Source organism: Bubalus kerabau, chromosome 13 (assembly GCF_029407905.1).
Source record: "Bubalus kerabau isolate K-KA32 ecotype Philippines breed swamp buffalo chromosome 13, PCC_UOA_SB_1v2, whole genome shotgun sequence".
NCBI classification, from domain to species: Eukaryota; Metazoa; Chordata; class Mammalia; order Artiodactyla; family Bovidae; genus Bubalus; species Bubalus kerabau.
Window position 1 is genome coordinate 70,166,701 of NC_073636.1, and position 416,513 is coordinate 70,583,213.

The 416,513-nt window shown below is 47.4% G+C and overlaps 6 protein-coding genes, 2 long non-coding RNA genes, 5 other non-coding genes and 2 pseudogenes across 19 annotated transcripts; 10 read left to right on the plus strand and 5 right to left on the minus strand.

Moving 5' to 3' along the window:
* The first annotated feature begins 4,470 nt into the window (after nucleotides 1–4,470).
* On the plus strand, nucleotides 4,471–4,542 carry TRNAC-ACA (transfer RNA cysteine (anticodon ACA)). Its single transcript has one exon. It is a non-coding gene; the product is annotated as a tRNA-Cys (tRNA).
* A 1,806-nt stretch (nucleotides 4,543–6,348) lies between these two features.
* TRNAW-CCA (transfer RNA tryptophan (anticodon CCA)) lies at nucleotides 6,349–6,420 on the plus strand. Its single transcript has one exon. It is a non-coding gene; the product is annotated as a tRNA-Trp (tRNA).
* A 24,687-nt stretch (nucleotides 6,421–31,107) lies between these two features.
* LOC129625228 (40S ribosomal protein S15a-like) lies at nucleotides 31,108–34,266 on the plus strand (annotated as a pseudogene).
* Nucleotides 34,267–59,833: 25,567 nt separating this feature from the next.
* LOC129625094 (uncharacterized) lies at nucleotides 59,834–64,527 on the minus strand. Its single transcript, XR_008701258.1, has 3 exons — nucleotides 64,417–64,527; nucleotides 61,718–61,845; nucleotides 59,834–60,510 (listed from the first exon to the last, which is right to left on the minus strand). It is a non-coding gene; the product is annotated as an uncharacterized LOC129625094 (long non-coding RNA).
* A 17,923-nt stretch (nucleotides 64,528–82,450) lies between these two features.
* TOP1 (DNA topoisomerase I) lies at nucleotides 82,451–176,452 on the plus strand. Of its 2 annotated transcripts, XM_055545049.1 has the most exons (21): nucleotides 82,451–82,834; nucleotides 83,169–83,193; nucleotides 117,913–118,015; nucleotides 132,973–133,096; nucleotides 134,158–134,213; nucleotides 136,618–136,713; nucleotides 137,659–137,734; nucleotides 141,013–141,125; nucleotides 149,018–149,133; nucleotides 152,423–152,544; nucleotides 153,589–153,711; nucleotides 155,308–155,495; nucleotides 155,758–155,902; nucleotides 166,464–166,607; nucleotides 167,639–167,824; nucleotides 168,834–168,902; nucleotides 169,415–169,529; nucleotides 170,479–170,606; nucleotides 173,716–173,810; nucleotides 174,031–174,180; nucleotides 175,174–176,452. In XM_055545049.1, exons 1-21 carry the CDS (start codon nucleotides 82,802–82,804, stop codon nucleotides 175,274–175,276), a joined length of 2,310 nt encoding a protein of 769 aa, XP_055401024.1. In that variant the 5' UTR covers nucleotides 82,451–82,801; the 3' UTR covers nucleotides 175,277–176,452. The 2 variants fall into 2 exon arrangements, with proteins under 2 accessions (XP_055401024.1, XP_055401025.1); XM_055545050.1 differs by lacking the exons at nucleotides 82,451–82,834; nucleotides 83,169–83,193; nucleotides 117,913–118,015; ... (4 more) ...; nucleotides 141,013–141,125; nucleotides 149,018–149,133 and adding an exon at nucleotides 152,041–152,205.
* On the plus strand, nucleotides 119,008–119,114 carry LOC129626315 (U6 spliceosomal RNA). The gene has a single exon (XR_008701921.1). It is a non-coding gene; the product is annotated as a U6 spliceosomal RNA (small nuclear RNA).
* On the plus strand, nucleotides 167,073–167,176 carry LOC129626328 (U6 spliceosomal RNA). Its single transcript, XR_008701931.1, has one exon. It is a non-coding gene; the product is annotated as a U6 spliceosomal RNA (small nuclear RNA).
* LOC129625229 (translation initiation factor IF-2) lies at nucleotides 172,394–186,941 on the minus strand. The gene is made up of 5 exons (XM_055543342.1): nucleotides 186,832–186,941; nucleotides 186,098–186,689; nucleotides 184,872–185,011; nucleotides 177,545–177,640; nucleotides 172,394–173,399 (listed from the first exon to the last, which is right to left on the minus strand). The coding sequence occupies exons 1-3, from the start codon at nucleotides 186,939–186,941 to the stop codon at nucleotides 184,874–184,876; spliced, it is 840 nt and encodes a 279-aa protein (XP_055399317.1). The 3' UTR covers nucleotides 172,394–173,399; nucleotides 177,545–177,640; nucleotides 184,872–184,873.
* Nucleotides 179,885–179,988, minus strand: LOC129626326 (U6 spliceosomal RNA). Its single transcript, XR_008701929.1, has one exon. It is a non-coding gene; the product is annotated as a U6 spliceosomal RNA (small nuclear RNA).
* On the plus strand, nucleotides 186,279–220,337 carry PLCG1 (phospholipase C gamma 1). Of its 3 annotated transcripts, none has more exons than XM_055545043.1 (33): nucleotides 186,279–186,378; nucleotides 186,838–187,156; nucleotides 205,239–205,391; nucleotides 205,474–205,567; nucleotides 205,711–205,758; nucleotides 208,263–208,347; nucleotides 208,440–208,523; nucleotides 208,678–208,712; nucleotides 208,918–208,990; nucleotides 209,078–209,179; nucleotides 209,291–209,409; nucleotides 209,490–209,575; nucleotides 209,672–209,792; nucleotides 210,424–210,592; nucleotides 210,691–210,813; nucleotides 210,893–210,994; nucleotides 211,075–211,262; nucleotides 211,483–211,683; nucleotides 211,857–211,976; nucleotides 212,068–212,248; nucleotides 213,024–213,101; nucleotides 213,804–213,907; nucleotides 214,080–214,176; nucleotides 214,422–214,491; nucleotides 214,895–215,052; nucleotides 216,288–216,384; nucleotides 216,471–216,695; nucleotides 216,767–216,915; nucleotides 217,583–217,697; nucleotides 217,800–217,961; nucleotides 218,059–218,147; nucleotides 218,220–218,407; nucleotides 218,544–220,337. In XM_055545043.1, exons 2-33 carry the CDS (start codon nucleotides 186,940–186,942, stop codon nucleotides 218,584–218,586), a joined length of 3,876 nt encoding a protein of 1,291 aa, XP_055401018.1. In that variant the 5' UTR covers nucleotides 186,279–186,378; nucleotides 186,838–186,939; the 3' UTR covers nucleotides 218,587–220,337. The 3 variants fall into 3 exon arrangements, with proteins under 3 accessions (XP_055401018.1, XP_055401019.1, XP_055401020.1); XM_055545044.1 differs by having other exon boundaries at nucleotides 218,223–218,407; XM_055545045.1 differs by lacking the exons at nucleotides 186,279–186,378; nucleotides 186,838–187,156 and adding an exon at nucleotides 187,537–195,382.
* A 1,017-nt stretch (nucleotides 220,338–221,354) lies between these two features.
* LOC129625947 (uncharacterized) lies at nucleotides 221,355–227,130 on the plus strand. The gene is made up of 5 exons (XR_008701662.1): nucleotides 221,355–223,314; nucleotides 224,498–224,669; nucleotides 225,440–225,537; nucleotides 225,665–225,953; nucleotides 226,995–227,130. It is a non-coding gene; the product is annotated as an uncharacterized LOC129625947 (long non-coding RNA).
* Nucleotides 223,237–338,053, minus strand: ZHX3 (zinc fingers and homeoboxes 3). Of its 2 annotated transcripts, none has more exons than XM_055545046.1 (4): nucleotides 337,833–338,053; nucleotides 294,608–294,714; nucleotides 232,817–235,789; nucleotides 223,237–229,037 (listed from the first exon to the last, which is right to left on the minus strand). In XM_055545046.1, the coding sequence occupies exons 3-4, from the start codon at nucleotides 235,638–235,640 to the stop codon at nucleotides 229,027–229,029; spliced, it is 2,835 nt and encodes a 944-aa protein (XP_055401021.1). In that variant the 5' UTR covers nucleotides 235,641–235,789; nucleotides 294,608–294,714; nucleotides 337,833–338,053; the 3' UTR covers nucleotides 223,237–229,026. The 2 variants fall into 2 exon arrangements, with proteins under 2 accessions (XP_055401021.1, XP_055401023.1); XM_055545048.1 differs by lacking the exon at nucleotides 337,833–338,053 and adding an exon at nucleotides 337,413–337,547.
* Nucleotides 338,054–343,859: 5,806 nt separating this feature from the next.
* LOC129625230 (receptor-binding cancer antigen expressed on SiSo cells-like) lies at nucleotides 343,860–347,403 on the plus strand (annotated as a pseudogene).
* A 13,867-nt stretch (nucleotides 347,404–361,270) lies between these two features.
* On the plus strand, nucleotides 361,271–378,757 carry LPIN3 (lipin 3). 3 transcript variants are annotated; one of them, XM_055545052.1, is made up of 21 exons: nucleotides 361,271–361,376; nucleotides 365,369–365,514; nucleotides 365,597–365,790; nucleotides 367,005–367,100; nucleotides 367,273–367,538; nucleotides 367,740–367,823; nucleotides 369,156–369,276; nucleotides 369,444–369,786; nucleotides 370,756–370,855; nucleotides 370,987–371,147; nucleotides 371,509–371,602; nucleotides 371,673–371,742; nucleotides 373,608–373,700; nucleotides 373,778–373,821; nucleotides 374,539–374,677; nucleotides 376,012–376,160; nucleotides 376,364–376,450; nucleotides 376,886–377,038; nucleotides 377,245–377,359; nucleotides 377,455–377,558; nucleotides 377,733–378,757. In XM_055545052.1, exons 3-21 carry the CDS (start codon nucleotides 365,599–365,601, stop codon nucleotides 377,875–377,877), a joined length of 2,556 nt encoding a protein of 851 aa, XP_055401027.1. In that variant the 5' UTR covers nucleotides 361,271–361,376; nucleotides 365,369–365,514; nucleotides 365,597–365,598; the 3' UTR covers nucleotides 377,878–378,757. The 3 variants fall into 3 exon arrangements, with proteins under 3 accessions (XP_055401027.1, XP_055401026.1, XP_055401028.1); XM_055545051.1 differs by having other exon boundaries at nucleotides 361,288–361,376; nucleotides 365,366–365,514; XM_055545053.1 differs by having other exon boundaries at nucleotides 361,288–361,376; nucleotides 365,366–365,514; nucleotides 367,743–367,823.
* Nucleotides 378,758–379,493: 736 nt separating this feature from the next.
* On the minus strand, nucleotides 379,494–385,133 carry EMILIN3 (elastin microfibril interfacer 3). Its single transcript, XM_055545054.1, has 4 exons — nucleotides 384,780–385,133; nucleotides 383,280–383,402; nucleotides 381,979–382,202; nucleotides 379,494–381,709 (listed from the first exon to the last, which is right to left on the minus strand). Exons 1-4 carry the CDS (start codon nucleotides 384,944–384,946, stop codon nucleotides 379,923–379,925), a joined length of 2,301 nt encoding a protein of 766 aa, XP_055401029.1. The 5' UTR covers nucleotides 384,947–385,133; the 3' UTR covers nucleotides 379,494–379,922.
* Between the last annotated feature and the right edge of the window lie 31,380 nt (nucleotides 385,134–416,513).

The following is a 416,513-nucleotide window of genomic DNA, read 5'->3' on the forward strand; positions in this document are numbered from 1 at the left end:
AAATTTTCAAAATGAAACACTTTAAAAAATTGTTAATAAAAAACGCCCCATTGCCCTTAAAGAAATTTATCTTTTAAAATTAACCAGAAACAGGTGCTAAAATTTATGTTCCAAAATATTTATTATAATATAGTTTATAATAATGAAAAATCAGAAACAACTTCAATGTCCAGTAATGAAAGACTGGTTTAATGGGGTGAGAGGTAGGAGGAAGGTTCAGGAGGGAGGGGACATATGTATACCTTTGTCTGATTCATGCTGATATATAGCAGAAACCAATAAAATATAGTAAAGCAGTTATCCTTCAATTAAAAATAAATAAATTTTTTTAAAAATTAGTTTTTACTGTTTGAAAGAAAAGTGGATTTAAATGAATTGCAGTATATCCATACAGCAGACTATTTTATAGCCATTAAAAATCACATTAATAAAGTATGACTTAGGACATGAGAAAATGGTCATATGATAGTAAGTGAAAAAAGATACAAAATAATATGTACAGTGTGATCCTGATTTTTCCAAACACATACACACACGCAGAGAAATGCTTATGAGAGAGAAAGAATATTTCCCAAATGTTTTCTGGATTGTGGATTTTCAGTTAATTTCTATATATTCCAGATTTCCTGTCAAGATGTACTAATTTTATAATAAAAAGCATTAAATTTTGTATGAAGAAAGAGAAAATTCCTATTGGTCAACTAATGTTAAATAACAAAGAAATAAACTCCCACTAAGATGAATACTGAGTTCCCTAGACCAGGTGTTCCCAGCCTATGGGATCTGATGTCTGTTGATCTGAGCTGGAACTGATGCAGTAATAATAGAAATAAAGTACACAATAAATGTAATGCACTTGAATCATCCCAAAACCACAACCCCCCGCCTGGTCTGTGGGAAAATAGTCTTCCACGAAACTGGTCCCTGGTGCCAAAAAGGTTGGGGACCACTGCCCTAGACTCTCTGTGGAGCTTGGGGTCTGGCTTTATTAAATGCAAAGTCTGGGCTCTACTGAGGGACTGTTGTTTCTCAGTTATCAGGAATCAAAGACCAGTTGGATCAGGTCTGCCAAAAAATGGTTCCCTGCCATTTCTGTCCTTGCATCACATGTCGGAGGCTCAGCGTCCTAGGATGGTTGACTTGGCTGGGGTCACGTGATGTCCTGAATGGCAGCCTGAGATGCTGCACATAGTGAGGGCTGAGTGTTTGTCAAGGCCATGTTGACTTGCTGTGGTCAGAAGTAAACACTTGGCAGGGACAGCCCAGGGGAAAAAGTCTCTCATTCTGAGAAACACACCATGAAAGAGTTCAGCATTTCATAACGGTGGAGATGATGGTCTTTGAAATCACTGAACTAAGTTTAAGTCCTGGAGCCTGTATTATAGTCTGTAAGATTCTGAATGAGTGATCGGGTCTTTCTGTGCACCAGTTTGCTCAACCATACAGTGTATTGAGGCTTCATCATTGGGAAATTAAACAGGAAAAAGAAATGAAAGGCAAACAAAAATAGAAGGAAGGTTTTCCAGGTTGGAAAACAAGAAGTAAAATTATCTGTATTCATAAATATTATCTTCTGTATAGACAATCCTAAGATGTCTACTAAAACTTATTATGGCAAAATAGAGTTCAGCAATCTTGCAGGATACAAGATCAATACACAAAAATAAACTGTATTTCTATACACTTGCAATGAACAATCCAAAAATAAAATTAAGAAAACAATTCCATTTACAGTAACACCAAAAAGAGTAAAATACTTGGGAATAAATTTAACAAAAGAGATACAAGACTCATATGCTGAAAACTGAAAGATATCATTGAAAAAGAGTTAAAGACCTAAACAAATGGAAAGATATCTGTTGTTCATATATTTTAAGACTTTTACTATTATTAATATGGCTGCTGCTGCTGCTAAGTTGCTTCAGTCGTGTCCAACTCTGTGCGACCCCATAGACGGCAGCCCACCAGGCTCCCCCGTCCCTGGGATTCTCCAGGCAAGAATGCTGGAGTGGGTTGCCATTTCCTTCTCCAATGCATGAAAGTGAAAAGAGAAAGTGAAATCGCTTAGTCACGTCCAACCCTCAGCGACCCCATGGACTGCAGCCTACCAGGCTCCTCTGCCCATGGAATTTTCCAGGCAAGAGTACTGGAGTGGGGTGCCATTGCCTTCTCCAATTAATATGGCAGTATTCCTCAAATTGATCTATAGTATCCCTACTTCTTCCCAGGTGGCACTAGTGATAAAGAACCTGCCTGCCAATGTAGCAGACATAAGAGACATGGGTTTGATCCCTGGGTTGGGAAAATCCCCTGGAGAAGGAAATGGCAACCCACTCCAGTATTCTTGCCTGGAGAATCCCATGGACAGAGGAGCCTGGCGGGCTACTGTCCATAGCATCATATGGAGTCAGACACAACTGAAGCGACTTAGCACAGACCTACCAAAAATCTCAGTTGCCTTTCTTGCAGACATGGACAAAATTATTCTACATTATCAGATAATTTTATAAATATATATGGAAATGCAAAAATAGACAAAAACAATAGACAGAATAGACTAAATTATCTTGGAAAAGAAGAACATACACTTCCCAGTTTCAAAATTTATACAGCTATAGTAATCAAGTCATTGTGGTACTGGCATAAAAATAAAAATATAGATCAAGCAGAATTCAAAAATCTGAAAATAAACCTTTCCATATACAGTCAATTTATTTTCAAGAAGAGTGCTGAGACAATTCAATAAAGAAAAAAAAAGTATTTTCAAAAAGTTGCACTTAGACAGCTAGATAGCCACATGCAAAAGAATGAAATTGGGCCCCTACCTCACACTATATGGAAAATAACTCAAAATTGATTAAAGACCAAAAGTTAGGGCTGAATCCATAAAAGTTTTAGAAGAAAACATAGGAGTAAATCTTCATGTCTTTGGATTAAGCAATCATTTCTTAGACACAACACCAAAAGCACATACTACAAAATAAAAAATAAACTGAACTGCATTAAAATTAAAAACTTTTATGCAATCAAGGGCATTGTCAAGAAAGTAAAAAGACAACCCATAGAAGGGGAGAAATATTTGCAAATCATATATCTGATGAGGAGCTTATATCTAAGCTACATAAAGAACTCTTACAAGGCAATAACAACAAAAAAGACAAACAACCCAATTTTTAAATGGGCAAAGATTTTGGACAGACATTTCTCCAAGTAATATATACAAATGACCAAGAAGCACATGAAAAAATGCTCAACATCATTAGTTATTAGGGAAACAGAGATCAAAGTTACAAAGAGATACCACTTCATGCCCACTAGGATGGCTATGACCAAAAAAATGGAGTTACACATGTTAGTGCGGATGTGGAGAAACTGGAGATCTCATACTGTTAGTGGGAATAAAAAATGATGCAGCCAGTCTGGAAAGCAGTTTAGCATATCCTCAAACCAGAGTGACCATAAGACCCAGAAATCCCATCCCTACATAAATACACAAGAGAGGTAAAAACATATTCACACAAACATTTAGGATATTGTCACAATGGGATATCACCTCCAAGAAGGACTAAAATAAAAAGTAGTAACAACACCAAGTGCTGGCAGAAAAACTGCCCATGGGAATGTAAAATAGTACATTCAGCAGTTGTACTGGAAAACAATTCAGCAATTGGTTACAAACACTAAACATACAATTACTAAGTGGTGGTGGTGATGGTGATCAGTTGCTCAGTCATGTCCAACTCTTTGTGACCCTATGAGCCTGCCCGGATCCTTTGTCCATGAAAATTTTCAGGCAAGAATACTGAAGTGAGTTGCCATTTCCTCCTCCAGGGGATCTTCCCGACCCAGGAATTGAACCCATGTATCCTGCATTGTCAGGCAGATTCTTTACCACTGAGCCACCTGCTGCTGCTGCTGCTAAGTTACTTCAGTCGTGTCCAGGCCCACAGTTACTATATGACTAACAATTGTACTCTTGGCTATTTGTCCCAGAGAAATGAAAATTTTTGTTCAAATATAAGTGCAACTGTATGTAAACTTGTACCTGAATGTTCACAGCAGTTTTCTTAGTAATAGCCAAAAACTAGGAACAACCCAGACATCCTTCAGTGGATGAATTGTTAAACTCTGATACATTCATATCATGGAATACTACTTAGCAATAAAAAGGAATGAATTATACACACAGAAGCTCTGTGAATCTCCAAGGAATTATGCTGAGTATTAAAAAAAAAAAAGCCAATCCCAGAAAATTATATGCTATATGATTCTATTTATATAAAACTTTTGAAAAGACAAAGCTTAGAAATAAACAGATTGTTGGTTGCCAGAAGTTGGAGACTGGGGCTGAGGGATGGAAAGAAGTGGGTGTGGTTATTCAAGGGCAACAGGAAGGGTCTTTATGGTAATAACCATGTTACCTATCTTGATTTCATGACGAATTCACAAACCTATACATGTGATGGGACTTCCCTGGTGGCTCAGATGGTAAAGCGTCTGCCTACAATGCAGGAGACCCGGGTTCAATCCCTGGTTCGGGAAGATCTCCTGGAGAAGGAAATGGCAACCCACTCCAGTATTCTTGCCTGGAAAATCCCATGGATGGAAGAGCCTGGCAGGCTACAGTCCATGGGGCTGCAAAGAGTTGGACATGACTGAGTGACTTTCTTTCACTTTCACTTTCACATGCTATGCTATGCTAACTCACTTCAGTCGTGTCCTACTCTGTGTGACCCCATAGACGGCAGCCACCAGGCTCCCCCGTCCCTGGGATTCTCCAGGCAAGAACACTGGGGTGGGTTGCCATTTCCTTCTCCAATGCATGAAAGCGAAGTCGCTCTTAGCGACCCCATGGACTGCAGCCTACCAGGCTCCTCCATCTATGGGATTTTCCAGGCAAGAGTACTGGAGTGGGGTGCCATTGCCTTCTCCGTCACTTTCACATACATGTGATAAATTGCACAGAACTGATTACACACACACAAGTACAAATGGGGAAACAGTAGTAAGATCTGTGATTTGTATCAGTGTGGATATCCTGGTTGTGACAGTGCCCTATTGTTTTACAAGATGTCATCACTCTAGGCTTACGGGTGGAGGGTGTGCAGAATCGACTACTTCTTACAACTGCATATGAATCAACAATTATTTCAAAATTTAAAGTTTCATTTTAAAGTGAAAGTGAAGTCGCTCAGTCATGTCCGACTCTTTGTGACCCCGTGGACTGTAGCCTGCCAGGCTCCTCCGTCCATGGGATTCTCCAGGCAAGAATACTGGAATGGGTTGCCATTTCCTTCTCCAGGGGATCTTCCCCACCCAGGGATCGAACCCAGGTCTCCCGCATTGGAGGCAGACGCTTTAACCTCTGAGCCACCAGGGAAGCCTTCATTTTAAAGCCCCCTACTTAATATGATGGAAGGAAGAGAGGAAGGGAGGGAATAAAATTAATACTAACTATGGATTTACCATAGGGTCGCACAGAGTCGGACACGACTGAAGCAACTTAGCATGCATGCATGCGTTGGAGAAGGAAAGGCAGCCCACTCCAGTGTTCTTGCCTGGAGAATCCCAGGGACAGGGGAGCCTGGTGGGCTGCCGTCTAGGGGGTTGCACAGAGTCAGACACGACTGAAGCGACTTAGCAGCAGCAGCAGCAGCAGCATGGATTTACCATGTTCTGAAATCCAGGCTCTTTAACACCTGATTGGAAATCACTATTATCATTATGATTGTCCCCATTTTATAGATGAGGAGACTGAGGCTTAGAGAATAACTGTCCCACTCTCAAAGACACACTTTGAGGCATCAGGAGTCAAGCCCTGCTCCCTGACTCTCCCTCTGCCTGTCTCCATCTTTTAGGCAAACACAGCCATCCATCACATGTCGGCAATGACTGCATTACTCAAAAGGAAATTGAAGCCCGACTGTAAGATGCAGTCCACAAAATTCATGATTTCTTCCCCCACCCCTGCTCCTTCTACTTGGTCCCTTTTTCATATGGATCGGGTTTTTATTTCTGCATTTATTGCACACGCAAATTACAGATGAGAGCATCGACTACACAAGTCATTACTCAGAGTAGCATCTCCCCAACTGCCACCGGACGAGGACCGAACAGCTTGTGGTTAATTTGCTATATAATCACTGCCTGTGACAGGGGGGCCGGGCTGTGCCTGTGCTAATATTAGGAAAGGGGAAGCTGAGCAAGGAGAACTCCTGGGGCGTGGGGGGCGGGGGAAGCACAGTATTGAACCAGGGAGAAAAGAAGAGAGAACTGCAGAGGAGCAGAGAAAGGGTCTCTGCCATAGTCAGAGGCATTTGCTCCTCTGCTATAGAGGAGTAGAGGGCTTCCCTGGTGGCTCAGAGGTTAAAGCGTCTGCCTCCAATGCAGGAGACCCGGGTTCAATCCCTGGGTCGGGAAGATCCCCTGGAGAAGGAAATGGTAACCCACTCCAGTATTCTTGCCTGGAGAATCCCATGGACGGAGGAGCCTGGCAGGCTACAGTCCATGGGGTCGCAAAGAGTCAGACATGACTGAGTGACTTCACCTTCATAGAAGAGTAGAATTGCTCCATTCCATCAGTCATGTCCTCACAAAAGAAGAATCTCCGTTCTCCAAGCCTCCACCACCTCCAGTCAGCCAAGGAGTACATCTGTATGCACACACTGCAACCATTGTGATGGGTCAGAGGCTGGAGGAAATTGACCAACAGGCAAAAGTTACACCATTATACTAATATCCTAACAATTCAATAAGAAAGAAGGCCAATGATCCAATAAAAAATGGGCAAAGGATATGAACAAGCAGTTCTCCAATTAGGAAACTCGGCCTCAAAACATACAAAAAGAGGGACTTCTCTAGCAGTCCAGTGAATAAGAGTTCAAGCTTCCATTGTAGGCGGCATGAGTTCGATCCCCATGTTGAGCATACAAAAAGATGTTCAACATTAGTCTTAATAAAAAAGGTATGTACCCTGGATATGTTCCAGTCTCTCCTGGTTTACAGTCTATGGGCACTTGAATAGAATTTGTATCCTGCTGTTGTGTGAAAATTGTATAAATCTTAACTATGTCGAACTGGTTCACAGTGCTTTTCAGGTTCTATTTTTCTGTCTATTCATTCAATTAATGTTTGAGAGTTTGATATTGAAACTCCAACTAAGAATCTTAATTTATCCACTTAAAAAATAAGTGCAACCTACACTGGAACTATATGTCACTTTATTCTGCATTTTCCAAGCCCCCTGTAAATGTGTTATCATACTTTCATGATTTAAATTTTTTTAAAGGAAATTCAAATGAAAATCACAAAGAGATACCATAGTTTTACCTAGCAGATGGACAAAGATCAAAATGTCTGATCACACACTGAACTGGCCAGAGTGTGGAGAAGCCGTCGCTCTCAAAGGCTGGTGAGAGTATAAACTGGCACAGTCTCCGTGGGTGGCAATTCAACATTGTATCAAGCTGTTTGAGGCACGTACCCATTGACCCATAAATCCTACTGCTCTAGAATATATTCCACAGACATACTTGCATATATGTATGCAAAGTTGGATGTACAAGGCTATTCACTGCAGCACGGTTTATAATAACAGAAGATTGGAGACAGCCTGAATGTCCATCAACAAGGGACTGCTTAAACAAATTGCCGTACATCCATACAATGGAAATCTTTATGGCTGTTAAAAAAGAATGAGGCAGCTCTTTATGGATGGATATGAAACAATCTCCAAGATATATTGTTAAGTGAAAAAAAAAAACAAAGTGCTGAACAGTGTGATTAGAATGCTGCTCTCCATGAGGGTTTTTTAAGAATATAGACACATACACATCCTCGCTGATATACACAGAGGATCCTTCCAAAAGGATGACAATTTTTGCAATATTTGGTTCCATAGAGAAAAAAGGGGCTCTGGAGCTGGGAACACATTGGAAAGGAGGCTTATTATTCTCTTTTACCTTGTTTACAGTTTGGTTTGTGAGGACTTCCCTGGTGGTCCAGTGGTTAAGACTCTGCACTTCCACTGCAGAGGGAGCAGGTTCAATCCTTTGTGGGGAAACAAGGATCCCACGTGGCAGGCGGCACAGCCAAGAGAAAAAAAAGTTTGTACAACCCCCCACAATTTCACTTCAGTACATAATTATGCTAGGGACTTCCCTGGTGGTCCAGTGGCTAAGACTCTGCACTCCCAGTGCAGGGGGACCGGGTTCGATTCCTGGTAGAAGATTTGTTCCATTACAGGCCCTGAGCATGGCATACATTGCTGGTAAAGCATCTTCGAAAAACAGTTTGGGAGTTCCTCAAAAAGTTAAACAAGAGTTAATATGTGACCCAGCGATAAGTTCTCATAACAACTTGTTTGCAAATGTTTATACTGGTACCATCCTTAATGGCTAAAACTTGGAAGCAACACAAATGTCTACCAACTGATAAGTGGATAAACAAAATATTTACATGGACTATTATACATCACGTATACAATCCTTTTCAATATATGCAATGGAATATAACTCAGCAGTAAAAAAGAATGACGTATTGATACATGCTACAACATGAATATCCTTGCAAACATTACGCTAAGTGAAAGAAGCCAGTCCATTGCTATGAAATAGCAATGGGGCAAATCCATGGAGACAGAAAGGAGATGATAGAAACGGTTTCCAGGCTTAGGGGATGAGAGGAATAGGAAGTGGCCGTTAATGTATGTGAGGTACCTTTAGGGGATGATGAGAATGTTCTGGAATTACAGAGTGGTGATGACTGTACAACACTAAAAACTAAACACTAAAAACCACCAAACCATACACTTGAAATGGGTGACTTGTAGGGCGCATGAATTTTATTTCCATCATGCTGTTAACCAAATAAAAGTTCAGAGAACTAAATATAAAACCTAAAACTATAAAACTTCAGAAAACCATAGCAAAAGGAAATCTGTGTAACTTCAGGTAAGTCAAAGATTCCTTATACACACCACAAAAAGCATGAAAGATGGTCTTTGAAAGATAGTGTTAAGAGGAAGAAAAGACAAACCACAGACTCAGGAAATTATTTGCAAATAACATTTCTGCTTAAAGGATTTGCATTTCCAGTATATAAAACTACCAAAATTCAATAATAAGAAAATCAATGACCTTTTTTTTAAGTTTTTTGTATTTATTTAAAATGTTTGAGGGGCTGCGTTGGGTCTTGGTTGCTGCCTTCAGGCTTTCTCTAATTGCAGAAAGTGGGGGCGACTCTCTAGTTGCAGTGAGCAGGCTTCTCATTGCAGTGGCTTCTCTTGTTGCAGAGCACAGGCTCTAGGGTGCTTGGGCTTCAGTAGTTACATCTCACAGGCTCTAGAGAGCAGGCTCAATAGCCATGGCTCATGGGCTTAGTTGCTCCAAGGCTCGTAGAATCTTCCTGGACCAGGGATCCAATCCGTGTCTCCTGCATTGGCAGGCAGATTCTTAACCTCGGGACCACCAGGGAAGTCCAACCTAACTTTTCTAAATGGTAAACACTATGACCAAACACTTGACCAAAGAAGATTTATGGATGGCAAATAAAAACATGAAAAAAAAATGCCCAAAATCATTATTCACGAGGGGAATGCAAATTAAAACCAAGATATGATTTCACTCTACTTCTGTCAGCATGGCTAAAATTTAAAAGACTGACCATATCAGATAAGGGTGAGAATTTGGAGCAACTGGAACTCTCACAGGATGCTGGTGTGAAATGGCACTGCTATGCTGGAAACATTTTAGCAGTTTCTTAAAAAGTTAAACTATACCAACATGTGATCCAGATATTTCACTCCTAGGTGTTTACCCAAGAGAAACAAAAGCATATGCCCATGCAAACACGTGCACAGGAATGTACATAACAGCATTAGCACTAATAGCCAAAAACTGGAAATCAACCCAGTGTCCATCAACAGGTAGAAACTTAAATTCGTGGCACATTCATGGTATGCAATGGAATACTAGTCCACTGATAAATGATAAAAAGAAATGAACTATTAACACATACAACCACAGGGGTGAATTTCAAAAAAGCTATGCCAAGTGAAAGTCAGGAAAAAAAATGCATACTGTATGATTTCATTTGTATAAAATTCTAGAAAAGCAAAGGAATCTGCAGGGACAGAAAGCAGATCAGTGATTGCTTTCTGGGGATGGCAGGGAGGAGAGATTTAGAAAGCCAAGAAGGAGGATTGCCAAGGGACATGAGGAAACTTTGGGGAGTCACAGATATGTTCATTATCTTGAGTGTAATGTTAGTTCTCCAGATGTACACGTATGTGAAATCTTTTCAAATTATATACTTTAAACATGAGCAGTTAATTGCATATCAAGTAAACCTCAACAAAACGGAAAAAAAACATTAACAGGACTTGTGAATGGATTGGTGGAGGGGGTGGAGCAGGGGAGGGAGAAAGAAACATCAGGTGTGACCCCCGCCCCAAGTTCCCAGCTTGATCCCCTGAGGGATGGAGGTGCCATACCCTGATGTGGGAATACTCGAGAGAGATAGAGATAGAGAGAGTGACAGGGAGCTGGAGAGAGAAACAGAAGGTTTCCCTGGGGATGTGTGCCTTAGCCCAGAGGGAGAGAGAAGCAGAAAACCTGAGAGGCAGCCCCCAGGGTGAGTGAGGATGGAGACAGGGTCGGAAAGGGGGAAAGTGGGCTGAGAACCAGACTCACAGACTCCTCAGAGACCTTACAGGAGCATCTTAAGCTTAGGATCCAGAGCAGAGCTATGCCCAGGGCTGGCCTCCAGGCCTGAAAAAGGGGGGTGTCTTTGGAAGGATGCAGGAAGGAAGAGAGCATTCCACTCTCCCCCGGACCTGGCACATACATTTCCACGTTGACATCAGTGTAATTATCCCCATTAGACAGACAAGAGAACTGAGGGCCACAGAAGAGAGGAGACCCATCTCCCAAGGTCACCGAGCTTGTGTCTAACCCACATCTGGGGGCTCAAGTGCTCCTTTCAGACACTGAGGTGCCCAGGAGAAAGCCCACAGGGGCCAGGTTTAAACCCAGCACCCACTAATGCCCCCCAGGGCACAAGCACACGTCTAAGGCAGTTAGCGTGAAGGAGGGAGCACAGCTAATTGCCTGTACAAATTAACTCTAATGTGGTCGGTATCGACGTACTTATCTTTCTTTAATTACATTAATCAATTAATGAAGAAGATGGCTTCCTCTGATGATGATTTCCAAGGCCCATATGTTCTTGGGCGTCTGGGTGGAGCACAGGAATTTCCTCTGGGGCTCTGGCTTCCATGGACTACAGGGCAGGCATCAGTAGGAGAATCTGCCCCTGAGACTTCTCCACCCTGAAGCTGAGCACTGTGAGAGGAGAGGCAGGAACCAAGTACTGATTCCAGGAGAGGTAACCAGCAGATGAAGTGCAGACTCATCACCCAGCATTCAAGGCCCCTCTCCAGCACTGTGCCCTCGACCCATGTTTATGGCCTGGGCTGACTGATTTTCTCCCAGCTAACCATGCATGCTCCTCCACCAGGGAGGCCAGCTCGCATCAGTCAGGGTCTAAGGCAGGCCAGGTAGTTGTTCCTTCCCAGTGCCTCCGAGAAGGCTTGCCTACAACAGCCTCCTTCATTCATCCATTTCCGATTCAACAAATATTTACAGTCCCTGCTGTGGGGAAGCCTCCAGCCCTTTGGGACAGACAGACATTAAACAGATCTATGACTACACAGGGCAGTGGTTCTCAGCCCATTAGAATCAGCAGGGGAGCTTTTAGGTAGAATGCCCAGGCCCCACTCCAGACACATTAAAACAGAATCTCTATGTGCAGGGCCCAAACATCAGTAATTTCTTTTTAATTCCTTCAGGTGATATGACTGTGTAGGCAGCACTGAGACCTTATCTGAAATGCTGCTACCCAGGGTTTCTAGCCCCAGAGGTTTTTCAGAGTATGACCAGCTAACTGTGCTGATACAATTCTTTGTTTCAACGAGATGAATTTATATTAGCTACTCTGTTTTCCATGTGTAAATGTGGCACATCTTGGGGAACAAAGGATTCCTCGGGTTCCTGCTCATTCTGTCTTTTTTTTTTCCCTAAAAATAAAAATAATTAGCTTCTAACTCATCAGACCTTACTATGTGCCAAGAACTACAGTTCACATTAATGATCTTGTTTAAACTTCAGGACAACCTTCGTGTGTGTGCTGAGTCACTTCAGTCATGTCTGACTCTGCGGCCCCATGGGCTGCAGCCTGCCATGCTCCTCTGTCCAGAGGATTCTCCAGGCAAGAATACTGAAATGGGTTGTCATGCCCTCCTCCAGAGGATGTTCCCTACCCAGGAGGCAAATCCACATCTCTTATGTCTCCTAAATTGGCAGACAGGTTTTTTACCACTGGTGCAACCTGGGAAGCCCTTCAAAGAATCATGTGTGTGTGTGTGTGTGTGTGTACGTGTGTATTAGTCATTCAGTCGTGTCCAACTCTTTGCATCCCCGTGGATTAGAGCCCGCCAGGCTCCTCAGTCCATGGAATTCTCCAGGCAAGAATACTGGACTAGGTAGCCATTCTCTCTCCCAAGATTCCAGGGGGTCTTAGGGAGCAGTAAATGAAACAGCCCATAAAATGCTTTGGACATAGAATGTGCTCAGTAAATGTTCATCATTGTCATCACTTTCATCCTCCAGGGTACCGAGGTTGTGGGGCTGGGGAGTGCAGCGAGCTGGAGGAGTTAGAGGAGGGGAAGGGTCCCATAGTTTCCCTTAACCACAGAGCAGGAGACCCAAGTTCCCAATTCTATCTGCTCTCCCTCAAAACCAGTACTGACCTCGCCATCATGCTCAGAAGCACATGCCTGAAGCCAACGATATTTTACACTCAACAATATTTTAATATCTTTTCATCTTCTCTTGCTGTAGTAAGAACACCCAACACCATCAGTTGATTTAGCCTCTGCACGTTTTTGGGTGTACAATACATTACTGTCCACTATCGGTATAATGTCATACAACAGATCTCTAGACCTTATTCATCTTCCTTAACTGAAACATTTTTTATTGAATTACATTGGACACACAACATTGTGTAAATTTACAATGTGCTCACCTGAAACCTTATGCCTATTGATGAGTAACTCCTCATTTCCCCCTTGCCCCCAGTCCCTGGCAACCACTGATTCCATGAATTCGATCATTTTAGTTACCTCCTATAAGAGGAATCATTTACTACTTGTCTTCCTGTGACTGGTTTATTTCACTGGGCAAAATGACCCCAAAGTTTTTCCACCTTGTTGCATATTGCAGAATTTCCTTCTCTCTAGTATCCATTGTATGTATATACAATAGTTTACATTTCTTTTAAAATCAGAAAAGAAAATTAACTTTAAGAGACTAGGGACTTCCCTGAAGGTCCAGTGGTTGAGACTCTGCACTTCCAGGGTGGAGGGCATGGGTTCGATCCCTGGTGGGGGAACTAAGATCCTGCAGGCCACACAGCACAAAAACAAAAGAGTAGATCAAAATTCAGCCTGAATGGGAGCGGGGCCTGGAGGAGAATGGATACATGTGTGTATATGTATGACTAAGTCCCTTTGTTGTTCACATTGTTGATCAGCTATACCCCAGTGCAAAATACAAAGTTAAAAAAAAGAGAGAGTAGACCAAAATGTTTTACTTTTTTCTCTCATCAGAAACAAATGAAATTTTTAGGAAAGTGAAAAGTGAAAGTGAAGTCGCTCAGTCGTGTCCAACTCTCTGCGACCCCATGGTCTGTAGCCTATCAGGCTTCTCCATCCATGGGATTTTCCAGGCAAGAGTGCTGGAGTGGATTGCCATTTCCTTCTCCAGGGGATCTTCCCGACCCAGGAATCGAACCTGGGTCTTCCGCATTGCAGGCATACGCTTTACCGTCTGAGCCAGCTTTTTCTCTCATCAGAAACAAATGAAATTTTTAGGAACCCACCCAAAAATCTATTCTGTTAGGAGGAGACCAAAAAGGCAGAAATGTACAGGGTCCATGGAAGTTATGAGGCAGCCTTGCTCAAAGCCCCACCTGTGCCGGCCTTTTTGACCATCTGACCCTGTCTTTATTCAGGCCATATTTGCCTCTCCCCTGGACGGTGGAGTGAGGCTCCCAGAAGGTTTCCCAGCTTATTGTCTTGAATCCTCCACAGAGCAGCGCACACAACCTGTCAAAAATCACAAATCTGACTAGGTCTCTCCTCTCTACTAAGAACCTTCCATGGCTCCCCATTGTCCTCGGGACAAAGTCCACACGCTCAGGCATGGCACACAAGGCCTAGGTGGGCAGCTGCATGTAGACCTCCTGCCGTTCCCCTCACCTTCCTGCTCTCACCCCTCCACGCCAGCGCCCTCTACCCAAAAGGCCTTTCCTCTGCAAACTCCTAGCTATCCTTCAAAGCCCAGCTCCTCTAACAGAAATTCCACACTTTCATCATGCTGTGATTTAGGCTGGGCTGGGTCTTTATTGCTGTGTGCAGGTTTTCCCTAGCTGCGGCGAGCGGGGACTACTCTTCACTGCGGTGCACGGGGTTCTCATCACTGTGGCTTCTCTTATTGTAGAGCACAGGCTCTAGGGTGCATGAGCTTGGTTGCCCCAAGGCATGCAGAATCTTCCCAGACCGGGGATCCAACCTGTGTCCCCTGCATTGGCAGGAGGATTCTTTACCACTGGACCACCGGGGGAAGTCCCGTGATGTGATTTTGAGTAAATGTTTCCAAGAGGTTAGGGCCATGTTTCCTTGGTCACATCCCTCCAACGTCTGGTTTAGAGCCGCTGGCCCAACAGGGTTTGTAGAGGCGGCGATGACCCTCCTGAGGTCACTGCCCCTCTCCTGGAGCCCTGCAGTTTCCAATGCGGAGGAATGTCCCCAGGTCCTGCCCACCCCTTCCCCATCCGGTGCTCTTGGAATCCAGCATCTCTGGTGCATGGTGGCAAAGCAGCCCTCGTTAAGTAGAACTATGAACTTCACCTACAAAACCCCTCGAGGAGAAGCCATCAGCCAGCCGTATTGGAGGGGTGGCTTTCCAAGCCAAGAAGATCCCAGGGGCCCTGTTCAAAGACCTGGGCGAGCTCAAGTGATCAGGTTCAGCCTCTGTCTGTGGCTGGGCAGCATTCTGTGCCTCAGTGTCCCCATCTGCTAAGAGTGGATGGGACTGAAGCCTCTAAAGAAAGGCTACTTCGGAGTCTGGCTGCGGAAGCTCTTCCAGGGCCTCCCTTTAGTCCAGGCAGAAATGACCAACACAGAGGCAAGAGCGCCACCTACTGACGCCCAGTTCACCGAACCACCAAAGAAATTGCCAAAATTGGCAACCTTCAACTCGAGTCAATTGCCTGCATTCTCCCTTTGCAAAGCTGCAGCCCCCCACCTCTTGCCCAGAGCTTAAGGGCCTACCCTCCAGCCTGGCCAAGGCGTTTGGCTGCACAATTCCCAGCCCCACAAGCCCATGACAGCCAGAAGTCCCTGTGCCAACCTCCCCCCTGTGTCAGACCCAGCACCAGGGCAGCCCCCAGCTGCCAACCACCTCCCAGCTGCCAACCGTCCCCCACCCCCTCAAAGCCTGGGCCTGCGGCTGGAGGTGGAGAACAATGATCCCTATTGTGACTAAATTTCCCCCTGAAGATCTCATTCAAGATGTTAGAGGGAGCGATCATAAAAGGAATTAATAGTTGATTCGCTGTATAATTTCCTAGTTCAATATACTTTAGTGCAGCAGCTAAATGAGCCATCCCGGCCGTTCGGTGGGGCCAGATAGCGACTTTATCACTGGGATCTCAGGCTGAGGAATAAAAGCAATTCTTCTGAAGTAATTGCGTCTAATTAAAAGAAACATTTAAAAAGTGTAACCAAAAGGAATTCATTTCAAATGGAAAATTAATGCTGAAAAATAGCCCTGAGCTCTCTTGTCGCAGCTAATAGCCAGGCAGCCGCAGAATAATTAAACTGTTTTGAAATGTCGATACCATCCTCCTCAGGAGAAGATGGGCACGGCTGAGCACGTCGAGGGCATCGGTCAAGGGGGCAGCCTCCAGAGAAGTGGCCAGCACTGGAACTCGGGGTCAGCCACAGGCTTCCAGGCGGGGTGAGGACCCGGTCACTGTGGGCAAGGCTGGAAGAGGTTGGAGACATTGTTGCTCCTTCTTGGGCATCATAAGTGTCAGAGTGTCCCATTAAATCCTCAGAATGGGGACTTCTGCATCCGGTCCCATCACTTCATGGCAAATAGATGGGGGGAAAAAAAGAAACAGTGGCAGACTTTATTCTCTTGGTCTCCAAAATCACTGAGGATGGTGACTGCAGCCATGAGATTAAAAGGTGCTTGCTCCTTGGAAGAAAAGCTACGACAAACCTAGACAGAGACATTACAAAGCAGAGATAGCACTTTGCCGACAAAAGCCCATATAGTCAAAGCTTTGGTTTTTCCAGTAGTCGTGTACAGATGTGAGAGTTGGACCATACAGAAGGCTGAGTGCCGAAGAATTGTGGTGCTGAAGAAGACTCCTGAGAGTCCCTTGGACAGCAAGGAGATCAAATCAGTCAATCCTAAAGGAAATCAGTCCTGAATATTCATTGGAAGGACTGATGCTGAAGCTGAAGCTGAAGCTCCAATACTTTGGCCACCTGATGCCAAACAGGTGACAGACATTGGAAAAGACCCTGGTGCTGGGAAAGATTGAGGGCAATAGGGGAAGGGGGCGACACGGGATGAGATGGTCAGATGGCATCACTGACTCAGTGGACAGGAGTTTGAGCAAACTCTGGGAGATAGTGAAGAACAGAGAAGCCTGGCATGCTGCAGTTCACGGGGTCACAAAGGGTGGGACACAACTGAGCAACAGAACAACAGTTGTTGGCCCAGTGGCTTAGACTCCACTCCCAATGCAGGGGGCCCAGCTGAATCCCCAGCTGGGGAACTACATCCCACATGCCCCAGCGAAAGATCCTGCATGCCACGACTAAGACCCAATGCAATCAAATAAATAAACATTTTTTAAATCCTCAGAATAACCCTACAAGTCTTTTAAATTATTGTGATGAATATTATCATCATCAGTTCAAAACAGGGATTCCCAGTGATATCTTGTCCAAAATCACAGCTCATATGGAGCAGAACCAAGCTTCAAACTGAGGTCCACATGCTCTGGTGTTCATGTCACTCCCAGTACACAGGATGTCAGGACTCAGCTTTGGGAGAGTGGCCTTGTGCTTGCTCATGCCGTGGTTGTCAGCTGAGTCTCCACCTGGGGAGCTTTGGAAAGCCAGGATCCACTCCCAGACATGCCAACTTCATTGGTCTGGGTGCAGCCTGGACATCAGTATTTCTCAAAACCTGCCCAGGTGACTCAGTGTTGAGAATCACTGGTCTAACTCCCAGCTACCAGGCACACTTCACCCAGTGGACATTCCCTGAAATCTTTTTTTTTTTTTAACCTAAATAATTTATTTTAATTTTTATTGGAGTACGGTTGATTTACAATGTTGTGTCAGTTTCAGATGTACAGCAAGGTGAATCAGTTATACATATATAAACACCCACACTTTTTTGGATTCTTTTCCCATAGAGGCCATTACAAAGTATGGAGCAGAGCTCCCTGTGCTACACAGTAGGTTCTTCCTTCCTCATTAGTCACTTAGTTGTGTTCAACTCTTTGCGACCCCACAGACTGTAGCCTGCCAGGCTCCTCCATCCATGGAATCTCCAGGCAAGAATACTGGAGTCGGTAGCCATTCCCTCCAGAGGATCTACCCGACCCAGGGATCAAAACCAAGTCTCCCGCATTGCAGGCAGATTCTTCACCGTCTGAGCCACCAGAGAAGCCCACAGTAGCTTCTTATTAGTTATCTATTTTATATATAGTAGTGTGTATATGTTGGAGAAGGCGATGGCACCCCACTCCAGTACTCTTGCCTGGACTTAGCAGCTTAGACTCTTGCTGACTTAGCAGCAGCAGCAGCAGTGTGTATATGTCAACCCCAATCTCCCAATTCATCCCTCCTCCACCCCTTATCCCCTGCTAACTGTAAGTTTGTTTTCTACACGTGTAACTATTTCTGTTTTGTAGGTAAGTTTATCAGTACCCTTTTTTAGATTCCACATATAAGCAATATCACATGATACTTGTCATTCTGTGTCTCACTTCCCACCCATTTCCCTAGAAAGGAAAGGAGTTTGACCTCAAGGCAAAATGGCAGTGTGAATACTCCCTTGCAGGGTTGAAGCAAGGATGAAATGGGCTAATCCAGAGTCAAGCACTTAACAGAGGCTAAATAAATGTTCACTTCCAAATAGAGAACAGCAAGAAGTAAGACGATGAAACGTCTAGTGAGCCTTCAATATAGCTTCTGACTCCGTTATAACCTAAGAAGAAAACTAAATATCAGTGATTTAACAGTGAAGGTGATCTGCCAAAAGGAGTTAAAGTCCAACTTGAATTCAGAACGAGGAGGTCATGCTGGCTTTAGAATCAAACCTATATTACTGAATATACACAAAACCCACACTTTTTTCAAGGGCTTGCTGCTGCTGCTGCTGCTAAGTCGCTTCAGTCGTGTCCGACTCTTAGCGACCCCATAGATGGCAGCCCACCAGGCTCCCCCGTCCCTGGGATTCTCCAGGCAAGAACACTGGAGTGGGTTGCCATTTCCTTCTCCAATGCATGAAAGTGAAAAGTGAAAGTGAAGTCACTCAGTCGTGTCTGACTCTTAGCGACCCCATGGACTACAGCCTACCAGGCTCCTCCATCCATGGGATTTTCCAGGCAAGAGTACTGGAGTGGGGTGCCATCGCCTTCTCCGTTCAAGGGCTTATAGTTATTTAAACTAAGCCAAGGGTTGCCTGTGATCAGTGGTTAGGAGGCATGCTTTAATGAAACAGAACAATAATTTGTAATCCATGAGTTGTTTGTATGCTGACAAGCATTTCTAAAGGGCTTCCTGGGTAGCTCAAATGGTAAAGAATCTGCCTGCAGTGCAGGAGACCTGGGTTCGATCCCTGGGTTGGGAAGATCCCCTGGAGAAGAGCATGGCAAACCACTTCAGTATTCTTGCCTGGAGAATTTCATGGCAGAGGATCCTGGTGGGCTCCTGTCCATAGCGTTGAAAAGAGTTGGACAACTGAGCAACTAACAACATAAGCATTTCTAAAGACCTTGGGAAAGCTTGCAAAGTAGGTTTAAACATGCTCCTAAACCTTATTCACACCATTAGGATTCTTAGAAAACACCTTCTTTATACATATGCAAAGATTCCCAGCTTTCCTTTCTGAACTGCAAATAGATTCCAATTTTCAAAGATGATCAGCAAAGCACCCATCTGCTCTGTTAATGGTTAAACCCTTTAAGAGGCAACCCCAGAATCTCAAAGGGTGACACAGAACCTTGGAACCAAGAGAAGAAAAGCTCAGCCTCTATCTTCTGATGAAACAGGGCTTACGATGGACCCAGGATCTTTGCAAGGGTGGGCAACCTTCTACAACATTCTGGCTTTGCTGCCAACTGCCGCTTCTTTTGGAGAAGGCAATGGCATCCCACTCCAGTACTCTTGCCTGGAAAATCCCATGGATGGAGGAGCCTGGTAGGCTGCAGTCCATGGGGTCACTAAGAGTCGGACACGACTGAGTGACTTCACTTTCACTTTTCACTTTCATGCATTGGAGAAGGAAATGGCAATCCACTCCAGTGTTCTTGCCTGGAGAATCCCAGGGACGGTGGAGCCTGATGGGCTGCCGTCTATGGGGTCGCACAGAGTCGGACACGACTGAAGCGACTTAGCAGCAGTAGCAGCAGCAGCCGCTTCTTTGCCTGATGACCTTCTCTGGGCACAGAGTCTACTATTTCCACCATCATGGCAGGGCAGAAGTGCCACCCACACCCCCATGGCTCTCAACCAAAGACCCATGAGAGTTTGTGGATAAATACCCCAGCTCCCTCGCCTCTGGGGTGGAATAATCCCGTGGTGTTCCATGCATGGTCTCACAGTCTCCCAGGAGAATTAAGCCTGTCACGCTGTGGGAACTAGATATGATCAGCAGAATCACACACCTTTTATTGGCTGCCTGTATTGTTTCCAAGTCCCAAATAAACAAGTTAGCATTTGAATCCATGTCTACTAAGACAGAGGGTAAGAAAAACACCTTTGGAGTCATCAGGTCAGCAGTTGTCATGGAGATCCATCCTAAACTGGCCTCTGAGCACACTGCAGAAGAGAGTATGGACGTTTGGAGCAGAGATACCTGGGTTCCATACCTGACCCAAATGCATACCAGCTGTGTGACTTAAAAGTTGGTCAGCCTTGTTGAGTCTCTATTTCCTTCATGATGAAGGGGGACTATTAATGCGATCCACTACACAGCACTGTCAAGAAGACTCATTTATATCCTGCAGGTGAAGCACTTGGGACCAGCAGGTACCTAGTCAACAAGTGTTGGTAAAGGACTTGTTGAGTGACAGCAGGGTAAGCAAAGGAGCTTCCTTGTGTTCCTTATGCTTCCTTGTCTTCCAGGGAGGCAAGATGTTAAGACGTCAGCTCAGTCGTGATGTTGCCACTCACAGTGCTGGGGAAATGATGGTCTGGGGGCAGCCGGGGTCCCGTCTAGATCTCCTAGGGTCTGGAGCTGTGCTGTCCATTATGGAAGCCTCTGATGGTATGTGGCTTTTTAAATTTAAATTAAACTAGATACAATTAAAGTTCAGTTCCTCGGTTGCACTAGCCAAACTTCAAAAGCTCAATAGCCTACATGGCTTCTGGTTACCTGCTCTAGACTACGTGTTGGTGTCCCCCACAATCTCCAAATTCACATGTTGAATCTAATCCCTAATGCGATAGTGTTAGAAAAGAGATCTTTGGGAGGTTATTAAGTCATAACAGGATTGCTGCTGCTAAGTCACTTCAGTTGTATTCGACTCTGTGTGACCCCATAGATGGCAGCCCACCAGGCTCCCCCGTCCCTGGGATTCTCCAGGCAAGAACACTGGAGTGGGTTGTCATTTCCTTCTCCAATGCATGAAAGTGAAAAGTGAAAGTGAAGTCGCTCAGTTGTGTCCAACTATTCAAGACCCCATGGACAGCAGCCTACCAGGCTCCTCCATCCATGGGATTTTCCAGGCAAGAGTACTGGAGTGGGGTGCCATTGCCTTCTCCACATAATAGGATTACAGCCCTTATAAAAGAGACCTCAGGGAACTCCTTTGGCCCTTCTGCCCTGTGAGGACACAGCAAAAATACATCCATCCATGACCCAAGAAACAGATTCTCAGTAGACACCAAATCTGACAGCACCTTAATCTTGGACTTCCAGCCCAAGGACTGTGAGAATTACATTCCTATGTTTACAAACCATGCAGCCTGAACAGACTAAGAGACGACTGTACTGGACATCACAGATACAGACGACTCCCATCATCACATAAGTTTGGCTCTGGCCCAGTGTCAGACTCACCTGGGTTCAGACCTGGCTTTGCTCCTGCTCACTGAGATTTGGGCAGGGCACCTAAACTTCCCAAGCCTCAGTTTCTTCTCCTGTAAAATGGGCTGTACTAACCATCTCACCTCAGGCAGCAGCATCAGTCCAAGGGCCAATTTAAAAGTTCTATGTGAGGCCGAGTCCCTTGGCTGTTCACCTGAAACTATTAATCACTGTTAATCAGCTATCAGATCAGATCAGTCGCTCAGTCGTGTCAATCAGCTATACCCCCACACAAAACTAGAAGTTCGAAATAAAAAAAGTTCTACGTGAAACCACCCAGACCAGCACCTTGTCTGGCAGACACTAAAAGCACAAATAATGTTGACCAAATTTACTTCAGCCACTATTTCTGCTTTTCTTCCTCTTAGATCTTTGGGCCCTCCTTAGGTCGCCCTCTCTCCCCAGTTCATCCTCCATGGCCTCTGTCTCTCTCACGCCTTCCTCTCTGCCCCTTCAAGCAATCCCTGGAAAGTGCACACTCAGAACCAAAGGCTCAGACGTGTGGCAGGGTGAGTAGTATTAGGGAGAATGGCTTTCCTGGGCTCTGAGGGGTGATTCTGAAAAAAAAATGCCCTTAAAAGATGGCTTCAGGGTGAACATATTGATGTATGGCAGAAACCTACACAATATTATAATTATCCTTCAATTAAACATAAATTTTTTTAAAAAAAAGATGGCTTCAGGGACTTCCCTGGTGGTGCAGTGGCTAAGACCTGGTGCTCCCAGTGCAGGGGCCTGGGTTCGATACCTGGTCAAAGAACTAGATCCCACATGCTGCAACTAAAGATCCAGCAGGGCCAAATAAATAAATAAAAATAAATTTAACAAGGGTCCAGCCAGGACACAAAGGGACTAGCACTTAGATCCATGGGCCCAGCTGCCCTGGGCTCCTGTCCTTAGCCTTCACCAGCCCTGGTTCAGCAAAGTCAAACCTCTTAGGAGGGAATGTCCTTAATCCTCTAGCCCTCCCCGTCTCGTCCTGACATTTCATTTCCCTTTCTTTGCTCTTTCTTTTCCCTCCACCACAATATGCTCGTCATCCAAAACTTTCCCTTTATCACCGAGCGTCCCTAATTAAGCTAACATTATTAGGAAAAAAAAAAACTCTCCCAAATTCTCTCTGCGTTTCAGTAGCTCTTTAATATGCGAAGCAACGAGAGATGAGCTTCTCCTAATTGCCGGTCCCTGGAGTCGCCGGTCAGAAAATGAATTGATGCATTTTTTCCTTATGAACAATGCATGTAGCGCAAATTGCGGTGGCCGTCACCAGAGATTTAATTACAAAATATCATTACTTTCACACATCATTTCAGATTTGGCCTGATCAAATCAAAGGAGGGCGAGAGAGAGAGAAGACTGCACTCCTAGGAGGGTCACTCACTCAGGGGTGGCTGGAATACGGGCAGGCATGGGCATCGTCAAAATGTCCTCAGGGCCCTGCCAAGGAAGCAGCTGCCAGAGACACAAACGGAAAAGGAGATTCCTGGGGCTCGGGGCTTCAGTGAAGTGAAGGCTGTGGGCTGTGGGAGGGTCCCCAGGGCATGGAAATGTCCCCTCAAGGGAGGAATCAGGATGCAGAGAACATCACAATTCTGCAACTCAATGGTGCTACAGATTTTTCTATCATCCCTGGCTTTAAGCAACTCCCGCCTGCCAATGCAAGAGACTTAAGATACACAGGTTCAATTCCTGGGTCAGGAAAATCACCTGGAGGAGGGCATGGCAACCCACTTCAGTATTCTTGCCTGGAGAATCCCATGGACAGAGGAGCCTGGTGGGCCACAGTCCATGGGGTCACAACTAAAGTGATCAGCATGCATGCATGTCTCCAGATCATTCATTCCACAAATGTGTCTTGAGCCCTGAGCCAGAGACAGTGCTAGACCCCAAGGCTGCAAGACAGTGAGTGAATGAATGCGGTCCCTGGCTTCCCAGGGTTCACACGCTGATTGGAGGAGCAGATATGTTTGGGGGGAGTTTTTTTATTTGGTTGGTTTTGGTTTTGGGGTTTTTTTGGCTGCACCAGGTCTGAATTGCAGCTTGTGGGAACTTCCATCTTCATTGTGCCATGCGGGATCCTTAGTTGCAGGATCTTTTCTTTAAAAAAGGGTCTTTTTTTTTTAAAAAAAAAAAAAAAAGAAAGAAAGATCCTTGTACCACCTGGGCGCAACTCACTCTGGGGACAGTGCCGGGTGGGTAGTCTGACTGGGACAGTACACCTGTCAAACGGTAACGCAGGTATTCTAAGGTGAGCTCGGGAGAGACAGAAACCTCCCGTGGAGCAGAAGGGCAAGAGCTCGCTTGATCTTGACTTTCAGTACAAATACAGACCTTGAAAGCGGACCCTTTTTTAAATAAATAAAGAGCTGGGTTAAACAGCGATCAAACAACAGCAAAGGGGCCCTAAGATGGAGAAGTTTGGTACCCACTGCTCTGTGGGATGCGCGGAACAACTCTATTCTAACCACACTGACTGTAAGCAACGCTGTCCACCTCTAGGCAGGGCAGAGGACTCTGAGGCTTGGAGACAGGACAGGATGACTGCTCCCCAGGCTCACACAGCAGGCTGATGGCACAGCCAGGATTCGAATCCAGGCTGTCTGGCACCACAGCTCACAGAATTTACCCCTGGCCCCCACGCCCAAGCAGCAAGATGCCAGGGGTGCAGTGGATGATGGACCAGCACCTGTTCTGCCACCTCCTCCAAGGAGGGAAAATGACAGGGTTTGATTGATCTCAGTGATCAGCTACAAATAGTCCCTCCATGTGGCCATGTTAATCAGCTTCTACCAGCCAGGATCTGACCAGTTTGAAAGGTTTATAGCAACAATGTGGTGCTGATTTATTTCACCTTAATAAAAAAGTGATCAAGTGAAACCTGCATCTATCATTCTATTTATCACTGGGAGTGATTTATGGACTAATTACAGTTGCAGCGGACGTGGGCTCTGAGGATGGATCATGGAGGCGAGGTGGGGTCTGTGTGGCCGTCAGTACTGCCCAGAACACGCCCACCTGACCGCCCTTCTCTTCCAGCCCCTCACACCCAAGCAAGAATGAATTCTCCAAGATGGGTATCGAGGCTCTGAGAAGACAGGGGAGAGGGGAGAAATGGAGGGGCTGTCCTGTCCCAGCTGTTCCTTCCTTCCTTGCATCCTTGGCCCTGGAGCCAGCAACTTGGCTCCCCCAGCTTCCTCCCGGGTCTCTGGAGGGAAAGGGGGTCTTCAGACAAGATCTGGAGGGTATAGATAGTTGGGGAAGGGAAAAGATGAAAAGCCAACAGCCCCAGAAGGAAATTCTAGGCTACTAGAAACCTGCCAGAGGGCCCCCTTCCTGCTTCCTTGCTGCCCCAGGTAAAACACAAGACCCCCAGTTAAGTCTGAATCACAGATAAACAATGAACCACTTTTAGGGCAAGAATGTCCCAAATATTGCGTGGATGTCCTGTAAAATCTAGAAAGGTCGTGAGGGACCTGGGAGAGTATTCAGCAGAACTGGATCTGTCAGAACTCCCAGGGTCCAAAGCCATGGCCAGCCCCACTCTGCCCACCTGCTATCCACCTTCTGGTGCCCTCTGGATCCAACAGGTGGGTGTGACTTGTAGGAGCTGGTGGGCAAAGACCCTAAAACTCCCTGAGCCTCATCAGTAAAATGAGGGTCCCCACCCTGTCCCTGTCCTTCCCACCCAGGGTCACGCAGGATGGTGGGAGTGGATAAGTCTGTTCTTCACCAGCTGCAGGGATGGGGGGCAGAGGGCTGTCTTGGGGTCATCATGAGTGGGTTCCCACCCCTCTGTGAAGGTCAGGTTCCCTTTAGTCCTCTTGGAGAAATAACAGCTATCACTCCAAACTTTCTTTTAAAATCATCATTCCTGAAAGCTGGGATTTGTAGGAGGAAAAGTCAGAAGGTAAGCTGGCACAACCTTTGTGGGAGAGCACAGCACAGTATCCAAATCCGCCTGCAACCCAGGAGCCGCAGGTTCGATCCTTGGGGAGGATCCCCTGGAGGAGGGCACAGCAACCCACTCCAGTATTCTTGCCTGGAGAATCCCATGGACAGAGGAGCCTGGCGGGCTACAGTCCACAGGGGTCACAAAGATTCGGACATGACTGAAGTGACTTAGCGTGCACACGGTGAGGCATCTATGGAGACAAAGTAAGTGGGTGAGCCATCGACCTCCCGGGTGTCCAAAGGAGGGAAACACTAGACTCCAGCACATGCTATAGGAACAAGGGCTTCCACCAAAGAGCCATTCCCGTTAACCCCCAAAAAGATTAGAAGATGCCTGCAATCTATAAAAAGATAAGTGGATGGCGAGGCAGGCAAATTATGCTGAAGTAAAAGGAAGGAGGAAAAGATCTTCACTAACCCGTCAAGAGGCTTCCCTGGTGGTTTAGTGGTAAAGAATCCTCCTGCCAATGCAGGAGACGTGGCTTCAATCCCTGGTCCAAGAAGAGCCCCTGGAGAAGGGAAGGGAAACCCACTCCAGTATTCTTGCCTGGAGAATTCCATGGATAGAGGATCCTGGAGGGCTACAGTCCATGGGGTCACAAAGAGTTGGACACGACTGAGCAATTAAACAACAACAACCTGTCAAGACTTCCAAGAAATGCTGCTTTTAGACAAGAGCGAGTCGAAGAACATTCTAGACCAGGGTTTCTCTATCTCAGCACTACAGACATCTTGGGCCCAATAATTCTTCGTTATGGGGGCTGCCTTGTGCACTGAAGGGTGTTTAGCAGCTTCTTGACCTCTACCCACTGGATGCCAGCAACACTGACCCCGTGATGATCAAATACATCTCCAGAGATTTCCAAATGTCTCCAGGAAGTAAAGTCACACACATCCCCGGGAGAACCAGTGGTCTATGCGTCATCAGGAATGTTTACGGGGGCAAAAGCAAACACCAGAATCAACCTTCCCTCTGGGACTTGGGTAGGTTTGTGAGCGCACAGAGAAAGTCCGGAAGGCAAGTTTCTGGATGAGAGCTGGGGTCACCTCTGGGATGGGGGTGAGGGTGTGAATGGGAGAAAAGAGGAGGGTCACGGGAGGCTGGCACCTCACCATGTCATCCACACGCCTGTCAATGAGAATGTCCATGTTTGAGAAAGAGGCTCACAGTCCTAGAGAACAACTTACGGCTTCCAGGTGCAGAGTGGGGGGCGGCAGGATTGGATGGAGGGAAGGGGCAGTTAGGGAGTTTGGGGTGGACAGGTACACACTGCTATATTTAAAATGGATAACCAACAAGGACCTACCGGATAACACTTGGAACTCCCCTCAGTGCTATGGTGCAGCCTGGATGGGAGGGGAGTTTAGGGGAGAATGGATACATGTATATGTATGACTGAGTCCCCTTGCTGTTTACCTGAAACTATCACAGCATTGTTAATCGGCTATTGTTCAGTCGCCAAGTCGCATCTGACTCCCCATGACCCCATGGATTGCAGCACGCCAGGCTTCCCTGTCCCTCACCACCTCCCAGAGTCTGCCCAAGCTCATGCTCATTGCTTCCCTGGTGGCTCAGATGGTAAAGCATCAGCCTGCAGTGCGGGAGACCTGGTTTGATCCCTAGGTCGGTAAGATCCCCTGGAAAAGGAAATGGCAACACACTCCAGTATTCTTGCCTGGAAAATTCCATGGATGGAGGAGCCTGGCGGGCTACAGTCCATGGGGTCGCAAAGAGTCGCACACGACTGAGCGACTTCACTCACTATGTTCATTGCACAGGTGGCATCCAACCATCTCATCCTCCTATGAGATGGGGCTATACCCCAATACAAAATAAAAAGCTTTAAAAAAGAATGTGTACATTTGTCTATTACTTGTATAATAGAGAGGGAAAAGAGGGCAGAGGAGGAAAAGGAAGGAGGGAAAGAAGGGAAGAAGGGAAAGGGGAGGGAAGGGGGAGGGGAGAGGAAGGGGGAGGGACCCCAGAAGCCAGGTCTGGGCAGAGGTGCCGTGGGACCTCCGTGCTGCCCTGACCTCAAAGCAAAAGAAGAGGGCTGCACCCACCAGTCCCTCCAGCACTGCGCTCAGCCCAGGCAAGCCCCAAGGTGACCCAGCCCTGCCTCCGGCCAGCGCAGCACAGCTGTGCCACACAGAGAGAAGGGGGGCTTGGGGCCACACTCTCCCCCTCCCAGCAGCTCGAACTGATTAGCCTCCTGGGGGAGAGTGGGGGACAGGGTCTGGTCAGCCACCCAGCTCCACGCTGAGCACTTGGTGGAGGGAGGCTTGATTAAATAATTACACAGAACCCACTGAGTAATCACGCCGGCTCCAGAAATAAGAGTCCCTTCCGAGGAGGCCCCATTAGCGATTTGGGGGCGTGTGAGGGTGTCTGTCTCCTGCCAGTGAGAAAATTACCCGCATAAGGCCTCATTTGCAAAATGCCTCCCAACTCACTCCATCCCCTTCCAGCTCCCGGCTGCACAGTGTAAGCTCTGTTCCATGGCTGAGGACCCCGAGGCTCAGAGCCGCTGCTGGGGCTAGTTCAAGATCCTGGGATAAGGGGAGACTCCAGCTCTGACTACCCAAGGGGCCAATGCCAGGGTTCAGGACTGAAAGATCCTCAGAGAGGTCTTGGGTTTCGTTTGTTGTTTTTGCTTCCCCATGAGGATTATTTGTCATCTTTCCATTTTGGAAAACAAATCTAAAACCAGCCCCATGAGCCTTCCCAAGACCAGCTGCTGCCAAGAGAATAGGCCAGTGTGTGCTGTGAGAGGTGGGTCCCTCACCCCACACACAGGGGACCCTCAAATCCCCCCACTGCAGCTGTCCTCATCCCATCCACTCAGGCTGAGCAGTGGCTGGGGAGTCCAGCTGTTCTATGGGCTCAGGATAAGGGCCACAGGGGGCTGGATGGACAGGAAGATTCCAGCAGCCCTTCCAGACAAGCATCTGGTTTAACGGGACTCTCCGTGGCCCAAAGCGAGATGCGCAAAGCCGGCTGTCTGCTGGTCCAGCTTCCCACCAGCCAGCCCCATTGGCTCATTTATGCTGGAGCAGCCCAAATTCATTAATAATGATTAGTCTCTTCCTCAAGAAGAGGCTAGCAATCAAAGGGCCATTAAAATTAAGTGCTGGAGGAACGAGGGTGGGGAGGGGAGGGGAGAGGAGGGCGGGGGATGGGCAGCAGAGCTGGGCATCAGTAGCCCCCAGGACTCTGACACCCCCCTGCCGCAAGACCTTGGGTCGGTCACTCCTCGGCCTCAGTTTCAAGGACACGAGGCTCAGTTTCACCATCTTTGAAATGGAGGGGCCGCTGTGACTACCAGGTCAATGATAACATGCATGGAACTCCCAGCTGAGGGGAATACGTCTTGGGGGACCCTAAGATGAGGCCCCTGGCACCGGGACCCTGGGGAAGTTAGTGGAAGGGGAGAGGGATGCTCCCTGCCAGGCCAGACCTCTGAGAGTGCCTCTCACTGCCCAGCTGGGCTCATTCTGGTTCCTGGGTCACACACAACCCGACCCCCCGGCCCCTACCACCGCGAAGTCCCAGCACCCCCGGGGCAGAGCATCAAGAGCAGCGTGGGAGGGGAGAGTGGGCAGCCACAGCCCCGAGACCTTGGAGGAGGCTGGACCTCAGCCCCCCGACCTGCTCTCTGGTTTCTCAGGAGTCTCAGGTACAGAGAGGAGGCCCAAGGCTGCCACGCTCCACACCCCACTGACCCTCCACTGCGCAGGTGACAAGAGTCCAAGACGCGGCCACCCTCTGCTGGGGACAACCTGGAGTCCCACACACACCCAGGCTGGGGGAGGAGTGGCAGGGGGAGGCTGCAAAACACACCCACTTGCCTCTCAAGGAACAGAATTCAAACAGGAACAAAGAAAAGAAGTGAAAGAAGGGACTTCCCTGGAGGTCCATTGGCTAAGACTCCATGCTCCCCATGCAGGGGGCATGGGTTCAATCCCTGGTCAGGGATCCCCCCCCACAAAAGAAGAAGAAAACAGAATCCTGCAGTCTATCACATCCCGCCCTTCCTTGGGAGAAGGGGAGATGCCAAAACTCCAAAAGTGCTGAGCCCAGGGTTGAGGTGGCCGCCTGATGCCTCTTGAGGACAGGAAATGCAATGTTTCAAAGGCCCCTGTTATGTGCCAAGTGCTCAACCTTGTGACTTCATCTGACGACCACCACAAGGTCGGAATTAGTCATTCCTATTTTACAGAGGGAAAAACTCAGCCTGTACAAGATACCATGTCTGGGACGGTCACGGTGCCAAAGCCAAGATGCAAACCCAGAGGAACGGGGTGGGGTGGGAGGGGGGAGGGGGGTTCAGGATGGGGGGAGGGGGACACTGTGGCCAATTCGTGTGGCTGTATGGCAAAAGCCATCACAATATTGTAATTATCCTCCAATTAAAATAAACTAATTTTTGTTTAGAAGTGGGGGGGCCAGGAGCACTTCTGACTCTCCCCTCCCCTTTTCCACTTTGCGGCCAGGAGGTGGGTAATGACACGAGTGATAATTACAGCTGATACTTCCCAAGCCCCATCCGGACCAGGCCACAGCTCTTGCAGATCTGAGTCACTCCCTCCTCCCCAGGACTCTCCTCCCATTTCAGAATGAAGACACGGAGGCAGAGTGACGTTCAATGACTCGCCCAAGGTCACGGGATAAGGACATGGCAGGGTCGGGACTCCGCTGGACGGGCAGGGTCCAGCCTTGCCTCCCACTGGGCCCGCTGGCACAGGGCTTGGAACGGACCGGCTGGTCCATAATAAACATCGGACAGGAGGGATTAGTCGCAAGAGAGGACAATAGATTAGCACAGGGTGATGGTCAGGAGGGCCCGTCCAGAGCCAAAACAGCCTGGGTTCAGATCCCAGCTCTGCCACTTTATAACTGCAAGCTTCTTAAGTTGTCTCCGCGTCCATTTTCTTATCTGAAAGACGACTATAATGATAGCTCTTGGGGCTTCCCTGGTGGTCTAATGGTTAAGAATCCGCCTTGCGATACAGGGGATGCCGGTTCGATCTCTGGTCCGGGAAAATCCCACATGCCTTGGAGCAACTAAGCCCATGCACCGCAACTACTAAGCCTGCGCTCTGGAGCCCGGGAGCCGCGACTACAGAAGCCTGAGTGTCCTCAAGCCCGTGCTCTGCAACAGGAGAAAGCCCTGCAATGAGAAGGCTGCTCACCACAACTAGAGAAATCTCCACTTGGAGCCACGGAGACCCAGCACAGCCATAAATAAATAAATGCATGTTTAAAATAATAATAGTTCTTACCAACGAGAGTTCTTTAGAGCAACAAGGGGGTTCCTCCACAGCCTGGCACCTGCTGAGAGCTCTGTCCTACTGTGGATGAGTAGACGGCAGGCAGCACTGAAGCTTTGGACCAGCTCTCAGCCCAGCCCCAGGGTATTCTTAAGAGGCCACCCAGGGCGGTCAGACTCCACGCATGCGCAAGTCCGAGAAAGACCGCGTCCTTCATTTGGGCACCCTGGGCGCCTGACTGCCTCACCCTAGTCCCAGCTCTCTTCTGTCTGCCCACTAGTTTCGGTCTGGTCTCCCCGGTTCTCCTGGAGTCCTCTGTTTCCTCCACCCAGAGGACAGGGGCTCTCAGACCAGTCCTGCAAGGGTCTCCAGCCTGGTGACAGTAACCTCCCCGTCACAGAGAGATTAGAGCAAAGGCCAAATGGCCACTTGGAGCCTACGGGACAGGATAACTGGAAGCGATACAAGGATACAAGGAAGCTGGAAGCGATTTCGAAGGTTGCAGCGAGTTCATGGGGTGAGCATCGCCGGTGTGAATGATCACAGCGCCACCTGGTGGTAATGTGGGAGATGATGCGCCCCCGGCCCCCCGGCCCCTCCCCCCCTCCATCCTTCACAATGAGGGCATTTAGACGTTTCAGTTCAGGTCAGTTCAGTTCAGCCGCTCAGTCGTGTCCGGCTCTTTGCGACCCCATGGACTGCAGCACGCCAGGCCTTCCTGTCCATCACCAACTCCCGCAGTTTACTCAAACTCATGTCCATCGAGTCGGTGGTGCCATCCAACCATCTCATCCTCTGTCGTCCCCTTCTGATACCAAGCCTTGTTGATGAATTGTTTTCGTACAATACATCATTGAATTCTAACAACACTCTAAGGAAGGTACTGTTACCCTTTTTACAGGTGAGGACACTGAGCCTCAGAGACTCAAACTGAATTGCCCAAGAAAACACAGCCAGCAAGTGGCAGAGCCTGGACTGTAGCTCAGACTTTCTGACACCAAAACCTTCCCTAAGCCTCAGGGGAATCAGTGAAAAAGAAAACAGATACTTCCCCTGGCCTCACAGAGCTTACAGCCTAGTTGGGGTACAGAAATAACAAATTCATTTATTAAGTGTCCCCTCTGCATTAGGTGGGACTTCCCTAATGTCTCAGATGGTAAAGAATCTGCCTACAGGGCAGGAGACCCAGGTTTGATCCCTGAGTCGGGAGGATCCCCTGGAGAAGGAAATAGCTACCCACTCCAGTATTCTTGCTTGCAAAATCCCATGGGCAGAGGAGCCTCATGGGCTACAGTCTATACAGGGCATTAAGTGCTGAGGATGAAGAAAGTGGCCAGGGTCCCTGCCCAAATCAAGCTTGTGGGGAAGATGGACATTAATTAAACAATCACACAAATAAATGTTATTGTCATTCAGTCACTCAGTCATGTCTGTCTCTTTGCGACCCCATGAACTGCAGGAAGCCAGGCTTCCCTGTCCTTCACTATCTCCCAGAGCTTGCTCACACTCATGTCCATTGAGTCAGTGATGCCATCCAACCATCTCATCCTCCGTCATCCCCTTCTCCTCCTGCCCTCAGTCTTTCCCAGCATCAGGGTCTTTTCTAATGAGTCAGCTCTTTGCATCAGGTGCCCAAAGTATTGGAGCTTCAACTTCCCATCAGTCCTTCCAATGAATAGTCAGCATTGATTTCCTTTAGGATTGACTGGTTTGATCTCCTTGCTGTCCAAGGGCCTTCTCCAGCACCACAGTTCGAAGGCATCAATTCTTCAGCACTCAGCCTTTTTTATTATCCAGCTCTCAGATCCATAAATGACTACTGGAAAAACCATAGCTTTGACTATACGAACCTTTGTAGGCTAAGTAATGTCTCTGTTTTTTAATACACTGTCTAGGTTTGTCATAGTTTTTCTTCCAAGGAGCAAGCATCTTTTAATTTCATTGCTGCAGTCACCATCTGCAGTGATCTTGGAGCCCAAGAAAATAAAGTCTGTCACTGTTTCCATTGTTTCCCCATCTATTTGCCATGAAGTGATGGGACTGGATGCCATGATCTTCATTTTTTGAATGTTGAGTTTTAAGCCAGCTTTTTCACTCTTCTCTTTCACCTTCATCAAAAGGCTCTTTAATTCCTCTTTGCTTTCTGCCATAAATATACAAGAGCAAAAACAGACCTGAAGGAAAGGTATAGGTCCTGAGACTGGATTTCAGAGTGCCTACTTGCCCTGGGGTGGTGGCAGACCAGGGCCAGGTGGGAGGGGGGTGGTGGCTGGGGGGCGGGAAGCAGGGAAATCTTTGCTGAAAAAGTGATGCCTTGAGCTGAGATCTGGAAGATGAGTGGGACTTAACCAGGCAAAGAGGCATTCATTTATTTATTAGCACATGAAGGCAATGTGGCAGTCAGCCTTGTTTTCATTTTTTGTTGCACGCATAAAAATCCAGAAATAGAGGGATTTCCTGGTGGTCAGTGGTTGGGACTCAGTGCTCTCACTGCCATGGCCCACGTTTGATCCCTGGTCAGGAAACAAAGGTCTCACAAGCTGCATGGTGTGAACAACAACAACAAAAAAAAGTCCAGAAATAATACACAGAATATTTGCTTTTGCAACTTGCTTTTTTACTCCACATTGTTCTTCAGATCTTCACATGTCAACACACAGAACCATTCGCTTCAACCAAGGAGACCCTCATGCCATTGACACCCGCCACATGCCTGAGATTTGTCCATCCACGACCCTGCTGATTTCACTTGGGTTGTTTCCAAATTTTCTTGCCTACAGACAGTGCTACGGCCAATAACCTCCCAATGGGTGCATCTCAAAGTGAATCTCAAAATGAGGCTTTCCGGGTGGCTCAGTGGTAAAGAATCCGACTGCCAATGCAAAAGACACAAGAGACTCAGATTCAATCCCTGGGTCGGGAAGACTCCTTGGAGTAGGAAACGGCACCCATTCCATGATTCTTGCTTGGAAAATTCCATAGGCAGAGGAGCCTGGTGGGCTACAGTCCATGGGGTTGCACAGAGTCAGACATGACTGAGCAACTGAGCAGAAAGTGCACGTATGTTAGAGGTCCCCTGAGGTAGGGACCTGTATGCTTTTAAATACTTTTCAATACCATTTTGGCTGAAATGGGGAGAAAATACATTTCCAGTGTATTAATAAAGAATGTATCTTTCTGCCATCCTTCTGTGCTGCCACAAGAGTACATGTGAATGACCTGGCTGATGCTTTTAAGAAGATTAACAATGATGAAAAGAGAGGCAAACACCAGGTTTTTATCAGGCCGTGCTCCAAAGTCGTCATCAGGTTTCTAACTATGATAATGAAGCACAGTTACATTGGAGGATTTGAAATCATCGATGACCACAGGGCTGGGCAATTGTTGTGAACCTCACAGGCAAGCTAAATAAGCATAGAGTGATCAGCCCCAGATTCAAGATCTAGAAAAATGGCAGAAAAACCTGCTCCCATCCCGTTAGTTTGGTTTCATTGTATTGCCAACCTCAGCAGGCATTATGAACCCTGAAGAAACAAGACTAAATCACACAGGAGGGAAAACCCTTGGATTCTTCTTCTAGGGATGTAATGTTTTGTTCAGTTGCTCAGTTGTGTCCGACTAGTTGTGACCCCATGGACTGCAGCATTCCAGGCTTCCCTGTCTTTCACCATCTCCCAGAGTTTGCTAAAACTCATGTCCATCGAATTGGTGATGCCATCCAACCATCTCATCCTCTGTCGTCCCCTTCTCCTCCCGCCTTCAATCTTTCCCAGCATCAGGGTCTTTTCCAATGAGTCAGTTCTTCACATCAGGTGGCCAAAGTACTGGAGTTTCAGCTTCAGCATCAGTCCTTCCAATAAATATACAGGATTGATTTCCTTTTGATGGACTGGTTGGATCTCCTTTCAATCCAAGAGACTCTCAAGAGTCTTCTCCAACACCACAGTTCAAAAGCATCAATTCTTTGGCGCTCAGCCTTTCTTACTGTCCAGCTCTCATATCTGTACATGACTACTGGAAAAACCATAGCTTTGACTTACATGCAAATAAAATGTCTCGGAGCACTCTGAAGAAAATAAATTCAAAAATTTAAAAATGCATACAAAAACAAATGCATTTACTAGTTCCTACACCTTAGCTGAAGCCACCTTAGGGTCATATTTCTGTAGACTTTGTTCTTTCTCTCCTTCTTTTGTATAATTTTTCCAAGTTGGAAAACTTTTAGAAAACATACTCAAAGGGCTTTAAATGATGTGGGGATTTTTTAGGGGAAAGGCTTAAGACTTATTTTGTTTATTTAAGTTTGCTGCACTGGGTCTTCACTGCTGCCCATGGGCTGTCTCTAGTTGCAGTGAGTGGAGGCTACTTTCTAGTTGAGGTGCACGGTCTTCCCTCTGCAGTGGCTTCTCTTGCTGCGGAGCACAGCCTCTAGGGTGCGGGCTCAGTAGCTGTGGCTCCCAGCTTCCAGCACACGGGCTCAATAGTTACGGCGCACGGGCTTAGTTGTTCCTCGGCATGTGGGGTCTTCCCGGAGCAGGGATTGAACCCATGTCCCATGCATTGGCAGGCAGATCCTTCATCACTGGACCACCAGGGAAGCCCCTGATGTGGTTTTTTTTTTTTTTTTTAACTCACTCATTTCATAAACGGGACTACCTTTTGCAAGCCTGATTTCAAGGTTTCAGCTGAGTACTCTGTCGCCTTCAGGCTGGCAGGTCTCAGGCAAGTGGCATCCCTATAGTTACAGCGGGTCACCTGAAGATGTACATTACCTAGAGGTAGGTGGTCCCTTGGAGGAGGGGCTCATGTTTCTCTTCAAGCTTCTGCACATTGGACCAGGGTGTACCCTGCCCAGTCTGTGAGGAGCTTCTTGGGAAAATCTGAGTTAACCAGCACCCGGCTTCCCGCTGATCCCCTTCTGTGTTATGGCCCCTTCACCTGGTTCCAGGTGCACGTGTAAACTCCACGGAAGAGGTTTTAGAGCATCAGGTGTGACACAGACCTTGAGGCTCATGGTGGGGGTGGGGCACAGGGGTGCCTGCCTAGTTCTCATCAGCCCCTTTTCTAGAATTGCCTCTGATTCTCAGAACTATGGCTAGTGAAGGGTGAAAGGGACTCTAAGGCCAGGACACACCACCTTCTCTACCGGATTCACTCACCAGGCACTCCCTTCCGTCCATTCCGTCAGGAGATAAGCAGATGAATCGAGCTGAACAGAAAGTCGCATCCCTGGAAACGGATATCGGACCCAGCGGCAATTCCAAACTCCGCCACGAGGTGGCAGCACAGCCCCGGCTCTGGCCCTGGTCTCTCAATAGTTTGGGGATCCGCTGGGAACCTCAGATCTGTGTCCAGACCCTGTCTTGCGGTTCCTCTGCCTGTCTCAGCTGTGTGACTCCCTCTGAGTGCCCCGTACCCATTAGGAAACCCCCTAAGCTGGCTAAGATACTGCAATGTACTGAAGCACAAGGAATCCTATGCCCCTGAGAGTCTGCTCATCCCATCACACTGGAGACAGAGTAGGGTTACCAGACAGCCCCGGAAAACCTTGAGGGGGCAGGAGGAGGCTTGAGCCAGTGTGCAGCAGAGACAGGGCTTCCAGAACCAAATAAAGTAGCCCGAGTCCCTGTCCTAGAGGAAATCAGTCCTGAATATTCATTGGAAGGACTGATGCTGAAGCTGAAGCTCCAGTACTTTGGCCACCTGATGTAAAGAACTGAGTCATTAGAAAAGACCCTAATGCTGGTAAAGATTGAAGGCGGGAGGAAAAGGGGATGACAGAGGTTGAGATGGTTGGATGGCATCACCAACTCGATGGACATGAGTTTTAGCAAATTCCGGGAGTTGGTGATGGACAGGGAGGCTGGTGTGCTGCAGTCCATGGGGTTGCAAAGAGTCGGACACGACTAAGCAACTGAACTGAACTCAGTCCCTGTCCCAGCTTCTGCCTCTTCCTTCACCCAGTGCCCATAAGATCCCTAACCAAGGATCAGTGGTCTGTGGCCACGTGCCAAGCCCTGCCTTCTCTGCTCACCATTCTGGTAGCTCTGAGTTCACGGGCCTGAGCCACCTACACACTGCCTCAGCAAATAGGGGCCACCATGCAGGGTCCCAGATCTCTGGACCAGCATGGATCCATCTGACGGCACCCAGGACGCTGTCTCTGGTCTGGATACTGGCCCTTGGTACCCTGATCCCTGGTCAGGACAGACCAGCCTATATGGGAAGGTGAACAAGGACAAGCCATATCCTGGAGACCTGGCCCAAAGCCTGAGGTCTGAAACCTGGGGTCTGGCAAGTTCCTAGCTCCACACTCACAGCTTCCCAGATAGTTTATTCCTTGCCCACATGGTGATTGCAATTCCATGGCATGCGTGTTTGTGTGACCTTTTACTGTTCGGCTACCCTCCTAATCTATAAGCCCCATAAAAGGGGCCAAGTTCACCCTGTAACCCCTGTACTGAGCACAGCCCCTGGCACACAATAGGTGCTCAGCAAAGAACTGTAGAGGAAGCAAAAGAATAAATAGATATCTTCCCAGAAGAGAACGCAAAGCACCTGTAAATGGGTTTACAACTGTCAAGGCATGTCTTACAGTGATCTCATCTCATTCTCAGGGCTTCCCAGGTGGCATAGTGATCAAGAATCTGCCTGCCAATCCAGGAGATGCAAGAGAGGCGGGTTCGATCCCTGGGTAGGGAAGATCCCTGGAGAAGGAAATGGCAACCCACTCCAGTATTCTTGCCTGGAAAATCCCATGGACAGAGGAGCCTGGTGGGCTACCATCCATGAGGCCATAGAGAGTCGAACATGACTGAGCAACTGATCACGCACACACGTCTCATTCTCCCCACCAGCCAGAGTAGGTACTATTATTACCCCACATTGCAGTGTATTCCTTTCCTAACACTCCCGTAACAAATTACTCTGAACTTTGTGGCTGAAATGACACAGCTTTACGCTCCCACTGTTCTGCAGATCTGAAGTCATATGCAGGTCCCAAGCACTAGAATCAAGGTGTCTGCTGGGCTGCACACCTTCTGGAGGTTCTGAGGAGAATCCCATTTCCTTGCCTTTTCCAGAGTTTAGAAGCTGCCCGCATTCTTTGGTTCATGGTCCACTGCCTCCATCTTCAAAGTGGACAATGTCCCATTACTCTGACTGAAGCCAGAAAAGGTTCTCATCCTTTAAGGACTCCTGTGATTACATTGAGACCACCAGGATAATCCAGAATAATCTCCCATCTCAAGGTCTGTAATCTTAATCACAACTGCAAAGTCCTTTTTCCAATGCAAGATAACGTATTCACAGATGCCAAGGATTAGAACCTGAATATCTTGGAGGTGGAAAGGAGAGGTTTTTTCCAGCCTAGCACACACAGATTTAAAATCAGAGGTGAATTAACCTACCTACCACTCCCAGCTTTTGACAAATGAAGTGGATTCAAAACCAAGTCTTTGGGGCTGCAGAATCTGAGCTCTCTCGCCCTTTGTTGCCAATGCAAATACCCAGGGTCTCCAGATGACTTTTTAGGAGCCAGAAATGTAGGACATACCAGCCCAGTCCCCTTTAAGAGTAAATAAAGAATCTGCCTGCAATGCAGGAGACCCAGCTTCAAGTCCCTCCGTCGGGAAGATCCCCTGGAGAAGGGAATGGCTACCCACTCCAGTATTCTTGCCTGGGAAAACCCCATGGATAGAGGAACCTGGCGGGCTACAGTCCATGGAGCCGAAAAGAGTTGGACACGACTGAGCACCTAACACTTTAACACACACTTTATTTAAAAATATATATATATAGTGCTTGTCTAGACAGTAGGAGCACATGGGAAAACTGTCTCTCTGTTTCCCTTTATTGTCATTGTTTTAACATAAATACAGTTGCTCCTTTAACAAAGTAGGTCCAGTAGAGCTGAAAATCTTCACCTGACTTTCATCCTCCAGTCGCAGTTCCACATCCGGGGATTCAACCAATTAAGACACGTGTGGTGTGTATTTAGTGAAAAAAATCCACGTGTGAGTGGACTTGCGCAGTTCAAACTCGTGTTTTTCAAGGGTCAACTGGGCATCGTTTTCAACCAGAGGCAGACAGTATTAACCCATGATACTGGCGGGAACTAGGGGAGTGGGCCTGACGCTTCCATTTTAATGGAGTTTATCTTTATTGACTATGCCAAAGCCTTTGACTGTGTGGATCACAATAAACTGTGGAAAATTCTGAAAGAGATGGGAATACCAGACCACCTGATCTGCCTCTTGAGAAATTTGTATGCAGGTCAGGAAGCAACAGTTAGAACTGGACATGGAACAACAGACTGGTTCCAAATAGGAAAAGGAGTATGTCAAGGCTGTATATTGTCACCCTGTTTACTTAACTTATATGCAGAGTACATCATGAGAAACGCCGGACTGGAAGAAACACAAACTGGAATCAAGATTGCCGGGAGAAATATCAATAACCTGAGATATGCAGATGACACCACCCTTATGGCAGAAAGTGAAGAGGAACTCAAAAGCCTCTTGATGAAAGTGAAAGTGGAGAGTGAAAAAGTTGGCTTAAAGCTCAACATTCAGAAAACGAAGATCATGGCACCCGGTCCCATCACTTCATGGGAAATAGATGGGGAAACAATGGAAACAGTGTCAGACTTTATTTTTCTGGGCTCCAAAATCACTACAGATGGTGATTGCAGCCATGAAATTAAAAGACGCTTACTCCTTGGAAGGAAAGTTATGACCAACCTAGACAGCATATTCAAAAGCAGAGACATTACTTTGCCAACAAAGGTTCGTCTAGTCAAGGCTATGGTTTTTCCTGTGGTCATGTATGGATGTGAGAGTTGGACTGTGAAGAAGGCTGAGCGCCGAAGAACTGATGCTTTTGAACTGTGGTGTTGGAGAAGACTCTTGAGAGTCCCTTGGACAGCAAGGAGATCCAACCAGTCCATTCTGAAGGAGATCAGCCCTGGGATTTCTTTGGAAGGAATGATGCTGAAGCTGAAACTCCAGTACTTTGGCCACCTCATGCGAAGAGTTGACTCATTGGAAAAGACTCTGATGCTGGGAGGGATTGGGGGCAGGAGGAGAAGGGGACGACAGAGGATGAGATGGCTGGATGGCATCACTGACTCGATGGACGTGAGTCTGAGTGAACTCCAGGAGTTGGTGATGGACAGGGAGGCCTGGCGTGCTGCGATTCATGGGGTCGCAAAGAGTCGGACACGACTGAGCGACTGATCTGCTGTGATCTGATCTCTGCAATTAAACAAATGGCCAGCAGATGGCGTGCAGTCACAGCCGGCTTCTCACCCCGGGATCATCCCTTTCCTGGGGTTGCAGGGGTGGGAGGTGTGAAAGAGGTCCTTCCTTGTCTTCTCCAAAACTCGTTCTAGGAGAAGATGCCCAGAGCAGTCCCAGCAGGGCAAGGCAAGAGCACAAAGCTCAGGGACTCACTCAGCTTCAAGGCAGCCAGCCTGGGGGCCTGTGCGCCCCATTCTCTGAAGAAGTTGCAGGCTCCGATCTCAAACTTGCACGCCTTGAATGACAGGGTCAGTCCTGGCTGCAAGATAGCAGAAGGAAGGAGCAGCTGGTTTACCGGAACCTTAAGATGGTCCCTAACATACTTTTACGCACATGTGTTATTTTACCTCATCTTTCCTGCTGCCCTTGAGGGGAATAAGCATTAAATTAGTGACTTGCTGGGAATTCCCTGAGGGTCCAGTGATTAGGACTCGGTGCTTTCACTTCCTGGGGCAGGTTCAATCCCTGGTCCTGGAGGAACTAAGATCTTGCAAGCTGCACAGCATGTGTGGCCAAAACCAACAACATAGTCACTTGCTGGGGAGATAGTAGCCATGCCTGCATCATTTTTGAATCTCTCCAAATCCCAACAAAAATAAGCAAGGCAAATTAACAAAAACAAAACCCACCGACATCAGTCACTTCAGAATTAGATGCCAAAGGTATCTCCCAAAAACACTGAAAGAATTTAAGTAGGGGAGCACAACCCCCAGTAGCTACCTGCGTGTTGTCAGATGCCCTGAGGTTCCCCCCACACACACCCTAGGCTGTTCTAGCTCAGCCTCTGGCCTTTGGCATCCCACCTGTTGCCAGCGGAGGGAAGCAAGGGGGTGTCTGAGGGACCTGACAAGAGGAAGCCCCAAAGAGCCACCACGTATATTCAGTGGAGGGCATGGAGGGATATTTCGAGAAGAGCAACTGAGTCTGGGAGGGGCCTGGCCCACCCTCTAGTGAGGGTGAGAGCCCTCAGGAAGGACTGCGAACTTTCGAAACTGCTTGGTTCCCTTCCCGGACAAGGTTCCTCACTGCAGAGGAAATGCCTTGGAGCAGGATCAAAACAGGCAGATTGACTAAGACAATCAAGAGAAAGGAAGGATATTCAGATCTCAGTGATGGGAGGAGATGGAGCTAGGAGACCTCAGAAAGCAGGCCACCATACCTGTACACTACATGCAGACAGGAGGAGGGGGTGACCTCGAGGTTAGAGATGCATCCTGAACATCAGCTCCAAGTTCAGGAAAACTTGCTATGTCGTTGTCTAGTCACTAAGTCATGTCCAACTCTTTACAATCCCATGGAGTGTAGCCCACCAGGCTCCTCTGTCCCTGGGATTTCCCAGGCAAGAGTCCAGGGGATCGTCCCTGCTCAAGGAGTGAACCTGAGTCTCCTGCATTGGCAGATGGATTCTTTATCACTGAACCACCCGAGAAGCCCTCAGGAAAACGTAATTTCACATAAAAATGAGCAATAGAGAATCTGGAGGTCAGATCTCATACAAAATTAACTTAGGCAAAAGAATAATCAGGAGCCAATAGCATTCCTAAAAATAGGATAAAGCATACCAGTGACACATTTCTTCAGGACCGATCAAAACCATAACCTTCTAGTTCAAAATGACCTTAAAAGCATCTTTAAATATCCAAGATGTGAAAGAACAACATAAACTAACATTAGAGAGTTTTCATTAGAAAACAGAACTCCGGAACAAATTAGACATACAAAGGAAAGAACTTATTTTAGAAATGAAAGCTAAAATAGAAGAAACACAAGAGCAAATTAACCCAACCTTGAGATAATGCCAGAATAGAAAAAGGTGAAAAGGAAAGAATATTACAAATCAACCAGAAATGAAGACAGAGGTTTTTTAAATATTCTAGAGAAAATGACGAATATTAAAATTAGGCCAAGAAATTCCACCATACAAGTAATAAAAGTTCCTGAAGAAGAAAACCAAAGCAAGGAACAAATATAAAAAACAATTAATCAAGAACACCTACTGAAACTTTTTTAATTGAAATTACATATTGAAGGAGCATACCGAATATCTGAAAATATCAACCCAGAATAATCAGACATATTCAAGACATTCTAATAAAATGACTGGACTTCAAGGAAAGAGAAAAAAGTCCTTCAGGCTTCTCAGTTCAGTTCAGTCGCTCACTCGAGTGCAACTCTTTGTGACCCCATGGACTGCAACATGCCAGGCTTCCCTGTCCATTACCAGCTTCCAGAGCTTACTCAAACTCATGTCCATTGAGTCGGTGATGCCATGCAACCATCTCATTCTCTGTCGTCCCCTTCTCCTCCGGCCTTCAATCTTTCCCAGCATCAGGGTCTATTCCAATGAGTCAGTACTTCACATCAGGTGGCCAAAGTACTGGAGCTTCAGCTTCAGCATCAGTCCTTCCAATGAATATTCAGGACTGATTTCTTTAGGATTGACTGGTTTGATCTCCTTGCAGTCTAATGGACTCTCAAGAGTCTTCTCCAACACCACAGTTCAAAGGCATCAATTCTTCAGTGCTTGGCTTAGGTAATAATAGTAGTTGACTTATAAAGAAAAAATATTCAATTATTACCAGGTTTTTCAAGAATAATGCTGGGGACTTCCCTAATTGGTCCAGTGATTAAGAATCACTCCTTAACCTTAAGAAGTCATAACTCCTTAAGGATCCTTCCAGTGCAGAAGGTACAAGTTCCATCTCTGATTGGGGAGCTAAGATCCCGTATGCCTTATGGCCTGGAAAAAAAAAAAAAAAAAACATAAAGCAAAACAGTAACAAATTCAATGAAGACATCTTCTGGAATTTTTTTTAAATGCTTGTAAATGATTGTAACCCATCAGATATGTTAAAATCTTAGAGTTCACAATAACATTGAAAAGGAGTTAATTGATCCTCTCCTCTGGAGAATAATAAAGAACCAATTCATTTCCTTGTAAACTGGTGAACAAAGGGAAAGAAGTAAACCTATGTCCTGCCTCTCCTAGATGACCTGTATCCCTGAGCATCAGAGAGTAAATGAGGGGATGCAGCCCTTTCTAAAAGTCTCTTTCCCTCAAGCCTGGTACTCTGTGATGACCTAGAAGGGTGGGATGGGGTGGGCGGGAGGTTCCAGAGGAAGGGGATATATGTATACCTATGGCTGATTCATGCTGATGTATGGCAGAAACCAACACAATATTGTAAAGCCATTATCCTCCAATTAAAAACAAATAAAAGTCTCTTGCCAGTTGATAAATGGTAAAGAAAGACTAGGACTGGAATGTTGCCACATTCAGCCCCAATGAATTCAGGGACAATGATAAGACCACGTATGCTACGTCACTTCAGTCGTGTCCGACTCTGCAACCCCATGGATTTTAGTCCAACAGGCAAGAACACTGGAGTGGGTTGCCATGCCCTCCTCCAGGGGACCTCCTGGACCCAGGGATCAAACCCACCTCTTACATCTCCTGCATTGGCAGGCGGGTCCTCTACCGCTCGTGGCACCTGGCAAGACCACCCACTGCTACTAAAACAGAAAAAGAGCATCCAACCCTGTGTCACCAGAGGAAAGCACGCAGGCTCCCCGAGGAGCTGGCCCAGGGGATCGAACCCAGACCTGGTCAAGCCTCTGGGTCCAGCTCCCGACTTCCAGGAAGCACAGAGGACAGAGGAGCACTCTGAATGGTGTTTTGCAGATGAAGTCAGCCAAGTCCATCCTGTGGGAAGCTCTATGAGGCAAATGGTGTTCCTTCCCAAATAGCGTGTAAGGAAAAGAAAGGGTCCAGGCACACTTCTAGATTAGAGGAAACTTTAAAGATGCATCTTTTATTTTTTAACAGACAAGTCTAAACAATCATATCTAGGGATACACACTTACATGATAAAGTATTGCAAGTAGATGATTACTGGGGCTTCCCTGGTGGCTCAGTGGTAAAGCATTTGTCTGCCAATGCAGAAAACGGGGGTTCAATCCCTGATCCAGGAAGATCTCACATGGTGAAGAACAACGAAGTCTGTGTCTCACAACTACCGAGCCTGTGCTCTAGAGCCCGTGGTCCGAACCAAGAGAGGCCACCGAAATAAAGCCCACACACCGCGACTAGAGATAGGAGCCCCCACTTGCCGCAACTAGAGATAAGCCCAAGCAGTGACAAAGACCCAGCACAGCCAAAAATAAATAAAATTACCGAAAAAAAAAAAAAAGTTGGAGGAGAGAAGATCTCCCTTTCTCTTTAAAATAAAAGCAGGGAGGGTATCAATCACATCAAGAAAGAGCTCTTGGGACTTCCCTGTGAACCAGTGGCTACTACTGAGCCTGCGCTCTAGAGCCTGGGGAATGACAGCTACTGAAGCCTGTGTGCCCTAGAGCCTGTGTTCCACAAGAGAAGGAACCGCAATGGGAAGTGTGCACACCACAACTCGAGGGTAGCCCCCGCTCGCTGCGTGCATCTAGAGAAAAGCCTGAGCCTCCGTGAAGATCCAGCACAGTCAAAAATAAATAAATTTTTGAAAAAAAGAAAGAAAATGATGACTATAAAAGTCAGGCTGCATGTTCATTTCAGGGGAATGAGAGAGCTTAGATTGGAGAGGAAAGAGAGAGTTGAGGGGAGAGGAGTGCTTGCAAAGATCTCTTTATTAACTTGAGATGTAGTTACAAAGATATTTGCCATAAGATGACTCATCAAGCTACAAAGATATTTGCCATAAGATGACTCATCAAGCCATACGTTTATCGTGTGTGGTTTTCTGTACCTGGGTTCATTTCATAATAAAGGGTTTTTTTGAGACTGAAATAAATGATTGAATGAACCACCCTAGGAGATCTCACTGTTCTCTTTTGACGGATGACAGAGGGACAACTCAAGAGAGGGACGAAGTTTGCCTAAAGCCATGCAGCTGCTAAGCCGTCCAGCTGGGCTAGAAACCCATGTGAGACTCATCTGTTCTTTCAACACAGTTGCTGACACCTGCTGAGCTGGTTGTTGGGCAAAGAGCTGAGTTAAAACAGTCTGGCTTCAGATCCACCTGTCCTGCACGGGAGGGATGCGGGAGGCAAGTGTAAGGGACACACCTCAGTCTCGGTACCCAGCTGGGTGTGGCCACAGCTCCCCCCCCCCAGGGCCCCTCCCCTCTGCGGGACCCACGTGGTGCTCTCAGAAACTGCCCACACAGCTTTTCTCAGCCCAGACTCGACGTGGAAATGACCTCACCTGACCACCTGATGAAGTTTCGCTTCTGTTTCTCATCATCTTCCCAGGGTGTTCTGTCCCCTGGAGAGGAGAGAGGATGTGGGAAAGGGTCCTGGCCTGAAACTAAGAGATCAGCTCGCAACCCTCCTAGGGGAGGCACCAAGGGTTTGGGGCGAATGGGGTGATGATGAACTGGTGCCATCAGCTCTGCAGGCTAGAGCCCCTCGCTTATTTGCCTTGGGACCTATCACTCCAGCATTTTACAGTCGTTCTCATAGAGAGCAGGGCTTCCCTGGTGACTCAGGCAGCAAAGAATCTGCCAGCAATGCAGGAGACCCAGGTTCAATCTCTGCGTCAGGAAGATCCCCTGGAGAAGGGAATGGCTACCCATTCCAGTATTCTCACCTGGGGAACTCCATGGACAGAGGAGCCAGATGGACTACAATCCATGGGGTTGCAAAGAGTTGTGCAGGACTGAGCGACTAACACACACACACCCTTATGGAAAGCAGGAGCACATTATGTTTGTTGAATGACTACATAAATGGAATTGCTGTGTCATTTTTTATCTATTTCACACAGAGTCCAAGGCTCAATTAACACTTTTAAAATATACCATCCAGTTTGAAGAAATAAAGTATACTTGAAACCTTATATATATATATATATATACACACACCATCCATAGACCTGCAAACATAGAGGACAAACTCTATGGATCCTGGAGAGAGACGGAGGGATAGATCAGGCATTTGGGACTGACATATAATCACACTACTATGTATAAAATAGATAGCCAATAAGGACCTACTTTATAGCAGAGGGAACTATACTCAATGTTTTGAAATAGCCTGTAAGGGAAAAAGAATCTGAGTGTGTGTGTGTGTGTGTGTGTGTGTGTGTGTGTAATGTACAAATGACTGAATCATTTTTCTGTACACCTGAAATTATCACAACATTGTAAGTCAACTATACTTCAATTAAATATATATATGTTATTATGCTCTTTCACTCTAAAATGGGGGTTATGATAATGCCTACCCCTAGGGTCATTGAGAGATTGAACCAGTTAATAAATGTTGGATTGGCCGATATCTATTTTTGGCCGCGCAGGGTCTTGATCGATGCCCGTGGGGTTTCTCTAGTTGTGGAGCAGGTTCTTCTGTCTCGTTTCCGTGCTTGGGCTTCTCTTGCTGCACGGGTTCTAGATGCATGGGCTCAGCAGGTGCAGCTCTCAGGCTCCAGGTCACGTGGGTTTCAGTAGTTGTAGCACACAAGCTTAGTTGCCCAGAAGTATGTGGGGTCATTAGTTTCCGGACTAAGAATCGAACCCGTGTCGCCTGCCTTGCCAGGCAGATTCTTAATCACTGGACCACCAGGAAACTTCCACCTCTTTTCTTTATGTTGTTGAATACATTTGGCCAGATGAGGAAAAGTCTACAGGGCATATTTCAAATGCTGTGCGTGTGTGTGCACACCCATGTATTTTGGGGCTATATTAGTTTTCTGTTGCTACTATAATAACTTAACCACTGGGACAATAGCATCATAGTCCTGCAAGTCAGAGCTGGACTGAAACCAAGGTGTTGGCAGATCTCTGTCCCTCCTGGAGGCTCTTGGGTAGAAACTCTTCCGGTCTTGCTTCTTCCAGCCTCTGGTAGGTGCCTGCATTCCAGATGGCCCTGTCTGTCTTTAAGCCAGCAATTATGTCACAGGGTTTTGCTTCCTGTTCTCACATCGTCTCTTTGACCCTGCCCTCCTCTTATCAGAACCTCGTGATTTCACTGAGCTCACCTGGATAATCCCGGATAATCTCCCAATCTCAAGATTCTTAATCACACCAGCAAAATCTCTTTTGCATGTGAGATAACAGATTCACAGGTTCCAGAGTTTAGGACAGCACCATCTTGTTGGGGCTCAGAGGGCATTATTCTGCCTCGCCCAGGGACCTAGTGTTGTAATCCTAGGACACTGACTCCCCTGCTCTCGGCTCTACCCACTGAGTGGGGGTGGAATTTGGAACCAAGGAAACAGCCCTCTTCTCAGTCCAAAGAAATCTTGGGAAAATGTCCCATCAGAAGACAAAGAAAAGTGGACTTTCCTGGTGGTCCAGTGGTTAAGAATCCTTCCAAAGCAGTGGGTTTGAGCCCTGGTCAAGGAACTAAGTTCCCACATGCCACAGGGCAATGAAGTTGCATGCAAGACACAACTAGAAAGAAGCCTGCCCGCCACAATAAAGATCCCGTGTGCCACAACTAAGACCCGACACAGCCAAATAGATAAATAAATATTTAAAAGAAGAAGAAGACAAAAAAAGCGAAGCGTCCTTTGGGATCCTTCTAGAGTTTGGACAAGAAATTATGCTCATCTCCCAGGGGTTCCAACATACCCTTGTGATACCAGCCAAGGGGACAGCCAAGGGTAAAGGACAGTGGCCAGCATTAAGCTTCTCCTGCTGGGGAAATCCAGGCCAGGAAATACCTCCCTTCTGTGCTCACTTACGATTAAAACAATTATTTCTTTTCCAAATAAAGTGGCCCAAAGAAGCAATGGCCCAGGGATCATTTTGAAAGCTGTCTTCCAGCTCTGCAGGAAGTATGAACCAGATCCAAACAAAAAAGCCCTGAATGTCCAGGGTCCCAGCTTCATGTCTCCCCTGTCCCCCACCCCACACTTTCTTGGACTTGCTGGCTCTGGGTCTAGATTCCGAGTCGCAGAGACGGTGCAGGAAGGAGGAGGCAGCGGAGGGCAGGAGGCCTTCTAGCCCCCAGTCTGCGCAAACCGCCACAGCTGGGACCCATCAAGCATGCCTCCTGTAAAAATGATTCTTTTAGCTGGAAGTCATAAATCTCCTCTTGTTTTAGTGACAGCTTGATTGTTGCCTTTGCTTTGGGGAGACACACACATAGGAAGTGGTCAACCTTCACAGTCCCAAGGGGAAGTCAGTCAAATACCAAGATCAGAATCTGGTCTGTTAATCCCCCGGCAGGATTGTGGACAGGAGGTCATGCTGGGGACTGGAGACTCCGCTGGGATCTCACAAACCCAAAGCATCACCAAGTATTGTGCCCAGGAGCTGTCCTGTCCCCACCTGTAGCCTTTGCATGTTTCTGCTCCAAACCGACTTGGCTGGTCCCAGCAATTCTCAAAGGCAACCTGTTACTCTCATGTCCGTGTTCCTGAAATGGCCATCTCCCTCTATCCCTCAAGAACTGACAGACAATTCAGGAGTAAAAAGGTTTAAAACAAAAAAAAAAAAAAATAAGAAGGTAAAGAAATAGAGTCAGAAGAGAAGTGAGAGAAGGGAAGCTGAGAGCAACCAGGGGTGAGGTTAGTGCAGACAGCTCAGCTCAGAGTCCAGGGCACTGGAAATCGTGGCCCGCAGATATGATTCAGCTTCTTAGCAGCCATGGTGAAGAGGGAAACAAGATCCATCACGTGACTCATAAGGCCTGTGTCGGCTAAAAAGCAAAACCATTCCCTTCCCCTTCCAAGGAAAATGCTTATTTCTAGTACAATGATGTGGAAGAAACTTATTCTGGAGTTCCCATGGAGAGGCCACTGTGGACAGAATGAATTAATGCTGTCCTCAGGAAGACAGTAAATCCAGCAACCGGTTTCCTAAGGCTGTGTCTTATAACTCTTCTTTAAAAAACAAACAAAAAAAATTATTTATTAATGTATTTGGCTGTACCAGGTCTTAATTGCAACACACGGGATCTTGGATCATCATTGCAGTATGCAGGATTTTTAGTTGCAGCTTATGAACTCTCAGCTGCATCTTGTGGGATCTCGTTCCCTGAGCAGGGATGGAAACGTAGGCCGCCTGCATTGGGAGCGCAGACTCTTAGTCCCTGGACCACCATGGAGGTCTCCAACTAAAGCTTCTTGATAAAGGCCCAGAGTATAAGGCTGAAAGCCGGTTTAGTAAAAGCAGTGAATCCCTGGGGAATCCTCAAGGTTAAGTGCTACAAAATACCTGCTCAGATAGCGATTACGAAGAATTAGCAGGTACGTGGCGGAAGTGGTCCATAACGAGTGTGTGTGATTGGGAGATGGGCAAATTTTTACCTCTGTGCTTCCTGCAAGTTGACAGCTGGATCCAGAGGTTCGATCAGATTTGAATCCAATCCCTTTGCCTCGTTTCTCGATGGGTTTGTGAAACACAAAACACTGATGAGTATGCATGTATGTGCTCAGTCGTGTCCAACTCTTTGTGACCCCATGGACGGTAGCCCACCAGGCTCCTTTGTCCATGGGATTTTCCCAGGCAAGAATATTGGAGTAGGTTGCCATTTCCTTCTCCATGCTGATGAGTATGAACTATCAACAAATACACACAGAAATATGGATGATTTCATCAACATGACATTGAGCAAAAGAAACCAGACACCAAAATATACGTACTGTATGATTTCAAACTCAGGAGACCCTTGAAAAATGCAAGGATTAGTGGGTGTCAACTCCCAGACAGTCAAAAGTCCCTGTACAGCTGTGTCTGCTTTAGAGACAAAGGAATTGATAAAGAATTCACCCAAGGGCAAGAAGTTGAAAGAGTTTGGATAGAATCAGAACTCAGGTCTTAGTTTTTTGTTTGGTTTGGGGGCTTTTTTTTGCTTTTGTTTCTTTATTTGACTGCCCTGGGACTTAGTTGCAGCACTCAGGATTCTTTTTTTTTAGTTAGACCATGTGGGATCTATAGTTGCAGCATGCAGCATCTTTAGTTCTGATTGTGATCACTAATCATGTACAAATTCTTCCCCACTCTTTGTTAATTTAAAGATCTGTAAAATAGAAATACAGGTGCTATATTTATTGAAAAAAAATCCACATACGTGGACCCGAGCAGTTCAGACCTGTGTTGTTCAAGGGTCAACTGTATATAGAAGTATAAATACAGATAAAACTGATACAAGCTGCCAGGAGTCAGGATGGTGGTAAACCTTGGGAGGTTATGGCTGGTAGGGTGTGAGAGACGCTGGCAGAGTGTTGATTACCTGGATGTGTTTCATCTGTGAAAATCCTTATGCTATGGGCATTTTTTTCAATGTATGTTACACTTCAGTAAAAAGTTTTTTTAAGTGGTATCAAGTCATTATAGTACGAAATTTACATTAGGGGTACTGTTTGGGAGTTGCTGATGGACAGGGAGGCCTGGCGTGCTGCAGTTCATGGGGTTGCAAAGAGTCAAACACGACTGAGCAACTGAACTGAACTGTTTTGGAGGGCAGGGCTTTAGGTTGTGACAAGGGTTAGAGCTCATTCCAGGACTAGAAAGCAGGATAAGCATCAGTGTGGACATAGGGTCAAGACCCAAGTCTTCAGGTTGATCAAGAATCCATCTTCAGCATGACCACTGCCATTCCAGGGTCTGACCACTTGGTGTCTCCACTCGACAAATTGCTAAGTGAGTAGCAGGCAGAACAGAGACATCTAGACCCATTACATCCCTGAGCTGGAATTAGGTTGGGAATGACTAACAGGAAATGTCAGAGGATGAATCTGAGTGGAACAGAGCTGGCCCACTTGGGGCTGGGGTCCAAGCCCTGCAGAACAGTGGGTAGTAGAGGGGACCACGGAAGTGACGCCAGCTCAGAAGCCCCCAGCTTTGTCCCCGATCTCAAGTCAGAATTATTTCATTCATTCATACAGTGTTTAATGAACTCCTGAACCAGACACTGAGGATCCAAAGTGGGCAGATGGCCCACAGGCCCTGTCTTCACAGAACTCACATCAACTTCGCACTTCCTCTCTCCCTGCGTAGCATCCATGGCTCCTTCTAAGCCCAGAAGAACCACCCATATTAGAATCCACTACAAAACAGCAAGGAGAGCAAACCAATCAATCCTAAAGGAAATCAACCCTGAATATTCATTGGAAGGCCTGATGCTGAAGCTGAAGCTCCAATACTTTGGCTACGTGATGGGAAGAGCCACTCACTGGAAAAGACCCTCATGCTGGAAAAGATTGAAGGCAGGAGGAAAAAGAGATGACAGAGGATGAGATGGTTGGGTGGCATCACCGACTCAATGGACATGAATTTGAACAAACTCTAGGAGATGGTGAAGGACAGGGAAGGCTGGCGTGCTGCAGTTCATGGGAGCGCAGAGTCAGACACAACTGCGTGACTGAACAACAACAATCCAACCAGGTCCTCAGATAGGAGCCCTCGCCCTTCTTGTTTGTTTGTCTTCCCCACCAGATGGACATTCAAAAGGCAGGGGCCTCATTTGTCTTCTCGACCCTGGTGTTCTCCAGGCCTAGCCCAGAGTAGATGACCAATCGCTGTCTGTTGAATGGAAGTGGGATAGCAATGAGGTGGTCACATCATCCCCGCAGGGGGCTTCCTCTGAGTCTGGGGCTCCAGGCTCCTAGACCTTGCAATTTTGCACGAAGCCTCTGATGAGGCTTTTTGTGGGGTGGGCGTGATCACGTGAGTAGGACTGAGAGCTGAAGGTTTTAGGGCCGGGAGGGCTGCAGGGGAACAGAGAACCAGAGCGGTGCTGTCAGTCCAGTTCACAGCCCCTGGGGCGGTTCCACTTCCCCTTTTTCAAAAGCAAACACGGTGGAGGAAGGAAGGGGCAGCTTCCCCAGCACCCTTTGATAGGCCTGGGACCTGGTGACAGGAACAGGAAATATGAGCCAGCAGAGATTAAGTAGGAACCAGCTGGGGGGTTGCCCTGCCTGCCTCCACCTGCAGGCAGTCCCCCAGCCACCTCCATCCAGCCTTGGCACAGGATGAAGGGCAAACACGTCAGCTGAGTCTGGGCCTACTAGGACCCTGAGAAAGAGACTTGGGGGATGAGACAGGGCATAACTTTGGGGAGACAGGCTGGAGGGAAAGGGATGAAGAACAGGAGCTGCAAGCAGGTGCTCCCTGGAGGAGGGAGGAGGGTGGGGGAGCTTGAGACATGGATTTGGATAGCCATGTGGTTCTGGGCGGCTAGCCTGGACCTTCAGAGAGCCAGTTTTGCCCATTTCAGGGGGCATCAGAAATGGGGGTCCTAGGATGAGGCCTTCCAGAGAAGGCAATGGCACCCCACTCCAGTACTCTTACCTGGAAAATCCCATAGATGGAGGAGCCTGGTGGGCTAGAGTCCATGGGGTTGTGAAGAGTTGGACACGACCAAGTGACTTCACTTTTCCTTTTCACTTTCATGCATTGGAGGAGGAAATGGCAACCCACTCCAGTGTTCTTGCCTGGAGAATCCCAGGGATGGCGGAGCCTGGTGGGCTGTCATCTATGGGGTCGCACAGAGTCAGATACGACTGAAGCGACTTACCAGCAGCAGCAGCAGGATGAGATCTTCAGCACCAGGGTCTACTGCCCCAGGGCCATCCAAATAAAGTCTCCACATATGCTGTTCCACTGGAGTGTACAGTAGATCAGTACTGTTCAACAGAACTTTCTGCAATGAATTAGTTGTTTTATAGCTAGGTTTTCCAATATGGTGGCCACTAATCACACAGGCCAGTAGTTACCATATTGGACAGCACAGCTCCAGGCTCCTGTGTAAGGTGAACCAAGCCACTTCCCACTATTTCTTTTTACCCCTCCCCATCGTTCCCATTCTCTCGAATCCTACTTTTCTTATGCCTCAAGTTAATCAGTCAAAATTATGTTGTAACGGGTACAAATTTCACAGGCCGTAAACTCATACAAAACAAATACGCAAAATGGTTGATTTTTCTGTCGTCGAGTGGAACATCTGTCTCAAGTACCCACCCTCTGGTAGAGATTTACTGTCGATAAATTCAGGTTAAATGCAGTCAAGTGGGGACTTCCCTGGTGGTCCTGTGATTAACAAGAGTTCACTTGCCAACGCAGGAGACACGGGTTCAATCTCTGGACAGGGAAGATCCCACATGCCTGGGAGCAACTAAGCCCGAGCACCACTAGTGAAACCTGTTTGCCTAGAGGCAGCACTCCACAACAGGAGAAGCTACCGCAATGAAGGGCAGCCTCCGTGCGCGGCGAGTAGAGAAAGCCCATGTGCAGCAACAAAGACCCAGAGCAGCCAAAAATAAATGCAGTCAAGTGACGATTTTCTTTTTACTTTCCCTCGGAATACATGCAAGTCCATATCCTTTATTGAATCTCTTCTTTGAGCTCCAAACTTCATCTCTGGATTCTATTATTCTTACCTCTCCTTCAGGGGCAAGTGAAGCAGGCATAGAATCTCTTCTCAAAGACTCATTCCAGCATCTAGTGTTACATACCATCCTCCCTGCCCACATACTCCTGCACTTCCCACCCCTTATTAACATTTACTGAACACCTCCTGTGGGCCAGGCATATTCTAAGCACTTTAAAACTTTAGCCTGTTTAGTCTTCCCTAAAACTCTCTGAGGAAAATGCTGTTAATATTCTCATTTTGCAGATGAGAAGCTGGAGCACATAGAGGTCCTCTGAAAAAGCTCACACAGAAGGAATTCTTGGGCTAGAACTTCAAAAATCAGTACTACATAGGATTGCATCCCCCAGCAATCCATCCCAAAAATATGCTGCCAAAAGCCTGAGAGTAATTACGCACAAGACTTTTTGTTATTATATTCTTTGTAATAGCAGATGGCTGGAAACTACACAAACGTCCCTCAACAGGGGGTTAAGTGAATAAATCATGGTATATTTACCTGATGCAGTACTATGCAGCTGTGAAAAGGGAATGAGTTGTCTCTACACATTATAATAGGGTGAGTTTCAGAATATATTATTAAAGACATAGAGACATATTGTTAAAGACAGGCTGAGAACTTCAGAACATATTTACAGAAAGAAGTATATGTAGTATGCTACCAGTTATGCAAGAAAGAGGGGATATAAATATATATACACCTATATGCTTATATTTCTTAAAATTAAAGAAGAGGGAATCTCTTGGCAGTCAAGTGGTAAGGACTCCATGCTTACACTGCTGTGGGTCCAGTTTTAGTCCTTGGTCAGGGAACTAAGATCCCACAAGGCTCATGGTGCAGTCAAAAAATTAATTAGTTAAAAATTAAAGAAGAAAAAAACCCACTTTAACAAACAATTACCTCTCAAAAGAAATATATGTAAGAAAGAGGGGATATATGTACATGTATACACTTACACTCTTTAAAATTAAAGAAGAAAATACAAAAATAAAACTTTTTTAAAATGACTACCTATGACAGAGGGAAAGACCAGATTGGGGGGAATAGGTATAGAATCTAGACTTACCTGAGTATACTTTATTTTGAAGATTTGGCTATAGAACTATATCACTGTTCTACATAATTATTAAAGCAAAACTGAATTTCAAATAAAGTAATCCCTAAAACTTGAAATCAAAATGAAACAGATGTATCAAACTAGGAATTAAATTGATAGTGGAATCACTCACAGAAGAATCATTTCAAATAATTTTGATATGTTAATTTGGCTATACATTCTTGGATTATACATAAATTTAGTGTTATTGCCATTAGAAACCCAGACTCTCAGTATAAGGGAAAAGAAATATAAATATAAAACTGAAAAAGTTAAGCAAAGACTCTGTAATCTAAATTAAATTTGAATTTATCACTGTGAACTCAAGACCTCTTAAATTTTTTTAATCTCTATCCACTGAAAAGACCTGGAAACAATTACCAATGGCGTAGCTATGAGCACACCTAGAGGAAAGATTGTGAAAGATCTAAATATCATTTCCCAAGAATCAACGCTCTTTGGAGAAATGGCCAATTCCAGGTCTGGTGCAAAAAAAAATAAATAAAATGTACAAGATGATCCCAGAACATTTTGCTATTCCAGAAAGCAAATAAGCTAGAAGGTCATGTCAAAAGGACTCAGAAATCAGTCTGAAGAGATTCTATCTGCCTAAAGATGAGATAATTTGAGTATGAATAAGGTTTAAAATCAACACATTTAAAGTCCTTAAGTTCATAAGTGAAGTGAAGTCGCTCTGTCCGACTCTTTGCGATCCCATGGACTGTAGCCTACCAGGCTCCTCTGTCCATGGGATTTTCCAGGCAATAGTACTGGAGTGGATTGCCATTTCCTTCTCCAGGGGATCTTCCCAACCCAGGGATCGAAGCTGGGTCTCCTACATTGTAGACACATGCTTTACTGTCTGAGCCACCAGGGAAGTCACCCTTAAGTTCATAATGATACTCAAAAAAAAAAAAACAAGAAAAAGAAAATCTCATTGGATTCTCTTTGAGCATGTTAGGGAAGCAAGTCAACATTTTGAAAGTTGGTAAATAAAAAGGAAGAATCAGTATTTTTTTTTTCCTACTTTTCCTATATGAACTGAATCTCATTATAATCAACTAATTCATTAGAGGAGTTTCTATTGATAGATGTATTTCTGCTAATAGGTGAAAAAAATTAAGAATTAAAGTTTTGGACTTCCCTGGTGTTCCAGTGATTGACTCTGTGTTTCCACTTCAGGGTGCGTGGGTTCAATCCGCAGTTGAGGAACTAAGATCCTGCATGCCACATGGTATAACCAAAAAAAAGTTTTTTTAAATTAGAATTTTGCATTTGGGGTTTTGCAGCCTTCAACAAAACAATAGGTTGAGGCCATGATCATCAATGGCTCGGAATATCACTGAAGGAGAGATAAATACATATTCATGGTGTGCGTCCTGGTGGAGGTGTGCAGCATCACCTGTGAGGTATTCCTGCTAAAAAACCATCTAACGTGACTCTGTTAATATACTGCTGCTAAGTCACTTCAGTTGTGTCCAGAAGTGTCGCACTCTGTGCGACTGTCCTATGTCGCACTCTGTGTGACCCAATGGACGGCAGCCCACCAGGCTCCCCCGCCCCTGGGATTCTCCAGGCAAGAACACTGGAGTGGGTTGCCATTTCCTTCTCCAATGCATGGAAGTGAAAAGTGAAAGTGAAGTCGCTCAGTCATGTCCGACTCTTAGCAACCCCATGGACCGCAGCCTCCCAGGCTCCTCCATCCATGGGATTTTCTAGGCAAGAGTACTGGAGTGGGGTGCCATTGCCTTCTCCGTGTTCAGATACTGCTACTGCTAAGTCACTTCAGTCGTGTCCGACTCTGTGCGACCCCATAGACGGCAGCCCACCAGGCTCCCCCGCCCCTGGGATTCTCCAGGCAAGAACACTGGAGTGGGTTGCCATTTCCTTCTCCAATGCATGAAAGTGAAAAGTGAAAGTGAAAGTGAAGTCGTGTCCGACCCTCAGTGACCCCATGGACTGCAGCCTGCCAGGGTCCTCCATCCATGGGATTTTCCAGGCAAGAGTACTGGAGTGGCGTGCCATTGCCTTCTCCGGTGTTAAGATAGTAGTCACATCATATAAAGGGATACATTAAATGACACCACAGGGATGTGATCAGCAAAATCCACACTGAAGAAAACTCTACAAGACAAATACCTCGTTTCTTCAATAAATAAATTGAAGAAAAAGGGGTTATCTCTCCAAGTCCTCTCTATTTTACTTCCCACTCTTACACAAAAATAGAGAGACACTGGAAGAGCCCGTACATTGAAAGAGTCTTAAGAGACATATCATTCAATGCAATCTTATAGACCTTGTTTGGATCTTGATTCAAACAAATACATCATCTGTTTTCAAATAACACAGCAATTGGGCATATTTGAACCCTGAAGGGATATTTGACAGTGTTAAGAATGTGTTGTTGATTTTGTAGGTGCAATAATGGTATTGCAGTTACATGCTGAAAGTTCTTATCTTTAAAAGAGACACAAGGAAATGTTTACAGATGAAATGATATATACAGTGTGTGATATTTGCATAAACTCTTACAACGGAGGAGGGGCAGAGGTGGGCATATAGGAAGTTCACCCATGAGTTGATAACTGTTGAAGCTGGGTGATGGGTATGTGGAGGTTTATTACATTATTCTGTTTTTGTATACACTCAAAATTTTCTATAATAGGGACTTCCCTGGTGGTCCAGTGGTTAAGACTCCACTCTTCCAATGCCAGGGGGCCTGGGTTCGATCCCTGGTCAGGGAACTAGATCCCACAAGCCACAACTAAAGAGCTTGCATGCCACAACGGAGATCCTCCAACTAAGACCTGGCACAGCCAAATTAATAAATAAATATATATTTTTAAATTTCTATAATAAAAAATCTTAACGGAAAAAGCTAACACTAATTGTTTTGTAGCGTTTCTGCATTTCTGCTACAAAAACCACCTCTGAGGCCAAAGGTACTCGTCTGAACCTGGGAAGATAATGGGTTATAAGGCTGTGAAGAAGGAGGAGAAGGAGGAGAAAAGGAAGGAGGGGGAGGGAAGAGGAGGAGAAGAAGGAAAGAAATACATTGATTAATGCTTCAGTCTATTTTTTTAAATTGGGGTGAAGTTTACATGACATTACATGAGCTACTTTCAAGTATAAGTTCACTGGTACTCAGTACTTTCAGCATGCTGAACACCCATCATCTCTGTCAAGTTCCAAAACATTTCCACTCCCCTAAAATGATCCCCGCCCGCCCCCCCGGCCCTGCCCGGCCCTCTCCTGGCAACCACCTGTCTGCTTTCAGTCTCTATGGATTCACCTGTTCTGGATATTTCATATACATGGAATCAGAGAACAGTTTCATTCCAAACTGTGTTCAACCACATGTGTACTGACCTCTGTTGTGTACCAGGCACCAGCTCAGCTCGAGAGATAAGACGTTGAAGATGGATATACGACCCCAGCCTTCAAGGGGCATGAGACCATTGTGCAAATAAATACAATTAACTCTCTAATTACAAATGTGCAAATGCTGCAGAATTGAAGATCTGAATCTACAGGGAAGGTAAAACAAAGGAGTAGGCCGTGAGGATCTGATCTGGTGAATGAGGGAAGGCTTCTCTGAAGAGGTGACATTTTAACTGAGCCCTGGGGAATTCCCTGGCTGTCCAGTGGTTAGGACTCTGCGCTTCCACTACTGAGGGCCTGAGTTCAGTTCCTGATCAGGGAACTAAGATCCCACAAGCTGTGTGCCCTGGCCAAGAAAATATTTAAAATGTAAATAAACTAAGCCCTACAGAATGACTAGGGATGAATGAACCAGTGGAGGAAGGACAGACAGATCTTCCTAGCCAGGTCAGAGGGCAGACATTGGAAGTCTTAAACAGAGGGGTCAGGAAACTTGACTTGTTTGATTTTGTGAGTTTTTTTTTTTTTCATTAACTGATGTCCATAGTTTACACCAGGGTTCACTCTTTGTGTTGTATATTAATACTTCTGAGTTTTGAAAAATGTCTGAGGACAAGAGTTCACCATTACAGTATCATACAGAAAGTTTCACTGCTCTAAAAATACCCTGTGCTTGACCTTTCTTTTCTCTTCAGTTCCTCCCTGACCTCAATTGATCTTTTTACTGTCCCTGTAGTTTTGCCTTTTCCAGAAGGTGGGCTCATATAATATGTAGCCTATTCAGATTGGCTTATTTTGGTTAGCAATATGCATTTACAGTTTTCCATGTTTTTTCATGGCTTGATAGCTCATTCTTTTGTATGGGGGGAGGGGTAAAATATACATAACATAAAATTTACCATTTTAAACATTTCTAAGTATGCAGTTCTGCAGAAGTATTTTCACACTGTCGTGCAACCATTCAACCCAAAGCTTAGCTCATTCTTTATTACTCAATAATATTCCACTGTACAGATGAATCGGGGTTTGTTTATCCACTCACTTGAAGAAAGATGATTTGTTTTTAAATAAGACCACTGGCTTCCATGTAGAGGACTGATTGGAGATGCACCAAGAATGCAGGCAGGGAAGCCTGGGAGGAGGCTAATGCTGTGGTCCAAGCAAGAGAGAATAGTGGCTTCTACTGGGGTGGTCTCAGCGGAGGTGGCAAGAAGTGGACAAATACTAATATGAGATCACGAGAGGGTGGAATTGTCAGGATTTGAAGATAGATTGGATGTGGGGTTTCCGGAAGAGGGAAGAGTTAGGGATGAAATCCAGCCTCGTAGCTTGGGGGACTGGGGAAGTAGGTGGTGGTGCCACTGACTGAGATGAGGAAATGAAAAAGGAAGGATGGATTTAGGAGAAGATCACAAATTCAGCTTTGGATTTGATATTCTGAAGCGTCTGAGAGATGTCCAAGTGGAAATGTGAAGTGACCCATTGAATACATGCACCTCAGACCCCTTTCCCCATTCTTATCAAACAATCCATCCCACTGACCTTAATTCTGTTCCTAAACAGGCCACATTTCCTCCAGCCTCAGGACCATGGCATTGCGGTTCCCTTTGCCCAGAACATCTCCCCTGAGATGGCCATATAGCTAGGTCCTTCTGAACACTCAGATCTCAGGTCAAATACCATCTAATCAAACAATCCTGCCTTAAACCCAAGTTAGGTCAGCCAGAAGGAGTGAGTTAGAGATCCACATGGACCAGATTTTGCTACAACGATGCTGCATTAAAAAAAAAAAAAAAAAACTTCCTTGCCATGGTGATGATTTTGAAATGTATAGAAATATCCAATCAGTATGTTCTGTAACAGGAGCTGACATAGTGTTCTAGGTCAATTATACTTCAGAAACAAACTCTTAGAAAAAGATATCAGATTTGTGGTTACCAGAGGAAGGGGGTGAACGAATTGGATAGAGGTGGTCAAAAGGTACAAACTTCCAGTTATAAGATAAGTACGTACTATGGATATGATGTACAACATGTTAAATATAATTAACACAGCTGGATGTTATGTATGAAAGTTGTTAAGGGAATAAATCCTAACTGTTCTCATCATAAAGAAAATTTTTTTTCTATTTCTTTAATTTTGCATCTGTATGAGATGATGGATATTCACTAAACTTGCAGTGGTCATCATTTCATGGAAGTATGTAGGTCAAATCATTATGCCGTTTACCTTAAACCTATCCAGTGCGTGCATGCGTGCGTGCGAAATCTCTTCGGTCTTGTCTGACTCTGTGCCACACTATGGACTGTAGCCCGCCAAGCTCCTCTGTCCATGAAATTCTCCAGGCAAGAATACTGGAGTGGGTTGCCAGTATTCCTCCAGGAGCCCTTCCCAACCCAGAGACGGAACCCACAGTCTCCTGTTTCTCCTGCATTGCAGGCGAGTTCTTCACCACTAGCGCCACCTTCAAGCCCAAACTTATACAGTGCTGTCTGTTAATTATATCTCAATAAAGCTGGAAGAAGAAGAAAACTAGCAGCTTCTACAAACTGAGTGCTTACCAAAAAGGAAGCACTCATTTCTCACCCAGGGGTCTGCAAGTCAGTTTGGGGTTCATCGCAGCTTTCCCAGGCTGGGCTCCAGGCCGTGGGGTGTGTGCCCCATGTATCTTATTCTGAATCCAGGCTGAAGCAGCCCCCACTGTCTGGGACTCATGGTTCTCACGACGAGTGACAGCTGCTCAAGAAGGGGAAATGGAGACAGCATCACTTCCACACACATTCTTTTGCCCAATGCAAGTCACATGGCTAATTCCAATGTCAACACAGGGAGGAAGTGTATTCCTTCCATAGTGAGGAGGGCTGGGGGAAGTAAATATTTGCTGAACAATAATACAATCTACCACTGGACTCAACTTTTTTTTTTTTTTCTAGATAGCTGTTTATTGAGTAATCCTCCCACATGCTTATGGAATACCATCTTCTAAGGATGGATGGCTGGATGGCTGGAAGGATGGAAGTGTAAATGGATGGATGGATGGATGGATGGGGGAATGTGCCTTTCAAGGCAGGAAGATTCTCCTCATTCTTCAGATGAGAAACCTGAGGAAAGAGAAGCAACTTGCTTGAGGTCACAGAAACCACCCGTGTCCAGCCCAGCCTGGCTGCCTCCTTTAGCTCAGTTCCCTACACACAGTAAGTGAGTGATGGGGATGGGGGGCGTGGGGGGGTTGGGCGCTATTCTCTGGGCAGTGGGGCCACAGCTCCCATTCTGCCCCCTCACGAAGGCTTGGTTGACTGGCACATAATTGAGGTCAAGTACACGGGAGGATCTCCTTGCTGAAATTTAATCTGAGGACTCACTCTGAAGCCAGGTGGGAACTTGATTCGTCATTTCCGGGTCTCAGAGTCCTGAAGGCTAATTGTATGCCGGGGGTGTGAGTCATCGGTGGCTTTAACTGCTGATTAAGTGTTCCATGAAATTCTGCATCCTAGCCCAACAAGGATACCTATGCCCACCCTAAGGTATAGTCAGTCATCTAGATTTATACCACGGAGTGGGACACACAGCAGAGCTCGAATACCAGGCACAGGGAAAATCTGGAAGGACATTCCTCAGATAAACGGTGCGTGTCTTAGATAAACAGTGAACACTTCTTTCAAAGCAGGATTACTCAGGACTTTAGCCTGATATCTGTGTGTAACGTTTGAACAGTTCACAGTGAACATACGAGTGGCTTCTGCCATCAGGGAGGCAAAAGGCGTCTGGAAATATTTTCAAGTTCATACTCGCGTGCAAAAAGCAACCCCTCGCAGGATGGTTGGGAAACTCCCGAAAATCTTCCTTCAGGATCCTCCTCCCACACATTATCAGAAACTCGTTTTCAGAAACACTGAGTCAATCCCCAACCACTCCTGCAGTCAGCACGCCAGCGAGTACCTACCACATGCCAAGGGCTGAATGAGCCAGCAGGATGATGGGTGACAGGCTGGGGAGCAGGTGGGGCGGGAGTCCACGGGGTCCAAATCCAGATGCAGCTGACACGAGTGGAATCAGCCCCTGGGCCAGACACTGTGCGAAGTGTTCCACATGGATTATCACATTTAATCCGCACGACAAGTCTATGTGGTCAGAGCTATTATTATCGTGTTTTACAGCTGTGGAAACTGCAGTACAGAGAGGCGAAGGAACTTGCCCAAGGTCACAGAATGAGCAGATGGCAGAACTGACTTTCAATTCCAGAGTCTGTGCTCTTAACTGACTACACCCCACGCTGCCTCCCCATAGGAACCTGCCTGAATTCCACAGGCAGGAAATTGTAGAGTCAGAATTGAAACCAAGCAAGGTTCAGCAGCAGCCTCCAGAAAAACGTGCCTCTCATTGATAAGGTATCCCTCTCCCTTCCAGCCCTCCCCGTTTCTGGAGCCACCGCCAGCACGCTGGGTGACGTGGGTGGCTTCCCTGAACCTCATTTCCCATGGCTGAAAATGACAAGATTACGGGAGCTGGAGAGGCTTGTGGGAGAGGACAAGTCCTCCCCTGGACTGTGGGAGGCTCTCAGCTTAGATATATCTGTGTACTTGCTGCTTTCCAGGAGTTGGGCACAGTTGGCCAAGTGGGCACGGGAGCGAGTCTATTCCGTGAGCTCTGTGATGGAGAGGTGCGTTAGGTGCCCTGGGGCCAGAGGCCAGGCACCAGCTGAAATGTCAAGCATTACGATGGATCCGGAAAACTCAGCTGAGGGAAAACTGGAATAAACAACCCCCAGGAGGAGAGGGGGGGAGTCTGGTTCGTCATCTTTCCTGTTTTCCCAGCTGGCCCAGTCCCAAAACCTCTTCTTAATCTTGTCAAGATATTGGCCCTCCGCCCCAGCAAGGAGACGCCAAGAAGCCCACAGCGAGCCAAGTCTTCAAGGAAGTGATGTCTTCTGTGGGTCAAGAAAAAGGAAGAGGCTTTCTGGGAGCCAGGACAAGGCAGAAGCTTCCTCCTTGAGCCAGTGGAGAAATTGAGGCTTAGAACAGGGCAAGGTCTCTTGATTTGCTGATGGCAGGTTTGGGGCAGGTGGCCCCGGCCCCGGTTGCCCAGGACAGCATCTCCTCCACTGCAGAGCACTGACTGCCCTCTCCCTTCCTGCTTGAGGATAACCCAGGCAGGGGGAAGCTGCCTACATTCCCTCTCCCCACAGCTTTTTCCAGCAACATCTCACCATCAGTGCACTGGGGACTTTGAGAACAAAGATGTGGGTTCCATGGGTACTGGAGGAGGAAGTGGTATCTGCAAAGCACTTGGTACATTTGACCATGTAGGAAATGGAACTGATGGACCTTCTGAAACAAAGAACCAAATCTCCCTAAGCACCTACTGTGAGCCTGTGCAAGGCCTGGCACATTCAACTCGATACATCATCTAATCATCACAGTAACACTGCGAAGTAGATCACGGCCTCATAGTGCAGATGAGGCAACCGAGGCTCAGTGGGGAGATGTTTCCTGTGGACTCTACCTCCACCCCATAGCTCTCTTCTGAGAACCACACCCAGCTGTCCACTTCGTCTTGAGCATCCCCACTGTATGCACCACACTTCATTCCACCCTCCACTTGAACGACCCTAAATTCATCATCTTCCCCTCCCAAGGACTTCTGTTTTCCCATCACAGCCTCACCATTCAAAACCGGGGGACTTCCCTAGTGGTCCAGTGGTTAAGACTCCATACTTCCACTGCAGGACACACAGGTTCCGTCCCGGGTAATGAAACTAACATCCCGAATGCCTTGAGGCACAGCCAAAGAAATAAATAAATAAAATTTAAAATAATATGGGCTATCAACCCTGGCTCCACCCTCTCTGGGCTTCCCTGGTGGCTCAGTGGTAAAGAAGCCGCCTGCCAATGCAGGAAACCCGGGTTCGATTCCTGGGTCAGGAATATTCCCTGGAGGAGGAAATGGCAACCCCCTCCACTATTCTTGCCTGGAGAACCCCATAGACAGAAGATGCCTGGCAGGCTACAGTCCATGGGGTTGCGAAAGAGTCAAACGTGACTTAGCAACTAAACAGCAACAATAACAACCACTCTCTCGCCTGGTCCCACCTCCAAGTAGGAGTCCCAGCCAGCGGTCCCATCTCTGACCCTTTTGCCAGACGCTGGATTTCCTTAATTCTGGGGTTTGTAGAATAGTTTCCAGACTTCTCACTCCTCGATGACTCCAACAGTTTCTGAGTAGACATCCTCCCTGTATTTTCTCTCTACACTCATCTATGCCCCATCCAAATATCTATTCTTTCTAAAAATTCAGTTCTTCCTAATCTCACCTAGCTGAAAACCCTTCAGTGGTGTCTCACTGCCCTCAGGAGAAACTCCTTACCAGGGCTTAGATGCATGCATGCTCAGTCGCTTCAGTTGTGTCCAACTCTTTGCGACTCCATGGACTGTAGTCCACCAGGCTCCTCTGCCCATGGGATTCTCCAGGCAAGAATATTGGAGTAGGTTACCATGTCCTTCTCCTTCTCCAGGGGATCTTCCTGACCCAGGGCTTACCAGGCCCCCAAAAATCTCGACCCTGGCTGCCCTCTCTGGTCTCATGTTGGGTCAGTACCTACCCTCTGTTCCCCACCCACCACATCAGACATTCTGGAATACTCACAGTTTGTCTTTCTCTTCCAGGGCCGGGCTCATGCTATTTTCTCTGCCTTCCCCTGTCTAATTCCTTTTCATCTTTCACGTCTCAGTTTAGTCACCACTTCCTGACCAGCCTGTCTTGAAGCTTTGTGAGCTGCCCCTTCAGTGAATTCCCAGGGTCCCCCTGTACTTCCTCCACTGGGCTGCAAACCCTCTCCCTGTCCCATGCCCCTCTTCCAGCCCACAGAGCCTACACAGCATGGCAGGATGTTGAAGTAGCAGCCTCCAATGGAAACACAATGCATGCCACATGCATAACTCTGTATTTTCTAATAGTCACATTTTAAAAAGCAAAATAGAAAAAGATGAAATTAATTTTTTAAAGAATTTTTTTTCTTGATGAGGACCATTTTTTAAATCTTTATTGAATTTGTTACCATACTATTTGTTTTATGTTTTGTTTCTCTGGCCACGAGGTGTGTGGGAATCTTAGCTCCCTGATCAGGGGATCAAAGCGGCATTGCCTGCTTTGGAAGATGAAGCTTTTACCACTGGACCACCAGGGAAGTCCCTGATGAAGTTAATTTTAACAGTACGTTTTAACCCAGTATTTCAAAAATTGTCTTATTTCAACATATAAGCCAGAGAGAGACTTTTAACCTTTGATTTTCTTCTAAGATTTTGAAATCTGGTGTGTGACTTACACGCACAGCGCAGTGTCTGTGTGCTCAGTCGTGTCCGACTCTTTGCTGCCCCAGGCACTGTAGCCCGCCAGTCTCCTCTGACCATGGCCCATGGGATTTCTCAGGCAAGAATGCTGGAATGGGTTGTCATTTCCTTCACTAGGGGATCTTCCCTACTCAGGGTTTGAACCCACATCTCTTGCATCTCCTGCTTTGGCGGGCAGATTCTTTACCAACTGCGACACCTCGGAAATCCCTTTACACACAGCACATCTCAGTTTGGAGCGGCCTCATTTCAAGGGCTCAGTATCACCATGGGCTAGTGCAGTTTGGGAGGATGCTTAAAGTTACTTGATCTGTATCCTGCCCTGAGGACACTAATTCTGAGAAGTACTCACAGGCCTTGTATAGGAAAAGGAATTCTAAGTCATGTAAGTCTTCAAAACACTGACAAAGTGATTCAGTTTTTTATGCTTCCGGATCTCCCAGAGTCTTATCTGTGCTAGTATAAGATGTGATATGAGAAAGAGACCATAGAGTGTGGAGCATTTGCTCAACTCCTTTGAGCTCCAAGCCCCATTTTCACAAAGCATTTCTGGGGATTAGTGTCCAATGGAATGTTCTGTAGTAAATGTTGGTTTAGCCACATCCCTGAATCAGTCAATCCCAGGGTCTCCATGAGAAGAATTCAGAGTTCAGAAAGCCCCACCTCATGTGCCTCTGAGCCTGGCACTCAGGAAAACACCCAAAACCTGAATATTGAATTGACTAATTAATTCAGGGAGACTGCAGAGGGCAGGGCTAGAATCAGTGAGCAAAAGCTGCAGCATATCTGAGCACAAACAGGACACCTTTTGGGGTTTTGAGTGTGTGTGTGTGTGTGTGTTTAACAGTTTAAAGCTAACTTGTCACATCTTTTTGGAAAATGCAGTAGGTAGCCTTATGAGATGATTTCTCCATCTAGGAGTGATCAAAGCTAGAGTTGTGGGGAGGTGGGGGAGGCGGAATCCCCCCTAGCATCTCTAATTTCCCTCCTTCAGAACTAAACGAATAAAATAAAATCAAGAGGAAAGAAAGCAAAAAAATAAAAAACCCAGTGAAATAAGCACTTGAACTTTAGAGGAAGTGATCAGATGGGCTTGCATGTTCTGGGCACTTTATAAAGGATACACTTTGGGATTCTGCAGGCTCAGTGAAGGGTCAGTTTACAGCCAAAGACCCTTTGAGGCCACAGGTTCTTGGTTTTTGCTTTTTGGGGGGTTTCGGCCATGCCCCACAGCATGTGGGATCTTAGTTTCCTGACCAGGGATGGAACCTGCAACCTCTGCCTTGGAAGTGTGGAGTCTTAACCACAGGACCTCCAAGGAAGTCCCAGAATTTTTTGTTTTAATTCAGATTTTTGACCCATTTTATACACAGTCAACATCTGGTCAATGATGAATTGAATCAATCAATTAAATATGTGTCTAGGGGTATGGATAAGAGAATGATCTAGTTCTCTTAAAATTGTTTTTGTGGGACAAAACCAAGCAGGACCAATCTGCGCTGTTAAAGGTCATCAGGATAGTGGTTACGCTGAGGGCAAGGAGAGGAAGAAAGCACACAGGCCAGTGGTGTTTCAGGGTGCTGACCAACTCTGTTTCTTGATTGGGTGCCCGTTATACAGATGGGTTAAGATTCAACAAGTTGCCTACTTTTGATATGTGTACTTTTCTATGTCTATGTTACACTTTGGTAAGCAGTTTTATAAACTGCTTTTGTAATGACCAACTATTTTATCACTCTAGGAGCAAAAGTGTGATTGTGATTAACCTAACTAAAATGATCAGGCCTGTCTGAGATTTGAGCTGAAGAGGAAGAGGTTAACCAACAGCCAGGTGTTTCTCATGGAGGCAGCGAGCAGTAGTTTTGCTGGCTCAGGGGGCAGTTAAAGGTTAGCCAAGCCAGAGGGGCCCTTAGCCATTGGCAGACAGGTAGCAGATGGATTCAGACCAATCATCTTAGAGCCTCCAGGTGCCCATCAGTAGGATACCTGGAAGAACCTGGATGTTGGAGGCTTTAAAGGTTGGAATCTGGGCCCCCAGGCCATGCATGAGGCCTGAGCCAAAGTAGGTCCTCAACAGCGTGTCCCTTTCCTTCCTTTTACCTGGATTTCAGGTATGACAACCCTAGAAGTGCCAAAGCCTTCTGCCAGAAGGAGTTGGAGTGCCAGCAAGGATCCCAGAGGCAGGCACAGCTGGGCTGAGTGGAAGGGGAAATGAAACCAACCCTTGCATGGCTCACATGTGCTCAAGCAACTGCAAAGAAGCCACCTGTGGTCAGTTGAAGGCATGGATGGGGGAGAAGGAGGGAGCTTCAGAGAAGTGGGGGAGGTGATGTGCCTTTCAGGTGACAGGGAGAGAGGAGGTTAAAAAAAAAGGCAGCAGTTGAGAATAACAGGCAACACACCATGGGGTGTGGGTAGGGGGCAGAGGTAGGTTTCAGGTGGTGGAGATAAAAGGGTCAAAGGAAACAGCAGTTTATAATGGGCAACACAATGCGGTACAGAGGAAAGACAGCCTGGACTTAAAAGTGGTGTTGGTGAAACACATAACCATGGAGTTCTCTCAGCTGTGAAAATGGGACAATAATAGTTCCTTCCTCTTGGGGTTGTTAAGAGCACAAAATCAGTTGATGCGTGAAAAGGGGTTGTGCAAATCTTGTGGCTGTTGTTCATGACAATAAGGGTATTAGTGATAATATGGTAGGGAGACACTTCTGATTCTAAAGACACTTCTGATTGACTGGAGAGCCAACAACAATCGGAAACCTAGAGGGGAGGGGAGAAGCAGAGAGACTCTCTTACAGAGGGGCTCTTAACTGAGATGAATTTGAACTTCTATGCAAAATGCTGTATTCAAGAGCATCTGTGAATCCTTCATATGTTATTTGATGCTTATAAATGGAGCATATCCTTTAAAAATTCTGAATCACTATATCGTAAACTTGTAACTTAATATTGTATAGCAATTATACGTTTTGAAGAAATTTTAGATAAAAAATAAAACACTGTTTTTAAAAAAGAGCATATGTGAACTATTATATTTAGAATGGATAAACAACCAGGTCCTAAGGGATAGCATGGGGAATTATAGTCAATCTCCTGGGATAAACCATAATAGAAAAGAATATTTAAAAAGAATGTATACGTGTGTATAACTGAGTTATTCTCTATACAGCAGAAATTAGAACATTATAAATCAACTATACTTCAATTTAAAAAATATAAAAAGTTAAAAAAAAAAAAGAGTATATGTGGGCTTTTTGGAGGGAGAGGGCCCATAGACCACATTCTCAAAGGGGTGTAGGCCCTCTCCCTATAGTTTAAGGATTACTGACCTAGAGAACTGAAGGCTCAAGGAGAGAGAAGCATGTGAGATAAGTGGGCCACCATCATCCATGAATGGAGTGAGCCATCTCCATGACCTAAGACAGGGGTTTAGGGGATGGAGGAGAGTCTAAAAAGAAGAGACAGGATTTCCCCAGTGGTTCTTTGGTGGTTAAGACTCAAGCTTCCACTCCTGGAGGGCATGGGTTTGATCCCTGGTTGGGGAAGTTCTGCATGCCAGAAGACACAGCCAAAAAGAAGTAATGATTATACAAGCCACCTTTCCTGATCACGCCGCGTTAAAATTAAGGACTAACAATAATTTTAAAATAAATAAATGAAATAAAAAGAAGAGGCAAAAGAGAGCGAGTTTGTCGGAATGAAGACTCAGAGGAAAAAGCCAACTCACAGTGGGGATGGAAAGGCAGGGAGGGGAAACTCAGTTTTCAGTGTGGCCCAGGGAAAGCAGCAGAGACTGCTGGCTAAAGGCTGAGTGAGTGGGTGATGGGCAAGCCGCCCAACTCAGCAGCCGAAGATTGGGAAAATTAGTGGGGCAGAATGCAGATGGGGGCAAGATCCTGATCACAGATATGAACTTAGATCTTCTCAGTATGTAATTGGTGTTTAAAACCACAAGAGTAGATGAGACAGTGAGTCGGGAGAACACAGAGGAGAGGTCTGAAGATTAACCTTGACTGTGTGCCTGGGAACTGTGAAAGGACTGAGTGGAGAAATTCTTTCCGTTTGCCTGGTGTGTGATGGGAAAAAACTGTCAGCCAGTGGACACTTCTCCATCCAAAATACTTCTGGCTCTCAAGAAGAGTACTCTGCCAAGGGGACTCTTAACTATTGGCTCCATGGCTGTTTTAGGGACTCCCCCCACCCCCGTAGAGTGGGGTGAGCTATCCGACTTTGCTATCCGACAGCTGTGGGTTTGTATCCTGATTTGGCCATTTCATTCATTCATTCACACAGAAAATATCTCTTAAGCATTCTCTACATGCCCAACTTTCTACCAGGTGCTTTTAAGCAACAAGGAGTAAGAGATGACCCTTGGGCTCAAAATTCTTACATTTGGTTGGGGAAATGGACAATGACAAATCATAGGTGCTGGGGACATGTTGCTATGAGAACAGACAGGAAAGGTGCTCATACTCCTCCAAGCTTTAGTCTCCTTATCTGCAAAATGGGAATTGTCTCACCGCTCTAGGGAGTTTTCTGGCACATCCCAGGCCCCCACTTGATACACATTGGAGCTCACTGCAGCCCATGACTAATTAATTTATTCAACAAATATTAATTGAGTATCCATAGGTGCCAGGCACTGCTGTAGATGCTAGAAATTTGGCATTAAACTAAACAGATAAATAGAGTGGTCAAGAAAATTCTCACTGAAAAGGAGATATTTTAGTAAGGATCTGAAAGAAGTGAGAAAGTAGGCCATGGAGATATTTGGGGGAAGGATGTCCCAGGCAGAAAGATCTACAAGTGTAAGAGTGCTAAGGCTGGAGGGTGAGTGGTAGAGAGATCGGTGAGGCTGGGGCGGGGTGATGAAGATGAGGAGCCCCAGCAGATGAAGTCAAGGGACCAGGCAGGGGGTGGGGGCAGGCAGGGGAAAACCTTGGGGGCCATGGTAAGGACTTTGACTCTTATCCTGTGTGAGATGGGAGCCACTGGAGGGGTTTGAGCAGAGAAGTGATAGAATTTCACATTTTTCAAAGGATCACGATTTTAAAAGATCCCTTGTTCTGAAGATGTCCTATAGGAAGACAAACACAGAAGTAGGGAGATGATGGAGGCTAAGCCAGGTGGAGACAACAGAGTCTTGGGCTAAAATGGAAGCCAAGGAAATGGGGAGAGAAGTTTAGCCTCTGGATATTTAAGGCCGTGTCCATGGGATTTGCTGACAGGTTGGATATGGGTGGTGTGGGGGAGGTAGGTGAACAAGAGAAAGAGCCAAGGACATGGACTTCCCTAGTGGAACAGTGATTAATAATTTGTCTTTCAATACAAGGTACTTGGGTTTGATCCCTGATCAGGGAAATAACATCCTGCATGCTGCAGGGCAGCTAAATCCGAGGGGCCACGGCTACAAAAACCAGCAGGCTGCAATGAGGACCCAGAGCAGCCAAAAGAAAAAAAAAAAAAAGGTAGAAAGCCAAGAGCCAAGATTGACTCAGAGGTTTGACCTGAGCCATTGACTGTGATGAGGAAGACCAAGGGAGAGGCGGGTTTGAGGTTGGGGGAGAAAGAAACTTGGTTAGAGGTGTGTTTAAGAAGCCCATTGGAAGGAATTCCCTAGTAGTCCAGTGGTTAGGACTCTGCACTCTCACTGACAAGGGTATGGATTCGATCCCTGATCAGGGATAGAGGGTAGGCAGCTGGATATATAAATGTGAGGCCAGGGCGGTGGTGTGTGTTGGCCAAGGCCCTGACTACCGATATGAACTCAGGACTTGTCAGTCTGTAACTGGTATTTAGCCACAAGTTGGATGAGATAGGAAGAAAGGAGGTCTGAGGACATAGTCCAGGAATTCTCTAACACCCAGCAATGACAGCCTTGCCTGCTTTTCATCTGGGGTTTCCAAGGCTCAACTTGGATATTCTGTAAGGTTTTGTGCAAATATTTTCTGTCTCCCAGTTCTCAATACTCACACACAACAGGAAGGGGGACATTCCCCCAGAGGAACAAAAAGTCAATTTAAAATAGATTGAGTTGCCATTTTCCCCCAAATAACAGAAGAGCCAAGCTCTGGGTCTGGTGGGAAACTTGGAGTCTTTGTTGTTGCTCATTGCTAAGCCATGTCTGGCTCTTTGCAACCCCATGGACAGCAGCATGCCAGACTTTCCCATTCTTCACCATCTCCCCGAGTTTTTGCTCAAACTCATGTCCATTGAGTTGGTGATGCTATCCATCGTCATTGGAATCTTTAGCTTTCTGCCATCAAACCCTTCAGGTCGGGCTTCTGAGGAAGAGTCTGCCTGGCTTCCTAGCCCTGTGGGCTCTCTCATGAGGTTCCTAGACCGTTGTCTTGTAACTGAGGGTTTACTTGTCTAGCTCCCCTTCTGGACTGTGGGGTCCTCCAGGTGAAGGCCCTGTCTCATTCATCCCAAGACTACTACCAGAACCTGTCACTAAACATGCATCAGGAAATGTTAGTGGACCCTAGCCACGTGGCAGAAACCAAGGAGGATAATCCAGCTCCCAGGCTCTGGGTGTCTTTCACCCCAGTCAGAGTCTATTCTGTCAAACCCCTGCTCTGACACCTGCAGCTGAGTTCTGGAAAGGTAACGATAGATCCTGCAGGGCTGGACTTGACCCGGTGGGAAGAGACTATTCCCTGGGGGCCTGGATAAGCCATGCTGAAAAACAAGTTCTCTGAGTCAATCCTTCTTTGAGTTGTGGTGGGAAAGTCCCCAGAGCCCTGGAGGGGAGGTTGAAGCAGCCCATGGTATCTGAGAAGCAAAGAGGGGTCTCTGCTCCAAAGGGACCTGCTTCTTTACCTGAATCAGAATTCCTGGTAAAAGTGTTAGCCACTCAGTCATGTCTGGCTCTTTGTCACCCCACGGACTGTAACCCGTCAGGCTCTTCTGTCCATGGAATTCTCTAGGCAAGGATGCTGGAGTGGGTGGCCATTCCCTTCTCCACGGGATCTTCCCAACCCAGGGATCAAACCCAGGTCTCCTGCATTACAGGCAGATTCTTTACCATTTGAGCCACAATTCCTGGTATATCAACTCAATTGTGCCATCACTTTGTCCAAGGAATGGAATGATCCAAATCCATTCTAGAAGAATGATCCTCTTCTAGACCAGATATAAGTGTGTCTTCTCCATCATAAAACAGACAGACAAACAAACACACACACACAAACCCTCTTAACCCCAGGTTACTCTGGTTCCTGTACTGTGTTCCTCCTCTTGTGTATAACTAAACCTCTTCAACAACTTGCCTAAACTTGTTATCCTTTACTTCCTCTCTCAGGCCCATCCCTAAAATAAGACGTTCCTTCCAGACCCTCCCAAATGATCTCATCTAATTTAGTCACTTCAGGTACCACTTCCGGTTCCTCTTCTGAGCTCCAAACCCATGTATGCAACTGTCTACCCCACAGGCACTTCAAATTTGAATGTACAGGATGGGAATTCATCATCTTTCCCTCAAACTAGGTCATTCCCCAGTGTTCCCGAGCCTTTGTGAATGGCACGCCCATCCATAGCCTCGATTCCTCCCCTCTCCCTTTCTCTGACACCTGATACATCAACCCTCTGTCGTGAATATCCTGCAAATACAAATCCACTCCTTTCCACCCTCATGGCTCTTCTGCTGATCAGGGCCAGCATCGCTGTCATTTTTTTCCTAGATGATGGCATCAGCCTTCTTAACTGTGGCCTAACCAGCCTCTCCTCTTGACACTTTCAAATCCATTTTCTATATTGTAAGTAGCATTTACTAAAATAGATATGACGGGACCCCTGGTGGTCCTCTAGTTAAGATTCCATGCGTCCACTGTACGGGGCTCGGGTTGAGTCCCTGGTCAGGGAACTAAAATCCAAGAGGCTACGTGGCACAGGTACAAAAAAATTTAAAAAAAAATTTTTTAATGCATATGATTATGTTCTCCCATTGCTTACAACTCATCAGTGGCTCCCCATTGCTCTCAGATTAAATTGTAAACTTCTTAACCAACAAAAAATATCCTGCATGAGTTGGGCCTTGCTTACCCCTTCAGCCTCACCTTTCACTACCCTTTCTCTCAGTCTACCCCTCAGCCACACTAGTGTAATTCAGGGGTCTTACAAACCCCACTCTGGAATTCCCAAGTCTTTATTTCATCTGTTCTCCGGGCCTCTAGTGGTCATCTCCCTCACTTGTGTTCTCTGTCTTCCCTAACTTTCACTGGCTAGCTTCTGCTCCCACTTGTAAGGCAGGCCTCAGGTTTAAACGTCATTTACAGAAGGCTTTGTCTGACTCCTCAATTCCAGCATGACAGCATCCCTAAAGGGCTCCTGTAGCAAACATGCTGTGCATTATCCCCAAAGCATTTAACAGAGGAAGTGGCAACGACTTGTTCTCTTGTCTGTCCCACCTACCAGGCCTGAGCTCCTTGAGGGAAAGGACCTTGTCTGTCTAATTTGTGGCTGAATCCTTGACACCAGGCACCTGGTTCATAGGTGTTGTGATATTTACGTGTATGTGTGTGTTATGCAGAAAAGCCAGGGAAGGGGCAGGTGCCACGCGTACCTAGGGGGAAGAGGGGCAGATAATCACAGAAGTAGGTCTTGGCAGACCCCACAGAGATAGCCACTAATGGGATGGGGAGGAAGGGATCAATTCAAGAGGCTCCAAGGATTTGAGGTGCTTGACTAGGAAGCAGGTGGATAGACCTATTCACCAAGCAGAGACCACAGAAGGGAAGGGTAGATCCAGGGGAAAAGTTGAACCCAGGAGCAGAAGACTGAGGGGACCATCACGGGGACACAAACAGTAGTTTGTGTGTGTTAGTCACTCAGTTGTGTCTAACTCTTTGCAACCCCCATGGATTGTCGCCCGCCAGGCTCCTCTGTCCATGGGATTCTCCAGGCAAGATTACTAAAGTGGGTTGCCATACCCTTCACCAGGGGATCTTCCCAACCCAGGAGTCCAACCTGGGTCTCCTGCTTTGTGGGCAGATTCTTTACCCTCTGAGCCACCAGGGAAGGGCAGATGGGTAAATGTTTCTGGAGCTCCAAAAAGAAGTCAAGCCTCGAGATACCCATTTGAGAGGCTCTCTGTAGGAGTCGGCATAGAGTCCGTAAAGCTTCCAGAAGGAGGGTGGATACAGAGAAAAGAAGATTCAGGGCAGAAGTTTTGGGCATACTGACATTGTGCTGGGAGAAGAGGAGGAGGCAGAAATAATGGCATTTGCAGAGGCAGGAGGGAAACCAAGAGAATTCATGGTCACTGGAGCCAAATGGAAAGGACCCAAAGAATATGCCCAGCATCACTGAGTACTGCGGGAAGGTGGAGGAGAATAAGGCTAATCTATTTGCAAACTAGGAAGTCTCTGATTAGAATGGAAGTCAGATCAACACCATTTAAGGGGTTGGATTATAAGGCAGAAAAGGCAGCAAGCATGGACTATCCTTTCCGAATATTTCAAGCATGCCAAGAGAAACAGTGACCTAAGGACCTTCAGAGGCAGCACAGGAATTAAGAGACTGTGGGCTCTATAGTAACACCGCTTGGGTTCAAATCATTGCCCCATGACTTAATAACTGTGTGACTAAGTTAACTTAATCTTCCTAAGCCTCAGTTTCCTGGTTTGCAAAATGGAGATACTAGTGGTACCGACTTGATAAAGGTTATTGTGAAGATTAAGTAAGATAATGTATGGGAAGCAGTTAGTCCAGGGGAGAGCACATGGGAAGTAATTGATTAATGTGAGAGATTATTTTTAACAAGGTCAAGAGAGAAAGCTGAGAGGGGGGAATAAGTGGAGAAGTTGCCAGGCAGGAGGGAGAAAAGATGCTGGAGGTGGAAGAGACGGGATGTAGGAGTCAAAAAGCTTGTTGGGGGCATGGGCAGGTATATCTCTTCTGAACCTGATCTTGGCAAAGCTGTTCCCTGCTGGTTATTTTATTATTATTATTTTAAATATTTTGTCCACATTGTGTAGCATGTGGGATCTTACTTCTCCCACCAGGGATGAAACCCATGCCCCCTGCACTGGGAGCTCAGAGTCTTAACCACTGGACCACCAGGGAAGTCCCGTTTCTTTTTCTTTGTGTCAATAACCACTGCTGGTTATCGAGCGGGGCTGTCATCTCTGTTCCATTTTCTTGGGAGAGTCATGCTGAGTCAGCTTGGGGTTGCACTCACTCCCAGAATTATCCAGGATTTCCTGGAGCCCCAGTTCCTGCCTCTTTGCCGCCCCCAGCCTGCTGGTGCTCCATGTGGAGGTGGCTGGACCCGAGGGGCAGCAGGATGTCCCAGCAGCATATCTGGTGAGAGGGAGATTCAGGGAGAGCTGCTGTCCTAAGTTCTTCTGGGGCAGGACCCTGGTCACAGGTCAGTACCCTGCTGTTCCCTTCAAGGGCTGCCTCTTCACAGTTGTTCCAAACGACCTCCCAACCCCGCGCTTATTGATGCTTCTGAGACACTTGCAGTGGTCTCCATGGGCCTCCTGGATAACTTGCCCATCTCCAGCATCAGCTCTGCCAAACTCTCCCCTACTGTGCTGCCCATGGTTTGTCTCACACCTCCTCAAAACCCCATTACGGCTCGTCCTGCGGGAGCTCCACTGTCACCAAGGGAGGCGTCCCCGCCTGCCCGGCCTCCTTCTCTGGTTTATCTTCACAGGTACCCTCTGCTCCGTCCTGACCAAAGCTGTCCCTGCCCAGGATGCTCTGCCTTGGCCCAGGTGGCTCTTCTTCCTGCAATACCTTCCTTTTTCTTCCACAGGCCGCCTTCACATCTTTAGAGAATGGCATCCGACCAGAAGTCTCTCATATTGCCCGCTCTGCCACCACTGGTGAGTTGAGCACCTCCTTCCCAGTGTTCCCATAGCAACTGGTAGCTGGCCACCTCTGCCATGTTATTCTTCATACCTTATGGTAACAGTTGGGGAAATATGTTTATCTTGTTATTAGACTAGGAACTTCTCCAACAAAAGGATTTGGTCTTATTAATATCTGTGTCTCCAGGGCGTAGCATAGTGCCTACCTATCATACAGCCTCTGTGTGTGTGTGTGTGTGTGTGTGTCCTCAGTCAGTCAGTTGTGTCTGACTCTGTGCAACCCCATGGACTATATAGACTGTTAGGCTCCTCTATTCACGGGATTCTCCAGGTAAGAATATTGGAGTGGGTTGCCATTTCCTCCTCCAGGGGATCTTCCCAACCCAAAGACTGTATCTGCGTCTCCTATATCTCCCGTATTGGCAGGTGGATTCTTTACCACTGAGCCACCTGGGAAGCCCCCACATATAACCAATATACTCCCTCATTTCTTGGGGAATAGTGGTGGAATCAATACATGTCCTCACCACAGAAAAGATTTCTTCTGGCAGGATGACAAAGTAAGAATGTGAAAATAGACTCCCCACGTGACCAGGCTCCTACATCTTTATCATCTGTCCTCTCGTGGCTCATCTGGTAAAGAATCCGTCTGCAGTGTTGGAGACCCGGGTTCAATCCCTGGGTTGGGCAATGCGGGAGACCTGGGTTTGATCCCTGGGTTGGGAAGATCCCCTGGAGAAGGGAAAGGCTGCCCACTCCAGTATTCTGGCCTGGAGAAGTCCATGGGGTCACAAACAGCTGGACACAACGAAGTGACTTTCACTTCTCATTCCATGACTCCAGGCCTGCCAGCTTTTCTGTTGTTCCTCTCCTTTTTTATTCCACAAAATTTAACCTTTGCTGGGCCATTACCAACAGGCAAAGGGTGTGTCTAGTTTTTACTGTGATGGCCAGCCTGGATCTCTTTTCTGAGGTCTCAAGCAGGTTCTATTCTGAGCATCATCTAAGTCTTGAAAGGGCAGCAGGTCCTTAGGCAAGGCACACATAGGAAAGGAGAACTAGAAGATGCTGCTGCCCAAGAATTGCCAGTCAAGGCTGTGCCGACATCCAAGATCAAAACTCTAGGGGGCATCCAGGTGCCATAACAAGAGGGGCCCGGGTCCAGGACCAAAAGAAAACAGAGGCCGTGAGAGTGCGTAGGAGTCGAGTGTAGATTAGGACTTGGTATAACGTAGAGTTCTTGGTCTTTAGTGACCCATCAGACCTCCATGCAGCAAAAAGGAGAATTTATTTAAAGGCACAGGATCCGGGGAAATAAAGCCTCAAGAGATACTAGGAACTGAGGACCCTGAACTCCATCAGGGCCTTCTCTTCTCTTCCTTCTTTCCTCCTTGCTCCCAGCTCTCTCTGGCCCTTTTGGCAGAAAATACCAGCAGGGCAGCTTCCTGATTTACATACTACAGATCCATCTGCAGGAAGAGAGACCAAACCACTTTCTCTTTCCTGGTTCCAAAGTCTCAAGGAAGTTGATCTGAGTGGCTCAGCTTGGGCCACACAACTATAGCCAGAGGGACAACATCATATTTGTACATTTGTGTACACTGTGCAGAAGCACAGGTTCCCTGAAAAGCAAAAGTTGTTCAGACAATCCTAGACATGTTCAGTTCTGGGAGCCAAGACTTGGGTTAAGGCAACAAGAACAATCCCATGCAAGTCAGAAGCAAATGACTATGGGCTGTATCTTGGGTGGCCATCTAGAACAAGAAGCCTGAGGGCTGGTCATTCCGAAGAGCCCAGTCTTAAGACTCACTCTGGGAAGAAAAAAAAAGATTTCTGGGCTTATAAACATTTTGGAGATGCTTCCTGCCATGTATATCAGCATATGGACGACTCTGGGAAGTCTTGTGGGAAAAGACCTGTTTAACTTTAAATCATAACAATGTATGTATTTGTATATGGAGCCCTTCTTTTAGTGGAATATTGATAAATCATCCACCTTTCACATTGGAAACAGGCCTACAGCATCAGCTGTCATCTGCTAGTCATTTTTACAGGGGCTGGGATGGCCCATGAGTGAGCAGTCTTGATTTAAAAAGTAATGTTTCCCAAGCCTCATTTATTTCCCTCTAACCTTTCTGGAGTTTGTCTATATGTTTCCTCTGTGCCATTCCCTCACATTTTTATTTAAATCAATCAACTTTTTAAAAAGCCCCATTCAAAACAAAGATATTCTTAAAACCAGGATTTGATGTGATGGTTAAAATTTTTTTCTCATACACATGGAAATATATACATAATCATTAAAATTAAGATGTCTATACAGGCATTATCTATAGTCTTCTCAAGTACTAGGGGTGGTGGACCATATCGTGGGGACACCTGATTGAAGTATCAGGAATCAGAGGGGCCAGGTGGCCTTGAGTAAGACAGCCAGCCTCAAAGCACTGTGATCACGCATTCTGGCAGGGAAGTTCAGTCTATAACAAGGTGCCCAGATACCTGCATGTTTGTGCATGGGAACTGTGCTTTGTGTGCCCTTTTGGCATGTGTGTTGTGTTTGCATGGCTACTCCGATCTTCCTTGGAGGTACCTGGGAAATAAATGCAGATTCTCCCTGGCTTTGGAGGGTGGTGGTGGAGAAGTGTTAGGAGGCACTGTCTGCCTTAAAGCACTCCTCAAATTACTTTGGCAGCTAACAAGTAGGAGTCACATACCTCACCTCGTTGCCTGCGATTGATCCCAAGGTGGAAAGACTACGATGAAAGAATCCAAAAGCAAGGTGAAACTGGTTCTGGCAACTTGATTGAAAGAAAGAACATAGCTTTGGAGGTAAGAGGACCCAAGTGTCAATCCAAAACTCACCACTTACTAGTTGTGTTCTCCAACAGCTTTAAAAAAAAAAAATCTCTTAAAATTCTACACTTGAGGTTCTTCCCTAGTGGCACAGTGGATAAAAATCCACCTGCCAATGCAGGGAACATGGGTTCCATCCTTGCTCCAGGAAGATTCCACATGCCATGAAGCAACTAAGCCCATGTGATCTAGGGCCTGAAAGCCACAACCACTGAGCCCACGTACCACAACTAGGAGAGGGATGAATTAAAACATTAAGTATAGTAATTCCCCTACATTCACATGACTTCCATTCTGAGAGCACATTCCTGAGTCCAACAAAGGGCTCTCGTGAGCCCTGGAGCTTCTACTCCTTAAAAAGAGAAGCCACCACAATGAGAAGCCCTTGCACCACCATGAAGAGTAGCCCCTGCTTGCCACAACTAGAGAAAGCCTATGCGCAGTAACAAAGACCCAGCACAACCAACAGTAAATAATTTAAAAAATTCCACCCTTATTATCATGGTCCAGATGAGGAAACTGGGACTCAGAGGAGTTAAGCAACTTGCCTGATGTCAAAGAGTTAATAAACAGGGAGTATATATATATATGTGTGTGTGTGTGTGTGTGTGTGTATAAATATATATATAATGGGATCTCTGCTAAATTCTCTCAAGAGATTCCTCCTTCTGAAGCTATATATAAACATATAATAATATATAACTATATGTTTATAAACATGTCAATATTATAGGAAAGTGAAAGTGAAGTCACTCAGTCGTGTCCGACTCTTTGTGACCCCATGGACTGTATAGCCTATCCAGGCTCCTCCGTCCATGGGATTTTCCAGGCAAGAGTGCTGGAGTGGATTGCCATTTCCTTCTCCAATATTATACAGCAGAATTCAAAACTAGATTGGTTTGACTTCCGTGTGTGGTCCTAACCACTGTACTACCCTGCTTTCATTCCCTCATTGATCACATGCCTCTTCTGTAGGATCTCTGGCTGGGTGCTGGGGATCAAGTGCTAAGCAAGACAGACAAGGTCCCAGCCCTCACAGACCTGGCATTCTGTAGGGCAGAGAGACATAAAATCACCAGTTACCACCATTACTAACTTAATAAAAGTTGTGAAGAAAAAAAAAAAGTTGTGACAAGTGTCACAAAGGAAAAGGACACTCAGTGAGTGGGGCACTTGATCTTGGTCAGGAAGGAGGAATCAGAGAGTGTGGAAGGGAGAAAATAATATTAAGACTGAGCTTTGAAGCATTCACAAGCATTAATTTTTTTCAATGAATTAGAATTTAAGTGTTTGCCACTAGATATGATTTCAACGGTCCATGAATGAACACTTTTTGTAGTTTATTTGTAAATGATTTCATAAACATTATTATTTCATAGATATTATTACTTAGGATGAAACTAAAGAAAGAAGAGGGATGAATTAAAACATTAAGTACAGTAATTCCCCTACATTCGCACGACTTCCATTCTGAGAGCACATTTGTGAGTCCAACAAACTTAGCCTAGGTATCCAACTAACATCATTGGCTATATAGCACTGTCCTGCAACAGGTTTATAATACTTTTCACACAGTAACATGTAACAAACAAACACACAAAATATAACATTAAAACAAATTATTTATTTTGTTATTTTTGATTGCACTGGGTCTCTGTTGCTGCCTGCAGGCTTTCTCTAGATGCAGAGAGTGGGGGCTACTCTCCAGAAGTGGTACTCTCATTGTGGTGGCTTCTCTTATTGCGCAGCACAGGCTCCAGGCATTCAGGCTTCAGTAGTCGTGGCACAAAGGCCCCGTGGCTCCACAGTATGTGGGATCTTCCCGGACTAGGGAATGAACCTGTGTCCCCTGCACTGGCAGGCGGATTCCCATCCACTGCACCACCAGGGTACAGAAATATCTAAGAAAATGTTGTTCTTTTTTTTATCTTACATTATAGCACCTTGAAAGGTACAGTAATACTGTACAACAGCTGGCATACAGGGGCACCTTTGCCTCTTTTTAAGTTCACAACTTGAAGGCTCATATGTAGCAATAATAATAAAGGAAGCAGTAATAGATTTAGAAAAATCCACAAGGGTCACGCTTGAATTAAGCCAGTTATTCAGGATCTTGGCAGATACTTTAAGAACTTTGAACTTTGTCCTAAGATGAGAGAAGTTGTGGGAAAGGATAATGGTTAGACACGGTGTTGAAAGAGCACTTTGTCTACTGCTGCAGAGTAGCTGTGAGAGGGCCAGAAGGGAAGTAGGGATTCCTGTTAGGAATGTATTGTAAGAATTCAAGCAAGAGATAATGCACACTTCACAGGTGTGTGGGTGAGAGAGAGAGGCTTGAAGCAATGCAATCAGCTGGACTTCTGAGAAATGGAGAGGAAGGTGTTCAGGGTGGAGCTTTTCTAGCTGGGGGGCTTACCAGGTGGCTCAGAAGTAAAGAATCCACCTGCCAAATGTAGGAGATACAGGTTAGCTCCCTGGGTGGGGAAGATCCCTTGGGGGAGGAAATGACAATTCACTGGAATATTCTTGCTTGAACACCTGGCAGGCTACAGTCCATGGGGTCACAAAGAGTGGGACAGGACTTAGCGATTCAGCTAGCAGGCATGGTGGAGGAAGAAGACAAGATAAGCCTTGATGTCAGGAAGGTTAGTAGGTTACTTATCTATGACACTTGGACTTCCCTGGTGGTTCAGATGGTAATGAATCTACCTGCAATGCAGGAGACCCAAGCTAGATCCCTGGGTCAGGAAGATCCCCTGGAGAAGAGAAAGGCTATCCACTCTAGTATTCTTGCCTGGAGAATTTCATGGAGAGAGGAACCTGGCGGGCTACAGTCCATGCCGTTGCAAAGAGTCGGACAGGACGGATCGACTAACACATACTTTCTGACACAGTCTAACTTTAGCAAAATAGACGACCTCACAGAACTATTGCGAGAAATAAGAGCGGAGAGCACAGTAGATACGCCATAAGCCGCGGTTCTTTCTCCAATTTCTCCCCGCTATGCTTCGCAGCGCGCTAAGGACACAGCGGGGTACACAGTCAGGTCGTGTTTACCCCGTGATTCGGTTCCATTCGGCTCCTACCCCACTCCTTTTCTTAGCACAATTCGTGGCTCAGGGATATTTGAAGAACGCACAAACGAAATCAGGCCTCTTGTTACTCGGGACTACACGTAGGGGCAGAAAACTGGGGCTAAACCAGACCTTTGGCGGGTTGAACTATTTAAATACATTTTAAGGAGTGGGCGTGCTATCATCCGTAAGTTGGAAGGCCTGGACAAAGGCTCCCTCCAAGCAGCCTCGGGTTCTGGTTAGCGAGCGAAGAATAGCTGGTGAGAACTTGGGGACCCCGGCTGCCAAGGTATTTACAGCTCCGGGAAGATGCAAAAGCGTCTGGGATACTAGCTCGGCCGGGGTCTGACGCTGTCCCGCGGCGGCCTTTAAAGGCCCACCACGTGGCCGAGCTGCTGGCCCAGGCCAGGAGGCGGTGTCCGGGCTGCGCCTGCGCACTGCCCAGGGGAGGGATCTGGGTTCCGAGAAAAGGCGCTGGGAGAGGAAGAGAAGGTTGCTCCGGGTGGGCGGCCGTGGGAGGAGTCAGTTCCTTATGCAAATCGCAGAGGCGCGCGAGGGATAAAGGGGCGGGGCTTGCGATGCAAAGCCGGGTCCCCCCTGAGGAAGCGCGAGGGGGCGGGCCCCGCCACCGTCGTCCTCCTTCCGTGAGTCTCTGACGTCAGCGACGTCCCTTTTAAAGGCGGCCGCGCAGGCGCAGTGAGCCGAAATGCGAACTTAGGCTGTTACACAACTGCTGGGGTCTGCTCTCGCCGCCCGCCCGGCAGTCAGTCAGCCTCGCTGCCGCTGTCGCAGCCTCAGCGGTTCCGGTAGTCTTAAGCCCGCCCCACCACCTTTTCCCCGCGCCTCCCGGAGCCTCCGGGTGTCTCCTGTCCGCCCGCACACGCCGGCCGCGACCGTCTGCGTCTTCTCGGCGCCCCTCGCCGCTCCGGCCGACATGAGTGGGGACCATCTCCACAACGATTCCCAGGTACGGCCCTGCCAGGCCCGCCCGGGTCCCCTGCCGTGCCTCGGCCCTCCACGACTCCCGCCTCAGAGGCCCCGGCCTCGGCCCGGCTGCTTTGACAGGCCAGAGCCCCTGGCCAGGGGCGGCCAGCCGGCGGACCTCGGCTCCCCAGGACCTAGGCGGAAGCCGCCAACTTACAGTTTGGGGGTGCTGGCTGTCCCTTCAGGCCGTTCCCGGGGGGCCCCCCTCTTCCCGGGGGGCTCAGGGTGGGCCCGGCTCCCGGCCGCGCGCACTTGCCCGCTGCCGGCGGGGTGAATGTGCCTGTTGTTTCATGGTCCCCCTCCTTTTCTCTCCCCAGATCGAGGCGGATTTCCGACTGAATGGTGAGTGCGCCCCCCTTCCCGACCCCCGACTCCGCGGCCGTCGGCCCCGCGCCCGGCCCGAGCCGGGTAGAGGACAGACATGGCGTCCCAGAGACTAAGTCCCGGCTCCTCGCTCACCGGCCCCATTGTTCCCCTCGGGCCGCCTCTGGACCCCTTTTCCGGGGACCCCAGACCCCCCAGATCGCGGCCATCCCAAGAGGGGGCTACGGAGACCCCGCGTCGCCCGCCGCCGGGCCTCGGGCAGCCTTTCCGGGCCCGGATTCCTCCCGGGAAAGTCGCCTTGTCGACAGTCGGGACTTAGTCTCTGCGCCATTTTCTTTTTCTCTCTCCTCTCCTTTCTGTGCCTGTGTGTCTTTCTCTCCCTCCCTCGGCTCCTTCCTTGAGCTGCCCAGAAAGAGCTTTCTGCGGAGCAAAGCCGTATAAATCACAGACTTCACCAGAGGGAAGGGTGGGAGCCTGAATTGTTACTATTTTTGCCCAAAGAGAACTTTATTTGAGAGGTTGTCCTGCTTACTGCTTCTCTTGTTTGTTTCCTTTTCTGCTTCCAGAATGAAAGCTGCCCTTCGGCAACTGTTGGGTTTTTTTTTTTTTTCTTTCCCCCTTCCCGGGTAAGATGTTTATGGTAGGAAATAGGGCTCTAAAACTAAAGCCCTCCTTGTGGAGTGCTTCGTATTTTGAGGTTGCTTTCCCCAAGTTGTGTTCTTTGCAAAGGTAGTGGTACCTCCCTTCAGAAAGTTTGCAAGTCCTCTATGGGCCATCCATTGTCAATGTTGGGCTCAGGCATATTGATTTCCTTTTTTTTTTTTTAATTAAAGTATTACTGACCAGAACTTTTCAGTGGGGCTGAGGTTCCTAAGGCAGTGTTTTTTTAGAAATGTAGTTTAGTGTAGTTGTCAAGAGGAGAGGTTGTTGAACATCTCATCTGGCCTAGTGTGTTAGCCATTTCTTGTGGGCTGTGGGGCAGGAAAAAAAAAAAAGATTTTATTTATTGAAACAAAGAGTGGCCAGTACCCACCCCTGCTTCCTGTTCATTCTTTTTCAGAAGTGGCTGTTTTTCAGGAATTGAGAGCTAACTGGCTTTTGCCAGATCTTTATGTTTTAGAACCCTTTTCAGCCAAATCGAGGCATTTATTCTTTGAGTATTTCCACTTCAGTTACCCTGTGAAGATTCCCCCACTAAAAAGCTCACCCTGCGAGCTTTTCAGCAGTCCTGCTGAAGGAGAAGGTAACTTCTGTGCTGGGAATTCCCACTGATTGTAATGGTACATAATCCTGCTCAGTTGAATTTGGGTTCCGGGAACCTCTCCAATGGGAGAAGCTGATGACTAGCTTTTCTGATGTTGTAATCAGCAGTCCATGGTGTTAGCCTACTCTACAGAGAGCAGCCTTATGTTCAGATTTCCAAGTGGGGCATCCAGCAAGAGATGTAATCTGCAAGGAGAGAATCTGGGTAAAGCGTAGCATTTCTTGAGCACCTAGTATGTGCTAAAGCACTGTGTTTAGTGCTGGAGCTGAGCCCCTTGGCTCCCACAGTGCTGCTCCTGCCTTCAGTCTGTTTGGGGAGACACAATTAGTTAATTATAAGGTAGGTGCTGGGGCAAACCTGTACCCCAAATGCTGTGCGAGTGACTAGGGAATTTAACTTTGGGGGTGAGGAGATTTCTCAGAGGAGGGAGTTTCTGAGCTTGGTGTTGTGCAAGACTAGGTGCTGAGTGTCAGGGCTTGAAGTATTTCTTAACTATGTTTAGCCAACCTTATTTGAGTTTTAAAAGAGGGAGGTGAGGCCCCTGCAGTTCAGAAAGCCACAGTGTGAGATAGGTTTCTTTGGGATGTAGGAGCAGAGAAAGGATGTGGCAGGTGAGGATGGAAGAAGTCCTTTTGACCTCTCTTGGAGGAAGGTAGGATCTTAATACATAAGACATGTTCTTTTTGATTCTCAGACTGGGCTGAGTAATCTATCCAGTAGTATCCAGTAGTAAAGTGTAGTGTATAACCTCACTGAGGTTATACCAGGAAACTATTGAATGTGTGAATGATTGTAGGCTGGGTAGATTTTTGCCATTTTTGTAGAGATCAAACTTTTAGAATGTGTTTTTTCACTTGTAACAGCAATAATTGCTAAATATTTATTGAATGTTTACTGTCTGCCAGGCAGGCATGAATCTCATCAGTTCTTTCCGTTGGATTATCTAGTTTAATTTCTTCCTTGGAAGAACCCTTACGAATTAGGTACCATTATCTCTATTTCCACATAAGAAGAAACTGAGACTTAGATGTATTTATTGACTTTCCCAAGGGAAGTGAGTTGGGCACTATAGAGCTCACAAGCTTAGCTGCCATGCTGTATATGATTCTAACATGAAAAAATTAAAAGCTGCACATCTCTACTTTCTTACAGAGCTGAAAAATGCGAGAGGGAAAGAGTTGATAGTTTGCTTGCTCTTTATCTCAGCCTGCTCCTTCATGAGAAGAAGCACTGTAACTGCTCCCCACCACACAGAGTCTGACAGAGTATTATCTTTGTAAATATTATCTGGAAGATGTGGTATTAGTAGCTGTGTGCTTGTTAAGTAATACACTGGTAACTAGTGATTGATTTATGTAAATATGGAAGACAGTTTTTTAAAATCAATGTTTAATTATGCTCAGAGAAGTTGTTATTGATTTTTGTATTAAGAGTTTGCTTAAGCATGATTTTAAGTGGACCTAACCCATCTTACAGATTGACTGTGCCAATTTCATATGTTGAAACAAAAATCCCTCATTTGCCTGCCCTCATCCTCTTAAGACTTAAAGGATTTTTTTGCCTTTGGAATTCATTCTTTACAATAGTTGAAACTGTTGCTGTTGTGTAGAATTTAGAACATTATGGCCTATACTCAACTGCTGGGAATAAGTCTGTTATTGAAACATACTTAAAATTATGTTTGAAGTATTGCTGTGAGTTCAGGGAGCAGAAATCATGAAAGAAAAGACTACTTTTTGTCTAAGAGAAATGATTTCCTTTCTAAGTGTTGGTAACACTAGTTGAAGTGGAGCTGAGTCATTACTACAGTACTGAGCAGACTGCTAAAGTGTCTTTGGAGTTGATAATGGTAACATCAGGTTGGGAGTCAGTGGTCCTTTGGCCATTTCAAGGGCTTGATGTTTTTGCCCATCTACTCTGGAGTTGTAAGGTTCTTCCCTCTTTGGCATGAGTAGAGTATAATGCTCGGTTTCATCAGTCATCAGCGATTATTCTCAGAAATGTCATATGGGATCATTGTTTGACATTATCTTGTGTTGATTCTAGTTAGTTTAGTGGATTCAAACTGGACGGTGGAATTAAATATAAATTGTTTTTGATGCTAATAGTTACACTTCTGTGCTGTTGGGCACTGGTTGGGGTGGCAGGTGGAAAGGCTAATGATGGGGCTATCTGAAAATTCCCTTCACATTTTTAAAACCAAACTGATGGCACCATCAACTGAAATCTGGCACATCTTCCTACTCTATCCAGAAACACTTAAGCAAAACATTGTCTTTCCTGCCACTGCAGCCAGATTCCTTGGGGGCACCTTTTCAGAATTAGTGAGCTGCTATAGAATCTTTATAGATGAAACAAAATTGCTTGTTAACATTGTGCTTAAGATTACCAACTTGTCAGAACTCAGAAACATTTTAAATTCCAAAGTTACCGGTAAAATGACAATATCCAGGAGTTACTAAATCGGAAATAGCTCATGGTTTGAAAAGTAAAAACTAGATGATATTGCTTACTGTAATCAACCCATACTTGTTTTTGGTAAGTGTGTGTGTGTTAGTTGCTCAGTCGTGTCTAACTCTTTGTGACCCCATGGGCTGTAGCCCACCAGACTCCTCTTGTCCGTTAATTCTGCAGGCAAGAATACTGGAGTGGGTTACCATTCCCTTTCCAGGGGCTCTTCCAGACCCAGAGATCGAATCAGGTTCTCCTGCGTTGCAGGCAGATTCTTTACCAACTGAGCCACCAGTGGATAAGTAAAATGGAAAATAAGAATTCAGGATCTGTTCCAGAATCTCATTTTAACCAATGGTAGCAAAACAAGAATCAAATCTGGGTCTTTTCCTTTAACATCAGCTTAAAAATGGGAAATTGTGAGAATTTGAAGAGAAATCCATTAGTTTATTCTGGATCTCAGTGAGTTAGTAATCATTAATACAAATGCCAGAGATCCTTAACATGTCTTAAAGCTTGTGTTTTAAAATTAGGCCTTTGGGGTTTTTTGTTTTCCACATGTGTGTGGAGGAGTGGTGCAAAAAAAGTCTGACTTTTGAGTCTAAATATGTTTGTGTTGTATGTTAATGATAGTAGCAGTTATCTCTTGTTGCTGATCGTATGGGAAATGCTTCTGTTGTGCTTTCTGGATGTATTTCTTTCAGACATACTGCAGTTGCGCCTGTTAGTAGTTGGCTGTGAGTGCATATGTTCTGTTACAGATCTTTAGCAACTTTTGCCATACTCAGTGCCGAATACTGATTTTCTTCAAATCCGAAGTTATTTCTTCAGAGGTGTTTTGTGAGGGATTGCATCTTTTCCATATGAAACTATGTTGAACTCCAATAAAGTTTTTGGTTCACTTGGAGAAGTAGATTCAACTGTAATTACTTACTTTCGAATGAGGCAATGGAAATGCTTGAAAGAGTGTTTGATGTGGGTTCCTGAAGTAAAAAACTGTGTTTGAAAGAAAGGTAGAATATGGTCCATTCATTGCGTTTGGAGAGGGAAGAGAGTCAGTTCACTAACATTTTTGTATCTCATAGTTAAGATCATCTGGCTGCCCCTTAATTACTTCTGAAATCATTAACTTTGCAAAATGAGGGCATTTGGGCAAGAAGTTGAGAATTTGGCTTCTTAAGGTAAAAAGTTTGGGATGAGAGAACTTCCTAATCTGGTCCTTTAGAAGTGAATGAGATATTGTGTTTAAAAGAAGCTTTTAGATCGTGTTTAAACTTTGAGTAGTAATAGTTGAAAGAAGTCTTTAATATTTCCATGCCTTGTAAATTGAAGTTTGTGAAGCAGCTTTCCATCCCCATGGCTTCAGGCCAGTAGCTAAAGTAGGAAATCTAAAATAGAGGCCATCGGTACGGAAGAACTTTTTGCCAACCTTTGCCCTCCCCCTACAACCTGCCTATCTAGGTGAGGGCAGTGTGCGGTGTGCTCTGTGTTGATAGCGTAGGGCCTGGGTACCCTGCAGGGGGATAAAGATGAGGGAGTGGTATGGTGACAGTGGGTGTAGCCTTGGTTTTATTAGGTGGGAATAAGCGTATAGTGGAGTATCTGTTAGATATTAATGGTATTTTGGTAGTGTTGTGGGAAATGACTAATAGTTTGCTGTAATGATTTAGTAGCATGTAGATATTATTTATTATTATTTGCCTGGAGAATCCCAGGGACGGGGGAGCCTGGTGGGCTGCCGTCTATGGGGTCGCACAGAGTCGGACACGACTGAAGTGACTTAGCAGCAGCAGCAGCAGCAGATATTATTTAAAATGATAATTATTTTGTATGTTCAAGAAAAATTCCAAATATTTTTCACACTGGGAGAGAAGTGACTCAAGTGTTTATCTAGGGTACATAGATTGTAATATCATCAAGCAAGACCACCTTTTATCAACTTTTGGATTGTGTCTTTATCTGTCATCTATGTTCTAAGTTTTAGTTAAGGGATATTGGTAACGTAAGTTTTAAATTTCTTTTTGGTAGATACTCGTTTTGAATTTGTTGTCATATTTTTAGATCCACTCAGTTTCTCCCTGCCAACTCTACCTTTCTGTATGTTCTTGAGAATTTTTCTGAAATGTATAGTAAATATTTTTATTTACAACTCCCTTTTGCCCTCCCCAACAGATTTGAGTAGAGGTGCATCTCTACCAGTCTGTTAAAATTCCTCTCTGAGCCTTTGAAATTAACATTTCTGTGGATTTAAGGAACCAAAGAACTCAGTTCATTAGCATTCCTGAGACACCAGATAAGCTTCAACGAAAGGTGTTTAAGCAATCAGCATAATTGAGGATTTGTCTTTGCTGTTGAGAACAAGTTTAATAGATCCCTGGGCATGATGACATTTTCTTGTATTTTTCTCAGCATGCCTAGGAAAGATAGAGGCCAGGAACCTTCTTTGGAGGAGATATCCTTGGCTATTTGGAGTTTACCAAAACAAACAAACAAAAAAACAGTTTTTAAGTTTAAAGTTATTCCTACATTAGAATACACTGAAATATACCTTTTTGCCAGTTAGGACTGCAAGGAGATCCAGCCAGTCCATTCTGAAGGAGATCAGCCCTGGGATTTCTTTGGAAGGACTGATGCTAAAGCTGAAACTCCAGTACTTTGGCCACCTCATGCGAAGAGTTGACTCATTGGAAAAGACTCTGATGCTGGGAGGGATTGGGGGCAGGAGGAGAAGGGGACGACAGAGGATGAGATGGCTGGATGGCATCACTGACTCGATGGACGTGAGTGTGAGTGAACTCCGGGAGTTGGTGACGGACAGGGAGGCCTGGCGTGCTGTGATTCATGGGTTGCAAAGAGTTGGACACGACTGAGCGACTGAACTAAACTGAACTGAACTGAAAGTCAGATTTTAAGCTTGCTACCAGATGTGAATGCTCAGATTTATAAAGCTCTGTAGGCAGAATGCTGGTTGGGCAGAAAACTGATCTAGCAGATTTCAAAATCAGTGGATTAGGGAATCTCATTGACTAAGACCCCTTGCTTTACCCAGCTCCTGCAAGGTAGCCCTGTTATTTCTTTGCAGTCAGCTGAGGGCAGCAGAAGGTAAGTGCTAGGAAGGGAACTAATTTTGAGAGTTTGGTGCACATTGTTTTTTGTATTCATTAAATCTGAATTTAGTGAAAATAGTACTTGTTTGTGGGAGAACCAGAGACCAAAAAAGGAAATTTTCTTCTTCTTTTTACACCTTCTCATCTCCCCTTTTTGTTAGCATACTGTGTTGGCCCAGATTCCAGAAATCCCAGTCAGGTGGTAGTTGGTAAACTTCTAATGAGGTATCATAGCCTGCCCTTAATTATATGCTGATAGAGATAGCTTAGACCCCTTACATCTTCAAGAGATGCTATGGTATTAAGACTGGAATCAGATTGCTACTGAAGTAGGGGTGTAGTTGATGAAGAGGGAGCCTGTGGGGAAATACTATGCCCTTGAACAGCTGTGGTAAATAGAAAGTTGGAATAGAAATCAGAAAAGTCTAGATAAGTCCTTGTTCTTACTATGAAACTTGCCCCACTGTCCCCTGTGTTCTCATCTATAAACAAGGATGGTATTTCTATACTTCACAGACTTCTGAGATTTAAATGAGTATATGATGGTGTCTCTGTGCCCATATTTTAAACTTTGATCAAACATCATCTGCTCTGAGATGGAGATTTATTTTGAATGTTAGGTTTGAAGTAGTGAGTTGATGGCTCTTTCCTTCCTTCACTAATATTCTCTGTTAACATTTTAAATCTTCTGACATTTGCACAATGAACAGTAAGTAGCACATGACTAGAGTTGGTAGATAGAGTCTTTACCTAACCAAACTGCATGGTATATGCGACTCTCTTCTGACTATTAAGCAATCACTGTAAAATAAAAGTTGGTGTATCCATATCTAGGTTTAGGCTAAGAGATCTTATACCATGGATCAAAAAGATTGTCAGGGAATTGTCACAACAGGAGCAGATTTCAAAATTAATGTTCAGTTAAAGATAGGCTAGAGAAAATAATTTTGTAGGATCAAAATTATAGCATAGTGTCTAATTTTAAAGAGTCTCAGAGATAAATAAAGTCTTGCAAAGATAAACATCTCAGGAATGTGTGGTTCTTAAAGTACATAGGAAAAAAGAAAAAAAAAAGTGAGAAAGTGAATATAATACTGCATGGCTCTGTTGCCCTCAGTATGTCAACACGTCAAAGATAGGATTGGGTTTAAAAGTCTTCAGAGCTTTCAAACTCTTTCTTTTATATCATTTTTCTCTGATTGAGAATTTGAATAGTCTTGGATCAGGAGGGTCCCCCCAACCCCTGGCCAAATCAAGTAGCCGTAATATAGTGGAAAGGACATTTCAGTTTGAGCTGTTGCACTTCTGCTCAATAGTGTGGCCTTTGAACAAGTTAATCTCTGAGTCTTAGTCATTTTCTTGTAAACTGGGTCTATTAAATAGTATGTGAGGTTCACTTTAGGAAACGTAAAAACTTAGAACAGAATTTTGAGTTCCTTGACAGTCCTTAAAAACAAAAACAAAAAACACCGAAGCGCCTTTTCAGAGATTGCTTGAGTAGTCTTCCGAACAAAGGGAACATCTTCACTTTCTTTAAATTTGGGTATTGTGAGGTTTTACCCAAGGGAAGAGTCACTTGGGTGCCTTGAATATGATAGTGTTGCTGTGAACCTGGGATGGGTAGGACTCAGGAGGGTACTGACTTGCCTTGGCTTCATGACTGCAAACCACTTTGTTTCTCATAAGATAAATTACAGTTTAAGAATCTTCAGCAGCGAATAACTTTCACCTCTTTGCCCTTGGGATGGGGCAGTATTTAGAGATCTATCCAGGAAACTAAAAGTTTTGTATTGAATTACAAATAGAAATTTTAATTTTCCATATTCATTTATTCAAACATTTAGAAAGTATATACCTGTTGTGACTAAATACAGATGAACTAGACAAACCCATAGAGTTCTCAGAAGAAACACTTTGAAGTTAGTAAATTGTATGCCTGTATACTTACTTCCTCTGTTGGGAGTCCATATTTTTCACTGGGCCTCAGTACAAAGGCTCCTGTTGTACCAGGGTAAGTGGGCATGGAAGGTGCTTTCTGGCAACTAATGCTTCACTATCAATGAAAAAGAGTGATGTCTCCATTTATTTCCAATCCTAGGAGATTTTTTTTCCCTCTCCCTAAAAAAAAAAAAAAAAAAAGGGAAATTAGGACCTTAGATTTCCAAACATGTCCAAACTCGTAACTGTTCTAGAGAAAAGAATTTTAGGATACCTATAAACTCATTATACCTTTCTCACTTGGAATAGAAGAATAAACTAGTTTTAAGTTTTGTGAATTTTCCGTTATATTTTTGTATCAGACACGTTTTGCATAAATTTTAGAAGATTAGTTTTCAGGTTTCTCTGAACAGGTAGATTTGCCACAGTGATGGGAAACAGTCACATTCCATGCAGGAGATTCATATGACAATGGCTAATCATATATTTGCTTGAAATAGTTTAAATCCTTGAGCTGCATTGCCTGAAATAAAGGCTGTGAAATCACCATCTTCTTAAATTTGGAGAACTGAAATCTTAGAGGTTAGACTCGGTACTTAAAGTCCTGGGAAACTGGAATGAGTCCTGACCCAAGGATCAAATCCACTTCTCTTGCGTCTATCTGCATTGGCAGGTGGATTCTTTACCTCTACGACATTATTATTGTTACTCCTTGTTAGTCCATGAAGTGTCATGGGCAATACACGAAAGCTATTAAACTCCTTAGAGAAAGGTTCAGAGCACATAGTAGTGTTATGTATGGTGATTTGAACACTAGAAAAATGATTGAGACTAAAGGTTAGATTTACTTTGCCTTATTCTTACAGTCAGTGTGTTTTTGCAGGAATAGATGCAGCAACAGTAGTTCTTGCTATTTAACATCAAAATTTTCAGTTTTAGTTAACCAGGAAAGAAAACAAAAAAAGGGAAAAGCCCAAATTGGCTAGTCTTTAACTGCCAGCTTGTTACACTTGACTTTCAAACTGAAAGCTCTCTAAGACCACACACCCCAGCTCTGAAAAGAAAAGTCTCCCAGTTAACTCCCTTAGCGTACAGAAGTCCAGGACAGATGGGGTGGCCTCATCAGAGATTCAGCTGGTGATGGTTTCAGTTGAGTCACTCAGTCATGTATGACTCTTTGCGACCCCATGGACTGCAGCACGCCAGGCTTCCCTGTCCATCTCCCAGAAGCTTGCTCAAACTCATGTCCATCAGGTCGGTGATGCCATCCAACCATCTCATCCTCTGTTGTCCTCTTCTCCTCCTGCCTTCAATCTTTCCCAGCATCAGGGAGTCAGTTTTTTGCATCAGGTAGCCAAAGTATTGGAGCTTCAGCATCAGTCCTTCCAATGAATATTTAGGGCTGATTTCCTTTAGGATTGACTGGTTTGATCTCCTTGCAGGTGATGGTTTGACCGTAATTAATTACTCTTTCCACCTAAAAATCAAATCACCTTCTTCCCTTAAGTACAGTGTGATAAAAAAATCTGCGCTTCCACAGAACTATAATCTTTTACAGATGTTAGCATCCTCCTAATCTCAGAATGTCAGGGAAGTTGTCTATTAGCAGAAATGTGCTTGTTTTCCCTGTGAGGAAAGAGATTTTGGTTGGGTGAACAAGAGGCTAAAAATTTTCCTTGGATAGTCTGGAAAATGCTAAAGAGCTTATTTAGGACTGGAGCTAACTCCTAGAATTTAGATGTCAGGTAGTTTGTGTTGAGCTCAAGTTTTTAGGGGAATAGTTTAAAGTACGATATGATGGAATATTTTTATAAGTGATTGAAAACAGTGAGTGCATAAAAAAGACTAGGGGACTATCAAACAGAATGCATACTGATTGCACATGTGTAACTATGCACGCCTGTAGGTGGTGTTGTACAAAAACAAAGATAATTTTGCTCATGGACTTCCCCTGGTGGTCCAGTGGGTTAAGACTCTGCACATCTAATGCAGGGGGCTCTGGTTCGATCCCTGGTTGGGAATGCATGCTGCACACTGCCTGACCTAAGACATGAAATAAATAGTAAAGTTTAAAAAAATTTTTGCTCAGTGTATTTATTGAAAACTTGATTTCTTTTCTTAAAGGCCTTCTGCAGCAACCATATTTCCCAGAAAAAAGTTCAGTGTGTGTGTTCTTCTCCCACAAGTCTATAATCATGTTTTGTTCTGTTAAAATGTTCCTTTTTACCCAGGAATACCTCTTTAGTCTTTAGAATTTGGTGTGTGTGCATGCTCAGTCACTACCCCACGGACTGTGGCCCACCAGGCTCCTCTGTTCATGGAATTTACAGGCAGGAATATTGGAGTGGGTTGTCATTTCTTCCTCCAGGGGATCCATCTCCTGCATTGGCAGGTGGATTCTTTACTACTATGCCACCTGGGAAAGCCAGAATTTGGTATTCCATCCCCATTTTCCTACCTGTTTTTAGGAAAGCATTAAGTATTGTAAACTCCTTGGGGGTTAGAAACATCTCAGAGCCTGTTTCAGTGTTGAAGGCATAGCCTTAATACTCAGTTTCCTTTCCAGTGAAATCTGCCTGCAGTCAACACTTAAACTCAAGCCAGAAGTAACTACTTGTCTCTGGCTTTCACTGAGCCCTTTATTGTTCTCTTCCAGTTTTTCATTCTGGAGGAATAGACATAGGCTGGAGAAATTTACATGGTTTGCCCATTACTTACTAGGAAGTGGGCAAGAGCACTGTCTCATTTTATATGGTCGATACAGATGGCTTCTGACAAATGTTTAGTTGTGAAATGGGATCCTCCCTCCCTCCTAGCTCACCAACTAGTTGATGATCACCTGAGGAACACTGAGAGCTTTACACTGTTTTCATTGTTCTCAAGCTAATTTGCATAAGAATCACCTGGCGTGCCTAGTAAAACTACAGAATCCTGGTCCTTTGCCTTGAAATTGATTCTGTTGTGGTGCTACTGAGAAACCTGCATGTTTAATATACCTTTAACATTTAGAAATGATTTTAATACAGGTAACCCATAAATCACCTTTGGAGAAATTGATCTGTTTTATTTAGCTAAGGTCTCCTTTGTTTCATTTGATTAAGGTACTACTCCATTGGTCCAGCTATTAAATTTACAGAATATTTTAAAAGGGACCAGAACAGTATGTTCAAATCTGTTTATAAAAGCTTGTTACTTATCCCCACTCTAAATATCTTCTACCTTTCAACGAGCATTTAAACAAATAGCAGAGATAGTTAACTGACTTTGCAGCTGTTTAACTATGTGTCTCATCAAACTTCTGATCCTCCTGCTTCCATGTTTAACTAGCCACTATTTGATCCTGATGTCATCTTTTAAGATTGGGTGACTAAGGGGGCGCACAAAGAGGGAGAGGTGGTTTTCAGACTAACATCCCTAGGATGGTTAAGGCAGGCTTTAGAAGGTTAAGCGGAGAATAGTTCAGTGGAATGCTAGGGATGTAACCTATGGAGTTCACTATCTTCGGATTAAACTAGGGGTCTTTAGTTACTGATGGCACTGATTGAAGTAGCAAGATTTGAATAGAGCAGTGGTTCTTAAAGTGCAGTTTCTTGATCAGTAGCAGCAGCATTGTCTGAGAATTTGTTGGAAATGTAAATTCTTGGACCTCATCCAGACTTACTGCCTCAAACCCCGGGAGCTAGGGCTCAGCCATCTAGGTTTTACAAGTTAGCCAGGTGATACACACTGAGGTTTTAGAATCGATGGAATAGAGTAAGATTTGAAGTTCGCCATCTCCCATTGTGCCTCACATTTTAAGAAGAAATGAAAGACAGTTGACGAAACAGACTTTTGAGTTAGATAAACTTGGTTTCAACTGTCAATAGTTGGGTGACCTTGAGCAAATGACGACTCTGATTCATATGAAGCCTATAATTAGATTTGTAGTAATTCAGCCTCTTAAACAGTGTTCATTGTTTTTTCATAACGCCTATAGCTGAACCTTAATACTTGCTCAATTTTTGTGCTTTCATATACATAGGAATTTGGAGTAATTCATAACGAGACAAAAAAAGGAGCCAATTACATAGCACCAGGAAGGCTTCTAAAGAGCATATATATATTCAGGCTTACACTTTGACAATGCATTTCAAGCACAGTCAGTAGTGATATTCTAGACAAAAAGTCCCCTTGTTTGAATTAGTAATAGGATGCATGACCACTTGATACCTTTGTGGTCAGGCAAGGTGTGGACTTGGGGCCATTAGAGGCCCACACCCTTTGGAAACAATGGCAGCTTAGGCTGAGCCTGGTGGGTTCCAGTGTAGCATAGTCAGGAGGTTTGGAGTCACTTTCACTACTTCCCAGGCGTTCGGGGCCTACTTACTAGAAGCAAAGGAGGACAAGCTGCAGGAATGGGCCTGTCCTAATTGAGCTGGCCCGAGAAGGTACATTTTCAGGTTAGACAAGTCCTTTTTTCTTTTTAAGTTCTGCCCCCTGGGAAAGGAGAAGCATTTTCACTACAGAGATGCCCTTGTGAAAATGTTACTCACTACTGAAGAGTATGTGAAATGGGAATCACCATCCTGAGGACCTTGTACTGGTTAATTACCTTTAGCTACTGGGGCTGCTAAGTCGCTTCAGTCATGTCTGACTCTGTGCGACCCCATAGACGGCAGCCCACCAGGCTCCCCCGTCCCTGGGTTTCTCCAGGTAAGAACACTGGAGTGGGTTGCCATTTCCTTCTCCAATGCATGAAAGTGAAAAGTGAAGGTGAAGTCACTCAGTCGTGTCCGACTCTTAGTGACCCCATGGACTGCAGCCCACCAGGCTCCTCCATCCATGGGATTTTCCAGGCAAGAGTACTGGAGTGGGGTGCCATTGTCTTCTCCGAATTACCTTTAGAGGCAAAGATAAAAATTACCACTTTGTCTTGTATTTAGAGAACAAAGACAAGTTAGTAAAATGGGACTTCCTTGCCATTCTCCTGAAACTTAAAATCACTGCTTTATCTGATTTGACTGATGCCTTATTGGACGAATACCTCAATTGAAATGTCCTCTGGGTGACCCTCACTGAGATCCTGATTTTCCAGGAGCTCTACAGAAGTGGCCTGCTTTTGAGGTGGCAGTTTAGCCAGGTGAACTTCAGCTGACCTTAAGGAACTACATAGCATAGTGTCTTGCTATGTAGGGCAAAGGCCCCCCACAGGACTCCAGAAGAGGAGTCTCTGGTGGAGAGGAGAATGCTAGGTAAGGAGTCAGGACAAAGGAAGTCTCAATCCTGGTTTTGTCAGCTGTGATGAGCAAATCACACAGCGTGGTACCTCATGCTCTCTACTAGTGAAAGGAAGGTGTTGACCTGGATTCAGGATTTTCAGTTAGCACTGTCCAGTAGAATTTTCTCTCATGATGGAAATTGTTCTCAATCTGTGCTCTTCCACATGGTAGCTGCTGGCCATATGAACCTGTTGAGCCTTTGAAATGTGGCTCATGTGGCTGAAGAACTTAATTTTCAAATTGTATTTAAATGTAGCTACATGTGACTAGTGGCTTCATGCAGGACAGCACAATTCTAGGTAAAATTTAGGTAAGAGCAAAGAGATCTGAATTTAGATTTTGCTTGGAATATGGGAGGTTGGGGCTCTTGAAACTTCAAAATCCAAAACAGGTATGAATTTGTGTTACGAGTTTGAATAAAGAACTTCCTTCTGTATGTCTGCATTGCCTTATCCTGGGTGACATGCTAATGGGATTTATGACTGGTAAGTAGAGTTTACCAGAGCAGTTGCAAAGGTCAGACAGCTTTCCATTTTACTTGACCTCTTTAGTGATACACAAAGATGAACATTTAAGGTGCTTTGGACTGAATAAATTTTCATTTTATCTCAGCAACCCTGTGAGATAAGTCATGTCTGTTTTGTAGTTGACAAAACAGATTAACTTCATTGGCATGTGTGCACAGTCATCTTCGACTCTTTGCAGCCCCATGGACTGTGGCCCGCCAGGCTTTGCTGTCCACGGGATTTTTCCAGGCAAGAATACTGGAGTGGGTTGCCATTTCCTTCTGTAAGAGATCTTCTCGATCCATATCGAACGCAAGTCTCCTGCATGTCCTGAATTGCAGGTGGGTCTTTACCTGCTGAGCCATCAGGGAAGCCCAGCTTCAGTTCAGTCTCTCAGCCATGTCCAGTTCTGCGACCCCATGAACTGCAGCACGCCAGGCCTCCCTGTCCATCACCAGCTCCCGGAGTGTGCTCAAACCCATGTCCATCAAGTCAGTGATGCTGTCCAACCATCTCATCCTCTGTCGTGCCATTCTCCTCCTGCCTTCAGTCTTTCCCAGCATCAGGGTCTTTTCCAAATGAGTCAGTTCTTCACATGAGGTGGCCAAAGTGTTGCCCAAAGTATAAGCTCAACTTACGTTTACATATATCTTTGTGGATCACTGTACTTTAAAATGGTTAGTTTCAGCCTACAACGTCATTTGAAATTACAAGTTTTTAGCATGTTGCAATACCAAGATGTTGAAGCTGAAACTCCAGTACTTTGGCCACCTGATGCGAAGAGCTGACTCATTGGAAAAGACCCTGATGCTGGGAAAGATTGAGGGCAGGAGGAGAAGGGGATGACAGAGGAGGAGATGGTTGGATGGAATCATCGACGTGATGGATATAGGTTTGGGTGGAGTCCGGGAGTTGGTGATGGACAGGGAGGCCTGGCATGCTGCAGTTCATGGGGTCGCAAAGAGTCGGACACGACTGAGCAACTGAACTGAACTGAATTGAATACCAAGAAGTTAATTCATATTTGTTCAGTTGTAGTCAGTAATAAGTAAATATCTGACTATAAGTGGTAGAGAATCTAAGATTGTCCAGGCAAGCAAATAGTACCCAAGATGTTAACTCACCCCACATGTTGCTTATAGTAAAAGCAGATCAGAGCAACTTCTACACTCCACTTAGAGTCTTCCTGTTATTTGCATGCTCACAGTGAACATAGCAAGTGAGTGTTGACTTACTTATAAGTAGGCCCATCGTTAGCCAAACAGCCTTAGCCTGATGGAACAAAGTGGGATTTTGTAGCCTTGACCACTGCCATATAGTGAACATGTGAGGTCTTAGGAAATAACTTGAGTAAATTGCTTAAAGACCAGGGACAGATCCAGTTTCCTTCACCTTTAGCTTCAAATTATGATGTTATTTTTGGTGTAGGATGATGAAATGGAATTGGTATAAAATAAATAGTTGAGTTTTGAACACTTTACTTTTGAAGAAACTGAGGCTCAAGGCTGTATAGTTAGTAAGCGACGCAACTGGGAGGCTCATCAAAACCTGTCTGATGCCACTGCTTAAGTTCTTAAATGTAACACAAAACAAGGTAAGGGGGAGCTTGGGTGACTCAGTTGCCTCCTGGGAATTCTGAGTTGTAGTGGAGTGACCCATGTGGTACCAGGCCAAAGAAATGCATTTTTTAGAGCACTTACCTTCATTTACAGTGGAGCCTTACCAGGCTAGTTTTATTGACTAGAAGGCTCTGTTGCACTTTAATGTATAATCCTTTTCCTATTAAAGAAAGCTTGCCTACTTGTGCAGCAAAGACCCCTGGATAATTTATTTTTTAGGAGTTCACCTTCTGCTTGGAACCAGTTACTCCCAGAAATCAGTAAAACCTCTGTTTATTCCGAGTACTCAAGGAAAAGGATCTTTTTGTTAACCAGGGATTTACCACCCCCGTATTTTAAGAAGGCTCTCTGAAGCCTGCGTATTTACTAAGGAATTTCATTGGAAGTGGTTCAGATCAGATCAGTTGCTCAGTCGTGTCCGACTCTTTGTGACCCCATGAATCGCAGCATGCCAGGCCTCCCTGTCTATCACCAACTCCCGGAGTTCACTGAGACTCACGTCCATCGAGTCAGTGATGCCATCCAGCCATCTCATCCTCTGTCGTCCTCTTCTCCTCCTGCCCCCAATCCCTCCCAGCATCAGAGTCTTTTCCAATGAGTCAACTCTTCGCATGAGGTGGCCAAAGAACTGGAGTTTCAGATTTAGCATCATTCCTTCCAAAGAAATCCCAGGGCTGATCTCCTTCAGAATGAACTGGTTGGATCTCCTTGCAGTCCAAGGGACTCTCAAGAGTCTTCTCCAACACCACGGTTCAAAAGCATCAATTCTTTGGCGCTCAGCCTTCTTCACAGTCCAACTCTCACATCCATACATGACCACAGGAAAAACCATAGCCTTGACTAGACGAACCTTTGTTGGCAAAGTAATGTCTCTGCTTTTGAACATGCTATCTAGGTTGGTCATAACTTTCCTTCCAAGGAGTAAGCGTCTTTTAATTTCATGGCCGCAGTCACCGTCTGCAGTGATTTTGGAGCCCCAAAAAATAAAGTCTGACACTGTTTCCATTGTTTCCCCATCTATTTCCCATGAAGTGGTGGGACCGGATGCCATGATCTTCGTTTTCTGAATGTTGAGCTTTAAGTCAACTTTTTCACTCTCCACTTTCACTTTCATCAAGAGGCTTTTGAGTTCCTCTTCACTTTCTGCCATAAGGGTGGTGTCATCTGCATATCTGAGGTTATTGATATCTCTCCCAGCAATCTTGATGCCAGCTTGTGTTTCTTCCAGTCCAGCGTTTCTCATGATGTACTTTGCATATAAGTTAAATAAACAGGGTGACAATATACAGCCTTGACGAACTCCTTTTCCTATTTGGAACCAGTCTGTTGTTCCATGTCGAGTTCTAACTGTTGCTTCCTGACCTGCATACAAATTTCTCAAGAGGCAGATCAGGTAGTCTGGTATTCCCATCTCTTTCAGAATTTTCCACGGTTTATTGTGATCCACACAGTCAAAGGCTTTGGCATAGTCAATAAAGCAGAAATAGATGTTTTTCTGGAACTCTCTTGCTTTTTCGATGATCTAGCGGATGTTGGTAATTTGATCTCTGGTTCCTCTGCCTTTTCTAAAACCAGCTTGAGCATCAGGGAAGTTCACGGTTCACATATTGCTGAAGCCTGGCTTGGAGAATTTTGAGCATTACTTTACTAGCGTGTGAGATGAGTGCAATTAGGAGTGTGTAGACAAGTGTGATGTTGTTCTCACTTCAAGGGAAATAAATAAATTTAACTAGTTTGCTGCTTAAGAAGCAGAATTAGCAGTGGGCTAAGTCTTGGCCTCCTCTTCAAGAGTCTTCCTTTTTGTGACTAACTTTGTCTAGGTTTGCAAGAGCAAGTCGATTTTAACCACTTTTAAATCAAGTTGAATAATAGCCATTCATGGGCTGTTTGAAAGGAGAAAAGAAGTGGGAGCCAGGCTGAGGGTGGATATCATTTAGGAAAAAGCCTTAGGTAAAGCTTGGAGGATTCTATTCACTTACACACAGAACTTCAGAACAACAGCACTGTCTCTGCCCGGGCATTGGGGATAGTTACTAGTCCCTGTTAAGTAGCCGCAGAGTTCTGCAAACTGTGCCTTCTGTTTTATGACCCATGAACTATGAATAGCTTTTATATTTGTCTTAACTAGTTGGGGAAAATTTATTACATACACTTAAAGCTAATATAATGTTACATCAGTTATACTTCAGTTTAGAAAAAGAATATTATTTACTATTTCATGACACAGAAAAATTATATGAAATGCAAATTCCAGTGTCCATAAATAACATTTTATTGGAATGTAGTCATGCTCACTCATTTACATATGATCTGTGGCTGCTTTAAGTCATCTTTTTTGTAGTCATTCATCTTCACAACTGAGTCCCAGTGGCAGGACTTGAGTTACCTATTTGTAAGCATGACTCTGCCCTGATGTTCAAACAACAAAATTTCTATTCTAAAGAGCCTTGCTACCCTACTCCTTATCTAAGTTACAGTAGCTGTGTCATCCCTTATGTAGCTCTTCCTTCTTCCTCTCAGGTAGGGGCTAGGAAAGTAGCAGGTGAAAATCTCTCTCTTCCTCAATTGTAGAGACCCAATAGTCTCAGCTGTAAATTTAAAAAAAATCCCCAGCAACTGACTCAGCACCTTGTGCCTGCCCTTTAAAGGAACAGAGAGATCTAATTAAAATAGAAACTGAAAATAAAATCAGTAGCCTGTCCATTATTGTAGGTGGCTGGTATTTGGTATGAATCATTGTTGAAAGGACCAAGAAATGACAGCGCAGGGTTTTTCAAAATATATTTCTAGATTATAGTTACCTAGAGACCTTGTGTTAAAATAGACATATCTGAGGATGATCTTATTCCCAGGTCTCATACACAGGAAAGTTTGAGAACTACTGCTCTCAAGCATTTAGATTTTTTTTTTTTTTAATATCCTAATCTCTTTAAACCAAAACAAATTTTAAAGGTCATAAAATTATTGGGACTGGAAGTATAAGAGATCAGTAGAGGTTATTTTACAGATTAGAAACTTTGAGACCAGAGCAGAGAAATAAGTGTTACCTAGGACCCCGTCTTGACATTGCATGTTTTTTTTTTTTAATTGGAAGATAATTCCTTTACAGTAGTGTGTTGGTTTCTGCCATATATCAACATGAATCAGCCTCAGGTATACACGTGTCCCCTCCCTCCTGAACCCCCTTCCCGCTCCCTCCCTACTCCCACCCATCTAGGTAGCTCCCCGTGTCACACAGCAAATCCCCACCTGCTGTCTCTTATATGGTAGTGTATATGTTTCCACGCTGTTCTCTATTCGTCCCACCCACTCCTTCCCCACTGTGTCCACAAGTCTGTTCTCTCTGTCTGCATCCCCATTGCTGCCCTGCCACTATGGAGAGCAGTGTGGAGATTGCTTAAAAAGCTAGAACGACCGTGTGACCCAACAGTCCCAGTGCTGGGCATACACCCTGAGAAAACCATAATCGAGAGACGCACGTACCCCTGTGTTCACCTTGTAGCACTGTTTCACAATAACTAGGGCATGGAGGAACCATGTTCATCGGTAGATGAACAGATACAGAAATTCTGTATACAGTCCGTATATACAATGGAGTATTACTCAGCTATTAAAAAAACCTCATTTGAGTCAGTCTTAATGAGGTGAATGAACCTGGAGCCTGTTACACAGAGTGAAGTAAGTCAGAAAGAAAAAGACAGGTATTGTATATTAATGCATGCATATGGAACCTAGAAAGATGGTACTCATGTTTTATTTTTAATGTACTCAATTAATTGGTCCCTGGGAATGGGAGCCAGAGGAAGAGAGGAAGATGAACTTGAAGGAGCATAATAGAAGGAGTAGGGTGGGAGAGGAGGTTATAAAACAAGTTAAAATAGGGTACAGAGACAGGAAGGGGCTGAAAAGACAGATTAAGGTAATTGTAGTGTTGTAAAAGCATAAAAGGAGTCCACTTTAAATGCGGAAGTGGACTGGAAGGAAAAACATCCTGTGACCTTAACCCTTCTTTTTGTATGAGATTGAGGCCTAAAGCAAACCAGTTGGCTGCTTCATGTTGTGTCTTTTCTGTGGCAAGGACAAGAAACAACAGCTGAACACTAATCTTAAGGGTTGCTGATGTTCCAGAACCAAGTAGGTTCACTTAAGTGTTTTTAAGTTAGTTTCTGGCATTTCTTCTAGATTATGTAGACATTTGAGAAAATGATCCGTTTTAGAATTTGAAATTGTGTTGTAGAGCTGATAAAAACAAATGGGAAATGCTATAATTAAAAGACTCAGTCTTTTAATGCAGTGGACTGCTAAGTTTCTGGTGATGGACTTTTGTGAAGTATTGAATATTGAGGACAAAAACTTAAGCACTTTGCAAAATACTTGGCAACTTCATCTGATTGTCTGACCCTTTCTTTGACTTGGCGTCCATAACTTTTTTGTTTTTTATAATTTGTTGGATGGGTGGCATTACCAACTCAATGGACATAAGTTTGAGCTAACTCCGGGAGATAGTGAAGGACAGGGAAGCCTGGTATGGTGCAGTCCATGGGTTCGCAAAGAGTTGGATGACAACAGCAGTTTGTTTGCCTCAGGTTTTAGTTGTGGCGTGCAGAACCTTTTTAGTTGCAGCGTGTGGCATCTAGTTCCTAACCAGGAATCAAACTTAGGCCCCCTGAATTGGGAGCCTGGACCACGGAGGCAGTTCCCTTCATAACTTCTTATGAAGGTCTTTTCCAGTTGCAGAATTAAAGTCTGATTGTGGAACTTCATGGGGCTGCATCCAAGGAAAACTTGGGCAACTGTGGAGACCTTCCCCCTCCAACTTCCCTTTTTCAAAGTTACTTATTTAACAGCTGCTGCTGCTGTTGGGAAGGGTTGGGGTGGTTATGATGCTTATTATGGAATTTCATGAGACCAGAGACTTGGTACTATTTCCTGCTGTACTGCCACACCTAAAACAACGCCTGACACAAAGTTGGTACTCGGTAAATATTTGATTGGATGAATATTGTTAACTCCAGTTTCATAAAGGAGAGAAGAAGAAAAACTTTTTCCATCTGCTCTTCTCAGCTGTTGTTTTTTTGTGTGTTACTAGCTTAAGAGTACGAGGTCCCTAATGAGGAAACCCCATTAGTTTCAATAACAAGCAAGTCTGTTCATGACAGAAGGTCTTGTTATATACAGTATACATCTGGGGAGAACAGTTGATAATTTGGACTTTAAAAGTTGAAAATGTTACTAGTCCCTTCTCTCATTCTTGAGTTTTGAAGGATTTTCTTTAGAGCTGAATCCTCCTGACATTTTTCTCTTAAATCTGAAGCTCTTTGAACTTTTAGCCAGAACAGCCTCCGTCCTGAATACTGTGAAAGGCTATTAACTCTGCACTGGAATTTTGGAAATGTTCTCAGTGAGAGTCACTGTAAAATAGTGATAAGGTACATGTATTTGTATGGCTGAGTCCCTTTGCTGTCCACTTGAAATTATCACAGCATTGTTAATCAGCTACATCCAATATAAAATTAAAAGTTTTCAAAAAACAGTAATAAAGACTCCTCCATGGACTACAAATTGAAGTCAGCCACCCATTAAGGTGGATCACAAACTGGGTTTCCTGGACTGAAGCTGCATCAACATTGGTCAAGTCTGAATTTAGACAGCTGTGTGGGGGAGAGGGAAGGGTAGAATTCTTTTACCCCTCAACCCATCCCCTCTTCAGTGACAGACTTTCAGCCTTCCTGACTCCTTTTAGTTTTGCATTAAGTTCCTGAGGAGTTTCTCGCACACCCCTGATACTGACCATGCTCCGGATGTCAGTCTTTATCATTGAAACCAGCTTGTTATCTATCCTAGGCAAAAACAGTCTTAAAATGTTAGAATGTACTAGATATAGAGTGTGTGTAGAATAGAGATTTTGTTTGAACTCCAGCTTCTGAGGATGTGGTATCCACGGATTTGAAGGTCAAGGAGGAAGAAGGTGCAAAGATTTATCCCAATAGAAGTGGCTTAATAAATGAGCATATGATAAATATCTCCTTTAGAAAATTAATTTTTTCACCAAGTATTTTCACCCAAATCGTTCCACTGTCTATTTTCTTAATGCACTGAGTATATTTTTGTGTTAGAGTTGAGCAAAGGTTGACAGTGTTGTTTCAGGGCCTCTTTGGGGAAGGCATCTTTTGGTTGAATAAGCATTCCCCACTCCCATCCTCTCCACATTGGACTATATTTGAAGGAAGAACCCATCATATTATACAGTTACTGCTTTAAGTCTCAAACCCTTTGTCAAAAGTCCATGTAAAGAGGTCTGCCTCAAAACATGGCACAGAACCCTTCTCTGTACCAGAGAAACCTCTGCTTTTGTTTATAAGAAAGTAAAGGAGTCTCTCTCTTGCCCTGATCTGATTACCCTAATCATTTAGAAGAATGATGGAGAAGTGAAATCCTTAAAATCATGGTGTTGGTGTTAGTTGCGTCTGACTCTTTGCAACCCCATGGACTGTAGCCCGCCAGACTCCTCTGTCCGTTGAATTCCCCAGGCAAGAATATTGAAGTGGGTAGCTATTCCGTTCTCTAAGGAATCTTCCCAACCCAGGGATTGAACCCTGGTGTCCTGTATTACAGGCAGATTGTTTACTGTCTTAGCCACCAGGGAAGCCCATGATCATGGAATAGTTGTTAAAAGGGTCAGAAATTTTGCCAATTTCTTAGCGTTTTTTCTCTCTTAACAAAGTGTAAATGTTAGTGCTTGGGTTGGATTGTAGTTGCATTAGAGAACCTGGGTGGAAAAACTTGGCAACACTGTTAGCTACCTGCTGATTGCTGCTGCTGCTGCTAAGTCACTTCAGTCGTGTCCGACTCTGTGTGACCCCATAGACAGCAGCCCACTAGGCTCCTTTGTCCCTGGGATTCTCCAGGCAAGAACACTGGAGTGGGTTGCCATTTCCTTCTCCAATGCATGAAAGTGAAAAGTGAAAGGGAAGTCGATCAGTCGTGCCTGACTCTTAGCGACCCCAGGGACTGCAGCCTACCAGGCTCCTCTGTCCATGGGATTTTCCAGGCAAGAGTACTGGAGTGGGGTGCCATAGTATTGCTGCTGCTGCTGCTGCTACTGCTGCTAACTCGCTTCAGTAGTGTCTCACTCTGTGCGACCCCAGAGACGGCAGCCCACCAGGCTCCCCCGTCCCTGGGATTCTCCAGGCAAGAACACTGGAGTGGGTTGCCATTTCCTTCTCCAATGCATGAAAGTGAAAAGTGAAAGTGAAGTCACTCAGTCGTGTCTGACTCTTTGAGACCCCATGGACTGCAGCCCACCTGGCTCCTCCATCCATGGGATTTTCCAGGCAAGAGTACTGGAGTGGGTGCCATTGTAAACTCATGCAAATATTTCTGCCTGGGGGTGTTAACTGGTGTTTCTTAAGTGCTTCTCTTTCCTGGATGCAGATAGCCTTTTAGTCATCATTGGCTGGTCAGACAAAGTGAATGGGCCTGGGTTGCTGCTTTAAATGCATGTATAAAACCTGAACCTTAAGTTATTTGGACCGATTGGGTAGGCTCATTTCAGTTTTATATAAATTAATCATGCAGAAGATTCAGTAATAATTGTACCTTATTGACAGTTGTCAGTGTGCTTGGAATTTTTTGGAGATTAGCCAAGAATTCTGTTACAACCACACACAAAGAATTTTTAAAATTAATTAATTAATCTATATGCAGCATGCGGAATCTTAGTTCCCTGACCAGGGATTGAACCTGCACCCCTGCAGTGAAAGCACAGGTTCTTAACCATTGGACATCCAGGGAAGTCAAAACCATACATAAAGAATTTGATTTAATTTGAAATAAAATTATTTAAAGTCACTTAAATTTTCTACATCTCAGTTTCTTCATCTATAAAAGAGGTAAGTTTACCAAGATCACAGGTCTTAAGTCAATGAACATATTTGAAGCTCTTACTCATTGACTTATGCTGCATTCTTACAGACCCCGTAGTTAAGTGACTTTCCCTCAAGGTTACACAGTCACCAGTGGAACAAGGATTTGAATCAGATCTTCTCCACTCTATTGAACCAGTCTGCTTCCTTCAGGGATTGTTTCCAACATGCTGTGCTTGTCTGTGATGTCTCTGATTGTCGTTAGGGTTTAACCGTGATCTTTTGTTTTAACAGCATCATTCTTGAACTTTCTTTTTTTTGGCCGTGCTGAGCGACTTGTGAGATCTTAGTTTCCCGACCAGGGATCAAACCCAGGTCCTTGGCAGGGGAAGTGTGAAGTCCTAACCACTGGACTGCTGGGGAATTCCTGTTCTTGAACATATTTAACAAAGTGTTTTATAGGCTTGGCTTCCTTTTTCATGTAATTGTATATGTGTCTGGTTTCCCTGTGAGGAGTGAACTCTTCATTTTACACCTCATTTGATGCTGTTCTAGCTACTTGGGGCTGGTTCTGTACCTGGTTTCTGAACCTGCAGTTTCATTGTTATCCTAGGATTAGGCCACCTTTCAGGTACTTTATAACAGTTGTATCAAATTTTGCTGGATTTATTTGATACTGAAGTTTCTTATTCCTAGGTGTTTTGTTTCTCTTCTAAGTAGAGGATTAGGACTGTAAAGCTACAAGCAGTAGGAGTGTTTCTGTATCTTTTTTAAGAAACTGCTTTTGGGATACATGGCTTTAGGCAAATTAAATATAACTCTGGGATTTTAATTCTTATATATATGGATAAGAATCAACTCTACCATTTCCTAGCTGGCAGGAAGTATATCTCACTTAGTTTTGCTCAAACATGAGATCAGATTTTCAATAACAATAATAATGACAATAATAGGTTGTCTACTTTCATGGCTCATCTGCCAAGAATGCCCTTTGTCTGTTCTCAGCCATGCTAACTCCCTCTTAGCCTTTAGTAAGACTTAGCTCAAACACTGCCTCCTCTGTGTGTGCTTAGTTGCGTTCAACTCATTGCCACCCCATGGAGTGTACCCACCAGGCTCCTTTGTCCGTGGAATTTTCTAGGCAAGAATGCTGGAGTGGGTTGCCATTTCCTTCCCCAGGGGATCTTCCCAACCCAGGGGTTGAACCTGCACCTCCTGCTTCAGCAGGCAGGTCTTTACCACTGAGCAACCTGGGAAGCTCTTCCTCCTTCTGAAAGTCTTTGTTAAATACCTCTCTGCCCTCTTGGGTCCTAAGCTTTTTATTTCTGTTCTCTAGTGGAATCATTTCTCCTCAGTATATAACTTTTCACTTGGAAACAAAGGAGGCAGGTAACCCAGATTCATTATTTTTACTCTTAATACTATTTTTCAAAATGCCCATAATCGTACTGCCATACTACTCTTTCTGAGAAATAACAGCAGGGCAGAAAAGTTGAAAATTCTGCCATCGTGTAAGAGCCAGAGGTAATGGCACATGTCTCATGTACAGACATTTAGGAAAATGTCTATTGCCTTTTTAAATGTAGGAACATCATGATGCAGTATAAACACTGTTGCTTTAAGGTCATTTGACATTTGAGATTTGGGGATGAAGGAAAGGAATTTTAATCCATTCCAGCAAGTCTAAAATTAAAAATTTCTTCTCTACTGACCTAATTTGCTCTGCCTTCATGTATACATCAGAGATCAGATCAGTTGCTCAGTCATGTCCGACTCTTTGCGACCCCATGAATTGCAGCACACCAGGCCTCCCTGTCTATCACCAACTCCCGGAGTTCACCCAGACTCACGTCCATCGAGTCAGTGATGCCATCCAGCCATCTCATCCTCTGTCATCCTCTTCTCCTCCTGCCCCCAATCCCTCCCAGCATCAGAGTCTTTTCCAGTGAGTCAACTCTTCGCATGAGGTGGCCAAGGAACTGGAGTTTCAGCTTTAGCATCATTCCTTCCAAAGAAATCCCAGGGCTGATCTCCTTCAGAATGGACTGGTTGGATCTCCTTGCAGTCCAAGGGACTCTCAAGAGTCTTCTTCAACACCACAGTTCAAAAGCATCAATTCTTCGGCGCTCAGTCTCCTTCACAGTCCAACTCTCACATCCATACATGACCACAGGAAAAACCATAGCCTTGACTAGATGAACCTTTGTTGGCAAAGTAATGTCCCTGCTTTTGAATATGCTATCTAGGTTGGTCATAACTTTCCTTCCAAGGAGTAAGCGTCTTTTAATTTCATGGCTGCAGTCACCATCTGTAGTGATTTTGGAGCCCAGAAAAATAAAGTCTGACACTGTTTCCACTGTTTCCTCATCTATTTCCCATGAAGTGGTGGGACCGGATGCCATGATCTTCGTTTTCTGAATGTTGAGCTTTAAGTCAACTTTTTCACTCTCCACTTTCACTTTCATCAAGAGGCTTTTGAGTTCCCCTTCACTTTCTGCCATAAGGGTGGTGTCATCTGCATATCTGAGGTTATTGATATTTCTCCCGGCAATCTTGATGCCAGCTTGTGTTTCTTCCAGTCCAGCGTTTCTCATGATGTACTCTGCATAGAAGTTAAATAAACACAGTGACAATATACAGAGTTGACGAACTCCTTTTCCTATTTGGAACCAGTCTGTTGTTCCATGTCCAGTTCTAACTGTTGTTTCCTGACCTGCATACAAATTTCTCAAGAGGCAGATCAGGTGGTCTGGTATTCCCATCTCTTTCAGAATTTTCCACGGTTTATTGTGATCCACACAGTCAAAGGCTTTGGCACAGTCAATAAAGCAGAAATAGATATTTTTCTGGAACTCTATTGCTTTTTCCATGATCCAGCAGATGTTGGCAATTTGATCTCTGGTTCCTCTGCCTTTTCTAAAACCAGCTTGAACATCAGGAAGTTCACGGTTCACATATTGCTGAAGCCTGGCTTGGAGAATTTTGAGCATTACTTTACTAGTGTGTGAGATGAGTGCAATTGTGCGGTAGTTTGAGCATTCTTTGGCATTGCCTTTCTTTGGGATTGGAATGAAAACTGACCTTTTCCAGTCCTGTGGCTACTGCTGAGTTTTCCAAATGTGCTGGCATATTGAGTGCGGCACTTTCACAGCATCATCTTTCAGGATTTGGAATAGCTCAACTGGTATTCCATCACCTCCACTAGCTTTGTTTGTAGTGATGCTTTCTAAGGCCCATTTGACTTCACATTCCGGGATGTCTGGCTCTAGGTCAGTGATCACACCATCGTTCAAAGTGTATCTTCAGGCTACATTCCTAGATATGGCTTGCTGGGTCAAAAGATGTATGTGTGCATGCGAAGTCACTTCAGGCATGTCTGACTCTTTGTGATCCTATACAGGACTAGCCTGCCAGGCTCCTCTGTCCATGGGATTCTCCAGGCAAGAATACTGGAGTGGGTTGCCGTCCTCCTCCAGAGGATCTTTCCCACCCAGGGATTGAAGCCACCTCTTATGTCTCTTGCACTGGGAGGCGGCTTTTTTACCACTGGCACCACCTGGGAAGCCCAGGGTCAAAAGTTAGTGTGTATTAATAAGTTAGTTCTGCTGAATTTTACCAGATTCCCCCTCTATGGGAGTTATATGAACCATATGCACTTTTTCAGAGATGTTAAGAAGCAAAAATGTGTATTAGATTTGGTAAAATCAGTACTGCTCAGAGTTGCAAAAACTGGAGATAATACATAAACATACTACCTTGTGCACAGTGCACCCTTAGAAAGAGATAACTATTGGTCTTGTGTGAAATGGGTATTTTTCTTATTATAAGAGTAGTAAGAAAATCGAACGAGACAGTTTGAGTACTCTAGCAGGTAGTAGTGCCCCTTTTCTCTTGTTTGCTGTTGCCTGTGTTGGGTTCCTATCTGGATTATCTTCCTGGATTGTAAACCCCTTGAGGGCAGAGTGTCTTGATGAGTCTAGAGGAGGATGCTTTGGATTTAAGAATACATTTAAAATGGTTGTAAACTGAATTAACGCTCAGAGTCTAATTCTGAATCTAGTAGTAGAAGGTTGTTGGTTTTTTGCTGTTTGATTTTGCACTTATCCATCAAGTCATTTTGTAGAGATCAGTTCAGTTCAATTCAGTCGCTCAGTCGTGTCCAACTCTTTGCAACCCCATGGACTGCAGCACGCCAGGCTTCCCTGTCCATCACTAACTCCCGGAGATGACTAAAACTCATGTCCATTGAGTCGGTGATGCCATCCAACCATCTCATCCTCTGTCATCCCCTTCTCCTCCCACCTTCAGTCTTTCCCAGCATCAGGGTCTTTTCCAGTGAGTCAATTCTTCACATCAGGTGGCCAAAGTATTGGAGTTTCAGCTTCAGCATCAATCCTTCCAGTGAATATTCAGGACTGATTTCCTGTAGGATGGACTGGTTGGATCTCCTTGCTGTCCAAGGGACTCTCAAGAGTCTCCTCCAACACCACAGTTCAAAAGCATCAATTCTTTGGTGCTCAGCTTTCTTTATAGTCCAGCTCTCACATCCATACATGACTACTGGAAGAACCATAGCTTTGACTAGACGGACCTTTGTTGGCAAAGCGATGTCTCTGCTTTTTAGTTTACTTATTTTTCTTTTTTTTTATATTTTTCTTTTTTTTTTTACTTTACAATATTGTATTGGTTTTGCTTTTTAATATGCTCTCTAGGTTGGTCATAACTTTCCTTCCAAGGAGTAAGCGACTTTTAATTTCATGGCTGCAGTCACCGTCTGCAGTCATTTTGGAGCCCTCCCAAAAAAAGTCTATCACTGTTGCCATTGTTTCCCCATCTATTTCCCATGAAGTGATGGGACTGGATGCCATGATCTTCGTTTTCTGAATGTTGAGCTTTAAGCCAACTTTTTCACTCTCCACTTTTCACTTTCATCAAGAGGCTTTTGAGTTCCTCTTCACTTTCTGCCATAAAGGTGGTGTCATCTGCATATCTGAGGTTATTGATATTTCTCCCGGCAATCTTGATTCCATTTGTGCTTCATCCAGCCCAGTATTTTGCATGATGTACTCTGCATATAAGTTAAATAAGCAGGGTGACAATATACAGCCTTGACATACTCCTTTCTCGATTTGGAAGCAGTCTGTTGTTCCATGTCCAGTTCTACCTGTTGCTTCTTGACTTGCATACAGATTTCTCAGGAGGCAGGTCGGGTGGTCTGGTATTCCCATCTGTTTAAGAATTTTCCACAGTTTGTTGTGATCCACACTATCAAAGGCTTTGGCATAGTCAATAAATTGGAAGTAGGTGTTTTTCTGGAACACTCTTGCTTTTTTGATGATCCAACGGATGTTGGGAATTTGATCTCTGGTTCCTCTGGCTTTTCTGAATCCATCTTACACATCTGGAAGTTTGTAGTGATACCTAGCAACTATTCTTGCAACTGGGGAAGACACAGATACTTAACCTCTTTTGTCATTTGGAAGTCTCTTTACCTGAGAACATTGTTGACCTTAGGAACTGTAACAAAAGATGTTGATTCCTGTTCTCTCGCTCTGTTCATTTACATATCTATCCTTAAGTTAGAGTGAAAGGAATTAGTTGTTAATGTCTTCTTCTTCTCAAGGATTTTGGTGGTCTTCCTCCTGTGTCTTCATCTTAAATATTTTGAATTCTAGGATTTGAAACATTTTTTATCAGGAGGGTGTATGAGGTTTTCTGATGATTTAATATGCAATGGCTTGTGCCTTTCATTTCTAATCTGTTAGTCAAAATCAAGACAATTCTTGTTGCATTTAGCAGGTGCATAAAGTGGCAAAATCCTTTCTACAAAATATTTTCAATAATATCTATTCTTAGATGAACTCCAGTTAAGGGAAAGAGTATGTACTAAAAGGAATCTTTAAATCCATTAGTATGCTGTCTACAAATATTTTCGCCATGGGGGACATACATCATTGTGCTCTTATTGGCTTCAGTTTTTACTTACTGGCTTCTCTTCTGTCCATCATTTTTAAATATCCCACTGTTACCTTAAATACAATAGGACTTGAGTTAGTTTCATCATTTCTTCAGTCTTTCTGTTTTCCTCATTTTTGTTGTGCGCAGATTTCCTGTGTCGTCTTCTAAGGCACCTTGTTCTAGCCACCTTGACTTAGAGTCTTTGAATCTTCTTCGACCCTTCTGCATTTATTGATCACACATCCCATGAGTTCCTAGAACTGGATTCTACTTCCATTTTTTCAGCATGCTTTTACATTTTTTTCTCAGCCTCTTTGCTATCACTTTTTTCTAGATTGCTTCAAAAACACTAGCTATTTATTTTGCTCTTACTTTTACCTTCTACCCACACTGCCCTTCAATTAATCTTCCTTAAGTATGGCTTTCATTTAGTTCCTTTTCTGCTTGAAGTGGCTCCTTGTCATCCTGAGAATAGGACACCCTGACTCTTGGGTAAATTTTATCAAGCTTTCTCTCTTACTGCTCCTTAACACAAATCCTCTCTTGGACTAGGCTAGTCTTCTCCTTGTCGTACCCTTATATAATAAGAAAAAAATAGGGGATTGGAAGGGACAAAGCTTAAAAATAAGTGTTTAACTTTTTATTCTGAAGTTTCAAATCTATTTAAGTAGAGTAATAATAATGAACTCCCATGTGTCTTATCTGCCTCTTCAATAACTATTAATATCAAGCTCTTGCCAGTCTTGTTTTATCTATCCCCATATCTCCCCCTTTTGCAGGGGGCGGGGCTGACAATATTTTAAAGCTAATTGCAGACGTCATTCACCTGGAGGTATGTCTGTATGCATCTATGAAAGCTATCCATCAGTTTACCTCGTGCACATCTGCTCTGTGATGGTGTCCCTTTCTGTTGGTTATTTAGCTTGTTTACACACTTTTGTTGTTCAGGAGATCAACTCATTCCATTCTGCCCCCTGTCATTTCTCCTCAGAAGGTACAGCCTCCTCTACAGAACTATACTACAGCTATTAGGATATTTAAAGTCGTTGACATATGTTATTTTTGGTACCCGTCAGAGCACGCATAGCACAATTTGAACATATAGTAGACATGTGATAACTTCTAAATAGGGACACTTGGGGTTCAGATCTTTGACCTAGGTCTTATTTGCACTGGTGGAATTTTCAGCTACAACTTTTAAGTTTCTTACCAGACATTTTGGTTTTATGTTTTTAAATTAGCAATAGCTTTGAAAGAATTGGGGATTTGGCTTTAAAAATCAACTTTGAAGTTCTGCACACTTAAAACAATAATGTTTTTTGCAGACTGGTTATCTAAAACCTACCTGGAATTATTTTCTATTTGTCTTTTACTTAGTTTTCTTTTTCTTTAAAGCTTTTTAGTGAGTTAATAATACTACTTTTTCCTTGTGTACACCAGTATTTGTCAAAATAAAGTTTTAAAGCCTGGTAATTTTTTTAACTTCTATTTTTTATTATGAAAGTGACTCATCTTGGGGAAAAAATTGGAAAACAAAGGCAAAGCATACACACAAAAACTCAAGTTACTCATAAATTTATCACCCAGACTACTTTTAACAGTTGGTGTCTTCTAGTCTTTTTCAGACATGTTTATGTGTTTGTATACACAGAATAATTTTTTTTTAATTATGTTGCTGCCATAGCCTTGGGCCGTAATAGCAGATGCTCATGTTCTGTTTGTTAAATCTGGCCTGTAAACAAAGTCAAACAACAAAGGCTTCATTCTGGTTGTAGTGCTGGTGGCATGGCTTGTCAATTATTATGATTTTAACTGTAGTACTTGTTGGGGGCAGAAGAAATCAGGGTATTAATTATTATCAGGTAAACAGGGGCTAACAGCTTTGTATCAGATTGACAGCATTTTAAAATTTTGGACTTGAGATTTTCAGAAGTTGATGGGTTCTCTATGCTATGTGAAAGATTGGGTTCTGATACCACATGATTTTATTTTCCCATCTCAGTGAGATGAGAGTTTCTTACAGCTAGGGGAATGATCATGCAAATTCTGTTTCTCTAGGGCCTGGCACAGAATAGATACTTAATGGATTATGCCAAATGTGATTTATTTTTGCTTTGAGCAAGGAGTAGTGTGGAACACACGCATTGTCTGTACATTATTGTTAGTTGTCTGTTGTTATTAAACATGTTATCTCAAAATTTAGCACCTTAAATAACAAACATTTGTTTTCTCACACAGTTCATGTGAACCAGGAATCCAGGAAGAGCTTAGCTGGGTGGTTTTAGCTCCGAGTCTGAGTTGGCAGTCATCTGAAGGCTTAACTGAGACTAGAGGACCCACTTCCAAGGTGGTTCATTCACATAACTAGTAGCAGGAAGTTTCACTTTCTCACCAGATAGGCCTCTCCATAGGGCTGCTTGAGTGTCCTAACAGTGTGGCAACTGTCTTCGCCCAGGGCAAGGAGAAAGATCTAATGCCTTTGATGGCCTGCCCACTGACGTTTCCACTTTGTCCTGTTTTTAGGGATGAGTCACTACGTCTAGCCCATACTTAAGGAGAAGGAAATTAGGCCACAACTTGAAAGGAGGAGTATCAAAGAATCTGGACATATTTTAAAACTACCACATGCGTTGAATACATAAACTTCCAATTGATTCACAGTCAACATTAAGGTGACCTGACTCCAGTGAGCTGCATTTTTAATATGCCCTTGGGTTAATTCTGATATGCTAAAATTTGAGAGTTACTAACCTAAAAAAGTAGAAAGAGATACCATGTTCATGGATCAAAGGACACAATGTTTTGATGTCACATCTCTGCAAATTGTCCTATGGACACAAACTCCCAGATAGCTTTTATTTTTTTTCTTTAGGAAATCAAACAACTAAATCTAAAATTTATATGGAAATACAGAAGATAGAATAGCCAAAACAATTTTGAAAAGGTACAAAGTTAAAGTACTTATATTAGCTGATCTCAAAATTACTATTGAAAAAAAGCTCTACTCTGAAGCTTTAGGAGTTAATATACTCTGTGTTGGGGTCTAGTAACAGATCTACGATTTTGTGGACACTTCATTTCCAGTGAAGAGGCCCAAGGCAGTTCAATGGGGAAAAGGCAGTCTTTAAAAGAAAACAACAACAACAACAAAAATGGTGCTGTACATCTTACAGATTTTAAAAATGTTCCCTGCCCCTTACCTTTGTATAAAGCTCCTAGAAGAAAGAATATTCACAATACTCATGTCTAACCAAAAAATTGTAATGCATGATATATAAAGAACTTGTGGTGGTGGTGGTGTAGTTGATAAATTGTGTCCAACTCTTTTGCAACCCCACGGACTGTAGCCCACCAGGCTCTTCTGTCCATGGTATTTGCCAGGCAAGAATACTGGAGTAGATTGCCATTTCCTTCTCCAGGGGATTTTCCTGACCCAGGGATCAAACCCTCATCTCTTGCATTGCAGGGGGATTCTTTACTGCTGAGCCACCAGGGATTCAAATAAAGAACACAGTAATAAGGCAAACAAGTTTTTTTAAGTGGAGGAAAGACTTAAAGAGATACTTTACCAAAGAAGATAGGAGTGGCCAATCTGCATATGAAAAGATGCCCATCATTTTAATCAGTAAACTGGATTAAAACCACAGTGAGATACCACTACATACCTGCTAGAATAGCTAAAAGTAGACTGATTTTATTAGATGTTGGTGAGAATTTGTAGCAGTTGGAACTCTAATCCATTGTTGGTGGGACTGTATAATGGTATAATCACTTTGCAGTACAGTTTGGCAGTTTCCTGTAAAGTAAAACATATACTTATAGGTGACCCTGTAACTTTATCATTAAGTATATACCCAAGAGAAATTAAAACATGTCTGCACAAGGACTTGTATATGAAAGTTCATAGCAGATTTATTCATTAAAAAGCCAGTGCCTGAAAATAGCTCAAATGTCCATCAGCAGATGAATGGATAAATAAATTGCAGTGTATCCCAACAATGGATTACCATTCCAGTAAAATCTAACCAACTACTGATACATCCAACAACATGGTTGAATGACAAAAATATGTTGAGTGAAAGAAATCAGACCCAAAAGAGAATATCCTGTAGTTCCATTTATGTGAAACTAGAAATATAGACAAATCTAATCCATTGTGCTAGCGGATCAGTGGTTGCTTCGGGCTGGAGGTAAGAATGGGGATTGGGCTAGGAATGGGCACAAGGGAGACTTCCAGGGATGATGGAAATGTTCTAAATTTTGATTGTGGTAGGGATTATGTCTGTGCATATGTCTACTGGACTTACTACTCTTTGAAATGTATCTTACTGTGCAGAAAGCATACTTCATTAAAGTTGATTTAAAAACTCGTATCTCTTACGGTTTGCATTTTCCACAAGGTACATAGATAACCATCTGATCTTGAGAGGTGGTGTTCAAGATTTATCCTTTGAATTGTTTATGGCTTAGTCTTCCTGGTACCAGGTCTAGGGAGAAGAATGCCAAACTGTTACCTTCTTTTACAGCAGAATTGGCTCCCCCTTCTCTTCCTGCTTATTTGTAACATATCTTGGTTTTAGAGGTAGGGTGATGGGATGCCTTGTCTGGGCTGGTTTGTCAAGTCTTTTTTTTCTCCAGTGGAATATGCTATTACAGATAGCTACCATGCCATTTAAGTCCTGTCATTGTGCTTCTTGACTAGCTCATCAAGGTAGATGGGCAGGAGATAGCTCATGACTCCTCTTAACTGACTCATCTCTTATGGTTGCAGATTCTCATAAACACAAAGATAAGCATAAAGATCGAGAACACCGGCACAAAGAGCACAAGAAGGACAAGGAGAAAGACCGAGAAAAGTCCAAGCACAGCAACAGGTAAGGGTTGAACCGTCAGGTCCCTCATCATTTAGGTAGGCTTGGCTTACTTGGAATAGGCCTTAATTTGAACCACAGGTAAATACATGGATAGCAAATTCATCAGACTTTGATTCCAGAGTTGTTAAGAGGATGGCCTTGATAATTCAGGCTTTACTGGGGATGCCATTGTTCATTCAGATTAGAATGTCCAAAGCAAGTATAGTAAATTGTTACCACAGGATGGCATTTCATCAAGTGTCCAGAGAACTTGCCTTGATAAAAGGTGACTGGATTGGAAGCCTGATAGATATAGATTGACATTTTTCTTCTTTCTGTACTTTAAAGGGTTTAAGTTTAAAAATTCTTAACTTAGGCTTCCATGGTCTATTAGTCCCTTAAATCATATACAAAAGGTTGGGTATATGAGATATTCCTGAAGAGAACATTCCTAGCTTTCATCAGTTTACCAGAGGGGTTCAGTTCTCACAAAAGCCAGTGACCACCAGTGTAAATGAAACTCAGAGGTGTTGCCCTCTGGGATCCAAGAGGGATCAGAAAGATGTTTTCTTGTTCGTTTTGCCTCCTTTTTTTGGTGTAGGTGGCAGGTGGTTAAGCCCAAAGACAGGGTATCTTTGGGTATACGATTACTTATTGAAAATGAGGACTTAAACTTCCATTTTGAGTTAAAGGCAGTTGTTGAGGGAAAGCTGTATGATATTCCCATAAAGGCCTGAATTTTGTGGGAGGGAACTTAAAACGCAAGTGCCTTCAACCTAGAGTCTCTTAGAACTACTTCATTAGGTTGGCTTATTGTCTATAGACAAGATATTTTTAACATAAGTATATACTCAAAAGTTTTTGTCCAGTGTATACAAAAATCTACAAGTAAATAAAAATGAGACAGATAATTCAGCAGAAAAATTCATAAGAGGATGGAGCAAGCTCTTCACAAAAGAAGATATCCAAATGGCCAGTGAAAACACTAGGTGCTCAACAGTATTCATCAGGGCGTGCTCGCTTTGGCAGCACATACACTAAAATCGGAATGATACAGAGAAAATTAGCATGGCCCCCATACAAGGTTGACACACAAATTTGTGAAGCGTTCCATATTTTTATGCTGTATCAACCCAAATATTAACTGATAGCATTTCTACTAAAATTTCAAAATATAAATAGGTTCACAAGAATACGTGCTGTTGTAAAAACACAAGACCAGTTTAAGAATTTAAGATAGAATAAAATGTACCAACATATCAAAATTAAAAAAAAAATTCATCAGGAAAATACAACCTCAGTTTAATATCCTACACATTGTAATAATAACTAATTATTAAAATAATGCTAATACCAAGACCTTCAAATGATGTGGAGCAATCCCATTTCTGATGGGACGATAAACTGTTGAATCATTTTGGGAAAACTACTTAGCTGTGTCTTCTAAAATTACCTTATGTATACCCTGTAACTTAAGAATTCCATCCCCGAGTATATTCGCAACAGAAACGTGTGTATATGGGTATCAAAGGGCAGGTAAAAAGCTATTTAGAGCTGCATTGTTTTTAATAACCCCAAAGTGAAAATCTCCCAAATGCCCGAGAGTAGTAAAATGGATAAAGTGTGGTATATTAGGGTACTATATATAAATAAATATGAAAGTAGTAAACATAGGTGGATTCCACAAACCTGTGTTGCTTGAAGGAAACTAGTCAAAAAGATGCATAATGTATGCTTCAATTTGTTTGAAATTCAGAAACAAAAATTAATCAAGACCTTTAGAATCCAGGATCATGGTGATCTTTGATAAGGAACGAAAGGTAGCAGTTGTAAAATGGTGTGAGGGGAACTTCTGGTGTGGTATCAGTGGTATTTTTCTTGACTTTTCGTGGTAATCACATTGTAGCTTTATTTTGTGATAAGTCTTTGAACTCTGCATTCTGTATATATGCTACTTTTATTTTTTAAAATTATTAAAAATGGGGCTTATGGAAAAGGCACGATAAAGTGAATTCTTTCTTTTTGTAATCATTAAAAATTTTTTAATGAAAATTTTAAGGGAAGAAGTCTTTATGAATCATTAAAATAAACAGATTAATTTTCTGTAGTGAGGCTGTTTCTTCAGGAATCATCTACCACTCCTGTGGTCTTTCCCCACAATTTTCGCATTTCTTATCACTTGATTATCTAGTTTCCATTAGTCCAGTAAATTTAGTCTTAGGTACTAATAGTTGAATTCAGTTCACATGCATCTTTTCTTTAGTTTGTAGTCACCTACCTTAAATATTAATATCTATGTAGATTTGAGAGCAAAGATTATTGCCAAGAATAAAGACATTCATTTCATAATGATAAAAAAGGGGACTAACTAATCAAGAGGACATAACAGTTACAAAGCTTCCCTGGTGGCCCAGTGGTAAAGAATCTTCCTGCCAATGCAAGAGAGGCAGGTTCAGTCCTTGAGTCAGGAAGATCCTTTGGAGTAGGCAACCCACTCCAGTATTATTGTCTGGAAAATTCCATGAACAGAGGAGCCTGGTGGACTAAAGTCCATGGGTTCGCAAAGAGTTGGTCACCACTGAACAGTAGCAAAGAGTATGAACAGTTACAAATGTTAATATAATCAGTTATAACTGATAACAGAGTCTCAAAATAGATGAAGTGAAAACTGTTAGAATTGCAAAGAGAAACAATATTTATAGTTAGATTTTACTACCTCTTTCTCAATCGATGGGAAAATCATTAAGGATATGGAAGACTTTAAACATCATCAATGAACCTGATTTAATTGATATTTATAGAATATTACACTCAGCAGTAAAATACACGTGGAACATTTGCCAAGATGCTCCATATTCTGAGCTAAGGCCTTTTTGAAACCAGCTTCCGCTGGCTTTCCACTTGCTGGCTACCTTTTTCATCTTCTCATTCCAGTTTGCAGAATGCTTCTCTAAGTCTGGCTGTCTTTCTTTGCTGCATCTCTTGTGATTCACCCTTCTCTCACCTTCCATATCTACTCTCCCTTAACTGCTTTTCTGTTCTCAAACACAGAGTGTCTTCTGAATACCTCTAGGTTTTCAAATATGCTGTTACTGGTTCTGGAAGACTCTGTTGCCCTCCTAGTAACATTCTTTTAGTTGCAGCTTAGAGTTCTTCTTTCAGGTATCTTTTCTGCCTGTTCCCCCACACCCACCCCACCCCCCAACCCCCATATTAAAGTACCATTTTTATGTCTTCTCTGGCACCTTGCGTATATCCCTCTCACAGCCATTACCAAGTTCTGGTAGTGTTGTAATTGTCTCTCTGCTTTTCTGTGTGACCTATTGGACTCTTGATGGCCCCTGGGAACATCATTGGGTTCTGTTGTGTTCATGTATGTCCTCAAGGCTTAGTACAGTACCTGGTGGACAGGAGATACTTAGTAGTATATATTTATTGAATCAGTGAGTGGTTGACCTATGGTTACACCAGTTACCATCGTCTCTCTCCTTTTCACATATTCTCAATATTCTGTAGCAGAGTTCCCTTTGGCCATCCCACATTTCAAACACCGTTTTTTGTGTGTGTTTCTGTCTGAAATACGTATAACATAAAGTTTGTCATTTGGGGGAAGTGGCATTCACTATATTGTACAACCATCCCTAGTATCCATCTTTAGAACTTCATCATTCCAGATAATCTGTGTACTTCTTAAATAATACCTCCTTATTTCCCCTTCCTCCTACCCTTTAGCAGCATCTATTTTCAGTCTCTGTGAATTTTTCCATTCTAGCTACCTCAGGTAAGTGGAGTCATAAAGTATTTGTCCTTTTTATGTCTGGCTTATTTTCCTTAGCATAATGTTTTCGAGGTTCATCCATTTTATTGAATATCAGAATTCCATTCTTATTTATAGTTGAATAATATTTCATTGCATGCCTACCACATTTAAAAAAATTCTTTGATCTGTTGATGGATACTTGGATTGTTTCCACCTTTTGTCTATTGTGAATAATGCTACCATGCACCTCGGTGTACAAGTGTCTGCTTGAGTCCCTGCTTTCAATTCTTTTGGGTATATACTTAGGAGTAGAATTGCTGATCACGTCAAACAAGAATTTTTATCTTTCTTCCTATATTTATGATGTGCTAGTTGATGTGAAGGCCCAAAAATATATGAGCTAGTCTTGACTATGAAGAACTTGATCATCTAAGGAAAATGCTTACACATGGATTAGATGAAGAAAAACATGTTACCTGAAATCTGTCCAAAAAAAGACTTTAAAAAGATAGAAGTTCATATTTAAACCATAAGCTTATAAAAATGGATGTCTTATTCTCTGACACATCTTACTTCACCAACCATAATTTGCCATTTGTGATGGAAGAAGAGAATTAGGTAGAAATGGCATAAAAGGCTTTGGGACAGAAGTTTGATCCCTGTCCTGTTTTACCAAAATCTTTTTAAAATTTTTAGGATGTAATTTTTTTTAAAAGCTTTATCCATCTTATTTTTTTAAAGTTTTTATTTATGTTGGTACTGGGTCTCCTTTGCTGCGTGGGCTTTTTTCTCTGTTTGTGGTATGCAGGCTTCTCACTGCAGTGACTTCTCGTTGCGGAGCACAGGCTTTAGGGTGAGCCGGCTTCTATAGTTGAGGGACGCACAGGCTTAGTTGCTCCGTGGCATGTGGAATCTTCCCGGATCAGGGATTGAACCCGTGTTTCCTGCTTTGGCAGGCAGATTCTGTACCACTGAGACACCAGGGAAACCCAAGGGTGTAATTTTGACATCATTTTTCTTGAAGTCCACAATGGCTTTCTAATGTCTATCTAGAAGAAAGTCTCCTGGTTCTGGTCTCTCCACCTAAGTGTCTTGTGATGTTGACTAGTTTGCTTAACCTTCCTCAACTGAACTTTCTTGTCTTCCTTTAAAAGCATTCTTTTCCAAGATTATAGGATAGGCAAATTCAGGAGTTTATTCTGAATTTGTGCCTTTTAATATTTTCTTTATTTTCTAATCAGAATACTTGAAAAATAATAGCTTGTTTGCCAAAAGGCATTGAAAGAACCTGCCCCTAGGTTTTGTTTACACATGACTAAATCTAGCCCTGGGTCTCTAATTCACCTGTGAGTAAATTTCAGACACTTTAACCAGATGATGTGTTATAAGCAGACTTTTAAGTACTTCCTGTTTTGACCTCTGTTGACACACTGCCGCTTTGCAACAAAACAAGTGTATTGGTTATGGTCCAGTAAAATCCTGTACACCGTGTTCCTTTTTAAATGACTTCTGATCTTTCTGGTAGTTTTGGGTTTCTTTTTCTTCTTCAGCACATTAAGGAATCCTTGAGGATTGTTTAATCACCTCTGAAGCCCAGAATAATTAAGATTTAGCATGTTCTGTTCCAAAATGCTTTATTTTAAAACTTCGCTCATCAACCCTGCCTACTTTTGTGGCCATCTATTATGAAGAAACAAGTTCTACAGTAATGTGTTTCTATATTCCTTCCTTCTCTGCTAGATCCTAGCATCAGTGATTTTTCATTAGGTTACACTTAGGACCCAAGTCCAGGAGGCCTCTTTCTCCTGCATGGTAATATTGTACTACATTCTTGGAGTGTCAGAGAATTGGAAACAAGCCTTTCTGAGACAGATGGGATTTAGACCTACTTCTCAGGACATCCCTTCTTATTCATGTACTTTCTCCTTTTATTATTCTCAGTTCTCATCCAAGGTGCTCGCTCCATGGGGAAGTGGGGTGTTAAAGGTCATTCTGTCTCATGTCTTTTGTGTGTGGACATGAGTGTGAGGCGACAGGCCCCAGGTCGCACAGCAGTGTGGTCACAGAGTGAGGCTGAGAGACCAGGGCTTCTGAGTCCTAGTGAGACTTTAAAGGACCTGATGTAAGTAAAGCAAATCTCTCTCCCTAAGGAACATTAGTTGTGTAGCTAAACTGTCTGTGTTTAAATACAAGCACCTCTTTCTCATGCATATGGTAGGCAACTTAGGTTTTACAATGCCAGATCATTTCAGATGCTGCCTTTTTCTTTTTGGCCCCAAATCCCTAAACGTTTTGGCACTAGAAGTATTAACATCATTAAATTCTGACCCTGTGAAAACCCCATCTCTGACTATCTGGCCTATAGGAAATTTATACCAAAGTCAAATAAAAATAATTTCTTCTATTATTTGTCTCTGATACTGCTTTTTCCTGTTAGCATTGATATTTAGCACTTCCAGTCCTTTAAAGCAATATATAAATCCTCTCTAAAGAAACAAAAGGAATGCTCTGACTAGAGCTAAAGAATCACTGAGCTTGTAGGATTTCAGCCAGATACTTCTCTTGAAAGGTTGCATTCTTAGCGTAAACTATCTTTAATACTAGACCTGTCATATATACATCATTAAAAGCAGTTGGGGGGCTTATTTTAGAAAATAAAGGACTATCACATGTGAAACATAAAATTTCTCCTGCCAACCTTTGACCTTGTGCATCTCTTGTCGTTTTTAAACCTGACCCTCAGAGTGGAGTGAAAAATTTGTGGAAATCCAGGGAAGATAGAAAAGCAATGCTGTGAAATATAGTAAGGGAAGTGCTTTTTCAGCCCTGTTGGAAGTACTAATTTATACAGTCAGTGTGAGAATAAGGATGCTTTTGATTTCTGCCTTCACTTCAGTTCCAGATCCTACCTGAATTAAAATGGAAAGAACATAGATTTTTAGGAAAATGCACTGGAATTAAGCAACCTGGTTCTCAGATTAGGGAAATTTTTCTGAAAGTAATCACATTTAAAAAGATGTGTTTACTGCTTTTTTTGGCGGGGGTTGGGGGCAGCTATTGCTGAAGCCCTCCATTTATCTACACGTTCTCATAGCAGCCTGTCTCGGGGAAATGGACAGTTAACATAGGTAAGTGGAAGAGGTTGGGTAGTTAAGAAATAAGACTGAGTATCACTGCCATTCACATGGGAGTCCATGTGATGTGGTGAAAAGCACACTGAATTAGAAGTGGTGGGGCCCGGTCCTATCGCTTACTAGCTGTGTGTTGTTATCCAAGGCGCTTAACTTCTGAGACTTTTTCCACTTTGGTTGAATGTTAATAGCAACACTAGCCTGGTCAGGGACAGAGGAGCCTAGTGGGCTGCCGTCTATGGGGTCGCACAGAGTCGGACACGACTGAAGTGACTTAGCAGCAGCAGCAGCCTGGTCAAGCTTTCAAGTGTGTAGGGGAGAATTCAATGTAAGTATGCATATAAAAGCTGTTTGGAAACTAACATACTCAGTAATTGAGATTATGATGTGTACCACAAAGCCTGATAGAATTGCTATTCTAATAAATTGAAGCTGTTGATTTTGGTAGTTGAATCTAATTTAATAGTTACTTATTGGTAATAGCAGATTTGGTGCTCTAGTTTTCAATGATACCTAGCCCTATTATAATGACCTGTACTCTTTTTTTTTTTTTTTTTTTTTAGCGATTTCATGGTGAAAAGGATATTTGAGCTAGCCATGGAAAGATGGTTAAGATCTTGACAAGGGAAGGTGATGGCTAGAAAGAGTGAACTTTCCAGACAGTGAGAAAAGATAAAATATGGAAGGGCTATCATGTACTTTGCTCCAGTTAGGTGGTTGCCTGGGTTAATAGGTTGGATTAGAAAATGGGGCCTCCAAAAAGTTGCTTGATGCAGAACTATCAAATACTATTTCAAGAAACTGAGATTTGATTCTGAAGGGAGCAAGAAGCCACTGAAAATAGTTGAGAACGGGAAATATGAGACAGCCACAAGTGACATGAGGGAGGTTGTCTAAGAAAAAAGGATACCTAACTTGAGTAACTGGGCGACTATTTACCCTGTTAATAGAGATAAAAAAACTTAGAGGAGAAATGGGAGTTCTGTAAGATTCCACTCAACTCCCAAGTTTTAATAATTATTGGGATTTGGCCTAGTAACCTATAATGGTGGATGAGCATAAAGAAATCTGGGAACTTCCTTGGTGGTCCAGTGATTACAAGTCTGTGCTTCCAATGCAGGGGACCTGGGTTTGATCCCTGGTGGGGGACTAAGATCCCATATGCCCAAAAAAAGTGAATAAAGAAATCTTCACTTCTTAAAGCCTTTCAAAAACAAGTTTCTGTGGTTTTTTTTCAGAGGCAACTTTAGAATTTACCTAAAGTAAAATTTTTGATTTAACAAACATTACTTAAGCTTTAATTATCTGCCTTCCTTTGAAGGGCCATGGATTTCTTCCTTTCACAGCTTAGTATCTTTCTAGGTTCTCCCAGAGGAATCCCCTCTGACTCCATTGACTGCAGCCTGCAGGGGTCTGTTGCCTTGAGGAAATGGCCAGGTCACTGGAATGAGTTTGTTCTCAGAAGATAAAGAGGCTCCCCCTACTCTTCCTAGCAGTGTTTCCTTTTTGCCTTATTTGGGGAGTAAGGCACCAGAGTGGTCAAAGGCATAACTTCCTGATTTTAAATCCTAGTTACTGCTCATTAGATGTATTTTCTTGGGTGAGTTACGGAACCTTCCTGTGGCTCAGTTTCCATATGTGTAAAATGAAGATACTTATCTCAGAGTTTTGTTATGGGCATTAAATTGCTTAGAAGAGTGCCTTGGACTTTATACTGTTTTAAGTGTCTGCTAAATATTTTTATTAGTGATAGAGGACAGACCATTGTTTTAGTTTTCTTTAGCAGGTTTAAATGGTTTCCCATAGCCAACATCCTATCTTCCCAGAGGATCAAGCTAGGGTTTTTTCCTAAAGAGGCAGCAAATGCCTTCTCGAGGCAGAAGAATATTTTTCTGTCTTGGGCTTCCTGCTGCCACCCCCCTACGTCTACCGTCTCTCTCATCCTTCTTCGTAAGTGCCTAGGGGAACCTGGGTCAACTCTCTGTTTTGTCTGCACAGGTCCACCAAGAGTCGCACAAGAGGTGTGATGGATACAGTGAAATATCAGCTGGATCTCTTTTAGAAGCAGCCAGAAAGGCAGTATAGTGGAGTGGTTAGAGCATGGGCTTCAGATGGCCTGGGTTCAAACTCTGGCCCCACTAGTTGCCAGTTGGACAAATAATTTAACTTCTGTCTCTCTCCCTGAATTTTTTGTTTTTGCTGTGCTGAATCTTCCCATTTATTCTCTTTGGCATTGAGTTTTGCTTGTCCAGACTGTGATGTTTGGTAGATTTTATCTCCAAACAGATATGAGCCCTGAGCCAAGGAGTCGGCTTCTGTGTATACCCAATAATTGGATGCTTTCTGAGTTCCTGATGATGAAATTTATATTTTATCCGAAAGTGTGACCATTTCAGATATTCTAGGAATGCCAGCTACTGTCTATATTTTAGTGTTCACCGTACCCCAGACCAAACTCATTCTTAAAGTGTATTTGTTCTTCACATCTCTGAGTTTCCTTACTATGATCATTATTAAGCTTTTCTAGGTTATTTTTCTTATTTAGCCACACTGAAGTTTCTTCAGTATTGGAGTCACCTGCACTGCTGCCCCAAACTGGCCAGTATTCTAGCCCTCAGTTATATTTACAACCCATTTTGTGATTTTTACATATTGTGTGTATTGTGTATGGAAAAGTAGTGGGATCAGTACATAGACATGGGTAACATCTCTTAAAACAGATAGTCAACATATGAACTCCTCTTCTGCAGTGGTCAGAATTTCCATCACCTCACTATCATCAATGGAAAGGTAATGCCCTTTAAGCTGCTGTGAAAGTCAAGCCAGTTTTAAGTCTTTTGGAAAAAGAGGTACATGTTAGGAAATCCTGAATGATGATGAGTCAGCCTCACTGATCCCAGATTGGCTGCATTTCTACCACTGGGCAAATCCTGCTTCTGACTTGGATGGCACGGCCTTCAACGTGCTTCTGTGTCACAAGACTTTGATCTCCAAAAGCATCTGCTACTCACTTCCGATAGATACCTAGGAAAGACTGACCCTGGGGTTTGCTCTTTGGCAGCCTTCCTGTTGGTGTCAGGTTATGGACGAGGGGGTAGGACTCCCAGTACTCTGTTCTGTTTCTGGAGGCAGGGACAGGAACAGCACACGACAAGTAGACAAGATGTTAGCATTGTGTTCAGAGACTTAATACAGCTTCATAAACCCACATTTCTAACAGTCCCCAATGGAATGCCTTGTTACCACAAGATGTTCCTTAACTCTGAATCTTCTGAACTCAGTATAAAAATGCAAACTTGTTCTCTCCTGTCTAAACAATTGGGAATAGAGGAGAATGAGATGCCTTTGAAAAGTAAAGTTGGTAGTTCCATCTCTTTTGGGCTTTGTGATTAATTTTACCTACAAAGGGATTACTACGCTAACAGAAACTTTGAATTTCCTGAATAGATTTCCCTCTGGTTAGCAGGCGGAGGAAGTACTGACTTCTTTCACTTTCCTGGGGTTGGCCTGAGTATCAGTGCCACTGCCATGTCATTTGTTGACTTCTTTTCCCTGATCTCTTTGTGGCTTGACAATGAATAGCAAAGCTGTAAACTGGAGGCCTGTGTGTATACTCATGGTGCCCATGCTGTGATTGCCAGGAGACCAGAAAGCCAGTTTTCTAGTATAACAGAATCATGTTCTAAGAATTGCTTTCGTTGAGAAAGAGAACAAAGCAAGTAGGGGCGGTGGAGGCAAGGAGGTGGAACGTAAAGGAATAAGGACCATAGAGCATTCCTAAACTCAGATTCCTGAATCAGCCATTTAGTTTCATGGGAAGACAATCTAAGAGGTAGCTATCCCAGAGTTTTATCATTTCCGATGTCCTAAGCCTTGTCTAGAAAGTTTTCACTTGATGGTAGAGGAAAATCTTTTAACTTTATACATCAAGTCTTAGAATGCCCATGGCCTTTTGTCTCTTAACACTAGGCTTCCCTTAAGTGGTGGCTGTCCCCTTCATGGAAGCGTAATGATACTGATCTAGTGGAAAGTGCTCTGAACTTAGAGATGGAAATGCTGAGTTTGAATCCCAGCTGCCCTTCTTTCTAACACTGTAACTTGGAATAAGACTTTGAACCACTGGCTCCTCTGTTTCTGAATCAGCAAGGGAATAATAAAGACTCCTTCACAGGGGTGTTGTGAGAACTGAGTGAAATAATGTACATGAAAGCACTGAACATATTGCTGCTTAAATTTGTCCTTTTTTCTCATCTGGGGGGAAAGTATATCTAACCATTAGTATTATGGATGTCATTGTTCCAGATTTTTTGCTTTTAGGCAGGAACTTCTTTAGATGACCATAAATTCCTCTTAGAGTTAATGTTCAAAACAAACAAAAGCTGAAACTTCAGTACTTGTATATAAAATAGTAAGCTCATACATTTTGCTGGTAGTATCAAAACCATGGGCCTGTGGTTTCATATATGTAAACTCCTGAAGAATCAGTTGCAATCTTGACAGCTATTTTTTCACCATTCTAAAGCTGAATTCAGGAGAACTGAAAGTAAGAGCATTATTGTACTTGGAAGCCATTTTGTACAAAATAAAGAATAAGTTGTTTCTAAAACACTGTGCTGTGGTGAAAACAGATTATGAGAGCACATTGAGTAGAGAGTGACTTCGTAATAATGCTAAGAATAAAAAGCATGGTGGGAAAAATTGATCATCATGTGCTAGCACACTAGGATTTTTTTTTTTTTAACTGTACTTACATAGAAATCTGTTATTTTCCAGTGTGTGGCACATCTAAATAACAACCTAATGAAAACAATACAGAGGGAGGAATATATAAACCAAGAAAAGTGGACATTGCTGTATTTTTCCTCTGTTGATAGTTCTGGGTCTTCCCTAAACCTGTAGTCCTGTTTATACTCATCCCCCTGCCCTCCTGCCTGGATTTTATACTTTTTGCTGATTAATTATCCAAAACCCCATCATTAGTTGGGGCTCCTTTTGTCTCCAGAGATGTGGTTGATACCACTTGCTGTCCTGATCCAGGTTCTGGGGCTCTCACTTGACTGGTACCGTCATCTGTTTCTCCCTTTCTGGCCTTGGGTGTAGCTGAAAATGCTAGCCAGATCTCTTTAGGACAAACTTCATGGAAAGGTTGTAACCTAATGACCTCATTGCTGATAAAATCTGTTTTGTTTTTTTTTTTTTCCCCTGGGCTGAATGTGGTAGATGTGACAGATGGGAAATACAGTCTATGGTAGGAAAGGCAAGAGCCTATGCTGCCTGTGGGATTGGCTGTCTGTCAGCTGGGGTGGTTGTCAGCTGTCCTGTTTCTAGGAATGACCCTCAATTCATAGCCCTTGAATTCACATTCTCTTTTGGTAACTTGTGGAATATATTGGCTGCTGCAGTAAACAGGGACCTACGCTTCCTGCCCAGTGCACTGAAGAAAATAGTCATCCAGTGTCCTGCCACCTTAAAATACAGCTCCTGAATTTTGCTCTTTAGTTTTTGTTCACTTGCATGTTTCTATGTAACTGCAGTTATTTTATATATTCCTTTTTTTTTTTGCTTGTCTTAAATTTATCATGTATATTTACGGACTCACAAATGATAGCATAATGGCTACATAATGATAACTGTGATGTATAGCTTTGGTATATCACAGTTTCCGCCTCTGATTATTTACCAAGGATCTATCTGGTTTCTTGGTGGTTTTTTATTTGTTTGTTTGTTCTTGTTTGTTTTTTCATCATGAGAAGCATCAAAGTGAACATCTTTCTGTAATGCTTTTCCCAGAGAAATCTCCAGGAGCTAGAACCCAGGGTATGAATATTTTAATGGTTCTTGTTTTATAATGTCATATTTTGTTTTCCTGAGGAGTGGCACTTTTTTTCTTTTTTTTTAAATAGTATTACCAGTGTGTACACAGTTCAGTTCACTCTCTCAGTCATGTCCAACTCTTTGCGACCCCATGAATCGCAGCACGCCAGGCCTCCCTGTCCATCACCGTCTCCCGGAGTTCACTCAAACTCATGTCCATCAAGTCGGTGTTGCCATCCAGCCATCTCATCCTCTGTCGTCCCCTTTTCCTCCTGCCCCGAATCCCTCCCAGCATCAGAGTCTTTTCCAATGAGTCAACTCTTCGCATGAGGTGGCCAAAGTACTGGAGTTTCAGCTTTAGCATCAGTCCTTCCAAAGAAATCCCAGGGCTGATCTCCTTCAGAATGGACTGGTTGGATCTCCTTGCAGTCCAAGGGACTCTCAAGAGTCTTCTCCAACACCACAGTTCAAAAGCATCAATTCTTCGTCACTCAGCTTTCTTCACAGTCCAACTCTCGCATCCATACATGACTGCTGGAAAAACCATAGCCTTGACCAGACGGACCTTTGTTGGCAAAGTAATGTCTCTGCTTTTGAATATGCTGTCTAGGTTGGTCATAACTTTCCTTCCAAGGAGTAAGCGTCTTTTAATTTCATGGCTGCAGTCACCATCTGCAGTGATTTTGGAGCCCAAAAAAATGAAGTCTGACACTGTTTCCACTGTTTCCCCATCTATTTCCCATGAAGTGCTGGGACCGGATGCCATGATCTTCGTTTTCTGAATGTTGAGCTTTAATAAAGCCAACTTTTTCACTCTCCACTTTCACTTTCATCAAGAGGCTCTTTAGTTCCTCTCCACTTTCTGCCATAAGGGTGGTGTCATCTGCATATCTGAGGTTATTGATATTTCTCCCGGCAATCTTGATGCCAGCTTGTGCTTCTTCCAGTCCAGCGTTTCTCATGATGTACTCTGCATATAAGTTAAATAAGCAGGGTGACAATATACAGCCTTGACGTGCTCCTTTTCCTATTTGGAACCAGTCTGTTGTTCCATGTCCAGTTCTAACCGTTGCTTCCTGACTTGTCTATAGGTTTCTCAAGAGGCAGGCCAGGTGGTCTGGTATTCCCATCTCTTTCAGAATTTTCCACAGTTTATTGTGATCCATACAGTCAAAGGCTTTGGCATAGTCAATAAAGCAGAAATAGATGTTTTTCTGGAACTCTCTTGCTTTTTCCATGATCCAGTGGATGTTGGCAATTTGATCTCTGGTTCCTTTTCTGATACCAGCTTGAACATCTGGAAGTTCCCAGTTCACGTATTGCTGAAGCCTGGCTTGGAGAATTTTGAGCATTACTTTACTAGCGTGTGAGATGAGTGCAATTGTGCCGTAGTTTGAGCATTCTTTGGCATTGCCTTTCTTTGGGATTGGAATGAAAACTGACCTTTTCCAGTCCTGTGGCCACTGCTGAGTTTTCCAAATGTGCTGGCATATTGAGTGCAGCACTTTGACAGCATCATCTTTCAGGATTTGAAATAGTTCAACTGGAATTCCATCACCTTCACTAGCTTTGTTTGTAGTGATGCTTTCCAAGGCCACTTGACTTCACATTCCAGGATGTCTGGCTCTAGGTGAGTGATCATACCATCGTGATTATCTGGGTTGAACGCCTTTAAAAGCAAGGCTTTGAAAAACAGGCCCTCAAAGCATCCCCTTGCTTTGAGATAGGGCTTTTCTTATTGTGAGGAAAGGACCAAGCAGGATTTATAAGCCCCTTGTAGAAGTAACTAGCTTTTCCTCAGCTGGCAAGAAACATTGAGTGTGTTAGGCTGCCCAGGCATGGCTACATTTGTGGTATGTCTCCAATCTGGCACTGAGCCACTAAATGATTTTTGGTGAGCTGTTCTTACCTCCTTATATCAGATGTGAGTGCTCAAGTTGGAGCTTTCAATATAGTTTTTTGCTGGTAGAATGTTGTAGAAATACTATGGATTTGCTGTATCATAAACACTTTAAAAAAAACGTCCTGGTATGTTTAGAATAACTGTGTTTCTCCCTTTGATTCCTTTGCTCTTTGAAAAACTTAAGACATTAAGCAAGATTAAGTCTGATGTAGTGAAGAGCTTCTACTTGAACTTTCTGTCAGGACTGGTTATTTAAAGCATTGTGAGTTTCCATGGTTCATGTTATCTCAGGGTATCTTGTGAGTTAATCTTGTGAAATGAATTCTGTGGTCCCTACTCTGGGCTTACTGTTTGTGTCTTATTTTCACAGTGAACATAAAGATTCTGAAAAGAAACACAAAGAGAAGGAGAAGACCAAACACAAAGATGGAAGTTCAGAGAAGCATAAAGACAAACACAAAGACAGAGACAAGGAAAAACGAAAAGAAGAGAAGGTACAGAACATGCTAGTGGAGAAGGAGGAGGTGTGGGGTGTATTTTTCATTTTGTTTACCTTTGAAAGCAAGTAATGAAAGTACCTTCAGTGAGTAGTAAGATCCTTTGACCTTTTTTTTTTTAATGATGAAAACCAAACTTTACCACTGTATTTCATGTACCAAATCTACCCATGTCATTACCTTACTTTGTATGGTAGATTAAGGGATGTAGGATTTCTGGAAAAGTCAGTTTTCTTTCATGGGGAAAATTAGTTTTGTTTTTGAGAGAAGGCTTTATACCACATTGGTCCTCTGTTGAATGAAACTTCTTCCTGAGTGAAAATTTAGTGACACTGGTGCTCTTTGCGGCTTTTGGTTCCAGTATAACCAGCACAAGCCTTCTCAAAATAAGCTCATCTGGCTGTGAACGAGGAGTAGTACTGTGCCTGGCCTTTTTAAAAAAGTTTATTCGTTTCTCAGAAAGTAATGCTGGATGGACTTGGTAAATTCACACAATATAGAATAGGGAACAGTAGTGAAAAATAATCTCCCTTTAACCCTCAACTCACTGTCCTCCGTCTTTCCCTTTGTGGAGGCAGCCACTGTACTTTTTTTTTTTTTTGGTATTCTTCCATAGGTACCCTATGCGTGTGTCTATGTGTATATTTTTGTCTGAAAAGTTGAAGGAGGGCAAACATGAATATACTTTGCCTAAGTCAGTGAAGATGGGAAATAAAGTATTCCTTTTCATTTGGGTTTGTTTTTTTATTTCCTGTCTGCACTGCCAAGGGCAAATCTTTGAGAAGTGGAGCGTATTTATTGAGGGAGGGGACCTACCCTCATTTAAAGGTAAAAAGCCACCATTTTGAAGGGAAACACTTCCCAGTAAAGAACTGTAAAAAAGAAGTCTTAGGCAAGTGTCAAGACCTTTGGTTCACCTGTTCAATTTTGCTAATAAGAGTCAGTCTAGGATCAAGATTTCCTAGGAGTCGAGGCCAAATCATCTCAAGTAAGGTAGAGACTTCTTCAGCTTTAGTCCTTTTAAGGTAGTAATCAGTTACTGCTGTTTTACCTTTCAGATTAAAGCTTCTGGGGATGCAAAAATAAAAAAGGAGAAGGAAAATGGCTTTTCTAGGTAAGACTCTGCTGTCTTGGCTTCTCTTTCTCCGTGTGTGTCCAGCAGGCCAGCTGCCCATGTTGCAGTGTTTTTTGAGCTCACCTAAAATGCACTGACCTGGCCATCTCCAGGTTTTCAAGGAAGTTGGCAGTGAAAGGACTTGGTCTTAGCCAATGAGAGCATTTCTAGAGTGCCATTTAGCAAGACCGACCAGCACATTTTATAGAAGGCTATTTTGAGTGGAGAAGGTTGGCAGGAAGAAATTTTTTTTTTAATTGAGATATAATTTACACTTCCATAAAATACACCTCTTTAAAGTGTACAGTTTATTGGTTTTTAGTTTTTCACAAGGTTATATAGCCTCCCCCACTACCCTCTATCTAATTTCAAAACATGTTCATCACCCCTAAAAGAAAGTCTGTTCTTGGTCAATAGTAATTTTGGAGTTTCCTAAACAAACCCTACTGTGAATTCCTTGATAGCATTCCTTGGTAGCTCATATATAGAAACTGATTTGACCTGCATTTTAGGGACAGGTGTAGATAAGGAGCAGAAGTATTTTATCTCTTTTCCAGAAGGAGGGGTCACTTTTTCAGAGAGGTCACCACAATCCAGAGGTCACTTTTCCTTTCCTTTGTGGGGCCGTTTAGATTTTGTTTTCCTCATCAACTGCAGGGCCCTAAAAAAGTCCAAATGTTTCCTCTAGTTTCAAAAAAAATAAATAACGTATTCTAATCTGCTCCACTGAATGGCAGAATGGATTTACCAGGAGTTGTTGGGAGTGTTTGCCTTATTATCCAGGGCAAAATGTTTTGAGAGTTTTGCTTTCTTGAAATTTTGAACTTTCAGTTTCATTTGAGAACAGTTTTGAAATTTGTGCCATGTACTCTGGGTTCCTTACCCCAGGAGAAGCAAGTGCCCTCTCCAGGCATGTTCTGTAACTGTTCCAGGAATGCAGAATAATAAAATTCAAGAAGCATTAGAGCTGTAAGCTAGGCATTCTGATTCCTTAGATAACAGTGACTGAACACAGGGCAACTATTTTCTGCCAGGAGATGGCCTTGGACTTTTATTAAACTAAGATATGATTAGACTCTCTGGACTTGGTGTGGAGTCCTGGGTTTGATTTCACACTTTCTGGGTTAGATGATCAGAAGCACACCCTTTGAGGCCATGGTTGCTGTGTTCGCTTTGCTGGTCTGCTCGCCACCTTGCATCTTTGTCTTGGTAGAGAATCCACATGCCTCACTGAATTGGAACAGTTTTCTAGGGTTTTTAAATTTTTTTCTTCAGTCCTAGTAAGCCTTCCCATGTGCTTTTAACCTCACTTATGATAGTACTAGGATCTAGCATTTACTTAACTAGTTGGGTAAATGGCAGCGTTGCTTTCTTTCTGGTGCAAAGCTTTTGGAGATTTTGAACCCTTGGGTCAGTATCAGTGGTTTCTGTGGAGGGGAGAAGCAGCTATAGAGGTTGGCCTTTGGGGAGTGTGCATAAATAAGGAGGGAAAGTTAATCTCTTTAAATACTCAAGTTCATTTGCAAGCAAGGGCATCCAGTATGCTTGTGGGGAAGGGAGGAGCAGGGACAACATGGAAACCCTGTGAATATGCTGACTTTATTTGGCAACTAAATCTGGATGCTTATCCTTTGGCCCCCTTAGAGATGGGGTGACTTTCTTTGTGTCTGGAGGCCATTTCTTGTGCTGAGTGAGTTAGCCTTGTGGATGCTTCTGGCTGTGAGCAGTGAGGTTCTGATAATATGTGGTGGTGGCTGTGGTGGTGGCTGGCCCCTTTGGTTTTTTAACTTGTTCTCTCTTCTTTTTTGGTTCAACATAGTCATCTAACAGAATCATCTTTTTATATTGAGAAGGCAAAATGCTAACAAAAATAGGACAAGGTACTCTTCTGTGTATAAAGTAAACCGAAGGAGGAAGTTGAATAGTGAATAGATTTGGCTTAGAATGCCTTCAGTTTTTTTGTTCTGAGCCTTAAGTTTGAGGAATATATTTTAATTCCTTTTTTGGCGAAAGCTATTTTTTAGCTTTGGAGCACTATAATAATCAACTCAGATCGCTTGTGGGGTCAGATACACAGTAGATCTCTCAAATAAGGGGAAGAAACAGCTTAGGTTTGTTCCTACTGAGATGTGGATTGTGTTGGCAAAGACAACCAAGAGGCCATGGAAAGAATACTGAGAACGAGGGGCTCTGATTCCTGACCTTGATCTCACCTCTTCATCTGTAAAATGAGGACACTGTTTCGGTGAGAATTAAATGAGAAAAAAGTGCTCATGGAGAACCTTTTAATATGTACACATGTATGTCATTATCCTTCTGTTAAGCTGCTTCTCCCAACTTTGCATTACTTTTGTAATGTAGATTTTCCAACACTCACTGGCTAACAGTTTTTTTTTCTCTTCAGTCCACCACGGATTAAAGATGAACCTGAAGATGATGGCTATTTTGCTCCTCCTAAAGAGGATATAAAGCCATTAAAGAGACCTCGGGATGAGGATGAGTGAGTATTTCTTACTACTTTTGAGTTTTGAAAACAAAAAGGAGTTGTTAAGAGAATAGTACACAGAACCTTCTGCATTGAGTTTTACTCTTTAGGAATTTGTGATTAATAGACTGGGTGACTGATTTCTCTTTGAATGTGTATTTATACTTTTCTTACATTTACATTTTTTCTTATTAATAAGGTAATGAATGTTTATTGTTGGAATTTAAAATAATCCAGAATTCATGAAGAATATTTAAATTATTAAGTTATTTTAAGTGTGTCATCACCTCCCACAGAGAAGTTTTCATTGTTAAAGCAATTTTTCCTAGAATCTGTGCCCATTGATACCTTCTTAGCGAAGTTTCCATGTATAGAAGTAATAAAATTGTTCTTACTTAAAACACGTATTTTGAGGCTTATATGTGCCTCTTAGGTTCGGTCAGTGAGGTTAAATCCTATTCATTATTTTCAGCCTTGTGAAATTTATTATGTTTTGGGAATCTACAAAGGATTTATGGTAGAAAGTAGTTGGAAGGGGAGGAGGGAAATACTTAGCTCATTTGTATGTGTTTAGAATTCATAAAGAATTTCTTTCTTCCCCTTCCCCATCCAGTTATTGCTTTGTGGTGGCCATTGTTGCGCTGTGTATTTGCCTCCCAGATTTCCACCTTCTAGTACTGTCTGTTTCTGTACTTACACCTCTGCTCTACCTCCCTTCCAGGCCTGCATGCAGTATGAAGCTATTTGTTTTGTTCTGCCTAGAGTTATAACTATTGGTCCTTCGTCTGGCCTTCTTTACTTTCTCCATTCCTGTTCTTGACTGTAGAATGCCCAGCCAAGAATAATAGTAACCACGCCTGCCTTGGAGGCCGCCAAGAAGAGTTTGGAGGTCCTAATCCTACTGGTGAGAAGTACTGAGTCACAGTTGTGTTAACTGCATATTCATGTTCCCCTTTCTAGTGCTGATTATAAACCTAAGAAAATTAAAACAGAAGATATCAAGAAAGAGAAGAAACGAAAACTAGAGGAAGAAGAGGTGAGTAAAGAGACTTAGGCCTGTCGGGACTTGAATTTGGAATAGGAAATTTTTTGATAAAATAACTTAGGAGTTTACTGCTCTGTTGTAGAGGAAACACTGGGAAAATGTATGTGCGTTACAGTGGCTATGGCACTGTTAGTTTTAAGATATTAGCTTCCTGGGTGTCCACTCACAGCTGTGCTGCCACCTGACATGTTCTTAGAGAAACTACACCATCTTCATACATACAGAAAGAAATACTAGCAAGAAATCATATTTTGGCTTAAAACCAGGAAGAGTTTTCCCTAGGAATGTTTTTAGCATTTTTTTTTTTTTTTTTAATTTAGCAAAGCAAAAAAAAAAAAAAAAAAATCTAGCAAAGCTTGCCCGTCACTCATTTTGGGTAACTCTCTCTATTTAGTCTTTTAATGGGTATTGCTTGGACATAGCTTGAAATCCCAGGTCTTGACCACAGCTGCTCCCTGGGTCTTGTGCCTCTTTAATTTACCTTGTTCCAGCCTCACAGACCTCCTTTGTTTCTTTTTCACACTAGATTCTTGCATTTTCAGGGCTTTATGTAACACATGCTGTGTTCCTCTTTTCTTTGTTTCCTACCTTATAGCCTTCCTTAAAATCTCAGTTTCAAGTACTTTTCTAAGCATTTTATATGATGCCTGTGATAGATTTAACATATAGTAATATGGTTACTTCTTTTGACACTTTCGATAACTTGTACTGAAGAGTGTGGGCAAGTAATTCAGAAAAAGATGTCAGAAATTCACAGGGGACTTCATCTTGCACTCCTAAGGGAAGAAGTGGTTGAGTGAGTTCTTAGCTTTCATCCTTTATTTGAGGTTAGCCATTGTCTTGGGCAAAATGGATTCACAAATGTAAAGTCCACATGGAAGTATCGTCAGTAAAGATAGTGACTGTAAGGGGCAGTAAGTCTTAAGAGTGTAAGCTATATCGTAATAGTAGCAGGATTGATAATTCAGATTAGGGGACTTCCCTGGTGGCCTCGTGGTTAGGATTCTGAACTTTCACTGCCATGACCTGGGTTCAATCCCTGGTCAGCAAACTGAGATTCTGTGAGCAGTGCACACACCCCACCCCCTGCCAATCAAATTAAATGTGCCTACTGTGTGCCAGGCACTGTTCTTCATGCTTTATAGCTGTCATTTCATTTAATCCTTACAATAGCCCTTAGAGGAAGTATTGTTATTATTATCTCCATTTTACACATGCAGAAACTGAGGTATGGCGAGGCGAAATCTTTTGCCTGAGGCCACACAGGTACTAAGTGGTAAAACTGGAATTTGATCCCACGTGGGTTGATTCTAATTCCCACACGTGAGATGCCAAGTCCTCTTTCCTGTGGGACTTTGCTGACCCTTTAATTTCACAAGGAGAGAGGAGGAGTGTCTAATGAAATCATATGAAACAGGAATGAGTAGGTGAGAGATCAGGGCCTGGATTTAGGCAATTGTAGTTTTTCTGACAACTAACCTGCTCTTGGCACAAGTTCAGGTTTATGAGGGACACCTCAAGGAACTGAGCATGAAATGTTGAGTAGTGAGTATGGTAGTCATTCCACTCTCATGTAGACTGTCAGTACAGACTAGTCAATGAGAAATTCACTAAAACTTCAGCTTTCTATGTGTTCTCTATTGCCTTTATGCTTAGGTTGAGTTTATATAATAATACCTTTCTCTGCATTTTGAAGAGATTAGTAATAACTGTTAAAACCATCTGGGAAAAGAATGGTTGACTTCGTTTATTTAATTGTCTTAGCAAACATCTCCCTATAGGGGCAGGAAAAAAAGCAGGCTGAAAGACTGAATCAAGACCCAGTCTTACTGTGGTAGGGACCACAGATGGCAAGAGAAGTCATTAAACCTCTCTGCTGGCCATGGAATTTTTCATTTCTGGGAATTGTTCTGTAGTCTCTTAGTGACTGATAGTCTCATTTTGAGGCTTGAGAACATACGATGGAGCCAGTAGTTTCCTGATGGAACCACCTGAATGCCTGTTCAGAAGCTGTTCAGAGAATGTCTTAACTGAAAAGCATTACCCTTTTCCTGTGGGGTGTTTCAGCCTAAACAGCAAACATTATCTGAATTCATGCGATCCTCTAGTATTTTCTCCTCCCAGACATACTCACACATTTATATTCTCTAATTCTGTTTTAAAATATGTGTAGTACTGTAGTCTTTCCCCTTCTTTCTACACCAAAGGTCATTTTCTTTCCCTGAATTTATCTTGATTGCCATCCTACCACGTATTCCTAGAATGTTTATATATTTCAGTCATTCCCATGAGTCACATTCTGTTATTTTTCTGGTAAACTTGGGCTCTCATCGTGGTCAATAGCAGCTTTTTGACCATGACCAAGTGACAAAACCTCTGTCTCAGAGTTTCCTTGACTATAACTGGAATAGGTCAAACCAAACTGTCTACAAAGTTCTTTCAGGTTCTGCCATTCTGTAACTGATTTTAAGATGACTCAAACCACCTTTCAAAACTATATAAATCTTGCTGAATAAAAGCTTAAATTATATTAAATAGTTAGGACAAAGGAAAATATTCTTCAGCAGAGTTCAGATTCTGTAAGCAGGACCCCCTCACCTGGTAAATAGCTCATTTTGGTCTGTGTGTGTGTGTTGACATTTTTATATTGGTGCATGTTTGTTCTTTTTCTCTGCCACTGTAACAGCTCATCTCAGGTTACAGTTCAAAGAAGTACTATGGTAGGAATCGGTCATTGTTGTAGTACTTCCCAAGTACTTGCTTACTACTTCCTGATTTTGTGTTTGCAAGCGGCATTAATAAAGTATTCCCCCCCAGACTTGGTCAGAAATTTCCTTCCAAATTGTGTATTTAATACATAAAAACTCGCCGTGCCCATTATTTGATAGTATTACAAGAGGTTTAAAGATGTGTAGATTTTAAAATAAGTGAGGATAGTACACTGGGCTTATTCTCCCTGTTGCAGTGCTGTTCCAAACTCCAGTGAGGCTAAAACAACAACAACAGTTTCCCAGGCTCTTCCCTTGCAGAATGAGTGTTTTTAACTGCTTCCTCAGATAATCACATGTCTGGAAGTTTTAGGAAATACTGCTTTAGAAAAAAGTACCAGTAAATTTTGATTCATTTACCTCATTGAGTATTAGACTTAAGAACCTCTCCAGTTTTAATATTCCATGATTCCAGTTTTTCTTCCTAATGGGCCCCCAGAACTACTTTAAGAAGTGTGATTGGTCCTTAGTTAAGTGCTTTCTCACCATGTTTCTTTGTAGGATGGTAAATTGAAAAAACCCAAGAATAAGGATAAAGATAAAGATAAAAAAGTTCCTGAGCCAGATAGCAAGAAAAAGAAGCCGAAGAAGGAAGAGGAGCAGAAATGGAAATGGTAATATCTCAGCCCTGGTTAAAATGGTAGCTCTTTGATTCTACAACCTAATGAAATAAGAATGTTGAGTTAGTAAAGTTAATAGCCTGATATTTTGGGGAGGAGGGAAGTACTTGAACGAATCTCTGTGGGCTAACATTCTGAAATAAGTCTTGCAAGTCCTGGTGAGACCATTAACGAGCTCTTTCCCTATTGGATCTCAAAACTGGGTCCCACTCTATTGAACAGAGTGAGCTGTAGAAGAGCTATTTTTTTGTATTAGGAACCCTAGCCCATTGTATTGCAAACATTTTCCCTTAGGGTTGTTTTCTTTTCTTTTCTTCTTCTTCTTCTTCTTCTTTTTTTTTTTTAATGATACGAGTGTATTTGCCATATAGAAGATTTGAATTTTGATTTATCAGATTTACAAATATTTTCCTTATGGCTCTGTTTCCTTATGTCTTGTTTCATAAGGTCTTTATTATTCTACAATTATAAAAATATCCACCCGGGTTTTCTTGTGGAGGTTTTTTTTTTTTTTTTTAACAAATTAGGCAATTTCCCCAACGTGATTTATAGAATAATCCATCTTTTTCCTCTCATTTTAAATGCAGCTTTATTCATATGCATGTTTCCATACACACATAGGGTTTCTATAGTTTACTCTGTCTTTTAAAACAAGTAGTGAAAGGAACAGTCTGATAGAAAAATAAGGAAAAGGCAATTCATTAAAGAAAATACATGATTAGCAAGCATCTTAAAATATGATCAGCCTCACAAGTAGCAAAGAAAGATGCAAAGAAAAATAATAAATAATACATCCTTTTCTTTAACATCTCTCAGATTAGGAATAATTAATAAGTATCAAAATATGTGAAAACAGACATTCTTCAGTATGGCAAATGAAGATTCAGACAGTGAAGACTATCTTCAATCAAGGACAGTTTAGCAGTAACAGATTACTTCTGTTTTTTTAGAGTTTTGAAATAAATTTGTATTTTTAATACTGGCTTTTCTTAAAATTTTAGCTACTGCATCTATATTATACATGATTTGTATTTATGCTGAAAAAATTCCAATGATACAGAGGTATATGAGTTAAGAAAAAATGACAGTTCCCTTTCCTTCTTTCTCCCAGTCCCATTTTTCTTTTCTAGCTTTGAAGGAGCCACTGTTTGTAGTTTGGTATGTAGAGTTCCAGACTTACTGGTATGCATTTACTCTGTGGCTTTTGTAATAGAGAGCAGTGATCTTGCCAGTACCTCTGAGGAATGAGGAAACATCCATGACCAGGGAGGTGGCTGAGAGGAGCAGAACCACAGTGACAGAAAGCTTCAGCACAGCTGTATGATCAGCATTGTTGGTGTGGACATACATGGTGAAATGAAGTGCAGAAAAGGAAAAATACAGAGCAAAGGCAATTTGGGCTTCCCTGGGGTCAGAAAAGTAAAGAACGTGTGTTTTCATTTTTCTCATTTTTATTTCTTTTTCCTTTGAAACTAGTCAAAGTTTTTAGTGATAGGATATTAAAAGGTTTTTATGACCTCTAATAAAAAAATTGTTTTTAAGATGAGATGAAGTGATTATATAAGTCAGGGGCTGTTACTGGGAGTGGTGAGTTAGTAATTCGTCATCTGTTATATCTCTCTGGGTTCTGTGGTCGGGTGCTCGGTAAGTTTGTTGAGTGAACGAGTTCATTTCTTTGTCATCACGTGCTCTCTCCCCCTTCCTTTGGAGCCCTGGCTCTTTTTGGGCCTGGAGGCAAATATACTTTTGTTCTGGTCCAGCCTTGTGTGTGTGAAAATACATATCCTTGAAGGATCTAATAGCCTAACTTTGGCTCTGTGGTTGAAATTCTTATCACTGTTAACACATGTTAATTCTGAGAGACTGTGACCTACGGTTTTTATTCTTGTTTTGGTTTAAGTGGAATCACTGAAGACGGTAGGTCTGGGGCTGAGCAGTCTTTGCTACAATCTCCAGTGCATGTTTCTCAAGTCTGGTTGTAAAATTGTGCACATTCTTAGGCACAGTGCTTGAATGTACCACTATAAGTTTTTAAAGGTGGAGAATAGGAATGATTGGCCTCTTACTGATTGCTTGTGCTTTCTTGCTGCCACTGTAGGCTTGCTTCTTAGGCTCTGAAGTCAGTGGTCCAGTCCTCAGTGACTGTCCCGACAGCCTAGTCAGGGAGCTTAAATGGCAGATGCTCTCATTTTTACTATTCCCTTTGCTGTCTCACTAAAACAGTTACACCGTTTACCAGTTTGGCAAACGTACAGATCTTTTGCTTCAGGGCAGAGAAGACTTGTTCATCCTGCCACACACAAGCCAACTGTGAGCCTTTTCCCCCCTCTCCTAGGTGATTGTGAGGATGGGAAAATGGTCAGGATCCCTGTGGGTTTCTTCACTGTGTCATGTTTCTTCTCTAGAAACAGCGGTACAGGTGGTGGCAGTATGCTGAGGCTCAATCATAAAAACTTCTTAAACCCAGAATTTTTTTTTTTTATTTTAAAAATAAATTTTCAGAATTTATTTTTAATTGGAGGATAATTGCTTTACAATATTGTGTTGCCTTCTGCCATATATCAACATGAATCAGCCATGGGCACACACACATCCCCTCCTTCCTGGGACCTCTCCCCCCCTCCCACCCCTCTAGCACCATATTTGAGCTCCCTGTGTCATACAGCAAATTTCCATTGGCTATCTGATTTTATATATGGCAGTGTATATATTTAAATGCTACTCTCTCAATACGTTCCACCCTCTCCTTACCCTGCTGTGTCCAGAAGTCTCTTCTCTACGTCTGTGTATCAGTTGTTGCCCTGCAGATAAGTTTAGCAACACCATCTTTCTAGATTCCATACATATGTGTTAGTAAATGATATTTGTCTTTCTCTTTCTGACTTACTTCACTCTGCATAATAGGTTCTAGGTTCATCCACCTTATTCGAACACAGTCAAATGAGTTCCTTTTTTTTTTTAATTTTTTATTTGTTTTTTAAAAATTCATTTTTTAATTGAAGGATAATTGCTTTATAGAATTTTGTTGTTTTCTGTCAAACATGAATCAGCCATCAGTTCAGGTCAGCTCAGTTCAGTTGCTCAGTCATGTCCGACTCTGCAACCCCATGAATCGCTGCACACCAGGCCTCCCTGTCCATCACCAACTCCCGGAGTTCACCCAAACTCATGTGCATCAAGTCGGTGATGCCATCCAGCCATCTCATCTTCTGCCGTCCCCTTCTGCTCCTGCCCCCAATCCCTCCCCACATCAAGGTTTTTTCCAATGAGTCAACTCTTCGCATGAGGTGGCCAAAGTATTGGAGTTTCCGCTTCAGCATCAGTCCTTCCAATGAACACCCAGGACTGGTCTCCATTAGGATGGACTGGTTGAATCTCCTTGCAGTCCAAGGGACTCTCAAGAGTCTTCTCCAGCACCACAGTTCAAAAGCATCAATTCTTGCGCGCTCAGCTTTCTTCACAGTCCAACTCTCACATCCATACATGACCACTGGAAAAACCATAGCCTTGACTAGACGGACCTTTGTTGGCAAAGTAATATCTCTACTTTTTAATATGCTGTCTAGGTTGATCATAACTTCCCTTCCAAGGAGTAAGCATCTTTTAATTTCATGGCTGCAATCACTATCTGCAGTGATTTTGGAGCCCAGAAAAATAAAGTCTGACACTGTTTCCACTGTTTCCCCATCTATTTCCCCTGAAAGTGATGGGACCAGATGCCATGATCTTTGTTTTCTGAATGTTGAGCTTTAAGCCAACTTTTTCACTCCTCTTTCACTTTCATCAAGAGGCCTTTTAGTTCCTCTTCACTTTCTGCCATAAGGGTGGTGTCATCTGCATATCTGAGGTTATTGATATTTCTCCTGGCAATCTTGATGCCAGCTTGTGCTTCTTCCAACCAAGCGTTTCTCATGATGTACTCTGCATAGAAGTTAAATAAGCAGGGTGACAATATACAGCCTTGACGAACTCCTTTTCCTATTTGGAACCAGTCTGTTGTTCCATGTCCAGTTCTAACTGTTATTCCTGACCTGCATATAGGTTTCTCAAGAGGCAGGTCAGGTGGTCTGGTATTCCCATCTCTTTCAGAATTTTCCACAGTTTATTGTGATCCACACAGTCAAAGGCTTTGGCATAGTCAATAAAGCATAAATAGATGTTTTTCTGGAACTCTTGCTTTTTCGATGATCCAGTGGATGTTGGCAATTTGGTCTCTGGTTTCTTTTCTAAAACCAGCTTGAACATCTGGAAGTTCCCAGTTCATGTATTGCTGAAGCCTGGCTTGGAGAATTTTGAGCATTACTTCACTAGCGTGTGAGATGAGTGCAATTGTGCGGTAGTTTGAGCATTCTTTGGCATTGCCTTTCTTTGGGATTGGAATGAAAACTGACCTTTTCCAGTCCTGTGGCCACTGCTGAGTTTTCCAAATGTGCTGGCATATTGAGTGCAGCACTTTGACAGCATCATCTTTCAGGATTTGAAATAGCTCAACTGGAATTCCATCACCTCCACTAGCTTTATTCGTAGTGATGCTTTCCAAGGCCACTTGACTTCACATTCCAGGATGTCTGGCTCTAGATGAGTGATCACACCATCGTGATTATCTGGGTCATGGAGATCTTTTTTGTACAGTTCTTCTGTGTATTCTTGCCACCTCTTCTGTTAGGTCAGTACCACTTCTGTCCTTTATCGAGCCCATCTTTGCATGAAATGTTCCCTTAGTATCTTTTAATTTTCTTGAAGAGATCTCTAGTCTTTCCCATTCAGTTGTTTTCCTCTATTTCTTTGCATTGATCGCTGAGGAAGGCTTTCTTATCTCTCCCTGCAATTCTTTGGAATTCTGCATTCAAATGGGAATATCTTTCCTTTTTTCCTTTGCTTTTTGCTTCTCTTCTTTTCACAGCTATTTGTAAGGCCTCCTCAGACAGCCATTTTGCTTTTTTGCATTTCTTTTCCATGGGGATGGTCTTGATCCCTGTCTCCTGTACAGTGTCACAAACCTCAGTCCATAGTTCATCAGGTACTCTATCTATCAGATTTAGTCCCTTAAATCTATTTCTCACTTCTAGTGTATAATCATAAGGGATTTGATTTAGGTCAAACCTGAATGGTCTATTGGTTTTCCCTGCTTTCTTCAATTGAAGTCTGAATTTGGCAATAAGGAGTTCATGATCTGAGCCACAGTCAGCTCCCAGTCTTGTTTTTGCTGACCGTATAGAGCTTCTCCATCTTTGGCTGCAAAGAATATAGTCAGTCTGATTTTAGTGTTGACCATCTGGTGATGTCCATGTGTAGAGTCTTCTCTTGTGTTGTTGGAGGAGGGTGTTGGCTATGACCAGTGCGTTCTCTTGGCAAAACTCTATTAGCCTTTGCCTGCTTCATTCTGTATTCCAAAGCCAAATTTGCCTGTTGCCACAGGTGTTTCTTGACTTCCTACTTTTGCATTCCAGTCCTCTATAATGAAAAGGACATCTTTTTTGGGTGTTAGTTCTAAAAGGTCTTGTAGGTCTTCATAGAACCGCTCAACTTCAGCTTCTTTAGCATTACTGGTTGGGGCATAGGTTTGGATCACTGTGATATTGAATGGTTTGCCTTGGAAACGAACAGAGATCATTCTGTCGTTTTTGAGATTGCATCCAAGTACTGCATTTCGGACTCTCTTGTTGACCATGATGGCTACTCCATTTCTTCTAAGGGATTCCCGCCCACGGTAGTAGATATAATGGTCATCTGAGTTTAATTCACCCATTCCAGTCCATTTTAGGTCGCTGATTCCTAGAATGTCGACGTTCACTCTTGCCATCTCCTGTTCGACCACTTCCAATTTGCCTTGATTCATGGACCTAACAGTCCAGGTTCCTATGCGATATTGCTCTTTACAGCACAAGACCTTGTATATATATATTCCCTCACTCTTGAACCTCTCTCCCATCTCCCTCCCCATCCCACCCCTCTAGGTTGATACAGAGCCCCTGTTGAGTTTCCTGAGACATACAGTGAATTCCTGTTGTCTGTCTATTTTACATATAGTAATGCAAGTTTCGATGTTACTCTCTCCATGCATCTCACCCTCTTCTCCCTTCTCCCCATGGCCATAAGTCTGTTCTCTATGTCTGTTTCTCCATTGCTGCCCTGCAAATAAATTTTTCAGTACCATCTTTCTAGATTACATATATATGTTAGTATATATTTATCTTTCTCTTTCTGACTTACTTCATTCTGTATAATAATCTCTAGGTTCATCCACCTCATTAGAACTGACTCAAATATGTTTCCTTTTTATGGCTGAGTAATATTCCATTGTGTGTATGTACCACAACTTCTTTTTCCATTCATCTGTCAATGGATATCTAGGTTGCTTCCACATTCCGATGACTTCCTTTCTATGGCTGAGTAATACTTAAAAGCTTTTGCACAACAAAGGAAACAATAAACAAGATGAAATGACATCCCTCAGAATGGGAGAAAATAATTACAAATGAAACAACCGACAAAGGATTAACCTCCAGAATATAGAAGCAACTCATGCAGCGCAATACCAGAAAAATAAACAACCCAATCAGAAAATGGGCAGAAGATCTAAACAGACATTTTTCTAAAGAAGACTTATAAATGGCCAACAGACATGAAACGATGTGCAGTGTCGCTCATTATTAGACAAATGCAAATCAAAACTACAATGAGGCATCACCTCATACTGGTCAGAATGGCCATCAAAAAATCTACAAACAATAAATGTGAGAGAGGATGTGGAGAAAAGGGAACCATCTTGCACTGTTGGTGGGAATGCAGATATATATGCATTCAATATTCCTATATCCACTATGGAGGGCAATATAGAGATTCCTTAAAAAATGAGAAATATGACCCCATTTTTAACTGTTACCCATCATAGCTTTAGAGGGTTTCAACTCTGCTTTGAATTGAGTATACTTTCATGTCAGGGTTGAGCCGTTGGAACATTAGTACCATATTTATTCTAAACAGATGATTCTTCATGATAAGATCTGGGAACTGGGGAGTTTGTTGATGGGGTTAAGTGTGATTAAGTACATGTTTTTCCTAACTTTTTTGATGAACTGTTGATGGGGGCCTAAAAGGCCAACACTGTTATTTTTATTTCTATACTAGTATTTGTTGATACAGTGATATCAGCATGTGTCATAGGATATGTTCTTTCTCTTTAAACTGAGGTTTAGTGTTGAGTGAATCTCTTAATTTGCTTAAATGCTTAAGTTATCATGAGCCCTTAGGATGAACATGATGGAATTAGGAGGAATTATAAAAAGTTGGAATCTTAATTTTGAAACACTGAAGTTGGGAATTCCCTGGCAGTCCAGTAGTTAGGACTCTGAACTTGCACTGCCTGGGACACTGGACAGAGGAACCTGGTGGGTTATAGTTCTTGGGGTCACATTGGGTCGGACATGACTCAGTGACTAAAGTACCACCACTGCCACTTTCTCAAAGGGTGGTTTTCCCTGTACCTTCACCCAATATCTCCATTCCCAGGAGGCCTTTTCCATTGTATCAGTGTATAAAATAGTGCCTCCATCATGTACAGATTGTGGCTTGCTTTTACACCATTGTGATAAAACAGCTGTGATCATTGCTAAATAATGAGTTCATATACTCAATTTCTTTGAAATAAACTGCTGAAATGTTTTCCTCCATTCACCTGAGTAATCCATCATCTTTGTTGTAAGCGTTGGCTTTTTCAAAGTGAAGGATGCTAGTTTTTTTTTACCTAGATCTTGAATGGGGGAACCAGAGTCATTCCAGAGCACCAATCAGTTGAGCAGATAATTATTTTGGTATTTAATCAGTGATAATCTCAATATCAGGTAAAGTGATCACTAAATGAGGTTGTACTTTGTCTTTTAAAGGTGGGAAGAAGAACGCTATCCTGAAGGCATCAAATGGAAATTCCTAGAACATAAAGGTCCTGTATTCGCTCCACCATATGAACCTCTTCCAGAGAACGTCAAGTTTTACTATGATGGTGAGTTGTTCCAAGGTTGTCCAATTCTTGGCCAAGGAAAGAGTGTGCTTCTATTTAGGAATAGAAAGTGGGGAAGCATCTTGTTCTGTATTATTCTTTTTGTTTATTTCATTTTGTTCTTATGTCATTGTATGGTTTGGGGAAAGGGCCATCGGGCATTAACTCTTAAAAGCTCATTTGGTACAGGAAAAGTTCCATGAGAAAGGAGCTGTCTTATCTCCCTTGTTTCCCTCTTTGAGTCGTGGTCTCAAAAAGGTCCAGCTATCCAGCTACATAGGTCGCAGCCAGCGCTTGGTCAACAAGCTAAATGTTTTTATCTGAGTGACGTTTCTAAGGAGCTACTCTTTATAAGAGTTCTTAGAAAAGTCTTACTTGAATGGTAGTATTTTATTTTAGTGATATAATGCAAGCTCACAGGCTACTCACTGCTAGAAATAGAATTAGTGCTTGTCTGGGGACTAAGCCTGCCATCAGCCTCTAGGTGGGGCTGATAGGTGTCTATCACTCACTCTGTATGGTATAATGCTATGCTGTTGTCCTTTGTGCAGTCAAGTCTGATGAGCTAATCTGAGGGAATATCCTGCCTAGTTCTTTTAGAACACTCTTAGACCTCTGTCCTTGGGTTGAAAATTTTGAGAGTAGTCCTTGATGCTCCCTTATTGGCATATAGCAGTTTGCAGATGGTAATACTCAACTGATTTCCCTCATTCCAAGGGTTTTCTCCAGAAATACTCAACGGATTTCCCTCATTCCAAGAGTGTTCTCCAGAAATGACCAGAGCTTTATTCCTCAAACTCTCATGTACTTTAGATTTACCAGGTGGATCTGGGCTCATTTAATTGATATTGAGTGATCATGGGTGCTTCTGAACCAAGTGGTCTGCTGACCAAACTTTGAGAAACTAAGCCAGGAGGACTGCTGAAAAGCACGTCTCTGTCCACCACCAGTGGTCTCGGGCCATGGATGCTTAAAGGTCAAGGGGAAGTAGTTTATACTGAAAGGCTGGGTCTTGCAAATGAAAAACATGTCAAACTTGTAAAACTGGAATTCGTTGTTTTAAACTGTATTTGTTCAACGTGCTGTGTTCAGACACCAAGACCCAGCAGTGGACAGTACTGACGAATCTCTGATTTTATGGGATGTGTGATCTTGCAGGATTTTATAGCCTCATTCTGACCTGTGTTGACTGGAGGGCATGGGACAGAATTCTACTGTTAGCCCTCATAGTGGTCATTCTGGAGACTCTGCAGTGTGACTCAAAGCCAAAACTCCAATGATGAGAAAGAGCCTTAGCTAATCATAAAAGTGCAGATATTCTATAGCCCTAGTATAGGTTTACCTTTAGAGTTGAACTTTAGGAGATTCAATTGGTGAAGCCTAACTTTGAGGTCCAAAGTGATTTGAAGGAAAGCTGGGTTCCTTTCTTTAGCCTTTGGGTTTCCCTTACTTTCAGAGATGGGAAGCCAAGGCTTGAACTAATCATCACAGGTCACCCTGGTCCCTTCTACATTCTTGCCCTATCGGAGCTCCAGCTCCAGGGCTCTCACATTTTCTCATTTGGTCTTTGAATTTCTTCCCTTTGATTAGGTAAACTCCCACACTGCAGTAAGTCAAACAGTTGTATTTGACTTACTACCAAGTTGATCCCGTCAGTCCTGCCTACTCTCTAGGGAAGAGAATTCTCAGACTCCTTTAGCGCCTGCCAGGGAGGAGGGGCACGGGCTGGCCAAAGCAATGAATGACCTCTGAGAACCTGCAGTTTTCAGCTCTGACTCAGCAGTTTCTTATTCCTGGAGCTCAGCCTTTCCTACAAAGCACTACTCTTGCCAGGAACCTCTAAGTCATCCTCCTACCCTTCTACTGGTGGGAGCTGTCATTTCATCTTTTGGCAGCTCATCTAAAACAGGAGGCGTCAAAATTTCTTTATTGGGACAGAATTCAGCAGAATTTCCCAGAGTATACCAAATGTATGCGAGAATAGCTTACATTCTTTCTTGCCTTTTATTTCATTTGTATTATTCTCAGTGACTTACTGGTTTCCTTTTTATCAGAAGCATGTTACATCTTAACTGGCAACACTGGTTCAGATTTGAGTGAATTCTGAAGTGCAGGAACCTCTTGAAAAGCCAGCCTGTCCTTCCCAAGCTGTGTCGTCTTTGGAAGGAGCTAGAAGGTTTAGAGGGGAAGTGGCGCCACCTGTTGGCCTTTTAAAGTTATAGATTTCAAGCAGGTTCTTTTGTCTACCCTGAAAGTTTCAGTTTAGAGCTGCAGTTCCCTGTACCATCCTTGCAATCAGGGATGAAACTGTCTAACTATCATGAGATGAGATGTCTTCTGAGTTTTGAAATAAATGGAATTTGGGTTAAGTTTTAGTTTTCTGTAATAAATGTGAAAATCCTTGGTAAATTACTAGTACTTATGTAACAGGTAAGGCAGTGGAAAAATGTGTATAATGCCAAGAACCCCAGTCATCCCTGTGTTCTGGATGAGTCCTGTTTCTCTGAAAGAGGCAACTTTATAATAATGCCTGTGTTCCAGGGCATTTCAAACTCTGGTGTGTACACTAGCCACCTGGGGGTCTCATTAGAATGTATGTTCTTGGTTCAGTCGGTCTGGGGTGGGGCCTGAGATTCTGCATTTCTGCCAAACTCATGTGATGTCAGTACTGCTGGTCCATGATCATACATTGAGAAGCAAAGTTCTAGAGGAAAGTCTTACTTAGATTTTTTCATATGGGATATCTGGGCTTGCCTGCTATGAATATATATATTTTTTAATTCATATTCCACCCACCTAACTTTGAAGAAGAAAGATGCCTATTTCTTTTCCCCACAATTCCTTTCTTCCATTCCCTGTCCTATCCCTTCCTCCCCTTCTTGAACAGAAGCTGTTTAGCTTAGCAGTGGCAGGAGTCCCTCTGAGGATTTGATTTTTAAAAACCATTGAAGAGGTGTAAAGGACCCTGCTTGCTGAAAGGAAAAGGAAGAGTGACTGGGCCTCCCCCAGGTCATCCCTGTCCTGAGCAGGCTCCTGGGAACAATTTACTGGCATAGTCTCCAGAGAATGACCCAGGTAAATATCTGCTAAAGAGAAGGAAAATTCATACAAGTAGATGTTAATCGATAATACTGTTTTTGTTGTTACTGTTACCATGCGTCACCAGACCTTTATATATATACCTTCAGAAGGTAAATAAACCATTATGAAAGAAGATGTCTCCAGAACCTCAGTGTTTAACCTCAGAACATGAACACAGCACCTCATTTTTTGGAACCACTTTTGTCTCTAGGTAAAGTCATGAAGCTGAGCCCCAAAGCGGAAGAAGTAGCTACGTTCTTTGCAAAAATGCTCGACCATGAATATACTACTAAGGAAATATTTAGGAAAAATTTCTTTAAAGACTGGAGAAAGGTATTGTAGCCCATGTGTTAATATCCTAGCCCCTTAACAAAAACACTGATCTCTACTACTAAGAAATACATGATAATTTTACCAAAAGAATTCCCTGATGTACAATTTGAGTTTCATGAATTTTATTGTATTGAAAGTTGGGGTTTTTTTCTCCCCCCTGTTCATTTACTGTGTTATATAGGTTTTCTATCCAATAAGAATAACTGTGTTTCTTTTCTTCTTGGCTCTCCTGTGGCTGTAGCCAGGAAAGTTTGATCAGATTAGGTCAAACAGAAACCTCAGCTCCAGTTGAGCAAAGGAAAGTTTGTCTCTCGGGACTGCCCTCTGTCTGCTGTTGCAAAGAGACATGCATTAGCATTGTCCTCTTCCCTTTTGATTCATGCTCTTCAGCTTTAGGTACTTTCTGCTCTTAACACCACATATCCTTTGTCTGCCTGCTGCTGCTGCAGGGTCGCTTCAGTCGTGTCCGACTCTGTGCAACCCCATAGACGACAGCCCACTAGGCTCCTCTGTCCCTGGGATTCTCCAGGCAAGAATACTGGAGTGGGTTGTCATTTCCTAGGTGATTTTAAACAGTTTCTTTATTCTTAATTTGGAGAATGTGAGCAGAGGCTGAGCTGAGGTTCACTTTCTGAATAGCTGTAAAAATAAGATTTAATAAGTGAATAGAGCAAGGATGTTTCTAAGAGAGAAGGAGCATCGAAATGTTTCTTTCATCACTAAATGATATATATATATTTGTGTTTCTCCAGCTGTGGTATTTATGCTTAGGAGATTGTGGCAACGTACTAAGGAATCTAAGAAATGACATGAGAGTTACCCTTTTCAATGTTGTTATCCTAAATATTTTTCTGCCACATGCATATTTTATTATAGAACAAGGAAATAAAATTGTTTCTTTTTTCCCCCCAAATTCTCAAGTTTAGATTGACTGTCTCACTAGATACTCTTGGACTGAGAACATGATACTTCGCTGTAATTGTGGAGAAACTTGAGGGCTTATTAGTTTATTTACTGTCTTTTTCTGTCTCCCTTTTTAACTAGGAAATGACCAATGAAGAGAAGAATATTATCACCAACCTCAGCAAATGTGATTTTACCCAGATGAGCCAGTATTTCAAAGCCCAGACAGAAGCTCGGAAACAGATGAGCAAGGAAGAGAAACTGGTACTGCAGAATTTCTTAAACCTGTGGAGAATTTCGAAATAGTGATTAGTTTAATTTTGTTCTTGGTTCTTACAAAACAGTTTTGACTTTAATGATTTCTGTGCTAAAGATTTAAGATTCTTGTAGTGAAGTCTTGATTTTCTTAAGGGTTTCACATAGACAAAAAATTGTGAATAGGCATTATGTTTAAATGGCTCAGTATGAGCTGGTGTTCTGTTAACCTAAAAACCAGCCAGTAGCCTCCAGTAATACAGTGTTTAAGGAAGAGTAGGTCTGACCTACAGTGGCTCCTAGATGTTAGGGACTTAAGACTGATAAAATCATATTGGCCATATGTGTGTACACACACACACACACACACACACACACACACAAACACATTCTCTTTCTTTGATCTGTTTTTAGCCACACTCATCCAACTTAATCTTCTAGCTGTGGCCAACCTCATTTCTAAAGGATCTTTCTAGTATCTGAAAATGGATGTCACTTTCTAGGATGTCACTTTCCTCTAGAATATTGGTAGGCAAACTATAGATAGGCTGCTCGTTTTTATACAAAAGTTTTATTGAAACATGGCACATCTAACTTGTTTACCTATTATCTATAGTCGCTTTCAGCAGTGGCAAAGTTGAGTAATTACAACAGAGACTGTATGGCCCTCAAGCCTAAAACATTTTCTATCTAGAAAAAGCTTGCCATTCCCCGCTCTAGAGGCTCAAGGCTGGAGTTTGACTTTTTTGGCTCAAGGCTGGGATCAAAAAAACAGGTTAGCAGAGGTCTGGAAGTTAAGTATTTTATAGTTAAGTATTTTAAGGAATTCTTGGCACTTCGAAGTCTTAAATTTCAGTATTTTAGGCTTGCATGTTTATATAATTTAGGCCATTGTCTCTATATAACTTTCTGTTTGAGAGTACCTATTTGACCTTTAGTTTAAAAGATTAGTTACTCCAGAGATGGTAAGAATGATACCTGCATCATGCTTTTCAGTCTCAGTTTAGTCATCTCAGTATTCCAAATTAGTGAAATTTATTTTGTTTTTCACTTCAGGGGTGTTTTTCAAACTAAAATCCATGTCAGGAGGTTTTATAAGCATCACCATGTCAGAGCCCTGCCAAGGATACCCATCACCAGCAAGTTGTGAATCTTTATCTGTGCACAAGGCAGCGGGACTTAGTTTAAGTCTAATTGCCGAGTGTGGTATCAATATGAGGGAAGGGCTAGCACAGGGTAAGGAGGCTCCAGATCTTTCTGTTTTTTTTGGAGAAAGGATCGCAGTGTGAAACATATGTACTAGTAAAGAATTGATAGCAGGTTTCTTTGTGCTGGAAACCCCGTGTGAAATAATGTTCATATGGGGATTTTATTATATTTAAGCTTTTAAAAAACTGTGGTTTTCCAGAAATTCCTTGGTGGTCCAGTGGTTAGGACTCTGAGCTTCTACTGCAGGGTGCCTGGGTTCAGTCCCTAGTCAGGGAACGATAAGATCCCACAAACCATGCAGTGAAAAAGAAAAGAAGAATTTCATAGGTTTTCCTTTATCTGAATTTGTTTCTTAGTGATTGAATCCCCTTTGAGTACTTTTTGGCTGTCTTCCAGAAAATCAAAGAGGAGAATGAAAAATTACTGAAAGAATATGGCTTTTGTGTTATGGATAACCACAGAGAGAGGATCGCCAACTTCAAGATAGAACCTCCTGGGCTTTTCCGTGGCCGCGGCAACCATCCCAAGATGGGCATGCTGAAGAGACGAATCATGCCTGAGGATATAATCATCAACTGTAGCAAGTGAGCACAGTTCGTCCTTTGGCCAGAAATGAAGTGGGTGGCTTCCTTTGTTCTCAGTAGTTTGGGTTTTCCCCCCATATTACAGAAGACTGTTTGGGAGCAGCATGGTATTTCTATGTATAGATCTTCAGGTGCTTATCATGTATTGACTGGTGAGGAGGAAGCTTGGAAATACGCGCTCAGAGATCATCCACTTCCAGTGATGAAAAGTGAAATTGGTCACTACTTCCCACCTCACTGCTCTACTGCTTTATTTCCACAGAGATGCCAAGGTTCCTTCTCCTCCTCCAGGTCATAAGTGGAAAGAAGTCCGACACGATAACAAGGTTACTTGGCTAGTCTCCTGGACAGAGAACATCCAAGGTTCTATTAAATACATCATGCTGAACCCCAGCTCACGAATCAAGGTAAGTGGTAGCCAAGAGCTGCACCATTTAGTGGGGCTGAAAATCTCTTGTCATTTTGTTTGAAATCTAATGTCCTCAGCCTCTAGAATCACTTTGACAAATAAACCATCCCCACCCACAAAAAAAGGGTACTTTTCATAGTTAGCATTATCTGGTGACCTCCCTAAGATGTTTCCATTTTCTACATCACATTATAATCTTATTTATTAATTTGCAGATACTAATTGAAATCCCTGTATGAACCTGGCACAGTGTAGGCATGGTGCTAGGAATTACATTGGTAAACAAGACAGACACATAGTCCTTGCTTTTACATTGCTTACTGGTCAGACTGATGAAAAATGTGGTAAGTGTATTTTGGTTTCTACAGCTAGTTCTCTTCCTCACCTTTCTGGGCTCTGAAGAAAGGAATATAATTACTCTGAATCCAGAAAGAGCTGTAAAATCTAGAGTCTTACATACTTTGTCTTCCTAAGGCTTCATCTGAGTAGATTCCACCAGGACTTAATGGGGTAATGTTTGGGAAAGCATATCTTAAGCTGTTGTGTACACATGTGGCAGTGTTTATTGATACTGTTATTGAAAAGAGAAAACTCTTGGAAGGACTATCAGTTCTTATTAGCCTGCTAGGCATACCCTGCTTGAATGAGTCCCTCAGATATACTGTGGAAATATGAACGTCAACTTGAGACGAGTTCCACAAAAAAAAAAGAAACAAAAACAAAACAGAGAATTAGTTCTGTATAGACTGAAACGGAGAACGCAATGGCACCCCACCCCAGAACTCTTGCCTGGAAAATCCCATGGATGGAGAAGTCTGGTGGGCTGTAGTCCATGGGGTCGCTAAGAGTCAGACACGACTGAGCGACTTCCCTTTCACTTTTCACTTTCATGCATTGGAGAAGGAAATGGCAACCCACTCCAGTGTTCTTGCCTGGAGAATCCCAGGGACAAAGGAGCCTGGTGGGCTGCCGTCTCTGGGGTCGCACAGAGTCAGACACGACTGAAGCGACTTAGCAGCAGCATAGACTGACTGTTTACATGCAGGGCACTGAGAGTAAAGCCCCTCTTAATCTTGGTTTATAGTTTATTAAACACTTGTTAAGATTTGAAAGCTGCAGCTCAAAAGGCCATATGTCTTTTCAAGACCAGACTGCATATTTTATAGCTTATAGTCCTGTGTCCTAATGAAAAATGCCCCTGTGTATATGTTCTTAGTATAATTGGAAAATGACACTGTTCTTAAAGTGAGCATAGACTCAGAAAGAGAACCCCCATAGCAAGTAAAAGTCAAAATCACTTTAAGAAACATGTTATATTCCTGTTCTGAAATACCACAGAGCTATAGGGTGACCAAGGTAGATGAAAAGTGGTTTAGCCCTGAAAGAACTTACTGCCTGCTGGGCAAATTGGGTAAGAATTCAGTTGTATTAGAAAGGTAAATGTTAAATGCTTTAGATAAAGGGAGCAGTTATTCCCAGCAGTTAGAGAATAAGAACAACTTTTTAAAGGAAATTTGGTTGCAGTTAGGCCTCAAAAGAGAGGTAGAGCAGTGTGTCATATGGACAGAGGAGAGATATTAAAAGGAGTAACAAAAGGAATTATCAAGTGATGGTCAGGTAACATTGTAAATATGCTAAATGTCGCTACTATTGGTGTGAATTTTATATTATTCACACAGTAAAAAAAAAAAATTATCAAAATGAAGGATACTGGATCACTGTTAAAAAGTATTTTCATGTAAGTTGACATTTGATTCTTGTAATAACCATACCAGACATGTACTCATGCCACCATTTTACAGATAAATTTAGTCTCCGAGAGGCCAGATTGTGGCCAACCTTAAATGCCACACTAAAGTGACTAGACCATGTTCTGTATTTGATGGAGAACCATTGACTTGGAACAGAGGAGTGTCTTGATCCGATATGCAGGCATAATGGACAATCACATTAGTGAATGTAAACTGTTGTCAGTGCTGCAGAGGACACAGGGTACCATTTGAGAGTATACCAGAGCACCTGATCTGGCTTCCAGGGCCTAGGAAATGCCTTTTTGAGGAAGTAACATTTAAAATGAGACTTACAAGGTGAGTAGGATTATATCCATGGACTTCCATGGTGACTCAGACAGTAAATTGTCTGTCTACAATGCGAGAGACCTGGGTTCGATCCCTGGGTTGGGAAAATTCCCTGGAGAAGGAAATGGCAACCCACTCCAGTACTCTTGCCTTGAAAATCCCATGGACAGAGGAGCTTGATGCAGGCTACTGTCCATGGGGGTCGCAAAGAATCGGGCACTTTTTTCCAGGATTTATCCATGGAACGGATAGGGGAATGGGCATTTCAGACAAAGAAAGTAGCCTTTTGAAATCCCTGAAGAAAGAAAGAACTGGGTGGTCTCAAGGACTGTAGTTTGAGTAAAATGATCAAGAGAGATACGATGAGGAGGGGACTGGAGACAGGGATGCAGGCCAGATCTTAAAACGCTTCCTTCAGTTTTTTTTATATTATCTAAATCCAGTAAGAAGCCACTGGGTTTTAAAGGGGAATGATGCCAGATGTGTGTTTTAGAAACCTGTGATATAATTGATCATTCCGACTGCTGCTCTGTGGAGACTGGATTGGACCCAGGAAGTAGGGAGACCAAGAGGAGGTTGTTGCAGTACTCCAGCCAGTAAGTGGCAGTGACTTAGGATGATGGCAGCAGGGGTCAGGAGAGACAAACAGATGCCAAATACACAAGGACTGTGCGCTCTCGTAGGTGGGATTCACACTGATTGTAGGCGTCTCTGGGGTGGAGAGCCTTGTTAGATAAGCTGAGTGGAGTTCAGTTCAGTTGCTCAGTCGTGTCCGACTCTTTGCGACCCCATGAACTGCAGCACACCAGACCTCCCTGTCCATCACCAACTCCCGGAGTTCACCCAAACTCATGTGCATCGAGTCGGTGATGCCATCCAGCCATCTCATCCTCTGTCATCCCCTTCTCCTCCTGCCCCCAATCTCTCCCAGCATCAGAGTCTTTTCCAATGAATCGACTCTTTGCATGAGGTGGCCAAAGTATTGGAGTTTCAGCTTTAGCATCAGTCCTTCCAAAGAACATCCAGGACTGATCTTCAGAATGGACTGGTTGGATCTCCTTGCAGTCCAAGGGACTCTCAAGAGTCTTCTCCAACACCACAGTTCAAAAGCATCAATCCTTCGGCGCTCAGCTTTCTTCACAGTCCAACTCTCACATCCATACATGACCACTGGAAAAACCATAGCCTTGACCAGACGGACCTTTGTTGGCAAAGTAATGTCTCTGCTTTTTAATATGCTATCTAGGTTGGTCATATCTTTTCTTCCAAGGAGAAAGCGTCTTTTAATTTCATGGCTGCAGTCACCATCTGCAGTGATTTTGGAGCCCAGAAAAATAAAGTCTGACCCTGTTTCCACTGTTTCCCCATCTATTTGCCATGAAGTGATGGGACCAGATGCCATGATCTTCATTTTCTGAATGTTGAGCTTTAAGCCAGCTTTTTCACTCTCCTCTTTCACTTTCATCAAGAGGCTCTTTAGTTCCTCTCCACTTTCTGCCATAAGGGTGGTATCATCTGCATATCTGAGGAGAGCCAGCCAATTCATTCAGACAATATCCAGACACCTCCTTTGCACTGTAAGGACTTTAAGCAGGTTTTTGAGTAATTGTTATGGTAGTAAACCTAGAAAGTCACATAGATGTAGGCCCTGCCTGATACTTTATATCCAGTGCAGAGTGGCTTGCTCCAGCAGCTGGGTTGTGATCCTGAGTCATGAAAAATTGTTAAAGGCTTGGAGAGAGGTACTGTTGAGGGGGAAATAAATGTGATTTCTTAAGCTTTCTGCCTGTCCTCAGTTATCTCCAACTCAGAATAGATCTTCAGAGGTTGAGGTTTTGACAGTGTGTTACATAGTTTTTTTTTAAGTGCATTGCCAGCAGGAGATAAGAGTCTCTTTTTAGATAAAAGTGGAAAGATACAAGCAATAAGGATTTTATTTTCAATGATTTATTTCCAATATACAAAAATAGATACAACAATCATTCATGTAGTGCCCTCCATCTGCCCGTGTCAAACCTTAACATCATGTCCTATTTTTTCAACTGCTTCATTTCATAAAAAGTATTGTGATAAACATAGCTGAAGCTCACTAGGTAACATTTATCTCTTTCCCTGGAAAATACTAAAATGAATTTAATGTTTTCATTCTTGTGTGTATTTTTAGTACCTTATATGTCCATGAATACCAAGTAGTATTGTTTTACAAGGTTTGATCTAAAGTTGGATATTTATTGAGATCATTTTGCAACTTATTTCACCACCCTTTGGTTTTGAGAGTTTATTATCTTGATACATATTTCTAATTTACCCATTTTTATTTGCTACATAGTATTCTATTATATAAAAAGTCATCTGTTCTCTTGTCAACAAACATTTAATTAGAGTTTACAGTCATTTCCTAATATAAATAGCGCTGGAATAAACACATTTTCCTTGTGTATATAGATGAAAATTTTCTTTAAAGATTCTTTATTAGATATTTCCAAATTGTTCTCTGAAGTACTGGAACCAGTTTACCTCACCACCATCCTCCCAACATTGTGCTCAAGTTTCTGTTTTTTCCATATCTCTGCCATCGTTTGTAAAATTTTGCTCTTTAAAAGATGTTTGGATCTATGATCCATTAGAATGTATTTTTGTAGATGGTTTGAGGTTGAGATACAATATATTTTCTCCAAATGCATAACAGTTGTCCCAGAACAAGTGAGTTGTGTTCACCCCTCTCTTGTACGTGACGTTTCTACATGGATGTCATATTGTTTCTGGGCTCCCTGTCCTGTCTGCCTGTTTTTTCATCAGTAGCACACTGTCTGACCTCCTGTAGCTTTATGAAGTCTTACTATTGAGCAGGACAAGTTTTCTTTGTCTCATTCTTCAAAACTGTCTTGGCTTTCTGCTTTTTCACATTAATTTTGAGATAAATTTGTCAAGTTCTAATGAAGGCTATTGAGATTTTTTTATAGGATTGCATTGAAATTACAGATTTTTTAAAAATACGAACTTTATTTGGCTGCACCGGGTCTTAGTTGCAGCACGCTGAGTCTTTTGTTGAGGCATGTGGACTCTTAGGTGCAACATGCGGGATCTAGTTCCCTCACCAAGGATCGAATCCAGGACCCCCTGCTTTCTGAGCACAGTCTTAGCCAATGGACCACCAGGGAAGTCCTGAAATTATAGATTAACAGGGGGTAAATATTGAGATTATTTTATTGAATCTTCCCATCCATGAACCTGTTACATGCCTCTCTATTAATTCATGTCTTCGAATATATCCTTTAATATTGTGTCTTAATTTTTTCCATAGAGGTTTTACACATGTTTAAAATCTTTTCTAAGAGGCCTTATAGTTTCTTGTGCTATTGAATTTCAAGTATTTGTTGTTGTTATTACATTTTTGTTTGTTATTACTGGAGTAGTAATGCTGTTGATTTTTTAATATTGATCTTCTATCTAGCAACTTTGCTGAACTCTTATTCTAAAAGTGTCTGTGTCTTTTGGAGTTTCTATATAGACAGTTAAGTGACCTATAAATAGAGACAGAAATTTTTACTCTTCATTTCATATATATATATATATATATATATATATATATTTTTTTTTAAGTACAGATATATTTTTAAAGATACTCAGTCTAGACTGTCAATCCTAGGGCTTTATTTATTTTAGAAAACTCTCAACTATCATTTCTTCCTCAGTTTCTAGACCATTCCTTTGCATTTTATTTCTTTGTCTCTTTAGGTCTGATCTTCATTTGGGGAGAGTTCCCAAGGACTTACTTCTACTAATTCTCTATTTGATTATATCTAATCTAAAATTTACCCCTCCTGTAATTTGCTTCATTATATTTTTTCAGGATTTCTAATTATTTTTATTTCAAATTTACTTGATTTCATTTCATTTAAGGCATGTGCTTATTTTATCACTTTTGGAGTCCTTTTTAGTAGATTTTTTTTTTTCTCTCCTGAAAATCTTTGTTCTTTAAAAATGTTACCTGAAGTGAATCATGTACTAATTATTTTTGTTGACAGTTCTTCTAACCCATTTCCTCATATATTTTGGAATTAGTTTGTAAGCCCTTTTGACTGGGAAGTAGTTTTTGTTTCTGTATCATTCCCTTTTTCTCTTTGCTCTGCACTTCTCTGCTCACTCCTCCTGTCTTAGAGGGAGTCTAGCCCAACTTAGCCCAAGTTGACACAGCCCCTGGCTTCAGGTTGCGTAAAAAACGATAAGGCCCCTTTTTGCATGAAGCACTTCCATTGCTGTGTGTTTGGAGGAAAGTGATGATTAAAGCATGAATTCATTGACCTGCTCTGACCCAGAGGTCTATAAAGAGTACATTTTTGTCAAAGAGGGTGAAGGGTGATAATTGGTGGTTTTACTTCATGGAAGACTTTGGGTCCAGTTTATAGGAGGCTACCATCATGGGGCACACCTTTCTGCTCAGCCTCCTGAGATTTCTCCTAAGATTGTTTGCTTGTTTTTGTATCTATATTTTGTTCATTAATTTCTCCCATGTAATATTGCTAGACCTTTCTACTTCATCTCTGCTCCATCAAGGAATTTAACTCAAGTATGATGAGACTTATGGATTTTTGATAATTGAAAACTTTTGGTTTGTGAAGGGTAAAAAGTACAGCTGAAATGTGTCCTTCTGATGTATCCTGTCTTTGCCGCTTTCTGGAAACTTGGATTGGTCTACTTGTGGTCATAACCAGGGTTACAGTACTTCCAGTCTCACAGGTCATTGAAAGGATCAAGACTTTTGAGAGTCACAGTAACACATGGTCCAGCTACTGATAAGATTGTCCTGAGCTCATTCACATCTGTGTGTGCTCATCTTGGTTTGTTCTGCTTTTTCTCCCAGGATTTCCATTAAACAGACATCTTCTTGCAAGTGTTTCCATTCCTTTCTTCTTCCACTCTGTACTTGGTACCCATAGAATTTGAAATGGCAGGGGAAATGATAGCTCTCTGGAACCTGTGTTTTCAACAAAACTCTCTGATCCCAGATAAACCATGGATATAGAGGTTACCAAAGGATTGCTTATAATAGGTATTCAACCACTAAGTCCAACCTCTGCCAAGCATTATCTGGTCTTATAACCTGAGGTTCAGCCTTAGTAAAATTAAGGCTCCTCAAACCAGTTTTAACTTTACAAATAAAATTCATAATTTTCCTTATAAATGAAGTATAGCAACCTTCAGGATCACTGTTGCTATCACATTGTATTCAGTCATACTAAAATATTTTCAGTGCCAAATATACATCTCTGCTTTTTCTCTTTAGAACCTATAATTCTGGGGTTTCAAAGATACATGTGTCTACAACCTTTTAAATGTAACCATCTGGGGATTACAGGCTGGATTGAAGAAAAATGCCTTTATAAAACTTTATAGTCTTGGGAAGCTCTGATTTTGGTGAGTTTTATTAGAAGGAGAAAATAAGACATGCTTATTTTTAAAAATTACGTTCTGGACCTGACTTTTTAGTATACAGTTCTAAATTTTAAAGCGTAAAAGAGCTAGAAGCTAGACCATTAAAGCTTCTAAATGATGTCATGGCAGAACATCTTCATGACCTTGGAGTAGATTTCTTGGACACAGAATAAACAATAAACAGTTGAAACAGTGAACTTCATTTAAAAACCTTTGTTCAACAAAGGACACTACTAAGAAATATACAGGTAACAGGGAGAAAACATTTGCAACATGTATAGCTGACAAAGGCTTGTATCCTGTATATACAGATAATTCGTATCATTCAATAATAAAAAAGATAAACATCCTCATAATAAAAGAGCAAAAGTTGGATGCTTTAGAAGACAGAGGAACGGCCAATAAAAAAGCACATGAAAGCACTATTCACCATCCCTATCAGTGAAATGCAAAGTAAAGCTGCAATAAGCTACTATTTCCAGTTCTAGGTTATTTCTGCTGTAAATAAAATGAAAACATATGTCCACAAAGACTGCACAGCAATGTTCATAATGCTGTATTTATGTGAGTCTAAAACTGGAAACATCCCAGGAGTCCATCAGAATAACAGTACAGTGTAGTCAGACACATTAGGGGTCATCATAGAATATACCATATATATACATATGAGGGAACTTTCTGGATTGACAGAAATATTCTCAACTTGATAGGGTGTGGGTTACATGTATTATGGATTGTCAAAACCGATATAACTGTATACTTAAAAATGTGTAACATAAACTCTTTTTAGAAGATTTAGAGTGAAAGATTGAAAGGAAGTATTACAAGAAAAAATACTACCTATATCTCAAAAGGATTTGAATCTATAAAGAACTCTGTAAATCAATAAGACCAACATATTTAAGAATGGACATTGTATGGAAAGCTGGTTAGATTTTATTTTTAAACATGGTATAAATACCTAGGGCCAGTTTATTGTCTTTTGTTTAAATTACGTGTGTTTGGGGTTCAGATTGCCATTCACTCTCTGAATTCTATTCAGGGAAGCTGAACACTGCAGGGATAAGCATACTTCCTAGAAGCCAGCCCTCTCCTGTTAGACTTAGTTCAGTTCAGTTCAGCTCAGTCGGGTGGCTTCTCCCATCATTCCCATCTCTGTGTCCTTATTTGAGAGAATCCTGGATCCCTGTGCTAGGAGCCTAGCCAACCTGTGAAGAAAAGTTGGTCTGGTGGTTATGGCCTGTGAATGACTGACTTGTTAGGTTTGTAAACTTTGCTTCAGTGGTGTGATTAAGGAATGGGCAAATGAAGACACAGACGCAGGTTTTGGTAGGCCTGTGTGCATCAGGATGATGGAAAAGAGCCTGTTTCTCAACTGGAGACTGAGCTGTTGCAGATGAGCCTTTCGTGTGTGTAAGAAGGGTTGTGAGGGAGATTCATTACTGTCTTGAGATTTATTACTTATAAGAGGAAAGCTTCTGTCACACCTTTTTCTTAGTTGCCCTCTTCAGTGTCAAAATACACTTAGAAGAACCAGAGAGAAATTTTCAGCTTCCCATTGTTAGCATATAGAACTTGAATGCTGCTGCTGCTAAATCACGTCAGTCATGTCTGACTCCATGACCCCATAGATGGTACCCAACAGGCTCCTCTGTCCCTGGGATTCTCCAGGCAAGAATACTAGAGTGGGTTGCCATTTCCTTCTCCAATGCATGAAAGTGAAAAATGAAAGTGAAGTCGCTCAGTCGTGTCCGACTCTTGGCGACCCCATGGACTACAGCCTACCATGCTCCTCCATCCATGGGATTCTCCAGGCAAGAGTACTGGAGTGGGTTGCCATTGCCTTCTCCGAATTTCTCCTGTATCACTCAATCATTCAATCACCCACCCACAACAACAGGTAGTTAAGGAATCGCTTGTTTTGTAGCCAAACAAGCACACAGCACTATACCTACCACACACAGTCGGGGGAGAGTGCTGATGACTCATTAGCGTAGCTGGGTTAGCTTTCATTTGTGAATGTTTGGAACTAGAAGTAGCAGACATTTCTTGCTTCGTGTGTCCCACACACCTGCATGCTCAGGCGGCCAGATGCCTTGACCACAGTTCTTAGGCCTCAGAGACCACATGTCTGTGTCATAGGTAGAAATCACTGTAGCTCTCCTCGGTTGTGGGCTGGGGGAATTAAGAGCAGAGATTCTTGAGTTCTTAAATTCTATCCCCGTGTCCATGTCATACAGTCTTTTTCTGGCCTTGTAATAATCCCTGGCCGTTTTGGATTTCTCCAATTTTCTTTTCTTTTTTTTCCCCTTTCCTTTCTCACTTGATATTATCATTAGTCCTTGCTTGTGACTTTTTCCATTTAACAAGGTCATAGAAATCTTCCCTCGCTGTTGATTAGATTGTCTTTTCACACCCTTTTAAAAACCTTACATTGGCTTTAGAATCAATTTTCAAACCTGCCACCAAAAGCTCTAATGTTAAAAAAACCGTCTTCACAATAACAGTTTCCCTCAGTCTCATCAAGAATACTTTTAAATGCAGAAGTTAGAAAATGGTGAATAATTGTAGCTGTTCCTGGAAGTCATTGTGTTCCTTAGTAATTATAAGCTGTAATCTTTGGTTCTGCTTCCTTGACAGTTCCATCAAACTGTGAAGGATTGTCTTGAATTTAATGAAGTTCAGTCCTAGCAGAAAACTGCTCTTGGGTCACAGATTCAGCAGCAAGACTGATGCTGATGTGGGATTAGGGATGTTTATATATACCCTTTGTATTGACAGAAGTTAATTTGGGGGACATATCATGTGGGCCTTCTTAAGAACATAAAACATTTCACAAAATGAAAGAGGCTTTTTTAGCAATCAGATAGGAACCAGTTCTGCCTGTCAGGGAATGGGACAGCGTACTTTGTCACCCGGTAAATGCATTGCTTCACTGAAGCTCAAGTTCCTTCTCTTTGGTTCAGAGCTCTGAAGTTGGATATTCAGTGTCTGTCTTTATTCCACTATCCTTAAGCAATCCCCCTTGGGTCTGTGTCTTTGCAGGGTGAGAAAGACTGGCAGAAATATGAGACTGCTCGGAGGCTGAAGAAGTGTGTGGATAAGATCCGGAACCAGTATCGGGAAGACTGGAAGTCCAAAGAGATGAAAGTCCGGCAGAGAGCTGTAGCCCTGTACTTCATCGATAAGGTGAGGGCATCTTCCTGTCACACTGCCTACCATGTTCATCTTCATGAAGATGGAGGAAGTATGTATTCCTCCAGGCCCTGTGTTTTAAGTACTGCTGGTGAGGCAGTGACAGGCCAGTGATCTGTCATCCTGCTCACCCAGTCTCTAGCCTAGTAAGGAAGGTAGACGTGGAGAGACAGGTGTTCAGTGTCAGACCAACTGCTGCTGTCTCCAGTCTGTCTAATAGAAGGACTTTCATGAGTCTGAATGTGCCAGAAATTTTCAAACTCTTTGACCATGTGCCATCCTCCAAAATATTTTATATCACAGCCCAACATATAAGTATATTTGTGTTTGTGTATAAGTGAAACAAATGTCACACAAAACAATGCTCAGTCTTTCTGTGTAAGCAGCGAATTCTGATAGATTTTCCTCAGTGTCTTATTTTTAAAAAGGATGGTTATAATCCTTAAAACTGGTTAAATAGTGCTTGCTTCGGCAGCACACAGAGTAAAATTGGAATGATGCAGAGATTACCATGGCCCCTATGTAAGGATGACACACAAATTTATGAAAATTAGTTAAATGATCGCCAATGTATCACAGTTACAGTTTGGAAGACAGTGCTTTCGAGATCAGTTTCTCACACTCTTTCAGGAAAAAAAGGTTCCGTGTTTTCCCTTGGTTTTAGCACGGTTTAACACAAGTTCTGAATTAAAAATTAAGAAAAATTCAGAGACTAGCTTTTTGAGTCTGATTGCCCACAGTTTTAAATATCTTCTTTCCTCCATCCCCATTTGAGAGGACAGAGTAGAGAGATGTTTTTTGGGGAAGGTTAATAGCCCTTGATTCTCTCTCCACACTGTATTTAAGGGAAGAAGCAACAGTGCAGATCCAGAATTCCTGAGCCTTGCAGACTGATGCCCTGGCCCCATAGAGACTTGGGATGCTTCTGATTTGGGTTTCCTAGACAGTGTATGATATTGAAGTTCTTCATTCATGCTTATCTTCTCCCCACACCCCGACCCTCCCTCAATCTCCTCCCTGGACAGCTTGCTCTGCGAGCAGGCAATGAGAAGGAGGAAGGAGAAACAGCAGACACTGTAGGTTGCTGCTCGCTTCGTGTGGAGCACATCAATCTGCACCCAGAGTTGGATGGTCAGGAATACGTCGTGGAGTTTGACTTCCTGGGAAAGGACTCAATCAGATACTATAACAAAGTCCCCGTTGAGAAACGAGTAAGTTAATGTGGCCTGAGCTCCCTGTCCTGCTTTTGCTTATTACTTGTTTAGTGCTTTTCCTGTGCTCTGTGTTCTGCCGAACACTAGGAAAAATGGTTTGAAAGAGTGAAGAGGTACTGTTTGGTGTCCTGTATGCCTTCTTTTAGCCCCTGCCCTTTACCCCTCACCTGTGCTACTGAGCATGCTGTAAAGAGTTGGTCCTCACCTCGATTTGTACATTATGTTTATCCCACTGTGTTGTTTTAATGATATAACCACTCTTTAGTATCCCTTGGTTGTGTTGCAAATTTGTCACTTTTGTAGCTTTGCTCAACTTTCCCCCAGCTCCTGATTCAGCAAAAAGGTAGCCCTTGAGTCTCTGGATCTCTCAGCCCAGAGCTGAAGCAGGTGCTGCAGTGCCATGGCCCCCAGAAGGACTGTGCTTAACCCTACAGAGTGCAGTACCCTGGCAGTCCAGCCCTTCGGCAGTCTGATATTTCATCAGTAACTGGGTTTTGCTGGCTGCAGAAATGTTCCAGATTAAATAAAGCTAAAGAGATCTGACAATTAATGTAATACTTGAGTTTAGGTTGGATTCCACCCTGGGGAGGTGAGGAACATCAGTGGGTCAACTGGCAAAATAGGAATATGAACAAGATTGGATAAAAATGTGTCTAATTGACAAAGCTGAGAAGTTCTGTGTGTATGTAAGAAAATATCTCTGTTCTTAGGAAGTACACTGAAATATTCAAGGGTAAAGGGCATAATTATGTAAGTACCCAGAAATGGCTCTGAACAAATAATTGTGCATATACACATGTAGATGTAGAAATGAAATGAGTGTACATGTACACTGCACAGATAGGAAATGAGGTAAAATACTAATGGTAGGTGAATTTTGGTAAAGGATATGGATTTGGTTTTGTTGTTTTTTTTTGCCTTGTGGGGTTTTTCTTTTTTTGCAAGCTTTATGTTGTAATTATTTTCAAAGCAAAGATAATAATTAGGCTCTGCTTATTTCTTTTAGGTTTTTAAGAACTTACAACTATTTATGGAAAACAAACAGCCTGAAGATGATCTTTTTGATAGACTCAATGTGAGTGGACAAAGCCCACTGGGTTGAAGAGGGGCCCAGCCAGAGGCTCTCAAGCCCCTGAAGGAGAGGGTTGCCTGGGAGTGGCTGGGGCTTTGCCCTTAGCCTATCCTGGGGCACCCTGCATTCCCTCCCTTCCTCAGGCACACACAGATCCATGGCCAAAGCCCTGAGATGGGGTGGATGAACCCTGCCTTCTGTCCTCCTCTGGCTTCTGCATAGCCTTGGCTGGAAGCTCAGTCATCACTGCTAGAGACCCAACACCTGTCCCTGAACTCTTACGGGGGAAGATCTTTATAGGGAAGGATACATATGCTTTACTGGTCTGCTTAAGATCAAAGTGCTTCTTAGGGAGGTACATGCATCTCTGTATTCTGGAATTCTTCTCCCTTTTCCTATCCCACTGGCAGGACAATTAACTTGTAATTGCATAATGTCCTAGAGCTTGCCAGGAGGGCCTAGATGGTATGGCTTTTACCTAAATCCCATCCTTTTTGTTGCTTTGTCTCCTCCAGACTGGTATTCTAAATAAACATCTTCAGGATCTCATGGAGGGCTTGACAGCGAAGGTGTTCCGTACATACAACGCCTCCATCACGCTACAGCAGCAGCTAAAGGAACTCACAGCTCGTAAGTACTGCCTGGCCAGACAGGGACCACAGCCTTACTGCTGATGTCCACTGTCCTTAGTCGGCTGAGTCCTAGATCTGTTCCACTTTTCCTTCTTAACATTGTGACTGGAGACTTCTCCCCTCCACACCTCGAATAGAGGGCTAAGGCTTATTTAGATGGCTAAACAGATCAGTTGTCTCCCCCATTCCTGTTCTTCTAGATAAGGAATGCTGACAGGGGCTTTCTATCTGCTCTGAAAGTGCCTATATTTTGTGTATTGTATCTATGTTATTTAAGAGCTCACCAAATGAAGTATTGTGATGTTCTATTAAATTGGAGAGAGTAAGGTTGTCATGGTTACTAAAACAGCATAGGAGCAGATCTTTTCCCTGAGGTTTCTATTTGTCCCCCTTTGAGAGTAGATAGTAATCTCCTAAAAACTGGCTGCTGAAAGTATCACCAAGATCCACAAACTTTTTTCCTCTGGAGTCTAATTCTAATGAATTTGCACTGTCCTCTAGAAATATGTCAAATGGTATTAGAAAATGGTGTTCAAAAAGTCAAAGGTGGGTGTGTTGAGGGTCAGTATTTTAGGGTGTGGTAAAGAATGCTACATGACACAAGTGAAAACATTTCTCAGGTGACACTTGATATTTTCCTTTCTGGAAGATACAGTACCTTGTGGTTTTAAAGTGTAAAACTTAGGGACCCTTCATTTTACCCTCCTGTCTAGGCTATTTGTCCCAGTTCCAAGCTGTTTTGGGTGGTTAGATGGGGGAGGTGAGCACTGGGGAAAGCAGGTGATGCTGTTGACTCTCAGATTTTGACCTTGTGCCTTGGGGGATCCTGAATTGATCATCTGAATGAGATGAGGCCCAGTAAACCCTGAGGATGGAGCTGGGGAAGGCGCGCTGTGTGTTCTTTCTTGGTACACAAACTGACTCTTAATCACCATTTTTCTTTCCAGCTGACGAGAACATCCCAGCAAAGATACTGTCTTATAACCGTGCCAACCGAGCTGTTGCAATTCTTTGTAACCATCAGAGGGCTCCACCAAAAACCTTTGAGAAGTCCATGATGAACTTGCAGTCTAAGGTATTTTGGATCTGGATGGTGGGGGGTAGCAAAATCGAAAGAACCATGTCTGCTGTGGCGATTTACACTCCACCTTCTGGGCTGGGCTGGCAGGTGGCCAGTCTTGGGTCTGTTCTGGAAGAAAGGTTCATACTAAAGATATATGGAAATATGATTGTAGTTACTCCTGATCAAGACACTCAATATTGGGTATTCATTGTCCAGTGAGTATTCTGACTTAAAAGCTAAATTTTTTGAAATACTGCTAATTATTGTCCTTCTACATGAGGATAATGGATACAAAGATAGTCTTCACAATTCCTTTCCACAGCCCAGAAATACAACTGTTTCCAAATCAGATTGTTTTAAATTGAAAGGATGATGAAACAATGATATTTAATTTCCCCTAATCCTAGCACAACTATTTTTATTTTTACACATTCCACATGAATCATATTTTTATATAGCTCATCATCAAACATCTGTTGAATACTGGCTGTGTGCCAGAGCTGCTGCCCTAGAGGGAGAGACTGACATGCAAACAACGAGATGCTGTTCCTCTCTCCTTCCTCCAACTCGGCCTGGTACTGAGCTTTTAAGCTGCAAGGCACTCAGCATTTGATGATGATCATTTCTATGTTACCTACATAACTAATCCATTCTAATATATTAATCCACCATGAGAATTTGTAGCTATTTCACTACAAAGTAGATACATGGGTTACAAAGTAAACCAATCATCTTGAAATATATTTACCCAAAAGTCTGATATAGTAATCATGGTTTTACTAATAGGTGTGTCTAATAATTGTAAATGTCAAGGTAGTAATGAATATAAATGATACTTTGATTTCTGCAACAATTACAATATGAAATATACATACTGTCTCTTGGTGATGAAGTCATAAGTGTTACTGATAATACTATGTTTAGTTGCCCACATCCATAACTGAAGAAGAAATGAGTTTCAGCTGCTGCTGCTAAATCGCTTCAGTCATGTCCGACTCTGTGCAACCCCATAGGCGGCAGCCCACCAGGCTCCCCCATCCCTGAGATTCTCCAGGCAAGAACACTGGAGTGGGTTGCCATTTCCTTCTCCAGTGCATGAAAGTGAAGTCGCTCAGTCGTGTTCGACTCTTAGCAACCCCATGGACTGCAGCCCACCAGGCTCCTCCGTCCATGGGATTTTCCAGGCAAGAGTACTGGAGTGGGGTGCCATCGCCTTCTCCGAGTTTCAGCTAGGGCTTAATTAAACTAGATTGCTTCTTTTTCATCTGTATTCACGAAATACTATACCTGGACAGCTGGAGTTCAAAAACTATGCTGTAGAGTGAGGCTGCATACATGTTTCCAGGCCCAGGGTGTTTTCCTTCTCTTGAAATTTCTTCCAGATACGTACCCAGGTGTAGTACATATGGGTCAAAAGACACATACAACCTGCAGTTCATGCTTCACATGCCACCTGGCTTTGCTGAAGGAGTGCACACATCCACAGTACATAAGAATGTGTCCACAAACGTCTCAGATCCTTGGACCATGTGACTGGCAGGCAGAGAGCCCGTCCACACTGCCCATCCTTGCACCTCTGTTAATAACAGTGGTCATGTGGTACCATTTACTCTCCTCAGGCTATCATTTCAAGCCAGAAATAAAAGCATGAATATTCAGGTGTTGTTTACCTAACTCAGGAGACCCATCCCTGAAGCATGAGGAGACCTTTTGTTGGTCTCACTCTGGAACCACTGTTTGGGCAGTCCAGGCTGCCTGCCAGACGAGCCCTCTAAGCCCAGGAACCCTCTCCTGTGTGCCCACAAAGCAAACACAAACACACACCCCTGTTTGCCAAGTGAATCAACGGGGTCTTTAATGCTTTGAGAGAATTCGACATAGCCTGCCAATTTAGTATTCACAGAAATGGTTAAAAGATTGTGGTTTGTTGCATTTCTAGCCTAAGAAGAATCTGGCTAGTGGTATCTGTGACGCTTTTGTGTAGAGTCAGTTCCTTCAGTTTGACTTTGGACAACATAGATGTTGGAAGTAAGCCATTCGTAGTAAAATGCATTTAATGATTCTCTCACAATGATGGCCTCTGTTTCCAGTCTTGGGCTGTGTGTGTAAATCTAACAGACAATGCCAGGCTGAGAGCAACAGCCCAGTGTATAGGAGTCGGGCGTGCATTTATTCTGCAGAGGTTCCCCTGATCTTAGGGTTAGCACGGTGATAGCAGGTCAGGGTTCGCCTGCCCCAGCTGTGAGCTCACCACTCTGGGGCCCCAGCCTCACGGTGTTGCCTGCTGCTATCCTCAAGTGGGAACTGAGAACGCAGAACCAGCGCTCTCAAGCAAGAGAGGCTGCGACTGTCTCTAAAGATTGGGGCCCCAGGAGATTTCATTTGGAGAAAGAGCTCCATAGCTAAAAAGTTTTCAAATCTGCTTTGAATGATAACTATTTGAATTTCCATTCTGTCTCAGCTTTCTCGCCTTTTAAAAATGGAATGCCAGAGCCAGGCCATGCCACATATTGGCTTGGAACAGATGAGGCTAAGTGGTTTGGCTTCCTGGGTACCTTTTAATTGCCATTTTCTAGTCCCTTGGGTATTCTCTTCAGTGCATCTTTTTTTTTTTTTCTGGAGGAATTAGCAGCTCTTCTCAGAGTGCTGGTAGAATCCGAGGAATGAGCTGAGCTCAGTAGATATAGCGACTCTTGTCTCAGCTTCATAAACAGTATCTCCTGCAGGATTCTTGGGATGGAGGTGACAACCTGGCACAGGATCCATTTGATGAACAGCTTTCACCTGTCATCCTCTTCCCAGTATCTAAAACCAAAGTGTTCCCTGATTGAAAGATTAGTACCCACACTCCCAGTCCCAGTGGGTTCTTTCCCTGAGTTTCTGGATTAATGGGTCCCAGAGTCATTGCCATAAAACCTTCATTTCTTCAAGGGTGACTGAAGAATATAAATGGTCCTGGAATTCAGCACCCGCTGCATACCCACTCTGTGCCGTCATGAAGCCACCCCTGGGCGTTTTATCAAGAACAGCCTACTTGGTGAAGACATCTTCTCTTAAGGAATCCTGTTTTCTCTTTGGACTTATTTTATTCCTGAATTTACTGTTGTTCTTCCCTATCCAGATTGATGCGAAGAAGGAACAGCTAGCAGATGCCCGGAGAGACCTGAAAAGTGCTAAGGCTGATGCTAAAGTCCTGAAGGATGCAAAGACCAAGAAGTACGTGCCTGGTGTGATGCAAAGCTGGGGGTTGGGTGAGAGAGGAAAAGGGTCCCAGCATCAACCAGAGGTCCTAGCTTTCCTAGGGTTTCTGAGTGACATTCTAGAAATGTTTGGGCCTGTGGCTTTTCTGCTTTTACTGCCCCTGGGTGGCAGTGTGGGGATACTGTGCTCCTGTCCAGAGGCCAGGCCCAGTTCCTGATGACTTCCTTTCTTCCAGGGTTGTAGAGTCAAAGAAGAAAGCTGTCCAGAGGCTGGAGGAACAGCTGATGAAGCTCGAAGTTCAGGCCACAGACCGAGAGGAGAATAAACAGATTGCTTTGGGAACCTCTAAACTCAATTATTTGGACCCAAGGATCACCGTGGCTTGGTAAGCACCACGCCCTTCTTAAAGGCCGCCTGCTGGCTTGGGAAGGGTGATGGGGCTCCAAGAGCGTTGTCAGCTCTCACATGCAGTTCCTACATTGCACACTTAAGAGTGTCCTCTGTCTTCTGCTGTGCGCACTGCAAATGCATTGGGACATCCTGGGTGGTCTGAAATGGTCAATACTGTTACACCACTTTGGAGTGTTATTATGTCTGCTAAGGCAGGTATGGTCCCCACCCCTAGTGGAACTTTAGGACAAAAATGGAGACTCTTAGTCCTTATTGAAGGAAAAATAAAAATGAGCCCATCTACCTAAACTTTAACTTCTCAATTAAAAAAAAAAATGTTTTTTTCAAGTGAAGGAAAGAAGGTACAAATAAGGAGAAAATAAAAACAAAAAATGAGAATACAGATCTGAGCAACCTATGCAGCGAGTCTGCACCATTGTTTGCTTGTTGCCCTGTAAACTACCCTCCCCAATAAAATAATATCCAAAATAAATGACTTTTTTGGAAGATGCTTATTAGTTAACTTGAATTATTAGTTTCTGGGCTTAAGAGGAGTAGCCATCCCCTGTGGGCCAGGAGTTCCAGCCAGCTCTTGTCCCCTTTATGTCCTGTCTGGTGCTGGAGGTTTGGTTGGCTTTGAGAGGCAATAGAGTATAATGGTGAAGAGCGTGGATTCTGGAGCCAGCGTGCTTGGATTCACTTTTCAGCTCCGTGCTCACTAGCTACATGAGAATGAAACCAAATCACCTAACTTCTCTTAGTTGTTCTTCTATACCTTTTTCATTTGTACACCTGCAATCGTACCTACTTTAGAATGTCAGGATTCAGTGAGTCAAGTACATGAAGCCCTAAGAACACATCTGGTACCTTATTAATTCTCCTCCTCACCAGATGGAACAAGAGAAGGCAGCACATTCAGGCCCCAACCCGGGTCTGGCCCACATCTCCTGAGATACACTAACCCCCCTTCTCTCTCCCTTATTTGCAGGTGCAAGAAGTGGGGGGTCCCCATTGAGAAAATTTACAACAAAACCCAGCGGGAGAAGTTTGCCTGGGCCATCGACATGGCTGACGAGGACTACGAGTTCTAGCCAGTCTTGAGGGGCAAGAGTTCTGTGAAAAGGAACAGTGTGGTTTGGGAAAGATGGATAAACTGTGAGCCTCGCTTGCCCTCACATCCGAGGGAAAGAGGCAGCAAGTCTTAACTAACATCTTTGAGAAAAGATATTATAAGGGAGAGCTGAGCCAGTTGTCCTATGGACAACTTATTTAAAAATATTTCAGATATCAAAATTCTAGCTGTATGATTTGTTTTGAATTTTGTTTTTATTTTCAAGGGGTCAAGTGGATGGGAATTTGTCAGAGTTCTGCCAGGCAAATTCACTGTTTCACTGAAACATTTGGATTCTCTTAGCTACTGTATACGAAGTCCGATTATATTGGTGCGTTTTTACAGTTAGGGTTTTGCAATAACTTCTATATTTTAATAGAAATGAATTCCTAAACTCCCCTCTCCCCCATTTCAGGAATTTAAAATTAAGTAGAACAAAAACCCAGCGCACCTGTTAGAGTTGTCACTATCTATTGTCATGGGAATCAATTTTCATTAAACTTGAAGCAGTCGTGACATCGGCAGTGTTTTGGTTCAGACACCTGTTCACAGAAAAGCATGATGGGAAAATATTTCCTGACTTGAGTGTTCCTTTTTAAATGTGAATTTTTATTTCTTTTTAATTATTTTAAAATATTTAAACCTTTTTCTTGATCTTAAAGATCGTGTAGATTGGGGCTGGGGAGGGATGAGGGGTGAGCGAGTCTAAGGATAATAAATAATCAGTGACTGAAACCATTTTCCCATCATTCTTTGTTCTGAGCATTCTCTATGCCCTTTCAGATACCCATCTTTTTCATTTAAAACCCCAGTCTTTCACTTGAAAGATTTTATTGTATAAAAGTTCCACAGGTAAAAAATTTAGAGGAAAATGAGTATTTGGTCAAAAAAAAAAAAAGGAAAAATAATCAAGATTTTAGGGCTTTTATTTTTTCTTTTGTAATTGTGTAAAAAATGGAAAAAAACACATAAAAAGCAGAATTTTAATGTGAAGACATTTTTTGCTATAATCATTAGTTTTAGAGGCATTGTTAGTTTAGCGTGTGTGCAGAGTCCATTTCCCACATCTTTCCTCAAGTATCTTCTATTTTTATCATGAATTCCCTTTTAATCAACTGTAGGTTATTTAAAATAAATTCCTACAACTTAACGGAAACTTGGTGTCTGCCTCTGTGTTAGCCCAGGGCCCCGGGCCAGAGTAGGGCTCCAGGACTGGGCCTTGGTGTGAGATGTGGTCTGCCTGCTCCTGGCTGCAAGGGTGCCTCCCTCCCCAGGAGCTGGGGCTGCATCTGTCTTGCCACCGTGGGTGTGGGCTGAAGGGGAGGGAGCCAAAGTCCACATCCTTAGAAGAAGGCAGGCCCAGGAAGTGAGGGCGGGTACAGAAAAACTAGAACAGGTGCGGTGCAAGGACTATATTTGGAGCCTAGGGTAGGTTTATTGAGCAAAGTGGAACAAGTGTATTTGGGAAGCAGATTTTAGAACACTTCTGTGTGTGCTGGTGAGAAACAGTAGGGAGCTTCTTTGGGCCTACTTATGTGGCTAAGTTACCGTCAGGATGGCGGGAATTAAGGATCCTAAGCCAGTTAAAACACGGAATCCCAGAAGCTCTCTCCAGACAGACAAGAGATCCTGCTGACTGAGAGAGAGAGTGGTCTGGAACCACTTCTTGGTGCTCTAGTACCCGAGTCAGTCAGGATCCCTACAAAAATTGTTCCTCCTTTCATCCTAGGTTATAGCTAAGTCTGCGATGAAGTTGAAAGATTAAGTCTCCTGGTCAAAAGGAGCAGGCAACAGGAAGGCCAGAGTGGTCAGAACCGGTCATTTAGCTAGCCTAAGTCCTCTAGTCTGCCAGCTAGGGGTGTATTCTGGGAGGACAGCCATCTCCATGATGGTCTCTGAACTTGTGGGCTGGGGATGGGCCAACTGCAGAGAATCCTGAAGGGTCCTTGGCAGCCTTTATTTCATCAGCCAGTGAGGGAGGCAGCATTCACCCCAGGGAATAAAGGAAGGTACGGAGCCACTATTGCCTTGGAGCAAGAGACCAAAGCCACGTATTTTGAGTTCATTAGTTCTGGGGAAGCTATACCACGGAATGTAAGGAATAGCAATAGAGAGGCTTGTCCACGAGCCCTATCAATGCACTTGAGCAGGACCTGTCACAACCAGGGGACAACCTTGGGTCACCACTGGAAACAGGACAGGAGGCCCTGCAGGCACATGTTACTGGTGAGCAGAAACCTGTGCCTACCTTTCCTGGCAAAGACCATTCTTCTGAGGGCAGGTGCAGAGCAACTAGATGCTGGTCAAGAACGGCTGTAGGACATCCTGGGTGGTCGCAGCAGGCCTGGGAAAGCAAGCCAGAGAATGGGAGAAGCTGACCTGATGACCACTGCGACAAGGGAAGAGGCCAGACAGAGGTGAGGGCCAGGTATGTATGCAGGGCCTCAAAGGACACTTGAGCATGAAGTCAGGAGGACCACGCCCCGCTTCCTAGTCATCTGGCAGGCAGGTTCCCTCCTCCCACTTCCAGCCCTTAGGTCGGAGCGCAGGGTCTGCCCCACCCTCTCCTGTCTGGCCCTTCCGTGATGCTGGGGTCCAGCTGTGGGCAGAGGGAGACCGCTTCCATGTGCCACCCCAGCCAGAAAGCTAGTGCTGGCTTGGCCCCTTCCTCCCTCACTGCCACCCCCCACATCCTGTCAGCAGGTCCTGTCTGTTCTCCCTGTCAAGTCTACCTCGGGCCTCTGCCACATTTTTTTTTTTTTTTTTTTTTATGAAAAAAAAAAAAAAAAAAAACCCACAACTCCCAGCCCTTTTCAGCCACCACCCCCTCCCTCTCTCTATTTCACAAACAAGCACCTGGAATGAGTCACCTCTACCACCCGGTCACTCCCCCACCCACTGCAACTAGCTTCTGGCCCATCTTGCTTCCAGTATCCTCTTCCACTCTGACCAGTCATCCAGGAATGAGCGACCAAACCACTAACCAGGCTCTGCTGCTCCTGCATCTCAAACTCGCTGTGGCACCAGACACTTCTCAAAAATCGCTAGTGATACTTCACATGTCAAAATCCACCCATTTCCAGTGTACGGTGACTTCTAGTAACTACTGAGTGGTACAGCCATCAGCGTACGTCAGTTTTAGAACTTCGTCCCCTCCGTAAGATCCCTCATGCCAAGGATAGTTAATCCCCATTCCTACCTCCAGCCTCCACAAATCTACCCTCTCTATATAGGTCTGTCTTTCCTGGACATCTCACATAAACGGCATCATTCCCTTAAAGCACTCCTCTGGTTTCCATGGTGCCACCCTCTCCTGATTTTATCCCTCCGTCTCAGGCTGTTGGCTTCTGTTACCTCCTTTATCAGGTCCTTAGCTGCTCGGTTCTCTTCTCAGCCCAGCTGATTTCATTCACGCTTGAACATGACGAGCCCCACATCTCTACCTCCAGCCTAGACCTCTCTCCTGAGATCCAGACACACACTGCCACACCTTGGCGGGGATGTCCACGGCCTCTAGAACCGTGTTCAGAACCTACCACCACCAGCCCACTGGGCTTGGTTTAGCATCTCAGGGAAAGGCACCACCATCCACTCTGTCTCCCAACTGGAAGCGAGGGCAGTCATCATCCTTCACACCTTTCTCTCTCATATCTGGTAAATCACCAATTCTGATATCACCTTCTAAATACCACATACATCAAATACAGGTATTTCCTCCATAGAAAACTTAAGAAAAAAAATTTTTTCTTTCTGAGAAAAGGAGTTTTACTTACATTTCAGTCTTTACAAAATCCCTCATATAATGGGTTGTTCTCTCAACTTGTTTTGAACCAAAAAGCACTTTTTTGGAGAAAACACATTATTATCCTGAAATGACCTCAGTCAAACTAGTTTTGGACGATTGTAAGTAGTCCCCTGACAAAGCCAGTAAACAAGGAAGCAAAGAAATTTACCACAGACTGGGCAATTATTCTCACAATCCCAAGCACTGCACTTGAACAGGTTTCTTCAAGATCACTTTAAATAGCAATACGGTGTTGATATATGTTTTTAAAGAGTCTTTTAGAAAAACACTGAAATATTTACAGATAACATTATAGAGCTAAGATTAGTGTCAAAATTATATGGAATGGATTAGTGGGTCAAGTTTGACATGAAACAAGAGTGGCCAAGAGTTCATAATTAAACTGGCTGATGAGTACATTTCACCATGCTATCCTGTCTCCATTTATATATATTTAAATTTTCTGTAATATTTTTAAAGCAATACAGTCTAAGTGGGGATTATGTCAATCATTGATACGTATCTACAGAAGAAATAAAAAGAAAGCTATTTAATGTTATACAGAAAAGTAATTATGCTTAGGTTAAAATTTCCAGTTGACAACATCACATACTGATTCAAAAAGTATTTCCTCTGCAGCAACAGGGATGAATCTCAAAAACATTATACTGAACACAGACCCAAGGGTACATACTCTGTGATTCTGCTTACATGAAATTTTAGACCAGGTAAAACTAACCTGTAGTGACAGAAAGTAGACTTTGTGGTTGCCCGCTGGGGGCAGGGGAGATCAGCTTTTTTTTTTTTAATATGGAACGCTTCACGAATTTGTATGTCATCCTTGTGCAGGGGCCATGCTAATCTTTGTATTGCTCCAATTTTCCTGTATGTGTTGCTGACCTGACCATGAGACGGACTCTTAAAGGGCACCCAGAACACTGTTTGGGGTGATGGAAACGTCCTATGTCTTAACTGGGTGGGGTTACAGGTGGGTATACATTTGTCAAAGCTTTCCAAACTTTACACTTAAAATGGGTGCATTTTCTGTAGGGTATTCCTCAATAAAGCTGATTTGTAACGGCGAATTCCCTGGTGATCCAGTGGGCCAGAACTACTGAGCCCACGTGCCCTGGAATCTGCTCCGCAACAAGAGAAGCCACCTCAATGAGAAGCTCTCGCACCGCAACTAGAGTGTAGCTCCTGTTCACCACCAAGTAGAGAAAGCCCGCAGGCAGAAATGAAGACCCAGTGTAGCCGTAATTAATTAACTAAAAAAGTTTGAACATAATTATTGAAAAGGCCAGTGTGGGAAAAAAATCCTCATAAATTAATATATCATTTTAAATAATGTGTGACTTTAAATGTGGAAAATATGTAACTAAATAAACTGCTATCTGTGGACATCTGAATCATGTATCCCTAAAACTATTTATGCTGTCATGGGAGGCCCACATACCACAACAAAGAGTAGCCCCCACTCTCCGCAACGAGAAAGCCTGATGCAGCAAAGAACCAGTGCAGCTAAAAACAATATATAAACAGATAATTTTAAGTTTTCTGCTATAGTTGCAAAAATGGCCACAAAACACGTGTGGTGACCTTATTTTGAAAACAAGTGATTGACAGTCTTGTATCTGGAGCAGAATACCTCTCACTTGACTCTGTGTCCACAGCCACCGGCAGGTCTAATAAGGTCAGCTGTCCCTCCCTAGTGCTCCAAGGGCCCTTATCACACTGAAATGTCTTCTGCTGACAAACGTGTGTTGGCATTTCTCTCCCCTCCTGGAGTGGGAACTTGGTCTGATTCCTTCTGCTGTCTCATTGCTACAGGGGTGGCATCAGGAATGTGTGCTGGAAGAAGGGCAGAAAAGGTGGAAAAATAGCAGGTCCAACCTGGCCAGGGCCACAGTGGCTAGCTAGGGCCCCCTTCTCTGCCTGCAGAGAGGCAATTACAGTGTCCCTGGAGTCCAGCTCTCCTGCCTCGACATCTGGGTCCCAAGACAGGGGCCATCAGCAGAGGGGAAGCAGGGTCTGCAGGGAGCACAGAGTCCTGGCCTGGTTTCCCCTCGAGCGACAGAATACACGAGGCTCTCGAGTGGCTGAGAGTATATCGTGGGTGTGCAGGAGGATGAGATCTAAAAAGTGTGAGGCCCACTGACCAAGGTGGAGCCATGGATGGATACTGGGGACCAAAGCTTAACAGCCAAGATGACAGGTTGAGGGATGGAGTTCAAGGTGCACCAAGGGGAGTACTCACTAAGCACCAGGGGACTAAGCACCAGGTGCAGGCTGACTGAGAAGGGCTGGTTAGCCGCCTAACATAAGATACTACTAAGTGAAAGTTAAAGAAAAGTTTAAAGAAGAGGAATAAAGTTTCATACGTGGATTAAATTAGACGCTGCAAGTATATAAATCTGCCTACCTTCAACTGTGGTAGAAGCTGCGCTTTATTTTCATACCTTCTATAGTCACTCAAGGCCATTACAGGGGAGAATGAAAACTGGATGGGGATTTGCTGTTAATCTGCGGAGAACATTCTCTACTATTTCAATCAAGTAAGTGTCCCCTTGAGAAACTTCCCTTATCATTTAACCCCAGGAAAATCTTTATCCCCCAAAGAATCAGTTATCAGAATACAAAGTTTCTGCTTTGGATACCAAGAAGCTCAATTTGATTTTCAATCACATTTGATTTTCAATCACCGCAGCAGTGCTAACCCATATTCACCGAATTACATTCCTCCTTCAGATAATAGCATATCCCATTTTTATGGTACCATATTTTTGATTTCTTAAGAAATGCTCGGAGTACTTAAGAATGAGAAGACATCTGTGGCAGACACAGGGATGTGCCGCTCAGATTCCCCTTTGAGGGAGTGCTTGTTGCTAGGAGACCATCAGCCCCCTAAGACCACCGTGGTTGCAGACATCTGAGGCCGCGCTCGGCCCAGGACAGGCCACATTCAGTGGCTGGTGGAGGGACTGCAACAGAGCTCCCCGGGGACAGGCTGAAGCTGCCACCAGACCTGCATCACAGCTCAACTTCTCCCAGTGCCCCCTCGCATTTCCTTCCCTCCCTTCCACAGTGCTGATCCCAAGGACGTGTTCTGAAAAAACACCCTGCACACTAACCTCTGTCACAGAGGCTTCCCAAAGAACCCAACCTGGAACAAGATGTAACCAAACAACTAAAAACAGAAAACACATCAGGTATGGGTATTATGGAAAGGGTAAGAAAATAGTGAAATGTTCATACCTAGGTGGAAGGCAACGTCATGTGGACTCTGGATGGGCCTGAATCCCATCTCTGCTGCCTCTTAGCTTAATCTCTCTGGGCCTCAGTTTTTCCTTCTGTAAAATGAGGATAATAGAGTACTTATACTCAGACTTCCCCGGTGGTCTAGTGCTTCAGAACCCACCTGCCAATGCAGGGAACGCGGGTTCTGTCCCTGGTCCAGGAAGATTCCACATGCTGCAGGGCAACTAGGCCCGTATGCTGCATCTACTGAGTGTAAGTGCTGGAGGCCCGTGCAGGACAATGAGAGAAGCCAGCACGATGAGAAGTCCGTGCACCGCAGCCAGAGAGTAGCCCCTGCTCTCCGTAAGTAGAGAAAGTTCACATGCAACAGTGAAGACCCAACCCGGCCATAAATAAATAAATAAGTTGTTCAAAAAAAAAAGTACTTATCTCAGGGCTGTCATGAAAAGTAAATGAGTCACCAGGGGTAAAGCAGTTCTATGGGGCTTACTATGTCAAGTGATGCTCTAAATGTTTGGTAAGTAAACACCCATGGGGTCAGGCTCACAGAGCCAGAGGGGCAGCTGGGCTGGGACTCCACCTCCCCCCCCAACTTCAGGCACAGGTACTGGTGTCGCCGGAGCATGCTGAAGCATGAGTGTTGACAGAAATAGGCTCGAGTGAGGCGAGCCCGGGTGATGTCATGGGCGTGTGCCTGGTGTGGGTGCTGGGCTGCGCCTCCCAGCCAGCGCAGCTGCAGGCACTGCCAGTAACACCCACGTCCCCATATATATACGCCGAGCTGGGGGAAGCCCATACCGGTCACACCCTCGGCTCGCCCTGCTTTTCCTGAGTCTCCTTGGGTGGAGGCAGGCACCTGAGGCCTGGGACGCCGGCTCAGAAGTCCCAGGAGGAAATGGGGCCCTGTTCCCTGATCGAGGGCCTGACAGCAGGCTGAAAACATGAGCTCCTGTTGGCAGGGATTGCTGGAGCCCCTGGAGGCCCGGCCCCAGAGGCAAAAGCAGAAGCCAGGAAGCCCGGGCTACATGTCGGGAAGCTCTCAGAAAATGGGAGAAATGGAGATTTCTAAAAAGCATCACCACCCACCAAGCTGTGAAGGCGACAGCACTTAGGAGGCCTCCTGAGAAAACGGATAAGATCCGATGAGCAGGGAGGGGCCCAGCTAGCCCCCAACCTGTCTTCCTGGCCTCACCAACCCCTCCACTCCACCTCCCCTCTCCGTGCTCCCTCTTAGTAAATTCTAGCCATCTTTCCATTCCTAAACTTAACTAAGCTCTTTCTGGCCTCAGGGCCTTTGTATATGCTGTTACCTTGTTTAGAAAGGACTTTCCTCCAACCCACCCCTAATAATACAGCCAGCCATCTCCTCACATCCTTCCAGCCTCTGCTGAGTCCCACAGAGGTCTTCCTTGTCTACTAGATCTGAAGCAGGTCTCCCTAATGTTTTAGCTCATAGCCCTCTGTTTTTTTCCTCCATCACAATTGTCCCTACACAACAGAGTGCTTACCTGTCTTAAATCTGTGAATTCCTTGGGGCCCAGTGCTGAGTTTCTCTTGTTCTTCCGACTCATGGCACTGACACTGAGCATAGAGAAGCTCAAGGCTGCAGACAGGGACGAGCACCACAGCAAGCCCCAGCAAGCCCAAGCCACACACTATGAGCGCTCAAGCTCTGCACTCACGCTTCCTGTGCCCAGGGCCAGCCATGCCAAGGGCCTCCCCTCACCCTTGCTGAGTAGCCAGCTAGCCTATGTGCCCACTGTCCACCGGCACCTACTGAAGCTAGAGGCTCCCCTATGAGGAAGAAAATGCATGGTGTCAGATAGATTGGGGTTCAAATCCTCACTGGTTAATTATGTGGCCTTAAGGCAAGCCGCAGAACTTCTCTGAATCTGTTTCTCATCAGTAAACTGGGAACAATAATCCCTGATTAGAGTAATTATAAGGATCAGGTGTGACCACGTGTTGCAAACCTTGTAATGCTGGGCCGGGCATTGGGTCAACTTTCATTCCCTCCCTCCTACTTTAAAGGCCCGTCACTAGGTGGCGGCCCATCTCAGCCACTCCACCTCCCCTCGGGTGACCACAGCCAACTAGCACAAACAGCTGCCTCAACTTCAGGCTGAATTCTCAGGTCCTTGGGGGCTGCACTTGAGGGGATCAACACACATACACACGCTACCACTACAGCAAGACAAGTCAAAGGCAGTCCCCAGACATTAGTCATCAGCCAGCTGGGTGGCCTGCCTGAGCACATACTCTTATATAAGTACTCACACATTCCTGGATGCCTGGATCTTTCCCTAATTTTTTTTTTCTTTATCATTTTTTGGAGGTCACAAAGAATTGGATACGACTTAAGTGATTAAACAACAACAGCACGTGGTATGTGAGATCTTAGTTCCCCGAACCAGGGATCAAATCTGTGCCTCCTGCATTGGAAGCATGGCGTCGTAACCACTGAAGTCACTTAACCAGGGAAGTCCTTGGATCTTTCTCTAGCATCAGCTAGGTGCCCTGCTGGGCCTCTTACCTCTAAAATGCAGTACGCTGTCCTGCTTTGTCTGGCTCAGCATCCATCAGACAGGCTCTACTGTGACTGAAGCTGTCTTTAGTTTGGGCGGTGTTCTGTGACGGGGCAATTAGACTGCCCGGGGTGCGCCTAGGGAGTGGCTGCAGCAACACAAAGAGTACAGATTAATCGAATAACCACCAAAAGAACTTGTGCCTGGAGAATGGAATGAAAGGGAGGTGGTGAGAGATGAAGTGGGAAAGAAAGGGGCCAGACCATGCCGGACCTGCTGGGCCAGGTAGGGGATTTTGTGTGCCACGGGAAGTTCTGGATGATTTGAGCCTGGAGGTAGGGAGTCAGGATTTAATTTCATTTTGAAGACCAGAGCATAGGGGCTTCCCTAGTGGTCCAATGGCTAAGACTGCACTCCCAACACAGGGGGCCTGGGTTCGATCCCTGGTCAGGGAACTAGATCCCACAACCCCCAACTAAAAGATCCTGAATGCTGCAACTAGGACCCGGTACAGCCAAATTTAAAAAATACAAACAAACTAGAGCATAGGGAATACATGCAGGCAAAACCAAGGAGGGTAAATAGTTGGGAAGAGAGAAGATGGGCCTTGAGGTTGTGGGCAGAGCAGAGACATGGGAAGGCACAGGGAATGGGACTTGATGGAGTGCTGTGGGGTTGAGGGATAGAGAGGAACCAAGGCTGTCTCCAACGGTTTTAGCCCGAGCAACTAACCAGAGGCATGTTCTGAGAAACTGAAGACCATGGGAGAAGCAATTTGAGGTGGGATGTGAGATGTCTATGCTACGTCGGGTCGTGGAACAGGTAACGGGATGCAAAGGGGGATACAGCTTCGGCGTTCGGGTGCCTGAATTTGGCAGGGGGCGGTGGGCAGTGACGCCGACAGAAGGGTCAGGCCGCCTTGGGAACTGACCCAAGACCCACCCCGGAGGAAGAGAAGCTGCTGTGTCGAAAGGCAGCGGCCAGAGACCGAGGAGGAAAACAGGGATAGAGTCGGCCTGGGAAAACGAAAGCTCGGGAGAGCATCTGCAGGAATGGTGCGGAGCCATAGGGCCTGAGCCCCCGTCCTCGTCGCGTGGAGACTTGCGGCGTGGGGGTTCTAAGGGTATGGCCAGGCCAAGACCACTGGTGGGCTCGCAGGGGATGCTCAGGCCTGTGGGCTACTCCGAATAACGGGACTCCCCCCTCCACCCCACCCCCCCACACACACACACACCCGCGAGGCCACTTCAGCCGCAGGGCCGGGACGATAGTGGGCCCGACGGTCGCAGGCGCTGCCGGCGGGGCCACCCCCGGCTGCCCGGGGAAGGGATGGGGGAGAGGCGGGACAGGCAGGCTGTCCGTCAGAGCCTGCCGACCAATCACCGGGTGTCCCCGCCCCCGCCCCGCCCCGGAGAGGGCGCGCGGAGGACTCGCCTCCTCCACCGCCGCCGCCGCCGCCGCCGGTGTGAGGCGGCCCGGCCTGGCCTGGTTCCCTCAGCCAGGCAGCCCTCCCAGGTACCGAGTTTGGCCGGCGGGCCTCGGGAGGCGCCCCGGACCTACACTTCTTTTCTTGGTGGCCGCGCGGGCGGCGCCCCACGAACGGGCTTCGGAAGGAGCCGCCGCGGCCGGGCCTGTGCGGGACGGTGGGCTGGGCAGCCGCCTGTGCGCGCGCGACAGACGGCCGGGCCGGCGCGAGACTGCCGCGCGTGACGGGACCGGCCGAGGCAGCCGGGCTGTGTCCGGGGCGGCGCGAAGAGGCCCCGCGGGGCCGTGGGCCCGGCTGGCGGACAGCGGGCGGCGCGCGCGCGCGTGCCCCGACGCGGGGCCTACCCGGGGGGTCGCGGGGCGCAGGCGCGGCGGGCGGGGGTCCTCCCCACGGGCGCGCGGGCGCCTTTGTTCCCGGCGCGCGGGCCGGGGCGGGGCCTGCAGGGCCGCCCCGCCCCCGCTCAGGCCCCGCCCCGTCTCCGCCCGCAGGAGCCGCCGCCGCCGGGGTCCGCTCGCCCGCCGCCTGCGCCGCCGCCGCCGCCAGCTCGCTCCCGCCGGGCCTGCGCCGCCGCCGCCCCCGGCACCCGAGCCATGGCGGGCGCCGCGTCCCCCTGCGCCAACGGCTGCGGGCCCAGCGCGCCCTCGGACGCCGAGGTGGTGCACCTCTGCCGCAGCCTCGAGGTGGGCACCGTCATGACTTTGTTCTACTCCAAGAAGTCGCAGCGGCCCGAGCGGAAGACCTTCCAGGTCAAGCTGGAGACGCGGCAGATCACGTGGAGCCGAGGCGCCGACAAGATAGAGGGGGCCAGTAAGTGCGCTCCCCCTTGCTGCACACCCCCGGCTCCCCGGGCCTGCCTCGCGGGTGCGCGCGCTGGGGCGGCGCGGGGTCTGCGCCCCGGCTCGCGCGCGCCCGAGGGCCACCGCTGGAGAGACTCCGGCAAACTTTGGGGCCCCGCCCCCGCCTCGGCCAGGGTGGTCACCGGGGGCGGGGGGCATCCGGGTCCTCAGTCACCTGACAGGACACCCCGTCCCCCAGTAAGGGGGGGGAGTGTTCCAGGCGCTTTGCCCAGAGGCCTAAAAATCCTAGCGAATTGGAGATCAGCGGGGCCGGCGTCGGGTCCCCCCCCCCCCCCCACCCCGGGAGCGGTGTCGGCCGAGGCGAGAGGAGCCGAGGCAGTGTCCTCCCCCCGGCAGCCGCGGAACCGGAGGCCAGACAGATGTACCGTTTTTCCAAAAAGATCAATCTGGTGCACCTCTGGGCCTCCCGGCCGGGCTCCTACTTACAAAGGAACCTTTGGGTTCCCCAAGTAGAATTTAGGCAGATGTTGGCGTAGGGCTGGTTTTGGAGCAGAACCGGGCCTACTCATCTCTCTCTTGGGGCCAGGGAGGAAGGTGGTCTTGTTTGATTTGGAAAAGCCTGAGAGGAGGCAGTGGATGTTTTTCCCGCCGCTTCTTTTGTCCTGAAGCTGAATTTTGGAGGTCTGTGTGCGTGGGCAGACTCCCAAAGCCAGGGCAGGGAAAGAGGCCAGGCTTCCCCTTGTCCTTTGGAAGCACATTCTCCAGAGCTTGGCCCCAGAAAGGCCAGCCTCGCTGCTGCGTGTCAGGTACTCTTCAAGAGGACGCAGCCAAATTTGGGTCCAGCCCTTAGTGTCCTGCGTCCTGTGGCTGGAGGGAGCCAGGAGCGGCTACTATTTCCTGCCTTTTTGCTGTCCCAGACCTGACCTTGGTTGCTTCTGCGAAAGAGAGAGTTGGGGGACTTTGAAAAACCCCAGATCCTTCAGAGAGAGATTCCATTGAGCACGCGCCTGTGCTGTGGCCGGATGGGCCCCCCAGCTCTGCCCTCCATTCTCCCACCTCCAAGTGTGAGATGATGTGTTTGTAACCCCAGGCTGTGGGTTGCTTCCTACAAGAACCCCCTCTACCCCCCGCCCCTGAGACTGGAGTTAGAGCCAAGCTCAGAATTAGGACTGTGTAGAGGAAGAGGGTTCAGAAAGTGACACCCCCAAGAGAAGGTCTTCCAGACCTTGGGTATGGCGTACCTGCATGTAGATGACTGAGGAGACGGGGAGGAAGGAAGGTCTTGTGGTGAGACAGCCATCCTCAGCCGCACACTCCAGATCTCACACAGCTGCTGAACTTCCACACGACAGCCGCCTTCCTCTGTGACCCGCCTCGGGCCCTGGCAGCCAGCGGGAGAAAATGTTAGATGATTTGAGAGGCTGGATTTCAGAGTAGAGGAAGGACAGATCCTGCAGAGGACTGGAGGGGCATCACCCCGGCATCAGACTCCAGGCATGGCCCTTCCGTGTGTCTGTGGATTCCCCGGGCTCTCCTGAATTGGTAGCGGCTTGCTGAGGTTCCCAGGTAGACTTCTGGCCAAGAGGCTGCGTTTCACACCGTGCACGGGACCAGCAGGCAGTTGAAGTGCAGCCCAGCGGTTGAAGGCGAGGTTGGGTTTGAAGCCCATATGTAATCGTTGTGTATCGCCCCCAGCCAGCTACTTCTCTGAGCCTTAGTGTCACCATCTGTGAAATGGGAGTAATGATATCTCCACCGAATGGGGTTATTTTAGGGGGTAAAGGAGAGGATTAATGTAAAACAACGTATGTGGGCTTCAAATCCAACCTTGCCTTCAACTGCTGTGCTCCTGGATACGTTCTAAATGTTTAATAAATGTAAGCTGTTATTCATGACAACAGTAATAGACTATGACTGCCCCTCTTGGACTGGGACTGTATGGCTGCACAAAAGGGTGAGGGAGCAGGAAGGGAGGAGCGCGGGGACCCAGCTCATTTCACTGAGATCACTACCCGGAAAAGGGAGGAAATGGTTTTGTTTTGCCCCGACCCAACTACTAGTCACCCCCCTACCACGTAGAGCAGGGTATGGAGTTGTCTTGAGGAGATTTGCACATCTATCTCGTGGGTGGGTGACTCTCTTGTTTGTAAGTTGGGGCCTGTACAGAAGGAACGGGTGTGGAGAGGCAAGGGGCTAGTCCAGCAGGTCTCACGTCTTGGGGGCTGGAGGCAGGAGTGCCAGGTACCTGATAACCCCGGCCCCTGCAGGTGGGTCTGTCAGAGGGGTGCAAATTCAGTGACCTCAGCTGGGATTTGAGAGGCCTGCCTGGAGCCTGGGCAGAGGAGGTAGAAGTGGCCATGGCCCATTGGTAAATTGGATCCCGGGATTGAAGGAGTCTGGGTGAGAAGCCTGGTGGACCCTGGTGTGCAGTTCAGGCCTTGCTGATGGAGCCTTCCACTGGAGCTGCCCCAGAGCCACCTGTTTGTGGGTGCACCTCATTGCTGGGTTCTGATCCCTGCAGCCGCCTCTGTAGGTTCTGAGGAAGTTTGGAGTGCCAGCAGGGCCCCTTGCCACCTGGCCTCTTGCCCAGGTGCCTCAGATGCCTGGCCTTTTCCTGCTGACCCTGCCAGGGTACCACACAGTGTCTGTAACCTGGCCAAAGAGAGAGACACTTGTGGGACTCTCAGGGTATCCGTGGCCCTGCAACGAGATGGGGTTCGGTGAAAGTTCACGGTGCTCATGGCGAGGACCTCGTTCTGGCCTGACTCCGTGCCCTCTCTCTTTATCCTCCTCTTGTGAAATGCGACCGGCAGGTGCTCACATCGCGTCGCGGGTGGGAGTTTGGTTTAAAAGGGGTGGGGTTGGTACTGGTTGTCACGGTGGTGTGACAGGAACCAGGTCGGTGTTTGGCTTTTTGTGTTACAGATACTGACATAAATGAGTACAAAGCAATTACAGACTTCCTGCTGAGTGCTACAGAGACTTGTCATCATGTTTTCTTGGCAGATCCGCTAAAGGGCCCCAGGGGGTGGTCTGGAGTGCCACCCCACTTTACAGACAAGGAAATGGAAATGCAGGGAGTGAACTGTGCTGCCACGTGACAGCCTCAGTGGGATCCAGCCCTCCCGGCAGGTGCTGGCCGGCCAATCCCAAGGGCACTCCACGCCCTGGGGTTGTGCTCTGAGTGGCCTCAGGCCCCAATCCTGGGGTCCGCATCGCTCCTCTGAAGAGAAACCTTCCTGTTCAGACTGTACCTGACGGACAGCCCCGGCCTTTCTCAGCTGTGGCTCCACACTTCTGGTGCCTTCTGGGTTGACATGTTCAGTCAGGGGTCACTGTGGGCACAGTGGCTCGGATGGTGACTCCATGGGAGGCCAGCACGTCAGGAATTGCAGCCCCGGGTTTTCGTCTTTGTTTCTGCAATCGATACCCTTTTAGACGCCAGGCCTCCTTAGGTGGTGAATCAAAATAGGCCCTTGCCTTCAGGGAGACTGAAGCAGACAATGGCAGCCGTGGTTCCTGCTGCCTTTGATGCCGGGGGTGGCAGGGTGGCAGAAGAAAGCAAACTCCCCAGACAAGGCGGTCAGGCTCGTAGGGGAGGTGACGCAGGGACCCGCAGTCTGAGGCCTGACCCCTGTGGCTGTCAGACCCTGGAGGAGACAGACCTCAGGGTCAGCCCTGAAGGCTGAGCCCGGGAAGGGCGGGCCTGTGTCGTCGGGGATTTTCCTCTGCTGCCGGGTCAGTCCCCGTGGGAGAAGGGCAAGAGCACGTGTCCGGATCCACAGCTCACCATCCTCGCCTGTGTGTTTCCTGTCTGACTATAGTTTTTCCAGGGGAAGTCAGAGCTCTCAGTGTTTCCTCAGCCCCCCCAGGCTTGCCCTGATGTGTGGGTTTCCAGGCCAGCCCGGCCAGGCCCCCTGTGCAGCTGGGGCTTTGTCTTCCCTGTGAACTTAGGGACGGGGTTTGCTGTGCCTGGGAGAGCTGAACACACCACGCCAGGGGCCCCCAGCACCTCCAGCTTCTCCCCTGTGTGTGCGCCGGGGCCTGCACATACGTACACAAACGCACAGGCTGGAGTCATCAATTAGAGAGCTTGGCCTCTGGCTTGTTTTGGGTCGCCCCTTGGAATGAGGGGCATTTGCTTGCTCAGTAGATATTGTGTGAACACCTCCTGTTTGCCCAGAGCTAGGCACTGAGAGTTCAAACTATAAACAAGACCTGGACTGGGCTGTTGAGGAACAACTCTTGGAAGAGGCAGGTGTGGGGACGTGTAATTAGAACCCCGCGTGTTCCATACCATAATAAAGGTCAATGCCCAGAGCTTCTTGTGTGCAGAGGAATGAGCTCTGCCCAGCAAGCTGAGGGTCTAGAGGAGAGAGCCAGGAGGGGAGGTGGCTGGTGCACGGGCCTGAGTGGTTGAGGACCTTGCCTGTGCCCTGGGTGAGGCCCCAAGGACCACTGCACAGGGTGGGTTGGGGGCAGCATAGGGAGGGCCATGGCGTGCCAAGCCTTGTGGGTTGTGCTCTGTCCTGTAGCAGAGCTGCCACCAGAGGCTGAAGCGGGATGTCTGGGAGAGGTTGAGGAGGGGGCCTGGGAGCCACTGCGGGAGAGAGCCAATGAGTACGGCATGCCTTGTCTCCTAGCAGGCGGGCGGATGAGCGGTGATGGAGGCGTGGGGTGGTGGCAGGAGGCAGGAGGCAGAGGAGCTGTAGTGGCTGAGCACCGGTGCTCTGAGCGCTCAAACTGCCTGGGTTAAAATCTTCCTGTGCAGCTCACTTGCTCTGTGACCTTGAGCATGTGACTTTCTCTCTCATCTCTAAAAGAGGGATAGTAACAAACGCATTTTTCTCGTAAGGGTTTTGTGAGGATTCCGTGAGAACGTGTAAGGTGCTTGGCATCGAGTGGAGCGTGTAAGTGCTTCACATGTGGGAACCCTGACGAGGAGGAAGGGGAAGATTAAGTGGCCCAGAAGGACCCGTTAGTGGAAGGGAACAAATGTACATGTGGTATTGAGGGGGCTGGCTGCCATGTACTTCGATGTGGGGACCAGGAGGCCACTTAGCCCCTATTTCTTGTCATCAGGGCTCTTTCCCGCCCCGGACTTTTGCAGGGTGTCAGGGCAGCTGACTAGGAGCAGCTGCTTCGGTATCACATGAACATATCAGATTAGTCTGTTTCTAAGAACTTCGCCCTGAGAAATGGTATCTGAGTCCATTTTGGGGAGACCCCTGACTTCCAGGAAAGGCTTTTACGGCGGCACCTCATTGTGCTAGGGCCTGTTTTTGCCTCTCCTTTCACTATCCATGTTGGTCTCTATTAACTCATGGTGTTTCTTCCTACTCTGCCCTTTTCTCTGATGTGGCTTCAGAGAGGTCAGTGAGGGCTAGCGCTGGAGGGACGAGTTGAGACCTGCTATAGCAAAGGCCCAATACTAGAGGACAGGAGACTCCCCCCACTGCCAGCCTGCTCTGAGAACTGCAGAAGCCAGTGGGGACTTTGAGGGGAGTCCCAGGAGAGGTGGGGCAGAGAGTGCTCAAGCTTCCCCAGGGGGAAACCTTTGAAAGCAGCCTGATAACAGGTGAGAAGACTCCAGGCCAAGTCCAGGGTGAGGAGTGGTCCCCAGCAGCTGGGGCCAGAATCAGTCAGATTTGGGTGAGAGTCTCAGCCCTTCTGTGCCTTTGGATACCAGGCACCTGAAACTGATCTTCAGCTTTCAAAGTCATTTCCCCCTCACAGAGCCACCTGTCAACAGTGGTCAGGTGGGGTCCGTCTGAGAGTGAGAGGTGGCACCTGAGCGTGCTCAGTACAGCATGGGGCCCTTGTGGGTGCTTAGCAGCTCTTGGTTTCCCTTGCCTTCACCGTAGCTAACCACAGAGCTCCAGTTCTTCCCACCACCACGCTGGCCTCAAGGCTTCTCCGACAGCCAGGGGCTGGAAGTCTGTTTCTTACTTCTTTGTTCCCTCCCTGAGTCTGTTCACAGAGGTCACGGGCAGGAGAAAAATTGGGTCTTTGAGTAGTGCATTGGTTCATGGAGCATTTTCTCATCCATGAGGTGTTAGAACTCCACCACAGCTCCCGCAGAGAGGCAGGGATGCCAGGCTCCCCCTTACAGAGGAGGAACCCGAGGCCCCAAGGTGAAGGTCACCCAGCGAGTTTATGGTGTGCTGAGACCAGGGCTGGAATTCCTGATTCCCTTTGTAGTGTTCAGTTGATCCCTCCACTCTGGGGCAGGTGACAGGTGGGTGTTGTAGAAGAACAGGGTTTTTATTTACCTGGACAGGGCTGTCTGATCTCTCCTCCGCCCCCTGGCCACATGCGCTGTTTGGCCAGCCTGGGCTTCGGTCTGGAACACTGGAGTCAGTGGTTCCCTTGAGAGACTCAGGCTCCCTCTGCAGTCCCCCCATCGAGACGCGGTCCTCTCTGCTGTGTGTGTGTTGGGTAACCAGAGACCTGTGCTCTGACTTGCTCTCCCTGGGTTATGATGACAGCCTCCCTGAGCCCCTGCTGGGGAAGCGGGAGCCTGGGGCTTCGTGCTCAAGGTGCTCTGAGAAGGGCCTTTGCGGGACCCAACAACAAGCTGAAGCGTGTGCCCTCGTCCGCGGGTTCCTGTGTTCATCCCACATTGAGCGTGGTCTTCGTTCCCATGTTCGGAGTACACCGAGCCGGACGTGGTCGCTCCCACCTCTGACCTGTTCACTGAGGCCGTATCTCCAGCGTTGTGTGCTTTCTGTGTCACCATAGCTACTCTTTCCTTTAAAAAAAAAAAAGGGCCCGAAAACAGCTTTCTTGGGCCCCTGCGGCACATGAGCAGGTGAGACGCCGCTTGTGCCGCCCTGACTGGACGCTGGTGTTCACTGATGTGCCAGGTGCCGTGGAGGCTGACGGTAAACATAGGGGATGAGGCTCTCACGGGCAGAAAGGAAAAATGACAGTGAGGTCTGGGCGCTGAGAGAGACGCAGGCCGGGGCAGCTCCGTGGGTCTGCAGGGGCGGGGTGTGCCGTGTTCCTCCCCGTGGCTGACAGTGGCCGGGGCCTGGCTCTCCCCTGTGTAGGTCATGTGTGCCACTGTTTGTGCAGAGGGTTCTCAGTGGCGCCGGGTTGGCCCCCGGATGCAAAGCCGGAACACCCCGGGCACATGAGGCCCGAGGGGTTTTGGAGAAGGAGGCCGGGGGGAGTTAACTCCTGACACCTGGGCACGGGGTACAGGAAGGGTGGCCCCACGGTTGTGGCAGGTAGATTGCAGCCCGTGGGGGTCAAGAGGCGGCATGCTCTGGGGTCTCGGAAACAGGGAACTTGGTGTTCCGGCTCCGAGGCATTGCAGCTGTGCCCTCGCCTGATTGTATCTCCTCCTTCACCCCAACACACGTGCCCCTGCTCGCGCCGCCACAGCTTCCTGCCGTCAGCCCAGGGTTTTAGGGCCGCCCTTCACGGCTTAGTGTGCTGGGTCTCCAGAGGGAGTGGGCCTGAGGCTGCCTAGAGACTGTGCCCTTGGCCCCGGAGGGGAGGAAGGACGTGGGAGGGGACCAGGCCATGCGGATGCTGCAGGTGGTCGCTCTGGGGGAGGCCGAGGCCTCGGGGGTGTGGCTCAGAGTCCCCACTTGCATTCTTGCCTCCGCTGTAGATGGCCTCCCTCTCCTCGTGCAAACAGTGCCTTTTGAGGCGGCGCTTGGCTCACCTTTGAGAGGCTGCAGTGGCTGAGTGCCCAGCACAAGTCCTAGCTCTCCTCCCCGCACCTCGTCACCCCCTAGGAACTTGGCTGTCCTGGGGGACGCAGGGAGGGCTCCTTTTTATAGCCCACATGTAGGCTTTGTATATAGGCTCTGCGCTTCCTTCCGGGCCCTTCCTGGTGTTGGCCGGTGGCCCTGGCTTCAGCAAGACTCAGGATGCAGAGTGAATGGGGCAAAGCTTTCTCCTGCAGGACTGGCATCTCCCTTGCCGAGCCAGGCGTGGCACCGAGCAGCCTGGGGTTAGGAGGCAAGGAAAGGAGGTGACCCAGTCCTTGATCCTGGGAAGCTTGCAGTCTGGAACGTGCGGAAAACCATGAGAGCCCCGGGCCGGCAGGAGACTGTTGTGCCGAGTGCTGTCGGCTGAGCCTGGGGCTCCAGACAGCATCAGCCTGCCCTTGTGGGTCGCTTCCCCTGCTGGCTGGCAGGCTGGCGTTGGCTGGAGGGTCACAAGGCGTGGGCTCAGTGAGGAGCGGCGGTCTGACCGAAGCGGCGGACAGCCGACCAGACTGGTAAGGGCTTGGGCCTGGGAACGTTTGACCACTTGTTTGTGTGAGATCTAATTCTAACTCAGCAGGGGCGGGCTGTGCATGTTGAGGTTGGCTTCCTGTTTTCCTGGACACCTGGGGATATGGCTGAGCTGAAATGTCCTGAGGGAAGTGGTGCTTTAAGAGGTGGCCCCCCCCCACCCACCCCCGGCCCCGCCTGCCCAGTTCACGGTGTCCTTGGTGTGGCCTTGCCCGTGGGGGGAGAAGGGCATTGACCATCCCGGGCCTCTGGCTGTGGGGGTGTGGTGGGTGAATTCTAACGCCGTGGGATGAGTGACTTCAGCCTCAGGCCTGGAGAGTGTGGGCCCGGGTTCCTGAGTGACTAACCAACCCTAGGAAGGAGGGGAGGGGCTGGGCACAGGTCCCAAAGGCTTCTTCTCCACCTACTCCAGGGCAGGAGATCATTTGGGAGGTTGGGGAGCGGCAGGGGCTTTCGAGACCCTCTGTGGGGCTGTGCAGACCACGTGCCCCATTTGTCATCCAGCTGTTAGGTGGTAGCTCTCCTGTGCCAACCCTAACACAGTAAGAGGGTAACACGCCTGTGTTCGCTCATCAGCTCCCAGCTGGGACTGTGGCCCTTCTTGGGAGCTCTGAGCATGTCCACGATGGAGGTTAGAACAGATTGCATAGGTCGCTTTCTCAGGGGTCACTCGGGCCTGTTGAGGCCAGCGGTGAAATAGAGGGAGGGTCCCTCCAGTGGGAACCCCTGATGCCAGGCTTGTCCCTGATGGTGTCTGGGTCCCCGGCCCGAGGACTGGCCCCTGCTGGAAGGGTGAGGCGCTACAGCCCAGGGCAGGAGGCTGGGAGGCAGCTGTCTGTGCTGAGGAGGTGAGGCGGGAGCTGTCTTAAGAGGGTGGAAGTAAGGAATTAAAACCAGGAAGGGGAGGTCCCAGGGTACCCACCCCTCTCAGCAGGGGGGTTGATTTTGAATAATCTGAGCGGGGCTTTCCGCTCACCTTGGAGTGGGCAGTGTCCTGTGTGGTGTGACCTTGTGGGGCCTTGGTTCCCCCAGAAGCAAAGGGAGGACAGGCGAGTGGCAGGGCTTGGGCTGCTGTGGCCCAGAGGGAGCAGCCCGATCCTGAGGCGAGGCCAGGCCAGCGGGTCTGAACTGGGAGAGCGGGCCAGTGGGCAGAGGAGGGCGTCGGAGGGAGCAGACCTGTGACGTAATGACCCTTTCCATTGTTCAGAGTGTCTCTCCAACCGAGACATTCAAGGTTGACCTTGTTAGGGATTTAAGGGCTGGCCCCACATCCCCCCCACCCCACCCCCCGCCATGGAGAGAAGGGCCCGTGCTGGCAGTAATACAGAAACCAGAAAGGCGGGGAAGCAGCACGGGTCAGTGAGCTTCAGGGGGAAAGGCCTCCGCCATTCCCCGCCCCCACCGTAGCCCCTTTTTAGCCCCCAGCCAGAGGCCCCTGTTGCTTCCTTTTGGGGTGGGGGACAGGCCCCAGGTTTTTTCTTTCTTCTCCTAATGCAGTCCATTCCCTGCTAGGCACTGGGGCATTTGGTTCACGGCGTCAAGGACCTTATGCTCCAATAGAGAAGGTAGTCAAAGAGCCTTAAAATACACATGGTTCTCACTCATCTAGGTCCTTGGTAAACGTGGTCGTTAATATAAATAACGCCAGTAGGGCTTGTTCAAGGATTAGATTCGAGAGTGGTGAGAGTGTACAGAGTCTAGTTTAGGCACTTCTTTGGAGGTGAAGCTGTTAACTGGCAAGAGGTGTGGCAGGAGGCCTGGTTTTGGTGAGGGCTTGACTTTGAGGTACCTGCTTCCCAGGTGGTACTAGTGGTAAAGAGTCCACCTGCAAAGCAGGAGACACAGGAGATGTGGGTTCGATCCCTGGGTCAGGAAGATCTCCTGGAAAAGGAAATGGCAATCCACTCCAGTATTCTTGCCTGAAGAATCCCATGGACAGATAGCCCATGGGGTCACAGAGTCGGACACGGCAGAGCGACTGAATACACACACCTGTGACTTTGAGGTGAACGGGCAGAGAAGGCAAGTAGGCAGTTGGCTTGAAGGGTCTGAAAGCTTACAGTCGGACTAGAGTAGGGCTGTGTCTGTGAGTTGTCTGTCATTGGTAGTGAAAGCCATGGGCCTGCGTGACGCTGACTGGGGAGCAGGTGGAGCTTCGGGAGAGGAAATGCCCTTGGCCTGGGCCTTGACGAAGGCCAGTGTGTCCTGGGTATAGTCGTGGAGCCCAAGGAGCAGGAAATCAGAAGTCAAGAACAGAAGTTCAGCAGGAGAGAGGGTGTGGTCAGCCGTGTTGATTGCTCTGAGGGTCAGGAAAGGGGAGACTGGGCAAGTGACTTACACCCAGGACAGTACCCTGTTTCTCCAGGTGGTCTGAATAGACAGTGAGAAGCATTTCATTGGGTCTCCTGAGATCCTGGACACATTCTATACCTGGCTCTGCTGGGCCCTCAGCTTCTTTCCTGTAGTTGGGAGCCTGGCAGACACAGGCCATCTAGAAAGAACTTGGTCAGCATCAGCCTGTAGAGGAGACAGAGGTCAGCACGCATGGGGCTGCCTGGGGAGTCCTGTGGGCCTGGGCAGAAAAGTTGAGGCAAGCCCCTGCTGCACTTGCCCTGCTGTGACATTGCTGGCCAGCCTTCCCTCCCCTCTCATCCACCAAACTCTGAATGTCCTTTTCCCCAAATATGCGATGCCTTGGCTTTCGTGATCCCGTGCTGGAGCACCTGGTCGGGCCAGTCCTCCCAACCTGCCTTCTGTGGACAGAGTGGTCCAAGACTCCCGAGTCCAGCTGCTCACTTTCTCTGGCTCCCGGCGCCACTGACACCTCCCTGTTCCACCCTTTGTAGGCCCTCCTAGTTATCTGCTTCCCCATCTGTTTCCTCCACTGGGCAGGGGCTTTCTGACTTTCTCAGGGCCAGGAACTCCAGTGCTTTATTGATCTCTGTTTACCCAGGACCCACCCTGGGGCCTGACCTGGAGTTGGTGGAGGTTTGGTGCATGTTTGATCTGGGTGATGGAGTGAGAGAATAAGCCTGGTAGATAGCTGCTCATCTCTCTCCTGGCTTTGAGTTCCCTGGGTGGGGCCCCTTGCCCTTCCTTCCTTTGGGGCCCAGGCATGCTGTTCCCACCTCTTAAGATGAGTGGGATTCATCTCGCATCCTAGGGAAGAGGGCTGCCTGCCTGGATAGTATGAGGGCCTGCTGGGGCTGCCCTGCTTCTCCTCTGCAATCCCAGTGTCGGGGTGGCTGCTGCTGGGTGAGGGTCCCCATTCTGCTGTGAACTACCACGTGACTGTGACAAGACCCCTGGGAGCCTCCCGTTTCCTCGTTGCTCCAAAGAGGAGATTCACCTAGAATCTAGACTACAGGCATTTCACAAACTGGCAAGGATTCTTTACAGCCGTGACTGAAGCAGTTGCATGGAGGAGGGCAGGGTCCCATGTAGGAGGGTCCGCAGACCCCCATCCAGCTGTCTGAACGGTCTTTTCCTGCTCTTCTCTGTCAAGTGTCTGGGGAAGGGTAATGGACAAAACCTTGCTAGGAGCAGATGCCGAGCCCTGCCTGGGGTGGACCTTGCACGCCAGGGTTCCACTGGGGCTTTCCTGTTGTGTCCTGAGAGGGGTCTAGTCCTCTCTCCCCTGCTGTCTGGTCTGAAGGTGCTGCTGTACCAGAAAGGAAAGCGGATAAAGCCCAGCCACACCTTCCCTTTGCTGCCTGACCTGTGACCATGGGTCTCCGAGTCTGGATCCTCGTCCTCTGTGAAATAGAGGCTGAGAGCTACCCACCCCTCACTCTCGCCTTTCTTCCTGGGAGCTGCTCCTGACTTCTGCTGGAAAAGCAGGGGTGGGGTCAGGGGCAGGGTGAGGACCCTCACTCCTGGTCCTCAGGCAGTAGGCAGCCAATGTGGAAATTGCTGGCTGTCTCAGGCCCAGCAGATTCCTGTCCCGCCTGTGCCCTGGTTGTCTTGTCTTCTGTTTGGCCACCTCGGTCCTTCTCCTGAGCCATGAAGCTCTGTCAGAGCTGTACACGGCTGGCTGTTCCAGGCACCCTGGGGTGCAGAGCCCCTTTGTCGCTGGCTCCCTGGGGTGGGCAGCAGAGGTGCCGGCTGGAAATCAGCTGGCTGGCAGGGCGCTTCCCTTTCGTCCTCTGGGGAGCAGAGCTCAACTCCATTTGTGCCCCCGGGGTCCCGGTGTGTTGTTCTTTGGAGGGGGGTGCAGGAGGCCGCTGACTTGGGGGGTGGGGGCTGGGAACAACCCGGCCATGTATGTGGAGAAGGCGTGAGCGATGACAGGTCATTTCTGGGAAGATCTGTGCAACTCTCCTGGCGCCTGGGACCCGCGCTTTTCAATCTCCTGGTGGCCTTGGCATAGAGCCAAGCAAGGCATGGTGCTGAGGGAGCCCTGCCTGTTCTCTCTTGTTTTCCCCGAAGCACCATTAGCTTCCCAGGGTTCCCACCGCAGGAACCTTTGTACAGGAACCTCCCAGTGTTTGCAGATTGCTCTGGCCCCCAGGGGCAGTGTCCTACCCCTACTGTGGCTGTTCTTTCTCCTGTCTGCATGGTCACCTCACTGACCACTGCGCTTGCATATTTGTTGCAGCACCTCAGCCTTCATTACCCTACTGCACCACCTCTTCCAGGAAGTCATCCCTGATACCATCTTTGAGCATCTGTGGCCTCTTAGATAATTAGTTCTGGTGTCTAACTCTCGTGTTCATTCCCACTTCTAAGCACCCGGTCAGCATGTTGAGGCCTCCTCAGGGACCTGGGAATAGGCAAGTGTGGTTTTTTCCTTGTGAAACTCACAGATCAATGACCTTGACACCAAGGAGGCACCAGTGTGACCAGAATAGGGAGTACCAAATATGCCGCTGGACCAGGCACAACGGAGACTTAGGTGACAAGGTGGGCCTGGCACGTGCAGGGGCTCAGAGGTCAGAGGCGTGCTTGGAGCTTAGGCGGGATGGGGGTCTCTGGGTCACGTGACCTTGACCTGACTCGGGCCCTGTTGAGGGGTGCTGCTGGGCGTTGCACACCTTCCTCAGGTGCCTTTGGGGCTGAGCATCCACATCCCACAGGCAGGGGCAGTGCCAATCCCAGGGGGAGGGACCTGTCCCGGTAATACTCACCTCTGTCAAGTTTTCTAAATTAAAATCTTTCATGTTTATCATGACTTTGTTATTTTAAGTCGTAGAATGTATTCGCATGCATTTTTGAAAATTGGTATTATTTACTCATTGGCCGTGCTGGGTCTTCGTTGCCGCTCGGGCTTTCTCTAGTTGTGATGAGCAGTGGTTTCTCCAGGTGCAGAGTGCGCGGGCTTGTTGCTCCATGCCATATCTTCCCAGCCCAGCAATTGAACCGGTGTCCTCTGCGTTGGCAGGCAGCTTCTTAACCACTTGACCACCAGGGCAGTCCTACATGCATTTTTTATGCAGTTAGTTTCTTTTGCAGTTTCTACCAATTTACTTATGTACTTTTCAAAGGGAAAATGCTCTTAAGAGAAATATTTCAGCGAATGCATCTTTCATGTCCAGAAATTTCCGTTTTTGTTCTGTGGTGGTGGTTTTCTTGACCAGATCTTCATCATTTGGGGTTTAGTTTTTAGCATGTCCTCATGTCCCTTTCTAGCAAACTCGTCTTCCTGTTTGTGTAGTTCTCTGTCTGCATGTGAAGGGTTTATGGCAGGCCCACCCCTCACTGAGGCCTTCAGTTTATCCCCAAGCCACCCAAGAAGAGACAGACTTGCTTGAGGCCTGAGCTGTATGCTTGGAAACAGGATTTGAAACTTGGCCTTTGTGATTTCAGACCTGTTAGTATCCTGTTCTGGTCCCTCACTATGTGTACAGTGGGGGTGGTGTGGGGCTGTGGCTGCACCGGGCTGGGTAAGCGTTCTCTGGCTTAGAACATGTGCCCAGATGTGAACTCGGAGGCTCCACGAGTCCCCGTCTTCCCTCACGGTGCCCCATCCCTGTGAGACCACATTCGGGGCTGGGGAAATGGCTGTTGGATTCTGTTCCTTGGGCCCAGGCAGTGGTGGGCCAGCTTCACCCTGCCCAGGTTTGGGTTCACCCCCAGGAAAGTGCTGGCGGTGGCCGCCATTGTCTCCCCTGCCGCTGACTCACGTGGGCCCCATGTTGGTGACTCTAGGTGCACAGGAGGGGCCGTCAGACTTTCCGGGACTGGTGACTCCTGGCAGGGCCCTTGTGCAACCTTGTGAGGTGGGAGGACTCCCCAGTTTACCGATGAGGAAACTGAGGCCAGAAGAGCGTCGGACTGCCTGGGGCCACACAGCTCGAGTGCAAGCCCTATGTGGTTCTCCTCTGCTGGGCCCGGGCAGCCTTCAGAGAGGGTGGTCAGAGCAGGCTCACTGAAGGAGTCGGGGGAGGTGGCCTGGCATGTGAGGCCAGTCCTTGGCCTGGGCGGTCCCCTATTAGCCCAGAGCCTCTTGAGGAGGGCTGCTCTTATTTCTTCATGAGAGTTTGTGGGCGGTTAAATGCCAGAGACCGAGCCCCCCTCTCTGCCCAGGCAGCTAATCTTGTCACTGTCTACCACGGCCTTGCTTGGAATGGTGAGGCCCACGCTGTTCCTGAAGCCTGGGAGCCTCTGCGTGGGCCTTGGACACCTGGTCCCCAGAGGAGCGAGCTCGCCGTCGTGGCTTCTGACCAGCTGAGGTGGCTGGGTTGCGCCGGTGCAGCTCCAGGCCCTTCTCGGGGGTGGGCGAGCTTGGGGGTGGGCCTTCGTGACAAACGAAAGCCGCGCTCTCACCTACTGGACGCCAGCCCAGCCTGGCTTCAGAAGGCCCTGGGTGTGGGAGCCTGCCCTTGTCCTCAGAGAGTCCCCATCTCCAGCCTGGCCAGGACCTCCCGGTGCGGCCAGCCTCTCTTCTCCCCACGTCCCTTGAATGTTGTTTTCTGAGGTTGTGTGAGGGGATGAGTGCTGGGTCCTGGGTCTCCTGCCCCCCAAACTGCCCTCCCTGCCCCCAGCTCCCAAGTCCTGGGAGGGTCTCTCTTCCTGCCGTCCTGTCCCGCTTCACGTCTTACCCAGACTGTGTCAGGGGGGCTTCTATCCCCTCCCTGAAACTAGGGCAGAGACCATGCATGTCCCAGGGAGTCACACCACCCACCACCCACCCCCGGGCTTGGTGGCCATCCCTGGCTCTCAGGAAGAGGACCCTGCTGTATTTATTCTGGGAGGCACAGGGCAGGGGTGAGGCAGAGGGTGGGGGTGGGGGTGGGGGGTGAGGCCAGAGGTCGCACAGGACGCAGCTTTTAAGAACCTGGTAGAGCCTCTCCCCCGTGTCTCGTCCTTCCAGCCTGCAGTTGGCTCGATGGCCTTGAAGGGCATCGGGCCCAGGCCGACAGCTCCAGTGAGGGCGAGTGCAGGGTGTGGGCAGCAGGAGCCTGGGAGACGCGGGCGCCTGGACTGGGGCTGCGCTCTGCCCGCCTGGTCCCGTCTCGGGTGGGAGCCTCCTCTGCTGCCAGTCTGTCACAGTGGATGTATCCCGGAGCATGGGGCAGGCCGCAGGGTCACCCAGGACCCGCTGGCAATGTGTCATGTGGGGGCACCGCGGCAGCTACCCGGCCGCAGGCTCTGTGGTTGCTTGCTGGGCTGGCTGCTGCTAGCTAGCCTACGTCGTAGGCTGACTGCCTCTAGTGACTGGTGGGCAGCTGCACAGAGGGTCCAGGCTGTGGGCCGCGAGGCCTTGTGGGCCTGTGTGCCTGTGTGTGAGGCTGTGTGCCTGTGTGAGGTGTGGGGGGCATGACAGCAGCCCTGCACCGGAAAGGCACGCTGGTTTCTGTTTCAAAGGGCAGGGTTTGTGGTTGTTCTGTAGTTTCTGATCTGGGCATTTCCCATGTTCAGCTCCTCCTCCCATCCTGGGAACCCTGTCTCCTCAGGCTGGGTCTCTGACTCAGTCTCCCTCCCTGCCCCCTGTTTTCACCTGAGCATAACTCTTTAAGAACTCCACCCCTCCCCCTGTTGGGGTGCCTGCTTTTCCCTTGTTTGTTCAGTCGTTCAGCAAGCTCTGGATGGCCTTGCCGGCCCTGGGAAAGATGAAGAACACACATAAGCGCCCTTAGCGGTTACTGCAGGGGGTGTTTCCAGATTGGATCTCTGGTGGCAGAGAATGGAGTCTGGGAGGTAGACCGTCCCTGGCTGGGGACCAAGGTGAAGTGATAGACGGGAAACAGGACTGTTCTTGGCCTCAGTCCAGCTGGGTTGGGATGGAGCAGGGAAGATGGGCGAGCAGTAGGTCACTGAGCCCCATCACAAAGTCCCTGAAGGCCGAAGAAGGAGTGGGTTCTCCCTTCTGAGCCACCTCTGGAGGATCAGAACAATGTCTTACACAAATTCAGGGGCTCGGGGAGGACAGCTGGGTGGTGAGAACTCGAGGGCCGGCAGGAAAGCAGGGGCTTCCAGCTGGAGGACCAGGCCCTGGGGTTGCTGAGGGCATGGAGTAGGGTTTGGACCAGCAGTGCTTTGGCGGGGGGGTGCTGGGCATGGGCCAGAGTGAGGGCGCTGTCTGAGGTGAAGGGATAGATGGGGCACGGCTGTGGCTAGAGGGACTGGGCCTCTCAGAACTTTCCAGCCAGGGTGGTGTGTGCTTGGGCCGGGAGGGCTCGTTGGGGAAGTGGGCCCGGCCGCGTGCTGGCAACGCTCCTGGCTCCAGGTGTTCCGGGCCAGTCTGGGTCGAGAGCATCTGAAGAGGCTCCGGAGCCAAGGGAGCGCGCAGTCATTTCTGGCGGCTACGCCAGGCTTCCCTCTTTTGACCTCCCTGAATCTGTGTCTTCATCTGGCCTGGAAAGTCTGTCCTCCGTGTAGGGTCCTAGCCTGGGGACTGTGCAGCTGTGCCCTCTCCAGGCCTGGGGTTACCGCCTGTGTGCCCACTCCAACTGCAGACCCCCAAGACCCATCAGGGAGCTGGAGGGGGGCTTGAGTCAGTGCCAACCACGTGCCGCCTACAGGGCTGGGCACTCCAGCAACCCCTCCCAGTGCCGCCATCCGTCACCTGCCTTCACGGGGACACAGAAGGGTCAGAGTGGTTGTCCCTCTGCTGAGGTCACACAGCTAAGGTGAGCTGGAGCTGGGAGTCTAGTCCTGGCAGGCCCACCCCCAAGTCCACGCAGGTTTCCTCTACCACCCTGCCTTCTGGAGGAATTCAGTCAAGCTCTTTGCTCTAAAGATGGTAAAACCCAGATGGAGAGAAGTTAAATGAGTCACTCGGCGTGGTCTGAGTTAGCTGAGGCGGTTTGTCTGCTGCTCCGACCTGGTGCTTCCCTGGACTGAGCTGGGTGGCCAGGGTGGGAGCTGTCTGTGGGCAGCCCTGCTCTTGCTGGGACTTGTTCGGGGATGTCTGGGATGGGGCTCGTTGGGGTTGCACCAGGTCTGTTGGCCCAGTGCCTGCTCCCCGCCTTGGACTCTGAGACCCATTTGGGCCTGCCCCTCCCCAGCCCGAACCTTGGGACTTCATGATTCAGTTGGTGCACTTTTGTGTCAGGAAATGGTCCTCACAGACTTGTGACCGCGGGTCCCCATTTCTTGTTCTCGAGTCTGGCTTTCTCCAAGTCAGAGTGACCCACCTGTGTTGTCAGGGAGGCAGTGTGCACAGCACAGAGCTCCCTGTTCCCCCAGACCCCCAGCTTTTAGCAGAGCCCTGCCTGTAGACTCAGCGCAGCTCTCTTCCCTCCCACAGTGGGCCTGAGTGGTCTTCAGTGCCCCTGAGGGGCCGTCTCTTTCGGTGTTCTTCTCTGAAGAGAGTGTGGGAACGAGCAGGGAGCCCAGGCAGCCCTGCTTACCTTGGGAGGCCTGAGCCTGACCTTGGCCTCTCCCCTGCCCTCCCAGTTGACATTCGCGAAATCAAGGAGATCCGCCCAGGGAAGACCTCACGGGACTTTGATCGCTACCAAGAGGATCCTGCTTTTCGACCGGACCAGTCCCACTGCTTCGTCATCCTGTATGGAATGGAATTCCGCCTGAAGACCCTGAGTCTCCAAGGTGGAGCTGAGGGGCTGGAGGAGGTGGGAGGTTGGGGGACGCAGCCCAGCTCCAGGCTCAGCTCTTTACCCCCTGCTCACAGCCACGTCTGAGGACGAAGTGAACATGTGGATCAAGGGCCTGACTTGGCTGATGGAGGACACATTGCAGGCGGCCACACCCCTGCAGATTGAGAGGTGAGAACCCGCTCCTGACCGGTGAGGTCAGGGCGCCGGGCCCTCGGGAGCAGGGCAGGGACTCCCGGGCCTCTGCACCCGAGCCTGCCTGCCGGTCTCCTTCCCAGGCCTGGCCTCACTTCAGGCTCCTTCTCTCCCACCAGGTGGCTGCGGAAGCAGTTCTACTCAGTGGACCGGAACCGTGAGGACCGGTGGGTGCTGAGCTGGGGCCCTGTCCCGGCAGGGTGGGTTGGGGCGACCAGAACAGTGGCCCCACTTCGAGAACCGGAGGATCTGCCTCATGCGCGGCCAGGGCTGGGCAGGCCTCTGGTACAGGCACTTCCTGCAGTCAGCTGTCCGAGGGCCTGTGCCAGCTGGTGGGGAGGCCAGCGACGATCAGCCAAGTGCACTGCTGCTGTGGGAACCGTTCTGCTGCGCAGAACCAGCTCTGGGTGTGCTGTAGTGTGTTTGGGCAGTGCCTTGGAGCTCACTTAGGACTTCTCTGGAGGCTCAGACAGTAAAGCATCTGCCTACAGTGCAGGAGTTCTGGGTTCAATCCCTGGGTTGGGAAGATCTCCTGGAGAAGGAAATGGCAACCTACTCCAGTATCTTGCCTGGAAAATCCCATGGACAGAGGAGTCTGGTAGCCTACAGTCCATGGGGTCACAAAGAGTCAGATATGGCTGAGTGACTTCACTTTCCTTTTCCTTTTGGAGCTCATGACTTTGAGGCCACGGTGTGACAGCCAGAGGGGCTACAGAGGTGTGGGACAAAGGCCAGGCCATGGATGAGGAGGACCGCTGATGGGGGAGAGGCGGGCACCACGGAAGGTTTTGAAGAGAAGTGTGATGTGACCTGGGGTCAATTCCACAGGGCGGCGGGTGGGTGGAGAGCTCGCTTATTAGGAAGCGACTCCGATGCTCCCAGTGAAGATGATGGCTAGGTCAGGGTGGGGGTGTTAGGAAGGGGTTGGATTTCGGCGGGGCTATATTTTGAAGATAGAGCTCAATGGAATTTGCTAACACATCAGTTCTGGAGCATGAAGGAGAGTTGAGGATTATATTAAGATTTTTGGTCTGAGCATCTAGAAAGGTGGGGTTGCCATTGACTGAAATAGGGAAGACTATGAGAGGGACGCCAGAGAGTTCTGGAGCATGAAGGAGAGTTGAGGATTATATTAAGGTTTTTGGTCTGAGCATCTAGAAAGGTGGGGTTGCCATTGACTGAAATAGGGAAGACTATGAGAGGGACGCCAGAGAAGGCAGTGGCACCCCACTCCAGTACTCTTGCCTGGAAAATCCCATGGATGGAGGAGCCTGGTGGGCTACAGTCCATGGCGTCGCTAAGAGTCAGATGACTGAGTGACTTCACTTTCACTTTTCACTTTCATGCATTGGAGAAGGAAATGGCAACCCACTCCAGTGTTCTTGCCTGGAGAGTCCCGGGGATGGGGGAGCCTGGTGGGCTGCCGTCTATGGGGCCGCACAGTCGGACATGACTGAAGCGACTTAGCAGCAGCAGTAGCAATGAGAGGGATGCATTTGAGGGGGTGAGTCCCTTGATGCCCATAGATGGTCAGGTAGAGGTGTTGAGCAGGCAGGTGGGTAGAACGAGCTCGGGGACAACGTGGGCCAGAAATGGGACCTGAGAAGCACAGCACGCAGGGGGTTTGGGAGGCTGGAGGCGCCCGCAGGCAAACACAGCAAGGAAAGAGAAGAGCACTGGTGGCCGATCCCAGCCTGGGCTGCTTGTCCACCGGGGCCTGGGGCAGTTAGGAGCCAAGGAAAACCGGAGGAGGCAGAGCCCTGGAAGCCCAGAGAGGAGGGGCTGGTCAGATGTGCCACGCCTTGTCACGTGGGGACGACCGAGAGCTGCCAGTGACCTCGAAGCTGACAGTAGAGGGGTGGACGTGGGGTCCTGGGAGTGAGAGGAGCCTGGATGGCTCCTTCAAAGCACTGCTGTGAGGAGGGGCAGAGAAGGGGCAGCCACTGGGGAGGAAGCAGGGCAGACGGGTGTTTTGGGGGGAGTGGTTTCAACCTGCGTGTGATGCTGGTGGCAAGGAGCCGACAGAAGGAAGGCTGGGGGAGGCAGGTTTCATAACCCATCCCAGGAGGGCCCTACCAGCCCCTCCTGGGTGACGGAGGCCAGGAGACCACTGGCTGGAGGAGAGCAGGACTGCCAGGGCGGGAGGAGATGTGCCTGCTTTCCCCTCCATGTCGCCCCCTCCCAGGAGAGAAGGCCTCCCTGTCCCCACCTTTTTCCTCCTGTTGCCTGGCCGGGCATCGTCCTCTGCGCCGTCCTTAGGCAGGCTGCCTTGGAAGGCAGGGCGCTTCTGTGAGACTCGGGCCGGGCCTTGTCGCCAGCGCTGGTGCTTGGCTGAGACGGGTCTTTGCTCTTTTCCCTGAGGAGGCCCCAAGTCCCTGGGCATTGGGCTGGGAGTCCTGCGAGCTGCCTGCCCTCGGCGGCACCGGGCTTTGAGAGCGAGGCTGAAGGGGCTCTGGGGAGCCGTGCAGGGGCTGCCTCCCTCTGTGCCTGGAGGCCTGGGAGAGGAAGGGCCTTCCCTCGGTCACCTCTGGCTCTGAGCCAGGCTCGCTGTCAGGGCTGCAGGGCTCAGAGGGGTGGTGCTTGCCTGCCCAGCCGCAGGTGGACACGGCCCACAGGTCAGAGGTCATGAGAGGTGGGGCTGAAGCCGCAGGCGGTGTCTCTGTCTCCTCAGGATATCGGCCAAGGACCTGAAGAACATGCTGTCCCAGGTCAACTACCGGGTCCCCAACATGCGCTTCCTCCGGGAGCGGCTGACGGTGAGGGCCTGCGGGCCGTCTGCAGGCGGGTGGGGAGCGCAGCCACCCCCAGCCCTGGTGGGCCCTGACCGGCGGCCCTGCTCTGTCTCTAGGACCTGGAGCAGCGCACCAGTGACATCACCTACGGGCAGTTCGCACAGCTGTACCGCAGCCTCATGTACAGCGCCCAGAAGACGGTGCCTGAGCCCCCCCGCCCCACCCCCGCCACACCTGCCTCCGCGCCCCGCCCCACTCCACTCCCTTTGTGTTGCCCCAGCCTTTCTTCCCAAGAGCCCCTTGCCCATGGGGCCTCCCTGGGTTCTTGCGCTGACCCGGTTCTGTCTCCTGCAGATGGACCTTCCTTTCCTGGAAGCCAGCGCCCTGAGGTTTGGTCTGAAGTGGGGAGGTGGGCTTCTGCCCAGGCACCCCCGTCCCTCCCCTGGTTGATTCCCTGGGCCGGAGGGAGACCGTGGATGGTGGGGGTGGGGAGCCCTCCTGGACCATCCTGGGCGCCGCCTTCTGAGGGGCCCCCCATTGTCCATGGTCCACGCTAGCCAGCTGGCCACCAGGCACTTCCCCTCTGTCCTGCAGGGCGGGGGAGCGGCCGGAGCTGTGCCGGGTGTCCCTTCCTGAGTTCCAGCAGTTCCTCCTCGAGTACCAAGGGGTAGGACTGGGCCGGGGTGCCGGCAGGGGGTCTGGGCTCCCCAGCAACTGGAGGCCTCTCACACGCTCCCCTCTCCCACCCCGTCAGGAGCTGTGGGCGGTGGACCGGCTCCAGGTGCAGGAGTTCATGCTCAGCTTCCTCCGAGACCCCTTGCGAGAGATTGAGGAGCCTTACTTCTTCCTGGACGAGGTCTGCCGTGCCCACCCCCCCGCCTGGACTGATCCCCTTCCTGTACCAGCCTGTGCCGTGGTGCAAGGCAGGGGCTCATCTTCTATCCTCTCCACATTTGTTCCCGGGCAGTTCGTCACCTTCCTATTCTCCAAGGAGAACAGCATATGGAACTCGCAGCTAGACGCGGTGTGCCCCGACACCATGAACAACCCCCTGTCCCACTACTGGATCTCCTCCTCGCACAACACGTAAGTGGCGCCCTCGGCCCCTGGCCTGACCCCGGGAGGTGGGGCTTGCCTGATGCCCCGCCACCCACCTCCCCGTCTAGGTACCTGACCGGGGACCAGTTCTCCAGCGAGTCCTCCCTGGAAGCCTATGCTCGCTGCCTGCGGATGGGCTGCCGCTGCATTGAGTGTGCGTGGGGGCCGGGGGCGGGGGTCCCGGGGCAGGATGGGTGGGGAGATGGGGGATGGAGCCTGCCCGCTTGACTATTGTCGCCTCGCTCCCCAGTGGACTGCTGGGACGGCCCGGATGGGATGCCGGTCATTTACCATGGACATACTCTGACCACCAAGATCAAGTTCTCAGACGTCCTGCACACCATCAAGGAGCACGCCTTTGTGGCCTCAGAGTGAGCAGCCGGGGCTCGGCTCCACCTCTCCTGGGTCCCTGTGAAAGCCCCCCAGGCCCCGGCCCTGCCTTCCACCTCCTGCCAGCTGCTGGAGCCCTTGCTGCCCGAGCTTACTTCCTGCACCCTTGGCCCACCTGCCTGCTCCGTGGGCCCTGCTCCTCAGCCTATGGAACACACTCAAGCTCTTCATCTTGAGAGATGAGTCCTGTAGCCCTGGGCCTGGGAGGTGGTTGTCCTGCCGGCTCCTTTACTGTCACAACCCAGAGAATCGTCTGTCCTCGGCGTGTTTCACTCTGCAGTTCCTATTGTTTCCCCAAACTGGTCACTACCCTCTCCCACCTCATTGAGGGGATCAACAGGGGCCCCCAGTAGCTAAATTTGGTGTAGGATGTCCCTCCTCGCTGCTGGGGCAGCTCCACGAAGGGACCAAGTCTGGGGATGCCTGTCTGTGGCAGTCCCAGTTGGCCTGGGTTTCTGCTGCACCCATAAGTTCCACCTCTTCTCTGGGATAGCTCCCCTCTAGGGAGGACCTCGGGCTCTAGGCCCCTGACACCTCACTCTGGGAGGGTCTGAGCCATGACCCCTGGGAATCACGGGGTCTCCTGTGTTACATGCTGTTCCCCTGCTGCAGGTACCCGGTCATCCTGTCCATCGAGGACCACTGCAGCATTGCCCAGCAGAGGAACATGGCCCAGTATTTCAAAAAGGTGCTTGGGGACACACTCCTCACCAAGCCCGTGGATATTGCAGCCGACGGGCTCCCCTCCCCCAACCAGCTCAAGAGGAAGATCCTTATCAAGGTAGGTCTGGACGGGGGATGCCTTTGCTTCAGTGGTGGGTTCAGGCCTGGGGGAGGAGGTGGGGGCCTGGGATGCCAGTCCTGACCTATCGCCCACAGCACAAGAAGTTGGCTGAGGGCAGTGCCTACGAGGAGGTGCCTACATCGGTGATGTACTCTGAGAACGACATCAGCAACTCCATCAAGAATGGCATCCTCTACCTGGAAGACCCTGTGAACCATGTGAGTGCTGGGCCGGGCTGGGCCGGCGGGGCAGCCGCACAGAGGACTCTGTCACAGGCCCTCCGCCCGTCTCTTCCAGGAGTGGTACCCCCACTACTTCGTCCTGACCAGCAGCAAGATCTACTACTCGGAGGAGACCAGCAGCGACCAGGGCAACGAGGATGAGGAGGAGCCCAAGGAGGTGAGGCGCTGGCCCAGGGCTGGGGTCCAGGCTGGGGTCTGGGTCATCTAGCGTCTTTGCTGTCGCCCTCCGCCTTGCAGGCCGGTGGCAGCACAGAGCTGCACTCCAACGAGAAGTGGTTCCACGGGAAGCTTGGGGCGGGCCGGGACGGCCGGCACATCGCCGAGCGCCTGCTCACCGAGTACTGCATCGAGACCGGCGCCCCCGACGGCTCCTTCCTCGTGCGCGAGAGCGAGACCTTTGTGGGCGACTACACTCTGTCCTTCTGGTAAACCTCCCGGCACGTGCACACGTGGATCTGGCACCACCAGGGGCGCCGTGGGTCCCGGGCACACACGCAGACACGTGCGGTCGGTGTGGCGCCCCTGCAGGGCCGCCCCCACCCGAGCCATCTTTAGAGTGCCTCCTCCTCGAGACCTGGTGCCCTCCGGTGGGTGGCGTGTGGGCTGCCGCCCTGCCTGCTGCTCATGGCCTCCCCGTCCCCTCAGGCGGAATGGCAAAGTCCAGCACTGCCGAATCCACTCCCGGCAGGACGCGGGCACCCCCAAGTTCTTCCTGACGGACAACCTCGTCTTCGACTCCCTCTATGACCTCATCACGCACTACCAGCAGGTGCCCCTGCGCTGCAACGAATTTGAGATGCGCCTCTCAGAGCCGGTCCCGCAGACCAACGCGCACGAGAGCAAAGAGTGAGGGAGGGGCCCGGGGGTGGGGCCTGCGGCGGGGCGGGGCGCGCGGGCCTGGGGCAAGACCCAGAAGTGCACCTGCGGCGGGGTGGGGGCCTGGGCCTGAGGTGGGGTCGGGGCGTGGACCTGGGGCTGCGGCGCGGGGGGCGGGGCTGACTCGGATTGTCTTTCCGCAGGTGGTACCACGCCAGCCTGACCAGAGCGCAGGCCGAGCACATGCTGATGCGTGTACCCAGGGACGGGGCCTTCCTGGTGCGGAAACGGAACGAGCCCAACTCCTACGCCATCTCCTTCCGGTGAGGGGGTAGCCCTGTGGGGCTGGAGGCCATGTAGGGCACCCCTGGTCCCGGCCCACTGACCTCATGTGGCTCTTCTGTCTCTGTCAAGGGCTGAGGGCAAGATCAAGCACTGCCGCGTCCAGCAGGAGGGCCAGACCGTGATGCTGGGCAACTCAGAGTTTGACAGCCTTGTCGACCTCGTCAGCTACTACGAGAAGCACCCACTGTACCGCAAGATGAAGCTGCGCTACCCCATCAACGAGGAGGCTCTGGAGAAGATTGGCACAGCTGTGAGCGCCTGGGGGCTGGGAGCAGGGCTCAGGAGACCCACTGGCCCTCCTGGAACTGCCAGGCTCACCGCAGGGCAGGCCAGCACCCAGCAGTCCCAGGGTGGATGCGAGGGACAGAGCGGTCCGCATGCTGCTGGGGGGCCAGCCAGCCCAGCGGAGACCCAGGGAGGTGTCCCGGAGGGAGGGCCTCTGTGTGTGTCTCTGAGGCAGGGACAGTTGTGTGGGTGAGGAGGTGGGGAACGGGTTTCAGCAGAACCGTCCCTATGGGCTGGGGGGTGGGGTGGGAAGGTCCCAGAGTTCACCCTGTAGGAGATCCACCTGGGAGGGGTGGGAGCACGGCAGGGGTTCATAGGCTATAGAGATGTGTTTGAGGAGGGCAGAGCCACAGGGAAGCCAGCATGAAGGCAGGCTGTGGTGCAGGGGCCAGAATCACGGCCGCAGCAAGGACAGTGGGGCCCCGGCAGAACGTCCACTCGTGACTCTTGTCCTCAGTGGGCCCACGTGGCCAGGGCGAGGGCCACCCGCTGGGGCTGGGGTCCGAGAGGAGGTATGGGTGGAGGCGGCTTCTGGAGTGGCGTGATCTCCAGTTGTGGACAAGGTGACCAAGATAAGAGTGAGGAGAGAGAAGGGATGTTCTAGGCCCCTCAGGTTGGGGACCCTGGCAGACCAGGTGTGTGAAAGGGACGGACGGGCGGCCTGGTGAGGAGGGGGCACGGAAGCCAGCAGCTGCTCTCCCCTCTGGGCATTACCATGGCCCGTCCTGTCCCGTTTCCAGGAGCCTGACTACGGCGCGCTGTATGAGGGCCGCAACCCTGGCTTCTATGTGGAGGCGAACCCCATGCCCACGTTCAAGGTACAGCTTTGGGCTCTGGGTGCAGGAAGCTGGGGAGGGTCCCCCAGCTGTGGGGTGCAGGGCGGCCTGTGGTCTTTGTGCAGAAGTGGTATTTGTGGTTTTCCGAGGCCTAAGAGGTGGTGTGAAGTGTGTGGTTGGTGTATGACCACAGCTCTCTCGGGGCTGGCCCCAGCCACTGTCCCAGGGGTCAGCACTGACCCTTGCAGACTCCTCCCCGGGGTAACACCCATTTCCTCCCTGGTGGCAGCAGGTAGGGGGTGGGGCACTCCTGCTCCTGAGCTTCGTCAGACAGGCGGCTCTTCCTCTTTGGGCCTTTGTTTCTAAGGGGTGAGGATCTGGGCCCTTTTCCTCATTTTTCCTTAGCAGTAGGGAGCTTGGGACCAGATTCCTTCTCCTACATCGGAGATGCGAAATGATGGGGTGCCAGCCACACCCCGAGCCATCCCGGTCTTAGAGGAGGCACTCAGCACCTCCCATCCCAGCTTCCCAGTCTGACTCCTGGGGCCCAGGGTTGGGGCTTGGGAGGTCCCCTAGAACCCAAAGGAGCTTCCTTCCAGAAGCCCTGGCTCACCCGTCCCCTTTGCCCTGGTGCCTCCTGCAGGCCCTGGGGAGAGCGGTCATGAAGGTTGGTGCACATGCAGCTGTGGGTGGGAGAGGAGGAGCGGGCAGCCTGTCTGCTGGACCGGGGCTTCTCTCCCACAGTGCACCGTCAAAGCTCTCTTCGACTACAAAGCGCAGCGGGAGGACGAGCTGACGTTCACCAAGAGTGCCATCATCCAGAACGTGGAGAAGCAGGAGGGAGGCTGGTGAGCCCCCAAGAGCCCCTGGTGCAGGCCAGGCGTCCTGGGCGCTGGCCGTGTACACGCGAGAGGGGCTTGGGAGGCACGGGCCCATGTCGGCCCTGATGAACCCGCAGAGCTGCTTCCTCTCGGGAGTTTGGGGTAGTCTCCGGGGGTCAGCACACTGTGGCTTCCACAGGTGGCGGGGTGACTACGGTGGGAAGAAGCAGCTGTGGTTCCCTTCAAACTACGTGGAGGAAATGGTCAGCCCGGCGGCCCTGGAGCCCGAGAGGGAGGTGAGACCAGGGCCATATTGGTGGGAGGGGATTCCCGTGTCCACCGCTCACGCGGCGTCCACGTGCCTGCGTGCGCACAGCACTCCCGCTTGCGCTCCCATCACCACGTGCAGGCCGCAGTCCGATGAACATGGGCCACACGCGTGGGTTTCGTGTTCGTCTGTCGGGTGTATTTCTCACATGCACTCAGACGCCCCTCATGTGCACACAGCAGACTTGCTGACTCTGGGCTTTGCCTCCCACAGCACTTGGACGAGAACAGCCCACTCGGGGACTTGCTCCGGGGAGTCCTAGATGTGCCAGCTTGTCAGATAGGTGAGCCCCAGCCCTTTCTCTGCTGCTCTGGATCAGGCTGTCCCTGGTGGCTCTCTCCACGCCCAGAGAGAGGAAGCTGAGGGTTGGACCCCACAGGCTGCCCTCGTTCTGAGCTCTCCCTGCTCCTGGACAGCTCGGCACCCTCTGGCCCCCCATCCCCCAGCTCTGAGGCCTGCATGCTCCCCCCATGCAGACACTGGGGATGATGCTGCTGGCGAGCTGAAGTCCATGGTCCTGGAGGGCTGGTCCTTGGCTGAGACAGGCTTAGAGGTGGGGGCAGGGCCTCGTCTCCCGGCTGCTTCTCCTCCACCCTGAAGAGAAAGGGAATGAGCTCTGCCCATGCCTGGGGAGGGGTGGGGGCTCAGCCCCGTGTCCCCAGCTCTCCTCTCCTCCCTCTCTCCAGCCGTCCGTCCCGAGGGCAAGAACAACCGGCTGTTCGTCTTCTCCATCAGCATGGCCTCGGTGGCACACTGGTCCCTGGATGTGGCTGCCGACTCGCAGGAGGAGCTGCAGGACTGGGTGAAGAAGATCCGGGAGGTGGCGCAGACAGCGGACGCCAGGGTGAGAGCCTGTGCTGGTCCTCCAGCCACAGGGCAGCCCCCACCGCTTGGCAGGGGCCCGAGGGACACGCGTGCTCCGTGATGTGGCACGTCGAGGGTGTGTTGAGTTTGAGGTACACCCAAGACGTTTCTGAGTGGCTCTGCGTAGTGACCAGTTGGTATCAAGGGCAGAGGCGAGAGGCTGGGTCCTGGGCTGGAAGCAGGAGTAGGTTCCAGGGTTTAGGGTGAGGTGGTACAGGTTGGGAGCTGGGTGTGACCTCCGAGGACGCGGATGTTGAGAAAGAGAGGCCGGGACGAGCAGGTCAGCGAGGCGGGATGTCTGACGCGAAGCGGGCCGCAGAGCAGACGGCAGGGCCAGAAGCTCAAAGTGCCAGTCGGAGACGGCCGTAGCCGCGGGCAATCGCGGCTGGGTGGGATGGCAGTGGGCCTCGGTGGGTGGAAGGCAAGGGCGCCGCCTGTGCAGGGCAGAGCGGTGGAAGGACCAGCTTCTGGAGCCGAGAGGAGGCCCCGTGCTGGCCGGGGTGCGGGAATCCTGTGGTGGGGTGGAGGGGCTGCGGGATGCACCGTGGCTGCCTTGGAGAAAGGACGCCCGCAGGCCAAGCCAAGAGGGCTGGGTGCGGAAGACTTAGAGCCGAGCAGGGCCTGGAAGGACCAGGCCGGAAGGATCTGGTGGTTGAAGGGATGGATCCCGGGGTCTGGGCTACAGAGGGAAGGAAAAGCTCAAGAACAGGAGCTGCTTCTGGAAGGAAGTGAAGGAAAAGCTCAAGAACAGGAGCTGCTTCTGGAAGGAAGTGGGCCTCCACGAGTCCGAGGGCCGCATGGGGCGCTAGGGAGGGATGTGCTGGGGCTGAACTCTGGCCGTGGCAGGTAGGTAGTTGTGTTGAGAAAGGAGAACTGCGGGATGAGGGGTGAGGCTTCTGGGCCGAGGCTGGAAGGATGGTCCCGAGGACCCAGAGGACTGCACCCACGCTCCCACTGCAGTCAGTGCCCGCGGCGGGCCCGGAGCCGAGTGAGGGCCGAGCGGCCCTGGGGTGCAGCCGGCCCAGTGCCTCGTGGGGTGCAGGTGGTGTGAGGGGCCCGGCCTCTGAAGCCAAGAGGGGGTGTGTCCTCAGGACAGTTTCTGGGGTGAGACTGAGGACAGCCGGGTCTGGAAGGTGCAGGTGGGCATGTCCAAGGTGGCCAGGGGCTCCTCTCCCTGGGGGCTCCCGCCCAGGCTCAGGGCCCATGTGTCCCCAGCTCACCGAGGGCAAGATGATGGAGCGGAGGAAGAAGATCGCCCTGGAGCTCTCAGAGCTCGTCGTCTATTGCCGGCCTGTCCCTTTCGACGAAGAGAGTAAGGGTCCAGCCTGGGGCGGGAGGGGGTTTTCCCCAGGGGCATCTGGGTGGGCGGACTCTGAGCGCGCTCCCTGTTGGGCCCAGAGATTGGCACCGAACGGGCCTGCTACCGCGACATGTCGTCCTTCCCGGAGACCAAGGCCGAGAAGTACGTGAACAAGGCCAAAGGCAAGAAGTTCCTCCAGTACAACCGCCTGCAGCTCTCCCGCATCTACCCTAAGGGCCAGCGGCTGGACTCCTCCAATTACGACCCCCTGCCCATGTGGATCTGCGGCAGCCAGCTTGTGGCCCTCAACTTCCAGACCCCAGGTGAGGCAGCGACCGGGGGTGGGGTCCCGCCAGGCACTGGGGCTGGAGTCCACTGTAACCCGCTCTTGCAGACAAACCCATGCAGATGAACCAGGCCCTGTTCCTGGCCGGCGGGCACTGCGGCTACGTGCTGCAGCCCAGCGTCATGCGCGATGAGGCCTTCGATCCCTTTGACAAGAGCAGCCTCCGCGGGCTGGAGCCGTGCGCCATCTGCATCGAGGTGGGAAGAGGGCGCTCTGCTGGGCTGGTTCCAGGCGCCAGGGCCAGGGGGGCTGGCTAACACGACATGGGAGGGGTGCTGGACAATCCTGGGGCTCGAGGGAGAGGAAGCCATCCTCTAAGGTGGGCGTGGGGCTTCGGGCCTGCACTGGGGGACTGGGCTCAGTGTGGCCAGTTCTTGGCACTCAGGAGTCAGGCGGTCCAGTAAGACCAAACCGTGGATAGCCACTGCCTGGCAGGAGTGGGCAGAGATGGGCAGGGAGCTGGTGCCCCTGCCTCAGGAATCAGCTCGATGGCACTTGTTAGGACAGGGGCTTGACCAGCACTGAGCCCCCATGCCGCCCTCTCGAGACCCCAGGGGAGCAGCTGCGATGCGGGCGGCTTGGTGCTGTGGGGTGCGGGGGCTGTGGGCCCGAGCAGGTCTTAAAGGAGAAGCGAGGACAGAGTGGGGGTGACCATGTCTTTTTTCCAGAGATTTCTACTTTTTTGTCCCGGGGGGGGGAGTAATTTAAACGTTTTTGTGTTAAAATGCACATGGATTTAAGGTAGGTTAGATTGCAAAAACTCACATGGGACTTCTGGGCAGTGTCCTGAGGGCCCAGCAGAGGGCGCACTGCCTCCACCGCTCAGTGGGGACCAGCCCAGGCCCATCCTCGCCTGCCTTACAGGTGCTGGGGGCCCGGCACCTGCCGAAGAACGGCCGAGGCATCGTGTGTCCTTTTGTGGAGATCGAGGTGGCCGGAGCCGAGTATGACAGCATCAAGCAGAAGACGGAGTTTGTGGGTACGTCTGCCCTCCCCACGCCCCCAGGCACGTCAGCCCCTCTGCACCTGCGACTCCATCCTCCCGGCAGCGGCCTGAGGCCTTTTGCCCTTGCTTTCGCAGTGGACAATGGACTGAACCCCGTGTGGCCAGCCAAGCCCTTCCACTTCCAGATTAGTAACCCCGAGTTCGCCTTCCTGCGCTTCGTGGTCTATGAAGAGGACATGTTTAGTGACCAGAACTTCCTAGCTCAGGCTACCTTCCCAGTGAAAGGTCTGAAGACAGGTGAGGGCCCTTCACACCGTGCCCGCCGCGATCCGGCTTGGGGGTGGGGCGGCTCGCAGGCGTTCCCCTGGGCTAAGGGCCGAGCCTCCTCCCCCAGGCTACAGAGCGGTGCCTCTGAAGAACAACTACAGTGAGGGCCTGGAGCTGGCCTCCCTGCTCGTCAAGATTGACGTGTTCCCTGCCAAGGTACCCTCGGGCGGGCGGGCAGCGGGCGGCGCCGGGGCCGGGCAGCCGCTGAGCCCTGTGTCCCTGCCAAAGCAGGAGAACGGCGACCTCAGCCCCTTCGGGGGCGCTTCCCTGCGGGAGCGGAGCTGTGACGCCTCGGGCCCGCTGTTCCACGGCCGGGCCCGGGAGGGCTCCTTTGAAGCTCGCTACCAGCAGCCCTTTGAGGACTTCCGCATCTCCCAGGAGCATCTCGCAGACCATTTTGACGGTCGGGATCGCAGGTGAGGGGTGGGGGCGAGGTGGCCTGGAGGAGGGGTCCTGAGAGGCTGGGGGTTGGCCGGCCGCCCTCGGTTCCCCTCGCCCGTCCCCCAGGGCTTCAACCTGCCGCCCGTCAGGATGCTCTTCCCTCCTGCCCAGGGCCCCACGCAGGACTCGGGTCAACGGAGACAACCGCCTCTAGCCATGCCCCAGCCTCGCGGAGAGCAGCAGGTGCCGTGCCATGCACGGAGAGGGGGCCATGGACTGGGTTCCAGGGAAGCGGCCTATGGGGCCGCCCTTCCTGGCCTCGCCGCCTAGAGCCCAGATTCCAGCCGTGGACACTAGACGAAAAGCACGCCATTAATGAGATGTATTCCTATTTTGGGCCTCCACGCCCCAGCTCTGGGTGAAGGCAAAAAACTGTACTGTCTAGCCTTTAAGCACACACACCTGGCCTTGCCTTCTGGAGACGGAGCCTTCCATCTTGGGACCACCACGGCCACTGCCTCTCGGAGAGAGAGGCTGCCTCAGCTGGCGGCACAGGAGGCTCCGAGGAGCCGCTGACATTCCTGAGAGGAGCGGAACAGCAGCAGCCTTGCTGGGCTTGGGAGTCAACGTTTACACAGTCCTGCAGCTTTAAACCCCAGCCGGGCAGGGAGGGAGAGGAGGTGTCCTGGAGCCCGGGCGGAGGAGCACAGGGCCTGCCTGGAGAGGAGGGCACAGCACAAGGGCACGCTGCCCACGGCCAGGAGCGCCACCCACCTGACCGACACAGAGCCTCGTGTGCAGGGCAGCAGTATCGGGCAGCCAGGCCGTGAGGGGCCGGTGGAGGAGGCCGGGGTGGCCCGGGTGCCACCTAGAACAGGGAGAGCGACAGCGAGTTGCAGGGCCACTGCTGCAGTGCCCCGGGGCACCCACTGGGCCGCAGTGCCCCCTGCCTGCAGCCTGGGCACAAGCCTGAAGGACCTGCTCACCAGGGGGTACATGTCTGTGGGCACTGGGCAGTAGGTGGCTCCTCCCACATCGTCAGTGAGGACGGGCCTGCGTTTGCGTCATGGCCCCCCAAGAGCCAGAGCAAGACGCCAGCTGGGTCAGGACTGATGGGCACCTGTGGGCCCGGAGTGGAAAGGCCAGTCTCCACGGCAGAGGTCCAGCTGGGCACTGGCCGCCACGCATTCAGGAAACGCCCTCACACAAGGAACATGTCCTCCCACAGCAGCTCAGCAGGCCAGCCGTGAGTCCCAAATCAGAGTGGAGACCATTTTCCCTGTCACAGCAAAACACCTTGGATTGGAGTCTGCCAGACGACCCTGCAAGAGGACGCTGTCTGGGTGATCTCGAGCGTTTGTGAAATCAATCAGATCCTGACAATAGACAGACATGTTGTTGGAGTATGGACTTGTAAAGTTTATTTTTGCACACTCTGTTTCTCACGACCTTCATTCCTTCACGTAGGATGTATGATTTTCTATGTCTTCCACTTCTGACCTGAAAGCTGCTTGGTTGGGGGATGGGACTGGGGAAGCAAAATGAACGAACTTATCTGCGCACTGTGGCAGACCTGTTATTTTTATGGATTTTACAGCTCAGTTAACAGTGTTACCTTTTTAAGATTTCTATATACTCTTCAGAAGAACCACTGAGCCGTTCAAGCCTTGTTATTATCCGATCCCAATAGTGATTCCATTTTCTATAGCTTTTAGGATAGACAATAAATTATTTAACATTATATTAAACTTTCCATATCATGGACTGTAAACCGAAGGAAATCACACGGTTTCTCAGAATACGTATTGACTTATTTAAACTAATTCTGAAATGGTATTTCAAAGTACCACCTCCCAATCAGCTGTCCATAGCAAACATGTCTATATATGGTTGCCAACGTTTGGTTTATAATTTAAATGTTAATAAAAATTTGAAATTTTATTGAAAAAGCTTTCCTTCTGAAAAGGACTGTAAAAAGTGGAATTACTTCTCAATGGCACCATAATGACGTTCTGCTCTTCCTGCTCAGCCTCAGTGGGAGAGGGGCAGAAGGAGAGGACGTGGAGCAAAGCCAGCCGATGACGCAGGTTTCTTTAAAGGCAAAGATGACGCGGGATGCTTTCCCTCAGGAAGGAAGGAGGGATGAAGGAGCTGCTGGCCTTGCAGGGCACAGGCCACTGGTCGTTGATGGACCCTGCTGTACCCGTGGCAGGTTCTGCCTGGCTGGTGGAAAGATCCAAGGCAGGTGTGGAAGGCTGGAGGGGCACAGCCGCATTTCTAAGGACGGGCCAGAGTCCCAGCCTGTGGGCATGAAGCTGCCTCAGAACAGCCAGCCCTGAACTCGCGCCAACGTGCTGCCGGAACCCAGGCTTGAGGCTGGCCGTTCGCTAGCTCTGCTGCCCTCTTAAGATCTAATGCACATAACGTTATTCTCACGTCTTTTATCCCTTGTGAGTTCTTACTGAGGTGCAGGAACGCCTGCTCCTCTCCGGAGACGTGTTAACTTGGGCCGCTTGCCTGGTGGTTATTCTGCAATAGAACCAGGTGAGGAGGTTGTTTACTTCCCGGGTCCAGCAGACCTTCCCTCTGGGCTGCGAGGGGTGTGAGGCCACACTCTCCCCCAGCCCATGTGCCGAGGGTGAGGCAGCGTAGAGTGCTGCCCACCTGCAAGCAGCCCGAGTCCCTTCCCAGCTTGGCAGAAACCGCTCCTTTAAAAACAAGGCCCATGTAGCATTCAAGTGTAGGTTTCTGGGTTATACTCTGCGTCTAGAGCTTGGGGCCGAAATCTCTGTGCCTAGAATATGGTTTAAAGGGCCCTGCCCTTCCCTTCCTGTGGCTGTTTTTGTAGTGGTCTGTGCTGGTGTGGATCAAAAATGCTGCGGTACAGAGGAGAGAGCCGCCTGCCCGTTGGATGCATGGGTGGGGATGGGCATAATATGCCAGCCCAGGAAGCCTGAGGGTGATCATTGAAGAGACATCGGTAAGTGTAATCAGTTGGTTCTTAAAATGGTCATCATGTGACATATGGCCCTGGTGTGACAATGTAGGTATGCAAGTATGGTCCCTGGCTTTGGAGAGACCCAAACAAGCTCAAGGCAGGTTTTTTATAGAGTTATCAGTTAAGAGCATCCCTTTCCTGTATGACCAGTCAGACCAAGACATGCATTTCCCAAGTTCTCAGATTTGGGGCCAGTCCTAGTCTATTGCAGGCCCCTCTGAGCACCACCCACTTGGAGAACCGGGATCCCAGTTTGAGATCCTTCCTGTCGTCCCTGAACTAGATGTAGCCAGACACCCTGCTTAGGTTCTCACTGTTGCCTTGGCTTGCTTCTTGGCGCTTCGTGGTCTGACTCAGAGGAGGATGTCTTCCCTCTTGGACAAGAAGGTGGTAGGCGGGGATTAACACAGCCTTTTCCTGACCCGTGTGTTCCCAGATTCTCGCGGGCAGGAGAGCGCTTTGCTAACCAGCGACGGGAGAGGGGGTGTGTGGCGGGGGCCTTAGGGCTGGGGCCCGGGCGTGGTGTCACGCGACTGCCCACTTTGACTTTAACCAGCAGGTCTGCTGCTTCACTGGCTCTGCTGTCGGGCAGCCCCACTGACTGGAGGAGACACACCTCCTCTGGGTTCTTCTGTGACTGCCTTTGCCCTTCCCTGTAAGTTTCTTGATCCTTCTTCCTAGCAGAAAACGTGGCAGCAGATTCACAGATTGAGTTTAACCTGAGTTCCTCCAGACCTGACAATGGCTGAACGACCAGGAGGCCCAGCATGGGGGTGGGGGGCTGTTGGGGAGACCCTCACTTCGGGTGGAAGTGTCCTGGCCTGTGGTGGGGAGTAGCCTGCTTCTCCACCTGCTCACACACAGCACCGACTGCGAGAGCAGGGGCTTTCTGCATCCGGAGCAACCCCCAACCCCTGCCCCCCCAACCCCACCTTTCCTGCCAGGAGGAGGCCTGAGTGGTTTCTGACCTCGGCCAGGGACACCGCCCTTGACAAGGATCTGTGGTCTTGGTGCTGAGGGCAGGGCCTCCCTCCTGACCAGCCACATCCTGAGCATTATTGCCCAAGGCTGGGCCTGGGGCTGGACACTCACTGGCCTTTCAGCTTGAGCTCATCCCCTCCCACCATTTCAGTTCTTGGGGGAAAAACAACTCTTAAGTGGCATTAAGTCACCGCACCAAAGGAGCTCGTGGAACAAAACAAGGTCACATCAGTTAAACTGATCAAGTCTGGTCTCAGCCCGAGGGTCCTCAGTGGCTCTTCTGGGGTTGGTCTGGGGTTCTGCTCCCTGCTGGAGGCCTCTGCAGCTGCCCCAGGACACCCGCAGTCACCCCTGGCCACCCCTTCTGTCCACTCCGTCCACGCGAGCGGCCAAGCCTGCAGCCACTGTGGGTCAGCTGACTGGCTTCAGGGTTCTACACTCCACTGGTCTTCCTCCCAAAGATTTCTTTTAGATTCCACACGAAGTTCCTTCCCTAAGACTTAGGCCACCTCCAGAAGGGCCAGGTCAGGACCAGGACCTGGGGTCCACCTGGGATCCCTCCTTACTATCTCTGCCCCTGGGCCTTTTTCAGGGGTCCCTTTTTCCTTTTGGCACAGGCCCTTAGGATCCCCCCCATGAGCGGGGGACTCATCACTGTGAACATTAGAGGCTGGGCTTTAATCCTATTCCTTCAAGGTCCCAGGGCCTTAGGCTTATTTGCCAAGCTCTCCTTAGCAAATGACAAGCTTCTCAGTATTTTCCTCCCAGGAAAAGTGTCCTCTCGCTGGATGCCTGACAGCTCTACGTCTGACTCAGTTTCCCTCTGTTTAGCATCAGTCCATGGGTGCTGCAGTCCTTTATCTAGTGACCCAGCCGGCTGGACGTGGCGAGCTGGAACTTACCCAGAGCGCCTGAGGGAAACTGCCCCGCTTGTCCCTCCGAGTTGCTGGTCTTGCCTGCAGAGTAAGTCTGGAGATGTCAGTGTTGTCAGCTTTTTTTCTGATTCCCCCACAAAACAGTCCGCAGGTGAGAAATGTATTTACATTTTTATTTAGGAGCAATCAAAAGATTTAAAGTACCATTTCGGCCCATTTCAAATTGTACAAGCAGTTTGGCCCTGTTCCCCTCCCTTATCCAAATCCACAGATACAAAATCTAGGAAATGTGCAATTTGCATCTTAGAAATAGCAGCATCCCCACAGGGGACCTTGTGAGGCCTGGAGACTCAGCCCAGAGGGCAGCCCCCTCCTCCTGGCCCGGCACAGCCGCCGTCCAAAGGCAAGTTCCAACTTTCTGATAAAAACACCTTCCTGGGGTGAGGACTCTGCTTCCGCCAGGCCTGGTGACAGCCCGCGTGCGCCTCTGCCTCCCTCGCCAGAGGAGGAGGGCCCCGGACAGACAGAACAGGGCAGTGGCCTCTTAGCACCAAGACGATGGCTGCTTCGGTGGCTCCGGGGCAGGAAGCGCACCGCCAGCCAGCTGCCCCTGGCCTCCCGGCCTTCCTCCCGCAGCCGCCTTGCCCGCCCTCGTCGGGGAACAAAAGGTCTGTGCTGAGGACCAGCCCGTGAGTGGGCGGCAGAAAACCAGATACCAGGGAGGCAGACGGACCCTGCCGCCTCTGGCAACCTCCAGCCTGGCACAGAGGCTGCGCTCAGTGCACTTTGAGTCAGCTGTGCGGACAGGGGTGAGGCCGTCTCTCTCCATCAACAACGATGGCACAGTCTGGCCCCCTGGACACACTGAATGAAGCGGTGCTGGGGAGTGGGCAGGAACCCCACTGCTCAGGGGCGACCCCCCTCCCCTCAGCATCACCCCACGGCCTGTGACCAGGCCGCATCCACCCAGGGGGGCGCTGGCTCTCCAGGCCACAGGGGCAGCGAACTGGATGGGAGAGCTGGCGGGGCAGGACCCAGGGCGAGTGACTGCGTCCCCGAACACGAATCGCAGGACGAGCAGGCGCCCTGAGAGGCTCCTGGCTGGGAAGGACCAGACCGTGGGCCTGCACCTTCCTGTCCTCCGTGACTCCTAGATGGTCCACCTCCCGCTCCAGTCACATGGGGGCCTTCAGACCATCCCCTCACCAAGGGGAGGGATGAACGTCGTAAATTAGCCTCAGCTGAAAGACGCTCCTCACCTCTCCCCCCAGGGAGCAGAGCGGACTCCTGGAGGAAGACGCGCTCTCCAGGTAAACGCCCAGGCTCCCCGTAAGAGCCCGCCTGCTCTGAGAGGACAGCAGGAGACACAGACAGAGGGGCTCGGCCGGGGCCGAGGACAGCAGGGATGGAGCAGCACCGATGCCCCGCGTCCTGCAAACCCAGGTAGGACTTCAGCACCTGGAGGAGCCGGAGCCGGCCCCACCCTCACCCGCAGAGCCAGCAGCACCTGGCACCCACCCGCTCTGGTCTCCATCCCTCGCAGGCTCCCGCTGTCGGGCTCCTCTGGTGCTGGCCAGGGCCTCCGTGCAGAGGAGGCCAGGTTTGCACGCCGGTCACAGGTTCTTCAATTGAAGAACCAAAGAGCAAGCGGCCTGTCTTCTCCAGGCCAGCGCTCTGCCTGCTCCTCCTCCCACCCAGATGCCGGGTCAGCCCTGACGGGAAGCTGCGTCCGCCCTCACTTCCCTGCCCCCAAGTGTGACCAGAGCTGGGGACACAGATTCCAGCAGAAACGAATTGCACACGAGGCCCGTGGGTTCACCTAGACCCAGAGCCGGGCAGCAAGCTCCATGCTACACAATCACCACTTCACCTTCCACTCCGCATCTGTTCCATCTGTCGCGAGGTCGCCTGTAGCCACCCCAGCCCACGTCACCCGGCCCAGCTGTTATGAATGGAGCCAGGACACAGCACGGGGGGGGACCCAGACTAAAGCCCTGCTTGGGGAGGGGACTGTTGAGAGAGGGGGCCCCACTTGCCCCACGTTTTCCGGTGTTGGCGCTTCTGTGCACGCAGATGCCCTCTAGCCCCCAGGCCTGGGCAGGCAGGTGGGGAGGGTCTGTGCTCCCGGGAAAGGGAGCAAAGGCAGCGGGTGCAGGGGCACGGGAGCAGGGACCAGTGGCTGAGAAGACACAGCCTACGACTCTCCTGACCAGGGCAGCTGCTGGCTTCAGCCTGCAAGGGCTGCCCGCATCCAGAGGCCTTTTCTCCAGCACACAGCTGAGCCTTGGACAGTTTAGTCGTCACACAAAAGGTGAGTCAGACCGGCACCCCACCCCAGGGAGAGTCTAAGAATAGAAAAGCGGGGAAGGAGCTTTAGGAGGAGCCCAAACTCCAGGTTTTATGATTTTTTCCTTGGCTGGCTCTTCTCTCCTTTAAAGTGCCTTTATCCACATGGGCTGCAGTCTTTGAATGGGCAAAAGCTGCTCCAGCTGGAGGAATTTGGTCCGAGAAGAGGACAGGAAGACAAGAGGCAGCAGGGCCCGGGACAAGGCAGCAGAAGCAGGGAGCTCTCAGCAAAGATGTGCACAGAACAGCTGATGCTGTGCCTCTGCGGAAGGCAGCCTGGCACCCAGGGAGGGGACACAGGACCTGTCACAAGACCACAGACTGAGGCGGACAGAGCCCACAGCATCTGTGTCTCGGCTCGGAGAACACGCGGGACTTCAGGTAGGAAGGCCTCCCAGGCCCGTGAGTGCCTACAGGTGCCACCTACCCTCGCCCACCTCCCACCTGTGCTCCCGACAGCAGGGTGGGCAGTCAGCCTTGAAAGGAGCTTGAGTCACACAGGGCCACCCTCCCCAGGTGCCGCGAGTCCCCCAGCCTGGCTTTCCACTTCAGGACCTCAGGGCTCCCGACAAAGAGAGCCCACTTTCCAAATCAAGAAGCTCCTCAATAGTCAAGAATTAAAATATGTAATCAAAGTATGAAAGTATACGTAGCACAAATCCAGATTTCCTGTATCAGAATGGTGATCTGGTCTCACCTATTCAAACTGGATCTACAACCCCGTGTAAAAAACACAATACACCAAACATGTACAAGACAGGCCACAAGAAACACCGACACGGCTCACCATCTCTGACGAGTCCAAGCGCAGACAGAAGGGAGAGATTAGTCACCTTACAAAAACAGGCTTTTCTTCAGGAGAGACTAGCGCCAGCCTACTTCCAACTGTGCAGCCCACAGACTGCCTCCTACCAGAGGCAACATCACGGTCTACCTTCTGCTGGGGTGCAAGCCCGCGGTGACCCGCCTGGCCACGGGGCCCTCCCACTGCACCCTGCTGCACCCCAGCTCTGGCTGCCGTGGGTGTGTCTCTGCCCAGTTGGCTGTGTTCCTGCTTTTGCCCCCAGGGCCCCAGGTATCTTTAGACACCCGTTCGATGACCCAGCCATCTCTGTCTCCTTCAAGCATGCGGCCCGAGCCCCCACCTAAGTCACTCAGATCCAAGAGCACAGGAAGGAGAGTCTGGCCAGCCTGGGTGGTCTCACTGTTTGGGGGGGGGGTGGGGGGCGGCGCATCCTGGCTGTCAGGCAGGGCCCCCGTCTGTGAGAAGACCTGTCTGCAGGCAGCACTGTGACTTTCCCACCTTTTAAGGACCAGCTGGTGCTGAGGCGGGGTCACTGTGTCTTGCATGAACTTGTCCACCATGTAATTTATTTTCTCTGCTTTGCTGTTTGGGTGGTTAATGACATGTGAATACAAAAGAAAAGAAAATCCCCTCGGGAGAGACAGCCCCTGGCTGGGGCACACAGGACTCTGCGACACAGCCACTGGAGCTGGCTTCTCGCGGCGGCCCCGCCCACCCGCAGCACCCACGCGCCACCAAGGTCTCGCGTACACGTGAGGTGCACACGTCACCAATAAAGTGTCAACTGAGTGTCTACTGCATATGGATATATATGAATTAATCTGCATGTACATAAACACTACAGGAAAAGTTCCAGGCGTCTGTTCTCTGATAGAAGGCAACCCCAGTCGCCATTCTTGGCATTTCTCCAGAGGCTTTGGGGCTAAGTAGCTTCACACCCAACATGGAAAGGACACAAAAACAGGCTGCAGAGCACGCCGAGGCCTCACATGCCACCTGTTTATCAAAGGAGAGGTGGTCCCTCATGGGACGGGCAAGCGGGAAAAGACACTTGGGAGGAACAGTGGCTCTGGGGCTTTTGGTTTCCACAGAAAAGCCTCTCCCGGAGGCAGAAGGGGCGACCACTGCCTCCATGCTAGGAGCCAAGCCCATGCGGTGCCTGCCTGGTCTGGTTCTGGGGGCCGGTGGGGAGGAGGGCTGTGGCTACCCCACCCCCTAGTATGTCTCACCACAGCCCCTGCCCTCCCTCTGGGGTCTCCTGAAGCTGCCCACCAGCCTGGGCCCAGGAGGAGCACCCAGGCCTTGGTGCTCTGGGCAGCAGGGGGTTTCTGGGAGCTTCACTCTTTACCTGCTGCTTGCAGAGTGGCTGGTCTTGAGGATACAGGGATTTACCACTGAGCACAGCTTTGTAAGCAAGTTTCTCAGTGTTACAAAGGCACCTCTTCCTGCGGCTTTTCTCAATTAAAAAAGCAGATGACGGTTCGGCTAACATAAAGATCGTGTTTTCAAGTTCGGGGATATAAATACAGAACTTTAAAACCTCACAAGGACCTGTCCAGCAAAGTCCAGCACACCAGCCAGGCCCCAGGCATGGGGCCAGGACTCGAACTTTGTCGGGAACCCCACACGCAGGTCTCTGTGCTGAGGCCCACCCTGGCTCTGATGGTTCCGAGAGGTCTCCGAGCCCCGTCAGTTCTTGCTCTGACAGGTTGAGCCTGGGTCTTCCTTCCCAAACCAGAGGTGGCTGTGGAGTGAGTGTCGACAGAGGGCTGTGGAAACCCCCCAGCGGCTGTGGCCTTCACTCCCATCGCCCTATCCCTGTTTCTCTTGTCAATTTTCCTCTCTAAACATGTCTAGACTGAAAAAAAAAGCGGCACACAGGTCAGGACATGAGGCTTGACGGGTGTCTCTTGAGTCGATCTGATCACTGAAGAGTTATGTCCATGAGTCAGACTCTGTGAAAAAGCAGAACTGCTGTAACAGCTTACGAGGGTGTGAGCATCAGACACTAGCCACATCCCGGCTCTGTTTTTTAAACCACCGGGAACACGGGCTCCGCAGTGATCATCCCAGGAGGCGAGGCGAGGCGAGCCCACTGTGCAGTTTGCCAGTCACCGCTGAAAGGGCCAAGGTCTCTTCAAAGGCACTGCCTTCCTCGAGGACCGCAAAGGAGGCCCGCGGTTGCAGGTGTGGTGACCCCAGCCTGACCGTGGAAGGTGTAGGCAGGCGCGGCCCACGATCTTCAGAGAACAGACACGGGGCGTTTCCAGAGATGATGTAAGAGACCATGGACTGCTAACCAGAGTTTCTATGTAATAAAAGTGTCTGCAATCTGACATTTTACTAAACGTGTATAGGCAGGTTTATATGTTAAAAACTTGATTCTGTGTCTATGAATATGAAATCTGAACTATTTATTCATTGGAAGGCAAAGGAGAGGTCCTACATTGTGGGCAGGAGAACTGGCAGACGCGTCTCCCCGCTCGCGAGCAGTGGCAGGCTGGGTGGCGGCGGCCTTGGCCGTGTGGAGGCCTGTGCGGGCCGGGGGCTGGTGCGGCCTTGGCCTGTGGCAGCAGAGAGGGGCTGGGCCCTTCCAAGCAGCGGCGGCCTCCCAAGGCTGGCCGGTCCTTCATAGCCATCAGTTCCCGTTCAGTCTGTTTCTGAGGAGGAAACACAGGCCCGTCACCTCCATGCGCGTCACCAGGATGGCCCGCCCTCCCACGTCAGGGACTTCATCCAGAAGCTCGGCCTTCCCACCAGCCTCCCTGCCCTCCAGCCCGAAGGAAGGTGGCGCAGGCCATGGGGGCAGAGGATGGGATGCTGGCCGCACCTAGCAGGGCCTGGAGCCTCCCCTCAGCAAACCTAGGCCTGAGGCCGGGCTGGGAGCCTGACTTCTGGGCGGTAAACCCTAGCCACACACCGCCTCCCCTTCCAGCTCCTCAGAACACACTGCTCATTCGGCAGGTCTGCTTCCTGCCATGTGTCCCACTGATGCCTTCATCTGTTGGGGAGGGGGCGGCTGTTCAGAGAGACCCTCACTCAGGATGCCTGTGGGGGGTGGGGGGGCGGTGTTGAGGCTGGCTCAGAGGAACCAGCTCCAGAGGCCAGCCCTCCCTGTCCCCCTGGATACCTGTCTCGGCCAGAAGAGGACGATGCTATGAAGGCACGGCCAGCCTGGCCACCCCTGCTCTGTCCCACCCAGGACACCAGCTCTTCACTCACAGTTGGAGTTACCCGCTGAGGGGAACCAGGGCTGGTGATTCAAACCCATTTATCCCAAATCCAGGTTAGCATTTTTTTTTAATTGTGGTCGAATACACATACCATAAAATCTACTGTTTTAACCATTTTTAAGTGTACAGTTAGGTGGCACTGAGGACATTTCATAATTGTTGTGCAACAACTACCACGCTATTTCCAGCTATAAGAATATAATTCAGGGGAATTGCAATTAAAAAAAAATAATAAACTAGTGGGTTCTCATCCCAGCAGTCTGCCATTTTGTTGGCAGAGCCAAAGCCAGGTGTGGGCAGGCCTGATGCTGGAGAAGGTGCCTGAGGCAACCAGGCCTGTGGGCCCACACCTGTTCCCTGGTGCCCATGACACCCCCCCCACCCCGTGGGGACCCCATTGACTCATGGGGGCCTGCAGAAAACAAGGTCACATCCAGAAAAACCCAGGCCTGGAACCAACTTCTGAAAGCCCACAAATTACAGAAGCTGAGAATTCAGATACTTCCCTGGTTTCCACAGCCTCCCATAAAGGGATGGATGTGAGAGCTGGACCATAAAGAAGGCTGAGCACTGAAGAACTGATGCTTTTCAATTGTGCTGGGGAAGCCTCTTGAGAGTCCCTTGGACAGCAAGGAGATCAAACCAGTCAATCCCAAAGGAAGTCAACCCTAAATATTCACTGGAAGGGCTAAAGCTCCAATACTTTGGCCACCTGATGCAAAAACCCAACTCTGGAAAAGACTGAAGGCAGGAGGAGAAGGGGACCACAGAGGATGAGATGGTTGGATGGCATCACTGACTCAGTGGACACAAGTTTGAGCAAACTCTGGGAGATCGTGAAGGACAGGGAAGCCTGGGGTGCTACAGTCCATGGGGTCACAAAGAGTTGGACACGACTGAGAGACTGAACACCACCTTGCTCCTGGCCAGCCTGTGACAAGGCCACCCATGAGGAGGGTGGGGAGAGGCCAGGAACTCAGGTCAACACCTGAGAAAACCAATATCAGATTACGTGATGTGTCTGAGGCGTCAAACCGTCTTCAATAAATAACCTTCTAAAGCTTTCTTTCAAGTACTAGTGTCCTGATCCAGAGAAGCTGAGAAACAAATTCAAGCTTTGGATTCTGTATATCTAAGATGGAAGAGGAGTCTCCATGTCCTCTACATCAGGAAGAAGTACAGAAATGCAAGGTACAGGATTTTTCACCTTTTTTTTTTAAAAAAAAAAAGCACTTCGTGTATCTAAGGTCAATGAAAGGCTCCCTCTGCTTTTGTTCCCCAATTTGGGTTGAATTTCCTCATCAGGAATAGACAGGCCTATTCTGTCTCCTGCCTGGTGGCTTGTCTGGCTCAGGTGATGTTCTGCCTTATTCTCCTTTGGCTAAGACATGATTAGAGAAGTGTGTTTGTTAGCCATCTGTATGTCTTCTTTGGAGAAATGTCTATTTAGTTCTTTGGCCCATTTTTTGATTGGGTCATTTATTTTTCTGGAGTTGAGCTGTAGGAGTTGCTTGTATATTTTTGAGATTAGTTGTTTGTCAGTTGCTTCATTTGCTATTATTTTCTCCCATTCTGAAGGCTGCCTTTTCACCTTGCTAATAGTTTCCTTTGATGTGCAGAAGCTTTTAAGTTTAATTAGGTCCCATTTGTTTATTTTTGCTTTTATTTCCAATATTCTGGGAGGTGGGTCATAGAGGATCCTGCTGTGATGTATGTCGGAGAGTGTTTTGCCTATGTTCTCCTCTAGGAGTTTTATAGTTTCTGGTCTTACGTTTAGGTCTTTAATCCATTTTGAGTTTATTTTTGTGTATGGTGTTAGAAAGTATTCTAGTTTCATTCTTTTACAAGTGGTTGACCAGAGTTCCCAGCACCACTTGTTAAAGAGATTGTCTTTAATCCATTGTATATTCTTGCCTCCTTTGTCAAAGATAAGGTGTCCATATGTGCGTGGATTTATCTCTGGGCTTTCTATTTTGTTCCATTGATCTATATTTCTGTCTCTGTACCAGTACCATACTGTCTTGATAACTGTGGCTTTGTAGTAGAGCCTCATTATCAGAGAAATGCAAATCAAAACCACTATGAGGTACCATTTCACACCAGTCAGAATGGCTGCGATCCAAAAGTCTACAAGCAATAAATGCTGGAGACGGTGTGGAGAAAAAGGAACCCTCTTACACTGTTGGTGGGAATGCAAACTAGTACAGCCACTATGGAGAACAGTGTGGAGATTCCTTAAAAAACTGAAAATAGAACTGCCTTATGATCCAGCAATTCCACTGCTGGGCATACACACTGAGGAAACCAGAAGGGAAAGAGACACGTGTACCCCAATGTTCATCGCAGCACTGTTTATAATAGCCAGGACATGGCTAGATGTCCTGGCTATTATATATTAACCTAGATGTCCATCAGCAGATGAATGGATAAGAAAGCTGTGGTACATATACACAATGGAGTACTACTCAGCCATTAAAAAGAACACATTTGAATCAGTTCTAATGAGGTGGATGAAACTGGAGCCTATTATACAGAGTGAAGTAAGCCAGAAAGAAAAACACCAATACAGTATACTAACGCATATATATGGAATTTAGAAAGATGGTAACAATAACCCTGTGTACAAGACAGCAAAAGAGACACTGATGTATAGAACAGTCTTATGGACTCTGTTGGAGAGGGAGAGGGTGGGAAGATTTGGGAGAATGGCATTGAAACGTGTAATATCATGTATGAAACGAGTTGCCAGTCCAGGTTCAATACTGGATGCTTGGGGCTGGTGCACTGGGATGATCTAGAGGGATGGTGTGGGGAGGGAGGAGGGTTCAGGATGGGGAGCACATGTATACCTGTGGCGGATTCGTTTTGATGTTTGGCAAAACTAATACAGTGTTTGAGGTTTAAAAATAAAATAAAATAAAAAAAAATGATTAGAGAAGTGTGGATTCACTGGTGGATTAACTGTGCTCCTTCCTTTCCCTGCGCATGTTTAACAAACACAAAATGAAACAGACCCAACAATCAACCTTTCATCACAGATGCTTGAATGGGTTCTGCTGCCTGGTGCCCCCAGAAGCAGCCAGACAAGGTGGTCCTGCTGCCAGACGGCCTGAGAAATAGCAGCTACCCCAGCCCTAGACTCAGCTCCCCACCACCCAGTGCCCCGGCACCCTCAGAGGACAGCACAGTCCTTGGGGGCTCCTTACCCAGCTGAGGTCCAGCCTGGGGACTCTGCGTGTCAAAGGGCTCTGCGCTGGCCTCAGGGGCGCTGGGCTCCCACGACTCGCTGTTTTCAGACACCTCCACATAGGCGTCACCCAGCCCTTTGTGAAGGGCTGCAGGGTCGCCGGCGCAGGGACCCTGGCCCTCGCTGCCCGTGTCGGCCACAGCCCGGGTCTCCTCGCCCAACTTCTCAGCAAACCACTGCTTGACCTGCTGGGCACTCATCTGGGTCTTGTCGCAGAGGCTCTGCAGGTCCTGCTCGTACAGCATCTTGTGGGTCACATAATAGTCCTGCAGCAGCTCCCGGTTGCTGGGCGCGATGACTAGCAGCCCGGGGGGGAAGTTGCCCCTCTTGTAGTCTTCGTACCACTTGAGCTGGCCGTTCTTCAGGGCGTACCGGCTGTCCCCAAACCAGCGCACCACCTCGGGCCGCGGCAGGCCCGTCTGGGCCATGATGGAGTCGTAGTCCTGGGTGCTGGGCCACTGCGTCTGCACGAAAAGCTGCCGCAGCAGGTGCCGCTGCTGGGCCGTCTTCTTGTAGCCCACCTTGCCCGGTGGCTGCTCCGCCAGCTTGCCAGGTGCCTCGTCCTCAGGCTCGCAGATGCCCAGCCCCACGAGCTCGCCCTTGCCGTTGGCCTCTGTCACCCGCAGGTTCTTGAGGTTGATTTTGATGGGGCTGACTTTGCGTTCAGCCAGCATGTGGCCACCGGGCATTTCTGGGGAGCCGTTTTCCCCGGCTAAGCACTCCTCCCCCTCGGTCTCAGCGGCCTCCTCCTCCCCTGGAGAAGCCCCCTCCTCGGCCTTCTTGGCCTCCTCGGCACTCACTTTTTTCCGTCTCTCTGAAAACCAGCCATCAATCTCCCTGCGGGTCATTTTGGTTTCGGTCCTTAGGCGGTCCAGCTCCTCGTCCAGGGGAAGCGGGTTTTGTGCAAAACTGCTCTCCAGGGCTCTGAGCTGCTCAGGGGCCCGCTCCTTGTATTTGGTTGGTGTGAAGTCGGGGGTCTGGTGCCAGGACTGTCGCTTGGCAGAAGAGGGGGTGGCCAGGGTGGCCGCCGTGGGGAGGCAGGTCACCTCGGGGGCCTTGCACGACGGGGAGAAGGGTGCCTCGGGCACAGGGTCGACGAGCAGGGTGCCGTGCTCTCCAGACAGCCCAGCCCTGGAGCCTTTGAGGTTCCGGCAGTGGTACCTGCGATCGCTGAACCACTTGCGCACCTCCCGGGTGCTGAGACCCGTCACTTTGGTCAGATGCTCCACTTCACTCTGCCCTGGGAACTGGTTCCGACAGAAGCTCCCTTTCAGAGCTGACAACTGTTCGTGAGACTTCTTGTTTTTGTAGATGCTGGCATCAAGGAAGGCTTGGGAGGTGATGCTGGGGCAGGCTGTGAGGAGGGACTGGGCGGCGTTCACCACCTTCACGGCTGACGTCGTATTTGAACACACGGTGTTAATGGGCGCCACAGCGGGCGGCTTGGGGACAGAGGTGACTGCCAGGGGGAGAGCGGAGCTGGGGGCCTGCAGCCCATTGGCCATCAGAGGCTGAGTGACCAGAAGTCCCCCCGCCGTGCCCTCCGGCTGCCCCACCACGTGCCCAGGCAGAGCGGCCTGGATGAGGTGCTGGACGTTGCCGCTGCTGGCAACCAGGGGGGTGTTGAGGACCGTGATGGTGGGCTGGGGCACCGACTGGATGACGGTGTTGAACATCTTTTTCCGGGCGTCCTCAATCTCCTCCGGGGACCAGCTGATGCCCTGCTTCAGCCTCTGGGCGGTGAACCAGATCTTGAGCTGTTCCTCCGGGTACTTGGTGACCACAGTCAAATAGCAGAGCTCGGCTTTGGTCGGGTAGGGGAACTTGTGGAAGGAGTTCTTCAGAAAGCTGTTGGAGTCCATGGCCGCGTTGTATGTGGGAATGCTGCTCAGCGGGATCATCACTTTGGGGAGGGACCTGGCGGTGGGGAGGGGCTGCTGGGCCTGCGGGGGTGGCTGTTGCAGGGAGAGGAGCTGGGCGATGCCCGCGGGCAGCACCGGCACCGTCCCCAGCAGGGGGCCATTGGCCGAGTGGGGGGGCTTTGCGGGGTTGGTTGAGGCCTGGCTGGAGGGGGCCGCCCCATTGACAAAGGCGTGGTCCCCCTCTTTCACTTCCGTGTCCCCAGCTGGAGGGTTTGGTAAGGCCTCCCCAGTGGGCTGGTTGGGCACATTCTCCTTGAGCGTGTGGATCTTTTTGGCTTCAGCTTTGCCTTTCATTATTTTCATGATTGGAGTCTTGGTGATGATGATTTCCGCCTGTCCATCCATCCCCTCCACGTTTGGCTCCCCTGACAGGTCAGGAGGGCTGGCACCCTCGGGGACACTCTGTTCCACAACCACATGATTGTCTGGCTTGGCCACATTCCACACAAAGTTGGCTTCTCCTGAGTGACACTTGGCGTTGTGCAGAGAAAGCCCCTCGGGAGTTTTTGCCAGAAAGCTGCATTCAGTGCATACAAAGCTTGGGTCTTTGTTAAAGTCTGTGTGCTCTGAGCTCAGATGTCCCACAAACTGGGTTATGTCCTGGGATCTGAAGTCACAGTATTTACAGGCATATGCGTAGCCATCCAAGGTGCTCCGGTGCCCATTAGCCAGCGAGGGGACATCGGGACCACTGGCGCTCTGGGTGGCCTCGGTGCTGGTGGCAGGCGCTTCCGGGGGCGGCTCCTGGGGGGGCCCCTCGGGCCCGGGCTCTGCGGGCGGGGCCTCGGCGCTGGAGCCGGGCAGCACCACGGTCTTCACGGGGATCATGCACGGGGTGGTGGACTTCCTCTTGCTGGCCATGACGACCGTCGTGCTGGGTGATCAGTGGGCGACAGCTCCTCCCACCGGGGGTCTCACAGCACGGCTTCCAGCTGCTCCATGAGGCCTAAAGGAACAGCTTCCGAGGGCTTCTTCAGTTGTTGGCAGAAAACAGGTTTTCCCTGTTAAACCTGGGGAGGAAAAAAAAAGAGGTGAGGCTCTCCTGAGCTGTGTGTGTATCCCCGATTCCCAGATACACTCTGCTGCTTGCCTCTGATCACCCGGGCCTTCTCCCAAGGAAGGCAACAGCACCTTGGATGGAACGTTCCAGTCGGGAGCCCCTCCCTCAAGCACAAAACAGTGCCCCAAAGAGTGAGTGGTTCATCCCAACACCACGGGACGGACTTCAGCCATGTGTTTCTGTTTTGTGTTTCCCTCTGTTTCCTTGCATAAAATAACTCGGATTTGAAAACGACAACAATAAAAATAATCCTCCTCTGGACCTTCAAATGAATTCTGGCCATGTCAGAGCGAGAACAAAAGACCCTAGTGTAATTCTTGTTTAAATGTTTGGGCTAGTGAGGGCTTTCTTTTCATAGCCTTCCCACACGTGAGCGCAGGACACCGCCCCTGCCTCTCCGGCACCAAGCCCAGAGGCCGCGAAGTGGCAGTGTGTCGGGGGGAGAGGGCACTGCTGCCCGGGGCCGAGCTCTGGGGACCGCCTGCCCTGCCCTGTCACCCCCGGCTCCAGGCTGCGGGAGAGGGACCACCTCAGAGTTACTGCCTGTACCCCGGACTCCTGGTGCTCAGGTAAAGCCCAAGGTTGGAGGGTCAGAGGGCGCGCAGACGCAGTTTGTGGCCCCAGGACTGCACCTCTCTCCCTGGGCAGCAGCCCCTTGAGTGGCTTCGCCTTGGGTGTGCGTGCGACCCGTGATCTTGTGTTGGGCTTGCTTTTTATTTTTTCTGGTGCCTTTATTGTTTCTTAAAAAAAAAACCCCAACCCTGAAAGCTTTGATCCATTTGAAGTTTATTTCAAAAGCTGAGATGATTTATTTACATGTAAAGTACTCCTAATTCTTTCATGAGATGCCAGGAGAAAACTTTCTGTGATGTCTATTATTCATATTAATATACCACCGCAATCATCATTACCTTTCTTTTAGCAAATTGCAATGCTGATAATGACTAAAATAACAGTTATTCTAATACCAGAATCGTATTATCATCAGTGTTTAGATTTGATATAAAAGTGTAAAAAAAAGGTAAAATACTTCCATGTAAGTTCTTAATAAATAAACACAGCAAACTACTTTTTTTTCCTTTAAGACCTGGTGATCATGATGATAAAAAATAATTGCTAGTAAAAAAACAGTTGGCATGAGATAAGGATAAACATACGCCCAGTGCACCCACCTGTCACCATTTCCTCCACTGAAATGTTATGCATTTTTTAAACTTAATTTTTAATAGTAAAAATAAAATAGCAATATTAAGTAAAATTTAAGAAAACCACCTATAGTTTTCCATCTACTGCAAATATTTTGTACCCATTTTTAATCATTAATGGGCATACACATTTTTTTTCCATTAAACATTTCATCATAAACAGTGTCATTAAATAAGCTTCATAATTACAATATTCAATAGCACCTAATAATGTACCCCTACAGAGTTCAGCCTCCTCTGCTACACACAGGCCTCAGTGTCCCCTCTCATGGGTGACAATGAAATGGCCTCTGGATTTATAGGATGTATTTCTTCTATCAAATTATTTCCTGAGGCTGAGCACACAGAAATGGGTAATTTACCAGTATCAATATTTCTAAGCTCCTCTATATAGTACCAGCAAACATTTTAAATTAAGTGCTTTACCACCTGATTAAATTCCAAATCAGGAAAACTAAGGATACTACAGTTATGTTTTCAGCAGGCAAATCAGATTTCCAGATAAGTCACTGAAGACATCAAAAAGAATATACGAATGTGCAAGTGACGTAAGAAAAAACTGACTTCATCAAAATTAAAATAACTTTCTGTGCCTTAAAGGCTGCCATCAACAAAGTGAAAAAGACAAGCCATGGAACAGGAGAAAATATTTGCAAATCATATCAGATAAAAGGGCTTATAACTGAATAATAAAAAGACAAAAATCCAATTAAGAAATAGGTAAAGAAGTTCCTTTGGAAGGAATGATGCTAAAGCTGAAACTCCAGTACTTTGGCCACCTCATGTGAAGAGTTGACTCATTGGAAAAGACTCTGATGCTGGGAGGGCTTGGGGGCAGGAGCAGAAGGGGACGGTGGAGGATGAGATGCCTGGATGGCATCACCGACTCAATGGACATGAGTTTGAGTGAACTCTGGGAGATGGTGATGGACAAGGAGGCCTGGCATGCTGTGATTCATGGGGTTGCAAAGAGTCAGACACGACTGAGCAACTGAACTGAACTGAAAGAATTTGAATAGACATTTCTCCAAAGCAGGCCTACAAATGACGAATAAGCATATTTAAAAAGTACTTGGGCTTCCCTGGTGGCTCAGTGGTAAAGAATCCACCTGCCAATGCAGGAGACACGGTTTTGATCCCTGCTCTGGGAAGATCCCACATGCCGAGGGGCAGCTAAGCCCATGCACCACAACTATTGATCCCGTGCTCTACAACCCGGAAGCCGAAGCTGCTGAGCCCACATGTGGCAACTACTGAAGCCTACACTCTAGAGCCCATGCTCTGCAACAAGAGAAGCCACCTCAATGAGAAGCCCATGCACCGCAACTGAAGAGCAGTCCCCCACTTGCTGCAACTAGAGAAAGCCCCTGGAGCAACGAAAACCCAACACAGCCAAAAATGAATACATTTTTTTAAAAAAGTGCTCAACATCATTAGTCATTAGGGAAATACAAATCAAAACCACAATGAGATGCCCGCTCACTCCCACCAGGATGACTGTAATCACGATGACAGATGATAACACTACAGGTGAGGGAGTGGGGAGACCAGAACCCTCCAGCATCACTGGCTGGAGGGCAGAATGGGGCAGCCTTTGCTGCACTTGAGAAAATAGCTGGGCAGTTTCTCAGAAAGTTAAATACAGAATTACCATGCTGCTGCTGCTAAGTCGCTTCAGTTGTGTCCGACTCTGTGCGACCCCATAGGCGGCAGCCCACCAGGCTCCCCCGCCCCTGGGATTCTCCAGGCAAGAACACTGGAGTGGGTTGCCATTTCCTTCTCCAATGCGTGAAAGTGAAAAGTGAAAGTGAAGTCGCTCAGTCGTGTCCGACTCTTCGCGACCCCATGGACTGCAGCCCACCAGGCTCCTCCGCCCATGGGATTTCCCAGGCAAGAGTGCTGTAAGGCCCAATAATTCCACTCCTAGGTGTATACCAAATAGAAATGAAAGTATGTCCATGCAAATATTCATAATGATAGCCCTGAAGTAGAAGCAACCTCAATGGCCATCAACAGGTGAATGAATAGACACAACAGGCTTTGTCCATGTGACACGCTACTGTTCAGCCATAAAAAGGCATGAAGTACTGACGTGGGCTACAGCACAGATACAAACATCACGAAGGCAGACACATGATGCCACGTGTCACGTGGCTGCATCTGTGTGAAACACTCAGAATAGGCATCTCCATAGTGACAGAAGGTAGATTAGTGTTTGCCAACAGCAGGGAGGGGAGGGGAAAATGGGGACTGACTGCCCACTAACGGGGATGAGGTTTCTGTTTGGGGTGATGCATAAAACTGTGAACATGCTAAAAACCACTGAAAGGACTTCGAAAACCCACGAGAGTGGAGGGTATCAAGTTACAGCCCTCAGTTCTGTAGAAGAGGGCCGTCACTGTCACACCTCAGGGCCCAGTACAGGTGGCCTCCTGACCGGCCTTCCTCTTCCTCACGACCGCCCCGGGGAAAGTGAAAACAGTGGCTATGAACACCAGTCAAGGCGAGAAAGGGACGAGAACCGCAGACCTGGCGGCTCAGGAAGCAAGCATGGTCACCGGGAGGCCCGCCTGCCCAGCCCAGTCCCCGACACTCAGGCCGAACTGACCTTTGTGATGGCGACTGGGCTCCAGCAAAGCAGAGTTACGGTATGTCCCCTGTGTTTATTTACGAAGGCTCAGCAGGGGACAACACGAAATGGAATTGATTTTAGGAGATGGTCCTAATGTCTGAATTAACAATTCAGTCTCAAGGTAGCCCCCCACTGTCTTCCAAATCAATGATCCAGGAGAGTACCACTGCCAACTGTTCTGAGTGGCTCGGTCACCTGTCATGAAGGAAGCTGATTAAACAGCAGAAGTGGGGGTGGGGTGAGGGGGACAGCAATTGCCAAAGGTCCCTGAGAGTGGACTATGGGTAGACAGCGCTGTAATCTGCACTCTCATTTCACTCCCACAGCAAACCCCGGAGAAGGTACTATTATCACTCCTGGGCTCAGGGCAGTGCAGTAACCGCCTGCAGGGCACACAGCTGGCAGGCAGAGGCGGCTGGCAGGCAGGCTCCAGAGGCTGCCCTCCACCAGTGCACACACCGAGCTCTCCGAGCAAGCACAACACTGCTGGAAGGAGGCCTGGAGGACTTTCCCCAGCTGTACTTCCCCCCGGTGTTTATCAGGAAAAATGCCAAACATACAAAAAGTTGAAAGAATTTTCCAGTGAATTCCCACATACTTACCACCTGGGTGACATCATCCAGCTGTTTTCAGTAATTCCACCCATTTAGCTAAGAGGGGCTGAGTCTATTTGTCATACGTTTTTTTCAAGGGTATCCAATAAAAGTAGTAAGAGTAAGGCCCTGTCTAGAAACCCCATCCAGAAGCGGCCCGTGGACCCTGCCGGATGCGCGGGGCAACAATCACCCTGAGCAAACAGCCTGTCAGCCAAGCCGAGCCCTGAGTGAGGTGTGCTGAGAAAAGCAGGAGGTTCTGTGCTGCCAGAGAGATTTGCAGACAGGACCAGAGGACAATCCCAGGTTCATCATCATTCTTTGTACAGTCCTTTCTCCACCCTGTCTTGAAAAGTTTGTCTTGTAAATGCATTGTTTTTCTTTAATGAGGAAATAAGACTGAAAGTACATAACTTTCCCCCCAGAATCTGTCTTTGGAAACCAGGAATTGCTCAGTTCCCTAAAGTAACAAAGCTGTAGCTAAGTCACTGTACTTCAGCACTGCAAATAATCACATTTGTGGAGCTGGAAAAAAAAATGTTTGCGGATCAAATTCTTAAAGTGTTTAGCTTTATAGATAAGTCAGGAACTTTCCATTGTTGTTTTAGTTCTGAGGAAGGAACTGGAAGGACAATAGGAGTTCAACAAAAGATTTCGAATGTTGAAAAGGCGACTGTCAGCAGACGCATTCCAAGTGTTGTGGGGGCCAGGCTTTAGCCCTCCTTGACACGCGACACACAATTTACCGATAGAAACAGGACTGACGGGAGAAGCTGACAGAGCTGCAGAAACACACTCAGTGATGTTAATATACTCTTCATGGTTCTGAAAGCTTGAGTAGACAACAAGAAAGGATGAGAAGGATAAGACTTCCACAATGAGGATGGCTTGACAGGCACAGGTAGTCTTGAATATGCTACAGTCATCCCCTTCATATTCTTTTAAGAACATTTATGAGACAAAGTTTCTCTCAGAAATAATGAAGAAAAGTGAAAATCCTCCCTGTTTTCCCCAGACAGAGCCACTGTTAACAATCTAGTGTCCATTGTTTCAGACATCTTTTATAGGCATAAGTTACTATAACCAGTGTTTTTAAAAACCGAAAATGGAGTTGTATTTTGTTCTGATCCTCTTTTCTTCCCACAATGATGTAGTTTCAACATCTTTTAATGTCAGAACCTACCATTTATCTCACTCTTTTAAACAATGTTCTAATTTATGCATCCACCAAAATTTACTTAACCAATCTAGCTCTTAACAGACTTTTGCATTTCTCCAATTTTTTATATTCTTACAAATAATGGCTCAATGGATATCCCTGAGAATACGTTTGTGCATTCAAAAGTATCTGAAATTCTGAAGTTCTTTTAAGTAGAACTGCTGTGGCATTTATTACTTATTTTTTCCGGCCACGCTGAGTCTCTGTCGTTGCGCACAGGCTCGCTCTAGCTGCAGCGAGTGGGGGCTACTCTCGAGTTGCGGTGTGCAGGCGTCTCACTGCCGTGGCGTCTCTTGCTGTGAAGAACAGGCTCTAGCTCAGGGGGCATGTGGGATCCTGCTGAAGCAGGGACTGAACGTGTGTCCCCTGCATCGTCAGGCAGATTCTCAACCAGTGGGCCACCTGGGAAGCCCTGCTGCGGCATTTAAAATATTGTCAGTAAAATACAACAGTGCCCTCCAAATAGGTGGCGCTGACTCTCACTCCCATCAGCAGAGAGCGACGTGACCTCAGCGTCGCCACGTGGCATCACTACTTCTCGCCTCTGCTCACACGAACGTGAAAAACTGGCCACTACTGTTTTAACTTGCATTTCTGTACAGCGAGGGCTGAAAATCTTTTCACATGTTGTTGGTACTTGTGATAAATTACTTTTGCCTGTTTTTTCTGTAGATTTTAAGAGTTCTCTACATATTAAGGAAATTGGCTCTTCATCATCTATCACAGAGGAAGCTGTGGTTTATACCAAGATTGCAAGGATGTTTTAATACTAGGAAATTTCTAAAAATAATTAACATCATTGCTAAATTGGAGAAACCAAAATAGCATTTTAATAGGGTTATACTCTAATTTCTTCTTGTGGTAAAATAAACACATGACATAAAATTTCCCATCTTAACTACTTTGAAGCATAGAGTGTCACTCACACACCCTCAATGTTGCTCAGCGGGCCTCCAGCCCTCTCCACCCTGCAGAACTGCAGCTCTAGACTCACTGGACAACAGTGGTCCCCTGCCCCTCCTCAGCCCCTGAAAACCATCATTCTCCTTTCTGCTTCTACGAGTTTGGCAACTGCAGACGCTCCGTGTAAGAGGGACTATGCGGAATTCGTGCTTCTGAGACTGGCTTCTTTCACTTACTGTCCTCAAGGTTCACCCACGCAGTGCCATGTGACAGATGCCCCGTCAGCATCCTTGCTGAAGATCATTTGACCACGTATGACAGTTTATTTCTGGGCTCTGTATTCTTTTCCATAGGTCTTTGTCTATCTCCATGCCAATACCATGCTGCTTTGGTCACTGTCGCTTTGTAACATGTTTGAGATCAGGATGTGCAAGGTCTCTAGCTGTTTTTCTTTCTCGAGATTATCATGGCTATTCAGGGTCCTTTGAGATTCCAAATGGGTATTAGAATTTTTTTCCATTTCTGCAAGAAAATGTCATTGGGATTTTGATAGGGGTTGCACCGAACCTGGTTTCAAGGTGGTTGGGTTAAGTTTGTTCTTTTTCTAGTTCCTTGAGGTATAAAGTTAAGCTGTTGATTTGAGATCTTTTTTTTTTTTTTTTTTTGACCACACCATGCAACTTGAGGATCTTAGTTCCCCAACCAGGGATTGAACCCATTCCCCCACAATGGACCACAAAGCCCTAACCACTGGACCACCAGGGAATCCCCTTTCTTCTTTTTTCTAATGAAAGTATTTATCACTATAAATGTCCCTCGTAGTACTGCTTTTGCTGTATATCAAAGTTTTGTTATGTTGTGTTTTTGTTTTCACTTGCTTTAAGGTATTTTCTAGTTTCCCTTGCAATTTCTCCCTTGACCCACTGGTTGTTCAAGAATGTGTTGTGTAATTTCTTCATATTTGTGAATTTTTCAGTTTTACTTCTGCTATTAGATTAAGACCTATATGTACTGATGTAAATATATCTCTTAAGATATTTAAATAATAAAATATGTAATATACTGCATAATAAAATATATGATTTCATCATATAATAATCTATCTAGACTTGTATTTGCTTGAATATGAAAAGAATTCAGGAGAAAGGATAAATATTGATCCATTAAACAATAATGACTTTATCAGGAAGGAGAAGAGAATTTACTTTTTTTAAACTTTATGCCCTCTGTATTGTTTGAATTTGTACAGTCATGTGTTGCTTTTAATTTTAAAAGTAGCAGTAAGGATGAAAATAAATAAAATGAATGGTGCCAGTGAGCAGCAAGCTCTGCAGACAGGGCAGCAGCACACAGAACGGGGGTGAACTGCTCATGTACAGCCGGGAGGTTTCACTGTCACGTGACCATCCCATGCACAAGAGGTACAAGAGAGGGGCTGGGGGAGGGGGTCCTGATGCCCCCGCAGATCCCAAGGCCGTGTCAAAATGGAGCCCCTAATTTGCATCACTCTTATCATTTACTAGGCAAACTTGTCCTGCTGAAGTCATTCAACTGGACCAATAAATTACATCTGCCATGGATTTACCTGTGTCAGAGAGATGGAGGGAATCTGACCACTCCTTGTTTTCAAATATCTGTTTCCAGTCGTCAATGACTGTGATCGTTTTTTTGGACCCTTGACACTCTGCAATCCATTAGGGCACAATTTAATTGAGGCAGAGTCCTTGGAGTGTAGAGTTTTACCCTTGAAATGAACCCTAATCACAAGCATCCTAAAGATTACCGACTTGAGTGAAGTCCCACAGGACAGCTGAGAAACGGAGTGAACCCCACGTGCTAGAAGTGTCAGAAAGTCGTATGGGGGCCAGACGTGCAAGCAGAGTGAGACCAAACACCCAGCAGGTTCTCACTGTGAAGTCAGTCTGGGCTGTAAGTACAGACCTTTCAGAGTCGCTGTGGCACGCATCAGGTGACCCTGTGGCAGCAGCGGCTGGAACTGTGAACCACTGCCCTAAACTCTGGATTAAATCAATGGCTTCCACTGCCAGAGACTTCTGAAGTGTGAGATAATGCCGCACACAAGCGGATCAATTTGCACGGATGGCACTACTGCTATGCTAGAAGGGAAGTCACTTCTCTATCACCAAGTGCTCCGTGGCCTGCAAAGGGCGTTCATCGCTCTCAGTCCATCCCAGTGGCCTCCGGAGTCGGTTATTATCGTTCCTGCACCCAGAGCACCGGAGAGCTATTGGGCAAGAAATGGGAGGGGACAGATTCATATATGAGCCTGATGTTCTGACTCTCTGTTCTTTTTTAGGCCACGTTCACTCTGAATACTAACTGAATGATAAACTCACTACCTTTCATTAGTTTTACATTATCCACATTATTAATTAAATAATTTTGAGCCTTCTTACAGAGGGCTCAAAGATTTTTACAAGCGGAATTTGTTGGATGGTGTTATTTTTTGAGATGAATGACTTGACGAGGCATTCGTGAGCCTTCACATGTATAACATTTTTAGAGTGTGAGAAGAGGGGAGGGATTGTTTCCTCCAGAGCATGACTAGAGAACTCTGCTACGGTGGGGCTAAGTGATTAGACTGAGGTTAATCAGCAGGAATCAACAACAAAAAGAACATAAGGGAGACGGTCCAGCCTCAGGAATGTGTGTGGGCAGGACCCTGGCAGCCCAGCAGACCTGCTGGCTGGAATTGTCAGATTTCTGCTGAAACAAAGAACAGAGTTACAAAGAACTGGAGTCTGTCTCTGAGCCAAGGCCTCAAGTGTCAAAGCCATGTCAAGCCCAGGGCTGACCTCTCTGGATACCTGCGGGTCACAATACTTTCTACACTTAGGAATCACCACCCAGCGGAGGGCTTGGGGCCAGCACTCTTTACTTATTTTTCCCCTTCAAACAGTTCTTGTTTCTGTCAAGTCATCAACAGAAATAGCCTGCTCCAGTCAGATGTTGTCACCTCTATAGTGAACAGTAATTCACTCTTTCTCAAGCTCAGAAGAGTGATGAGAATAAAAATATAGCAGCCTCAGAATTAAAGGGATCCTGTGCTGTGTGCTCGGCTGCACAATCGTGTCCGACTCTTTGCAACTCTAAGGACTGTAGCCTGCCAGGCTCCTCTGTTCATGGAATTCACCAGGCAAGAATACTGGACTCGAGAGACCACGTATTTCAATCGTTCGACTTTACATGAATCACCTTTAAAGTGTCACTTCCGTGGTCAGGATGTAGAACTGGGCTAACCACCCAGTTCTACAAGGTGGTTAGGCTGGCCCAGGCTCAACTGTCTCCAGAGACAGGGAGCTCAGCATCCACTGGGTTTGAAAAGATGTTAGAAATGATTCCTTATAGCAAGCACCCCCAAAATTACCTTCCTAAGGGTTTTACTCACTAGGTTTAATTTTTCACTCAAAAATAGTTGAAGACTTCCTATGTGCTCAGTACTATGTGCTCGGTACTGGGTATAAAAGGATTTTTGAAAAGACATCATTGCTGTACTGCAGAAGCTAATCAGTTACTGGAGTCTTTAGGCTCTTCAGCAGCCATCTGGGGCATGCTTTCCTTCTGCACACACTGGCTTCCCTTGCCCACCTGCAGTTGGGTGTAAACAGTGAAATGTAAGCAAATGTGCCATCTCCAAGGGAAAGCATTGAGATAAAGTACAAGCTTTGCTTCACTATTTACCCTCTGGTTGGCCCTGGCAACTTGGAAATGTTTCAGATCGTAGCTACTCTGTTAGCCTGGGTCCTAAAGGGAGAACAAAAGTTGATCTGTAATGTACATGTAACATGAGCAAGAAATAACTTTTGTGGTTTTAAGTCACTGAGATTTTTGGAGTTGCTTGTTACCACAGCATAATCCAACCCATCCTGACGGATACACAGTGTAAGGGAAGCCAGACAAACAAATCAACACAAATCAACAATAAGCCAAGTGTCACAGTGGAGGCATGCACGGGACTCAGTGAGGGCACAGGAGAAGGTTTACCACCACCTAAGCTTTCCAGAGGACGTGGGTAAGGCCTCGAAGAAGAGGCAGCCTTTTAAACAGAGGCTGGAGGATGAGTGGATACTGCCAAGCAGACATGTTAAGAAAAGGGGGTTCCAGACAGAACACTTAATGAAAAGCCATGGAGGGAAGAGAGGACGTGGTCTGGAGAGAGACCAAGGAGCTTGGTTTTGCTGGGGTAGAAGATTGAATGTGGTGGATTTCCCACAAGGCTGAAGAAGATGAAGTTTCCAGGACCCTCACTTGATGGGCTCCCTCTGAGGAATGTATCTGTATTTTTGTAAATGTATGCTTATGGGCTTCCCAGGTGGTGATAGTGGTAAAGAATCTGCCTGCCAATGCAGGAGACACAAAGAGATGCAAGTTCAATCCCTGAGTTGGGAAGATCCCCTGGAGGAGGAAATGGCAGCCCACCCCAGTATTCTTTCCTGGAGAATCCCATGGAGAGAGGAGCCTGGAGGGCTACAGTCCATGGGGTTGCCACGAGTCGGACACAACTGAGCACCACCACCATGCTTATATTTTTGATACTTTTCCCCTCCTCAGGAGACCCTCCCTCCTAATGTTCAGGTCCCACCAAAGCTCGTCTGCTTTTGAGGGGGTGGAGGGGAGCAGGAGATGACCTGAAGCCTTATTAATCGTCTGCATGACACCTTCTCCCATATTTAAAAGAAGGAATCCGGTTCCCCAAGAATCTTTTCCCACCCAAGCCAAGCACTCTCATTCCTGCGCGTGGGGTCATGGCTGGAACGTCTGGCATCGTCTCAACTGCTCTTCTCTGAAAGTGCTCCTATTTGTCTAGAGCTCTCTTAAGGGTGGCACCTGAATCTAAACCTACTTCTCCAGATGGAGTCATGATGTATTTATCACTTTTCTTACTGGAGTTTCATGCATCATACTTTATCCTTCCATAAAAGCTGTGACCCAGTGATGCCAGATTGTTTACACTGTGAGATTCCCCAGAATAATATGGAGACATGCTCTTGGATTTAATTCACACCCAGTACCAGTATCAAAATACAACACTGGAATTTTCCCCTTTAGGTCTGGGAGACTTAGAGGAACAAGTTTGATACAAAAAAGAAAGTAAATGCATTTAAGAAATGTTTACTAAGTGCCTACACCCTGTGCCAGGCACTGTCCTAGATGCCAGAATATGCTAGAATAGAACAAAAGACAAAAAAGAGATACAAAATTCTCTGCCACCCTGGAGTTCACATTCTCGTTTAGGGGAGAGACAATAAACCAAATAAATAAGTGAAACTGGGTGTTAAAGAATAGTAAGAGCAGGACTTCCCCAGTGGTCCAGTGGTTAAGAATCTGCCTTCCCATGTAGGGGGATGTGAGTTCAATCCCTGGTCGGGGAACTAAGACCCCACATGCCACAGGGACACAATGCCACGTGGCAGCTAGAGAGCCGCATGAGAGCTACTGAGCCTGCTCTAGAGCCCGCGCTCCGCAACAAGAGAAGCCTCCAGCACACCGGAACTAGAGAAAACCCGCAAGCCCAACAAAGGCCCGACACGGCCAAAAAAAGCAAAAAAGAAAAACCTAATGGATGACAGAAGGCAGTGGGATGGCATGTCTACAGTGCTGAGAGAGAAAGAGTGAGAGAGAGCAGTAAGTGCAGCGAAGAAAAATAAAGCAAGGAAGGGGAACAAGGAGCGTGGTGGGTGGGGAGGTGATACAAGGTCACAGTTTTAACTATGGTGGCTGGAATGGCTTTCCTAAGAACGTGACCCTGGAGCAGGGACTCAGAGGTGAGGCAGTGAGCCATCCTGCAGTTGAAGAGCATCCCAAGCAGAGGCATGAGCTGCTCCAAGGACCTGGAGGTGGCAACGTGCCTGGTTTGTTCAGGACAGCTGAGCGGAAGCAGTCGGGAGTGAGCAGGAGAGGACGGGGCCCAAGAGGTGAGCAGCAGACGGTGCGGGCCACAGTGACGACCTGGGTTTCTCTGAGCTGGGCAGCCCCCAGGGTGGCGGGGGCTAGGAGCAGAGGGCTGACGAGGTCTGACGTGTGTCCCACAGGACGCAGCTGCTGGCTGTGTCGAGAACAGACCGCAGGAAAAACAAGAGAAGCAGGAAGCCTGTCAAGAGTGGATGGCAGTGATCCAGGCAGGAGACGACAATGGCCTGGACCAGGATGGTTAGAGATGGAGGTGAAGAGCAGTGTCTGGAGTCTGGGACCTTCTGACAGTAGAGCTGACAAGGTTCCCTAAGGGACTGGATGGAGCATGTGGAGGAATCGCATCCACAGTAATCAAGGCTGACTCCAGGGTGTTTGACCTAAGCCACTGGAAGGGTGGTGTCACCATCAACCAAGATAGGTTTGAACCTGGAAGCTTCCTATCAAAAGCCAAAGCCAATGTGCGCTAAGACTGGAAGGTCCCTTTCTAGGTGAAAGACCAGACTGAGCTGGCTTGGTCATCAGCATTTCAGGGAGGCTGTGCAAGGCCAGTGTCCCAGTGAAAAGACTCTGCTCTCTGCCCAAACCTGCTCGAACTCACAGAGAAACTACGGAAAGCGGAATGGGGGCCCAGGGGATGAGGAGGTGGGGAGAGAGGGAGGCTGGGGACCAACAGAGGCTACCGTGAAAGGCAACTCGTCAGAACCTGCACCATCCAAAGTCAATCACGTTACACGAACACGCACTTGAAGCCCACATGCTGTTTCAAGTTCAGAAAGTGAATTACTTGATTAAATTTAAAAGTAAAAATTCAAAAAAGCAAAATAGTAAATGGTTTGCCCTGGATGTGGTTTTATTTCAGAATTACACTGGCTTTGTTTTAATTGAATTTTTCCAGTGTGGGACAGAGACTCTGCAGGCTAAACAGCCTGCAGGCTAGTGGGCATGTCTGAGCCTCTCAGGACTGAACACTCCTCTAAACTGAACTCTCCGGCTCTCCCCTGGGAGGGGTGCTTTTCCTCACCCCACTCCCAGGCTCAGTCTACACTGCAGACTGACTTCAGTGGTCCCACGTCAGTGGACCGAGCTTGAGCAAACTCTGGGAGATAGTGAAGGACAGGAAACCTGGGGTGCTGCCGTTCACGGGGCTGCAAAGAGTCAGATACAATGTAGCGACTGAACAACAGCAACAGCAAGAAGTATATGAATGGAAAATGTAGCCCATTTCCTAAACTCTGTGAGTTGTTACAAAGAGCAGCAGGTGAAGGAGTGAGTGGCTGGTGGAGTTGGGCCAGAAAGGTTTGAAGATTATGTGACTGGGGGACTTCCCTGGAGGTCCAGTGGTTAAGAACCTACCTGTCAACACAGGGGGTACAGGTTCGATCCCTGGTCGGGAAACTAAGATCCTACATGCCACAGGGCCACAAAGCCTGCACATGCAACTAGAAAGTTCACAACAGTAATTAGAGTAGCCCATGTGCCACAACAAAGACCCAGAACAGCCAAAAAAAAGAACAGGAATATGTGACCAGGGTCGAACATCACACAGAGCTCCTTTACACTTTAAACTTCTAATAAATACAGATGGTCTTTTGGTTTCAGTTCTGCAGTGGTGCATAAGGACACGTCATCCACAACTAAATATAATACCTACTCCTGAACATATTCCATCTGCTTCCAGCCTAAAGCCATGGTCCTAAAGTAACTTCAAAACATTCAGGATGGAGTGATGGGTCAGTACGTGCAGAGCAAACTCTTTCTCAATCAAAAACCCTACAACAACCTGTTATCCACTCTCATTTGAGTACCTCCATGACCCGGGAGCTTATTATCACTTACAACAATTTATTAAAAAGCTCTTTTCTTAGTTGGACCTGGTTCCCGGGTTTTAGATCTATCTTTTGAATGGACGCAGAACAAGTCAGCACTCGTCACTATGTAGTGATCAGTCAACTCCCTCTACACATCAGCCTTTCACACGGCTGAAGGTCGTCATTTCATACTTTGTTATTCACCTCTGCAGTGTAAAGTAAGCATCCTGAATTCAACCCACTCTCTCTAGTGACCTGTTCTTTGAATACTCTCCATGTCTCTCTCAAAATGGGGCTATGAGAACCAAATGAGCATCAGGATTTAGCCCAACCAGAGGAGAAGCAAGCCAGGCAGTCTTTTAACCATGCTACCGCCACTGCTAAAACTACTAGAAGTCGACCCAGAAAGAAGTTCTGGTTTCTTTTTCTCCCCACACAGATGAGAAATTCGAGGCGCAGAGGTGAGGTGAGCCGGGGCACAGGGAACACTGCTGGAATTTGGCAGGCCTGGGATTCTTTCATCATGAAGCCATCTGGGGACATATTTTACAGTTCTGATGGAACAGTTCTTGGCTTTCTTCCTCTTTGACTTCCAACTTCTCGCCGTGTATTTTTCTTCCAGTTTTACTGATATCATTGATATACAGCACTGAGTAACTGTTAAGGTGTACAGTCTAATGATCTGAAGTCCTTACAGCATGAAATGATGACCACAGGAGTTTACCGAACATTCACCGTCTCATACAACAGATGCAACAATAAAGAAAAAAATTTTTTTTTTCCTTGTGATGAGAACTCAGGATTTTTTCTCTTAACTTTCATATATAACACAGAGCAGTATTCGTTATATTTATCATGCTATACACTGCATCCCTAGTCCTTACTTCTCTCGTAACTAGAAGCTTGTCCCTTTTGACTGCCTTAATCCTCACACCCTCCCCTCCCCTCACACCCCCACCCGCCCTTAAGGAGGGAATGTTTGGGTTTCTCGTCCTTTATTACAGCCATGCCACGTGGATCACAGCCCTGTGAGGCTCCTGTAGGCTCCAGAGAGCCTGGGTGGGGACGGCACCTGGGGCCCCCCAGCTGCTAACACCTCCTTACCCAGGATCACAGTCCTGGTGAGATCGTCTCTGAACACCGTTTTTAAACGACTAAGTCATCCCCCAGCCTCCCCCACGATCAGTCCTCTATCACAGTACTCTCATTGGCTCCTTTTGTATCACTTACCAAAATTTGTCATCGGCTCCTCACTTGTATCTCTTCTTGCTCACTGTCTCTCATCTCAGTGGCAGTAAGCTCGACAAAGTCAGCGCCTAAGCCCCCAGTGTCTTCAGCACCCAGCACAGTGCCTGGCACACAGTCATGACTTTCAGTGAATGAATGGACAAATCGATTCATTGCAAAGTCGTTCTCGGCAAACCCGGTCGCTGAGAATGGAGTTAACAACTCTAATTCAGACAGAGCTGGGTTTGCATTCCACAGCCCTGCCACCGTGGACTGTGTATTGTGTATTCCTGGGCAAATGACTGGATTCCTCACTGGTAAAAGAGAGACAATCCTGCCTGCCTCACAGAGCCAACACGACGTTCGGGGAACCGGTAAGGAGTGCACAGGACGACTTAGCGTGCCGCCGCGTTCACAGTGAGCCTCAGTAACTGCAGCAATGTGGCTGCCCTCATTCCACCGCCTTCCCCTGGAGGCTGGCCACTGGAGGCCGACCACTGAAACAGCAAAAGGTACCTCCGCTGCTTTACCCTGCTTGCTTTTTTTTAAAAAAAGAGTTGTGGTTAAAAAAAAAAAAAAAAAAAAAAGCACATAATACAAAATAAACCAGCTTAATACTTTGAAGTATACAGGAGGATTAACTAGATGTGCATGGCTGTACATCACATCTCCAGCCCTCTTTTCATCTTGCAAAACAGAAACTCTATAGCCACTGAACATCAGCGAGTCCCCTCTCTGCCTCCCCAGTCCCTGGCAACCACCCTTGTTTTCTAAGAGTCTGACTGTTTTAGATGTGGACCTATGCAGTATCTGTGTTTCTGGCACTGGCTTACTTCACTTAGCATTGTGTTCTCAAGGTTCACCCAGGTTGTACCATGTGACGGGATGCCCTTGCTTTTGTAAGGCTGAATAATACTCCACTGTGTGTGGAGACCAATTTTTATCCATTTATCTGTTGGCAGACATTCACACTGCTTCCACCTTCTAATACTGTGAAAATTCTGCTTCATATGAACATGGATGTGCAGATCTCTCTGTGGCACCTTGTTTTCAATTCTTTTGGAGAGAGACTGCTTTAAAAAAAAAAAAGCAAACACCCAAGCTCTCCACAAGCAATCACGCCAGTGGAGCAGCGCCAGAGCGGCCATATCCGCCTTCGCCTTGCAGCTCTTGCCACCAAATCACCTCTGTCCCAAGACTGCTCCCTAGGCCATTCCAATGTCCTCCAGGCTCCTCTACTTTCAAGTGAATTCAGGAGGTCAAAATTTGAATTTATATCTTTGTCAAGAAGACAAGGAAGCTATTAAGCTTTTCCTTCTCCCCTCTGTTGGGAAATCTTCAGATCCCTCTCTGGAGATAGGTCCTACTCTGGGCCTGGCAGGACGGAGCCTCAGGATCCCAGGGCCAGGGCAGGGCTGTAGTGGAGCCTCAGTTGCTCCACTTTATGATTAAAAAGGGTTTTGTTTGTTTTTTTTGCTGCACTGCATACGGGATCTTAGTTCCCTGACCAGGGATAGAACTCAGGCCCTGCAAAGAAAGTGCCTAGTCCTGACCACTGGACTGTCGAAGAATTCCCTATGAGTGATGTTTTGAATGCTGTTACTATCTCATCAGGAAGCTTTTCATTTCCCTTGACAGGTAAGATTAAATAGCATTCATTGGGTTTAACAGCCTTGTGACTCAGAGCTGGGGTATTCTGCTGCTGCTGCTGCTAAGTTGCTTCAGTCGTGTCCGACTCTATGCGACCCCATAGACAGCAGCCCACCAGGCTCCCCCGTCCCTAGGATTCTCCAGGCAAGAACACTGGAGTAGGTTGCCTTTTCCTTCTCCAATGCATGAAAGTGAAAAGTGAAAGGGAAGTCGCTCAGTCGTGTCCGACTCTTAGCGACCCCATGGACTGCAGCCTACCAGGCTCCTCCATCCATGGGATTTTCCTATGCAAGCCCATTTCCAATCTTACGATGTCCAATCAAAGAGACCAACTGGGTGTGCTCAACAAAGTTCCACACTTTGTCATACTCTTCAGGTCACTTTCACAATTCTGTCCTGAGGGGCAGCAGAACAGAGGTGGTGTGAACCAGATGGAAGGGCCTTCTAGGGGCACATGGCTCTGTTTTGAGGAACCTTAGAGTACCAAGGTCACCCAGGGTGAGGAGGAGCGAAAGGCCTCGGCACCTGCGCCTTCTCTAGTCTATAAAGCAGTCATGGAAGTCAGATGCTGTGACAGTGAAAAGCATAAACTACAACTTTTTATTCACAACCACTGTCAAGCCAGGAATAAAATTAGCCCTATCTAGCACTCTGCAATCTCCAGCCCCCAGGAGTCTTCCAGATTGCCCTCCCTATCTCCATCTCAGTCTTCTTCCTATGACCCCCGAGTGTGGACACACACACACTTCACTACTGGTACACTCAGGGGAGTGTCTGGGAGGTGTAACCTCTGTTGCGAGTTAGTAAACATTTATTTTCCTTCCATGAGATTTCAGGAGCCTAAATCAAAAGTGTCTAAGAACTTCTCCTGATGGTGTACACGAGGAATGATGTGATGCGCCTGCCATCATAAATCTGGTAGAAGTTGTATTTGTTTACCTGTTTTTAAACAAAAGGCTGCTTTAATATTACATGGCAGTGGTATGTCTATGATAATCTTGCACAACAGAAGTTCATCCGACTTGACTTACAACACCATGTAGCTCTCCTAAGAACCGCGACCGCCCCCTAACGGGCCCTCTCCCACCCCCACCCCACAGCCAGCTCCCACTGTCGCACGCACCCGGCCCACTGCAGGCCCGCTCCCTCCTATTCTGCTCGAACTGCAAGTCACCAGTCAAAAGGCTCTTTCTGACTCCCCCACAGGGAGCCTCAAAGTCATTCAGGACCTCAGGGAGGTTAAAACCACACCTCCTCAAGCGCCCCACGAGGGAAAAACTCAGCCCTATCTAGCACTCTGCAATCTCCAGCCCCCAGGAGACTTCCAGATTGCCCCTGCCAGCCCGTAAACTACAGGCCAAGCTCCAAATCTCTCGCATCCAAGGCCACAGGTCCTCGAAGGTTCTGTAAAACTACACAGCGTTACCTCCCCTTACCTTGGCAATCATCCCTCAAAACCAAACAAGCAAAACAAAAAATTCAGCCGCCATGTGCTAGTGCCTTGATCTTCATCTCGTGTCTCATCATCTCCCCAGACTTCCAAGCAACAGATCTGATCTCCAAGTCACTCCGGTGTCCTTCACTCAGCCCTCTCCCATCCTCCCCTTATCCAGCTGCCATCAAGTCTTAAAATTGGAAGAATGTTCCAAAGCTGACCTCTGTCACCACCCTTGTGAGACACAGCCCAGGGGTCAAGTGCATGAACTCTGGAGCGGGACAGGCCTGGTCATGCCCTGATGCTGCCTCCTGAGAGCTCAGGGTCTCTGGGCAATGCTGGCACCTTCTCTCCCTTACTCCTCTGCAAGTGGACAGAGCAGTCTCCACCTTGCAGAGTTGTTACAGAATGAAGGCGTGGGTGGAAGGGGTGCAGCACCATGAGTGACACCTAGCAGGTGCCCCACAAACGATGGCTGCTGGCACCATCCTCGTGTCTTTTACCCCGCTGATGCCCCCGTCTGCTCTGGCCTGGAGTCCCACAGCCGCCTTAGCTCTTTCCCCCTTCAGTCTGCATCTAACACAGCCACCAGGCTCATCATCAAAACTCACAAATCTGTTCATGTCACTCCTTGGTTTAGAAAATATCTGTGGGCTTCTTACTTCCAATGAGAAGATTCTCCACATAGGCCGTTTGACACTTTAGCGACCAGTCACATGGGGCTATTTGCCACTTCATCTGTGGTGCATTCAAATTGAGAGCATTGTTACGGTAAAACACACACTAGATTTGAAGATTTTGTACAAAAACGAATGTAAAATAACTCATTAATAATTTTCTTTAATAGAACAGAGTTCTTTATTTGAAGCAGAGATGGAATAAATGCTGCTTTAATATCTTTTAAATCACATTTAAACTACCTTTTTATATCAACATGCTTACATTTTTTGGTTTCTTATTTGCCTTAGTCTCTTGACTTATATCTCCTTTTTTGTTCTCTTTTCCCATCTGTAATGTCTATGGTCTCAGAAGTAATTACATCTTTTTTAGAAGAAGGATTTTTTTTAATATTACAGTAAAGTATGTGTTTACATATAAAATTTACAATCTTAACCATTTTAAGTATACCATTCAGGGGCTTTAAGTACATCATTAAGTACATCACATACAGATGTGCGAGTTGGACCATAAAGAAGGCTGAGTGCCAAAGAACTGATGCTTTCAAATTGTGGTGCTGAACTCTTGAGAGTCCCTTGGATAGCAAAGAGATCAAACCAGTCCATCCTAAAGGAAATCAACCCCGAATATTCATTGGAAAGATTGATGCTTAGGCCACCTAATGCAAAGAGCTGACTCACTGGAAAAGAGCCTGATGCTGGGAAAGGTTGAGGGCAGGAGGAGGAGGCGGGTGCCAGAGGCTGAGTGGTTGGATGGCATCACCAACTCAATAGACCTGAGTCTGAGCAAGCTCCAGGAGATAGCGAAGGACAGGGAAGCCTGGCATGCTGCGGTCCATGGGCTTGCGAAAAGCCGCACATGACTGAGTGCCGAACAAGTACATTCACGCTGTTATGTAACCATCACCACCACCCATCTTCAGGATTCTTTTCACCTTGCAAAATGGAAATTCTGTCCCCACTAAACAGTAATTCTTAGTTTCCTCTCCCCTTAGTCCCTAGAAACCACCGTTCTACTTTATGTCTCTCTGAATCTGACTTTTCCAGGTACCTCATAGAAGGACAAACACAGTGTTTGTCCTTTTGTGACCGGCTTATTTCATTTAGCATCATGTCTTCAGGTTCAGCCATGGTTGGAGCAGGTGTCAGAACTTCCTTCCTTTGTAAGAGTCAATAATAGACCCTTGTATGTATACAACACATTTCATTTATCCATTCAGCCTTCAATGAACACTTGAGAGTCCCTTGGATAGCAAAGAGATCAAACCAGTCCATCCTAAAGGAAATGCTTCCAACTTTTGGCTACTGTAAATAATGCTGCTATAAACTTGAGAGTACAAATATCTCTTTGGGTCCTTGTTTTCAACATTTGAGAGTATATACCCAGAAGGAGAATCACTAAATCTTATGGTAATTAGACATTCAGCTATTTGAGTAACTTTCATATTGTTTTCCATAGTACCTGCTCCATTTTACACTCCTACCAACAAGGACAAGAGTTCTAATTATTCTAGATCTATGCCAACAACAACAATGCCAACATTTGTTATTTTCTGGGTTTTTTGATTGTGGCTGTCCTGAAAGTGTGAGATGGTATCTTATTGTAGTTTTTATTTCATTTCCCTAATTATTAGCGATGTTGAACACCTTTCAGGTGCTTATTAGCCATTTGTATAAGTTCTTTGGAGAAATGTCTATTCAAGGCCTCTGCCCATTTTATTTAAAAAAATTTTTTATTCTTAAATTGTGATGGTATGATAACACATTTACAGGAGACTTGGAAAATACAGAATGAGGTTACATATAGTTGCACTATATATTACAATTATTTTTTTAAGTGGCTAAATTAAGATTTTTAGTTGGAATTTCAACATCAAACTCTCAAAAATTAAGAGGATGATCCTCTGCCCATTTAAAAAAAATCAGATTGCATTTTGTTGTTGAGTTGCAGGAGTTCTTTATATATTCTGGATATTAACCCCTCATTAAATATATGACTTGCAAATATTTGCTTTTATTCCATAGGCTGGCCTCCCACTCTATTGAATGTGTCCTTTGAAGCACAAAAATTTTTAATTGTGATGTAGCACAATTTATTTTTGTTTTATATATTATATATAAATATATTATATTTATATAAATAAATTTATAAATATTATATTTATTATTATTTTTATTTTATTTTGGTGTTATCTTCAGTAAATCTCTGCTAAATCCAATGTCATGGAGCTTTTCCTCTATGTTTTACCTAAGAGTTCCATAGTTTCAGGTCTTAAAATTAGGTCTTCAGTGCATTATTAATTAATTTTTCTATATGGTAAAAAAAGCAAGGGTCCAGGATCTCTTTTTTACATGTGAACATCCAATTTTTCCCACATCATATGTTGGAAAGTCTGCCCTTTCCCATTGAATATTTGGTCTTAGCACTCTTGTCAGAACCATTTGACCACACGTGTGAGGGTTTATTTCTGGGCTTTCTATTCTCTTCCATTGGTCTCTATGTCTTTGTTAATAATGTTTAATATTAAATACACTTTGAAATAATACATATTTGAAATAATGTTGAAATAATATTTTTGATACATTGGGTTAAATACAGTCTTGAAATAAATTTTATCTGCTGCTTCTTACTTCTTCACTGTAGTTCCTCAAACATTTTACATCACACGTGTGGCCTGCATTACGTTTTCTCTTAGCGCAGCTCTGGGTGCTCTGAACTCAGGCAACAGCTGACACTGGGATTCAGAGGCATCTGTGCGCTCCCCTCCTTTCGTGTTTATCATTTGTGCTTAGGGAGCAGGACAGTAGTGTGGTTGAGAAGTCAGCTTTCTGAATCAGGGACACAGGTCTCAATCCTCAGTACCTGCTCTGCCAATACAACAGCCACTAGCCACGTTTGCCCACTGAGGACTTGAAACGTGGCTTGGTGCAAATGGAGAGGCACCAGAAATACACCATTCAGAGTAGATTTCAGAGACTTGGTACCAAAAAAAAGTGACATAAAGTATCTCAGTAATGACCTTTATATGAATTACATGTTGAAATATTAATATTTTTGATAGAGTGGATTAAGTAAAATATATTATTAAAATGAATTCAAGTTGTAGGTTCATTAATTTCTAATTGTTTTTAAGAGCAGTTTCAGGTTCACAGAAAAACTGAGTGGAAGGTATAGAAATTTCTGCATCCCCCCATTCCCGCTAGCCCATTGTCAACACCCTCCCCAGATGGTACCTTTGTTACAATTAATTAACGTACGAGGACATATCATTATCACCCAAAGTCCACAGTCTACATTGCAGTTCACTCTTGATGTACATTCTATGGGTTTGAACAATTTTATACAACATGTATCTACCATTAGAGGAACCTACAGAAAAGTTCTGCTGCCCTAAAAATCCTCTATACTCTACCTGTTTCTCCTACTTCCCCCAGCCCCCGGCAACCACTGATCATTTCACTATCTTCACGGTTTTGCCTTTTCTAGAATGTCATATGGAGAAGGCAATGGCATGCCACTCCAGTACTCTTGCCTGGAGAATCCCATGGACGGAGAAGCCTGGTAGGCTGCAGTCCATGGGGTCGCAAAGAGTTGGACACGACTGAGTGACTTCACTTTCATGCACTGGAGAGGGAAATGGCAACCCACTCCAGCGTTCTTACCTGGAGAATCCCATGGATGGCGGAGCCTGGTGGGCTGCCGTCTATGGGGTCATGCAGAGTCGGACATGACTGAAGCAACTTAGCAGCAGCAGTCATGTCATAAGTTAGAATCATATACTGTGCAGGCTTTTTAGATGAGCTTCCTTCACCTAGTAATAAGCATTAACAAGGTTCCCCATGCCTTTTCAAGGCCTGATGGCTCATGTCTTGTTTATTTTTTTGAATGCTGCTCCTATAATTTTAAAATGATATTTGCAGCTCACATGATATTTCTGTTGGATACTTGTTGGCTTAGAATGGGCAGTTTTCTGAGTCTGGCACCTCCCTGCTTCTCAAGCCACTCAGGTTCAAGCCTGGTAAACACTTGTTCCCTACCCTGTGACACGTCAGCCTCCTTACCTTCACATGCTAAACTCTCTTTAGCTTCCTTTTCCCTGAAGACTAATTCATATGCAGACCCAGTTCAAACAAGACATGTTCAGTGAAACCTTCCTAAATTTCCACTGGACCTGACATCACCGTTTACAGCATTTTGTCCTTTATATTATAAATTTTTATGTGCCTGACTTCTCTTTTAGATTTGAGCTCCCTGAAGCTAGGAACCATACTTTGTTCATCTTTGGGTTATTGATCCCTAGCATAGAAACTGACATTCAACAGGCACTCACAGATGCTGAGTGAATACATGAGAGAAGGAAACACAACAAAATTCAGATTATTCTCCAGTTAAGGGACAACATATCCACTTAAACATCATTCAGCTCAGAAAAGTAACTTAAATGCAACAAACCAGGCTGCAAAAGTGTATCAACCAACAGCTAAAATTATTTACAAACTAAAATTTGTTTTTTTTAAAAGTCAAATCAACACTGTAATATTTATAAAGTGCGTCACAATTAAGAGACGGTAAACCAGTCCCGAATGGTTAGCAGATTCTGACTGGCCTGGAAGAGGGGGACCGGCTATGGAAACTGAATGGTTAAAACCACATTCCATATCCATTAGCTGAGAGCCCAGACCCCACCAGAATAGAGGCCCTGAAACTGAGCCTTTGATGTAGCTTCCAAAGAAAGCCACCAAGATGATTAAAGGGTTGGAAAATGAGATTTATGGGGAATGGCCACAGGAACAGAGACAATTTTGCCCAGACAAGAGAAAGGGCCGAAGGGCGCCTTAATAAGCATCTTCAATCAGTGTTACTACACAGACGATGGTGACCAGATGGTCTCCGTTTCCACCAAGGACACGGAAATGGACTTAAGCTGAAGCATGAGAAGTTGTCTAGTCTTAAAGAAAATTTAATGGCTAAGAACTGGCATGCAGTGAAGCAGACCGGCGAGCGTGTGCTATTGTCTTTTTTATGCTAAGAAAGCAGCACGTGGGTAGGATTTGTTCAGGCCTTCAACAATCCTTTGTTGAGGGCAAATTCTCAACTGGCTGATCATCAAACGAATCATGTCATGCACAACCACACGAAGAGAAAAGAAAGATGCGAAAATTGAGACACAGCACCCTCTGCTGTACACACTGTCCTTCAATCAAGGGAGATTCTTGACATATGTCAGTATTTCTCAAAATGTAGGGTCCAGACCATGCAAGAGTCCAGAGAAACTTCTCCCAGGCTGGTCCTTGTGCTCTTTGAACCGCGACGTCCAGCCGCATTAGCCGCCTCTCTGCACCTCCCCCTTCCATACCAGGAAGGCTATCACACAGGCAAACTCGCTTCCGTGAACGGCGAACACGGCTGTATCCCAATCACGCTTCAATGCCAAACTCAGACTCTGAGACATCAACTGCCACATGAACATCTAATGCTGAGGCATGACGATTCTGTCTACCATGTCATTTGAGTTCTGCCCTACATCCAGGAATATATTAAACACGAAAGTTAGGAATCACCCAAATGGGGTGCTCTTCTGATATGTCCCCCTGTTCTGCCACGGTGTACACGGCCCTTCCTTTCCAATCTCTCTTTGTCTCCTGAATGCCAACAGGGCACTTTTTACCTCTTCCTAGGCTATGGGCTCCAGAACTGTCTCCATATCCCTTCCTTTTATTGTTAAGTACGAAAGGCATTCTACAAGCTCAGAAAGTCTGAGAATCAGTCAGGAATGTTTTAAGGTCCTGCCCATGTCTCTAGTTATCTTGTGCTCGGTGGAACCTCATTACATGACATGTCTACTTCATTCCCGTGACTCACGATGGTGTGTCCTAGAGGAATACAACACAGGCCCTGTATCCAAAAGCCACAGCCCAGTGTGGGGAGATGGATCAATACAGGTGTCAGTCGCTGAAGCTCAAAGCTGTAAGTGCTGATGGAGCAAAGAAAACAAGCAATGGAAACACCAGAGAAGTACGATCTGGGTGCTCCTCAGGGCAGGAGCGAAGGACTGACATCCTGTGGGGAGAAGGTCCCGAAGGGCAAGAGGCGTTGTCCACCACAGGGGAGGCAGGAGCAAGTGTCAGTCTAGGTGTAAGGATCTTGCAGTCCCCGGGCCTGTCGCCACGGGGAGAACCGAGCCACGTGACACACTTCTCCTCCTGTCCCAGGGTCTCCGTGAGGATGGAGAACCTCAAGGTTATGCCTGAACAACCGACCTCTGTGCATTACTCAAGGTGTGCACCTATGTGGCAACAAACAGGAGTGATGCAGACCAGGCACTGGTCTGATGAAGGCGTGAACAGGCTGGAGCGGAGCGCACTAGGAGTCATGGCGTCTGGCTGGAAAGTTCCCACAGGAATTCCCGACAGCCTCCTTGGCCACCACTCTGTCCCAGTGAGCCCTAGCCTTGCTCCAGGACCCTCCCTGACAGCACGGTGGCAACACTGTGGCTGTGGATACAAGCCTCCCGAGACTGTGGGCTGAGGCAAGAGCGGCCACTGTGTTGCCGCCATGCCTCCACCACTCAGCACATCTGGAGCTCGAACAAACTGGCTAATAATCGAGGTCATCAGCTGGCGTGCACGACAAGAGTTAAAAGCGCAGAGCCGTGGACCCGCCATTCCAACGCCTCCCCCACACGGTTCACCTCACATTGCTCCTCCTCCTAGGTTCTCCATCCTGGCCTGGTTCAGGCTCTCCTGTTCTTTCATTTTATCCTCACAAATCAACCCTGAGCCTCTGGCTGAGGAAAAGGCGCACATATGTGTGCCGCACTGAAGAGCAACCTACGTCACATGGAAAAGCCACCAAGCCCCAGGCGTGACAGGGAAGTGGCTTCCCCGCACTCAGAAGAATGTGAGCTTACCTCCTCACGAGGGAAACAGAGAAACCCAACCCGATTACAGTGTAAAAATAGGTCACTGCCTGAATACAGCCCTGTGGGTTACTGGCAGCCGGGCCCCTTCTGCCTCTGACTCCAGTGTCACAGGAAAGTGGCGGCAGCGTCTCAGAATGAGGGCTCCACGGCCAGCTGGCCGCCTCGGCCTGGCCTGCCCACTGGCATTCTAGAACTGTGGGCAGCTCAGCAAGCCTCTGGCGCTGCTGACGTGGAACGGCCAGAGATGGTAAGTTGTGTTCTGAACAAACTAGGAGACAATTCAAGGTTGTCCTTAGGATAAGTCTCTTTCCCCTGTATTTGGTCATATTTAATTCAATGGGAAAAAAGAGAGGGCACTCGGTTAGCTTGCTTATGTCGATATGGAGCCAGCAGCAGCCTCTTTTCCATGAGAGAGTCACATTTTTGAATTATTATAATGCTTTATTTGCAGCAAATTCTCTGGGTGTACATGACTGGGAGGGGTGTCAACATTTTGGTTCTATGCCAAAATAAAAAAAAAAAAAAAACCCACACACACAAAAACTGCTGTGGAGTGCTTTTAACAAAAGGCTGAGAATTACTGATCAAGAATCAAAGGAAGAACAGAGAAGATGGGAGTTCCCTGGTGCCTGGTGGTTAGGATGCAACGCTTTCAGTGCTGTGGGCTGGGTTCAGTCGCTGGCCAGGGAACTGAGATCCTGCCAGCTATACAGCTCCACCCCCCTCCCCAAAAAAGAACACAGAAAGAAGGAGAAGGACATGTAAGCAGTACATTTTATTAGCAAACAGCATATTTCAAAATATCAGTGATTGACATTTATTAAACATGGGTTCAGAGGACTCTTTTGGTAGAATAATTGCAAAAAAGAGTTTCCATATAAAAACAGCCCTAGCTCAGAGAGTATCTGGTGTACATGACTTTTCTCGCTAAAGAACGGCAAGGTCTCTGAGGTAAGGGCTCGGCGGTAGACCACTCAGCTTCAGAAAGGTGGTGTGCACACAGTGGGCATCTATTAAACATGCCTGTTGGAGGAGAGTCCACCTACGGGGTCCTGCTTTACCAGCAAGAAATGGGGGACTGTAATTACAAGTTACAGTCGATACCCATTCGATACCCAACTTGTTGCCTGGGATCGAACCTCAGTTTGGGTCCCTTGATACTAAAGGACTCAATACCCAGTCATCGCTTGGATCTGTGGAGAACTCATAGCTGCAGGGCCTGAAAAGTCCAGCTAAATCTTAATGCTGACATCTAAATAACATTAATTCAAACGTACATCTCAACTGTTTCCAACAGACACTGAGATAACTAGCAAGACTGAACAGAAGGAAAACTGAGTGATAGAGGATTTAGAGAAAGAACTGAGAGAGAGAAGGAGTGATGGGGGAAGGGTAAAGAGGCAGAGAAAGAGAAGGAAAAGAGGAAAAGGGAGAGAAGGAAGGAGGAAAACACCTAAGCAATGGCTTCTCTACCAGAAAACATTTCCACAGAAATTTACATGATCATTTAATATCTATTCATGCGAAAACACGTCACAAAAACCTAGAAATTCAATAGCTCTATCTAAATTTGTATTTCATTCATCAAAACCTTCTGATGAATTTGAAAATACTAATATAGAGGCAAGAAACTTCTTTAATTTGCAGAAATATATAAGCAACTCACACTTTACCCAAATTGAGCCCTCTAAACCTGGCCCCCCTCCTCCAAGGTAGAGTCTTGGTTCACAGATTAGAATCACTAATACATGCAGAATAGAAGGAAATTTATCTACCAAGTACTATTTGGATTCTACAGCACAAGCAATAAAACTCAGATTCACAATGGCTTCCATAATAAGGGGGCTCACTGGCACTCCGAAGTGGACAGTCTGGAGGGGGTTTGAGTCGGTGGCCCTGGGATGGAAGCCAGGGCCTGCTCTCTAACAAGCACGCGTCAGCCGCATCCTCAGGGCAGCTTCCCTGGTCATGGCAAGACGGCTACCACAGTCCCAGGCTTCGAGTCTCCACACCACCCAAAAGAACGGAGAGAGGGCTGGCTGTGGGAAGACCTCTCAGAACACTGAGAAGAGCCTTCTTCCCAAAGTCCTCAGCAAACGTTTGGAAGGCCTCCTGACCTGGGTCCCAAGCCCAGCACCGGACCAACCATCCCCCTCAGCAGCCCCAGGCACTGCCACGGGGTTAATCACTGTGGGGACCTGCGAGGGGTTGGCTGATTGAGCTTAAACACTCAAGGGCCATCCCTGGGCTGAGGGGGGCCAATCCCTCTCTACCAGAGGACAAAACCCAACGTGGTTTGCTATGAAGTGGGGAGGTACAAGAGGTGAGGAGGAACGGGGACAATTACAAAGTCCTCCACACCTCACTCGGTGCTGGATTTGACTCAGACACCCAGTGTCGAGGGCAAACAGGAAAGTGCGTTCTGGGTGATACTTTATAAAAATGAACACTTCTTCCTAAACAGAAACTAATTCCCTTGGAGGTAAACTCAAGAAGAAACATGTCTCCAAACTCCATGTAAGGGAAAACAGACAAAGGTGAGAGAGCAGCTAAGTTTAGAAAGACAAAGTGAAACCCCATCAAATAGGCCGTTATTAAACTGACTCCAGAGAAGGCAGAAGTAAATCGAAACCAAGTGAGGTTATTTCAGCAGAGGGCTGTGGTCAAACGGTCCAGATGCTTCTCTTCAAATGACCTAACTTACCCAAAGAACAGAGAGTGGCTAGTCTTGGACTCTTTCTTATATAATACATTTCTAAAAATCAGCTAAGTCTCTTTAAAAATATGATCTCTAGAGTTTCTCGAGTGAGTGTCATTATCAGATTACCCTCTCAGAGTACGTGTGCATGCACCTGCGCACACCTGTCACCTGTTCGGAATAAAGCATCTGAGTGCTGCTAGGTGCTCAGTTCTGTGCTAAGAGACAGGGCAGAAATTAAAGGATTCAAGGCCACATCTCTGCCCCCAAGGAGTACAACCACCACTCCCACCACTGGCTGAGTATTTGTCAGGCACTGTGCCAACTGCTTTACATTTATTTCCTCATTTAATTTAATCCTTACAATAATCACAGGAGCTAAGTATCATCAACGCATTTTCCAAATTGGAAAACCAAAGTTAAACGGTTAAGTAACTTGATTCAGGTCACACAAGCAGCAGGCCACAGCTGGGATTCACACCTAGGGCTTCCTGATTCCACAACTGCACTCTTAACCCACAGCACAAACATCCTGGAAGCGTGGACAGTACAAGACAGTGCACTAGAGTGAAGAGCTCAGTCCTGGGATGGAGAGCTGAGTCCCCAGGATTCTGAAGAAGTCAAAGAAGGCATGTGGTGTCAGGATGAGCCATCACGTGCTGCCATCGGTCGTGCGAGCTGACGCCCAACTGCTAATATACCATCTGTCCCCTGCCCTCGGACCCATGGCCAGCTCCTGGAATGTCTCTTCACTGCCAGTCACTGATAAAAGTGGAAGGCCAGTGACATTTGTGCAGGCCTTACGATGTTTCACAGCTCTCTCCAAGGATGGAATGAGTTCTGTCTTGCTGTGCAAAGATTTCCTCTCTGTTCCAGAGATAAGACCATACATTGAAGGAATCAGGGCTTCCTGGGTGGCTCAGACGGTAAAGAATCTGCCTGCAATATGGGAGACCTGGGTTCGCTCTCTGGGTTAGTTAGATCCCCTGGAGGAGGGCATGACAACCTACTCCAGTATTCTTGCCTGGAGAATTTCATGGACAGAGGAGCTTGGCGGGCTACAGTCCACGGCATCGCAAAGAGCCAGACACGACTGAGAGACCAAGCACATTGAGGAATTAAGTCTCAAACTCTTTGGGCAAATACTAGAAGCCATTTCCACTGCTGAATATTCACATGATTTTTATAACTCCAGCCCCAAGGAGTATGTGAAAATGGTCTTTAAAAAACTTTTTCGCTTTTATTTTTTTCTCTGGATAGGGCAACAAGTACGCAGGATGCAAGAATCCAAAGTACAGAAGGATATATGTGAAAACCACCTTTAAAACCCATGAGATCAACTGTCATTAACTTCTTAGCACTGTGACAAAGTAAATGTAACATCAGGTCTGAACAAAATGTAATACTACTTCCTCTGTGCTGGTCTCCGTGTACCAGAAAGTGACGAGAGTGGATGGAGGCAGTGTCCCTCTCACGCCTCAGCAGCCCCTTTACGAGGCAGCCGACTCTGGTTACCTCAGGGCAGGGTGGACCTCCCAACCTCCAGGGTAAGTACCCTTGTTTCAAGGGCCCTGGTGTTCCAAGCAACAGAGCAACATCTCCTAATACAGCAGGGAGTCAGAAGCCTATGGGACTCCTCTGCATTCATAGAATCGGGGAGGGTGGGCGGGCAGGGAGTATCAATCCTCTAGTCCTTTGCAGTGAACAGGATGTGCTGGCAGGGCGGCTCCTGGTTCCCTTGTAAGGAGCAATGGTGAGGTATGATCTCGAATTAAGATTGATGCTATCAGGGTGATGGGAAACAATTCTGACTTCAGGGTCACGTCTGGGACCTGGAATCACTTTCAGTTTCAACCTACATTTGACTGATCCCTCTGCACCAGGTTCTGAGCTAACATCTGTTCATAGCCACAGACAGTCCTGGGAAATGGACTTTTTATCTCTACTTACTTGTGTGGACGCCAGGGCTCAGGCGAGTCAGGTCTATGGTCACAGATCTGGAATGTTAGAGTAGGGACCAGACCCAATCTCCTGAGGCCAAGTCCAGTGTTCATTCCATGTTGTGCAAGGTTTAGGGCCTTGGAATATTATTATATAAACTGGGGTTTGGATGGCCATCCTCATTATGACCTCAAGCTCTCACTCTACTTTCTAAAGTGGGAGAATAAATCATGTGAAGGGGGCTGTTTGAAGGCCAAGGGCAGTGAGTGTTGCAGGGAATGCACAAAGTCGTATGGAAACCCTGGGGGGAGATCAGTTCGGACTAAAGTAGGGATGGGAAGACCTCACACAGGTGAGACCACCCTCCTGGGAGGGCCTTCGGGGGCTAACAAAAGCCCCTACAGGTGCAGACGTGGAGAGGCAAGCTCAGAGAAAGGGACCTGTGCAGGAACCCTCTGCCAGCAGGGTCTCTCCACCTGGGAACTGACCGTGTAGACCAGGTAACTCTCTGTTCTGGGGGCCGCACTGCAGGACATTTAACCACATCCCTGACCTTTATCCACTAGGTGCCAGCGGCACTTCCCCCCCTGCCCCCTTGTGACAATCAAAAAAACCAAAAAGTCTCCCAACATGGCCAACAGACCCTGCTGGGAAGTACTGCCTGCTTAGACGGTGATGTGCCAGCAACGGGCCTGGCTGGCTAGGAGTCGGGAGGAGCAGAGACAGAAGGGGCAGCCACAAACCAGACAGGAGAGGGAACAGGTGCGTGCCCCACGCATCCTCTCATCGGCCCCTGCAGGGACGATAAACAGGGTCAAACGTGACCCCAAGAGGAGGTCCCTCTGAAGGATGCCCAGCAGGATCCTGGTTGGGAGAAGAATGCTTGTGGGAGGAGAAAAAGAACTCTAGGCCAGGCAACTGGCAAAGGGCACCCTTACTCCTATGCTCTCTTTTCTCCTCTTAGAGAACTGCAGCAAGAGAGGAAGACATGGGGAAGCTACGGGAGCCTGGAATTCCCAAGCCTGTCTGGGAGCCACGAGGGAACCTGGAGCAGGAGGAGGAGTGAGCCGCAATTCACCTGGGAAAGCAACGTCGTCTTGCCCTTCCAGGCCACCTGCCAACCCCACACCTCTCACCCCAGGACCACAGTCACCTGGGAAAAGCAGAAAGGGACTCGGATACTTATCCTGGGAGCAGAAGGAAAAAGGAGATGGGGGGTGAAGATGAAAGAATTCTGAAGTTCAAGAAAGACGCACCTACAGAGTTCACAAAGGAGACAATGTTTCTCAGCCAAGTGACAACAAAGTAGAATGGGTCTAGGGGGCGCGAGGAAAGGAGCGAGGCAGAGAACGGAAACACAAGGAGCACAAGGCCCACCGGGGCCAGTTCTGGGTGAGGCCCACCACATAAGGGGCCGCGCTCAAGTCTCATACCTCATACAACACCTGTGAAGGTGCCAGTGTTACCATTTTTTTTCTAGCACAGGAGAGGAAGGTACTGGGAGGCAAGGAATTTCTCTTGGTTCCCGGCCGGAGGAACCTCCCCGGATGACCAGAGGCCCCGGGCATGGTTGGGGAGTCCCCGGCGCTGCACCTCCCCTGGCCTCCAGGGCCCATGGCCTCCTGAGACCATCGGGGCTGTGTTCCGGGCTCTGTGTGTCCAGCATCTCCTGATGTCCACGGGGGAAGAAGCAAGAGTTAATGGGAGGCAAGCAGAGGGCCGCCGCAGCCCAGCTGTGAGCCGAGGGCAGAGGCCCTGCGCCCGCCACTTACGTAAGTGCTGCTCTGGCTCTGCTCGGGCCCTGGAGCGAGGCGGGGCGCTCGCCTCCCCTGTGCTCTGTGTGATCGCCACTTTGGCAGAGGATCCGCTACACTGCCACAGCTCAGTCACAAGAGATACTTGCTTTTTTCCCCCCCTTAAGAATTCAGCAAATTTTCTTTTACTAATGATGCCACGGAATAATACTACAGACTGTGGCGTAAGATTTAGATGCTTTCCCCACATCTCCAAGCATTTTTCTCTCTCAAAAACCGTCTTTATTTCTGGTTCCACTTCAAGAAGAAGAGGAAGGGTGAAAATGAGATGGCGAAGAGACAGCTCAAAACATTCCATAATTACAGCCTTTGATGCTGGGATCTCAAGGCTCCAATCCCAGATGGGACAGGGTTGCCATTTACTAACTCAACAGGGGTGGATCCATTAACCAAGAATATACCCCTCTCCTTTTTTGTGGGGGGAGGGACAATTTTTTTTAGCAATTACCTGGTGGCTCAGATGGTACAGAGTTGGCCTGCAATATGGGAGAATCAGGTTCGATCCCTGGGTCGGAAAGATCCCCTGGAGAAGGCAATGGCACCCCACTCCAGTACTCTTGCCTGGAAAATCCCATGGACGGAGGAGCCTGGCAGGCTACAGTCCATGGGGTTGCAAAGAGTCAGACACAACTGAAGCAATTTCACTTTTTTTTTTTTTTTGGGCTGTGTGACTGATCTTAGTTCCCCGATCAGGGAATGACCCTGTTCTTTCTGCAGTGGGAGTGGAGTCCTAACCACTGGACCTCCAGGGAAGTCAAAGAATACGTTTTTGATACAAGGTAGGCCAGGTTTGCTTTTTATTCTTTCTCTTCTGCCTCCTAACCCCTTATCCTGGAATCTATGACCTCATGACTATAGAATGAATATCACTGAATCATTCATTTGTCCTGGGACTTCACGGAAGATAAGTTTTGCTTAGTAAACCGCTTCTTCAGCTGTAGTACACATCTGAAAAATATTTTCTGAGATCTTTAAAAGTATAGATTTACAAAAATTCACCATATTAACTTCCTGTTAGTCCTAAAAGGTTCTATAATTACTGAAAGCCATAGTTAGTTACTCTAATACAAGTTGTTTTAACACATACTCACTTGAACATTAAAACATTACATTTCTTTAAGTATACTCAGTCCTTCAACTTTTTACCAATTTGGTTGGGTCTTCCTCAAGATCAGTTCTTCCCAGATGGTGAGCTTTTAAGAAATAACATCAAGAACCTGATGTTTTCATGAGATGACAGGTCAAGAAGAAAACCAGGTTTTTAAAATATTAATTGTACAAACACTAACACTGCAATCTAAGTATCGGCAGAGCTATTATCTATAGGCATGGCTCTCACAGAGAGCATGCAGACGCTTTGAGACTCGCTGACACTGGGCAGCTCAGTTCTAGGAGGTTCAGTTCCAAGGCGGCCTGCCACTGTGGTGGGAGTCAGATAAACCCGAGTCCCAACCCTGACTCCGCAACTTCCTAGGGCAGGTCACCTGGGTCTTGGGTCATGTATTTAACCTCCCAAACCTCAGCTGTCTTTTATAAAATGGGAATGGAATCAGTGCATACAGGGTAAGTTTCACTACAAAAACCAAACAAAGTAAGTTTATGGCAGGAGTCCCCAAGATCTAATGCTTGATGCTATGAGGTGGAGCTGATATAATAATAACAGAAATAAAAGCACACAATGAATGTAATGCACTAGAAGCCATCCCCTGCCCCACACCGCAATAACCCACGGTCTGTGGAAAAACTGTCTTCCACAAAACCCATCCTCCATGCCAGAAAGGTTGTGACCACTGGTCTGTGGGGCAAGCACCCCTGACAGGCATGTGGGCAGTCAAGCAGAAGTCTCAGGCTTCCTGCCTCCGCCCTCTGTCCCTGAACTCCCCCATCACCAAGGTGGCCCCTGGTTTCTGGGCACTCACCCTCTCCTCTCGTCTGCAGCCAGCTGTGGGGACTTCAGCTACCTTTGCTGCCTGTACACACGCATGCCCCCTGCCCCCATTAGCCATCAGACACACCAATCACCATGTTCAGTGCCTGGCATCATGTCCGTCCTTAGTGAGGCCCAACCTGCCCTTTCTGAGCTCCTTGCAAACCCAAGTCTTCCCATTCTAACTCTACCCAGGCCATCCCCCTGCTTCAAAGCCCTTACACAGCCCCCACGGCCTACATTCTGAACTCCAAACTGTTTCACGTGGCATCTGAGTCCAGTCATCCGGTTCCCAGCCATCACCAGTTCGCCAGCCACCACTCCTTTCTGTCCTCACACTCTACAGCCAAGCAATTCTACATACGGTACCGGAACTCTGATGCTACCTCCTCATCACTCCTGAACTTTATACACACTCCTCTGCCTAAAATACCCCCCTCCTCTCTTTTATTTGGCGAAGTCCTAGACAGTCTTCAAAATTCCCTCGAAAGGCCCCGCTTGTGACAGCCTGTCAAGCAGTGCCCGTGTCGCGTGCCTTTGTTTGTTACCGCAAGGGCCGTGCTGTCACTATTTCTCGCGTTCCTTGTGATTCACTCGACCACGGTAAACATCCTCTCTGGGAGGGGAACCCAGGACTCACTCTTACACCGAGTGCTTACTCAGGAAATGTTTTCGGTGTTGAACCCAAGAAGCTGGTGGGAAGAGCCACTGAAAACAGGGGCTGCGAGCCACTGGGAGAGCAGGCGGCGGGGGAATTCGACAGTATTCCCATTGAAAATGGGAAAATGGTGGTGACTGCCAGAGTTCAGAAAAAGAAACCCTTTTTATGTGGTTACAAGTCTAACATGTCAATTACATTTACCTAAAGCCCGTGGAACTCCAAATTGTAGTTTCTCCCCAGCCTCATTATCTTATAAAGTTCCCCACTCTGAGGAATGATCGCGGGCAATTATGTTTGCAGTTTTTGGCGATGCCAGTTCATGGCTATGTTTTTCTGTTCACTGAACTGGCTCATTTCTTCAGGAGAACAAACTGTTCCGCACTGAAGCAGGAATTGGCTGGGTTCTAACAAAAAGATTTTTCCCCCCTGACAGTGTTTTTGCAAAAGACCCAAGTCAATTTATAGCCAAGTAACAAAAGGTCAGAAAGGTTAGTCAAGCAATGGGCGTAATTCCTGTGTGTCACAGCCAATAAAGGAAATGGGTGGGAATAAATAGTATGCAATTCTAACCTGAAATTATTTGTGCAAAACTATTATTGTAAACTATACAAAGGGACCCATGGCTTCCAATACAAAGGATTTCCCACTCTGATTTTTTTTTTAAAGACACATTTACTGTGATGACCTCCAATTCTTCATTTTCAAGTGGAAAAATGTCAAAAACTTTTTCACACTAATTTTGAAAAAACTTGGTCATTGTTTTGCAGCCCTGAAACAGAGAAATAATCGCATAAAAAAATTAAAAGTTTCCCAGTTAAATCACAAATATAATTTCCATGGCTGAATTTAATACAAAATCTTTGCCAAAAGAAAAACAAAATTAACCAAAAGACAAGGCAGAGAAAAAGGTGCTACAAAAGCCACAGTTTATCGGTTTTAATCATGCTAGAAGTGTGACAAACTACTGCATTATTCAATGAGCATAAGAACAACAAGAAATGCCTGCCTTTAAAACAGACACGAAGACCTGACATCAGAGGCAAGCAAACGGAAGACAGATGAGTAACAGCCTGTACCGGGCGGCCAACCAGGCCCAGGCCCATGGGTCTGGGGTGTAAGGAAGCCTTTCAGATTTCAAGGCTGTTGGAACTTTCCACCCCAACTCCACCATCGTGATGTCTACAGCAGTCACATTTAAAACAACCTAAACATCCAAAATCACTGCTGCCATGAAACTAAAAGACGCTTGCTCCTTGGAAGAAAAGTTAAGACCAACCTAGACAGAATATTGAAAAGCAGAGGCATTACTGTGTTGACAAAGGTCCATCTAGTCAAAGCTACGGTTTTTCCAGTGGTCATGTATGGATGTGAGAGTTGTACCATAAAGAAGGCTGAGCACCAAAGAACTGATGCTTTCCAACTGTGGTATTGGAGAAGAAGACTCTTGAGAGTCCCTTGGACTGCAAGGAGATCCAACCAGTCAACCCAAAGGAAATCAACCCTGAATACTCATGGGAAGGACTGATGCTGAAGCTGAAACTCCAATACTTTGGCCACCTGATGTGAAGAGCTGACTCATTAGAAAAGACCCTGATGCCAGGAAAGATTGAGGGCAGCAGGAAAAGGGGAGGACAGAGGATAAGATGGTTGGAAGACATCACTGACTCAATGGACATGAGTTTTAGTAAGCTCCAGGAGATGGTGAAGGATGGGGAAGCCTGGCATGCTGCAGTCCATGGGGTCGCAAAGAGTTGGACATGACTGAGCAACTGAACAACAACAACAATCATCCAAAAGCGTTGTTGTCGTTGTTGTTTAGGTGCTAAGTTGTATCCATCTCTTTTGTAACCCCATGGACTGTAGTCCACCAGGCTCCTCTGTCCATGGGATTTTCCAGGAAGAATACTGGAGAGGAAGATGAACAGTTAAACAGAACACCATCATGGTCCTGGACAAGATGCTGTAAACCATTTCTGTCCCAGCCTCTTTGCTAAGCACAACTATAAATGCTGTAAATAACACAAGAGGCAACCAAAGGAGAAGTCTGAAAGGTTGGGAAAGGAAGGTGAACAGGTTAGGGACCCCAGGACTAAAGGAACAATGCAGCAGCAGCAGGGCAGCTAGTGACTCCCCTATCCAACTGCAGAAGGGGACCCAGGTCAAATATTTTCCAAGCCCCATCCAGACTAGCAACAGACAGCAACCCAGCAAAGCACATCCTTCCTACGATGGAAAGGGAGTTCTGCTGACAACATCAAGCCAGCCGGGAGCACCAATAAGGAGGATAGGTCAGGAGCCCACTGATATGAAAACAATCTGGGAAAATACTCTCCCTCCCTGTAGGGCCCCCAGGAAATACCCTTTATCCCAGAGGGATGGAGGCTCTTGTCACCTACGTGAAGGCACCAGGCAGTGTGGCCTGGGAAAACTTCTTCCTTCCATCAGCTAGCACCAGCAGGGTCCAGTGGGAGCCCCAGCTGCACCAGATAAATCGAGCAGACCAAAACTGTAACAGCAAAGGCTCTGAAGAGTAAATTGTCAATGGAACCACAGCCCATAAAAGTAGATCCCAATTTGTGTGCTAATCTAAAGACAGTGACTTCCTGGTAAAATATAAGGTTTAAAAAGGAAGTTATTATTCCTAACATAATAGACAAAATGTCCAGAACAGAATGGGAAACCTCCTTACCAAGAACCAGGAAAACCACACTTGAATGAGAAAAGACAATCAACTGACACCAATACCAAAATAAATCTGATGTTGGAATCAGCTTACAAAGGATATTAAAGCAGCCCTCACAAAAATGCTGCAATAAGCAACTGCAAATTCTCTTGAAATAAATGAAAACATAGAAAATCTCATCAAAGAAACAGAAGTTATAAAAAGGACCAAATAAAAATCATATCCCTGAAAGACATAATAATAGAAGTAAAAACTTTCTAGATGGGTTTAATAATGGAGACGACAGAGGATAAAATAAATGAACTTGAAGATAGGCCAATAGAATTTACCCATTATGAACAAAAAAGAGCAGACTGAAAACAAATGAACAGAGCCTCAGGAACTTGTGAGACAAAAACAAAAGATCCAATGTTCATATCCCCAGGGTCCCAGAAGGAGAATAAAGAGATGGGCTGAAAGAGTATTCAAAAAGATAATGGCTGAGAATTCCCCAGACGTGGTGAAAGACACAAATCTACAGATTCAAGAAGCTGGGCAAGCCTCCAATAAATAAATTCAAAGAAGTGTATGACAAGACACATGGTTAAGTTTCTGATAATCAAAGACAAAGAAAAACCCTTGAAAACTGAGAAAAACAACACATCGTCTATAAGGGAAAACCAATTCAACAGACTTCTCTTCTGAAACCATGGAGGCCAAAAGGAAGCAGCACAATATTTTCTACGTTGAAAGAAAAGAACTGTCAACCATGAATTCTGTATCTGGGGAAACTTCACCTCAAGATTGGAGGGGTAAAGACATTCTCAAACTAAGCAAACTAAAAGAATGTGTAGCTGGAAGACCTACCCTTAAAAAATGGCTAAAGAAAGTTATTCAAAGAGAAAGGAAATGATAAAAGAAAAAATCTTCTTGGAGCACTGGTTAGGAATAAAGAACAGAAAAAGGAAATGAGTATATATAATAGACTATCCTTCTCCTTGTGAATTCTATATCATATTTAGTGACTGAAACAAACATTATAATACCATCTGATGCTCAACATGATTATATATAAAAGGCAGGATTAAAGAGACCTGGATGGAAGTAAGGTTTTCACATTTCAAAGTGGTGAATTGTTGATACCAGTAGACTGTTATAAGCCAAATATTTATACTATAATACTCAAAGCAGCCACAAAGAAAATGATACAGGGAGATATACTCAAAAACACTACAAGTACTATAAAATCCTTTAAAATGTTCAAGTAACCCAAGAAAGGCAAGAAAAGAGAAACTAATAATAAAATGGCAGATTAAAATTCTAATGTATAAATTTTTTGCTCTTGTTGTCTATCTGACTCTTTTGTGACCCCAGGGACTGTAGCCCACCAGGCTCCTTTGTCCATGGGATCCAGGCAAGATTATTGGACTGAGTTACCATTTCCTTCTCTAGGGGATCTTCCCAACCCAGGAATCAAACCTCTGTCTCCTGCATGCATCTCCTGCACTGCAGGCAGATTCTTTACTGCTGAACCACCAGGGAAGCCCTAATGTATAAATAATTACCTTAAATGTACATGGTCTGGACACACCAATTAAAAAGCAGAAGTTTTCAGAATGGATTAAAACCACAACCCAATTATATGCTGTTCACATGAAACTTCAAAATTCAATGAGATAAGTAGGCTGATGAGCCTCTTGATGAAAGTGAAAAAGGAGAGCGAAAAAGTTGGCTTAAAACTCAACATTCAGAAAACAAAGATCATGGCATCCGGTTCCATTACTTCATGGCAAATAGATGGGGAAACAATGGAAACAGTGAGAGACTTTATTCTGGGGGGGCTCCAAAATCATTGCAGATGGTGACTGCAGCCATGAAATTTAAAGACGTTTGCTCCTCGAAAGAAAAGTTCTGACCAACCTAGACAGCATATTAAAAAGCAGAGACATTACTTCGCTGACAAAGGTCCGTCTAGTCAAAGCTATGGTTTTTCCAGTATTCATGTATGGATGTGAGAGTTGGACTATAAAGAAAGCTGAGCACTGAAGAAATGATGCTTTTGAACTGTGGTGCTGGAGGAAACTCTTGAGAGTCCCCTGGACTGCAAGGAGATCATCCTAAAGGAAATCAGTCCTGAATATTCATTTGAAAGGACTGATGCTGAAGCTGAAACTCCAATACTTTGGCCACCTGATGCAAAGAAGTGACTCATTGGAAAAGATCCTGATGCTGGGAAAGGTTGAAGGTGGGAGGAGAAGGGGATGACAGAGGATGAGATGGTTGGATGGCATCACCAACTCGATGGATATGAGTTTAAGTAAACTCTGGGAGGTGGTGATGGACAGGGAGGCCTGGTGTGCTGCAGTCCATGAGGTCACAGAGAGTTGGACACAACTGAGCGACTGAACTGAACTGAAGTAGGCTGAAAATACAATAGACAGAATATCAATAGCTCCTTTAAACCGTGCTTATGAATAATTTTTAATGATATGGGAGAATGCTTAGATTAAATCAGAAAATATTTTGAAAATAAGATACCAAATGTATATACAGCATGATTTCACACTGTATGTAAACAATTTATAAATGGCAGAAAAGAATTCATGTTAGGGTATCACCACTAGCAAGAATCTCAGTTATCTTCATAATGCTTTCTTATATTTTTCAGATTTCTACCATAAGAATGAATGGCTTTTATAATCGGAAAACAACATTATTTTTAAATTCTCTTAAATTCAAGCAGTCTATTAAAGATAACTGCTGCTGCCCAGGAAGTAAGACCTAATATTTATTTTCAGTAGCCACCATTAATGTGGCTCTTTCTACTTTCATTAATGTAGCACTTTGGCTGTCTCTCCCTTTCCTGCTCCCCAGAGGACCAGAGGTACAAGGCAGAAGGCCTGAAAGACTCAGAAAGTCTCTCTGCAAGCCTCATGCATGAGATGTAGGGAGAGGAGGGAGCTGACGGATGGGGGCAGCAGAGCTGGTCTGCTGGAACCCTGCCTGATTCCCAGTGGTCTCCAGAGTCACTGCTCCAGGCCTCCACAGGCCTGATCACTGAGCTGGGAACCATGAATCTTCACTCCATCACCCAAGGCCACACGAACACGTCTTGGTTCTCAAAGCCCCACAGAGCTAACACGAGGATCCTCCCTCCATGCTGGAGGCCACAGTACAGAAGGGGAAATTCTTCTATTTCATACTGCCAAGCCCGTATCATTTTAACACCTTGTCTTTCTTTCTTTCTCAAAATCTCTAACTTTATCCAGGATCCCAATGATAAGCTTCCTACTGTAACACACCCAACTCTTTTTCTGGCATTTCAAGTAAAAAAACTCAGAGTAATCTTCAATTCTTCCTTACCCTTAATGTGTATATCCAATCTATTATCATAAGGAAGATTCAATACAAAATGCAGGAGGTAGAAGATACAATGGTTTCTAAGATTCCCTATCAGAAATCTGTTATTCTTTTACCCAAGATTACCTTTACCCTTATTTTTTTTTAATTTTTTTTATCAAGCTCTGATAGTTATTTAGCCACACCATGTATCACGGGGGATATTAATCCCCTGACCAGGAATTGAACCTACACCCCCTACACTGGAAGCTCAGAGTCTTAACCACTGGACTGCCAGGGCAGTCCCACCTTTACCCTTTCTTAACACAATGAATAAATGACCCTCTTGAAGTCAAAGCTGAAATCTCTGACCAAGGCTCCTTCATGTATAAGATGCTTCCCTGTTGATATAGGGCTTGATTTAACAGTCAATGAGACCATTTTGAGACTTGCCACTGTTATGATCAATTCTGGAAAAGTTGCTTTTTTCTCTTACTGAGGACATGGAATCCCATCTCTAGGGCCACAGGATAACTCAAAGCCAACCTCAACTTTACAGCACTTTTGCAAATACTGTAGGACTACTTAATGCCCCTACCCCTGCCATCTCCTGGAGCTAAACTTTGACATACGTAATGAGGTAACACAATTTTAAAAATACATGAGCATGTACTGGAGACCTTGTTAACTTTTAAAATAAACTCGTCCTTTACCTGTTCTCTTGCTTTTTGGGGCTAGAGTGGAAAAAGCATGAACACTGGAGTTAAAGAGTGTCCCTATTACTTATTAGCCACATAACTTTGCAGGTTCTTCATCTATAAAATGGAAATAAGTACACATACCTCTTGTGAGGATTAAGTAATATATTACTTATAAAAGTGCCCAGTGTATCAGAGGTGCTCTTTTGGATCCATTTAACATTCCTCCTTTAGTTTCTTTTTTCCAACTACTTCTCATGTATGATTTATGCTTTATGTTTTTATGGAACTAAATGAGTCACCTGAAATTCTTTTGGAACAAAAAAAAAAGCATATAAAAATATGACATAAAAATAGTAGACACTCTGCTGGGAAGTAGGGGTGGGCACTGACTGGGAAGGGATATGAGGCAACTTTCTGGGTAATGATATCTTTGTAGGAGTTTGGGTTACACAGGTGTATGCATGTGTCAAAACTCAGCAAATGTACTGTTAAAATTTAACTATAATGAAATGTACCAATCTTACCTCAGAAGAAAAAAAACTATCAACAAATAATGACCTCTTCCTTAGTGATATGCATGCCGAAGCACTGAGGGGGAATGCATAAAAAACAGGATGGACAGACGACGGACAGACGAATAGGAAGCACAGAACAAAATGCTAATGTTCAAACCTGGTGGTGGGTGTATGGCTGCTCAGTGTAAAAGCCTCCCAGTTTTGCATTATGTTTGAAATTTTTCATAGTAAAGTGTTGGGAAAAACAGACTCAGTGGAAAAGAATGGAAGGCATTCAGTGCACATCAGTTCTCTTCCTGAACCTCCTCCCTGCTTTCATTCATCCATTTGCCTGCAGACACTTCCTAGGCACACACTGCAGTATCGCCTAGTGCAAACTGCTTAACTTAAGTGCTCGGCACCTGTCCCCTCCTCTATGGAATAATAATTACATGTGCCTCATGGGGGTTTTGTGTGGATTGAGATGATAAACATATAACATTTAAGTTCAGTACTTGACATGGAGCTGGTGCTCGATAAATGTTAGCTACTATTATATAAAGGGCATGGGCATTATAGTATCATGGGTATTCAGTACCAAGCAGTGGATAGAAGCCCTGACCCCTAACTGACTGCCAGGGTTCAAATCTCAACTCTACCACTTTGTAGCTCTGGGCAAAACCCTTAACCTTTCTGTGCTTCAATTTCCTATTCTGGGAAAACAGTGGTAACCGGGGGTTATGATGGGGTTATTGTGACAATTCAACGTGATATTACATGCCAAGCGCTCAGACAGTGGCTGGAGCAGCATAAACACTCGTCAGTGTTAGCAAACTCACTATGCTGGGTATCTAGAGAATATGAAGAAGAATGGAATGGGCAAGTCCCTGACACCTCAAGGAGTTGGTTATCCAGGAGAGGGGAAAGCCATGTCAACAGAAGCATCACAAAGTGGCCTGTGATGTGTGCCATAGGGGAGATGTACTCCTCTGGGTTTGGAGTACCAGAAAACGGACTGATGACAATGACTGAGGAAGACTAAAGAGGCCTCGAGTGAGCGGCACTGGGTGATATGGGACTTGAAAGCAGAGAAAGGGAAGAACAGGGCTGGCAATATGAAAGCACATGGTACAGAGAGCCTACCAGCGCTTAATAAAAGACAGGCGGGGGCAGCTTAGAAGATGTGAGGCTGAAAAAAAAAAAAAGAAGAAGATGTGAGGCTGGAAAGAGACTGGGAGCCGATGGCAGCTTTCTTTATGAATGTGGACTTGTTCTGCAAAAGTGTTTTGAAAAAAATGACCATCCATCATATATTCCATATATGGAACGTAGAAGATGTAGGTCTTCAAAATAAAACCTTAATTTTTTTTAGAAAAAAAAAAGCCTTAATTTTTCTGATAAATAAGAAATATTTATCTACTGCGCTCTTTATATAGAATAACTAAAAATTCATTACAATTACTACTTTACCAATTCAAGGCATCTCTACTCAGTAAGAAGGCCCAGAGATTCCAGAAGGAGGGGCAGGGAAGATCTTAATAACAGTGCTGTGGAATCAAGTTAGTCAGCACCACCCATTGGTTCACTGCTTTCAGGTTTAGTTTGGAATCTGAGCTGAGATTAAATTCGGGAAGGGAGAAAGGTCCAGGCAGCAGAAGAGAAGGGCTGGCTCCCTTTGGATGCTGCCAGCTGGCCGTGCTGTGCCTCTCAGAGCTCGCTTGGCCTCGGTAAACACATTTCTGATGGCTGTAGGCACGGAGCAAACCCATGAAGCTCAAAGTGTCTTCAACATCAGAGCCCTGAGGGGAGCGGCCCACAGATGGGAAAGCTTTTACAAATAAAGGCAGTAAATGCTGCTTCCAAATTATGTAAATTAAATATATCAACTACACATGAAAACATCTTTCCTTTCAAGCGCTATTGGAAGGAAATTAAACTAACATAAAAAGTTTAAAAGTTAGGGGACTGTATATAGGGAAACCTCTTTTTTTGTTTGTTTTTGTTTTTTTATTTTTTTTAATTTTATTTTTAAACTTTACAATATTGTATTGGTTTTGCCAAATATTGAAATGAATCCGCCACAGGTATACATGTGTTCCCCATCCTGAACCCTCCTCCCTCCTCCCTCACCATACCATCCCTCTGGGTCGTCCCAGTGCACCAGCCCCAAGCATCCAGTATCGTGCATCGAACCTGGACTGGCGACTCGTTTCATACATGATATTATACATGTTTCAATGTCATTCTCCCAAATCTTCCCACTCTCTCCCTCTCCCACAGAGTCCATAAGACTGTTCTATACATCAGTGTCTCTTTGCTGTCTCGTATACAGGGTTATTGTTACCATCTTTCTAAATTCCATATATATGCGTTAGTATACTGTATTGGTGTTTTTCTTTCTGGCTTACTTCACTCTGTATAATAGGCTCCAGTTTCATCCACCTCATTAGAACTGGTTCAAATGTATTCTTTTTAATGGCTGAGTAATACTCCATTGTGTATATGTACCACGGCTTTCTTATCCATTCATCCACTGATGGACATCTAGGTTGCTTCCATGTCCTGGCTATTATAAACAGTGCTGTGATGAACATTGGGGTACACGTGTCTCTTTCCCTTCTGGTTTCCTCAGTGTGTATGCCCAGCAGTGGGATTGCTGGATCATAAGGCAGTTCTATTTTCAGTTTTTTAAGGAATCTCCACACTGTTCTCCATAGTGGCTGTACTAGTTTGCATTCCCACCAACAGTGTAAGAGGGTTCCCTTTTCTCCACACCCTCTCCAGCATTTATTGCTTGTAGACTTTTGGATCGCAGCCATTCTGACTGGCGTGGAATGGTACCTCATAGTGGTTTTGATTTGCATTTCTCTGATAATGAGTGATGTTGAGCATCTTTTCATGTGTTTGTTAGCCATCTGTATGTCTTCTTTGGAGAAATGTCTATTTAGTTCTTTGGCCCATTTTTTGATTGGGTCATTTATTTTTCTGGAGTTGAGCTGTAGGAGTTGCTTGTATATTTTTGAGATTAGTTGTTCTGTCAGTTGCTTCATTTGTTATTATTTTCTCCCATTCTGAAGGCTGTCTTTTCACCTTGCTAACAGTTTCCTTTGTTGTGCAGAAGCTTTTAAGTTTAATTAGGTTCCATTTGTTTATTTTTGCTTTTATTTCCAATATTCTGGGAGGTGGGTCATAGAGGATCCTGCTGTGATGTATGTCGGAGAGTGTTTTGCCTATGTTCTCCTCTAGGAGTTTTATAGTTTCTGGTCTTATGTTTAGATCTTTAATCCATTTTGAGTTTATTTTTGTGTCTGGTGTTAGAAAATGTTCTAGTTTCATTCTTTTACAAGTGGTTGACCAATTTTCCCAGCACCACTTGTTAAAGAGATTGTCTTTAATCCATTGTATATTCTTGCCTCCTTTGTCAAAGATAAGGTGTCCATATGTGCGTGGATTTATCTCTGGGCTTTCTATTTTGTTCCATTGATCTATATTTCTGTCTTTGTGCCAGTACCATACTGTCTTGATGACTGTGGCTTTGTAGTAGAGCCTGAAGTCAGGTAGGTTGATTCCTCCAGTTCCATTCTTCTTTCTCAAGATAGCTTTGGCTATTCGAGGTTTTTTGTATTTCCATACAAATTGTGAAATTATTTGTTCTAGCTCTGTGAAGAATACCATTGGTAGCTTGATAGGGATTGCACTCAATCTATAAATTGCTTTGGGTAGTATACTCATTTTCACTGTATTGATTCTTCCAATCCATGAACATGGTATATTCCTCCATCTATTAGTGTCCTCTTTGATTTCTTTCACCAGTGTTTTATAGTTTTCTATATATAGGTCTTTAGTTTCTTTAGGTAGATATATTCCAAAGTATTTTATTCTTTCCGTTGCAATGGTGAATGGAATTGTTTCCTTAATTTCTCTTTCTGTTTTCATTATTAGTGTATAGGAATGCAAGGGATTTCTGTGTGTTGATTTTATATCCTGCAACTTTACTATAATCATTGATTAGTTCTAGTAATTTTCTGGTGGAGTCTTTAGGGTTTTCTATGTAGAGGATCATGTCATCTGCAAATAGTGAGAGTCTTACTTCTTCTTTTCCAATTTGGATTCCTTTTATTTCTTTTTCTGCTGGGGAAACTTCTATCTTGGTGTAAACCAAGCCGTTTTAGTGGAGGCACCTTTGAGTGTGTGGGTGGGCTGGTTGGTTCAGGCTCAGAGGAACAGACTCCTGGTCTGTAGGCTCAGAGTGGAGCATCACTGTCTGGCTCACTGCTGTGTTCTCTGAGCCTAATACCATGCCTGGCCCATAGTGGGTGCTCACAAAATATCTGTTAACTGAGTAAGTACATGATCTAGTCCCCAGCTTTGTAAATTCACTGGCATTATTAAATTCTTAATTGAGTGGGGTAGAACTGGTTTAATCCCAACTTAACTCAATAGAGATACATTAGATCCACCCCACCCCCATTTTAGAGGTGGTATAGCTTTCCAGGGGGCCTTCCTGGGGGCTCAGTGGTAAAGAACCTACCTGTCAATGCAGGAGACACAAGTTTGATCCTAGGTCGGGAAGAATCCCTGCAGAAGGAAATGGCACCTGCTCCAATATTCTTGCCTGGGAAATCCCATGGACAGAGGAGTCTAACAGGCTACAGACTCTGGGGTCACAAAGAGTCAGACACAATTTAGTGACTAAACAACAACAACAACAGCTTTCCAGGAGCCCCACTATTTCTGAAATTTACCCAGAATTGTCTGTTTCTAGGCGGCTCAGTGTAAAGAATCCACCTGCCAAAGCAGGAGTCACAAGAGACGTGGGTTTGATCCCTGGGTCAGGAAGATCCCCTGCAGGAGGAAATGGCAACCCACTCCAGTATTCTTGGCTGGAAAATCCCACGGACAGAGGAGCCTGATGGGCTACAGTCCATGGGGTCACAAAGAGTCGGACACAACTGAGCGACTGAGCATGCATGCATGTCTGTTCCTAACATGAGAGCACCTGAGAAACAGAAGTCCCAATCAGGTGGCCATTTGAGGAACAAAGTTAGACCTTCTAAGGTTTTCCACCTCCATATGTAGCGAGATCAGCTTTGCGGCAAGCAGAACGCTCGCCCCAGGCCACTGTGGCATCTCGCTCTCCTGGACAAAGGGAAATGTATTCTGATGAAATCCAACCCTCCAGATCCTTCCCAGCCTCCATGCAGACTCCCAATCTGGTGTCCTTTTGCAGCATTCTTTACTTGAACAGCCATAAACACCTTGCTTTTAAGATTTTTCTGTTTATAGGGCTTTAATTTGACCTCTAATGACCAAAGAGGGACTTTCATCTCCATATGCCTCCAGAGGATCACTCGGTCTGGTCATCTCTGCATGGATGTGCACCAATTTTTCAGGCCATTTTGGCCTCAGCAGCAAATGCTGGACAGTATCTTCAGAGAACCCTAGAGTAGCCAGTGATACCCACCCATGGCTCTGTTTAAGATTACTTTGATTTTTTTCCCCCTTAAGTGCAGTATCTTGTATTGTCTAATTTTCTATCCACTTGGCCTCCTAAAATTTTCAGGAAAATCTCCCATCAGCATAGCTTTTTACTACCATACCCTTTAGAAAGGTCTAGGAGATTCAACAGATCTGGAATGAGCCTAGAGGTAACACAGTGAAAGGTCATCATTAACATTCACCCACTCGGAGAAGAGGCCTTAACTCTAAGCTTTCTTTCCTCTTCTGAAGCCAGTTTCTACCCAGGACCAGTTTATCCCATGATGGCTTTTTACTTAAAAGAAAAATAAGAGAGAGGAAAAAAAAAAAAAACCAGAAAGTTTTAAATTTTGAGCTAATATTAGACTTACAGAAAAGTTGCAAAAAATAGTACAGAGTTTCCTTATATCCCTGACCCAGTGTCCCCGACACACTGGAAAAGACCCTGATGCTGGGAAAGATTGAGGGCAGGAGGAGAAAGGAGCAGCAGAGGATGAGATGGTTAGATGGCATCACCGACTCAAGGGACATGAATCTAAGCAAACTCCAGGAGACAGTGAAGGACAGGGAAGCCTGGCGTGCTGCAGTCCATGGGGCTGAAAAGAGTCAGACGTGATTTAGCACCTGAACAACAACAACAGTGTCCTCAAGTCTTATATAACCACAGGGACTGACCAGAGCCAGGGCGTCACCACTGGCTCAATACTGTTAACTAAACCAAAGACCTTGTTCAAATTGCACCAGTTTTTTTCTGTTTATGTCCTTTTTCTGTCCCAGGATCTATCCAAGATCCCCACTGCATTTTGTCATTATTTCCTTAGGCTCCTCTAGTCTGTGATAGCTCCTCAGTCTTGTTATTTACACCCTTGACACTTTTCAAAAGTATTAATCAGTTACTGTGCTGAATGTCCTTGACTTGGATTTGCCTGAGGTTTTCTCATGACTGTGCTGCAGTTATGCATTTCTGGCCAAAGAGCCACAGAAACGATGTCGTGTTGTCCGTAGTGCGTCGTATCATGGGGTTCATGATGTCGCTTGTCTGATTACTGGTGATGCTGACCTTGACCTCTTGGCTAAGGTGTCTTCTCCACTGTAAAGTTACTATCTTTTCTTTCCTTTATAGTTAATAAATATGTTGAAAGAGTTGATATGAGACTATGCAACTTCTGGGAAAGGTTTCTTAGTGGATTACTGGGTCCCTCATTCACAAACCTGCTTGCTTTTCTTAAAAGCTCCAAGAGGTTAGTTGATAGTATTTCCCTTTATTATGCCTGCCCTGCAAGCACTTTGGTTTTTTATTTGTTTATTCAGTGTATTTGTTTTTTTAATATATTTATCTATTTGGCTGCACTGGGTCTTAGTTACAGCATGCAGGATCTTTAGTTGTGGCATGTGGGATCTAGCACCCTGACCAGGGATCGAAGCCAGGCCTCTTGCATTGGGAGCGTGCACTCTTAGCCACTGGACCACCAGGGAAGTCCCGAAATTTACTTCTTCTACTTGTAAAAAGAGCACATCTTCATTGTCAAAAAAATATGTGTTTATAACCACACATTTAGAGACTGGTACCTGTTGTGAACTAAACATTTGTGTCCCTCCTGCCACACACACAAATTCATGTTGAAATTCTAAGCCCTGATGTGATGGTATTAGGACATGGGGCTTTCAGTAGGTAGGTAGGTCATCACAACAGAAATGCATGAATGGCATCAGCGCCCTTATAAAAGGGACCCTATAGAGCTCTCTCATCCCCTCCACCATCGAGAATACAGCAAGAAAAAGGTTGTCCGCAACCTGGAAAAGGGCCCTCACCAGAACCCAACCATGCTGGCACCCAGCCACCAGGACAGTGAGAAACAAATTGCTGTTTATAAGCCACCCCTATTTTGTTACAGTAGCCTAACTAAGACAGCACTCTAGAGAGTTTGAGCTACACACACATATACATATATATACACATATCTATTTGAATAAGGTCTTTGGTTTAGTTAATTGTATTGTGCATGTATATGTATATGCACAACACGTGTGTGTGTGTGTGTATTCATTCCAGTGAACCCTTTTTCCTCTTTTAACACCACTAGAGTCAGATACTATAGGCTTATTAAGTCCCAGTCCCACCATGGACTTTATGAAAGTTACTTAATTCTGTACGCTGACTTGGCCAGCATCTGTTATTTGTTGATGGGATGAGCAAAATTAAATAACATTTTTGGAAGAACTATTCAGTAAGGTAGAAGTAAACATTTTATGGCCTGTATTTAAAGGAAACCAACTGAACATGGCCGTGGGGCAGGAGAGGTCACACAGTGAACATCTGCAACTACAGATGCCACATCTGGACCATCGTCCAAAGTGCTCACTACAGAACTCCTTAGCAACTGGAGGGAATGCTATCTGGTCTCCAGGATTTGTCTACTAAGGCGATGGCACCGCATTCCAGTACTCTTGCCTGGAAAATCCCACGGGCGGAGGAGCCTGGTAGGCTGCAGTCCATGGGGTCGCTGAGGGTTGGACACGACTGAGCGACTTCACTTTCACTTTTCACTTTCCTGCATTGGAGAAGGAAATGGCAACCCACTCCAGTGTTCTTGCCTGGAGAATCCCAGGGATGGGGGAGCCTGGTGGGCTGCCGTCTATGGGGTCGCACAGAGTCGGACACGACTGAAGCGACTTAGCAGCAGCAGCAGTTTATCAAGTGAGGCTCCAACAGTGTGTAAATTTATCAAATAAGTGATGAATGTGTGGCCCAAAAGACAATTGGGAAAAGATTATTACCTCTCCCACTATTTTCCCCCAGAACAACAACAACAAGAGCTAACAATGGTGGAACACACACTTGCACGGGACCCTGTGCCTTCTAAGTATGTTCCAAGCACTAGTTCACTTAACTCTCATCACAGCCCTTGCTAGGAGGTATTATTATTGCTTACAGTTTACAGTTACAAATTGGGAAAGCAGTACATCAAGGCTGTATATTGTCACCCTGCTTATTTAACTTAAATGCAGAGTACATCACGCGAAATGCTGGGCTGAATGAAGCACAAGCTGGAATCAAAATTGCTGGAAGAAATATCAATAACCTCAGATACACAGATGATACTACCCTTATGGCAGAAAGCAAAGAGGAACTAAAGAGCCTCTTGATGAAAGTGAAACAGGAGAGTAAAAAAGCTGGCTTAAACTCAATATTCAGAAAACTAAGATCATGGCATCCGATTCCATCACTTCATGGCAAACAGATGGGGAAATAATGGAAACAGTGAGACCTTATTTTCTTGGGCTCCAAAATCACTGCAGGAGGTGACTGCAGCCATGAGATTAAAAGATGCTTACTCCTTGGAAGAAAAGCTATGACCAACCTAGACAGCATATTAAAAAGCAGAGACATTACTTTGCCGACAAAGGCCCATCTAGTCAGAGCCATGGTTTTTCCAGTATTCATGTATGGATGTGAGAGTTGGACTATAAAGAAAGCTGAGCACCAAAGAAATGATGCTTTTGAACTGTGGTGTTGGAGGAGACTCTTGAGAGTCCCCTGGACTGCAAGGAGATCAAAACAGTCCATCCTAAAGGAAATCAGTCCTGAATATTCATTGGAAGGACTGATGCTGAAGCTGAAACTCCAATACTTTGGCCACCTGATGCAAAGAACTGACTCATTGGAAAAGACCCTGATGCTGGGAAAGATTGGAGACAGGAGGAGAAGGGGACAACAGAGGATGAGATAGTTGGATGGCATCACCGACTCAATGAACACGAGTTTGAGCAAGCTCCGGGAGTTGGTGATGGACAGGGAGGCCTGGCACGCTGCAGTCCATAGGGTCGCAAAGAGTCAGACACAACTGAGCGACTGAACAGTTTACAGAAGGGCATCCCTGGTGGCTCAGTGGTAAAGAATCCACCTGCCAATGTAGGCAACTCTAGTTCAATCCCTGGGTTAGGAAGATCCCTTGGGGAAGGAAATGGCAACCCATTCCAGTATTCTTGCCTGGAGACCCCATGGACAGAGGAGCCCAGTGGGCTACAGTCAATGGGGTAACAAAGAGTCAGATATGACTTAGTGACTGAACAACAACAATGACAGTTTACAGATAAAGAAAACGAGGCACAAAGAAGCTACAAAAAGCAACTTGCTCAAGGTCACTCAGCCAGTAGCTGGCAGAGCCAGAATCTGAACCCAGGCAAGCCTAGTTCCTGAATGCAAGCTCTGAGCTCAACGCTCTCCTATTGTCATAGAAGGCATGAACACACTCTCATCTGGAAGACAGAGGCCGTCCATGAATTTGAATTCTGGAGGAAGCTGAACTGAATAAAACATTCAAATGACAGAAGAAAATCTCTTCCAGGATGGAAAGACCTGAGAGAAGAAACAAGAAGGGGCTCTTGGGATCTCATACATAACCAGCAATCAAAGCAGGTCACTAAGACAACAGCCTGGAAACATCCGAAAACAATGTACAGGAAGGGACTCCAAGCTGAGGAGTTAAACAAGCAGGTTATGTGAAAAGAGAATCCAGCAGTTACTTTTTTAAAAGTAACAGAAGCGCAGAGACAAGGCAATCTAAGATATAAAACCTCAAAGGAAAAGAGATGAGTGAATCAGAATCCTTCGAGCTGTCATCTCTAAATAAACACAGGGATGCCAACCCCTAGCCACATGCTCTTGTCATTCCTCCACCAGCGTGCTCTCTCTCAGAGCTGCAGTCGACAGCGCTACCTGCACCTTCTCTGGTGTGAGCTGACCTCCGTACTCTGTGGACTGAGCATGGCGAGGTCGCTATCTGTTTTCTAACTGAGAAAACCAGTAGCTAAGCGTCTCCTTATCCTACCGAACCTCTGGGAGAACGGCCACGGCTCCCATAGCAAATCATGTCCTCCACACCACTCTTTTCTGCTTCTCCTCTATCTCTTCCCCTAGCATCAGCTTGGCATTCAGGCCTGGTTTGCAATCTCACTCACTAGCTTAGTAACAATGCCTTGGAGCCTTAGTTTCCTGGCCCATAAAGTAGGGTGGTAATAATTTCCATGCACAGGGATATTAAGAAGATAAAGTAAGCCACCTGGAAAAGCCCTCAGCACCCCATGCAGCACATGTACTACAGTGCTCAGCACGTTTTCATTTCCTGCACATGAAGACTGGTCTTGGCCAAGAGGCCAACCTAAGCCCTTTCTTCTATCCACAGGCTCTGCCTGGGGGAACTTTACATCTGTTCTATGGCTTGGACCTCCTCCTTGGGAGCAAATATACCTTTATCTCTGGCCCCTATATCTCAACTGAGTTTATAACCCATATTTCCAATTGCTCTTAGATACGTTTTCTTGGATCGCTCAACGATTTTTAAAATTCAGAAAGTCCTTCAATGCTCTTTTTCCAAATTAGTCTCTGCAACCCTCTCCACAATTTACCCCATGACATAAGGTAGTCAATATTTCCACCATCTATCATGACCTTCCCTAAAATACATAAAAAAAGAAAACCCTCTAAATTATCCTCTAATCCCAATCTCACCTGAGTCAGGAACAGGTATTTTTAGATCCTACCTCAAAACACCTCATCTTCTCTATCACCCCGCCACCGCCTTGTTCAGCTTCTCATCATCTCTTATCTGGATGACAGCCACAGTCACTTCACTAACTTCCTCCCTGCAGTCCATGCTTCACACAACAGCCAGAGCTATTTTCCTAAAAACAAGCTTGAACAGAGTACGCCTCTGCTTTAAAATCTCTCTGGTGCAGCCACAGGATACAAACTAAAACTTGTTGGCTAGGCTTCTCAGTCTGGCCCCAACATCCCTTTGTCCAGTCTCGTCTCCAGCCATCTGGGTTCCTTCAGGCTTCTGCCCATTTGCTTTATCCTTTATCTTGAAGAGCCCTACTGGCACAGTAACACCCAGCTCCCAAGACGTCCTCGCTGACTCACCAAGACACCATTCCCTCCCTCTTGTGTCCCAGGACACCTGACACATGACATCTTTTGCCATGGTTGTTTGTATACTGCCACCTCCTCGACCAGAAAGGGACCTTGAAGCCAAGGATGGAACTACCTTTCCCTTTATATCTCCTGCACCAAGCTAAGTGTCTGGCCAGCTCGGAGTGAAGCCTTGGTGGTTGGTACTTCATTTAATCAAGAATAAGAAAATACTTATAAGTATCAGGCTGAAGCCCAGAAGAATTGGTGCACTTCATAGAATAAATATTAAATGTGAAGGATAAAAATAATGGAAGTAGATGAGGAGCAGGAAGAGAAGATGCCAAAACAGGGAGAAGCTGAGTTTCCTTATATGGAAGGAAAGCTCTAGCATTTGCTTTGATGATAGTAAATAAATATAGGAACAAATGTTATTTTCAGCACTAAAAGAACTGTTCACCTTTAAATTTTGTCTTAAAGTTGAAAAGAAGAAAAGGACACTCCATAAAACAGAAGGCTTAACAGCAAAGAGACAACTAAGCAATATAAAAATTAAACAACACATTATATGTAGAAAACATAACAAATGCAAAAGCAACCACAAATTAAAGAGGCTAAATTCACCCGTAAGTTATAGAATCTTTAAGACTGGATGAACAGAAGACAAAATCCAACAATATTCTACTTACAAAGCTCTGAAATACGATAATGAAATTAGAAAATGCAACAAAATCACTGCACATGAAACGAATCGCCAGTCCAGGTTCGATGCAGGATACAGGATGCTCGGGGCTGGTGCACTGGGATGACCCAGAGGGATGGGATGGGGAGGGAGGCGGGAGGGGAGTTCAGGATGGGGAACACGTGTACACCCGTGGCGGATTCATGCTGATGTATGGCAAAACCAATACAATATTGTCAAGTAATTAGTCTCCAATTAAAATAAATACATTTATATTAAAAAAAATTTATAGACTTTAAAAAAGAAAAAAAAAATTAAAATTAAAAAAAGAATTGAAGGTAAGTATTGCTTTAAGCATTGTCAAAAAAGAAAAAACTAAAAATGAAACTAATAATCTTGAGAAACAAACCAAAAAAGCCTGATTCTTAAAAAGAATTAGATATTTTGAAAGCAAAAAAAAAACTTTGGAAAAAAAAAAAAACTTTGGAAGGACCCATAATAAACTGGTAAGAAATGCCACCTCTAAGTAGGGAACTTCATGCTTGCAGATCTGGAGTGAGGAGGAAACTGACTTTTTACTATTTCATTTTGCATTTATTTGTTTGTTTATCTATTGGCCACACCATGAAGCTTGTGGGATCTTAGTTCCCTGACCAGGGATTGAATCCAGGCTCACAGTGAAATCTCAAGAGTCCTCACCCCTTGACTGCCATGGAACTCCTGCATTTTGTACTTCAAATACAAAACTATAAAGCTTTATATGTCAGCTAAAATTTCTCTGAAGAGACTAAAAGTGATACTACTAGCAAAGTTAATTACAAAAAGAGGAAATGCATGAAACTAGAAACACAGGACACAAGAGCAGCAATAAAATTGTAGGGCAATACTAGGTACGTGTTAACAAATTTGGGTAACACTAAACAGGTGGATTTTTCATTAAAAATGTAAAATTCTAAATACCTATAAAATACTTGGCCAAAATCTTTTTTTTTTTATTTAATTTAATTAATTTATTTATTTATTTTTTTTTTTTTACTTTTATTTGCATTTATTTTTTGCGGCATTTATTCCCGGGCCAAAAGTTTTTGTTTCTTCAGTTTCTTCTGGGATATCTTTTTCTTCTGTGCAACCTCCTCTTCTGGTTATTTTTTAACTTTACAATATTGTATTGGTTTTGCCATATATCAACATGAATCCGCCACAGGTATACACGTGTTCCCCATCCTGAACCCTCCCCCCTCCTCCCTCCCCGCCAACATCTTTAAAAATAATTACACCCCCACCCCTAAAGCAACTAGTCCCTGATGGCTTATTAGTGGATCATTTAAAACTCTCAAGAAACAAACACAACACATTACAGAAATCACACCTAACAAAAGTCAAGGTACAGATTACCTAGTTCATTCTATGAACTGTACTCTAAAACTGGTTAAAGAAAAATGAAAAGAGAAAACTAGATGAAGCTTACTTAAAATTTATGCTCAAAAATTTAAAAGAAAATAACAGTAAGTAGGACTACGTTAAACCTTTAAATTGTGTCATGTCATCTGATACCAAAAATTAATTTGTTAAATTCCAACAGATATTCTTAATTTTAAAACCCTAAAACTAATAACAAAGGTATACTTTCTTACCCTTTTTGAGGTATCTGTAACAGTACACTTCAAGGAAATGAGATATGCAGTCAGTAAAAACAGGCACAAACTAAAGCAGCATTTTATCATTGCTGCTAATTAATATAGGCTCAGAAGTTCTTTCCAATAAAAAGCAACATGAAAAAAAAATAAGAAATACAAATACAATAAAGGCCAAGGCAAAATTTTTTAAATAAATAACATCACTGTAACTTACAAACCCAAAGGAATTACTTAAATGGTTATAATGAGCTTAAAAGTGACCAAAGTCATCATTGATACAGAAAATCAATACTATTTATGGTCCTCAAACTTAACTATAGTGAAAATCACCCCAGGCAGCTTTTAAAAATGCCAATGCCTACAACTCACCCCGGATAAATTGCCTCAGCATCTCTGGGGGTGGGACTGGACATTCGTAATTTATAATGCTTCTAAGGTGATTCTAATGTACAGCTAACTCAAGATACCACTACATTATATATAATTTCCTAAATATGTAAGAAATGCAATGCAAAACCATCTGTGATATTCTCAAATGGGAAGGGAAAGACTGCTGTAATGCAACAGGAGTACAAAAGAAGAAGTCTGAAAGGGGACACAGTCAGCTGCAGGGCCAGTGTTTCCAGTCCACTGCAGTTCAGGCAAAGAGGCAGGCAGCTGCCCGAGTGAGTAGAGGGGGACATGACCCACGGAATGGTGGCAACAGCAGCAAATTAGTCTCAGTCCAGATGCTACTGAGATCAGATGCACGCATGAAGATTTAACAGAGGCTGACAGAGGATGAGATGGCTGGATGGCATCACTGACTCGATGGACGTGAGTCTGAGTGAACTCCGGGAGTTGGTGATGGACAGGGAGGCCTGGCGTGCTGCAATTCATGGGGTTGCAAAGAGTCGGACACGACTGAGTGACTGAACTGAACTGAACTGAGGAGGTACAAGATTCCTTGCATATCTGTGTGAGGTTACCTGTGAGATAAATTCCTAGAAATGCAATTGCTGAGTCAAATGGTATGTGCCTTTAGAAGTGAAAGATCAGCTTTAAAAGATCTTAAAGATGAACTTGAACAAGCATGGTGTATAGAATGAACAAAACACCACAACTCACAGGACGAGTAGAGTGAGAGAAAGAAGAGGTAAGCTAGAGCTGGGCGAGGTGGCCCAGGGCGGTCAGGGAGCAGGTACGGAAATGGCATCCCAGAAAATACCTGGTCGTTCCATCTGGCTCTGCCCTTTGCATTCACTTTACCCCCCACCCTCTCCCCCCCCAATCCCCCCCGCCAGCAGAAACCTGAAGGAGAAGGCGGGCAGGGGCCATGTGGCTGTCCAGGAGGAGAAGATTCCAGACCAACTGGAGAACCATAAGGAGATCAGCGTAACTGATGCAGAGTCGGTGTGAAGGTGAGCACTAGAAAATGTGTGCATGAGTTCACTCATGATAAACTTGGCTTGGGGACTGGCCTGGCAGTCCAGTTGTTAGGACACAGTGCTTTCACTGCTATAGGCATGGGTTCGATCCCTGGCTGGGGAACTAAGTTCCCACCAGCTGTGTGGTCTGGCCAAACAAACAAACCTGCCTTATGCCACTTTCAGCTTAGAGGACTGATATACAAAGGCCACTGAACAGTTTTTACTCCACCTTGCAACTCAAAGTTCAAGAAAGAGAAGACAGGACTAGATCTTCTAGCCAACAGCAGCCTGGCCACAATCCACCACGAAGCAGGAAGTCCCACAAGTAACAACTGTGGGGAAGCTCCCATGGGCTGGGCGGCCCAGGCTGGTGGGGGCGCAGCGATGCTCTCATGGGCTGTCCAAGCCTGGCTCCTGTGCACAGAGCCTCCACTGCATACCAGCAATAACTCTCACTCCATTTCTTCTGCATTCTTTCCAAAACATTCTAATCAGCAAACTGAAGAAAGGTTCTTTATAATCATAAATAATGTAATAAATTTCCTTTACTTAAAAAAACTTCAACAACAAAAACCCTCAATATCTAAGCTTGTGAGAGGCATGGTAACAATAAAATGAGTTCCCAACTCTCTCTCTCTCTCTCTCACACACACACACACACGCACATATAACTTTACTAGGGCACATCTATTTCATCAAGAGAAAGCTATGGCTATTTACATTAATTATTTGCCAGTCTGCTTTGTCTTTAGTATTAAGTTTCCTATTGTAGAGGGCAGTGCCAAGAACATGGCTTGGATAACTTGGTATCCAAACCAGAGTTTTTCAAATCAGTCATTCAATAAAGCAGAAGTATAAGTTTTGCACTCAGACCAAAAAGCTGACCTTGAACTAAACCTGTATGTTACAAGAGACACAGCACACAACTCTACTTTTATAATACCCAGTGGTCAACCTAAGATAGAACAGGCTCCTAGCAAGTGAGCTATGAAGTCGCCTCAACTATATATTCAATATACATTTTTTAGATTAATCAAAAAAAGAATCATTTGATCAAAGATCTCAGCAATAAAAGTCAAGGAAGGAGAAAAAAATGTTTAGCAGCAATAAATATGGCTATAAAGACTTAGGCATGACAAATTGATGGTAACTGATACATGGCAAGAAACTTAACATTCAGAATCATACTGTTTACCCAGGAAACATACTTTTTCCTCACTTCATTGGTTTCTCCAGTTTCTCTCTTCTCTTTGTGCAGCCCCGTATGCATCTTTAAAGGTTCAGTTGTTGTTGCCTCTGCAGTTGCAATCCAGTCCTGCAAAAGAAGTGGCAAAGCTTCACTTCACGTGAAAAGAGATAAAGTGGATTCTAGGAAACTGAGTGACCCAATCCCATCAGTCTCCAGAACTGTACACAAACAGAAACACCAAGTGGTGGGGAGAGCAAAAGGGGGTCATTAAAGTGCAAACCAGCAATTTAAAATGATTTAAAATGCTAGTAGTGACTGAAAAATATTCATGGAAAAAAGGCAAACTTGTCTCTGATAATAGATCAGAACAAGATGATTCATTAAAATCTCTTTCCACCAATGAGTTTCCAGCTCTCTCTCCTAGCTAAGTATGAGATGACTTAGCAGAAACGATAAAATTCACTGAGGTGTGGCCTCACAGCTTCAAGGATGCATACCATTAAGGATGTGCTATTTTCTGACGCTCTTTCAGTCAAAGCCTGGGTTTTTCTAACATGGATTCTAGAGGCACAAAATGGTCTAGATTGTGAGTTCCAGGCTAAGGAGCTCTGTGACCTTCCTCTTTGTCTCTGACCCTTATCCCTAGGTCATCCCATTCTACCCAGTGGCAATGATGTGCACACAGTAATTCCTGGCGAATGAATGAGACAGTAACTACGTTTTCAACAAACGACCAGAGAGGCTTCACATGATCTTAAGATTATTTGGGAAATAGCTGAAAAACCACTGCTTTTGAGTTCTTTATTTCCATCCCAAAGTGTTCTCTTTGGGTGAGACGCCTAGTAAAATGGCTCTAAAGTGAGTATACCAGAGGGTCTCAGAACTTTGAAAGGTGCCTGGGTACAGAAGAGAGGGTTGGGACCATGGGTATCTGAATGGAAACAAGTTTACCCCCTCAGGAAAGCACCTCCAGCCAGAGGAGCTCCAGTGATCCTTCCTGTCAAGCGTTTACTCTGTCAGGCACTGTTCTACAAGCTTTACCTACATTAACTCATTCAATCTTTTATAATGACCCAATGAGGTGGATTCTATTATTCTAATTGCCCAGATGATGAGAGTAAGGCACAGAAAGGTTAAGAGAACTATGCAAGGAAATGCACTCTTTACTGCCCTTCACAGGCAGTGGCTGCTGGACACACGTGATCCTGCAGGAAGCTGTCGCCTCCTCCACCCATTTCACTTTCTTTCATTGCTCTTACGGTATCGTAGTAGCTCAATGGCTAAACTAGCTCTTGCTGGAAAACTGTCCTAAAAAATAATTTATTAAAAACTTTAAAGTTTCCACAAATGAAAAAACCTGACCTTCTCTTAATTTAAAAAATTATCCAGTGAACATCACACAAAGGAACTCTCCCTAGTTTTGTGGAAAGCAGAAGCAATCAGGATTTTCAGCCGAATACTTAACATTTAGCCATGACTTCAGCTTGTTACACTTATTTCAGATATTCTGCCCTGCTTACCAGATCCCTTCTAACTTTAAAATTTCAAATCCCTCACTCAAACAGGCATTTATTTTTCTGCTGTCTGGTTGAATTGATTGGGACCTGAAGGTAATGATACCAAAAGCTGTGGGTTCAATTCACGACAAGCCACTTTGCTTTGTTTGCCTCACGTCTGCAGACCCTGAGCCCGGATGGCATATTTTGGGTCATAAGAGGAACCAGGTGGGAGCGTGCAAGACCACTAGCATAAATACCATCTGCTAGAGAAACAAGCCCACGTCCAATACAGGGGCGGCAGCAGGACTCTGGGGCAGAACCATCAACTCGATTCACAAAGAAAAACCTCATGATCATGGCAGAGCACCTCTACCTTTCTAGGTCAGATGCTCTTCTCAAGCTCAGATCTTTCCAGAATCTAACCTAAAGTCCCTCCTTCAAAAAACAAAACAGGTATAAGAATCAAATAAGAAGAAACTACGGTTTTTAATTTTTCACAACATGTGCTCCATCTGAAAACAGAAATTTCTTATTCCTGACACCAATTCCATGATCAAAAAAGCACTTGTGAAGCTTTTTGAAAGTGCCACAAAAATCCCTAGCAGTGCAACACGGCAAACCATCAGAAAAATCTTACTGCCCTCCCTCCCATAGGTTTGTCTTACTTTCTTTAAAAATCACTCCTAATTTTCATAAAACCAAAATCTGCTTCATCTCCAAATAGTATGAAGTTACCTTAAACATGCTTTTTTAAATTAATAAATGAAGAAACCAATTCCGATCAGTCCAGATCACACTTTAAAACAACCAAGGGTCCTCTCAAGGTAGAAGTTTTACCAGCGTCCACAAGTTAGAGAAAAAAAACACAACTCTATTCCTTAATCGGTATTCTAGGAGGACACCCACTTGGGATCATCTGTCTTCCAGTTTTCTTGCCCACGCCTGGGAAGAACTTTCCCGACATCCCAACGCCACGAAGCACATGGATTCCAACAGTCACGAGGTAACTATGACAGCAAAACCACAGTTACTTATGAGATCACAAAAACTAGATGATGTAATTTTTTAAATTAGAGGTAAAACCCACGTAACATAAAATTAACCATTTCGAGCTGTCCAGTTCAACGGCATCTAGTATATTCACTATGTTGTACATCCATCACCTTTATCTAGCTCCAAAAGATTTTAGTTATCTATCCCCAAATGAAATCTTGTAGAAATTAAGTAGTCACTACCATTATCCCTGTTTCAGCCTGGCAACCATTAATATCCTTTCTGCTTTGATTAATTTATTATGGATTTTTTATATAAATGCAATCACACAATATGTGACCTTTTGCATCTGCCTTCTCTCACCTGACATCCTGTTCTGAGGTGCTTCCACACTGTAGCATGCATCAGTACTCTCTTTTTACGACTGAAAAATATTCCATCGTATGCATATATCACATTTCATCCATCCCCTCATCCACCGATGGACATTTGGATTGTTTCTGTCTTTTGGCTGCTGTGCTGCCGCTGTGAACATCTGGGTACAAGTACTTGTCTGAACACCTGTCTTCAATCATTTAGGGTATATACTTAGAACTGCTGGGTCATATGTTAAGTCTATATTTAACTTTTTGAGGAACTGCCAAACCGTTTTCCATGGTGGCTACACCATTTCACATTCTCACCAGAAAAGCACGAGGGTTCCAACATCCTCATCAACACTTCATATTTTCTGTTCAGTGTGTTTTTAAATTATAGCCAACCTTGTGGATGTGAAGTAGTATCTCATGGCAGTTTTAATTTGCATTTCCCTAATGACCAATGATGTTGAACATCTTTTCACATGATTGCTGGCCATTTGTATACCATCTTTGGATAAATGTTCAACCAAGTCTTTTTTCCATATTTTAATTGGGTTGTTTATCTTTTTGTTGCTGAGCTGTTACGAGTTTTTTATTTAAAAACATATTATGGCTACTAGGCCCTTCTCAGATTTGCATATTTTCTCCCATTCTGTAGACTGTTTTTCCACTTTCTTAATAATGTCCTTTGATGCACAAAAGCTGTAAATTTTGGTGAAGTCCAACATATCCATTTCTTCTTCTTTTGTTGCTCACACCATTAAGAGTCATTTCTAAGAATCCATTACCAAATTCAAGGTCATGAAGATTCACCCTTATGGTTTTTCTAAGTGTTTTGGCTCTTCCAATTAGGTCTCTGATTCATTTTGAGTGAATTTTAGTATACGGCATGAGGTTGGAATCTAACTGCATTCTTTTGCACGTGGATATTCAGTTGTCCCAGCACCATTTGTTGAAGAGATGGTCCTTCCCCTCACTGAATGGACTTGGTACCTTGGTCAAAAAACAACTGGGTAAACATGGGTTTATCTCTGGACTTTTAAATTCCATTCCATTGATCTATTTTGTCCATCCTTATGCCAGTACCACATTGTTTTAATGACTGTAGCTTTTTTTTTTTAATTAAGAAGTGGATTTAGAGAGATATACATTCCATAGACAGAATGTAGTCTATCTCAAAAGGTAAGAATAGCCCTGGGAGTAACACACTCCATAGACAGAGTGTGGGCCATCTCAGAAAGCAAGAATTGTAGTTTTTTTTTTTTTTTTAATTCGGAAGCATGAGTCCATCCTTCTCTTTCAAGATTGTTTTGACTATTTGGAGTCTCTGGCAATTTCATATGAATTTTAGCATCAACGTTTCCATTTCTGTAAAAAGGCTGCCTGGATTTTGGCCGAGATTCACTGAGTCTATAAAGCACATCAGGTAGCACTGCCACGCTTACATCGAGTCTTCCAACCATGGACATGGGGTATCTTTCCATTCTATAACATATTAATAATTTTAAGTTACCTTAAAATATCCTTGATAAGGTAATGTCATAAAGTAAATTCCTTTAGTTGTATCTCTAGGTAATCTACTAAGTATGTCCTGAAGTTAGTCACAAATATGAAGTTTATTTACCATGAGGAGCTCAGTATTCATATTCCAGAGAAGGAAGGCCAATTATTCAGGGTCTGGCTACTTGCTTTTGTTTATGGGGAAGGTTAGAATTGAAGGATTTTCATTCCCTTGATTTAGTTAGTTTTAATTTTCATCTTCAGCTCCCAGTAGAGGAATTGATATGCATGAATCTTATATGTTCCCTGATAAGAGTAAGTTGTTTAACAGGCTTCACAGAATGGAATCAAGAACTCTCTTTCCATATAGTTCAAATTTTAAAAAATTGATGATTAAACATCATCATCAATTAGCTACTTTGCCAAAGACTGTGTGCAAATGTGTGCTCAAACATCCTTGGTTGGGCTTCCCTGGTGGCTTAGTGGTAAAGCATCCACCTGCCAATGCAAGGGACACGGGTTCAATCCCTGATCTGGCAAGATCCACATGCTGCAGAGCACTAAGCCTGAGCGCCACAACTACTGAGCCCAGACACTCTACAGCCCATGCTCTGCAACAAGAAGCCAGCACAGTGAGACGCCTGCACACCACAACCAGAGAGCAGCCCCCACCACTGGCTGCAGCTAGAGAAAAGCCCACACAGCAACGAAGACCCAGCACAGCCAAAAAATTTTAAAAAATTATCTTTTTTAAAAAAAGAATTAAATCTTATTAAAAAAAAAAACACCCTTGGTTAGTTACAGCTTAAAGTATCAACTATAATCAGGAGGGAGAGGAAGAAGCCTTTAAAAGTCTTTTCACTAAAAACGTTTTAGTAAAGACTATGAGGGGACAACTGTTTGAAGTTATAAACGTAACTTGGGCTGGACACAATTTGTTCTTTGCACTCATGTCAAAATTAGAACTGAAGACAATATAGTAACCCAGAAAAAATAACTGTGGCTTTTTCTGAGAGTAGTGATTTCAAGGAATTTATAGATTCCCCAAAAGAAAAGTCATCTTAAAACCAGTAGATTATTAGTCTGAGGGGCAGTGATTGCTTCAGTTCCCATGTTCAGTGTCAACTTTTCAAAGCTTTGGTGTATCTCAATATATGGGTCACCTGGGACTCATGGTCCAAGGTGGCCCAGTAATATCAAAAAAGGCTTTACCACTATGGAGAACACTAGCGATTCCTTCAAAAACTAGGAATAAAACTACCATATGACCTAGCAATCCCACTACTGGGCATACCCCCTGAGGAAACCAAAAGTGAAAAAGACACATGTACCCTAGTGTTCACTGCAGCACTATTCACAATAGCTAGAACATGGAAGCCACGCGTTGTTCATCAAAAGATGAATGGATAAAGCAGCTGTGTACATACACATAATGGAATATTACTCAGCCATAAAAAGGAATCTATTTGAGTCAATTCTAATGAGGTGGATGAACCTAGAGCCTATTATACAGAATGAAATAAGTCAGAAATAGAAAGATAAATATCATATACTAATGCATATATATGGAACCTAGGAAGATGGTACTGATATTTGCAAGGCAGCAATGGAGAAACAGACAGAAAACAGACTTATGGACACAGGGACAGGGGAGGAGAGGATGAGATGCATGGAGAGAATAACACAGAGACTTACATTACCCTATGTAAAATGGATAGCCAAGGGGAGTTTGCTGTATTTCTCAGGGAACTCAAACAGGGGTTCTGAATCAAGCTAGAGGGGTACGATGGGAAGGGAGATGGGAGGGAGATTCAAGAGGGAGGGGACATATCTACACCTATGGCTGATTCATGTTGATGCTTGACAGAAAACAACAAAATTCTGTAAAGCAATTATCCTTCAATTAAAAAATAAAATAAATTTTAAAAAATACAATGTGGTAATAAAGAAAAAGAAGAAGAATGGACAAAGAAGTTGTGGTACATGTACAAGGTGGAATATTACTCAGCTATAAAAAAGAATGCAATTGAATCAGTTCTAATGAGGAGGATGAACCTAGAGTCTATTATACAGAGTGAAGTCAGTCAGAAAGAGAAAGACAAATATTGTATACTAATGTATATGTATGGAATCTAGAAAGATGGTACTGATGATCCTATTTTCAGGGCAGCACAGGAGACACAGATATATAGGACAGATTTTTGGATACAGTGGAAAAAGGAGGGGGTGAGATGACTTGAGAGAGTAGCACTGAAACATATACAGTATCATATGTAGAACAGTTAATGAGAATTTGCTGTACGAGGCAGGAAACCCAAAGATGGTGCTCTGTGACAACCCAGAGCGGTGCAATGGGAGGGGGGTGGGAGGGAGGTTCAAGAGGTAGGGGACATATGTATACCTGTGGCTGATTCATGCTGATGTGTGGCAGAAACCAACACAACACTGTAAAGCAATTATCGTCCAACTAAAAATAAAATTAAAAAAAATTTTAAAGGCTTTAAGAATCAAACTGCTTATAAATAACTTCAATCAGAAAATACCATCTGGTCTTGAGATAAACAACTAGCAACCAAATCCTGGGAAAAAGAAATCCAATTCCACGTATTTTGTCATCTATAATGAAACCAAAGGCAATAAAAATATCTTCTGGCAGGTGCTCAGGGTCAGTTCCTTGGCAGGGAATGTTAGCTAAGGCAAAGTTAGAAGGTCTGATGTTTGTTTGGTTTATTTTCGTTTTTGACCAGAAAGTTTAAGTTGAAAAGGGCAAAAATAATGAGACAAGGGGAAAAAAAGTAGACTTGGGCAAGAAATGGAGACCAGATAAGCAGGTAGTACCTGAGGCAGTGAGGTAACAGACAAGGAGGGGACAGCTGGCCACGGGGGGACACAGAGTGGGCAGCTCGCTGGCTGCACACACTGCCGAGATCAGAGGATCCTTTCAGCACAGTTGCAGCAAAGCCGGTCAGTATAACATCCACGGCAGGCTCACGCTCAAGGCATGAGTTTTGCCACCAATTCTTCAGGAACTGGAAAGCCCTTATCACAGGGCCGGTGGAGAGGGCACCCTCTGCTTTGGTCCTGCCACTGCCTCACGGGGTCCCGTCTTTAGGGCCCACACCATCTCCCACCCTCTAACAGCAGGTTCCACACTCTGAGTGAACAACTGCACTGCTCTCTCCACACTTCCTCAGCTCTGTCTGCACGCCGTTCATCGGACTCTGGGTCAAGAAGCAGGGGAAAGGTGGGAGAAAGTGGCAGGGCCCCATGAAATGGGGTAAGGGCCGTGTTCTCCTTGATGGGAGGTAGAGCAGATGGAAATGAACTCTACAAGGAACGCAATGGGGGAAGGGGGTGCTGGGTCCTTTTCCATCCCAGAGACAGACATCCTGGGCCTCTCAAGCCTAGACTCATAATTGCTGCTCTTGGGTAATAAAGCTGAATGCTTTGCCACTTGGGCCTGGGGGGAGTTTTTTCTCAATTCATGTGCCCCAGAGGCTGTGGGGTTTCTTTTTCTGTAGCTCTCTTGGCAGAGCAGTCAGGGGCCACACACCAAGTGCTTCCATGCTCCCCTGACCCCAGAAACCCCGGCAGAAGGGAGCCCAGATGGGCACTCAGGCAACACCTGCTGTGGGGCCGGCTAGGGTGAGGAGGCCCCCACCCCACACTCGTGTAGTTAACACTCAGCGTCCTACGTCGCCCCAAACAAGGGCTGTGATTTGGATCTAATGTGGTAATGGCTCTCGTGGTCCCCAACCGGGTGCCCTGGGCTCTTTCACTGCTTGGCTCTTTCTCTTTTTTCTTTCTATAAAAGGAGCTTTCAGTTAATTGCAGGCCTGCCATTCTGTGCCCAGGAGCTAAACCCCAGAGGCATCTGCCCTGGCTTTGGCGGGCCCACTTCATGTTCGTTCTCTGATCTCTTTGTGGTGGTCTTAGTTACAAGCTCCTGGAAACCAGCCCTGACTTGCAAGCACTACTAGTCAGGAAAAGAAAAGCAGGGGAGGGGTCGGCGGGTGCGGTGAGGACACAGCTACAAACTCAGCATCCCTGGTTTAAAATGGCCCAAAGCGGGACACAGCCTACATATTGGTCAACATGAGGATGGACAGACAAATGGTGGGATTGACACAATGGAATACTACTTGGTGATTGAAAAGGGCTTCTCTGGCCATCCAGTGGTTAAGACTCCGTGACTCCACTGCAGGGAGCACAGGTTCGATCCCTGGTCAGGGAATTAAGATCTTACATGCTGCATGGTGTGGCCAAAAAAAGTTTCCAATACAGAAGACTCTCAGAATCACATTGAGCAAAAGAAGCTGCATGTAAAAGAAAATATACTGTATGATTCTATTTATGTGGAGTCCTAGAAGAAACATGATTAATGTACGGTGGGAAAAATCGTAACAGAGTTTATGTTCGAATGTGAAGCCTGACAAGAAGGGGCATGAGCGGACTTCTCTGCGGCAACAAAAGTGTCCTACAGATTGTTGAGGAGGTATTTATATGGGTGTAAACATTTGCCAAAACTTATTGAACTATACAGTTAAAATCTGCACATTTTTGCTGTATGTAGATTATATCTCAATTTTCAGGAAAAAAAATTCCACAGTCTTTATTAAAAATGGCAAAAGACAGTTTTCTGTTGTGTTGCACCTATGTGGCTACCATTCTGAGGAAGAGGCAGGATGTTCAAAGTACTCAAATATACTCCTAAAGACAAAACAAAGATAAGCCTCTTCCAAGTAGCGTGAAATTTATGCCAGAGCATTTAAGTCTTAAGACTGAATTAGATAAAGAATTTCCTCAAATTTCTCTCACTCAACATCCAAGTTAAATATTTTAAGAATGTTTTCAGGACACAAAGTCTAGTGTAGAGGATGGAAAGACTAATTCGATATTACACACATTAAAAATGTGTGAAAAAACTTCCTCTGATTGTAAGAGCAATACACATTTGGTATAGGAAAACTGGAAAATACAGAAGACTATAGGGGAAGAAAACTCACATACTCCAAGATCATAAGCATAAAGAAGAAAATTAAAAGTCTTCTGAAAAATATTCCCTATCCAAAAATAAGCACTTGTCAACATTTTCATACACACAATTTTAACCAAATTGAGATCGTAATGTGCATACTGTTACTATTTTTTCACTTAAATTTATGTAACAAACATTTTCCATGTCATTGAGCATTCTTTGCATTTTCTGTTTGAAATTAAATAGTTTCGTGTGATTATTGGCCGTTCTTATTTCTCTGTGAGACAGCTTGGCAATTTAAAAAATAATATTGATTCTTTTTCCTGATTATAATATAGTTACTGCTGAAATGTGGAAAATACAGAAAAGTATAAGACTATAAGGGGGAAAACTCACATAATTCAAACAAAAAAACAATCACGATTGTTAATTTTACTTTTCTTTGCATGTATGTTTTTCTTATAGAGTTGATATTCTAGATAAGTCCATTTCAGAGTATGTCTTTTTTCACTTAGCATCACTAAAAACTACATAAGCATTTTCCCTATCTCATTAAAGTCTATCTAAACTTTTATTTTGTTAGTTTCATTTTGCCTGTAGAATTTTGTTAGCTGCAGAGATGTTACAAAATTTAACAACTGCTCAGTGTCAGAAACTTGAATATGTATATTTGAGCTTTTTTTACTTTATAAAGTGGAGATAAACATTTCTGTACATAAATTATTGCCTTAACCTATGATCATTTCCTTGGGATAAACTGTCAGTATTTTAATCCCTGGGTCAAAGAGTATGAACTTTTTTAAAGACTCATACTGCCAAAGTGCTTTAAATTCTCTCCAGATAATTTAATGCACCTCTGACCTGGATCCTTATTTAGAAATATGAACAGAAAACCAACTAAGAATAAAACTGTAAGAAAAACAATAGATGCCTGAAAACAGGCACCAAATTGAATAGAGGAACCAAGCCCAGAGGAAACCGGGTTATTAACAAAGGAAACAAAATCAGTTTTGCATTCTCTGAAAGATCTGTGACGATACCATTTCAAAGATCTGTAAGGATACTAAGGTGGAGAAAAGCAACACTAAAAATTACTACTGGAGAATAAAGAAACGGAACTAAAAAAAAAATTATTTTTTAAAGTCCTCCGCAGCAAATCTCTGTATAGCAAAAGTGCTTGTGCTCCTGATGCTCAGTCGTGCCTGACTCTTTGTGGCCTCACGGACTGTAGCCCGTCAGGCTCCTCTGTCCATGGGATTTTCCACAAAAGAATACTGGAGAGAGTTACCATTTCCTCAGATCTTCCCTACCCAGGGATAAAACCATCTCCTGCATTTCCTGCACTGCAGCTAGATTATCACTGAACCATCAGGGAAGCCTGGATAGCAAAAGGAGCATGATCAAATATAGAAGTAGTGATCTGGACGACTGAACAGATAAATTCTCACAAACCAAGCGATAAGAAACATGGGGTGGGGGGATAAATCTAGATGATCCAACATATGTCTAATATACATCTATTTTTTTTTTAAGGTGAAGGGATGGAGAGGGGAAAATTGTCAAAGAAAACGACCAAATGTCTCTGAAGTTCTGAAGAGGGAATTGAGTGCTAGGTTGAAAGGGTCTGCCAATGATTGATATCAACACTGAAAAAAGAAACACTGAAATACAACTTGGTGAAGATTTTTTAATTTCAAGAAAGAGACCCTGGCAATCTAAGGTAGGGGAGGATGGCAGGGAAAAGGAAAAGTGGGTTTGCACCCGACTTCACATCTGTAATACCAGATGCTAAAACACAAATGAAACATTTTCTACCAAGTTTTGCAGGGGAAAAAAAAATCATTTTAAACTTAGACTCCTATAGCCCCCTGAAAGTGAAAATGAAGTCGCTCAGTCCTGTCCAACTCTTTGCGGCCCCGTGGACTGTAGCCCGCCAGGCTCCTCCATCCATGGGATTCTCCAGGCAAGAATACTGGAGTGGGTTGCCATTGCCTTCTCCAGGGGATCTTCCCGACCCAGGGATCTTCCCGACCCAGGGATCAAACCCAGGTCTCCCACATTGCAGGCAGACACTTTAACCTCTGAGCCACCAGGGAAGCCTTCATAGCCCCCTAAAACCATCATTTAAGTAGGAAGGCACAATGAAGATATTTGGGGGGGTTTCTCCCAGGTTTATAACTTTACCAACCACGTCCACGATGGTACTATTTCACCAAAACGGGGAAGACCAGAGATCGGCTAGTTGTCAAAAAATTACTCAGCACCCTTTCAGTGGTTTTGCTCTGGACTAATTTTTCATTTAAATATTAGATCCTGTGATAATGCTGCAAACACTAAGGGCAATCACAGAATTTCTCTTCTCATCTTCCCTACCAAGTAACAGTCTTCCTCAAGGACCTGTTTTTATGCATGTGTAACACTGTAGAGATAATGCTGCACAGGTCCATTAGACACACTTAGGCTCTTAACTGCCTTTAACAAAGTCACCTCTAATGACAGTCAAACACCAACTCTAGAAACCTAGGTCCATTACATGCAGAGAAACTGGGCAAATAAGGAACCTAATCAAACGTACAGTGTCTCGTGACTGCTTCTCACTAACATTCCCAAAAGATAATTATTTTGATCAGCTAGAGACTGGTACAAGTAATAACACCTAAGATTCAGTCCATCACCAAAGATAAGTCATAGCTCTTCAAGTATTCCATCTGGGTACGTACATGTATGTATATGAGTGTGTGCACTTGTGCATATATACATGTGTTCACACACCAAGAATGTTCTATACCTTGGAAATGAGATTTTTTCCCTAACCTGAATCTGTCCAGCTGTAGCAGAGCTTCTAAAAGTCTACAATATGGAGCTCCAGCTACCTACTAACCATGCAGTTGAATGAGGTCGCCCACCACTAAGGGCAAAGGCAAGCACATCTCCTGGGGAGGTAGCAAATGAACATTAATATAACTCATCTACGGTCACTGTGGGTCTTCCCTGGTGGCTCAGATGGTAAAGAATCTGCCTGTAATGCGGGAGACCCAAGTTTGATCCCTGAGTTGGGAGGATCCCCTGGAGAAGGGAATGGCTACCTACTCCAGTATTCTTGCCTAGAGAATCCCATGGACAGAGGAGCCTGGCAGGCTTTCATGGGGTCACAAAGAGTCACACACAACTGGGCAACTAACACACACACACAGAGTCAGTGTGAGTCAAAGACACACAAGGACTTGTGTTCTCCAATCTCCAACCTAGACACTGTTCAGGACACAACTTCTCTCAGGAACAGTACATGGAAAGTCTCTGAAAAATCTTGGATGGGAAGAGGGGAGGAGAGAGATGAAAGGGACAAACATAATTCTCTATACTTGTGTAATTTTTGGCTGCTAAAAGTTTGTGAATTATTTGCACAAATCTAAAAAGAGAAAAGAAAGAAAGGTTATTACACAAAAACCTCCATTTTTCCAACCTTTGTAATAGACGAGTTTCCCCAAAGTAACAAGAAAATTGTACATGCTTCATAATGTGACAATTACCAAAAAATGAATGCTTATTACATTGTTACTTCAAAAGGAACACAACTGTTGACCAAATAATTGAGTTCATAAACATCTACTTTGTATCAATACTTTGCAAGGCCCCAAGCAGCCTGCCATCCCAGACTCTCTTCTCTCAGACCACTCACTTTCCCTGCTGATCTTCTCTCCTCTGATCGCTTCAAATCCCATCTTCTGTGCCAACAATCCCCAAGGCCAGCTTTCTCTCAACTATAGAGCTAGCTGCTACCAGATATCTGCTATCAGATGGTCCACTGCCTGCCATGCTCACTGTGTCCCAAGCCAGAATCATCATCTGTCTCAGAACTGACCCATCTCCTTTATTTAACATTCCATGGCAACTTTAGGGCTACTCATTCAGGAACTCTCCCTCTGCATGGAGGCAGCTGCTTTTGGCTTGGTGCCATCATAGCTTTTGCCTAGAATAGTGATGGGTGCAAAATAGTCACAGAAAATATTAGCTAATTGAATACATGGTTAAAACCATATACTACCATCAGTTCAGTTCAGTCGTTCAGTCGTGTCCATCTCTTTGCGACCCCATGGACTGCAGCACACCAGGCCTCCCTGTCTATCACCAACTTCTAGAGTTTACTAAACCTCATGTCCACTAAGTTGGTGATGCCATCCAACCATCTCATCCTCTGTCGTCCCCTTCTCCTTCTGCCTTCAATCTTTCCCAGCATCAGGGTCTTTTCCAGTAAGTTGGTTCTTCACATCAGGTGGCCAAAGTATTGGAGTTTCAACTTCAGCATCAGTCCTTCCAATGAATATTCAGGACTGATTTCCTTTAGGATGTACTACCATGGTAGTTACAAATTAAGAAAACTAAAAAGAGCCTGGGATGTTTCTCAAGCCCAGTGTCAGAGTTTAGTGGAAGGGCTACAAACTGGAAGTCCACAGGCAGAACTGGGCTGTGGGAAAGAAGTCTTAAGTGGCCAGAATATTATTTGGGAAAAATAACATTAAAAATAACTGTACTTACAGATAGGGCCTAAAAGTTTCCCACAGATAACTACCATTTCTGTCTTTTAACAAACTCTGACCTTTCTGTTATATGCCCATAGCCCCTACTCTATAGTTAAACATCCTCTATCACCAGAGGTGCTGGGCATAGGCCAAATGTATTTTTGCACTATAAGGGTGACAATCCTAAATTATTTTTAAAGCTCTTTTGAATCTCGGAGCTCTATAATTATGCTTATTTATATATGTTATTTAAAGCAAAGAGGAACTAAAGAGCCTTTTGATAAAGGTGAAAGAGGAGAGTGAAAAAGCTGGCATAAAACTCAGGATTCAGAAAAACTAAGATCATGGCATCTGGTCCCATCACTTCATGGCAAATAAGTGGGGGGGAAATGGAAAGAGTGACATATTTTATTTTCTTGGGCTCCAAAATTACTGCGGATGGTGACTGCAGCCATGAAATTAAAAGACACCTGCTCCTTAGAAGAAAAGCTATGACAAACAGCATATGAAAAAACAGAGACATTACTTAGCTGACAAAGGTCCATCTAGTCAAAGCTATGGTTTTTCCAAGAGTCATATACAGATGTGCGAGTTGGACCACAAAGAAGGCTGAACACCAAATAATTGATGCTTTTGAACTGTGGTGCTGGAGAAGACTCTTGAGAGTCCCCTGGACAGCAAGGAGATCAAGCCAGTCAATCCTAAAGGAAATCAACCCTAAATGTTCATTGGAAAGACTGATGCTGAAGCTCCAATACTTTGGTCACCTGATGCAAAGAGCCAACTCATTGGAAAAGACCCTGATGCTGGGGAAGATTGAGGGCAGGAAGGGAACAGGGCGACAGAAGATGAGATAGTTGGATGGTATCATCAACTCAATGAACATGAGTTTGAGCAAACTCTGGGAGATAGTGAAGGACAGGGAAGCCTGGCAGGCTGCAGCCCATGAGGTTGCAAAGAATCAGACATGATTTGGCAACTGAACAACAACAACAAAATGTATTTATTTGCAATTATTTAACATTAAGATGTTAAAACTGAATAAACACAAATATTTGGAAAGTTTTAAGATATCAACACACTTTTTAGACATGCTAACTAATGGAACCTAACAGATGCTCTGTTTTGTTTTTTTTTGGCAGGGGGGCAAAGGACCCAGGAACAACTGTAACGCTAAACGTATACTGAAACCACTGCAGGCACCTAAATCCAAAAGATCCATCAGTCACGTGTGTCACAGCAAGCTTGGCTGGTTCTTTTTTTTAAAAAAAAAATCATTTAACTAATTTATTTATTTTTGACTGTACTGGGTCTTCATTGCTATGCACGAGCTCTCTCTAGTTGCAGCACGCAGGGGCTACTCTCTAGTTGCAGCACGTGGGCTTCTCATTGCGGTAGCTTCCCTTGTTGCAGGGCAGAGGCTCTAGGGCATGCAGCTCACTGGCCCTAAAGTGCAGGCCCAACAGCTGGGGTGCACAGCCTTAGTTGCTCCACAGCATGTGGGATCCTCCTGGACCAGGGATCGAACCTGTGTCTCCTACACTGGCAGGCAGATTCTTGACTACTGAGCTACCAGGAAAGCCTTTTTTGGCAGGTTCTTTAAAAACTTACATACCATTCTTTAGGGATTAGGCTCCTTCTCCATTAACCTGAATCAGTCTCAGCCCTGGAAATCAGTCTGCCCATTCAAAGAGTTGTGTCTCATTTCAGGAAGCAGTAGAGTAAATGCCCACTTGTTAGGTTTCTATGTGAGGTGAGTAATGGAGCAGTTAATAAGAGGCACTTTCAGTCCACTGGCCTGGTCTCGAAGTTGTTCAAGTGATGGTATCCTGGAGCATGCTTGCTTGTAGCTGATTGTGAAATTTTCAGGGAAGGAGGAGGGGTAAAATGCAACTGGCTTCCTCTCCTGACCAAGCACTATAGACAGAGATCTGGGAGAGCCGACTTTAGCAGGAATTCTTTTTTCATTGACTTTTGTCAGTTTTCACAAGACCCCCTCTGCAGCTTCTGGAGCTAGTGAGTGTCCCAGCCATCCCTTCACGGTCACCAGAAACTGTAGGGGAGGAAAAAACATCTTTTCCCTCCACTCTTCTGCGTTCTTAGCTGGTCTCCTTTCTCCCTGTTCTTAGGGTGGTGGGGCCAAGAGGTATCCTCTGAGAAGAGAAGGGCCTGGGACTCTCCAGCTCCAGTCCGGACCAGAGCTAGGCCAATACTCAAGCGCATAACCAAGAGTTATTTTCAATCATCACCAGGCCACTGGTGAATGATAATTTAGCTTCAATTGTGTTGTTTAACGAAACTGTGCTTCCGATTTCAAGTTCATGAACAAGTGACTCCAATGTCACAAACGGAGAAGAAATAAAGGAACTCCTTGTTTTACTTCAAATCTGAATTTAAAGGGCTGGTTACATCATTGCATGGATACAGATCAGCATTTTCCTCAGTACATCTCATTTTATTCATTAAAAAAGGCATCTGTCATCCTTTGGGTAACATGTCATGGATATGACCTTGTACCAAAAAGCACTGGGCGTATCTATAAAATATTCCAAAACTTGCATTTTTCCTTTCAGTGGTTTTAACAATGTCATTTAGTGCTTTCATTTTTTTTTTTTTTTTTTTTTACAAAATCCAAGGTGGTGAAAGCTTGTTGCCCCTTAGATGACAGATGCCATAGGGAAATGACCCTGTCTTACTTGTTCACTGCTATTATCCTAGTGTCTAGCAGTAGGTGACACACAGTAGGTAGTCAATAAAAGTTTGTTGAGTAGATTTAATCGTGTAAGAATTCACTTTGATCTTAGTTGTAGTTTTAGGAAAAAGACACGTATACACTAAAAATTATTAAGAAGAAGTCCACATACATTCTGAGGCACAGTCAACACTGGAGTGAGTAAGAAGGTTTCCAGATGACAAGTTTGAAAGGAAAGTACTTACAGGAAAGGAAAGTACTTGACAAAGTTATGTTGTTATTGCTGAAAAATCTGCTAAATCTGTGGTCACAATTTTAAAATCATTAAGCTATTAAAAACTCCACAGCCTTCCTTTAAAAAGAGAGTTAAATCTAAAAAGAAGTAAAGGATAAACACCACTTTGCTTTGTTGAACGCTGATTACATACAGTGACTGTGCTTGGCACATTACACACTAATTTCATCTAACCCTCACCGACACCCTATGAAACAGATGCTCATTACCTCCCTGCTATTGACAAGGAATCAGACACAGAGAGGCCCAGGGACCTGCCTTAGGTCACAGAGGGGCAAGGCAAGAATTTCAACCCAGACTATTGCTTTTAACCACTTGGCTACCTTGGCAGACACAGTGTTACACTGGTCATAAAATCACCAGGGCAGTCACGAGGTCCAAGTGAGTGCATGGAAAAGCGATTCCAGGCACTCAGTAAATACTGCTCACCATCTCCCTTCCTGGTTCTCCTCTCCCAACCTCTGCATCTGGGGGCCTCCCACCCTGGCTCCTTAAGTTGTAATTTGGGGAGACAAGCAGTGACCCAATAACTTCCTTCCTCCCTGCTTACAAATTTGGGGAACTTTTTGATATTTTAAACAATTTGTGGTATTGTTTGATGCAGGCCACTGAAAAGGAATTAAACATGTTATAAATAATCGGGGAGGTTAAACACACAGCCTCGGGTCACACAGTATATGGGAGAACTGAGATTTCAACCCAGACATTTTTCTCCCTACCATGCAGGGTTCCTTTCAGTAGTGGAAGGAGAATCACATAACCTCAAGGTAAACTGTCTACATGATAACGAGAAGAAAGGAGAGTAGAATTCACATAAAACTTGAGAATGTATGGAAATAAGATGAGAAATGCTGCCAGGGAAGAGGCAAATCCAGAATAATACAAAAGACTTTGCAGAAGGAGGGCTACAGCAATGTCTGTAAGTTGCTTGTTGCACTAAACCAAGTGAGTATAGGTTTGGAAAAGTTGGCTGGATTGATTTTTAAAATATCTCTCCTCTAATCAAAGATTCAATAATTATAACAGATATGACATGTGGCTTTGTAATTAACTTAGCAAGCACAGAGCATAAGCACTCTATGAGCACTGGTTATATGAAAATGATAAAAGACAGACTAAGAGATATATCTTCCAAATCGATAGTAATTTTTATATGGGCCATCAACCAAAGCATGAATCTAAAAGAACCATTTTGAGCATTAAGGAAAATTTTAATATACTATTTAAATGATATTAAAGAACTTACTACTAATTCTAGGTACGTTAATGGCACTATAGTCATGGGTTTTTTACAGTACTATTTTTCAATCATTGTTTTAAAACATTTAAGTCACTACTTTTCAACTTGGACTGAATATGGGCATTACTGCTTATTTTTCACTGAAAATAAAGCAGTCTGATCATTTCCAATGTCGAAGCCTTATTTTTTGTTACTGTTGTCTTTCTACTGTGATTAGGATTTCCTAATTTAATGTCTACTTAAAGGATTTAGCTCTTAGGATATGTTTGGAAGACACTGTTTTTAGTATTTAGGAGTCAAAATTATCTAAACACATTCATCAAGAGTGGTGAAGTAATCAACTCACTGAGACTAATAATACTTTTTTTCTTTAAGCCAGAATTAGTCTAATTGTATTTTATGTATTGGAAAGAAAATTTACATTTACTTAAATTGTAGACATACCATAAAAGCTTCAATTATGCACTAAAATAGTTTCAGAATATTTAGTGAAGGATAAATTGGATATTAACACTGAATTTATCCAGAAAAGACCAAAGTCCACAGCTCCGTAATGGTAATGTTCTGCTGCTTGACTTGGGTGCTCGTGACACAGGCCCATTCAGTTTATGAAAATGCACCAGCCTCTACACTTATGTTCATTTTTCTTTATGTATATTAGACTTCAATTAAAAAGTCTTCTCTGTCATGTTCCATACTTGAAGTATTACGGATAAAATGACAGGGCATCTGGAATTTGCTTTCAAAGACCAGAAGACGGGGGGCCAGGGGAAAGACCATGTATGGTTGTGGATAAGGGAGAGGATGAATAAGGGATGGGAAAGAAATGAAATAAGATTAGAAAGGTGCTGACATTGTGGAGGCTGCATGATGGGTTAGTGGAGGCTTGTAATACATATTAGAAAATTACTGTAATTTAAAAAAAAGTGTTAAAGGGAAAGCATAGTTATTGCTGTACCTGTGCGTGCATGTGAGCTGCTGAAAGAACAGGGCAACAACTGACTCATCTCAGAAAACCAGCACGGACAAGGAGGAGATTAATGGGTGAACTACGGTAGCAACACGTCGCTCCACGTCTGTCCTCCATTGGCTCAAGTGATGAACTCAGGGCTTTGGGGCTTTAAGAACCCAGGGAGAGAGGGGTTTTGGTTTTTCAGTGGATGCACACCTTCCAGTGGACATACCTACTATGTTCAAAGAAAGGAAACGTGGAGGAGGGATAAATTGGGAATCTGGGATTAACCGATTCACACTGCTATATATAAAATAGATAAACAACAAGGACTTACTGTAAAGCACAGGGAAATATATATATGTGTGTGAATATATATACACATATTCAGATTCTCATTATAGGTTACTACTAGATATTGAATATAGTTCTCTGTGCAATACATATACATATATACACACACATGCAGATACATTTATGTAAGTGAATCACTTTGCTGTATACCTGAAACACTGTAAATCAATTATTTTTCAAGTAAAGAAAAAAACTCCTTCTGTTCCACTAGGGGAAAAAAAAAAAGGAAATGGTGCCTACACAGGTAAAATTTAAGGGACCGCAGGACTCTGTGTGTATGCATGCGTGTGTGTGGCAGTAACCGCACCACTCAGGCTCTACACTGCCCACAATGAAGGCACTGGGCGGGCTGCATTCTGAAAGTGACTCTGATAAGCTCCCACATCAAGAACACTGCATCCTAGAGGCCTGCTCAGCAAAGAAAAAAGCTAGTCATGTTCTAAGCACAAACTCGGAGCTAAAAGCGTCCACCCTTTTAGAGATGCAGAATGTTTCAAAGCAAAACATCTCTGTCAAGAACATTAGCCAAATCCTCTGGCTTCGAGGAAACAGTTCATCTCACAAGGAGGCAGAGAATCCCCACTGCTAAGACACACCTTAGTGATCAGGTCACAGTAAGCTCTACAAAATAAGTGTGAATAGTTTTTTTTTCCTCCAAATTCTGACATAACAATCATCCCCTGAAATGACCAAAAAAGTCTTGGCCACAGTCTTACCTGCTTGGAACAAAGACTGAAAGAAATGTACCTGTTCCATGAGCTAAGAGAATAAAAGCTTGGAGAAAAGGGGGCTCAGGTGCTCATGACCTCCCCGCCCGGTGTTCTCCAGACTCACTCGCTAATCTGTTACTGAAACGCCGCCAGCTACACGAGGCTCTTCCAGCTTAGGAATGTGATTTCAACAACGCATCCATTTTCTCCAGATTCCAGTAGAGTGAAAAAAAAAAAAAAAAAAAAATTGAATGCTCCATAATATTTCTTATAAAAGAATTTTATCAGGAACACTTTATCTTATAACCAATGTTTTAAAAACTAAGTATCCAGTTAGTTTCTCTTTGCGTTAACTTTCTGGTATATGAAGCTATACCATATTAATAAAAACTTTAAAGTGCTCAGTTTCCATGAGCACTTTATTAAATGTCCTAAAGATGAGAAACTTGAAAAGACACCAAATATGTTGGACAACAAACAGCCTGTCGGGCTGGACTAAAGAGTCCAACCAGACATACACAGAGAGGTACATGCCACTGGCAAGAGGGCGAAACAGCAGCACTGTTGTTTTCTTCATTTACTTAGTGAGGTAGGAGAGGGACCTCTGAATAAGGGATCAAGAATCTGAAGCAGAGAGTATCTTCCGGGGGATTTGATGGGCACAGGACAGCTATCCAAACATGGCAGGATTTTTTCTCATCAACAACTCTTCCCCAAAACTGGGCCTCACTATTCAAAGTATGACCTGACCCAACCCACAAGCATCAGCATCACCTGGCAACCTGTTAGAAAGATGGAATCTCAGGCTGCACTCAGAACTACTGAATCAGAACCTGCATTTTAGCCCAAGCCCCAGGTCATCTGTATGCACGCCATAGTTCAAAAAAGCCTAGGATTAGGGGATTCCTGTCCACGTGGAGGGAGGTTTCCACAGAGCTCTTCATGGGCCTCCCCTGTCTCTCACTTTTACTTATGACTCACATGAAGATACTGAAGAGCCTTCCGCAAGTCCCAAGTGACACTCGTCTAGAAGGAAACACTCAATTGCACAAGCACCTCTTGGAAGAGGCCAGGCCTGAGAGCAGATCACGTGCAAAGATGTAAGCAACCAGCGATTTGCTAACGAGAAAAAAAAGTAATGCACACTTGACTGTATGTGTGCACAAGGGACCACTTCTGGAGGACAGGCTGCAGGCCTGGCCTCTAGCAGAGTGACTGAAGACCAACTGCGGCCGCAGACGGTGGTAAGAACCCGGGTGGGGAGAAAGGGGCCCGGAGTCTTTCCTGAGGAACGGCTGACCTGGAGGACATTAAACCAAAGAAGAGGCGACTAAGTGGGGACATCGTGGTTGTATTCACACATCTGAAGGGCTGTCTCAAGACATTTCATTCTGCAAATGTGTTTCTGAGCATCTGCTATGTGCCAGGCACTATGCCAGGAACTAAGGACAGAGGGAAAACCAGAATCGCTAATTGTCTGATTTTCCTGACAAGTGGAAGAAACTTGTCTGTTGTCCCAGAAAGCGGAGTTGTGGTCGATGTAAGGCTAGTGGAGGACCAGGGCCCCAGACAAGGAAGCCCCTGTGGCTGAGGGGCTCCAGCTTTGTAAAGAGTGCACAGATGGAATGGCCGGCCCCCCAGGCTGAGCGGAATGGGTTAGGGAGGGGACGCATGCCTCCCAGGGAGAAGCCTAAGGGACTCCCACGCCCGTGCTATATTCCAGAGTTGCAGGATAACCAGGGCCAATATCATTAATCAAATAAAAAAAATCTGTTCAGAACTACACTATATTCAATTTAGCCAAGAAGAAATTTTTTAAAACTTAATCACAATTTAGGGTTTCAGCTAAATTTTGTATGTAAACGTAAATGGTGTATAATTTCTCTTTTAGCAGTAGTTTTTTAAGCCAAAGATTTAATAAAAATCCTCCACATTAACATTTTAAGCAACAGCTCTGCGTAATGACTCATTTTAATTGTATTCTTGCTTCTCTCAGAGACCCTTACAACTACTATATTTAATGTTTCATGATATACCTTCAGAGTTGCTCATCCCATTCTGAGAAATTATTCCGAAAAAAAAAAACAATTCCTTTCCCTTTGCCAGAAAGAACAAAAGAGGGAGAGGGTGGGGAAGCTAAATGCAGGAGGAGTCAGATGAATAATGTTTATAAAGAAAACTAACAGTAAGTAAACCACTTACATGCTCGACAAAACTGCCGGTCTTTTTTGGCATGAAGTAGGGTAAACGATATCCAACAAGTAGGAGAATGTTTAAGGTAAATATTAATAAACTATTAATAAACTAATAGTTTATTAATAAATATTAATAAACTATTTAAATAATCATGAAGGTCATAGAGCAACCTGTAAACATATGCATAATGACAACAATATAAGCCTGCACAATTTTAGCCATGTAAAATTTATGCATGCATATAACAAAAATTAGGGGAAAAAAGTTTAAGGTTTGTTTTTTTGGCTGTTAGGATTCCTCTTTTTTTAATTTAAAATTTCTACTTTATTGTTGACTGTTCAATAAATAATTTTACAATGAATGTACCAGGAACCAAGATAATTTTAACTTACAAGTGTAATAATTTGTACGTTAGCAAGAAATGAAATCACACAAAGGTGACACATTGTTGAACCTTAATGTTCAATTGGTTCTTTGTCTTTTATAAACCTATTTTTCATAAATCACCAAAAGTAAAATATAATGAGATTCACGTTATGAAAAGTGCTTAACATTTGTGGAAAGTAAGAAGGACTTTGTACAGCAGCCGCCTGTAAACTTCGGGTAAAAGCAAAACTAAATTTCTGGATTCTATTTTGCTTTTCACCTTATTTGATCTCAGTTAACATCGTTCATGCCAAGTCAAGTTTTTTCCCTCCTCTTTCCCCTTCTCTTCAAGTTCATAGACGTGAAGGGAAAAAAAACACAGAGCAGCTCTTTTACAGTTTCCCCCAGTTCCCCAGTGACGCCATGAAGGGCGGCGTTCTGGAATGGGCTCAGAAAGGCAGACGTGAGGGCCACCTGGCTACCATCTGTCACCACAGGCATCACCAGGCTGCGCTGACTTAGGGCCCAGAGACCTGGGTTCAAGTTTTCCACTTCTGTAACATGGAATTACTCCTACTTACCCGGCGACTGGGTCAGGAGAAAGTCCCCAGTGAATGTGATGCTCAAGAAATGCTTACCTTATCCTTTTTTCCCACTACCACTAAACACACACATTCTGTCTGAAGTCACAAGGTCCTTCTGTCAAATATCTTCCTGTTGCTCTCCAGGTGCACTCTCTACCCATCCCTACCTTGCTTCTACCCCTACAGACTGATGTCTATGGATCCCATCCACAGGCCCCCATGTGTGTCCAAGGCAGAGTCCCAGAGAGACGTCAGGGAAGGAAACAGAGTTGTGGGGGGCGCGAGGAAAGGGTGAGGTCAGCAATTTGAATATCCTGCTTCTGCCAGCTGTGCTCATCAACCAGAGGCCACCGCTCTTCTCAAGGTGGCCTCTTCTGAATGACAAGCCCTTCTGGCTTCTGAAGACCACTCCATCCACTTCTCCCATTGCAGCTGGGGTGGTAATTTCACCATCTGAGAGCCTGCTCTGTCCCTGGAGATTTCCTCTACATCCTATCCACACCACTTTAAGCAAATGTAGTTAGGATCTATAATGATTCTAAATTGAGAATAATCAGCTTTTCCTGTTGGGACTCTGACCAATAAAGCCTATCGAAAGCATTCCATCTACAGCATTTATACCTTGAATCACAGGGGCAGTGGGCAGTTCCAGAGTTCATCTGGGGCCAAGAGGCACACACAGGCAGGACCTGATGATTCTAAGAAACCAGACTGGCAAAGCCTAGCCTGTGCTCCCCCAACAGGCGTAAAGCAGGCCTTCAACTGAGCCACTGTCCTCAGACCTCAGGGGAATTAACATCAGTTCCTAAACTCCTGGGTCCTGTGAACTGGGGGGTGAGGGCCTGGTAGACTGGTATTTTAATTCCTCAGTCCAGGCTCAGTTAAAGAGTTCTGGTTTTACCCCAAGTTTATTATAATGGTGTACAACTCACCAATTTCTTAGGGACTGGGAGAGGAGAAACAGCAGCCTCCCGAAGTCCCGTAGTTCCCACTGTGTCAGTCTTTCAAGTGAGGAGTTGGGAAACAAAGCTTAAGAACTGATGCTCCAACACCAAAAGGGCTCTTTTAACCTCCAAAAGAGCAGGGGGAAAACGTGGAGTAACCAACTCCCCACTCATACATTTCTCTCCCTCCCAATTCCTAGGAAAGGAGGGCCCTACGGCTCACAGAGGGCAAGTGTGCCAGGAAGAACCAGAACTGATCTAACATCAGATCCCTGTACTCAGTCCTCACTGCAGGTCCAACCTTAACCACGACAGCCACGCTCATCCCTCTGGCCTGTGCTAGCCAACTGCCCAAAGGCACACAAAGGTTCAGTCAGGCCTCGCCCACCAGGATGGCCGGGTTCAAAATGGACTTGTGGGGACTGAAGTGGTCCCAGTCATCCCTAGACTAAAGACCTCATAGAGTTTAGCCTCTTTCTCTTGGGCCTGGAGACACAGAACTAACCTGTCAGCACCCACCATGTACAGAGCACTCTTCAAGATGCCCTGGTGAGTTGCAAAGAACCATTCAATTCTTTCTTTTTAAAATTTACCTTTTAATTAAGAAGATCAGAGAGCTAAGCATGCAGCACACGAGAAGGGCGTTGTACACAAAGCCTCGCCCAGCAGAAAGGTGGTAGAGAGCAGAAGAGCTCAAGGTCTGGGTCCCACTTTCGACAAGACTGAGCGACCAAACACAGTATGTGAAACGTGTGGCAGGTCCCTACCTTTCTAAAACTCCACTGCATCATCATTAAAAAAGGCCAACAACAGTATCTGCTAGTCATGATATCATTATTAACTAGGGTCGTTGTATTAAACCAAATGATATGAGTAACAACTCTGGCCCAGCAGCAGGCATGCTGTGAGGGCACAGTCAATGCCAGCCTTTATCATCAGACCCAACTGAACTAGCTAAAGCCTCCTCTGGCGAAAAATCAAATTCCCTGGCCCTGCTGGCATTTTACCTGCACCCTAGGTACACTTAAAAGCCTTTGTCTTCTTTTAAAGGAAAGTATATTACAACATTATCAAGTGTAACAAAAAGCTTTACTATTACACAAGACTACTGAGATAAAAAAATATTCTGTTAAATAGACATTTTAGAACCTTTACTCAGAGGTGGGTTCTACGAGGATGGGTTTCAGCTAAGATTCAGCTCAACAAGAGGTGGAGCCACCAGAAAAAGCTAATAAGACCTTGGGATGCTCTATCAAGATCACAATACAGACAATAAGGAAGGAGGTTATATCTGAAGAAACTAGGAATTCAAAGTCTACAGAGAAAAGCTTGGGCAATAAGAGGGAAGATAACTGTCTTCAAGTACTTAAAAGGTTGAATATGCTCTATGTTGCGGAAAAAGACTAAGAAAATCCAGAGGGTCAGAGATTGCAGCTTCCTGTGAGGAAGAATGTCCTCAAGCTAACAGAGGGTCCCGCACATAAGAGGGGGAGTTGGCCTGTGCGCCTGGCGCCCGTGCTGCGCGGCCAGAGAAGCCACTGCAATGAGCCCATGCACCTCAGTGAAGAGCAGACCCTGCTGGCCGCCACCAGAGCAAGTCTGCTGAGCAATAAAGACCCAGCACAGCCATAAATACATAAATCAAATCATACAAAAGAAAAAAGAAGGGGACTTGGCATCTCACTAGTGGGCACACTGGAAAACTCTGCATCCTTTCCTATCTGAGTATCTGTAACCCTGTAACCCTATTGTCTTCTTTCGGAGAAGGCAATGGCACCCCACTCCAGTACTCTTGCTTGGAAAATCCCATGGATGGAGGAGCCTGTTAGGCTGCAATCCATGGGGTCGCTAAGAGTCGAACACAACTGAGCGACTTCACTTTCACGTTTCACTTTCCTGCATTGGAGAAGGAAATGGCAACCCACTCCAGTGTTCTTGCCTGGAGAATCCCAGGGACAGGGGAGCCTGGTGGGCTGCCGTCTATGGGGTCGCACAGAATCGGACACGACTGAAGTGACTTAGCATAGCATAGCATTGTCTTCTTTGGACACCAGAAATAAACATAAGTGGGAATCAATGGAGTGGGGCTCATGTGTGCAAGCATTTCTCATCCTGATAACAACGAAGTCTCCAGAGAGTAATATGGGGGCCAAGACTCAGTCCTTTATTACACACACATAGGCAGTCTTAATTCATCTGAGAGGTATCTAAAATTAAAAATAAATAACGGTCTCATAGTTCTTTATTCTTTTAGAAAATAATCAGCCCAACACTACATTCAAAAAGACTAAGTAAAACCTGCAGCATTGTTTTGAGTAACAAAGCTAAGAGTTCCATTTAGTCAAAAGCACCTCTGCTTTTTGCTCTGTTAAGCTCAGGAAACTAAACACAGGGGGAAAAAAATAAAAAAAGATTCTAAAAATCAAACCACTGAGAAGAAAGTGATTCAACATTTTCTTGTCTTTGTTTCACCTGCCAAAAAAGATAAAGTGGATTTGGAACTGAGAGAAAAGACAGAAAGAATTCAAAAGGGTAGAAAAAGACATCAGAAAGTGAAGCATGAGAGTTTAGTGACATTAACCGCCCAAAACCTTACTGAAACTCTGGATGCAAGCTGTGTACGCTTTGCTGTCTCCGCCAACCTCTTCTTTTTCACTCCATGTCAGCGGGAGAAAGGGCTCAGTGGCAAAGACTTTGCCTGCAACGTAGGAGACGTGGGTTCAATCCTTGGGTTGGGAGATCCCCTGGAGAAGGAAAGGGCAGTCCACTCCAGTATGCTCGCCTGGGAAATCCCGTGGACAGAGGAGCCTGGCAGACTACAGCCCATGGGGTCACAAAAGAGTTGTACGTGACAGAGCGACTAAATGACAGCAGCAGGAGAAAGGGATGCAAAGGCAGAGGCTTGTCTTCCATTCAGCCCATTTGCTGCCTCCAAGGAAACACAGTTGAGCCCAGGAGAACGCTGGTGCGCTTCATCATGGAGGCAGTTGTAATGTCAAACCCGGAATTCTGGAATCACAAAATGTGAGGCACGGGGAACAGGTTTAGGGACAAAGGAGTGGAGAACCAAGTTACCAGGCAATGCAGGTCTTCAGAAGCTCTTCTGAAGCAATTCATATTCTTAAGTTCTCAGACGTTTTTCCTTTCAAAAGATGGAGACAATTACTAATTCTTTACAGTTATATGAATTCCTTCTGTTCACAGAAGACACTATACCAGACTTCACAGCCCTCAGACCCAGGGAGAAATGAATGATCTACTAAAAGACTCACAATCAGGGGGAGGTACCTTCACTATGGAGTGTGGCTTTCACCTGAACTGGAGAAAGCAATCTTTGTCCTAGATCACAGGGTACTTTGTCATAACCCTACCCTTCCAGCACTGTTAGACTGAGGAGACTGGTAAATACGCAGGGTGCTAAGTGCCACCATACCCACAATAAGCTCCAGGAGAAACAGAGTCTAGGCTTCCTGGAGGAGGGGGTACCTGAAATGAAGCAGAAAGGCAATGCACTGTCTTGATGAAAGAGGGGAGGCCTCCTCCTTTTCTAAGAGACACAGAGGGAATCCAGGAAGACTAAGGTCAGAAGCCTGGGTAATGTTATCATTTCTGGACTGGCCTAAGGACTTGGGAACCACAGAGGGACCAGAGAGACAGGGGGCTAAGGAGCCATTAAAGCCAGGGATGGCTCACAGTGTGACTGGATGCAAGTCAAGCCAGACAAGGGTCAAAGGCCTGGACCTGGCTAATCATAAAGGGCCTTGAGTGCCCTTTGCCCGAGACATTTCAGGGAAGTGGCAGGGACAGAGGCCAGAGTGCAGAGAGTTGAGCTGAGGAGGTAAGGAAGTGGAGACTATGGATAAAGCTACTCAGAGGAAGTTTGACTGAGAATAGGGAGGGACCCAACAGGAAATACAGCATCAAATTTTCTTTGCCAGCTTGAACCTCTGTCCTGAGCTCCAGACTCACTTCCGTCCTAAAGTCCTCCTTTTCCCTCACCCACCGCATCCAGCATACACTGCGACCTCCCTTCCACCCATTCTCCATACAACAGCCTGAGTGGTCTTTTTCAACTATAAATCAGACCACTGTGATTTGCCACTCAAAGCCCTGAGAAGAAACCCTCGCCTCCCTGCCACAGCCTGTCCACACTATGTGGCCCGGGCCCTCCTGCCGGGCTCCTTTCAGCCCCTAAACCCTCTAAGCACTTCTCTGCCTCAGGAGCTTTACTCAGGCTGCTCCCTCTGCCTGCATCGCTCCTCTCTTCTTCCCTGCTCCAACCCAAGCAGTAAAGGATGAATCACCTGTGAAGGAACTGCCACCGCAGAGGCCCTCTCCTCCCCTCCCCCCCTTCACACCTCTAGCCATCTTCAGAGTCCAATTCTCCAGTTCTCCAGGTGGGATGTTTCCTGGCTCTCACCGCCAGGGGCTTAGACCTCAAATCCCTCAAATCCTAGCTCATTTCTCTCCTGTGTATTGATTGTCTCTGGTCAAGGCACCACCTCACCAGTTTTCTCATCCTGAAAAAGATGAACAGGGTCTGCATCCCCAGCTCTGGGAAGCTCGTCTCAGAAGCTGTGTGCACACCCTGGTTTTCGCCTCCATCTCCCCTGACCCAGGGGCCTCTGTGCTGCCTTCCTGGCGCCTCCTGTCACCGGGAACCAGTCCCGGGCCCCTGGGCCCTTCCCCTTCCCAGGCTCTGTCCCTCGTGGCCGGAGGAGGGGCCCGTCTGTTCCGGCCCAGGCTCCACTGGTCCTGCCTCCCTGTCTCAGGCCCCGCCACCCTTCCATGCGTGCTAAATCCCACACACCCCACGTTCATCTCCCATCCAGTAAATGCCTCCTCTCAACCATCTCTCCTCCGGCCTTAGGCACCAGCCCCCATCTGAGGCTTGAAGCATCAAAGCCTCCCGATCATCAACTTTCTCTTTCCCCACCTTGTTGCCTGGATGTCAATGCCCCCCAGGAACCATGGAAACCATGGTTTGAAGATGGCAGAGCATCAGTCTGGGTCCCCCCATCCCCATGGTTGACTGGATTTAAAACGAACATGCTGCTGCTACTGATGCTAAGTCGCTTCAAAAATGTTTTAAGCCACTGAGATTTCAGCAGGGTTTATCTGTTACAGGAACTAGCATTTCTTTAGATAATACAGGCTGAATTTAGATAGCTGGAGAGCAAGGGGGAGGATTCTAGTGGTAAGAAGAAAATTTATACAGAAGCCTGAATCTAGGATCACTCGTGATCTGATGAAACCAGCTTCATTTACATACTTCTTATCCTCCTTGGGCTCCAAAATCACTGCAGACCATGAAATTAAAAGATGCTTGCTCCTCAGAAGAAAAGCTAAGACAAACTTAGACAGCGTATGAAAAACCAGAGACATCAATTTGCTGACAAATGTCCCTATAGGCAAAGCTATGGTTTTTCCAGTAGTCATGTATGGATATGAGAGCTGAACCATAAAGAAGGCTGAACACCAAAGAATTGATGCTTTCGAGCTGTGGTGCTGGAGAAGACTCTTAAGAGTCCCCTGAACAGCAAAGAGATCAAACCAGTCAATCCTAAAGGAAATCAACACTGAATATTCATTGGAAAGACTGATGCTGAAGCTGAAGCTCGGATACCTTGACCACCTGATGTGAAGCGCTGACTCACTGGAAAAGACCCTGATGCTGGGAAAGACTGAGGGCAGGAGGAGAAGAGGGCAGCAGAGGACGAGATGGCTGGATGGCACTGCTGACTCAATGGACATGAGTTTGAGGAAACTCCAGGAGATGGTGAAGGACAGGGAAGCTGGCATGCTGTGCTTCATGGGGTCGCAAAGAGTCGGACACAACTTAGTGACTGAACAACAATTCTCTTCAGATTACTTTGAAACATGTTTTCTCATCTGACACAACCATCATCATCATCACGAATCATCAGTGCTGTTATAATTAACAGTTTGCAAACAAAGAAACAGACTTAGAGCAGTTAAGGTGGGTCCAAGGTCCCATTGCTAGTAAATGGAGGAGCCAGGATTGGACCACAGGACTCCCGACTCAAGTCCACTGGCGTCTCCCCTGCAGCATCCAACCTCTCAGAGCCACACGCCAGGGCTACAGCAAAGATACTCTCAGCTGAAGTACACAAGGGTGTTGGAATAAAACAAAGGAAGATAGGGAGGGAGTCTGGCAGAATTGGCTAAAGGCAGACTGTGGAGGACTTTATAAACATCAGGCTGTGGAGTTCAACTTTCATACAATAGACAAGGGGGAACAATAATTGTCCTTTCTTCGAGCTCTGTCTCTTCAGCCTCTGAACATGCTAGAATCCCTCGCATCCTAAAATCACCCCTTCCTCAGGAAGCCCACAGCCCCTCTTCTCCTCATACCTCATCATTGATCTCCTTTAAGAGGCAGACCCAGATCTCCACTTCATCACCCAGTCCTCTATCCATCAGTCCCCCACCTTTTTGGCACCAGGGACCCGTTTTGTGGAAGACAGTCTTCCTACGAACTGGGAGGGGAAAGAGTTTCGGGATGCTTCAAGGACATTACATTTGTTGTGCGCTTTACTTCTGTTATTATTACATCAGCCCCACCGCAGCTCACCAGGCATGGATCCAGGAGGTCGGGGACCCCTGCTCTTTCCACCGGCTCTAATGGATTACGACACTGCAACAGTCACCCTAGCGATGCCTCCTAAGAGCTGGGTTCAATGGACGGACAGCAACATCCCTTTGACCTTTTTAGGGCACTTGACAGTGCTGCTCTCTTGACATTTCTCTGCCTTGATTCCCACACCCCGCACTCTCTTCACCTTCCTCGTCTCTGTCTGCTCCTCCTTGGTTCTGGCTTCTTTTCCTCTGCCTCTCCCCTAAATGTCCTTGTTTCCTATGGCTCCATTTTGATCCTCCTCTTACCTTACTCCGCTCTCTCTCTGAAATCACCCCACACACAGCTTCAACTGACAGCTACATACTTCCAATTGGTATGGAAGTGTCTTCCAATCTTACATCTCTGCAGTCCAGATCTCTCGTGTGAGCTCTCCACATCCTGGCTACATTTCCCTGCTGGTATCTCCCTGGAGGCTTCTCAGGTGGCACAGTTGGTAAAGAACCTGCCTGCCAATGCAGGAGACTCAGGAGACTCAGGTTTGATCCCTAGATCAGGAAGATCCCCTGGAGGAGGAAATGGCAACCCACTCCAGTATTCTTGCCTGTAGAATTCCATGGACTGAGAAGGCTGGCAGGCCAGAGTCCACAGGGCTGCAGAGTTGGACATGACTGAGCACGCATGCATGCACATCTCTCTATGGATTCCATGGGCCCCTCAAATTCAACATGGCTAAAATCACACTTGGCACCTTGCTTACCACACTTGTTCCTACTCTTTCTGCATGGATAATGACAATATCTGTTGAGTACTGTAGCAATCTGGGTTCTCCAGAGAAACAGAACCAACAGAATACGTGTGTGTGTGTGTGTGTGTGTGTACACACACATACAAATTAAGAGATTTACTTTAAGGAACCAGCTCACATGATGGTAAGGGACTGGCAAGTCTGAAATCTTCAGGGAAGACCAGCAGGCTGGAAATGCAGCCTGAGTGGATGTGCAGTCCTGAACTCAAACAGGCTCTCCGGAGTCAGGGAAATGGCAACTCACTCCAGTATTCTCACCAGGATAATCCCATGGACAGAGGAGCCTGGTGGGCTACAGTCCATGGGGTCACAAAGAGTCAGACACGACTAAGTGTTCACACATGCAGGGGTGACTAAGTAGTCCATGTTAACTTCAGGCACCAACAAATAGCTGGTTGTCTTATTTGTTATTAATAAACATTAGAATTAGTGAAATATTAATAATATATAGTCCAAATATTGTATTTGGTCATTTTCTGAAGCCAAGGAGTTGTGGAAACTCTCTATCAGCTATTCCTACTGAACAAGACAGAGGCTGATTTCCTCTACCTAAATGTGCATATATGTAACTTGACCTTGGCAAATTCTTATTTATGTACTGTCATTTAAGTTTTAAAAGACTTTTATAAACCTTTTTAAAATGTGTTTTATTCTATCTGACAGGAAAGAGGGGCAAATGCCTAGGATCACCTAACTGGTAAAAGGCAAAAGTGAGACTAGCCAGGCCTTTCTGCCCCCACCTATCGTTACTCCACAAACCTATTCTGGCTTGCAGGCCATGGGGCCTCCAGACTCTCAGTGGCATGAGGCCACAGAGAGACCACGTCTGACTTGCTCCCCCAAGGGGTCTAGCACAGTACCTGACACACAGCAGACAAAAAGTACATCATTGGTGAACAACTGAATTCATTCTCAGGTTGCTTTAGTCACCTTGATGGTAGGATGGGGCATAGAGCACTGCCAAATCTCTTGGCTTTTAAAATGCTATTGGCATCATGAGGAATAAAGGAAAAAGAAAATAGTATCTTTTCAAAACCCTATGTGTTTATTCCCAAGGGATCAGAATTCTGAGCCAGGGCCCCATTTCAGCACATAAAGTAGCAAGGAGTATGTTTTTCAGCTTCCTAGAAAATTAAGTGTTGGTCTGATGGAGCAAGTGGAAGACTGAAAATATAGCCTTCGCATGGGAAAGGAAAAACTGCAAGGTCTCTGGCATAATAGAATCATTTGCACAGCTGGTACAATGATCCAGCTGTCACTAACTTACCATGGCAAAAAATGGGCTTAGTAAAGGAGCAACAATTCATTCAGAGGGACGCACAGCAATACGACAGAGGATGAGATGGCTGGATGGCATCACTGACTCGATGAACGTAAGTCTGAGTGAACTCTGGGAGTTGGTGATGGACAGGGAGGCCTGGCGTGCTGTGATTCATGGGGTCGCAAAGAGTCAGACACGAATGAGCGACTGATCTGATCTGATCTGTAGCACGAAGATGCAGGTCTGAGGCAGAACAAGCAACAAGGAACACAGAGGCTTGGAGCAGGAAGAGAAATTCTGGGCATGGCTTCACAGCCTTCCTATAAAACCCCATGTGCTCAGTCCCACTAGTGCAAGGGAGAAGAAGGAGCTGGCCACCTTCAGTTTATCATGGTATTCAAGAGGCCTCAAGTGCTTCCCTGGTGGCCCAGTGGTTAAGGGTCCACCTGTCAATGCAAGGGACACATATTCAATCCCTGACGCGGGAAGATCTAACATGCTGCGGGGCGACCAAGCCCACGCGCCACAACTACCGAAGCCCGCACGCTCTAGAGCCTGTGCTCTGCAACAAGAGAAGCCGCCGACCGCAGCGAGAAGCCTGAGCACCGCAATGGAGAGTAGTCCCCGCTCTCTGCACCAGAGAAAACCCGCACGCAGCAATGAAGACCCAGTGAGGACAAAAATGAAAAAATAAATGACTCTTTAAAAAGTCATTAAAACAGAAAGAGGCCTCCTAACCCGGCAGACATGCCTTCCCTATCGGGTCTTCACCAACGTCCCCAAGAATGCCAGCTTCCCCCAGTTCCTAAATGACACACCCAAACACGTGCCCTCCAATGCCTTCTGATTTCCTGCTCACCACCACAGCACAGTGTTTCCGTTTCTTCAGGGACTTGAGATATCCACTATGATCCCAAGATTATCTTTAAGGGCTTCCATAAAAGCCTTTTGCCATCACACATTCCTTAAGACTTTATATGTTACTTAGGAAGACAAGTTATGCAAAGTAATTAAGGCGTGAGGCATGCTGGATGAGTCATTTAGATAACTGAAAGCTAATTCATTAAGCACCAAAATATTTCTATAGTCTTGCTAAAATAAACAATGCCTTAGTAAACACAGAATATCAAGAAGAGTTCAAAATTCTCACTAGTCTGATGACAAATATTCCCTGAAAGTATCCCGCAACCCCCTCTTGCCACCTCCACCCACCACCAGAAATAACCTCTCTTTTGTCTGCGAACCCACATTTTGATTATACCTCCTTTGCAGCACAGTGCTCGATCTACTTTAGGTTAGAGACTTAAAGGCACCTTGTCTAACTTAAAAAAAAAGCTCCTGGAGACCAGAGACTTTTTTTTTTAACCCCAAAGTGCCTAGCTCAACAGGCATACAAACACTTCACAAACTGAAATACTCTTAGAGTGATTCAGATGCTGTCAAGGGCACCATAACACAGCAGAGCCTTTGGGGGTCCTGAGCTCTGGAAGACAGGAAAAGTATGATATTAGAGACCACATTTAGTATCACTAACCCTCTTTGGCCTCTGCTCAGTATTTCTCAGCTTTAGAAGACAATGTTTTTCTACAAGGAAAAAATATTCTAAATTCCTGTTTGGTTTTTCTTTTTTTTTTTCCCTAAAAGGGAATTACTTTTTAAAAATTTCAACTTGCAAACAGAAAATTCTGGAGGCGCTGGCATTGTTAAGCCTCGATTGCCACATTTTCTGGGTCTCAAAATGTGCATGCAGATGGCTGCCGGCAGTTCAGCAGGGAGACGGAGCAGCACGCGGAAGGACGTGCAAAGTGACGGGAATACAGCCGAGACACTGCGCCACGTTTGGTGCCCAGTTCATCAAGTTCGAAAGCCAGGCCCCTCAGTACCGACAGTGCTACAAGGAAATAAGAAACAGAGCGTGCCATCCGGCAAGCTAAGTTTCAAGCTCAAGGTCCAAAGCAACTACTTCTGTCTGGCAGGGCCAACAACATTGTTTTCCCGAAGCTTTTAGTGTTTGGCTATGACGAACCAGGCGCTAAGTATAGTTTAATATTCTAAACACGCAGCTCAAACTCACACCCTCCTCACCAGCAGTAGGGGATTCTAAGCGGTCAGCCCAGGATGGTCAGAATCAACAGAATGATTATAAATCCCAAGCCAAACAGTTAATTTCCTGATCATTTTTATAAACAAAACAGGAGTCAGTGAAACAAGCACTGTTACTTATGGTCTTTCACTCTTAACCAAACCCTAATTTGTTGACGGGGCTAAAGGTCGTCTTTTTTTCTCTATATAACATTAATAGCTAACATTGGTTTTTTGAGTGCAATTATGCTACTCACAGTGACCCTGTGAGGTAAGAAATATTATCTTGAATAATGAACCCCAAGTTCCCTCTCTAGCAGCTGTTCTCCTGTAGGATTCCCTGTCCTTATCATGGAAAAAAACAGAATTTTCTTCATAAAAGCTGGGAGCACGGGGTGGCAGGCCTTCTGGCATCACGATACTATCTAGTCGTGTACGCGGCCCCTTGGGGATAATAACTGCTCTTGTCTTTGGCTTTTCGTTGAGTAAACGGTTTTTAAATCCAGTGTCCTCAGAGACAGAACTGTGTCACATAAGTTAATATTACTGATAACTGAAATACTAAAACATGCAAGATTAGGATGGAAGCTTCCTAATTAAACTGCATTACTTCCTTCTCAACCTTTCTGAACTAATCAAACCATAATTTGACCTATTCCTGCTGAACAGGATAGCAATTATGATTGATTAATGTATTCAGAGACCACGGAGGCAAACAAGACTGTTTCCTCTCTGAGTGTCCCCAAACTGCTATGCTTTGGATGACTTTGTAGAGGGAGTTTTGTCTCTGTCATCACCAGCTGTCTCTTCTTGCTTTAGCCAGGGTGACAGACTTTAATGGAGGGTCCCTTAATTCAGAGCCTCTGCCATCAGCTAAACCTGGAAAGGCAAGCTATTAAGAGTCATGGGCTAAGGCTCGCCCTCACCTGCCTCACTTCAGACCCAAGCAGTTGGCCTCCCGTGTTCTTATCCACTACAGCCGCCTTTCCCAATCCTGCCTAATTATGAAGAATTACAAGAGGAGACAGTGGGGAAAATTGAGACAGTAGCACTAAACTATACACATTACCATATGTGACATACACAGCTAGCGGGAAGTTGCTGTAGAGCACAGGGAGCTCAAGCAGGTGCTCTGTGACAACCTAGAGGGGTGGGGTGGGGTGAGGAGTGAGAGGCAGGTTCAAGAAGGAGACATATGTATACTTATGGCTGATTCACGCCAATGTATGGCAGAAACCAACACAACACTGTCAAGCAATTATCCAATTAAATTAAAAAAAAAAAAGAATTACCAGGTATGTGTGTGGAGAGTAGAGTGTTAAAATATACATTCTTAGTCCTCTCTCCTAGAAATTCTAATTCAGTGGGCCTGGAGTGGAGCCCTGGAAGCTGAATTTTTAACGCAGACCCTCAGATGATTTCCATGACCAGGTATAGAAATACAATACCACATGTCACCCATGCTGCTCACTTGGAATCAGGATGCCTTCAGAAGCACAGTGAACCTGAGCCAAGGCTGACTGCTTCCAGAGAGACCCGCAACCAACAAAGCCTTCAGGTCACTGCTCGGCCACTGCTCTCAGGCAAAATGCCCCAGTCTTCTGAGGCTCCTCCAGGGTGACCATCAACCCTCTTCTCATTGCTGGTGCGCCATTCACCCAAGACGTGGCATGCCTTCCTTCTCTGTACCCCAAACGTCCTGCCAGCCTTTTGATGGCTTGGATAACCACAGGGATGACCCAAACAACTCTCAAGCCTCAGTTACTTGGCCTCCTTCACTGAGTTCACTTCACTTGGGCTATGTATGTCCGTGGCAAAACCCGGGTGCCTGTTCTGTCCGGTAATTAATTGCTCCAACTCTGAAATCTTCCACTCACATGTCCTTCTCCACTCCAGGGCTCCAATACACCCAGTGCTTGGTTTTATCCACACCTCTGGCCCTTTTCTCCTCCAGGTCCAGCTGGGACCCCCTTTCCTGCTTATGCTGACCACTCCCTGCTCGGAGGACAGTGTAGTTCCTCCGCTACACTGTCCTGCCGCGGCTCACTGCAGCCGGCCTCTACCCTGGCTCAGTCCAACTGGATGTCTTGTTTGCTCCTAACACCAGCCAGCTGTATGCTACTGGTGCCCTGATCAATCCACAGCCTCCTACCTCAACAGAGCCCTGCACACTGCCGAGAGGTCACGGGCATCGGCCCAAGTTCACTCTTCCTCTTCCTGACCTTGACTGTATGTCAAGTCTCCTTGCTTTTCCTCTGACTTCTTCCCACTTACTCTTAGCGAAACTCTATTTCACAGAAATGATGGAAGTCATCAGGCTAGCACTTGCTCATAAGCTGTCCCACCAGAAAACACAGCTATGTCCAGATATTCCATCGTAAGGGCTGCCAAGCCCATCCGTGCCGGTGCGGGGCCTACTGTTTGCTTGGTTATTTAAAGCAAGCTCCCTGGTGATAATCATTACTGAAGTAAGCTGTAACAGTCGTGAATGGGGGGCGAAAATCCACCCTCTCAAAGAATCCCTCTACCCTGAGAATCTTAAGATTGGGAGGAGTCTAAAAGAAAAAGAAGAAAACAAAACTCTCTTACCTACAAGCATTTAACTAAATACAAACAAAAGCTGCATACAGAATGATTATAAATTCTAAGCCAAAGAGTTAATTCCCTGATAATTTTTATAAACTCAAAACCAGAGTCAGTGAAACAATACTGTTAATTATGGTCTGTCTCTCACTCTTAACCCAACTCTAGTTTGTTAATGGGGCTAAAAGTCTTTTCCTAACTTTTTTTCTCCATATAATATTAATAGCTAACATTAATTGCTTTTTGTGTATAATTATGCTACTTATAATGACCCTGTGAGATAAGATATTATTTTTCTCCATTTACAGCTGAAAAACAAAAAAACAGACTTAAGCTGTTAAGGAATTTGCCCAAGGGCTTGCAGCTAGTAAGTGGCAGAGGTAAAATTAAAACACAGAGCCTGGGACTTCCCTGGTGGTCTAGAGGCTAAGACTCCGCACTCCCAGTGCAGGGGTCTTGGGTCTGATCCCTGGTCACGGAATTAGATCCTGCATGCTGCAACTAAGACCCAGCATGGCCAAATAAATAAATAAATATATTTTAAATCTTTATTAAAAAAAAAAAAAAAAAAACAGCCTGAACACAAACTATATGTTTCAGCATAGGACTTGTTGACAATAAGTTTCCAGGATATGCACAACCCTAACACAAGGACTGTTTTTTATGCTCCAATGTGTGCTCAGAAACACAAACATGAAGAATCACCCAATATTAATCTCATAGAATGTTGAATGTTTATTTATTCATTCCTACATTCTTATCAGAGGGCAGCAAAGAATAAGAGAAAAGATTCTACAGTCAGACCATACAGATCCAAATTCTAGCTCCACCCCTTTCTTAGCTTTGTAACTTCAAAAGTTACTTCTCTAAGCTCAATTGTTTCAAAACAACAATAAAAAATAAGTCATAACCATTACTACCTTAGTAGCCTCTCCCAGAGGTTGAGAGATAATGTGTGAACACACTTAACCATGGACCTGACACATAATTTCAAAAAAGGTTGGCTGTTACAATCATTTTATCGTTCAAAAGGTATCCGGGACCTGTAGCTAGTGGAATCTACACAGAGACGGGGCCAAGACTGGACCATAAATAAGCCAAGGCTGTCCCTGCCCTCTTGGTCTTGCAGTCTATTGGGGGAATGGACCATAAAGAAGAAAACAAACATCTGGGTTAAATACCTGGAATTCTGGTGACATGCTAAGCAGGAAATGCATGTGTACTGAGAGGGGGACAATGAGGAGGCAGCTGCTGTAAAAGGGTGATCAGGGAAGGGACTCCTCTGAGAAGGGACATTTTCGCTGAGCCCAGATGTCGGAGAAGGCCCTTCTCCTAGAAGAGTCTGGGGACCAGTGCCAGGCAGAGGGAAGTGCTACACGGAAGAGAAGGACTTGGCTCTGAGCAGATCCGACAGTACTTCCACCTTACAGGAGCATGGCAAGCGAGGAGTGGAGGGTGGAGAAGGGGCAGAGGCTGGCACCCGAGTGTGGACGTGGATCTCAGGGCGGTGAGAGGCCTCAAAATGGGCAGAGGACGCTCGAGGGGACAAGGTCTGATAGGCTCGCTGGCTGCAGGGGGAGAATGGGTTAGAGAAGGCAAGAGTGGAAGCTGGGAGACCAGGCGGCAGGCAGGGGCAGTCACCCAGCTGAGAGAGGACGGTAGCCGGATGAGGAGGACGGAGGGGAGGGCGGGCAGGCCCACGGCCCACACTGATAGACTAGATGTCGGCTGAGGAATGGGGGAAAATCCAGGTCGACTCTCGGAGGGCTAAACAATGAATGGATGGACAGTGCTGACTAAAGGGAGGCTGGGGGCAGGAGAAGGCAGGAGAAGAGAGGGCACAGGGATCGAGAATGAGGGACACAAATCTGGAAGCTTGAGAGGGAGAGACTGAGTGATCAATTGTGGGCATGTGAAGTTTGAGATCATTGTGAGTCTGCAAGGAGAGAGAGAGAAGGGAGGCAGGAGTTAAAACTGTAAATCTAGAACCAAAGAAAGGTCTGGGCGGGAGGTGTAACTGAGGCAGTCATCTGCATCCAGAGGGTAATAAAGTCCTGGGAACGGATGAGATCACTTAGGAAGAGAATCTGATGAGAGAAGGGAGGTAGCCGAGTGAAAGAAGGGAATAAATAATAACAAATCAGGCAGGTAATCTAAAACTAAACGTGGGAATGCAGCCCATACAATGTGCTTGTACAGCTGCCCCAACGACGTGCTTAATAAACACCTGTGGAACAAATACAAATACATTCTTAACACATTCCCTTCAGGCCTTCCTTTAAAAGAACAAAATTTTTCATTTACGATTTCTTCCCCCAAATATATCTGAAGCATCAGAAAAAAACCTTTTTGACGGTTTGGATTGTGTTCAAAGGAATTCTTTTCCTTTAGAGGAAAAGCAAGGATTCTTTTCAAAAACTCATTAAAATTAAAGATTGCCTGCTTGAAATTCACTGACACTCTGTAAAAATTCTGCCTCAATATATGAATTTCCCCTTCCTTATAATGCAAATGCAACTGTATGTGTTACTACAGATATCATTTTGTCCTGAAAGATGAAACTGGTACTTTCAAACGGTTCAAGAGTCAAATGAAAAATGTAAAAGGCTCAAGAGATCAAGGACTTATTTTAAAATGTTTTTTTTTTTAAAAAAAAACCTTAAGTTACCTGCTAGACCATCCAAAAACTGATAAGCAGGGAGTTGAAAAGGATAGAATTGCCAGCTACTCCTCAGGTGAAAATGAAATAAAGCTATAATCTCTGGGTATCTGTTGATACAAAAAACTCATTATGCTCTTGAGGCTAAAACTATCACTAAGAACCATCAAACCAAAATCATAGCTGTCAACACCACTGGAATACTTGAAATGTTTCAAAGATTTCCAGTGCATAAGAAGAAAAGTCAGTAACAGTGGCCAAAACTCTTCCTTCCCTCAATTGTGCAAGTTAAATCAAGACTGATTCTTTTTAAGACCATAAGCCTCACACCATGAAATTCTTCACCTCAGATATGTAAGTGAGTGAGTGAAGTCGCTCAGTCGTGTCCGACTCTTTGCGACCCCATGGACTGTAGCCCAACCAGGCTTCTCCGTTCTTGGGATTTTCCAGGCAAGAGTACTGGAGTGGGTTGCCATTTCCTTCTCTAGGGGATCTTCCCGACCCAGGGAAAGGAGAGGCCTATCCTAACTTTTAAAGGATTGTTATCCCGCTTCATGATATGGCTATCTAAGAGCCTAGGAGGCTTCCAGGAAGGTCTCATGAATGGATGGGTAACGAGCATCCATTCATTCGTTCATTCAGCAAATACTGATTAAGCACCCATTATGTGTCAGGTTCTGGGCTCTGAAGATATATCAGCGAAAAAAACCTCACACTTACAGATTAATGGGGGGAAAGAGACAGTGGACCAACAAATAAATTGGTATTTACCAAGTAGTGGTAAGAACCATGAAAAAAAAGTAAGGTTGATTAAGGAGGACAGGGAGATGAGGTGGGTCTTCCACAGAGTGGTCAGGGAAAGGCACTAAAAGGTTATACTGGAGCAGAGACCTGAGGCAAGAACCAGGGTATCCAGGGAACAGGGTTCCAAGCCGACACAACAGCAAATGCAAAGGCACTGAGGCTGGTGTTTGCTTGAAGTTTTTAGGCAACAGCAAAGAGATCTGTCCGGCAAGGCTGGAAGTGAGGACAGGGAGGCAGCCTCAAAGGCCGTGGCAGGGACTTCAGATTTTACTTTAAGGTGGGAAGCTGTTGGAGCACTCTAAGCAAAGATTCTAATCTCTTTTTTAAAAGCATCAGAAAAGGAACAAGTTCTTACAAAAACAAGACATACTGCTGACAATCTATTTGTAAGTGCTAACAAGCAGACCATAACACAATTTTACAGTACAGTAGCATTTCTGTAAGAAAAAACATACTTACATATGGGAACAAAAGACTAAAGGGATAAATAGGAAAGGGTGGTTTACTATGGTTTGTGGGATGATGGCTTTTTTCTTAAGATTTTCTTAGTTTTTTTTTTTTTTTCTTCTAGTTTTCTGCCTTAAACATGAGTTACTTTTGTAATTTTTGATGTCATCGTAGAAAATTTTAAAACTCACCTCCACCAGCAGAATGCCCTGGTCTGAAATCTTACTTAAATATGACCCAAAAAAGAGGACCATTTTCTCCCCAAATTACCCTGCTTCCCATGCAATGTTTCCCTGTTACAAAGCACTACACCAATCAAGCCCCACGCCACATAGCAAGGTCACAAAACCAACTTGGTTAATATGTTTATCATTACATAGAAGCACTGTGCTCTACAGCAACTTTGATACCATCTTTCCAAGGCAGCAATAGAAGGGTTCTTTTCATTAATTTCCTAACACTCTTCTACTACTATGCCGCTTCTGGATTTTTCCACTGTGTGTCTCTTAGAAACAAATTAAGCCCGAATAAGTTGTTCCAGCTAATGAAGTGCGCTCTTGGCTCTTTCCCCGTGGTTGAGAATTATCCGGCAAAATACCAATTGTTTTAGGACGCGTTTTCTCTTAGTTTTGAAATATCGCAATTCGAAGTTACTGCAAATAAAGCACATCAAAATAACAGCATACAAGAGAATCGGTAAATGGAAACTATTGTAACCCTTTTTAAAACTGAGGCTGTACGAAGGTCTCATGAATAAATATACTATACGTCCACATGACACAGATAAAAACAGAAAAGTGTGCCCTCCCTCCTCGTCTACACGAGCACCGCCCCCCCCCCCCCCAAACCCTACATCACATAACAGTTTCTCACAGGGCACAAGCCCAGGGCAATCACTGCTCAGAAATGCAAACCACGCAACTCAAAATGACTCAAGCTCTCAAAACACTTTCCACCTAAGCTCCACATCCCACCCACCCCTCAATCACTTCCGACAAGCGTCTCTGAATGGAAATCCCAAACCCGCAGGGTTTCACAAGCCCCCAAACTCCGCTCACGTGCCCCTCGCGGCATCCGGGGTGCCCGAGCCCAGCTCCGCTGCCTTCGCGTGGGCAAGTCGGGGGGTGGGGGTGGTCCCAGGAGGGAGGAGTCTACTGTAACCCCAAGTGGCTCGAGTCCCGGTCCAGCTGCCTCCCTGGCAGAGCGGACCAGAGGCCCGGCGTTGCCCAGTCCCCGCAGAACGCAGCGGATCCGCGGGCGCTGGGGCAAGTGGCTCTCGGTCGCCTGGCATCTCCCGCCCCACGTCGGTCAGGCCGCCCCCCACCCACCCCGCCGCGCTCCCCTCCCGGCTACAGGGCGCACACACAGCGCTCACACCCGGCTTTCACACCGACACGCACCCTCGCATGGTCCGGCGGGTATCTACGGACACCCCCAACGCCCTGCCGCGATCCTCCAGCTGCAGCCGTGTGGCCACGGGGGGCTGCTCGGACCCCCAGGGAGCAGCGGCACCCTCACGCCTGCAGGGCGACCGAGCCGGGACCGAGCTGGTGGGGGGGGGGGGGGGTGATGACAGATGGGGCGGGGGCGGGGCCTCGGGGGGAAGGGGCGGAGCCTCCCGGCCAGCGGGTGCTGGCGGCTGACAGAAAGAGCCGGGGCAGCGGGCGGGGGTGGCGACGCTGCGGGCCGGGCCGGGGGCCAGGCGTGGCGGGAGGAGCGCGCGCAGACACGGGGCGCTGACAGGCGGGGAGACACATACACACACGGGGGCTGACAGCCGCGGGGGCATACGGGGTCGGAGGGCCGAGGCGGGCGCTCACCTGGCAGCGGTGGCGGCGGCGGCGCCCGCGGCCGGGCCGCTCTCCGCGCGCTCCAGGCCTCCCTCCCGGCTGGCGGGCGGCCGGCTGGCCGGCCGGCGCAGACCGCGCGGAGGCGGAGGCGGCGGCGACGCCGGAGCCGCGGACGGCTGGGCGGCGGGGACGCAGCTGCACCAACCGACTCCGGGCCGCTCGGCTCGGCCCGGCCGCACTCGGAGGCGCTCGGCTCCGCTCGGCCCCTCTCGGCTCGGCTGGGGGCGTGGCCCGAGGCCCCCCGCCCAGGTCGCCTCTGGCGCCTGGAGGGGCGGGGCTTTCGTGCGGGCGCAAGCCCCCTGACGTCGCAGAGAGGCCCTTACCCTGGGCGCATGCGCGGGCGTCGCTCCCGCTTTTCTCGGCGCGGAGGCTAAGCCCGGCAGGGAAGGAGGGGGGACCGGGGGTGGATGCTCCATCCCCGGAGGTTCCTGGCTTTTGTACTCCGTGTCCTGGGCTTTCTAGAGAACCACCAAAGAAAGGCCACGCCAGGCTGCACTTTGAAAAGGATGCTAGCTGGATTGGGAACCCTGACCCTTGCCCCGCCGCTCTCTTCTCAGTCCAGTATTTCCCCACAAGCATCGCCTGGGAGTTAGTTTTCCTTTTATCCCACAAAAACTTTACCGCAGTTTTTTTTCTCTCCTCTGTTTCTTAACAAGAAGGACGACTTCTGATGACTGCTTTCCGTTAAATCTTCAATTGAGAACTTTCAAGCACATCAGTTAGCCCCCTCAGGTATAGTAAAGCTCTTTTTTCACAGCTTCTGTTGTGTAACCTGTGACACCTGGGGTAAAGGTGACCCCTTTTCTGAGTTTTTTTCACACGTTCCAGGCACCTTTTTTGTTATGGAGTCCCAAGTCTGTAACAAATATGCTCAGAAAGTGGTCCCCACCTTTAGAATCTAGGGGTCAATAAGCAGCGAGCACTCTCAGTATGACATACCAGAGTTGGAATCTCACATCTGCCATATATGGCAGATTAATAATTGGCTGAGTGACTTTGCTATTTAATCTCTCATCCATAAAAGAGCAATGAAAATATCAATAATCAAGCCAGTAGAAATGACTGAAAGGATTAAATGACAGCACACGGGCAGCTTTCTGCACAGTGCCTGGTGTTCAGTAAACAAAGCTGACAAACCACCGTATTACACGATCCATGGCTGGTTGAATCCCAGGATGCAGAACCAGAGGTATGGAGGGCCAACTATGGGGCTTGAGCATCCACGGATATTGGTATCTGCAACAGATGCTGGAACCAGCCCCCCACAGATACTGAGAGATGACTGTACGTGGGGTATGGTCCTCTCATTTAAAACTCCCATTTAGTCAGCAAACTTTTCTGAGCATCTATTCCAACCCAATACTGTGGGATGCAGATAAACAAGGCACTCTCCCAATCATCGAGGAACTTGATATTTCAGAGGAACCAGATGTGGAAAGAAATACTTCTGGAAGAAAATATGTAACACTAGATGTATGTGTCAACTGCTTTGGAAAGCAAAGAGAACATCATTTGTTCTATATAGGAGAACATGGAAAGGCTTCCCAGAGGGGACACTGAGGCTGGGTCTATAGAGTTGAAGAGGACAGGACCTTAGGCAGAGGAAATAGTGTGCACTTAATATCTGTGTTGGGAGGTATGTGGCAAATAATGTTTACCCAAGGAGACAAATCATTTTCCTTAAAAAAAAAAGTTTTAAGTGAATTCCAGGTGATCCATATAAGAATGTCACCTGCACTCACATTCGGATGAACTATCTCAAGCAGAAAAGTTGTCAGAAATACAGCTGATGCAATAGAACTACAACCTGACCTCTATTTTACTGGAATGGGCTACGCCTGTGGACTTCTTTGTGTCCAGTTTCAGAGGCAAAGAACATGTATCGATTAGGAGTTTTCTGGCTACAAGTTACCAGTAACCCATGAACCCAGTTTAAGAAAAACAAGAGGGGAATTGACCTTAAAGCTTTTGGAAGTGGGGACAGGGGGAGGTGGGAATGGATTCTTAGGCCAGCAGCAAGAACCCAGCTGGGCTTTTGGATGAAATGGAAGCATAGCAAGAGTTGCCAGTAAGACTCTCCTTGCAAACTTGTTTCCTCTGCTTCCAATGGGAAATCTATCTCCCAACCACTTCCAATGATCCAGAGAGACATGAAAAATCCCTGATCATTCCAATTCCAAAATCCCAGAAAAGAGGCCCTAACTGGCCTAGTTTCAGTCGGGTGTCCCCCTCCCCCAGAACAATCAGGGTCGGCTTACAAGTCATGAGTTTCACTAGGAATCCACTTGTGTTGATCAAGACCACAAAAAGGGCATTATTTTGAGTTGAGGTATCTTAAGGGAAGTCCCTCACAGATCCATTGATTCTGCTTAATGGCAAAATAACTGAGAGACATTTGATCAGAAATCAGGAAAACACCTGATTTCTGCACAGTATGAAGGCCTCTTTTTTTAAAAATGTAGCAATCAAAGTTTTTTTCCCAATAAAAAGTAGAGAAAAGCTGGGGTGGTCTCCGTAAGCCCTTTGTGTTAGTTGACATTAACGTCACCAGATAATTCTGGTTTGTTTCCCAGGCACATGATAGGGTTATACTTCCTCACAGCTTGGAGTCAGGAGTGGCCATGGGACTTGTGTTGGTCCCTACATTGCAAGTAGAAGCACATCACTCTCAGCCCAAACTTTAAGAGCTAGAAAGCAGTTTTTTATGCTTTCTTTCCCTCAGCCACAGCCATAGACCACACTTGAGGTGACAGCTCCATCAGTCCGGGTCCTGGAGTGAGAAAACACGGCATAATGACCCAAGCAGACATACAGTATAAGCAAGAAACAAACCTTTGCTGTTTGAAAAGCAAGGCCAGAGCTTGTGTGTTACCAAAGCAAAACCTAGCCTATCCTGACAGATGCATCTTCCTAACATCCAGTATACCCCACTTCCCATGGTATAGCCCTGAGGCAATTTGGGTGGGCTGGACCCCCATCTCCCACATGCAAGTGTAGAGCTTCAATTCAATTGACTGTTGGTCTTCCCAGGTGGTGTTAGTGGTAAAAAAAAAAACCCCGCCTGCCAATATAGGAGTATTCAAGGGACATGTGTTCAATCCCTGGGTTGAGAAGATTCCCTGGAGAAGGAAATGGCAACCCACTCCAGTAATCTTGCCTGGAAAATCCCCATGGACAGAGGAGCCTGACGGACTACAGTCCATCACACAATATACCTTGTACTGATTGCTGCAAAGACAGACCTTTTATCCAGGATTACATCTATCAGTACTCAATATTTACCTCTTCACAACAATTGGGTAAAAGCCTTCACTCCCTCCCTGGATGTCAGTAAGGAACCATTTCAGCTATTCTGGTACAATGAGAAGAGCCAGGCTAAAGATGAAGCCAACCCATGAAATCAGGAAACGTGGAAAGAACTGAAGAGAAAAGAGTGTTGAAATGCCAACCAAAGCTCACCTGAATCCCACTTACCAATCAGGTCACATAAATCAATGCATTCCCTCTATTATTGATTCTAACTTGAGCTGGATGTTTTTTTAATTAGTTGAAACCAAAAGCTTTCTAACGATGGCTATTTGAATGCTATATTCACTGCACAGCTCTGAGCAGGAGCCAGTGCCATAGAATCACAAGCGTCTGAGCTGTAAACAATTGCAGGAAGAGAAGGTAAAACATTCTCCTCGATTTCTATGCCGGCTCCTTGTCAAGAATGAGGTTATCACAGTGCCTCAGAGCACAGAGAAGGCAGTAACTAGCCATGAACTGAGGATTAGAAGGAAGAGAATTCTATGGAAACAGGGTAGTGAGAGACCCCTTTAGTTTAATCAACAATACATGGTTCATTTCTTTAAAAAAAAATTCTATTTATTTATCTTTAGTTGTCCTGGGTCTTCATTGCTGCATGTGGGGTTTCTTTAGCCATGTGAGCAGGGGCTGCTCTCCCGCTGCAGTGCACGAGCTTCTCTTTGCAGTGGCTCCTCTTACTGTGGAGCACAGGCTCAGTAGTTGTGGTGCACGGGCTTATTTGCCCTGTCGCAGGTGGGATCTTCCTGGACCAGGAATCGAACCAGTGTCCCCTGCATTGCAAGGAGGATTCTTAACCACTGGACCACCAGGGAAGCCTCATAGCTCATTTCATGGTTAATCCTTATCTTGCCTTTAAAAAGTCTGGAATTTAAACATCCCAGAGGCATTCCCATCCCCCAGAGGCAGTTAGTGTAGTGTGTAAGTAAGTAGGATTTAAACCCAGAACTCCTGAATTTGAATCCTGTCTTCCCCACTTAACTTGCTGTATGAGCTCGAGTAACTGACTTAACCCCCTAATGTTTTTGTGAGAATTGGATGAGATAATCCACATGTTGCTATTAATATGGTGTCTGATGCGTGATGAGAACTCAAAAGTTAAAAACAAAGTCCCATCCATCATTTTAAGTAAAAGTTCTGAATCCAGTGGTGCTAATTTGTTGTCTCTCTGCTCTAAATCCATCCTTCCTTGCAATCCATCCTTCCTTGCCATGCTTTGTGATGCTGGAGCTGAATTTTGCTAACATGTCTCTTTTGTCAGTGGCACAATGTTAGGCTTTGTCAGTAGAGAGGGCTAAAGGGGTGCTCCTGGACCAGAGATGAACTTGAATGTCCATAAAATGCTCCCAACCCGAGGCACTGTCTGTTCCCCCCACCATTCTCTTTCCCAGTAAATATGTATTGTGTACCTACTATGTATCTGGCTGTGTACTGGGTTCTGGGTGTGTAGCTTTGAATAAAACCAGAAACCTTCATGGAATTTACAGTCTAGTATGTCAGGCAGACGTTGATCAAATAATCCAAAGTAGAAGTCTTACCTGGTGCCTCGTACCACAAGATCCCAGAAATAGGAGACTTTGGATCAAAGATGCTTAGAGGGAGAGTTCCCTGGTGGTCCAGTGGTTAAGAATCCCCCTGCCAATGCAGTGTATGTGGTTTTGATCTCTGTTTGGAGAACTAAGGTCCCATATGCCCAGGGCAACCTTCGCCCAGCAACTAAGACCCAATATGGCAAAAAAAAAAAAAAAAAAGAAAAAGAAAGAAAATGTTTAGGGAAATATGAGATCTAATTAAACTGGATGTATTAGTGTGCTTGGGCTGCCATAACAAAATACCTTTGATCAGATGACTTAAAACAGCAGAAAGTAATATTCTTCAAATTCTTGAGGCTGGAATTCCAAGATCAAGTTTCCATCACATGCAGTTTCTGGTGAGGACTCTCTTCCTGACTAGAACGTGGCTTCTTTATTGCTGTGTCCTCATATATGAGCATGGAGAGAGGAGAATGAAATTTCTGGTATCTCTTCTTATAAGGACACTAACCGTCGTGGATCAGGATCCCACTCACATGATCTCATTCAACTTTAATTATTTCCTTACTCCCAGTATTGCCACACTGGGAGTCAGGGCTTAGACGTATGAATTTTGCAGGTACATACACATTTAGCCCATCACAGTAGGAAAATATGGGAGAGGAGTGCTCCCTGTAGAGGACTCATGCATAGACCCTGAAGCCATCCAGGGTACATGGAGGTTTAAACAAAGAGGAAGAAGGCACATGGATAGTGAGGCAAATAGAGGGAGGTCAGGCTGCAGAGGTGGACAGGGGCCAGCCAGATCATGCAGGGCCTTGAAGGTGCTGGTAATAATTTGAGCTGCATTCTAGGAACCCTTCAATAAAGGTTCAGGGACAACCTGCTGGGTGCAGTTCAGAATGGCGGGCTCACAGTGGATGTAGACAGAACAATAATGAAGCTGTCCAGAGTGCCCAGCTGCTGGTTGGCCTGGAGGAGACACTGGCCAGCCAAGCTGCCCAGAATCAGGGAAGAGAACTTGCTTCTGCTTCTGGCCCCGGTGAACAGAGGCCTCACATTCAGAGCCACCCTAGTCACATCTGCATCTTTTCTACAGTCCTGGCTTCTCGCCTCCCCTCCTCACCTGATAGACCCTGTGCATTAGTCTACCTTGGCCATGACCACCCATCTCTGTGGCTGGTTGTGTTTCCCTAGCCCTAGTCTAGCCCCGGAGAAGGCAATGGCACCCCACTCCAGTACTTTTGCCTAGAAAATCCCATGGACGGAGGAGCTTGGTAGGCTGCAGTCCATGGGGTCTCTAAGAGTCGGACACAACTGAGCGACTTCACTTTCACTTTTCACTTTCATGCATTGGAGAAGGAAATGGCAACCCACTCCACTGTTCTTGCCTGGAGAATCCCAGGGACGGGAAGCCTGGTGGGCTGCCATCTATGGGGTTGCACAGAGTCGGACAGGACTGAAGCGACTTAGCAGCAGCAGCAGCAGCAATCTAGCCCAGCCTGCCTTCCTCCTTTTCCCACAATGGGCCACAGCACTAGAATTCAACAAGCTGCCCATTAATGTAAGTTGGTACAGCCACTGTGGAGAACAGTATGGAAGTTCCTCAGAAAACTAAAAATAGAATTACCATATGATCGAGCAATCCCACTCCTGGGCATACCTCCAGACAAAACTATTATTTGAAAAGATGCATGCACCCCTATGTTCATCGCAGCACTATTCACAATAGTCTGACATGGAAACAACCTGAATATCCATCAAGAGAGGAATGGATAAAGAAGATGTGGTGCATATGTACAACAGAATACTACTCGGCCATAAAAAAGAATGATACAATGCCATTTGCAGCAACATGGATGCAACTAGAGATGATCATACTAAGTGATGTTAAGTCAGAAAGACAAATACTATATATGATATCACTTATCTGTAGAATCTAAAATACGACACAAATGAACCTATGAGACAGAAATAGAAAAGCAGACACAGAGAGCAGACTGGCGGCTGCCAAGGGGGAGGACCTAGGAGAGGGACGGAATGGGAGGCTGGGTTAGCAGATGAAAGCTTTTAAACATAGACTGGATAAACAGCAAGGTCCTGCTGTATATCAAAGGATAGTCAATATCCTATGATAAACCATAATGGAAGACAATATTTTTTAAAAAGAACGTACATATGTATATGTACAACTGAATCACTTTACTGTACAGCAGAAATTAACACATTGTAAATCAGCTATACTTCAATTAAAAAATAGTAACAAAATGCTGCCTCTGATCAATCAGACTTGACAAATCCACAACTGCCCACCCCTTCTTAGACTCCTCAGTGTGATATGCAAGTTCCCAGCCAACAGAACTCTTTAGCCTAGGATCCTGAAGAACTTTAAGATGTGAACTGGAAGTCATCCATTCCTTACACAGATGCAGCCTGGCTTCAAGTCATCTGAGTTGTCTACATAATGTGAAACTCTGAATAGAGATTAAGGGGATCCTGAACTGTTAGCACTTCAAGGGGTTAGTAAAAAAAAAATTTTTTTTAAGCTCTTTGGAAAAAATTTACATCGTTCTAACCTTAAGATTGTTTCTACAGGAAAAACAGAAAGGATGAGATAGAAGCAATATTTGAAAAGATAGTGTCTGAGGATTCTCTAGAACTTATGAAAGATATAAGATATGATATCTGATATCATCAGATCAGATCAGTCACTCAGTCGTGTCCGACTCTTTGCGACCCCATGAATCACAGCACGCCAGGCCTCCCTGTCCATCACCAACTCCCGGAGTTCACCCAGACTCACGTCCATCGAGTCAGTGATGCCATCCAGCCATCTCATCCTCTGTCATCCCCTTCTCCTCTTGCCCCCAATCCCTCCCAGCATCAGAGTCTTTTCCAATGAGTCAACTCTTCGCATGAGGTGGCCAAAGTACTGGAGTTTCAGCTTTAGCATCATTCCTTCCAAAGAAATCCCAGGGCTGATCTCCTTCAGAATGGACTGGTTGGATCTCCTTGCAGTCCAAGGGACTCTCAAGAGTCTTCTCCAACACCACAGTTCAAAAGCATCAATTCTTCGGCGCTCAGCCTTCTTCACAGTCCAACTCTCACATCCATACATGACCACAGGTAAAACCATAGCCTTGACTAGACGAACCTTTGTTGGCAAAGTAATGTCTCTGCTTTTGAACATGCTATCTAGGTTGGTCATAACTTTCCTTCCAAGGAGTAAGCGTCTTTTAATTTCATGGCTGTAGTCACCATCTGCAGTGATTTTGGAGCCCAGAAAAATAAAGTCTGACACTGTTTCCACTGTTTCCCCATCTATTTCCCATGAAGTGATGGGACCGGATGCCATGATCTTCGTTTTCTGAATGTTGAGCTTTAAGCCAACTTTTTCACTCTCCACTTTCACCTTCATCAAGAGGCTTTTGAGTTCCTCTTCACTTTCTGCCATAAGAGTGGTGTCATCTGCATATCTGAGGTTATTGATATTTCTCCCAGCAATCTTAATTCCAGCTTGTGCTTCTTCCAGTCCAGTGTTTCTCATGATGTACTCTGCATGTAAGTTAAATAATCAGGGTGACAATATACAGCCTTGACGTACTCCTTTTCCTGTTTGGAACCAGTCTGTTGTTCCATGTCCAGTTCTAACTGTTGCTTCCTGACCTGCATACAAATTTCTCAAGAGGCAGGTCAGGTGGTCTGGTATTCCCATCTCTTTCAGAATTTTCCACAGTTTATTGTGATCCACACAGTCAAAGGCTTTGGCATAGTCAATAAAGCAGAAATAGGTGTAAGCCAATTCTCCTCAAATTAAATAAATTTTTAAAAGTTCAAATCAGGATAAATAAAAATCAATCTCCATCTAGACACATCACAATGAAACCATAAAAAACCAAGACATATCAAATTGGTTTAATATATTAATTAAAGAGTAATTTGACCAGAGCCTCTGCTGGGAAGATGGGAAGAGGAAGGGTCCAGTTTTGATCCCCACCAGGGCCATCATCACAGTTTTGATTATTTAAAGTACAAACCCACCCAACAACAGTATTCTCATTCCTAAAGAGATTAGAATGTAGATCTGGCAGAGGACAGAAATTAAGGGGAGATCAAATAACTTGCCAACTAGAGTTGATTATTCATCAGCTCCTTAGCAGACAGATGTGGAAGGGTTCTGGGATGAAGATGCACCCACAGGTGTGTAAAGACTGAAGGAGGAAATGGGAATGTGACAACACAGCAAAAAGCTTCAGAATAACTGGACTCTGACTATTTTAAGGACATGACATCGACTAAAAAGAAAACTCAGGAAATCATTAAGAAGACATAACCGTTAGACTTTGGCATCCCAGTGGGCAGCACAGGTTTCTCTAACAGATTAGCAGCTACACACCATATGCCTTTTATTCACCAGTCTCCTGAATCAGGTGACTTAGATACCTGGCAGGAAAATACCAATGCATGGCAAGAAGAAATTGTAGTCTGTCAACCAAACAAGTTCTCAGGCAGCAGCAGACAGGTGAACAAGAGCAAAAGAACAATCAAGGATGAAAATGGGACAGGAAGCACAGCGGTGTGAAAATTGGTGTCAAACTTTCACAACAAATGTTCTTCAAATGTCATAGTACTGGTGGGAGAAATATGAGCTCCACAAACCAACACTTGTATGGATCTAAGAATATTATCAGAATACAAATACAATGCTTGACTTCAGCGTATTCATCAGGACATTCAGGACACCAGGATTCTCTCAAAGTCCCTTGAACTCAGTGATTGAGACTCAAAAGAATAAAAAAAAGCTTGTGAGAAAACAATTTCTTCAACATGCTCCAACTGTAAGACAATGGTTTGCTCTAGAGAAATAATTTCAAATAGAATATACCAGTACCTCTTCAAGCTAGTGTTCCTAGCTAAATAAATGGATGTAAATAATCTTATGGTGGGAAAGAAACTCTTCTGTCTATAATGCTTTCCATCAATGTGCATAATGATACAATAAATAATTGTAATTATTATTTGGCTTCCATGATTTGTTGTTCAGTTGCTTAGTCATATCTGACTCTTTGCGACACCATGGACTGCAGGATGCCAGGCTTCCTTGTCCTTCACTGTCTCCCAGAGTTTGCTCAAAACTCATGTCCATTGAGTCAATGATGCAGTGAGCCAGAGAAAAGCTCATGCAGCAACAAAGACCCAGCACAGTCAAAAATAACTTTTTTAAAAAAAGAAAATAAGTCAGTCACAAAAAGACAAATACTACATGACTCTGTTTATATGAAATACCAAGAATGGTAAAATACACAGTGATAGGAAGTAGAATGGTGGTTGCTAGGGAAGCAGCAAAGGAATGAATGGGCAACCATTGCATAATGGACAGAGCATATCAGTTTTGCAAGATTAAAATGGTTCTGGAGATTGGCTGCACAAAAATGTGAATGTACTTAAAACTAGTGAACTGCACATTGAAACACACTTATAATGGTAAATTTGGGGTTATATATGTTTTAACACACTTTAAAAAATCTAATACAGAAGATAAAATGCAATCATCGAAAACACTTGGCTGATCCAAAAGGAGAAAAAAATGAAAACAGGAGCAAAATCCAGGTAGGCCAAATAGAAGAGAAATAACAAGATTATAGATGTAAATGACTTGGAACCATACTGTAATACATGCTAAGGCAGAGCAGCAGACATGTACCAAAATGCTCCCAGCAGCATTATTTGTAGTAGCCCTAAATTGGAAAAGACCCAAATGTCAATTAGTAGTTGAAGGGGTAAATAAATTTTGGTATATTCACCCAATGGAATGCTGCTATATGCTGCGCTAAAAGTGAATGAACTACAGCTTCACACAACAACATGGAAGATTCTAACAAATCACATGGAGTGAAAGAAGCCAGACACCAAAGAACACACACTTAGTGGTGACCTTTATATAAAACCTATAATAACCACCAGGGGCTGCCCTGGTGGCTCAGACAGTAAAGAATCTGCCTACGTGAAAAAGTTGGTTTAAAGCTCAACGTTCAGAAAATGAAGATCATGGCATCCTGTCCCATCACTTTATGGGAAATAGATGGGGAAACAGTGGAAATAGTGTCAGACTTTATTTTTGGGGGCTCCAAAATCACTGCAGATGGTGACCGCAGCCATGAAATGAAAAGATGCTTACTCCTTGGAAGGAAAGTTATGACCAACCTAGACAGCATATTCAAAAGCAGAGACATTACTTTGCCAACAAAGGTCCGTCTAGTCAAGGCTATGGTTTTTCCAGTGGTCATGTATGGATGTGAGAGTTGGACTGTGAAGAAAGGTGAATGCCGAAGAATTGATGCTTTTGAACTGTGGTGTTGGAGAAGACTCTTGAGAGTCCCTTGGACTGCAAGGAGATCCAACCAGTCCATTCTAAAGGAGATCAGCCCTGGGATTTCTTTGGAAGGAATGATGCTAAAGGTGAAACCCCAGTACTTTGGCCACCTCATGTGAAGAGTTGACTCATTGGAAAAGACTCTGATGCTGGGAGGGATTGGGGGCAGGAGGAGAAGGGGACGACAGAGGATGAGATGGCTGGATGGCATCACTGACTCGATGGATATGAGTTTGACTGAACTCCGGGAGTTGGTGATGGACAGGGAGGCCTGGCGTGCTGCGATTCATGGGGTAGCAAAGAGTCGGACACAACTGAGTGACTGAACTGAACTGAACTGATTGACAGTGCAGAAGACCCAGGTTAGATCCCTAGGTTCGATCTCCTGGAGAAGGAAATGGCAACCCAGTCCAGTATTCTTGCCTGGAAAATTACATAGACAGAGGAACCTAGTGGGCTACAGTCCATGGGGGTCACAAAAAGTCGAACACGGCTAAGTGACTACACAACAATAACAAATACAGTTTATTTTGGTATATATCACTCCAGATTTTTCAGGGTACCTACACATTTTTTGTTTTAACTATGGGATTATATTGCACACACTGCTGAACTTTTTTCCTATCTTAATAGGTATTCAACATCTGTTCATTTTAATACATATAGATCTACTCCACACTTTGCCAGGAGATGGATATATTCGTTAGCTTGATTGCGGCAATGGTTTCATGGGTATTTACACATGTCAAAACTCAAATCGTACTCTTTAAATACATGTAGTTTACTGTACATCAGTCATATCTCAATAAGACTGGGAAAGTATTATGCCTTAAATCTCTTTTACTGATTTCCCCCACTTAACACTATATCCATGCTGTTTTATGTACACGTAACACATAGTTTCTCAGTGATGTGCAGAATTCCAAGGTCAGCCTCCATCATAGTTTACTAACTCATTTTTGCTTCCTGCTCACCTATGCCATGAACAAGGCTATCATAAATGATCTCCACCGTGTCTTCTTATATACCTGACCAAGCTTTCTTTAAAACATATTTCAAGGAGTAAGATTGCTGAACTTTCTGCCAATGCATCCTTATTTTTACTGAAACTGCCTGCCATTCCATTCCAGCTGGGCATGAGAGTTCCCAGTCTCTTCACTTGGATTTCGGACCCTTCACGCCGCAACAGGACAGAGGGCAGGGGTGTCAGTTCTTGGTCACCCCTCATCTCCCCACGTCCCTGCATTCTATTTGACATTTACTTCATTTGCTGTGTGCTTAGTCACTCAGCCATGTCTGACTCTTTGCAAACCTTTGGACTGCAGCCCACCAGGCTCCTCTGTCCATGGGATTTCCCAGGCAAGAGTACTGGAGTGGGTTGCCATTTCCTCCTTCAAGGGATCTTCCTGACCCAGTGGTCGACCCCATGTCTCCTACGTCTTCTGAGTTGCAGGTGGATTCTTTATCTGCTGGGCAATAGGGGAAGTCCTATATGACTTCATGTTTGCTGATAAATAATTTTTTTTTTCAGGCTGTGGCCATTCCGTAGTGTTTAACAAAAGGACTTTCTATTTTCACTTGCTCTTTAAATCATGTTTTGGGGGAGAGGTACAGGTGAGAGATGGGAGCTCTGTAGCCTGTCTTTCCGCACTCTCCAGCAGACTTCAAAGGTCCCACCTACATGAAGGAGCCAGGCCCCTGTGCTTGGGCCAGTGTTTTAAGCTGCAAGGAATGTGGTGACTCAGCTGGTCGCCCAGGGACACCTCAGTGAACAAGGCCGAGGGAAGGAAGTCATTACACAGACAGCTGGGCTGTAAAAAACAAAAATACTCCTCACACCAAGCTTTACGAAGCAGTGAGGCTGTGCGTCCCATGACTCAATGGGACTGTTTCTGCCACGTGGCCCCCCAGCCCACAATATGTGGCCCCCAGCTCGTAATACGTGGCACCAAGCTCAGAATATGTGGCACGCAGCCCTCATTCACTCCCGGCTGCTCCTCAAGCTGCTTGGAAAACTGACTGGGTGGGGACCCCAGGAAAATCCATGATAGTCTTCTCTCTTCCACCCTGTCCCATTGCTACCTGTATCATCTCTTTTCTCCTTGCTCCTTCCTCTTTAGTTCTTTTGTGTTAGAAAGTGTTTGTCACTCAATTGTATCTGACTCTTTGCGAACCCATGGACTGTCATCCAGCCAGACTCCTCTGTCCATGGAATTCTCCAAGAATACTGGAGTGAGTGGCCATTCCCTTCTCTAGGGACCTTACCGACCCAGAGATCAAACCTGGGTCTCCTGCACTGCAGGCAGATTCTTTACCATCCAAGCCACCAGGGAAGCCCTAAATTTTAATTCTCTTGCCCCTAAATAAATTTTTAAAATCTGGAGTTCAGTATTTCACACCAGCAGGGAGCTTGGCAGAGACATGCGCGTGTGTGCTCAGTCACATCACTCTTTGCAACCATATGGAGTGTAGCCCGCCAGGCTCCTCTGTCCATGGGTTCTCCAGGTAAGAATACTGGAATGGGTTGCTGTGCCCTCCTCCAGGGGATCTTCCCAATCCAAGGATTGAACCTGCATCTCTTGTGTCTCCTGCATTGGCAGGTGGATTTTACTCGCACTACCTGGAAAGCCCCACCAAAGATGATAAACAGGTAGAAAAAATTATGCATAAGGCAAAAGTGATTGCTTTCAACTCAGAAATACATACCACTTTTCTTTTAGGAAGCCCAATGATGATGATTTGTTGATATAATCAAGCAGGACCCTATGGAGCATATAACATTTACATGGGTACAGTGACTAGCAATATTGTGTCACTCTCCTGCTCAACAACCATCAACGGCTCCTCAGTGCCCATGGTTTCACCCCATATTCAAGGCCAGATGGGCCACCTCCTAGCACTCTCTTTCTCCACTATTCATGGCTTCATTCACCACTTCAACCCACTTCCGCTGTCCCTGACGCTGTCCCTATATAATTCAAGGCCTATCATTAATTGATCTCTCAACAATATTGTTACAAATTTTTTACTTACTTATTTTTGGCTGAGCTGGGTCTTTATTACTGCCCTGACTTTGTCTAGTTTCAGCGAGCAGGAGCTACTCTCTAGTTGCGGTGCTGTGGCTTCTCTTGTTGTGGAGCACGGGATCTGGGGTGCAGGCTTCAGTACTTGAGGTACATGGGATCAGTAGTTGCGGCTTGTGGGCACTAGAGTGCAGGTTCAATAGTTGTGGTACACGGGCTTAGTTGTTCTGCATGTGGGATCTGCCCAGATCAGGGATCAAACCTGTGTCCCCTGCATTGAGATACGGATTCTTTACCATTGAGCTACCAGGGGAGCCCTAAACAGTATTTTTTTTTTAACATCTCTTATTCTATTTCTGAACAAAATTTAAAAATATTGAACATCCATTCTAGCATGTGTGCATGCTCAGTCACTTCAGTCATGTCCAACTCTTTGCGACCTATGAACAGTAGCCCACCAGGCTCCTCTGTCCTTGAGATTCTCCAGGCAAGAATACTGGAGTTGGTTGCTATGCCCTCCCCTAAGGGATCTTCCCAACCCAAGGGATCAAACCACTGCTGAGCCAGCGGGGAAGCCCATCCTTTTGAGACCCTCTTTGCATTGCAAAGCATAGTGAGAAATGAGTCTGGATACCAGATGGAGGAGAACGGGGTCAGAAAGTACATCTAAGTAAAAAGAGGAAGAATAAGAGGTCCCCTTGCTGAAGGTTCAGCGCATAGGACAGCTGGTAAGTCCTGCGGAGGTTTCAGAACACACAGAAAGCTCCCCTTCACAGGTGGTTAATGATCTTTCAGTGTTCTTCCCTAGACTAGAAATCCCAAACAGATTTCAAAAGGGTTCAGTCAAACTGACGTTTTTCGGGGAAGGACAGCTGGAGCCGGAAACTGCCCAGCCAGAGCCCACACTGCCAGGCAACCTGGCCAGGCTGGGGCAGTGCTCGGCTACCACCGACAGCCTGGTTGGCAGAAATAGGGGACAGCAACGGAAGTCTCCTGCCCTCCAGCCTAGGGATCCCTGACCACATCCAGAGCCTGTCCCTGCAAGTCTGGGATGAGAGGCCCCAGGAGCCCCGCAGCCTCAGCCACATCGGCAGGGAAAGGCAACAAGGAAGGGAAGAGCAACCCAGGATCGCAGCCCAGAGCCTGGCTTTCTCCAGCCAGCAGCTGGGGGGAGAAGCGGGGCTGGGGGCGGGGCGGATGTAGGGGCGGGGCCATCAGGGTGGGCCAGTAGTGGAAGATGGTGGGGGCAGCTCCCTCCCCAGCCCCACCCCTTGGCATCTGAGGCGGCAACACGGGCCTTGGAACCGCCACCGACCCAAAACTGTGATTGGGGTCTGAATCTCTGCAGCTGCCTTGAAGGTCAGAAGCGGGCTGGGTCTAGGGCCTGACACTCCTGGGTCTCTGCTCCTCCGCTCCCCAACTATCTTCTCTAGTGCCGCGCCACATGAAAGCCAGAGGGCTTTTCCTCAACCCCATGGACTTTAGCCTACCACGCTCCTCCGTCCATGGAATTTTCCAGGCAAGACTACTGGAGTGGGTTGCCATTTCCTTCTCCAGGGGATCTTGCCGACCCAGGGATCGAACCCCGGTCTTCCGCATTGCGGGCAGACGCTTTACCATCTGAGCCATCAGGGAAGCCCCTAAAGCTCCTTCGTTTGCTTTGAAGACAGAGACTTCGCCTCCCACTTCCTCCCCTCCGCCCCCGCCCCCCCCCCACCCCCGCCAACACACACACAATCTGATTCCTCCCCTGCCCCCTACTCAGCTTTTTCACCATCCATCAAGACTGGACTCTCCCCAGATACATCTGCATGGCCTTGCTACAAACTAGTCAGTACACTTGGAATAGCATTCCCACCCTTTTGTTGTTGTTTAGTCACTAAGTCCTTTCCCACTCTTTGTGACCCCATGGACTATAGCCCTGCCAGGCTCCTCTGTCCATGGGATTTCCCCTGCAAGATTAATGGAGTGGGTTGCCATTTCCTTCTCCAGGAGATCTTCCCAACACAGGGATGGAACCCTCCTCTCTTGACTGAGCCACCTGAGAAGCCCTCCCACCCTTTGTATCTAACTAATTCCAACTGATTTTTGAGACTTAGATGTCTGCTTGAGGAAAGCTTTCCTTGACCCTTCCATCCTGCTGCCATCCATCATAACTGCCTGACTGCCTGTCAGTTCTGCTTCTTTCCCTTCTTCTCTCCCCCTCACCAACCAGGACTGCTGGGTCGCTGCAGCATCTCCAGAGCCTAGTCCATGCACGATGCTCAGAATGATCATAAATGCCCTGCCTGGGGGTCCTCTACCATCCTCTCAACCTCTGCCTGAATGAAAGGTTCCTTCAGTTACTTCATCTCTTAGAGCAGCAAGTCACAAACTAGAACAAGCATCAGAAACACTCTGATGTGGCTGAAGGGAGCTGATTAAAATACAGATTGCTGGGCCCCAGCCTCAGAGTTTCTGATTCAGTAGTTCTGGAGTAGGGCCTGAGAATGTGCGTGATATTGCAGCTGCTGGCCCAGGGACCACAGTTTAAGAATCATGTCTGACAACCTACGGACTGGGAGAAAATATCTGCAAATGATGCAGGGTTTAATTTCCAAAATATACAAAGAGCTTATCAGATCAGATGAGATCAGATCAGTCGCTCAGTCACATCCGACTCTTTGCGACCCCATGAATCACAGCACGCCAGGCCTCCCTGTCCATCACCAACTCCCAGAGTTCACTGAGACTCACATCCATCGAGTCAGTGATGCCATCCAGCCATCTCATCCTCTGTCGTCCCCTTCTCCTCTTGCCCCCAATCCCTCCCAGCATCAGAGTCTTTTCCAATGAGTCAACTCTTCGCATCAGGTGGCCAAAGTACTGGAGTTTCAGCTTTAGCATCATTCCTTCCAAAGAAATCCCAGGGCTGATCTCCTTCAGCATGGACTGGTTGGATCTCCTTGCAGTCCAAGGGACTCTCAAGAGTCTTCTCCAACACCACAGTTCAAAAGCATCTATTCTTCGGCGCTCAGCCTTCTTCACAGTCCAACTCTCACATCCATACATGACCACAGGAAAAACCATAGCCTTGACTAGACGAACCTTTGTTGGCAAAGTAATGTCTCTGCTTTTGAATATGCTATCTAGGTTGGTCATAACTTTCCTTCCAAGGAGCAAGCAACTTTTAATTTCATGGCTGCAGTCACCATCTGCAGTGATTTTGGAGCCCAGAAAAATAAAGTCTGACACTGTTTCCACTGTTTCCCCATCTATTTCCCATGAAGTGATGGGACCGGATGCCATGATCTTCGTTTTCTGAATGTTGAGCTTTAAGCCAACTTTTTCACTCTCCACTTTCACCTTCATCAAGAGGCTTTTGAGTTCCTCTTCACTTTCTGCCATAAGGGTGGTGTCATCTGCATATCTGAGGTTATTGATATTTCTCCCGGCAATCTTGATTCCAGCTTGTGTTTCTTCCAGTCCAGCGTTTCTCATGATGTACTCTGCATAGAAGTTAAATAAACAGGGTGACAATATACAGCCTTGACGTACTCCTTTTCCTGTTTGGAACCAGTCTGTTGTTCCATGTCCAGTTCTAACTTGCTTCCTGACCTGCATACAGGTTTCTCAAGAGGCAGGTCAGGTGGTCTGGTAGTCCCATCTCTTTCAGAATTTTCCACAGTTTATTGTGATCCACACAGTCAAAGGCTTTGGCATAGTCAACAAAGCAGAAATAGATGTTTTTCTGGAACTCTCTTGCTTTTTCCATGATCCAGCAGATGTTGGCAATTTGATCTCTGGTTCCTATTCCTTTTCTAAAACCAGCTTGAACATCTGGAAGTTCACGGTTCACATATTGCTGAAGCCTGGCTTGGAGAATTTTGAGCATTACTTTACTAGCGTGTGAGATGAGTGCAATTGTGCGGTAGTTTGAGCATTCTTTGGCATTGCCTTTCTTTGGGATTGGAATGAAAACTGACCTTTTCCAGTCCTGTGGCCACTGCTGAGTTTTCCAAATTTGCTGGCATATTGAGCACAGCATCATCTTTCAGGATTTGGAATAGCTCAACTGGAATTCTATCACCTCCACTAGCTTTGTTCGTAAATCAGAGATACCAAAGGAACATTTCATGCAAAGATGGGCTCGATAAAGGACACAAATGGTATGGACCTAACAGAAGCAGAAGATATTAAGAAGAGATGGCAAGAATACACAGAAGAACTGTACAAAAAAGATCTTCACAACCCAGATAATCACAATGTTGTGATCACTGACCTAGAGCCAGACATCCTGCAATGTGAAGTCAAGTGGGTCTTGGAAAGCAGCACTATGAACAAAGCTAGTGGAGGTGATAGAATTCCAGTTGAGCTATTCCAAATCCTGAAAGATGATGCTGTGCTCAATATGCCAGCAAATTTGGAAAACTCAGCAGTGGCCACAGGACTGGAAAAGGTCAGTTTTCATTCCAATCCCAAAGAAAGGCAATGCCAAAGAATGCTCAAACTACCGCACAATTGCACTCATCTCACACGCTAGTAAAGTAATGCTCAAAATTCTCCAAGCCAGGCTTCAGCAATATGTGAACCGTGAACTTCCAGATGTTCAAGCTGGTTTTAGAAAAGGAATAGGAACCAGAGATCAAATTGCCAACATCTGCTGGATCATGGAAAAAGCAAGAGAGTTCCAGAAAAACATCTATTTCTGCTTTGTTGACTATGCCAAAGCCTTTGACTGTGTGGATCACAATAAACTGTGGAAAATTCTGAAAGAGATGGGAATACCAGACCACCTGACCTGCCTCTTGAGAAACCTGTATGCAGGTCAGGAAGCAAGTTAGAACTGGACATGGAACAACAGACTGGTTCCAAACAGGAAAAGGAGTACGTCAAGGCTGTATATTGTCACCCTGTTTATTTAACTTCTATGCAGAGTACATCATGAGAAACGCTGGACTGGAAGAAACACAAGCTGGAATCAAGATTGCCGGGAGAAATATCAATAACCTCAGATATGCAGATGACACCACCCTTATGGCAGAAAGTGAAGAGGAACTCAAAAGCCTCTTGATGAAGGTGAAAGTGGAGAGTGAAAAAGTTGGCTTAAAGCTCAACATTCAGAAAACGAAGATCATGGCATCCGGTCCCATCACTTCATGGGAAATAGATGGGGAAACAGTGGAAACAGTGTCAGACTTTATTTTTCTGGGCTCCAAAATCACTGCAGATGGTGACTGCAGCCATGAAATTAAAAGTTGCTTGCTCCTTGGAAGGAAAGTTATGACCAACCTAGATAGCATATTCAAAAGCAGAGACATTACTTTGCCAACAAAGGTTCGTCTAGTCAAGGCTATGGTTTTTCCTGTGGTCATGTATGGATGTGAGAGTTGGACTGTGAAGAAGGCTGAGCGCCGAAGAATTGATGCTTTTGAACTGTGGTGTTGGAGAAGACTCTTGAGAGTCCCTTGGACTGCAAGGAGATCCAACCAGTCCATGCTGAAGGAGATCAGCCCTGGGATTTCTTTGGAAGGAATGATGCTAAAGCTGAAACTCCAGTACTTTGGCCACCTGATGCGAAGAGTTGACTCATTGGAAAAGACTCTGATGCTGGGAGGGATTGGGGGCAGGAGGAGAAGGGGACGACAGAGGATGAGATGGCTGGATGGCATCACTGACTCGATGGATGTGAGTCTCAGTGAACTCTGGGAGTTGGTGATGGACAGGGAGGCCTGGTGTGCTGCGATTCATGGGATTGCAGAGAGTCGGACAGGACTGAGCGATTGATCTGATCTGATATATGTATAACCAAATCACTTTGCTGTACACCTGAAACTCAAATTGTAAATCAGCTATACTTCAGTTTAAAAAAAAAAGAATCACATCTGAGAGCATCGCTTTCTTCACTGGTAAAACAGGACAGCTACTGTCTCTACTAGGTTTTGTGACAATCAAACTGAGATAATGCAAATGAAAAACTCAGCATGTTGCCTGTATTTAGTAGGTGCTCAATAAGTGTTTGCCACTGCTACGGGGAATGGACAGGAGACATGCCAGGCAGGGAAAACATGAGCAGGGGCAGAGATGGGAAAGAGCCCAAGCAGGGCAGCTGGCCTGGCAGGAGAGCCAGGCCCAGCACAGTAGCCCCGGAGTCCAAGCTTGTCTCTGGAAGCAGTTGGGAGCCACACACAGTTCTGGAGCAGGGCAGTGACAGGTGGAAGCTGCATGTGGCAGCACTGAGCAGGAGGCCATTGCAAGCTCCATGTGCTGAGCACTCCTTGGCTGTTTGACCAGTCAGATTTATCAAGTAAAAATCAAGGAGATACCATTAATTTTGAATTTCAGATGCCAATGAATAACTATTGAGTATAATGTGTCAGTTGCTCAGTCGTGTCCGACTCTTTGGGACCCCGACTGTAGCCTGCCAGACTCCTCCGTCTATGGAATTCTCCAAGCAAGAATACTGGAGTGGGTAGCCATTCCCTTCTCCAGAGGATCTTCCCGACCCAGGGATTGAACCCAGTTCTCCCACCTTGCAGGCAGATTCTTTAGCATCTGAGCCATCAGGGAAGCCCCTCAAATTTAATTGGTCATCCTGTATTTTTATTTGCTAAACCAGATCACCCTGGCCAGACACCGTCTGCCGCCCAACTCACAAGTCCGTATCTGGAGGGAGTCAGTGTGGGTTTCTCTGCCTCCCTTTCCACCTTCAGTGGGGCCAGACCACCAGGAGTGGTTGAGGAGCCCACTCCTGCAGCCAGTCTTGCTGCCCATGGCAAGGGGTCACAGCTGCAGGCCTGGGTGAGTGGGTCCTCATGGCACTTCGGGCTGGGTTCACCCAGCAAGAAAGCAGTGGGGTGCAGTGAATAATCACCGGGTCTGTGACAAAGCACATACGGCTACCAAGATCCACAGAGAAGGAAGTGCCCCCCTGCACTGACGGGTTACTCAAAAGACAAACAGTGGCATACCCCCACCCACCACCACCGGTCAAGGGTACTGAGGGAGAGGAGAAAACTGCCTCTATCCTTAACCCCAGAAATGGGCAAACACAAGCATTCACGCTGCTTGCATGCTCAAAGGATGCCTCAGAGACGATGATGCAAACCGCAAGCTAGAACAGGGTGGTCCCTGCCTTGTTCAGCTCAGCTGGGTGTTAGGACAAGTCATACTACCCAAGGCTGCCTCTGTCTTCCCCCACCTCCAGAAACATCAAATCCCAGATGATTCATCTCTCCGGAAACAAGCCTGTCGGAAATCCAATTTCTGCGACAATCTTTGTGTTAACTTATTTCTCTAACAAAGAACAATGAAAACAATGTGTGCTCCATTTTTTTTAAAATGTGCTAAACACTGTTGAACCCCTAGTATGTGCCCTGCTCTGTGTTCAGTGTTTTATTTCGCTCTGTAGTTCCCAGCCTTGGCAGCACATTACAATCACCCGGAGAGTTGTTGTTTTTTAATTCTCGCACCCCAGGCATCCGTATTTGCCAAGGGCACAGAGATTTCAATGTGTGACCAAGGTTGAGAACCACTGATTCAGTTCATCCTGTTTAATCCAATGCAATCCTACAAGGTAGATTTTTATCTCCATCTTGCAGATGAGGAAATTGAGGCTCCCAGAGGTAGAATTACTGTGCTATCTGTAGCCACAACCCCTGTTCTCTCTTCTCTCTTCCCTCCCAGACTCCCTTGAAGGATTTCTGAAGTTTCCAGGGTTTCCCTGCTGAATATAGAGTTTATATACAATGCTTCCACAGACATGTTTGTGGCATGACTCTGCCCTCTGGCCACCCGAAATAGCTCTGCTCCCACCCGGGCTCTTCTGAGATACCAGCAGACACAGCCCGGTTTCAAGACTGACACCAAATGACTTTTGCTAAACCTAGGACAGCTGAGGTCCTTCCAGCCAGGTCCTGCCATCTCGAGTCACAGAACAACAGCGGCCACCTCTCGCTCCCCACCGGCTAGTACTTTCCAAGCCTGACTCTTTGCCATTGAGTCCCATTCCTCCCAGCTTTTCCTGGGTTTCCTCTGCCTTTACAGCAAACTCCTTCACCTGCTGATCTTTCTCAGAACTTCTTCAGGGGCCGTCCATCCTCACAGGTTGTCGGAGACGTCTTTGGTCCAGGACAAGTCACGAACCACAGATGCCCAAGCTCCCGGCCCGCGCGGGTCCATGGATGCTTCAAATCTTCGCGCACCTGGATTTCCCTGTTCTCGCGGCGCCAGCTCGGCGAGAAAGCTGGTCATCGCCTGCCCTCTGCTGGCCGATGGAGGTATTGACCCCACTTCCGCTCCACCAGGGTTGCACCGGCGGGATGGAATGAAGAGCGGGCATTTATTGAGTTCCTGCTGTATTTCAGGACTGAACTGGACGCTGGGGTGTAAGCATGAACTCGACCTGCTCTCACGGAATTCCAAGAGACAGACCATAACATCAAATTCAAGCGAATATGAAATTATAGCTGTGGGCTATGTGAGTGAATAATACGAGGATTCGATCCAGCCTTGGAGGAGGGTCGGGGGGATGTTGGAGGTGGGATTAGGAACTCCAAGCTGCCCCTAAGAGGGGACTTTCGAGCGCCTGATGCTTCACAAAGTCATTTCAGGTCATCTCGAAAATCCTGCAAGAGCGGGGGCGCTATCCCCATAAAGCAGAAAGCGGGGTCAGATGGGGGAAAGAATTTACCAAAGTCGCACAGCGAGCTAGGAGCAAAGCCAGGCAGGCTCGATTCCAAAGTCCTGGCTTTTCCGCGGTTCCCGGGGCTGGGGTGGTGGCGGGCCACGGGGATGGTCCCTCGGGAAGCACTAGGGCGCGGGGCGGGGCGGGGCGGGGCGGGCTGGAGCCCGGGGGCGGGGCCTGAAATTCGGGGGGCGGGGCGGACTGGAGCCCGGAGGCGGGGCGGACTGGAGCCCAGGGGAGCGGGGTGGACTGGGGCCCAGGAGCCGGGCCTGGAGCTCGGGGGGCGGGGCGGGCTGGAGCTCGGGGGCGGGGCGGACTGGATCCGGGGGCGGGGCCTGGAGCTCGGCCCCGCCCCGGACACTGTAGGTGAAAGGGCGCCCTTGGGCGTGGGGACCGGGCAGGGCGGGCCTCCCTGGTGGGTGGAGTCTAGACGGATTGGGACCTGCAGAGGCCGCCCTTAGCTCGTGGAAGGGGCGGAACCGGGATCTCGACCAGTCCTAGAGGAGCCGGAAGTGGCTAGGGAGTGCGGGGCCGGAGACACTTTACCTGCTGACCCTGTGCCCTCAGGTAGAAGCGGCGCTCCGGGAGCCCGGAGTCCAGTGGGCAGCTCCCCAGGTAGGGCCCAAACAGGGCCGGAGATGAGGTCCCCGTCCCCCGCCCCACCCGGCCCCGCCCATCTGCTCTGCCATCTGACCCTCATTCCTTCCCGATCCCGGGCCCGAGTCCCTCTCCAGATATCCGAAGGGAACTCCGGGGTGGTGGAGCCGGGCCTCACTTCATCCCTCTCCCAGACTCAGCGCCTCCGGGGTCCCGGGACATCCAGAATGGGGGATCGGGAGAGAATGAGATATAAAAACCTCTCGGGGGAAGTTTCACCACCACCACCACCCCCAGCTTCACCCCTCAGGCAGACTGTGACGCTAGGGAAGACACCCACCCTCTCTGGTACTGAGTGTCCTCAGTTGCAAGACAAGGTCTGACCCTTGCCCCGCTGGCCCTGAGACTGGGCAGGTCAGAGGCAGCAGCTGTGAAGGCAGCTAGGGATCCTGGGTGGAATTGTCTCTCTTGCACAGCTGGAGCAGGGCTGACCCTCCGACACCCTCTGGTCCTAGACAGAGCACTACACGCCACCATCCCTGAATCTGGGAGCCCAGAAAGGCTGAGGGCTGACACCCATGGCAGCTTGTTCTGCCTTCCCTGTGGTGGGGTTGTGTGCAGGCCTGGTGGGGTGGGGTGGCATGTAGATGTTTGTGGACTCTGAGGCCTGGGCACCCTGGCCTCAGCTTTCTGAGGCCTGCAGAAACCTGCCACTCAGCTTTCTCCTATCCCAGCAGCTCTCAGCTGGGGGCAGTTTTGTCCCCCAGGGGACATTTGACAAAGTTTGGAGACAGTTTGGTTGTCAGCAAGGCCACCATTGTGCAGGGCCTTGAATGCCAAGTTAAGTCTGAACTGTCAACTCAGGGCAGGGGCCGTGCATTGGAGTCTGACCTCTCCTGCCCTCAGCACCAGCCTGAGTGAGTGAGGACAGTCACGATTCCAAAAACAGTGCTGCAACTGACAGGTGGTGTGGCTGGGCGTTCAGTGCCTGCCGCTGCTTTATACCAATTATGTCATGACTTACTCGGGCATCCCTGTGTTATTCCCATTTAGGAGGCTGCAGCTGAGGCTCAGAGAGATGAAGTGACTTGCCCAGGGTCACAGCTAGTAAAAGTCAGAGAGACAGTCTGGTGCCTTAAACCACACTGCCTGCTGCCCCCCAGGATCTGCGCATTGGTCATAAAGCCTTGATCTAGGACAGCAGGAAAGAGGGGGCCAGATGAGCAGGAAATTGGGGAATAGGATTCAGAGGCCTTGGGAGGGAGGGGTAGCCATGAGTCCTTAGAGGAATTAAGCTAACCAAGTTCCCTGAGACATATTTGGTTTTAGACCTGTGAGTTTGAGGGTAAAGGGGAGTATAGGGGAGCCAAGCAGAGCTCTCCTCCATCCAGAGCAGACCAAGGAGGCAGAGCTGGTCCCGGAGACGGGAGGTGTCTTCAGGAATGGGTACAGGTAGAGGGAAGGGAGCCCAGGGCTTGACTCACAAGGCTCTCCCCCTCCCCTCCAAAATAGTGAGCAGACAGAGGTGGGACATCGACTCGTGAGCAGGGGAGCAAGGAGAGGAATGAATTCTAGGCTCCCATGACATTAGAGCTGAGAGAAGGTCTGAGAAATCCAGGCCGAGTTTCATAGAAGGGGAAACTGAGGCCAGCAAGTTACTTGCCAGACCACATCCCACGAGTGGATCAGAGTAGAACCCGGCTGCCCCCTCTGCCACTCAGCTTTCTTCTATCCCAGCGGCTCTCAGCTGGGGGCAGTTTTGTCCCCCAGGGGACATTTGACAAAGTTTGGAGACAATTTGGTTGTCAGGAGGGAGGGTGCCACTTGGCATCTAGTGGGTAGACCAGGAATGCTGCTAAACATCTTACAAGCCGCCCGCCAACCCCACAACAGAATTATCCAGCCCAAGCAGCAGTGGTGGTTAAGTTGAGAAACCCGGGAGCAGGTGGGGCTGAGCCTGTCTCCCCGCCCACCCGCCACCGGCTTTTCTGCTCTGTGCAGGGCAGAACGTTGTCCCCACTCCCGGGGTGCCCCTCTCCTGCTTTTGCTCCTTTAAAAAAAAAAATTGTATATACTTATTTATTTTTGGCTGTGCTGGGTCTTCCTTGCCCCGAAGGCTTTCTCTAGTTTCGAGTGGGCTCTACTTTTCATTGCGGTGCGTGGGCTTCTCATAGCAGTGACTTCTCTCTTTGCAGTGCCCGGGCTCTAGGGTTTAAGTGGTTGCAGCTCCTGGGCTCTAGAGCGCTGACTCAGTCATTGTGATGCATGGGCTTAGTTGCTCCACAGCATGTGAAATCTTTCCAGACCAGGAATCGAACCCATATCCCCTGCATTGCCAGGTGACAATGCAGGATTCTTAACTGCTGGACTCTTTGCCACTGAGGAAGCCAATGCTTGCTGCTTTATATTCCTAGAAGCTTCTGGAGTCTTCTCTGCTTTCCTGGGCTCAGTGATCTAAAGCCCTGCCCACCACATGTCTCTCTTTGTCAGTGGGTCTCCCATATTCGTACTGTAGTGTTAAGGATGGAGAAACCAAAGTGGGAGTTTTCACCTACCACACAGCAGACGTGCCTTGCAGGTAAAAGATGTGTTCAATTTGAGTGACATTTTAGGAGTCCAAAGAGTTTCATTTTATCCCAATTTCTCACTTGAGCAATTCTCATGGGACCTTATCTTTGTGAAGCTCTCTGTTTCTGACTAGCTCCCAGGTGATGCTGGGCCTTGGAGCAGCACATTTGGGATTTTAGTGAGGCATTACAGGGCAGAGCAGAGAGGGCAGCCCTCTTTGTAGATGACTGTGGCGTGGTTTGGGGACCATGGAGGGGAAGGAACCATGGTATGGAATCAGGAAACCAGGATATGAGTCATCACTCCCTCCCCCCATCTACAGCCTGCTAGCTTCATAGGGTTCAGATAAGTCACTTGACTTGTTTGACGGGTGATCTTGCATGGCAGGTCTGCCTGGAGGATGCAGGATCAGAAGGAAGTGCCCTGTGAAGGTGGGATGGTTTGGGTCCCGGCAGCCAGAAGGGTATAGCCCACTGCCATTGGCCATCAGGGAAGGGGTGATGAGCTGAAGCTGACGGGGCGGGCGGCGGGCCAGCGTGGAGGTGGCTCTCACGACCCTGGCTCTTCTCTGCAGCTGCTATGGCTCCTGCCTCTGGCTGACCCAGCTCTGGCTGACCCAGCTCTGGCTGGTGTGAGAGCCGGAGGGACCAGTTTAGCTGGGAGAAGAAGGATCAGCTGTGATAGGCCAGGGGCCAGCCCAAGGCCTGAATGTGGGTCTGAGGAGTGGGGTCAGGGCTGAGAACTATGACTAGAGACACTGGGATCAGGTCGTGGCTATGAATGGGCTTCCCACATGTCCCAGGGAAACTGGGAAGAATTTGGGAGTTTGGGCTTTAAATTTTGTAGTTTGGGCCCAGCTGTGAGGGATGCCTTACCGTAAGCATCTGAGAACTGAGCAAAGCCTTGGGTACCAGGGTTACCTCCACCCTTGGCCCCCTACACATTAGCCACAATGGCCCTGCAAGGTTCCTTTTAACTCCTAGGACCAGGAGGCAGCAAGCAACCCATTTCTCAGATGGGAAAACTGAGGTCCCCTTCTCCCCCTCTGCCTGGGACTGTCCTGTGTGACCCATGGGGGCCCTGGGCCTGATCTGCCATGAGGCTGGCCCCTCACTGTACCCTAACTTGGGGTGCCTCCCCTCTCCCTGCCTCCACAGTCAGGCCATCCCAGAGGTTCACACCAAGGGCTCTGCAAACACCCAGGCCTGGGAGCGAATCCTGGCTCCTCTCCTGACAAGTGGTGAGATCATGGACAAGTCACTCCGCCTCTCTGAGCCTGGCTTGTCTGTAAACAGGGATAATGACCCGCTCGGCCTGCCTGGCGGATTGTCGTAAAGACAACAGGAGCCCTGCCACTGAGCACTGTGGTCATGATTACTCATGGCATTCAGAGGCTCACGGCGCCCTGGATGGCCTTACCCGGTGCCCCAATTTGACAGAAGTGAGCATCACACTTGGAGAAGGGAAGGAGCCCCACGGCCGGTTGGGATCAGAACTCACGTCTACAGGCGCGTCTCCCAGCCCATCACGGCTGCCCGTCTGCGGAGGCATTCTGAGGACCACCAGGACCACACGCCAGAAGCCTGAGGTAGGTCCCGGGGGGGTCAGGCTGCGGGGCCTTCCCCAGAAGCGGGGTGGGCCCAGCACCTCCACTTTTTTCACCGGCACAGCCATGAACTACATGGGGCAGCTGGCGGAGACCGTGTTCGGTACGGTGAAGGGCCTATACCGGGGCCTGAACCCGGCCACGCTGAGCGGGGGCATCGACGTGCTGGTGGTGAGGCAGGTGGATGGCTCCTTCCGATGCTCGCCTTTCCACGTGCGCTTTGGCAAGCTGGGCGTCCTGCGCTCGCGGGAGAAGGTGGTGAGTGTTGGCCAGGAGAGGGGCCCCCCGGGGGGTGGGGGGTGGGCTCTGGGAGCCAGGACAGGACCCAGACCTCCCTGGGGTGGCAATACATCCACTGGGCAGGCTTCCCTTCTTTTGTATTTTCTTGGGGTTGGATTGGGGCTTCTGGTCCGGGAGGGTCCCTGTTTTCTCCTGCAAACAGCATATCAGGGCAGGCTTCTGTAGTGGGGCCATTAGACTGGCTTCAGCTTCCTAAGACCTTACCTGTGTGTTCCTGGTAAGTCACTTCACCTGTGTGAATGGGTACATTCTCATCTCCCTGATGATGAACTCGGAGCTCACTGGGGACAGGTAGGCGGAGTTACTCACAAGTTAGTTCCTTCCCCTTAGGAGACCAGCTCCGTCTTCACGGGGCTCAGACGAACATGACAGATTTTTATTAACACCAAGTTCTGGTCTGGTGAGCCCAGACCCCCTTCACAATAGGGTGACTTTCCCAAATCCTAATAGGAGAGTGTAACCTTTCGGGAGATGGTGTAGCTGACTGGTTAAGGGCTTGGGTTGTGGCCTCAGACTTTCTGAGTTCATAGCCTCACTTGGCTACTTCCCAGAAAATTACTTAACCCCTCTGAGCCTCATTTTCCTCATCTGTAAAGTGGGGATGATGATGGGAGCTATGGCCAGGGGTGGTTGTGAAGGTTAAATGAGATGGTCTATATAACACACTCTAGAGAGTGCCCAGGAAAGGGTCATTATTAACACTGTTCATGTCATGCACAACTGTTCGGGTGTGCTCCTAGGTGTTGGGGACCACCAGTGACAAGATGGATCATGTTCTGGGACTTCCCTGGTGGTCCAGGGGTTAAGACTCCATCCTTCCAGTACAGGGATGTAGGTTTAATCCCTGGTCAGGGAACAAAGATCCCACATGCCACATGGGGTGGCCAAAAAGTTAAAAAAAAAAAAATTATGTTCTTGTGCTGATGGGCTGTGGGAGAGAGAGGAACACAGAAACCAAGGCATAAACAAGAACATTGAGATGGTGAGCAGAGACCCTCAGAGTGGGGATCAGGGGGCCCCCCAAGGTGGGGAGGGAAGAGAGAGGTCCAGAAAGTGCAGTGCGCTGGGACAGCAGGCAGCCTGTGTCCCAGGACCAGCCTGGAGGCCAGTGGACAAGAGGTGGGAGTGGAGGACGACAGCGGGTACCCCCGCTCCACCACGCCCCGTTACAGGTGGACATTGAGATCAACGGGGAGCCAGTGGACCTGCACATGAAGCTGGGGGACAGCGGGGAGGCCTTCTTCGTCCAGGAGCTGGAGAGCGATGAAGTGAGCACATCTTCACTGGTGACCCTCTGGGCAGGGCCTGGGGTTTGGGGCTGCCTTACCTCCATGAGGAGCTCGGAAGCCAGCAAGTCACAGGGCCATGCGACCGCCGCCCCGTCCAGCCTCCAGGCCTGCTTTCCCGCCCGCTTAGCCCTGCCCCTGTTTTGCTCCACAGGAAGATGTGCCTCCCCTCCTATGCACGTCACCCATCCCTTGGGGGGGCCTGGCGGGGTTCCCTTCGGACTCCCAGCTGGGCACCACCAGCGAGCCTGATGCCAGCAGCGCGGGCATGGCCTCCAGTGGGCGGAAGAAGAAACGGCGCAGGAGGAAAACCAAGCGGAAGGAGGGCACGGTGGCAGCCGATTCTAGTTCAGAGGAGCTGGAGGCGGGTGCTGAGAGTGAGCCATCCCTGCTGGAAAAGCCAAGGCCGGAGCCCCCAGGGTATGTATGGGGCTGAGGGCGTAGGCACGCCACCTGGGCTTCAAGCTCAGTTTCCTCTGGCGATGCTGTGTGACCCTGGGCCAGGTCCTTGACCTCTCTGGGCTTTAGTTGCTTTACTTCCTCGGTGATGTCCAGGCTTCCATGCCCTGCCCAGGGTACCTGTCCTGTCAGTGACCATTTATTTCCCTGTGGCCCCCTCAGCAGCATCCAGCCAGAAGGGGAGTCCTCTCCGGAGCCCAAAGACATCTACCCCTACTCTGACGGCGAGTGGCACCCCCAGGCCAGGTGAGCGTCCAGGAGGGCTACAGGCAGAGACTCAAAGCCAAGGCCCCTGAGAGGGGTCTCCATGTACATTTTGCTGATGAGTAATGATACAGAACATATTTATTGCATTTACCAGCCTGTATATCTTTTGTGTAAAGTGTTGATATTCAACTGTCTTGCCCATTTGTTTTTTTATTGCAGTAAAATACACATGGGACTTCCCTGGTGGTCTAGTAGTAAAGACTAACTACTAGTTAAACTGGAGAAGGCAATGGCACCCCACTCCAGTACTCTTGCCTGGAGACTCCCATGGACAGAGGAGCCTGGAAGGCTGCAGTCCATGGGGTCGCTGAGGGTCGGACATGACTGAGCGGCTTCACTTTCACTTTTCACTTTCATGCATTGGAGAAGGAAATGGCAACCCACTCCAGTGTTCTTGCCTGGAGAATCCCAGGGACGGGGGAGCCTGATGGGCTGCCATCTCTGGGGTCGCACAGAGTCAGACACAACTGAAGTGACTTAGCAGCAGCAGCAGCAGCAGTAGTTAAGACTCCACATTTCCAAGGCTGGGGCCATGGGTTTGATCTCTGATTGGGGAACTAGGATCCCACATGCTGCACGGTAGAGCCAAAGAGTTGAAAAGAAAAAACATAGAGAATTTATCATTTTAACCATTTTAAATAATTCCCTGGTGGCTCAAGCGGTAAAGAATCTGCCTGCAATGCAGGAGACCCGGATTCGATCCCTGGGTCAGGAAGATCCCCTGGAGAAGGGAATGGCTACCCACTCTAGTATTCTTGCCTGGAGAATCCCATGGACAGAAGAGCCTGGCAGACTAAAGTACATGGGGTCGGACACGACTGAGCAACTAACTCATCGTCAGCCATTTTAAGGGACACAGTTCAGTGGCATTTAGTATACTCACGATATTGTAGAACCATCACCCACCTCGAGTTCTAAAGCCTTTTCACACCCTTAATGGAACCCCTAAACCCATTAAGAAGTCACAACCTGGGACTTGCCTGGTGCCCCAGTGGTTAAGACTCTATACATCCAACGCAGGGAGTGTGGGTTCAATCCCTGGTTGGGGAAGTAAGATCTCACATGGCACACAGCCCAAGAAAAAGAAATCACAGCTTTGCCCATTGTTGTTTTTTCTTTTTTTAAACTGGATTGCCTTCTTATTGTTGATTTACAGGAGTTCTTTATATAGTTATATATTCTTTATATATTCTAGATCCAACACAGGTATAAATACATGTTACACACACACAAAAAAATGTTCCCAGGCTGGAGAGGGTGGCAGAGGGCGGCCGGCTGGCTTGGGGGCCCCTGAGTTCTTGCTTCCTGTAGCCTCTCACCAGGTGAGCTAACATCTCCCAAGAGTGACTCAGAGCTGGAACTGCGGACCCCCGAACCCAGTCCCCTGAGAGTGGAGTCCCACATGCAGTGGGCCTGGGGGAGGCTGCCGAAGGTGAGTCCCCTCTGTGTCAGCCCCCCAGCCTTACCTCTTAGAGGCTCCATGGCCCCTGCGGGTCAGGACTGGAGTGCCTGAGACTTGGCCTGCCTCCCTGAGGCCTTGCAGGGTGTGAGAAGCAGGCCCTTCCCTGTCCCCATCGTGCCCTGTCTGTTTGATTGAAGGTGGGCAAAGCTGAGTGGCCCGAGTCCTCGGTGGCCGCTGATGCCAGCTCCAGGACAGCCTCTCCGCCTCAGGGGGCGCCCAGCACCCCCTCCGCCTCTGTGATTGGTGTGGACCCTCCGGGACTCCCAACCCTGCAGAGAGGGGCTGGCACTGACCTTCTTCAGCCTGACACGGAGGCGCCCACTCTGGCGGGTCCCCCTCTCTCTGCCCCTGAGAGGGAGGAAACCAAGACTCAGAGTTCTGGGGACGCGGGGCCCCATCCTCCATCCAAATCCTGGAGCTGGGCTGCTTTGAAAGACCCCGCTCACACCCGGAAGCCGAAGGGGGTCTCCCAGAGGAAAGGTGAGTGATGGCCGGACCCCTCCCACTGCTTCCCTGGCCTCAGGTTATCCCCTGAGTGGACTCCGGGACTTCAGGCACATCTAAGCACCTACTGTGTGCACTGTGTCTGGCCCAGCCCTCCTTGTGGGACTCACAGTCCCGTGGAGCAGACAGATGACACAGGCGTAAAGCAGGGAGAGCGTAACGCGGTGCATACCAGACAGAATCATTGGTTGGGATGGGGGCTGTTTAAATCATGGGGCTGGGGAAGGCCTCTCTGAGCAGGTGATGCCTGAGCTGAGACATGGGCCATAAAGATCCAGCCAAGTAAGGACCAGGGGAAGAGAATTCTAGGCAGAGGCAACAGCATGGCGATGAGGAGGGAGAGAGGTTTTGTGTCTAGGAACCAAGGCAGATGGTGTTTCTTAAGCGAGGCCAGGGAGAGTGTTAAGAGAGGAAATTGGCTCCTGAGCTGTCCACATGGGTAGTCACTGGCTACAAGTGCCTGTTTCAATTAAAAGTGAAAGTAAAAGTGTTAGTCGCTCAGTCGTGTCCGACTCTTTGCAACCCTGTAGACTGTACCCCGCCAGGCTCCTCTGTCCATGGAGTTCTCCAGGCAAGAATACTGGAGTGGGAAACCCATTCCCTTCTCCAGGGGATCTTCCTGACCCAGGGATTGAACTGTGCTCTCCTGCACTGCAGGCCGATTCTTTACCATCTGACCCACCAGGGAATCCCCAAATTAAAATTAATTGAAATGAAGTAACACTTGGAGGACTTCCCTGGTGGTCCAGTGGTACAGACTCCCCACTTCCACTGCAGGGGGCAAGGACTCAGTCCCTGTTTCAGGAACTAAGATCCCACACGCCCTGTGGCGCAGCCAAAAAAAAAAATTAAATAAGACTTAAAATTCCATTTCTTCATCACGCCACGTTTATGTATACCCCACAACTGGGTTAGGCCGAAAGATGCCCCCGCCTCTCCCGCCAGGTTCCCTGAAAAGAAGCCAGCACCTGGGCCCCAGTGACATCTACCTGGATGACCTGCCCTCCCTGGATTCTGAGAACGCAGCCCTTTACTTCCCCCAGAGGTGCCCGGGTTCTGGACTCCAGGGTGTCTTGGGATCGAGGCCCGTGGGGACAGGGGTCGGCTAGCAGGGGCCAGGCCCTCCTCCCAGCTGCCACCTCCTATTCATGTCCCTGTTGGTCCTTTCGTCCCCAGCAACAGTGGGCTGGGGGCCGGGAAGTGGAGTGCACCGGACAGCCTGAAGCCCCTGGGGGACTGCAACCCCGAGCAGGAGCCAGAGCCCACTGCGGACACAGCAGACGCAGTGGCGCTGTCCCTCTGCGGGGGCCTGGCCGACAGCAGGGACGTTTCCATGGGTATGCTCGGTGGTGGCCCCTGCCCTCCCGAGGACTGAGCCCAGGGGACAGGAGAAGGGAGGGAAGACCCTCGAGGGTGGGCAGCGGAGGTGTGCGTGAGGCTTCGTGGAGCCCACCCTTGGCCAGCAAGTGCTGGGCGTCCCCAAGACCCCGTGGGGCCAATGTTAAGTGACACCGAGCTGTGACTCCAGGACGGCCTGGGGTGGGACCAGCAGATGCCAGAGCCCTGGGGAGCCAGGAGCCCTGCTCTGGTCAAGCTGCAGGAGGCCCCAGGGGCAGAGATGGGGCAGCCGGGAGGGGCAGGGACAGTGGGTCAGACGGGACATCAGCCTCACCTCTCGCTTTCTGCCTCTGCGCCCAGAGAAGTTCAACCAGCACCTGGTCTCCTACGAGGACCTCGCCCAAAACCCCGGCCTCCTAGACGACCCGAACCTGGTGGTGAAGATCAACAAGCAGTGGGTACTGGGACTGGGCCGCTGGGTCGCCCCTTCCTCCACAGCCCTGACACCCCATCTATCTCTGCAGGCATTATAACTGGGCTGTAGCTGCCCCCATGATCCTGTCCCTGCAAGCCTTTCAGAAAAACCTACCCAAGGTAATGGTTGGAGCTCCCCCCAGATCTCCTGGGGGAAGTGGCCATAGCCTTGGGGGAGGGGCCCCTTGGCAAGGAAGGGGAGGGTGGGCAGAGATGGGCCTGGGGCTGAAGGACAGCAAGACCCACTCGGGGAGGAGACACTCAGGCTTCCTGAAGCCTTGCCCCAGGCGTTGTGGCTGAAGCACCCCCCCTTTCCCTGGCTTCCTGCCATGGCTAAGTCCATTTGGAATGGATTTCTACTTCAGAGGAATTCAGGGCAAACCAGAAGCAACAGGGACGTGTCTTCAGCAGGAGCTTTTTGGATCTGAGAGACAGTCTTGGGAGGTGGAGGTCCCACCCCTCACCTTCCCCAGAGACCCTCTCCAGGCTGGGCTTGGGGTTTTGCTTTATCAGCACACAGTTGTTGAGTACCTACTATGTGCTGGGCCTGGACCAGGGAGAATCACACCCTCATAGGGAGATACTTAACCAGAAACTCAGTCAAATGAGTATACAGTTCAACTGTGAGAAGTGGGAAGGAGCAGTCTGGGGTCCTTTGAGAGCCTCCAGCAGGGGTTTTGCTGACGTCTGAAGGGTGAGTAAACGAGGGTGGGGAACAGCCTGTGCAGATGCTCAGAGATGGAAGGTCCAGTCTCTGTAGTCCCTCCCAGAACCTCCACCCCTCACAGGGCTGACCTGCACCCAGCCCTTCTGCCCCTCAGGAGCCATCCAGGGCCCCACCCTGTCTGGCCCATCCTTATTAGCTTGGTTAGGCTTGCCCGAATGACCTGATGTTGACAGCGGGTGCCTCCCATTGGTGCCCCTCAGCTCTGCCCTCTGGTTGGCTGTAGGTCTATGCTGGGACCCCAGAGCCTGTGGGAAGGGAGAGGGTCTCCCCCGGCCCCCCCGCTTGGTTCTCCTCACCTTAACCCAGACAAACTCAGGACAAACTTAGGAGATGCTCCACCAGCCCAAGTGGTGGGCACTAAGTCCCTTAAGTTGTGCCCAACTCTGCGCAACCCCATTGACTATAACCCGCCAGGCTCCTCTGTCATGGGATTCTCCAGGCAAGAATACTGGAGTGGATTGTCATGCCCTCCTCCAGGAGATCTCCCCGACCCAGGGAGAGATCAAACCCGCATCTCTTACATCTCCTGTATTGGCAGGCTGGTTCTTTACCACTAGCGGTGCCTGGGAAGCCCCAGCCTCTTCCCTGCCCAGGGGGACACCCTGGCACTTGTCCTCCTGACTTGGGTTCTCCATTCTGTATTTGCAGGAAGCTGATAAGTCTCCTAGGTGGGCCTGGGCTGAGCTATCCCTAGGATAACCTAGCACAAACAAAATCAGATATTTTCACAGGGTCGTGCTGTCCCCACCAGACAATAATGGTCACATGTACAGAGAAGGAGGCTGCTCAGGGGATAGATCACTAACCTTAGGAATTGCCCATGTTGGTCTTGGAGGTTGAGGGTGGTATTGACTAGAGACTGTCCCTGCTGCCACTTGGTGGCATCATGCAGGGAGAACCAGATCTTGAGAAACTCCCAAAGCACTGCCTTCAGCCACTAGAGTAGGGCTGATGGTATTAGATCTTGATTCATGAGATCTAGAGGCCAGGCCAAGGCTGGGCTAGAGCTGGGGGATCAGCTCTAGCTGGGGTGGGGTGGAGGCAGGCAGAAGGGGCCTTTGTTTTCCCATGCTTATCTCCTAGAGTCATTGCTCAAAATCCCAAGATGGGGATGAGTAGGCTTCTTTAGCCTCCACATGTAGATAGAACCTTGCTCTAGGGTCAGCCCTAGACTCCGGGTTCATGGGGGTCACCTGGGCAAGGTAAGGTGGGTTTGTGGAGGCAGGAGAAAATGCCAGTGGCCTTCCTCTGCCCGCAGAGTGCCGTGGACAAGCTGGAGAAGGAGAAGATGCCCCGGAAGGGAGGCCGGTGGTGGTTTTCCTGGCGACGCAGGGATTTCCCGGCCAAGGAGGTGGGTGATCATGGTCCCAGGGTGGGCCCCGCATGGGCAGTGGGTGGTGGTTCACTAGATGGATATTCCCCCCACAGTGCAGCGCCCAGAGGGAGAAAACCGCAGTGCAGGAGCAACGGGGGTAAGTCGGATCCCGTGGCTGGGGCTCTGCAGCTGGAGCAGGAGCTGGGAAGGATGGCCGTGGGGGGCGGGTAGAGCCAGCACCCCTCCCCTGCCGTGGCTCTTTGTCATTCCACAATCACTTCTACACCCCTTCTTCCTGGGATATGTCCCCATTTCACAGATGGGAAAACCTACATACACCAAAGGTCTCAGCCAGGAAGTGGCAGAGCTGGAAGGGGTACCTAGAAAACCGGACCGGACAAGGGGCTACTTTATGAAGGAGTGGGGCATCCTGTCTCCCCCAGGGGCCAGCTGACCTTGCTTCCTTTTCTCATATCTGAAGTGGCCCAGAGTGTCCAAGGCTGGGTTGGGGGGTGGGGGGCGGTTATCGAGGATGGGCTGACTGCTCCCGCGGCAGGTGGGGTTGGCCAGGACAGAGTTCTCAGTTCACCGTCTCCGAAGCAGGTACCAGCATCCTGACCATGGAGAGCACCTTGGGGGTTGAGCGCCCTGCATCTCCGCTCCGGCTCTGTGGAGTCACCCTTTTGGGTGGAGACCCCCCTGGCCTGCGTCCTGCTGCCTTCCACCACCCCCTAAGTGGGTGGCCCCTAGAGGGAGGGGTCCCTAGAGGTGCAGGGACATGCGGCAGGCTCCCTGTGACCTGGGTGAGGGGTGGGCGCATACAGGAAGGAAAGCCTTGCCTGGGGGAAGTGGCTTGAGAGCTGGTCTGCCACAGGGAGAAGACAGAAGCCCTGAGCAGCGAGGACGACACCCTGGACAGCCCTGTCATCCTGGAGGCCCCCTCCCCGCCCCCATCGCCCCCAGCCCATGCCCGTGCCTACAAGAAGTCCCTCCGCCTCTCCTCCAGTCAGATCGTAAGTGTGTGCAGGTGTGGGGGAGGCGGGGCTGCGAGAACTGTGTTCCCAGGGCCCTTAGGGCACGACTGCAAAACAGCTTGTGTTCACCAAAGCCCAGAATCCATCCCCCAGCATCTGCCATCCTCCCCTGGGGACGCCTGTCTGTGCCACTTCTTCACATGCCAGCCCTTATTTTTTTTTAAGTTGAGTTTATTAGAGAAATATGAGAGATAAAGACACCCCAAGTAACTGACAGAAAACTCTGAAAATGTCCCTTTTCAAGCCAAGTGGGGGTCTGGCCTTGACCTCCCCAAAAGGACAAGAAACTGGTGAGTTAGCAACACTGTTCTCTGGCAGCCACCTCACAGGGGCATCTCAGCCAGGACTGGTTCCCACCCTTGGACAAAGGCGGGGAGAAGACAAGCCCATTCTTTGGTTGACACTGGCTAGAAAAGCCCCCTCTTATGTATAGAATCTTAAAATATCTACCTGCAGGGACTTCCCTGGTGGTGGTCCAGGGGTTAAGGCTTTGCACTTCCAATGCAGGAGGCACAGGTTTGATCCCTGGTAGTGGAACTAACATCCCACATACCCTGTAGCATGGCCAAAAGCAATTAAAAAAATGTCCCTATAGTGAGTTGGCTGGCTCCGGGTCTGCCTTTGGAAGCTAAGGGAAATCAAACGCTGATGACAGCCTGTCAAAGACTCTGGTAACCCTAGGCCCCCAAGTCACACCCTAGAGTCACTGTGGCTCCTGTAACAAGAATGTTTTTTTCCTGAGTGTGACTCTGGCCAGGGAGGTGCCCAGCAGGGTCTGGCCAGCCTGGTACAGAGTAGCTGCTATCTGTGTGGTTCCCAGGGGCGCACACCCAGCTTGGGGATCAGTGAGGTCACAAGCTGTGACCCTGATTCTTCTCTTTGGACCAAGGGCAGGGCTAGGTCTCTCTTCGGGGGGAGATGTCACAGGTACCCTAGCCTCAGGCAGGAGACTGCCGGTGAAGATCCCCTCAGTGCCCCCTCCACGGAGTGGGGTGTCTCCGCCCAGAGCAGTGTCGGCCCCGAGGCTGATGTGAGAAACCTGGACGGGGGTCACGGGCCAGGCTTGGTCCATGAGCTTCATCTGAAAGCTCCCGTGCCCGGCGCTGTATGGGCCCCGCCAGCAGCCCCTCGAGTCCTCCTTGTGGCCACCTTCTGCCTACATGGCTGCCTCTGATGCATTCAGGAAAGTTCCTGAGTTGGGAGGAACAGGAGAAAGAGGCCTGTGGAGAGGCAAGGCCACAGCGTGGGGGTGGGTGGTGGAAGGACAGTGTCCGGCTGAGCCACGGCACCCCCTCCCCCCGGTCCAATTCTAGCGGCGCCTGAACCTGCAAGAAGGTGCCAACGACGTGGTCTTCAGTGTGACCACCCAGTACCAGGGCACCTGCCGCTGCAGGGCCACCATCTACCTGTGGAAGTGGGACGACAAGGTGGTCATCTCCGATATCGACGGCACCATCACCAAGTGAGGCGGGGTCAGCCGTGGGCCGGGAGGGCCTGGGGACTCGCCTCCCTCTGTGCTAGGGGAGGGGGTGAGAGAGAGAGGGGCCCGCCCTCCCAGTGGGCTATTGGGGGGTGGGGGTGGGGGCCCAGTGGGCCACACCCCTTGAGCTGGAGGGCCACGTGGGACTGTCTCCGAGTAACTGGGTACTTACTCTGTGGGTCTAGGTCGGACGCTCTGGGCCACATTCTGCCCCAACTGGGAAAAGACTGGACACATCAGGGCATCACCAGTCTCTACCACAAAATCCACCTGTGAGTGCCTGGGCTGGGCAGGGCCCCAGGGAGGGAGTTACAAGATGTCTGAGGCCACCCTGGCCTCTACCCCCAGAAGCCAGGCTTGGGGACCCAGGGCAAAGGAGGAGCCCGGGGCAGGTCCCTGGAGTGGGGAGACCTGCTGGCCCTCAGCTCTGTGAAAGGCTTATCTCGTGGGGCCGGGGCCGGGGCCTGAGTCTACCTGCTGGCCTTCCTGCCATAGATGAAGCCTACAGACTGGCCCGAGTCCTCGCCTCGGGCCTGGGTCCACCTGGGCCTCGGGACTTTGTGCGTGTCCCTTCTCCCTGCAGGGCCTGGCTCAGCTGCCGTCCTAAGCCTCTCCCGGCAGAGGTGCCAGGGTTGCGCTTAAGCCGATCGAAGCCACAAAGACGAGGTGGGTTGGGCCGGTCTTTTGATTCCTCGTCTCACCCGCAGAAACGGGTACAAGTTCCTGTACTGCTCGGCACGGGCCATCGGCATGGCCAACCTCACCAAGGGGTACCTGCAGTGGGTGAGCGAGAGGGGCTGCGGCCTCCCTAAGGGCCCCATCTTGCTGTCCCCCAGCAGCCTCTTCTCTGCCCTGCACAGGTAACCGCCCCGCGGGATGCAAGCCCACTGCTGGGGCGGGGCGGGGCGGAGCAGGGAGGTATGCAGGCCCGCCAGCCCGGGCCTGGCTGGGACAGTGTCAGGCCTTGCTCGGGTGTCCGCTGGGTCAGACCCTGCAGCCGTCCCCTGACCCTGCTCATCCGGTCACACGCTAACCCCCTCCCTGCCCACGGCCCCGGCTGCCGCAGGGAGGTGATAGAGAAGAAGCCAGAGGTGTTCAAGATCGCCTGCCTGAGCGATGTCCAGCAGCTCTTTCTGCCCCAGGAACAGCCCTTCTATGCCGCCTTTGGAAACAGGCCTAATGTGAGTGTCCCCTCCTTGGGGAGCAGGGGGTGCTGAGCTACCGGCTCTACCCTTCCCGGCCTTCTGACCCCCTGACCCCTCCTCGTCCCCCGTAGGATGTCACTGCCTACCGGCAGGTCGGCCTGCCTGCCTGCCGCATCTTCACGGTCAACCCCCGGGGAGAGCTCAGCCAGGAGCTGATAAAGAACCACAAGTCCACGTGAGGCCCTGCCACGTGCCTCCATGCCCCAGCCCTCTCCCCAGGGCCCAGTGCCACCTACCTACCTGCCCCTGGGGACCACCCCCTATCCCCCCCCAGCCCCAGGTCCAGGGCTCCCAGGCAGAACGCAAGGTGTCCACCTGCCGTGATGGGGACCTGCACCTCTGCCTGCAGGTACGAGCGGCTCAGCGAGGTGGTGGAGCTTCTCTTCCCGCCTGTGGCCCGCGGCCCCAGCGCAGACCTGGCCCACCCTGAATACAGCAACTTCTGCTACTGGCGGGAGCCGGTGGCCCCCGTGGACCTCAACGCCTTGGCCTGAGCCTGCCTCCGGCTGCCCGCCGACCATGGCCCAGCCCAGAACTGACTGTGTCCCAGGGCATGGGGGTCGGAAAGCCAGGTGCCCACTTGGCCAACCCGCTGAAGGGGAGGAGGGGGGCTGCGAGCTGGCCGTAGCCTCTCCTGTCCCCAGGTCTTGGGCAGCTGAGCTACGGTGAGGGGGCAAGGGGGCCGCTGCTCCAGGCCCTGGAGCAGGAAATGCGTGGCCCTGCCCTGTAGCCAGGAAATGACTGGGTCCTTGCGGGGGTTCTCTACACCCTTGATGTCTCTTTCCCTCTCACCTGGGACCTGGATTCAACTCCTGACAGGACAGAGATGAGAGAGGCCCCTCTGAGGCTTGAGGCCTGTACGCCCAGGAGAGGGGCCAACCATCCAGGGAAGAAATTGTCTTCCAGCCCTCTCTGGGGAGCCTGCACTGTGCCCTCTGAAGCCAGATCCTCCGTAGCCCTGGCCCCTTCCCACAGCTCTAGAGCCAGCCAGATGTCACTGCGGTCCCCCGCTCTTACCCTGGTGTCTCAGCCCATCCAGACCCCAGAGGCACTAGGACCCCCCTCCCCAGCCTCTGGGGAGGGAGATGCCATACACCCGGCCCCTCCCTGCACCTCCACGGAGGACACAGCCCTAGACTCTGCCAGGGCAGGCAGGGGATGACCTGCCTGGCCCGCCCCCCACCCCCGCCAGCCCTTGCTGGTCATTTCACCACCCACACAGCTGCAGCATGAGTTTCTGTCCGAGGGGCTGTGGGAAGCAGGGCCGACACCCCACTGCCGCCATCCCTCCCACTGCCTTTGGGGAAGAAAGGACCTTTAGACGGGCTAAAAGCTTTAATCCAGGCTTGCCCTACCCACCCCCCCCACCACTCCCCAGCACCAAAGTGGAGGGCAGAACACCAAATGTCAGGAAGGCAGAAGGCGGGGCTGCGAGCTAACCGGGGGCGCCCAGGCCCCCATGGGGGAACCGAGGCCGGAAGCCTCAGCAGGGATGGGTCTCCGCGGGGTGTGTGAGCCAGACAAACGCTTGTGTTCTCATGCTGTCATACCTGAATTTCTCACCCCGTTGTGAACATCCGCGCAGGGCTGGGGTTTTCCAAGGATGTCGGAAACTAGGCCTGGAGCCCTTGCTCTCCAGCCGTGGCCTCCTGCCCAGGGTCTGGCCTCATTCGGGCCATGACGTACATGAGGGCTGCCCTCTGGAGGGAGGCTCTAACCTGGGGCGGGGGGCGGATTTTCCCCCAACTGGAAAGCAGGGGACCAAGCTGGGACCAGAGTACCCTAGAAACGTCTTTGGGGGAGGGAAGGCAAAAAAGGATAAATTACAGTGGGAGGGGCCACCAAACATCCTTTCTGCCAGGAAAACACAGCTGCCTAAGCCCTCACCTTGGGGGAGGATCAGAAGGAATAAAGAGTGCTCTTGCCGAGTCCTTGTGTTTCCATTCTGTCCTGAAGGAGCCAGGGGGTGGGTGGTGGAAACCTCTAGTCCTCGGTTCAGAAACAGTACCCATGAAGCTGCCAGGTAGGAGGACCGTGCCAACGGGCACCGCCTTCCCGAAGAAACTGAGCCCAGATGGCCGAGAATAGAAGCCAAAGGGACAGGGTGGCCAGAAGCCTCCGCGGGCCTGGACCTGTCGTCACTGAGCCAAGGGGGCCGCAGAGACCGTGGTCTGAGCAGGGACCTGGAGGTCTGTGCGCAGGTGTCGGCCAGGGCGTCTGCAGAACAACACTTTGCAGACTAGATGCTGAGGTCTCAGGGCCACCCCGGCCTTGAGGCATGAAGTACCAGCTTTGACCATGATCCCGAATTGTCCAGCTGGTGCAACGCCTAGGGTGGGTTTTGGTGCCTGGACAGTCAGGTGAAGCTGGACCAAGACTATTCCTTCAAACCCGAAATGGCATCCATGCTGGCCAGGGGAGGCTGGGAGACACCGCTGGGCAAGGCTGGGCTCTGGTGTGTGTGGGGGCGGAGGTGGCGGGGAGGGTCTGCTCCCAGGGTTGGCAGGATCTGAGGGGGTTTGGGTCCCAGCCAGCCCACCTAATTGGCCTGCCCTGGCCGCGCCCGCTCAGCCAGCTGGGCACGGCAGTCCAGCAGATCATCCCGGAGGCGGGCGATGTCCTTGGCGTGCTGGCCCAGCGTGCGATTCAGCTGGTCCACATGGTCCCACAGGCCCTCCCTGGGCCCCGGCGACTCAGCTGGCAAGCTGTCCAGGCCCGCAGCCAGCAGGCCCAGCCTCCTGCAGGCACCTTCCACTTGGGCCACCCTCTGATCGAAGTGTCCCACCGCGTGCCGGAGCTCCTGGGCCGTGTCCTGGCAGCGGCTCAGCCCGCCAGCCACCTCGGCCATGCTGGCCCTGAGCTGCTCCAGCTCCCCCCGCAGGCTCAGGACCTGCCTGTGATCAGCCTGAAGCCGTGAGCCTTGGCTGCTGACCTGCTCCTGGATGGCATGGACCTCGGCCTCCACCTTGCGTTCCCGCTCATCCAGGGACGTGTTGGCGGCCAAGAAGGCATCGGAATACTGGCTGACGGAGTCGCTGAGGCCCGTGAGCGACTTGCTCACAGAATTCAGGTTGACCTTGAGCAGGGTGATCTCGCCTTGGAGAGAGCTGCCCGTCGCTTCTGCCAGCTGCCCCTGGACCTCAGCCACGGTGCCATTGAGCTGCTGGAGCAGGACCGCGTGGCTGGCCACCTGGCGCAGGAGGGCCTCACTCCGGCTCTGCCAGGCCTTCACCTCGGCCCCGAGCTTGTCCAGGACGGCAGAGGTGGTGCCGGGGGTACACGAGGTCTCCAGCGAAACCAGCCTCTGCTCCAGCACGGCCAGCTCTGTCTGCACGAGAGGCCGAGCCGGCCTGCCTGGAGGGGCGCGGTCGTGGCTCAGCTCCCTGGCCAGCGTCACCAGGCGTTCCTCCAGCCTCTGCACACGCTCTTCCAGTGTGGTGTGGAAGCCGCGCGAGCCCCAGCCCCCTTCCTCCATCCCCAGACAGCAGCCCCCGGCTCCACCCCCTGTCCCGTTGGCGGTCTCCACGCCCTCCAGCAGCCCATCCATGCCCCCCTCGAGCATGGCGGCAGACAGCCGCGTGAGGTCATCCCCATCGGGGGCGCCGCGGCCCCGGTGGGCCTCAATCACAGCCTGCAGGTTCCTCTCGAGGCTGTCCACGCGGGCCCTGATGAAGGCCAGCTGCCCACAGCAGCTGCCCCCGCCAGCCACACTCAGGCCCTGCAGCCGGGTACCCAGCTGTGAGAGTTCCCGGCGCAGGGCCAGCTCTCGGCCATCGAGGCTCTGGTGCAGCCTCCGGCTGGCCGCCTGGCCCTCCTCACACTGCTGCCGCACCTCCTGCACATGCAGGTCGCATGCGCTCTGGACGCCCTGCAGCTTCTGCTCGAAGCCGTCCAGCAGGCTGCCCCAGAGCCGGTGCAGCCGTCGGTCCACGTACTCGTCCAGCAGCGCCAGGGAGGTGAGGGGGGACGGGGGCACCTCCCGCAGCCGCTGTAGGTGAGCCTCGTGGCCAAGGGCCAGCCCGTGCACTTTGTCCAGCAGCTGCACCTTGGTCCGGAGTGTGTTGCTCACCTCGGTCACCTTGCTCAGGATCTCATCCAGGGGCGGGCTGAGCGGTTTTCCAGCTCTGTCTCGGGGGCTCACAAAGCCCTCAGGGATGACCCCAAAGCCCACGGGGGTGGCAGGAGCCCTGGGTCCACCAGTCATCCTACTGGGGTCGTCACGCCTAGCCACCAGGCCGCTGAGGGTACCATATGCTTGTGCCAGGCGCTGGACGTCACCCTCCAGGCGTTCCAGCCGTTCACCAAACAGCCCTGGGCCTTTCCTTCCTGGGAAAGAGGAGGCGAGAACCCCAGGAGTATCACTGGCCTGGCTCACTCAGCTTCTCCTATGGCCCAGACGCCGAGAGATTTTCTGTTCTAAGCCGACCTTGCTGGGCATGGTTCCCCACCAACAGCTGTGGCAGGGGGGCTCTGGGGGGCTCGCCCTCATGCCCAGGGTGAGATGCACCCTCCCCCACCCGGCTTGGGCTCCGCCATCCTGGGTCAGTCCCCAGAAGCCTGATCACCTTGGTGGGGGTCTCCGTGGGCAGACTCACCATGGGGGCTTGGGGCCACTCTGCTGGAAGGAAGGGGCCTGGGGCCCGGGCCCACCTGCCCAGAGGGACTCTGGGTCTCAGGCTCCGGCTGAGGTGGTGTGGCCCCGTGGTCTGTGAGGTGCTCGGGACAGCCTTCTCCAGCGAGGCCAGGGCAACAACGCCAGGCGAGGTCCGTCACCGTCTTGTAGCCCACCTTGTATCTGGGTCTGAGCACCGAGCGGTACCTGGGCCAGGGGCGGGAGAGGGCAGGGCTCTGTGTCCGTGGGCAGGGGACCCTGCCCCCTGCTGGGACCCAGGGCTGCTCTCAAGACTCTGGCAGAAGGGCTGGAAGTCTCCCAGCTTCACTGCCCCGCCAGGATCTCCCCCTTGTCTGTGCTAGCAAGGCAGAGGGTTGGCAGCAGGCCTTCCAGAGGCTCCGAGATGCCTTAGGGAAGGGGCAGGTCAAAGCCCCGCCCGCTATTTTGCTGGGGCCAAAGACTAGTGGGAATTTAGCCCCCAGACTCCCCAGACCACTTGGACCCCCTCTGGCTCACTCTGCCATTGGAAATTCCAACTCTGGCTTTGGCAGCACCATGAAAACTTCTGACAAAACCCAGCCTCTCCCCTCTGGGTAGGTGAGAGGCAGGGCAGAGAAGCTGAGGCAGACAGCCCATCACACTGCCTGGGGGCCACTCCCTACCTGGGGGGCCTCTTACTTCCTTCCCCTCCCCCCTGGCCTGCTCCCAGAATTCGGCTCTGGCCCAGGAGGCTGGCGGAAGGGCACCTTTGATGCTGAGCACAGCAGAGAGGCCCAGGGATGCAGGGGAGTGCTCCCCATGGGGACTCCCTCCTGTTTACCCACTGATACACGGGAGCAAACAGGTCTGTCTTCAGACACACGTTTGAACATCTCCAAGTACAGACCTGTGCGTCACACCTGCGTGCAGCACATCCTCGGCCCACCCATCTGGCTGAAGCCCCAGATCTCGGGCTCCCAGCCTCTTACCCTTGGCCTGCCTTCTCCACAGTCAGCACCACCTTCCCTGGGTCTGCCCAGGGGCCCCCTCTGCAATCAGCCATTGCCGGTGTGACTCTCTGCTCGCCTCTGTCCCCACCCCCTCTGCCTTGTGCTGCTCCCCTGGGATCCTCTGTGGGCTCCAGCCTGAGCCTGCCCTGTTCCCCGCCTGTGTGGGCACAGGGGAAGGCCCTTTGGAGTCCCAGGAGTCACAGCCCTGGTGGAGCTGGCTGCTGCCCTCCGCTGAAGGCAGGCCTGGAGCTTGTGCCCTGGGACCCTGAGTGGGTGGGACTGGGGGTGCACTCACGTGACTGTCCCGGGGCACTTGGGCCCCCAGCCGCACTGCCGGTATTCAGCCTTTAGGTAGCTCTCCGCTCCCTCCTGTAAGATGCAGGTCACATTCCTGTGCACGACGTACGCACAGAGGGCCCTGCAGGGGAAAAGGGCATCCTTAGATTACCTGGCCTGTGCCAGGCTCCCTGAGGCTGCTCCTCCTCCCCTCCCCCACTGCAGGCCTTAGCAAGAGACCAGACTCTCATCTCTCTGCCTCTTTTTTTTCTTGTCCCACCTAGCACCTTGCAGGATTGTACTTTCCCGACCACTGATCAAACCTGGGCCGGGGCAGTGAGAGCACCGAGTCCTAACCATTGGGCAACCAGGGAATTCCCTTCTGTGCCCCTTCTTGTTCCTGGGATCCAGGGCCCTGGTCTTGGGTCCAGCCCCACTGCTGGTTTCTCCGATCCCAGCCTCCCTGTCGGATTGGTCAAGGGCTATGCAAGTACAATATTGAACCAGGCGCCTGGTGCAGCCACCCTCCTGGCCTGGGGAAGAGGCCCACCCTGGGCTTCCCATGCAACACTCCCCACCCCTCTCCAATTCCTTCACTGGCTCTTCGCTCCTTATCATGGCATTGAAGCTTCTGAGGTCCCAACTTGGTGCCTTTGAGACCACACTTCGCACCTTTCCTCCCCTGACTGACTCCTGGGGAAATACATCCCACCTTGGAGTTTTCCCGCTCCTACCTTAGCTCCTGGTTCCCTGCTCTCAGATCACTTTTCGTACCACCTCCTCCAGGAAGCCAGCACTGATGCGTCCAGGCCTACCGAGTGTCAGCCACGGGCTGGCTGGCTGTGCTTCTCCTATAATACCGCTCCAACTCAGCGGGAGTTCACATTCAGCTAGCTCCTAACTCACCTGAAACTACTCAAGACCAGACGCTGTGGCAGGGGAGGCCGCTGCCTGGCAGACACCAACTACCTGCGGACTGGACCCCATAGAGCTCTGGAGCCACAACGCAGGCCCAGGACCCAGGGGGCCCCTGACCAGCTCTGGGGCCCAGCCACATGGGGTCTCCTCAAGGGCTGCGCGGGTCCAGGCTGTCCGCGGGAGGGGGCGAGCCGCAGGGCGCACTGCTCCATCTCCTACCTGGGGGGCAGCGGGAGAAAGGAGATGCCCCGGCGCGGGATGGGGGTGGCCCCGCGTGCTCTGCGCGCTCGGACTGTCCGCCCTCCCTCCGCTCCCTCCACCTGGTCCGCTGCGCCCGGAGTCTGCACACAGCGCAGCTGGAAAATGTTACTTCGCTGGAAAGGTTTCCGCGGGCACTGCCAGGACCCCAGCCGCCGCGCCAGGCCCCCTCGGCTTATTTTCCTTCACCAGCCCCGCAGCCCCCCGGAGCGTGGGGCGCCCGGCCGGGCGGGGGCTCGCCCTGGGGTGCCCGGCGCCCCCGCGCGCGCGGCCCGGGGCAGGTGGGAGCGCCGCCCGGGGCCCAGCCCACCCGCTTCCCGCCCGCGGCGCGGCCCGCGCTTACTTGTGCGGCCCCGGGCGCAGCCGCGGGCGCCATCCCGTCGTGTAGAGGCTGTAGCGGGAAGCACCCGGAGGCGCGGGCCGCGTGAGGAGCGGGGTGCCCTTGGCCTGCGCCCCCGAGAGCAGCGCCGCCACGGCGCACAGCCAGACCGGCAGGCGGCGGCGGCCCATCGCGGCCCCCGGGGTCTCCACCTGGACCCGCGCGGGGCCCCCGCCAGGTGTCCGCCCGCCGCCCCGCCGCTCGCCCGTCCGGGTCCCGCCGCCGGTCGCGGCCCCCGGAGCTCGCTGGCCCGGGCGCCTGGCGCTTCGAGGCGGCTGCGTCCCGCCGAGTGGCCGGCGCTGCTCGCGCCTGGGGCCGCCGAGGGGAGGCGGGAGGCGGGCTCTGTGCGGATTAGCATAAACTTGGGGCCGCGTCGCTCTCCTCCGCCGGCCCCCTCTCCGCCGCCAGCCCCCCGCCCCAGCTCCCGGCTGACGCCCGCGAGCGAGAGGTTAAGCAGGGAGCAGCCCCGAGGTGGCAGGGGCGCAGGTCGTCGACGCCCCGGGGGAACCCCCCAAACACACCCATCTGCCACCGTCGTCGTCCGCGTGCACCCGGTGGCGGTGAGAAGTCGAGCCAGGCCCCTGGGACCGGCCTGGGCACGGGGCTAAAAGCCGTCCACCCGCGGAACACACTCGTTTTCAAAGCCCGTGCGCGCCCTTCAAAGCCCGCGGTCCAGGGCTCTAAAGACAAGATGACCGTGTTTGGGGACGCGCCAGCAACACCTCTGTAGCCACCTCCTTGGAATAGGCCCCAGACCGGCCCTGTTCGCTTGCTCTGCCTCCCTGAAGCCTCATTGTCCCGAGGTGCCCAGGACATCTGATATCTCTACTGACCCCTCCCCTGGCATCTTAAGCCCTCTCTGCTCCCTAAACCTCCGCAACCCAGCCCGGTGGTCAGGCTGTCCTGCTCCTTTCCTGGTGGAGGCCTTCTTATCTCTCAGGTCTCTGGCTGCAGGAAGTCCCAAATGCCCATCACCCCTCCAGCCCAGCCAAAGATGCTCTGCTTCTCTTTGTGCTCTTAGCCCTCTAGCCCGCAGCACTGACTCATTTCCAGTGAGGACTCAAAGAAAACCTTTAGGTCTTTCTCACAAGGAGCTGTTGTTAGGCTTCCTCCAAATTTCCCTAGTGAAACTGACTCTTGAAACTCAGGAGTTGACCTTGAAAGTCATCCTCATTCGGCATCATCTTGTTGGCTTGCTAAGCTGCAAGAAGGCTTTTGAGTCCTGATTCTGTCTTCCAACAGAGTGCCACTTATTCTTGGCTTTGTTTCATCCACCCACGTTATCCTCACCATCTCTGCCTTTTCCCAAGTAAAGCTGGGTGTGCAGAAGATGCAGAACTCTGAGGCACACCTGGAGAGGTGAATTCACCTTTGAGATGTGAATTCACAGCCTTTGGGAAAAGCGATGCTATCAAGGATGCTGGACTAGGGCAGCTCTGAAGCCCACATGTGCGCCCCTGCCCTCTTCCAGCCATACCAGCTTGTGGGTCCGGGGTGGGGTGGGGTGGGTTGGTGGGGCGGCACATACCCGAACCAGGCAGGCCAACTGTTCTCTCTCCTGGGCTTTGAGATTGAATGAAACACAGAGGCTGAGGGCGATTCAGCTTCCAGGTGGAGGTTCTGTTTGTATCCGTTCTGTTTGTATCCCAGGGCTGCTGTAACGGATTACCAGAGGTTAAGTGTCTTCAAAGAACAGAAAGTTGTTCTCCCACCATCCTAGAGGCTAGAAGTCCAAAGTCAAGGCGTCAGCAGGGCCACAGGGAAGCATACTTTCTTACCTCCTGCAGCTTCTGATGGCTCCTGGCATCCTTGGCACCTTTGGCTTGTGGCTGCATCTCTCAGCGTCTGCTCTTTCCTGTGGCCTTCTCTCTGTGTCTCCGCATGGCCTTCTTCACATGGCCTTTGTCTCTCTGTGTCTCTAGCTGCTCTTTTCTTATGAGGACACCTGTCATTGAGTTTAGTGCCCAGTCGCATCCAGTCTGGCCTCTTAAATACTTACATCTGCAAAGATCCTATTTCCAAATAAGGTCCCATTCTAAGCTTCTAAATGGACATGAGTTTCGGGGTGAGGGGGAATGCCATTCATCCCACTGTGGAGTCCCTGAGGGGGAGTGAGAGCCCAGGGCATCCTGTAGCCATAGCTGGGCAGGAGTTACGGGGAAGCTGAGGCAGAGAGTTTGCAGGAGAAGAATGGGTGGAGTGGGGTGGCTGTGTACTCAGGAAGAAGCGAGGTGAGCTGCCATTGTGACGGACTTCCCCGTCTGCTTCCAATAACCCACCTCAACTTGAGCCCGCTTCAGTGGGTTCCTGCTCCTAGCAAATGATGCCTGTCTGAAACAGCCTTTCATCTTCCACCACAAATCCACCGAAGGTACTCCAGCCTTTAGCAAAGATGTCCATGCTGCTGGGCAAGATACATAGGATCCATAATACGGTCTTGATCTTGTAGCCACCAAATGTCCACTTCACAGAAAGTGAAAGACATCTGAGTGGGAGATAAGCAGAACCCTAGTCTGGGTTCTGACCGCCTGGTAGCACTGCCTATCTGGCTCTGGGAAAAACTCCCCACCTCCCTGGCCCTGAAGCTGTGGTCCTTTTCCAAGGGTCCCGCCCTCTTACTCACTCCCTCCCCCAGCCCAGATGTGGGATCCACAACTCAGAGGGATGAGGTAGACCTTGTCTGAACTCAGAATAGCCTTCATAACACAGGGCTGAAAGGACAGAAGGAACCCCGCTTCCCCCTTCCCCAGGTGGCTGATATCAAACACCACGCGTCCTCTCTAATGAACTGGACTGGTTTCAGAGCCTGGTTTCAGAGCCAGCATTCTGAAAGGCTGGGAGGACATGGGTGGGGAGATGTTCAGGGTCTTGGCTGTACCCAGCCAAGGCTGGGGTCTCCCCCGCATGTGAGGGGGCCCCTTTACATCTGCCAGACAGGAAGCCTAGGGAGGCCAGAGGCCAGGGAGGAAGGCAGATGGTCTGGTCTTGTCCGCCCCCACTCCGACTGGAGTTTCCACACCTGGGTGCAGGCGGGCGGAGGGGCCACACAGGATCAGGCTTTCTGTTGCCTGGGACGTGCTCGGCCACATCCAGACGCACCCTGTCTACCCCAGTCCACCTCCAGACACGTGGACAGAAGCAGATTTTTGCCAACTTTCATTAGCCCCTGATGACAAATGGGTCATCTCTTCAGAAGAATGAGGATGCCATCAGGATGACAAGATAAACCTGGAGAGGAATGTGTGTAGTCTTGCATTGAAGGTCCAGGGGGCGATCACAAGTGGGCATGTCTACCAGACTCCCGCAGTTTCCCCTCCTTCCTCTGTGGGCTCCCTGGGGCAGAAGGAAGAACAGGCTCCTGGGAGCAGAGAAGACGAGAGAACAGATCCCAGCCGTTCTGAAGCTGCAGCCTGACAGATAGCGTCTCTTCACATGGAGTTCTGTGGGTGCTTGGCATCCCTTGCCTGCCTCCACGCAGATCTCAGAATCTGAGGCAGTTCCTCTCCCCTTTTTGGGCTCCATCCACCTGCCCCAGGACATGCTCCCCACTTTTTTTTATTGAGACCCCACCAAATAAGCTCCTTGAAAGCCTCATAAAGCTTTCTGGAATGTGTTGGGTTGGCTAAAAGGTTCGTATGGGGTTTTCCATAAGATGCTACACAAAAACCCGAATGAGTTTTTGGCTAACCCCATAACTCCCCTGAAAGAGACAGAAATAGGACTGAAACTTGCTGGCTGTCTGACACAAGCCCTTCCCATCACAGATGAGCCCCTGCCACTGGGAGAAGTGCACCCCCCCACCTTCAGCCTCCTGACACAGCTCAGCTTCCCTGCACATGGGGTACCTTTGTAGCAAGGCTCTGCCTAGGTCCAGCTCTCTCATCAATGTAAACATCAATGCACTCCAAGCCCAGTTGGCACTTTGATGGCACCCACACCATCAGTAGGGGTTGCTGTCAAGTGCATACATGTTTCAGTGGCAAGGGTTGGGAGTGCCTCCTTCTGGCTGGGCAGAAGTGTGACCTCTTTGAGACCTGGGGTGGGTTGGTGTGCAGCCCTAAGGTGAGGGTCTGAGAGACAGTCCAGAGATAAAGGAAACCGGACTCTGTAAAGCCCAGGTGATGGACTTCTGAGAATTGCCTAGAAGCAACTTAAAAATTGTGCAGTGCTGATGGGTCCTCAGCAGGGACACATGCAAACCAGATACAATTATTATGTAAATCATATGCAAAATACATGCATGGGCCTCCCAACCATTGCAAATGCCAGATGTGGCCCTTGAGGACCCTGAGTTTAGCTGATCCAGGCTGTGGAGCTCAGAGGTGACCCAGGACTTTGCTGGTCTCTTGTGGTGGACGGGAGGGACTCAGCTCCGTGGCCCTGCGCACACCTGGGGGAAGGAACCAGACAGAGCGTCGATCAGACCTCCAAGCACAAGTTCCATAATCTTCACGGAGTCAGTTCACCCCTCCGAGCCTCTGTCTTCCCATCTGTAAAATGGTTGACTGCAAGGACTCATTGAGAACACTGACCAAAGATTCTGTCTGCACAGCCAGACACATAAGAGACACCTGGGGCCGAGCTCAGAGTCCTTCCCTGGGTGGTGGATGTCTGGGCTTCTTTCACTCACTGAAATGTGGGGACATTCAAGGACAGCATCGCAGCTGTGAGCTTGGAGAAGGTCAGAGCCAGATGGATCAAGAATGCACATACTCCTCATTTATTCAGAGTCTATCAAAGGTCCCACTTGACGGGAGGTGTGGTGGATGCTGGTGGTACCTGCCAGACCCCCGGTACCCAGCCAGTGCCCACCCCCCCAACCCCTGCTGCCAATGCCTAATGCCCACAGCTGCCCCTCCTTGCGGATTATTCCCTGATGAAAGGGGCGTCCCCTGGGGAGTGTCAACCACTCCCATCCCACAGCCAATGACTGCCTGATACGAGGATGCAGCCACAGGCCTCCTCACCTCAAGGGGACAGCCCAGCAGTGCGGCTATTATACCCCAGAGCCCACCCCCTATCCAGGCAGGCCACATCAGGCTCTTCTGAGACCCTTCTTGCTCTGTCCCTTCCTGCTTTCCTCCTCTCGTATGTTTCTCCTGAGAGCTGTCTCTCCATCAATCGCGTGTTGCTAAATCCCTGTTTCCAGCTCTGCTTCTGAGAAACCTCACCCGAGACGGGGAGAGAGCCCTGCAACCCGAGAGGGATAATGAACAGGACACTCATTATATCAAGGATCACGGGGAGGCCGGGGAGGCCGGGGAGTGGTGGGTCACAGAGGAAGAGGTGACCGGAGTTGGGAGAAAGGCTCAGAGACGTCTCCCCACGCAGGCGCCTCTAGAGTTCACCTGTGGGAAGAAGCATGTGCAAGGGGTGGGGACAGCCTGTGGGTTTGGGGAGCCCTGCAGATCTCCAACTGGGGGGGGCCCAAGAGAGACTGGCAGGGGCCAGAACAGAGGGGCCCTGGATGTCCCCTGAGGAGTCTGGACTTTACAGCAGGGGAACAACACATACAGACCTGTCTCCAAAAAAAACGCCTTTGCTGCCACTGCTCGGAGTAGGCGGGGGGCCAGGGAGGCAGAGCCTGCAACATTCAAGCGGCAGGTTAACAAGGATAGGGAGGGGCATTGGGTGGGGGCAGGGGTGACTCCCAGAGGCCTTCAGGACAGAGAGCTGACAGGTCTTGGTAGCTGCTGTGCAGACTATGGGTGTGGGGAAGATTCTAGAAGGTGCCAGGCAGACAAAATATCAGCCAATGCATCCTGACGGGGCTGGGTGACCACGTGTGGTCAAGTGTGGGGAGAGTGGAGAATGTAATAAGCTGTCCTGGGCAAGGGTCTGCCTTCCCCGTGCTGGCCACTGGGCAGCCACAGCCGGCCCGGCCTGAGCAGGAGGCCCTGAGAAGGTGGGTGCTGACGCGAGTGGGTGGCCAGCTAGCCCAGTTCCAGCTGGCAGCCTGGGAGCTGCTCCCACTGGAGGGCTGGGTGCAAGGCCCTGGGAAGGACTCGCCTCCTTTCCTTTCCCCTCTTTTCAGGGGCACCAGAGTAAAAACCACACAGGATTACCGCTGGTGACAGAGGAGGCAGGCGTGGGTGGACGGGTGCAGAGCCAGGCCAGGGAGGAGGGGGCTACCCTCACCAGGCAGGGGGATAGGAGGGGTGGTCGTTGCCATGGGAAACTCACGCTTGGATAGGCAGAACCTGACCTCTACCCAGACACTGCCCTGATCTCAGACCCGCTCTGCCTTAATTCCTTAATTCTCTGGGCCGTCTGCTGCACACCCGCTTCCTGCTGGAAGCAGACAGGTGGGCCCCAAACTCTGTGCTCAGGGCACCCAGACTGGGAGGCAGAGGTGGCTGGGAGCTGGGAGAAGCCCCAGAAGGGGTCGGGAAAGGGACTTGGGAAAGGAGAGGAGGGCAAGAGAACCCTGGTAGGGGGTGTGCTCCAGTGAGAGTGGAGCTCTCTCGGGGCAGGGGGATGTTTCTGGAATGAGGAGGGCCAGGGCCAGGCTGAGGACTTTGGGGTGGTGCAGGGAGTCACACAGTCTTCACGCTGTGGGTCTGCTCCCCCCAGCCACTTCCACGGTCATTGTCTGCATCGAGCTCCCCGCCTGGGAGACAGTCCTTGATGCAAGGGCCACCTCCTGCCTGGGTGTGCTGAATGGATGAACCACGGGTCCCGCTGTAGCCAAGAGGAGGGTGCCCTGGGAAAGCTGGTGGCCCAGGCAAGAGATGCTGAGGACGAGAGAGGACAGGCGTTTGAAGGGAGAGTTGCCAGGCTTCCAAGAGCTGGCTGGAGAGATGGGTCAGGGCCAAGGTCAGAGTCATGGGTCTGCACCCTGGCGGGGTCCCAAGCTCTGTCTTCCTGTCCGTTTAACACTCAGCGCTAGACAGTGCATCTGGCATCTATTCAAAGGGCTTCCAGCCAGGGTCTGACCTCTCTGACCCCCAGACAGCGTGGCCCACCCACCTGCTCTTGCCACCCACCATGGGATCAGGGGGGCCTTCCCCAGGTCAAGCCTCTGCAGACAGGGGTTCCCACATTCCTGGCTGCACTGGTGTTGGCCGGCAGCCCCAGTTCCTTTGGGAAAGGCCAGGCAGGAGGCTCCCACGGTGGGACTTTATCCCTCTGTCCCCTCCCCGGCCCCAGGGGGCTGTGCTGGGATTAGGGCACCCTTCCCCCACCTGCTGCGTGTCATCACTGCCCGCGTTATCCAACCATCACTGAGCGCCTCTGCAATGGCAGGCCCCTTCCCTTGCACCTCCTCCTCCTCCCCTGCCGCCCTCTGTCCCCTCAGCTACCGGCCATGGAGTCCTCCCTGTCCCCTTCCCGCCCGTGGGTGATGAGAGCAGGCAGGGCAGCGGGCTGGGTTGGTGCCAAGGGTGAGGCCGGAACAGCAGATGGGAATGGAAAGCGTCTTGGAAGATGAGAAGAGGAACTGGGGAGCCTCGGTGACTTTTAAGGGGCTCCAGAATGACCCCAGGTTTCCAGCTCCGGGGTCCTTTGTGCTGTGACTAGGAAAGAGAGGAAATGCGAGTGTGGAGGGTATTCACATTGAATCAGGGGTGCCTGCAGCTGCCCTGGAGGAGATTGGTGTCCCATTTGTGCATTGCCCCTTCCCAGCTATGGTGGGGGTTGAGTTCTTGGTGTGGGCCTCTAGGGCAAGGTCAGAGGCCCACCCCCCACACCAGTCCACTGGTGTCTAGGATTCCTGTGGGAGCCACCAAGAAATGGCCAATCTGTGGTCCTGGGGACCTCATTCCTCCCAGATATGTGGGAGGGGGCACCAGGTCTGAGGTTGTAGAGGGTTCTACCCAGGCAGCTGGCTGAGGCCCTCAGCCTCCCCTTGTTCCACAAGCCTGGCACCTCCCAGAAGGAGACTCAGAGAAGTCCAAGTGAGGAGCTGGATTTCCTGACCAAGTGAGGGAGCAGGTGGGGCCCTTGGCCTGGACCGAGTTGGGCTGAAACAGGGTGAAGGGGTGACTTGGTGGAAGGAGGGTATGCGTGCCTAAGTGCTCAGTCACTCAGTTGTGTCTGACTCTTAGCAACCCCGTGGACTGTAGCCCACCAGGCTCCTCTGTCCATGGGATTATCAGTAAGAATACTGGAGTGGGTTGCCATTTCCTCCTCCAGGGGATCTTCCTGACCCAGGGGTTGAACCTGCATCTCCTGAGGCTCCTGCCTTGGCAGGCGGATTCTGTACCACTGAGTCACTTGGGAAGCAGGAGAATGAGGAGCACAGAAAAGCAGATGAATTCAGGGACATTCCTGGTAGTCCAGTGGTTAATAATCAGCCTTATAATGTAAAGGACATGGGTTTGATCCCTGGGGGACTAGGATCCCACATGCCTCAGGACAACTGAGCCCATGAGCCACAACAAAAGATCCCGCAAGAGGCAACTAAGACCTGAGGCAGGCAAATAAATAAATAATCGGAGGAATTCAGTCCAGAGAAGGTCCTGAGAAGGCTGGGGGTTCTGAGCAGGAAGAACGGGGCATGCTACCAGGCAAGGGGAAGGAGCCAGGAAGAGGGAGAGTTTGGAGGTGTGGAGAGAGGAAAGCAAGACCCCCGAAGGCACAGGACCCAGGTTGAAGGGAGGAGGATGGGAGAGAAAAATGTTCCATCCTTCCACATGGGTGGGAAGACGTAAGAAGCAAGGCACCTACAGGTACAATGGAAGGGGAGCCAAGAAGGGGCTTGTGCTAAATGGCAAGGGAGGTTGCCACTGGGGATTTGTCTGTTGGGATTTGGGGTGAGGACGGAGGGATGTTCAGACAGAGCCAAGAAGAAGTGCAGAGGGTGTGCAGGGGCTGCCAGGCCCCCATGACTCTCCACTGACCAAGCCCTCCATGGAGGGTGGAAGCAGCAGTAACAGTGTTAGTCGCGCAGCCACATCCTACTCTGGCGACCCCATGGACTGTAGCCTGCCAGGCTCCTCTGTCCCTGGGATTCTCCAGGCAAGAAGACTGGAGAGGGTTGCCGTTCCTTTCTCCAGGGGATCTTCCCCACCCAGAGATCAAACTCGAGCCTCCTGCATTGCAGGTGGATTCTTTACCAGGAGGGCTGGAGGGCAGGGGTCAAACTGTAGCTTACTGGGGTTATCCCAGGCTGTTTGTGCAGATCTGGGGGCCGGGCGGGTGAGGGGACCCGAGGGCATCAGGACTGGGCGCTCCCTCAGCCGGTCTCCCGGGGAAAGCGACTGTACGATCAGCAGAAACCTGAGGGCAGTGTCAAAAACGATCTGAAACCAGACGTGAAAATTATTAACACAGCTCTGCTCTTTGTTTTGTGGCAATGTAAAAAGAAAAAAAAATCACACGTTTTCAATGCAAAAGAAAAGAAAACAAAACAAAGGAAAATATGAACATTTTGGAACAACCCAACTGGTGCAGGCCTTTCAGTGGTCCATTTAATCATGGAATTCAGGAATCATGGAATTCAGGTCCCTACCTGACTGGTGTCCCCAGCCTGTCCACCTGCCTGACGTCTATCTCTTCACTTGCAAACGTTTTTTTCTTCTTAAGTTTTCAACATCTTGACCAAAGTTGGCTGTGGTTTCTGTCTTCGTGTGCATGTGCTAAGTCACTTTCGTCATGTCTGACTCTGAGACCCCATGGACTGTGGCCCGCCAGGCTCCTCTGTCCATGGGATTCTCCAGGCAAGAATAGTGGAGTGGGTTGCCATGGCCTCCTGCAGGGAATCTTCCCGACCCAGGGATCGAACCCAGGTCTCCTGTCTCTCCTGCATTAGCAAGCAGATTCTTTACCACTAGCACCACCTGGGAAGGCCCTTCTTTCTTAGTAATTGTGATTATTTATGTCCAGTATTCTTGCCTGGAGAATCCCCATGGACAGAGGTGCCTGGTGGGCTATAGTCCATGGGGTCACAAAGAGTTGGATACAACTGAGCGACTAAGCACACACATCCATGAACACTCTGCTGTCATTTTCCACCAAGGATCTAGAGGTTATCCAGGGAGCTGAGTGATGATACGGAGTTTTCCAGAATCATTAACACCTGGCATCAAAATCAGGGTATTAATACCATTCGAAGCCCAGTGACGCTTATTTAGTTCAAGAAGGTAAACTCTGCTTGATAGAGCCTGTCCAAAAAAAAATCCATAAGTTTTGTGCAAACTGCAGGATTTTCAAGAGTCTTGGTAATCAGAAAGATTAAGCATTTTGTATTTGCCAGTTGTTAGCCATAAAAAAGTCTATCTTGGAGAAGCTAAAATGTTTACCAGAAAAGACTGTGCCTTGTCTTGTTCAGATGGTGTATTTTTGGAATCGTTGGAGATCAGAATAAGAATTCAAGGAGAAAAAAAATCTTTTGATCAGTAAAGAGGAGCACCAGTTTCTACAAGAGTGTGCAAATTCTAAGTCAATTGCTGGGAAAATTAAGAACTGAAATGTTGCAGGGTCTGTGACAATCAGTATTTCCCCAGCTTAAAAAAAAGAGGATTGAACCCGGGAGTAGGTCCACAGAGAGTCCGTGTCTTATTCTGTCTCTTGTAGTGTGTGTTTAGAAGTTTCCATAATAAAAAAAATTTTTTTTAATTTAAAAAAAAAGGAAAGGATGGAACAATTGACAAGAGATGCTGGTCTTTCCTCTTTTGCCTTCTCATTTTGGAAGCTTTACTATATGTTACCTTCCATGGAGCTGACTTTTCCTTTTCTGGTTTTCATAAAAAACAAACAAACAAAACCACTTTCTATGATGTGTCAACGAACTATCAATCAATTCCTCCCACCCAGGGTCTCTTTTTCCTTTCCTTCTCCTCCACCCAATAGGAAATATTTGAAATGCTTTTGCTGGCCCTTTCCCCTCTCCTCAAATCCTACTTTTTGCCAAGATAATTTAGTAGTTTTACTTGCACACTAGCATTAGGTCTTATCACATCTCTCTTCTGTTATTATTTTTTAAATTATTTAGTGCTTATGTTACAAATACCATCTTATCTATCATGACCCATTGGAGCTAACCGTACAGAAACTGTGGGTTCTTGGCTACCATGGATGGCTGCCTCTTTTCTTTTTTTCCCTTGTCTCCAAACTGAGTCCTTTATTACCTGATTAGATTCCTTTCTTGGGCATTTTCCACGGGGCCCAGAGAGAGTCTCTGGGCTTTTGAACTTCTGTTTCGGGTATGTGAAGGGCACCTCGCCTGGCAGAGGACGCTTTTCTCTTCTCTAACTTTACATACGTGTGGTTTCAGGCCGACTCGCTTAACTCGGTCTCTCATTTAGGAAGCTTGTAAGAGTTTTCCCTTTAATCATGGAATTCAGGAATCTTCCCAAGCAATGCCTAGATGTCTGATTTTTTCCATCATTCTTGCCTGGAACTCCATGAGCCCTTTCAAACCCAAGTCTTTCTTCAAACCACGGAAAAATTTCTTTCTCGTTTTAAAATTATGGCTTCTCCTCCATGTGTTGCTTTTTTCCTTCTAGGCTTTGTATTATTCCCATATGATGTCTCCTGGGTCTTCCTCCGCCAAGGGCTTGGGTTTTCCTTGCATGCTTTCTGATGCTATTTTTGCTTTGCGTTTTGCATTCTCTCTTCCATTCGATTTCCCAGGTCTCCATCCTCTCCTCCAATTCATTTGAAATTTAAAATCATGTTTCTTACTTCAGGAAAGTATTTTCTTTCACATTTGATTTTTTTTTTTTTTTTAATGCTTGCGCTGTTTTTTTTCTTCCTGTTGCTGTTCAGTTGTAGCTTGACCCTCCCGTGGTTCTGAGTGAATTGCAGGCTCTTACTCCTGGCTGTTGGTTTCCTTCGCGTACTTACTGTTTTCCATTTGTCTCCCCTCAACCCCGAACTTCAATATACATTTTATTAAGTTCCACATCTTCCCCAGCTTTATTGAGATATAATCGACAGATAAAAACTATGTACAGTTAAGGTGTACAGCGTGATGTTTTGATACATAGATTCCTTGTGAAACAATGATCACAATCAAGCTAATTAACACATTCATCAGCTCACATAGTTTTTTGATGGCAGTGGTGGTGAGAACACTTAAGAATGACTCTCTGGGCTTCCCTGGTGGCTCAGTGGTAAAGAATCCGCCTGCCAATACAGGATCCCTGATCAGGGAAGATCCCATGTGCCTCGGAGCAACAAAGCCCATGCCCACAACTGTTGAGCTTGTGCTCTGCTGCAGGAGAAGCTAGCCCAGTAAGAAGCCCACGCACCGAGACTAGGGAAAAGCCTGCCCAGCAGCGAAGACCCAGCACAGCCAAAAATAAATGAAAGAAACAACACTATTAAAAAAAGAGCAACTCAGTGAATTTCAAGTACATAATGCAGTATTATTCATTAGATTAATATTTCTGTCATTTGGTCTCCAGAACTTATTCAGTTGTTCCGCATAACTGAAACTGTGCACCCCTCCGCCAACATCTTCCCCTTGCCGTCCAGCCCATGGCAGTGAAAGTGAAAGTTGCTCAGTTGTGTCCGACTCTTTGTGACCCCATGGAGTATACAGTCCATGGAATTCTCTAGGCCAGAATGCTGGAGTGGGTAGCCTTTCCTTTCTCCAGGGGATCTTCCGGACCCAGGGAGTTAACCCAGGTCTCCCACATGGCAGGCAGATTCTTTACCAGCTGAGCCACAAGGGAAGCCCAAGAATACTGGAGCGGGTAGCCTATCCCTTCTCCAGCAGATCTTCCCAAAGCCCATGGCGACCACCATCCTATACTCTGCTTTTCTAAGTTCAACTTTTTCAGATTCCACATATAAGTGAGATCATACTGTATTTGTCTTTCTCTGTCTGGCTTGTGTCACCAGGTTCAGCCAAGTCTCAAATTGCAACATTTCCTTCTCTTTTTAAAGACTGCATGATATTCCATGGTATGAACAGACCACATTTTCTTTATCCATTCATCTGAAATAATCCTAAGCGTCTTTTCCGACCACAATGAAATGAAACTAGAATTTAGTAACAGTAAGAAAACAAAAACTCACTAATAAGCGGAAACTAAACAACACATTCTTGAACAACTGTTGGGTCAAATAGGAAATCAAAAGGGAATTTTTAAAAATATCTTGAGACTAACAAAAATGAAAACACAACATACCAAAACGGACGGGATGTTGCTAAAGCTGTACCAGGAAGGAAGTTTATCCCCTTGCCAACAATCTAATCACTCCTGGGGCTGGGATCCAACAGATAGCCGGACTGTGCTTTGTGGTTGCCCCAGGAGCGGGGGTCTGTGCTGCCAGGGACAGGGAGGGATTCTGCAGGACCACCCAAGGCTGCTGGCCCCGGCTCTCTGGTGGATCCCTGAGCCAAGCCCTCTCCTGGAACCGAGCAGACCTGACTCTCACCCCAGGCTCTCTCTGCTGTGCGTCCTACCATCCGACCTGGAGGGAGCCAGCCCTCTTAGGGCAGTGGCCCTGCCCAACAGGCCAGGCCTGGCTGCCGGCTGACCTTGAGCCCTGCCGTAGTAGCACATTTGGTGTTGGGAAGGAAGGTTATAATCCAGGAGGTTTAATTAAAGAGAGGTTCTCAGGTTTCAAGGCTGCTGAAGAGATGACTGGGATCAATCATCTTGTGCAGGGTTATAAAAATATATCAGAAAAAAAAAAAGGCAACTGAGTGGAACTGACTTGAGTAAAATGCACTATGAGGTCTATGAGAGCACGTCTGACTGTAGATATTGAGTGATATGGAAAGAGGTTTGGTTGTTCTGTATATTTAGGGGGTGGGGTCTGGTGATAGTGAAGTTTTGTGAGGAAAGGAAAGGCTAACAGAGGTTCTCAGTCCTATTTTTGGCACAAAAGGATGCGCCTACCAAAAAAGTTTTCCAAATCTTTGGGAGCAGGGTACCAATGAAACATGCATGAGGCACGGGGTTTCTTTAACACACCTGCAGTGATGCTGGGTAATAGACAACACTGAGATGCCGTTAAGCCATGGGAAGTTATAGTAAATGATCCTTTTCGTCCTGCAGGTGATTGGTGGGTCGAACTGATAGCCCTGTTTACAAATCTGAATTTATCTTTCTTATTTACAATTTCTTTACCACATGGTAAGAGTCCCAGGAACTTTTTCTCAAGAGCTTCAAAGTGAAACCATAGATGTTTTCTTTGTCTTTAAAAGCCAAAAAAAGATCATCATCTGAGAGGAATTATGAACATTTCAAAACCACTTGGGACAGAGTGGATAAATTATGCCAAAAAATAATTCCTGAGGATTTTAAAGTTGAAAAATAATTTTTTTCAGGAGGAAAAAGAACTTCTGAAATGAAGGAAAATGACGGCCTTTTGGATTATGCATGTCTCCTGCTGGGTCAGAAGGAAAATATTCAATTAAAATCTGTTATAAACGATGGGTTTCTAGATTATCAGATTTAAATTTACACTTTCCTAGAAAGAATCGTAACCAAGTGAAACACATTTTTGAACTGCCCCATTCAGAGGGAACAAAATAAGAAATAGAAATGGCCAAACATGTGTAAGACTTGTGTGGACTGAAAGCACTTTGGATCCCATAATTCAGAGTGTGTTTTATGAAACTCCGAAAGCATCACTCCTGGAGTGATTGCATCAGCTGAATTGATCCTGGCAGCTTGCTGATTTGACATGGTCTTCACCACCCTTTTCCTGGGTCTCAGCTATCATATATGGCACTGCAGGAAGCTCATTTTCTATCCTTTGTGACCTAGAAATCTACTTCTGCTGCACTACCATGGGAGAGTTCTGGCTCTGATGGCAGCTGGATGGGACAACGAAGGAACACTTCCTGAGTCCTTAAGCCTCCCAGCCGCTGGGAACACCCTGAGCTCGTTAGTTTGTTCAGTCTTCAAGCAACACTTAGGGACGGATCATTAGCCTCATTTCCTGGGTGAATAAAGGGAGGCTCAGAGAGGTTCAGTGATTTGCCCAAAGTCACACAGCAAGTAGGACTCAAACCCAAAGACCCTGACGCCATAAGCTGTGTTATTAACCAAACAGGTGAACTGCATTCTGAACGGATTTGTCTACATTCACTGAGATAAAAATGATGTACTTCTTCTTTAATCTTGAAGAACTTTTCACTTCAGGAAGTATAATGCTTTTATATACATTTCAGGGTGATTAGATGTCTGCATACAGTTCTAAAGCTTCCTGCTGAGGCAGAATAGCTGTGGAACTTTTTCTCTGTTGCTGAGATGACAAACAGAACATACATTAGAATGAAATGTTATGAAACGATCCCTCTGTCATGAAATAATAAATTGCCCTAGCTAGACAAACTGTAGAATGTGTGATGGAATACTATTCAGCTATGAAAAAGGAAAGCCAGTACTGACTCATGTAGCAACATAGACAAATCCCAGAGGCCTAATGCTGGGTAAAATGAGGAAGATCACAAGCACATACTTAGTCTATAAAACTCTAGAAGAGGTAAATTTGGTGTAATAGCTTGCTAGGATTGCTATTTTCTTGCAGTTCTGGAGACTAGGAGTACAGGATCAAGGTGTGGGCAAGGTTGGTTTTTTCTGAGGCTTCTCTCCTTGGCTTGGAGGCGGCCATGTCCTCAGATGGACTTTTCTCCTGCATATCTGTGTCCTAACCCCTTCTTATAAGGACACCAGTTATACTGGGTCAGGGCCCACCCATATGACCTCATTTCCGCTTTTTCACCTCTTTAAAGGTCCTACCTCCAAATACAGTCACATTCCAAGGTCCTGGGGCCAGGACTTCAACATGTGAATTTGGGGAGAGCACAGTTCAGCCCATAACATCTAATCTGTGGTGAAAATAATCTAAATAGCAGTTGTCTCAGGGAAGAGTGGCTGGTGGGGGTTGACTGGGAAGGGCCATGGTGAATGTCCTGGGGTTGATGGTGACTTGTACATGGTTAGAGGGGTTTGGGTTACACAGGTATTTGTGTTTGTCAAACCTACTGGAATCTTACACTTAAGACTTGTTCATTTCATTGTATGTCAATGAAAGTAAAAGTCAAATAAAGAAAATTAAAAAATAAAAGAAAATTAAAAAAACAGATATTGATCTCTGGTTAATGATACGCAAGCATAGTGTTTAGGGAAGTGTAGTGGTACCTGCAGATAGCTTGTGAACTGACTGAGTGGAGAGCTGGAAAGATATACCAGTTTGTTGTTAACAACTGCAGAATCTCGGTGGTGGTTTCATGTGGGTGTTCCTTGTACAATCCTTTCAACTTTTCTGTACATTGGAAATTCTTCATCACAAAAGGTTGGGGGGGGCGGGAAGATTTAAAATTTCCACTTGAAAATTTTAGCCAGACATTGCTCATAAAGTGTCCTCATTGGGTAGGTCAAGGTCCACTCACAGAGGGAACCAGCCTGATTCTATGCCAATCATTTGTGGGTGAGAGCCACACAGGCTTTTAGTCCCAGTCTGCCTGGTCCAGAGGCTTCCCTGATAGCTCAGTTGGTAAAGAATCTGCCTGCAATGCAGGAAACCCTGAATCGATTCCTGGGTCGGCAAGATCCCCTGGAGAAGGGATAGGCTACCCATTCCAGTATTCTTGGGCTTCCCTTGTGGCTCAGCTGGTAAGGAATCCGCCTGCAATGCAGGAGACCTGGGTTCCATCCCTGGGTTGGGAAGCTCCCCTGGAGAAGGAAAAGGCTATCCACTCCAGTATTCTGGACTGGAGAGTTCCATGGACTGTATAGTCCATGGGATCACAAAGAGTCAGACAACACGACTGAGCAACTTTCACTTTCACTTTTCTGCCTGGTCCAGGGAGAAAGGAGAGGAAGGCAATCCAGGGAGCGGCTTGAGGATGCTAGGGAGTTCTGGGGACCAGCTTAGGTGTTCAGGCTCCTTGTCCAAGGAAACTGAGGTACAGAGTTGTAAGCACGGCTCTATAACACCCACGGCAGTCCACGATCTGTTTTCTTTCTTCTTATTATTATTTTGAAAATTTTTATTATTTATTTTTAGCTGTGCTGGGTCTTTATTGTTGCACACGGGTTTCTCTAGCTGCAGCGAGCAGAGGTTACTCTCCACTTGCAGTGCACAGGCTTCCCATTGCCCTGGCTTCTCTCGTTGCCCAGCACAGGCTCTAGGGCTCATGGGCTCTATCATTCAGCCTCAGTAATTGTGGAACACAGGCTTAGTTGCCCTTAGGCATGTGGGATCTTCCCGGACCAGGGCTCGAACCCATGTCCCCTGCATTGGCAGGCGGATTCTTAACTGCTAGACCACCAGTGAGACTCCATGATCTGTTTTTGTGAGCCATGAAGGAGAAATCAGGCTCGGTGGGGCGTGTTGGAGTGGGCATGTGAATGATACGGAGTTAGCAGCACATAGTAGGCACACAATGCTGAATAAATATTTGAATAAAATTGGAAAGGGACCTCCCGAGACCCTCAGGAGATGGCAAAGCTGCCTGTCTGGTGGGGGCGTCTGTTCCCGCCGCTGCCCGGGGCCCACCTCTGGCCTGGCCTGAGATAGCTTGAGAACTGGGCCTGGGAGGGGCTGCCAGGCTTCGAGGTTCCTGGAGAGCCAGGCTGAGGGCTCCTTGCCACATTCTTAGGAGCAAGCACATCCAAAACAATTTCTTTTTCTAAAAACTCGGCGTTAACGGGTTCCAGATGTCCGTTTGTTATATAATGGGGTTTGTTTTAACAGCATCAACTTCCAGATGTGCAGCCTGGAATCAAGAAGCCCATTGGCCCCTGGAGGACACCGTGAGCCAAGTCAAGGGCTGCCCGGGGGAGACAGGCAGACGTACGTGCGGGATCAGGCCCGGGAGAGGAGCTGGCAGCGCCTCCCGCTGCCCACTGGGCCACTCACCTGCCTGGCAGCTGTGCCCTGGCCGGGGGTAGGTGGGGAGGGTGACTGGCTTTCTACTGGTCCGTGCTGACACGGAGCAGGGACCCCCAGGGGACAGTCCCAGAAAGGCGGCCCAGGGAATCACGTGTTTGGGAACCCGAGTTGCACCAGGGCTGCTGGGTGACCTTGGGTAGGTCTCCCAGCCTTGCTGAACCTCACTGTCCTCAGAAGTTAAGTGGATTAGCACCATCCCATTACGAGGTGTCCTTGTGGAGAGGGAAGCAAGGTGAGAGGCGCAGAGCGGGCGCTGGGAAGCCTTGACCTTCCTGCTTGCTCAGAGTACAAGGGCCGGGCACTGACCAGTGCCCCCCGACTCACCCCACCAAGCCGGCAAGCCCTCGGGCAGTGCAGGCGACCTTCTCCCTGGAACACTGGAAAGGCGCCATCCGTGGAGCACTCCCCACCTCCCCTGGCGGCTTGTTCCTTGTTCTGTGGCCCTGCCGCTCCAACAGACAGAACATTCTTCCCTCTGTGGAACCACAGGCGGCCTCTGCATGACCCCCAGAGGTCTGAGGACCATCCCTGGAGCCCCCGTTGAGCACGTCCACTCCCTCTTCTACCTCAGGGCCCTCAGGTCAGGGAGGACAGGGACCCAGCCCCCACCCTCACCCCCGTCCTCTTACTCTCCGGGGCCAGCAGTTATAGCAACCCAAGGATGAAGAGTAAGGTGCCCTGAGGAGGGATGTTCAAGAGCTGAACAAGAAAGAGCAGAGAACCTCAGTGCAGTCCAGGGAGACGGTCATGCCCTTACACACGACGGGAACATTCAGTCCCGCAGAGAAGATAGCCAGCCTCAAATTAACCCATAAAAATAATGCAAGGCCAACAAATGTTTAATCAAATGGGGGGCTTACAATACAAAGCTGACATGGAAAATGAGCGTAGCATAGCTATTGCTATGGATTTAATGTTTGCGTCCCCCTCATCCTAAAATTCATGTGTTGAAGTGCTACCCCCAGTGTAACGGTAGGAGGTGGCGGGGACTTTGGAAGGTGATTGGAACAGAGGTCAGAGCCCTCGTCAATGGGATTAGCGCCCTCACAAGCCCCCTTTCCCCTTTTCTGCATTGTGAGGACACAGTGAGAAGTTGGCAGACTGCCGCCGGGAAGAGGGTCCTCATTAGAACCCCATCTTGCTACCACCCTGATCTCAGACTTCCAGCCTCCAGACCCATGAGAGATAAACGTCTGCTGTCTAAGCTGTCTTATCTATGGTACTTTGTTAGAGCAGCCCCAACGGACAAGCCAATTATGACATTCCCGCATGTGGAAATCAATAAGGGAGGCCTTACCCACCTTGCTGTTAAAACATATGGTAAAACTCTAATACCTTAAACATTACGGTGCATGCCTGTATGCTAGGCTGCTTCAGTTGTGTCCGACTCTTTGCTACCCTATGGACAGTAGCCCCCCAGGCTCCTCTGTCCATGGGATTCTCTAGGCAAGAATACTGGAGTGGGTCACCATGCTCTCTTCCAGGGGATCTTCCTGATCTAGGGGTGGAACCCACATCTCTTGTGTCTCCTGCATTGAAGGTGGATTCTTTACCCACTGAACCACCTGGGAAGTCCTAAATGGTATGGTACCAGCCCCAGAAGAGCAAAAAGATAAACAGCAGGGAAAATTGCAAGTCCAGAAATAGACTCATCCACAAATGAATTGGAGTGTGGAAAAGAAGCACATTATAAACTAAAGCAAAGAGGAAATGCAGCTGCTTACCTTTGGGGTGAGGGACTTGATGTGGGTGGATAGTGAGTGAGAGAAGTACTGATTTTTCTTTTCTTGGCTGTGCTGTGAGGCTTGCAGATCTTAGTTCCCAGATCAGACATAGAACCCGGGCCCTTGGCAGTGAGAGCTCAGAGGCCTAACCCCTGGATCATCAGGGAATTTCCTAATTTTTCATTTTGTATCGTTCAGAATTGCTTGACTTTTCCAACCTTCTACATTAATATGTATTTTTTCTTATTTAATTTATTAAATTAAATTTTTTTTTGGCTGTACCACTCAGCATGCAGGATTCTAATTTCCCGACCAAGGATTGAACCCACACCCCTTGCAGTGGAAGCACAGAGACACAACCACTGGGCCACCAGGCAAGTCCCTCTTTTTTTTTAAATGTCAACATAATTTTATGTCAATATATGTTATCTAGAGATTTTTATTCCTCTTGGGTTTTATCCTTTGTACTAAAAGGAAATCTAATAAGTGTTATAAAACTAATAATAAAATGATATATAGCAAGCTGTTGAGCCCAGGGGAAGGCTCTCATCTTCTACGTCATATGTTCCTATGACATTTGGACTCCTTGGCCTCCTCTTCCTCCTCTTGTTTTAAAACTGAAAAAAACAAAAACAAAAACAAAACTTCCAACTTTTAGATCATAAGTGTGACTTTAAAAATTGAGAAGAGGGGAAATGAATTTTGAACAAAATAAACAAACCAGCGCAGAAATGATGGATTACTCACGAAACGGGACTGGACAACTGGCTCACCATTTGGAAAAAAATAAAGTTAGATTCCTACCTTACACCAAAATAAACCTCAGATGGCTTAAAGATTTAAATGTTGGAAGGTAAACCATGAAAGAATCCTAATCCGTATACAATTTTAGGACAGGCAATAATTTTCTAAGACAACCTCAAATGAACAGATTAATGAACTGGACAACAAAAATATCTAAGGTTTCTTTCCACCAAACCAGAATCAAATAAAGGTCAAATTGCAAAAAAAAAAAAAAAAAGACAAGATAGCTATGTAACAAAGAATCAAGAATGCCAATATATATAAAGAGCTTTTACAAAATTCCTGCCCATGATTTTTTTTTTTTTAAATCTAAGCCAAGTATAGAGGGAGTCTGACCACAGTGAAACTAGAGTTTCCTAGGGCAGGTTGGAGGTGGGGACCTCGAAGCTGAGCCAGAGTTCCAATAGGAGCGGGGAGAGCGCTCTGGGGCAACTCCAGGGCCAGGTTGGGCGCCCTCCATGTGGCAGGGGTTCCCCGCTCTCCCTGGCATCCACAGTCCTGTCTGGTGCCAACTTCTTCTTCAGCCCAGTCTGATACACACCCGCCCCACCCGCACATTAACATTTCCCCATTGCCTCACACACATCAGACGCTTTTCCGGTATATGACTTTTGCAAATGTTGGTCTTTCTGGCTCACCCCTCTCTCATCTCTACCAGAAAAATACACCCAACTATTTCATGAGGGCTCAGCTCAATGTCCCGGGTTCTAAAAAAGTCATTTTGATCCACCCAGACTCCCTCAGCACCAGCCCATCATTCCATTTTCCGAACTGCACTTTTCTGCTTACCTGTCCTGGTCCCCCCTGCTAGAAAACAGGCCTCTCTAAACAGGGGTCTCCCTGGGCTCCCACTCCCACTCTCGGCATCTGCCGTGGGGGCAGATGTTCAACTAATGCTACCTGAACAGATGAATGGTACCGCAGAGCGCTTGACCTGACGTGCCCCTCTCTAGGTGAGTCAAGCTTCCAGGTAAGTTATTTCCTAAAACAGGACAATTTTATGAACAATAGGGACACAAATTTTTTTTTTTACTATTATGTAATGATATGCAATTACATAACAGATTGAAAATACATTGAAAGAGAAGCACTAAGTTTCAGTTAGAGCAAAACAGAAACACACCAAACGGCAATGGTAGCTGAAGGTGCTTGAACTACCAAAAGCCACTGCTGAGTCTGACAATCACAGCCTCATACCAGCGCTGTGCCAGGCGCACCCTTGCCCCATGATACCCATGGCCTCGGGGGAGCGGGGTCGAGGGGAGAGAAAGAGCTGTGCCAGTGACACCCCAGCTTCGTGGAGACCCCGGAGGGAAGTGCTGTCTGTGCCATCAGGATGCTTCCAACTCTTGGGACAGATGTGGGGGAACTGAGTGGTTCTCAAGGCCTGTTACTATGGTAACAGTACTGGGATGTGAGCCCACAAGGGCAGAGGTTTTTGTCTGTTTGTTCACTGCTGAATGTCCAGCATCTGAAACAGCATCTGGCGCAGGGAAGACCTTCGATAAGTACTTGTTGACTGAGCGACTGCAGGGGTTGCTGAGGTCATCTCTGGTGGGCGTCCCTCAGCTGAGTCCTCTTGAGTTAGAACACGAGGCTCTTTTTGCTGGAGGCTGAGCCTGCAGAGGACCCAACTCGGAGGGAGCAGAGGGCAGGCCGGGCCTGGGGTCGTAGAGCAGAGAGGAAGGGGCGGCACCGCCAGAGTGTGAGGAGGAGGCTCAGAGAGGACTCCCCAGGGGAACTGCAGGTGCAGGCAATGATCACGAGGGCAGGAGGGCGAAGGGCCGAGGGAGCTTAGAGACAACGGGAGTGGGCAGGATGCTGGTCCAGCTCAACTTGGTGATAAAACACACCAAGAAGGTGCCGAGCTCTGAGGGGTCAATAAGACGATTTGCCTCCTGGCTCTGAGCACTGGGTCTTCCCTGGCGGCTCAGTTTGTGAAGAGTCTGCCTGCAATGTGGGAGACCCTGGTTCGATTCCTGGGTCAGGAAGATCCCCTGGAGAAGGATATGGCTACCCACTCTAGTATTCTTGCCTGGAGAATTCCATGGACAGAGGAGTCTGGTGGGCTACATGTAGTTCATGGGGTCACAAAGAGTCGGACACGCCTGAGTGACTAACACTTTCACTTTCTGAGCACTGTAACGAACTCAAATATGGGCTCAAAAAAAATTAGGCTCGTCTTGAAGTCACCCTGTTGACAGGCAACAGAGCTGGGACTCAAGCTCACATCTTTTTAATTCAAGAGACTGACTTTTTATCACTTGGTTTAAAAAAAAAAAAAGGCAAGGCCGTAGGCACAAGCCAGGCGTGGTGCCCTAGTCCAGAGCCAGGTTTCCATCTGGGTCAGGGTTGAAGCAAGCCTGGGGACAGGGCCATGGGGACTTTCTGGGGCCGGGGCAAGACCAGGCCCGGGGGTCAGCGTGGCTTTCTGGGTTCTGGGCAGCCTGCCAGAGACAGCGCCCCAGAGTTGGTGCAGGGCCGGCAGGCGCCCCCACTCCCGCCTGCATCCCTGGCCCTGCCTGACCTTCCTCCCCCAGGGCAGGGGAGGAACAGAACGGGCCTGGCCCTTATCCTGGAGGAACTGCAGCTGCTCTCGCATCCCCGCCCCCCATCCCAGCACACAAAGGCGCTTTCTTTCCCAGCAAGAGGTCTTGATTGCGTGTCCCCTGAATCCGAAAGCTCCTATGAAGGAAGTGCTTCCCTCCCAGGGCGTGTGTGTGAGTGTGTGTGTTCGTACGCGCTCATGCACGCACATGTGCCGAGTCTTTGGGAGCTGGGTCCTCTGGGTGGTCAGACCCTCTCTCTGCCTCCTGGGTTTGGCCTGGCACATCTGAATATGAATCCCTTGTGTGTGGATGCATGTGCGTGCGTGTTTGTGTGGGTCCGTGTGTGTGTGTGAACACGTTTGAGCACGTCTCTGCAGCCTCTGTATATGTGCCTGTGCCTATTTGTGTATACACAACACACACCTGTCCGTGTTTGCATGCCCACGTCGTTGCGTAACTGAGTTGGTACCCAGGCTCTTTTGGGTGTGCGTGTCTGTGTTTCCTGCATGTGTGTGTACACCAGACACCTGGGAGCAGGCACCCCACATCTGCTGCCCCTGGCCACGCCTCCGCACCTGTACCCCACCCTGGCTTCTACTCTGCAGTGCGTGGTGTGTGTACAAGCCTCCTTCCTACCCTGCCGCCCCCACCCCCACCTCTGCATTTGGGAACAACCTGGCCCCTTTCAGCTTGGGAGGAAGACAGGTTAGTACAGCTTGGCTTAGGCCATACATACTTTCCCAAAGTTCCCTGGATCCCAGCCGAACTCCTTATACAAAGGCTCGTAGGGAATAGTCTGACGGGAAAGTGGGGACCCTGCCGAGGGGGCTCAGGACCCCCCGCGCCAAGCGGAAATGAAAGCATCAGTCAACTGCGCTTCAGCCAGAGAGGGGGCCCCTGAGTCCTGAGGCTGAGCTTAGTCTGAGGACTCTCCAGCCCCAGGGAGGGGGGACACAGCATCTCAGGGTAGCAGAGCTGGCGAGGACCCCAGGAGCCCCACCGAGCATGGGGAAGGAGAGACCCAGAGTGGTGCCCCAGACCATTCATAAACTGCGTCCCTTCGTGCTTCCTGCTGCCCCCGGAGACCCTCCTGTGGACAAACCCCGAGTCTGCCCATCTTCCGGGGATGGGCGCTGCTCCCTCTCTCTCGCCGCCTTGCAGGGGGTCTCCCAGACCCTCAGAGAACTCAGGGATGCTGAGAGCAGCACCCACATCCCAAGGCAGGTTCTACTGAGCACCCACCTGACTCGGGCTGTGGGGTCCTTTCTCCCAGCCCCCTCAACCACAGTTGGGGGCATACCACCCTACTCTCCCACCACCAACACCCGGGTCCCACCCTCTAATGGCACGCCCTCTGGCGGGTGTCCTGGGTGCTGGAAGGAGGGCTGTCCCCTGGGACAAGAAGACCTGACCTTGAGGGAAGCCCAGGGCACAGGGGGCAGCCACCCTGACTGTCTGTCCACGGGGTTGTGTGGCTGCGGCTGACGGAGGGGTGCCGCAGGCAGTGGGTGGAGTCGGGGAGGGCAGGCCCTCGGTCCCTCAGGGAGGAGCCCGGAGGTCGGAGGGGCGGACTGGGCTCCAGGAGCTCCTGGGTGAGGATCAGACAGGGGGGCTCCTTCAGCCCAGTCCCCTCCGGTCCCCACCAACTATCTGCTCCTCTTCCTCTAGGGGTGTCGAGGGGTGGTACTGGGAAGCTTTGCTCCTACCTGCATGTCGTGTCCAGACCAAGGGCTGCTTTTGAAACTCAGAAGCCAGGCTGAGACTCTTTGCTTTCTTTCTTTTTCTCCTGCTCGTTGTCATATCTCGTCCCTGAGGAATGAGCACAGACCAGCTGACGGGCTTAATATGAAGCGGAGAGGACACCCGCAGGATACAAGGAATACCCGAGAACCAAGACCCACGAGGCCAGATTTGAAGAACCTGGTGCCCCCACAGTCGATTGGGCAGAGACAGGACCACCTTGGCTTTTTTTTTTGGACTGAGCTGGGTCCTCAGTGCTGCGTGGTGACTTTCTCTGGTTGAGATGTGCGGGCACTGCGCTTGGCTGCGGGGTGTGGGCTAACCTTTGCGGCGGTTTCTCGTTGACGCCTGGGCTTCAGTAGTTGCGGCCCACGGGCTCCAGAGCGCTGGCTCCGTAGCTGTGGCGCCCGGGCTTTCGGTGCTCCCCGGCATGTGGAATCCTCCCTGACCAGGAACCGAACCCCTGTCCCCTGTCCAAGACAGGTCCACTTTGGGTGGATGCTTAACCTCTTAACTATGGCTCCTTCTGTGGCCCAGGGTGGCGGGGCCGGTGAGGTCGGGGGTCGGGCAGCGGAACGCAGCTGCTCCTTGGGCCCGTTTGGGATGCTGGGATGTGTTGAGAGTGGGGCTGGAGGGGGCTCTAAACCCCCCTGGACCCCAGGCCGTGGGAGGGGAGTGCCTCTCCATCCCCTCCCTGAAGAGAATGCTAACTGCCTGCAACTGGGCTGGGGAGGGGCTCACGCCCATCCCCCCAAACCCTCCAACCACCGCCCCCCACCCACCCCGCCTCTGGCCCTGTCTCAAAGATGCATCGCCCGCCTGGGGAGTAGGAGCAAGAAGCCTGCTCCTATGGACACACGCTTGCTTCCTGATGGGGAGATCTGACAAGGCACTGCGGTGAGAGTTGGAGGGTCTCCCAGATGTGGGCCAGGGGACTGGGGCTGGGGGCTTTCCTCAGCCCTATAATCTGCCCGACAAGCCTGCACATCCCCCCAGACTCCCCGAAGGCATTCACTGGGACTCTGGCAATCCCCCTGGCTCTTGGCCGGCCTGGATCATTTGGGGATCTGTGAATGGAAACGCCTAGATCAGAGCTAAGGCGGGGTCTAGTCCCCCGGTCTGGCCTCTCAGTCAGAGCCAGGAAGGAGGCTTAACACCTCGCCCGTCTCCATCACGGCCTGCCCCCCTCCCACCCCACTCCCTCCCCGCCTCAGTCTGGACCCCTCCCCCATCCTGCTTTCCTCCCTGACTTAACTCACATCGGCAGGGTGACCACGAGTAGTGACCCAAGCACTACTAAGAGTCCATGTGCCGCAGGGAAAGACCCCACATGAGGCAACGAAGGTCCGTCTAGTCAAGGCTATGGTTTTTCCAGTAGTCATGTATGGATGTGAGAGTTAGACTATAAAGAAAGCTGAGTGCCGAAGAATTGATGCTTTTGAACTATGGTATTGTAGAAGACTCTTGAGAGTCCCTTGAACTGCAAGGAGATCCAACCAGTCCATCCTAAAGGCAATCAGTCCTGAATATTCATTGGAAGAACTGATGCTGAAGCTGAAACTCCTATACTTTGGCTACCTGATGCGAAGAACTGACTCACTTGAAAAGACTCTAATGCTGGAAAAGATTGAGGGCAGGAGGAGAAGGGGACGACAGAGGATGAGATGGTTGATGTCATCACTGACTCAATGGACATGAGTTTCAGTAAACCCCAGAAGTTGGCAATGGACAGGGACGCCTGGAGTGCTTCAGTCCATGTGTTGCAGGGCCTAAAACTGGGCTTTTGTCTAACACTCGGAAATGAATTGTCCAAGGAGACACATGTGCTGACAAAGCAAGAGATTTTATTGGGAAAGGGCACCTGGATGGAGAGCAGTAGGGTAAGGGAACCCAGGAGAACAGCTCTGCCACATGGCTTGCAGTCTTGGGTTTTATGGTGATGGGATTAGTTTCCGGGTTGTCTTTAGCCAATCATTCTGACTCAGAGCCCTTCCTGGTGGTGCACACTTTGTTCAGCCAAGATGGATGCCAGAGAGGATTCTGGGAGGTGGTTGGACATGTGGTGTCTCCTTTTGACCTTTCCCTAACTCTTCCGGTTGGTGGTGGCTTATTAGTTCCGTGTTCCTTAGCAGGACCTCCTATCATAAAACAACTCATGCAAATGGGTACTATGGTGCTTGGCCAGGGTGGGCGGTTTCAATCAGTGTGCTTCCCCTAACACATGGAGTCGCAAAGTCTTAGACATGACTGAGCGACTGAACTGAACTGAACTGAACTGAGGCAATCTTCATTGCTGCAGCTAAAACCCAAGGTAGCCAGATAGATAAGTAATTTGTTTAGTTGCTAAGTCGTGTCCAGTTCTTTTGTGACCCCATGGACTGTAGCTTGCCAAGCTCCTCTGTCCATGGGATATACCCCAGGCAAGAATACTGGAGTGGGTTGCCATTTCCTTTTCCAGAGAATCTTCCTAACCCAGGGATCAAAATCGCGTCTCCTGCTTGGCTGGTGGATTCTTTACCATTGAGCCACTTGCTCCTGCTGCTAATCTGCATCAGTCGTGTCCGACTCTGTGTGACCCCATAGACGGCAGCCCAGCAGGTTCTGCTGTCCCTGGGATTCTCCAGGCAAGAACACTGGAGTGGGTTGCCATCTCCTTCTCTAACGCATGAAAGCGAAAAGTGAAAGTGAAGTTGCTCAGTTGTGTCTGACTCTTAGCGACCCCAAGGACTGCAGCCTACCAGGCTCCTCCGTCCATGGGATTTTCCAGGCAAGAGTACTGGAGTGGGGTACCATTGCCTTCTCCAGACTGAGCTACCTGGGAAGCCCCAAATAAACAAATATTTTTGAAAAGGGCCCATAGTCACTGACACCTCCCCAGAAGGACATATACCTGTTTCTTAGTTCCCTTTGGGTGTGGCCATTCAGGTTTGGATAAATGCCCACCACTCTCCATTTTGCCCATCACCATGAAAAACACTTAGCTCGGCTCTCTTTGCCCAACAGTCATTCCCCTAAAAGGATGGAGTGTGGCTTGATGTGTTTTACATAAACCCTTGGCACAGCTTTAAACTCCCTTCTACATAATTTTGCCTGAAGTGTTGATGTCAAATTTACTAGGAAGCTGTTTGCTGAAGCTCGCATCTTCCTCCTCTGAAAACTGCAGCAGTTCCTGCCTCCCGGGTCCCACCCCACCCTCATCACCCACATCTGTTCCACGGCAGTTGCTCCCCACGCACAAGCCACTCTGGCTGGCAGGAGGCTGGAATCCATTCAGTGTCTCATGTCTATTGGCCCGGTGCTAAGTAAGGAGAGGGCAAAGACCAGCAAGTTCAGTAGTTTTGGGGGTCAGCCCTGTCCCCCAACAGCAGGGTGGAGCCTGACCTGATTTTGCCCCGGAGCCCAGCCCAGCCTGGTGCACAGCACGGTGGGCCGGAAGTCCGCAGGCGGGATATTCTAGGGCCCAGGGCCTTTGGGAGGCGGGTTCATCATCTCAGTTGTATGAGTGTTGAGTTGGACATGGGTTGGGGCCCAGTGAGCTGTGCCAGCTGGCCTCAGTCACACTGTGGAGGGCGTGTGATGGGAATGCCCTTGTCCCTGCATAGACGTGGTCCCAGCTGCTCTTTCCTGTTTCCTCTGAACTTGGCTCCCAGGATGTGGCTGCCAGTCAGCCTTGGCCAGGGTACCTGCCGGGGGCTCCCAGCTGCTGCTGCTTTGCACTCAGCTCTCCACACCTTGGGCCTTCCTGCTGTCTGAGCTCCAAGTGGGACCAGGACCCAGGTTGGCTTATCCATCAGGCCTGTCTTCCACCCACCTTGCAGTTAGCCAACCCATAAGCCAAAAGTCTTGAAGGCCCCTCCCTAAGGCATGGTGGTTATGCCTCCAGGTCCTTAACTTGTCTTATGTGTCCTGCCTGTCCTTCCAAATGCTCCTCTTCCTGCCTGGTTTTGTTTCCCTCGTAGCTCAGTCAGTACAGAATCTGCCTGCAATGCAGAAGGCCTGGGTTCGATTCCTGGATCAGGAAGATGCCCTGGAGAAGGAAATGGCAACCCACTCCCTGGGAACTTGCCTAGAGAGGATTCTTTCTTGCCCATCTCTCTCTAGGCAAGAGAGAATCCCATGGACAGAGGAGCCTGGCAGGCTAGAGTCCACGGTGTCACAATGATCAGACATGACTTAGTGACTTAACCACCACCACTGGCCCTTTTTTGGGTCCTTTCTCTAAAAATTGTCTCTTCTCTGCCAGCTTCAAATCTATCCCCTGGCTCCCTTACTCTTTGCCCCAGACAGGAAGTGGCGTGAAGGAGAGGGCAGAACATGGGGTTCTGACTTGGAAAGGAAAGGATGCCCTGGGGGCCTGGAGGCGGATCCTTGAAGACAAGCCCAAAGTCCAGCACTTCTTTGAGGTCTGATTTATCTCAGAAGTCAGCGTCACTCTTCTATCCCCGGCATCTGGTTCCTATTTATACAAAACTATGTATGAATTAACATACAATATTTTAAGTGGCTTAGTTTTTGCACTGAATCTGCAAATACAATAGGTGCTCTACAACAGAGGTCTGCAAACTTTTCTGTAAAGGGCCAGATAGCAAACATTTTCAGCTCTACGGGCTGTGTGGTTCTGGAACAACTATCGGAGCCCTCAGCTGTGGGATGCAGGCAGCCCCAGGCAACACAAAGGGGAGTGGGGCTGTGCTCTAATGCAGCTTGCTTCCTGGTCTCTGAAATTTGAATTTGGTATGATTTTCACAGGTCGTGAAATACTATTCTTTTGACTTTTCCATTATTAAAAAAACGTAAAAGCCCGTTCTTGGCTTGTGGGCGGTACAAAACCGGACGATGGGCTGTATGCTCTAGGAAGACTGTGTGGGACCTGCGGTTTTGGAATCAGATGCACCCCTTGATCCTTGTCTTTCCCCTCATTCCCAGGGCCACTGAAGGAGGTGACAGCCACCTGGGCCTTGTCCTCGTCCAGGGAACACGTGTGGTATGAGATCATGGGAGTTGAGGCCTGGCACAGGGGCCTGCAGAGTGGGCACCGGGATGCAGCTCTGGGGACTGTTCATGGATGTGGGGCTGGCCTGTGCTGGTCACCGGGGCCTGGTGAGTGAGACGGGCAGCACCCGGTGCGGCAGTGGTGGGTAATCCATGGCACCCAAGGGCGAGAGGTGAGCAGTTTTCATACTACAAACCAGATCAAAGCTCTCCCAGTTTCAAGTCCTGCTTCCAGGTCCTTGGGCTGAAGTGACGGTCTGGCAGATGATCTGCTGTTTGCAAGCCTCTCAGCTCCCCCCACACCGCCCCCACCAAAATACAGTTTGGGAATTCCCTGGCAGACCAGTAGTTAGGACTCCGTGCTGTCACTGCCGAGGGCATGGGTTCGATCCCTGGCCGGGGAACTAAGATCCCACAAGCCACTCCACTGAAAAAAGGAAAAAGAACATTCAAGTTGCCCCTCTCCTCTCAGCCTCGGAAGACTCTCTCTTGCCCTCTGGCCCTTCTAGCTAGCTGAGCTGTTACATAACCTCCTGCCACACCCTTCTTTTCCGCCTTCTAAGCCTGGATGCTTCCTCTTAGACTCAGGCTGGGAGCCCGAGGATCAGATGCCAAGACTGTCCCCAGGCTTGTGGAGCAGGACAGAAGGGAAATGCCTTCTTCTCGGGTGGCCCTGCTCCCGCGGCCTCAGGGCTGGCCGCGGCAGCATGGGGACAGCACACCCCTCTGTCCTGGCTCACCATCCATTTACTGCTATTTTACAAAGCTGCAGCTGAGGGCGGCCTGCCCCAGGCCTCAGGTGTCCACCCTGACTCCATTATTGGTCAATTTACGGCTCTGGAATCACCAGTCTCTCTAGGCCCTCAAATCCCAGCCTTGTCATTTGTCAGCTGTGTGACTTAGCCTCTCTGGACCTCAGTTCTCTCCTCTGTAAGACGGGGAGAACCTCAGAGTTATTGTGGATTGGGAATATGGACATAAAGATCAAGCCCTACTCAAGTGTCTAGTAAGTGTCTGTCGTTACATTAAGGGACCAGAGACAACAGGATGCAGAGGTTTGAAATCTAGATAAACAAAAAACATTGTAGCTTAATGTGTGGCTTTCCTGGTAGCTCAGCTGGTAAAGAATCTGCCTGCAATGCAGGAGACCCTGGTTCGATTCCTGGGTCGGGAAGATCCCCTGGAGAAGGGATAGGCTACCCACTCCAGTATTCTTGGGCTTCCCTGGTGGCTCAGCTGGTAAAGAATCCACCTGCAATGTGGGAGACCTGGGTTTGATTCCTGGGTTGGGAAGATCCCTTGCAGAAGAGAAAGGCTACCCACTCCAGTATTCTGGCCTGGAGAATTCCATGGATTGTATAGTCCATGGGGTTGCAAGGAGTTGGACATGACTGAGCGACTTTCATTTTCACTAACTTGGCTCAGATGGTAAAGAATCTGCCTGCAATGCAGGAGATCCAGGGTCAATCCCTGGGTCAGGAAGATCCCCTAGAGAAGGAAATGGCTACCCACTCCAGTATTCCTGCCTGGAGAATTCCATGGAGAGAGGAGCCTGATGGGCTACAGTCCATGGGGTGGCAGAGTCGGACACGACTGAGCGACTGACACTTTACTTCATTAGCTTTATCTGAAATGTAACTGGGTGTCTTTTTCTGCCTGAATCTGGCAACCCTACCTTGATGGACCCGGGAGCTGCGCTGTCCCCCAGCCCACTATCTCCTCAAATCTTTAGTTCACTCTGACCAATAGGCTTGCATGGAAAGATCCCTTCTCTCCTGCAGGTAGGGTCATAGGGACAGTCAGTCAGAACCCCCATTTCTTGGGACTTCCTTGGTAGTCCAATGGGTAAGACTTCACCTTCTAATGTAGGGGATGTGGGTTCAATTCCCTGGCTGGGGAGCTAAGATTCTATATGCCTCGAGGCCAAAAAACCAAAACATAAAACAAGAACAATATTGTAACAAATTCAATAAAGACTTTGTAAAAGTCCACATTAAAAAAAAAAAAAAAACTTACAAAAAAAAACAAAACCGTTTCCTGCCGTGCTTTGAGTCCAATCCCAGATCCACTCTATACTTGCCTCA

Coding starts and splice junctions, on each gene's coding strand:
- EMILIN3 (XM_055545054.1), bottom strand. CDS start 384,946: ATGGGCCGCCGCCGCCTGCCGGTCTGGCTGTGCGCCGTGGCGGCGCTG. Junction 382,203..383,279: donor AAGTGCCCCGGGACAGTCAC/GTGAGTGCACCC, acceptor CCCCTGGCCCAG/GTACCGCTCGGTGCTCAGAC. Junction 381,710..381,978: donor AGTGGCCCCAAGCCCCCATG/GTGAGTCTGCCC, acceptor CCTCTTTCCCAG/GAAGGAAAGGCCCAGGGCTG.
- LPIN3 (XM_055545052.1), top strand. CDS start 365,599: ATGAACTACATGGGGCAGCTGGCGGAGACCGTGTTCGGTACGGTGAAG. Junction 369,277..369,443: donor CCTGGGGGAGGCTGCCGAAG/GTGAGTCCCCTC, acceptor GTTTGATTGAAG/GTGGGCAAAGCTGAGTGGCC. Junction 377,360..377,454: donor CCTTTGGAAACAGGCCTAAT/GTGAGTGTCCCC, acceptor CGTCCCCCGTAG/GATGTCACTGCCTACCGGCA.
- TOP1 (XM_055545049.1), top strand. CDS start 82,802: ATGAGTGGGGACCATCTCCACAACGATTCCCAG. Junction 167,825..168,833: donor AAGTCCCCGTTGAGAAACGA/GTAAGTTAATGT, acceptor TATTTCTTTTAG/GTTTTTAAGAACTTACAACT. Junction 174,181..175,173: donor CCAAGGATCACCGTGGCTTG/GTAAGCACCACG, acceptor CCTTATTTGCAG/GTGCAAGAAGTGGGGGGTCC.
- LOC129625229 (XM_055543342.1), bottom strand. CDS start 186,941: ATGGCTCGGGTGCCGGGGGCGGCGGCGGCGCAGGCCCGGCGGGAGCGA. Junction 186,690..186,831: donor GGCGGCGGCGGCTCCTGCGG/GCGGAGACGGGG, acceptor CCCCCCGGGTAG/GCCCCGCGTCGGGGCACGCG. Junction 185,012..186,097: donor CGGCTGAAGTGGCCTCGCGG/GTGTGTGTGTGT, acceptor GTGTTGCTGCAG/CCACTCCCTAGGCGCACCCC.
- PLCG1 (XM_055545043.1), top strand. CDS start 186,940: ATGGCGGGCGCCGCGTCCCCCTGCGCCAACGGCTGCGGGCCCAGCGCG. Junction 209,410..209,489: donor ATCTCCTCCTCGCACAACAC/GTAAGTGGCGCC, acceptor CTCCCCGTCTAG/GTACCTGACCGGGGACCAGT. Junction 211,263..211,482: donor GACTACACTCTGTCCTTCTG/GTAAACCTCCCG, acceptor CCGTCCCCTCAG/GCGGAATGGCAAAGTCCAGC.
- ZHX3 (XM_055545046.1), bottom strand. CDS start 235,640: ATGGCCAGCAAGAGGAAGTCCACCACCCCGTGCATGATCCCCGTGAAG.